The sequence below is a fragment of the Emys orbicularis genome, chromosome 7, assembly GCF_028017835.1.
Source record: "Emys orbicularis isolate rEmyOrb1 chromosome 7, rEmyOrb1.hap1, whole genome shotgun sequence".
Classification (NCBI taxonomy): Eukaryota; Metazoa; Chordata; order Testudines; family Emydidae; genus Emys; species Emys orbicularis.
Window position 1 is genome coordinate 51296830 of NC_088689.1, and position 576716 is coordinate 51873545.

The 576716-nt window shown below is 42.8% G+C and overlaps 3 protein-coding genes across 3 annotated transcripts; 2 read left to right on the forward strand and 1 right to left on the reverse strand.

The window, feature by feature from the left end:
* Positions 1–62587: 62587 nt before the first annotated feature.
* Positions 62588–82410, forward strand: SLC16A9 (solute carrier family 16 member 9). Its single transcript, XM_065408632.1, has 5 exons — positions 62588–62783; positions 76510–76653; positions 78562–78657; positions 80940–81851; positions 82232–82410. The coding sequence occupies exons 1-5, from the start codon at positions 62588–62590 to the stop codon at positions 82408–82410; spliced, it is 1527 nt and encodes a 508-aa protein (XP_065264704.1).
* Positions 82411–102765: 20355 nt separating this feature from the next.
* Positions 102766–342816, forward strand: FAM13C (family with sequence similarity 13 member C). The gene is made up of 22 exons (XM_065408755.1): positions 102766–102795; positions 107289–107463; positions 107954–108163; positions 109556–109739; positions 119512–119647; positions 171385–171428; positions 246042–246080; positions 251157–251213; positions 257682–257880; positions 267734–267855; positions 283300–283363; positions 298990–299080; positions 299475–299540; positions 308006–308216; positions 310023–310161; positions 313986–314067; positions 315887–316098; positions 326633–326716; positions 335590–335685; positions 339234–339433; positions 341110–341211; positions 342693–342816. The coding sequence occupies exons 1-22, from the start codon at positions 102766–102768 to the stop codon at positions 342814–342816; spliced, it is 2667 nt and encodes an 888-aa protein (XP_065264827.1).
* Positions 342817–345076: 2260 nt separating this feature from the next.
* PHYHIPL (phytanoyl-CoA 2-hydroxylase interacting protein like) lies at positions 345077–409016 on the reverse strand. Its single transcript, XM_065408450.1, has 6 exons — positions 408922–409016; positions 408095–408369; positions 359660–359856; positions 351663–351837; positions 350676–350793; positions 345077–345611 (listed from the first exon to the last, which is right to left on the reverse strand). Exons 1-6 carry the CDS (start codon positions 409014–409016, stop codon positions 345077–345079), a joined length of 1395 nt encoding a protein of 464 aa, XP_065264522.1.
* Positions 409017–576716: the final 167700 nt, after the last annotated feature.

Consider the following 576716-nt stretch of genomic DNA (forward strand, 5'->3'; position numbering starts at 1 on the left):
TCATCCTCGGTTACCTACTGTCCCTTAGAACCCAAGGGCTGGTGCCCGCCTTGGTCAGGGTACACTTAGCAGCAATTTCGGCTTTCCACCCTCCGGTGTCTGGTCAGTCGGTATTTGCCCACCACATGACTTCCCGGTTTTTGAAAGGTCTGGATCGGGCATTCCCTTACGCTAGACCCCCGGTCCCGCTCTGGGACCTGAACCTAGTGCTCTCCCGCCTCACGGGCCCCCCCTTTGAACCCTTGGCCACGTGTTCCTGGTCCCACTTATCATGGAAAGTGGCGTTCCTGGTGGCTATCACCTCAGCCCACCGGGTCGCGGAGCTTAGGGCCCTGATCTCTGATCCCCCATATACGGTCTTCCATAGGGACAAGGTACAGCTCTGCCCGCACCCGGCCTTTCTGCCAAAGGTAGTCTCGGCTTTTCACATGGACCAGGACATTTTCCTACCAGTTCTCTGTCCTAAGCCCCATTCCTCCAATGAGAAATGACACCTACACATGCTAGATGTGCGTAGAGCGCTGGCTTTTTACCTAGACCGGACCAGGCCATTCCGGAAATCCCCTCATCTTTTCATTGCATCAGCCGAGCGCATGAGGGGGCAAACAGTTTCCACCCAGCGGATCTCCCGCTGGATCACCTCGTGCATACGCACGTGTTACGACCTGGCAGGGGTTTCCCCGCCTCTTATAATGAAGGTTCATTCGACGAGAGCTCAGGCCTCGTCGGCTGCCTATGTGGCTCATGTCCCTATTCAGGACATCTGTAGGGCTGCTACGTGGTCCTCTGTCCACACCTTCTTGCACTATGCGATCGTCTCCCAAACGCGGAATGATGCCGGGATTGGTAGGGTAGTACTCCGCCCTGGTAACCTTTAAACTCCTACCCAGCTCCATCAGGTATAGCTTGGAGTCACCTACTGTGGAATACACATGAGCAATCACTCGAAGAAGAAAGGACAGTTACCTGTTCCGTAACTGGCGTTCTTTGAGATGTGTTGCTCAGGTGTATTCCACATCCCGCCCTCCTTCCCCTCTGTTGGAGTTGTCTGGCAAGAAGGAACTGAGGGTGGGGGGGAGCGTGCAGCACCCCTTATAGCGCAATATAGAGGGGCCACTCCAGGGGTCGCAGCGGGGCTCCCCCACTACGGGTACTGCTAAGGGAAAAACTTCCGGCATCGGTGCACGTGGCGAGCACGCACACCTACTACACCTGAGCAACCCATCTCGAAGAACGCCAGTTACGGAACAGGTAACTGTCCTTTCTCTTTGCAGCTTTGCCCAGGAAGCTGCACAAGCTTTTTGACATCCTAGAGCTCCATGAGTGAGAGAATAATTCTTAATGTCAGTAAGAATGTTTCAGCTCCCTAAAGAGGTCTGAATCCACTCCGACTCTTATTTCAGTCACAGGGAAACCCAGTTTCTTATACAAGGTCTTCAGATTATTTTTCTAGTATTTTTTCCAAATAAGATATGTGGAGCTGGAAATGTAATTGACCCCTGGGCAGTTCAAATGGCTGGACATCTTAGGAAGACAGGTTTATGCCCCTCTGATCTGAGTTTTGCAGCTGCCAATTATCAGGCTACCTATACATTTCCAAGTGTTTTTGCTTTTTGCCTCCTTGTCCCCAGTACATTCTTAAGGACAAAAAAGAAATATCTGGATTTGTTCATGGAAATCAAGGTGGTGTCCAGACACGGCTTCAGCCATGGCTAGCACCCCAGAAGTAGTGTCTAAGATACCCAAGGAAGACTGGTCTGTTAGAAGGATGAAAATCACAAAGTTCACAGCCAGCTCTTTTGGGCTTGAATCACCCTGTTGTCAGCAGAAAATCTGTATTTTGATTTCATACATAAGTTACAGCAGTCTTCTTCAGAAGCTGTCTGCCAGTCGAGCATGAAATAACCTGGAAGATATTTCCATTCTTACTAAAAAAAGCAAAGATCTGCCCCTTCAGCTATAGGTATTGCTGCTGCACCTGTACAAAGAGGATGCATCAGAGGAATTTGATGAGTCTTGGAACTTGCAGCTCCTAATTTTTCCTGTACTGCTCCACCCCTTTGGGGTTTTGGGGGGGGGGGGGGGTGTTGAGACATGGGAAACCATTTATTTTGACCTTTGAGTCTTGGGGACAATTGACCAGGGAAGAAATGGTGGCCTCTGTCCTGTTTTGGACCTAAGGATAAACAACTTTTGCATGCCTGCTCTATGGAGCATAATTCCTGTTCTCAACCCCTTGAGGATTTGGGTCAGGGCTCTCAACCTTTGAACTATCTACTTCCAGATCTTGCAAAGGCACAGGAGATGGCTCTGGTTCATGGGGCTAAAAATTGAGTGTAAATGTGAGGTTATACACCTACATGTCGAGCTATTAACTACTATTTGGACAGAACAAAGTCATTTAGAAAGATGAACAAACCGTGGCCTTAAATTTAAAGGTTTTTACCTCCAGCTCAAGGGCTGTGAGAGTATACATCCAGTCCTATTATGAAATACCTGATGTTCTTGCTCCTGAATGTCTTGTATCAGCAGTGTGCCCTCCTAGAAGATCTGGAGGGCTTCAAGTGCATCAAGAATTGGTGCTGGTTGGGGGAAGACAGTACTTCAGTCACTGTTCAACTAGTAGGGGTACTTAGCCCACTGCTTAAGCTAATCTCTACATGGAAGCAATGTCAGAAGGGGGGGGGGCTACTTACAGTAATTTGTGGTCTGAATGTATTACCTTCATCAAGATCTTTGCTTTGGATTCTCACTCCAAATAGGGTTTCCGAAGGTAGAGAAGAAGGGGGAAATGTTTAGAGGGCAGGGTGGAATGTTGGGTTTGAGAATTATGCATGTCCCTTCACTGACACCAATTGCTCTGAGAGAGGTTCTGTGGATAGGCACAAGCCTCCTAGAGCATGGCTCGGTAGAGGCAAAACATTTGAAGAGCAAGAGTTACTGTTAAGTAATCCTTTCCTCTCAGAAACTGTTTGGATTCATGTATATTTTTTACATATACATGACAGATTTAAACTCATGTTTCTTACGTTGGGATCTTTGATAATAAAAGAAGCTGCCCTGTGACGACCCTCCCCCCCCTTTTTTTTTTAACCAGCCTTTCCACATCAGCTTTGGAAACCATGTCCTATCTAGCAGTGAGCAAGCTTTCTTGCCATATAAACATTTATTTAAACAGACAAGTTATGTATGCTAGTACTGGAACCTGAACTATCCAGGCTGCAAGTCTGTGACTGTCTATCTTCAGTATGGTAACTGTTCCACAGAGAATGGAATCCAAGCTTCCTGACGAGGAAGAAAGTATCACCAGGCAGATCTAGAGCCATATCCTCCCCGCAGAAATATTGCAGGTTCCCTGAATGCCAGACAGAATTGGAGCAGACCTCAATGAACCTTTCTGCACCTCAGTGTTCCAATGTCAAGAGTTCTTGAATGATTTGGCCATTGTATTGGAGGAGATGGACATCTCCACATAGAGCTTCCAGGCCACATGGTGTCTGGGATCCCTTTGTTGAATTACCCCAGTGTCTCCCTAACCCCAGCTGAGGGAGGCTGTGGGCTAGCTTGCTTAGAAGTCCCTAGATAGATGAAGGTTTGTTAAACTAAGTGCAGATTTGCTGGATAAAAACCAGGGCAGTGACTGAGTACTATTTTTCCTGACATGGACTGGAGCTTGCTAATCACGAATGGAAAGGTACAAGATCTCATACACTTTGGGAAAGGCTTTAGTGGTTTACTTTCTCTTCCTTCCCATATTATTAGCTGCATCACTGATTTGTGTTTTTATTCTCAGGGGGTGCGGTGGGTTGTAATGTGTAGTCAGGTTCATCTGTGCCTTCATTTAGACTTGCAATAAACACTCCTTTTTTTTTATGCCCCCTGGTATTGGAAATGTCCCCTCAACCTCTTAATCTTTTTGGCCTTTGTCCACGCGGGAGTGGGGAAGGGAAGACAAGAATTAGAAAACCAAGAGAGTGAGACTACCCTAGCTTACAATGTTGTCCATCTTGCTGTTTCCAGTTCCAGTGGGGGCTGTCTCTGATATTTCCACACAGAAGTCAGATTTGGAGGGAGGTAGTGGTAATCTAAGTTCCATCAACAAATGAATTGTGTACATATGAGATGCCACTTGCAGTACTTTGTGCAGATGCTGAAAATTTCATCATGTATGCTCTGTGGACACTTTAGGGTTGGCTCCCCCCTGTAGGGTCCAGCTATGTTCCAGAGGTGTGTACTAACCTTTTTGAGCTGGCTTCTGTTTGGGGGTGGGGGCAAGTGGTGATACTCTCTTAAGCCGTACTTGGGGGTACGTGGTCATTCACAGTAGTCTCTGCAGATCTTACTCCTGAGGTAATTCTGTGCATGCGCAGAATTCATGTCCCCCGCAGATTTCTTTGCTTCCCTGTAGAAAAATGACTTTCTGACAGGGAAGCAAAGGGAAGCCACAAGACCAGTCATATAACCCTCCCCAGCAGTATGTATTGGGTGCCCAGGGCAGCTCGCAGAGACATAAATCACTGTGGGGCAGGGGCGGAACTGGAGAAGATCCAGTTGGTGGCTCCTACCCTGCGCCAGGCTCAGCTGCTAGTCTGGCTGGGCTGGGGAGGATGGGACTTCCTCTTCCCCTGTACAGCATCCAACGCTGAGTCAGACCCACCCCCAGGTTTCTCTCCAAGCTGCAGGAAGCTCTGCAAACTCCTCCCTCTCCCCCTCCCTGCCCCAACCCCTTGCTCCTCAGCAGCAGGAGGAGTATCACTGTATGGGGAGCTGCTCCCCCATCTGCCAAACCCTCATGCATCCAGACCCCCTCATACCCCAACCCTCCGGCCGAGCTCCCCGCGCACCCAGAATCCCCCCTTCCGAGCCCCACTCCCCCTGCATCTGGACCATCCCGATGAGTCACCTGGGTCTCCACCCAACTGATCCTCAACCAGCTGCACCTGGATCCCCAACCTCACTGAGCCCAATACTCCTAGCATCTAGCCCCCTCACACCCAGACTTCCCTGCTGAGCTCTATCCCCTCCTACACCCAGACCCCCCTGCTGAACTCTATCCACCCTAGATCCAGACCCCTTGCTGAGCTCCAGTCATCTTCATCTGGACCCCCCTTCAGAGTCCCATTACTGTTGCACCCAGAACACACACCCCCAACAAACCCCTGCACCTCAATCCCCCACTCAGATTGCCCCACACAGACCCCTCTAAACCCACACCTGGATCACCCCACACTAAGCCCCTCCACACTTGGATCCTGCTGGGCTGAGCCTGCCTGCCCACACCTGGTGCACCTGGCATGGAGGGGCAGGGCCTTGGGATGTTTCTGGGGCAGGCCCAGTCCTTGCGCTGTGTCAGGGTTGGTGCAGCCTCACCGCTGAGTCTGTGTCCGGGGAAACTGCACAGTGATCTCCCACCTCTGTGCAGCCAGTGGCCTATGCTCCCCAATGCCATGCTGGCACCGCCACACTTATTTGACAAATAAAATTTGCAGAATTTTAAAATACTGCGTGCCGAATTTTGAATTTTTTGGCACAGAATTTTGAAATTTTTGGCACAGAATGCCTTCAGGAGTAAGATCTTCATGACATGATTCACTTTCTCGTTTCTAACATCTTGACATTTAAAGTACTTTCATTGTCATCTGAGTTAAAACTCATTGAAATGAATGGGGTGTGTACCCCTCAGCTGCTTCAGGATTTGCAAACAGGCAGATGTCACTGCTTCAGTGAGCCTTGAAACCTGAACCAAATTTATCGCACAAACCATAAGAGCTGGAGGCTTACTTTTAAATAACGAAAGCTTACATTCTGGAGGACAAGAAGACAGTATGAAAAAGTTCCTCATATGGCATATTTTTGCCCAGGCTTCTTTAGCCATTCTCCAAATACTGCTTGTATGGTTACTTAAGTGGTCAGAACACTTTCTGCAGTTCAAAATTTGGCAGTTTCCTTGTTTTCTTTGTAGCATCAAAGGTTCTGGTATCTGGCCATTATTATCCACCTTTCAAATCCTTTCTCTGACAATCAAGCATGAAGTGCAATACAACATAATTCTAACTAGAGCTACTTGATTGTAAACTATTTTTGTCAGATTGAGCCCTTTTTCACAACCATATTCCATGTATTTCACTTCACTTTGAATGTTCCCTTAGAATATGTGCTAACTACTTATGCTAAACTATCTGTTCAAATTTGTATTTAGCTGTGACACTGAGTACCTTTACCAGACCTGAAGAACTCTGTGTAGCTCAAAAGTTTGTCTCTCACCAACAGAAGTTGGTCTAATAAAAGAGATTACCTCACCCACTTTGTGTCTCACTTTCTACTGGACAGTTCTGCAACATGACTTTTACCAATTTGAGTTTATTCTTTATTTATCAAATCATTTTTATTGAGCATATATGTGAAACTGAGTTTTTTTGTTTGCTGTAGTGTTCTCCTTTGAATATTCAGGCTGCGGTGATTGGTTACCTAAATCACATGGCATTATTTCTGTTCCGATACTAAGTGGCCTACGTTTTTTATAACAGGAACAGGCATCTGAAGAAGGGTCTTAGTAGAGGAGCAGGAGATGGGAGGAAATGAGCAGTGTAAGAAATGTGCAGAAGATGCTAAAAATAAGTAATGAGGCGGGGGAGAAACAAGGCTGGGAATGAAATGAGAGTAATGGGGTCCCTTGGCAGGAATTTTTTTCAGCACTACTGCCTGCTGCCCTCTCAAACTGCACTGCTCCTCATCTTCCCATGCACTGACTACCACTCTTCTCTCCCCTGACATGAGCAATGAGTTGAACTAGGGAGATGACTTCCCCCAGTTTTTTTAAGGGCAGTGTGAGGATGTGTATCTATTTCCCTGCCTCATCTCCTGTGTGAAGCAAAGAGGAAGAAAAGCCATTTGTGGATAGTATTCAGGTGCCTGAAACATAAGGCTGGGGCTTAATTGCCTAGTGTGAAGGGAAACACCACAAAAACAGTATTTCTTGTGGTATTTTCTCAAGGGCTTGAATTGACCAAGTATGTACTGATACAGCCTACCTGTACCTCTTTTAAAGCTGCTATCTTGTTCTCCAGAATCTGAGCTTTCATTTTTAACAAAATGTGTTTTGAAGAAAACCTCAATAATGTGAACCAACTGTAACCAATGCAGAACTGAGTCTGCAGAGAGCCTGGAACAAAGTGCTCCATTCACTTTAGTGAGGGGTTATCTCAGAGGCCCAATGGTGATGATTTAAATGTTTCCATTCTGAACTATTTAATTTCTCACATAAGAAAAGAGAAGGGTATCGCAGATCTGCACAACTTACTGTGAGTGATGTTTCCATTTGGTGCCACCAATGGGAGGCATTTGGAAGATGCCACCACATTTTTCTCTTAGGAAGGAGCCTGATAGAGCCTATGGGCATAGTTAAGCCCCACCAACGGCAAGCCATGCTCAAAGACCTGGTGGAGCTCAGAGATGATATTCATATTTTGAACATCTGCACGTATTACTGAGTCCTGTCCTATATTGGCAGCTCACATGGGCAGAACTTACTTTTGAGGACAGAGCTTTGCAGTGTACCACCATTACCACTTTTTCTCTCCACCCCCAAATTTAACCTTTGGTTTTTCTCCCACATCAATGCTATAAATTAGTCCTCTGCCCTCAACCTAATTTCTGTGCTAGAACCACAACTGTGGCCTTTTGTGATATTGAGATGGAATTTCAGATCAGATGCAACTCTGGCTGTTACTTCATGATCAATTAGTGCGAGTTCAAGAGCTCTCAGAAGTTCAAGAATTCTCACTCTTGGCTATCAGCAAAACAGTGGTGAATAGTGGCAATTCTATCCTCCTGCCAGGAGATGGAGACTTGCAACAAAAAATATTGTAACCAGTAACTGTTTCTGTTCCCAATAAAAATCTTTCTTATTCCTGGTTGATTTTTCACCAAACTCATGGTATTTAACTGCTATAAAAGCTTTAATTTCTGGAAGAAATAAGAACTATCAAGTATTAATAAAAACTGGCGTACCAGCTCAGGTAAGACTTCAACCCAGTTCACTATCTTTTGGAATGAGAAGGACACTAAACAAAGCAAATTGTGTTGTATAAACTGAAAGCTGTCCAGGATAAGTGAACTGATAGCTTCTGCATAAAAGGGGCCTAAAGAATAAGTTATTTGTGAGTTTATCTCATTTGTGCTAGGTTGGTGTGATGTTCCTATGTCTGCTAATACATATAATTTTGGTCAAAGAGTTAAAAGTTTATGTGAAATGTCTAAACAACATTGTGTACTTGCTGAGCTATGGTTTGAAACTGGGATAAGTTGACATTCCATGATTGACATTGGTGCAGTGGTAGAGTTTGCATTCAGGCAGCTACAACAGTACCTAAAAACCCAGTGTAGACAAAGCCTGTGATTATAAAGATTTCCCAGTAATCTGTTACCCTTACTGTTGTCTTTACTGACCAGTTTATAGCAGTCAGTGCTTTTGGATAGTCATTTTAAGAATCCTAAATGGAAATCAAATTGTCTAGAGATAACTTTACTGCTTATATAGCAATTCAGCTATATAATTCTCTTTACAGATATAGAAGAGATGTGAGGTGTTTTTTCTAGGAGAACTTCTCCCTACTCTGGTCCCTTTATACCAGTTGAAAGGGCCAGAGCAGCATAAAGGGGACCCTAAAAGCCCCATATCTAGTTGTGGGAGGATTTTCCCAGCACAGGCACCATGGGAGACAGCATGTAAAGCTGCGTTCAGAAGATTCCCTAACAAACCCTGGCTTAGGGGCAAGAGTGGGGCAGATACGACATGCTCGGATGGGGAGGGTCAGCAGCATGCAGTGCTGCAGACATTCTGGGGATCGCTGTGGCCCATAGGGCAGCTCTGGGGTGGCTCCTCCCACAGCTGTCTTAATTACACTGGGGGCCTTAAAGCCACCTTAGTACTTCATTCGCATGGGCTGCAAGTTCTGTGCTGTACCTCTGATAATGTCTTCCCTTCAAGAGAAGGTGTGATTGCACCACAGGTAGGCATATTTATCTCGCTTTAATCTAGCTAGCAAGGGTAACAGTAGTCTTGAACACATGGTGGGCTAGCATGGGCTAGCAACCCGAGTACAATATACAGAGTCCCCAGTGGATATGTACTTGGGTTGCTTGCCTGTGCTGAAGCCCTTGCAGCCAGGTCTTCAATGCTTTTGTTACCATACCAGCTAGATTAAAACTAGCATGGGTATGCCTTGCCAAGATACAATCACACCTAGATTTGAGTGAAGACACTCCCTAATGGGTGAATACAATCTCACCCCTACTTCCCTCCCCCAAAAGTTCACAATTCAAGAACTCAATCTAACACCTATTGAAGTCAATAGAAAAGCTGCCATCAACTTGAATGGGTACTGTTTCTGGCCCTAAACTTAGATGTATACATAATAGTGAAAGTGATAAAGGAAAGGCAATAGGAAGGATAAACAAAATTATTACAGTTTACAGTTAGCTTAATTTACCCTTATGCAAATAAAGGGGGGGGTATTGTTTTGTGAGTTAAGCACAGGAATGGCCATAAAAAGGTTTTGATTATTCTTTGAGTGGTGTCCCTATGGGTGCTCCACTTCAGGTGTGCATGTACCTTTGATCAGAGACCTTTGGTTGCAATGCCTGTTCGGCCCACGGATGAACTCCAGACATCCTGCACACCGAGGAGATATAGAGCTGCATGGGAAAACCACCCTCAGTTCCTTCTCAACCACCCGATGACTTGAGATGGAACATCCAGCATGCCCTCTTCAGCTTTGCTTAGCTTAGCCTCAAGTTTTAATTATAGTTTTAGCTTAGCTTATTTGGTTCTTTGAAAATTCTACTTTATTTATATGTCAGAGGGTTCCATTTAGTTTTTGCATCACTCCCCCATCCTTTCCCCTCTGTTCTGACCCCCACTTTGGGGGTGATTGTCAACTTGGTACGCCAGGATCCCCAGGATTCAAGCGCTGTCTTTACCTGCTGGGAAGCTTTTCTGGTTAATGATGAATGTTCCCAGTGTATGTGCTGTCGGCGACACCATATTCCAGCTAAGTGTAAGATTTGCAAAACTGATTTTGTAAAAACGGGGAGATTAAATTTAGGCTCCTCGTGATGGAGTCCTCCCTCCAACCAACCTCAGATCCAGGCAGGGCCGCCCAGAGGATTCAGGAGACCTGGGGTCTTCAGCGGAAGGACCCCCCCAACACCGAATTGCTGCCGAAGACCCGCAGCGGAAGAAGCTCCGGGGCCCCGGGCCCCGTGAGAGTTTTCCGGGGCTGCCGGAGCGAGTGAAGGACCCCGCTCCAGGGGCCCCGAAAAATTCTCGTGGGGGCCCCTGCGGGGCCTGGGGAAAATTGCCCCACTTGCCCCGCCCTCTGGGCGGCCCTGGATCTAGGCCCAGATACCCCCTGGACATCAGCATCTGAGTGAGCACAGCACCCCATCAACTTCTGTACCTAGGTCTTCACAAGATAAGATCAGACAGTAGAATCATAGACCATCAGGGTTGGAAGGGACCTCAGGAGGTCATCTAGTCCAACCCCCTGCTCAAAGCAGGACCAATCCCCAGACAGATTTTTGCCCCAGATCCTAAATGGTCCCCTCAAGGATTGAACTCACAATCCTGGTTTTAGCAGGCCAATGCTCAAACCACTGAGCTATCCCTCCCTGTTAGAAGCTTCCAGGAAGAGGATTCTGGATCTCCTCAGAGAGAGCATACTTCAAAAAAGCCTCAGTCACCATCCAGGTCAACCGTTTCTGAGACCTCATGTCCCAAAAAGGGTACCACTGAGGCTCCAGGCATCTCCACTACTAGGGGTTTGTCAAAGACCTTGAGCCTCTCAGAGGTCTATGGTACCGTGCATACCTCAGTATCAAAATAGTCTGCAGTACCATCCAAACATGACTGCTCCAGCAGCGATCCTAAACGCTCTGCCTCAAAAAAGTCTGTAACATTATCAGACTTTTCATTACCAACCTTGGTACCCAAACAGGTGACCCAGACTGCAACCCTGGTACCTCTGACTAGCAACTTTGGTACCAACACCATCAGCTAGAAAAGTATCACCTATCAACATCCTTGGTACTGACATGGGTTACTCTGGAGCCCCACATAATATAGGTGCAGAGTCACCCAGTACCATAGGAGTTTAAATTTTCCGAGGACCTGTTGGTGTTCGATGAGCCAGCATCTCCAATATTAATAGATACACCAAATGGCTATCAGTACTGAGATCAGCAAGGTCTCTGAGGCCTTATCTTTCTGTGGTATCCCATGGTTCTCCAGTACTGTTGGCACCAGGCAGACAACTATCTTTGTCTCCAATGTCTGCTCTTCCACTAGACTATGCTGAGGACCTTCTTCAGATTTCCAAATCTCTGTACCGGGATCTCCTACATACCAATGGAGAGACATCTTTCCAGGCACCTTAACTGAGAGAGAAGCCCCAAGGGCAAAACAATCTCATGCTTCTTCTCACTGGTTTAAAGCAGCACCGGATGCCTCCCCATCTGTCGTATGGTCCTCCACAATGACCACATTGGGACCCATGGGCAGCCTACCATCAGCAATATTCGAGGTTCCTAGCTATTCCTGTATGGATCATTGTGAAAGGCACTCTCCTGCTCCATCTCTCCCTCCTCAACAACCCCAACTTCATGAGGAGTCCTTTGAAGAGCAAGAGGCAAGTGTGGACCAGGAGATGACACTGCAAACTACTATCTCTTCATCTCCAGATGAGGCTGTGATGCCGCCTCCCTTCTCTTCTGCCGATGACTTTAAACAGTTTCAGAACCTGATGAATCTGAAGCAAGTCAGCAATCAGTTTCATTGGAGGAGGTCCAAGAGTCAGAACATAAGCTCTTGGATATACTCCACATGACATCCTCTCGTTGAGTAGCCTTTCTAATAAATGAGGCTTTACTTGATGCTGCCAAAACCATCTGGCAGATGCAACTGCACCACTTACCTGTAAATGAGCCAATTAAAAAAGAGAGCCTACATTCCCGCAAAAAAAATCTGAGCTTTTATTTCTAGTCTCATTCTAACTCTTTAGCTGTGGAGGCCATAAATGAGCATGGTAGACAACACTATACTTAATCTATGCCATACGATAAAGTCCAGGATTGCCTCAACCTCTTTGGTAATAAAAGCTACTCTTTGGCAATGCTGCAGTTTAGAAAAGCAAATTATCAAGCTCTGATTGCAAAGTATGATCACACCAGTTACAGCAAATTAAACATCTTTCTAGAACATCTTCAACTGCAGCATTGGGAACAGTTTCAAGCCATCAGAACCAAGGGTTAGCTCTTAGCAAGCACCTCGTTGCAAGCTTCCCTAGATGCAACCAACAGTGCAGCTCATTCAGTCTCTACTACTGTCATCATGCACGAGCACCTTGGCTGCAGCTGTTGGGATTTCCTACCAAGGTCCAAAATACCATAGAAGACATTCCTTTTTATGGACTAGAACATTTTAGGGAATCCATTGATGAATCCTTGGACACCTGAAAGGATTCAAGGGCCACTTTCAGATCTCCTGGTGTGCATATATATACCGCTGCAAACAAAAGAAAATTTAATAGAACGAAGACGGCACAGAGGTCCTGCCTGGTCCAATTCTCTGGCTTTTGTAGACCAGCCAATCCACATAAGAAAAGGTCAAGATATCAGAAGAGGCCTCCTGCTGCGACTATTACCACCTTCCTCATCAACAAAGCATCAATTTTTATGGTCTGTTTGAGAATCAATAATATCCCCACCTTGGGAGTCTTCAGCTAACCTCCTTCCCTCCCTGTGGAGACTGCCTTTCCTATTTTTGACCTGCATGGGAGCAAATTATATCCAACAAATGGGTTTTGGAGGTTATATCATGGGGTTAGTCCATCCATTTTACCTCTGTACCCCACCACCCCTCTTTCCCATCCTTCCTCAGGGACTCTTCTCACAAATGTTTACTGAGACAGGAGACATCTCCCTTCTATGCTTAGGAGCCACAGAACAAGTTCCAGTCCAGCACAGGAAAGGGATTTTATTCCAAGTGTTTTCTGGTTCCAAAAAAGAATGGGGAATGGAGACCAATATTAATTCTCAGACTTCTAAACACCTTAATAAAATCACAGAAATTCAGGATGGTAATTCTTGCAACTATAATTCCATCATTAGATGGCAGAGATTGGTTTATGGCCCTCAACCTTCAGGACACATTTTCATGTTGCAATTCACCCCTCTCACAAGAGATTTCTTCATTTCACAGATGGCCAGGATCACTTCCAGTATCAAGTGCTCCCCTTTGGCCTCTTGTCTGCACCGAGAGTATTTTCCAAAGCCCTGGCCATAGTAACCACTCACCTTCATCTGTGGGAAATAGTCAGCTTCCCTTGCCTCAATGACTGGCTAGTCAAGGGCAGGTAATGCATCTAAGTCCTCTCTGCAGTACAGACAGCCATGTCCCTATCCTGCAACTTAGGATTTGAATGCAATATCAAAAAGTCCATTTAACTCCAGTTCAACAGATGGACTTTATATGAGCTTCTCTGGATGCCATAACATCCAGAGCTTACTTCCCTGTGGACTGATTTATGACACTGACAAGCCTTATTGACAAGGTTCAAATAACCCCCTAGATTACAAGAAATTGCCTCCACCTGCTTGGTCATACGGTACCTTGTACTTTAGTAACACAACACTCCAGGCTATATCTGTGCTGCTTCCAGGGTTGGTTCAGAACTGTCTATATCCAAAACAAGCATGGTTTAGACAAATTGATGTCTCTACTTCATTGGGTGCTAGACTCACTCAGTTGGTGGTAGGACCCATCCAAAGTCCATGTAGGAGTTCGTTTCACCCAAACTTCATCTACCATTCCTGTAACTTTGGACACATCACTCGTGGGATTCGGAGCTCACCTTGGGACATACACCATTCAAAGCAAATGGTTGTCTTAAGAGTCTCTCCTACATATTAGCCTCCTAAAATTACACCTGTATCCACTTCCTTTCCTTAATCAAGGGCCACTCCATCAAAGTCATGACAGACAATATGGCCTACAAATTCTACATAAATCATCAGGGATGGGTAAAATCCCCCTCTCTTGGTGTTGAAGTAATAAAGCTATGGAACTGGTATATAGCCATTCACATTTCAGTCTCTAATATTCCAGGCAGGAAGAGCACCAGGGCCGACAATGTGAGCAGACATTTCTCCCTGGATTTTGGGAGTTGGACCCTTGAATCCTCAAACAGATTTTGCTGACCTGGGGGTTTCTGAAAGTGGACATCTTTGATTGCCAACAACAGAGAGTGCAAGAAATTCTGTTTGAGCGATGGTCTGAATTATCAATCTTTGGGAGACTGGCCTTTCTCATTCCTTGGATGAGGGGTGGTCTCTGTGCATATACTCTGACACCATTGATTGAGGATATTGAACAAGATCAAACAAGACAAAGCCTGTGTCATTCCAATTGCACCAACTTGGCCAAGGCAGATCTAGTACCCTTACCTGATTAATCTTCATTCCTGTTCAGCATTGTAGCTTCTGACCATTTCCCATCTGTTGTCTCAGAATTCCAGTCAGTCTCAACTTGTGCAGTAACTGGAGTTCTTTGAGATGTGTCCCCCTCTGGGTGCTTGAATTGCGTGCTCCACTACCCATCCACCTTCCCTTTGGTTTCAGAGTTTCATGGGACTTTGCAGTAGGGAAGGAGCTAAAGGCAGTTTGCCTGTTCCGCTCTCTATATCCTCTGGGTGGGGCCCAAGGATATCTGGAGCGCATGTGTGGGCCAAACGGGCACTGGTACCAAAAATCTACGATCAAAGGCACTCATGCACCCTGGAAGTGGAGCACCCATAGGGACACACTTCTCAAGAACTCCAGTTACTGCACAATGTGCATAACTTCTTTTATGCTTGAGTGGCCTACATATTTATTTCTACATCCTTGGGCACATAATTCTATGCCTCAGGTCCCCCATCTATAAGATAAGGATAATACCTACCTCATAGAGATATTCTGAAGCCTCATATATTAATTTAAGCCTTCTATGAGTATTTAAACTCAACACAACCTTAACTCAGGAGCCAGAGAGATGCTTCCATAATTAAAATGTTCATAATGTGTGTGGTGCATTTAAATCCTCAGATGGAAATTATTATGTACCATAAGTGCAAAGTATTCTTTGTTCTAAATTAGGACTCCAAGCTTTCTTGGACAGGTAGTTAGAATTACCAAGGTTTTCAAACTTCTTAGTGAGTATATTTTCATGTTACTTGTCAGAACATATTCCTGTGTAATTTTAAAACCATCCATTCATTTATGTTTTGTACAGAGATTTTTTTCCAGCAGATTTTAATGAGCTAGAACTGTCATACCAGTTTTATTTAAATGATTTTTTCTTTTTCTTTCCAAAACAAGTGTTAGCCATGACAACATATTAAAGAATTAAATCTGTTAAAACTCACTGCATTCCTCAAACTATTAAGCAACTCAAAGATTATTACGACTGTTGTCCTGAATGTTTAATCATGGGCTATTTGAATGGTGTTCGTTCCTAAAGATAATTAAGGATTTTCACGTAGTTTCATATTTGGAAAAGACATGAAAATTTGTTTTTAAACACTTCTCTTTAAATTTCCCTTTAGAAAGTGCTCTGTCTACTCTTCCAAGGTGTGCATTAGCTTTGTATAACCTATATTGTTTTCCAAACTATGCACTGAACCCTGCTCTTGCTGAAATCAGTGGGAGTTTTGCCTTTGACATGAGTGAGAGCAGGATTGATAACTAAAGGCTCAATCCTGCAAATTCATTTCTGAGGGGATAATACATGAGTAATGAAAACTTGCATGAGTAAAGATTGCAGGTTGAGGTCATGCAGTCTTTATTGCCATCACATGTTCCATGGACACTACTGCAGGCAATGGCAAAGCTCCCACTGCACTGCACCCAATTTTAAAGGGTCAGAAAAAGACTGCAGAGCACCTGTATATTTGAAAATTAGCTCAGCTCAGATCTAACTTGGCAGTGGCCCAATGTCAGCGCTATAGGTATACAAGCCTGATATAGGTTGCTGCTCTCAGTAGGCACATTTCATATGCAAACTGGTTTTGACTTGCTTCTACCTTTGTTTGGGAAAAAGAAAAGTACAGAAGTAAAACAAGAAGAGAGCACGAATCTCTGTTGATGCTGTCTCCAGTGTTAGCAGAGAGCAAGTAGGCCCAGGCAAGAACCTGCATAAACTGCTGCAGCATTTCACCTTCTGAACTTTGACATTCAGAATTGTGATTATTGTCCCCAAAGGCAAAGTAGGAGGAGAAAGTGGATTTAAAGTTTCTCCCTTCATGTTCAAAAACCACATTTATACAGCACTTTGGCTTAAATAATTCAAGAAATTGTTTTGTTTTTATGAATAATTAACTAAAATGGTTGGAATGTACCAGAATAATGACCAGAAACAAACTAGGGGAAATGTAAAACGAGTACATTTCTTTGCATTATTTAAATATGAAGTGAGACATGGAAAATTCAGCTTAGTGTATAATTCTGCCTTGTGTTGTACTTGTCCTTCTTCCATCAATAAAATAAATGAAAACAAACAAAAACAAACAATTAGTCTCAGAATCCAGCCCTAGGTTATTAGTCAGGTTGGGAAACATCTTCCTCCCCAAGTAGCCCCACCGACTTCAGTGGGGCTGTGTGCGCACTACAGCCTTACTCGTTATGTCTCAAGGGGAATCTGAACCTGGCTGTGTTGCATGAAGCTCTAAAATTCTGGCTCCCATTCCATTGGTACAAGTACAGGGCAATGGCAGTGAATACTGGCAATCTTTTTCATACCGGCCCAAAGCATCACTGGCTATCTTACTCCTGAGAATCACAAAGGCACAGAGAACATAGCTGCTACTGATGTCCTGGAGCTGCCCAGGCCCATATGTCACTAGCCTGTTTGCTGCAATGGTGCCAGCCAAACTCATCACAGTGGCATGGGAAAGTGTCCTATCATGGAGGAAGAAATCAGACTGCCCTCTCTAGAGAACTTCAGGAGAGGATTGCAGAATATCTCCATGAAAGTTTCATCAAGATCTCTCAGGAGGACAAAAGAGACATCCCTATGTGCATAAACAAAGTGCTCCACATGCCCCACTCCCACCCCAACAGGGAAATGAAAAACAGATGCCGACTCTACCGATGTTTGTTCGGCCTCTTCCCCACACAGGACACCAAATCAATGTGGACCATGTAACTGGACTGCCACAGTACTGTTCAAGAATTTATTTTAAATTTACTTCCTAAGTTTTTATTTTCTCACAATATACTAGCAAATTAATGAAAAGTCAATACTTTTGCTTTATTCACTTGGGGATGGGCCAGGCACCAACTTTAAATGGGGGCAGGGGAGGAGAGAGGAAAGAGAAGCAAATAAAACATTGTAAGGAAAAATCCATTCACTCACTTACCCGAGCTCCTGTCCTCTTCATCAACAGGCTCATCTGCGCTCACCTAGAGGGACTGGCTAGACTCTTGCTGAGTTTCAAACAGGTCCTGGTTCATGGCATGGCTGGAGTCCCCTGCCACACATCTCTCCCTCACCCCATTCCTGCTCCTTCTTGCTGTTCAAAGAAAGGGTATCCATCTTGGTCTCTTCTGAGGTATCCACAATGGTCTGTGGGGTGTTCATAGGGTCATTGCTAAGTATGGCATGCAGTCCCTTGCCTTCTGGTATTCCTGGTGAAGTTCTGTCACTTTCATACAGCACTGCTGCTGATCCCGGCTGTACCCCTTTGCCTACATCCTCCATGCAATCTGCTGATAGATGTCAATGGTCCTACAGCTGGTCCATAGCTGTGCTTGCATAGCCTGTTCTCACTGCAGGCCCAGGAGATCCAATACCTCCTCTCTACTCTGGGCAGAAGCATGTCGAGTAGCTGTGCGTGTGGAGCCATGATCAGTTGGACACAAACAACAAAGGTAAACTTGCCAAAGTGGGCAACTAGGAAAGGACTGCCAAAAAATATGTGGGGTTTTCAAAGTGGGAGGCCTTCTAGTTTCTGTGACCCCCCTGGGCAGTGGCATTTAAAATGGTGAACAGAGAGGGGAATGAGGTATTGTGGAACAGTTGCTGGAGGACTGTTAGCGTTGACACAGAGTGTGCAGTGTGTACAAAGTAGGATGAACTGGGCTCTATACTGTTTGTGGAGGTAGTTTTATTGTATCGCCATAATGGGATGTTTCTACTGGCTGGAGACACATCCATAAATAGGTTGACGCAAGTGTTGACCTAACTTTTTAGTGTAGATCAGGCTTAGGGCATTGGATCAGAATTATGTACAAAGTTTTGGAAGGCTAGATCAATTGATCAGCAGAGCAGATTATTTTGCTTTAGCCTTTTAATAATGATTTCTATATTAAGAAATAAATGGGTAATCATATATCAATTCAAATATAAGTGTAAACTGTACAGAAACAAATGAGCTAGACCTGTACAGAAAATTAAGTTTGTGTGTGCGTGTGTTTGGAGTTAATTATTACAATTTATTTGGTTACGTAACCTTTTTTAATTTGGCTGATCATTTTAGACACAAGTTTCAGCACTATTTGTGTTTGTCAACTTCCAGTTTCTGAATATTAATCTTTTACCAGCAATACTGCCCATTTTTATATGACTATTTCATTTGTTTTATTTTTACCAAATAAGGTACATAAGTCTCCTGGTAAGTAAATTCTTAGTTTGAGTGTAAGACTTGTACCTAAGACGTAGAAGAGAACAAACTAAAGGATAGTGCCAGCACTGACTTCAAAGGATTGTTGGCTATGGTAGGTCACATAATGATTTTTGTTTATTTAGTTTGTCGCAGCCCAAAAAGGGATTATGGCCCATTGTCATAGTATATGTATTAGTTCATCATTGACTCCTACATAATTATACCACTTCTTAATTGGCCAAATTCATCCTCATTCACTTTTGTGGGTTTATGTCAGGGATGAATCTCACTCAGCAAGTCTATTATTCATCCTGCCAGGGCCGGCTCTAGGATTTTTGCCGCCCAAAGCAAAAACAATTTTGGCCACCCCTCCCCCCCCCGTTTTTTAATTACCCCACCCCCGGCCCCGCCTCAACTCCGCCCCTTCCCCAAATCCCCAGCCCTGCCTCCTCCCCCCAGGCTCTCAAGTCTAGGAGGGAGGGAGGGGGAGAAGCGGCGCCCACGCCGCGGCCACTCGGAGTCTCCCCCTCCCTCCCAGGCTCTCAAGCCTGGGAGGGAGGGCGAGTAGCGGCGCGCGAACGGCAGCAGCAGCGGAGGTGAGCTAGGGCGGCCGGGGCACATTTTTAGGGGCGGCATTCTGGCGCCGGCCATGCCGCCCCTAAAAATGTGCCGCCCCAAGCACCAGCTTGTTTTGCTGGTGCCTAGAGCCGGCCCTGCATCCTGCTAGGACTCTCTTGTGTTTCATAAGACAAAACTGGAGTCATTCATGCAACTACACCCTTCCTTACCCAGACCTTGATCTTTAGATGAAATGGGTCTTATTATTATTATTTATTTTGCATTGAATTTGCATTGCATTGAATTTCATCTGCCATTTTGTTGCCCAGTCACTCAGTTTTGAGAGATCCTTTTGTAGTTCTTCGCAGTCTGCTTGGGACTTAATTATCTTGAGTAGTTTTGTATCATCTGCAAATTTTGCCACTTCACTGTTTACCCCTTTTTCCAGTACAGACCCCTGGGGGACAGCACTATTTACCTCTCTCCATTCTGAAAACTGACCATTTATTCCTACACTTTGTTTCCTATCTTTTAACCAGTTACCAATCCATCTTATCCCATGACAGCTTATTTTGCTTAAGAGCCTTTGGTGAGGGACCTTGTCAAAGGCTTTCTGAAAATCTAAGTATACTGTATCCACTGGATCCCCCTTGTCCATACGCTTGTTGACCCCCTCAAAGGATTCTAGTAGATTGTGGCATGATTTCCCTTTACAAAAACCTTGTTGACTCTTCCCGAACAAATTATGTTTATCTATGTGTCTGACAATTTTGTTCTTTACTATAGTTTCAACTAGTTTGCCTGGTACTGAAGTCAGGCTTACCAGCCTGTAATTTTTGGGATCACCTCTGGAACCCTTTTTAAAAATTAGCTATCCTCCAGTCATTTGGTACAGAAGCTGATTTAAATGATAAGTTACAAACTACAGTTATTAATTCTGCAATTTCACATTTGAGTTCCTTCAGAACTCTTGGGTGAATACCATCTGGTCCTGGTGACGTATTACTGTTTAGTTTATCAATTTGTACCAAAACTTCCTCTAATGACACCTCAATCTGGGACAGTTCCTCAGATTTGTCACCTAAAAAGAATGGCTAAGGTTTGGGAATCTCCCTCACATCCTCAGCCATGAAAACTGATGTAAAGAATTCATTTAGTTTCTCTGCAATAGCCTTATTGTCCTTGAGTGCTCCTTTAGCATCTAGATCATCCAGTGGCCCCACTGGTTGTTTAGCAGGCTTCCTGCTTCTGACGTATTTAAAAAAAAATTGCTATTACGTTTTGAGTCTTTGGCTAGCTGTTCTTCAAATTCTTTTTTGACCTTCTGACTTATATTTTTACACTTCATTTGCCAGAGTTTATGCTCCTTTCTATTTTGCTCACTAGGATTTAACTTCCACTTTTTAAAGGATGCCTTTTTGACTCTCACTGCTTCTTTTATTTTGTTGTTAATTTGGGGTATACTTTTAAGTTGAGCCTCTACTATGGTGTCTTTAAAAAGTTTACATGCAGCTTGCAGGGATTTCACTTTTGGCACTGTACCTTTTAATTTGTGTTTAACTAACTTTCTCACTTTAGTGTAGTCCCCCTTTCTGAAATTAAATGCTTCAGTGTTGGGCTGCTGTGGTGTTTTCCCCACCACAGGGATGTTAAATTTAATTATATTATGGTCACTATTACCAAGCGGTCTAGCTATATTCACCTCTTGGACCAGATCTTGTGCTCCACTTAAGAGTAAATCAAGAATTGCTTCTCCTCTTATGAGTTCCAGGACTAGCTGCTCCAAGGAGCAGTCATTTAAGGTGTCAACAAACTTCATGTCTACATCCTGTCCTGAGGTAACATATACCCAGTCAATATGGGGATAGTTGAAATCCATCATTATTATTGAGGTTTTTTTATTTTTATAGCCTCTCTAATCTTCCTGAGCATTTCACAGTCACTATCACCATCCTGGTTAGGTGGTCGCTAATATATCCCTACTCAAATATATATATCCTTATATCTCAAATCTATGGCTGTTCTCTAGTTTTTACAGATTCTACCTCACATTTTTATCATCTAGTGCATATTCCACCCAGATGGGTTTTTAAATGTATCAGTTTTTACTCTAAGAGAAGAGCTAAAATGTAAAAGTTCTAGGTGTGGAACCTTTATTTTTCCTGGGGTTTCCAAATGGGATGGGAATTATGATAATTTTAAATGGAAAGTAACATGCAAGATCAAGTTGCTCTTTAAATGCCAAATAGAGCTGAAAGTAATGTCATTCAATCTAATAAAACTGAATAATTTAGGCTCTATGAAATGGAAGACACACTACATCATAAATTAGCTGATTGTGAATTGCTAAATTACTATTTGTCCATAAAACATTTTAAGTAAGTATAAATTTTGGATTTTCCAATAATGTGTGTTAACAGCAAGTTATATGTAAATACAGCTCAATATGTTAACTTGAGTTCAAAGTTCTTATACACTGAGAGCAATAGTCAGTGTTGCAATGAAAGAGTTCTGGAGAGAGGTAAGGATTTTGCATATGACCTCTGGCAATAAAGTGGTAATAAATGCTGAGACTAGGAAATTAGAAATGGTTATGTCACTGATATTTGTGTATGTTTTAATTAGTATTGCATACTCTTTTGGGGGTGTTTTTTGATAAATATATGCCTGGGTTAACGTGTGATTATAGGGTTGGCTCTAATTCCTGTACTGAAAATGACATTGCATCTTATCTAACTGGGTTATTGGTGTAGAAAATCACTGATAATTTTAGTGTAAAAAAGTTAGCAAACAATAATCCTCCCTAGTACATGGAGATCACAACCAGCTTGTGAGTAGTATGTTTATTTGCCTTCCTAACCTAAGTGGTATCCGTTTGAAAGTGTTTGTTTGTTTGGGACTGAGCACTTGTCCAAAGAATTGAACACAAAGGTACCAGCAAGGAGGGGAGTTTCGGTAGAACAAAAGGGGGTGAAGGAAGAAATTGGAGTAGAGCAGAAAATGGGGGCAAAGCTGTGCAATATCTTGGCAGAGAAGATCAGAAGCTTAAGCAGGATGTGGAAGGCCAAGGCGAAGAGGAAATGAGGAGTGACTAGGAGTACTGCAGTAGGTTCTTATAAAATGCAGTGTTCAAAAGTTTAAAGCAGAAGTTTAAAGACACACTCTTAAAATGCACAGTTAAAGTAGTTCACGGAATAAAAAGCAAGATTTGAATAAACTCCTGTATATTTTTATTTTGGGGGACATTACAATAATGAAAAAGAAAATGTTCCTTACATTAATTTAAGGTAAGCAGTCACAGCCAGAACTGTTTGGGAGACTGAGCAAGTACTTTCACATTCTGAGAAGATAGTGCAGTGTGTGGTCTTGGCACAACACAACTTTCAAAAATCCTATTTCAATTCACACCTCCAGGATATCCTGTTTAATCAGTGAATGGTTATCACACAAGGAACAGGAAGAGTTTGGCCTCAAATTTGCCCTTCTCGAGCTGGCATAGATTTGTAGTGTGGGGGTGTGTGATAGCTTTTTTCCCCAGGAAAGGATTAAACTGCTCTCTCAGTCCCTTTCATAGGAGTCTCTTGTCACTGAGCAGAACTGCAACTTCAGATGAATTCGTTTTTTTCCCCTCTAGTATCAAGTGTATGGGCTTTTTAATTGCCTTATGCCAGTCATTTGTATTTATCTGGTAAACAAACAACCTTGAAATAATGTTCTGAGACTGATTCTTGCAAAAGTTACTTTGAGTGTCCTTACTATTTAAGTTTCTACCCATCCTTTAAGGAAACGGCTTAACTAAGTTTCTACACTGTGGTCACGTGGTCCAGGGAGCACTCAGTGACGTGGAGAGAGGGTCGTTTGCATGGTGCTGGCTCTCCTGCCTGATTCCAGCTGGTAAATAGCACTCAAATAGGCAGGAGCGGCGCCAGGGTTTTTGGCGCCCTAGGCGGGGGTCCTTCCGTGCTCCCGGTCGTCGTCGGCAATTCTGCGGCGGGTCCCGGAGCGAGTGAAGGACCTGCCACAGAATTGCCGCTGAGGGCAGCAAAATGCCTCCCCCCCCCAAATCCTGGTGCCCTAGGCGACCGCCTAGATCGCCTAAATGGAAGTGCCAGCCCTGTAAATAGGCTAATTAATGCTTTCCTGCTATGACTTTTCCATGTAAGCAATTGCTGCTGTTGCCACAGGGATGCTATATGATTGTGAGTGGGAAGGGAGGCTGACCACAAGACAATCTCTCTCTTAAGATGAGGTCCGTCCTTGTCTGTTTCAATAATGAGTATTATCTGTGAGGGGCATTGTTGGAGTGCCTCTACCAAGTGGCAGCCACAAATCAGAACAGCAAGCAATTAATCATTTAATCCGTGGGTAAGTGGCCAAGGGCTTTGTGTTGACAGAATTTCAAATGAGTGTCAAATTGTTCCATAGACATGCCACATCTGAATTCCTATCTGCACTGGCAAAACAAGGAACTACTAGGTTTGCTTTCAGGAACAAGAGTACAGTAAGTACATGCAGTGGGTACATTTTAATCCCATTTTCTCCTGATTTCTGCCAATCATTTCTCCACTACCTACAGTACATGCATCAACTGAAGTGTTTCACCTGTTATATTGTATTTTTTTTTAATTGTAACCACTTCTTAATCCCACCAGGTGAATGATAACCTGCAGTAAAAATTGCATTTAATCTTTTGTAAAAGTGCTATCACCAAAAATATGTGCTCTCACATAATTTAACGGGGAGCATTCACATCTCTGGGTCAAAAGATTATTGGTTCACATATCACATACTTCACTAAGACTTGGAATGAAATAAAATGCTGACATTACTATGTTGGAACAGGATGCTACAGCACTGCTAGAAATACTGTGGCATTGCGAGAGGTATCATTCTGTGGTTAACACATTGTATCAAAGTCCATTCTGCTTGTGTATGATGGCTGGGAAAGTGGAAGTTAACCCTTTTGGAAAACATGCCGGAGAGAGACCTAAGACTAGAGGTGAGGCTAGATCTGTATTGCAATGCTATAATATATGGAGAAAACTGGACAGCATCTGCGCTAAAGTCAGTGTAGTTACCCTAAGGATGAATTTGGCTCACTATCGGATTAATGCTATTGCCATTAGTTCCTCACTTTATCATCAGAAAATAAACAAACCAACACCACTCTTCACTATATAATTTATTTAAATAAGAGAGAGGAAAGCTAATTGTTAATCCTTGGTAGTCTAGTAAGATGAAAAATGTATCCTCACTCTACAGAGATCTCCAGGAAAGCAATGCTTTCCTCTCCTGCCTTTCACTGACAAATGTGCACTATTAAAATTCAGTAATCCCTACTGACAAGAAATTGCTCAGCAGGAAAGAAGCAAGCAGATGGCAACTTCTCCATCACTGTCAATATACTGGATGGCTGTACCCACAGAAATATTTGGCCTCTCATATGCTGCGGTTGTCTAATTGCCCTTCCAGACACAAGACAATTCTCACCCATAGGACATCTAAACCCATTTTTACAAAGGAAGGAGTTCAACCCTGTCAGATACACTGGAACTGAACATTCTTAAAACATCTGAATGCGCCATAGCATATGGTTTTAGTCATACCATGGATTTAAGAGGCATCTAATCTGGCTAGTAACAGTCTTCTCTGTGTCATGCACTTGACTGGCAGATGTTGGAGAGAGACTTCATCACCTACTATCAAGGAGGGCATTCTTGTGTGGCATATATTGCAACATTAAAAAAAAAAATGATCCACCGCAAACATTGTCTTGAATATACTGCATTTCGGACTACATTCCCTGGCCATATTAATGTATCTTACTCAGATTTGATAGTCTGGCCTTCAGGGAGAGTTATGTCCAGTGGGCTTTGTTTGGAGTGAGTGGATGTCTTTTGGTCACCTTTTCCATCATTGTTTCTTCATCCTCTCTTAATCTTGTTCACTTAAAATTAGTTAAATTCCTTCCAGACTTACCCTTCCCTGTTGCAATATGTATCATTCTCCCTTTCTGGTGGGACACCTTATAGATTGTACTGTAGTTCTGTAATATATAATGGTGTGGGGGTAAATATGGTGTCATCAAACTTTAGGTATGCTTGCTTATATGTAAAAATGGCCCCCAGCCAGAACATTCAGGTTGACTCCCACCACCTTTCAATTTTACACAAGTTTGGATCCAGATCAAAATTTTACAGGTCAGTCTCTCTCTGGCCAAACAAAGTGATTACCCCCAAATTTCATTTTGACCCACATCAGGACGTGAGCTCTCTGGTACGAGCCCCGCTCTTAGTTATAATACTTAACTGCATTGTCCGATTGGGTTGTTTTCTTTTGTACCAAAAGTAAATAAATATTTAAACACCACAATTTATACAATACACCTTTAAAGAAAGCCCTTCGAGGACACTCAGCCATAATACACATGAGCTTCAGAGTACTTTGTTTCTAAAATTATTCATTTATGTGGCTAAAATGCCTATGTATCATGTAATTGCATCAGAACAGTAAAACAGTCTTGACTAGTGGCTGTAGCACAGGATATGAGAAAGGAAATAAAGTTGCCACATTACAGTAAATGTCTTGCTATTGTTTGTGGCTTACAATAATTCTATCTGTAGTACAGCTTTTCCTTTTCCATATAGTTATCAGGCCTACTTTTCATTGTTTGGTGAAATCCTCATCTGGCATGGAAGATATGATCTCTCTTGTTAGGAATTGACAAGTTGATATTTATTTCCAACCAATTCTCCATAAATATTGTTAAAATATGTATATTGATGCACTATACCAGAGGTTATTTTGACTCTTTTAGTCTTAACTCCCATTCTGTTTTTCTATTCATTATAAAAAGGCAGTTATATCTACACTAGCTATCAAACATGACTTGCCACTTACTAATTATGAATAGAATCTGTTTTTAAAGTTCAAATAGTTGGATTTTATCTTAAAATGCCAAAGGCAAGGGAATTGTGAGTTAAGGATAAAACTTCATTTTTAACTCACTCCATTGGGCCAAGATATGTCCTGGGACTCCAGCAGTGTCTACTCAAAGAATGAATAAAAAAATCAGCTGAAATTAGTTCGCAAATACAGTCTATAGATGTCTTACAGACACTGTGACTAAGATGTTGTTCTATAATAATTATTTTCAGTGTGTAAAGGTGACCCAAAATTTTTCAAGACCGTATGGATGATAACCACTTACATTTTGTTTGAGGTCTTGTCTAGAGTAGAAAATTTTGTTCCCGTTTTTCAGCACTGGTACAGATACACCAGAGATAGGAGAGGCATAAATGCTGCTGTAGGCATGGCTCATCCATTCTTGCCATCGTGTCACTTAAGGAAGAAAAAAATGTAGATGTTCACTAGGCCTTGCCTATTACAGCAGCATTCACAGCCTACTCAGAGTAGATTTAGACAACACGATGGAAAAAACTGACTCCTGTCTATGCTACAACTTCCACCATTGCTACCACCCATTGGGGTGCACTGATAATGAATTACTAGCTATGAAATCTGCTAGTGTAGACCCGGTCATAATGAGATTTTGTTTTGTTTCAACATTGATGGGAAATTCCAACTCATGGGAGTTGACACCATCTTATGCTCCCTATCAGGAGCCAATGCTGACAATACTCAACATCTGCTAGAGAAAATATGAGATAAAACTGACTGCAAAAAGCTCCATAGTGGACAACTATGATCCTAGTGATCAGGAACTTGGAATCTAAGAGAAGCTGTAAAGTTACAAGCAAGTAAATCTGAAACAATTATGAAGTACAGATATAAATAAACTTTAAAGGCACTTTCCACTAACATAATAAAAGATGATGAATTAGTAAATTGTAGAATATAAATGGCCAGAATCTAATTGTGGATTTGAAATAATCATGTTAAATAGCTCCCAATGGGCCTGAAACTCTCTAATACCACACGTACCAGATGTTTCCAGATCCTTATCAGAAATACTAATTTATATTCCAAGAATAATTAATACCGGATACCATTTTAGCGGGTCTAAATCGATGGCAAAACACTCTCCGGTCGACTTCGGTACTCCAGCTCCCTGAGAAGAGTGAGGTAAGTCAACTGAAGAGCATCTCCCATCAATGAAGTGCAGTGAAGACACCAGGGTAAGTTGACCTAAGCTACGTCGACTTAGGTTGACTCACCGTAGTGAAGACAAGCCCAAAATGTGAAATAAGAGTGCCCCAGGGGGAGCAAATGCAGAATTCAGCACTAGCTATTCCTGGCTTTTTTCTCATGTAGTCAAACCCATAGGTGGGCTAAAGTTTTTTCTCCCTGTAGACAACCCTTAGCCAGGCTAAAGAAATTTCTAATTAATTTTAGTAAGCACTTTTGTGAAATTTAATTTTATATCCACAGAAAAGATTTTTAACTGGTGTTCTGAATCATGGGTAGTGAAGTCTCAAAATCTGTCATGTTAAAGTACATCATGACTATCATCTAAATTTACTAATTGAAGCATGATTACTAAGGGTTCCAGTGTTATGGGAAAAGTTCACAGACAATGAGCATGCCTACTTACAGCCTCTGTGAGGAGAAATGAGATCTATCCCTAATGTTTAGCCTGGCATAAACACTTCAAAAACTTTTAAACTTTCACAGAAACATAATTGGCCTGATTTTTCCAAAGGTCGGTTGTCTAGCTTAGAACTAAAATTTCTCAGTATAATTGTGAGCCTAATCTGCATGCACAATCCTCAATCACACATGCAAATCAGAGATTTGTTCACACAAAATGGCCTATTAAGCCTTTACCTATCCATTTCCATGCACAAATACACAATTTGCATGCATAATCGCAGTTATTTCACATGGAAATTATTGACTCAGTTACCGGTGAATTTTTGCCTGAGGCCATAGTTACCTGAAAAATCAGGTCAAGTATGAGACAGCAAAGATATCTTGGTAACAGTATTTTCTTTGATGGTTCATATGAAATTTAGTTGAAAAATCAGTCCTTTATAATATATTAAACTTTTGCTACTTTTCTGAGAGTCTACCAAAGTAAACATCCAGACACCATATATTATGGGTTCTTTAACCTGTAAAGCTAGTGTGCCTTCCCAGTAACTATCGTATAGTATGTAAATCACATTTATCTTATTTAGTGATAGAGATAAAGACTACATTTCCTAAAAGTGATGTAGAAAATAACTTGGTCTGTTGACTTGTGCTAGTGAGTTTTGTTTCAGTTTAATGAAGTGAATCAAAGTCACTTAGGGGCAGATTCATCAAGATTCTTGGGCACCTAAGTCCACCATTTAGGTAACACTGACATTTTCAAAATCACTGTTCAGCTGCTGCCTAACCCTGTAAAGTGTCTAAATACCCATAGCCACTTAGGTGACTTTGCATATGCCCCACAATGGAAACTTGGGGACTGGTCTACACTACCGCTTAAGTCGATGTAACTTGCATTGCTCAAGGGTCTGAAAATGACACCTTCCTGAGTGATGTAAATTACATAGTCTTAAAGCGCTGTCCACAGCGTGCTATGTTGGTGGGAGACACTCTCCCAATGACATAGCTTCTGCCTCTCATGGAGGTGGAGTAATTATGCTGACGGGAGAGTGCTCTCCTGTCAACATAGCACGTCTTCACCAGATGCGCTACAGTGGTAGTATAAACATGCCCTAAGTCTTAACACCGCCCTATAGCTAACAAGCTGCTCAAGCAGCCCTTATTCAAGCTGAAACCCCAGCAGGATTCTCAAATTAGTCATTCTCCCACCCATCTCACCAGTTGGCCCTGATCCCATATATGTGCTGAGTGGGCCCTGTAGAAAAGACAGCTGGGGGTGAGCAAGTTGTGAATTTCTTGATTTTTGGGGTGTATGCCCTTGTTCCTAGACTACTCAATAGCTCAGTAGTTAGGGCACTCACCTGGGAGGTAGGAGAGGTAGAGTAGGGACTTTAACCTGACTCTCCCACCTCTCAGATAAGTGCCCAACCACAGTGCTCTTTCTCTGGCCCAATGAATATGTAATTATTTATACAAAGTTGAACAGCTCCAACAACAGAGATTGAGACCCATGCCAGAATACCCTATAAAACGGTGTTTAGGATTGTCACCTGGGAGGCCAGGGTTCAAGTCACTGCTCCAAATCAGGCAGAGCAGGGATCTGAAGTTGGGTCTCCCATACCTCCAGTGAGAGCTCTAACCACTGCGCTATTGGCTATAATGGTGGGGGAGGGTGGCAGGGAAGGAGTTTTTCTTCCCTTAAGTTTACTTGTCAGATTTTTTTTTTTAAACAGGGAACTTGCCGACACATTAATGTATTGCATTAATCAATCTACTGAGTATGTACAGTGAGTTTGTATGATCAAATCATGTAAGAAACTGACAAACATTAATTACTATATATGGCCAATGTTTAAACCACAATAGCAAAAGCCAATATAAATCTCATTTCTCAAATTAAAAAAATGACAACCAAACCTCTTTTGTGTTATAAGCATTACAAAGTTTTTTGGCATCTTTAAATATTTGTTTTTACCCACATGTAATTTAAAATATACAAACTGATTTATTTGAAAATGTATAAAAATACTTACAATTGGGGGTTAAAATTCCATGCCAAGTTCCATGTAACAGCAATGTTTTACAGCTGAGTTATTATAATGAAAAATGCTGACAGATTTACAAATAGCAGCATAAATGTACTGCTATAATAAAAGGCTGATTCATAAATCTACATTGAACACACCACAGGCTAGCTATTTGTCAGAGGGTTGTTGGGATTTGGGATACAATTAATCAGATCTCCTGTCTTATTGTACGAAGAAGTTTCTTGCTTTTTCTCTATGCTATTTGAACTGCTTTTTGCTGAGTGCATTATCAAAGTAGTAAGGCTATTTATCTGTATTCCTGGATTTGTTTCCATAGCATATACATGTAATATAATCCCATAATTTGCATAATATTCTCTGTATCTCTTACAGCAAGTGATCAGCTCTGGTAGCTATGCACTAGGTACTCTATGACAATAAGTGTCCTAATTTGGCATCTTCTCTCATTAATTTGAAAGAATGTACAATAATGTTGCTTATTTATCATCTATGATGAAACAGCACTTGACAAGATTCAGTCTTTTTATTTCATATGAGGCATTGAATTGTAACTACTAAACTACTGCTTTTAAAGGCAGTTGAAGATTGAATTTTCAGTGCCCTTTAGACTCTACATGCAAAGATATAACACATTTGCTTAACAAAATCCTAGCCAATCTAGTGACTGCTTTTCTCATCTCTTTCTGTCCCAATCATTAATGAATGTTTTCACCAGAAAGTTAACATGCCACCTGGGAAATCAGTGAACTTTGAACATGTTAGCTTCTCATTTTCATTCTAGAATCCTTCCTCATACACATCCTGAGCATGAACTTAAGGTGCAAAAGGTTGCAGCCATTTTTTGATAATATTTAACTCCAGTGTGGGTAGCTAGGTCATTAGGGGATAGCTGCTCCAAAGATCTGCTTCTTGAGTTTCCCACTGCAGACTGTGTCCTATTTTAGAGCATCACTTTTGCCCCAGTGAGGGTTGATTCTCAGAGAGTCTGTAGACTCCAACATATGATCAGGTGTCATAGGTGTGGAGGATCCACCCTAACTGGGGCTCTGTCCTGTAGCTAGACGTTGTTATATCACTCCTCGTATTAACTGCTGTACTCCTATGATCTTCTGCCACCCCATACTCTGGGGGAGTAAAAAATAACACAAGCAACACTCCTAAATCAGTTGTACACTAACTTAACCGTAAGTTATCAGGAATCACAAGCCTAACCACACCAAAAACAAGGTGAATGCTGGTCTTACCACTTTTGTCCTTGGTGACAATCTACATGAATATATAGGTCCTTGGGAAGAAATTCCAATTGAGGGTGGTTATTTTTTTAACAACTTTAATTTTTATGGATAACTTTAGTTTCTAATTAATTTTCCACCTCTGCCTTCATTTCCTGTTTTGCAACAAAGCCTTGGTGTTCTGGTGATGGCGGATGGGGCAGAAAGAAGGCTTGCCTTTACTTCCTAAAAAGCTGCATTTTACCTTGGGGTAACTAATGCATATGGGATATCCTGAGGTAAAACCACAGTGAAGATAAGGCACTTTAGTTTTACTGTGAGGTAAACTTGCCCAGGTCAACCCCAGGTGGGTATATAAGGTTGACCTCAGTGAGTTTACCTCACAGTAGAACTAAAGTGCCTTATCTTCACTGTGTTTTTTCCCCTTTGGATAGCTCACAGGTATTAGTTACCCTGAGGTTGAAAATGGGCCCTTTGTAAGCAGTGAAGATGAGCCCCTAAAGTAGTTCCTGTGATGGGAAGCTAGCATCAGGTAACTATCATTCAATCCTCTACTTGAGGTATGTTTGTGAAGGGGATGCTCTCAGTGATTTGAGGGGAGAGGGGCTAAATTTGGTGCTGCCAAAATGCTAGTGAACTGAACAGAAGCCTAGGAGCAGAGGAGGAACCACCAAGAGATTTGGATTACTGGTGATGTGGGATCAAAGTGGAACAGAGGGGAAAACTACACTGGCTTCAGCTCCCTTTCCTGTGCTGCTTTTTTACATAAAGTTTCTTCAGAAGATATAGATTTACCTGAACTATTTATGAACTTTACACATTGCCATGTTCATATCAATGGTGCAACTATACATGGGGATGCAGGCAGGAGCAACTTCCATTTTAACTCAACCTTTTCAGATACTCATAACTTTATTAGTTTCCTTGAGGCTGAAATTTCTCATGTGTAGTCTTATCTTAGAAGGTTTATTTTTAAGCTTCAGCAAAATTCAAAAGCAAACCCTTTTTTAAAAATAAACTGTAATCAGAAATTTTGTATATATAAAACGCAACAATGACTGAACCAATTTGGTTCATAATTGGCTGTTTTTGTAGAACTATTGAAATCCAGGAAACAAAACAAGTTTTAAAAAAATACATCAGTAGTTTTGAAATTATTCATGTATGCACACTAGGAGTTTCAGTTAGGTTTCTTGTGCTCCAATCCATAGATTGAGCAAAGAAACAATAAGACAGTCTATGGCAGTGGACCTTAACATTTCCTGCTTGTGATGGGGCGTCTGTCCCACACTGGCCCATAAGGGGTTAATAGAGCCCTAGGGGGGCTGTGCAGGAAGCAGACAATTAGAGAGGACCCTAGGAAGGCTGTGCAGGAGGCAACCAATTAGAGATGCGCTGTGAGGAGCAGCCAATCAGGGCCACTCAGACCCATATAAGAAGGGCTGCAGGGCAGAGCAGCTTCAGTTGCTCCCTGGAGCTTGAGGAGAGAGGACTAGTTGCCTGCCTTGCAGGAGGAAGAATGCTAGCACCTTGGACAGAGTTGTGCTGGACAGGATCGGGGTGTGACAGCGAGCTCCTGGCTGACTGCCAAGACTGGCATTCTGATGCCTGGAGATAAGGGCGGAGAAGATACTGGGGCTGTGGGGAAGTGGCCCAGGGAAGTAGACTGAGATGTTGGAGGAGATAAAGCATGTGGCTGCTATCTACAGGATCCCTGGCCTGGAACCTCCCCTCCCCACCACTCACCACTGAGGAAGTGGCTGGACTGCAGTAATGTTCCCCGGAAGAGAGAAGCACCGAGTGTGGCACAGCCTGAGGGTTGTGTTCTGAAGAGGACGCCACAGTCCTTGGAGCGCTGTGGGGCCAGGAGTAGAAGTGACAGCAGGTGAGACACCACCAAGCGTCGGCGTACCAACTTGTGGAGCTGATCTGCAAGATGACCAGCAGGAAGCACTAGTGTGGTGAGTCGCACCTTGTCACACTGCTCAATCTACAGCAGATTTGAATGCTGGAGACACTTTAACTTGATCTAAACTAAAAAGGCCTTTAAAAGTTCACTAACCCTTACACGTATTAACATGAGGAGCACACCTTGATTGGAATACTTAAGAACTGCCCTGCTCTGAGGGCTAAGGAATTAATGAAATTCCCTCTCTCTGAGCCTCTGTGTAAATTATTATTATTTTTTATAGTAGCGCCTGGAGGATCTAGCCCAGTTATAATAGGAACTATACAAACTGCATAAACAGAGGCGTGAACTCTTTGAATGGGAGTGTGGAACTGCATATTAAAACCTAACATACAAAGTATGGGGAGCAGGGCATGTCAGGGCTAGCATAAGGAAGTCAAGATGTCAGGGGAAGTCAGGGTGGGTGCTCTGCATGGGGAGCAAGGGGAGATACTGAGATTCAGCTGGGGAGGAGTAGCAGCCAGCTCCAGGCTGTGAATGAGAGTCCTCACAGACTCTCTCTCTCTCTCTCTCTCTCTCTCTCCAGGGATAGCTACTCCTGGCCCTGGTCCAGTCACCCCAGTTCCTACCTCTCCTTTGCCCAATCCCAGACACTGTGGAAGCCACTCCAGATCTTCTGCATCCTGCTCTCTCCTCCACACCCAGCCGCTACAGAGCTTTGCCTAGCCCAGTGGTTCCCAAACTTTAAAAACCCACGAACCCCTTTCACTAAAATGTCAAGTCTCGTGAACCCCCTTCTAAAAATGAATATTTCCAGGGATTTTTCTCCCTTACCTCAGCATAAATGATAACAGCAGTGATCTTGGAAATATAAAATTTGTTTTTATGACACGCTCATTACACACTATTTAGTAATTATTTATCATTACAGTGTTTTTATTACATTATGAAAATGGCAACACTCTTCCAAGATCTCACTTTTGTAGCTTGTATCACTTTTGATTAAGCCTGTTATAAGACAAGGCTCCTATCAGAGGTGCCAGTAGAAAAAAGGGGTGCAGGGACGAAGCCCGCATGCACCCCAGGGCTGGAAAAGTGGGGGGGCCTGCAGGGGCTGCTGGAAACAAAGGGGAGGAACCTGGGGGGGGGGGGCGTGCCAATGTGGGGGCGGCATGTGATCCTCGTTTCCCTCCCCCCCCCCCCCTCTGGTTCTGGCGCCTCTAGCTCCTATGTTTCATCAAGGAATACCAGATGTGAAACAGCATGAAGGTATTTAAGAAGCCAACTCAGAGTTCCTCCTACACAAGCATTCAGGTCTTGAACAGTGCAGGCAAACCATGCACGTTACAACAAAGCTTAAACTTGTTCTTCATAAAAAATTAAAAACAACACTAGCAGCCTATTTAATTTTAAAAACAGCAAAAAATATCCATCTCCTTTTCTATTTCATATAAGGAGTCTTGAAGTTTAAATCTCCTCAGTGTGATAGATATGGTTGCTTTGATCTGCTTAGCTCTTGGAAGTCCCCAAGGCTCCAGGCTGCTGGCCCTGTGCTGCCTGGAGTCCCTGTGGACAGCTCTGTCCACCATTAGGGAATTTTTTTCCTGAGAACCCCCTGTAACATTTTGTGAACCCCAGTTTGGGAACCACTGGCCTAGCCTGAGCATGTGAAACAACTCACTAAAGAACCATGCATGGGGGTGGAAACACAGATCAGCACCCACACTATTTCCATTGGGGGGGGGGTGCAAACTTCCATTGCACCTCCCTCTCCTCCCATTCTACTACCGCTGTTCAAACATATCACAAAGAGATGGCCCTTGCCCTGAAGAGTTTACAGTCTAAGACTATAGACAACAAGTGGCTAGAACAAATGGATGAGCGAGCATGAGAAATAATGAAACTGTACTAGTCACCATGATGAGCAGTGGTCACAACACACCAGTGCTATAACCAAAGTATTAGGGAAGTTTTCTAAAAAATGTACTTGTATCTTTGCTAACATAGGTTAAACTCTACCAGCTGATAGACCATTGCTTGCCACTTGTACTTTAAGGATGCAATCTTGCTCTAGTTGACATGGTGATTAAAAGAAGGATGTTACTAGCTGCCAATCTGCATTTAGGCTCTGATACCAGTCAGCTCTGTGTTTTGGGGGAACCAAGGTGCAGTGTCTGGCCTGTCTGACGCATGAGGGACACCCCCCATCCCCGGTCTCTGCTTGAACCAAGACCAATCAGAGAAAAGGCTTGCAGAGAGCAGTGAAGGGCGTTGGGAGACACACCTAGACCTGACAAGGGTGACAAGATTAAGACATCTCAATCTGCATACAGAATGGAGAGCAGAGACAACTCCCCTAGCCTCATCTGCATGGAAGATGGGACCGGGATTAGCATACAGAATGAAGAACAGAGAACCGCACTGAACTCTGGGACCAGAAAAGCAGGGAAGCACTGCATCATGGGAATCTCTGCTCCAGATGTTAATGAATCTATGCCTGCCAACACCCAACTCAGCAGTTATCAGATCAATTCTAGTAATGAATCCTTGATTGATATCCAAAATACTGAAGCAGCCTAGTTGCATTGTGAGCTCCCTGGAAGAAAACACCACCTATAGCCAAGAGTGATCAGCTCCTATTGTCTAGCCTAAAGAAAACCCTCGAGTCATCAGCTTACCTATAAACAAATCTAGTGTTCTCCCTTGAACCATTGTATTTTCTCTGCAAAAACTCCTGCCTATGCCCACCTAAGTGTTCTGATGCTTAGATCCAAACTGTGCATCAGTTCCACTGGGACTCCATCTTCTCCTGACTGATCGTGCTGGGGGCTCTGCCTCTCTCCAGCACTCAGGACCCTCCGCTACCACCATCACCTGGGAACCCTGACCAGTTCAAGCCTCATGGAGTGAGTGAGATTCCCCTTTCTCTCTCTCTCTGTTTTCCTTTCTACCTTAGGTATTAACCTTTAATAATGTATGTTATGTTGGTTTAGCCCTCCTAGTGTAGTTATCACTATTATTCAATAAATAACTTGCTTGTTGGTTGCTTGTCTCTCTCTTGCTGAACTTTACTCTTTTGTGTTTTTAGATTCCCCCATTTACTCTGCAGCAACACTTCTTACCTAAGCTAAAGATCTCTGCAGTGCCCAAAATACTGTGGGGTTTGCTCATCAAGTAGGTTACTACCAGTACAATTGTGATGTAAGAGTGGGGATAGGGATGTACTGAATCTGGGACACATAAGGGTGGCAGCTTGAAAGTGCTGCTTGACCCAGTCCATCGAGCCCAGGGGCACATAAGGGGGGCAGCTTGAAAGTGCTGCTTGACCCGGTCTGCTCAGACTTGCTCTGTTAATGGGTGTGTGGGTGTTCATTTGGTTCTGGGGATGAAGGAAGCCAGCCCTAGGGAACCTAGTTCCTGCAGAATAGCTCCATTGGGAGGGGACTTGCATAAGGGAGAAGTAGAGCTCCATATGAAAACACAAGTGACACAAGCAGTACATTGATAGAATTACAGAATCCCCTTCCCCAAAAGAGTAATCTGAATAAATGAGCATACTCCAAAGTAACGGGCAAATCTGGTAACAAATTGGTGGAGATACGTGAGCAGCACTTGACCCTAATCACGTGGCAATTGTTGAGTAGTTGCGGTAGAGTAGGGAAACTGAGGCACAGACCTGAGTAAGCTTTCTTTCTTTTCCTTTTTCAGACCAAGCTTCTTTAGCAAGCTCTCTCTCTCATAGATTATTTGGTAACCTTCTGTTAAGAATCGTGCTTAGAATACCTGTAGAACTGTGCCATAAGGAGTTAAGAAATAAAGGTTTTAGAAAGAGCTGTTGGTGGGGATCATTAGTGAAATAAGGAAATAGAGATGGCTCAAAAAGACCTTTTTGCTGCTTGCTTGAGACAGGAGAAAACCAACAGGTTAGAGAGATGAGTAATGAAGAAGGGGAAATGCCCCTGGGAAAGAGGGTGTTTTAAGGGTGAGAATCCCCTGACTGAAGCTAGTCTGAGCTTTGAACAATATTGCACAAACTTTAAGCCACGTGATAGTGCAAAGGATGCAGCTGCTGCATAGGCATTATTTTATGCATGTCTGGATATGGTTGAAATGGTAAAGAGAAGGCAGGAACTGGAGCTTGAGAAAAAGCAGTTACAACAGTGTTTGAACAAATGTGAGACAGACGGGTGTGAATTGATAGGAAAAGCTCAGAATGGTGACTGTACTTAGAGATATATAAGAGGAGAGAGACAAGGCAAGCAGGAATGCAGAACAGTATAGAAAAGAGTTAACACACACAGAAGTTCTGTTAGAAGAAGGAAGAGCAGCAACTTGCTTCTTGGCAGAAGAGAACAGGGCAGCAAAGGCAGCAGCAGACCATCAGGAGCGTGAGGCAAAGATTAGTAACTTGCGTGCCCAACTTAGTGCCCATAAGGGGGTGGTAGCAGCTGTAAGGTTAAGAGAGGATTGTGATTTGGAGCCCCCTGGGAAAATAAAGATACCCCCTGATGCTGTCCCCAAAAACCCATTCAACCCTAATTGGCCACACATGTATACTGTTGCCCTGTTTCCACAAGGGAGGTTAAACACATAGTTGCAGGAGCCGATCTTCCCACAACAGAGCGGGTCCCGGACATAGTAAGGTGGTCTCCTAGTCAAGCCAAGACTATTGCTGAGAGACTGGGGCCACTGAACCATGACACAGCCATTGCATGGCTGGCCCGTGTTTGGCAAATGTTCCCCTCTGCTGATGGCATGGACTTAACCCAATTGACTTAGTTATGTGCCTCTCCTTGTGATGCAGATGCTCTAGAGATAGGCATAGGTACTTGGGAGCGGACTGCCACTGGACCCCGGGAATGGATGATAAGTGCTTTTAAAATATTACTGCCTGTGTCTTCCCTTAAGAAACTGTATATAATGGAAGAGCAGAAACCAGGAAAGGCCCCAGAAGCTTACCTAATTCAGAAGAAAAATGCTGGCAGCTCTCTCTGATTCATTACCCCAGACAGAAGAGAATGGGATTATCACTTTCCAGTATCAGGGACATGAATTAGTACAGAGCACTTATGCAGGACTAAATTCTCAGACAAAATTGACCTTGGGGACTGTGGATTTAGAACACCTAACCTGGAGTGAACTCGTGGCAAAAATCAAACAGGCAGGAGATTTGCTGCGAGAAACTGGTGTCTTAAAAAGACAAGTCAGCAAAAAGACTACCTCAGAGCCCGTGCAGGCTATCACATTTACAAATAATGGTCCTCACTCTGCCAGGCACCCTCACAATCCTAATTCCCCTACCTCCCATAACTCTGAGCATAACCGACCCAAGAAGACCCTTAGGAACGTGATTTGGAAGGAGCTGGTAAATTTAGGGGAGGATATGGGAAAATATGATCGCCAGCCCCTCAGCATCCTGATTAATGCTTTGTCTCAGGTCATGCGGAAAACTGAGTTGATGCAGGGAGCTCCCCTACAATCCACTGCCCCGGTACGGAGTGCATCCCCCACGCGCACACCCTGTGAAAGCCAGATCCCTGCTCCCTTTTCTGAGTGGAGGCTCTGGGAGTCTGATGATCAGTAGGGGTGCCCAGTTCCCCACGGGCCTCCCCAGCTGATTGCAAGACATCAATGTGACATATGGAGGAGAGCCACTGTGAGGGCTACAGTGGGGAACCCAGGGATGTTAGCCCAATTGTAGCGGACAGGATCTCCGAAGGGAGACCCACCACTAAACAGGTTCAGCTCAGCGGGTATGAGGGAGAAACGGTCTCCCATGGTTTGTCTCTTGGGAGTGGCAATTTGCCACACTCTCTAGTCCGACCTTAGATCCCCCAGAGCAGCTGACAGAGGCAGGTCCATTGCGTGCACCATTACCGAGAGGCACGACCCCAAGACCTCAGGCGGCACAGTCTACCTCCCAAGAAGCGACAGCCTTGACAGACCCCAACATGGCCCAGGACTATGGGGGACTACAAGAAGGTCAGGATGATGGCAACCAGCCACAGCACAGGTCCTCGTCCTCCCCAGATGAAGCAGTGGTGGGTACATCTGTATCAGGTCCCCCACCTATCAACCATAGAGCCCATCAAGAACTTCTCCGCTGAATTGCCCTTAATAGGGGCCTTCAGGTGGAAGAGACCATCGAGCCTGAGGATCCGATGGTTGATCTCCTGGCTCCGAAAGGTCCCTCAAGGGTAGCATTGCCACTGATCAAGACTATCCAGAGTAACTCTAAGACAATCTGGCAAACCCCGGCTTCTATTACCCCAATGGCTAGGGGAGTGGAGAGAAAATACGTAGGGCTATGAATTCTTGTTCTTCCACCCTGCTTCCTGGTCATGTCAGCCATAAATGAAAAAGAACGCCAGGGTCAGCAGGCCTCGGCACCAAAATCCAAAGAGGCCAAATGATTGGACCTCTTTGGCAGGAAGGTCTACTCGTCGGGAGGCCTGCAACTCAGGATAGCCAACCAACAGGCCATTCTTAACAGACAACTTCAACTCTTCGAATGTCATGTCCAAGTTTAAGGATCGCCTGCTACAGGATTCACATGCAGAGTTTTCTGTGCTAATTGAGGAAGGAAAAGCAGTAGCCAAAACCTCTCTGCAAGTCTCCCTCAATTCAGCTGACTCTGCGGCCAGAATCATATCATCAGGAGTGGTTATGAGGCGTTCAGCATGGCTACAGACATCAGGCCTCCCTCCCGAGGTCCAAATCACTTTTCAAGACCTCCCCTTCGAAGGCTCTGGCCTCTTTTTGGAGCAAACGGACTCCAGGCTGCATAGCCTGAAGGATTCCAGGGCTACAATGAAATCCCTGGGAATGCATACACCAGCAACCCAGAGGAAGCCCTTCAGGCCTCAACCTCCACAGCAGAGGCAATACCAACCTCGCCCTAGACAAGACTCCTACCACAGGCGAGGCAGAAATAATAGACGCAGACCGTCGAACAACGCGTCTAACCAAAGCCCAAATAAGCCCCAGCCAGGAAACAAGCAAGGGTTTTGACGGCACTGTGGCGGGGCGATGACTCACTGGTGCGGTGCCTCCTGCTGGTTGTCCAGGGAATTAGCTCTTTTTCAGCTCCGGAGTGCCCTCTGCCGGCTGATGCCTCGCCTGCCGTTGGCCCCCGTGTCCCTCCCGGACCCCGGTGCCCTTGTATACCAGGGTTCTGCCCCCAGCAGTAACCTCTTCATCTCTGGGTCTCCCCACCCAGGGGAACCCCCAACCCGCTATCCTCCCCTTGCCTTAGTGGCTACTGCCAGTCCCCATTTAACCCCCACTCCCTGGGGCAGACTGCAGTCTATAAACCACTTATCATCGGCAAGGGGGGTTGGACCAGCTGCCTCTGCCTATATCTGGGCTGCCCCTCTGCAGCCCTAGTACCCTTTTTGTGGGCTCTCCTGGGGCTTAGCTAGGCTGGAGCTCCCCAGCTCCCTCTGCCCTTCCCCAGCACTGCTCCACCTCAGGTACCCTTCTCAGCTTCCCAAGCAGCCAGGTCCTTCTCTCTCAATGAAGCGAGAGAGAGAGTCTCTTTTGAGCTCTTGGCTGACAGCCCTTTTATAGGGCCAGCTGTGGCTCCTTCCTCATCAGCCTAGCTTTTCCCCGCCAGAGCCCTCTCCCAAGGCTGTTTTAAGCCCTTCAGGGCAGGAGCGGGGTGACCACCCCGCAATAGCACGCACAAAGGCAGCCTACCAATCCTGTCCCAGGCTATCCCACTTCTACTGTGCGTGGTCCCGTATAATATCGGACTGCTGGGTCCTACGCACGGTACAGGTGGGATACTCCCTCCAGTTCTCCTCCTTTCCTCCCTCCCACCCCCCTTCAGGGACCCCTCTCATGAGCAACTCCTTATGCAGGAGGTACTATTGCTCATCGATATAGGGGCAGTAGAAAAGGTTCTCCAGGAGCTAAGGGGAAAGGGATTTTACTCCCGTTATTTCCTAATCCCCAAGGCAAAGGGGGGGTCTATGACCCATTCTAGACCTTCGCAGACTCAAAAAATTTATAGTCAAGCTCAGGTTCCGCATGGTCTCCCTAAGCACTATCATCCCGTTACTGGATCCAGGAGATTGGTACGCTGCCCTTGACATGAAGGATGCCTATTTCCACATTGCCATCCATCCGGTACACAGATGCTTCCTACGGTTTGTGATAAACTGCAAGCATTACCAGTTCACGGTGCTTCCATTCGGCCTTTCCAGAGCCCCCCGCATGTTCACCAAGTGCATGGGGGCGGCGGCAGCTTTTTTGCGCAAAAGACAGGTTCGAGTGTACCCGTACCTCGATGATTGGCTGCTGACAGGACGCTCCAAAGAACAGGTGCAGTCCCACGTTACACTGGTCAGGGACACCTTTCACAGCCTGGGGCTCCTTCTCAACATAAGCAAGTCGTCACTCATACTGACCCAAAGGATAGAATTCATAGGGGCGGTCCTGGACTCAATACAGGCAAAGGCAAGCCTCCCAGAACCCAGGTTACAGGCCATAGAACAAATTGTCAAGACGATATTGTATACCCCATCACAACTGTCAGGGGTTGCCTGAAGTTAATAGGACATATGGCAGCCTGTACTTACGTAGTCAAGCATGCCAGACTGAGGCTCAGGCCCCTACAAGCATGGCTTGCATCATGTTACTGCCTGCCACAAGACAGCCTGGACATGATAGTAACGGTACCCAGGCAAGTCTGAGAGTCTCTGCGTTGGTGGCTGGACCAACCAGTAGTCTGTGCGGGAGTCCCCTTCGCCACAACCCAACCTTCACTGACGCTAGTAACACACGTCGGATCTGAGTTTGGGTGCACACCTAGGGGATCTGAGAACACAAGGTCTCTGGTCACAGGACGAGATACCCCTCCATATCAACCCGTAGGAGCTCAGAGCGATTCGTCTGGCCTGTCAAACCTTTCTCGCCACTTTGCAAGGTCACAGCATGACAGTCTTGACAGACAACACCACCGCCATGTTCTACATAAACAAACAGGGTGGAGCTCACTCCTCATCCCTCTGCCGCAAGGCTCTTCTCCTCTGGGACTTCTGTATAGCCCGGTCCATACAGCTGGAAGCATCCTACCTCCCTGGGGTAAGGAACGAGCTGGCCGATCGTCTCAGCAGGTCCCTACCAAGCTCACGAGTGGTCAGTCCGATCAGATGTCCTGCAGTCAGTTTTCCAAAAGTGGGGTTATCCCCAAGTCGATCTATTCACTACCAAGGACAACAAACAGTGCCCTCAGTTCTGCTCATTTCAAAACCACAGCCCAGACTCCATCTCCAACGTGTTCTTAATGCAGTGGGGTGAGGGTCTGAAGTATGAAAACAACAAGGAGTCTGGTGGCACCTTAAAGACTAACAGATTTATTTGGGCATAAGCTTTCGTGGGTAAAAACCTCACTTCTTCGGATGCATCTGAAGTATGCTTTCCCTCCAATCCCGCTGATCCACCGGGTCCTGCTCAAGATGTGCAGGGACAGAGCAATGGTGATCCTGCTTGCCCCGTCCTGGCCACATCAGCATTGGTACACAACGCTCCTCAAACTATCAGTAGAGGCCCCAGTAGCCCTACCCCTGTATCAGGACTTGATCGCTCAGGACCACGGGCACATCCTCCACCCGAACCTACAGTCCCTGCACCTCATGGCTTGGAAGTTCCATGGCTAAACTCGATGGAGAGCCAGTGCTCTCAACCAGTGAGATAAATACTTCTTGGCAGCAGGAAACCTTCCACTAGGTGAACTTACTTGGCCAAGTGGAAAAGGTTCTCCTGCTGGTGTGAACCCAGATGTCTGTTACCGCTCCAGGTATCTATCCCAGTTATTCTGGACTACCTGCTTCACCTCAAGTAACAAGGCCTATCACTTTCATCCATCAGAGTACACCTGATGGCTATCTCAGCTTTCCATCCAGGAGAATCTGGGTGCTCGGTGTTTTCAAATCCCATGGTGATGTGTTTCCTCAAAGGATTGGAGAGGGTGTACCCTTACTCTTGACCACCACTATCAACCTGGAATCTGAACCTGGTCCTCTCCAAGCTCATGAGCCCACCGTTCGAGCCCCTGGCCACTTTTTCCCTCCTGTACCTTTCATGGAAGGTAGCGTTCTTGGTGGCCATTACATCAGCGAGGAGAGTGTCTGAACTAAACGCTCTCACCTCCAAACCCCCTTATATGGTGTTTCATACGGGCAAGGTGCAACTTAGACTGCACCCTAGATTCCTTCCCAAGGTGGTCTCCCAGTTCCACATGGGACAGGACATTTGTTTGCCTGTGCTTTTTCCAAAGCCTCACACGAGCCCGCAGCAGCAGAGCTTGCACATGCTAGATGTTCGAAGAGCCCTAGCATTCTACATAGAGGGCACAAGACCTTTTCGCAAATCAACCCAACTGTTCGTGGCCATAGCTGATAGAAAGAAGGGCTTTCCAGTATGTTCTCAGCGCATCTTGTCCTGGATCACAAACTGCATTCACACATGCTATGAGTTGGCTAAGGTCCCAGCTCCACCAATCACAGCCCATTCAATGAGAGCGCTAGCGTCTCCGACCGCCTTTCTGGTGCAGATACCCATCCATGAAATTTGCAAAGCAGCTACCTGGTCTTCAGTGCATAGATTCACAGCCCACTATGCCATCAACCAACAGGCCAGAGATGATGCAGCGGTTGGCAGGGCTGTCCTCTAATCAATCATTCCTTGACTCCTACCCACTTCCGATGGTCAGCTTGGAAGTCACTGAATTGGAATGGACATGAAGAAGAAGAAAAGACGGTTACTTCACATCTCGAAGAACAACAGTTACAAGAGGTTTGTTCACGTCCATTACAGTACTTGCCCCTCTTCCCCTCCGTCGGAGTCAACGGCAAGAAGGAACCGAAGGGGGTCGGTCCAGCAGGATACTATATACAGCGCCATAAGGGCGCCGCTCTAGGGGGCTCCTCTGCCATCTCGATGAGAGCTGTTAAGGGAAAAAGTTTCTGATGTCCGTGCATGTGATGTGCGCACACCTAATTGGAATGGATGTGAACAGGGCCGGCTCCAGGCACCAGCGAAGGAAGCAGGTGCTTGGGGCGGCCAATACAAAGGGGCGGCATTCTGTCCGGTATTGGGGCGGCACCTCTGGGTCTTTGGCGGGAATTCGGTGGCGGGTCCCTCAGTCCCTCTCTTCTCCTTTGAGCTGCCGACGAAGAGGAAGAGAGGGAGTGAAGGACCTGCCACCGAAGAACGGAGCAGCGCGATTGAGCTGCCGCAGAAGTGCCGCCAATCGGCTTTTTTTCCCCCCCCCGCTGCTTGGTGCTGCAGAAAAGCTGGAGCTGGCCCTGAACCTGAACAACACATCTTGAAGAACAACAGTTAGGAGAGGTAAGTAACCATCTTTTTCCTGTTGCAGGAGTGAGCTGTAAGGGGCTCTAAGAGCTAGGGTAACCAGACACCAAGTGTGAAAAATAGGGACTTTAATTGCGGGGAGGGGGGGGTGTAGTATAGTTGCATAAATAAGAGAGCGCTGCTAAGAGTGGGGGTGGTCCTGATAATTTAGGTGGAGATCTGGTCATCCGCCCAGAAGCCTACAGCCCCCTAAGCAGCAGGGGTTCCGTGGTTGTAGTTGTGTTAGAAACAATTCAAGACTTTCACAATGCTTGAAGCTTCACAGCTCGGCGAGTTCATTAGAGGCCGTTTCCCACCTGTAAGGCGGGGGAGCAATACCCGGTGAGCGGGCCCGAGTCACCCAGTGGCATCTCCCCGAAGCGCGCCCCCCGGGCTCAGCCGAGCGAGCGGTTGCCTGGGGTTTGGCAGCGGTTAGCGCTGGGGGGGGCTAAGAGACACGGGGGGCAGACGGACACGAGGCAGGGGCGATGTGACACGGGGGGCGCACCCCGCCGACGAGCTCAGCCCCGCACAGGGCTCTCCCGCCGGCCGCTCTCCGTGCCCCGGGGCGGGCGGCGGCGGCTGCAGCGCCCCTACCGCCCGCCTCCGCCTTCTTCCTTAGTTCCAACCGGTTCGGACCGGCCCGGGGTCCGGCCCCGCGCGGAGCAGCGGCCCCTGCCCGGAATGCGCCGGCAGCCGCTCGCCCACGGCCATAAATAGGCGGCGGCGGCCCCGCTGTCACAGCCGGTGCCGGGCTGCGCCGCGTCCCCGACGCTGCTGGCTGCACCCAGCGGGGCTGCAGGTAACGCGGGCGGGGCCGGTGCCCGGGGGCGGGGGAGCGGCGATGGCGGCATCGCCCCTGCCCTAGTGCCCGGGGCTTGCAGAGCCTCGCTGCGGGCTGTGCGGCGGGAGCCTCGCGCGCTCCCGGGCAGCCCATGGAGCGGGTAACGGGTCCGCTCCGCGAGTCCCTGCAGCACGCCCCGGGTCGGGGCCGCAGCCCCTGTCCGAGCGCGCGCCCACCCCTGCCTCGGAGCCAGCCCGCCCAGGCCGGGCACAGAGATGCCCCAGCCGCACTGACTTCTTCTGTCTGCCCCAACGTTCAGGGCGCTTCCCAGGCGAGCCCCGCTGGGTGACTCCTCCTTGTACTGCCAACATTTACAGGGCAAGGGGTGGCTGAGGGCGGCCGCCCCATGCTCGGTTCATCTTGGGTAGCATGTGAGTGTCAGAGCCGGGCGTGCACTAGCCGCAGTGCTGCTGGGTGGCCGACAAGAGACAGAGAAAGAGCCGAAACTCCGGATGCCTCCGAGTTTGGGGGGTTGAAATGAGGCGATGACCGCGCTTGTTGAGGTAGTGTTTTGGATTTAAGTTAAATGCAGACGTAAGGAGTCTGTCTTTGCACAGTTGATTGGGTGTAAACTTCTCTTCTATTGGCTTTTACTAGTATAATCTGAGGGGCTTTTGTGCAGTAAAAGTATGCCCTAAATAGGGAAAGCAGTAGTCACTAGTAGTTAGAAGAAGGAATTTAAGATTCAGGATCCCTGGATTCTGTTGCTGGTTCTGCCCCCAGCTTGGTGTTTGACTTTGGGTAAAGCATTTCCTAGCACAGTGCCTCAGTTTATCCTACTTATAGGACTGACGTTTCTGATATGTTTTTATAATGTCTTGCATATAGTGTGTAGAGGCCAGCCCAGTCCAGGCCCTACTGCAATAGAGATTTTCCATAATTTGTAATAAAAGTAGGTTTAATTCTTCCCTTGCATGGGGCGCTATGAGACTTCATTAAAGTTTCTGAAGCATTGCTAAGCATTCTAATGCAAGAAGCTACAAAAGTGTAGACTATTATTATTTTTATATATTTTCTTATTTCTAGGTAGCATATGTTAGTACAGTAATAGTATGGAATTTTTACTGTACACTGACATGTTACTGCTCTAAATCAGTGTGATAAAGAATTTGTACTGGTGTTAGATTTGGAGTAATAATGTGTTTAGCAATTTCACAATTGCTTCTGCTTGGATAGTGATAGCTGAAAATAGAAAGCATTCTGTTTTACAAAACTTGTGCAGCAAAAAATCCAGTTCATTTCAATATCTTTCAACACTCTGTGTAGGGGAACCAAGAGCACACGGAGTGTCTAGTTTCTGTTTATCCTTGAATGGGACAGACTGAACTGAACAACAAAATTTTCTTCCAAGATGTCACACTAGGGATGTAACATCCCGAACAGGTAGACAAGAAGAATCTGGGAACTAAGCAATCTGAGAGGAGACTTGCTTTAATGATCTCTAGGTGTGTGTCTCTTTGTGTAAACATTTATCATCCAAAATTGGATTTGGGGTAGGTCATGTAATTTTGTTCTCTGTACCAGCAAGGAGGAAGATTTGTATTGGGGGAGGAAGACCATGAGAATTGGTGGCTATAAAACATTGCATCAATTAATAGAAAAGGGACCTGTCAGAGACCTGTGCACTTGTTGAGAGAACCAACAACAGAAGGAGCAGATATGGACTCTGATATGTAAGGCTACAGCTGTCAGCTTTTGACCTTTGCAACTGACATCTACTATTAAAGGAAGTCGAAGGACCATTCTTAATACATATGGTTTCAGAAATTATTTTTAATAGTAGCTTGTTTCTGACTGTTAGTTATTTTCACTTTTTTTGGTGGAGTGATCAGAATTTGAAAACAGTTATAATTGGTTATACTTAGCAGACTGATGTATCTGAGGTCATCTCATCTAAGAACATGTTGATGCTTCTTTATGTGGATGTAGTTTGTGCAAGAAAATTATTATATGGTAATTGGAGTAAAAATCCTTGATTCATTTGGCGATAATTTTTTTTTACAGAAAAATGTAGTGGAAGAAACTATTTACTTTTTCTTGAACCTCAGAGGTTACTTATCAAAGAGAAAGCAGAGAGAGAGTGGAGGGGGTAAGTACAGAAAAGAGAAATTGAGGGGAAATAGTGAAATTTATGGAAGTTTAAATTTAAAAATTGTAAGCTGGAGTGAAGGTAGAAAGTGCATATGAGTAACTTTAAAGTAAAAACTACAAAAATGTTGTAATTAATGAATAATTTGAAATTCAGAGTTATAATAAAACTTCAGAGAAACCTCTACCATTTGAAAGTATGAAAATTTACAGCTAAGGTACTTGTATTCTCTTAACTCCGTACCAATGCCCTGCGAACATGGAATGATTTAGTTTTAATCATGAACTTGTTATGCTGACCTCTGCTTCCTTTGCAGCCATATGCTGTCAACAGAAAATAATGTACTTTACAAATTCGTAGCTAGACAAATAGTAAATTGAAGGCATTTATTCCCTTGATTAAGATGCTATGTTCCACATACAGGCATCCTTGTGCTTAGAGTTAATGTACCTACCATATGCACACTTACCATAGGCCCAGTTCATTCATATATATTTATATAGCTAGATAAAAGCACTGGATTAAATGAAGTTAGCGTTGTGATGAGGCAAATTACAAAACCAGTCCTCTGTGTTGCTCATTTTCAATATTACACTTTAAACCTCTGCTAACTTGGTTTTGTCTCCAAATGTAAGATGTCACAACAGCAAACTGTAGATTTCATAAAGCTTTTATGAAACATTTTCTCCTTTGGGTCTCTTCTGTGGCTGTTACAATTTATGATTACCAGGTTAATGTTTTACATAATGGGAAATTCTGATGCTAATTCCGCTAAATGTAAAGTTTAAGATACACAGTTAAAGTGCTTAAACTACTGTATTTCCATACTTTTCAAGTGATTGGATTTCTTTTAAATCCACTGGTTGTTTTTGAGTTTCTAAAGCAGGGGCGGGCAAACTTTTTGGCCTGAGGGCTGCATTGTGTTTCAGAAATTGTATGGAGGGCCGGTTAGGGGAGGCTGTGCCTCACCAAACAGCCAGGCGCGGTCCGGCCCCCGCCCCCTATCTCCCCCCTATCCTCCCTCTCTGCTTCTTGCCCCCTGATGCCCCCCCCCGGGACTCCTGCCCCATCCAACCCCCCCATTCCCTGATGGCCCCCCCGGGACCCATCCAACCCCCCTGCTCCTTGTCCCCTGACTGCCCCCGCCACCCCATCCAACCCCCCTCTCCTTCCTGACTGCCCCCTGGGACCCCTGCACCCATTCAACCCCGCCCTCTGACTGCCCCAACCCCTATCAACACCCCTGCCCCCTGACCACCACCCCGATCTCCCCTGTCCTCTATCCAACCCCATCTGCTCCCTGCCCCCTTACCGCGCTGCCTGGAGCACCGGTGGCTGGAGGCGCTACAGCCACGCCGCCCGGTTGGAGCCAGCCACGCCACCACGCAGCACAGAGCACGGGGTCAGGCTGCGGCTCTGCAGCTGCGCTGCCTGGCTGCCCAGAGCATTGCACCGGCGGCACGGCGCGCTGAGGCTGCGGGGGAGAGGGAAGAGCAGGGGAGGGGCCAGGAGCTCAGGGGCTGGGCAGGAGGGTCCCGCAGGCTGTAGTTTGCTCACCTCTGTTCTAATGGCTTTTTGATGATTTCAGTGTTCTTGTAAGGTTGCTTTTACCCTTAAATTACTGAGATGTATTCCTAACATTAATTCCATCTTAATAAAGTTTTTAATCTATGAATTTTCTTTTTGTGTATATTACACACATTTAAAAAAATGCTTTTATACCTTGGGAGACAGGGAGCAGGATAGCCTACAGGGTCCTAACATCTGCAGATGACTGGTATTCAGGCAGCTAGGGAACCAGGGAACCCTCTGGAGCTTAATTTTGTGTGGTCTTTTTTGCTTCCCAGCCAGGCTCCATGACTTGGTTCCTCAGCATTTCACTACTCAAACAGACTCCATACTTTGACTCTTATATTGCTTCTCTGCAGATCTGCTTATTATGCCTGCTGAAACAATGGGCCTGATACAAACTCTAGGAATGCTTTAGCAGCTGCTGCATACTTAAAACAAACCAACAACAACAACAACAACAAAAAGCAGCAGGGAGACAAGTCTAGAACTGCTGTGGAAATCAAGCTAGAGAATGAATAACTCAAGGAAGCTGACTAGGGAGCCAGAATGACTGCAGGATCTGCCAGTGTTTGGTGACTCCTGTAGAGCTTGGAAACACTTCAGGCACTCTGAGCTGATGATAGGGGAGAGAGAAGCCAAGTTGAGTTTAGAAGCTCTATAGGTCTACAGGAGTCACTAGGGAAATAGGAGTCCATCTGCCTGTTATGGTTTATGCCAGGGGTTGGCAACCTTTCAGAAGTAGTGTGCCGAGTCTTCATTTATTCACTGTAATTTAAGGTTTCGCGTGCCAGTAATACATTTTAACGTTTTTAGAAGGTATCTTTCTATAAGTCTATAATATATAACTAAACTATTGTTGTATGTAAAGTAAATAAGGTTTTTAAAATGTTTAAGAAACTTCATTTAAAATTAAATTAAAATGCAGAGCTCCCCAGACTGGTGGCCAGGACCCGGGCAGTGTGAGTGCCACTGAAAATCAGCTCGTGTGCCGGCATGCGTGCCATAGGTTGCCTACCCCTGGTTTATGCTGATACTCTGTCTCTTTTGGCTGTTGCCTTCCTGCTTCCCATATGTACATATGGTAATACATTGTAATCTCAAAGCATGCTTGTATTGCATAGACAGCAGAATTTTTGTAATGGTTAGGGCCCTACCAAATTCACAGTCCATTTTGGTCAATTTCATGGTCATAGGATTTAAAAAATCATAAATTTCATGATTTCAGCTATTTAAATCTGAAATCTCATGGTGCTGTAATTGTAGGGGTCCTGACCCAAAAAGGAGTTGTGTGGGGGTCGCAAGGTTATTGTAGGGGGTGTTGTGGTATTGCTATCCTTACTTCTGAGCTGCTGCTAGTGGCAGCGCTGCCTTCAGAGCTGGGCAGCTGGAGAGCGGCAGCTGCGGGCTGGGCCTGGAATCCCAGCTCTGAAGGCAGAGCCACTGCCAGCAGCAGCGCAGAAGTAAGGATGGCATGGTATGGTTTTGCCACCCTTACTTCTGCACTGCTGCCTTCAGAGCTGGGTGACCGGATAGTGGCAGCTGCTGACTGAGAGCCCTGCTCTGAAGGCAGCAGTGCAGAAGTAAGGCTCGCATGGTATGGTATTGCCACCGTTACTTTTGCAGTGCTGCTGGCGGGGTGCTGCCTTCAGAGCTGGTCGCCCGGCCAAGAGCTGCCAGTCTCCGGCTGCCCAGCTCTGAAGGCAGCATAGAAGTAAGGGTGGCAATACTGCCCCCCTAAAATAACCTTGTGACCCCCCCCCCACAACTCCCTTTTGGGTCAGGACCCCCAATTTGAGAAACACTGGTCTCCCCTGTGAAATCTGTATACTATTGGATAAAAGCACACAAAAGACCAGATTTCATGGGGGGAGACCAGATTTCACAATCCGTGACGCGTTTTTCATGGCCGTGAATTTGGTAGGGCCCTAGTAATGGTATTCATGGAAGAAACCATGGAAGTTATGACTAAGTCTTTTTCTGAGGTTCCATTATTTAAGCGTTTCCTGTCCCCTTTTTCTGGGGTCCATTATCTTTTCCCTGTCTTGGCTCAAGACACGTCATTGACCCTCCTATGTGTGGCTGTGAAAATTCTACTACTTGTCCTTGCTTGTGGTGTGTGTTTGTATATTCTGCTGGTACCTTCTGCGTGGGGCTGGGGCTGAAGACAAATAGCAACAAAATCTTCAGGGCCTCCCATGCAGATGGAGGCAGCAGATCTCCAGACAAGGAGGTACTGGTGAAGATTCTGCTCCCACTGGCATCTCCTATGCATGATTCTAAATATTACACTACAGCATGCCCTGTTCAGGGAAGCATTGGAGATTCTATCAGCAAAGAAGTACAACAGCTTCCATGTCTGGTTTTGAGAGAACCTCAGTGAGACCAGACTGCTGCCAGGGACATGGAAGTGATGGACAGTCACTTCCTCTTCCCGCCAGTGCTGTTGCCAAGTATGGCACAGGGGGTTCTTATTCCTGGAATCTTTCCAGCACACAGAAATGCTTTCAGGAGATACATTCCTGTCAATGGGACTTTATTTCCTCAAGGAAGAGTGAAGGGAACCTTTGCTGGCTTAGGTTTCTCCTGACAGCACAGAAGGCAGGAGTAGGTATCTGAGGACACTGCACTGAGAATGAAAATTCCATTGTTGCCTGTCCCCATCTATACAATGTGATGACTGGAGAAGATACCAGCAACTGGTAACACTACTCTACAGCCAAAATGCTTCTGAAATAAATGTAGTCAAACTTTACTAATTCTGGGTCACTGAGAACGAAAATGATGCTTAAAATTGTTGATTGGCTCTAGTTTTCAAGATATGCTATTGGGTCAGTATATACGACCCTTGACTTGGGAATGGCGGAGGATAAGTGAGTTATAAAGGGAAGGGATCTCAATTTAAACCAGAAATGACTAAAATACATCTTTGACTGGATCTATGAATAAATCTATGACTGGGTTTGGACAGTACTTGCTTTTTAGGCAAAACAATGAATGATGCAATCTGAAGCTGTTATTGCGTCATACATGATATGAATTGCATCATGTTATTCCTAGAAGTCATGGATGATGCAATCATAACGAAGCTTACATCACTCTGCTGAACAAATTGCCCTATATCAGCTCTAGAAATCATACAGTGTCGTGCTCTTATTTGTCAGTGTTTGATTTTGCAAAGGGACACATTTCTGTTTAGCCAAAGTGAGCAGAGATGCTTTGTACTTGTGTGAACAGTGCAGATAACTTCTGCTATGTTTGTGGTGAAGTGACTTTTGCATCACAAAAGCGCAGTATAACCACTATGGTTAAGAAAGCCTATCACGTTTATTTTGGCTGCAAAATTGGAGATCAGGACAAGAGGTGGGCCCCACACATATGCTGCAACACTTGTGCAACAAATCTTTGCCAGTGGTTGAACAGGAAAAGGAAATCTATGCCTTTTGCAGTGCCAATGATTTGGAGAGAGCCAACAGATCATACCAGCAATTGTTACTTCTGCATGGTGCCTCCAGTTGGGAAAGGTGTGTCAAAGAAGAAAAAGTGGACTGTGCATTATCCAAACATTCCATCAGCTATACGCCCAGTACCCCATGGAGAAGGACTGCTGGTTCCTGATGCACCAGAATCATTCTCACTTGAGTCAGATGAGGAAGAGGAAGGAGGATGAAACTTCTGGTCCTGAACCATCAATGTCACAGGACCCACATTTTCTCCCATCCTCCTCCTCTGAACCACACCTCATAACACAAGGTGAACTGAATGACCTTGTCAGGGATTTGGAACTACCCAAGAGTAAGGCAGAGCTGTTGGGCTCCAGACTACAGCAGTGGAATCTCCTGGCAGGTGATGTTAGGGTTTCCATGTTCCGTGACCGTCAAAAGGATCTTGTCCCATTCTTCTTCATGGAAGGTGATCTTGTAGCCTGCAACAACATCGATGGTGTGATGGCAGCCCTCAACATCGTTCACGATCCAGATGAGTGGAGACTGTTCATTGATTCATCCAAGACGAGTCTTAAAGCTGTTTTACTGCATAATGGCAATGTTTTGCCATCAATTCCAGTTGGTCATGCAGTCCATATGAAGGAAATCTATGACATGAAACAACTTTTGAGGTGCACAAACTATGACCAACATCAGTGGCAGCTTTGTGGCGATTTGAAGGTTGTTGCTCTCTTGCTTGGTCTGCAGACTGGATACACAAAGTACTGCTGTTTTCTCTGCGAATGGGATAGTCGTGCAAGAGATTCCCACTACATCAAGAAAGTTTGGCCACTCCGACAGTCATTGGAGCCTGGGAGGAAAAGTGTTCAGCATCCACCACTTGTTGAATCAAGGAAGATTTTGTTACCACCCTTACACATCAAGCTGGGTCTGATGAAGAACTCTGTCAAGGCCATTGACAAAACACAAGCAGCTTTCAAGTACCTCCGTGGAATATTTCCAAGGTTAAGTGAAGCTAAGATAAAGGAAGGTGTCTTTGTTGGTCCTCAAATTCGTGAACTTCTTCGAGATGATGCATTTGACCATGCACTGTGTGGCAAGGAAAAGACGGCATGGAAAGCCTTCCAGTTAGTGGCAATACATTTTCTCGGAAACAACAAGGCAGACAACTACAGGTTGTTGGTGGAAAACCTCCTCAAGGCATACAAAAGCCTTGGTTGCAACATGTCACTAAAGATACATTTTTTGCACTCTCATCTAGATTTTTTTTCCACCGAACTGCGGAGCAGTGAGCGACGAGCACGGCGAGCGATTTCACCAGGACATTGCAACAATGGAGAAACGCTATCAGGGCAAATGGAGCCCATCAATGCTTGCAGACTATTGCTGGACAGTGACAAGAGATGCTCCATTTAATGAATACAAGAGACAAGCCAAGAAGTGCCGAGTAGACACTGAATAGGACTAAACTATGTACATAATAGTTTTTTGCCTTTTGTTTCATAATCAATTTTATTTATATAACCTTTTTGCTGATTTTTAAAGTGTTACATAAACAGGACAGGTGTAATATCATGTAAAGCAACCATAAACACATGAAAAGACCTAGGTTTACAATTTATGATTAAAACTCTACTATCTATACAATATACATAGACATAAAATGTAAAAACTTAAATATCTTAGAAACAGTAGCCAATCAGTTGTTTTAATTGTCATATTTGAATTCAGCACATCAAAATACATAATAAATAGCACATTTTATCTCTGAAGCAGACGACTTCTCAAAAATTGTAGACCAGTGTAATTGAGGTAAAGCTCTGGCTGTCAGTGGCTGGGGAGTATCGGGTAAGAGTGCAGCTTGTGAGAATGGCAAAGAAGAGTTTTGTTTTCAAAGTAATCACTGACAAACTTCCTGCTAATATGTTTAGACTTTGAAGGCTGTTTTTTTTCAAGGAAAAGGACCAAAGACTTAATTTAAAAAAATAGGTGTCTGTGTGTCATTTGGCATTCATTAAAAGTCTGCTGGAGCCCAATGAAACATTCTGATTCCAATTCAACCATGAGTAACTTCTCAAGTATGGCTGCACACTCGTTAAAGTTAGTCCTGTGCTCTTGATCTCAGCAAGACCTTTCAAATAAATTACATTTGAAGTTTCTTGAACAAGCTGTTTTTTTAAAGTTTGGCAGTTACTTCTAACATCTATTTTTTTTCTAAGTTCCCTATCTCAAAAATGGTGTGTCCAGATTACCTCAAATCAGATACCAAAAAAATCTGTTGCTTAGACAACACAAAATTTAAAGTAGAAATGTCTCAAGTATTTTAGGATGAGGACAAAATCAGGCTTATCAATGGAAATTTTCAGCTTGTGACTATGGCATAATAAAGTTTGCTAGAGGCTTTGATTGTGCTTGGTAAAAATAGTAAATCAACATAATATCTTTCTTAGTAGTAAAGAAAATCTGATATGTGAATGGAACTATTATGTAAATGATAGGATGTACGCTTTCACTGATATCAGTTTATAGGATTTAATGTTAATTGCAATGTAAAAGGTATGTTTAGGAAAGAGAATAATGTGCCTATATTAAGTACCTTTAATTTTAATTACCAAAATAAAGCAAAAAATATCTTCACAGTGCAAAGTAAGTGCTTCCAAAGTGTATCAAGCTAAATTGTCAGCTGGTATAAATTGGCATAGTTGCATTGAAGTCACTGGAGTTATGCAGATTTACTCCAGATGAGTATCTAATCCAGATTTTTATTCTCTCACCCCCCCCCCCTTTTCAATTAGAGCATGACAAAACATTTGTGACCAAGACATTTTTTTTTCTTTAATGTCTGGAACAAGAACAACTGATTTAAACAATTTTTGCTGAGCCTGTATGCCAAGTTTCTGAGCTTCAACACAATAGAAATTAAAGGCTTGACGCTGCAGCTAAAATGTAGAGAAAAATATTCATCATAGAAAAATATTTTGTGGTATGGATTGTTAGAGATCATAGCAGAATAAATATTTTAACCATATTTTAAGTGCAATCACCGCTTTTAGTATTTTATTAGTTTTCTGAGAACTTCCCTGTTTTGTTTGTGTCTGCAAAGTAGCCTTTCTTGAAAATATTGCAATATGCACCACTTTCATAGAATCCTAGAATATCAGGGTTGGAAGGACTTCAGGAGGTCATCTAGTACAACCCCCTGCTCAAAGCAGGACCAATTCCCAACTAAATCATCCCAGCCAGGGCTTTGTCAAGCCTGACCTTAAAAACCTCTAAGGAAGGAGATTCCACCACCTCCCTAAGTAACCCATTCCAGTGCTTCACCACCCTCCTAGTGAAAATTTTTTCCCTAATATCCAACCTAAACCTCCCCCACTGCAACTTGAGACCATTACTCCTTGTTCTGTCAGCTGCTACCACTGAGAACAGTCTAGATCCATCCTCTTTGGAACCCCCTCTCAGGTAGTTGAAAGCAGCTATCAGATCTCCCCTCATTCTTCTCTTCTGCAGACTAAACAATCCCAGTTCCCTCAGCCTCTCCTCATAAGTCATGAGCTCCAGCCCCCTAATCATTTTTGTTGCCCTCCGCTGGACTCTTTCCAATTTTTCCACATCCTTCTTGTAGTGTGGGGCCCAAAACTGGACACACTACTCCAGATGAGGCCTCACCAATGTCGAATAGAGGGGAATGATCACGTCCCTCGATCTGCTGGCAATGCCCCTACTTATACAGTTCAAAATGCCATTAGCCTTCTTGGCAACAAGGGCACACTGTCGACTCATATCCAGCTTCTCGTCCACTGTAACCCCTAGGTCCTTTTCTGCAGAACTGCTTCGGTCCCTAGTCTGTAACAGTGAATGGGATTCTTCCGTCCTAAGTGCAGGACTCTGCACTTGTCCTTGTTGAACCTCATCAGGTTTCTTTTGGCCCAATCCTCTAATTTGTCTAGGTCCCTCTGTATCCTATCCCTACCCTCCAGCGTATCTACCACTCCTCCCAGTTTAGTGTCATCTGCAAACTTGCTGAGAGTGCAGTCCACGCCATCCTCCAGATCATTAATGAAGATATTGAACAAAACCGGCCCCAGGACCGACCCTTGGTGCACTCCGCTTGAAACCGGCTGCCAGCTAGACATGGAGCCATTGATCACTACCCGTTGAGCCCGACGATCTAGCCAACTTTCTATCCACCTTATAGTCCATTCATCCAGCCCATACTTCTTTAACTTGCTGGCAAGAATACTGTGGGAGACTGTATCAAAAGCTTTGCTAAAGTCAAGGAATAACACATCCACTGCTTTCCCCTCATCCACAGACCCAGTTATCTCCTCATAGAAGGCAATTAGGTTAGTCAGGCATGACTTGCCCTTGGTGAATCCATGCTGACTATTCCTGATTACTTTCCTCTCCTCTAAGTGCTTCAGAATTGATTCCTTGAGGACCTGCTCCATGATTTTTCCAGGGACTGAGGTGAGGCTGACTGGCATGTAGTTCCCCGGATCCTCCTTCTTCCCTTTTTAAAAGATGGGCACTACATTAGCCTTTTTCCAGTCATCCGGGACCTCCCCCGATCGCCATGAGTTTTCAAAGATAATGGCCAATGGCTCTGCAATCACATCTGCCAACTCTTTTAGCACCCTCGGATGCAGCGCATCCGGCCCCATGGACTTGTGCTCGTCCAGTTTTTATAAATAGTCCCGAACCACTTCTTTCTCCACAGAGGGCTGGTCACCTCCTCCCCATACTGTGATGCCCAGTGCAGCAGTCTGGGAGCTGACCTTGTTTGTGAAGACAGAGGCAAAAAAAGCATTGAGTACATTAGCTTTTTCCACATCCTCTGTCACTAGGTTGCCTCCCTCATTCAGTAAGGGGCCCACACTTTCCTTGACTTTCTTCTTGTTGCTAACATACCTGAAGAAACCCTTCTTGTTACTCTTAACATCTCTTGCTAGCTGCAACTCCAAGTGTGATTTGGCCTTCCTGATTTCACTCCTGCATGCCTGAGCAATATTTTTATACCCCTCCCTGGTCATTTGTCCAATCTTCCACTTCTTGTAAGCTTCTTTTTTGCGTTTAAGATCAGCAAGGATTTCACTGTTAAGCCAAGCTGGTCGCCTGCCATATTTACTGTTCTTTCTACACATCGGGATGGTTTTTTCCTGCAACCTCAATAAGGATTCTTTAAAATACAGCCAGCTCTCCTGGACTCCTTTCCCCTTCATGTTATTCTCCCAGGGGATCCTGCCCATCAGCTCCCTGAGGGAGTCAAAGTCTGCTTTTCTGAAATCCAGGGTCTGTATTCTGCTGCTCTCCTTTCTTCCTTGTGTCAGGATCATGAACTCGACCATCTCATGTTCACTGCCTCCCAGGTTCCCATCCACTTTCACTTCCCCTACTAATTCTTCCCGGTTTGTGAGCAGCAGGTCTAGAAGAGCTCTGCCCCTAGTTGGTTCCTCCCGTACTTGCACCAGGAAGTTGTCCCCTACAATTTTCAAAAACTTCCTGAATTGTCTGTGCACCGCTGTATTGCTCTCCCAGCAGATATCAGGGTGATTAAAGTCTCCCATGAGAACCAGGGCCTGCGATCTAGTAACTTTTCCTAGTTGCCGGAAGAAAACCTGTCCACCTCATCCCCCAGGTCTGGTGGTCTATAGCAGACTCCCACCATGACATCACCCTGGTTGCTCACACTTCTAAATTTAATCCAGAGTCTCTCAGGTTTTTCTGCAGATTTTCATACTGGAGCTCTGAGCAGTCATATTCCTCTCTTACATACAATGCAACTCCCCCACCTTTTCTGCCCTGCCTGTCCTTCCTGAACAGTTTATATCTATTCATGTTGAGCACAAAAATGCAAATCATAGATGGTATTTTAATACAAGAAGATTTCTGCAAACCCTTCAGTAGTTGTGTCTATAATCTTTTGCAGAAATGAGAAGGTACCATTTTATATAGTTTGAAGGGTTCTGACTACAGAAAATGTGTATATTTTTAAATGCTGTTGATCAAAACTGCAATTATATGATAACACATCTGCATACAAATAATACAGAGTTGATAGCAGCTAACATATCAAGAGACACTTACTAACAAGAAATTATGAGAGAAACTTAGAAAATAAAAAGAAAAAAGACCTTGATTTATAACTGATAGTAATATATTCTTAAGACAGTCTGTCATCTTATAACCCTGTAAATCATTCCTAAAGAGCCCTAGAGTGGTCAAAGTTTGTTTTTATGTTTGTAGGCCTGTATTTTTGCTCTTCTTGGGTCCAAGGTTGCTGTCAGCCCCTAATTGATCAAGAGAGGGTCAGTATTTCTCCACTCAAATAAGTTTTGAAGTTCCTAGTAGTGTTTTTTTAAAAAAGGATCAAGCCTTCACCAAGAGATCAGACTTTCATATTTGTTTTACTATGCTAGCTGTCGGCTGTTTGTGCTGAAGAACTTTTTATCTAATATTTTCCCCACAGGTAGAATTACCAAGTGGAACTGGAGTAATATATTCTAGAAGGTTGAAGGAGTCTAGACCATCTTCTGTAAGTGTACTTCTTAAATCAATTGCATCTCTATTCCTACCATTTTCCATGTCTCAGTAATGAACATCTGTAAAAATGATATTGACTTTTGTCTTGTGAGCTTTCCATAATGTATTTCTTAATTGAATTTTCACTTAAGACGTATGCAATTCTTAGCATTTAAATTTTGTCTGTCTTTATTATTTTTGTAAAATATCTTTGAATTTTAATGAAGAAAAAGTTTATATTCCCTATGTTGCTTGATTTGCAGACATGATCTAAGTTAATTCTCTGCTGCTGTTTTTGTTTCTCATTATAACACTATCACAGCACCTTCTTCCCAGTGATTTAAACTTAATACCCAGTTCTACTTAGACAGTGTGCACATAGATCTGAAATCACTTTACAAAGGAGGTCAGTATCATTATGACCATTTTACAATAGGGAAACTGAAGCACAGACTAGCGAAGTGACTTGCCCAAGGTCACGTGTGGAAGGATTAGAAGCTGGGCTTCCTGCATACCAGTCCTGTGCACTATCCACTGGGACACATTACTTCTCCTAGTCACCTCTGTAGTGATTTATCTATTGACTCTTCATGACTCTAAAATAGCTTGGCCTGGAAACTCCGAATTTTATACTTGTTGGTCTAGGGGAGGATGGATTGTGCTTTTGGTCAGCTGTGGGCAATCAGTTACTAAAAGGAGTTTTTCTACATTAGGAATCTCACAGGGCTGCTAAATGTATAGTTAGCTGTCTGGAGTTCAGGAAGCCCATACAAGTCAGATATACCCTTCCCAAAATACTCATTAGTGATGTGCATCTTAAGACCTCTGCATAGTGTGGCAGCTCTGATGGAGGTCTTAGGAACAGGGCCGGCGCTTCCATTTAGGCGACCTAGGTGGTCGCCTAGGGCACCAGGATTTTGGGGGGGAGGGGCGGCATTTTGCCACCCTCGGCGGCAATTCGGCAGCGGGGGGTCCTTCCGCGCTCTGGGTCTTCGGCGGCAATTCTGCGGCGGGTCCTTCACTTGCTCCGGGACCCGCCGCCGAAGTGCCCCGAAGACCGGGAGCGCAGAAGGACCCCCCTGCCGCAGAATTGCCGACGACGACCGGGAGCGCGGAAGGACCCCCGCCTAGGGCGCCAAAAACCCTGGCACCGCTCCTGCTTAGGAAACTTACTAAATCATGATCAAGTTTTTCAGGTACATACAGTATTTATGTGCAATTTAGGAAACTTACACCTGCTGGTTGTGAGGCTCCCAAAGCATATAAAAGCAATAAGCGTAAGGTGGTGGTTTTGGTAGTTCCAGTGCCCTAGATGTCATTTCGTCTGCAGGAATGAGCAGAGGGATGTTTCCAGTTCTACTATTACTTCTGCCCCAAATATGGAATCTCCCTCCCGCACAATAACACCTCCTGAGGTCTAGGGTGGGCAAGATTCAGTCTGGTGCTGCATGACAGGCTTTGTATACATAAGTATTGTTAGTGTCTGATACTTGGTGGTGTTGCATGGATTAAAAAGTGAACCCTGCGCCACTGGAAAGCAAATCACCCCACTTTCCATAAGGACCTTGTACTCATTTCTAGCCCCAAGATAATAGATTCAAATCTGTGACTTTTTTATTTGTAGAAAGCTATTTTATGTTGTTTTTGGAGCAGTTTTATCTTTATTAATTTTCCCCTCCTTTTGAGCCCTGTACAATTGGACTCATGGTAACTAAGGCACCTCCAGGTGGAGCAATAAAAAAAAAAAAGTTAAGTGATATAAGTTTGTGTGTGTGTGTGTGTGTGTGTGTGTGTGTATATAAAATATAATGGCTTATCACTGACATTTCATCTATTGTTACATCTTGTGCATGTTTTATAAGAAATGCCAAGGAGTGTTTGATGTCATTTTGTTCCTGTGCAGTGTTGCTTGGTTACTGTCCAAGAACCCTTGTGCTGTGTGGATTTTTTGTTTTTGTTTTTGTTTTGACAAGTTTAGCTCTATGTGTAAATAATACTTTTGGTTACAAGAATCAAATGATTGTGTTAGCAAGTGTAGACTAGTTCAGGGGTTCTCACAACAAATTTTTTGGTGGCCTCAGAGTGCAGCCACCAACTCTTACTGGTGGCCGCACTACTTTTTTCCTAAAATACTTAATTAACTTTAGGAAAAACAATTAAATATGCACAGATTCACATCCAAATCATTGTAATGTATATTTGTAGGGTTTTTTGGTAAACTCAATAACAAAAATAATGCTGCCTTCCCCTTTGCCGCCCCCCCATCCCCCATGCAGGTCTTAGTGGGTGCTGAGGCTTGCTGTGAGACATTATATATGTTAATATCACAGCCCACTTAATAGCTACCTGGGAGGCTATGAAAAGTGATATTGACAAACATACAAGTATCACTTTTCACAGATAGCTAGTCAGTCTGCTGTGAAAAGTGATACTTGCATAATTGTTAATATCACTTTTCTCAGCAAGCCCCAGAACCCATTAAGCCCTGGATGGGGGTCGGGGGCGAAGGGGGAGGCAGCAGGGGCCAGAGGCAATGGTGGGATGCATTCGGGGGCGGGGGAGGCAGCGGGGGGCCATGGGGGAAAGGGGGGAGATGGATGTGAGACCAGGAAGGCAGCAGGGTCCTGGGGAAAAGGGGGGAGATGGATACAGGGCTGTGGGAGGCAGCGAGGGCCAGGGATAATGGGGGTTGGTGATGAGCACTGCTGTTGCCTGGCCAGAGCCAGGGCCTGGTGTCTGCTGCCATGCAGCCAGGGCTCAGTGCCCGTGATCAGAACCCAGAGCTGGGGACAGGAACTGCGTGGCTGGAGCCAGGGATCGGAGCCCGCTGCCATGCAGCTGGAGCTGTGGGTCAGCACCCAGGGCTAGTGCCTGCCTCCACACGGCCAGAGCCTGGAGCTGGGTGCTGGAGTCCAGGAGTGCGTGGCTGGAGCCAGGAGTCAGCGCTGCTGCTGTGTGGCTGGAGCCAGCGCTTGCTGCTGCGCGGCCAGGGCCAGGGGTCGGCACCCGGGACCAGCTCCCGTCATGGCCGGAGCCTGGGAATAGAGCTGCGGGTCGGTGCCTGCTGCTGTGCAGCTGGGGCAAGGGATCAGCACCAGGGGCTAGGACTGTGTGGCTGGAGCCTGGGGCCAGCGCCTGCCGCTGCATGGCCGGAACTGGGGAGCCAGAGGCCAAATGAAACTCTGTGGCCAGACCCAGGAGTTGGTGCCCAAAGCCCCATGCTTGGAGCCCGCTGCCCTGGGGCTGGGGGTCGGTGCCTGTGGCCAGCACCTGCTACTGGAGCCAGGAGCCAGCACCTGCTGCCATGCAGCTGGAACCAGGGGCTGGAGGCTGAAGCCCCGCAGCTGGAGTCCAGGGCCACATGGCCGGGGGCAGGGGGCGGGTGGGTCAACAACTGCTGCCCCACGGTCGGACCCCGGGGCTGCGTGGTCAGGTTCCTGAAGTCCCATCGCTGGAGCCTGCCACCCAAACCCCCTCCTCCCAGTGTGGGTCAAGAAGTCACCTTTCTCCTGCAGTGTTGTGCCCCACCTCTCTCCAGAGGCGGTGCAGGGCAGTGCATCCAGGAGCAAGAAGAAGGCACGGGGAGGGGCCTATGCTTTGCCTCTCCTCATCACCACCCAGGAGGCTGTCGTGGCCACATGAAAAGCCCCTGGTGGCCACATAAAGCCATGGTGGCCACATTTGAGAAATGTTGGACTAATTCATATTTTCAGTTGTATGTTTTGTTTGTTCTCTGCTTTGTACAGAGCCGGCACTAGAAAATGGTATTGCTGAAGTCGCCAGATGGTGGATGGGGCTGGGTGATTGTCCTTGTTTCCTTCTTTACTCAGTTCTTCTGTTATGGGTCTCCGTTAGCAGTTGGAGTCTTGTATCTAGAATGGCTGGATACTTTTGGAGAAGGGAAAGGAAAGACTGCTTGGATTGGATCCCTTGCAAGTGGAGTTGGATTGCTTGCCAGTAAGTCTAGAAGCAATATATGTTTGTAAATGACATGCTTTCTTCATATTTTAATAGCTGTTACATCTATTTATGCTTTTAAAATGCACTAAATGATTAATTTAAGAATGGGAATCTAGAAAGGACTTTCATACTGTATTTTGTCTTAATGCAACGTGGTTAATGGCATTATATTCATAACTACATTGTTGTGCATTAAAAAAGTAAAATGCAAAACAGTACAATGTCAGTTTAACAAAAAGCAACCTGCCACTAATAATGTTGTTGTCCTAAGGATAAATCCAAAATAACTATTACTTTAGCAAACTAAAAATAGCTGAGAGAAACTGCTTCTGTGAATCCTAATTTATACTGTTAACAAAAAATAAGAGCTTGAGAGGGGCATGGCACTTTCATTTGTTGTTTTGCTGAAAGGAGAACAAATCACCATTATCTTGATTTGTTGGATCACAAGGAGAGATCAGTTAAGAAACTAGTTAGTCATTTTTCTAGCTTGAGGTATGAAACCACCAGTTGGAGGAGGCCAAGGGTTCAGTTCCACTTTCTTTACTCAAGGAAAAACTCCCACTGAAGTCGGAAAAGGCATATATAAATGACTGCAGTAACTTCAGTAATGGGAAGTCTTTCTTCAATAAGGAGTGCATCATCCCAAGAGGAACAGCTGGATCTTGTGTGATAGAATATTTTCTGGGATGTCTATAGGTGAAATAGGGTTACCATATTTCAGCAAGCAAAAAAAGAGGACGGGAGGAGCCCCGCCCCTGTCCTGCCCTAGCCCCGCCCCTGCCCCTTCCACTCCCTCCCACTTCCCGCCCCCCTCAGAACCCCAAACCCTCCCCCTGCTCCTTGTCCCCTAACTGCCCCCCAGGACTCCACCCCCTACCTAAGCCTCCCTGCTCCTTGTTCCCTGACTGCCCCCTCCTGAGACCCTCCCCCCATCCTAACTGGCCCCCTAGGACTCTACCCCCTACCTGTCCCCTGACTGCCCCAACCCTTATCCACACCCCCACCCCCTGACAGCCCCCCCAGAACTCCTGACCCATCTAAACCCCTCTGCTCCCTGTCCCCTGACTGCTCCGATCCCTCTCCCCACCCCTGCCCCCTGACAGCCCCCCCCAGAACTCCCAAACCCCCCCCCCCGCTCCTTGTCCCCTGACTACCCCTCCTGGGACCCCTGCTCCTAACTGCCCTCCAGAACCCCACCCCCTCCCTAAGCCTCCCTGTTCCTTGTCCCCTAACTGCCCCCTCCTGAGACCCCCACCCTAATTGCCCCCCCTAGGACCCTACCCCCTACCTGTACCCTGACTGCCCAAAACCTTATCCACACCCCCACCCCCAGAAAGCCCCTCCCCCGCTCCCTGTCTCTTGACTGCCCCCTCCAGAACCTCCCTGCCCCTTCTCCAACCCCCTGGCCCCTTTACCCTGCCGCTCAGACCAGCGTGCCGGGGAGGAGGAGCAGGGGGAGGAGCTCCAGACTGCCGGTGCGAACTGCCGGCTGGTGATTTGCGAATGCAGGGAGGGAGGGAGGAAGTGATCTCAGCTGCAGGGGAGAGGAGGAGGGGCTCTCTCTGGCTGTCGGAGCCCCATGTGAGTGGCACCATCCGGCCGGCTGCCCTGTCAGCAGCGTGCGCTCTGCATGGGGGGGGAAGTCCGGACATTTACAGATTCTCCCCGGACGCTATTTTTAACTCTAAAAGCCGGACATGTCCGGGGGAATCCGGACGAATGGTAACCCTAGGTGAAATAACAGTGCTGCTGTTTGACCTTAATACTGAACACTGATTAGAGAGCTGTGTAACTGCTAGTTTTCACTATCCAAAGATTCATACATAGAAACTGTTACTTTTGCACAATATATCCAAGGCAAATCTTCATTATTTCCATCAGCAGATTCCACTTCATGCAAACAATCATATCTGTCTGTGACAGCAAAACTCTGAGCAAAGCCTCCTTTGCAAGAAAGAAGGAAGAAATAAGTTCTGTAACCAAGTGTGATTATTTGTAATAAGGGTCTTGCACTTTCAGGGCTAGATTCATAAGTGGGATGTATGCTTTGTAGTGCTTGATGTTATGGCTAACTTGTATTAGGTTAGGTACCCTGCTGCGTAGTAGAACTCCTAACACTAAGTTAGGTGCCAAAGCTCCCCATACAGTGCCTGGGAAGAATTAGGCCCTTAAAAAAGGGATGAATAGAAGCCAGCATGCTGAGTGGGGAGCTGCCTAAACTAGCCAGAAAGAAAGGCTGAGGAGAAGAGATGTGGCCTAAATCTGGGTCAGAGGGAGGTACTTCTCTCTACTTGGGATTCACAGCCGTGAACCCTCTCCAGAAGTGAGGGACTGGCCTGGCTTATGTTCTTTGTGTAGAGAGGAGGAGGAAGTGGCAGTGGTATCCATCTCTCCCCCACCCCTTTATTCAAGAGCCCCCTGGTCAGTGCATTCACCTAGGATATGGCAGACTAAGTTAAAATCTTTTCTCTGTCTGATGTGGAGGTGGGAATTGTACCCAGGTCTCTGATCTCCCAGGAGAGTGCCCTGATCACTGCGCTATAGGATATTAAGGGGAGGGGCTCACCCAGCCTCTCCTGGTGTTGAAGCTGTTCCACTTTGTATAATTAAATATTCCTGGGGCCAGAGAGAGATGGTGAGAATGACTCTATAGCTCAGTAACTAGGCACTCACCGAGGTTGGGTAAGACCTAGATTTGAATCTCTGTTCCACATCAGGCACATAGGGATTTGAACCCCAATATCCCATACCCTGAGTGAGTGCTCTAACCCTCTGGACTATTGGGTAAAAGAGGGCCCCTCTACCTCCTTCCCCCATCTTTCATGTTAAGTGTGCTCAGAGCATGCCTACTGGATCCAGCCCTGCAGGCAAGCTAATCAGGGTAGGAGAGACACCTAGCTTGTGAATCCTGCTGGGGTTTTGGCACGAGTTAAGTGCTGAGCAACTCAGTGCTGTCAGAATTTAGGTGGCTATGTCCCGGCCCAGTGGCAAAAATTTAGGCTCCTATGGGACTTTACCAGTGGAAACTTCAGGCGCTTCCAGGCTTAGGTGGCAGCTGAGCAGTGGTTTTGTGAATGCCAGTGGTGCTTAAATATTGGCCTTAGGTGTGTTCAGCTTCTCCTGGGAGCTGCTCAGTGTGTTGAAGGATTGAGGCCTAAATGAAACTTCTGTGAGGGGAGTAAATGAGAGAAATGTTCTTTCTACCTTTACCTCAGTGATCAAAGCTACGTGACTCACTATCACCATCAGCCAAACCCTCCTCTGTGAGAAAAGCCCCAACTTCCTTTTACATCTGTCTAATCCTTCCCTCATTTCCTGCCAGCTATTAAACCCTTTAATCCCTCTAACTCGGTACAAAACAAATCACCAGTACTACATTTTACAGAAAGTTGAAATTTCTGTGACATCATAAAATAAATGGGAAAGAGATCTTGTAATGCACTTTACCATTGAATAATCTAGTACTCTTTTAACATTTAATTCTTTAAAAAAACCAAACCAAACCCCTGTTTATCGGTATTCTGAGTGTGTTTACTCTTTTCAGAGCAGGAAGAGAACGCTGCCTGCTTAATGGCCCTTCTTATATTTTATACTTTGAACATATAATAATAAGAGCTTTACAAAGTGCAGTATTCACAAATATTTGATTGAAAACAAATTGTTTACCCCAGTGTTCCAGAAATTGAAATCCCAGTGCCTTGGCATTTTCCACTGGTCATTCAGACTGCATATAAATATTTTCCAGAAAAGGCCATAACTTATAAAAAGGAAGAATTAGAATGCTCCTGAAGTCCTAAAGTGTCATGGCTTGCTGGGACAGAGCAGACTTACACTCATGTCTGTTGGGCATAATATCGGATGAGATGATTACTTTTGTAGTCTGAAAAAAGGTAGTTTCTTGTACCTTGTCAGGACCTGACAATAAACTCGTAATCAGTTTTGATTAGGCAAAATGTTAAATCATTTGAATCAATGATTTAACAGAACACTAGGGGTCAAAATCTGTTCCTGGATTAAGCTGGCAAAAAATGGGCATTCCTAGTATATATCTGAGGGCAAAATTTAGAGATTGTAGTACACCAATGTAAATGAGATAAGAATGTGTGTGTTTTTCAGACTGGCACAAGAAACAAGTATTTTTAAAGAGCAATATCCATGTATTCTTTTTTTCTCATAGTTTCAGTGTTTTCAAAAATCTAAATTTCAGACCTGCTGATTATGGTGAGTTTTAACTCCTTCACCTCATTACAGAGGATCAGTACAAGGCCCTGCACATTTCATGAGACTCATGTAAAGAGCTGAACTGGGAATCAAGTACCACTTTGGGCCTTGTGCAGCACCCTCTTTATTGAGGTGAATTTCACATTAGCCTAGTTTCCCACTTGTGCCATCTCAACTATAATCCTGAAAACATCGTTAAGGCAATGTCTCATGTCAGTATTGTTAAAATAAGGGAGTCTTTCTTTTTGTGGCATCATTACATAGTTTAGTCATAACCTCCCTTTTCATGCTCAGCTTAGAAATTGTGGGCAAGTCAAGAAAAGGGTTTATAAAATCTTCTATATTTAAATGTGACACTCAAACCTTGCAATAAAGCTATTGTTAATTCTGTGCATGTTTATTTTTATAGCTGAAGGAAATGCAGAAGGAAATTACTCTTGTTTTTGAATTCAGTTGACTGACAGGGATATAATATATTAATCTCCGTAAGGGGGGCAAAATGTCATTTTTGCCCAGTTCTAGCAATTTAGGGTATTGTGAATGTCTGTTTAAAAATGAGAATTTTAATTATGTTCCTAAATGCCTCACCCCTCTTTTAAAGAAAACACTTTGAAATTTTAATATGCACTTGGTATACAAACTAAAATTAAATCAGAACCATGCAATATACTAAAATAAACCAATCTCACTCCTCCCCCAAAACAAACAAAAAAACCCCACCCAATAGCTGAGCCTGTTCAATGTTGCATTGTAGCATTTTATAGATGACACCACAGCATCCTGCAGTGCCAGAGACAACTAGAATATATATTTTTTTTTTAATGTGGAAGAGGAATAAGGAGACTATAAAGTTGCTTTAAAAAACAATAAAAATTAAATCAAGGTAAACTTGTGTGGAATGCTCTTAGTGGTTTGAGGTATAAAGTACATAACTTTACCATTGTGTTAAATTTCACATCATATTTTTACAATTTTTATTTTGTAAAACATCTTTCAATGAGTACAGATTTAAGGCCAAATCTTGCATGTATACAGCTCCAATTGTAGTCAGTGGAAGCTATAAATGGACATCTGAGAACAGAACTTGGCCCAAAGTTTTGTCATTTTAAGATTAACAGATTCTTTTCAAATAGGTTTTGAATGAAAAGTCTATTAATTGGTCACAAGTAGGTTGCTTTCCAGTGTGAAAGGGCTTCTGGAACTGATGTGCTTACCCAAGAGGAAGCATTTGGAAGTGTTCTTTCAAAGCTGTAGAGACCTGTTAGTTCCAGAGAAACATCTTAATATGCAAAAGTCTCACTAGAGATAAAAATGGCTTAACTTTTGCATAAGCTGGCTAGATACCATGCTGGCACTGCATCCTCATTAAACAGGTTCAAGCAGGTATTAATTACTAGGGTGGGTCAGATTGATTACTATCTTCATTAAAGAAAGAATGGGGAAAAAATCTTTCTCATATCATTTCTTCCAGGGTGGATTTAATTAAATCAAATTGATTTAAATCATGATTTAAATCACTAGTCAGGAAGACTCAATTTAATGATGGATTTCTACATAAAAGTGCATTCTTGTTGGTTGTTATAACCTTAATACATATTCTTCACAACTCAGAGAGAGACGTAGGCTTCATTTTTAGAAGGTACACACTATACATTTTTAAAGTGATTTATTTTGAAAACTTTTCAGATTAGTTTTACAGCTATATCAGAAAATGAATGATTGTTTGGTTATTTCATTTACCAAGATAGTTCGCCTCCCAATGACTTCATAAATATCTCTAATTCAACAGGTTAGTCATTAATATTTGGAGGATTTTCTTGCCAGGCTGTATTAGGAGGAGAACATCACCAGACAGACATTTAAATTGTTTTATTTAACTAAACATTATGTATTCTGGATTTTTTTCTTCAACAGCAAACATATAATATTTTAACAAAACAAGCATATGAATTTTTGAATTTAGTTAAACATTCAAGTTTTTTAAAATCAAGTTTGTTTTTGTTAAAATTATTTTTAACTAAAATAGTTAAATGAAATATTTAAAAAAACAACAACAAAAATTAAATTGACTGTCAGCTAGGTCAACATGAGAAACTTAAAATATTGGCTTCTGCACCTAACTCAATCATTTTCACCTTCATTTTCCTGTTTGTTCATAATCTGGAAAAGAAAAACACAGTTTCCTGCTTTTTCAGGTCCCAAACGATTTTGCAATTTGGAATGAATTAGTCCAAAGGAAGAAAATATTCTTTCTACACTGGCAGAAGAAGCTACTGCTCTTAAAAAAGTGAGATTATCACTTCAACAGTCTCTGAATCCAAGTGCTTAAGTGACTTCCCCCAGTTCACTGGTGTGACTTTCTTTAAAACATCATCAGCAAACATATATTTCTTGAGTGGTTCACCCTTAGCTCTGAAGTTTATTATAGTTGACATTATGGAGGGATGATTGCTGGATGTCCATGTCATAGCCAACTCCTCTTCTTCAGCAGTTAAGGTTTGACCCTGGTACCGAGTATTGAGAATATTTGTAAGAAAATGAGCTGGAGATGGTGCTTGTCCCATTCATTTTTTTTAATGCTTGTAATTTAACTCGGTCATTGCATATTTCTCTTTTTAAGATCTCACTCAGTTCCTTCCAGATTTCAACAGTATCAGCAATAAAACAGCTATTTCCCTGCATTTTGTTCAAGGCTACAGAAATAGGCTTCAGGGTACTCTGCATGTGTTCAACATTTCTCTTATGCCCAATGTTGAGAACTTTGGCTGTGACAGTGCCATCTATTTTTTTTCACAATTTTGTTCACAAACTGTCATCAGATTAGACCAGTTTGTGATATAGTGCTCAAAACAGTCCACTACTGAGTTCCATCGCACATCTTGTGGGAGAGTTAGCTTGGTTCCTCCCACGTTTTTCAGAGCAGCTGCTGCAAAGTGGTTGTTATGGAAGTATTTTGCAATTTCAACAACATTATCCTTTATTTCTAGAACACTGAAGTCTTTGGCCAGGAGGTGCTTCAAATGAGCACTGCAACCGTAAGTTATTAGCTTGGGACTCCCTTCACTCTCTTCTAAATTTCTTCTCATCTTGGATACATTTGCAGCATTGTTTGTGACCAAGTTGCGTACTAGACATTTGAATTTTTTTTCACAGTTTGTTATAGCTTTTACTGCTACTTCTTGTAAGTATTCTGCTGTGTGTGCATTTCCTGATGTATCAATTGTTTCTGTAAGGAAGACATTCCCTTCTTCGGTTGTCACACAAGCACATACAACAGGATCATTGTGGACATTGCTCCATCCATCAAGACTCAGGTTAACAATTTTACCCTCTAGAGCAGTGGTTCCCAAACTTGTTCTGCTGCTTGTGCAGGGAAAGCCCCTGGCGGGCCGGGCTGGTTTGTGTACCTGCCGCGTCTGCAGGTTCGGCCAATTGCGGCTCCCAGTGGCCGCGGTTCGCTGCTCCAGGCCAATGGGAGCTGCTCAATTTCTCTTTCATACACTTTATCCAGCAATTTGCCTGAGACATCTGCTCTGATGGGTGGACTGTATCCTGGTCTTAATGACTGAACCATGTTAATGAAGTGTGGGTTCTCAATCATACGGAAAGGAGAGTTTGTTGCATAAACAAACTGGGCAGTTTTTTCATCAATTACCTCTTTTTGTAATCTGCTGGTTCTTATCACAAACTTATCTATCGTTGTTTCTGGAGGGATGGAGATTTTTTTTCTTTGTGCTACAGGTGATATACAGTGGCTACGTGACATACATGATGTGACTGAAACACTATCATTGGCAGATAACTCTGAAACTATAGAAAATGATGGTGATCTTGAAGTTGGATAGTCTTCAGAATCCTGTATGTTGAGGATGGATTCTCCGAAACAAAATAAGTCAATGGAGTTATTTAATTATTATTACCATACTGCTCATTTAGTATTACTCATTGCATTCACTGACACTCAGTACTACTTTAAAGGTGAAATCGTAAAAGGAAGATCTGCCTATTTCAGCTATTTATTTGTTATCACAACTGCATCTAAAATGATAGTACCATAGAGTAACAACTATATTTTTTGCTTAAACATGAGAATTCAAGAATAGTCCAGAAGGAAAACAGGCAGTCCTTAAGAAAGAAGTATGAAATAAAAAAGTTTACCAACCTGAAGATCCTTCATGTTCAGACATGTTCCTTTCATCATCTTCAACATGGCTTCCTACTGAGAGGGAACACTTCTCATGATGTTGTTTCATTCGGGCACCAGGCCTTGCATTTCTTTGTTGCACTTTGCACGCATGGTAGAGGAACTTCATTAAAATATTCCCAAACTGGGTCTCTTTTACAGCCTGCTGCAATTATAGGTTTTCCCTTCTAGTGAGAGAATGGTATGGTAGATCTCAAATCAGTGAAGGCTACACTCAGAAAGACCTCAAGACTTCTGGAATATGCTGCTCAAATAGTTTCACTTTAGTTTCTACTGCCTGGTTCTCCCTTCTCACATTTATCCCCAGACTTCTTCTCCTTGTCCAGATCTATTCCGCCCCCAACAATCTTCTATTCATTGAACTTTTTGAAACGTTGCCCTTTTAGAGTAGGGTGACCAGATGTTCTGATTTTGGGGTCTTTTTCTTATATAGGCTCCTATTAACCCCCACCCCCTGTCCCGATTTTTCACACTTGCTGTCTGATCATCCTATTTTAGACAGAGGTAAGGGATTGACTCTGTGTACACAAATGTGCAGAGGGACAAATAGGGTTGAGGTCTGTTATTTCTCACCTCTATATATTATTTATTTATTTAAAAACATTTTTGCTGTTAACAAGCATGTTATCTCTGGAGACAAATCCACTGTTTGAGAAAACTCAAAACTCAGCATCTCTGGTGGTATCTTCTAGATTGCGCACCGAGTCCCATTGGGTAGATAGGTTATTTAGGCTAATCTTTCTATACAGAAGCCCCTGGAACCCCATAAGATTGGGTCCCTAATCCATGAACGATTGGAACTCATTTACAAAACTTTTCTTAAACATTACATGAATATATTGTCTCATACTATATAATTAGAATTTATCATCCCTATTCCATGATGAGATACATTATAGCTCAAAGATCGTTTTAATTAAGATATCTTTACATAGGTTTTTACCTCAAAACATTTTATCAAAAAAATCCGATTTAAAAAAAAAATCATTGATTTTTATCCACCCTGATTTCGGCTAAATCATCACAAACAAGAAATAACAATTTGAGAAAGTGAAGTGAGGGAGATGTTAGTACTGATGGTCCGCAAAGCAGGGTGAAGCCCTGATGCCCGTGAAGAAGAAGAATTGTCTAGGGACGCCTGGACTGAAGCATCTGCCTTGCAAAGAATGTGTCCACAGTGGTCAAAAGATCTAAGTAGTAGTGTCTTGTGAAGGTGGAGCTTGATGGCCACATGGCTGCCTTGCAGATCTCTGATGTGGCTTTTTGCCCTAGAGTTAGCTATAGGTGATTTAAGGTCCTTAATAATTTGGATGGAAAGAAATAAAAAGTGAGGAACATTTTCTTATTTGTGTGTGAGGCAGATATTTATAAATCTTCTGACATCAAGCTTATGCCAGAGATTGTCTTGCAGATGTTTAGCAAACATGAGGAAGTAATTACTTCTTAAGAACCATGGAGAGATTACTTTACTGAAGGAATGAGTTTGTCTGAGAATTATTTTATTTTGGTGAAGGCTGCTGTGTGATTCTTCCATGGAGAGTACTGTTATCTCTGGAACTCTCCTGTCAAAGATAATGGCTACCAGAAATCATATTTTTATTGAAAGAAAGTAGATATCTTATGTGCAAGGCCTTGAAGATAGAAAAGGAAGAAGCCCATAAAAACCAAGTTTAAATCCCATTCCAGAAAGCTAGATAATCTAGGAGATTGACCAGTTTAACTGCTCTCTGAAATGTGAGAATTTGGGAATGTGAAGTATTAAAAGATTCAGCATATAAATTTAGAACACTCCTGAAAAATGGACCTTTAAGGAATAGGCTCCTAAACCTAGGGCCACAGCATCTTGCAGAAATTGTAGAATATTTGACATGTCTGTATCTTCAGGCTTCACTTTCTTTTCCTGTACTAAGTTTTTGAGATAAATGATTTCCTGGAAGCCTATAGTCAGGGCCGGCTCTAGGCACCAACATTCCAAGCATGTGCTTGGGGCGGCACTTTTCAACAGACGGCACTCCGTTTGTTTGTTTGTTGTGTTTTTTGTGTTTTTTTGCTTGGAGCGGCAAAAAACCTGGAGCCGGCCCTGCCTATAGTATTTGAATTATTTTTAGAGAATATCATGCTTCTATTAAAATCTCCTTGTTCAGGATCCCATAAAGTTAGAGTCAAAGGTATTGGGTCCTTTGAGACAGGATGTCGACTTACTGGGAGAGAGAGGCAGACATTCTGAGCTATGGACGTCCGTATGAGGTCTGAGTACAGTAACTGTCAGTTTTATTTTTGGACCCTCTTTTGAGTGAGGGGTGGCAGAGGGAATTTATAAAGAAGAAGTTATGTCTCCCAATGTGAGCGTCTGTTTTCAGCAAGAGCCTTGGGGTCCCTTTTAAATAGCTACTCTGGCATTCCTTCTGCTGGTAAATAGGTTCATCACTGGAATGCCACATATCTTTGTCACAAGGAAGCAAGATAATGCATTGATAACACAGCTATGGGATGTTTTTTCCTTGGGGGAGTGGGGAGGAAGGGGCAACAATGGTCTCTGTTCCTCCACCATTGGTTTCGTTCCTCACCTTCAACCCTATTTTGGAATGAAACATATTTCAGTGGAGCAGGTTGGATGTGGCTCTTTCTGGACCCTATCAAAGCTGCTCATGATGGGGTCCAAAGGAGATAACAGATTATGAGGGAGTAGGATGAGGCAGCACTTTGCACAGTGTTGCATGTTTTGACTTCTTGCTGGCATGGGAGCAAAGGGCCAAGCTTACTCCTTCAACTCTGATCCCCTGCTTGGTAACTTGTTGAATTGCCACTGACCCACCAAGCCATACTGGAAAGTTTTGTAAGAAGGATGTCCTGAAATTTGGAGATTCCCTTCATAAAAAGAGGAGGAAGAAAAAGGAAGTGCTGTTTCTCTTGTTCACAGTATACTGACCAAGAAATAGAGAATGAAAAAGAGTGCAGATTCCTCTTCTCAATGGAATTATCACTGCCTAATGTTTTTAGTGTAGCAGAACTTCTTATGTAACACACAGACATCCTGTGTAGTTTTGTTTTTAAATCTTGTGGTTTTAAGAAACATACCAATTTTAATTTGCCAGTCTAGTAATTAATTTCAAGAATCACCAGCAACCTAACACTTCAAGCACTTGCCCTCACTAATTGCACTGCAGAACTTTCATCCTCACAATATGCTGATTGTTGCCTTTCCCCTTGACAAGCAGCAAGGTTGAACTTCCAACTAGCTTTCTTACCTCTTCTAAAATCAAAATAACCAGCCTCCAGAAACCTTCTGGTTTCCTTCACTAGAGCCCTAATGTAAACCACCTTGAAGTTTCCTAAAACTAACAACTTCTTTAGAAGCAAAAGCTCTGACCTGCTTTTCACTTGACCTATGGTTCCCTTCAGCTGCCAGATCTGTACTCCATCCCAGCCTCCTTCCCAGAACTGCTTGTGCCTGTGCCAGTACTGCTGCTAACCGTACTAAAAGCCTGTCTCACATTCCCAGTTCCCACCTTCACTAATTTGCAACTGCTGTTTACCTTATGTTACCCACCTTGCCTTAATGCCCATCTTCTGGGAATTTCTCATGTTTTCCCTTAACATAAGCATGACCAACTTGACAAATGTCATCTAGTACAGTAGTAATCTACCATACTGCCATCTTCTATATAGTACTTCTAGAGAATTGCAATTAGATATGGGCCAGATCCAAATATCCTTTAACTCTGAAGTTTGATCTTCTCAAACGGCAACTGGCTCTAAAACTTGCCAGTCTAAAAACCTGGTTCGGAAGACTTCCAAACTTAGGAATTTCAGATATGAGTTTGAATTTTGCAGCTCAAGGCCGCTGCTAGTTACAAGTATTATTATTACTCTGGTAAGCTTATGATCACACATGCAGGTTCTTTTTATTGCTTTTAATATGTTTTCTTTGTAATGCTTTCACCTTAAGAATAAATGTGCTGACTTAGAAAGAGCCGTGTGGTAACTTACAACTATGGGGAATTAACCTGTTTTGTAGCCTCTGATGAGAAAGCAAAGCACAGTCTGGCTTGCTGGTGAATTTCATTCAGCAGGGAACTGTGCTGCCTGGATAAACCCTGGTCAGGGAGAGATGTGTGTCTCTACCCAAGAAAGGTGACAGCCGAGAAACCAGGAGCCTAAAGTGGTTGCCCTTGCTGAGCCATAGAAGGAAAAGGCCAGTGCAGTTTCCCTGAACTGTGCCAGCCCCTGCCTCTCATTTAATAAAAAAAAAAAAAAAAAAAAAAAGCTCTGTTCTGTAGCCTCATCTTCTACGGGAAAGATGAGGGAGACGCGTGGGAAAAGGAGGCTTATTTAGTGGGACGTATTAGAGGTGTATGGTGATGCCACTAGGAATTATTTCAGATACTTGCATATGACTCTGTTTTGCATTCTGTATTTCCCTGCCTGTAACAGACAGCAGCTTACTCATGTATCTGATTTTTAACTCCCTCTACTTTAATGTTCTACTTACTATATTATTTTTTAAATTAATGAAAAAAGAGCTCCTCTATGCTTCCTGATCACTGTTCTAGACTAATTCAGCTACAATGCCCCACAGCTGTGGTCTACACTAAATCCCTCATGTTATGCCGGTTTTAAAATAAACATCAGAAAAGCTTTTTACAACACTCTCTTATCAAAATAGTCTATTTGTAGTGAGTCTTTCATTTCCTGAAAGATTTGGGGGAAAGGTAATTTAGAGTAGATGTTTTCTTAGTGTAAGCACCAGATGGCACTGTTGCCATGAATGTAAGGAAAAATTAATAATAGAGAGACAAGGTAAGATAATATCTTTTACTGGAACAACTTCTGTTGGTGAAAGAGACAAGCCCTTCAGGACCCTAAGAAGAGCTCTGTGTAGCACAAAAGCTTGTCTCTAATATCCTGGAACCAACATGGCTACAACAACACTGTAAAAAAAACAAAACAAACCAGCTTGACGTTTTTAAATGTTATCCTATGTTGTTTTATGATTATAGCACCAGGCTTTTCTAAAATATCATTAAAGATGTAAAATAGAATGTTCATATTTTTCCGGTATCATTCAGTACTGTTTGAGTGAAACTTGTCAAGAATGTATAATACATGCAAATGCAATGTAACATTGTAGATTTATGATGTATTGTATTGAAGACTATAATACCACTGGGATCCTGAACAATTTTTAAGAACTACACCAAATATATTATTGGAAAAAAACCTTTGAGTTCTTTTTTACTGGGACTGATATTTAAAAGCTATTTTCTTTCTTCTCTTCCCTCACCTTTGCTGTAGGTCCTGTCTGTAGTGCATGTGTGTCTTCTTTTGGAGCAAGACCTGTGACAATCTTCAGTGGCTTTATGGTGGCTGGGGGCCTGATGATGAGCAGTTTTGCACCGAATATATATTTTCTGTTTTTTTCATATGGAATTATTGTTGGTAAGAAATTTCATTGTTGTTCATATTGAGACTAATCATTCAGAAACTAAATGTTGAATTTGTATAAAGTCTGTTATTTTCAGAATAAGGACCAGATTCCGTAAATGCTTACTCATGCAAGCAGTTCTTACTTTAGGGCTATGTGTGGGCACAGGGGTCTGCTGCACATTTGCAGTTGCAGGATTGGGGCCTTAGTTATCCAGGTATAAAGAACTGTTTATTTTAAGAATTAATGGATTGTGTTACAATACTGTCAAATACAAGGAGTATGAAGGCTTTTGAGGACTCCTCAGAAGATTAGTCTCAAAACTAATGTGTTATTACCTTTCCTTGATATTGCTGATTGGTAGTGGAAGAAGGCGGAGATTGTCTATTACCCTACTTTCTTCAAGTTCTCTCCCATAGCTGTGAAGTTGTAAATTTGTAAGAATAAAAGCTTATAAGGAATCATGTAGTAGAAGGAATAGTTGTTTATTAATTTTAGTTAACAAACCAGAAATCATTAGCAAATAGTTATCTTATGTTTTCTTCATGTAACTGAATTGAAGTTACACTGATACACGAAATTGCAGTATTCCAACTAGCTAGCAACCAGCCACTCTGTTTGAAATAGTCTGATGTAGAGTAAAACAAAGGAAGGAAGCATTCCTATTTGATAATGGTTGGATTAGTATTGTAATCTTAAACGACCTGGCACACAATTAGCCATCCCAGTAATGTGGAAAATCCGTCATTACAGCTGTTTGGATGGAAGCCAGTGAAGCAGTAGTAATTGGTAGAGTATGTGATTCATATGGAAAACAGGAAGATTAATATTGAAGTTTCACATTTAGGCTCCTTTTATTGTAATAGTCTTGAAAAATGACTTTATCGTTTAAAAAATGGCAGGAGTAGCTTTAGACAGTCTGGCTATGTATGTCCAAAATTAAGGTAGTTGTGATCTAGACTAAGAAAATATACAAAGAGCATTATTGGTCTTTGCAATTTGTTGGATCTGGAGGTACAGACCAACTGAATTTATGCCATGTGATTAAAAAGTATTGCTTGTGCTTTGAAAGTAAGTCTTTAAAATTCAGAAGTCTGGTGGTTTGTTTTTTTGTTTCTGTTTTTAAATCTAGATAGAAAGATAAATTCATATTTATAGGTTTCAGAGTAGCAGCCATGTTAGTCTGTATCCGCAAAAATAACAGGAGTACTTGTGGCACCTTAGAGACTAACAAATTTATTAGAGCATAAGCTTTCGTGGGCTACAACCCACTTCTTCGGATGCATATAGAGTGAAACATATATTGAGGAGATATATATACACACATACAGAGAGCATGAACAGGTGGGAGTTGTCTTACCAAGTCTGAGAGGCCAATTAAGTAAGAGAAAAAAAACTTTTGAAGTGATAATCAAGATAACCCAGTACAACTGGGCTATCTTGATTATCACTTCAAAAGTTTTTTTTCTCTTACTTAATTGGCCTCTCAGACTTGGTAAGACAACTCCCACCTGTTCATGCTCTCTGTATGTGTGTATATATATCTCCTCAATATATGTTTCACTCTATATGCATCCGAAGAAGTGGGTTGTAGCCCACGAAAGCTTATGCTCTAATAAATTTGTTAGTCTCTAAGGTGCCACAAGTACTCCTGTTATTCATATTTATAAAAATTTATCTGATGTAAGGAAAAACAAACCATAAAGGTAACTTGAGGGAAACAAGAATGTAGACCTAAGATTTTATTTATAGGTTGATCCTTCACATCCAATCTTTAATTATATTCATTAATGATACTGCTCTACATGTTTTAATTGAATGTTGTCAAGTATTAGCTAGTTCTTGAATTTTCTAAAAAAAGGTAAACTATGTATAGTTATACAGGATGCCTTATGCTTTGATAAACTTCCTATATTTATTAGGGCTTGGCTGTGGCTTATTATATACAGCAACAGTAACCATCACCTGTCAGTATTTTGATAAACGCAGAGGCCTTGCACTTGGTTTGATTTCAACAGGTATGTTTTTAAAATATTACAAATCTCTAGTTTATAAATTATTTGTCCTAAACTGCTTACTGCTGATATTAGTGACTAATTAAGAATCAGAAAGGATTAGTCAAAAATATCTTTAACAAAGCCAAAATTTGGGTCAGTAGTTGTTAGCAGTCTATATAGCTGTGAATGGTAATGCAAAATAACAAAAATGATGCTCTAGAATAAAATGTAGCCCTTTGTTTATAATTAGAATTGCTGTTTCTATAAGCTTATTAGGGGACAATTAGCAAAGCTGTAATTTAAAAGAAACATTTTCTAGACATTGTTGGTTTTGACTTTTAAAAGGACACTGAAAAGTTTAATTTTTTTTTTTTTTTAAAGCTTGAAGTCAACAGCCCAAACCAAGCTACTTAAATATTTACATGGAAGGGATCCACCGAGTGTGGATCTCTTGAGACAGTTTGGCTCAGCCTCCTTCACAGTGCTGTCCCATCCATCCTCTGGTCTCCTGGAATTGTCCATCATCCTTACAGATAAGGGGTTGTAGACCGAGTAGGCCAGCATGGGAGTGGGCAGAGCAGGGTGTAGTTGAGAGTGCACATTGTCCCACCTCTGGCCCTGTGGGTTGCATTATCTTTTTCTCTGAGTCCCCTTCTGGAGCAGTTTTGACCAGGTGTGGAGTCCTGCTGCATAGAGTCTAAATACTATCCCACCTCAGTGTCTTACTGTGGCAGGGCATGATCTGATCCATACTATTTTTTAATTTTGTCAAAGTTGTGGTTGTTTTTGGTGATCATGTCATGTGTGGAAGACCGAATAATTCTGTGAATTTTTTTATGTCTAAATTTTTCCCAATGTGGTACAATAAAAAATTGTTCAGATTTATGTCATAACTATGTAGAATTTAACCCCCCCCCCCCCAATTTAGAAATTGGTAGACTTTCTCCACCATATTATAACAAATTTACATGACAACGTCCCATTAACTTTATTCAAACAACCAGATTCAATACTGTATAAGTAGTTGGAACGCCATTGACAGCAGTGAAGCTGCATTCACTTAAACCAAGGGCTGAATTTGGCTTGAAGATTTCGTATAAAATAGTTATTGTGGTAAGGCTGTATAAAACGATTGCTTGGCAGTTATTTGTGAATGTTGCCTTTGAATATTCATGCTTGTGGACGGCACCACTGGCCACGCTGCGCTATAGAACCCGTCTGGCTCCAGCCTCCTGTTCCTTCTGCAAAACCCCAGAGAAAAATTCTGAGAAAGATGGGCACCTGGTGTGCTTATGCTGAGTCCTTATTCATTTTTTAAAAAACACTGTTGCTTTTTACTGTATTTCAAGTTGATGACACCCTTTTAGTCATTCATTTCATACTTTATTCATATTGATATTTTGACTTGTATTAATCCTTGTTGACGTGATTACTCCCAGTATGTTTTTTTTTTTTTTTTTAGATAAATTGAAATGGCAAGGGTTTTCATTCACTACAAGCATAGATTCAAAAAAAGAAAATTTAACTTCAAAAGGCACAACTCCCTGGATTTACACTCTGATATCCCTAGCAAGCCAGGCTGCCTAAACAGGCCAGTACCTGTGCTTTGCTTTGTCTCTGATGGCTGTGACCAGTGTATTGCCCACAATATAAGTTATCACACAGTTCCTTCTAAGTAAGCACATTCATTCTTAAGGTAAAAACATTACAGAGAAGACCTATTAAAACAAGAAAAGAACCTACATATATGATAAAGTTTAGCAGAGGTCACCCCCCACTCCAGCCTAGGGCTCTGGTAGGTTTTATTCCCTCAAAACCCATAACTGGGTTTTCTGCATGGTTACAGGTTCATATTTATCTTAAATCCAGAACTAGCACAATGGCTGTCCAGAGCAGCCATTTATTTATAGAGCTCGGGCTTTGGTCATGGCCTTCTGTAACAGGTAATCAGCAGACAAAGACTCTCTTCATGGTAATTTATTTGCATAGTGGGAATTTGGGTAATTTTCATTAACCTCTTCCTAGGGATTCCCCAGGAAGTCTACTTAACACTTATTGTCCTAAAAGTCCATACTTGTCTGACACATTTTCAGTATATACTTTATAATTTCCAGATTTTGTATCTTTCATACAATCCCAGCCCACGATAATACATACACTTAATATAATAGGGCAATTTCCTTGAAAGACCTTATCTGTCAGTTGTAGTTCACAGTCTCTTTAATATTAAAGCTTGCTATTGGAGAACTGAGGTAACCTCATGAAATAACTTACACTGATCTTATTTCCTTTTCCTTTTCTAGGTTCAAGTGTTGGACTTTTTATATACGCAGCATTACAAAGAGAACTCATTGAGCTATATGGACTAGATGGATGTTTGCTAATAGTTGGTGCATTATCTCTAAATATACTAGCATGTGGCAGTCTAATGAGACCTTTGGAGTTATCTGATTCCCCTTTGCCAGAAAAATCATGCCTAGAAAAAGTTCCAGATCAATACTTGATTTACTACGAGAAAGAAAATGTTGAAGAAAATACAAGCATCCTAGAAAAGGGCTACAATGAAGAAAAAAGTGTGAATAATATGTCCAGTCGTGATTGCAAACAGGACAGCATTTTAAATAAGAATGGATTAATATCAATACATGCAAAAGAGACAGACACTTATAAACAGAAAGTTGTAGAACAAACATACTTTTGCAAACAGCTTGCCAAGAAGAAATGGCAACTGTATTTAAACTACTGGGAAGAAACGTTGTTTCTGTTTAAAAACAAAGTATTCTCATCACTTTTTATTGCCATCTTACTTTTTGACATTGGTGGATTTCCTCCTTCACTGCTTATGGAAGATGTAGCAAGAAGTTCAAACATTAGTGAAGAAGAATATGTTATGCCTCTTATCTCCATTATAGGGATTATGACTGCAGTTGGTAAACTTGTTTTAGGAGTACTGGCAGATTTTAAATGGATTAATACTTTATACCTATATGTAATTACCTTAATAATGACTGGCGTGGCCTTGGTTGCAATTCCATTTGCCAAAAGTTACATTATGTTGGCAGTACTTTCTGGAATTTTAGGTTTTCTCACTGGGAATTGGTCAATTTTTCCATATGTAACCACAAAGACTGTGGGAATTGAGAAACTGGCACATGCATATGGGATATTAATGTTCTTTGCTGGACTTGGAAATAGCCTTGGACCACCAATTGTTGGTAAGATATTGGGTTAAGTGATGTCAAATTCTAATTGTTATAGATTCTGTTCAGTACCAAATTAAATGCATTTACACTGAAGTCCTTTCTAGTTAGTTGTGATGATAGTAGAATGATGAAATTAAAATATTTAGAAAGTTACAATCACATTTCTCTACAGCTGATTAGACTAATGTAAGGGGAATATAAAAATGATGAAATATTACATGTTGTGCTAAACAGTTTTTAGATTACATTTGTTAGTTTGCATGTTTTATGGTTTAGTATATAATGTTGTAATGTTACATTTTGTTGTGAATTCAAATATGATGATTCTCAATACATTTCTGCTGTATGTTCAGTAATTGTATATCATTGATCTAAGTTTTTTTCTTTTTCAGGTTGGTTTTATGACTGGACACAGACATATGACATTGCATTCTGCTTTAGTGGACTTTGTGTTCTGCTGGGTGGACTTCTTCTGTTGGTGGCAGCTCTGCCATGCTGGGACAACTGTAATAATCAGAGTGCAAAGCCACCTCCAAATACTTACTCCTACACGGTTGCATCTAGTGTTTAAATGGCAGCTGGAAAACACTTCAATGCCTTTTTATACTATGTACTATATAACAAAATGTTTTAGTAATTTTTCCACTTATTTATGAAATACAAAAATCCTTTTACAAATAGAAAAAAATCCAATGATGCTTGACATTCTTTTTTTTTTTTTTTTTTTTTTTTAAGAATGGTCTTGCTTTGTCTACTTTAGACTGTGGGTTTGTCTACACTACAATAAGAAACCTGTAGCACCGAGTCTCGGAGCCTGGGTCAGCTGACTTGGGCTGGGGGCACGGGCTAAAAATTGCAGTGTAGATATTTTGGGAGTGGGCTGGAGCCTGGTCTCTGAGACCCATCCCCATCATGGGGTTTCAGAGCCCGGGCTTCAGTCTGAGCCTGAATGTGTGTCTACATTGCAAATTACAGCCCCTCAGCCCAAGTCCCATAAACCTGAGTCAGCTAGCCAGGGCCAGCCACAGCTGTGCCAAGGCTCTCTTATTGCAGTGTAGCTGTACTCCGTGTGTTCAGCCTCCATCTACTGTAACTTCCTTTCACCCAGTAATGGGGATACTCTGCTGTATTATCATCAGCTCTATTTTTGTTGTTGTTGTTTTATGAAAAAAAATCTTGTGCTGTAGCAATTTGGAATATATTAGAAGGCCCTTTTCTTAAGGGAAAAGGATGGCACTAATGTTTCCCTTCAGAGGTTTCCAATAGTTGTACAATGAGAGGCTTGAAAAAAATACCTTATCACCTAGAATGCAATACATTGATGAGGTGCTTATATCATGGTAAGGTAAATGTTTCCTTTTTTAAGGTTCCCTGCTTTACTGTGAAGTGCTAATGAGGAAAAACTTCTATTGTATAACTGAAGTAAACATTATGGTAAAACTTAACATTTTGCATACCACTGCAGACTAAGATGCTATGCTCCAAATATTTTGCTGCACACTTTTTGAAGTTTGTTTAAAAACTGTTGAACCAAAATCTTTCAAACCAAGGAATAAATATGATTTTTTGAAACCACCTTAAACTCTGACTCAGTTATGCAAGCACTTCATCCTACATTGGATTGGAGCTGTGGGATCTCACCCCCTAGGCACTTTCACTTATTCTTGTTCTATTATTTGAGTCTGGCTTTTCCAGGCCCTGTGCAGTGGGATCAAGTTCACCATCTTTCTGCAACCCAAATTCCCACTGAAGTCACTGCATGATTTTAAATTCCTTAAGAAAAACAGATGCATAATTAAGAAATATTATTATTAAACCGTTACACAAAGATTGGTTGTGTGCTTTCTGTCATGGTTATGAACTGCACTTTAGACCCCTTTTAGTCCTTCTTAGATGACGGGCATGGCTTCCTGTACCTTTCTGGGCAGAACCACATGGTCCAACCACTCTGGAACTGGGTCTTTAGGTGTCCGCTCCTATTTATCAACCATGTTAATGCAACAGGCCCAACTGCATTTGGCACTTGTAAGCTCTTTCACTGTGGGGAGCTGTGACCACCAATTTGATTAGAGTGGCTCAAAAAAAAAAAGGGTCTTCAAAACAAAGCATTATTTATTTATTTATTCACTGAAAGTACCATGTAAAGCCTTATATATCTTACTTGTACTCTAATCTTTCCTTGCCAGCTTCTGCAAGTTCTCTTCAGCCCAGCTAACCTCAACCTCTGGCTAGGGAGAAACACTCTCCTGCTCAGAACATGCTCCCTCTGTCTGTCTGTGTGTTCCCTGGTCAGCCTGGTCAATGTTTTGGTGGCACTTTCCTGGGCAGTCTCTGCCCACTCCTTTAAACCCCCGGGCTAGGCCCTGGGCTCCTCTAATGTTTTAGTGTTGTCTTTGATTCTCTTTCCAGCCTTGGCAAAGGAGCTGTCTCACCAAGGTTGGGGCTGAAGAGTCATCTCTTCACAGTTCTAAACCTGGCTTGTGTGTGTTTTAGGAAGTTCCTTATCTAGGCTATTATGTTGCCTTTCCTGCTTGGTTCCTCAAGCCCAACGGTTCTCAAACTGTGATTCTGGACCCAAAAGTGGGTCACACCCCCATTTTAATGGGGTCACCAAGGTTGGCGTTAGACTTGCTGGGGCCCGGGGCCAAAGCGTGAGCCCCATCACCCGGGACCAAAGCTGAAGACCGAAGGCTTCAGCCCTGTGTGGTGGGGCTCAGATTGCAGGCCCCCTGCCAGGTGCTGAATCCCTGGGCTTTAGTCCCCCCACCCAGGACAGTGGGGGCTCAGGCAGTCTCAGGCTTTGGCCCCCCCTCCTGGGGTCATGAGAACCCCCACTCTACCTATTCCTCTTCCCTCTTGATTTACACACACAGGCATGCACCATCTTCATAAACTGCAAGTGGAAGAGGGGAGTACTTTCATACAGCAGGAAAATCTGCACTGTGTCAAACGAGTGGGATCTCTTATTCCTTTATTTTTGTTTTCATTAGTGTTTGCCAATAGGATTGAGGTAGGGGAGGTCTGGTTTTTGTATGTTGCAGATCACTGGCCACTTTTGGGTATGTAAAGTGACTTTTTTCCCTGAGGTGTTAAACTATGTGTATTGGAGAACTTTAGGTAATTATTTAGTGTGTACACATTTGCCATTTAGAGAACCCAAGTTTCAAATGTATTTGAAATTAAATACATTTAATTCTAAAGTATTTTCAAATTCTAGGCTGGGCAATCAATATGGCCACATACTCAGAATTATAGGGCAGATCTTCAGCAGGTGCAAACTGTCTTAGCTCCATTGAAGACAATTTACATCATCTGAGGGTCTGCCCTATGAATAAGACTACATGTATGTAATGGAGGTCACGGATTCCGTGACTTTCTGTGACCTCTGTGACATTAGGGCCCCGCAGTAGCCCAGCTGCTGTGGCAGCGGGGGACCCCACACAGCTCCTAGCTGTCCCCCCAGCTTCCAGTCCTGCAGTGCGACGTGGGATTCCCCGGTGCTCTCGAGCCCCTGTGGGCAGAGGGGATACCCCCCTCCCAGCCACTGGGTAGGGTGAGGGACTGCAGCTCCCTGCCACTGTATGCAGTGGGGCAGGGTGCTGGACCTCCCTCCCTCCCCATTTTGTCAAGGATGTTTTTAGTAAAAGTCAGAGACAGATCACAGCTTCTGTGTATTTTTGTTCATTGCCCATGACCTGTCCTGACTTTTACTAAGAATATCCATTACAAAATCATAGCCTTACCTATGAATATATAATATATAGCCATAGAAGTATCATGTATTATCTTTAGCAAAGTGTATAACATCTTATCCAGGACATATACAACTTGAAGAGGAATACATTGTAATCAGTATTGCCTCATCTTAAATCTTTTTCTTTTTTCTCCCTGTACACCTACTTTTTGACTATTTCATGAATATGAAAATATAATTACAATACTTGTCATTCTGTTATAAAAATTAAACACTGTAATGATAGAGCAATATCATACATCTCCTCATAAGAAATGGAATTTATTATTCGGCAATTTGTCCAAAGATGGCACTCGTGCTGTAGTCTACATCCCTGATGTAATTTCACCTTGAAGAGAGGCATAGGGCCAGATCCTCAGCTGGCGCAAAATCTGTGTAGGGTCATTGACTTCAATGGAGTTACATTGATTTATATCAGCTAAGGAGCTGGCCCATGGCTGACGGTATGAATCTCATCTTTTTCAGTGAGTATGATATATTGAGAGAAGACAACTGGCAGCATTTACTATGGTTGCATCATTTTTCCTTTGGTTCTATATTTTGGGTAATCTTGTTCAAATATTAGATTTCCACATGACATTAACTCTGTGGTATGAGCCCCCAGGTATTGGGAGCTACTAGGCAGGTCAGGTCATGAAATTCAAATATTGGATGCTGGAGAGTGTGTGAACTTTGCCAGTGTGAAAAATGTATTTTTCCCTCTTGTGCATAGAGGTGATTGGAAAATTTTAATCAAAACAGTTTTCAGTCAAAAAATGTTGTTTAGAGTTGACCAATAATTTTTTTTTTTTTTTGTAAAATTGTATCCACTTTGACAATTTTTGTTTAGACAAAAAAAAAAAAGCTTTTAAATTTTTGGATTTTTTTTGTTTTGTTTCAAAATGACTTCATTTTGAAAGGTTTCATATACAGTGATGGGGTGTTCACTCCACCCCTCACTGAAAGTATTAAGGTAGCTGGAAACAGGGCCGTAGCAACAAAGAACATGGCCCCCTCCGAACGGTGGCCCCCTCCGAACATATGTCCTGCATTCTTACAATGCAGAAACTGGAATGCGGTATTTATTTTGCCACTTTTAGGGGCCCCCTTCCTTGCAGGGCCCCCTCCGGTCGGAGGGTACGGAGGGCGCTCGCTACGCCTCTGCTGGGAAAGGACTAACTAACCTAATAGGCTGCACTTGGGGAGAACTAAGCTGGCTAGGCTAGCCCTAATAGAAGATGGAGCCCAGCTGGAGAGGAACAGGCTGAGCTGGTATAAAAGCTGGAAGCTGAGGCCAGAGGGGGCTACAGTGTGAGGCATGCAGCCATGCTCTACTGGTGGAAAGAGGGAAACTAGAAGCCTTGGAGTGCTGTCCATGAGCGAAGGGTCTACCAGAGGAGGGTGGAGAAAGCCTGATGTAGGTGAACTAGTAGCAAGGCTTGGGATAGTGCAGATCTTGGTTGTAGGGTCCCTGGGCTGGAACGTAGCCTGGGTTCCCCTACTAACTGTTGGGGACAACACGCACACTGGGCAGTGGAGCAGAAGACTGCCTGGGACAGTCATCTGATAGGAATTTGAAACCCTGGAAGGGGAGGACAATAGTGACTTGGCTGGAAGACTAAGACACGAAGGGAGAGCATACTGAATTGCACATAGAGGGTGAGCAAATGAGTGGCAGAAGGAAGCATTGGATCTGGAAAGAGCTAATCCTCAGAGCAGTCAAGAGGAGGCACCCTAGCAGTGGGGTCAAAATTAAAAAAAAAAAAAAAAAAAAAAGTTTAATGGCCCCAAAACCATTTTGGGGGCAGGGGGAGGGATTTGGTTTCTCATTTCTTTTAATTTTGGCTTTTTAGACTGATTTGGGATTAAAATTTAATAGCATTTTTTAGTACAGAAAATCTGTGATTTTTTTTCCCCCAGCTGTCTCAATTTATATATACTACTTGAACTTTCTCTATACAGGCTTGTTGTGAGCACACTACCTTATGGCTAGGAAGGTTGAACTACTGTCTCTTGAGTGTTCCAGTGATGCAGTGAATTACTGAAGTCTTCAGATTCTGAAGACACCCCACTGATGGTGTCTAATGTCAAGAAAAAAATGTGACTCAGTCCAATTTTAGGTGAACACATCTGGGTAGAGGCAAACTCTGAAGTAGCACACAACTTTTCAGAATGGACCTGTCCTTGCCAAAGAGACCTGTAACAACTTTTGGAGCAGAAATGGAATACTAATCAAATTATTCTCTGTACCTCTTTTTGTGGACACTCAATATATGAACAATGGTTGTTGCTTAAATCAGTCAAGTTAGCAGTGAGTCAGGCAGTAGAACAATCTATTTTCTTATTAGCAGATAGTAAGAATATTTATGGTGATTTCTTTGTTTTTGGCAATTAATCCCCCAAGGATTATTGGGGTTTAAATCTCTGCAGTGCTTTACTTAATTGATAATCCTTATGGTTTACTGCAAAAACATATTGTAGTCCACTGACAGCCTATTTGTGCATCCAAATGGATAAGTATTCCTGAGTCCCATGGTTTGTAACAGATGTTGATGGTTAAGAATATATTAAGAGGAACTAGGGGCCATATGGGGTTATGCTGCCTTACATGTTGGCATGGAACACCCATTGATGTCATGGCTCTTTGTATTTCAAGGGATTTTTATTTAAGGAATTTATTAGGGGCAAGTGTCACGGTACATTTTTGAGATAAGTCTGACATTGGTCTTTTACCTTTTTTAATCTGCCCACGACACAGTCAGAATTGCACAACAATTTGAAAAGAAATAGTAGAAACCCCTTTCTAATACTAAATTTAGCTGAACTCCAAAGGACCATATCAGTGATCTTGTGATTCTGATCTGAGCTCAATTATTTATGCCACAGAAGCAGACAGTGATTTATCATCCTCTTCAGAGTTATATCAAGACTCTGGAGAGCGGGCTATGAACATACTGTCCGAGCTAAATAATTCCCTGTTGCTTTCTTGAAGAAAGAAATACTATATGCCTTTTAAATGCTGCCTGATGTAACTGAACCAGTTTGCAGAAGCAGTCGCTGTAAAGCCCAGCAATGTTTTCTCATTTTTATGCTGTGCTCTTACTATGAAGCTATTTTATTAGGTTCATTCAACGTTACAGCAATTTAAAGTTTCTCACTAATTTTTCATCTCTGTTTTGTTGCTGATTCATCCATAGTGCAGACCCACTGAAAAGGGTGAACCAGATCCAGCCTACATTTAAATTGTAGCCAGAGTCACTGTGAGATATACAACATAACACCTCTGCAGGTAGCCCAATTGATCCCTGTTCTCTCCCTGCTCCCAAAAGGCATTAAAAATTTGGTTTCATAGGAACAATTATAACCCTGATTAAAGTACACTCCCTCTGAAGTGCCATCTCTTTAGTCAGACTGGGAAGGGATACCTTTAATCACCATTTTTTTAGGGGCCTTAATATAGGGGTCCATGTTTTTTAGTGTAGCCTCTGATTTTTTTGGTATTTTTGTTTGGATGTCCAACTTTAGAGATCAAAAGCTTGATTTTATTTTTTCCAGAGATGCTGAGCACCCACAGTAACCACTGCCTTGACTTAGAATTGTGCATATTTATTAGCTCTTAAAAGAAGAACTCAGTTGTCTAAAGCTAAATACCCACAAGCAGAGATGCCCAAAATTAGAGGCCACTTTTGAATTGTGCTAGAGCCTCTAGCAGCAAAAATCATACATGGTTATAGACCTGGAAATGTGAGTAGGGTGCATAAAACACTATATCCATTAAACTGCTAGGAACAACATTATAATGTTCGATCATGAACTCTATAATGTAGTAGGATTCTTGTCTTAAATAGAAAGTCCGCGTGTGTCACCTGCTGACCTCCTATAATTCCTCTTCTCCTGGAAGTACTGTTTGTGCTGAAATGTCATTGGGTGCTCTGTTTTATGGTGACAGCTAGAAGAAGTTCTTGAGTAACAATATTAATAGCTAGTCAACTTTATATGTGGCCAGTGTAGTTTGACCTATAGTGAGAGATCATATCCAAATTATGCATTTTAGTTTTTTGCAGTTATTTTAAAAATTGATGCAACATGACATGCATATCAAGTTTCATAAGGTCATGTTCTCATTCAGTCCCCCTTCCAAAAACTGATTCACTGATTTTTCTTTTATGACTAAGGGCACTTTCTTTCATAGAGCATAATGCTACTTCTGAGGTTGCTACTACAGTAGCAGTTGTGGTAACAAGTAGGAATGACTCATATGGTTCACTGGGGCAAAAAAAAAAAAAAAAAAAAAAAAAATCAAACATGCCAAAAAGTTAAAGTATCCTCTATCTTTTCTTTCAGTTTGATTAAGCCCAGACTTTCCTTGCTGCATGATGGCATAAAAAATTTACTTAGTTGAAAAAAATGGGAGGCATTGAAGAAAAATGTAGTTACAAATTTTGAAAAATTTCAACTGGCTCTAATAAGGGACAAAGTGCAAGGGCCTTGAAGGAAGAAGTATCCACAACGATCATCTCACACGGTTCTTTTCCCAATGGAGTTTGCCACTCCATCCATAAGCCTGGGTCATAGGGGCCATCTATAAATGCGAGAGACTCCCATTGATCCTGTGAAAGCCATGTGCCTGCACATCTGTTCTGGACCCCCCCGCATCCTTAGCCAGTGTGGCTGCCCTTGCACCATGAGCTGGAGCTCCACATAAATAAATACATTCCTAAACTATATTATTTTCCAGGGAATTTCTGCAGGATTGGCAAGAGAGTAATATATGTTTAGCACCAGCCTTTCCCTTTCCTGCCACATGGATCTTGGATTTGAAGAGCATCTCCAAGGTCCAGAGAAGTAGAGGGTGGCACCTGCATCACCTATTACATGGTGTGAGGAGGGGTACAAGCATGGGGGGAAGGGGGTTGTGGACAGGTCAGGCAGAGTCAGTCTGTACCTGTGACTTCTTAAAGGCTTATAATTTTGGAACCTTCTGTCTTGATTGAATCAATGTTATTTTAGATTAGTTGCCTCCTGTCTGCTAGCTTCAAGTGATTTGTTACTTTCCTGGATTTAGAGTGTCCTGTGATTCTGTGTTCCTAAGCAAAATCATACCAGACAAAATTCAAAATTGAGAAAGACACTTTGCAGTTACAACCCCTGCTGAGAAACACTGAGGAGATGTCTGTAGCAGTTCCATTAGGCATTCCAATTCAACCCAAGGTGATGAAGCCCCTTTTTAGTAATTGTCTTGTCTTATGTAAATATAGGTTTCAAAATTCTGAGGAAATATAGATGGAGCACCCACTGGGAATTTTTTTTTTAAAGCCCTCAAAGTGTCAAAAAAGTCAATGGTTTGGATTTGTTGTGAAAGTTAAGTTTGTTCCTTTTCTTTCTCCTTTGATTTCCCCCCTCCCTCCCCGAGCCAATCACCCACACCAGCTCAAAAATGGTAACGTAATTTGTTCACCTATGACGCTTCTAAATAACCTTATTGTAGTCATAGTAATTTCAATTTAAGCATTAATAAGTCATTGTTTCATGCCCAGAAACATAGTATTTATTGTAATTAAATATGCTAAATGTTCAGGTGTTCTGAAATGAGATGGAAGCCACTTGAGTACTGTGAGCATTTTGACACCTCCTTTCACACTTGGCCATTTTATTTTAAAAAAGTAAATTCATTTGATTCAGACCCCCTAGTGAGACTGCTGTTCCTAGATCCCACTGTTTACTTAAATATTGAAGTTTGAGGATTTACTAAATGACCAGAGCAGCCATAGGTAGTGTATACTACCCTACATCATTGCATGCAACTCCCATTGGCACCAAGGTCCTCATTATAGTGGAAGAGAGTTTACTTACAAAATTTACAATATTTACCAGATGTACATTTTATCGGATAGTATAACATGTTTCTGCTTTAAAAATGGCAAAGGACAAAACGCACAAGCAATTCAGAATAGCACTAAAATTTACATGGACCAAGGAGCAACTTCTTTCCAGTCAGAAATTTAATTTTTCAAGTCAAACAGCCTTTTGAGTGATCTTGCACTTCTGAGCGGCTGTCAGTTATTTATAACATAGCAGCTGAAGAAACAAGACAGTACTTTGTTGTCAGTCCTGCAAGTTAGTAATAGCAATACTGTGGAGGGAGGTAACTTAACTAACTTTCCCAGTTAAATACTTCTCTATAGCTCTTTTGCAGAAAGAAATAGTGTATGCCCTTTAAATACAGGTTGCTGTAATTAGAGCAATGCTCAAAACCAGTCACTCCAAAACACAGCAGCTCTTTCTATGCTATGTTCTATTACTGGATGCATTTGCAGCTACAGCAATTTTAGGTTGTCAGTTTGTCTTGATAGTTTATCATCTCTGTTCCATTTACTGATCTAAAAGGCTTAGGTTCCCTCCTCCCCATCATGAGTGTAATTCATCTCATGCAGATGGCCTTCACAAAGTCTTATGCCTCCCTAACCCTCATTTTAAATGTGATATGGGCTTAGGTGGATCTTAAATAATGTGCAGGGCCTTGAGCAGGCCTCCTATATGATGCTGATTTTCAGACTTACTCTGTAGTTGTTGTTCATACAAAACTGTCACTGATTTCAGTGGAATTCTTACTCATGGTGCACCCACAGAATGGTGCTCTTAAATAATGTGAGGTAATATTCTTTTAATGTTCAGTTATTTCCCCATAAAACTAGAACACCAGCCAAGACCATTCAGAGACCTTTAGGTCCATGGAGGGAATTACATTAAAAAACATTGCAGGAACAGAGACAGGCTCCAACTCGTCTTCATGACATTTTCACAAGAGCTTAGTTGTTGCCATTTTTTTTTACACCTTTGTAGCTCTACAAAATTGGCAAGGGAGATCTCAGACAAGGATTTGGTTTTGTGACTACTTGAAAGCCTCAAAAAAAGAAAATAGATATAGGAGAGTTTATTAAATATTTACACGTATATAAGGATACAAAGTCACCTTCACTTGTTCCTTCTCTCTTTTTTCTTTTTCCATCTTCACCCCTATCCATTCACCCATTTATCCACATAATTCAACTGTCACTGGGAGACAGCAGAAATGGGCATATGCCATAAGCAACCTTGCCTTTGGTAATTCACAAGGTGAAAAAGACCACCCATTAATTGCAGGATGGAGGTGGGCAGAATAATAAGAAAATAAGACTGGCCACAGTGGATCAGACCAACGGTCCATCTAGCTCAATATCCTGTCTTCTGACAGTGACCAATGCCAGATGCTTCAAAGGGAATGAATAGAACAGGGCAATTATCAAGTGATCATCTATACCTTGTTGTCCAGTCCCAGCACCTGGCAGTCAGAGGCATAGGGGCATACAAAGCATGGGGTTGCACCCCTGACCACGTTGGCTAATAATCATTGATGGACCAATCCTCCATGAATTTATCTAATTATTTTTTGAACCTAGTAGTGGTTTTGGCCTTCACAATAACAAGATGATGATAACAAGTAGTGGAGAGCATGTTGTTTCCAATCCAATCTGTAAATGGCTTAACAGTGTAAATTATGGCCTATATTTTTGAATATAATTTCCCAATAAGTTCATCTGGGTGAAACATGATAGAATCAGACAAATCTGTTTCTTGGATATGACAGTGTGGTTCTTGGTAGCACCACTTTCATGTAATATGTAGTTTGGAGAAGGAAATCAGAGAAAAAAGTATTCTGCTGCTGTTCAAGGAGAGTTTAGAGGTTTGAATATTTTGATGAACAGTGTACATATAGAGTGTTGTTTTTTTATTTAGTGTAACTGAAATATGGAAAAAATGTATACAGACTAAAGGCTGAATGGAAATTCAGAGGACTGAAAGCTTAAAATGGAAACACTCTCTCTTTCATGAATTATTCCTTGCCAATGATTACTCAGTGCTGGATGGAATTCTTACCAGTCTATTCCTATCTATCTCAGTTTAAGTCCTTATATACTGTATTTCCTTTCCCCAGTCAGCTAGACAGTGAGAGGCACTCAATAGTTTCTCCCCAGTTCCTAGTTTCTCCTGTTACCTTTGTGTTTACAACCGCATCAAATTTCATTAAAAGTGGCTCATGATCCAATGAATACAATGTAAAGTGATAGGCAGCTGGGTTCTCTTTGGAAACCTGCTTTCAGTTCTGGTTAAAGTAGGACTGGTTTGTCTCAGGGGAAACTTGTCAGCATGAATCTGGCCCTGAATATTTTCAGGATACTTCAGTGGTATAGTTGTGGAAAGAAGGCACACAAAGATCTTGACATCTCAGACTGAGATTATTGTTGTCATGTATGTTAATATATTTAGCAAATGTTCATGCAAATCCCTGAATTTCCATAAAGGAATGGAAAAATACATTCCTTGGCTGGAGAGTTGTTTGAACTTTTAGAGCCAATGAAGAGAGAATGCAATTTCCTCTGGCTTCCCCTTTTACAACTAAAGCACTGGTTCTTTCAGCTTTTCTGTTTTTACACTTTGAAGCAGTCATTACTTAAGTGTAAGAGGTCATCTAACCAAAATCTAGCTGGGCTTTGCAAAATAAACAATGACGTGGAGTTACTGTATAAACATAGGGAGTCATTTACTTTAGTGCTTAAAAGGCAAAGACTTAAAAAGCAGTTGAGATACAGTAACCTAAGGGATGGTAACATTTTAGACAGACTTTTATTACATGTTTATTGTTACAGATCCATGAAGCTCAGCTCAAAGTACCTTGCACATCAACAACAAAAACATCTTTAGCAAAAGAGCAATTACGGTTGTCCCTGCCAGCAGGTATATGGGATCTTGGGGAGCAATTACCACACAAGTGGGGTGCCAATTAATTTCTTTATTAAAGGAAAAAGGAAGTGGTGGGAATTTAACAATGAAATACGATGGGATGGGGTGTATAGGGTGTTTACAATAGACAATGATGGGGGGGGGGGTTCTTCTAGTAAATGGGATAGGGGGTTTCAATAGTGGGGTACAATACAGTTGGGTACAATACAGTTGGTAACCAATTAACACTGAAGTATAAATGTAACAGGTAGCTAACAATTTCTATGTAAAGAGTGTGTCACAGCAGCATATAACCAACTAACAGTATGGGTAAAATGGGTTAAATAACCAACAACTTTAGGTAAAAATGTGTCACAGTGGTGTAAATGTAAAATATGAGGTGTGTTAGAGAGAAAAGGGGTAGAAAAGGGGTAACCAATGGGGGTTTATGCTAGAAAGAGAGAGAGCAGACAGGCTGCAAGTTTGAACAGCAGAGAGACAATTATACAAAACACAGCAAAATCTTATCTATGATTTAACTTAACCAAAACTACACAAATTAGCAAGTAACAAAACACAATGCAACAATTATTTAAGCCTAATTTACAGGGTACAATGCAAGCAATTTTCTAAACCTAACTTAACTACAGCTATGCAAAATGAAATTACAATTTATCTAGACTAAAAGACAAAATCTAACCTAATGGGTGCACCTTATACTAGGGGTAGTTCCAGAGGGCAGAGTGGTGTGTGCCCAGGATACAGCTCCAAGGGGGGAGGGGGATTTAACTAGTGGTGGCTGCAAGCTGGCAGCCCAGGATACAGTCCAGGAAGGCACAGGCTTATTTCTAGCAGCAAAGGCGCTGCAAAGCGAGAAACAGATTACAGATACAGACCAAGGAGTTTAAGAGAGGTTTTAAGACACAGACCAAGGTTTAGCTTTAGTCTGTGTGCTGGGGAAACAGAGCCAGCAGCTAAAGTAATAAAAGTATAGAAAGTTTCACAGAGGGATTCTTACCAGTCCCCAAGGCAGCAGCAAAGGCAGAAGCAGCAACAACATCAGAAGAAGCAAGGAGGGCTCGGTACGGTCTTGATAATCAGGAGGTCTCTCAGGCAGCAATTCGTTCTTCGTGGGGGGGGTGTTAAAAACGGGGGTACGCTCAAAAATAAAACGAGAGCGGAGAAAGGACCCCCCAGAACCCCTGGCTGATCAGACCAGGTAGCAATGCAGGAACCTTTCTGATGTTTGTTTCAAAAATGCCTGTTCTTAAAGGCAATCTCAGGCAGTTTCCCCACCAGTAATCCTGATAGGCTCCTTCTGTCACAGGGGAGGAGATACAGGGAAAAACCGCAGGTGAGCATAGAGACATGCCTGGGCAGAGTCCTGGACCATAGGCGTGAGTTCCCACCTCAGGACTCAAAAGCACATGAGGCCTATGACTCATGCCCAGGATCTTAAAAACACATTAGGTCTTGCAGCTCTGGACATTGCCTACCCTACACCGAGCCCAGGTTTAACAAGGTGATAACAGGACCAACCCTTTGAACAGGGCAGTAATCCCACTTAGCACGTAGCACAAGTGGCCATCCCTTTGAGAAGGGCAATGGCTCTTGGTAAACAACTTAAGGGGCCCTCCCTTTGAGAAGGGCAGTGGCCCTGGTAAACAACTTAACAGCCAGGGAGGGGCGGCCACAGGAGGAGAACAAAAACAAAATGGAGTAAGGGGACAGCTGTAAGAAACAAAATGGGATAGGGGGAAAGCTGTAACAGACAACGGTGAGCTGGGAAAGTTTTTATTATATATATATATATATGGCAAGCTTGGCAACATTTTTTTTACAAGCTGAATAATTTGGGGTTTATAGCATCTTCAGACCTTCTGACATGTTCAAAGGATTTTTTCCCACTCTGCACACATCAACTTTTAAAAATGTTTTTAAATACTCGGAACGTAGACAGAAAATGGAATTAAACTATTACAAAAAGTATTTTAAGGTAACATTTAAGTACATACTTAAAATGATAAAGTTCAGATTTATGGATGAAATGCCACATTTAAAAGAGTTCCCTAGTCTTAGACCACTCAGTTACCCACTGTCTACTGACAACTTCAATACCTAGGCACACTGTGGTTGACTAAGGGTTGGGTTTTAGTCTTCGCTTTTAATTTCCTTGCTTTGTGTGTGAGGAAATTGACTTTTTTGGGGGGTACTTCTATTTTTATTTTGGGCTTTTAAGTCCCAAATTCTGCAACTTGTTCCATGCAAGTGAATCCCCGATTGAAATCAGTGGTCCTCCATGTGAGCCCAGGGGTTCATCCTAGCAGATCAACTTACAAGATCAGGGCCTAAAGTAGAAATTGGGGCACTATAGATTTTAATCATTATCTCCTCCAGTATCTGTTTAACATCTATGACAGACTGGAACTTTCTACATTCTACTCACCAGAGCCAGGGGCGGCTCTATGTATTTTGCCGCCCCAAGCACGGCAGTCAGGCGGCTTTCGGCGGTGCGCCTGCGGGAGGTCCGCTGGTAAAGCGGATTCGGCGGCATGCCTGTGGGAGGTCCGCCGGTCCTGCGGCTTCGGCCTACCCGCCGCCGAATTGCCGCCGAAGCCGCAGGACCGGCGGACCTCCCACAGGCATGCCGCCGAAGGCTCCCTGACTGCCACCCCCACACTGACCGGCAGGCCGCCCCCTGTGGCTTGCTACCCCAGGCACGCACTTGGTGCCTGGAGCCATCCCTGACCAGAGCCAAAATACTGCCGACTCCGCTACTGAATATAGAATAATTAAAGTATCCTTTTATTAAAATAATTCCAAGTGTTGCATCACCACCCTGTGGCCATACTGAAAAGTACATGCATAGACAACTGCTATTTCTGCCTGCCTAGTCTTTTTAAAAAAAAAATATCATTTTATACCCCTTTCCTTAAAATAGAAAAGATCTTACAGGTTTAGAATAAAATCTCTATTTCCTGGCATGGCTGGATAGTTTCTTATCTACCAAAATGAGATGCAGACCAGTGGATTAACCTAATCACATTTTGTAGTGAACTATAAAATAAGTTTTTTGTTTTTTGTTTTTTTTGCTGCTGCTTTTCTATAATTTATGCTGAATGATCACTGATTTACTATAGCTGCCTTAGCCTCACTTGTGATCTTGGCATCTCTGATATTCCTGTAAAAATATTGAGCTAACCTTTTTCATTTACCAGGAGAAACCAGCAAGCTATTCCTTTTCCTTCCTATTTGTGTTCTTCTTTTCATGACTGCAACAGGTCTGGGAAGAAGCCCTTTAAGACAGTGGCACTCAACATTTAATAGCCAAAGAGCCATTTCATCATTGAAAGCAAAAACAAATAAGCCCAATTCTGCATGTACAGACATGCTTAACTATCTGCATTTGTTAGATCTACTAACACAGACAAGGGGTTTCTCTTATAACTGCGGGCCTGATCTTTGAGGTCAATGGGACTACTAAGAGTAGTATGTGTCACCACCTCCATCTGGTTGTAAGTGCTTGGAGGGGCAGGCCCACTGTTAGATATGACCTACAATTGTTCTGTTTCATTTTTTCCCCCATTCTTGTTTAACATATGATGCATTTTGTCACAACTGGGTTATGTGATGGACTCCTGCTTTTTAGAATATAAAGGACACTTACAAAAGGTTCTTGTTGCTGGTTTTTAAGTAGTTACTCATATGTTACTCAGCCACTTATACCAAAAAGCGAGCAAACCCCTACCAGCAGCATTCTTTGGCAGCCCCTGATTCTTTAATGGTGGAGATTTACATCATAAGTAGCACAACATATGCTATTAACTAAATAATGAATGCCCTTGGAGCAGATCGCACACTGCTCCTGGCTTCTACTCCCCTGTTCAGACTTCATAGGTTACGTATCCACACTGTATGGCCTATTTCAGTCACCACCTCCTCCTCTTACATTTCCTTGAAGCAATGCTATTTACAGTGACTCTTGTACCATCAGCCCCTCTCCCTAAGGCTGGAGAGGAGATCTCCCTTCCTTGTTATCTCTAAGTCTAGGCTTAGTCAACCCTGTTTCTCTTCCCAGCACTTCCTTCTTTTATCTTATCAGGCTCCAGCTGGTGGACTAATTCTTTAGCTCCCCCAGCTTCCCACCTGATTAGATAATTTCATTCCATTCCCCACTCTAATTGGTACCAGGGGGATCAGAGTGCTGGCTCAGGTGCTAGCTCCCAGCCTTCTGTTACAGCCCTGAATACATGATCACTCCTTTATTTTTCACACCCTAGTTTAGATGGGCATTTTTTGTACTTACAGTATTGCCACCTATTGAAAATGAGCAAGTGCTCTTATGCTGGTGAGTGAGCTGGTGACTGTTTGCGGCATGCAACTGAAAGATTCAGTCTTGCAGGGTACTGAACACCTTTGGCGGGGTGCTGAGGACCCTTTGCTCCCATTGATGTCAATGACATGGTGCACCTTTTTAAAATCTAGCCCCTCACTGTTTCAAGGGAACTGAAATGTGTTTTCCTTTCATTTTAAATGGGCCTATTTGTATTTGATATTCAAACACAGCAGGTTGCTCTTGAAAATGAGTTCTCAAAGAATAATGGCAATTAAAAAACCAAAGAGACTGAACAGTTCGTTTTCCAGGCTAATAAATGATGACTCATAGCTCCTTTTTTCTTGTTTGTGCTACCTCAGATGAAGAGCCCATGAAAAATGAACAGAAAATCCATTTTGTGTTCAGCCAGTGCTTGTCAACTTGCTTTAAAAGGTATTTGCTTAGGGCTAATGTTATCTACTAGGTCTGAGGAGGATTACATCAGTTATAATTCTTAAACTGGTTTCAGAGTAGCAGCCGTGTTAGTCTGTATCCGCAAAAAGAACAGGAGTACTTGTGGCACCTTAGAGACTAACAAATTTATTAGAGCATAAGCTTTTGTGGGCTACAACCCACTTCTTCGGATGCATATAGAGTGAAACATATATTGAGGAGATATATATACACACACATACAGAGAGCATGAACAGGTGGGAGTTGTCTTACCAACTCTGAGAGGCCAATTAAGTAAGAGAAAAAAAACTTTTGAAGTGATAATCAAGATGGCTCAGTACAGACAGTTTGATAAGAAGCAAGTGTGAAAATACTTACAAGGGGAGATAGATTCAATGTTTGTAATGGCTCAGCCATTCCCAGTCTTTATTTAATCCTGTGTTGATTGTGTCTAGTTTGCATATCAATTCCAGCTCAGCAGTCTCTCGTTGGAGTCTGTTTTTGAAGTTTTTCTGTTTTAAGATAGCCACCTGCAAGTCTGTCATAGAATGGCCAGACAGGTTAAAGTGTTCTCCCACTGGTTTTTGAGTATTATGATTCCTGATGTCAGATTTGTGTCCATTAATTCTTTTGCGTAGAGACTGTCCGGTTTGGCCAATGTACATGGCAGAGGGGCATTGCTGGCACATGATGGCATATATCACATTGGTAGATGTGCAGGTGAACGAGCCCCTGATGGTATGGCTGATGTGATTAGGCCCTATGATGATGTCACTTGAATAGATATGTGGACAGAGTTGGCATCGGGCTTTGTTACAAGGATAGGTTCCTGGGTCAGTGTTTTTCAGTGATGTGTGGTTGCTGGTGAGTATTTGCTTTAGGTTGGGTTCTTTTTTAAATTGGACTGTGAGGTGTTGTTTTTTTTTTTGACTGAACCCCTGACATCCCAAATCTATAGATAGACTTAGCATAACTCAATTTTTAAATATAATTTTGATGGATAATATCAATAGATAATATCAATATTTTTCAGCATTTTTTTTTCTATTTTATCTATTTAAACATTCAGTTACAGGATGTCATACGTGGCTCAGACAATAATTGACACATTGAGAGGCAAAAAGCTAAAGCTTTATAGTTGGTTAAACACAAATTGTCAACATCACATGTCAAAATATACTAAGCAAACAAAGCATTTTTCTTGTTTTGTCCATCTGTAAGTTTAGATTATCTATGGAAATATTTTTTCATCCATTTGTGTGTATGCTGAAATCAATATTTATTGACATTTACCTCATAAGCCTATCTGTAGAGCAAGAGAAAAGCTGTTTCTAACTGACTATGGTTTTAAGAAAGCTTTTTCTATTTTGGAAGTAGAAAGAGATTGGGAGAAGTTCTTCCAGTGATTCTAGCCCTGGACAAACATTGAGTAGATACATATCTTTCAATTCACAGACCTCCCCCAAGAACAAGTCTGTCTTCCTTGATTTCCTGATAGGGGACTACATGGTGACAATAGATGATACACAATTATTCATTTCATTAATTGGCTGAGAAATTATTTCAAATATATTTAAACTAAATGACCATAGGTGTTAGGGAATATGCTTTTTTATCTTCTGAGATTTTAATAGAGAGCATGATTCAGGCTCCTAAGGAATCCTGTTGGGGAAAAAAATGATACAACCTCTGCCTCAATAAATGGCTTAACGACTCAGGTACAGGAGCAATAAAGATCTGTTTCCACCTTACAATCAAGTTATCTACAACATGATAATAAGCAGAGCTGATCAAATAATGAAGAAACAATGTTCAAACCCTGAAGGCTGTTTGTTTTTGACTAAGTTTTTCAGATTCTCATAAAAAATCCCAAAAACATTCTGGCTCACATGCAAATATGGATGTCTGCAAGAAGAGCAATAACTCTAGCTGTATGAACAGAAACCCATTTATATATATAGGAAATAAAAAGCAACCCTAACAAAATCAAACCAGACATTTCCTGCAGAAATTTCCATTTTGGTAACAAAGCCATTTATTGGGTGTGTTAAGGAAAGTGGGGTGAGAGAGGGCCTAGCCACTCCTTCTAGGAGTGGGTGCCCCGGTGCATGGCTATCTCAAGCCCTGGAACACAAAATTGTGGGGTGGCATGTCACTGCCCGGAGCCTGCCATATATGTAAGGAGGTTCATCCTTACCCTACCCCAGTAGAAAGCTGTGTTGGGGTAGCAAGAGAGGCTCATATGGCAGGACTTTCTGCTGAAGTGGTGGGGGGACAATACCTCACAGAGCCTTGTCTTAGGTGGGATAATGTCAGGATAAGACCTCCATGTATACGAGCCCTGAGCTTGGGTAGCAGATAGGGGGCCCACTTAGACTACACTGTCGGCCAACAGAGCACATTGTATTAGGAGGATAAAAATGCCTTCCTTTCTCTTTCCTTGGGTCTGCCTGTCACAAGGTAACTGGTCTCTGTCCGTAGACCAGTCCCCCCCACCCTGTGCAGAGCAAGTGGGCCCAGCTGAGCCAATTAAAGAGAGCAGGACTACACCTGGGGCTATAAAGGCCTGTCAGAGGGCAGTAAGTGGAGGAGTGATTGGGGTAGACTATCTTTGGGGAGAGGAGTCACAGGTGGGTGGGGGGTACTCCTGGTGATCAGAAGGGGAACAGAGCTGGCTGAGAGCAGATCTGGTTGAATGAGAACTGGCTCTGAGAAGGGAGTTGACTGGGACTGAGAAACTGCCAGAAGCAGAGCCCTCTGGGAGGGGAGGCTATGAAACCTTTTGATAAAAGGTAAGCTAAGGAACTTTCTTGGCTGTATGTGCTTAGGTTTGGATAAAGAAACCTATTTACAGAAGACTGGGCATGGCAGTGAGTGCTTGTTAGGCTGGGGAGAAGCCCTGCTGTGTCCCACATAGTTGAGTATTTGAATGTCAGTGGTCCCTGATATGAGGGGAGATTGAGATGGATCTTTAGTGCCCTGTGAAAAGAAGGAAAACAGAGGTAGAGTACTGTAGAGCAGCCTCTGGCCAGGAGGAGTGCTTAGGTAGTGGCTACTATATTATACACCCCTGTCCTTTTCTCTCCCTGCCTAGCAAAGGGATCTTCATATTTTTATTACCAGTCATACCTAAAAATTTGCAAAAACTTCACAAAAGCAAGGAATGAAAGCACTTAACTAAAACTCTTCATGTGTTTTGCCCTTGATTACTCCATAAATTCAGAACATGCTCTTCACCATTGTTTGCAGGTGGCAAGGACGATTGGTCAATGAGATTGTTTTGTTTACATCTCTCCATGTTGAAAAGGAAACTGAATATCAAATGATCAGTCTGAGTTTTCAGGAAGCTATGACATTGTGTGGGTGTTAGGTACCATGGAAACATCTCTTGATAGTGCACTTGAGTGAGCTTTTGCCATATGACTCTGTAGCAGCAAGTGTTTACCATGAGGAATCCATGTTTACAAGTACTCAGTTTCTACCTTCAGTAGAAATCTCTGTGACATTCTAGACTAAAGTTAGAAATAGCAAATTAACTATCTTCACTCTCCACGCTAACATTCTGAATGGCTGTGGTTAAGTTTGTATGACTGAACAGAAGCAATGTGGCCATGTCTTCTGAGTGGAACATCTGAAAATGCAGCACACACCAACGCAGGTCTAACATGGGAACAAGTGCCTCCCTTTTGGTTTGTGTAAGTGGATTTTCATTGGCTTATTTATTCTGTTCTGTGTCCTAGCTGCATTCACAAAAGCTGCTGAGAAAGATGCAGGTTTCCTCCCCCCCCCACTGTAATATGCAGCAGCATGGGAGGGAGAGATTGTTAGACTAGGACACCCTGAAAGGTGTGGGTTTTTAATACAATTGTTAATCTCTTTGACTTTAAAAATAAAAACAGTGTAAATGGAGCACAAAATTATAGTTCTTCTTACATGTTAGTATTTGTTTCTTTAAGTAGATTAATCATCTACTGTAGCATTGAGCTAGTGTCAAACTTTCTAATATACTGGTAAGAAACACCTTTTGTGCATGTGCGCCATGGCAACAGAATTGAACAAAGCCAAGTCAAATAAGTCCTAACTTTTAGCATTATTAGGAAGCGAATTTGTGAAGTGACAGAATGGCATTTCTACTATAGATCTTTACAGAATATTTTTTTTCAAAAAAACATGGCAATAAAATAGTTGAAAAGATACTAGTTTTAAAGTGTTTTGGGATGATACTAGGAAAACTTAAAAAGATTCCTTTTCAAACAATGAAATATACATACTACTTAAATTCTTAAGTTATACTACTTAAATAGAATAAAAATAAAGGCTATAAATCCTATTTTTATTTTCAAATGTCTCCTACCTAACCTACTGGTGATCATAGTTTGAGGTATGGAAATATAGCTTATTGCTCAACTGGCTGATTTTTGCTATCTCATCCATATTAGGCAAGATATCACAGGACTACTGGCCAATGGTAGTTCCCTCTTGTCAAAGACTCTGTTGTGGTTTAATTCCACTTCTCAGAAGTGCTGGTGCATCAATAAAAGGCTATGCCAGGTGAAACTGATAGTGGTTTTGCCCCCCACTATTACAAATATGCTATACTTTTTCCTAAATCTTATTCTTCCTTGTAGCTCTGTTAATGTGGTGTTACAGTTGCAGCCATCAGTTTTTGCTGATATCTCTTATTTTAAGCCATGCAATAAAATCATAATGAGCAGGTATAATCTAAATGCTGAAGATGCATGTTTTCCTTAGTTCACAAAACTTATGGCTGTTTAAGCAGGATTAAAATTTTGTATGGAAGTTCTCAACAGTTGAGGTTAGATTTGCCTCAGTAGGGATACAATTATTGAGTTTCCTGACCTCAAAGGTTGGAAGTTGCAGTAATGTCCCTTTCTTGCAAACTTGGCATTAAATGACCTTCCATGCAGAAGGCATTCCCAGGGGGACCTAAGCTCTTATGGCAATATTTAGGAGTTTTCTCGTGTGTGGTAGCTTGAATGGGGATGCAGATTTTCATTAGGCCTCGGAATGATGCAGATGTTTTAAAGCCTGGGATTTATTTGGGCTGGCCAAGCCTAGTATGTTGCATTACTTGAATTTGAGTACTGACTGTGTGGAGGCTTGTGACAGACAGCTCAAGTTGGCTATTGCTTCCCCTTACTACTAGGATAGGCTGCCTTTGGGAGTTACCTTGTCTGAAGTTTAACTGTTATAATGAAGTTACAGTCACTTAGTCAAAATTCCAGTTGCTTTCTTTATTGCACCTCCCTTCTTGTTGCAACATAAACTCACTCCATGGGACTCCTTTTGTAAGAGTTATATTAGCTGGCTGATCTCTAGTGGTTGTAAACTTCTTGCAATAAATTTTGTCTACAACGGTCTTTGCAAGAACAAATGCATCACCAGTTTAGGCCAAGATCTGACTCTATCACAATAGTGTGCAAGCTGTATACATGCATTACTTAGTACTGCCATGAATGCAGGGGACTGGACTTAGATGACCTCTTGAGGTCCCTTCCAGTCCTACAATTCTATGATTCCTAACATCACTAAAAATCAATGTCCGATGAATGTGATATTGGAATTGTTATGCTTTCGTCTATTTTATACAAACCATGTGTGATCCTTGTCAGCTGGCCCACCGAGCCGCTAGGGGGCAGTGGGGAGCTACGGCATCACTGGCCGGCCTGGGTCACGCCTCTGTCACCAGGGAATTAGCGGCGGGGAGAGTCTGGAGCACGCCCCTCCAGCAGGGGAGCGCCGGCAAAGGTCTGTGGCGCTGTCTGGGTTTTGGCCCTGAGGCGGGTTGGCTGGGTAGTCCACCGCTGGCAGCTCCAGCTCTCCTTCAGGCTCGGGCTCCTCCGGTTCCTCGGGGAATTCAGCTGCTGGCAGTCCTGGTAACCCAAGTCCTTCCTGCAGGTGAGGCTTCCCCCAGTCCAGGGCCTCCCCTAGCGTGGCAGCAGGGTCTGAAGGGAGCAGTCAGCGTCTGCCTCCCTCCCTGGTGCTGCCCTGACTGAGCTAAGGGCCCCGCCCTTTGTACTTCCTGTCCCACCCCTCCCCTTCCAGGGGGTGGAGTGAGCTTGGCCTGGCCCCGCCCACTCAGGCTGAGAGAGCGGCCCTTTACCCTCAAGTTCGGAGGGAAGCCACCCTGGCTCCCTACACCATGCCAGAGGTCAGATCATTCAGTCTTGGAAACTACCTGCTTTAATTTATTCTCATTTGAGAACTTTTGAGGTATGCAAAAATAATAGCAAATTAAGCAAAAGTGGTACAAAAATAATGTCTAGCAGTTCTGGCAGCCATGTTCTTTCATGAAATTTGTGGCATACACAGGGATCTTCAATGAATAAGATAGCTTGCAAATGATAGATTTGGGTTGGTAGAAAAATAAAATGCTCATTGTCAAATTTCATTTTTAACTTTTCCAGTTAATTTAATAAATGCTATTTGTATGTGCCCAAAGGAGAAATTATTTCTGACCTGGAGTCAGGAGAACACTGCTAGTAGGGGTTTTTTTTTTTTTTTAAAAACTATGCATTCACTGTCCTCTAGACAATGGTGTTCGTATTCATGGGATGAAGAAGATAATGAGCAGTCAAAACATCCATCTTGCTTCCTACTGAACAGTGTAACGTGTTAACAGTAAAGAGAAAAATCTTACCTAGTGACACACTTTTTTTTTTAATAGCACCCGTATGAAATACACATCCTTTTTCCAGAAAAAGGATTGCAAGACTCAGCGAGCTGTTGATAGACACAGTTTAACTGCAATGTTATTTTCACTGGTTGTTGAATAAGTCTGAGGTTCACATGGTTGTGTGCACTTATCAGAACACAAAGCTACTTTTTTTTTTAGGATTTGAGGGCAATCCTGCTTGTTTTACTAACATGAGCTGATCTCATTATCAACAAGTAGTCTTCAGTAGGATAACTGGTGAGGAAGCATGGTCCAATGGTTAGGGCTTGGGAGACCTGGGATCAAATACCTGGTCCACCACAAACTTCCTATGTGTTGCTGGGTGAGTCATTTGGCCTCTTTACGCCCAGTTTCCCATAAGTAAAATGGACCTGATAGTACTTCCCTATTTTAAAGGGGTTCTGTGAGGATAAATATACACACAATTGTGAGGATCTCAGATACTATAGCAATGGGGAACATATTAGGGCCTAAGATAGGCCTTCCCTGGTTCTAACTTGCTCAGTTCACAGGTAAGATTTGACTGTTTGTAACCAATATCGGTTTTATCGAAGAAAGGTGATATGGTGGAGTAGACAAACCCTATACCAGATAGGAAAGGGTTAAAGTGTATTCCCTGGGCTTAGTTAGCCCTACCTCACTACACCTGTGCTGAGTTCCCAGCTGTAGATAGCTCTTTGAGAAGGGAAGCAGACAAGCTGCTGCTGCTGTGTGAGTTAAGGAGCTTGGCTGGGACCAGAGACTACAGATGGTTTGTAGCTTGCCTTGGGAGGAGGTAGGCTTGTCCTGGATGAGTGATTAGAGAAGAGCCATAGAGCTGGTTGTTAAATGGGAAAACGGGCTGATTGTAGCTGGGATCCTGCCTGTGAGAGAGGGGGCTGAAGGCTGAGCCTGGCAGGACTGAGAATTCTCTTGTTTGGTATGTTTACTGGATTTGGACTAAGTGACTCTGCTACCCCAGAGGGGGTTGAATGCTTTAGAGCCAGGGTCGGCAACCTTTGGCAGGCGGCTCGCCAGGGTAAGCCCCTTGGCGGGCTGGGCCGGTTTGTTTACCTGCCGCGTCCACAGGTTCGGCCGATCGCGGCTCCCACTGGCTGCGGTTCGCCGCTCCAGGCCAATGGGGGCAGCGGGAAGGGTGGCCAGCACGTCCCTCGGCCTGCGCCACTTCCCACAGCCCCCATTGGCCTGGAGCAGCGAACCGCAGCCAGTGGGAGCCGCAATCAGCCAAACCTGCGGACGCGGCAGGTAAACAAACCGGCCAGGCCCGTCAGGGGGCTTACCCTTGCGAGCCACATGCCAAAGGTTGCCAACCCCTGCTTTAGAGTGGCTTGACTGGAGGGTCAAGTCACCTCTATATGGAAGAAGTAGCCTGGAGAACTTATGTGGAAACTGAGGCAGAGCTGCCACATTGCCATGTCCAGCCATGAGGCGGTGCACAGTGATAAGCAGCTTGTATCATCACAGAGGATTTATTTATTTATTTTTTTGCAGCAATCACTGTCTTCAGTTAAAATTAAGCCAGGCACAAATAAAGTGGCACCAGATTTCCAGCTCACCAAGAGGAGAAACAACTTTGGTGTTCCCCTTGAGACTCTTGCACAAGAGGCAACACAATGCCAAGTTCCTTTTGTTGTGAGACAGATGGTGGAATACCTAGAAATGTTTGGTAAGTTGATAACTTGTTCTGCTTTCTAGAAACTTTTTGTTTGTACTTTTAGTCAAAATAAAGAGCTGTCACTAATTTGCTTTGGGTAAGCAGGACCACAAAGGAGAATAGTAGCGAATGGGAGAACATGTATATTTCCACTTTTTTTTTTTTTTTTTTTTTTAACAAGTCTAAGTGGATTTTGATTGGGTTGGTTTAGAATGAGAAAAAGTGACCTGCTGACTTGAACTCCCTGGATATCAACCAAACCAGTAGTTGAAAACTCCTTGTGGCATTAAAGGGTAATAATGAAGGAATATTATTTAAAAAAAACAAAAACCCTGGAAATACTGAATTAAGCAACTCTTTTGGGGTGTGTGAGATTGAACAATTAGGCAAACTTATTTGATTCCAAAATGCATTTGTCAGGTGTCTGTAGACACTATCAGAAAACTGTTTGTTTTCCTCCTTGTGTAATTTATAAAAACTGGTAATTATTGTTTTTTAATAGGCCTGGATCACGTAGGTTTATTTCGAATCAGTGGCTCAGTGAACAAAATCAAAGCATTGAAGCGGAAGTATGATCAAGGTGAAAAAGTGGACCTCATTAATGATGGTGACATAGATTCTGTTGCAAGCCTCTTTAAACTTTTCCTCAAGGAGCTTCCAGTGGCTGTTTTCCCAGACAACTTACATGCTAACCTTCTTAAAACCTTTGAAGGTAAAACAAAGGCTAAATTCATTCGAAATGTCAATGGCATTTCAGCTGGGATGACTTTTTTGTCCAGAAATGGCTGACTAGTGTACACACAGCAGAATTTAAACACTGTAATCAACAAATGTGTGAGTGTTTGCATAACTTCACACCTTTAAGGGTGGGTATTTTGTGGATCCCCCTGTGCAGTGTGTCCAATCGACTTACAATAGAACCTCCGTTATGAACACCTGGGGAATACAGGTTGGTTGAAACTCTGAACAAAACAATATAGTGTTTTTTCCCAAAGTTTACAACTGAACATTGACTTAATACAGCTCTGAAACTTTACAATGCAGAAGAAAAATGCTACTTTTAACAACCTTAATTTAAATGAAACTAGCATAGAAACAGTTTCCTTACCTTGTCAAATCTTCTTTAAACTTTCTCTTTATTTGTATAGTAGTTTGTTTAACATAGTACTATGCAGTATTTGCTTCCTCCCTTCCCCCCCCACCCGCTGCTGCCTGATTGCGTACTTGTGGTTCCAAATGAGGTGTGTGGTTGACCAGTCAGTTCATAACTCTGAGATTCTACTGTATATTGCAAGTGTGTTCAATTTACAGCTATCCAAGACACAATAGTTATTGCCTTAGCTATTGCACAGTATTGAGCTATCACAGTTCAAATATTTAGGGGATTCAATCATTCTCATCCCACCCCTCCTATTAAAGTGAGTTGTATTTGTGAACCCATATTTGCCATTAAAATGTTCCTCTTTGTTGCAGGGAAAGTGAAAAGGTCAATGTCCCTGGACTTGGAATTTTAAACCTCTCTTCTGTAACTACAGTACTATATTTATAGTGCAAAAATGCCCTGAAACTGTAAATGTTCCCAATTAGTAGGGAAACGAAGACTGATGTGGTGCTGAAAGGGTATAATTTCCCAGCCTTCTCTTAGCATGAGTCACACAGCATGTGGCAAATCTCCAGCAAGAGTCACAGCTGACAATCCTCCCACAGGTTTTCCATAATGTCTTGGTTATCATATAGCCAGTTGGTCATGTCTTACACTCTCTTCTAGAAATAACAAGAAACACTATATTTTTCTTGCCGGGAGAGGAGGAATGTCACAGACACAGGATAGAGTCCAAAGACCTAGAGTGCTCCGTAGGAAATTCCAGTAACTAGGGAAACGTTCGTAGTTTAAAGCTAATATGTGAAATAATTAGAGGATTAGTCTAAAAATCACTGGCTTTTGGCATATATGCACTTTTTTTCCTTAGTGTGTCTCTTTTTTGGGTGGGGGGGGAGGGAGAGGAGGTATCTTTTTACAATAAAGCAAATTATGTAATAAAACTTGCTGGATGCATAGAATACCCATCTGTTAGTAACTGAATTAAAACTTAATTCTTCACAGATAATAAGAACCACATGGCTGAGTGTACACGATGTCTGAAAAGCTTATTAAGCAGCTTTCCTAAGGCCCACTACAGCCTTTTCCAGTTCCTCTCTACCTTTCTGTTGAAGGTGGCATCACACAGTGAAATGAACCACATGACCTTGGAAAACCTCGCCATTGTATTTGGGCCCACCCTTTTCCAGTAAGTATTTTATTTAGATTTATTGTATTCCTGGATCCCGCCCTTAAAAACAAGAACAGCAGTAATCAGAGACGAGCTGGAATATTGATGAAAGAGCCTGCTGTACACTGGGGAATGAATGAAAGAGAAGCAGAGCTATACAGAATGTTGATATAGAAGCCCATGCCCACCCTAAAATCTGAGTGCAACTGCCTTGAACATCAGCACAGGTCCAAAGGATCAGCTGACCTGGCTTTACCCTGCCCAGCATGGGCACTCTTCATTTGCCTCCTTGCTCTTAGGCACTGGGTTGTTCTCAGGTTGGGGTACACAATAGTTTAGTAGGCTTAACGCGGCACTGCTGCAAGTCCCTGTTATAATCGCTGTCCTTCATGCCCTTGGAGATTTTTTTTCAAATATTCCAGCATTTCGTCTTTCGGAACAGAGTTCGGATAGCACGGATTCGTCTCCCCATACAGCGATCAGATGCAGTACCTCCCATGCTGGAGCTCTTTTGCGATTCTGGGACTCAATGGTTACCTGTGCTGATCAGCTCACTACACTGGCCAAACAGGAAATGAAATTCAAAAGTTCGTGGGGCTTTTCCTGTCTACCTGGCCAGTGCATCTGAGTTGAGAGTGCTGTCCAGAGTGCTGTCCAGAGTGGTCACAATGGAGCACTCTGGGATAGCTCCCGGAGGCCAATACCATCCAATTGCGTCCATGCTATCCCAAATTCGACCCAGCAGGGTTGATTTCAGTGCTAATCCCCTTGTTGGGGAGAAGTACAGAAATCGATTTTAAGAGCCCTTTAAGTCGACAAAAATGGCTTCATGCGGACGGGTGCAGGGTTAAATCGATCTAATGCTGCTAAATTCAACCTAAACTTGTAGTGTAGACCAGGGCTAAGTGTTAGGCCTGGTCTACACTACCCGCCTGAATCGGCGGGTAGAAATCGATCTCTTGGGGATCGACTTATCGCGTCTCGTCAGGACGCGACAATCGATCCCCGAATCGACGCGCTTACTCCACCAGCGGAGGTGGGAGTAAGCGCCGTCGACTGGGAGCCGCGGCAGTCGATTTTGCCGCCGTCCTCACAACAGGGTAAGTCGGATCTGATACGTCGAATTCAGCTACGTTATTTGCGTAGCTGAATTTGCGTATCTTAAATCGACCCCCCCCCTGTAGTGTAGATGTAGCCTTAGTCACCATGGGGTACCTAAGAGTGTAAGGTTGCTAGAGAACCTACCTTAGTGGTTTACTAGCTACAGCACTAGGAATTCTGGGAAGTCCCAGGTCCAGCTTTCTCTGGGGGAGGAGAAAAAGCTTCTGAGGAAGCCAGTTGAGGTCCTTCTGTTCAGAGTGATTTTTCAATGGTACTGCCTGGTGTGGCAGATCAGATCCTAGTTGTTTTGGGATGGCAGGGAATTAGAAACCACAGACTATTCCCTTTATATTATTCTGAGTAATACTAAGGCTTGACTATTGGTGTTCTCCACAATTGTTTTATAGACTGTCAGCCAATCAAGTTTCTGGAACACTGACACTAACTCAATTTGGTATAACAAGGAGATCTTGGGTGTGTGTGTGTGTGTGTGTGTGTTAAAAGATTAACATTTACTGATTTGAGTGAACATCAAGATTTGTTTTCATTACTGTGTGGGTGCATATGTCAGCTACTAAAAACTTCTCCCCTCTGGCCTTCTGCACTCACTTTCTCCTGCTTCCTTTCACTTGGTACACAATAGTTTTTGCAAAAATGCATGTAATGCTTTTGCAAGAATGATCTATCTTCCTCTTTCTCTAACGAGGTCTGGACCCTGTTTGGTTCTCTCCATTGGTTTTCCTTAGCTTGCTGCACCTGACTTAAGCACCTTATCCCCTTGCTTTACGGACCCTGCTTAGCTTCTGCTTATCTCTCCCCTCAAGTATCCTGCTCTTCCCTCTGCCTACTTTTTTCTATGAAGTTCCCTATGCTTGGAACCACCTCCATAGCCCCATCCTCTCCTCCCAGTCCTCTTCTAAATTACCTTCCTTCCTGAGGCCTATAAATCCTTGTCCTTTCCCCCAAGGGAGTGGAAACTACCCTCTCACAATGAAAACTAACAGGAAAATAACTCAAGCTGTGTGACCCTCCAAGCTTTATCCCTCTGCTTGCTGTTACATTATTTGCTTTGCACATGGGCAGTCTTGGATTGAAAGCTCTTCAGGCCTGGATCTTCTCTTGCTATCAATAAAGCAGAAGATACACTGGTGCTATATGAATAATAGAGCTGGTTCAAAAAATACCAACTGTTCTTCATAGGAATTTTTTTATTGATTGGAAAAAACTAAACACAACGTCCTCCCCCAGCAAATTTCAATGTTTCATTGGTATTTATATATTTTATTGGATGCTTTTCTGTTTTTCTTTAGTTCATTAGTTTTTAAAGGTATTTTAGTCACCTTTAGCTGCAGATGGGCACCTGGCAGCATTTTCAAAAATGCCTAGGGACCCGATCCATTGCAGAACTGCTAGGGGCCTTGCCACCCCGTTAAATGCATGTCCCTGAGTTAAGTGCCCAGATTTCTCCAACAGTGTGTGCGTGTGTGCGTGGCATCTAACAATGGGATCTCCAAAAGCCAGCACGATCAGAGGGGAATTTCTAAGTTCATCTCTTGCAAATGCCTAAGCCCCACAACTCTCAGGGACTTAGTCCTAAACCACTTTTCCAAGAGCCACCAGTGTGGGAGATGGTGGCAGACACCTCCCTTATAATCTCTTGCCTAGTAGTAAGGATACTTGCCCAGGATGTGGGAAATGCATTCAACTCCTTCCTCTGCATAATGTGACCAAGGATGTGGACTTGAGTTTACCACCTTACAGGTGAGTGCCCTAACCACTGGGCTATGGACTCGTTCTCACGTGCTCTCTGGCCCAACAGATATTTATTTATACACAGTGGAAGAGCTTACATAGGAGAGGATCACCACACACTGTACACACCCTGGAGCCTAGGGCACTCACCTGAGCAGGGGGAAGGCTATGTTCAAATTGCTGCTTTGTGGGGGGCAGAGTTTGAACCTGAGTCTTCCACAGTCTGTGTGAGTGTGCTAACCAGCAGACTCAAGTTATAAGGGAGGCTGCTGCCTCCTTCATCCCCAGCTATTTTGTGAGGGTTTAGGTACATCATTAAAACACCTACCAGATCAGTAATTGCAGACGAGAGGAGTGGGGGAACACCTAGTACGGGATCCTGCTGAGCTTTAGGTACCCAGCCACTGCGACTCAAGTGGCTGTCCATATGCTCACTGGCAGAAATTCAGGCACCTATGTATTTTAGGCACCTCCAGTATTAGGTGGCAGCTGAGCAGGGGTTTTGGGGATCTCAGCAGTGTTAGACTAACTAAAAGTTAGACTTAGGTGCCTAAGTCCTCTTATGGATCTGGTCCTATGTGCTCAACTTCCATTGATTGTTTTTTTTAAATTATTTTTTAGGTGCTTTGAAAATCCCAGTAGGTCCCTCTGTACATCTTTGTCCCTAAATACCTTTAAAAATCTGGACCTTAATGTCACAGAATGAACTGGCCCTTTAAGAGGATTGGCGCTCAGCTGCATGTGGGCCATGCTTAGATTGCTTCTCCAGTGGAGTGAATGAATGCTCAAGTCATATGGGGGAAGAGGGGGATGTGATTATGAGCAAAGTGTGGGGAGAGGAGAGCTGGATGTCAGTGCTCTATAAAGAGCAGGAGAGTGGGGAATACAGGAAGAAGCCCTGGGAAGAAGCCGGTCTGCTTTCAGAAAGCCTTTGACAAGGTCCCTCACGAAGGGCTTTTAAGCAAAGTAAGCAGTCCTGGGGTCCTCTCATGGATCAGTAACTGGTTAAAAGATGGGGGAAACAAAGGGTAGGAATAAATGGTCATTTTCTGAATGGAGAGAGAGAAATAGTAGTGTCCCCCAGAGATCTGTACTGGGACCAGTGGTGTTCAACATATTCATAAATGATTTGGAAAAGGGGGCAAACAGGTGGCAACATTTGCAGATGCTAGAAAATTACTCAAGATAGTTAAGTCCAAAGCAGCCTACAAAGAATTACAAAGCGATATCACAAAACTGAGTGAGTAGGCAACAAAATGGCAGATGAATGTCAATGTTTATAAATGCAAAGTAATTCAAATTGGAAAACATAATCCCAACTATACATACACAATGACAGGATCTAAATTAGATGTTATCATTCAAGAGAGAGATCTTGGATTCATTGTGGATAGTTCTCTAAAAACACAACCTTTTTAGACTGCTGTTGCATGTTGAGCAAACGATGTTAGGAACCATTAGGAAAGGGGATTGATAATAAGACAGAAAATATGATACTATATAAAGCCATGGTACACCCACACCTTGACTACTGCATGCAGTTCTGGTTGCCCCATCTCAAAAAAGATATATTAGAATAGGAAAAGATACAGAGAAGGGCAACAAAAATAAGTGCATGGAACAGTTTCTGTATGAGGAGAGATTAAAAAGACTGGAACTTTTCAGCTTGGAAAAGAGACAAGTAATGGGGGGGGGATATGACAAAGGTCTATAAAATCATGAATGGTATAGAGAAAGTAATTAGGAAGTGTTATTTACCCCTCCCATAACACAAGAATCAGGGGTCACCTACTGAAATTAATAGGCAGCAGGTTTAAAACAAAAGGAAGTACTTCTTCACACAACACACAGTCAACCTGTGGAACTCCTTGCCAGGGATGGTTGTGAAGGCCAAAACTATAAAGGGGTTCAAAAAAGAATTGGACCTATCCTCCAAGGACTTATCTATCAATAGCTATTAGCTAGGATGGTCAGGGATGCAACCTCATGCTCTGGGTGTCCCCTCTGATGGGAGTGGGCAACGGGGGATGGATCACTCAATGATTCCCTGTTCTGTTCATTTCCTCCAAAGCACCTGGCATTGTCCACTGTCAGAAGATAGGATTCTGGGCTAGATGGCTCATTGGTCCAATCCAGTCTGGCTACTATGTTCTTAGCTTGAATTATGAGGTGGAAGAAACCAGTAGTTTAGGGTCCCAAGGACTGGGAACTCATAGTGGAGGATGGATTTGGGTTTCCCCTATGCTGCTACCCTCTGAGGAGCTACAGCAAACTATGCTATTCATTGGAGGGAGAAGGGACTGACTGACCCCCAGCCCTAGGAGGTTTGGAAGCTGAGTGTGGGAGAAGGAGAGTGAGATGAGTGTGCTGTAGAAAAGAAGACCCTCACAGAGGAAAGGGTGGTCCCAGTAAACTGGGGTGGAAGGTATTTGGATTTCTACTGACACTCAATAAAGGGTGGACCTCTGACTAAGTCACTGCAGAAGCTAACCTGTACTGAAGGCTGAGATAACTGTTTGTGATTAGAGTAAACCGAGACCGTGACAGGCTCAAAGCTAGGCTGGGTAGATGCCTGTTATACTTACCAATGCCGCTGTCCATTTCAGAGTTTCTTCTAACAATCCCAGACTGATCTGCAGAAATGAGCACCTGATAATGCTGAAAATGGCTTGTGGACCCAAAAAATAATTTTTGTTTAGTTCTTACAATCATGCAGCACCATGTTTTCCTTCCTGTGTGTTGAAGTTGTTCCATGTGTATTCTAAAAACTTCATTGTTATGTGCTTGCTTCTGACTGCTTTACCATTAAATAGATTGTTTACAAACTCTCCTCCTGCTTATGTTTTGCTCCACTTCTATTCCAGGTGCAAATTCTAGCCATGATTATCACCTGTCCTAATCTATTGATTTTTATGGCTATAGACACCTGTCACATGCATAGAATCAGTGGTGTGAGTTGGAGCTTAATATTCAGAACATGGAATTGAGGAGACACAGACTCAGAATATAAAACATGCCACTTTTACAATTTACAACATATATAATCTGAACAGTATATCCTTAGTCACTATGATCTAGTACAATTCCATTGTGGAAAACATAACCCTTTGTAAGATGTGTATTAAATGGGAAGACCCTTCCAGAAAATGTATGAATGTCATGTGACCACATTGCACGTTAAATTACAGGAAACTAATGTAATTATTCATGTTGAAACCCATGAATACTACACAGGCTGATTTCTTACTGAATTTTATTTTTCTCATAGTGCTGTAATGGATGATGACTTGACATTGCCTCATAATACTCTGAATGGTATTTGGCTGAAATACTTTTCAAGTCACAATCATTATACGCAAATGACAGCGGCTCCTGTGCTTCCTCCCACTGCACTGTCTGATGAGGTCCAAATCTGGGAACAACAACAAAAAATAAAAAAAAATGGGGAGGGAGGGGTGTCTCATGGAGAGAGAGTGCTCCCAGTCTTTGTTTAGTCACCTTGACCTCTCTGCAAAATCTCTCTCCTGCTTCTGTCACTCCTGGCCTTTTACTCCACATATCCTCCATAGAAAAATATTAAATCAGACTCTTCTCTGATTGTACCTTCAATGTAGTTATTTTATCACTCCCTGTCTTCTCCCCAACCACCTTCCTCTCAGATTCTGACACCTGGTTCTGCCTCATCACCCTCTCCTCCTGACTTCTCCTCCTCATCCTCCGTGACTTCAGCTTTCCCTTCTGTGTCCTGTCACCTTCTTATTTGATGCTTGACCCTGGTCCAACTCTTCAATTGTTCAAACTGGCTACTCACTCAACCTTGGTTTTGCTAAACATTGCTTGTTTTGATATTTCCCTCCCCGAGTTCCCTCTAGTCACCTCCCACCCCCAATCACCTAGTAATATTTCCCACTTTCTCTCATCTCTTCTCATCCCTTCTGTGTCCTCCAATCCATCCACAGCAGCCGATTGAAACAGTAGGTGGAACTTTCGCTCTGCTTTTAGGAGAGAGAGGGGAGAAGCATTCCTACAAGTATCCCTTGACTTTAGCTCCTGTTCAGCACCTCTATCTTTCTGGCCTGGTACCAAGCCCTAGGCCTTCACAAGTAGGGCTTGTCAAAATCTTTGAAACTTTGGTTATGAATGAAAACTTCTATGGAGACTGTCTGGACAATTACAAAAATGAAAACTTGTAGGGTTTAGTTGCAAAAAAGAAAAACTTCTCAATTTTGTGGGGTGTTTTGTTGACAAAAAGGAAACATCCCCATTTTATGACCAGTTCTAGTTGTAAGATTACCAGTATAGCACCTTTTACTTTTTGCCTTGATATCCAGGCACAGGTCTCCACGCGCTCGCTAGCTTAGCACCACTTCTAGCTTGCTGGGCTGATAAGGCACAGGGCTTGGTAAATTTAATGACTGTGGGTTCAATACCACATATTTAATTTGTGATAAAACAATCTTTAATGATTCCCACTGATCCCTTTTTAATTACTCCAAATTATACATTGTAGTGGTGATCTCCTCCTAACATCATTTGTCTTCAACACAAATTGATAGTTTTTTTTTTTTTTTTTTAAAAGTCTAAGGCCAAGGGAGATTCTCAATCCTGTTTACTCCAATAGAACAACTTTACAATAGTTGTATCATCTCTAGGAATATGTTCCTGGATCTAATTTGTTAACTAGATTCTTTTTAAAATACATGCAAATTTGCAAGTGTGTGGTGGCTACACTACTCAACAGCAATATCTGAAAAGGAGTATTTTGTTCTTAAGCTACTTAAAAATTAGAGCTAAATCAATATTTTCCATGAATTTTAGGGTTTGAACTCCAGACCTGAACCAAGATTCACATTTTGCAATTAGTCTTTGTTAGAATGGCCAAACTAAATTCTAGTCTCAAAATCCCCCACTCCCCAAACTTGCAAATGTGGACCCTTTCACAGGCCAAGCTGGCCTTTTAGGAGGAGGACAAAGTCCAACTCTGACCTCTTCCTGGTTCAGCCCAGAACAGAGCATTGTAATTCCCATTGCATGTGGGGACTGTCTGGACAAGGGGACTGTCCAGAGAACAAGGCCTCCTGGGAAAGAAAGTGGAATGAACACAGGCTTTCTCCTCTCTGTATGTGAAGAAACTGGACAAAATTGGTGTTGGGGCTCCTAGCTGAGGAAGTGGCCTAGGATAGGCTGTGGAAAGAAGTTTGGGAGGGCATGTTTATGCACTAATAGCACAAGCCTGGCATGGACTTTGGGCACGTACCCGAGGCAAGCAGGAGTGTAAGGTCTGGTCTATACTATTAAAAAATAGATCAACCTAGCTATGTTGCTCAGAGCTGTGAAAAATTTTGCATCTTGAGCACTGTAGTTAGGCCAATCTAACCCCTGGTATAGACGTGGCTAGAATTCTTCCATCAACTTAGTTAGTACCTCTTGAAAGTGATTGGAAAAACTTTCTATGTCGATGGAAGGGTTAAGTACGCTACTGTGCTGTTGCTGCTGCTGTAGCAGCTGTAGTGTAAACCTGGCCTAAGTCTGGACAGGAGTATGTTCTGTGTGGAGGGCTGCTTGTGTGGCCTGAGCCCCGCCCCAGCGTGTGAAGGTTTTGGTGTTTGGAGGGACTCTGAGCCCTCACAATCTGCAGAGAAGAATGTGGCCCAGGCACTGAGGATCTGGGTGAAAGACTTCTTTGTCTGAGATATTTTTGGCTTGTCTGTCGTCATTTGGACTCCCCTGCCCTCTGGAAGGGGAGGGGTTTAGTTTGGCCAGAGGGCTAAACTACCCAGAGTGAGGAAACTGAAGCACGGCAATGTCCTGACAGTGAGAGGTAACGGGTCCCCCCTCAAACCCATACGGCCATCGTTATTCAATCCTGAAGTTTTTCTAAAACAAAGTTCTCCGAGTTCAAGGGGAGTTTTACCACAGATAGACAGGAATTAGGACACTGGAACTAAGCCCCAATATGTACATTTGGATGTTTAAATCACTTTGAATAATAAATGTGCTGTCTGATTTGCCAAACAGAAGAGTGATGTGTGTATTTGTACTTAATTCCCAAGAGCTTATGAATTTCTTGTTTAAATATTAATATTTAGTGGAATCAGGAGTTGGTTTAGCACAGTGCACGAAGCTGAATTCAGCTCTGGTGCTTATGTAAATGCCCATACCGTCTCAAATACTTTATGGGGGGAAATGTACAGTTCCTTCAGGAAACAAAATTACCATGCCACTAATGAATCCCTTGATTTTAATTAAATGATTCAGAGCATTATCTACTTGTAGATAAAGTATAAGTTCAAATACTACTTGAAAAAATATAATACTGTTAATGGGAACATGCAGAAATTCCTGTATGTTTAACTATAACTTTATTACATCCATTATTAATATAATGCAGCTTCAGAGAATTCATTGGAACATTTTTTTCTCATGCCACTTTTAGACTGTGTCCTGCATTATGGTGTTTCCCTGGTAGTTAAGTATGATGTGACAAGATTGCATGGGGCTGTTATCCTTTGGACCCTCACAGAAAGATGTGTAATATGAGTTTTCCTTAGTGAGCAAAATTTGAAATCACCTTTTAAAATATTAAAAGCCCAGTGGTGGTGGTGGCTCTCCATATTTTGTCCTTTTAAAAATATTTTCATGAACAAGTTAGTCAGTGCCAGGCCCATGCTATCAGGTTCCAACTACTTGTCCGTATTACTGTAGTGCATAAAGGCCACTTTATACTAGTCATATACATGCCTGTAATGAAAATATAGTCCCTGTCACCAAGAGCTTTTTAACCGAGATCATGTCCTAGAATATGTTAAAGAACTGGATAAAACTACTTGCTTTGAAAAATTCTCCAGACCGCAAGAAAGGGATTCGTGGATAACTGATCAATGGATCGTCGTCTGAGCACCACTAATCTTAATCTATTTACTTTTCTCCTGTTTAGAATTCCTTTCAGTCCTTTGGCTCATGAAAAACAAATGCTTTGTAATGCACTCCTGCTGTATTTGCTCCAGAACCATGAGATGCTATTTGCAGACTCTGACAGCCATTTCTCATTGACACAAGCAGACAACACTGAGGTAAGAAGATGATGATTGATTCCAACAGATAATCAAAGGTGCTTCATTAGGTTGTAATGTATTTCTACCCTTAGGTTTCTATATTCAAGCAGTAATAAATCACTATCACTATACCCTGACAAAGTGAGTATCAGTTGCATGTTTAATCTACAAGGGAGACTTTATATGTTTATTTTCTAAAGAATGTAAATGAGAGTTAAATCTTAAGAATAAAATCACCACATTTTTCTACTTGAAATATCCTATAGCCACATTTCCTTGTCCTCAGCATTTTTGTAGGTAACTCTTTTCATTTATCTCCTATATAGTGATGACAGAAGGGTAAAAATGCCTTTTCAGAAGCTATTGAGTAAAGACTCACTTTTTCTGTCCTTAGGCATGCACTGCTATAGAATAATATTGGTTCTTCAGTGTCTCCTTGTTGCATTGTGTTTGTCAAAAGAGTTATGATTTTGCACTTAGTATGGATGACTTTCCTTCTATAATAGTACTAGTCTATGTGGGTATTTTTTCAAGTTCCTTCCATTATGTATTGTTGCTGTTCAATATAGATCTTTTTAAAAATCCATTCTAGGAGAGCAAAGTAGCCCAAGGGGTTAACATAGTGGTGAGATCTAGATTCATATCTTAAGTGGGTCTCAACCTAATGTTAAATCATGCAATTACTATACAGTATGACACATCTGGCTGCTCTGAACAGGTTTACCAGGGTTTTTGCAGATTATGACTGAATCTAGCAATGTAAGATGTGCCACACTAAGAGATGTGCTGTCCAAGATGTCTGCATTTAGCCAGGCTCTAGGCCAGGGGTAGGCAACGTATGGCATTCGTGCCGAAGGCAGCACGCGAGCTGATTTTCAGTGGCACTCACACTGCCCGGGTCCTGGCCACCAGTCCGGGGGCTCTGCATTTTAATTTAATTTTAAATGAAGCTTCTTAAACATTTTAAAAACCTTATTTACTTTAAATACAACAATAGTTTAGTTATATAGTCTAGACTTATAGAAAGAGACCTTCTAAAAATGTTAAAATGTATTACTGGCACGCAAAACCTTAAATTAGAGTGAATAAATGGAGACTCGGCACACCACTTCTGAAAGGTTGCCGACCCCTGCTCTAGGCACTGCTAGGGATTCCTCACTTTCCTGAGCTTCAGCTCCAGCCACTGCTGGTATTGAGGGATGGGGACGGAGGGAGGGCTGGAGCAGGGGAATCCAGCAGACTTTTACTCTAAAGCTAAGATTTACATCATTTGTCACATGTATCATACAGTCCATCTCAGCACTGAAAGCACTAACTCTCTGGAACTATCTGTCTGGGAATAATGTCACAGGGCATGTTAATTACTTGCTGGGTACAAAGGAAAGGTGAATAACAACATTTTAAGTCCTGTGTTCATACGCTGTAGGACATGGGTCTTAAGACCTCAAAATAGAATTGTTGCAGTCCAACACGTACTACTCTTAGGCCCCAGCCTGATCCTGCCAAACTTACTCCTGCATTTCATCAACTTCAGTTGGGAGTTCTTGCGTGATTGTGTACGGGATGCAGCATTAGGCTAATAGCTGCCTAGTTGTCTGCCTCTACCAACCAAAAGTGTCAAGAAGATAGGAAGTGCCAGCAATCAATGCAAATCTGCAGTGAAAACACATGAGAAATAGAGGCACTATCAAAGGCAGCACTTTTGCTTTGAAAGTTAATTCCCCCCTTTTGCCCCCCATCTCTAAAATGTCTAGCAGTCACTTCAGTCTGTCTGGGATTGTGATGACAAGGAAGTAGGTTCACTGAAAGATCCTTTTGAGTTCTTTAATGAAGCCCCGAAATAGGGCACAGCTGTAGGGTTCTCTCACTCTGAGGTGAGCCTCTCAAAGAAATTGTGTGTGTTGGGGGTGGACAGAGTTTGTTCTGTGGGGGATCTAATTTTGTTCTCATAACTTATGGCAGGAGCACGTAGAGTTTTGGATAGGCATCCCTTCATATATTATTTGTCTAAATAACAACTGCTTAATGTTCTTTGGACATAAAACCAAACCTAGTAAAAGTCCATACACAGGTTTCATCAAAACACTAATCAGCAAACCAGGCACATTCCTTGGAATGGAACTTAACTTTCATACCTTTTCTTGCAGGAAGGATTCTAATGCAGACTCTTGCTTTATACCAGTTACTCTCATATTTATATCAGCACTTAGAGGTTTACACCAAAAGAAGGGGTGGGGTGGGGAAGGGGCTTGTCCGCTCAAGGTGATGCTGTTAGTGTCTCTTTACATACCTGTATTAATAGAGTTTTAATGAACTCCTACCACCCAGAAATTCCAGACATAGGCATAGCTTTCTCCAGGCCCTGATAAAGAATCTGAGATAAGTAAAAAGGGCTTGTCACTCTTTGCATGGAAAAGTACTTAAGTATGCTATCCAACCCTATAACACCCTTCCTCCAGAGGAGTTCTGTATGGGCAAAAGACTCCCGTGGAGTGTACCAGGGAACTGGTGGCATTGGGACTATCTGGGATTGGAGGGAATGATATGTGAATCCGAGTGCTCTCCCACCAGTGGCTCTGAAGAACTGATGCATAGTGATGACAATATTTTTACAACCTGAAGAAACTTTAAATAATCCAATTTAAACAAAAAATGTAGTAGCTTGTGTCACTAAACATTCCTGACCTCTCTGTTCACTATGGTTGCCTGCAGGCATGGTGATGGTGTTGCATTACAAAGAGCTGCCTGGATTACATGGGCACTAAGTATAGGAAGCCAGAACTTTAAAATCTTCTGTCAACACTCTCAAGGTGAAGGGATACTGAGAAGTCACTTCCTCTTCCTCACAATATTTTAGAAAAGAGGCTAGACGCTTAAGTGTTTATTTAACCTGAGGCCTTTTTAGCCATGTCTTTGTTTTACCACATAGCATATCACTAGCTGCATGGGATGGACAAGATTAATTTAATTTCACTAGGTAGAGTAGCTACCAACCCAACCTTGCTACAGCACTTTGACATGCTCCTTTGCTGCCCCCCCTTCTCTGTGTGGGTGTCAGATTTTACTGAAATCTCTTTCCTACCCACTGCTGCCCTTGACTTGTCTAGAATACATCTTACAATCTAAATGAAGAGATGAATTGCCAGACTTGCTTGCTTGCTCTCCCCCTCTCTGTACAACAGCCACAGAGATTCCTCCCCAAAATAGTATCAATTGCTTTGGCTACCTGGCAAATATAAAACTGAACAGAAATGTGACCTCTGTGTGTGTGTGTGTCTTCAGTGGTGCTAATCTCTCTGCATTAAGGAAAGGGAGCAACTAGAGGGAATGTCTACAGCACTAGTAACACGTTTCCTGTCCAGATTTTTCTCTTATCTTCCTTCTTATATACGTTTGGCCTCCTTTATCCTATGTTGGCACAGTTGAATGTTGAGGGGACTGCATGCTGAGTTGGTCAAACCTCACTCATCGCTGCAGCAATTCCAGAATTAATTTCATGCCTTTTAGGAGAATATGATAATTAGAGCTGGTCAGAACATTTTTGACAATGTTCCACAGGGATGTATTGGTTTCAACAAAGTTTTGTCAGGAAGGCTTTTTTGTGGTCTGGAACTCTCTGGTCAGAGACTGAAAACCTGAGCTTCTTGATCCAAGAACAGACATTTTGACATCATTCCATTTCATGAAAATGTCCAAAAGGTTTCTTCCTTCCAGTGCAGAACAAAACAAATGTCGAAACCTCAAAAATTGCCATGAAGCAAAAGCTTCAACAATGAATCTGGCATACTGTGCACACGAGTCCTATGGTAAGTTAAATACTCCTTGAACTACAAAATGGCTTTGAAAAAAGTATCTCAATCTTCCAGTGGATTGAATTTGTGGAGCTTGGACTCAAAACCATTTTGCCTATGTCTCTAGACTTCGATAGAGGACCTTAGTGCTATTCCTTTTGACAGCTATTAGGAATGCTCTGTTGGTTTAAATGGCTAGAGATCCTGATCTTGAATGAGCGACCTCTGTATTAATGTTAATATACATCACAGTGGGCTGCAAAGCAACTCACTCAATATTTTCATAGGGACAGCTGATGTGGTGTTAAGGGACTTAATTGCACTAGCAGTGATTTTTTTGTGAGGGGAGGGCCGGGGAGGAGGGAAGGTAAATTCCTCTCAGAGCTTCATTAACATAATTGAAACCAGGAATCATTTAACACTGCTCAATTTTGTGTTCTGCTTCAACCAAACCACCAGAAACAAAAGCCCTGAATTTTGGGGAAGTTTTGATCCTGAGCTGGATCCAAATTTTTTGGCCCAGTTTCATCTCTAAGTTTGGTTGAGAACCATACCTGTTAAAGTGAACAGAGTTCTCTCTTTGTCTATTGCCCAGGCACCAGGGTGTTCAGGGTTTGGTGGTATTGTGACCGGGTTAAGCCAGGCTGCAGAAGTTGCTCTGGACGTGCTGCTGGTGGTGCTGATCTTTCAGAAGATTGGATCTGGTGTCCCCCATGAAGCTCTTAGATCTGTCGGAGGCTTCCTTCAATTTATGAGGCACTAAAGCAGCATTAATTCTATTGCCAAGCTAGTCTCTTGGGATTTTTTTTTTTTTTTTGTGGTGGTAGCAGGAAGTAATTTGCCAGTACTTGAGTCACTTTGGTTACGTAACCCACTGGGTTTCTCGTTACTTGAAGGTACAAGTAGGCAGTTGCTGCAGTGTGAGATAATGGAAAGGAAATATTGTTTTATGTACACTTCTTTTTTTTAATGGACATCTGTCTCCCTGCATGCTGCAGAATCAGCTGCAACTTTGTGTTCCAATCCAGTTTCAGAGGGGAACAGTACATTTTTCTCTCTCTCTATCTCTATCTCATTGACTTTCTTAATATGTCCAGTCTTTGACTTATTTCAGGTTAAGGAAAACATTTAGACCATTGGGAGAGAGGGGAATGTATCAGTGAAACCAACATGGAGGAAAAGTCCTTTGCTTATGCAGATCTCTGGGGCATTGGGTAAGGATATCTTTTTGTTTTGTTTTGTTTTTCAAAGGTAGGAATATGTTCCAGGTAAATAATACTTTAGCTTGTGCAAGTGAGATTCAGACAATAACCTGAATGTGTTGTCTTGCTTGGACATTTAAAATAAAAACTAATACTTAAATTGTTCCTTCTCTCTGGGTGGAAGTGTATGTGGGGGAAACTCAGCCAATCCTTGCTGAGAGAGTGTGACATGGGGAGGTGCCAGTTCTGTGGATTTATTCCTACTGTGCCCCTGGAGCCTATAGTTGACCATCCTGTGTGGTGGGGATGTGCATTCTGGAAAGGGGCAGGGCTAAAGAGCAAGGTGATTGTCACTTTTTTGTCTTCCCTCACCAAACTCCTTGAAATCCCCCAACTAAATTCATATTCACTCCATCAGTACTAACGTAGGTGCTCTCCCACTCTTGAGGAGGACTGTTGGGATTCGCTCCACTCCAAACATGATGTTGGAGGGTGAGAGGGAAATACATGCAGATACAAACTGTACTGGGAGAAACAAGAATGGGGGAAACCCATGAAGTCTTGGATCCTGGGTTTCATGTCATAGTATGTACTTCACTTCAGAAGCATGTTTATTCCCCAAGCACAAAAAGGGCAAATTGTTCAAAATGGAATCTTGTAATTTTGTAAGTAAAATACTACAAAACTGATCAAATACATCAGACCAATAACTAATTAGGTTGACCACTTTTGTATCTGTCCTTAAATGGTGATACAAAACACTGATAGAAAATGGGAATGAAAGATCCCTATGCAGGTCTGTCCTTTGCGGGACAGATTTCTGAACAGGGCTTCTTAGAATATAGATATTTTAGTCAAATTTGGAGAGATTAAGGGCTATGTTGTGGCTATTGGTGCTGCAGAGGGGGTTGAGAAATAGAGGCCCTTCATTTTCATTTTTAATTTTGTTTAAGATTTCCCAGGACTTTATCAGTATTTATTACAAAAATTAAAAAAGTGAAAGTTGGTCCAAAAATTAACTTTGCAGTTTTATGGGTAAATATCACTCTTTTCTCCTGTAGTTTTTTTTTTAACTTTAAAAAACCAAAACAACCGTATGTTCTGAAATGTAGTCAGGCACAGTCTTTGTTGTTCAACTTAGAGTTCCCAGAAGCAATCTTGGTGATTACAGGCCAGTATACCTAACTTCAGCACCAGGCAAATTGGTTGAAACTATAGTAAAGAACAGAATTATCAGTCACACAAATGAACACACTCTGCTGGGGAAGAATCAACATGGCTTTTGCAAAGGAAAATCTGTCTCACCAATCTGTTAGAATGCTTTGAGGGTGTCGACAAGCATGTGGACAAGGATGATCCAGTGAATATAGTGTACTTGGACTTTCAGAAAGTCTTTGACAAGGTCCCCCACCAAAAGTCCTTAAGCAAGTCATGGGATAAGAGGGAAGATTTTCTCTCATGGATCAGTGACTACTTAAGAAACAGAAAACAGAGTAAAAATAAATGGTCAGTTTTCACATTAGACAGTGGTAAATAGTGGGGTCCCCAGAGGATCTGTATTGGGATCTGTGCTGTTTAACATATTCATGAATCATCTGGAAAAGGGGGCAAACAGTGTGGTAGCAAAGTTTGCAGACATTACAAAGTTACTCAAGATAAGTCCAAAGCTGACTGCAAAGAGTTACAAAAGGATCTCACAAAACTGGATGGTTGGGCAACAAAATTGCACTCATCAACACTGAATTTGATCTGCTAAGTAATGCACATTGGAAAAAATAATCCCATCTATACATTCATAATGATGTGGGATAAATGAGCTGTTATCACTCAAGAAAGAGATATTGGGGTCATTGTGGATAGTTCTTTGAAAACATCCACTCAGGGTGCAGTGCCAGTCAAAATGTTAGGAACCATTAGGAAAGGATAGATAAGACAGAAAATATCATAATGCCACTGTATAAATCCATGGTATATCCACACCTTGAATACTGCATACAGTTCTGGTCACTCCATCTCAAAATATTAGAATTAGAAAAAAAAATATAAAGAAGGGTTACAAAAATAATTAGGGATATGGAACAGATTCTGTATGAGGGAGAATTAAAAAGACGGGGACTGTTCATCTTAGAAAAGAGACAACTAAAGGGGGATAGAAGTTGATAAAATCATGAATGGGTGTGGAAAAAGTGAATAAGTGTTATTTACCCCCTCCCATAACACAAGAACCAGGGGTCACCCAATGAAATTAATAGGCAGCGGGTTTAAAACAAAAGGAAGTACTACTTCACCCTATGCACAGTCAACCTGTGTAACTCATTGCCAGGGGATGTTGTGAGGGAGAAAAGTATAACTGGGTTCAAAAAAGAATAGATAACTCCATGGAGGATAGGTCCATCAATGGCTATTAGCCAAGATGGTCAGGGATACAACCCAAAGCTTTGGGTGTCCCTAAACATCTGACGACTAGAAGCTGGGATTGGCTGAGAGGGGATGGATCACTCAATAACTGCCTTTGTTTCTTCATTCCTTCTGAAACATCTGGCACCTGTCAGAAGACAGGATACTGGGCTAGATGGGCCACTGATCTGACCCACTATTGTTATGCGCAGGGGTTGTGTGTGTAAAAACAGAAAATGAAAGGAGCTTAGGTATATTAGAATCCTGGAATGAAACTGACAGCTTTCTTCCACTTGGTGTCAGCATAATGTTCTTTATCTGTCCTAAACTATTAACTACATGTTAACTTCAGATGGATCTTAAAATGTCAGTTGGGTTCTGAATACCCAACTGAAATGATACTGACTATATTTGCTCCTCATTTCATTTATTTTATATACTACAAATAACCCATTTTTTCACCTCACCACCACCAATACCAGAGTCTTACTGAATGGTGATTAGAGCTGTGCAAATAACAGACTTCATTTCTCTAGCAATTCTGAAAAAGTGAGAATTTCAGTTCAACCCGAACTGAAACCAATTTTTTTTGGCAAATCAGAAAAGTTAGTTTCATTTTGGATGAAACAAAGTGTTTGTTTAATTTGACACTAAATGTTTCATATTTGGAAATTTTTAATAAATGTAAAGGAAATGAAAGGGCTGGACTCTCCACCACCAAAAGTGGCAGTACCCTCTTCTTCTATTCAATAGCCCAGTGTTATGGAATTCACCTGGGATGTGGGAGACCCAGGGTCAAATCCCCACTCTGGAGCAGGGATTTGAACCCAGGTCCCAGCTCACTAACAACTGGCCTATAGGGTATTCTGGTGTGGTCTGTCTCAATCACTCCTGTTGGACCTGTTCTACTTCGTAGAAATAAGCATTGGGCCAGAGAGAGGGGGAAGAGAGAATGACTCTAGACTAGCTGTTGGGGCACTTATCTTGGAGGGTAAACACCTGGGTTCCTGAACAGTGATTTGTCTCCTGTGTCCCAGGCGAGTTCCATAACCACTGGGCTATTGAATATAAGGGGCTGCTGCTACCACTGTTTCTTTGAATGTTGCCTAAACCCCTTTGTGAATCTAGCCTGAATAATTGTAACAGTTAGTTACAATTATTCATTTTGATACTACTCTTCTCCTCTCCCCCCCTCCCCCGAAACAATTCACCATAACTTGACACACACACTGCATTTTTCAGAGCGTGTGGGTGGGTGACAAATTTCATCCAGTTCTCTGGCAGTGATGCATTATCTTTCCAACAGTTACAAAATACAAGTTCTGCCACTTTACACCAGGGTCATTACCCCTTGATTTTATGTACTCTCTGTGATGGGTTCCCCCCTGAGGTGCCACCCTGGAACTGGGGTACCACTGAGCCCTCTGACCCACCAGCCTGGACTCCCTCTCACGCTGTGCTGCTGTGACAAGTTGCAAAGCCCTCCAAGCTTGCACTTTCACCAGCATTCACACAGGTAGGGACACACCCAGGTACAGTTATATGCGGGCTCTCTAACCACCAGCTTCCTAACCTAGAACCCCATAGCAGAACCATCCTGCCCTGGTCAAATCTCGCCAGCATGAGTTTAACACCTGGTCTGCCTCTCCCTGAATGTGAAGAGGACCATGCACATTTGCAGTAACCTAACTGAGATTTTCCCCAGACACCTTAGTCAAACACACTGGTTTGGATTAAAACAAAAAATATGTTTAACTACAAATGGATAGGTTTGAAGTGATAGTGAACAGATCAAAGCAGATTACCTAGTAAATAAACTCAGATTGCAGTTTTGTTTAACATACTAGATAGGTAGGATATTAATTAGCAAATTCTCACCCCAAGTGATAAACTGGCTGGCAGATTCTTAAAACACAAGCTGCCTTGGCCTTTCGCTTTGGGTTTCCCAGGTTTTCATACATAGGCTAGGAATCCCTTTAGCCTTGGACCATCACTTCCCCCCGGTTCAGTCTTTATTCCTGAGGTGTTTCCAGGTGTTGTAGGGAGAGTGAGGTATCCCCATGATGTCATTGTCCCTCTTCTATATCTTCTTCCCACTTTCTGGAAAGCTCTTTTGCTGTGACCTGGGTCAAAGAGTTCCCATTGTGTAATGCTATCTCTGAGAGGTTTCTATCGTACACAGTTCCTGGGGTAATCTTTGTGCTTGTGTGCATTTCCTCAATAAGCCATTAACGTTGTTTGGCTTTTTTACTGTTGTACCTGAAAGGCTGCTTGTGAGTGTTTTCAACCTCACAACATGTTTCAGTAACACATACATAGCCAAACTTCATAACTTCACATACGATGATAGCACGTATAATCCAATAAGATATTAATGTCTAGCTGATCAAGACTTTTAGAATACCTCACAAGGCATACTTTGTACAAAACATATTTTAATTACATGACAGCGGTGAATATTGAGGTGCCAGGGTGTCTCACTCTTCTAATGAGTTTCTTGGCATGCATTTAACATTGGGGTTTTTTTTTCCTGGAGGTGTATAATTTAGTTTCATGCCACCTCATACAGGTCCAAATTAGGGCTGGTCCAAATTTTCCAACAGAAAAATTTAATTATGTCAAAAAATAATTTTACTTTGTGGGGAAAATGTTAAGAAAAACTTGACTCTTGAGATGAAAATTGGTTTAGTTTCTGATTGAGGGTTTTGGTTTTTGAAAACTGAAACAATTTCTAGACTTCAATTACTCAGATTTTGTTTTTTCTCTGTTCTCCTTTTTTTTGCCACTGAATGCAATAGAATGACTTTTCTTTTTTCCTTTTCTACTCTGTTTACCAAAGTTGGGATGGTGGGTGGATGACTGGGTTGTGGAACCCTGGGCACATACTTTATTGCAGTTGGGGAAAGTGGGAATGAACATTCAAAACTAATTCACAGCACTTCTCAAAAATTGGAAAAAATGAAAACATTTAATTTTGAACCTTGCAAAGTAGGGAAAATCCATTTTTAATGTAACTACTTTTGCATTTTTCAGTCAGCTCTAGGCTCTATAGAGGTTAGAGCCCACTAGCAAGCAGGACTATGCAATCACAATAGTGAGTTTTAATAGGTACACCAGGAACGTGCATCCTGGCGTCTGAAGATTGAATTCATGGCCCACCCTGTTCCTTGCTGTCTATATAATTACTAGTCCTGTCCTAGATGTTTCTTTGCCCTCACTCCAGATCACATGCAGAAGAAAATCACAATGCAGTGACCTCTATTTCAGTTGCTCATCTGTCTCTCATGTTACTGAAACTTAACTGGTGTCAAGTATCAGGGGGTAGCCGTGTTAGTCTGTATCTACCAAAAATAACAAGGAGTCTGGTGGCACCCAGATAAATCTGTTAGTCTTTAAGGTGCCACCAGACTCCTTGTTGTTTTTGAAACTTAACTCTTCCTCTCGTTTGAAATTTCATTTGAATCCTGCTCTTCGCTATATGCCTGATGGTGGTCCTGAAAGAGTCCAGAAGGACTGAGTCTAGCAGGTGAGCTCCTCAAATCACCTGGATTTTGAGACATCTCTTCAGCATGTGACTTTTAACAGGTTCAATGAAGGGGAAAAAAATAAATATAGATTGATTGATTGATTTGAAAAGGATTGGTAAACTTCTGCCAGTTCATTATGATTTCTTTATAGCCTATTGCCTGCAGTACAAATCTTTCTTTGTGTGTAGATTGACTGTTCTGCCTGACTGCTTAAAACAGATAAATATTCCAGATTAACGGAGAGTGACAGGAATCCCTTACTTTCTCTGACAATGGCATGGTTACTGTAGCTAATGACTGGCATTTTGTGTACATGTGTGCCGCTGGACAGCTGCCATGCCCTACCTCCTCCAATGATCCTGTGAAAGAGTTACAACTAAAGTTTTTTTTGTTAATACAGTTTCACTATTTTTCTCCTGCCACAAGCACAAAGGTCCCTTTTCACAAGTGAATGGCTATGAAATTTGCAAAGTTTTGTCAGTCACCACATCAATGGCAATGACCAAAACTTTGTACTACTGTGTGACGTAAGCCAGTGGAGACTCTTACAAACATATTAGTGTTCTGAGGCTCAGTTTGGCAGCTGAAGCAGTGTCTGTTTTGATTTGTTCTCCACTTCAAGGCAAAATGGACCGTGTGTGCTCCCAAAACTTAAGCCACTCTGAGTTTGAATTTCTGTCAAATAGCTCATGACAGCTCTGGAGATTTAAAAAACTACCAAAATTCAGCGATCAGGTATTAATATGCTGCAAATACAACCAGTCGTAGACAACACATGAGGAATGGTAAAAGGCTAGGGTAAAGAAAGAAGAGGAACGTATTTGTGTCTCCCAGGGACACAAGTAGAGTTGCCCTACAGCTGCTGATTCCTGGGTTGTGAAGTGTAGCCTTAGTGTTGCTGATTCACTGAAACATTCCTGCGTTCTTTTCTTGTATAGTAAGGTCTTTCTTCACTCTTTCCTAGACTTATTTTTCCCAAACAAACATGCCCATGAAAATAGGAGGAAATGAAAATGACCTTTTAGAGGTGTTGAATAAAACAACACAGAAACTTCCAGATGCCCTTTAATAGAATTTAGGAAGGAAATGTGCTTCCCACTGAACAAAACAAACTCATTAGACCATGGTAACTTTAAAAAATACACACACAAATGGAAACATCTGATGTTGTGGTTCTGCCAACTGCCTTAATTCTGACCTTTAATTTCAGTTGGCCATCCACTTAATGAGTATTCTTAGTAGTACAAACACTTCAGAAACTTTTCATCTAGGTGATTAGAAATGAAAATGTATCACATTTTTGCTATATGCTGGCTACTCTCTCTCTCTCTCTCTCTTATCAGTAATGAAGCCTCAACCTGTTTGGTAAGCATAGTGGTTTGACCTCTGAGTATGTGTAGAGAGGATGGTTTTAAGGGTGCTAATCTGGACTGTACCTTACCAGAGAAATCTACCCCTATGTCAGAGATAAGAGAACCATGTCAGGAACATGGGTGGGATTGACCCCTTAACTGGTACCTGGATACTTACTCTTGTATCTGTAAAGCATCTTCCATCTTGGCATGACAGTGCTTTACAGAAACTAATGAACTATGCCTTAAAACACCCATGTGAAGTAGTTATTACACCCTCTCTGCAAGAAAGGATCTGAGGCATAGAGGAGATAGTGTGACATGCCAAAGGTCAGACACAGTGAGCCATAAACTGAACCCAGATCTTCTCAGTTCTTGCTTTAGTCACCAGACGGTTGTTCCCCCGCTAAGAAATGAGTTGCTGATATCTCTTGCCAGTAACTGCTGTGTGGACAACAGGGGGCCTGGGTCTTTGATCAGTATGTGGTCAGGTAGTAGCTTGCAGGTTGTCATGTAAAGTGAGAGGTGCAATATTAGACTATAGAATCTCTAGAGCATATTGGAAGAGTAGATGGATTAGAGTAGAAGGGTCATAGTTAAGTGTGTTTGTGTAGAATATAAACTCCGTAGTTCATGACTGTCAAATATTTTAGGATTTTTGCTCACCAAAACATTCTGATGCAGTTTTCTGTTTAGTGTCAGAAACACACCCACTTTAAGTGACAGGAATATTTTGATACACCATTATGCCTAAAGGACTGTGTTGTTAATCTTACAGACTCACCATGGATGGCAAAACACAGAAAAAATGACAATTTAGGACTGTAGTTCTATCCTGTGTCTCAGCAATTGTATTTCTTAACCTTTTAATTCTATTTTAATGTTTTTGTCTGGGAATTAAATGAACAACTTTGAGATTCATAATCCTTTTCATCGGTCAGTGCAGGGGAGCCATTTAACAATAATAAACAGTGAGCTGAACTTACGTCAATATGTATTGCTCCTGTAACTCAAAACCACAGGGCTTTTTATGTAAGAGCCCTAATTTTGCATATTTCACTGTGTGTCTGGCAAGAAATCCACCAAATCAATCCCTGAGAAGTGATAGATGAACAGAATATTTTCTTGTTTAAATGCCTGACCTGTTTCTTTATTTGTGTTCCAAGTCTGGCTTTCAACAGCCTTAATGTTCAATATAAGCAAATACATTCCCAGCTATTTATCCTCCCGTTTATAGTCCATAATAGTTTAGATGCTTTACTAAGATGCCTCCAAGATAAATTTGTATTTGGAAATAATAGTAACAGTTTGTAGAACTGCTACAATGCAGTACCTAATTAATTGCCCTCTTTAACCATTAGACATGGCATACTAGTGCATGTTCAAAGTTTTAAATGAATTAAGAAAATTGTGCTGTTGACAGTTCAACAAACTGCTATGCACTAGATAATCAGTGAACTGTGTTTACCTTTCTCTTCACGTGCCCTTAGTAATTTTGGATATTACAAAGAAAATATTTTTGCCCCCCTCTCACTAGATCTAGAATGAGGATACTTCTAGCAACTTCTCAATTACCAAGAGACTTGTCAGCTAAAACAATCTGCCTTTTTTGGTCTGCCTAAAATTCACTCTCAGGCCTGGTCTACACTGGGGGGGCGAGGGGGGGGGGAGAATCGATCTAAGATACGCAACTTCAGCTATGAGAATAGAGTAGTTGAAGTTGACGTATCTTAGATCAACTTAGATTGACTTACTTCGTGTCCTTGCGGCGTAGGATCGACGGCCGCCACTCCTCTGTCGACTCCGCTTCTGCCTCTTGCCCTGGTGGAGTTCCAGAGTTGACGGGGGGCGCGTTCGGGGATCGATGTATCGCGGAGACGCGATACATCGATCCCCGATAGATCAATCACTACCCGCTGATCCGGCGGGTAATGTAGACGTACCCTTAGTAACAGCTGCATTTTTTTCCCCCCAGCTTCTAATCACCTGGAGTTATGCAGTGATGAATGTCTCATGTTTTCGGATCACAGAGAGCATAAATGGATTGAGACTTAACTCCAATTCCATGTAATATCATTCCTTATGAAGCCTGGTATGTTTTGCTAGGAGCATGAAAATACTGTGCAGCTGAAATGAACCACACTCAAATTAATCTTCAGTAATATGTCAAGTATCAGGGGGCAGCCATGTTAGTCTGTATCCACAAAAACAACAAGGAGTCCAGTGGCACCTTAAAGACTAACAGATTTATTTGGGCATAAAACTTTCGTGGGTTAAAAAGCCCCTCACATCTTCAGATGAGGTTTTTTACCCACGAAAGCTTATGCCCAAATAAATCTGTTAGTCTTTAAGGTGCCACCGGACTCCTTGTTGTTTTTCAGTAATATGCAGTGTCTAAAGCGAATCATTAGGGTTCTCCTATGTTCATAATGACTTATTAGGAAAAATTAAGAGGGATTTTTTTTAATGTCACAGCAAAGGTTGCTTTTGCTCTAATTTTATTTTGTTAACACTTTGCTCTGACTTTAAAGACTCATTTTTAAAAAAACTTATTGCTGCTTTCTCCTTTAGCAGAAGCTGCTCTGAGCTGCATTTGTGTAAAGGAGGAAAGAAAGAAGCAGCAGCTGAGACTGGGTCAGCATCAAGGATCAAATAAATCTCTTGTATATGCATTTCAGCCTCTTCTGTATATAAGTAGGAGAGGACATTTCTGTACTAAACTGCTTCTCTTTAGAGGTCTGCCACTGCCAATATTACTAGAAAAGGCAACTTTTCAGACAAAGTAGGATATGGAAGGTCAGGTCATCAGACTGTGGAAAGGGAGGAAAGTACTCCACATCTTGGTTTCTTCAGACTAGTGAATTCTAATATAAGCAGCAGGATCTTTTTTTGAAAACTAATTACAAGCTGTTTAGGGGAAAAATTCTAAACTAAATGTGAAGTCTAATCTTAGTCCTGGATTTAAAAAAAAAAAGCTTTCCTTGGTATGCCATTAGTGCGCTGAAGGCTTTAGGATCAATGGGATATGTATTTAAAGCCTCCAGTTGGTGGGGTTTTTTTCTTTTGGTTTTTTTATAAAGTAAATTGAAATGGGGGGAGGGGGAAATCAGTGGGTAAATAGTAGGGATAAAATTGTGCATATTAACTCTGTAACATCAGCCGACATATCAAGTAAATGGAGAGCTGAGGTTTCAGTATCCTTAATTAACGCTGCTGCAGAACGTATGTAGTAAGCTGAATACTCAGTCTGGAGACTATTGAAATACCCTTATGGTATTTCCATTTCTTCCCACCCCCCCCATTAATTCTTTTCCGTTTTGTCACAATTCATTCTTCTCCCTCTTCTCTGAGCCTCTTTGGTAACACGTAAAAAGTTAACTAGCGTTTGGGGAAGGAAAGATTTTCCCCTCCTGCCCCCCAGTGGAAAATAATGGTCCAGAACTGCTCCATTGAAATAAGTGGCTCCACATTGTTTTGTACCAGGTGCAGATTTGACCCATTGCTTTTCAATTTAGTGCTCAAGAAAACTCAGATCCCCTATCTGCTGACCAGATACGGTACAAATTTTCCTACTTTTGAGTTTTGCTTTACATACTTCTAACAGCAACTTGGTGAGATTTACAAAAAACATCTGCAGAGTAACTCAGATTCTTGAATCTGCAATAGTTCCTGAAATAGCCAGAATATCAGCTTTGAAAGTCAATTGCCTTTTTTTTAAACACAACTTTTGGGGGTGGGTGGAAGAGAAGGTGAGCAGGGAATGGAAGAGTTCTGAGAGAAACAGGCAGAGTTCAAGCCAGTAACATTCCAGGTAATAGCAACTTATGAGGGTAAGCCTCAGATATTGAAACTAGAATGTGTTTTTCTCCTCTTGTGGTGGTCATCTCATATAGCTTGAAATCCAATGGTCGCTGAGGGAACTCAGCATCCCAATAGATTGGATGCTTAGAGCCTGATAATAAGTCCACTGAAGTAAATTGGCTTTAGATCAAATTCTTTACAAATACAGGTGTGAATGGAACATTTTCTCAGAAAATAACAACCAAATGCTGTTTGTCCCAATAGTTGCAAAGTGTTTTAAAACACCAACATAATTCCCCAGCTTCTCTCCATGTACCCAAGTCTGACAACTACTCTTAAACAATTGAAATTGATAGTAGGAATGACCTATTCAGTCAAAGTTCTCCAGAAAGGGCAGATGTAGGAAAAGGGGAAGATCCAGTTGCACCTCCTTCCATTATTCATTAAAATCCATTTGCCAGTTTTATTCTTTATTCATAAATTAACTTTGAGATTCAAAGAAGCGAGCTGTCAGACGCTGTCATTCTAGTGACTGCTATCCCAAAACTTAACATGATGTTTTATGAAAGGCAAGCCTTGTTCTAAACTGGCAATGCCATTAATATCCATGGTGCAATACAGCAGCAGGAGGACTTTGAAACATGGAGATGATAGACCACTGAGTTATTAAGCTTGGGCCTAAACAGATGGATTGGATGAGGCGTGTAAGGATATTCTTCCTACATCTACTCTAGCTCCTGTTTCTGTTGTTGCTGGGCCTGCACCATCTGTTCAAGGCCTTGCTGCTTGGTCCTTTTAAAATTTTAGCATCTAGATATTTTGAAGGGATTTGGAGGGGGGGGGCGGCTCTTAATTTTCCTCCTTTCTTTTATTCACTTTTAATTTCTACATTATGTCTAACATTTTCTCTCCTACCACACTAATCACCCACACAATTCAAAAAATAATTCCCCTCTAAGTCTTTCACCTACCTTTCTCTGACATCCACAGCAAGATAAAACAAATGCTCTTTACATTTAACTTGCATGAATTACACTTGTTGTGAGAAGAAAATTAGATTTGGAACATCTAAGGTATCTTTCTGCATATTTTTCTGGGAGCATCTCCCTCCCCCCGCCCCCACGATTGGCTCATATGACTTCTTTCCTTCCCAGGTTTGGGCTTGAGGGCTAGATTCATAAGGACTTGATAGGCCTGATTTATGGTCTCTCTTGCTAAAGATTTACATCAGTGTAACTTTTCCAAGTCAATGGAGTCATACTGATGTGAATAGAGAATTGGACTCATGGTCCTTGTGACAATGAGCTGACAATCTAAAAGATGGACAAAGATCAAATAAGAACACTCTAGTAGACATGCAGGATGGTGTTAAATTATAACTTAATTTTTTTAACAAAGGGAAGTTGATGTTAGCTTAGCATTTGTAGGTTTCCTGGAAGAAGTAGGTTTGAATTCCAGGAGTTTGAATGAAGAGACCATTAAAGAGATTTTAATGTCCATAGGAAGGAAGGAAAAGTAGAGTGGGAGAAACTAAATGGAACAGCGAGGTTGGCCTCCTGCATGAAACAAAGGGTAAGAGAGCTGGAATGAGAGAAGAAACAAGAACAGAGACTAAAGTTGTACAGAGCCTTGATCTGAGGGCAAGAATCATCCCTTTGATCCAACAGAAAAGATGGCGCTAGTATCACAAATGTAGGCCTCGTGAGACTGCACAACCATTACACAAAAGCTGTTAGTGAAAACTTTGTAAAGGTGTATTGTGACCAGTGATGGCAGCAGGAGTTGCATGCAGAGATGACAGGTATTAAAATATGGGCCAGCATGGGAAAACAGATTTTAAAAAAGAACAATTTCTAAAAAACAGTTTCCTTTGCTATTAACCGTCTGTATTCTTTCTATTTGTGCAGAATATAACAGGCTGGAAATGGTAGTCTGGGGAGTTTTGTTCATTTTATTCACCAATTTCTTGTGACACATCACATAATGCTTCACTGAGTTCTAGATAATGTCTTTTGACTTTCCATGTTTCCTCACTCTTTCCCCTGCCAAAAAAAACCTCAACCAGATTTGTCTGACAAAACTTACTCTAATAAATGTATATATCCTACCTTTTGACCTCAAATGATTGACTTAAGTGTCTTGCAGGGGTGAAAGTAACTTAAAGGACTTACCGATATGCAGGGCGGCGGGGTCCTGGGCAAGGGGGTGTGTGGCTCTGGGCCCCCGGAAAGGGCGTGACCTTGGGTGGAAGGGGTTGGGCTGGGGCCAGACTCCCCCAGCTAGCTCTTCAGCGCTGCCCAGCCCGCGTTGCCTGGGGCTCAGGTGGCGATTTAAAGGGCTGGGGCTCCGGCTGCTTGGAGTAGCAGCGGTAGCTGCCAGGAGCCCTGGAGCTCCGGCGGTGATTTAAAGGCCCCAGGGCTCAGGCCGCTGCCAGAAGCCCTGGGCCCTTTTAAATCGCTAGGCCCCGGGGCAGCTGCCCATTTTGCACCCCCCATCAGCGCCAGTACGGTCGGCTGTGTACCGGCGGCCACTTTCTTACCAGTACGCTGTACCAGACTGTACCGTCTTACTTTCACCTCTGGTGTCTTGCCTAGGCAAAAGGGTCACACTTACAAGGTCATATTTACTAGCTTTACACCCTACCCCCGCCCCTCACTTTGGAAGAACTGGCACTATATAAAGGTACCTTGCCTGAACTGAACTTAAAAATAATTTCTAAATTTCAGTGAGTGGTTCTGATAGCAGCTTACTGAGTTCCCTCATATACTCCCTCAGTCTTGGGTTATTCTTCTCTGATGAATGAACATAAGTCACTGCAATCAAACACCAATTTAATAGCATGGCTAGAATAAGTAGTTTCCTTCCTAATTTTAATCAATGACTCCTGCCCTCCCCTGTGTACTCAGTAATTATCTCTACTAGAGTTAAATACACTAACAAAGTAAACAGAGTGCCTCCTAATTTTTTTTTCTCCTCCTCAGGATCCTGTGCCATACGTTAGAGATCTATTTTATTTTTAAACTTTCAACCCTTATGTTGTGGAAAGATTCTTCTGTACCTACCCCATACCCCGCCGCCAAGTGTTGTGTTCTTTTTTCAAACATCCTGCCCCCGAAATGAGGTGTGATTTTGCTAAAAAATGATTGATTCCTACTAGGAACAAGCATGCCAAGAAATGTCTTGAATGTAACTTATTTCAGAGATTTTCTTCTGGAATAAACCTCTTAATGAGCTTCACTGTATTCCTCGGTCAATTAGGTGCAGTCTATTTTCATGTGACTCTATAAATCTTCCACTAGAGATCTAAATGGAAGAGACCGCATTCAGGAATATCCTATGGATTTGCAATGCTCTTGAAGGACTTTGTGTCCATAAATCAATGAATGGGTTATACTTATCCACATACAGCAAGTAACTTTTTCTTTGTGACAGATATAAAACAAATAATCTTTGATTTTTAGTAAGTAATGACTTAATTTATCTTTACTGAACTGTTTTAGAACACTGGAAGAGAGCATACAGAATGGGAGAAATGTGATTTCTCAGTCTCACACCTTTAGATCAAGTAAATTGTGTTGCTTCCAGAAGCTACAAGTACCAGAGCTTTGTAGGGCCATGTAAAGTGTTCCCACTGGAGCAAAGATAGCTGTAGCAATGCACTCGCTGTAGGGTGCCATACCTGAAACTCTTCTGCCTCTATATGTGGAGTTCAAAATTGGGACCTCCTTCTCCCCTGCAGGACACAACTCCCATTGAAATCAGTAGAGTTGCCTCTGTGGCAGAATGGAGCCCCTGATGCCATCTCAGTCCAACAAAGCAACAGTGAATATTTTCTCACTCATCTTCCACACTGTGCTTGAGGGTTGGAGCTGACTTAGTCTTTTTTGTATTTTCAACAAAAGTCGGACATATTGGGCAGCAACCAAATCCTTCATATGTTCAACACATTGACAGAAAACTATAAATTAACTTCATTTTCACATAGATTTCTTTCTGGTTCTGTTGGTTTGTCTCGGCTCTGTCCCATTTTCTTTTTCTTTCTTCAACTCATTTTCAGTTAAAGATTCTTATCTTTTGTTCAACATCCCATTAAATTTCTTCCTCAATTCTTCCATGTTTCTCTCCATTTCATGGTGGTCCATGTGCTTTCATTTAACTTTCTTCAGTTTTATCCTCATCCAGCTGTCTAAGCTTTCGTCTAATGACAATAGAGCCATCTTTGTGCGTGCTGGTTTGGGGACAGTAGTCTGAAGTTGCAGTTGGTTCTTGGTGCTGGTAGTGGTTACTGTGTGGTCGTACCTTCCTCCATGTGGGATCTCTACAGGTGTGGTTCCTTTGGCTGTACAGGTGAAAGGAATTCCATACATCAGAGAAATGCTGAAAACTATAAGACTTGATGAAGACCTGTAGAGAGTGCAGGGAATGCGTAAGAACGCAGAGAGTCTGGTGATGCTCTCTAGAGTAAAGCAGGAGGATGCCTAAATGAATGAATGAAAAATCAGCGTAAACAGTAAAAACCTACTTCAGGCCCTGAGTCTTGAATGCCTGTCTTTGGCTGACAAGTGCACAAATTTACTTGATAGCAGAAATAGCCTTGATTCTTTAAGAAAACAACTGCCATCGAGTAGGAGACAACTGTCTAAATTTTAGAGGGATTGTACCTTCAGCAGGGCCGTCCTTAGGATTTATGGTGCCCTAGGCGGGATTATTAAACTGGTGCCCCTAGGGCCAACTTGCTCTTAGCAACACAAACATAAGCTTACAATATTGGAAAACTTGCCACATGCACGTTATTAAAACCAGTTAGTTTAACTTCTGTGCCAGGGAAGATAATGGAGCAAGTAATTAAGGAAATCATCTGCAAACACGTGGAAGGTGGTAAGGTGATAGGGAACAGCCAGCATGGATTTGTAAAGAACAAATCATGTCAAACCAATCTGATAGCTTTCTTTGATAGGATAACGAGCCTTGTGGATAAGGGTGAAGCTGTGGATGTGGTATACCTGGACTTTAGTAAGGCATTTGATACGGTCTCGCATGATATTCTTATCGATAAACTAGGCAAATACAATTTAGATGGGGCTACTATAAGGTGGGTGTATAATTGGCTGGATAACCGTACTCAGAGAGTTGTTATTAATGGTTCCCAATCCTGCTGGAAAGGCATAACGAGTGGGGTACTGCAGGGGTCTGTTTTGGGACCGGCTCTGTTCAATATCTTCATTAACGACTTAGATATTGGCATAGAAAGTACGCTTATTAAGTTTGCGGATGATACCAAACTGGGAGGGATTGCAACTGCTTTGGAGGACAGGGTCATAATTCAAAATGATCTGGACAAATTGGAGAAATGGTCTGAGGTAAACAGGATGAAGTTTAACAAAGACAAATGCAAAGTGCTCCACTTAGGAAGAAAAAATCAGTTTCACACATACAGAATGGGAAGAGACTGTCTAGGAAGGAGTATGGCAGAAAGGGATCTAGGGGTTATAGTGGACCACAAGCTAAATATGAGTCAACAGTGTGATGCTGTTGCAAAAAAAGCAAACATGATTCTGGGATGTATTAACAGGTGTGTTGTGAGCAAGACACGAGAAGTCATTCTTCCGCTCTACTCTGCTCTGGTTAGGCCTCAGCTGGAGTATTGTGTCCAGTTCTGGGCACCGCATTTCAAAAAAGATGTGGAGAAATTGGAAAGGGTCCAGAGAAGAGCAACAAGAATGATTAAAGGTCTTGAGAACATGACCTATGAAGGAAGGCTGAAAGAATTGGGTTTGTTTAGTTTGGAAAAGAGAAGACTGAGAGGGGACATGATAGCAGTTTTCAGGTATTTAAAAGGGTGTCATAAGGAGGAGGGAGAAAACTTGTTCACCTTAGCCTCTAAGGATAGAAGGATCCTTAGCCTCTAAGGATAGAACAAGAAGCAATGGGTTTAAACTGCAGCAAGGGAGGTCTAGGTTGGACATTAGGAAAAAGTTCCTAACTGTCAGGGTGGTTAAACACTGGAATAAATTGCCTAGGGAGGTTGTGGAATCTCCATCTCTGGAGATATTTAAGAGTAGGCACTGATCTGCCTCAGATCAGTGCCCCTTTAAAAATAAAAAAAAAATAACACAACACACAATCTAACCAACTCTTGTGGCTATTCTGATTACATAAAAATGTTTTACATTTGACATTTTCCAAACAGAGCAACACATCAGCAATGGTGCAATTATTTACAGATGAGCTTAATTGACTGAGAAGGGAGATTTGGTACGTATGAAAAAGTAATATGGGAAAAATGCATACATCATGTTAGACTATTAATTCAACTCATTATTCTGCAACATGCCCATATCTGCCAGACTAAGGTTAACAGACAGTTTATGAAACTCGGAATGCAATTAAATCTCAGAGGAATCACAGTTGGAGGCTGTGGCAGTTTCTATAGCAACCCAAAGGCTCAGGACTAGTAACAGGAGATTAACTTAAAGACAAGATAAGTACATAAATACAGCTCTCATCTACCATTTTCTCTACCTCCAAACATGCAACATACTATACAATTAAAAACAAAGTAATTAATATAGTAATGCAATCAGAACACCTTTCTGATGTTCTATTTGTCATTTTCTAGAGTGACAATAACCACTTGCAACATGCTATTTTTAAAATAAAATTTTGACTTAATTCTACAATCACCTAAAATTCATTAATTAATTCAGTCAAAATGGAGAAAGCAGAACTCAAAATTCTGCAGAAAAGATTACACGGAAGCTATAAAATATGAAACATGACACATAATAAAAAGGGGTTGCTGATGTCAACATGTCATGCTTCTGAACAAACCCTCTTGACACATTGTTCTGGATTATATTTTCAGATCATGTTTTGAAAGTCTCAAGAAGGGCAAAGGCAAGAGAGAGGAAAATTTATGTAATCACAAGACATTTTTTATGCTCTTTAAATGTCTTGTTTAAGTTAAGGAACCTCATCTAATCTTCCATGTGTCACTTAAAACCCCTTTTCAAATAAACTGCCATTATGACAACCATTTTTAAACATTTACTGACTCACTCCATATAAAAAAGTACATCAACACAAAACTCTCTTCTTATCAGAGAAGTTTATTTTTTAATCATCTGAAGATCAAGCAATAATATCCAGGTGAAATCTTATTAATCCACCAATAATACATTTGTCTTCTCCCGCCACATCCTCCACTTTGTCAAAATAAACTAGGTTGCATTTCACTAGATCTGCATTCAAAGAAAACAAACAACAACAACAACAAAAAACCCCTTCAGCCAATCAGTGAATTAATACTGTTTATAAGTAACTGAAGAGAATATTCTCATGCAGTCCTAATATAAACTCTCCGGGGCTATTCCAAAAACCATTCAAGTCAATTTGAGTCTTTCCACCAACTTCAGTAGTCTCTGCATCATGCCCTCTACAGATAACCACCACCTACCTACTTTATTCTGTCTGAATATTTGCAATTTGTGGGGCTTTGAAACTTATACCCAGTAGAATTGTTTTTGCTATTGTTTAAAAACAGTAAATGGGAAAGATAGGTCTATCTCTATGCATGCTATGACAACAATGAAACTGCTACCGTGTACTATACTGTTTGCCCCAGCGTATCTGTGTCTGCAAGTGGACTTACTATATTATACATCTGGTCAGCATTTGGACCATATTTGTGTCCATGTATTAGTCTCCACTGAAATATGTAATGAGCACATGCTTTGGTTTGGCTGTCCAATCCAGAATGGGCTTCCTAATAATTTATTTCCTCACATGTAGGCTAGCACGTAAACAATGTTATGTGAACCATAACCGCTGTAGCCATTCTAATGCAGACTAGACCTAAGTTTCAGCATTTGGTTAGTTTTTTGGCTCGCTCTACAGAATGCAAACACTCATTCCAAAAGTCCTCAATGCCGTATTGAGCATGACAAATCTCTACTTGGTCATATTAAAAAGATTTATTTGAAGAAGTACTCTGCTATGTAAAAATGTGTATTATTTTGTTTGGTTTCCAGTTTTTAAAATGTCTAATGGTTAGGGCTGTTGGTCTGTCACAGTGAAGAAAATGTCCCAGTTACTAGGACTTCTCTGTTTGTCCATGACTTCCACGCAGGAAAGTGTAGCCGTAGGTGGGTTGCTGGCCTGGTGCAGAGGGGAGGCTCTGAAGGGTGAGTGTCAAAGAGTGAGCGCTCACTGCAGCAACAGCTCCTGTGTCCCACAGGGCTCGGCCTGGCTTCCCACTCCAGGTGGTGTGAGCTGATGAACAGGGTCGTAGTCCCACCCAGGTTTCATGGATTCCAAGGCCAATTCATAGATTCAAGGGCAAATTTTAGTGAGTGGCCCTGCAACCATTTGTACCAGATCACAAAGCCATGACTCAAATTTGTCCCACTACCGCCCTGCCACAGTCATGATGATGGTGTGACTGGGCCACACCAGAATGGCACTGTGCTCCTGGGTGCCAGGTCACAGTGCCAGAGTGGGGAGCCATGACCCAGCCCCGTGGGACACAGGAGCTGCTGCTGCACAGGGTGAACGTGGGTCAGGCTTGTACTCCAGCCAGCCCCTCCCCTGAGGTGTCACCTCTTCCATGTACTGGGATTAGGGTTGCGGTGCCAGGGAGAGGGTGCTGCTGAAGGTGACTGATGCCCCCTCAGTGGGGCGAGGAGGTGATGGTAGTGGCAGTGGTGAAGGAGAAGGATATGGGTCTGCTAGGATTTTAAAGAGGTAGAGTTGAATTTCATTTGTCAGGGCATTTTTTAATCAAAAATCACAGAGCAGGCACAGTAAATTTAGTACAAGTCATGGGTTTAGTGACGGCTTCATAAGTTTTGATTAAAAAAAAAAAAGCACTGTCAAATCTGCAGCCTTACTGAGGGTCATTGTCTGAAGTGACAGCGCTTTGTTTGCAGAGTACTGCTGGGGCTGTATCCATAGGGGCTCAGAATGAAGACCATATCTACCTGTTTGTGGATGTTGAGGGCTGAACATCTGTTTAAATACAGTTGCCAGAATTCTCAACAAAGATTTTAAAAAATTGCATTGCAGCTGTACAGTGCACACCACTCCACTGTCGTTTAGCTGCACTATAGAATGTGGAGCACCTCCTCTGCTTAGACTCCCCTGCTCCATCTTCTTAGGTGAATGGGCTCTAGATAAGGCTGAGGGGCCTGCTCCAAAGTTGGTATCCCCATGTGGATCCTGGGGAAATCTACAAGGCTCCATTGGAATTTTGGTACTAGAGAGATTTCCTCTGGCTGCAGCTGCCCCTGGGCAAAGAGTGAGGGGGAAAGAGTGGGACTGCATTGACAAGAGAATACAGCCTGTGCCTATATTGTCTTTCTGACCCTTAGTCATGCTTAATGGGGCTGGTACGGGAACTCCTTGTGAAACACAGAGGTGCAGCAGTGACTTTGTCACACTCCCACTTTCTCTGCCCTAAAGCGCATGGCTACGGTGCCCCTCTGCGAAGGCTATTCCTGCAGGCTGAAAATGGCTCTTTGTGGTTATAGGCAGTTGGATATATGTTAGAGCAGTCTCAGAGCTGCTTTAACTTCTACTGGGGTTAAACTGGCCCCAGACTGCTGCACAATGAGGGATCCCTAAGATGCTATGAATTATTTATTTGTATTACCATAGCGCCTAAGAATCCTAGTCATGGACTGGGATCCAATTGTGCTAGGTGCTGTACAAATACAGAACAAAAAGATGGTTCCTGCTCCAAAAACCATCCGATTTAAGTACAAGACCAGAGACCACAGTTAGATACAGACAAATGAGGGGCGGAGGGGAGAGTACAAGGCAACTCCCCAGGAGCCAGAACTTGGCATTTTTCCAAGATGTAGCAGAATTCTCTTTTAGTGGCAGAATTCACCATTTTGTTGCAACAAAGCACCTGGCGTGGTTTTCCTTCTCCCTGCCTCACCAACCTGGACCGCTCTTCGGGTATTTCTTGTTCTCCAGCTTTCTCTACTAGGAATCACCTGCATATACACCATGTCTATTACCAATAAAGGGGCAGAGAGGGAGTGATATTTCTTTTCTAAGGCCATCAGTCTGCCCAGAGCAAACCCAATAACTCTTCTTTGTTGTACCCACTCTGACACGTGTTTAAAGAAATTTATGTTCAACCCTAGGCCTTGGCTACACTTGCAGATGTACAGCGCTGTGAGTTAAACCTGACTTTGTGCAGCTGAGTAGGGAAAGCGCTGCAGTCTGTCCACACTGACAGCTGCCCAGCGCACTGTTGTGGCCACATTTGCGGCAATTGCAGCGCTATTGGGAGTGGTGCATTATGGGCAGCTATCCCACAGAGCACCTCTTCCCATTCTGGTGCCATGGGAAGGGGGCGTAGGTGCGGGGGATTCTGGGTCCTGTCCCAACGCCCCATGATGCATTGCTTCGCATCCCAGAAATCCCTTTGTTTCTGTCCACCTTTGGCGCCATCTTTCAACGGTTTCTGTGCAGCGTGATCTGTCTGCGGGAAATGGAGCCCGAACTGCTGAGGCATATGCTGACTTATCTCGCCAGCACGTCATGTTTGGCTGTCGAACTATTCCTTAAGATCCAAAGTGAGAGTGAGGAGTCCGACGATGCGATCGAGCTGCGTAACGCGTACGACACGAAATTGCTTGTGCCATTCGCGGACATGCTCAGCACCGTGGAACGCTGCTTTTGGGCTCGGGAAACAAGCACTGAGTGGTGGGATCACATCGTCATGGAAGTCTGGGATGACGAGCAGTGGCTGCAGAACTTTCGGATGAGAAAAGCCACTTTCATGGGACTGTGTGAGGAGCTTGCCCCCACCCTGCGGCGCAAGGACACGAGATTGAGAGCTGCCCTGCCAGTGGAGAAGCGGGTGGCTATTGCACTCTGGAAGCTGGCAACTCCAGACAGCTACCGGTCAGTCGCAAACCAGTTTCGACCGTTGGAATTGTGTTGATGCAAGTTTGCAAGGCCATTTATCGCATCCTACTCAGAAGAACCGTGACTCTGGGTAATGTGCAGGAAATAGTGGATGGCTTTGCACAAATGGGGTTCCCTAACTGTGGAGGGGCAATAGATGGGACGCACATTCCTATTCTGGCACCACCCCACCTAGGATCCGAGTACGTTAATTGGAAGGGGTATTTCTCTATGGTTCTCCAGGCGCTTGTGGATCACCGTGGGCGTTTCATTGACATTAACACAGGCTGGCCCGGAAAGGTGCATGATGCACACATCTTTCGGAACACTTGGCTGTTCAGGAAGATGCAGGCCGGGACTTTTTTCCCAGAGCGGAAGATCACGGTAGGGGAAGTTGAAATGCCCATTGTGATCCTTGGAGATCCCGCTTACCCGTTAATGCCGTGGCTCATGAAACCCTACACAGGGAGCCTTGACAGCAGCAAGGAATGGTTCAACTACAGGCTGAGCCGGTGCCGAATGACTGTGGAGTGTGCCTTTGGCCATTTAAAGGCCCGCTGGCGATCTCTGTATGGGAAGCTGGACTTGGCCGAAAACAGCATCCCCGCGGTTATATCCGCGTGCTGTGCCCTCCGTAATATTTGTGAAGGGAAGGGTGAAAGCTTCACTCAGGCATGGACCTTTGAGGTTCAACACCTGGAGGCTGAATTTGCACAGCCAAAGAGCAGGGCTATTACAGGGGCCCAGCGCGGGGCTGCAAGGATTAGGGATGCCTTGAGGGAGCAATTTGAGGCTGAAAACCAGCAGTGATATCTGGTGCCCTGCACGGGAGTGAAGTGCAGTAGTTCCAATCTTTAGGAATCAGTTTGCTAAGCAGACAAGCAGACTTGCAGTGCCTGTTTATTTCCTGGGCTAAGGAGTCTTTTACTTTATGCAATAATAAAGAATGTTTTCAAAGCCAAAAAATCCATTTATTGAAAAGAAACAAGGGGGGGGGGGGGGGACAGTACAATCACAGATTCGCGTATGTCCTGTCTGGTGTGCTGTGCAGTGAGTGCTGCACTTCAGGATAGCTATACTGCATGGTGATGGGGGTTGAGTGCAGAGGGTAAGTGTCGTGGTTTTCAGGGCTGGGTGGTGAAGATACTGGAGTTGGAGGCAGCGGGTGGCGTGAAGAACACGGAAGTTGGGGAAAGTGGGTTGGAGGTGACAGTGGGGCACAACGGAAAGAGTTTTGGGACAAGGGCTGTGTGGGGGGGTGGCGTTTGCAGTACTGCTCCTCTTTCTGCATGGCTACGAGCTCCTGGATAGCGTCTGCTTGGCGCTCCAGGATGCTTATGAGCCGATCAGTGCTTTGCTGCCGGTGCGCGGTGCTTTGCCGCCGGTGCGCTGCATTTTCCTGGCGGATCCTGCTTTCTCTCTCCCTCCACTTCTGTGCTTTCTTGCAGCATGTCTTCTTTGCTTTTTCGCGGTCTCTTCCCGAGTCTTTGCAGTCTCTGAGCAGGCGATAAGAGGGACGGCTTAGGTCTCAAGGTTGATGCAGCTGTATAGGCAAAATGCAACATTTAACAGAGGCAGCATTGTTTATACCAGACAGAGTAATGATTCCCCCCGCACTTAAGGAGTAGAAAACACACAGGGTCTACACAATAGCATAATTTTCCCGTCCGAAACAGAGCACACACATCCCACGGGAGCCTCAAAATGGTGAATAAGCGGGACTGATTGTTGTTTCAGGGCTGCACTGTCCTCTGGGTTTCTGTGCCTTGGGGAGAGCCAACAGCTTCAGGGGGCACCTACACTGAACACTGTCCCAACATTTTCCACAGGAGTTCGTCCTGGACGATATCTCGCTGCTGAGGGTGATCTGGGAAGCAAGGGAGGGTCTTCTACTGCAATGTGGCTTCCGCCCTGGCCCATATGCAGCTTGCCTGTGTACAGCAATGGTCCCCCCGCCCCTCGCGGCACAGTGGCGCGGACACGTTAGCTTGGCTGGGACAAGGACCATGGTGGCTCTCCCGATAAACCTGCGCAAGCGCATTGCACACGTTCTGGATGAGACATTCGAGGAGATTACCGAGGCCGATTACCGCGATGTGATAAACCACATCAATGCACTATTCCGCATCTAGGCATGCATGCCTAACCCTCCTCTCCCAAAGAGCCCGCACCGAAAAAATTCCTTCCCGAAAAAAAAACCGCTTACCAGGAACCTGCTCTTCTGTTTGTCCTCCACCAAGTACCGGCCGCTGCGACTGGCTACCTTCCTCCTGGCTCGAGAAGAGCTCCTGGCTGCATGGCTCCAGGGATTCCGGGGTGTCTCCATCCGGCATACCACCATCACTCCCATTTTCCTCCTCCTCCTCTTCCCCCCCCCACACCGGCTCTGAAGTGTCCATGGTGGTGCTCGGAGTGGAGGTGGAGTTAACCCCAAGTATCGCATCCAGCTCTTTGTAGAATCGGCAGGTCGCGGGGGGAGCACCCGAGCGGCCGTTTGCGTCGCGGGCTTTGTGGTAGGCACTCCGCAGCTCCTTCACTTTAATCCTGCACTGCAGGGCATCCCGGTCATGGCCCCTTTCCATCATGTCCTTTGATACCTTCCCGAAGGTATCGTAATTCCTACGGCTGGAGTGCAGCTGGGACTGTACAGCTTCCTCCCCCCAAACACTGATGAGGTCCAGAAACTCGCCATTGCTCCATGCTGGGTCTCGCTTGGCGCATGGAGGCATGGTCACCTGGAAAGATTCGCTGATAGCACTCCACGCCACGCCGGGCTAAGCAAACAGGAAGGGGATTTTTAAAATTCCCGTGGAATGTAAAGGGTGGGTCACATGGTTGGTTACCTGAGACCAGGGCAGTAGAGTTTGAACTGATGACCAGAGTGGCTAGAACAGGCATTGTGGGATACTGCTGAATAATTCTGGAGGCCATTCACAGCGCATTGGGCGGCCACACTGGCGCCGCAGCGCTGCAGCGGCAGCGCAATACTTGCTATTCCTCTCGGGGAGGTGGAGTACATGCAGCGCTGCAACCACGGAGATACAGCGCTGCAAATGCCTTGCCAGTGTGGACGGGGAGTGAGTTACAGCGCTGGGGATGGCTTTACAGCGCTGTAACTCGCAAGTGTAGCCAAGGCTCTAGACTCTCTTTTTGGGAGTTGGAAAGATGAACCACAGAACAGTCAACATTTATATGCTTTTTAGAGGAACCACACCTAATTTAGTTCTTCTTGTCCCATTTTAAATATTTACTCCTACTTCTTTCCAGTGGCCATTAACTGAAGGTTTTGACCCATGCACTAACTAGGCAAGTAATTTTACACATCCTCAGCAGGGTACAGCGGAAATGAGCATAGACTCTCTCTATTAATATCTATCCTTATACAAACAAAATGTATTTTCAGTTCTTCAGCTAATGAAGCACTGTGGGAACTAGGCAAGGAAGGGCTTGGGAATAACTCTACAAGGAAGAAATCCAAATGTTTGTTGGCAAAAGCTGCATAATGCAATAGGTTTGCTTGGTAAGAGCCAACAGTAACAAGGACCTGGACAGCAGTTTAAATAAAAAGAGGCACTGAAATTTTACATGCTGCCTGGATACAGAGAAATCCCAAAGATCATTTCAAAGAATGCTTACTCTTTGTTTTATTACAGTCACAATACTTGGGGAGCGAGGAGGGGAAGAGGAACTAGAATCCCAAATGGACTGTAGGAAAGCTCTTTTATTTCTCTTACTTTAGTTCCAAATTTTCAATAAGAAATCTATCATTTTCTTGCTACATCAGACTGCAGTTTAAAAAAACAAACAAACATGTGTTGGCTCAAAGTCAGCAAGAATCAGAGTCTTAGCATCTGTCACTATTAAACTTTAATAAAAGTTGCCATAGAAGCAGCTTAGTATTGTTATAAATTATGAGTCTGCAATCAAACTTAATGTGCATCACCATTATAAGGATTTCAAAGGAATACATTCATTAAGGAGCACTAGTTTTATAAGGATCCCAGTGTAATTACTTTTACAATATACGTTAGAATTTTTTTGTGCTCTAGGCAAGAGTTTTACAGGATTAAATGTGCTCGTCTGGATAGAATATGGACATCTAAACTGTTATAGATGAGGAGTGTTGCAGCTTGTGGACTTCTCGTACATACTAAAAGCAACTGCATACAAACAATGTTGCAGGTCCATGAAGGCAATGAACCAGTTTATTGTAGAAACTACAAAAAACAAAGGGGGCCAGTATAGTGACGTAGAGCATTCTCCTTCTTTTAAAAAAGGACCTTTTAGTTCTGATCCATAGATCAATGCTTTTCACTTACTTGTGACCTCTTATTAATCAGTCCAGTCTCAAGCCTTGCAGTATCAGTCCTTATGGAGTCATATGGTGATCTTGAGTATACTGGTGAAAATCCATGGGGCACTTCAGATATGGCAATTTACACCAGCTGAGTATTTGCTCCATGGAGTTACTCTGAATTTACACTGGTACAAGAGAGCTCAGAATCTGGCCCAAGATTTGTAAGTGAATTAGATCTCTTATTAGAATTGTGACTGTCTTGTGTAAGACTAAGAACACTCAAACTATTCCTAAAGACCTTGGCATATGTAAAACTGTCATTGGGCTACTTGAATACTATTCGATCCTAATATTTCTGCCTACCTAGTTGTAACAAAGATGGGGAAAAAATGAAGACACTTAGTGTCATTCATGGTGCCAATGGAAAGATACCCAGGTGCTTCAGATCAGCTCCCAAAAGAGGAATTGGAGGAAATTCAGGCTTAGAACTTGCAATGCATTATATACGCTGAACACCTTGATGGAGGAGAAATGTAACTAGTGCACCTTGTCTTTTGAATGTTAGTTTTAATTTAACATTGATGCCATCTGGCACTGTTGCTTTAACTCAGGAGGTGCCACTTAAATAGGCTTCTTCATTTTTTTGTAACGTCTGGGCCAGAACAAACATTTTAAGCATAACAGGGATGCAGCATGAGTCATGTTTGTACGTATGATTGATTCATCTGTCTACATCCAAAGCTGAAACAGGAGAGTTTGCTTTGGGAATGATTTTTGTTTCTAGACCATAAAACACTTATTTAAGGTTACATTCTAGAACTATGTTCAGCCTTTAAGTACTCTCTACTGCTACAAATTAACTAAGGAAGTCCAGGAATTCATGCAGTTTGCCACATGACAGTAGAGCTTTTTGCCTGTAATCTTTTTCTCTTTCGTTAGTTGATTTTCTCTACAAATTATCTTCCACTCTCTTTCTTTGTATTTTATTAAGTAACAGGCTGAGCTACAAATTTCAAACTCAAAGAAAATATGTGACCAAGTTACCATTGCACCAAGTACTAAGTACAGCCTTGTTTCTCTTGGATTGCTCTTTCCAAGAACCAATTCATAATATATTATTATATTATCAGCACATATGTTAATAGGGAGCAAAGAAGTTGCTAGTAAATGCATTAAATCTAGATAGCTAGCTGGGCTTTTCTATTCAATACACTTTACAACAGTTAATGCTCATCAAGGTCAATTTGTTAAGACCTTCATATGAATGCAACAATGAAAGATACCAATCTTCATACCAGGAGGATAAAAGTGAAGAAAATTATATCATGTGTGGCATTAGGAAAAATGGTTCATTTTTGGTTGCTGAGTCCAAAAATAAATCAATAATGCTGTCATGAGTTGGTTTTGCTGGGTCCAAACATAATAAAATATGTATAATATTTTGTTAACTGTACAATATTGCACCTGGCCACTTTGGAAACATTTTTGTGGTATTGGAACAGAGCATAAAAGCCTGAAACACTCACAAAAGTAGAAGGGAAATATGAATAGTAAAATAATCAGTTACAAATTTCAAATAGTTAAGAAAATAATCAAACGAAGAAACAGTTAGCACACATCACCATGAAATAGTAAGATATGTTGAGTGACATAGAATAACAAATTAATATCCTAAGGAGGAATAACTGTGGTAAAGTCCTTAATTAAAATCATTCAGATAAAATTAAATTAAAACACATCTTTAATGTAGCATTACACCTTTTCCTACACAATCCCATGTGGGACTTCTCCCTTCCCAAATGTCTGGCAAAAAATAGTAACAACTAGATCAGTATATGACTCTAATTTTCTCTTATCTGATCTTCAGTAGTGTTTGCTTCAAGGGTTCATATACATATGGATCAGGTTTTTCAATCTTTTCCCTACTGCATTAAAAGAGAAAGTGCTCTCATTGTCTGATACTGATGAAATTAGTATTTTTAAATCTGTGATGGTTGCTGCAAAACTTGAAATTGGTTTTGTTTGTCTGCCAGGAACAGTGTCTCACTGAGACCCTATTTCCCTTCCATTTTCTTAAGCAAACTGATCAAATAACTTGGTTACTTCAGGAATCTGTTTTGTCCTTTGATTTAACATTACTCACTCATAATTAGTTGAACACCACACCCGGTGCCCCTGAGAATAAATATCAGATTCTCTGGACTGTGCACAATTTGATACTTGACACTAGCGTATAATGGGGAAGTAAATACGCGCAAGCACGGACATACACACACACAATCAGTGGCAGGTACGGTAATGTGACGTTCAGAAAATCCACTAAATTAAAATAATTTCACATGAAAGAAGAAACTTCTTTAGTATTTCTTGGCACAGTTGCCAAGTCCCATTTGAAGAACGTTGGCAGGCTTTTATGCCTTTCTGGTAATTTAAGGAGAGGAAAGTTAAATGTTGACAATATTGACAGTTGAGTCACTGAAGCACGTCTAGGTCTGGTTCCTGCTGAGGTGAACTATGCAGGAATAACATTTAAGCCTGCAGTCCTGAAATGTAATGAAGTAGAAATGCCTGATAGTGCTGGCCTACTGTATTTAAACTAACGTAGAACCTTGACCTGAACATGACTTCAGAGTTACTGTGCATTTTCTATTACTGGTAATTTGTATGAGAGATTGGTATACAGTATACCAGTACACACATTCATGGTATAATACCTTCACAATAGATCCTGCTGCTGGCTGGAAAAATAGCTACTGAGCAACAATATTGGCTTCTTACACAATGTTACACCTGCCATGTGGCACATTGATGAGTTCACATGGCAAGTCTTGTGAAGTCAAATGCAATTATGACATAATTGGAATTACAAAATGTGATTATACTGACAAGTCTATTTTAAAACAAACAAAAACAACCTTGTTAAATGGAGTCAATATTCATCAGATGTATCACTAGTTTGTCTAAAAAATAAGAGCTAAACCAAAGCATTGCCATCAAAAACCAAACACTTTAGAAAGCATCTAAATTCATAGTTAAGGCACCACTTTGGAAGCTATGGAAAAAGCAGTTAATATCACCCAAGCAACTTTAACTGTGCCTTCAGATCGCCATGGTGAAAGCAATCAGAGATGGAAACAGCCTTATCCATCCATCACACTAGTTCCTCTCTTCCATGACTAGCAAAAGTTCAACTCTTTACTAGTAATTGTATGGTACTTGTGCAGACTCCAAGCTTTTTATGGTAATACACAGCTTGTGGAAAGATATACATTTACAGATTCCTGATAAGACAGCCATCTCTACTGTTCACAAAGATTCCATGTGCTGCTAATTATACAAGTATCATAAGGTATAGAGTTAATGTGTCGGGGGAGATTCTCATGGCACAAAAGGGGGTTAGGCACCCAACTTATGACTTTCCGTGAGATTTTGATGCCAAACTCCCTTAGCCCTTTTGAAAATCTCATTCCCTATATATGTACAAACCTTCTAAGGGGCGATCACGACATGAGATTTATTTGGAAAAAATAGAGCTCACTGTGGAGACAGTATTGGAGTAATGTACTTATGAAACCATTAATTTGCTTTCCCACAGTTTCTAATGCTTTGTTTTGTTTTAAAGTTGATGAATTTCTGTGCTTTCATGAAGAGTTTTTTTTCCATTTAAATATTCTTAGGGTTTTCTTTTGCTTTTTTTCAAAAGAGGTTGTTGGCATATATGAACAATTAATTCCAATTTAAAGGGTTGTGCTTTTTGGGGGGGGGAGGGGTTGGCCTGGGAACTTCTTTGTTTTTCAAAAATAGTTTACGAATTTCTCAGAAACAGAAGAGCTGGCAGACATAAATAACACAGGGACTCTGGTGGACCTCGGAACTGGAAGCTGTGCAGGGATGGAATGTATTCCAATCCAGATGGCCTCCTTTTCTTGCACTCTCCCAGCCAGGGCCGGCTCCAGGCACCAGCATTCCAACCAGATGCTTGGGGTGGCAATCTGCAAGAGGCGGCAGTCCGTGTGTTTTTGCCGCCCCGAGCAGTGCGTCAAATTGCCACCGTGGACGGTGGGGACAGTCCGTGTGCCGTTAGGGCGGCACACGCGTTTCCGCGGCGGCGGCAATTCGACGGCAGCTTCTATGTTCAGCTGCCCACGGTGGCAATTCGGCGGCTTCTGTCTTCCGGCTGAAGACAGAAACCGCCGCCGAATTGCCGCTGCTGCGGAAACGTGCGTGCCGCCCTAACGGCACACGGACTGCCCCCGCCGTCCGCGGCGGCAATTCGGTGCGCTGCTTGGGGCGGCAAAAACAGTAGAGCCAGCCCTGCTCCCAGCCATTCTTCCCAAACCTATGTAGTTTTCTTAATTCTTCCAGACAGGAGTCCCTTGTCTCCAAAGTGGTTCCTTGTCTGTCACTTCTCACCATGGCCATCCTCACCTATTCCAAGCAGACTTCATACAATTTTGTTGGTTATAGGCATGCCAAGCAGTGTATGATACATATAGTATATCATGATGTTCTTAATTTTTTTCTTTAAATTGTGCTTGTTTTGGTATTTATGCAAAAACCTGTTACTATCTAGCTTCTTGCTGTTCCCCCTTCCCCTCCCCCTGCCCAAAAGCCAGTTATACTCCACTAGTGTAGCACAGCAAGATCAATTCTGGATTTTATAGGTCAAGCATTATGAGAAAACTTTTGAAAGGCAGATAAAAGGAAAGTGTCTGAATTCCCATATCTTCAAAATACCTTGTGTAATTTGTTTGAAACTTACCAGAAAAAGCTGAAGTTTCAAGTAGATGGGTCTAGTTTTGGGTGGATTGAAAGTTGGTTTTAAAATGAAATTAGCTTCAACCTTAGCTTAAAAAGAGCCTACCACCACTCAGTAGTATGGACTTTACAATAATGTTGCATATTTGACATTTTCCTCAGCATAATTCTATGGAGAACTAGGGATCATGTTGTTGTTATGATGATACAATCTGAGTTTTCGGTATGAATCTTCAAAGTTGCAATGAAATGAGATCCATGTGTATTATCTAAGGTCTAAAAAGTATTTTTTTTCCTTTTTTTTTCTCTTCTGTTTGGGGGAGAGGGGACGGGAGGAGGGAAGGAGCAAGATGGAAGGAAAATGTAACACAAAGCCAAAGTATATTTTAAAATACATCCACCAAAAAAGGGAATTTAGAATTAACACTGTTACAGCCCCATTTAATTAGGTCATTACAACAAAGCCTGTTTTGAGGATCATAACAGTGTTATCTTGCTTATGTGCAGCAACAGGAAGGCATACTGTGCTCACAGATTTAGCTCAGTTTCAAGTTCTCTGTCACTTGGCACAATGCTGTGATTCAGTTTTCACACATTGGATGGATACTCTTCTTTAATTTAAAAAACAACAGTTTCCATTAGTTAAGAAAATCATAGATTTTTTTTCCAGTTTTTTTTAAAGCTTACTTTTACAAACTTTTGGCCAAATTCAGACTGACAGTATCTCACTAAATTTCTTATGAACTTAGACATTTTATGACTTGGCAAGGTGTCATTGCATTATGAGAATTTCAGAAAGGCTGTCTTTATCAAGTCTCATTTAAATCAGAAGGGAAAAGATGGCAAAAGCAAAAACACGTTGCAAGTAATAATTTGTAGTAAACTCTGACAACTTCAGTGATACTTAAATATCTTTTTCTAATCCCAATATCTAATTGTGGTGGTAGATGCTAAACATCTATCTTTGAATGTATGGTTATTTTTTATAAATTCATGGTTTTTCAGGATCGTAATTAGGATGCCACCCTCTTCTTCTCAGTCAAACCAAAATAGACGTCTCCTTAAACTCTCTCAAACGCCACTTGTTTAATAATAAGTAATCCCAACAACTAACAGGTACTTCTGAATTCTAATGTCACTAATTATAATGCAGGTAGAGCATTGGCAAAATATTTTACACATTTTAGTGATGCATGACTTTCTTCTGCATAGAAATAATGCATCACAGGAAAACTGAGTGATGAGCTAGAAATATTTGCCATGGGTGACTTAGTCTGAAGTCATATAACCACAAGACTGCACCGACTATTAAATACCATATTAGACATAGTGATGAAATATTTTAAAGAGATCTCTAAAGCTACACATCCATAACAATGCTTATGAACATTATATAATTATATTCATAAAATGAAATCTTAATAAGAGTTTGTATTGATTGTCATCAACTACCCACCCATGGAAAATGCCTGCTGTTTTTGCAATATAAATCTATGCATAGTTGAGTTTTGTCTCAAACTCTGAATATGAATATAAATTCTGGTTATTTTCAGTTCAGCAGCTTAGTAAATAAAGTGATGTGTTTGTGGATGACTGAATGTCTGGAGAGTAGTTGAACCAAGTGATAATAGCCAATTAACAAAAAGAATACAAAGTACTGATTCAAAACATTGTGGGGAAGATGGTGGGTAAGCAAGGTGTGTATCTTTAGAGTGTGTTACAACTTCTCTAAAGATTCCCACTCTTAGAGGTAAATTAATTAGCGTATATGATGGCTATTGCTGGTGCAGATCCTGGCAGAGTGCACCAGTGGTGAAAAGTCCACCAAGTTGCAACTCTTGGAATACTGGGATGGGGCTGAAGAGGGCCAACACAATCATAAAAGGTGAGAGGTACTTGCTGGGGAGGGGCTAAAGCTAAGGCAACTAAGGAAGACTGCTAATTCAGCACATCTCTACTGTAAGCTCCAAGGAGGCTCATAAGGAAACCTTAAACTGGGGGTGTCCCTTACCTCACAGACCCTGCTATTATCTGATCATTTACCTCAGATTTAGTCTTCTTGAGGTCCACACTGAAAGAAAATGAAACTCTTCTGGATCTTTTAATACCCTTTCCCCACAAGTAGGCAGACTTAGTTGTGTTCTGGTGGAGCAGTCGCTTTAGCTGTGCTTGACACCTCCATATGTAAATAAAATTTCAACAAATACCTGTTCTTAAGGGCGGAGCTACACTGTATTCCTGTGCTTGACAACACCAAACTTCAGACGGGCCCAGTTTCCTTCCAGTCTTCTTGGAACATCAGGATTCCTTCTCTGTTTGAATAGGGTTCTTTTCAGTGTGTCTAAACACACTGCATTAATATAACATGTTCCGGCCAGAATCCACTCTATCACACCTCCTTTAAGACAGGGATTTTCAAAAGATCCTAGAGGCTTTACTCATTCATTAGAAATATTAGCTACAAAAAGGGCAGAAGGTTTATCTTGTGCTATTCAATGCTAATAAAATAATAGTAATGACTGAAAGTAGCCTTTGTTTTGCATACTGCTATTTACAACAGACTGATTGCATTGAACATAGCTGAAGATATGTCTTCAGCATATATGATTCTCAAATCTAATACTAAGCGGATCACAAAACTATATGGATGCAAAGGGATTTTCCAGTTGGTTTAATGAACCACATCCCTGATGGTTAACAGTCAATGCAAGAGGTTAAAAAATCCTCTGAGCCAAAGCCTAGTTTGAAATGGGCCTGATAATGCACCTCTTTGGAAAAATATTGTTGGACACAGAATATCATTTACTTTCCAAACAAGTTTTAATCTGCAGTTAGTTCCAGTAAAAGAATGTGATATGTTATCTTGGCTTCAGAGAACCCATTTTTAAATTCTTGGAAGCAATTACTAATTGGCACAATTTCTTGCAACAGTTGCCAAGATCCTTGGAGAATCACTACTTTTACTTAGAGAAACCCATGTGAAATAGTAGAACAATTCAGTATACTCAAGTTGCTATGAAGTAAATGTTGAAATTGTCTGTTCTGATGATATATTGTTTATATACCTGTTCTAGTCCTTCAGCAGAAACATAGTGTATTAATACATATTTCCAGTGTGGTCTGATTTCAGGAAGAATCTGACAAATAACTGCTCCAGTTCAAGAAAGCACTTAAGTCCATTTTGTTAATCATGTGCTGAAGTGCTTTCCTTAATAGGAATGCTTTCCTGAATCGGGAGCAGAGAAGGTTTTGGTGAAGAAGCTGCCTGTGAAGCAACAGATTATGAAGGGGGGAAAGGCAGCTATTAAGACCTCTTGGGGGTATAGTAGAAGTTGACGTCCTGCTTAGCAACGTTGTCTGATGTTCCATTTTTGGTCTGAACCTTGATAGCACTTTGATTTTCATTGTTTTGGGCCTTTTTTTTTTTTTTGGTCTCTGAGTTTAGCTGGGTCTTGTGGGTTTTCTTCCCTGGGATTAGTGTGAAGAAAAGGAGCGGAAGTGAATGAACATAGTTTCATTTTGGCTGAAGGTTTGTTGGCTGCTACAGCTTGTATTCTCCAGCTCTGAAAAGTAGCAAATAGTAAGGGAGCTCAGACTTGCAGATGGAAGCAGGGCCAAAGAACTGTGAGGGGAGACTGCTGGGTGAGGAAAGTGGACAGTGGAAGTATGGGACTAAGAGAACCAGGCAGAGGAAAAGACGGGCTAGTGAAGGAGAAATAGAGGTCAGGAACAGGTTTGCGGAGTTGGAAAATGAAGAAGGGGAACAGCAGGTGGTCGCTGAAGGTGAGAGGGCAAGGAAGAAGAGAATAGCAGCTAGTCCTATAGGAAGAGGGGAAGAGTCAATGGAGATAACAACACCAAATATGAGCCCCAGGAGGATACGGGATGGATTGCAGAGGATTGCAAGGGACAATAGAAATCAAGAGGACTTGCAGCCAGAGGGAACAGGGGATAGACCGGAGAATTGCACCATCACCAGGAAAAGGCAGGTCTACGTGACTGGGGACTCCTTACTGAGAAGAATAGACAGGCCTGTAACTAGAGCTGATCTGGAGAACAGAAGGGTGTGCTGTCTGCTGGGTGCTAAGACACGGGATGTGGACCTGAGGCTGAAGAGGATCCTAACGGGAACAGGAAAGAATCCGCTGATTGTCCTTCATGTGGGAACAAATGATAAAGCTAGATTCTCGCTGGAATGTATCAAGGGAGACTATGCCAGGCTGGGGAACATGCTTAAGGAAATCGAGGCTCAGGTGATCTTCAGTGGGATTCTGCCTGTTCCTAGAGAAGGGCAACAAAGGTGTGACAAGATTATGGCGATCAACAGATGGCTCAGGCAGTGGTGCTATAAGGAGGGCTTTGGGATGTATGGCCACTGGGAGGCATTCATGGACAGAGGACTGTTCTCTCGGGATGGACTTCACCTGAGTAAGGAGGGAAATAGACTTCTAGGATGGAGGCTGGCACAACTGATTAAGAGAGCTTTAAACTAGGAATTTGGGGGAGATGGTTGGGAGATGTCCAGGTAATCTCCATGCTGGAATTTAACATGGAGAGGGAAGAAAACAAAGTAAGAAAGGATACAGCCGTGGGTATGAGAATGGACATAAGGAGGAAGGGTAGTGTAGATACCAGTCTAATAGGTGATACTGGTGGTAGAATGTCTGTGCCTAATCGGGTAAAGAATGTCAGTGAAGCCAAACAGCAAAAATTAAGATGTTTGTACACTAATGCGAGGAGCCTAGGTAACAAAATGGAGGAACTAGAGCTATTGGTGCAGGAAGTGAAACCAGATGATATAGGGATAACAGAGACATGGTGGAATAGTAGTCATGACTGGAGTACAGGTATTGAAGGCTATGTGCTGTTTAGGAAAGACAGAAATAAAGGCAAAGGTGGTGGAGTAGCATTGTATATCAGTGATGAGGTAGACTGTAAAGAAATAAGAAGTGATGGAATGGATAAGACAGCGTCTGTCTGGGCAACAATCACATTGGGAAAAAAAGCTACTAGAGCCTCCCCTGAGATAGTGCTTGGGGTTTGCTACAGACCGCCAGGATCTGATTTGGATATGGATAGAGACCTCTTTAATGTTTTTAATGAATTAAATGTGTGATGTGTGATCATGGGAGACTTTAACTTCCCAAATATAGACTGGAGGACAAGTGCTAGTAATAATAATAATAGGGCTCAGATTTTCCTGCATGCAATAGCTGATGGATTCCTTCATCAAGTAGTTGAAGAACCAACAAGAAGGGATGCCATTTTAGATTTGGTTTTGGTGAGTAGTGAGGACCTCATAGAAGAAATGGTTATAGGGGACAGCCTTGGTTCAAGTGATCATGAGCTAATTCAGTTCAAACTAGATGGAAGGATAAACAAAAATAGATCTGGGACTAGGGTTTTTGATTTCAAAAGGGCTAACTTTAAAGAATTAAGGAAATTAGTTAGGGAAGTGGATTGGACTGAAGAACTTGTGGATCTAAAGGCAGAGGAGGCCTGGAATTACTTCAAGTCAAAGTTGCAGAAACTATCAGAAGCCTGCATCCCAAGAAAGGGGAAAAAATTCATAGGCAGGAGTTGTAGACCAAGCTGGATGAGCAAGCATCTCAGAGAGGGGATTAAGAAAAAGCAGAAAGCCTACAAGGAGTGGAAGATGGGAGGGATTAGCAAAGAAAGCTACCTTATTGAGGTCAGAACATGTAGGGATAAAGTGAGAAAGGCCAAAAGCCATTGTGACAAAGTTCCTCCTCTATCTTGGTGGGTCCTGTGCTTATTGGCGGATTTTCTTGCCTCAGAGATTCACCATGTGGGTTGGGGAACAGCCCAGAGACCTTCCCCTCTGGCAGAACCCACAGTCCAGGTCAATTGGGAGGTTTGGGGGGAACCCGGGCCCGCCCTCTACTCCAGGTTCCAGCCCAGGGCCCTGTGGACTGCAGCTGTCTATAGTGCCTCCTGTAACAGCTGCATGACAGCTACAACTCCCTGGGCTACTTCCCTATGGCCTCCTCCAAACACCTTCCTTAGTCTCACCACAGGACCTTCCTCCTGGTGTCTGATAACGCTTGTGCTCCTCAGTCCTCCAGCAGCACACCCTCTCACTCTCAGCTCCTTGCGCCTCTTGCTCCCAGCTCCTCACACTCCCACCACAAACTGAAGTGAGCTCCTTCTTAAAACCCAGGTGCCCTGATTAGCCTGCCTTAATTGATTCTAGCAGCTTCTTCTTAATTGGCTCCAGTTGTCCTAATTAGCCTGCCTGCCTTAACTGGTTCTAGCAGGTACCTGATTACTCTAGTGCAGCCCCTGCTCTGGTCACTCAGGGAACAGAAAACTACTCATCCAGTGACCAGTATATTTGCCCTCTACCAGACTCCTGTACCCCACTGCTCTGGGTCTGTCACATATCCCTCCCCCCTGCTCAACGCCAAGGGGTTGGGCAGCTTGGGACGCCAGACAGTGCACACGTTGCAAGCCATCGGCATTGCCATGACGGCTCCCTGCTCTGTGTTGCACACGGAACTGGAAAGGTTGGAGGGATAAGAACCATCTGGTCACCCTTGTGTTCTTCTCCTTGTTCCGCTGCATCCATTGAAGAGGGGCATGGTCGGTCACAAGGACAAATCTGCGACCGAACAGGTAGTAGCGCAATGTTTCCATGGCCCATTTTACAGCGAGGCATTCTCTCTCCACCACTGCATATTTTTGTTCCTTTGGAAGGAGTTTCCGACTGAGGTATAGAATTGTGTGTTCCTCCTCCCCGACCATCTGTGATAGAATGGCCCCCAACCCTACTTCCGATGCATCCGTCTCCTTGGTGAAATCAGGGGCTATCAGTATGGGGTTATTGCAGAGGGCAGTCTGTAGGTCTGTGAATGCTTTCTCTGCTGCGTCAGACCATCTCACCAGATCAGGTCCACGGGCTTTCACTAGGTCTGTCAGGGGGCTTGCCCTTGTGGCAAAGTGGGGGATAAATCGTCAGTAATACCCCCCCACACCTAGGAACGCCCGGACTTGTTTCTTGCGACCTGGTCGGGGCCAATTTTGGATGGCCTCTAACTTGTTCACTTGGGGTTTTACCAAACCTTTTCCCACAATGTAGCCAAGATATTTGGTTTCTGTAAACCCTACAGCGCACTTGGCAGGGTTTGCTGTAAGGCCAGCTTGCCTGAAGGTATCGAGGACTGCCTTCACCTTGTCCAGGTGGGTTTCCCAGTCTGGGGTATGAATGACCACATCGTCCAAGTAGGCAGCAGCATAACTGTTATGCGGGTGTAATAGCTTGTCCATGAGGCGCTGGAAGGTAGCTGGGCCCCCATGTAGTCCAAAAGGGAGGACAGTATATTGAAAAAGACCTTCTGGTGTAGAGAACGCAGTCTTTTCCTTTGCGTCTTCTGCAAGGGGAATCTGCCAGTACCCCTTTGTCAAGTCTAGGATAGTCAAGTACCGGGCATTACCCAGACGGTCCACTAGCTCATCTATGCGAGGTATGGGGTATGCGTCGAACTGGGATACTTCATTTAGTTGCCGGAAGTCGTTGCAAAATCTTGTGGTGCCATCAGGTTTGGGCACCAGCACGATTGGGCTGGTCCACTGACTGTGGGATTCTTCGATGATCCCCAACTCCAGCATTTTTTTTACTTCTGCTTTTATTTCCTCCCTTTTTGCCGCTGGCACCCGATAGGGCCTCATTGTTACACTGGCCCCAGGGTTCGTGACGATATGGTGATATGTCTTGGTTGTTCGACCCGGTTTTGTCGAGAACACATCTTGATTCCGGAAGATCATCTCAGACACCTCATTCTTCTGGTCTGGTGTTAAATCGGGAGACACTCTTACCTGTTTGGAAGGCTTGTTTTCCTGGGTTAGGTCTTTTTAGACCGTTGTGCATGCCTCTTGTGCATGCCAGGGTTTCAGAAGGTTAACGTGATAAATCTGTTCTTGTTTTCTGCGTCCTGGCTGCCGCACCTTGTAGGTTACTTCCCCCACGGGTTCAACCACCTCATAGGGCCCCTGCCATTGGGCCAGAAGCTTGCTTTCTGCCGTGGGTACCAACACCAGAACCTGATCCCCTGGTTGGAACTGTCGCACTTTTGCCTGGCGATTGTAATGGGTTCGCTGGGCCTCCTGTGCCTTCTCCAAATGTTCCCGTACAATGGGGTAACCCGGGCTATTCGGTCTCGCATCTGCATTACATGCTCTATTATATTTCTCCCCTCATTGGGTTCCTCTTCCCAGATCTCTTTGGCGACATCTAGTATGCCAAGGGGGTGAGGCCCGTATAATAACTCGAAGGGGGAAAACCCAGTTGAGGCCTGTGGTACCTCCCGGATAGCGAACATAAGGTAGGGTAGTAGGGTGTCCCAATCCTTCCAGTCCCGACTTACCACCTTCCTTATCATAGCCTTAAGGGTTCGGTTAAACCTTTCTACCAACCCATCAGTCTGCGGATGGTAGACTGAAGTTCTCAGGGTATGTATATGGAGCAGCGTACAGAGGTCCTTCATTAGCTTGGACATAAATGGGGTTCCTTGGTCGGTTAATATCTCCTTCGGTAGCCCCATTCGGGCAAAGTTCCCCACCAGCTCTTTGGCTATAGTTTTAGAGGCCGTGTTCCGCAGGGGGACGGCTTCTGGGTAGCGAGTAGCATAGTCCAAAACAACAAGTATATATTGGTGGCCCCGAGCCGTCTTCTCCAGGGGTCCCACTAGGTCCATGGCTATTCGCTCGAAGGGGACCTCTATGATGGGAAGGGGTACTAAAGGTGCCCTCAAGTGGGGACGGTGACTGTGCAGCTGACACTCCGGGCAGGAGGCACAGTACCTCTGCACTTCTTCATGTACTCCGGGCCAGAAGAACCGTCGTAGGACTCGTGCCAGGGTCTTCTCTACCCCCAAATGCCCCCCAAAAAGATGACTATGAGCAAGACTTAATACAGCGTTCTGGTGTTTTTGAGGTACTAGGATCTGCTGTACCTTCTGCCCCTGCACTGGTGCAACCCGGTATAAGAGATCCTTCTTCATTATGAAGTAGGGTCCTGGTCCCTGGGTTTACCCTTCCACGGGGACCCCATCTATTTCAGTCACCTCCTTCCTAATGTTGTCATACCTTGGGTCTTCTGCCTGGTCCCATCCAAAATTTCCTCTCCCGGGGCTAATTTGCCCAAGATCTGGGGTCCAGTCTCTGTTGCCTCTACTGGTTCAGAAGCATTAGGGTGGGGGTCAGACTCAGGTGCTTCTCCCTCCTGCGTGGCCTCCTTTTCAGCTGTGCGGGTCCGCCTACCTACAAGAGCGACCCTCTGGCTTTGGGTCAGTATTCGGGTTCCCAAGGCCTTAGCTGCCCTTCTTTCCCTTTTTGTCTTTCTACCCTGTCTGGGAGTGGAGAACAAATCTGGGGATATTTCAGAGAAGATTGGGGGTTGACAGTCTGCTGTGGATGCCTCATCAAATTTAGGGTCCCCATCTTTCTCCAATCCCCCTACTGGGAGTAAGTTTCCAAACCCTGGGAGGTCCCTCCCTATGAGCACCAGGTATGGGAGTTTAGGGACTACACCTGCTGCTACCTCAGTAGTGTTCCCTTGGATCTCGATTTTTACTGGGATGGTGGGGTAGTAACTAACTGTCCCATGGACACATGTTATCCCTGTACGTTTAGCCTGCAGCAGCTGACTACGCTTCACGAGCTTCCCTGAGATAAGCGTGATAGCACTCCCTGAATCAACCAGTGCCGTGGTCCCTACCCCATTTAGTTTCACTGGTCTGGTATACATATGTGGGGTTAGTGAGACCCCCACAAGGTGGATTAGGGAGCATGGATCTGCCCAGTTCCCCAGGTTACACTGCATAGGCTCCTCAGCATTGGGACACTGTGCAGCTATGTGTCCCTACTCCCTGCAGGCATAACATCTGTATGGAGCCCTAGGCGTTCCCCGGTCTCTTGGTTTGGGCAGTCTAACATCACGATCCTCTTCTCCCTCAGTGCTCCGACTCTTTGTGGCCTCTGATGGGCCTTCAGCCTCTCTCTTTTTCCACCTGGGCCCTCCTGGTGGCCCAGTCACCCGAACTTTAGGGCTTGGTGCTGCTAGTTTAACCCGGGGTGCCTCTTCCTTAACTGGTCGGGTCAGCTCCCTTGCTGTCCTTTGCCTCTCTACCAGGGCGACAACCTTGTCATAGGTGGAGGGTTCGTTCTGGCTTACCCAGGCACGAAGGTCTGGTGGTAGTCCCCTCATGTATCGGTCGATGACCAGAACCGCTAGTATCTCTTCCGGACTCCGGGACTCTGTTTGCAACCACTTTCGTGCGAGATGGATGAGATCATACAATTGGGACCGCGGGGTTTTGTCTTCCTGGTACCTCCAACCGTGATACTGCTGGGCCCGCACTGCTGTTGTTACCCCAGATCTGGGCAGGATCTCTGCTTTCAGCTGGGGGTAATCTGCCACAGCCTCTTCAGGCAGATCATGGTAGGCCTTCTGGGCCTCCCCACACAGGAATGGGGCAAGGATGCCAGACCACTGACCTCGAGGCCAGGCCTCCTGTAGGGCTGTCCTCTCAAAGGCCAGAAGGTATGCCTCTACATCATCCTCCCGTGTCATTTTCTGCAGCCAATGGCTGGCCCGTATGAGCCACGTCCCATCATGGCCGCGATTCAGCTCTGTAAGGGACTTTACCTGGTTTACCAGTTCCCGCAACATAGCTCGGTCTTGAGCAGCCTGGTCCATCAGCAGGCGATTAGTCTCTTGCTGCAGCCGCACTGCCTCCTGTTGGGCGGCTGCCTGGACACGGGTAGCCTCCTGCTGGGCCGCCGTAGCATTTATCAGTGCCCGCACTACGTCATCCATTGTGGTGGGGAAAAAAATAAACCCTCTCCCTTTTTTTTTTTTTTTTAAATCACCCTCCTTCTTCCGCCATGCTGTGCACCCCAAGATCCCACTCTTGACACCAGTGTGACAAAGTTCCTCCTCTATCTTGGTGGGTCCTGTGCTTATTGGCGGATTTTCTTGCCTCAGAGATTCACCATGTGGGTTGGGGAACAGCCCAGAGACCTTCCCCTCTGGCAGAACCCACAGTCCAGGTCAATTGGGAGGCTTGGGGGGAACCCGGGCCCACCCTCTACTCCGGGTTCCAGCCCAGGGCCCTGTGGACTGCAGCTGTCTATAGTGCCTCCTGTAACAGCTGCATGACAGCTACAACTCCCTGGGCTACTTCCCTATGGCCTCCTCCAAACACCTTCCTTAGTCTCACCATAGGACCTTCCTCCTGGTGAACGCTTGTGCTCCTCAGTCCTCCAGCAGCACACCCTCTCACTCTCACTCTCAGCTCCTTGCGCCTCTTGCTCCCAGCTCCTCACACTCGCACCACAAACTGAAGTGAGCTCCTTTTTAAAGCCCAGGTGCCCTGATTAGCCTGCCTTAATTGATTCTAGCAGCTTCTTCTTAATTGGCTCCAGTTGTCCTAATTAGCCTGCCTGCCTTAACTGGTTCTAGCAGGTTCCTGATTACTCTAGTGCAGCCTCTGCTCTGGTCACTCAGGGAACAGAAAACTACTCATCCAGTGACCAGTATATTTGCCCTCTACCAGACTCCTGTACCCCACTGCTCTGGGTCTGTCACACCATGTAGAGTTGGACCTTGTAAAGGGAATTAAAACCAATAGTAAAAGGTTCTATAGCCATATAAATAAGAAGAAAACAAAGAAAGAAGAAGTGGGACCGCTAAACACTGAGGATGGAGTGGAGGTTAAGGATAATCTAGGCATGGCCCAATATCTAAACAAATACTTTGCCTCAGTCTTTAATGAGGCTAATGAGGAGCTTAGGGATAATGGTAGGATGACAAATGGGAGTGAGGATATGGAGGTAGATATTACCACATCCGAGGTAGAAGCCAAACTCGAACAGCTTAATGGGACTAAATTGCGGGGGCCCAGATAATCTTCATCCAAGAATATTAAAGGAACTGGCACATGAAATTGCAAGCCCATTAGCAAGAATTTTTAATGAATCAGTAAACTCAGGGGTTGTGCCGTACGACTGGAGAATTGCTAACATAGTTCCTATTTTTAAGAAAGGGAAAAAAGTGATCCGAGTAACTATAGGCCTGTTAGTTTGACATCTGTAGTATGCAAGGTCTTGGAAAATTTTTTGAAGGAGAAAGTAATTAAGGAAATTGAGGTCAATGGTAATTGGGACAAAATACAACATGGTTTTACAAAAGGTAGATTGTGCCAAACCAACCTGATCTCCTTCTTTGAGAAGGTAACAGATTTTTTAGACAAAGGAAATGCAGTGGATCTAATTTACCTCGATTTCAGTAAGGCATTTGATACGGTTCCACATGGGGAATTATTAGCTAAATTGGAAAAGATGGGGATCAATATGAAAATTGAAAGGTGGATAAGGAACTGGTTAAAGGGGAGACTACAACGGGTCATACTGAAAGGTGAACTGTCAGGCTGGAAGGAGGTTACTAGTGGAGTTCCTCAGGGATCGGTTTTGGGACTAATCTTATTTAATCTTTTTATTACTGACCTTGGCACAAAAAGTGGGAATGTGCTAATAAAGTTTGCGGATGATGCGAAGCTGGGAGGTATTGCTAATACTGAGAAGGACCGGGATATCATACAGGAAGATCTGGATGACCTTGTAAACTGGAGTAATAGTAATAGGATGAAATTTAATAGTGAAAAGTGCAAGGTCATGCATTTAGGGATTAATAACAAGAATTTTGGTTATAAATTGGGGACACATCAGTTGGAAGTAACAGAGGAGGAGAAGGACCTTGGAGTATTGGTTGATCACAGGATGACTATGAGCCGCCAATGTGATATGGCCATTAAAAAAGCTAATGTGGTCTTGGGATGCATCAGGCGAGGTATTTCCGGTAAAGATAAGGAGGTGTTAGTACCGTTATACAAGGCACTGGTGAGACCTCATCTGGAATATTGTGTGCAGTTCTGGTCTCCCATGTTTAAGAAGGATGAATTCAAACTGGAACAGGTACAGAGAAGGGCTACTAGGATGATCCGAGGAATGGAAAACCTGTCTTATGAATGGAGACTCAAAGAGCTTGGCTTGTTTAGCCTAACCAAAAGAAGGCTGAGGGGAGATATGATTGCTCTTTATAAAGATATCAGAGGGATAAATATCAGGGAGGGAGAGGAATTATTTAAGCTTAGTACCAATGTGGACACAAGAACAAATGGATATAAACTGGACATTAGGAAGTTTAGACTTGAAATTAGACAAAGGTTTCTAACCATTAGAGGAGTGAAGTTCTAGAACAGCCTTCCAAGGGGAGTAGTGGGGGCAAAAGACATATCTGGCTTCAAGACTAAGCTTGATAAGTTTATGGAGGGGATGGTATGATGGGATAGCCTAATTTTGGCAATTAATTGATCTTTGATTATTAGCAGGTAAATATGCCCAATGGTCTGTGATGGGATGTTAGATGGGGTGGGATCTGAGTTACTACAGAGAATTCTTTCCTGGGTGCTGGCTGGTGAGTCTTGCCCACATGCTCAGGGTTTAACTGATCACCATATTTGGAGTCGGGAAGGAATTTTCCTCCAGGGCAGATTGGCAGAGGCCTTGGAGGTTTTTCGCCTTCCTCTGCAGCGTGGGGCACGGGTCTCTTGCTGGAGGATTCTCTGCACCTTGAGGTCTTTAAACCACGATTTGAGGACTTCAATAACTCAGACATAGGTTAGGGGTTTGTTACAGGAGTGGGTGGGTGAGATTCTGTGGCCTGCGTTGTGCAGGAGGTCAGACTAGATGATCATAATGGTCCCTTCTGACCTTAAAGTCTATGAGTCTATGAGTAAGGTTTGAGGCTGAAATTTAAATAAGACAAATCACCACTCCCTGTTTACGGTCAGAGGAATCTTTACTGTAGTTTTCTTATGGATGGACCCTGGCTGTGGTTTTAAGAAAGAAAGGGGAGGAAGGAGAGAAAATATGTAGTGCTGTAAACTTTCGTTTCAAAGCTGAACATAATCAGTGCTCTAAGGCATTGAACTAAATGCTGTAGTGACTACTGGACTCCTTATCTTTCTCTTCATCTGGGCATTATTAATATAACAATATAAATGAATCAAAATTGGATAGGCTTGTGCAATGTGTGAAATTCTTCTTAGCATGCATTGCCTGGTGCGTATAAATCTAGGTCTTGATTCAGCAAAGCACGTAAGTACGTGCCAGCCCAATTTAGCAAAGCACTTAAATGTGTATAATTTTAAGAAACATGCTTATGTTCTTAAAGATCAACATGTGCTTAAATGCTTTGCTGAATTGAAACCTAAAGTAGAGATTTTCCAAATCAAAAATAAATTGTGTAAGATTGATTGACTGAGATTAGGATCAATTATATTGTGATCACTTGCTTCTATGCATATATGATTAAGTTCTTCCTGTCTTGTGTCTGCTTCACTAAGAATGAGACAGTTATGTTACAGATTTTGTGATTATACAGACAATTTCTTTCCAATAATTTTTTCTATGTCCATGTTATAAAATGGTAAATTATTTTGATTTCCTAACCTCCTAGTTGTTGTTCACCTCACCAGGGATGGGATCCCTGGACCACCACCAAGATTCACAGGACACAGTTCCAGCAATAGAGATATGGCCAAACCAGAACCTTTTATCCAGCTTCCTGCCTTGCCCCTAAAAGTTGGTGGTTCAGGTGACACAAAATCTGAGTCCAAACTACACCTGCCTTTGATTATATGAAACCAAAACTCTACTAATGATGTCTGCAAAACAAAAACCTAGCCTAGCTATCTTAAATGGCAGAACATTCCAGCTAGTTTAGAGACTGCCATTGCATTGTCTTGCTTATCTACAGTTGTTCATTGGCCCTTCTCACAATGCTTCCCTCATTCCCCTAAGAGTTTTTACATACATTCAAAGCAATACCTCCAATTTCTTACCAAGGTTACTAGTTATAGGACAATCACATCTATTACCATTGAGAACACAAGCCTAATTCATGCAGGCTTTAACAGATTCCATGACACACAGAACAGAAGAGATAAATGTATGTTACAGATGGGACTGATTTACCAAGTTTGAATCCAGATTCAAGCTTTCCCTATAGTTGAGGGCGATTGGATACAGGGTTTCGGTTCAGTCCACTAAAGGGCTAAAATCCTGTCACAAAGTGTGGATCTGGACTAAACTTTCAATATTGAGGGAAGTTCAGATCCAGAGTTTTGGTCTGAGCCATCTCTAATTTACTTAATACTAAAATGTAGAGTCCTAGAAAAAAACCTCTGATTTTTCTAATAAACAGGGCTCTGTTCTATATTATTACTTCAATATAGATTCCATACAAATGCACTCTAATTTTCTGAGCAATTTTCTTGTACTTCTATTATTGCTGAGTTAAGGTATTACTGTTCCATATGTAGAAAGAATGCCATTAATAATAATTTGGTAGAGTTGTTAAAATATATTTTAATATTTAAAATGTGATTGCTTTTCTAACAGTTTCTATTAAAATGTTGTTAATAAGTTTTCTGTTCCCTAAGAAGGAATGTGAGCTAAGAACATTTTAGGGTGCAATCTTAGCTATTACAAGCACTCAAATGAATAAGGAATGTTTATTAAATAATTACATTTTCTCCTAAAAATGGACAAGACCACCACAAGCAACCTCAGGCAAGGTGGACTCTAGCTGAAAGTATATGGGTTCTGAATGTTCTATGTTTTTTCAGAAAAACAACCTAGAAGACGCAGAAAGAACCAGTTGCAAGTTAAGGTAAGATGAAAAGTGTTGTTTCAATGTTTCTGGCACCATGTAATGGTTAGTTAATTTGTGTCGGGGGATAACCTGTTGGGAGCTGCTTTGTAGCTAAGAAATTATTTTTAGTCAAGGGATTACTAGTGATATGCTCAGCATGAGGCCTGGTCTACACGGTGGGGGGGGGGGGGAGAGAGAGGCATCGATCTAAGATACACCACTTCAGCTACGAGAATAGCGTAGCTGAAGTCGATGCATCTTAGATAGTCTTAGAATCACTTACTTTGCGTCCTCGCAGCATGGGATCGACAGCTGCCGCTCCCCTGTCGACTCCATTTCCGCCTCTCGCCGTGGTGGAGTTCCAGAGTCGATGGCAGAGCGATCGGGGATCGATTTATCGCGTCTATACTAGACGTGATAAATCAATCCCCGATAGATCGATCACTACCCACTGATCTGGCAGGTAGTGTAGACGTACCCTCAGAGACTGGTCAAGGTGAAGTGTCATAAAAATCAGGCTGTGAAGTCAGTTTCTCTGTCTCTGGCCCAGTGAATATTTATACATACAAAGTGGAACAATTGCAACAGGAGAGATTGAGTGAAATTTACCCAAGAATAGTGAATAGCCTGGTGGTTAGGGCACTCACCTGGGATTTGGGTGTGACATGCCCTAGTGTGCAATCTGGACTGTTGGATCATTATGCCACCTTAATTCTCCATTCTGGTGTGCACTAGGCTCTGCTTTGCTGTGTGAGCTGCCACTCACCCCAGCCTCTAGCATGCAAGTTACCCCCAGACATATACCAGATTGCTATGTCCAGCCACTCTTGAATTACATATAGGGCAACCTCCACATCCCTGGTCCCAGCCTTGTACCCGAGAAATTACTCCTGAGGGGATTCTGCACCAAAACATTAAAAATTCTGCAAATGTTATTTGCCAAATAAATGTGGAGGTTCCAGCATGGCATTGGGGAGCACAGGCCACTGGCTGCACAGAGGTGGGAGATCACAGTGCAGTTCCCTCTCCCACTCCGGGACGTGGACTCAGCAATGAGGCTGCACCCAACCCTGACACAGCACAAGGCCTGGGCCTGCCCCGGAAACACCCCAGAGCCCTGCCCCTCCATGCCAAGTGCACCAGGTGTGGGCAGGCATGCTTAGCAAGGCAGGATCCAAGTGTGGAGGGGCTTAGTGTGGGGGGGCAGGTGTGGGTTGAGAGAGTTCTGTGTGGGGCAATCTGGGTGTGGGCAGCTCAGTGGGGGATCTGGGTGTGAGGGGATCTCGATGCACAAGGGCTTGTTGGGGGGGGGGGTTATGGATACAATGGCAATGGGACTCTGCAGGGGGTCCAGGTGAAGGTGGGGATACGGGTGCAGGTGGCTCATTAGGTTGGTCCAGGTTCAGAGTGAGTGGGGCTCATTGGGGGGGTCTGGGTGTGTGTGTGGGTGAGGCTCAGTGGGAGGGTCTGGATATGAGGGGGTCTGGTTGCACAGGGGTTGGGCGGATGCCAGAGCAGCTCCCTGTATAGTGATCCCTCCCCCTGCAGCTAAGGAGTGATGGGTGCAGGTTGCGTGTGTGGGTGGTTTGCAGAGCTTTCTATAGCCAGGGGAGAAATCCCGGGGTGGGTATGCCAGGCAGGGGAAGAGGAAGTTCCGTCCTCCCCAGCCCTGCCGGGACTAGCAGCTAAGCCCGGCACAAGATAGGAGCCACCAGCCGCACAGTGATTTACCTCTCTGCCGGCTGCCCTGGGCACAGGACCGGCTCTAGGCACCAGCAAAATAAGCACATGCTTCGGGCGGCACATTTCCAGGGGCGGCAACCTAGAGCCGGCCCTGGGTAGGAGCCCTGTAGCTGAAGAAGCCCTGCATATTAACCTTGAAGGTGTCCGTGTACTCGAAGTAATAAGTCCCTGCCTTGATCACTATCTGGAAGTAAAGCATGCTGGTGAGTGCAGAGGGCACAGGCACTCTGGCTCCGGCGGCCATGGCAGCCCCCCTCCCCGTCTGCGCGCTCCTCCCGGTCTCCAGCAGCATCCACCGGGGGAGGAGGCAGCTAGTCCCAGCCAGCAGTGGCGGTGGCGCCCGGGCGCAGGCTGGAGCACATGGGCAGCGCAGGAGGCTGGTTAGTCCCGGGCAGCAGCTTGGCCCATGGGCTAACGCTGGGCAGCTGCACGAGCACGGCCCTGGCACAAGCCCGTGCCCATGGGCTGCTCCTGTCAGGCGGCTGTGCCTGGGCACAGGCCCGTGCACTGGGGGAGCAGGTGGCGGCTAGACCTAGGCAGCAGTGCCAGCTCCGTCCGGGCACGTGCAGGGGGAGGCGAATCCCCTCCCTGGAGCAGCCCCTGGCCGCTGAAGCGGATCCGAGGGTTCCCCTCTCCAGTGGCTCTGGGGCCCCGGCGTTCGAGCCAAGCCCACCCCCGGGCAGGTGCCTGACACCTCTGCCCAGCACCAGCCTCCCAGTCACTCCGAGCCCACCAGCTCAGTCCGCACGAGCCCGGCTCCAGGCAGGCAATGCAGCCGCCGCTCCTGGGCTGCCAAATCCGCCACCCTTTCCCCTCTTAGGATTTTGTGTCTTTGTCCAAACAGCGGGAGCAATAATTGCCCATGCTGAGCAGCCTTGTGCACAGCCCCTGCCGCCTCCTCCTCCACTCTAGCTGCTTGCTAGACTTGGCGGTGCAGAGCTGTCCTCCACGCCAGCGATGCCAGCCCATGAGAATCACACACACGCTGTCAGACTCCTCTTGCTTTAACCTCGCTTTCCAAATTGCTGCCCGGGGATCCAGGGAGTTTAGCAAAGGGCGCCCCCCCCAACCCCTGCCCCAAACTTTGCCCTATTGCAGTTTGTTTGCAAGACAAGCACATTGATGCTGCCTCTTTAGTGCCAACACTGGGTGCAGTTCGCGATCAGCAGGCAGTGGGCAGCTCCCTAGAGGACCCTCGAGACAGTCCCACCTGGAGCACTCCTGTGGGCAATGAGACGGAGGGAGAGCCTCGGAATGGACTGAAAGCTCCCCAGAGCCTATTTCACCACCAGGCTTATCGAATTTTAATTTAGTTAACAAGGTTGGACTATAAGAGGCTGATCCCAAACCCACTGAAGTCGGCAGCTGTCTTTCCATGGTCTTTAGTGAGCCTCTGATCAGACCCTAAGCACACATTTCTATGCTCTGCTTCTTATGTGAAAACAACTTCATTCCCAGGACAAATATTTAATGAGATGAATATTAAGAATGTTTACATTTCTAATAAATGCTCAGAAACCACAATATATTTCTCAATACTACTATAACAAGTACTATAACAGCAGTACAATGGTTAAATGCTTTTACTGTGTTCTTTAAATGCTTTATATGTATATTTCCTTCATATAAGCTGCTCTAGCACATGAATAGGATCTTACCTGAAAGAGGACAATGTATATTTAACTTCGGTAAAATAAAACAAATACATACTCCATCCTTTGAGGAAATCACACTTACAATATAAATGGAGAAAGGAGTCTTATTTAAAAATGCAAGCTTTTTAAAGATTAAACAAAAAATGGTAAATTCTTTTACAGATGTACCAATATATTCTTCAAAAATGTATGCTCTGAGATCAGAACTCCAAAAAATAAATACAGATAACAAGTAACTTTCAGGTTGCGCCCCAAAAGGACAAAAGCCAGAGACTGTAGTCAAAAAGCTCAAATGGTCTTTTACAAGGCCACACTGTTAACCTTAAATCCATTTTAAACTTTACTTGGCTTTGTTACTACAATCAATCAGTCTGATCTCAGTTATGAACCAGATTTGCCAGTTATTTTTTCCCTCTCCTGCCAGAGCAAAGGAACCTCCACAGATTCTGTGTGTGCTTTACCTTTTTTCCTGTGCCATACTAACAAGAAATACTCCCTACAGAAGGACTGGCTTAGCATAGCATGGAAATGTGTCACTGGAACAGCAATAGGGTTGGCAGATTCTGTCACTTTGGTAAAGAAAGTGCTGAACAGGAGAATATATTTAGAAAATGGGGAAAATTATTCTTTCAAACACACATACAGCTTTGAGAAAAGTCAGATTCACTTATACTGAAAAGTTGGACTCAGAATGTAAATTATTCACAGTTGATTAGACCAAGACAAGCATTTCTCAAACATTCCTCAATGCTTAAAATTAAATGAGTACACTAGTAGGAAATTTTTATTTCACTAACTACAAATTCTCTGTTTTCATTTTTTAAAATTTTAAACAGTCAAAAAACAAAACAAAATAAAAACATTGCAAAGTGCAAACATGTGTAAAAGCCACACAAAAAAGCGGGGGGGACAGCCAAAATTGTTTTTGCTTGGGGCGGCAAAAAACCTAGAGCTGGCCCTGCCTGGGCACCCAAAACACACTGCTGGGGAGGGTCGCATGACCACTCTTGTGGCTTCCCTTTGTTTCCCCATCAGAAAGTCATTTTTCTGCAGGGAAGCAAAGAAATCTGCAGGGCACATAAATTATGCGCATTTGCAGTGGCGCAGAATTCCCCCAGGAGTAAGAATTGTACCATCTTGTACTGTTCAATTACTTACTGAACACTACAAGTTCATAAGGTCCATCAGTTTGACAAAGAAATTGATCATGCACCAGGTCCAGTTAGCCTGAGTAGATTCCCCAAACACTTAAGCCAAAAACACACTGGTTTAAATTAAATATAAAACTTGGGAGACAGACCTGTCCTCGCTTACAGACAACCCCCCAGCCTGAAGCAAATACTCACCAGCAACCACACATCACTGAACAAAAACACTAACCCAGGAACCTATCCTTGCAACAAAGCCCGATGCCAACTCTGTCCACATATCTATTCAAGTGACATCATCATAGGACCTAATCACATCAGCCATAACATCAGGGGCTCGTTCACCTGCACATCTACCAATGTGATATATGCCATCATGTGCCAGCAATGCCCCTCTGCCATGTACATTGGCCAAACCGGACAGTCTCTACGCAAAAGAATTAATGGACACAAATCTGACATCAGGAATCATAATACTCAAAAACCAGTGGGAGAACACTTTAACCTGTCTGGTCATTCAATGACAGACCTGCAGGTGGCTATTTTACAACAGAAAAGCTTCAAAAACAGACTCCAACGAGAAACTGCTGAACTCAAATTGATATGCAAATTAGACACAATCAATTTAGGTTTGAATAAAGACTGGGAATGGCTGAGCCATTACAAACATTGAATCTATCTCCCCATGTAAGTACTCTCACACTACTTATCAACCTGTCTGTACTGTGCTATCTTGATTATCACTTCAAAAGTTTTTTTTCTCTTACTTAATTGGCCTCTCAGAGTTGGTAAGACAACTCCCACCTGTTCATGCTCTCTGTATGTGTGTGTGTATATATATCTCCTCAATATATGTTCCATTCTATGCATCCGAAGAAGTGGGCTGTAGCCCATGAAAGCTTATGCTCAAATAAATTTGTTAGTCTCTAAGGTGCCACAAGTACTCCTATTCTTTTTGCGGATACAGACTAACACGGATGCTACTCTGAAACATATAGCAGACTCTCATAACTCCATATATAATGATGACACATATTTTGACAGAACAAGGATACTCAACAGATTATAACTTTCCAAATGATACCTCAGAAGGTATACTTTGTACAAAACATATCATCATTGTATTGCAGTGGTGATTATGAAGGTTTTAGGCGCTATTTTGAGATACAGTGCATCACAGTGGGAGACCTGGAATCAAGTCCGTACTCCAAATTAAGTCCTGCTCTGTCTGAATGTGGGTGGCCAAATCCAGGGGAAGTGCCCTAACCACCAGCTCTTAGCTATTCTGGAGTGTGTGTGTGGGGGGGTCTCTTGTTTTTTATGACAAATATTGAAAGGTCTCAGCATCATCCTGAAATGGTATGGGGAAAATATTTGAAAATTTTTGGGAAGGGAAATGCTTTTATGACTAATATACTGAGTGATGATTTAGCCACTGAAAAATTATTATAAATGTTACTTCTTCCAGAATTGTTTAAAAATCCATTGAAGCACTATAATGGATGCCAAACTTATTATCCTCTACAATGAAAAACAATGGAAGATCTTGTGTGGTTCAGGGCTTCAGATTATTTCCCAGAGTGCTTTGGAAAACCGGACATAATAAAGTATTCCTCTTAATATGCTGCTGCTTACTATGCCTAATAAACTGCATTAGTTAGGAAATGGATTTGAGTGAACTAGGAATAATAAGAGGTCTTAGAAAAAGCAATTAAAGAGAGGACAAACCAGCATCTCTCAAAAACTATGGAAATGCTAATGGAGCAATGAGCAGATACAAAATATCATTTGGTAGACAATAGGAGAAAAAGTTCAAAGGACATTACCTCCAATTATAGAGCATAGCGCCTCATGGTATTTAGTCTTTAAATTGGTTTTGATCATTTTTATGTAGATAAATAATTCTTTGTTCATTGAAACTATATCTTCTAACTAATATTTTTGTAGCCTAAATGTGTGGGCTGTGTTTAGTAGGAGACAGTGGGAGTGTTCTTCTAAGGTTCTCCTTTAGCTCAGTGATATCCTCACTTTCATCTCTCCCTGCCCACCCAAAGATTCAGTGAGATCCTTCCGTGTCTCAGACACAAACACAGCTACTGATTTGAGAGTACATTGGTGCTGCAAACTCATACCATTTCATATCAGTCACTCAGGCCTGTGTAAGGATGTACATATGGCCCCGGCAATCTAGACAGTTCCAGATTTGTAGTTCTACCCAAGAATGGGCACCTACAGGAGCAATTCTTGATGAGGAATCTATAGATCAATTTTGAGAGGCCAACATTGAGTATGTCTGTTTATATTATTAGCAATCCAAAGTTATATGCTTAATAATTATTAATGATTTAACAGGTTGCGATATAGTAAGAACTGGCCTGAACCTTTTCCCCTCTTGAGAACAAAACTAGAACTAAATCTCTATGAAAGTTTAAAAAACAAAACAAAACAAAACAAAAAAAAAGCCAAAAAGGCATCACATCAGTGGTGTCCACACCTACTCCAGTTAAAATCTTCATCAGGAGCAACCTTGTGGCCAACTCCTTGAAGATGACTCAGTTGATAAGTACCAGTGGGTTTTAGTAATCTTTCCAGTGGGCAACAGTGAATAATAATGTCAAATGTAACGGCGCTCTAAAGCTGTCCCACAAGTATACCATCAGGTTGTAAAATTACAGCTGATCTTAAAGAGAAGGGGTGTATCATGAGAATTTTAGACTAATTACACTGTGCAGATAGCAGGGAAGATCCAGGGTGCACTTTAAACTGTAAAATACAGGGACCATGTGAAAGGACTATTGGGTCTGGTTGACACCTACCTGCTGCACTGGAGATGAGGGGTCAGCTATCCATCTGGCACGTGGTGGTACCTACTACTCCAGGTGGGAAGCTGGCTATCTACAGTAACCAGCCACTTCACAGAAGAGACCTGTCACATAAAAGTAAACTCTGAAGGAGTGAATTGTGTGGCAAGGGAAAGTTGTGGTATGCATCATTAATATTGACAACAAGGGGAAGGAACATAAGCCAAAACAGGGAAAGAATAGGTTAAAGGATTTTTTTATATAAGTTAGATGTATTCAAGTCAGCAGGGCCTAATGCAATTCAACCTAGCTAACTGAAGCAATCTCAGAAAGGTGAACAATTATCTTTGAGAACTCAAGGAAGATGGCTGAGGTCTTGGAGGACTGCAGAAGAGAAATCATAATACGTATCTTTAAAAAGTGGAACAAAGAGGACCCAGGGAATTAGAGACCAGTCATCCTAACTTCAATATCTGGAAAGATAGTGGAACAAATTATTGAACAATCAGTTTGTAAGCACCTAGAGGATAATAGGATTATAAGAAATAGCCAGCATGAATTTGTCAAGAACAAATCATGTCAAACCAACCTAATTTCCTTCTTTGACAGGCCTAGTGGATGGGGGGAAGCAGTAGACGTGATCTATCTTGATTTCAATAAGACATCGCTAATGGGATCCCATGGGGTCAGTCCTAGATCTGGTGCTATTCAATATTTTCATTACTGATTTGAATAATGTAGTGGAGAGTTTGCTTATAAAATCTGCAGATGACATCAAGATGGTAGGGTTTGCAAGGACTGGATTAGGACTCAAAATGACCTTGACAAACTAGAGAATTGTGAACAAGATGAAATTCAATAAAGACAAGTGCAAATTACTTCACTTAAGAAAGAAAAATTAAATAAACAAATACAAAATGGGAAATAACTGGCTAGGATCTGGGGGTTACAGTGGATCACAAATTGAATATGAGTCAACAATGTGATGCAGTTGCAAAAATGGCTAATTATTTTGAACTATATTAAAAGGAGTTTCATATGTAATACACAGAAAGTAATTGTCCCACTCTACTCTGCATTGGTAATCAAATGTGTTGAGGACACACAATTAAGTATTCTCAAAAATAATCATTTTGGTAAATGTTTAATCTTTTGGTAAATACTGTGACACCCTGGCACCCCTATATTCACCACTGTCATGTAATTAGGATATGTTTTCTACAAAGTATGCCTTGTGAGCTATCATTCTAAAAGTCTTGATCTGCTAGACATTAATATCTTATTGGATTGTATGCAGGGCCGGTGCAAGGAAGTTTCGCGCCCTAGGCGAAACTTCCACCATGCGCCCCCCCCCCCCCCCAGCCCTGCGGCAACACCCCCCCCCCACGGCAGCTCCCCCCCGGGAAGTCGTGCGGCAGCTCCCCACCCCAGCTCACCTCTGCTCCGCCTCCTCCCCGAGCATGCCGCCCCCGCTCTAATTCTCCTCCCCTCCCAGGCTTGTGGCGCCAAACAGCTGATTGGCGCTGCAAGCCTGGGAGGCGGGAGAAGTGGAGCGATGACCGCGCGCTCGGGGAGGGGGCGTAGGAATGCTGTTAAAAAAAATTGGGGGCACCGCTTTTTGGCGCCTCCAAATCTTGGCGCCCTAGGCAACCGCCTAGTTTGCCTTAATGGTAGCACTGGCCCTGATTGTATGTACTATCGTTGTATGTGAAGTTATGAAGTTTGGTTATGTATCTGTATCTGCTGGGAGAGCAATACAGAGGTGCACAGACAATCCAGGAAGTTTTTGGAAAGTGTAGGGGACAATTTCCTGGTGCAAGTACTGGAGGAACCAACTAGGGGCAGAGCTCTTCTAGACCTGCTGCTCACAAACTGGGAAGAATTAGTAGGGGAAGCAAAAGTGGATGGGAACCTGGGAGGCAGTGACCATGAGATGGTCGAGTTCAGGATCCTGACACAAGGAAGAAAGTAGAGCAGCAGAATACGGACCCTGGGACTTCAGAAAAGCAGACTTTGACTCCCTCAGGGAACTGATGGACAGGATCCCCTGGGAGAATAACATGAGGGGGAAAGGAGTCCAGGAGAGCTGGCTGTATTTTAAAGAATCCTTATTGAGGTTGCAGGAACAAACCATCCCGATGTGTAGAAAGAATAGCAAATATGGCAGGCAACCAGCTTGGCTTAGCAGTGAAATCCTTGCTGATCTTAAACGACAAAAAAGAAGCTTACAAGAAGTGGAAGATTGGACAAATGACCAGGGAGGAGTATAAAAATATTGCTCAGGCATGCAGGAGTGAAATCAGGAAGGCCAAATCACACTTTGGAGTTGCAGCTAGCAAGGGATGTTAAGAGTAACAAGAAGGGTTTCTTCAGGTATGTTAGTAACAAGAAGAAAGTCAAGGAAAGTGTGGGCCCCTTACTGAGGGTATGTCTACACTGCCGCGCTAGTTCGGCGGCTGGGGATCGAAGTTCCGGGTTCGATTTATCGCGTCTGGTGTGGATGCGATAAATCGAACCAGGAAGTGCTCGCCGTCGACTGCGGTACTCCAGCTAGACGAGAGGAGTACCGCGGAGTCGACGGGGGAGCCTGCCTGCCGCGTGTGGACCGCGTCTGAACCGCGGTAAGTTCGAAGTAAGGTATGTCGAATTCAGCTACGTTATTCACGTAGCTGAATTTGCGTACCTTACTTCGACTTGGGGGGTAAGTGTAGACCAAGCCTAAATGAGGCAGGCAACCTAGTGACAGAGGATGTGGAAAAAGCTAATGTACTCAATGGTGTTTTTTTTGCCTCTGTCTTCACGAACAAGGTCAGCTCCCAGACTGCTGCACTGGGCAGCACAGTATGGAGAGGAAGTGACCAGCCCTCTGTGGAGAAAGAAGTGGTTCGGGACTATTTAGAAAAACTGGACGAGCACAAGTCCATGGGGCCGGATGCGCTGCATCCGAGGGTGGTAAAGGAGTTGGCAGATGTGATTGCAGAGCCATTGGCCATTATCTTTGAAAACTCATGGCGATCGGGGGAGGTCCCGGATGACTGGAAAAAGGCTAATGTAGTGCCCATCTTTAAAAAAAGGGAAGAAGGAAGATCCGGGGAACTACAGGCCAATCAGCCTCACCTCAGTCCCTGGAAAAATCATGGAGCAGGTCCTCAAGGAATCAATTCTGAAGCACTTAGAGGAGAAGAAAGTGATCAGGAACAGTCAGCATGGATTCACCAAGGGCAAGTCATGCCTGACTAACCTAATTGCCTTCTATGAGGAGATAACTGGGTCTGTGGATGAGGGGAAAGCAGTGGATGTGTTATTCCTTGACTTTAGCAAAGCTTTTGATACGGTCTCCCACAGTATTCTTGCCAGCAAGTTAAAAAAGTATGGGCTGGATGAATGGACTATAAGGTGGATAGAAAGCTGGCTAGATTGTCGGGCTCAACGGGTAGTGATCAATGGCTCCATGTCTAATTGGCAGCCGGTTTCAAGCGGAATGCACCAAGGGTCGGTCCTGGGGCTTGTTTTGTTCAATATCTTCATTAATGACCTGAAGGATGGCGTGGACTGTACTCTCAGCAAGTTTGCAGATGACATTAAACTAGGAGGCGTGGTAGATACACTAGAGGGTAGGGATCGGATACAGAGGGACCTAGACAAATTAGAGGATTGGGCCAAAAGAAATCTGACGAGGTTCAACAGGGACAAGTGCAGAGTCCTGCACTTAGGACGGAAGAATCCCATTCACTGTTACAGACTAGGGACCGAATGGCTAGGAAGCAGTTCTGCAGAAAAGGACCTAGGGGTTACAGTGGACGAGAAGCTGGATATGAGTCAACAGTGTGTCCTTGTTGCCAAGAAGGCTAACGGCATTTTGGGCTGTATAAGTAGGGGCATTGCCAGCAGATCGAGAGACGTGATCATTCCCCTCTATTCGACATTGGTGAGGCCTCATCTGGAGTAGTGTGTCCAATTTTGGGCCCCACACTACAAGAAGGATGTGGAAAAATTGGAAAGAGTCCAGCGGAGGGCAATAAAAATGATTAGGGGGCTGGAGCACATGACTTATAAGGAGAGGCTGAGGAAACTGGGATTGTTTAGTCTCCAGAAGAGAAGAATGAGGGGGGATTTGATAGCTGCTTTCAACTATCTGAAAGGGGGTTCCAAAGAGGATGGATCTAGACTGTTCTCAATGGTAGCAGATGACAGAACAAGGAGTAATGGTCTCAAGTTGCAATGGGGGAGGTTTAGGTTGGATATTAGGAAAAACTTTTTCACTAGGAGGGTGGTGAAGCACTGGAATGGGTTACTTAGGGAGGTGGTGGAATCTCCTTCCTTAGAGGTTTTTAAGGTCAGGCTTGACAAAGCCCTGGCTGGGATGATTTATTTGGGAATTGGTCCTGCTTTGAGCAGGGGGTTGGACTAGATGACCTCCTGAGGTCCCTTCCAACCCTGATATTCTATGATTCTATGTGCCACTGAAACATGTTGTGAGGTTGAAAACACCCACAAGCAGCCTTTCAGGTACAACAGTAAAAAGGCCAAACGATGTTAATGGCTTATTGAGGAAATGCACACAAGCACAAGGATTACCCCAGGAACTCTGTACAATAGAAACCTCTCAGAGATAGCACTACACACTGGGAAAGCACACAGATCTCCTTGGTTTTCTGACACCCTGCACCTGATGAAAAGAAAGGGGAAGAAACTGATGGTGGAAAAACAAAGGATGGTACAGATATAACAAATTCCTCCAACCCTATGCCAAAGCCATATTACAGGCCAAGAGAACATTCTCATCAGCCACAGTTGAAGCTTACAAATCACAGCTCAAGAAGCTATTCAATCTTGAGTACCTACATCAAAACCAAGCACCAAGTGCTGCAAAGTACTATAATTTCTTTTCACAGAAAACATTCTAGAAGTCTTCTCAAACAGCATGGATCTACTCTGCCTGTACCCACCAACTAACCAACAGTCCTCCAGCATTCCTGGAGTTCAGTATATTCACTCATCAAGAAGTTCTGGACATCTTAAAAGAATCATGACCCAAGACTTGTGAATATGATTCATGCCTTGCCTGTCTTATGCAAGAGAGTCCTAAACTCTTGACTGAAATAGCCCATGTCTCACTCAGAGAGAGAATCTTCCTTTCCTCCTTTGAACACACAATAGTCCAACAACCAGCACTGAAGAAACCCATCTGGTTCTAGCCAGCTAGCACCCAGAGTCAAACTTCCCATTCCAGAGCAAGCTCCTAGATAAGCTATCCAAAGGCTAACTACAAGCTCATCTAATTGAAGCTAGACCAGGCACAATCGGGATTCAGACTAGGATCTAGAACTGAAACCACCTTAATGTCACTGATGGATGATCTCCTCCTATCAATGGATAGAGTGCAGACCTCTAATCTCCCCCTCCTGGACCTCTTTGCAGCATTTGATGCTGTCAACTGTGAGAACAGATATAGCTGCCCAGGAAGGAGGTCCAGGTACTGCTGCTACCTGAAAGGGGTGTAGGTGGGGAAGGGCAATCAAATCTCCACTCCTACAAAGTGGTGGGCTAGGTGCTGTTGCTACACAGGAGGCAGGTGTGGAAGTGGGTGTTGAGAAGACACTTGTGCTGCCTCAGGAGAAAGACATTGCTGAGTAACCCAGTAGCCATCAGCAGACTTCTTGTAACACAACAGCATCTCAAGCTAACCTAGAGGAGCAACTATACCAGACAGTCCAGAGCGAAGTTTGGCTTTGTTTTGTAAGCCATCTCTGCAGTGAAGAGGCTTAACAATTGACTTTCTAAATGTCAGTGTTAATCACAGCTTTTGTTTTGAAGTCCCAAAACTAGGGCCTTTATAGGCCTCAAATGTTATCTCTTTCTATATCACTGAACTTTTCCCCCTTCTTTTCTTCTCATACTCTCCCATGTCCCCTCTCCTCTTGCTTTCTTTCCTTCCCTCTTTCCCCTATCTTCCTTCTGCCTTTGATTTTAAAATTCTGTTAGGTTGCTATTCTGCTGAGTCACCCTTTCTATGAACAGCATTTCCTCTCAGTGACTGACCAAGTGCTGCTTTTACAGCAGACTGGAAACTCTAGGGAGTATCGAGAGCAACTCCAGTAAGCAAATTTCAGAGCAGGCCTAGTACATACTGGAGGCTGCAGGGCCACAGTTCTCCTCTCTCCCCCAGACGCACTCTGATAACTATACCAAGCAGGCAAAATTTAAAAAGGGCAAATATATAATCTATGGTTCTTATTTAATTAATGTCTGCAACAATCTTTCATTGGTCACTTCCCAGTGTGCACGATTTGCATCTTGTCACCTGCTCCCATCATTGCTTTGATGTCACCAGTCTGCTCTCTCAGTATTTAAAAAAAAAAAACAAAAAACTACTTGGCAATTGTCACTCCTTTGGTTTCTGAGATACTAGCAACCCTCTACGCCCACAATAGGAGTTAACCATGGTAACTATAGGGCCAATCTGTGGTAACAGTTGGTAAATGTGGACTTTTTAAATGGCTCACTAATGCTGGACATCATATTTTTCAGTTCATGCTTTAAACTGAGATTTTCATCTCTGCTTTCAGGGTAAACGTTGAGGGTTTTAAGAGCTGTGATAGCAATGTCGGATTAAGTGCCATGTCTCTTCTGTAATGCCTTTGGGTCAACACACTTTTCAGCATTCCTTTCACGTAGGAAATGTTAGAAACAGAAAATCAGGTTTGAATAATTTTTTGATAATGTGAGATTACTATTACAAATAATTTGGAAATCTGATTTACCCCTCCCACCACCAATACCCTCTGTTACTGGTTTTAGTCTGGGATTTTCAAAGAAAAAGCCTTCTCTACACACATGCTTGCACCCGCTTAGTTAAAGAAGGCAAACCCCTCCAGGGACACTTTTAGTTTGATTAAGAGTAGGTTACTTTGGTTTATCTTCAACTTGTTTCTAATAGATTTATACTGAGCTGAAATAAACCTTGCTAAACTGAAATAAATGTCCACACAGTTTTTTGCACTGATTTAATTAAAGCAGTTTTAAATTGCCCCATATGTCAAATTGTTGAAAGTTTTGTGTGTTGACAAGGCCTTTGAGAGTTAAGTGCCCAACTTTCAGTGGGAGTTGGACACCTAAATCTCTCATAGCCCTTTGAAAAACCCAGCCTTAATTGTTTTAGCTGTCCAGATTTACTTTTTTTCTATGTATGCTAGCCCACCAAATGTTCAAAGGAGACAAGTCAGGCAACTTTGAGGCCTAGGTATGTTGACTTATAGATCTTAACACATATGTAAAAACTAGTCCAGCAGAATTAGGTGGCAATGAAGGGGATATCATTAATTGCATAACTGCAACCCCTTGCAAGAAATACTGTTCAAAATTTCTAGGTTTCATGTCTCAATTTCAGGGTAAAAATGGAATCTTTCAAGAAATTCACAAAATGAAAACTGATAAACTTCTCCCAATCTTTTATTTGTTGTCACTGAATATGGTAATGCCATCCTTTGAGAAGCTTTATCAGCTATCCTTATAAAAATGTAGGTCAGTTAGTTCATTTTTGGTTTTGGGGCGTGAGAGAGCAGAAGGGTACAGGTCTATCCAACAAATCGTGTTGTGCAAGTATTTTCCTCCACTCTCCTTGAAAAGTAGATAGTAAAATTTGCGAATTGATTTAGTCTAAAATTTTACCATGGCTGCAGGTTAACACAACTTTCTTTGCAGAAAGCATGGCAAAATGTTAGGATGAGGAAAATGGGATTTTCCTAGAATTTTTGTCAGGGCAAAGTTTTACCATAATTGCAGATCTCCATATCAGTGCTGCAGTGGTATCTCCAAAAGCAAAAATAACTTTTTTAGGAGGTTGAGTCGTATCAACTGTGTAGGTGAGGTTGAAAGAATAGAATAACATGAACTATTATTTCCCTACTGGTTTTAGTGTAAATATACTATGTTTTCATAAGTGCTTCAGGTTCTGCAGGTAGAGAGAGATACTAATCTAAATTTAAACTTGTACTATAGATGACCTTGAGCTGCAAAATTCAGAACTTCCCCAAAATCAGGAGGGAATTGGACTTATCTCTAGTTTGCATAGCACATTTTATAGCGTAGCACCCACGTTCAGTCCTGGCGTAAACAGGCACCATTCTATCGACTACAGTGGAATATAGGAACTACCATGTAGGATCAGGCCTGTTATATTGACTCTGACAGTGCTGAGTACTAGATACTTCAGTGGAAGGTGTTTAAAAGAAACATCCCACCATTATGAACAATTTCTTCCTAACCTCACGCATTTACTGATTGTCTTATGGTGCTGAGTATTATTCTAAATAGTGTAATTGCAGATTAGATTCTTATTCAGAAATGTATTATAAATGGAATTGCGCCTGTTTATGCCAGGGCTGCATTTGGTCCTTAGGTATCTGCATAATAAGTTGTATGCTGCTAGTACTGTACTTGAGCCATTTGAATTTCCTTCATGAGGGCCCACCATATAATGTGTTCTCAATAAACCAGTTACATTTATTCTGCATGTCAAATCTTATTTCTGCATCTAGGTGTCCAAATAGTGTTAATGTTTGTGGGTTTTTCTTCTTATTTTATCTTTCAGCTTTGAGCTAAAAAATTCAAAGCTATTTGTGGATTATAGTAATTTTGAAGAAATCTAATTCCATCTGATTCTGACAAAAGGAGGAATTTAGAGGAATTGACAGAAAACTCTATTTGTTAAACACAAAAGCTGGTTGAACACTGAAAATGTATCCTTTCCAACCAGCTCCACTAGACAGTAGTGGGCTCAGAATTTAAAATTAGTATGTAAAAGCATTCAGAATAAACTGCCAGAAGGAAGTGGTAAAATGATTCAAGTTCAGTCTTATACCAAGAGTATTATCCAAAAGGTACTCTGATCTATTGGAAGTATCATTACTTTAAACTTGCTGCATGATTTATTTATTTATTTAGGCAGGGACTTTCAGAGAAGTCTAAGGGAGTTGGCACCCTACTTTATTTGAATTGCAGTGGGAGCTGGACACCTGATTCCCATAGGCTCCTTTGAAAATTGCAGCACTGTTTATTTGCACTTGTACTACATTCATTTCATATGCTAACACTAGAGCTGGGCAAATGATGGGTTTTTCAGTTCACTGGCAATTCTGAAAAATGTGTTGCGTTGAATAAAATCTTCTTTAGCACAATTAAAAAGTTTTGTTTCTATTTCTGCTACTTTTAAACATTTTTTTGTTTTAAATAGAATTAAAAAAAATTTGAAATGAAAAGTCATTTTGAACCAAAAAATCAAAATGTTTCTTTAGAAACTACAAAAACAAAATGTTTTGATTTTGTCAGATTTTTTTGGGGGGGGAGGAAGAGGTTGTCCAAGCAATTTGGCAAAATTGACAGAAATTTGTAGGATGTTGTGATGTAGCTAATGCTGCATTTTTCACTGAAGACTGTAATGAGAAAATTTTGCCCAGCTCTAGCTAACTCCTAATATTCTAAAAGAAATTAAAAACAAAATAAAACTGAAAGCAAAACTCTCAGAGGCCTTCAGACCCCCAGTCTAGGCTCCCTGGATAGTATTATCTCCATTAAACAGCAGAACTACATAATACAGCCTCTAGTAACAACTCCTTTATACTTCCCAAGCCAGTCTCCCTCATTTTTGACTCTCTCTATCTCTCTTACTTCTCCAGAAAAAGCCTAAAAACAGGTATACTCCTGCAATCTCTCCTAAAGGCACCCAAACCAGGCTCTGGTGAACTGGGGCAGGAAGCAGATTTCAAAGTTTAGAATGTTCTGCTACCAGTCTCTCCTGTGTATACCATGAGAGGGCTGATTGCTCAAATGCCTTAGAATCATTGCTCAGGGAAACTGGCAGACACTCAGGTAGTCAGGACCCAAACTATTAATAGTTCTATTGATTAAAAACAATACCTTAAACTACACCTGGAAATGAGTTGGCAGCTGGTACAGGTTATAGAACACTAGTTTAATATGCTCTCAGCAGCAAACACCTGAGCAGACCACCCTCATTCTATGCCAAACTGTAATTTCCAATTGATTTAAGGTATAGAGTGCATTGCATAAATAACTAATTTTGAATGTATAGACTTTACCAGTCAGTGTAGGAGCATTTTCCCTCAGCATAGTTACTGTTTCGTAACACAAAATCTGTTTGAGAGGCATGGGAATTTTCAGCTAATTGAGCATTCTAATTGTCTTAAAATGTGTAGATATTTTATAAAGCATGGTGGTATGTAAATTAGACCATGTTTTAAACATATGCAAAATGTATAAATAACTAATTTTTAATAGCATATATTTTAAGAATATGTTATTTTCAGGCCAGATCCTGGTCTGATTTAAGGTCTCCCATTGGAAGGGAGCATAGCATGCTTAGTTGACTACTTCTAGTGGAGTAGATTTAATGTAGCTGAACGTAGACCCCTTCCCATCACCTCACACTTCCTAGTATAGGGGTGTGCCTGGTGGAGGGAAGCTAGGCTGCAGTGAAGCTGTACTCTAGTGATCTCCTGTTCCTGGAATGGCTCCAGGACTTCAAGGTGAAAATTCACGTGAGCAAGCGAGTCACAGTCTGTGGCTTTGAGACTCAGTGCTGACTTTCGATTGTTGGAGTCAGACAACAAAACATTGCAGCAAGTGAAATTTACCCTGACCATCAGCTCTCTGCTAGGTTCAACCATTTAATATTTTCTAAGCCAAACTGAACCAGCAGAAAGTGGCATTTCATAAAATCAGCACTGCCAATCTGGAGTGGTTTCTACATGAGTGAACAAAACTCTTGAACTATGCAAAACATATTTTGCATAATTTTATGCTTGCGTGTACAACATACCTTTCTCTTGTCTGTACATAATCTAAGTATTCTCAGAAATTTTGCAGTCATGTATTGCCCCCTGGAATTCCATTGGTATCCTGCAGATGTAACTTTAGGGATTGTCATCTGCAGAAAACAGGAAATTGGGGCAAAAGTTCATAAAACTCAAAAATGGCATTCATGATCTGTGGTGCTCTGTTCATGTGACAATAGCACTGTCAGAGAATTAACAGGAACTATCAGGAGGATTGGAGACTAACCGGCTATGAGGCATAACACATGTCAAAGATTCAATGGGCTTACTCATATCACAATAATATTACTAAGAAGAATAAGGGGCATAGTGTCACATGGGGTACACTCTTGGGATTCCTTTTCATTTACATTGGTAGAAACCCAGATGGTTGCAGACGTGATGTTTTTGGTCTGCAGAAGAAGCACCCTTTATTATCAAATTAATATCCCCATACATGCTGCTCACATTCCATGGTTCTTACCATAAGGGAAGGAGCTGCTAAAACCAAAAATCCTGATTTTTGGAGACTTTTTGTGTTTTTTGGTGTATGTTAAGTTATTTGAAACTCTGTAAAAATACCATAGACATAGCATACAGAAAAGGGCTTTGGGCTGTAATATCTATATAACTACCTATTACTACTGAGCAGAACGGGTAGTGTGTCAATGTTTTTATTGAGTTGCCAAGGTTTCTCCTGTTTGGGTCGGGGGAGGGACAGATGAACTGTTTATAATAGGAAAGATTGTGGCTATTTTCCATTCTTGGTCATTTAAACTAAGATGGCTGATTGTTTGTGTCAAGTTGCCTTGCGATGACAATCTGCAGGGCCATAAGATTTATCAGTACTAATCAGTATCCTTAAATACAATGGACTTGATTTTCCCACCTACACCCAAAAATTGTGTTGAATTGTTTATTTTTGGATCAAAACCCAAGACTTTTGATTCAGAAAAGTGTTTTGTTCCAGGGCTTTGTCGTTAGAGGTGACCAGAGAGAGAGACTATAGCTGGTGTTTAGGGCACTGGCCTGTGAGAGACCAAGGTTCAAATCCTTACACTGAGTCAGAGCAGAGTTTTTCACCCCACATCACACTGCAAGTCAGTCAGTCTCTCTCATCATTTCTGACTAGAAAGCCCGTGACCCAAAAAACCTTCTCAGTGAAAACTTCGCCAAAACTGATATGTCTCTGTGAAACGTTTTGGCTTGGATGAAATTTCATTCAGTCAAAAATGTTCCAACCAGCTCTTGCAAATACCACAATTGACAGCTAATTTTAAAGGTGGTTGTGATTTTTTTCTATATGTCCAATGTCAGAACCATATTATTGGGTAACTTACTGCACAGCCATAAGGCACCATTCAACAGCATATTTAGTCTTTATACATATCATATGGTACATTAAAGTGGTGAAACCATTCACACTTATATTAAGGGTAAAATGAATAATACTATGGTTTGGAAAAATACACACTAATAAGAATTTCAGAAAATCATACCGAAGTAGAAAAATCACCAATGTAAGGAAAAATAATAAGCAGTAATTGGAAAAAAGATTGATCTGGTCTGTTACATTATTTTGCAGACTGAACAAGATATATTACCTACTCATTCATAGAATCCATAGGACTGGAAGGGACCTCGAGAGGTCATTTAGTCCAGTCCCCTGCACTCAAGGCAGGACTAAGTACGATCTAGACCATCCCTGATAGGTGTTTGTCTAACATGCTCTTAATAATCTCCAATGATGGAGATTCCACAACCTCCCCAGGCAATTTATTCCAGTGCTTAACCACCCTGACAGTTAGGAAGTTTTTCCTAATGTCCAAACTAAACATCCCTTGCTCCAATTTAAGCCCATTGCTTCTTGTCCGATCCTCAGAGGCTAAGAAGAACAATTTTTCTCCCTCCTCCTTGTAACAACCTTTTATGTACTTGAAAACTGTTAGCATGTCCCCCCTCAGTCTTTTTTTCTCCAGACTAAACAAACCCATTTTTTTCAATCTTCCCTCATAGGTCATGTTTTCTAGACTTTTAATCATTTTTGTTGCTCTTCTCTGGACTTTATCCAATTTGTCCATATCTTTCCTGAAATGTCGCACCCAGAACTGGACACAATATTCCAGTTGCAACCTAATCAGCACAGAGTAGAGTGGAAGAATTACTTCTGATCTTGCTTACAGCACTCCTGCTAATACATTCCAGAATGATGTTTGCTTTTTTTGCAGTGTTACACTGTTGATTCATATTTAGCTTGTGGTCCACTATGACCCCCAGATCCCTTTCTGCAGTACTCCTTCCTAGGCAGTCATTTCCCATTTTGTATGTGTGCAACTGATGGTTCCTTCCTAAGTGGAGTACTTTGCATTTGTCCTTATTGAATTTCATCCTATTTACTTCAGACCATTTCTCTAGTTTGTCCAGATCATTTTGAATTTTAATCCTATCCTCCAAAGCACTTGCAACCTCTCCCAGCTTGGTGTCATCCACAAACTTTATAAGTGTACTCTCTATGCCATTATCTAAATCATTGTTGAAGATATTGAACAGAACCAGACGCAGGAGATATCCCCCTGCAGGACTCCACTTGACATGCCTTTCCAGCATGACTGTGAACCACTGATAACTACTCTCTGGAAATGGTATTCCAACCAGTTATGCACCCACCTTTATAATAGTTCCATCTAGGTTGCATTTCCCTAGTTTGTTTATGAGAAGGTCATGTGAGACAGTATCAAAAGCCTTACTAAAGTCAAGATATACCACGTCTACTGCTTTCCCCCCTATACACAGGGCTTGTTACCCTGTCAAAGAAAGCTATTAGGTTGGTTTGACATGATTTGTTCTTTACAAATCAATGCTGACTCTTACTTATCATGTTATTATCTTCTAGGTGTTTGCAAATTGGTTGCTTAATTATTTTCTCCATTATCTTTCTGGGTACTGAAGTTTAAGCTGACTGGTCTGTAATTCCCCAGGTTGTCCTTATTCCCCTTTTTATAGATTGGTACTATATTTGCCATTTTCCAGTCCTCTGGAATCTCACCTGTCTTCCATGCCTTTTCAAAGATAATCGCTAATGGCTCAGATATTTCCTCTGTCGGCTTCTTGAGTATTCTAGGATGTATTTCATCTGGCCCTGGTGACTTGAAGACATCCAACTTGTCTAAGTAATTTTTAACTTGTTCTTTCCCTATTTTAGCCTCTGATCCTACCTCATTTTCACTGTTAGATGGCAAATTATAGCAAACTTTTTGGTGAAAACTGAAACGAAAATAGTCATTTAACACTTCTGCCATTTCTACATTTTCTGTTATTGTTTTCCCCCTCTCATTGAGTAATGGGCCTACCCTGTCCTTGCTCTTCCTCCTGCTTCTAATGTATTTGTAGACTGTGTCCTTGTTACCCTTTGCCTCTAGCTAGTTGAATCTCATTTTGTGCCTTGGTCTTTATAATTTTGTCCCTGCATACTTTTGTTATTTATTTATATTAATTTGACCTAGTTTCCACTTTTTGTAGGACTCGATCTGAGTTTCAGATAATTGAAGATCTGTTGGTTAAGCTAGGGTGGTCTCTTGCCATTCTTCCTATCTTTCCTATGCAGTGGGATAGTTTGCTCTTGTGCCCTTAATAATCTCTCTTTGAAAAACTGCCAACTCTCTTTAACTGTTTTTCCCCTTAGACTTGCTTCCCATGGGATCTTACCTACCAACTCCCTGAGTTGGATTTCAAGAAGGCAGACTTTATCAATTATCTTTATTGTGCTGTTTGCGCTCCTACCATTCCTTAAAATCATGAACTCTATCATTTCATGATCACTTTCACCCAAGCTGCCTTCCACTGTCAAATTCTCAACCAGTTCCCCTCTCTTTGTCAAAATCAAATCTAGAACAGCCTCTCCTCTGCTGGCTTTTCCACCTTCTGAAATAAAAAATAGTCTCCAATACATTCCAAGAACTTGTGGGATAATTGGTGCCCTGCTGTGTTATTTTCCCAACAGATGTCTGAGTAGTTGAAGTCCCCCATCATCACCAAGTCCTGTGCTTTGGATGTTTTTGTTAGTTGTTTTTAAAAAGCCTCATCTACCACTTCTTCCTGGATACAGGGTCTGTAGTAGACCCCTACCATGACATGACCCTTGTTTTTAATCCCTTTTATCCTTACCCAGATAAATGTACCTAAGCACATATTTTTGCTGTGAGAAACATTGCAGGGAATTCATGTGATGCTTTTTTGCCTTGCAAGTTAGATATGTGTTGAACCAAACCCTGGTTCTTAACATGCCTATATCATGATCAGTGGAACTGGAGTCAGAGAGCCCATGTTACTTGGATGGTCTGTTATTGATAGAACACCAGGGCAAACAGGAAATGCAGGAACTTAGGCTGGAAGTAACTCAGCCACCTCGACAGACCAGTCCACAAGGTTTAATAATAATTCATTTTTTTTCAGCTTAACCTGCATTCAGATTCACTTTTTGCAAATGAAACATCTCCACTTTTTGGAGACATTTGGATCTATGTCTAGATCCAAACTTTGCAGCTCAGGCTCATCTCTATTTTCAGTGCTCAGATTGCTGCAGTGCCTCCCCACATCCCATTTCCAATTCCAGGAAGCAGATAGTGTATCTGAAAAATGTGGGCAGGGAAAATAGCAATACTACATCCTTTGATTAAGCCAGTTAATAAATGCATGGACATTTGGATCATCAAGGTCATGCCTGCATGCTGGTAGCTTATTTAGATAAGCAGAGCAATCCAAAGAAAGCAATGAGCAAGTACTGCATCAGCTGAGCAATGTGTCAATGTGGCTTGTAGGTTGTGTCAGCTGATTTAGATCTGTACTAAGAATAGAACAAGTTCCATAGAACTAGAGTCTTCTGCTGCTGCATTCCTGCAAGGTTTAGGAGCCCCACAGGCCCTGAACTGCTCTCACATCTTTGGGGGTAAAAGTGTAATTAGAAAGGTCAAAAGAGAATTTTAAGAGCAACTAGCAAAAGACTCAAAAACTAATAGCAATTTTTTAAAAATACAGCAGAAGCAGGAAGCCTGCCAAACAATCAATTGGGTCATTGGATAACTGAGGTGCTAAAGGAGCACTCAAGGAAGAAAAGGCCATGGAGGAAAAGCTAAATGGACTGGAAAGGATGTGAGGGAGATTCCCACACTTGAGGCATTCTTTTTAGGTGACATCTGAGCAACTGTCCCAGATTGAGATGTCAGTAGAGGAGGTTTTGGAACAAATTGATAAATTAAACAGTAATAAGTCACCAGCACCAGATGGTATTCACTCAAGAGTTCTGAAGGAACTCAAATATGAAATTGCAGAATCACTAACTGTGGTATGTAACCTATTATTTAAATCAGGTTTTGTACCAGATGACTGGAGGATAGCTAATGTGATGCCAATTTTTTTAAAAGGCTCCAGAGGCAATACTAGCAATTACAGGCCAGTAAGCCTAACTCCAGTACAAGGCAAATTGATAATTCTCTTCTTTACTGTAATTTCAGCCAAACACATAGATGAACGCTATTTGTTGGGGAAGAGTCAACGCAGCTTTTGTGAAGGGAAATCATGCTATAAAAGAGAAGCTCTAGGCCTGATCCTATCATCTGTAATTGGCTTAAACTTTGGACAGGGAAAGTACAAATTGTAAGACTGAGATCTTCCAAATAATTATTTGGAATAACCTGGAAAATGCTTGGAAAGACTTTAACAAACTTTACATCTAAGCTGCCTTTGAATTCTGACCTGTTTGGATGATTCCAGAAAGACTTTTACAATCAGCAGCTTCACCATCTCTGAAACTGACCTAAGCACTTTACACATAGTTGTATGTATACTGATCTTTGAACCATTTGCAACTCTTTTTCCTTTTTTTCCTTTTATTATTAAACCTTTAGTTTTAGTTATGAAAGGATTGGCATCAGCGTGATTATTGGGTAGGATCTAAGACTCAGATTGACCTGAGATAAGTGCCTGGTCCTTTGGGATTGGTGAACCTCACATATGGTGAATCAGGTTTTCAGTAACTCCTCACTATATTAGATTTGGTTGTCTAGATGGGAGCCAAGGGCTGGAATGCGTAAATGGGGCTGTTTGGCTTCTTGTGAACCAGTGTGGTACTACAGAAGCTGTTTTGTTACTGGCTTGGTGAATATACTTATAGAATAAACCACCAGTTTTGGGGAGTGTCTGCCCTATTTCTTGCAGTCTGCCTTGAGTGTGGCATCCCCAATGTGGCCCATCCAGGTACCTGGTCACAGTGCCAAATAAATAAATCATACTAATGCAAAAAAAATAGTATCAATGCAATATTAAGGTAGTGAAATCACACTCTGGCTCATGAATGAAACTGGCAATGGCATGCATGCTCATACTTGATGAATTCTGAGCTGTGGGCACACACTGGCTCAATAGCATCTCTGTGTATGTTTAGACAAGGAACCTTGCTTGAATAAAAACTATACAGGTGGGCTCAAAACATTGTAAGCCCATCTTTGTAGTCTTTATTCAAGCAAGACTCCCACTGTCTGCAATGGGAGTTCTCCCTAAAGGGCTGAGTGAGGATCGCAGGATTAGACCTTTGTTTTCAATGGCTGCTTCATTTAGGAGCTGACTTTTGTACAAATGTTCTCATTCAGGTAACAATGTGAAATTTTGGGAGTATTGAATAGTATTGCTTTGCCCAAAGCAAGCAATCAAAGAAAGTCCTTGTACTGGAAAAGATGTCTAGGGGCATGGTTTACCACTGCATTATCCCATGCTTTATAGCATTGTAACTGCATGGAATAACAGACTTTCACTGGTGTTTCCTGGAGTAATGCAGTGGTGAATCAGGCTTTTGGTGTTTATGCTAATGAAGCACCAGTAACATGGGAGACAGTGGTATTGTGGTATCTAATCACAGAAGTGATGCATTGAGACTAGGGTTTAAATATAAATTCCCTATGGTTTTTCACAGTGTCTTCACTGCTCTTTTAAGCTATAAACTTTTAGAAATAACTCTGTAAATCCCCATGTCTTGTTTTCACTGTGGTGTATTGAAATGGGCGTCTCAGCAGCATCATTCCTCTTCCTCATTCTAAAGTTCACTAGCTTTCCAAGGCAATTACTGTACTCCTGGGTTTGTGGAAACTTCATGCTGAGCTACTTCAGACTGGCCAACTCCTCATGTCACCTGTATGTTTCACTTGGCTGGCAAAAATGACTAATATTTTTTATTTAACCAGCCCATTGAATCTTTCTTTGCAAAGCATTGATGCTAATAGCTTCCAGGTGAAAGACTTCAAATATTAGATGTAAAGGATGGCTAATCAAATTGTAAATGGGACCTTGGCTGCGTCCAGTGCTAGAATATTCTTTTATTAAATCCACTGTGATGTCTCATTTGTCTGCCTTGGTTAGCAATTTTGAGAAATATTTCTATAACTTGGGTGATGAGTTGATATGAGTGGATTCAGAGGATGTAAATACAGAGGAGCAAACATATTACATGGCTTGTGTCTTCACAGTTCTATGAAGCAAAAATTAATATTATGCAGTGTTAATGGGTTAGATTCAGCAGGAAAAGGACTAATAGACTTTCAGAGAAGGCTGTGAGAAAACTGCAGTCTTTGCTCACAACTTACTGTATTTAAGAGAATTTTCAAAACTGACTGTTAAAAACAACATCCAGATTGAAATTCAGTGTGCAGGCTGATTTCAGTAACATGCATCCATTTTCTGAAAAACTGCATGCTGGGTCACCCATGTCACTTATAAAGTGCACGTTTTCATTCTTTACTCCTACAGAGTAAAAATGTAAAATAGTAATGTAAGATGCAAAATTGCATTAAAACTGTGAGTACAACTCAACTCCTGGAGCCTTAAAATTCTGCAGGAAGGGAGTGTTCCCCCCCCCCCCCCTTTTTTTTTTTTTTTTTTAATTCAATGGAATTTACCATGAAGGGCAGGAAATCCTCATTAGGTTAATTTGTAACACCCTAGAACTCTATATACAATAAAATGGTAATTTAGGGTGTTTTTTTTTTATAGTGTGATGGTCCTTGAAAATGTTTTATGCCTTCAGGTTGGCCAGTCTGAGAGATGATATAAAGGAAGTCAAATATTGGGAGTAGTTAGCAGGAATGAAGGCATGGTATTGCAGGTCTTAAGGTAATACGGCTTGTAGTACAGATATTGTGGAGAGGCAGACAGTGAAAAGCATGAAGTGGGTGGATTCCTAGATAGTATCAGTCAAAAAGATTCAGTCCCCAGGTGCCATAAAGTCCTCCATGAGAGACATAGGACGGTTTTTGTCTCTGTTGTTCACTCAGTGAGTTTTAATTATAAATCTGTGTTCTTGTCATCCCTGTAGGGGTTTTAAAGCATTTTGCTGAATTAAATATTTGTCTTGGAGAGCTAAATAACGTGTAATTGATTCAACATTCCATCACTGAATAGCAAGATTTACAAGAGCAGTTAGATGCTAAGAGGACTGAACGCTTCCTTATAAATTCAGAATGTTCACTTTTTAAATTAGAGAGAACAGGCACTGGCTCTGGAGGAGTAAAGGTACTATATCAATGTCCTAACCAGGCAACTGTTATAGGGGAATCCACAGGTGGCGAAGGACAGCACAGGGGGCTCTATACTCTCTCTTCCACCCTCCCCACACCTCTTCCACTGTAGTGGGCATACTGGGGACATGGCCAGAGCTTTGAAAACCCCTTGCTGCTGTAACAGTCCCTTGGAGGCAATGACTAGATGGCATAAATGAGTAGGGTGGGACTGCTCTAATTTATTCTGGGAGGCCAACCAGACCCTGTCAGATCCAGGGACTGGAGCTGCACAAAGGTTTACAGCCAATGTTTCCTTACTCCGGGTTAGACTCCAAAGCTGCAAACCAAGGAGGAAGGAAATGGTGCTCCATGTCCTGAGTGATTGTGTAGTGTAATTAAGAGTGTAGAGCCTGGCTAAGCCAGATAATGTTGATATGCTAGCCAACATGTGGCTCCCCCCTGCACACTTATAACACACCATGCATCAGCACACACAATTGCTACTGGCAGCATACAGGCTATCCCACCACCAGGTGGATTGCAATGGCTCTGAGCAAGGCACATCATTACTCCATGTGGGATTTTTTGTTTTGGGCTTTTTATTGCTGCTGGTCTGCACATTTTGGGTTAAATGAAGTTGATATATTTTACTAATTATCTTTTTGTTAAGATTTCATTTTAGCATAATGTTACATTAACTTGATTCTGTTTAACAGATGTATCGGAGCATAAGCTTTCGTGGGTGAATGCCCACTTCGTCGGATGCATGACATGCATCCGACGAAGTGGGCATTCACCCACGAAAGCTTATGCTCCAATACATCTGTTAGTCTTAAAAGTGCCACAGGACTCTCTGTTGCTTTTTACAGATCCAGACTAACACGGCTACCCGTCTGATACTTGATTCTGTTTGTACGCTTAGATGCTTGCAACAATCACAACATCAGATTGTGCTGCTGGTCTTTTTGACTGGTCAGTGGCCTATATGGTTCATAGGCTGTTAAACATTTAACCATTGCTGTCACGTATTTTGTGTTCAGTACAATAGGTAGATATTATGATAGTCATATTGTTGATTGTACTCTCATTACATGGCAGTTTAACAGGGCCTCCTCGGTCCCGCTTCTGTCTCCGTCTACAAACCATGCAGAGACCCATGTGCTGGTTCAACACCTTATTTATAATTGAATCCCACCACCTTCACAGCATACCTAGCACCTTTGCTCTCCCCCTGCTTGTAATCTTCCTCTCCCTCTCATTGTCTGCCCTTTTCACTTCTTTCCTGTGCCTATTTGTGGGCTCTGCCTAATGGCTTAATTAGCCTTTCTGCCCTACCCACAAATTAGGCAAAGGTCTGCCTCCTCAGCTCTAATCTGCTATACCTGGTTGGAGCTGCTGTGAACAGAATGCTGACTCAGGGTTACATACCCAGCACTCTGTCACAGGCAGCATGCACCTCTACTTTGTTTTAAGCTTCCCAAATGCACACACCTCCACCATCTTGCTCCTGCTGAATCTATAGCTGAGCCAGGGCATGACTTCATAACCAGAACTAGACAAAGAGTGGATTTTTCGGTTCACTGGCAATTGTGATAAAAATTATTTATTTTAGAAATGTTGAAACAAAATGTTGTTTTAAACTTTTTTGGATTTTTTTTTCCAACTGAAACAATTCCGTAAATTGACACACACTCACAAAATGTTTTGGTGACACCAAATGTGCATTGTTCACTGAAAAAAAGATTTCAGATGAAAAATGTTACCCAGCTTTATTCATAACCCAGGGATGCAGTAAACATACAAGGTTTCTGAGTAACACCATGGGGATGGAGACCCATAGGCACTCCAGGAACTTGTTTGTATTGCACAGACAAGGCAAAATAAGATTGAGAGGTGTGGTAATGAACAGGACCATAATGTATCCTTTCATAGAATAACATTTATTTACCTTTTTAAAGTGTGTGTGGTATTTGTGATTTTAAGGATTTTTAAACAGATAAGCCTCTTTCCTGTGTGAAAGGGTTTGAAGTGGCATAATGAGAATAGTGAGACTTGATCATTGGGGAAAAGATTATTATAAAATCATATTTTTAAAAGGTTTTGGGTCTTCTTGTCCCATCCCATTACCTGACACAGGAGCACCATAGGCTTTATTAGCCCTTAATCTACAATACTGTTCTATGGGAAGGAGATTTCTTTCTGTCCCCATGTGATGATCACCTTCTGCCTCAGAGGAGTGATATTCACTGTAATTTTATCCTATCCAAAATTGGATAATGTTGTCTATTGACTATCTTCTAAGTAGGCAAGCTGTAATTTTCTCACATTTTACTTAGCAAAGACGGAAGTTGTTTTCACTAGTTCCTGTTATTAGCTGGGAAAGGCCAAGATAAATTGGCTCCTGATGACTATTTCAGTGTTTGCTCAGCTGCTAGGAGTATTAGCGTCCTCGTGGACTCTGGACCGAAAACTGACTCATCAATTCTGTTATTGAGATGTTGCCTTCAAGAAAATCTTGATCATTTTACACTTCCCTAGGCACTCCATCTGCTCAGTCTCTTACTCATTCATTCCTTTGTTTCTACTGGGTCTAATTATTCTAGCACTGCACTACCCAGCCTTTTAGGAAAACTTTTGGAAAGACTGAACCTTGTTCCAAACAATCTGTCTTCAAGACAACAGTCTTGATTATAATAACCTCTCCCTAATGGTCTTTCAATTTTTTCCCTTTATTTACTACAGTGTTGGGAGGTTTGTTTCATATTAGACAGGCCACAGCATTTTCAAAATTTATATTTCTGGTAAAATTGTACATTTTCCTGTGCCAGCCAAGGTATTAGTATCTTTTTTTGTTCATGCACTCCAAAGCATATAATTCTATAGAAGGCCCTGTATATACCTAATGGTGTTGCTCAAACACTCTAAAACATGACCATTTCAAAGGTGCATGTGTTTAAAATGATTTTAACATTGTGATATTAAGTTATATCTGCCTAGTTATCTATGATAAACTATTGAGGAAAAATTCCAATTTTATAATCCAGTTGAACATTTGAATGGGAGGGTAAATGGTAATTTGGGTTCTTGTGAGCAACTGGTGCTCCCACCATGCTCCACACAAAGTTTGCATACACTATATTAGGTGAAACTGTCCCCCTTCTTGGAGGTTAGCTCTACTGGTAACTCAGTAAAATGCTCAAATAAATTTGTTAGTCTCTAAGATGCCACAAGTACTCCTGTTCTTTTTGCGGACACAGACTAACACGGCTGCTACTCTGAAATCAGTTATAACATACAATTCAGCGAAAGCTTTCTCCTCAAGCTCAAGTATTGCTAGGGTTTCCTACAGAACCTCTCTCTGTTTGCTGTCATTCGCTTTGATTAAAAGGTTATGCCCATTTCTCTCAAATTCTAGTTAACAAACCACATCTGAGACTCTGAGCAGCAAAATTTACTCAATAGCTTTATGCAAGGTTTTAACTCCTGTTCTAACAGGGTGGTTAACAGCAAAGCCTTGCATTCTGTGTATATGGTTCTGTGTTGTGCCACCCTATTACAGTCCCCATTTTTATAAAACCGAATAGTTTTTTCATTCCATTTACTCTCTCCCCTTCAAAAAAGTCAATAAAAAGAAAACACCTTTGTATCTGGATTTAAATATTCCCCTGTGGTATTTGGAACGTAAGAATCTCAGCACTATAGCAGTGAAAGAAAACCAGAAAATGGCTAACCTGTTTTTATTGTCAAAATAGTCAAATATAGAAACTAAACAAAGCAAAGTAATAAAAATATTTTTATTACTTTGCTTTGTTTAGTTTCTATATTTGACTATTTTAATTTTATTAGGTATTATTTAACGTAGTAAAGGAAGGTCCTTTTTAACTAGACAATGTCTCTTTGAGATATTGGTTTATAAGAAATTATATGACATTAATATCATTCTGCCCAAAATGGATTTTAAATGTTTTGGACCAGGGTTCAAATCTTTATTCCTCAAAGAAAATAAGTTTTGGAGATTTGTCTTTAAAGATGCACACACCCATTTTAGGAATATTGGGTTCCTTTTTTGCAGGAAAAGTCTATCCCTAGAAACAATTAAAATTTAATAGAAATCTGGTGAAACTATTTAACCAAAAATGGAGATCTGTATTAGTCTGCATTTTACCAATTTCTTCCTGTGTAATTTGGCAGGAATACTTATAGGGCATAGCTGGGACATCAGCTTTACATAATGTTCTATTACACCAGGTATACTTAGGTATACATACCTAACATATGCCTAATATGGCCTCAGTTAAGCAAAATGCATAAGCACGTAGGATAGGATTTAAGCAAATGCTTCAAGTTAAACACATACTTAAGTGCTTTGCTGAATTACAACTAATATGTGTGGTAAATATGAGCATCCTCATTTATTTCAAAATATAGCCATTGTTCTGTAATTCAGGAATATAACTTTTTATACATAAGTTGTTAAAAATAAAACCCATCTTGAGCCATTAACAGCTTTCATAATAACATTTGAGTTTAAATAGTTACAGTTCATATCCCACTTCTGGTGCTGTTTTAATCTTTAGTCTCATCAGGAAACCGGTACATTTATTTACACAATGCAGATTATCTTTGCAGTCAAAAGATCTGCAACGTTCACTCTTATTAATTTTTTTACTTTAAGGAATATGGAAAATGGTGCAAAATGAGACCTTTTGCAGTGTATTATTCTCCTTTTGAGACATACACATAAATCTCATTAATACTAATGGGAGCTAGGAGCAAGCATCAAGGACAACTGCCCTTTATTATTTAGAAGTTATGCCTTGTCCTCCAGATGATTGCCCACCAAAGATGATCTGGGTAGCAGGCAATGTTCCTCCATTCTTATACTTGCATTATGAACCATTCAGAAAACACAAGAAATAAAAATGTTAGGAGATGTACTCTGAACAATTGTTGGTGCATTTCCTGGTGCCATGTGGCTGTGATTAAATTTTGGCTTTCTTGTATTTCTGCTGGTAGACAGGTAATGGCATGAGAAAAATAAAGGACAAAAGAAAGTTTTGCATGTAACAGTTTTTACTTCCCTCTTCATTTTCAAGCAAGTTCCCCAGCATCCAGATCAGTGGTTGGTTGCTTGGTTTATTATTTATCCAGACATACAAAAGAAATGTGTGTCCTTGTGGCTTGATGGTAGCCTTCCCCAGCTCGCTGTCTGAAATTTGACAAGTCCTTAGATTCTAGAATCTATGAAATTCGACAAGTTGTAATGTTGCAGTGACATTTACAAATAAAGACATGGGCTCTGATGACAAAAATAGATATGTAATGTTGCAGCTGGGAAGGGGAAGAGGTGTCCACGGACATAATATTGTCAACAATAGACCGTTAACTGAGAGCTTGATCCTGCAGGTGCTGAGTAACACCTTATAACTTCAGTATGCAATGAGGGTGCCCAACACCTCAGCAGAACTGACTGATTATATTCAGCATTTGAGAGGCTAGAGCAGGGGTAGGCAACCTATGGCACACGTGCCGAAGGTGGCACGTGAGCTGATTTTCAGTGGCACTCACACTTCCCGGGTAGGGTGACCAGATGTCCTGATTTTATAGGGACAGTCCCGATATTTAGGGCTTTGTCTTATATAGGTGCCTATTACCCCCCACCCTGTCCCGATTTTTCACCCTTGCTGTCTGGTCACCCTATTCCCGGGTCCTGGCCACCGGTCCGGGGGGTTCTGCATTTTAATTTAATTTTAAATGAAGCTTCTTAAACATTTTAAAAACCTTATTTACTTTACATACAACAATAGTTTAGTTATATATTATAGACTTATAGAAAGAGACCTTCTACAAATGTTAAAATGTATTACTGGCACGCGAAACCTTACATTAGAGTGAATAAATGAAGACTCGGCACACCACTTCTGAAAGGTTGCAGACCCCTGGGCTAGAGTACCAGGTTAGGAAGCAGGGAAGGATTACTACAAAGTAGTCACAAACCTACAACACTCTTCCTTTTATCAATGCCTGCTAACTGTGATATGCAGGTAGAAAGCAAATATAAATATATCCCTGATACTCCTTATTAACTTCCCCAGACAAGCAGCAAAAATGCTAAAGCTTTATGTGCCTTTTTATTTAAATGAGCAAAGAAAAATGATCTTGGGTCAAAAATTTCAAATCTAGGTGAAAAATGTTCGGTCTGTAAATGCTTTAGATAAAAGTGACCTGACTTTCAGAGTGCTGAGCATCCACAGGTCCCATTGACTTCAATGAGCGCTGCAGGTGCCCACCACCTCTGAAAATCAGGGCAGTTTAATTTAAGTGCCTAAATATGGATATAAGGACCCCAAGTTAACAATTTTTTGGCCTAGAAGTCTACGTGCCCCTAAAGTAGAAGATATGTTGTCAAACTCCCATCCTGATACCTCAATTTAAAAAAGAGAGGAGTAGGTGGAAAAGTTAAGATAAGTGGATGAGAAAAGAAAGCTATGGAAGAACAGTCACAATAAAAATGAACTGGCTCCTTATGTTAGTTTTATATTCTACTCCTAAGGATGCCAACCCCTTTACTGCCTGTTTCCTGTTGCCTTCCCTCCCAGTCTGGGAAAGTGCAGTGGTTGGATCTTTTACTTACGCCGTCCCGCCCCGCCCCTCAAGGATAAAAAAGTAGATGGTTGGACAAGCTCTGCTAAGATATACATAAATATTTACGGGTGATTGCTTAATGTTCTATGAAGAGATTGAAGCAGAGTTCAAATTGCAATATTTTCCATTCTGTCTATGTGTGTAGATCCACAGCTACATCAATACAAAAATGATAGAACAAAATGCACAATTTCAACTATACAGCTTAAAGCTATTTTATTCTTGGCAATTGGAAGAATACAGAGCTCTATGAAACCAAGAACTTAATTGTAACCTGTCAGTGATGCGCAGATAAGGAAAGGTCTTGGATGATGAGCACCACAACAAAACAAAAAAAACTTTCACTGCTCCAGCCACCTGCACAAACTGTGATCATCTCTTCCTATAATTTGAAATAAGAGAGAACGTGGAACCTCCAACATTACTGAGGAGAGAAGGTTGAGTTTTTACTGATACCCACCGTATAGCTATCAAAGTGGACTGACCATTTTCATCCAACATATTAATATTTCATAAGCTCTTCAGACCAGGTGTGTCTTTTTGTTGTGTTTGCGCAGCCCCTAGCACAGTGGGACCCCAATCCATGATTCTACCACAGTAGAAATAATATATCATTAACCCAGGATGAAATAAATTACAAAACACTAATGCAGAGATTAGACACATTATAGTGACTTAATATTATGAATGAATTCCTACTGTAATTGCAGTCCTTCTGTCATCAGCATACACTTGGCTATATACTCTGGGTCTATATCAATCTATCTTCATCTGTATTGGAGTCACTTAGCTCTTCTCTGGTAAATGATAAAACAAAGGGGCTAGCTGATAACCTCCTGAAAATACCACAATGGGAGAGAAATTGGCAGCAACTGGACATCCCTTGTTTGACCAACTGCAGAACTCAAGTAATGAAAGAGATGCAGAACAGAAGAAGTGGAGGAATGACAGCTGCTCAGAAGGCAAAAGAGAGCAGACTGGTTGGTTGGTTGGTTGATTTATAATTTTTCTTTTTATAATTTTTTTTGTTTTGCTGCTTAAAGGGCTTAAAATAGTTTGCCACATCACAAGATTATATCTATTTTTGTGCATAAGCTACGAGACTATTAACTAATGTATTACCCACAGCAGTAATCGGCAATCATGTATTTTAACACAAGTAATATGCATATAATGTTACTTCAGGTAATAAGTTTTCCATAGAAATTTAAAATACAGTATGTATCACCAACGGTGACCCCCCTCATAAGCAGTATGGGGAATCTGTAACAAGTCTTAACAGCTATTTACTAGCTATTGTCCTCCCCGAGGCTATCAGCTTAAATCCCATCAGGTGGGGATATGTTACCCATTTGTAGTTTTTTAAATAAAATTTAATGTTTTAAAATCCCACTCAAATTAAAAAGGAACAAGCCTGAAAAGGCAGTTTAAAATAATTTCCAAGATAAAAAAGCCAAAATGAAATAAGCAATTACATCATTATATTTCAGTAGTTTATTAACGCACAGTATCATTAATATCAAAGGGGTAGCCGTATTAGTCTGGATCTGTAAAAGCAGCAAAGAGTCCTGTGGCACCTTATCATTATCATTAGCATATCACCTTATCAGTATCATTAGCATACCTTGGAGCAGTGGTTCTCAAACATTTGTACTGGTGACCCCTTTCACACTGTAAGTCTCTGAGTGCGACCCCCCCCTTATAAATTAAAACAATGTTTTAATATATTTAACACCATTATAAATGCTGGATGCAAAGTGGGGCTTGGGTGGAGGATGACAGCTTGCGACCGCCCATGTAATAACCTTGCAACCCCCTGAGGGGTCCCGACCCCCAGTTTGAGAACCCCTGCCTTGGAGTATAGCACAGTAAGTGTTGTAGTAAATGAGGGTTTATTGAATCAGGTCTTTGTCAGTGAATGCAGCCCATCTCCAGTTAGCTGTACCTCTTTAACTTTGGAATATCGCCACCTCCAGAACAGTTGTATAAAACATTGCTACCTCAGTATGGCATCATCCAGAGATTTAAATTGTCTGTCTGTGATAGAATAAAGTACAGTAATGTATCATTGTAAAGTATGGGCTTGAACCAAAGTCCTTCCAATTCAATGGAGAGACTCCCATTGACTTCAACGAGCTTTGGATCAGTCCCTATCTTCATTACATGAGTGTATTTCTGAATATATATGCACCAGTGTTATGGTAGAAGTGAAATCAAGCAGAATAATCTGAGACCCAAGAACATGGATCGGAAGAGGCCACCTTCAGAGAAAATCTGTGTTCAGTAAATGGAAGGAAAGAAAAAACACACAAGTAGTTTAACTGAGCTATTCCTATCCATTAGAGATTTGTTTTAAAGTGCATTTGTTCCTTTGTATTTTAGGATTTTCAATGTGTGTCTAATCATACAACTCAGTTAATATACGGACTTCAGTTTCAAGACAGAAACTTTTTAATGTTTTAAGAGAGTGGTGACACAGAGCTACCTCAGGATTTTTGAAAGGTTTGCACATTTTAAATATGGCACAGGATTTTCCTCTGCACAGAGGAAAGTCGTTTGTTTATAGTAAGTATTAAATTTCCTGATCTCTGACACAAATGTGATGGTCATCAAGTGCTTTGTTCAGGATAACACCCGTTTAGAATTAGATATCAGTGAGAAGAAAATAAAGGTTGATGTTAATCACATTAAGGTCAGCCAATGGAATTACAGGTCTAGGACAATTCTGAAGGTCCCAGAATGTTGACATTTGTTCCTTTGTGAAAGGGAATAGATACATTTAAATAGACTCTATAGCTGCAGTTCAAGGGCTTTTGGTTGTCTGTTTAGAAAGAACAGATTGTATGTTTTGCACCCTTTCAAATATTAATGTAAAGACAAATGTTTGAGTAATTTGGGACATATGTTTAGACATTTATGGTATGTTGGGAGTTCCAGCATTCAATAGGTTTTATCATTAAAGCTGGCACAAACCCTAGTATCTGATCTGTGTAGTAACACAATGTCCTTTGTGACTCAATAAACCTCTCTATTGTTTAGAAAATCTGAGATTTGTGTATCACATAACAGGAGTGTTTGCTTACAAAGTGGGCTATGCCATAGATCTGAATCTTGAAGCCATAGAGGGGGAATTTAGCTTATCTCCTCTCATCAGCAGTGCAGTGTCTTGCAGAGAGTGTCAGAGGCAGTTAGGTATAAAAGTTCTTCTTGATGCCTGAGTAGCTTTTCAGGCTTTCACCATTACAGGTATTTGTAGTTTCTTCATATTTTCCTCACTTCAGTGTGTGTGGAGTCCTTTTTCCATAATGAAAGGAAGTTTCCAGTGAGAGAATGATGGCCTGTGAGGTTTTATCAGTTCCAAGGTATGCTCTTTTTATCTTATTGCATTGTCTGTGGGTGGGTGGGTGGGTGGGAGGGACTGTTAATCCATCAACTTTCACACACTGAGTTCCTTTATCTATAGAACAGGTACAGAATGTGCTGCAGTAGTGCAAGCTTCCCCATAGCAATCCAACAGAGTGCAACAGACTCTTCCAGAGGGACCACGTCCAGGGCTGGGAGGGTAATTGAGTCTCCGTTCACAATTAAGTCCTTAGCTTTACTTTTAGGACTTCGAGAAATTATGCCAATTAGTTTGTCAAATGTGGTGCTGGTTTTGCGATGTGGATATTTGCCTACCAGGAAGTTGACATAGGGCTCTGTCCTGCAACATGCTGGATACCGGAAGGTTATTATGGGTAAAAATTTTCACAAATGCCTAAATCCTATGTTCAAAAGTGAGGTGAGCACGTAGCTGCCGACAGCTCATTGAAGTCAGTAGGATTTCGGCTTTTTAAGTCATGAAGGTGCTTTTGAAAATTTTATCCCAGACACTTGTAGGATCAGGCCCTTTGTTCAACAGCTTATTTCACATTGCCCATTAAGCACCCATTAGTTGTTTATGAGCTTCTGTTGTGGGCAGGACTTTGTGACATATTAACAGACATTTGAGCCACAGCAGGATACATTTTCTTCAAACTAAAACTGTAGTGCAGGCCTAGGCAACCTATGGCACGCGTGCTGATTTTCAGTGGCACTCACACTGCCCGGGTCCTGGCCTCCGGTCTGGGGGGCTCTGCATTTTAATTTAATTTTAAATGAAGCTTCTTAAACATTTTTAAAAAAATATTTACTTTGCATACAGCAATAGTTTAGTTATATATTAAAGACTTATAGAAAGAGGCCTTCTAAAAACATTAAAATGTATTACTGGCACACGAAACCTTAAATTAGAGTGAATAAATGAAGACTCGGGACACCACTTCTGAAAGGTTGCCGACCCCTGCTGTAGTGTATCCTCTATTAGTTATCCTGAGACTTTTTATGACAGTAGGTTTGTGGAGAAAAGAATTCTGTTATGTCAATTCAGTTCAAAATAGAAAAAAATGTCAATGGGAATGAATTAAATTAAAAACCTCTTGCTTTATTTGATAGAATATCAAAACAAATGATAAAATGGCAGTATATCTAAACGTTTCAATAGTGTCTCTCTCAGAAGCTTAGGAACTTACATTTTGTTCTTCATTTGTCGTTCTGTAGTTAGCACCTTAGGTATTTTGGTTTGTATTTATTAAATTCTCTAGTTTATTTTTTCTATTTGTTATAATTTTTGTTCCATTTTGAAATAATCCATTAGGGTTTTCATTTTGATAGAACATCTGCTCAGATTTGCATTACTGTGTATTCATTGTTTAAACAGCACAGAGCCTCAAGTGGAATAACATTGGTAATTCTGCAGATTTCTGATTAATAAGAATATTTGATTCATTCCATTCATATACTGTTTGATATATAGTGGCAGGTTTTTATTTGCAACCTGTACATTTATAAACTGGTGAAAGGATTTAATTGCAATGTTTTTTGGTGCTAGAGTCACTGCCAAGAAAAGTGGCCAAAAAGGAAAAAAGGGATATTGTGGTCTTTTCTGAGGTTTATTTGTGGAACATAGTGAATTTCCATCTGGGACAAAAATCACACACATTCATGATGTTGGGTAATTCTATGGTTTGACAGTTGGAAACCAAATTTATTGGCAAAAAATGAATTTTTTTGGAGGAAATGTGTAAATACTTAGGAAACTCAAATATATAAATTAAAAGATGTTGAACATGACTAATCAGAAGCAAACTGATTAAATACATTTTATGGCTAAGAAATTAAACCATTGAATTCTTTTATATTGTGTATAGCAAGCTGCCTTTGTTTATTTTAGACATTGATGGTAGAACTGTAGTGGCTTCAGTTGGTATATGGAATTCTACTTTCATTCTTATGAATCATGTAGTGTTTAGTAAGGGGTGTATGGTGGAGGTGTGTAGTTCATTAGGCACAAACGTAATCTACTCTAGAATTAAGATAGTTTACGAAGTTTTAACCTGGATGCACATTTTAAAATCACAATAATAAACATTTAAGTAATATCAGTGTTAAGTGCTGTTGTATTAATTTAGATGGAATAAATGGGTCAAAGGTATTAATGTAACCCCATCACTGTCCAACATTAACAGTGGTAAACAAGGTACAGAGACCCCAGCCTGCTTAGTACCATGGCAAACACATCATTAAAAATTCTTTAAACCTTTTATTAAAAATACTGAAAAGAAGTAAAAACATCTAAAGCATTTAAAATGTACCGTATTAAGTAACATTTTTCAGAGTGCTAGCCGTGTTAGTCTGTATCAGTAAAAACAATGAGGAATCCTTGTGGGACCTTAGAGACTAACAAATTTATTTGGGCATAAGCTTTCATGGGCTAAAGTGAGCATGGAGTGAAAAATACAGTAAGCAGAATATATATACAGGTGAGTTGCATCATACGCGCATTTACTTACGCGAATTCAACTATACGCGCTCGGCAAAAAAAAGAAAAACAACAAGATACCTGTAAATAGTGCGGGCGATTCCACCCACCATTCCACTCAATGAGCGTATGGCCCGGAGTGAGCGTGAGATGGGAGACGTGAATCCGCTGTTCCCTCAGTCGGTCTCAGTTCCCGCGTGCCTCTCATAGTGTGAGCATCTCACCACGCTGAGTGTCATTCTAGTGTTTAAAGATACGTATTTTTCGTACAACGTGGCCCCTAAATGCAAGCCAACTACTTTGTCTGGTGCTCAACCGAAGAAACAGCGATCTGGTCCAATGCTGGAGGAAAAATTGGATGTGTTGGACTTATTGAGAGACGGTATGTTGGTCTCCAACGTGGCGCGTAAATATGGCCGCAACGAATCTAGCATCCATGCCATCAAGATTCGAGAGAGAAAAATTCGTCAAGCCGTGACATCAAGTGCTCCAATAACTGCTAAGGTGATGAGCCAGGTGCGTGATAAGACTTTAGTGAAGAGTGAAAAGGCATTAAACTTATGGCTGGAAGACATGAATCGTAAACATGTGCCTATCGATGGCAACACATTGCAAGAAAAGGCTCTTAGCCTCTACGCGCTGTTCAAACCTCCCGCCGAAGAGGGACAGCCTTTTGATGAGAAGGAATTCAAAGCCAGCCAAGGTTGGCTTAACAGTTTTAGGAACTGCTTCAACCTCAAAAATGTGCAGACTACTGGTGAAACTGCGTCTGCCAATGAAGAGGCAGCAAAAGCCTACCCCGAACAATTAAAGAAAATCATAGAAGAAAAGGGCTATCTTCCGGAACAAGTTTTTAATGCTGACGAGACTGGGATCTTCTGGAAAAAAATGCCCAACCGCACTTACATTTCGAAATCAGAAAGACAAGCCCCTGGCTTCAAAGCAGCTAAAGACTGTGTAACTGTGTTGTTTTGTGACAATGCGGCTGGGCATTTAATAAAGCCGGGCTTGCTCTACAGGGCTCAAATCTCCATGCCTTAAAAGGCAAGAACAAAAATCTCCTGCCTGTATTCTGGCAATCAAATAAAAAGGCTTGGGTGATGGCAGCATTATTTCTGGATTTGTTCCACAAGTGTTTCATTCCAGAGGTCAAGCGGTACCTCGAAGAGAAAGGACTTGACTTTAAAGTGTTGCTGATTGTAGACAATGCTCCTGGCCACCCTGCGGCATTCCGGTTTGCACATAACGACTTTGAAGTCGTCTTTCTCCCCCCCCAATACCACCTCCATCCGCCAACCTCTCGACCAAGGTGTGATTCACTGTTTCAAGGCCACGTACCCAAGCCTATCGTTCTCACGGATACGTAGCGCTACGGATGCTGATCCCACTCTTAATGTGATGGAGTGTTGGAAGTCCTTCAACATTGCCGATTGCATCACTTATATTAAACAGGCAATGGATGCAATCAAGCCTGAAACAGTCAATGCATGTTGACGAAACCTATGGAAAGAATGTGTTTTAAGGGTTTCCCAACCATTGACAAAGAAGTGAAACACATTGTTCAGGTAGCCAGGCAAGTGGGTGGTGGTGATGGCTTCGTCGACATCCTTGAGGAAGAAATTGAAGAATTAATTGAGAGCCATAGAGAAACATTGACTAATGAAGAGTTAGAGGAACTGATAAAATCGTCTACAGAAGACAAAGATGATGACGACGAACAGGAAGAGCCAGCAAGTTGGAATCTTCATAAATTTGCTGAAGTGTTCCAAGCAGCGAAATACTTGAATGATTTAATTTCTGAATACAATCCCTCTATGGAACAAAGCCTCAAAATCACAAGTAGTATTATGGACGATTTGAGACGGTATCAAGAAATGTTTGAGCAGCTCAAGAGACAACAGTGACAGTTGCCGATCAACATGTTTTTCAAGGAAAAACAACCAGCAGCAGATGAGCCTATGCAATCAACTTCTCGAGCTGGACCAGAGCCAACCACTTCGTCTACGACTCGCTCTCCGTCACCCAAGCTCTCCATCACCTCCGTCTCCTGGATCGACATCAAGCCCTGATGACCCCCTGTAATTACCCTTTTAATTAAAAATACAGTACTGTAAAATGATATTTTGCAAATATACTCTTTATTTTATACTGTACATTACTGTATACATTGTACTTTTATACATACTACTGTACAGGTTTGTATACACAAAACCATGTACAGTATACTGTGCTTTATGGGCGATTTAAGGGATTTTCAAGGGTAATTTTGACTATACGCAATTTTCGCCATACACGCTGACTTTAGAACCTAACCCCTGCATAAGATGCGACTCCACTGTATAGCACATGAAAAGATGGGAGTTGCCTTACCAAGTGGGGGGTCAGTGCTAATGATCCAATTCAATTAAGGTGGAAGTGGCCTATTCTCAACAGTTGACAAGAAGGGATGAATACCAAGGGAGGGAAAATTACTTTTGTAGTTCTAAGGAGGCCAATGCAATCAAGGTGGCCCATTTCCAATAGTTGACAAGAAGTAAATAAAAGTAAGGCTTTTATTTTAATAACATCTCTTGTTCCCTGTGCCTTTAGCTGGAGAGAGTTTTTAGAAGGAAAAACACTTTTTGACATTAGATGGTATTAAAGATGGTAATAACTATCATTTTTGGGGAAAGAGAAATTAGTTGAGCTAGGCTGGGGCTGGCTTTGTTGTTAAAGTCTGATCTCGTTTCCTGTGATCCTGTTAACTTTCATTTCAAACACACTGCTGGAGAAACACAGGCACAGCACATTGTCTGACCAGCTCCTCCAAGACCTGGCCAACTCTTACCAGCGTTGGGCTCTTTAGGGCATTGCTTTTAGCTGCCTGTCTGGTAAGAGGCTTACAGCATTGTCACCAGATATGCAGTGTTGGCTGGCTAAGCCAGACTATTATTAGACAAAGGCAAAAGGAGAGATTGGAAAGAGAAGAAATAAGGTAGGGATAGAAAAGGACACATTCGGGGGTGATGGTGGGGGGAGACAAAATCTCACATCCCAGGTGATGTTTGGGATTCAGGCAGAGCCAGCAGAGGTGGCAATGTCATCTGAGTCCCTGTCTTGGGTCAGGTTGGTCAGGACATCTTTTAGGATGAGGACAAAAAAATGTCTCGGGTCCCAGGAGCAGTGGAGGTGGCAGTGATGGTCGTGAAGCTTGCTCCAGTATCAATTTTTTCTCCCAAAGTCTCTTCCTTTAAGCACCCTAACAGGGAGAGATGGGCACAATAGCCCATCCCCTCATTATTTTGTCCACCAATTAGGCCTCATGTCTGACATGCCAATTTTGGTTCATTGATTTTTTGGGGTCTCATTGTTCATGTTAACAGGCATGATCTTAACACTGCCCTTGTTGAACTAATTCAGTCTTTCTACTCCCCTTTTGTACATTTTCCCATTAACAGTTCGTAACTCTGAGGTTCTACTGTAATGCCTGCCACTTACACTGCTGTCGTGGGAGCTCTTCAACCCAGATTGCCCTTGGGGAGCTCCCAACATCTGGAGACTCACAGATGGCTGTAATCTACTTCCTTCAACACCCCTTTTCTACAGATATTTGAATGTCATGACCTCTTTCTTTCTTCTTCTGGCTGACGGCTGAAATTTAAAGCAACCAGTCAGGGAGAGCTCAGTAATTTCAGAACAATACTCTTTTAAAATGCCTTTTACAAATGTGTGACATACAATCAGCTGAGGAAGAAATTGACTGTGTTAGCCTGTCTAGAATCTCTGGGCAGTCCTCATTGACTATGCCTTTCAGAAGGAGGTGATGGAGGGGCTTGATATGATTGTTATAGTAGCTGTTCTTCCTCTTCAGCATGGGGGAAGCAGGTGTGAGAGCTGCAGTGTCTGTGGAGGTCCCATTTTAGCTGAATCAATGATATGCTATATCATGATACAGTCACCTTGCACTGTGTTTCTTGTCTTCTGTTATAGTTCCCTATCTTTTGAGAAACACTTATTTGCAAAGTTTTAATTGAAGGAAATTAGGGGGATATAGCTCCATTAGCTTATATAAATTAGTTTTACATCTCAGCAAAGACCGAAAGGAAAGAGAAGTTTCTTTTGTTTGTTCACCAAAATGAGCTCTGCTTGAATGGAGAATGGATTAAATAAAACCATTTAGCGTCTAACTGTATTTTGCCTAAAGGGTAATGCCTCTGAAGCACATCAAATTGAATAATTTAATATTTTTGGGACTGTTTGTTGTACTTAGGTGTATCACTGGGGAGATTTATCATTAGTTCTCATAGAGCCTTTCTGTAATTTGGAATGGAATGTATACAGTACACAAGTAGATAAATAATGTATGCCTGATGAAAATAATCTATCAAAGCTTAGTCTAAATAACAGAAGCCAAATCTTATACTCAATTTGTGTTTCAATGAAATTAGTGGGCCCAATCAGTAGCTCTTATAAGGGCACTTTACACTTCTCTGACAGTATAGAGTGCCCATAAAGTAGCTGAATTCAATCCCCAAGGAATACTCATGGTGGAAGTGAATTCCCTGCATAACATACAGCCAGCAAAACAGCGCTTTACTGCTCCCTCTTGCAGCCCCCAGCACAGGGGGTGTGAGAGGGGCAATGGGCATGGGGCAAACACTTTTGTGCTCCAGCTATTTTTGACTGCTAGAATAGCCCTTTGCGGCTGAGACCAGCCAAGAAAGCCACCTTGGCCTCAACCCACCTCGGGCCTGTGCTGAGCATAGCTTGGCCAAACTGGAGAATCATGATCTATAACTTTAAGTGGCTTCTGTGTGAGTTTACAAAATTATTTTAAAGCTGTGTTGATTCTGGTTTTGCCTTTTTTGAAAAGTATTCTATTAAATAGGCAGATTTTATATTCGCCTGGAGGTAAATGACATTTTTTGTGTAGCTATCTTTTTAAAAAGATACTTCTATATTCTACATAATGATCCTAAACTTCTGCCTACAATAGTGCTACTAAAGGGTTTTTAATTGAGCAGGGAAGGGTTTAACATTTTTTAAGGGTACGGCTCATTCACTGCTGTACCTCTGAACATCACAGGTGAAGTACTAACTGAAAATGCCCACAGTAAACCAGACAGGAAGAATTTCTTTTCCATTCTTTAATTCCCTGGGAAAAATTAATTAGATGTCAGTCGCAAAGGTAAATCGCCATCTGGAGTTGTTTCTCCCTTGGACCTTTCTATGTCCTTTTCTTAAATGTACTCTGACAATGACCTTAAAATAGCTTTATGTGCATTGCACCTTTGATGCAGTTGAGTGTCTTCTATATAATTTAATATTCTAATTAATACCAGTACTTGTAAGAACATAACAGTACTGTGGTTCCATGAGTGATACATATATGAAACTTAGTGTTGCTGAAATATCTGAGATGGAAATGCACAGAAGGAATCAACAGCTACACCTAGCTCAGTACTTTTTTGAACTAATGGAAAATTTAATAGAGAATAACAGATACCATCAAATTCAGTGGCCTTTTAACAGTGATCTCTTGCTCTCTTTTGTTTAATATTGAGGGCTAATGAGTGGTAGTGACATTCCGTCAGTCTTGCAGATCAGGTACAAACAGGGTAACCGAGTTGCCCAACTGTTAGAACCACAAGAGCAAGTATGCTTGGAGTTCAATTCAGCCTCTCAGGCTAGGCCAACCTGGGGAGACGGCAGGAGGTATACTTGGGGAGTACCAGTGTCAGGAGGGACTTTCACTGCCTCCACTGGTGCTCCAGAGGGTGAGAGAGGCACCCCTTGCTACAACTGCTAAACAGGTCTATGGAGCACATTTGTACACCAGGCCCTCTATGAGGATGAGCTAACCCGCCTCCATTTCCTCTTTGGACAATCTGTTGTCCAACCTTAGCAAGTCCTCATCACACCTTGTAATATGTTTCTAGACATTTATTTTCTGGTTTTGTAAGGAGATCCCTCTCACCTGTTGTACTGGCTTCCATGCGAGGAGAGACTAAAAAGAGTAGGGCTGTTCAGCTTAGAAAAGAGATGAGTAAGAGGGGCTATGACAGTGGTCTATAAAATCATGAATGGCATGGAAAAAGTAAATAGAGAAGTGTATTTACCCTTCCACACAATACAAAAACTGGGGGTCACCTGGAGAAATTAATAGGCAGCAGATTTAATACAAAAAAGAGGAAGTACTTTTTCACACAGCACACAACTAACCTGTGTTAATTCTTGCCATGGTTTGTTGTGATGGCGAAAAGTATAACTGAGTTCTAATAAAAACGAGATAAGTTCATGAAGGATAGGTCTATCAATTGCTATTAACCAAGATGGTCAGAGACTCAGCCCCATGCTGAACCTCTGATTACAAGAAGGCAGAAATAGAAGATGGGGTGGATCACTCTATAACTGCCCTGTTCTGTTCACTCCCCCTAAAGAAATGGTACAGGCCATGATCAGAAACAGGGTACTGAGCAAGATGAACCAGGGCTGACCCAGTATGGCAGCTCTTACAGTCTTATCTAGCCCTTATCAGAATAGTTTTTGAATGTCTGTCAAAGTACTAGAATCTCCACTTCTACTGTATTGTGCACACTTCAGTGTGCAACATCTGCAAATTATAGCTGGCACATGAGAGTGTATAAAAATGTAAATGTAGGCATGGCTGATATAGTGCAAATCTTTTACTCAATTGAGGATATTACATACTAATACAGTGGTCCCCAAACTTTTTAAGTTGCGACCCCCTTAACCTTAATATAATCTGTCCCCCCTCCCCCCCTCCGCCGGGGAGCCATGGTCAGGAGCTGGGCCCGGGAGCGAGGCTGTGGTGGGCAATTGGGCCATGGACAGGGGCCACAGCTGCAGGGCTGGGCCATAGACAGTGGCCAGAGCTGGGAGCAGGGCTGCTGCCGGGGGCTGAGGCTGGGGGCGGGACCAGAGCAGAACTGGGGGCAGAGCGGGACTGGGTGGCACTCCCTGCCCCTCCGTGGGGGCTGGTCTGGGCCCTGCTGCACCCCCGAATGTTCCTCTGCACCTCCCTGGGGGGCACGCCTCACAATTTGGGGACCACTGTACTAAGAAATTCCCTTTCTTTAATCTCCATTAAATCCACATATTTTGTTAATAAATGGAACACAATTATGTACTTTTTGGCAAACTGCTGACGAAGCTAACAGTCTAAGGCAATAAGCAGTCTAGAATGGAAGCTGTGGGTATGACTGTTACCTGTATAATCTTATTTGTTCCTGTTTTATTGAACAAACACTCTAATGTGGAAATATTATTTCACTTTAAAAAGGGTTTTTTTTGTGTGTGTTTGCATCTAGTTACCATTCTTCTGCTCAAGAGTAGAATTTATAATTTTCCCTAAAGTAATGCACATTGGAAAACATAACCCCAACTATACATATAAAATGATGGCGTCTAAATTAGCTGTTACCACTCAAGAAAGAGATCTTGGAGTCATTGTGGATAGTTCTCTGAAAACATCCACTCACTGTGCAGCGGCAGTCAAAGCTAACAATGTTGGGAATCATTAGGAAAGATAGATAATGAGACCGAAAATATACTGCTATATAAATCCATGGTACACCCACATCTTGAACACTACATGCAGCTGTGGTCACCCCATCTCAAAAAAGATGTATTGGAATTGGAAAAGGTTCAGAAAAGGGCAACAAAAATGATTAGGGGTATGGAATAGCTTCCGTATGAGGAGAGATTAAAAAGACTAGGACTTTTCAGCTTGGAAAAGAGACGATTAAGGGGGGATATGATAGAGGTCTATAAAATCATGACTGGTGTGGAGAAAGTAAATAAGGAAGTGCTATTTACTCCTCCTCATAACACAAAAACTAGGGGTCACCAAATGAAATTAATAGGTAACAGGTTTAAAACAAACAAAAGGAAATATTTCTTCACACAACGCACAGTCAACCTGTGGAACTCTTTGCCAGAGGATGTTGTGAAGGCCAAGGCTATAACAGGGTTCAAAAAAGAACTAGATAAGTTCATAGAGGATAGGTCCATCAATGGCTATTAGCCAGGATGGGCAGGGATGGTGTCCCTAGCCTCTGTTTGCCAGAAGCTGGAAATGAGCGACAGGATGGATGACTTGATGATTACCTGTTCTGGGGCACCTGGCATTGGCCACTGTCGGAAGACAGGATACTAGGCTAGATGGACCTTTGGTCTGACCCAGTATGGCCATTCCTATATTCTTATGTTTATATAAATGACCATGGAGTTCTGTTAGATTGACATATAGGGAGACTATAAACATTTCTTCAAGTGCCCATAAATTGTTTTGAACAAAACTTCCAGATTCTTTATCCCAGAGTAGATGTTACTTGGAATGAGAAACAGGAGAGAATATACTAGATAAGAAATAGAAAATTTCTAGTGGGGAAAAAAAGCATATTCAGTGCCTAGGGATTTATCACTGTGATGTGTTAAATATAAGTTTCTAAGAAGATGGTATTGGATGTCATTCATACAGTGCTGATGCACTTCTAATTTGTGCTTATATGAATGTAAGCAGGAAGCTACTTTTATTTCATATTAAATAGATTTTGTCTGCTTTTGATATTGCTTTGGGTAGACCTCTTTGAATAGACTATGGCTTTCAGATTCCGGAAGCTGTGAAATATTTAATCTTTTTGGATGCTTTGCAGTTTGATGACTCCCCTGTACTAAGAGATGTGCTTTGTTAACTGAACAGATCATACTCTAAAAACAGAGCACTGGAAATGCACACGACAGAGGGTTGGCTTGTTGCTGTGTGTTTGATTACGGAAGGTTCCTGAATCTACTTGGGTGCTTCACAACTCGATGACAGCTCTATACAAAGAAATGGGTCATGCTGTCCACACCAATAACAGAAAATGGTAAAGTAATAATCAAGTTGGCTTGTTGCTTTCTGAGTTCTGAAAAGATCTGGGATGTCTGTAAATCTTAGAAGCTTTGGCATCCTTTCATAAATTCTTTAAATACTTGGCAGTCATTTTAAGTAATATCTCCTAAGGTGCACTGTAGAGGAACACCTAGTGTCTCCCTTCTGAGAACCCTAGGAGGCAGGGAACTTTGAAAGACAGAGCTTGCAGGGATGTACGAGGCAATATATGAAGAAGTGCAGGGGACAGTGGGGCAACTGGAGAGTGTTTGTATAGAAGAGCACTAAGCTCCTCTGGCTGGCACTTAATTCAGCTGCTGACTTACGAGGGAGTACCGGAGTTGGAAATCCCATTCTTGCTCATATTAGTAGCTCTGCAGTTACCCAGATATACTTCCTTAACCCCTTGGCATCCATAGTGATATGTTCCAAGCCGCAGCCCTCTTTCATTGCTCCCACTGCTCTCTTGCTTCTAAAGGCAACAATATATCGCAGGCTGGAGATTAGGCTGCTTGTCAACAGGAGACACTGATGTGCCTGTGCCTCAGCTTATTTGCATCTTACAGAGTGTGCAGCAGTTGAGAGAGGGCTCCTGTGCCCTTCCTAAGGCATGCAGGGGGGAGTCCTGCTCTGATGTGCATCACCTGGAGCTATGCATCCTGAGGAGTTGTAATTGTATTATGTTGTTAGCTGAGAAACAGCATGTGATGGTGGAATTGAAGACTGTACCATAATGTACACTGTATAAACACAAGAGACAGTTAGGGATGTATGGGCAACTTTAACTTTGAAACTTTTAACCATGCAACCTTAATATTCCTTTATCATTGTTTACATCACCATTCAGTGTGTGTGCCTGGAATAACACTGGGGAATATTCCTGCATTATATTAAATTACATATCCAAAACTAAAGACATTGTTAATGGAAAAAATGGTTTGCCTTACTTATTTTGAGTTTAACAAAAATGACATTATTACTTATGCCATGTGGAGCTAGTGAGTTTGGGTTAAATTTATTTTTGGCATTGTATATTAATATACTAAAATACCTATTTTTCTGATGGATTAGTTTCTATATTAAGAAATTTAGTTCTCCTCTTCCTTTTTTTTAATACCCTAGACTGGTTAAGATATATTAAGAACTGGGCACACACAAAGAGGATGTTGGGATTATAGAGCTTCCTGTTCTTATTTTTGAGATTTTGAATGCCTGGTGCCTGAGGCAGACTGCTCCACAGTCCTTAAAATAATGAAAGTATCCTCGTTTGTCTGGAAGTGGTCTGTGTTTTTGTCTGGTTGGTCACAATTTTAATCAGAGAAAGCTGTCTAAAATTCAGTTTTAATTGTGCCCAGCTAATCAAAAACATACAAGCTATTTACCAGATAGTGAAAATCAGTGGGGCACCTGTACTAGGGACAAAGCTGGAGGAGATTTCAAACCATCAGGATATCTTATATAGGTGAGATTGGGAGGCCTAAACTTAGGGACCAGTCTTTAACTAAATTTGCTTAGTAGACTTGAGTCTTTGTACCACACATGAACATTAAATAGGCCAATGGACAGCAGTAAATGAAGTGACAGTGCAGAGATTCTAGTGCAGATGTGTTCTATGCTGGGGCCAGAGATTCATGGAGATGCTTCAACTAATTATTGACCTTCTTGGCAATGAAAAAAAAGGCAAATTTAGCAATATTAAATCCTTAATTATATTTACACAAATACCCAGTATATACAATTTTAATATCAACTGTGTCATCTCAATACATGATAAACGGTTTACTAATGAGGTTAAAACTGGGTTTAATCAGTACATTAGATATTTATCAATTTTTATGTATAGTAAATTAAAAACATATTTCTAAAACTATATTTGGCAAACATCTTATTAGAGAGGATAGAGTTACTTTTGTATGTATTGGAACATTACAAAAAAAAGATTATGATTACTCATTTCAAGAGGTAGCAATGCAGTGACTCATCCTTTCTACAGGCATCATATTCTGCATCTACAATGTATTTTGAAAATAACATTACAATAAGAAATTTGAATGGGATTCTGAAAGAACCTGACCATAAACCAGGAGTTAATGAAAAATGTTGTTGGTAAAATATTTGCATAATTGAATTCTCCCCAGCAAATAAGAATGAAAAATAAAAATAATCTGATAAATATCTAATACTCAAATTTTGTTCTGAGCCAAAAATTATTTGGGTGGGAAGCTCACATATATGTGTAACAGTGTAGTTGCACAAAAATAGAACAAGGTTTTTAAACCAGTTTAATTGTTTTCTGGAACCCTGCAGGGGCAGGGATTGAAGCATGAAATGAGAATCCTGAGGCCTCACATGGTTTATCAGAATTGAGAAATGCATTTAATTCTATTCAATTTATTATATTCTTTAACAACTACAAATGTGCTGAGATCTGCAGGGTGCACAAGCAAGAGAGAGGATGCTGAGGATAGCTAGGAAAACTCAGTTCATCAAAACACACAAGTACACTTTCACTGATCGTGAGCAACTAGAAGTTTTTCCCCTGGAGAATGGTGAGCGAGAAATGTGATTTAAACTGTAATTATTAAAATAAACAACCCTGGTATAAATTTTAAATTAAAATAATATTCCTCCCAAACCTACTTGGATACAGTCAACTCTCCCAAGTGACTGCATAACCCTCATCCTTGTCTTTCCAAACCCAGTGTTCTCATTTTTCACCCCAATGTAGGTCGCAGACTTGCAGTTGGGTCCATGCTTGTGAAATCCGTGGAGCTTCACACAGGCACTGAAGCCTATCTGTGTATTTCTGACTGTAGGGTCAGGGCCTTAAACTGTGAGCAGCTTAGGACAAGGAATCAGGCTTGATTTGCAGTGTAAAGCACCAGGCACATAGGGGATAAGTGATAAACATTAAATAAAAGGTATAGCCTGTATATTTTCCCATAGTTCCAATGCCAGGTAAACCAAATTACAGGACCTCAGTGCACTTTAAACTGAGGTTTTGTTATCTGTGCTGTTTTAGAATTAAGCTGGGGCCAAACTGTAGCAGTTTAAAAGGGAGTTTCAATAAGTTCACACATTGAGAGATCAAACTAAGGGCTTTCTCTTTCTGGCAGCTGAATTCCATTACTGTATAATTGCCAATGTTAATTTATTTCTCCTTGTGACTGGGCTCCCTCACTGTTCATGGCACCACCTCCTGGCCATCCTGGGTATTATCTCTGCCAGGTGCTGTTGTGCCCTACACAGTGGTCTTTCTACCTGTCTTCTTCTCAGTCTGCAACCTCTCTTGCTCTTTGAGGCTTTGTCTTCACTACCCGCCGATCCGGCGGGTAGCAATCGGTCTATCGGGGATCAACTTACCACGTCTAGTGAAGACGCGGTAAAATCGATCCCTGATCGCTCTGCCGTCGACTCCGGAAATCCACCTCGGCAAGAGGCGGCAGCGGAGTCGGCGGCAGCGCGGCAGCGGTCGACTTTCCCGTGTTCTCACCGCCAGGTAAGCCGACCTAAAATACGCAACTTCAGCTACGGTATTCACGTAGCTGAAGTTGCGTATCTTAGGTCGGACCCCCGCTGTAGTGTAGACCAGATGTTGGAGTCTCTGACTTGTCCCTCTCACCAGATCACTAAGTTCCTTCCCTTCTGGGGAAATCGCAGTCATTACAGACCAGCTGTCCGGCTGACATCTCCAACACCCTGTTCAACTACCCAGTGGCTGGTAGAGGTACCCAGGCCTGCCCTCTCCACTATCTTCCAGCCCAGGGATACTATAAATGCAGCCAAAGCCTGTACTATCCTAGCCCTTGCTGCTGTTTTCCTGGGCTTCTTCCTACACAATTGGCTCAGCTCCCCTTTGGTTTGCCAGCCCATGCTCCCTCCTCTCAGGGAGTGACTGTAGACTCCTTTCCTGCAGCCCCCCTTTGCTACTTGCAGCTCCTGGGCTTTATACATGCCCCTCACCTTCCTGCCCAGCTGAGACTGCTTCTAATAAGTGGCCTCCTTGATGCTTACATCTCTCCCCTACTTGCTGCACAATTGGCTAATTAGGCCTGCCTGGCCTAATTTACCCTCTCAGGGCCAGTGTGAGGAATACAGCCCATCACACTCCTGATAACATCACAGCTTCTCCAGTGGCTGGTGCTGACTGTGTGGATGGACATGACTCTCAACAACCCTGCAAAGGACTAGTAGACAATTTGTCAAGGGAGTTGAAATTAAACAGATTTTTCCAGAGATGATAACCTGAGAACAGGCTCTATTATCCCAAAAGGACAAGCTTGTCCTGCTTCAGACTAGCTAATCTTAGCTGCATGACACCCTCTGACCCTGGTACTATCTTATCAGGCTATACTTAAGAAGGCAATTCTAAGTGATTTACTATGTAGTCCAGTGCAGGCTCTTTCAAACAATGGGGTCCAGCTGGGGCCACACCGATGGGGCCTGGACAGTATCTGCCTGGGCTCTGAAAGTTGTCTTATTATTGTAATTACAATATTAAAATTAAGAAAATGTGACTCATTGGAAGGCATTTTCTGTTAATTTATCTGTGTGGTTACTCCAGCTCCAGTTCCAGCCTCATCACAGGCTTCCATCACAGCCAGGGACCAATCAGCGTTTCCTTCTAATGACAAAACATGATCTGCTGGGATTCTGGCACTGAAGGCAGGAATGCTATCACTCCCATGCTCCCCCGGCTGTTGCCGAGCCAGTGTGTGCCTCTGTTGAGTGGATGAGCAAGCAGCAATGTCAGGGCCTTGCCAGCAGCAAGGTGAGAGGGACAGAACAGAGAGACTGTGGCTTAAAGGAGAATGGGCTGGGGACAGCCTGAGGGAACTGGAGCTCAAAGGGAAATGGGCTCCCCTTGAGCTTTTGTTCCACTTCCACTGTGTCCCATGGAGGTCACTCTGCATCGCAGTTTGGGCAGCCTTTCTGCATCGGGATATGCTTTGCACAGTGAAAAAAGCTTCTCCGTCTCACTGAAACACGTCCAGATAAAGCTATTAGAGCTGTATTATTACATTTTTGAAAACCACATTAAAGGACATTATTTATGTGGCAAAGTCTAGCACTGCGAAAGTTAGGAAATGCCAGAATTCAGGTTACTTGTGCAACCTGAATTCTGCCCCCTATTGCATATGCATTCTGGTACAGCCTTAATTACATAATCACACATGTGGTGCGCCCAGATGAGATGGAGGAAGTGGGTCCATACACTGATTCCAGAGTGAGCGAGGGGGTTTGCAGGAGAGCCTTACCCCACTCCAGTTACACTGCAGCATTTGATTAGAATGTTTGTGTTCAGTTATTGTTTTGACATGCTGCCAAAATGATGTTGACACAAGCAACAGAAGGGAAATGGCAATTTTCAGTGGTTTATAACTTGGCTAAATCTGACTGGAATTTTCAAAGGAAAAAGCACTGCTTTAACCCTAGGTAGGGTTGCCAATTTTGGTTGGACGTATTCTTGGAGGTTTCATCACATGACCTAATCTTTAATTAAAGATTAACCTTTAATTCCTGGAGACTCCAGGACAATCCTGGAGGGTTGGCAACCCTAACCCGAGTGCTTTCTTCCTATTGAATTTCAGAGGCCTGCTGTAAACAATTGAGGTGTTAGTCTTTTTATGATAATCTCTAAGAATCTTTTTATAATGAAAAATGTTAAACACCCTAAATATAAGGAACATTATGAGCTCTGCCTATATTTTTATATCCAAGTATTTTGTTGAAAGTTGGTATGTATGTATGTATATTATCTCCTGCATTTGTGAAGATGTGCCTGAGATCGACTGTTTTGATAAAAGTTGGCCTGATGTTAAAAACTTTGAGAACTCTGTTCCATTGAACAGAGCATTGGACTGGGGATCAAGAGACTTGAGTTCTGCTTCCTGTTATACCATTCACCTTCTGCTTGACTTTGGGCAAGTGAATTCATCTCTTTGTGTCTAAATTTCCTTCCTTGTAAAATTAGGATAATAATAACTAGGGTTATTTGCCTATTCCACAGCCAGTGTTTCTAGTTTTACAAATTTGTAAATAGTGGATTACTTTTATTGGTGTATTTATGTACTCCGCTCCGAACAGAGTATACTCATAATGTCTGAAGACCAAACTCACACCCCTTCCATGGGTTCGATATTAAAGGGAAATTAAATAACAACAACACACATTACTGCTTAAACATTCTCCCCAAGCGTAGCTGTTCCTAAGATTTGCCTGGAGGGCCTCTCAGTGCCAGACCTTAGCATCTGGGAGAGGATCCAATTGCCCTTATATTTTGCTTGAAAGTAACTAAGTCAAACACTATGGTGACTCAGCAGTGATTTACAGTGTACCTTTGTGCAGGGTTCAGGCACCTGATAATGGGGTGACTCATAAAAGTAGCTTTACATCCACAGAGTCTGCCGTCTGGTTACACTTGCCTTTTACTCTTGGTTAAGAATTAAAGGGTTTAGTAGGAATCATTTTATGAATTAATCATAAAGGCATTTAACTAATACTTATTGTCCATTTTATGTGTTTACTTTTAAAATTTTAAATATGTAATGTACTACACTTCTGCTTTGCTAATTCTTCATAAATTGTGTAGTAAATGGAGAGTCAGAGAGGACAAACAAAATAGATCTCAATTTAAAAGCTGAATTTAAAAGAAAGCTATTAACCTGTTTAAGTCCCAGCTTTGAGTCATTTTTACGGAGTCATACATTTCCACTACTTTTTGGTAGCTATAGAGAAGAAGTCTTTTTATTTTGTTGGCACATGCAGTTATGAATAATGTTATATCAAGAACTATTGCTCCAGCTCTACTTTGCATTGACAGTATTTTCTCCACTATCTAGGATGCATTATCTGAAAACATTTCCAAAATGAGGGAATTAGTAATGTCGCTATTTGGCCCCTTCTTTCAAAACATCGAACAATTAATGGCATAAAATGGTAGCAAGAGTAAGTAAGAGATATGCTAAGTCTTACCATCTCTGGGTAGAGGAGAAAGACAACTGAGTTAGGGTGAAATTCACATCTGTGTAGAGAACCCCCACAAAACCTGGGCACCATCTGCACAGGGGTGAGTATCAGATATTAATGCCAGTAGTGGTTTACTCTTGCTTTCTTTATCTACCCACAGGGAAGGAGCAGCCGGGTGGGAGAGGAGTTTGGGGGGACAGTGAGGAGGGAAGTGGTTTGTGTGGGACAGTGCATAGAGGTGGGGTGGAGACTCCACTCTGCGCTCTGCGAGCCCCACTTCTTCCCTCTGCACGCTAGCAAATTACACACCCCACCTTGTTACACTCGAGTGCTCAGTCCCCTGTCTTCTGGGCACCTGCAGTGTACACTGATCTGCTGCTTCTGTGGAAACCGTGCACTCCAGTTCACTGGTTTCACTTTCCTTAGCAGGAGGCACTTAGACAGGTTTCTAATAGAACCAAACGGAAGTGTATTTAACAGAGCTTGAGATAAAGATTCAAACAAAAGCAAGTATAAGGATTTGGAAGCATTAGATTATAGCTAAAAACATAAATGCCATATATAGCTTAACCTTATTAACGAGTTACTTTCCTGTCTAATAAGGCATGTCTTACCTATTGATGTGTTCTTGTAGTACTTGTCCAATTCAGAGAGCTGGGACCCACTTTTCACGAGATTCCCCCTGCTGACAGAGAGTCTCCTCCTGTAATGGATAACCACTTGGGCCATTTCTTCTGCTCTTATACAATCACAAGTTGTTGTCACTTAGCCTAGCCCCCTCTTCTCCTTCTGAGACCTCTTCAGGAGTTTGTTTGTCAATGTAAATCTCCAGCCTGCATCTAGTCCAGTCTAGTAAACATCTGCGTCTAGTCTAGTGAACACAGGCTGTCTCCATGGATGTCCACAAACATCTCATAATAACAGCAGTCAGCTAGTTCTTAGCTTTCAGTAGAGACCACACACGGCCCTCTTTTTGTGAAATATTGAGATGGTCAGACAGAGGGGTGATATACCTGCCTGGGTCTGTCTGTTATACCTAGCTCCTGGGGTCAAGTGATTAAATGAGAATCTCAACTCTCATTTTTTATTTTGAAGTGGTTTTCTAGCACTTCTAGTTGCATAGAAAAGCTTGGTAATGTGACCTGAGTACACCCTAAAGCAGGGGTCAGCAACCTTTCAGAAGTGGTGTGCCGAGTTTTCATTTATTCACTCTAATATAAGGTTTTGCGTGCCAGTAATATATTTTAACGTTGTTAGAAGGTCTCTTTCTATAAATCTATAATATATAACTAAACTATTGTTGTATGTAAAGTAAATAAGGTTTATAAAATGTTTAAGAAGCTTCATTTAAAATTAAATTAAAACACAGAGCCCCCCAGACCGCTGGCCAGGACCCAGGCAGTGAGAGTGCAACTGAAAATCAGCTTGCATGCCGCCTTTGGCACGCGTGCCATAGGTTGCCTACCCCTGCCCTAAAGGCTCAAACACCAGAAGGCAAAGGAAACTTAAAAAATCCTCCTGATTTTTAAGCCAATCTCATGATTTGATACAGGGGGGGAGGGATAGCTCAGTGGTTTGAGCACTGGCCTGCTAAACCCAGGGTTGTGAGTTCAATCCTTGAGGGGGCCATTTAGGGATTTGGGGCAAAAATCTGTTTGGGATTGGTCCTGCTTTGAGCAGGGGGTTGGACTAGATGACCTCCTGAGGTCCCTTCCAACCCTGATATTCTATTCTTCTATTTTGCTGCCCTGGCTCATGATATGTGGATGCTTTGGTTAATGAGGAAATAGCAGAGGGTACAGGTGGGGAGAGGAGTGGAGAGGGATGTCAGGTACCCGTTGTGCAGAGGAACAGGAATTGGATCAGGTGTGGCTTGGAAGGTGATGCTGGTGGCAGACAGAGGGAAGAATTGCAGGGAGAGTGCTGTTCTGAGCAGCTGCCAGTTGGCAGACCTGGAAGAGGAGTCATTCTCCATTGTGACTGCCTGCTTTGGTAAACATTGATAGTGTTTTGTTCATTCCTTTCTGTTCTATTTTTGTGATAGACAGAAGCTTAGGGTACGTCTACACTTACCGGAGGGTCCGGCGGCAGGCAATCGATGTTCTGGGATCGATTTATCGCGTCTGATTTAGACGCGATAAATCGATCCCGGATCGATCCCGGAAGTGCTCGCCGTCGACGCCGGTACTCCAGCTCGGCGAGAGGAGTACGCGGCATCGACGGGAGCGCCTCCCTGCCGCGTCTGGACCCGCGGTAAGTTCGGACTAAGGTACTTCGAATTCAGCTACGTTATTAACGTAGCTGAATTTGCGTACCTTAGTCCGAAGTGGGGGGTTAGTGGGGACCAGGCCTTAGGCATAACTGTAGTCTGTCTCAGGCAGAGCACTAGTGGCTAAAAACTATAATTACAGCTCCAGTTATGACCAAATAAAAATATTGGGACACATGGGACAAAATTTTCAAATTTGAATGTTTTAAAATCTATGGATTTAGTCTCCTAACTTTAGGCACCCAGATCTGACAATGTTGGCCATTGCTCTTTAAATACTAGAGGACAGAAAGGTGTTCCTCTAGTTCTGAACCTTTCTGCACATGCCTACTTTTAGATTCCAATATTCAGTACCAATTTCTAAAAAGAACTGGCAGTATCTCCAGAGGAACAAAAAAACACACCCAATCCTCCTTTCCCTCCAATTTGTATAAAAGAAATAGACAGTCCTTGCAACCTTGGCTGTAATTTATTGTTTTTCATTGGCTCTGTTATCACTGTCTGAGTGTTACTGAAGATTGTGACTGTACCCAAAATTAAAAAGCCCTCCTATAAATTAAATAAAACCATCTATCAGGAATGATCTTTGGCTGGTTGGCGCTGCAATACTGGGAGATGAAAGTCATTTTTAAAATTAAGAGCAAAACTTCCTTGAGTTTACTTCCACACATCAGGAAATAAAACTGAAAACGAATTTCACAGCACAGCGGAGAGATTGGAGGGTCACAGGGTCAGCAGAGACTGAGTCAGAAAATACAGTGTCACAAACAGCAGACAGCATGATTCACAGCAAATAATTTAGTTGCTCAGAAAAGGAAAAGTGATTTTCATATCGCTCCTGACCCAAAGCTAGGAGAACTGATAACAAAGTGGCTCTACCACTTCCAGCACAAATATCTTTCCCATATGCTTCTGCTTCACTTCAAGCAGATCTACACAGGAAACAGCTGAGTCACAAACAGTTTTCATGAGACAGAAGGATTTATGTGAGAAGAAATAATTTGCCCCAAATAAGCAGTGGTTATGAAGCAATACTAGGTCATGGATGAGAAAATTCTTATATTCCTTCATTGTTATATGCAGTGTTTTTGTAGCCATGTTGGTTCTAGGATATTAGAGAGACAAGATGGTTGAGGTAGGGCCCGATGAAATCTGCATTAATGAGAACATGGATGGAATCACGGAATCAAAACAATAACACGGAATCCAGTGCTTAAAAAAAAACAAAACACCCAGCACTATACAAAAAATAAAGATGTCTCCTTGCTGCAGCCCCGGTGCCAGAGAAGGTCTGTCTCCCTGGCCACGGTCCCAGGACCAGAGGAGATGGAATTTTTTTTTAATGGAAAAAACAAAATCAGAAAAGAATAAATCCAAAAATCCACAATAATGTACTCAGAGTGGGAAATGTACTCAGTGTGTCATCACCTAAATACAAGGTGAAACAGATGTTTAGCATAAGTAGTTAAAACATATTTCAAGGGACCCTTCAAGGTGAAGTGGCCTGTTAATACCTTTCTAGTCATTGAAAGGAGAGGATCTGGGAGGACAGGTGTGGTTTAGTGGGTTATAGATTGTTGTAATAAGCCATAAATCCTGGGTCTCTATTCAGTATATGGTTTTTATTGTCTAGCAAAGTTTAGAATTTACTTCCCAGGCTTGTGTTTTGAGAGTGTTGTTCAGGTTTTCTTTGAGGACGGGGGCTGAGAGGTCAGATATAAAGTGATCACTTCCTGAAAAGTGTTCACCCTCAGGTGATGTGGTGTTTTTGTCTTTTATCATTTTTCTGTGTGAGTTCATTTGAGAACATGTCATGTTCCTGTTCCAGCTATGGACTGGCTAGAGCTTGCTTATACACACCAGATGTGTTTATCATAGGATTTTTTAATGGTCTGCCAGGTATAGGTGAGGTTCATTTAAATAAGGTGATTTTATAGACAGTGCTTCCTAGTGGCTGAACAGTATAATAGTTTAGTATTCCATTACATTTCCCCCTTTAAGTTCTGCATTCCTAATATTTACAATATTTACACTATCAGGCTGCCTTTCAGGTTCACTAGGGATCAGTCTAAGTGTCTCTGAACAGTACTGATTTTCTAATTACGTGACCCAAAAACATAACAGCTTGGTTATTTGGCCATCCATTAGTTGTAATGACCAGCTATGTTTGGTTTGAAATCCTTGAGTCTTCTTCTGCATCTAGGGTGACCAGACATCCCGATTTTATCAGGACTGTCCCGATATTTCCTTGTTTGTCCCGCATCCCGACCAATGTTAGGTCGGGACACTGGACAAACAAGCAAATACTCCGGAGCCTGGAAGTGCTCGTGGCCCCCCCCCCACCCCGACTCCGCCCCCTCCTTCCCCCATTGGCTCCCTCCCTGAATCCCCGCCTCTTCCCGAGGCTCACCATTCCTCCTCCCTCCAGCGCTTGTGGAGGGAGGCCCGGGAGACGCAGGGGAAGCGCGGGGCCAGGGTGAGTGAGAGCCCGGCCTGGCCCTGAGTGCAGGCAGGACTCAGTCGGGCGGTAGGGAGAGTAGGGGGGCGGCCCACGGGGCCAGGCGGCGGCTGTTCTCCCCCCCTGGGCAGCGGGACTCGGGAGCAGCTGCTGCTGCAGCTCCCACTGCCGCGGGGGGAGGAAGCGGCCAATGGCCAAGCTCGGCGGCTGCGGCTCTGGTGCCCCCGAACTCTCCAAGCCTGGGCCTGGGCCTGTTGCGGGGACCCAGCAGTGCGCACGCTGCGCCCAGCCCCTAGCCAGTCGCATCTGGGCTGCTGCCCAGCTGGTGCTATCCCGCGGAGGCATCGGCAGCCCAGCCCCGTTCGTTCCCCTGTGGGACCCGAGCGGGACGGGGGGGCTGGGGCCTGCTGCCCCCACTCCGGGGCCGCCGCGGGATAGCACCAGCTGGGCAGCAGCCCAGACGCGACTGGCTAGGGGCTGGGCGCAGCGTGCGTGCTGCTGGGTCCCCGCGGCAGGCCCGGGCTCGGGGGGTTCGGGTCCGGGCGCCAGAGCCGCAGCCGCCGAGCTTGGCCATCGGCCGCTTCCTCCCCCCGCGGCAGTGGGAGCTGCAGCAGCGGCTGCTCCCGAGTCCCGCTGCCCAGCGGGGGAGAACAGCCGCCGCCTGGCCCCGCAAGCCGCCCCCCTACTCTCCCTACCGCCCGACTGAGTCCTGCCTGCACTCGGGGCCAGGCCAGACTCTCACTCACCCTGGCCCCGCGCTTCCCCTGCGTCTCCCGGGCCTCCCCCCAGCGCTTGTGGAGGAAGGGGGGGGGGTGTTTGTTTGTTTTTTTGCCCTGCCCCCTCCCGCCACGCCCCCCCCCCCCCGCATCCCGATATTTGACTTGGGTGATCTGGTCACCCTATCTGCATCTGCCATGAGTAGAGTTTGCTCTGTTTCTGAGGAACAAACTGCAGATGTCAACGGTCTCTGTTGAACTCTCCACTGTTGGTCTTGGTCACAAGTGATCTGGGTGCGAAATTCTTTTCCTTTACAACAGCTGAAGTTGTCCATCCATCTTCTCTATCCAATTTGACATGAACATGGTCACCAGGTTCTAGACCTGGCAGCTCTCTAACTGAGTGATGTCTGTAGTAAAATTGTTCATAAGCTCTTTTAGCCCTTTTATCCAATTTGTCTAATCGCTTCCTGTCTGGCCACTTTAGAAATATGTTCTTTTCCAAGGCTGGAACAGTAGTTCCGAGTTGTGCTAGACTATATCCAGTAGCCACTATTGGCGTTGATCTGTAACTCAGAAGAGCAAGGAATAGATCTTCCTGCTGCAGAGGCAGCGCTGGTGGGGGTGTCTTGAGAGCAGGGCCGGCTCCAGGCACCAGCTTGGCAAGCAGGTGCTTGGGGCGGCCACTCTGGAGAGGGGCGGCAGGTCCAGCTATTTGGCGGCAATTCGGCGGATGGTCCCTCACTCCTGCTCGGCACGAAGGACCTTCCGCCGAATTGCCGACGCAGATCGCAATCGCGGCTTTTTTTTTTTTTGCTGCTTGGGGCGGCCAAAACCCTGGAGCCGGCCCTGCTTGAGGGGGCTATGGCCACCCAAAACTTTGCCTTAGGCCCCCATAAGCACCACCCCCAGAGCAGAGCGGAGAGAGCAGCAGCTGCTGGCTATGCTCCCAGCTCCAGCAGCAGCGCAGGAATAAGCCCGCAAAGGTTCCTATAGATATCACTGAAACAGACACACTAGAAAGGCAGCAAAACAGAGAAGGCTCAATTCTGCCCTCAGTTATGCCCATGTACCCCTTGAAGCACAATGACCAAAATTAAATAGGCCAGTTTCTCCAGTCCTCTAAGACCACTTTACATCACGTAAGCATAAGCTGTACTATGTGCCTTTAAAGCAGCTGGAGAAGGCCTGTGAACCCCACCACCTCCTACACCAGCAGCTTCATCGATTACCTACTTTTATTTCCTACATGGAAATGGAGACGAGCTAACTGGTTAGGATATAAACATATATTTTCAAGTTTCTAAAAGGGGTACACCATACAAGGCAGTGGTGAAGGGGAGTTAAAATAAAGAACAATACATAGGCATGTAGTTACCATGAGTGCCTTTTTAAATTTAAATAATTGAAATGAGTTAATCTCCTGTGTTCCAGTGCACATCATTGCTTTACATTGGGTCGGCCTCTCCGAAATAACTCTCTCAGAAAGGAAAATGTTCTTATGTAATCAGGAGGCTAGTTCAAACATATCTATATAACTGACATAGATCCACATGGAGCTACACTGATTTACACCCGCTGAAAATCTGGCCCCGAGAGAATAGTCTTTCTCAGTATTTTGACTCCTCAGTTTCTGGTCCCCATGAGAGCCAGGAAGGCTAGAGGTAAGTGAATATGAACATCAATGGAAAAAACAGACATCCACAATTTTTCTGAGCTAAAAAAAGGTTTGGGTTGAATTTTGGGTGAAGGTCTGCATCTGTCTGTACTTTATCTGACTAGTTTATAAACATCCCTAGGACAAATCCAAGGCTGGAATGAGAGGGACAGTGGGGAGCAGAGGAGAAAGTCAAGTGCCCTTTGAAAATACACAAATCACTGGTACAGAACCACTAGCACATCAAAGAGGTTCTGTTTACATGTCACTACAAATAAACTCTGACATTAAGCAGCAATTGCGCTAAGTACATGTTGCTGCTCTGTGCATAAGTTCTTCTAACATCATTCTTGCATTTGACAGGATTTATTGGTTTGTTCTCCTTAGAGTTCCTTTTATTGTGGCAGTTTGTCATGTACACTTTTGAGGTAGGTGAAACTATTGGTTGAGCAGAATCTTATTGTTTATTTACAGTAGTGGCTTGAGGCCCCAGTTGGGTATAGGGGAGGTCTTACAAAACGCCTGATCCCACATACGTCTTACCCTTACCCACTATGAAGAAAGGAAAATGTCCACATGCATTTTGATGTTTTTTCAAGTAAACAGTTTACCCATCAGTTCAGATTCTCAGATAACTAATGATTTAAGATCTGCAATGGGGCACTCAAATCAAAGTCTACAATTTAAGTAGAATGGATTGTGTTGTGTTTTTTCTTCATAGAGAAAATCAAAGATGATATATCAGCATGACCTTTATTTTAGATAAAGAGAACATCAAAACATGAAACAACAAAAGTAAAGAGCCAAGAGAGAGCACATAGTGTATATGCCTCCTCTGTGCTGGTCTGCACTGAAATGAACACAAAATGGGTGCATGGCTCTGTAGAGATTTAAAGGTGCAATGCACTGAAAACAAAGGCATTGAAGTTGTAATTATAATATACCAAGGTTTACTTACTTTATTTCTTGCTCCCCACCCTTCAATTTTTGAGAGCTTGAGTTACTGAGAGTTATCAGTTTCACTATTACTTTCCATTTTGCATTTGAAAATATTGGAAAAACCTGAGATACAAACTTAAAATTGGCATCCTTACCATATGGTTTCTAAGTGCATGACAAGTGAATAAGGCAGATGGTTCCAAGAAGAAAAGGGATGTTCTCTTGTGTTCAAGGCACTGGACTGTGCCCCAGGAGAATTGGTTTCTGTTCCTGGTTCTGGCACAGATTTTTTCTGTGATATTGGTCAGGACTATCATAATATATATGCAAAATAAGGATAAACTAAAGATGCATGAGCAACCTTAATTCTGGCATGTCTTAACTTCTGAGTGCTTGGCTTTGCAATTTTAATGCTCCTTTAATGTATTTTATATATATAATATTAATAATTTTGGTATTCCATGTCACTGTAATTTCTTTGCTCTTTTATGAAATCTGTAGCCAAATGTTAGTGTGAGTGTAAGGAAAGCATGTGTGGCCTGCGGTGTACTTTCACCATCAGAGACCTTGGAGAGAACTGAGAGATATAAATAGCTCTAGTGGTTTCCAGCAAATGCTGGACAGATGATAGAATGATTTAATATTCTGATGTTCTGCTTGTCCCTCATCTGAAGATATAGCAGCTCTCTCCTCTTCTCTTCCCAACACACGCACACACATGAAGTGAGAGGGCTGATTGATGCTTCAGTTAGAGGACCAACCACAGAGAGTTGTTCAAAAAGGTCATTTCTACATCCTGTGATGTTTTCTTAAGTGAGTCATGGAAAAGATCAATACTTTTCTGCCTTAAGTAGTAATCCTTTCTTTTTTTATTGTACTGATCTGCTGAAGTATTCTGGACAGATCACACAGCACTTTTACCATTTGTAAAACACTGATACAGTCAGAAAAGTGGTTTGGCTTGAGTCACCATGGCATTAATCCAGTTTGAATTTGGTGTATCTCCCACACAAGCAGTATTGTCATGTGTGCCTCCCTGTTGGTGGCCACACCACAGCCCCTTTTGGGATGACTGCAGTCATGTAGGGGCCATTGGTTTGACCAGCATCCATCATTTATCTGGCACAACTGGGTTTGACAAGAAACCCAATGCATGCTGCACTGGGATGCTTTGGAGTTGTTTATAGAGATATTCAACTCTACCAAGATTAAAGGCCCATTCCCACAGTCCTGAGGCAGACAAAACTCCTTAGCATGTTAATTCAAGGCTCCAAATAATATAGGAAAAAGCATTATTTTTCTGGGTTTAATGCTGAGACTGTTTTGCATCACCAGTGACAACATTTCAAATTGGTGGCAGTTATTATTTTTATTATTTATTTGTATTGAAGTAAGGTCTAGGAGCCCTAGTCATGGACTAGGACCCTATTGCACTTGGCACTGTACAAATGCTGCTTCTTAGAGGACACATTTTCAGTTGCATGCACAAAATGTTATATAAAATGTACAGTATATGCAGTCCAAAATTCCGCAAACTGCTTAAGCAAACTTCAGGATGTAAATGTCCAAAGAGCAACTATGTCTCTTCAAAATGTGAAATGCTTAGCAAGGTGCACATCAAAAGACATTATATGTAAATGTACTGGCCCAGATGGTGAACCTTAGATTCACACACGGAGGTGACGTTTATCCCTCCTGTATGGCAGAGGTGGGCGGCTGACGCCATACCACTCTCCCCTCTTTCTGGAGCCATTCCAGTAGTTGAAGGTTCAACTCTCCCCCAGGCAGAATGATCTGGAACAAAAACCACAGGGGAAGAATACTCTGGGCTAAAGTCATTGATGACTTAATGAAAACTAGACCAATTTAATTCGGGAAAGTACTTTGCAAACAGTGACTTGTGCTCTACAAAATAGGTTTGTGCATATTTTAGTCTAATACCTGTGTATGCTCAATCTTTAGAATTTACTATGCAAAGCCTGTTGGGGGCATTCTGTTATGCGGAGGACCATTCCAGCTAGAACTGGTTGAAAATTTTGCAGCAAAACAGATTTGTTTCTGAAAATGCTGATTCAATGAAATCAAATCTTTTGGTGGAAATCAGGTTTGCTGCTCACCTGCATCCCCAGGCTCTATAGCAGCCCATTTGGTGAGGAGCTCAAACCAGAAATTTTCAAAAAATTCTATTTTCAGTTCTTCTAAACCAGCCCCTCCCCCCCCCCAAATAGCCTACATGTGGAATATGTTTCGTATCTGACTTCTTGTTCCATTTGGAATGAAAGTTTTTTTGGAAATGGAAATTTTTCCATATAATGGGAATTCTGGTTCCTGCACAACTCTAAGTCCAATACTTTCATACAGGAAGGTGTTAGATTATAGAAAATATGTGTGCAGATGTTGATGAGCTGGAAAATGGAAAGTTCAATTTCAAGTATGTGCCTGTATAATTTTTCATGTTCACTAAGGAAGACAGTAAAACACCCCAAGAAAATGTGCCCCAAAATTTTTATGGGATTATTTCTGGATCATTTTACTATAGCAACTCTACATGTAGGTTACACAGAAAGCTTGACTGTGTATCTTTTTTGAAGTGAGACAGCAAGAGCATCTGAACACTGTCTTCCACTGCCATTCACATGTTGTGCTAATTAGGTCACTGATAGAATTAAAGATACAGAAAACTGGAGTCACTGCTTAAAACTGGCTTCCTCATATAATCACTGTGCTTTGCTTTAATTTGTCTAAAAATGTTCTAGTGTCTCTGCTAACATTATCCCTGCAAAGCCAGGCTGCACATTGAGAAAGCAGATATGAACATTTTGTGCAGCTGGGCAGAGTGTTCAGTATTTATCACTGCAGAAAACTGGCATGTGATTGCTTGCTCACATGGCTTTTGCTTGGTTTATACCTTGCTCATCAGAAAATGGCATAAAAATCATACGGGCTCCAGTTTTAGGAAAGGATAGAACACCCGCCCCTTATGATTTTAATCAGTTATGTGCTGCCAATACTTGCACAGAAATCGCCCCACACGTTTATCCTGTGAGAAACCCCCATGGGTCAGAAGTGCCTGTGTTTGCAATGCCTAGAGATGAGTGACTGGGGAATCCATCAAATTTGTTTTTTGTTGAGACAAATATATTCTGTCATAACCATAACTGAGGAGGGGGGTAGCACCCCTTGACAAACAAATTGATATTAAATCTGTACTACTGGGTCCACAAAAAGTATACTGTGTAGTATAGAACAGTGCCCCACCAGTGTGATTCGAGGGGCATCAGAGTGGAAGTAAAGACTTTGCAGGAGCATGTGGGGTTGGAAGCTGCTATTTGGCAAAACCTGGTGCATCCCAAAGGTAATTATTTGCTCTTTGGTATTTTTATGAGGTTCAGGGATAAGTTAACTCTGGCAGGGATGATTTGAATCCAGAGGGGGGGTGGGCTCCATCAAAGGCAGGGAAATCATTCCAATTTTCCCTTTTAATTTTAATAAGCTCCTCCCAGAAACCCCAGGGAGTTGCCTTCAGTGCATCATTACATACATTCTGTTAGTGACCATTTGAAGTGTTCTGCATTCTTTTTAACTTCAGTTCAGTTGTATGTTATAAAATAGAGTGCTAAATGTAATTGCCACTTATGCAGCATTTCAGTACAAGTAATTTTGGGCTGTGAGAAAAATCAGATTAAAAAAAAGACTGCAATCAGTGCTAATCACACTGTATAGGACTGCACCATACTTTGAATCATCTGACAACAAATCACCAAATGGAGAAATACTAACTCGCCCAGTGCACCAGGGAATTCAGATTTCCCTGTAAATATGTACGTCTCCTTCAAATGTTCCTGAACAAAGAGTTTAATTCCCAGGACAAAATTGTCATTATTATGGAGTTAAAGTTGAACATGGTAGTTTTCTCAAAACACAAAACCATATCCTGGAAATTCAAAGATAAGGTTCCACTTTGTAGCAGAAACCAAACCATTAGAAAGTCTGTGGATGGATAGTTAGTCACTTGGACAACCAAAGCCTTGCAAACCAAGCACAAAGGAAATACATTCCTTCTCCTCACAACCTGTAGTTTCCATATGCCTCTTCCCTCCCATTTCAGACGATGTGACCTCCATTGGCTTTCCTTGTTCTGCTCTTCTCAGACTGAACCCACCTTACCCTCCACCCACATCTCCCTGCCTCCCCTTCTTCCATCACAGTCTGGGCCATGTACTTTTTGATGTGTGTTTCTAGTGCCTACAGATGACTAACGATGTTCATAATGTGCACATTGACCATATGGCTTCATTAAATATGTGAAAAGTCCGGTTAATATCTAAATAATTCCCACCCCAAAACCAGCAAGATCAACAGAATAAAAGCTTCGCTGCATATCGAGAAAGCAGAGCAGTGCACTTGCACACATGAATATTTTGTGCTTCTGGGCTTGAGTGTTTAGTATTTGTTACTGCAGAATAATTATGATCAACAGAATAAAACAAATATGGAATTTCTAGTCAAAGCTGTTCTAGAGATATGATAGGACAGAAATATATGAATGGATTTTCAAAAGTAAAATCTCATTTTATTTTGAATACTGATCTCTCCAAAATGCACAAACTTACTTGCTTGAAAATTTCCAAAACCATTCCTCTTGAGTGCTGGCATGTGATATTTTAGATGGTTTTATCCTATTTTGCCAATTCCACTATTGGTGGAATCAATAGTGAGTATGTAATGGGAAGGGTTGGCTTTTTTTAGAGAGAATGTGTCTCTCCAAAATTATGATTTTACAAAAATATGTAGAGCAGAGAAATTGTCCAAAGCCTGAAAATAATGCAACACAGATAAAACTTTAATTGCAAATAACAATATGAATTTGAATAACTTCAACTTTTAAAGTTATTAAAAATAAATCTTGAATTCTGTGCTTAAATCCAAAACTGAATGTACAGTAGCAGAAATTTTTCTCAAAGCTTGAGAATGATAGGTACAGTGCCTTAGCTATATGTTGCAGTGAAATATACGTGACACTGAGAATTTTAGTACATTGAATTGTCATTGTATTTAATATTTCGGATCGAAACAATTCAAATGGCTATACTGAAAATTAGGAAGTAAGGGTTGGATTGTGACTAGCCATGCAAGGGACTAATGGAGAATAAAATCCTCACCATCTAAGGTGGTCATGTTAGTGCTCCCCTCTTTGACGTTCCAGATATGGAGGGGAAAGGGGAATAAGAGCAGCGGCTGCATGCCTGGTACTCTCCTGCCCAGAGCAGGTGGGTGGAGGGAGGGCAGAGAGAAGTGGGGAGAGCCAGCAGAGAGCCACAGCCCGTGGGAAATGTAATGGGTGCAGGTTAGTTATTTCCATCTGGGAGCAAGGAGAGAGCAGGGAAGGAATTGTGACTCTGTGAATCACATTCCCTACCTACGGTGGCTCCTGGGGACAGTGCAGCATAATCAACCCAACCCTAAATCTAGCCATAACACAATTAACGATCCAGTTTTCACTAGAATCATAGAAATGTAGGACTGGAAGGGACTTCAGTAGGACATCTAGTTCAGACCCCTCCACCGAGGCAGGACTAAGTATTATCTAGACCATCCCTGATAGTTGTTTCTCTAACCCAGTGCTTAATTTGTGCCAGGGCTTGCCAGGACTGAGCCCTGGCACCTCTAGCCTTAGCGGTTTGTAGCCCCAGCACCTCTGGGTTTGCTGCATCAGTTATGAATGTAAAAAAATTGCTTGAACCCTGGCACCTCTTTCATTACAAATTAAGCATTGTCTAACCCAGAGGTGAAAGTAAGCCAGTACGCCCTGGTACGGTGTACCGGCAAGAGCCGGTGCGCCGTACCGGGGCTGCCTGGCTTCCCCAGATGGCAATTTAAAGGGCCTGGGGCTCCCAGCAGCGGCTGGAGCCCCAGGCCCTTTAAATTGCCGCCAGAGCCCCACTGCCGGAGCCCTGGGGTAGTGGCAGCGGGGCTCCGGGGGTTATTTAAAGGGCCGGGGCAGTAGCAGTGGCTGAGCCCTGGGCCCTTTAAACTGCTGCCGGAGCCCCCGGCGGCTGCTGCTGCTATCCCGGCGGGGGGGGGAGGGGTAGGGCACTTACCGGTGCAGGGCGGGCCGGGGCTGGCTCTGACCCCCCCAATCTCCGCCCCTTCCGCCCGAGGCCCCACCCCTTCTGGGGGCCAGAGCCAGCCCCAACCCAGCCCCGTACCTGTAAGTCCCTATTTCTACTTTCACCCCTGGTCTAACCTGTTCTTAAAAACCTCCAATGACAGACATTCCACAACCTCCCTATGTAATTTGTTCCAGTGCTTAACAACCCTTACAGTTAGGAAGCTTTTCCTAATGTCCAACCTAAATTTTCCTTGCTGCAATTTAAGCCCATTGCTTCTTGTCCAGTCCTCAGTGGATCTAACGAACAATTTATCAACCTTCTCTTCATAACAGCTTTTCATACTTGAAGACTGTTATCATGTGTGCCCCCTCCTGCTTGGTCTTTTCTTTTCTCCAGACTAAGCAAACCCAGTTTTTTTCAATCTATCCTTGTAGGTCACATGTTCTAGACCTTTTTAATCATTTCTCCAACTTGTCCACATCTTTCTCAAAGTGTGGTGCTCAGAACTGGACACAGTACTCCAGTTAAGGCCTTTTCATACCTTACTTAAAAACAGTCCTGCTACTACATCCCAGAATGATGTTAACCTTTTTTGCAACAGTATTATATTGTTGACTTATATTGAGTTTGTGATCCACTATAATCCTTAGATCCTTTTCTGCAGTACTCCTTCCTAGGCAGCCATTTGCATTTTGTATTTGTGCAATTGATTATTCCTTCTCAAGTGCCCATTTGTCCATATTGAATTTCATCCTGTTTATTTCAGACCATTTGTCCAGTTTGTCAAGATCATTTTGAATTGTAAGCCTGTCTTTGAAAGCACTTACAACCCCTCCCAGCCTGGTATACTCTGGAAACTTTATACGTGTACTCTTTATGCCACTATCCAAAACATTTCTGAAGATATTGAATAAAATTGGACCCAGGACAGATCCCTGCGGGACCCCACTTGATATGCCCTTCCAGCGTGACTGTGAACCATTGATAATTATTCTCTGAGTATGGTTTTCTAACCATTTGTGCACCCACCTTATAGTAGGCCTTCTCTTCTGTGTATTTATTAATGTGGCTCTTTTTTAATAGCCTGTTTTATAAGAAAAAAAATTTACCAAATGATTTTTACAGCACTAGCTTTTGCATGGAGAGTGTGTCCAGAAACACCGGCTAAAAGCATCCTCCAGCCCAAAAGAAATTAAATTATGCCTGCAAATGAGTCATAAACAAGTGTAAAATATGTGCCTGGAAAGCGATTTAGTAATAGAGGTTTGACATTAAAATTAGTTTGAGTAATTTAAACAGTTTGATGGTGACCTTTCAAGGTAGGGGTCCTCCAATCCAAATCACTGCGAATACTATGCTCCTTGAGAAAATCACTCAGAACTCCATATTAAGGTCAAATTCTGCCTAAGTAACAGCAATGTAATCCCATTTTATTTCAGTGGATTTACATAGGGTATGAATTAGCAGAGAATTTGAGCTAAATTTGTGTGTAGGAATGCAGAGGTTACACTTACAAGACCATTCTATGCCCATCCCCTCCAGATTTGTAAACATTTTCAGCATGTCTGAGAAATACTTAGGATCTGATTTTTAGCTCTGCCTCAACCAAGCGTTTGTTTTTGTTGATGCAATGTAGTGTCCATAAGTAATGGCTCCCACATTAAATTCTGGGTTCAAATACCAGCAGTATTGTCAACACCAAGCATTCAAAAATCAAGAGTCAGGCCCCCAAACACTATGAGATTGGTTTAAGAATCATGGGATTATTTATTTTAAATTAGATGTTTAAAATAATGCATTTTATGTTCTTTTTATTTGCCTTCTGGTGTCTGAGCCCTTAGGGTCACAGTTGCTTCACATTTTCAAACTTTTCTCTGGAACCATGAGGCCAAGAAACCTGAGAATCTTATGCAATCCCTTGATTCCAGTATCTGGGGCCTTAAGAAAAACACCAAATACCATGAGACTTGTGATAAAATCATGAGAGTCATAACACTCTAGCAGCTAGACATCTAAGGCTGTGTCTACACTACAATCTTTGGTTGACGCAAGTTACACTGACATAAAGCCACAGTTAGTATATCACTTGTGCATGTGCATACTTGGTTCCTTCCATTGTCACTGTGTGTACTCACCAGGAGTGCTTGCGTCGATGCACAGTGTGGGGCACCATGGTAGCTATCTCAGTGTGCAAGCTGCCAGCACACTGTCTTTTGGGAAGTTTTGGCAATGCATGGTGGGGCAGAAACGAGACATGCAGGAGTGACTGGGAGCAATGGGTCAACTTCCCAGCATGCAATTGAACCCAACCAAAATTGTCATCTACAGGTCTGTCTCATCTTACGCGGGGGTTCCGTTCCGCGGTTAGCGCGTAAAGCGAAAACCGCGTATAGCCAAAACCCAATTGAGTTCAATGGCGGGCAAAATCGCCCGCACTACAGGTATGGTATTAAAATTGTTGTTTTTCTCTTTTTTGTTTTTGCCGACCGCATAAAGTTGAAATCGCGCATGTTAAATGCGCGTAAGATGCGACAGACCTATATATGCATAATTTTCATGCTTTTTTAAAAAATCCCAAGAACCCACATGACCCCCTCCCTTGCTGTCTGCCATCAATGACAGAAGCATCTGCCCTATTGTGAAAAGAGTTGTAAGAAGAGAATACACAATCCTCCAGTATTTGCAGAGCTGTAGGAAGAATAGAATCATTGGGGAACTTGACGATTTCTTGGAGGACAGATCGCTGTGGGACATAGCGAGAACCAGTTCAAGGTTGTTGGTGGAGTTCATGGAGCAGCTACAGATGTTGGAGTCCAGCTTCTGGGACTGAAAAATGAGCACTGATTGGTTGGATCACATTGTAAAGCAGTAAGATATCTGATACAGTTCCATATGGGAAATTATTAGTTAAATGGGGATTAATGTGAGAATTGAAAGGTGGATAAGGAACTGGTTAAAGGGGAGACTACAATGGGTCATACTGAAGGGTGAATTGTCAGGCTGAGGGAGGTTACTAGTGAATTCCTCAGGGATTGGACTTGGGACTAGTCTTATTTAACATTTTCATTAATGACCTTGGCACAGAAAGTGAGTGTGTGCTAATAACATTTGTGGATGACACAAACTTGGGAGGTATTGCCAATATGGACTAGCCAAGATGATCTTGAAACCTAGAGTAACAGAAGTGGAATAAATGTAATGGTGCAAGGTACGAGTCATGCACTTAGGTATTTACAAGAGGAATTTTTGCTATAAACTGGAACTTATCAGTGACTGAAGCAGAGAAAGACCTGGATGCATTGGTCAAACACAGGATGACTATGAGGCACCAATATGATGCAACTATGAAAAAACCTAATGCAATCCAAGGATGCAAGAGGTGAGATATTTCCAGTAGAGACCGGGAAGTGTTATTACTATTATACAAGGCACTGGTGAGACCTCATCTGGAATACTGTGTGCAAATCTGGTTTCCCATGGTTAAGAAAGATGAATTGAAAGTGGAACCGGTGCAGTGAAGGGCTAGTAGGATGATCAGAGGAATGGAAAACCTACCTTCTGAGAGGAGACTCAAAGAGCTTGGCTTGTTTAGCCTAACCAGAAGAAGGCTGAGGGGAGATACAATTGCGCTCTGTAAATACATCAGAGGGATAAACACCAGGAGGGAGAGAAGTTATTTAAGTTAAGGGTCAATATTGGCATTAGAACAAATGGATATAAACTGGCCACGAGCAAGTTTGGGCTGGAAATTAGACTAAGGTTTCTAACCATCAAAGGAGGGAAGTTCTGCAACAGCCTCCCAAGGGGAGCAGTGGGTTCAAAAAACCTAACTGGTTTCAAGACTGAACTTGATAAGTGTATGGAGGGGATAGTATGATGAGATTGCCTGCAATGGCATGTGGCCTATCTGCGACTGCTAGTAGCAAATATCTCCAACGGCCAAGGATGGGGCACAAGATAGGGAGGACTCTGAGTTACTAAAGAAGATTCCTTCCCAGGTATCTGGCCACTGGGTCTCACCCACACACTCAGGGTCTAAGTAATCATTGTATATAGGGTCAGGAAGGAATTTCCCCCCAGGTCAGATTGGAAGGGACCCTGGGTTTTTTTTGCCTGCCTCTGCAGCATGGAGCACAGGTCACTTGCTGGTATGAACTAGAATAAATGGTGGATTCTCTGTAACTCAAAGTCTTTAAATCATGATTTGAGGACTTCAGTAACTCAGCCAGAGTTTAGGGGTCCTTTACAGGAGTGGGTGGGTGAGGTTCTGTTGCCTGTGATGTGCAGGAGGCCAGATTATATGATCACAATGGTTCCTTCTGACCTTAAAGTTTGAGTCTATAAAACAATGTGCATTGGATGAGTGAGCTCAGAACAGACATGAATAAGAGATCATGTCAATATTGTTTAAGGGAAGGGGAATTCTAGCTGCCTTGTCCTGGTGTGGCTTTGGATCCTCATTCATGCTAATGATGATTGTGAGCTGTGTTCACGCATCATGCTAGCCACAGGCTGCTTCAGTGAGTAGGAAGCCCCGCCTCCGAATCTCTGCTTGGTTTCTTGCTGTAGTCTGTGCAGTGCCATTGTCACACATCAAAAATGCTCGTAATACTCCATTATTTGGAAAAACATGTAGCAGCAAGAATATATTTTTCTACTGTAGGATGATCTAGCAGAATATTTACCAGATTTTTAAGATGCTAGTAGACAGGAAGCTCCAGGTTATCTCAGAATCAGCACATTTATCTGAATCCTGATTTGACCTTTATAGATGTATAAAACCAGGTTTGCAGACCCTTTACTTCAGGGTTAGTTTGGATTTTGCTATCCATTCCTCTTTCGCAGAAGCAGTTTCCATGCTGCTCATTTAAAAATCCTTTGTTAGTTTAGCACCCCTTCCTTCCGATTCAGTTTAATTTTTTTTGCAGCTTCCCTTGGAGTTTGGCTATCAGCAGAATTTGTTAGAGACAACTGAAGAAAAGTCTCATGAGAACCTTAATTGGCCATCCCTATTTGAAGTAATAAACATGACATAGTGTATAATGAGCAGACTGCTAATAAATGTTTAAAGAATGAGAATACCAAACACTTGTATCAATGTGCTAGAAATCAGTTTCTATTTAACAGCATAGTTGTAACTGCAGAGTGCCTGATCCCTTTTTGAGAATCTCCTGGCAACCTGAGTTCATATATTGAAAGCACTGCAGGATGGGCTTTGTGGTTTGTGAGTATTGCAGGGCTAATCCCTATGGTTCTTCGATTATGAGCATGTGCAGAGCAGCCCAGCGTACGGTATGTGCATGTAGAGCTAACACAGAGCCTTGCCTTGCAATGCCATGTTTCTGTATGTGTTCCAGCAACTGAAAAACAATTGGGGAGGCTGCCTGCTTTATTGACTAACTGATGTTTTCTTGTTTCTGTTTCAGCATTCAGGATCATTCCTTCAACAATACAGCTTTAGCAGAGTAAGTGAATAAATATTTACCTCTACCATTAAATAAGAATCATATGTTAAGCAGGGCAGAGAATAATTTTAAATACTATTTCAAAAGTGAAAAAGCTTTCTGGGACATTTTATGATGCGCAGTCTTCTGGGATTTTAATATTTTATTGAAAATATGCTGAATATGATATAAAACAACAATATTTACATATGGTTAACTAGCCATTAGCAATGGGCTGGCATTATGAAAGAATATCTTTGTTGCTGTTTTCTGCCATATATATTTTACATGTGTTTGAATATATGATTGTATGTATACTGTACATCTCATGAGAAAATATTGCTAATTCTTGTTACTGATCATGACAAGCAAAAGTGTGAGTTTTCTAAGAGCACATGGGCTATGCTTACTGTCAGCATTGACAGAAAATATTCTTTAAGAATGTTTTGAGCAAAACACTGCATTATTTAGACAGGTTCAGGATCTGAATGCAGTTTCCCTTTGCAATTAATGCAGTAAACTTTTTACATGCACTTCCTCCCCCTTCCCCCCACAACCTTTGGTTTTAAAGAAATATGTTTTGCCTTTTTATCTTAGGAAGGTGGACAGACAGCAGAAGAGCAGAAAACATTGTAAAGTTACAAACACTGAGATGCCATTAGCAATTTAAAAATTAAATATACTTCCGGTTTTCCTTAAAGGAACATGCTTTAATTTCAGATGTGACTATTCTGCATTATTCATTGACATTAGTACAGCTCTTTTTGGCTCTGAAAAATATGTATTGTGACCCTGTTTGTGTTTCATAGGTATTTTATCCCCAAATTTCACACACTTTATTATATTTCGGAAGACTGCTCAGCTGAATTGTGGCCAGCAGTTTCTCAGAAGGGAGATGATTTATAGATTTGTTTGCATGTAAGGTACATTTCACATTGCTGAAATGCTAGGAATAAAAAGCCTAAGATGATTATTAACTGTTTGCTAAAATGTTGCAGGGGAAATTATATATTTTGAAAGCAGTCTAGGTTGTTACTCAGTTTGAGCAATCCATACGTGCTGTCAAACTGACTAGAGAAGAACGGATGTAACATTTTTCTAGGGATTCCAAACACCTTTAACCTCCTATATACCTCTCTCACTTTGCTTCATGTATTAATTTTATCTCAATTTTTGGAGTGCTACAGTAATCAGCATGAAATTAAATGGCATAAAAAACCAAAAAATGGTTTTTAATATTATTTTTAATTAGTTTTGCCACAATACAGCTCCACCTTTAAATGCTGTATTGTGGCACAGTGGGGTCTAAAATGAAGGACAACATGTGGGACTTTCCAAATGAGGGACGAAGTAGGACATCACATTTTTAATACTTTCCCCACCCTTTCTCTTCCTCAGCCTCAGCCGGAGGAAGCATTGCAGAGAGGCCTGCTTTGTAGTGTAACCCACACACCTCCTGGGTGTGGTGTTCTGTCCCATCTAGTGGCACTGAGACCAGTTAGAGAGAGAAAGAAAGACAGTGAGTTTGCTCTTCAGCCTTAGCTAATAGCCAGTTGCCTTTTAGCTCATGAGATAGAGGCTCATGCACTAAGCTCCAGAGGCCCCAGGTTTGATCCTGCCTGCCAATGACTGGGGTCTGTTGGCATTACACTAGCATTGCCAATAGGGAAAAGGAGGAGGCAGGGTATGTGCACAGCAGCCACTACTGCACTGGGACCTGGTGGCAGCAGGGTGGAATAGCAGGTCCTTGGTCCAAAGGCATCTGAGAAATGGGATATCCCACATAGTGTGGGGCACTGGAGAAGTTTGCTAGGCACACAGTAGAAACAGAATCCTGTTTTCACATTGAATTTGTCTTTCTCTTTATTTTTAGCAAGTTTATAAACCCAGGGGGCTTGAAACATACTTTAAAAAAACCTACTTGGGCCAAAATTGTCAAACATGGGTGCTAAAGTTAGACGCTTTTATCCCTACTTAGGCACTGAAATAAAAGATGCCAGATTTTCAGAGGTGCTGAGAACACAGTGCTCCCATTGACTTCAGTACAAATTTTTCATGCTGCGCACTTCTGAAAATGAGGCCACTTCTATTTAGCAGTGTAAATGAGGATCTAGGTACCTAACTTTAGGCATCCAATCTTGGCCTTACATTCTGAAGCACAATTCTGTTGCAAGGGGCAGATGCTGCAGAATCATACAATACACAGGACCTTGATATAAAACATCAAATTTCACTTTTTTCCAGGGACCTTTCTCCAGATAAGCCAAAAGTCCAGAGCTGCCAGGCTCCTAGTGGGCTATATGTGCATCTGGTGAATGAGAAGTTATTGTTTCTATGCATGTCTTAAATGTCATAGTCTCAAAGTAGATGCAGCTTTCCAGGTGCTCGGAAAGGTTTCCTCTCTAGTCAGACAAAGAAGGAACAAATCACAATACATCCACTAAATCCCACATTCTCTGGGAAAATGGTACATAGGAATTGCCATATTGGATCAGATCTGTCCATCTAGTTGCTCTGCTGTCTCTGATCATCTGGTGCCAGATGCTTCAGATGAAGGTCATTAATGGAATAACCTACCACTAAGGGACATCTCCCTGCTCTTTAAAAAAAAATCCTATGTAGTGTAACTGGGTATTTTCAATATCCATGTAGTGCAATACACTAATCCTTTTTAAAATCCTGCTAGGGTCTTAGCCTCAAGCAATACCTCGTGGCAGTGCATTTCACAGGTTAACTTGGTATTCTGTTGGTTTTTTAAAATTTTTTTTATCAGTTTCAAATTTGATACCTTTTAATTTCATTGTCCCCTTCTTCTTATGAGCTGAGTAAATAGAAACACCCAATTGTCTTCTCTATGCTATTCATTATTTTGTATACTTCCGTACTGTCCTCCTTGATTAACATCGTATAATGTTCACATAGGTGTCTTATAATTCTGTTTTTATTTATTATTTCAACCAATTACCTGGTACTGAAGTAAGGTTCGGTGCTCTGTAGTTCATAGGATCACCTCTGAGCAAACTCAGTGGAACCAACACGCAGTGGATTTGCTCAGTAGAGGGGAGAATCCCGGGAATTTGCTCAGTAGAGGGGAGAATCCCCAGGCAGCATTCAGTTGGTGTATGTATGCTGCATCCCTCGCAGTCCCTTCATGTAGGTGATGTTCCTGGTGAAGAAAGCCATGGCCAGGAGTGCCTATATGCTCTGACTATTCTTGGCTGTCAGAGTGGTCCCTTAGAGCCAGGTACGAGTAAGAGCAGCTCGAATTGGCCACCAGAACAGGAGAAGTGTAAAGGTGGTATAAAGTTAACTTTTCCTCTGGCTCTCTGTTCCTGTCACAAGCTTAGCTTGGAATGGAGAAACTGGGCCAGTGTGGAGCTTCTATTCAAAGCTGAGTGGAAACCCTATCTACTGGCATTCTTAATTGATTCAGATAGGCCCCAGCCAAGCCACACAAACCTCTCACCCAATAATTGCCCCTCTCCTAAACAGATCCAGGCTCTCACTTATTTTAGTCTCCTGTGGGGAGCCTTGGTGGCATTCTGCTCCCTTCTGGTGTCTTCACTGGGCAGATTAGCAGGGCCATTCCACCTCTGTCAAGGAACATTATTCCTCTCTATCTCCTCTCCTTGTGTTCTCCCATCTCTCTTTCCTCTCCCTGAAAGTTTCCCTGATTTTCCCAACTCCTATCCCCAAATTTTCCAACTGATTTTTCCCTCCCCAATTTTAGATGAAGATTTCTTCTGGCAAGTGGCTTTCTCCCTTTAACACTGGTTAGCTGGAGAGTGGCTCTCAGGGCCACTCCCCTACCAATATTAAACCATAGGAGAATAGAGGAGGCAACACGCCACTGGCAACAGGAGCTCTATGGAGAGGCTTGCTATTGGAACTGTTTCTGCAACTGCAATGTATTACTCAGTATACATTGCTTCTCTTCCTTGTCTGTAGTTCTGTAGGCAGAATCCCAGCATGGGGGTCATACTCATGCCCAAACAAAGGTCACATTAACATACTTGCAAAAATTAGCACTACTGTATTACCTAAACATTGAGGCGCTCAGCAGTTTTAAAGAGAGAAATTATTTCTTTCTTTTAAAAGAAATGCACTCAAGGCATCCTCAGTGGATGCATTCATCAACCCATTAACCCCCAAAGGTAGGTCAATGCAGGAAGTGTAAACAGCTTGAGAGAGTATCCCTTTAAATAATTTCATCAGCAGCTTGCCTGCTGATAAAGATACCAGCAGAAGACTGGCAGGGAGAGGAGCATATTAAAATCTTACCATCAAATTGCCATGCAGGGATACACGTTTATCATTTAACGTGTTCTTTCCAGAGCCAGGCAGCTTTCGTCAATAATTAATGAATCACAGGTTGCTTCCCACATAATGAATAGATTCTTCTGCCAGCTAGCATCAAGTAATCCAGGCCTGTTCAGTGTTTGTGCAGTGTGAGTATGAGCAGAGGGTGAAGAGAAGAGGGTGGGGGAGGGGCAAACATTTGTCCAGAATTAATAGAGTGGAAGGTAGACTCTTCTTTATATCTGGGTCTAGATGGCAAGAGAAGCCTCCATTGTGCATTGCAGTTTGGATCTGCAGATCGTCGTGCACTCAGCATTGCAAAGTTAATCTATACTAGATGTCATTCTGAATCTCTGGTCAACAGTTGGGTATTTAATGTAATGGCATTTTCTCCTTCTAATTATGATCTTGGAGGAAAAAATGCACTGTGTGTTAATTAATTACTGTTTATAATACTTTGAGCAAAGTAGGCTATTAGCAATTAAAAAGAAGGATGTCTCCTTTATTTTCTACAATTTTAACAGTAGAAGCTGCATTTTATTTGTCATGGGATTTCCAGTAAGACAAAAGAGAGTGAGCAAATGGTCTATCTAATTCTGCAGAAAATCAGATTTTAAAATATCACAATAAACTTTGCAAACAGAGAAACTATGCCATGAATTGACTTCAGTTAAAGCTTGAGAAAGAGGAATGTTTAGAGAATTGTACGTGTCACTTCAAACTGACCAGTTTTGTTACTGAAAAGATAAAGTATGCAACTGGCAAAAAGTCAATAATGATTTTATATCCATTTTCAAGGTGTGACGAGGATACAGAGTCTGTACATGAAGACCAAGCAGCAAACTCCATCCACAGGTATTTACTCTATATCTTATCCGAAAACCCTTGGCAAGGGATCTGACTGTTCTTTCATCCCTATCTATCAGGGATCATCTGTTAATGGTACCCAAAAACTCAAGGAACATCATCACTGAAAATTAAAATTCTTCTAAATTACAGAATAGTTTAGTTTAAGTATTATTGAGATGAAAATCACCCAGGGTATATTTGTGTATTTCTGCTTTTGGACGACACAGCTTAGCATTCCAGACAATTTAAAATTTAGACAATTTAAAACCAACTGTATTTCAATATATTTCTAGAACTGCCTATGCAAAAGAAAGCAACCCACCCAGTAACAAGAATAGCTACCCTGGACCAAACTTTCTATCCACAACCCATTTCCTTGGGGGGAAAGTTTTGGTGCCTACGAGGTTAACACATCTGGGCCCTGGTGAGCCAAACAGGGAAAAGCCAGTTCTATAGGTGGGGTCCCAATACAGAGAATTCTGTATCAACAGGCTGCTCTCTATTAAACTCCTGAGGTGGTCCAACTCAAGCTTCTCTGATAATCTCAGCTGTGGGAGTTCAGACAGGGACCGAGGTGATCTCTCAGGTAGTCAGGTCACAAATCTTAGGGCTTTATTGGTTAAAACCAACATCCTGGCTTCCATGTGAAAACTGGCAGCCAGTGTAGAGTACAGAGCATGGCCGGTAACCTATTCTCTCATGATGTACTGCTTAATAAGTGGGCAGCCCCACTCTCTCACTAGCTTAAATTTCTGAATAGTTTTGATGTGTAGTTCTATACAAAGTGTATTACAGGAGTCTAACTTCGAAGTAACAAAGGCATGGATAACTGCAGCAAGGTCTGCATTTGGGAGGAAAGGTTGTACTCTGCTTGCCAGACAAAGATGAGACTTCTGTCCTAGCCACAACTTTTACCTGAGCTCTCAAGAGTGTCCCAGGGTCTAATTAAACCACCTAGACTGTGATTTGCTGTTATGCATGGTGACCCTTTCCTGCAATCAGGATTCTGATATAATTTTCACCAACTTGTCCAGTTGCCTCCCACAAACTACCAACCTTATCTCATTTTTTTCTGGACTAAGATGCCGGGGGGAAGGAGTGTGAGTAGTGGATGCCTTCCTCTAGGGAGTGACAGTGACTGCCTGGGAGGGAGTGGAGGGAAGGGCAATGGTATGGCTGGAATCTAGGCTAGGAAAGATGAAGCGGGAACATGTCTGGACATGAGGTAGGAAAAAGAAGGCAGGCATGCTTTTGCTCCTCTCAGCTCAAAACCTGTCCTACTCTGGCTGTCCAAATCCTACTTCATATGCCCTTCTCTCTCCCTTATTCCAGCAGACATGGAGGGGATATAGTAGCCCATAGGAAAGGTGAAAAACTGAGTGGAAAGAGCAAGGAGATATGAAAGGATGGGGAAGGGAGTTTGCTGAATGAGGTCACGGATGTAGGAAGCAACAGTTTGTGTGAGGGGAAAGACCACAATATTAATAGGGCTACAGCCCAGCTAAACCAATGACTTCTGAAGCCTGTGGCATTGGGTGATGATATGGGAAAAGATGCTTTTGACTTTTAGTATGGGAAGGCAAAAAAGTAGCAACTCTAAGGCCATATCTATGCTGCAAACATTGGTCAATGCAAGTTACATTGGCATAAAGCTGCCACAGTTAGTATATCACTCATGCGTGTGCACTTGACTCCTTGTGTTGGCACTGCATGTACTCATCAGGAGTGCTTGGGTCGATGTGTGGTACACATTGGATAGGTATCTTAGTATGCAACTCCCCGCCATCTGGAGCACTGTCTCTTGGGAACTTTGGCACTGCATAGTAGGGCAGAAGTGAGTTGCATAGGGGTGACTGGGAGCAAGGGGTCAAGTTCACATCAAGCAGCTTTCTCCATCCTATAATGCCACCCCTACCCCATAATTTTCATGCCTTTTTAAAAATCCCACAAAACCCTGCAGCACTTCTGTCTGTCTGCCATCTCTGACAGAAGCATGGAGCCTGAGCTCCTAAGAGTGTTTCAGGGTCTAATTAAACCTCTCTTCACTATTGCACTATTGTCATGAGAACTGCAAACACAGGACGAACGATCTCTGGTATTTGCAGAACCATAGGAAGAACCTCAGCAGTGCGGGGGACATGACAATTTGGTGGAAGACAGATTGCTGTGGGATGTAGCAAGAACCAATTCAAGGTTGTTGGTGGCACTTACGGGGAAGCTGCAGACAGTAGAGTGCTGCTTCTGGGCCTGAGAAACAATCTCTGACTCAGGGATCGGCAACCTTTGGCACGTGGCCCACCATGGTACGCACCCTGGCCGGCTGGGCCGGTTTGTTTACCTGCCACGTCCGCAGGTTCGGCTCCCACTGGCTGCGGTTCACCGCTCCAAGCCAATGGGGGCAGCGGGAAGCAGCGGCCAGCACATCCCTCAGCCCGCGCCACTTTCCGCAGCCCCCATTGGCCTGGAACGGCGAACTGCAGCCAATGGGAGCCACGATCAGCCGAACCTGCGGATGCGGCAGGTAAACAAACCGGCCCGGCCCGCCAGTGTGCGTACCATGGCGGGCCACGTGCCAAAGGTTACTGATCCCTGCTCTGACTGGTGAGAATGCATTGTAATGCAGGTTCAGGATGATGAGCAGTAGCTGCAGAACATTTGGATGTGAAAGGCCACGTTCCTGGATCTGCATGCCAAGCTCTTCCCAGCTGTAATGCAGGGACACCAGACTAAGAGATGCACTGACAGTTGACAAGCGAGTGGCGATCACACTGTGGAAACTTGCAACTCCCAATTTCAGCTGGTCAGCAGGAAACCATTTTGGAGTTGTCATGCGAGTATGTGGGGCCATTAATTGTGTCCTGCTACACAAGACTGTGACTCTCAGTAATGTACGCGACATAGTGGGGTTCCCAAACTGTGGTGGAGCAATAGGTATCACGTGTATCGCTATTTTGGCAACAGACTACCTTGCCCCAGAATACTTCAACAGAAAGGGCTACTTTTCTATGGTTATGTAACCCTGGTGGATCACCAGGGATGCTTCACTGACATCAGTGTGGACTGGTCAGGGAAGGTTCATGACACTCACATCTTTGAGAACACCGGACTGTTCAGAAAGCTGCAAGTAGGGATGTTTTTTCATGACCAGCAGATTACCATTGGTGGTGATAAAATGCCAATAGTGATCCTTGGAGGACCCAGTCTATCCCTTGCTTCCCTGGCTCATGAAGTCATACACTGGCCACCTCAACAACACCAAGGAAAGATTCAGCTACCAGCTCAGCAGGTGCAGAATGGCAGTTGAATGTCTATGGGTGGTTGAAGGGATGCTGGTGATGTTTACTCACGAGATTGGATCTCTGCAAGAGGGGGGGGAAAACAGTGGTTATAGCTACCTGTTGTGTCCTGCATAATATCTATGAAACAAAGGAGGAAAAATTGCCGCCACGGTGGAGATGGAGCGTGTTTCTCCTGAGTTTGCACAGCCAGCCACAAGGGCTATTAGAAGAACTCAATGCGGAGCTCTACAGTCGAGGGAGGCCTTGACAGAGCACTTTAATGGTCAGCCACAGCAATGCATTGTGTGGACTGTGCCCTACCTGTCCTGAAAGTTTGGGGGGCTTTTAGGAATTGTGTGGTCCTTGGTGTACATTTATTAATATAACACTGTCTGGCAATGTGCCTATTAATTATATGGTGCTTGCTGTGAATTTATAATTATTACACTGTGTTTGTCACTGATCCTATGAGTTTTGTTGACCTCTACAATAACAGGTCGTGGGAGCTTTCAGTAGTGCTGTGCATTCTCCAACATATGTTATGAAGTAATAAAGATCAATTATTTACCAAAAATAGATTTTTATTACATAACAAAACCAGTGCAAAAAAGGTGCAATTAAAAAAGGCATTCAATAAAAACTTCTAAAATAAATTAATGGAACAGAAATTAATAAGGGGACAGAACATTCATGTACATTTTGGCTACCCATACAGCAACTGTGACTCTCACAAGTCAGTGTATGTGAAGCTGTGTTTTTTCTACTGTCCCTTGATATGCTCCCTGTCCTTTTTCTGCTGGGACTCCTGGACCTTTCTTCTATCTGCTTTCTGTCTTTCTCCAGGACGTCTGCAATGTTCACCCTCCAAGTACTCTGTTCATGGTCCAATGCAGCACTGGTTTGCAGGATCTTGATGAACGTATCCTCCTGTGTCCTCTTCTTTCTCCTCCTTATCATGGTCAGGCAATCTGCGGGTATGGAGGAATGCACTGGTAGCATCTACGGATAAAACATACAGAGGTGTCATTGTATGTATAGTGACAGCAGAAAGCACAAGTTAAGTTTCAGAACTTCCTTCCCTTTTGTCCCCTAACATTTTAAACAAGACATGCTTATTGCTACTTCCGCCTTGGAGCACCTGTGCACAACATGCCTATCCAGCCCCAGCCACACTGAGTATGGCCAAGGACAGGTGTAGGGAAGGGGGGGTATGAGGAGGGAATTGTTTGGTGGCATGAAACAGTAAAAATTTGGCCCCTATTTCCATGTGTATGAGTGCACGTTAATAGCACTGAGCACCAGCGCTGTTTTTCCCAGGCGATGGTGATTTTAGCTGATATCTCACGCCCAAGGGTAATGAAGAGAGCACAGCAGTTACTTGTGTCCCTAAGCCACCTGGACCCATACTCTGCTAGCCTGTTTAATGCAGTGGTGCCTGCCGAAGACATCAGAGACCGGTGTGGGAATGTGTCCCATCACAGAGCAATAAGGCTGCCAATACTAGAAACCTTCAGAAGAAGATTGCAGAGTACCTCCAAGAAAGTTGCAACAAGATCTCTCAGGAGAATTCAAGGCACATACCTGTATCTATAAACCAAGTACTGCTCATGGGCAGCCCAGCTAACTCTCTACAGGGAATGAAAAGAAGATAACAGCTCCACCTCTCTTAGTTATACTGCTACCTCTTCTAGTATAAGTCAATACCTGTGTCCTGCTATGCTGGGGTCAGGCACCATCTTGGCATTTCAACATTACATGAAGTAAGTGAAATGCCTTCACACTTACCTGGGGTTCCTTCCCCTGAATGGGGCTCACCCGCAGGGAGTTACTGGACTACGTGGAGTCTCGGGCAGATTCTGGCTCACAGCATAGCTGAACTCCGCAGTTGTATGTACCCCATCTTCCTCTTCTTTGCTGTTCACAACAAGGGGTCTGTGTCTTGGGCTCGTTGGAGAGATCCATGTCGCTCTGTGGGGTGCAGCTCGTTGTAAAAACAGCAGGCCTGTGGCTTGGCACTGAATCGACTGTTGAGCTCCCTGGCCTTCTGGCATGCCTGCTGCAGTTCCTTTGCTTTTATGCAGCATTGCTGCTGATCCCTGATCTGCCCATTCACTGCCTGTAGAAGTCCATGTTTCTACAACTACGCCATAGCTGCGCTTGAACAGCCTCTTCTCCCCACAGGCCCAGATGTGCATCTAAAGCGTGGCATCAGCATGGTTGGTTGGGCAGTTGCACACAAGAAGGGAGAGCTGCTAGGTGTGTGTGTCAAGTTGGGCAATCAGGAAAAAGCATTTCAAAAATATGCAGGGTTTATAAAGGGAGGGGGGATGGCTTCTGCTCTCCAGGACCACGGGGCTATAGCAGTCAGTGTCAGGCATTGTGGGACAGCTTCTGGACGACTGTTAGGGTTGACATAAGTCACGTGGTGTCTGCACTCACACTGTGTCGACCACAGTAGATTGACCATGGCTCAAAGCTATTTGGAGAGCTGGTGTTACTGTGTCGCCTTAACAGGATGCTTACGTCAGTGAGAGACAAATTTGAATATAGACGTATGCACAACTAGGTCAATGAAAGGCAACTTATGTCGACCTACCTTTGTAGTGTAGCTCAGGCCTCACAGTTTACAGGCCCCTACATTACATTTGCTTAAATTACTCTATATACAAATGTGTACTCATGCATTTAGCACAGGGGTAGGCAGCCTATGGCACGCGTGCCTAAGGCAGCATGCGAGCTGATTTTCAGTGGCACTCACACTGGCCACCGGTCTGGGGGGCTCTGCATTTTAATTTAATTTTAAATGAAGCTTCTTAAACATTTAAAAAAACTTATTTACTTTGCATACAACAATAGTTTAGTTATATATTAAAGACTTATAGAAAGAGACCTTCTAAAAACATTAAAATGTATTACTGGCACACGAAACCTTAAATTACAGTGAATACATGAAGACTCGGCACACCACTTCTGAAAGGTTGCCGACCCCTGATTTAGCATATGGTCTGATAATAAACTGCAGACTATAACGGAGACTTGTTTTATTAACATACACAATGTTTAGCTCATATGTGTCCTTACCCTGGCAATGCTAACATATCAAATAAAACTGAGACCTTGGCACCAGTCCTCCTCAGTATTGTTCTGAGAGATGGCTAAAATCCTGCTTACACCTTTTGGTTTTATTTTCTTCTAGAGATGAAAACAACAAAGAAAACTATCCCAACAACACTACAGTCTTAGAGGACAGCCAGCCAGCATTACGAGATACCCAGCAGCACGTGGAACAGACAGCTCATGACTGCACACTACGGGTTGGAATGGGCAACTTAAAATTAAGAAAGCCCAAATCCATTGCAAAACTAGAAAATGGGAAAAACCATGAAGAAAGTCAGGTAATAAAATAAAACGTATCTGTTTCTGCTAGATATTTATGGTGCGGTGTCATAGCAGGAATATGTTTTAAATGCAAAGTGTTGCAAATGATAGCATTATTAATCCCTGCTCTGACTCACCTCCACAATGATTTGGGCATGTATCTGGTACAAGTGAAACTGCAGTTGAAGTAATTCTTTCAGTAAGGGAATCATGCAGAATCAGTGAGAATTCCCTGATATAGTGATAGATTCTGAATCCACAACTGCTCACTGCTGAGAGTAAGGGTGTCATAGTATGGCCCATAGTGAGGATGTGCAAATTATTTCTCCTTCTGAGTTATCTTCTTGTATTTCCTGGATGTGCTGGAATAACGGCAAGATCTTTCTCTTGTGTGGCTTGTGCTAGAGATTTAAACTGGTGTCTCTGTCAAACCACTAAATACTGTAATGTTTTATTAATTCTTAGTTATTAGGAGATATTTGGTAAGATGGCTGGAGGATGTTACATCTCATCCCTTTATCCCGTTCAGTGGATATGAAAAATTAGTGAAAATGATATACTTAGGGTATGTCTACACTGCAGCTGGGAGTGATTCTCCCAGAGAGGGTAGACAGACACTCACTAGCGGCACACGGGGAAGTATATCAGGAAAAGCAGCTGATCAGGAGGGCATAAAGTAAGGGGGAGAGATGATTGATCTCTTAGCCTCTTGTTAATTATTTTTCTTGCTGCCCTGAATCTGTGCCCCCTTTCAGTTCTCATGTATGTCACACCTGTATCTCAAACTCACTAAAAGCTAAAGTTGGCCAAATCACCCAGTGTCAACTCATTTGCCCCATTTTTATCTCACCAGTGAGTTTGGCTCAAAGAATTTAACTGAGAATGTTGGTTTAGTTTTATGTAGTATTTTGTGATCATGTAATTAGATCTCCATAAAATATTGATGCAACAGAAAAGTGCAGCATCTGGAGGGGGAAAACCTCCAATAAGCCATGAAGTTTTCCTGTGATACAGCGTTTGGATTGGGAAACAAAAAAGTCATGTTGAGTTCCACTCCCACCCACTCTTCCCCAGGCCCTGTTTCCAATCAGTGAGAAGCATGGTACCATTCTGCCCCCACCTCTGACCTGAGCACTGATACAGTATCTCATAGATAACAGAATTAGCACTATGGATATGATTGGTTCCCACATAAAATAAATGTTACTTCATCACAGGAAATTAAAGTACCCTCATCATTGATTGGGCTATAGTTTGGGCCCCGATCCAGCAGTGAGCTCTCCAGGGACAGACCTCTTTGACTCATTGATTTCAGTGGAATCTGCCCACATGAAGCAGCTTGCTGGATTGAGGCTTTCTGGGGAAAATGTTTCCCAAGGCGCACATTTTACAAACTCCTAGTTCACTCTCATGTAAGAGAATATGCATTCACCTAAGCCCCATCTGCAGGCCCAGTGTGGCTGCATGGACCTCTAGGTTTGTTTTGTTGTTTTCTTGAACCAAGTGTACATCTGGCACCCAGGCTGTTGTTTAAAGTGCTTATGAAAAGTAAGGGCTCTGCTTATAGAAAAGTTCAGAGGCAGTTTTTCAAGTCAAGAGCTCCAATATACTATAACCTTCAAATTCTAAAACTCTTTGTCTGTTTTAGTAACTGATTTTATCTAATGTGCTTCTTTCCATTCCGACTCTCTGCTTTACTTGAAATTGAAAACAAAGTGTTGTTATTTTTCTAGGAGCTGCTGATTACATGGCAAGTTGCCATTATCTTGAAAAAGGGAAAGAGACTGATGATTTGAAACAGCATGCTACTGTGCACACCTGGGCTCCTTCTAAACATATTGCTGCCACCAAGCCTCTCAACAAGCTCACAACTGTACACATAAGGCAGCCAATATGCATCTCACTGGCTCTGCTGCCTAATTATGTTCAATTGAAAATGAAAACGAGAATGCCCTCCAAATAGTGATTAAGCCATTCTAGTTCAAGTGATTCCCTATTTTTATTGACACAGAATGTTCCTTTAATGACAATCCTCTCCCCAATTTCACTCCTACAATGAGTGAAGAAGCATTTATTCAAATCATGACAATATCTAATTACAGATTTTGCTTTGACATACCAGAGATTTAATTATTATTCACATCTCTGTGTTAGTAGCTACTAAGCTCTTAGCAGTTACAACATCTTGAGCTGCTCCTGACAGAATTTAGTTCTTTAATAACAGAACAAGTATTGAGCTATTGAGAGTTAGGGACAGAATTGGTGCACTTATTCGATACACAGCAATCTGTGTATATAGGGCCAGATTCTATAAGTTTCCACCAGTGGAAACCCAGATGCATGGCTATGGTAGTGGAAAGGCTGTGGAGAGGGAGTGGTATCGCTGTATCCATAAAAGAATAGGGCAGAAATTACAGGTGAACTGGTGCTGGGACAGGTTGCAATGGCAGAGGTAAATCCTAGAAAAGTAACAGGATGTCAGACTAAAGAGTGAAATAAAAATAGCACATGGCCAAAAATAAATCTATAAATGTCAATATGCCAATACAAGAAGCTTACAAGGATGGGAGTAGGGGGGAAAGCAAACTAGAATACCTGGCAATGAAGCTTGATACGTGATCACATTTTCAAAAGACCTCAGCACTCAGTTCCTGTTCTTGCCAGTGGGAGCTGTTTAGTGTTGCACGCTACTGAAAATCTGGCCACTCAATAAGATGTCCAAAAGTGAGCCTGAGTTCTTTTGAACATATAGCCCATAATGGGCGTTGCTGAAACTTGAACAAATTTCAGAGATCAATGGGATACTGGGATATGTGGCTATGAACTGAACAGGAAGGACAGATGTAGGTCAGAAGTGGGAGAGAAGCATGAAACCTAAAAGATTTCATAGAACTAGGTCTGGTCAATTTTGATGGAAATTTTTCTAGGAAAAAAATGGAAACAAAGCATTTCAGAGTGGAACCCTCTGATTTTTTATTTTGAAAGGACTCTTTGTTTTTAAAATTATTTTATATTGGTTTGTAGTTTGTGTATATTAACTTTTATTTTATTTTACATTTTAATTTTAAAACAATTATTAAGCCCTTGTTTTAAAATAATATAAAATAAGATAATACAGTAAAACAACATACAAATAAAACAAAATAAAATAAAAATGTAAAAAAGCCAAAAACATTTTTATTAACCCAAAACAAATTTTTTCAGAAATTTCATTTTGTGACAATTATCAAAATTTTGATTTTTCATTCTGATAATTTTGAAATGCCAGAATTTCCTGTAGATAGAAATTTTGACCAGAGCTATGTAGAATCTAATGTGATAACATGTCTGAGTGAAGAGGACCATGTAGTAGAATCTGTACAGACACAAATCCCACGTGATAAAGACACAAATATACTAGTAGGGAGTATTGTAGCCTGCTATAAATGTGATTTAGAGACAACTTTGCACTTAACTCAGGAACTAGACCATAGAATTTAATAGAGAATAATAGCCTTTCCATGGATGTTTTGAGCTGTACTGTAGAATTTAATAGCTGGTATAAAATTCTTGATAAATCCTATTTGACAGTTCACAACACTTTTATAGAAATTATCATCTTCTGTTTAAAATCTATAGATGTTTTTCTGTAAGGGTATGAAGACCCTGGCATAAACCTCACCTAACAGAAAGCCTAAGGGGCGGGCAGAGTGACATCACAACCTATCCTCCCTTAATGCGAATCCATTCTAGGGAATATGGGAAGGGGCATCAAGCACAGGGAGGTGAATTTATATCTCCATCAAGCAGTTTGAGTGCACCAGGGAGAAGGCTCAGGGAAGACTTGATCAGACTCTATAAGAACCTACACAGGGAGCAGAAATTTGACAATACAGGGCTCTTCAATCTCTCAGACAAAGGTATAACAAGAACTAAAGGCTGGGAGTTGAACCTAGACCAATTCAGACTGGAAATAAAGTGCATTAATGGTGAGGGTAATTAACCATTGGAGAAACCTACCCAGGATTGTGGTGGATTCTTTATAACTAGAAATTTTTAAATCAAGATTGAACATTTTTCTAAAAGATATGCTGTAGCTCAAGCGCAGCTATTGGATTTGAAGCAGGAATTAATACAGGGAAGTCCTGTGCAGGGCCGGCTCCAGGCACCAGCCTGGCAAGCAGGTGCTTGGGGCGGCCACTCCGGAGGGGGGCGGCATGTCCAGCTATTCGGCGGCAATTCGGCGGACGGTCCCTCACTCCCGCTTGGAGCGAAGGACCTCCCACCGAATTGTCGCCGCAGATCGCGATCGCGGCTTTTTTTTGGCTGCTTGGGGTGGCCAAAACTCTGGAGCCGGCCCTGGTCCTGTGGCCAGAGTTCAGCAGGAGGTCAGAGTAGATCATCACAATGGTCCTTTCTGGCCTTAAAATCTGTGGATCTATAAATGGTTACTATGGTCTATATCTGTTTTGTTTCCCTGAGCCACTCTAGTGATTCTGTAGTATTAATCTATTATAAAATCAAATGTTATGGGCCATTGAAATACCAAAATCAAGTATGTACAGTATATATTCTGGAGAGACAATATAAGAAGTGAGGTTTTGGAATTCAAAGTCTGCTTTTCTTGATTAATCCCCTTCCTCTGTAGCTCATCTTTGATGCACATTAACATGAATTTGGATTATGAAATGATTCACCCTTAAATTCTTTACTGATACTGAAATGTAAAATAGCACTGAGCTCACCAGCTAATAAGTAGAGCAAATAACAGTCCTATTTCTCAGTCTAATCCCCAGGGTGAAGGACTAAGAAAAGTAAATGGTATCTTGACACAAATCACAAGAGACAGAAATGCAGAAAACTGCTACATGAAATTCGGTACTTTGGTATAAATTAAATACATTAATGCCAAAGCACCCCTATTAATTCAACATTGAAGTTGTGGTTTTAAACACACGAGAGTCAGAGAACTGAGTAATGGAGCTATGTCAATATACACCAGCTGTGGGTGGCTTAGGCATGAAATTCTCACCAAGGTTTTAACTCTGCATCCATGCATAGATATATTTTAATAGCATCTTTCATGACTTGATCATAGCCACTGATCAGTGAGGTAAAAAGAAAACTGGGTTCTCTGAGAAGGAGAAAGCACGTGGTTTCCATGTCTGGTCAACCTTTTCTAAGGGCAGGGCACCCTGCCTGTGGCCTTCTAGGACTTGCGCAAAGTAAAAATGTTGCTGGATGGAGCCCAGGGTGAGCCTTGCATTGTCGTGCACCCCCAAAGTTTTCATTGTTTGATTTCCATATAAACCACTGCAGCTTTTTATAACTTTTTAAAGGAAGTACTATAATGATACCTATTTGTACACTACCTATTTCTTACCCTGTTTGGAGTGGTTTGCATCCAAGTCAAGTTCAGCACATTACATGCTTTCATAAAAGACCTTAGTTGACATATTTTTATAGCACAAGGACGTTGTATACGATTAGTTGATTCAACTGCTTTTTTGGGTGGGGTGGGTTTCAAACTGCCTGTTCTCCCCTTGGGGTGTCTGGACCCTGACGGTCACTTGGCCATGACACCTTGTGCTTTGATACTATCAGACTTCATAAGTCAAAGAAAGTGGGTCCAGTTCAAGATGTGGATGGGAGATCTGTGTTAAATTGTACAGATGGTTCAGCAGAAGACATTCTTCCCTCCAGGTCTGTACAAAACAGTCTCAGCATAATAGCAGGAGGGGACAGGGCACTATCAGAGATGCTCTCTTTCAGGTGAAATGGAAAACCGAGGTCCTGAACACACGTGGTTTATGAGTAGCCAATTGCATCTCTCTAAGAATAATGTCTGTCATTTTAGGATTATGGTGTAACCCTAACAGAAACAAACTTTGGAATTTTAGGCAATTTTGTAACAAAATTGTGCTTTTGTGGTGCAACAAAATCCAACCTTTGTGTGTCAAGGGGATCCAATAGTATTATATATCATTGTAATATATTTGTTTCTTCTTATCTTTGGGTTAAGATTTATGAATGTGTTGCATGTGGTAAATGGCAGGTGAAAAAGAGAAACCTCTGGTCACTGCCAAGAAGACACAGTGCTGTGTAATCACTACTGTGGTATTTGCTGTATCCTTGACACAATATTCAGGCAGCCAGAAAATATCATTCTTCTTAAAAAACCTGAAGATAAATCAGTTTGGGATATTCTTTTTTTCCTTCCATGAGCTAAAACTTCTGGAAGAGAGACACAAAACATCCTGACATGCTGGGTCCCTGTTCGGCCAGTGCCTTTCAATTACTGGGCAAAAATGAAATAAATTCTGAAAAATAAATGTGTACATGTTTAAGTGAATTAAGTTGGGTTTCTGTTGCCTTTCAATTCAGTGTCAATTGTTCAGGCTTCATTGCCCCAGTCACAACAAACTGAAACTGATGATGGTGGTACCAGGCAGGGCCGGCTCTAGGATTTTTGCTGCCCCAAGCAGAAACAATTTTGGCTGCTTCCCCCCCCCCCCCCCCGTTTTTTTCTTACCCCACCCCCGGCCCCGCCTCAGCTCCCCCCCTTCCCCAAATCCCCAGCCCTGCCTCCTCCCCCCAGGCTCTCAAGCCTAGGAGGGAGGGTGAGCAGCGGCGCGCGAATCAGCTGTTTCGCGCGCCACGGCCGCTCGGGATCTCCCCCTCCCTTCCAGGTTTGAGAGCCCGGGAGGGAAGGCGAGCAGCAGCGTGCGAGCGGCAGCAGCGGAGGTGAGCTAGGGCGGCCAGGGCACATTTTTAGGGGCGGCATTCTGGCACCGGCCATGCCGCCCCTAAAAATGTGCCGCCCCAAGCACCAGCTTGTTTTGCTGGTGCCTAGAGCCGGCCCTGGTACCAGGAAGTCCAAGAGAGATTGCATGGCTGAGAGTTGCTTATGAGAGGAAGGGAAGACTTTTACAGTTACACAAGGGAACAGATTTTGCTGTTCTTTACAAAGGATCTTCCCTGTGTGCTGAACTCTTATGGTCCATATCAGCCTTGGAAGTTTGAACTAGCTAATCTAGTGGTGGAGGATAGACAGTGGAGCACAGAGGGTTTTGTGACTTGACTGGAACTTAGGAGATGTCTGTTTAAGTGCAAATTCTGCTACAGACTTACTGCATGTCCTTGGGCAAGTCACTAACTCTCACCAGGCCTCAGTTCCCCATACATAAAATGGTGATAATAATACTTCCTTTCTTCAATACTTTCTCATGTAGATGGTAATCTCTTTGGGGCAGGGACTATTTCTCACTACATGTATGTACAGCGTCTAGCACAGTACAGCCCTATTCTCATCTGGGGCCTCTCACTGCTGTTGTAACACAACTAATAGTAAAATGCCTATTCTGCCCAAGGACTATCAAACATCCCAAGGTTTGGGGGTAAATAGAGTCAGCTGACCTGGTTCAACCTGATTTTACCTTGAGCTTTAATTAAAACAGTTGTGTTGAACTATTCTGTCTCCAAGAGTATATCATCATTTTATATAACCCAGGGAAAATCTTGTTTAGATAATAATGGAAAAACTGGAACAGCTGCAAAAAGTGCCAGTCACTGTAATGTGGATCTCTGTTACCATTTTTGGATACAATATTATCCATTCAATGCTAAACTAAATTAAATAAATACAGGGGGATCTATGTCATAAAGCTCTGAAGGACATTTAAAAAAAAAGGAAAATAACAAACAAGGTTTCTTAGTAATACCATGAAAGTCAAGTAGCATATTATCTTGCCCAGAACAAATGGTAGTTGGCATGCACCAAAGCCATCTTATACGTGAATCAAAAATATTGTTATAGTGTCCTAGGCTGCTGCAGTAAACATAGTGGCAGTAGATCTTGCAGATTCTCAATGATTGCTTCTTGGACTTGAGGTTCTATCCTGAAGTAGAAACCACAAGTATAATCTCTTCTTATTAGCAACTTGAGGCCTGATTCCTGTCCCACTTACTCCACTCTGAATCAGGAATAACTCTATTGAACTCATCCCTCAGCATAAAAAACTTGAAAGGGACATCCACTCAGAGTATCTCCTGAGCAGAGACATTTTTGAAAGTGCCTTAAATTCTGTAGTTTTTGAATAGGCAGCGGTGTGAACAGAAATGTGTTCATGTAAAGACGGGTTCCCAATATAATGTACATTTAAACAAACCTCATGGATAGTGTGTCAGACACAGGACAGACAGAGAAGCAAATGAAAATAGGCATTTTTGCTGTTGAAGCAGTAGGGGCCTCTGATGAGGTGTATGAACCCTAAATGGCAACCACCAAAAATAGGTTGATGACAGTGCTACATTTGTAATGAAAGAGGTGCCAGGACCAAGCAATTTTTTTTTTACTTTCATAACTGATGAGGCAAGACCAGAGGTGCCAAGACACCTGGCTCAGCCCTGGTACAAATTAAGCACTGGTTGATGGACAGAGTGTCTACCTCCACTCCTGTGACTAATTGCCTGAGTAGTAACAGCTGGAGTGAAAGCCTTCCAACCAGGCAGAAGGAATCATCTGACAGAGAGGCTGAGAAGTACCCTGAGGAAACTTCTCAGCAAGGGCTGGCAATGAACCACCTAAGGTACAGACCCAGCAACCCCCACAGAGGGTGAGGTGAGATTGCTGGGAACAGCAGCTAAGTGGATTTCTTCCCCTTCACCCTACAAAGTAGGGGAAAGGGTTGGACTATGTAGTCAGGCCCTTAGTTTAGGACAGGGAGCTAAAGAATAGCCAACACTGGCCAGAAAACTAGGAGAACAAGGTCTTAAAGGGCCAGAGTACCCTTCTGTTACCCCTGGATAGAGAGGAGGGGGCTTCATTCTGCAAACTTTTCCATGAGTAGTCTCACTGAAGTCATTCGGTGGATTTCTAGGGTTGGGCCCTAAAACAGCAGCAAAATAAAATACTTTAGCAGTGGAAACAAACATGTTGCTGTGCTAAGTACATTGATTTTCAGATTTCTAAATTGCTAGCATAATAATGGTTAATAAAAAATAATAATGGAGAAGAAAAAATTTACTTGCCCTTTCAAATTTTCAGAACACTGTATCAATTTAACTAATCTTTATAACACCCCTGTGTGATAGGAAGGTATTTTTACCCCATTTTACAGATAACAAAACTGAGGCAGAGACTGGTTGAGTGACTAATTCAAGTCAACAAAGCTAGTTATTGAGAGCCTGATCTTAAAACTCAAGCCTTCCTAATTCCCAGTCCTGGATTTCATTCACGAAACCAAACTGGCTTTCCCCCCACCCACTGGCAAGGTGACTGAATCAACAGATTCCGTCCCACTCACCTTCCCTCACTCTAAAGTAAGATTTTACTAGTAAATTAATAACAATATTAACATGCCTGAAAAAATCAGTTGCAAATTTGGAAGCTGATCCTACAAACCCTTACTCATATGAACCAATATTACTTTTGTGAGTCAGGGTTTTCAAGATGGGACCCATACTAGAAATCTTTCTTGTTATTTGATTGAATAATCTTGAATCAAATATAAATATTTATAGATTAACATATTGAGCAGTAAGTGTAGGACACATATTGATGTCTGTTGTCTAAATAATGAATGAATAGAAACAAAAGATGGGTAACACATTTGTCCCATTGGTGTCTTTTTGTACAGAATCTGCTTTCAAAAAACATTGTACAATAAAGAATGACAGTGCTTTGAGACCTTTTATAGTTATTGCTATCCATTTGTTATTACCATCTTTATGCATCAGGGGAATAACTCTTTAAAAAATCAGTATAGAACATTCCACCCCCCCACCCTCCACAAGCTTTCAGTTTCCTACAGCTGTTTTTTTTTTCTTTTTACGCAAAATGTTCACATCAGCCAGGCCAGTGCTGACAGGGTGCTCTGTTGGTTTCTGCAGGAGATGGAGAATGCATTGCCAGGATTCTCAGAATGTCAGGGGAAAACAGGAATGTCCGCTAATGACTACACCCAGAATGTGGCTTTCAGATGCCAGGAAACAGTCGTGAGACTTCAACCAAGGTAGGCTTTAATTGCAAGAAATGCCAATGTGTGTGTATGCTGCCTGCTGTATAAAATATTCAAGTTCTTTACTTTCATTGGCAGTTGTATTCTTTATTTTGAGTCCTAGAGCTGTTCGCAGATCTTAAAGCGGTTAGAGATAACCTACTTCTTTAACTTTAAATTTCCAAGCAAGATGAACATCTTTTCCCTCATCTTAATTCAGAACTTTCAATTCCCTTGGGCCAGTTTCAGAAACATCCTGACACTTTCCCCTCCTCCCTTGCCTCATTGATTCTCAGATCTATATTTCTACTGAGAAGTCAGGGAATGACAAGCACAGGCATAGTTTTGATACTATGATTCACTTAGGGATAAATCAGGCCCTGAATTCAGTGGAATCAGTCTGGTTCCATCAGGAAGGGGTTCCATGCAGTGCACCCACACCCCCTGTTCACCTCAGAGCTCCATGAGGATTCCCTGGGCCCTACACAAGAGGTGTTTTCAGTGCAGGTGACTACACAGATTCATGACCTAACTCACCCCCATTGAATGGGGCACAGCAGCCTGGGAGCTACTGTAGCCAAAGATCCATAGCAGCCTAGAAGAAGGATTCCTTTCTGTTTCTGCCTACATAACCTCCCCAGTGTCCAATGTGTTCGTGTAGGTTATGTCACAAGGAGAAGATTTGGCCCTTATTGACAAGATTGAATTTAGTGTTGAAGATTACACTGTGCTGAGCCTGCAGTTCTTGGATCACCACTTTAAACATCAGTCTGAAACACCAGATCTCTTGCTTAGAGGATGGCTCAACAACACTGAGCTGGGTATAATGGTTCTCTTGGGTGAACGTAAGAGGGACTGTCTTGAATATTTTCTTTGTTCCCTGTCTCAAGTGGCGCCCTGCCTTTAGTACTGTTAGTGCCTGAGTCAGGAGACGGTACCGACCCCAGTCACTCTGACGTCCCTTGTGCAAACTGTTCATAAAAACACTCTGAGCAGTGTCCCTACTGCACATTGCTGGAGAGTAATAGCCAATCTATGCAAGAGGCCAAGTGGCAAGAGGAGTCAGGAAAAGAATCACTTTTTAGAGGGCCTGTAGGAGCAGCTTTCTGCCCCAGAGTGCTGGATGGGTCAGGGGACAGCTAATGGAAATATATAGTGCTTTTCCCTTCTCAGGCTCTGGTTCAAATTGGGACTAGGTTAGTAGTGACAATTCTACTCTGATGGCAGTTTGGTGCTTTATGTGAAATAAGTCGATTGCCTCCAGTTATGTTTTTTAGTAGGCAACCATCCCAAATGACATTAATTCACACTCTTGGGCGCAGTCTTAACAGAGTGGCTGAGGATTTAATTAGCTTTCAAAGTGAACTGCTTTCAGCCTCTACTGCTGGTACCCCCCGTATAAGTTGATGCACAGTAATGTGGACTATATCTATTGAGGCTTACGCTGGTCTAATACCTGAGGGAGGGCACTAATAAATTCTTCAAGGGACAGTGGTGCAAAAATGCTGCAACCTGTCTTATGTCAGGGTGGCCATAGAGGGCTAGCACAGGCTAAAAAGTGAGTGCTGCTGGTGAGTGGGGGTATGTGATCCTGACAGAATCAGGGAGGGTGCTGATACCAGCAGTACACCTTGGCATAGGCCTGTATCTCAAAGCTATTTAGGTGGCTAACTGCCATTGATTTCAGTGGGTGTTAGACAGCTAAATACATTTGAGGATCCGGGCCACAGTTCCCCTGGCAGGGAGCTGCTGCTTGCCTTGACTGTGCTAGAAGGAGGAAGTAGTAACACCACCTATTCCCCGCTGAGGTGAGTTCTTTGGACTTAGCTATCAGTAGAAGGTGTAATTCATAGCTCCCTGCACTATGTTAAGTGAATCTGTTCCCTGGTATCTAACATGTATCAGTTTTGCGAATTCATGTTCAATCTCCCAATTTGAACCAGTGTCTTAAGAGTTGAAAACCACTATGCATTTTCATTAGCTGTGCCCTGACCCATGTCCTTGGTAGCTAAACAATGCTTAGGAAGTTTTTTCTGACACAGAAGCTTAAATGAACATACCACAAGGCAGCAAGGCTAAGAAAATGACTTGTTATGGTCATTCCTCTTGTTAAAGTTTACTTAAAATACTGAGCACAATGGCATCCCTCATTTCAGAATTCAGATACTTATAGCACAGCGTTTCTCAAACTGGGGTGAGCATCCCCAAGGGGACTCCAGGGGGTCTGTGGGACCCACTGAGAAACTCTTCCCCCCTCCTTCAACTCCTTCCTTTCCCACCCAGGCGCGCCTCCAGCATGCTCGAGAATATGCTAACCTGTCCTGGCTCCCCGCTGCTCCCGGAAGTGGCAGGCACGTCCCTGCGGCCTGGGCTGGGGCAGGGGTGCAGGAGGGGATGGGGGTGTGGCACTTACCTCAGGGCACTCCCGAAAGCAACTGGCATATTCCTCTGGCTGTGGCTCCTAGGTGGGGGGGGACAGGGGGTCTCCGCACGCTGCCCCCGCCCCGAGCGCCAACTCTGCAGCTCCCATTGGCCAGGAACTGCCAATTACAGTAGAACCCCTATTTTAATTAATTAACAAATGGTAAGAAATATATACAGTGTGCCTATTACAATCTTGCTAATGGATTGTACTACATCAAACAGTACTGTACATACATACTGTGCTGTTAGTGTCCCTGTAGTCATTGGTGAAATAAATTACTGAAGGTCAGTACACCCACACTCTGTGTGTGGCACCTCTGCTCACTGCTTAAGCACATACACATGTACCTGGTTGATCAAGAGATAAAAATGGTTCATCAAACCAGTCGTTCATGAAATGAGGGTTCTATAGTTTAAGTTCCTGTTTTCAATTGTTTATAACTTTGAAAAACTTGAAGCATCTGGGCTGAAATATTCCATGGTGAATGGTTGTCTCAGGCCAAAAAAAAAAAAAAAGGCTGTGGGTTTTTGTTTGTTTGTTTTAACTTTGAGCAAAATCGGTTCAGCTATTTCTGAGAATGAGGCTAAAGGAAAATATATTGTATTTGCCAATGTTAAAAAATTCTTACAGCTGTTTTGTCGAGAAGCTCTACAGTATTGCCAGCTCTTGCAGTTTACTGCAAGTCTTGTGATATTAGGTGATTTTTCTTAACGTCTCAGATCCTGGAGTCAAGTGATTATGTCAGGGATTGTCTTTTATTCTATGTCTGTGCAGAGCCTCGCACAGTTTGGTCAAGGTGCATGACTAGGGCTCCCAGGCACTATGTTAGTACAAATAAATAAAAAGAAAAAGTAGTTGTAGTATTTTTAAATCTCATATTTTTAAAACCAGTCTCATGATTTTTTGGGACCTGTCACATTTTTTTTGGATACTCAGGTCTGGCAATACTAGCTGTAGCATTGTCCATGCTTTGGAGCAGGGTTTTGAGATTTGGCAGGTGGGTCACCCTGGAGTGAGAGAGTTGCCTTTTGTTGTCCCTATGAAAATCCATCCAACTTTGCTGAATTATAAATCTCTGAAAACCACTGTTTGTACATGTACAATAAAGATTTGTTAGAGGCAGGTAACAAAATTCTCTGAACATGCTGTTTCCACTGAGCATGCTCCATCCTTTCAGAGCTCACAGAGTATAATCTAGCCAAGGGCTAAGTAGGACTTTTCCCGTAACTGCTCATTCTGGTAGCCAGGTCCACTGTGGTACTGGGCACCAGAACTAGGAGTAGGGATACTCTCTCTCCTGTGCTCTCAGTGCTCCCTATGCTGGCACCCAGGCAGTTTGGAGGAGGAAGCTGCCTGACTGAAATGCAACAGGGTGAGGAGTGGGGTGGGGTTAGGGGGAGAAGGACAAGTATGGGGAAGAAGCAGAAGGGGAATGGGACAGGAGCAGAGAGGGATATGGCCCTGCAGGAGGAAATAGGAGTGTGGCATATGCATTATGATATGGTCTTTGATTGCATGGTCACATACTATTTTTCCCAGGTCAATGGGATTGGGCAAACCTCAACATTTTTAATGGAATTCAGTTCAGCTACCTCTCATAAAGCCCTCCCCTTCAACTCTTTCTACCTGATCCATATTAAACCTCACTCACTCTTTGAAACTACTATTCCCCAACAACCCTCTTAACTGTGTTGATCCTATTGCAAGTTCTCAGAAGGTCTTCAGTCTCTGTTGTGCTTTAGATGGCTTCTCTATTCCAGTTGCATATGCTCTGGGACTTCTTTGGTTAAAGCACCTATGAATGCATTTTTCACAAATGATTAGATAAATTAATCCAGATAGTACAATAAGGCTTTAAGGACTCTGCTTTCCTGGTACTTTCCCTACTGCTAATTGCTTCTTCAGTATCTTGCTCAGTGGAACAACTTCCTCCTCCTTCTTCCTGTTACTTTCAAGGTCTTCTTCTGAGGTCTGTCACTGGCATTCTCCACTTCTTCCTCTAGACGCTGTCCTTTGACATCCATACCTGTTTGTAAACTTTAACCAATATCCTTACATTGACAACTCCTAGATCTGCCTCTCCAGTTGTGACCACTCTCCCTCTTTTATGACTCAGATCACTGTTATCTCCTCTCCAGAGCTTAATTCCTTGCTATGTCTATGCATTTGTTTCCTTTCCTTCTCCTCATCCTCTACTCTTAGCCCAAGCTTCTCATCTCTATATTCCTTTTCTGTCCTTCTCTTACCTGCTTTTGTTCCTTCTTTCATGCAGTTTCCTATGCCTGGTAATCCCCTTTCTTCACCTGTCTATACGGTTGCCAATTTTCTACTTGCACAAAACGGAACATCTTTGCCCCGCCCCTCCTCCAAGCCCCCCCTCCAAGGCCCCACCCCTTTCACTTCATCCCCCCTCCCTCTGTTGCTCACTCTCCTCACACTCATTCACTCGTTCATTTTCACCGGGCTGAGACAGGGGGTTGGGGTGCAGGAGAGGGTGAGGGCACTGGCTGGGGGTGCGGGCTCTGTGGTGGGGCCAGGAATGAGGGGTTTGGGGTGCAGGCGGGGGCTCCAGGCTGGGGGGTGGAGCTGAGGGGTTTGGAGTATGGGAGGGAGCTCCGGCTGAGGCAGGGAGTTGGGGTGTGGAAGGTGTTCTGGGGCTCTGGGCTGGGGATATAGGTTCTGGGATGGGGCCAGAAATGAGGGGTTCAGGGTGTGGGAGGGGGGTCCGGGATGGAGCAGGGGTTTGGAGTGCGGGTGTGTGAGGGCTCCAGCTGGGGGTGCAGGCTCTGGGGTGGGGCTGGGGATGAGGGGTTTGGGGTGCAGGAGGGTGTTCTGGGCTGGGCTCAAGGGGTTCAGAGGGCGGGAAGGGGATCGGGTCTGTGGGAGGGGGTCAGGGGTTTAGGCTCCGGGCAGTGCTTACCTCAGGCAGCTCCCGGAAGCAGCTGCATGTCCTCCATCCAGCTCCTACACGGAGTCATGGCCAGGCAGCTCTGTGCACTGCCCCGTCCGCAGGTGCCACCCCCGCAGCTCCCATTGGCCATAGTTCTCAGCCAATGGGAGCTACGGAGCTGTCGCCTGGGGCGGGGGCAGTGTGTGGAGCCCCCTGGCTGCCCCTACATGTAGAAGCCCGATGGAGGACATGCTGCTGCTTCTGGGAGCCATGCGGAGGCCACACCAGGCAGGGAGCCTGCCTTAGCACTGCTGCGCCGTCAACCAGACTTTTAACGGCCCAGTTAGCGGTGCTGACCGGAGCTCCCAGGGTCCTTTTTTGACCAGGCATTCCGGTAGAAAACAGGACACCTGGCAACCCTACCTGTCTACTGTCCTCCACTAAATCCTTTCTCAAAAATCTTGTTTTATATAAAGCTACGTAAACATTGTGATATGTGCACTTCTTATCCAAATGACTCCATTATCTTATTGCCTTTACCCTCATCCTTCCTCCACACCCCGCACTCCCCAGTGCTTGTTGTCTGTTAATTTTTGCATTAAAGTAATCCTTGATCGTGCAATAGGACTCACCCAGGAGGACACTTACACTTGCATGTTCACAGTTGCAAGACCATGAGCCTTAGTTTATAAACTCTTTGGGGAAAGGACTAGGGGTGAGATCGGTGCTGCACCTCTGAGCAACCCTTGGAGGTGGCTTTTAGCCACCTTTGCAGCTCTGCAATCATGGACTGCACCAGGAGCTGGAGAGGCCTCCAGTATAATTTAGATAGCCCTGGGGTCCTGTCCAAGCTACGGCAGCCTCCCTAGAATCTCCTGTAGTGCTGCCTGGAATTGCCACAGCACTGTACAATGTGGTCTTAGCCTGATATGCCCTTCCCTCCCCCAGTCCCATCCCCAGCACACCCACGATGATAGGGCTTGTGAGAGGGTCCTCAGAGAAGGCAGCCTTATGCCTGCTTTCTTTAGCTCCTACTGGGAAATCCTCCCCAGCAAGTCCTGCGGCTTTGAGGGCCCCTCTACACTGCTCTGACTCTTTTAGGAAATGTAAAGGGTCAGAGCCGGGGTGAGAATCTCACTCTGAGTCTTCATCTGTTTTGTTAAGCAGAATGCATATCTATGATGTTATATAAATAATATGGTCACGTAGCACAAGCGGGCTTAAAAACCAATGACACTACCCAACATGAATGCTATAAACAAGTCATGGTAAGGAACAATGGTCTGGCCTGACGATTGACTGATGTTATAGCCATAATAGCATCATGAGTCAGGGAAAATATTGTTGGATTGTATTTCATTGCTTTGAGGGAATCAATTATAAATTACATTGCAGTTCTCTAAAATCCACTGCTGTGGATTAGATTGACAGAGACAAAATTGCCGGAATTAAATTTCCTTTTTTGAGTCTTTCTTTTAGGACATTCATTTATCTATGGTTAGAGGAAGAGGCAATTCCAAGTGTCTGCAGATAGGTTGGGTATTTGATGTAGGTATAATCCCTGCTCATCTGAAAATACCTGGTGCTTTCTGCTTGCAGTATGTTCATCATTGCATTATCATCATTATCATTATTAGCAGAAAAGAGGTGTAATACCTTTGCTAGTGCAGAGTTGTCAACCTAAACAATCTGACTGAAAATATAAAAAACTGACATCAAATTTATAAATAACTAATTGAAACACATTGCAAACTCTGCCTCATAAAAATGAGCTGCATGTAATAAACACCAAACTAGGAGATATCCCCTTTCCAGCATTATTTACTCATTCTTTAGTCAAAATTCAAGAGGATTCCTGCCAGAATGGAGAACGTTATCAGTGGTTCACAGTCATGCTGGAAGGGCATAATGAGTGGGGTCAGTTCAGGGTCTGGTTCTGTTCAATATCTTCATCAATGATTTAGATAATGGCATAGAGAGTACACTTATAAAGTTTGTGGACAATACCAAGCTTGGAGGGGTTGTAAGTGCTTTGGAGGATAGGGTTAAAATTCAAAATGATCTGGAAAACTGGAGAAATGGTTTGAAGTAAATAGGATGAAATTCAATAAGGACAAATGCAAAGTACTCCACTTAGGAAGGAACAATCAGTTGGAAATGACTGTCTAGGAAGGAATACTGTGGAAAGGGATCCGGGGTTCATAGTGGACCACAAGCTAAATATGAGTCAACAGTGTAACACTGTTGCAAAAAAAGCAAACATCCTTCTGGGATGTATTAGTGGGAGTGTTGTAAGCAAGACGCGAGAAGTAATTCTTCTGCTCTACTCCGCAATGATTAGGCCTCAACTGGAGTATTGTGTCCAGTTCTGGGCACCACATTTCAGGAAGGATGTGGACAAATTGGAGAGAGTCCAGAGAAGAGAAACAAAAATGATTAAAGGTTTAGAAAACATGACCTATGAAGGAAGATTGAAAAAAATTGGGTTTGTTTAGTCTGGAGAAGAGAAGACTGAGAAGGACATGACAACAGTTTTCAAGTATGTAAAAGGTTGTTACAAGGAGGAGGAAGAAAAATGGTTTTTCTTAACCTCTGAGGATAGGGCAAGAAGCGATGGGCTTAAATTGCAGCAAGGGAGGTTTAGGTTGGACATTAGGAAAAACTTCCTAACTGTCAGGGTGGTTAAGCTCTGGAATAAATTGCCTAGGAAGGTTGTGGAATCTCCATCATTGAAGATGTTTAAGAGTAGGTTAGACAAACACCTGTCAGGGATGGTCTAGATAATACCTAGTTCTGCCGTGAGTGCAGGGGACTGAATTAGATGACCCCTCGAGGTCCCTTCCAGTTCTATGATTCTATGTTGAATGGGACCATAAGCAAGTGAGACTTATGTGGCAGCTGTGCCAATATCCGTTCAGTGCACAGACAGATAATGAAGTCCCAAGCAATTACCAAAGATGTTGAAGATAACACAAACCATGCATAATCTCTGAAGATATAAAGAAGAGTAAAGTGTACATGATTAAGAATACCAAGCAGACCAGGGATCCCCAACTAGCTAAACAATCTTACTGTTCACTTGTTAGCTCACCAACTTTTACATCCTGGGCCTGATTCACCGCTACATTTCTTCCAGTTCTGCACTAGTGTAACTCCAAGTCATGCCCATTGGCCATCAGTATCAAAATGTACTAGAGCATTTGTTTTAGGTTTATCAATTTTACCATTTCCAAGTGCACAGAGATTCCAGCCCAACGCTCACTTTTTAAATGAACAATAGACAGCATCTGATTTTAATAATTTCCAACTCCGTTTTTGCCAGGCTATTGGTAAAAAAAGAATGAATGCTTAGATAAAATGAAACTTCACAGGCTGTCCATCTGTTGGACCAAGAGATTTTCCTGTCACCTGCAGCATGGGCATGGAACCTCAGACTGAGGGCACCCCCTTGCTGGGAGGCCATTGGACAGGCTGCTGTGCAGAAACCTTGGTGCTTTCATTCTCCTTATTTACAAGCACAGTATGGCACAAGAGTTGATGGTGTCTTGTGCTGTCTAGTATGGCTGTGCCACTAACTGTTCCTTTTGTTTCGTGAGTTTCTTCTTTATGTTGTATCAATTGCTTTCATTTTGAGTGGAGTTAAAAAGCCTAAATAGTTCTGAATTGTAAGTGTTTTTTCTTTACATATACTACTAGTCAGTGGGTTGCAGATGCTCAACACCTCTCAAAAATAGGCCATTTTTATTTAGATGCCTAAATATGGATTAAAGAGACACCCAGATTTGAAAGTTTGGACTCAGTCCCTGCTCAGTAGAGAAATCTAAATTCATCATGATACAACAAGTGAGGTACATATACAGATAAGCAGTAGGGGGAATGGGAGAGGGATGATGGGGTGACAATAAGATCACCTGTTAGACCATGTACGCATCTTGATGGTCTCTGTTCTTTTACTAGGTCCTTTCCTCCCACTCATTTCTCATAGGCAAGACAGCAGAGGGTGAGTTTTAGGCGGTATTTGAATGCAGCGAGAGAGGTGGTCTGGTGAACAGGTTTGAAGAGCGCGTTCTAAGTTAGAGCTTAGAGAAATGATTAGGGTGATGGCCAAGTACTATCGTGTTGTAGCCTTTGCATATCTGCTCAGTCTTCAGAGCTGTCTGTCGAGAATATTTCATGAGCATTAAAGTCACTTTAAAATATTAAACACCAACTGCCTTGAGGAAACTGGTGTATCCCCATTAAAATTGAATTTCTAATACTGTTGTTAGTAATTACACTGAATACTATTCTACCAGCCACAAATAATTGGATTTGGATTACTGTACAGTGCAATCTGCATCTTTGGGAGATAAAATGTACAAACCCTCCCTAGCAGTAAACGTTGGGATTAGGGGATTACCTCTCCTTAACAAAAAGGATGGGAAAGCTGTTGTGTGAGCACTGATGTACAATCCCAAAAATGTGCTCTTAAAAATATTCTTCACATATTAAATGTGATTGGCAATGTTTTAAAAAATGGAGAGCAATTGTAGAGTTATGTGCTGCATTACTCAAATACACCTCTACCCCGATATAACACGACCCGATATAACACGAATTCGGATATAACGCGGTAAAGCGGTGCTCCGGGCGGGTGGGGCTGCGCACTCCGACGGATCAAAGCAAGTTCGATATAACGCGGTTTCACCTATAACATGGTAAGATTTTTTGGCTACCGAGGACAGCGTTATATCGGGGTAGAGGTATATGAGGTGGCAGTTTGTTCTTCCTTTGTTTATTACACCCTCTTTTTCAAGCTAAATAATATTTCACTCCATATGGATCTACGGTTCTTCTTATCCTAAAGAATGGGAAAAAACCCTTGGAAAACTCCAGGCTTGCCATGTATTTAAAAGATGTGACTTACTCGAGCAGTTTGGGGCTGTAACTTGTGGATCATTACCACTTTGACCATGAAATGTTTCCTCTCCAGCCAAAGATGCCTCTCTTCTCAGAAGGCAGTGGGTGTGTAATGATGGGTAGAATGTGAATAGGGTCTACATATGCCACTGCAGTTTACAAAGTAGCCACTACTACGCTGGCTGGGCTGCTTGCACACTAGAAATGTACACAAGCAAACTGTTTTAAGGAACGCACAAAGACTAATCGGAAGCTGCAGTGGGCCCTTGAAGAAGTAGTATCAAGTATAATATTTGAGTGCAGATGAAGGGATATGGACAAATTGAAGAGAGTCCAGTGGAGGGCAATGAAAAATGATTGGGGGCTGGGGCACATGACTTACGAGGAGAGGCTGAGGGAACTGGGGTTATTTAGTCTACAGAGAGAAGAATGAGGGGAGATTTGATAGCAGCCTTCAACTACCTGAAGGGGGGTTCCAAAGAGGATGGAGCTCAGGTGTTCGGTAATGGCAGATGACTGAACAAGGAGCAATGGTCTCAAGTTAAAGTGGAGGAGGTCTAGGTTGGATATTAGGAAAAACTATTTCACTAGGAGGGTGGTGAAGCACTGGAATGGGTTACCTAGGGAGGTGGTGGAATCTCCATCCTTAGAGGTTTTTAATGCCCAGCTTGACAAAGCCCTGGCTGGGATGATTTAATGGGTGTTGGTCCTGCTTTGAGCAGGGGATTGGACTAGATGACCTCCTGAGGTCTCTTCCAACCCTAATATTCTACGTTTCTATGTATTTTTTTAATCCATCGATCCAGAGAATTTGCTTCATTAGTCCTTATGCAATTTTTCAAATTTCTACAGTGTTTACAGCATCTACAATTAAAAGTCTGATTTTATTTCAAAATATGACATTAAGAATAACTTCATGCATGATCTGTAATTCACCTCTTCTGGCCTTGTTCTTAAACAACTGCTCAGAGCTGTTACAAATTGACTCCACCCTGCTGCTGGTAGGAGCTGTATTTATTTTGATGTGTTTATCCTTTTTTTTTTTTTTTTTTTTTTGTCATGTCCACAAACTTTGAAGATATTCCATATGGGCCTTATGTCATCTACATCATGGTAAGCCAGGAGTATCTCTGCTGAAATCAGTGGGGTTACCCTCCTGTGACGTGTAAGTGAGATCACCAGTCAAGCCCTCCAAATATTTACTCTGCCTCTTTATAAAATAAGAAAAGTAGCAATAACACAGAGAATTACATTTTTCTTATTTTTTAGGACCTAGATTACGTGGAAGGCAGAGTTGTCCGCAATTATTTAAAATTTCTGTACGAGCTTAAAGCAATTTTAATGTATCAGCTCAGGTGGAAAATAAGGGTTTCGTCCTGCTGCTTTTAAGGATAGTGGTTGCTTTGTAACTGATTTAAATGAGAGCAGGAACAGGCCCTAAGTTATTAAATTACATGTACTCTGTTGCCAGGTTACCATCAGTCAATTTGCATTTACCTAGCAGAGCTATTAAGCTTAATTGTAAAAAAGGACTATGGGGTGTTTTTAGCTCAACATGCACATGTAACTACCATTAACGTAAATGGCCTTCACAGAGTGGAAAAAATATTTTGCTGGCTAGGGTAACTTCAGGAAACATCTAGTGTGTGTGAGGAACACAGCTGTGAGAGAGTATTAACTCCAGTATTATTTTGTACAATACAAACAGTGGAATGCAAGACAATCACACACCTAAAATGCAGACAATAATACCAACTGAGACTGACAGATGATGATTTAAGGGTGCTATAAAGTCCGTTCCCCCTCCCCCCGAGCTTAAAATAACCATGGGGCTCATTAGAGGTGGAGCCATGAGTGAGCTATGCAGGTCATCCAACACAGAGCCACTACAAACTTTATAGAAGTCCACACCACTACCTCTCATGCTTTTTTTCTTTTTGAACTATGGAAGCAAAGGGGTAATTAGTATGAGAGTAGCTTGTTGAATTCACAAATGCAACATTAAGTCAATAGGCCAAATTAATTTGTCTTGTGGGGGTACTGCTCCACAGATGTCCAGGAAGTGGTGCTCACTTGTACCATTGGTTAACTTGCCCAATTTATCTACCGGGTTGAAATTTCTACAAGAATCTATATAGTATAGATATTTAGAATCATACAAGTTAGAGATGAGAGAGACCTTTTACGACTTCCAGGCCATCTCTATCTTCCTGCTAATGCACAATTGCTCCTTAGACTACACGTACTAATGTTTTATCCAGTCTAGTTCTAAAAGTTCCAAGCATTGGGGCTTCTCCACTTTCCTTGGGAGAGTATTCCATAGCCAAATATGTCTCACCATCAGGATACTTTACCTGTTATTCAGCCTACATTTTCCTATTCTTTGTTTCATCTCATTATGCCTAGTTATATCCATAGATACTGTATCACACTAAATAATTCTTCCTCTTTGGTACTTACTCCTTGACAGCTGCCCTTCACCCAGTTATTGATCTTGGCCATGCCTATAGACTGTTTGGAGATGGTGCTGTTTTCACTTAATGTGAAGGAGGTTTAGAGCTGCATGTTGTGGGACAGCATGAACTACAATTCAGCAGTCTCCCCTACCAGCTTCCCATAGACGTTGAACAGGATGAAGGAGAGGATGGAGCCCTGAGAACTTCCATAGCTGAAGGGTCATGAAGCTCTCCGGGTATGTCTACACTGCAATTTGACACCTGATTCAGGCTCACAGGGCTTAGGTTAAGGGGCTGTTTAATTGTGGTGTAGATGTTCCAGCTTGGGCTGCAGCGTGGGCTCTGTGACCCTCCGACCTCACCGGGTCCTAGAGCCCAGGTTGCAGCCCAAGCCCGAACATCTACACTGCAGTTAAACAGCCCCTTAACTTGAGCCCCATGAGCCCAAGTCAGCTGGCATGGGCCAGCTGCAGGTTTTTAATTGCAGTGTAGACATACCCTCTGAATGCAGTCAATTTCAGGGATTACTGAAGTGCTTAAAATTAAGCACATCCATAAATGTTTGCAGGATCAGGGCCTGATTCTGTCATTCTTCAAAAAAGAAATAATAATAATTAAAGCCTTCGATTAATCACAGTTAACTCATGTGATTAACTCAAAAAAATTAATCACGATTAATTGCAGTTTTAATTGCACTGTTAAACAATAGAATATCAATTGAAATTTATTAAATATTTTTGATGTTTTTCTGTGGTGTAATTGAAATCAAAGTGTATATTATTCTCGATTACAAATATTTGCTCTGTGAAAGATAAACAAAAGAAATAGTATTTTTCAATTTACCTCATACAAGTACTGTGGTGCAATCTCTTTGTCCTGAAAGTGCAACTTACAAATGTAATTTTTTTTGTTACATAACTCCACTCAAAAACAAAACAATGTAAAACTTCAGAGCCTACAAGTCCACTCAGTCCTACTTCTTGTTCAGCCAATCACTAAGACAAACAAGTTTGTTTACATTTACAGGAGATAATGCTGCCCTCTTCTTATTTACAATGTCACCAGAAAGTGAGAATAGGCATTTGCATGGCATTTTTGTAGCCAGAGTCACAAGATATTTACATGCCAGATATGTTGAACATTTGTATGACACTTCATGCTTTGGCCACCATTCCAGAGGACATGCTTCCATGCTGATGACGCTCGTTAAAAAAAAATGTGTTAATTAAATTTGTGACTGAACTCCTTGGTGGAGAATTGTATGTTCCCTGCTCTGTTTTACCTGCATTCTGCCATAAATTTCACGTTATAGCAGTCTCGGATGATGACCCAGCACATGTTCATTTTAAGAACACTTTCACTGCAGATTTCACAAAACGCAAAGAAGGTACCCATGTGAGATTTTGAAAGATAGCTACAGCACTCAACCCAAGGTTTAAGAATCTGAAGCGCCTTCCAAAATCTGAGAGGGACGAGGTGTGGAGCATGCTTTCAAAAGTCTTAAAAGAGCAACACTCTGATGAGGAAACTACAGAACCCAAACCACCAAAAAAAAAAAAAAATCAACCTTCTGCTAGTGGCATCTGACTCAGATAATGAAAATGAACACTGCTTTGGATTGTTATTGAGCAGAACCCGTCATCAGCATGGGCGCATGTTCCCTGCAATGGTGGTTGAACCTTGAAGGGACATACGATTCTTTAGCGCATCTGGCACGTAAATATCTTGCAATGCTGGCTACAACAGTGCCATGAGAATGCCTGTTCTCCTTTTCAGGTGACATTGTAAACAAGAAGCGGGCAGCATTATCTCCTGCAAATGTAAACAGACTTTTTTGTCTGAGCAATTGGCTGAACAAGAAGTAGGACTGTGTGGACTTGCAGGCTCTAAAGCTTTGCATTGTTTTGTTTTTGAATGCAGTTATTTTTTGTACATAATTCTACATTTGTAAGTTCAATTTTCATGATAAGGAGATTGCACTACAGTACTTGTATTAGGTGATTTGAAAAATACTATTTCTTTTGTTTTTTTACAGTGCAAGTACTTGAAATAAAAAATAAATATAAAGTGAGCAGTGTACACTTTGTATTCTGTGTTGTAATTGAAATCAATATATTTGAAACGGTAGAAAACATCCAAAATATTTAAATAAATGGTATTCTATTATTGTTTAAGAGTGTGATTAATCGCGATTAATTTTTTAAATTGCTTGACAGCCCTAATAATAATCAAGTTAGTCTGGAAAGATTTATCTTTTATGGCTCTAATCCAGCAAAATACTTAAACGTTGGCCTAACTTTAAGCATGTGAGTAGTCCCATTGAAATAAAGAGGACTAATCATGTTTAAAGTTAAGCATATCCATAAGTGGTTCGCTGCCTGTTGCTCATGGTTTGGTCACCAGACAGGGTCCCTATTGTGCACCCATTCTTTGAAGGAATGATCCCAAATTTTTAGAGTTTTTTGTTTTTTGTTTTTTTCCTCCCAATTAGTAACTGTGATAGTTTTTAGGACTGCATATGTGGTATAAATGCATCAAAAGTGATTCCAAATAAAATCACTATTACTCTGAACAATATTTCCCTTCATTGTGTATTTAAATGAGTTATACAGAATCCAGAGGTAAATTTCTTAGGAAATTTTATTTCTTTTCAATACAGTATTGTATGATCTTATCACAGAAACAACAGCATAACTGCTATAATGTAAATTCAGATCTACAAAGTCTGAAATATTTGCTATAGAAGAAAATGTGGTGTTCAATGGAATTTTTCTATTTTTCTATTGTAGAATAGATCAGTGCACATTTCTTTCACCAAAGGAACCTACTGAACAACTGCAGAATTTAAATGAGGTAAGTTTAACCAAAACTTTAACTGCAGAAATGCAGAGTTGCTAAACTCACACTATATTTGACATTTAACATAAAACCCTTGCTCCTGGAATCATGTTATTACATAAGAATTTTGGCTTTCATTTTAAAAAAAAGTAAGTTTCTAGCTTTCATGTTGGCAGAGAAACATTTGAAAATGTCACCCAAGGGGGTATCCTAGGGACTCAAAAACCAGAAGGCAAATAAAAAGAACCCCATTTTTTTCAAAATCTCATGATTTTAAGCCAATCTTATGATTTCTAGTGCCTGAATCATGATTTCTAAGTGATTGGTGTTAGCAATACTGAGAGAGAACTTAAGTTGCTATAGTTTTGTTTGGTCTCACATCACAACTGAAATGCATTGGAACAGCACTTCCATGTTGTTTAAAAAGTAAGGCTATATTAAGTCCTGAAGAAGTAGCTGTGGGAGGGGACAAAGTAGTCAGGAAATGCCACAAGGCAAGATGAAAAAAGATTGATGAATGAGGTGCATTTATCCAGTGATCAGAGGAGCAGATTGTGGGAGAGAGAAGGAAGAAATGAAAGCAAAAGGAATTGCACGTATTTGTGACTGCTGAAATAATAGTTAGTTTTAACGTGGATGTCAAAGAATACAACACAGAGAAGCTCTTTGTGTGACAGCAAGCTCATACTGTGTATCAAACAATGGGCAGTCTTATGCCAAACTCCAACAATTGAGTCAACATATTGGAAGCCAAAATACAGGCTGTGCAATTGGCCTAGAATATGGGTAACCTTACAATGCAACTTCACAAATGAAGGAGATCTCATACTAGTGTAAAGGCCTGTTACACTCTGCAACGTTCTGAACAAGAGACTGTATTTTATAAGGTGTAGAATAAGGCAACAGAGACCAAAAAAGGGGAGGGAGACAAGGGGAGGAGGTCACTGTTAGGCCATGGAAGAAGATTGTTACCACAATGAGCCAGAGAACATCCATGCCTTGACACGCATTAATAGAAAACCACCATCTGTCCTTTTAAGGGAATTCACGTGTAATCAGTTCATTACTCTGAGTCCTTTTCTGTGTGCTGATGTCACCATAGCTCAGATCAATATTAAAAATTATAATCTAAATAAGAAGACACCATCCATGTCCAACCATAGGAAGAGAGGCATCCTGTGGTAGTCTGGTGCCAGGATGTAAAGTGCATGAGAAATTTACCTCAATAAATTGTTAGTTCTTCTGACAGCTCAGCTGCAGAAACCAGTGAAACTTCCACAATTAAAATAACAGAATTTAAAATTCATGCAGAACATACCTCAAATGTTCTAATAAACATGCAGTAAAGATAATAAATAAAAGCAATTAAAATATACTGTTAATATGGTTCATGTTTACTGGTAATGATAGAGGGATGGTCCAGGGTAACATAATCAGAGTAAAATTAAATTAGACTTCTCTAAAATATATTTCAGGACTAATGAAAACCCAAGTGGGCATGTGTCATACCAAGATAAATTCACTCCTTGGGTCACTGAAGGCATTCTGCCTCCTCACAGCTCACCCATGGCATTATACAAGCACAGTGCAGATCTTTATGTATCTTATTACTGCTGGTTTGTTCCACACAAAGGAAATTCTGCACTTAAAACGTCATAAGCCTTAAGACACACAAACTGCCAAAACAGATACTGCAGCTCTCTATTGTTCTTTGTCGAGAATATGTATTGAAAACATTCTAGTTTATTTTTAGCTGGAACTGTGATTTCAGATTAATAAAGGGGGGGAGGTTATAGTGTTCTAATGCCATTTTAATTTTCTTGCAGTACAGAAATCAAACAAGTTAATACTAATGCAGTTCTTTTCTATATTAATTACTTTAAAGGATTTTCAAGGTTGAAAGAGTAAGCTTATCATGCTTTTTTGCCCCAGACAATTTTACAAATCTGAAAAGTCCGTCAGTAATTAAACACAAATCTGCTATTTAAAAATAATCCAGATGCAAGGGAAACCCCTACCTCCCCCACAGGCTGTATACTTGGGGAGGGGCAGAGCATGGCCTTTTGGGGATTATGGGAGTAATCAGTATGTGACAGGGAGGCCTGAGACACCCCTGTCCAGAGAATACCAATTGGAGGTTTTGGTTATTTTCCATTCTCCCCATTTGCCTTCTAAACTGAGAAACGACAGACCAGATGAAGGGTTCATGCTCTGTCCCAGCAATTTCCACCTCTCTTCTCTTCTCTTTTTCCTGTGTCTTTTCCTGCAACTTTAAATTTGCCTGACTGGCCGCTTTGTGGCTCTAGAGTTATCTGGGTATCCAGTAACAATGAGGTTCACAGGGCTTCAGACTAACTTAATAATAATGGTGGATATTAGGGCGGTTGGTAGAGCTCGCTCTTCAAAAAACAATACCTCTCTACTTTATTTTCCCAGGTTCAGAGGGCAGGGGTCTAGAGACATAGGTGGTTTCTCTAGTCTTCCATGACTACTACATGTGTGAATGGGCCAAGTTGTGTTGTGATGGTGATGTTTTTTCAGTTCTGTGCTTGTTCTTAGTATCCCGAGAGTCCATTCTAGATGCAAGTGATCTTCTCTGTGAAATACGATAATTCCTCACAGCGAGAATTTCTGTAGCTTATAAAAACATTTATGGTCCAGAAAGTTCTCAGGGGAGCGTGGCTTTGTGGTCTCTGTGGCAGAGGAGAAGCCGGCTGTCTTTGCCTCCTTCACAGCAGTGCTTGAGGCTGTGTGTAGTTTAAGGGGTTAATACTGATCCATCAAACTCTTTATGGTTTGGGATGTGTGTCCCAGATGCAGCCTGTCTGCCATTGTCCAACCCAGCGGTTTGGATCATCTGGGATGGTCAAGTGGACAGTTCGTACATCTGTTCAACCGGATGTTGGGGGAAGGATGTTCTCAATGGGGGACTGTTGAATTTGCTCCCCAAAGGTATGGGGAAGAACTGAACCTGAGTTTCCTGAACTAGGCCATAGTACATAGTATTTTCGTAGACTTTTCCTGAACTGGCAGTTTGAGGGAAACATTAATGGAGTCTTTGGTGGTGGTAGGATTTTTTTGGAGTGGGGAAAGTCAAGGGTGATTTATTTTTTAATTGGCATTTTAACTAAAGAATATATAGAAGAGTTTTGGTAGTTTGTACATGGAGCTAGAGGCTTTGAGCTCATTTTTAGAAATGGGGGAAGAGGGGAAACTAAGATGTAAATAGACACGTCATACTAGGATAAAGTCACTTTTATGTCACTGTAGACCTTCTGAAACCTCACAGTTCCTCCATACCATGATAAAATCAGAGTGCAGGTCTCGTTGTGTTTGATCATTGTCAGTAGGTTCCACATAGAAAGGAAATTACTACCTAGAAATGCCATCATGTATCATTTCTATTTTCTGTCACCTTAATGCAGTCTGAAAATTTCCTCATTTTTTAAAGTTTATGAACTGTAATAATCTATTTTCAGATTAATACAAGTAGTCAAGAAATTTTTCTTTGATCTGGATTAATGAAGCTTTTACTTTTTTCTTGTGACACTGAAATATAATTAATTGGCGCTCACCCCATTCTTTTGAATTGTTAATTGCTTTGAAAGGATGCTAAAGGTTGAATAAACTGTGCCTTACAGAGGATATTAATTACCCCTTTCTCAAACTGGTAAAGCACAAACTCTTATTAAGGTGACCATACAGTGAGCTTTCCAAAATATGTTTAAAGTAAAGATCTATATTCATGCAGATTTTCTTATAAATATTCTTATTCTGACTTTAAGGAAGTTTAAAAATGCATAACTTTAAATGTTGCCATGTGTTCTTTCAAGGAAGCTTATGTTAGAAATTCATGTCAAACTATATGGAGCCAGATTCTTATTTCATTGACATCAAAGTAAATCAGGAATAGTTGCACTGAAATAGAACTGTATGAGAACTGTATAGTTGCAAATAGTGGTGTTGCACTAGCATAGAACTGTATGAGGTCAGAATCAGGTCCCAAGTATTAGGAACTAGAGCCTCAGCTGGTGTAAATCTGTGTAGATTAATTGTCTTAAATGGAGGTGACTCTCAGTTTATAATCTTACCAAAACACTATTAAGGTTGGGGAGCACACTTTGTGACTTAACTTTTCTTTATAGCTGTATAATTTTTTGTTTGCTTCTCTGACCAACCTCCTTCTCTTAGTAGCCTAGACCAGTGGTTCTCAAACTAGGGCCGCCATTTGTTCAGGGAAAGCCCCTGGCGGGCCGGGCCGGTTTGTTTACCAGCCGCGTCCGTAGGTTCGGCCGATCGCAGCTCCCAGTGGCCGCAGTTCCCTCAGCCCGCGCCGCTTCCTGCAGCTCCCATTGGCCTGGAGCGGCAAACTGTGGCCACTGGGAGCTGTGATCGGCCGAACCTGCGGACGCAGCAGGTAAACAAACCGGCCCGGCCCGTCAGGGGCTTTCCCTGAACAACCGACGGCCCTAGTTTGAGAACCACTGGCCTAGACAAAAACCTGGCAAATAGTCGGTTCTCTAGGAACTGGCTGTTTTCCTAAGGGTTAGTGAAAAAGAGAATTTTAACTAACGAGCTATGCCTCCTTGTCCATGATATCATGTTGGTCTCTAATCAATACAAATGTTGATGTCTCAGCTTCTACTTCTGAATCCTCAGTGATTTCTGTAGCTTTTTGAATGTGTTCTACAACTCTAAAGCTAGTCCACTCTTTAATGGTAAGACAACTGGGGGGAATGTCCATTTTGGTGGAGGTTGTAAATTTATAGGTAGAAATAAAATGTTCTTTTTGGCACATGAGGTCCACCCATCGGGACTTATTGGCTAGCAGTGGCCACTTTTCACACTGGGAGAGAAAAGAAAAGGAGTGAAGGCTTGGAAGCTGGGCTCAGGACGAGGACGCCATATCTGAATGTTGCATTTGAGGATACACCCATATCTCTAGGATAGTGACCTGTAGAAGTGTGAGCAGAATGTCAGGGGCTGGCCTAGTATACCTCTTCCAAGGCTGCAGCTCCTTTTTGACCCAGGAGACTGTCCTGCCCTGAGACAAGTGAGCTTTGATGCATAAAAGAGCTACATACACCTCTCTCAAGAAAAATCCAGTCCATTCAGTTAGGACAGATCGAGAGTCTGTTTCCTTTCTGGGGCCTTGCTAACAGAAAGATAAGGATTTGGACATTCTAAACTCTTACACTTAGTCCAGATAAAATATTGAGACACTCACTATATCAAAGTTATGCTATAATTTTTTCCTTAGCTAAGTTTTCCCAGGGTCAGGGCCAGTCCCATGGGAGCCAAAACTGGATCAGCAGTAGCCAAAGCTGCTGCACCAACAGGACATTGGGCGATACTGGCTTATTTGCGGCTGGTGCAGAAAAAAGCTGTGTCAAAATTTCTGTGTCATGATCAGAGCACTACCTGATGGCATATCCTGGAGGAGGAAGACTGCCTATTGATATTGGTGGAGTCCTGGAGCAGAAATAAATGTTGCCATTAGAATTTGTTTGTCCTGTTATGGTGTGTTTACATACTTGAGCACATTTTCATTACCGCTTTATCAAAGGGTATGTCTACACTGCAGCTGCTACCGTGCATCCCAGCCCAGGTAAAAAGACCCTCGCTAGTTCTGCTCAAGTTAGCATGCTAAAATAGCAGTGTGGGCATTGTGGTATGGGCAGTGGCATGGGCTAGCCACCTGGGCTCAGACCCAGGTGGTCAGGCAGGCTTGTACTCAGGCAGCTAACTGCTGCCACCTGTGCTGCAAAATTATTGCTGCTATTTTTAGCACTCTAGATCAAGCAGAGCACTCAGTTTGGTGGTGGTAAGGTCAGATAGGTTAATTGGATATTTCAGTCTCTGCAACATTCTGTTAAAATCAGACTAACCAGAATTATATATGCCGATATCCATGTAACAAGTTGTTATCCAGGACATATTCAGAAAATTATATAAGTGTATTTGTTGTTAATTATTTTTAGCCTTTCCACAGTCAGTGAAAATCCGCCATCCACCCACCTTCCACAGATGGTGAAAAATATAATTTATAGCAGCTGAATGCAAACCAGCTGGTAAATTACAGCATAAGCATTTCTAAAATACAATGTTAGGCATTGTAGTCTGTGTGACTGCTTTTATATTGGCGCTTACCATAAGTGCTATGGGTAATTTTGAAAAATAATTAATAGGACGATTCTAAATTAAGGAGTATAATTTCCCCTTGATATGGGAATTAGTTGTTTGCATTCCCATGACCAACCATATTTGCCTCTGCCCTCCACATCAGTATTAGGCAAGTTAGAGACACTAAATAGGTCTCGCTTGTATGCCTTTGTCATCAGGGAGAAGCACAAGGGGAAATTCAGTGATAGGATCAGACCCTCCACTAGCCTGCACTTTGTGCAGTCTTTTACACTTGTACCAAAGGCAAAACACTACCATTGTGATTTGGTATAATTTTCCATTCACTTTGCACCTGTGTAACTGAGAGCATGCAGTTTGAGGGAGTGGAGAATCAGGCCTACAGCCTCTCAAAAACTCTTACTTGCATATAGTTTTATGCAAACTAGACACAATCAACTCAGGATTAAATAAGGACTGGGAATGGCTGAGCCATTACAAACATTGAATCTATCTCCCCTTGTAAGTATTTTCACACTTGCTTCTTATCAAACTGTCTGTACTGAGCTATCTTGATTATCACTTCAAAAGTTTTTTTTCTCTTACTTAATTGGCCTCTCAGAGTTGGTAAGACAACTCCCTCCTGTTCATGCTCTCTGTATGTGTGTATATATATCTCCTCAATATATGTTTCACTCTATATGCATCCGAAGAAGTGGGTTGTAGCCCACGAAAGCTTATGCTCTAATAAATTTGTTAGTCTCTAAGGTGCCACAAGTACTCCTGTTCTTTTTGCGGATACAGACTAACACGGCTGCTACTCTGAAATCTTACTAGCTAATTGACACATGTGGAATGCCTAACTAAGCCACCATGGCCACTAAAGAAAGGCTATTGCCCGCTAAAACTCATGATCCACACCGTTGGTTGTGTCTGTTTTCAGTTGGAGAGGGCCCTAAGGCAGAATCACTTACCAAGTCAGCTAGTAACAGATGGTTTTTAAAAAGGGTGGTTTTTTTTTATATGGACTGGCAGTGATTAACTAGCCACCTTGTTGTTTCCAAATATTATTCAGTGGGGGTGAAATTCAGCAGCCCTGGTGTGGAGGGCCAGCAAAATACTCTCTCCACCACCACTTAAAATTCAACAGAGGGCAGCACGGGGTGATCACACAAGGTGCATCTCCTATGCACTGCAGAAAGGCTCTCCACTCTGGTGCCACGTAGGCTGATGAGTCTTTGGAGAGAGATACTGAGACAACTGCAGGTAGGACCAGAAGCAGCTAAAGCAGGGACTGCAGTACTGGAGGGGTGGGTAGAGTGGGTGGGGCCCAGCTGGGACAACTCCTCCTCCTGGCACCCCTTGAACCCAGAACTGTGCATGGGAGACCCCACATACATTCACTCTGGGAGCACTAGGACCTGTTACCTCCCTTTCCACCTGTCACATGGACTTGGGAGAAAGCTGCAAAGAGGCAGCAGCCAGAAATGCCAGCTGGTAGGGGCAGAAACAGCCAAAGCAAGGAACTTCAGATGTTTAAAGAAATTTATACGGTTTTGACTGGGCTTTCTCTACCATGTGCTGATTGGCTGTTTTCTCTAACACTCCTCTTCCTCACATTCTTTTCAACCTCAGCATCACCCCACACCTGCCTCTCTTACCCTCTTCTCCCTTGCCCTGTGCCCTCACCCCCTCTTTCTTTCAATGTCCCCCTTCCTTTCCTTTTCTTTCCAATTAGTTTAGCCCCTCCTAACATGCCCACCTAAAGGAAAAAAATGAAACTAACATGACGTTTGCCAGCATCACATTGTTCACTCTGCTTGTTCACTCTGCTTGCCCCTACCCCCACCGTGTGTCTGTCTATTTAGATTATAAGTTCTTCAGGGCATGGATGGTCTTTTAGTTCTGTGTGTACAGCACCTAGCACAATGGGGTTCTGGTCACGACTAGGGCTCTTAGGTGATAGGATAATATAAATAATAAGTGGGCTGCATTTATGCAGATCCAGTAGCCCTAACACCTCATGGAAGTGGCACAGGAAGAGCTGTGTCTACTATTTTAGCATAGAAATCATATAAAATATATAATTTTTGAATGAATACTGATGAAATTTAAGTGATTAATTCTGAATTAATGTCTTGATCTTGCAAGCACTTATTACTGGGTGCTTAATATTTGAAGTACTTATAGCAGGGGTGAAGGCCAGCTGTTTATTAGACATTGGCTCAGAAGTCACCACCAATACTGAGTCACATTTTTGAAAATATTTGAAGGATAAGGAGCCAATTATGCACAACACGTGTCTAATGTCAGCTAATGGACTGGCAATCCCAGTGCTGGGATGCCTCAAAGCAGACATAGAGTACATGGGTCAGACACTGCCAAGAAAATGCATCTTCATCCTGAAAGTCACAATCTCTGAAGGAAGTCCCAGAGATGGAGTCCCAGAAATTCTAGTGATGAACATCATTATTGAAGATAAGGAACCAGGGGGGATGAACCATCATGAGCACTCTAAGAAAAATGCTGCGCTGAATAGAGTACTTGCTTGAGTGGAGAGACAGCATGATTCCCTGGATCCTGCTGGGCGGATCTGATATGTTAAAGTGGCCAGAAGACAGAAGTGGTCATTCCTCCCTGGAATGAGAAGATCAAGTGCTTGTAGATCCTATGTCTGGGGCAAACCTACCTATTGGGTATCGGATAGCTAATGTACTGGCTAATGCCATCAAAGGAAGAATACCAGTGAGACTTCTAAACTCAAGTGTGTAGGCTGTGGAGTTGTATCTTCAAACCAGAGTTGCAGGGGTACATCGGCCTGAGGAAGTGGTCCCTTAAGTGGAGGTGACCTTTGCAGAGAATGGAGATAAACTGCTGGTGACAAGAAAGGAGAACAAGTTGCCTCTGCTAGAGAAGGACGTGGTAGGAAACTGCCCGTTCCAATTAAGGAGCCCGAAGGGCTGACTCCAGCACAGGTGGCCGAATTGAGGGTGTCACTAGAGAAGCAACAGAAATCTTTTCTAAGGATGACTGCAGCAGGGCAGTTACTCTGCTCCCGGAAAACAAGGTTAAAAGCTGATTGGTTGTGGCTGCCTCCCCAATCAGGCCACACCTGGGCCTGTTATAAGCAGGGCCGGCTCCAGCATTTCTGCCGCCCCAAGCCAAAAAAAAAAAAAAAAAAGCCGTGACCGCGATCGGCAGCAGCAATTGGAAAAAAAAAAAAAAAAAGCTGCGATTGGCAGCAGCAGTTCAGCGGCAGGTCCTTCGCTCCTAGAGGGAGTGAGGGACCTGCTGCCCCCGAATTGCCACAGGTGCCGGCCCTCTCCCTTGGCCGCCCCAAGCACCTGCTTGTTAAGCTGGTGCCTGGAGCCGGCCCTGGTTATAAGGGCTCAGGGAGGAGCTGGGTCAGTCTCATTCCAGCTTTGGAGTGGGAAGGACCTAGCTGCCTGGGAACACAGGGTACTGGAAGCAGAGCAATGCTGAGGAAAGGCAAGAGGAGCTGGGGAGCTCCAGCCTGGCAACTCCCAAGGCTGAGGCCTTGTTAAAGGCCCAAGAAGGTACTGGGGCTGCAGAGGTGCAGCCCGGGCTTAGGCAGAGGCAGCTGGTCCAACCCCCTTACCAGTGATGAGTGGCCATTACAGACTGCAGTTTGCCCCAGTGAGAGGGGGCTAGATGACGACTGGCAGTAGCCACTGAGGCAAGGGGGCTATAGAGGATTGGGGGGTTCTCCTGGGTGGGCAGAACCCCAGAGTAAGGAGCACCGGGGTCCAAGAGGGACACGGGGCCTGAGGCAGGTGAGACACCGGCCAGCAGGAGGCGATCCAAGGCTGAAGATCGAGCTAATTCCCAGACTGACCAGCACGAGGCGCCGCGCCGGTGGGTGCTTGATTTGCTACAAATTGTGGAGAATATGGGCATAGTCGGTCACCCCTGATACAAGCGGCAGGGATAGGACTGGGACTATTGCTGAGCAGAGGAGAGAGGAATGATGGATCCCAGCTACGCTGGGGCTTTCTTTGTGAAGGCCCCTGGTGTTATCCCTGGTTGGGATCAGGCGTCAGCACCACGGCAGAAGGGGGCTGATGAACCCCAGGGACAAAGGGGATCCCTGTTGCAAGGGATCCGGGAGGCCCAAGAGGGACTCTGGAAGGTGCAGTGGGCCCTCCAAGAAAAGTTGGGGCAGCTGGCGGAAGGGCAGTGGGCCCTGCTAAGACTGCTGAGGCGAGAGTTCAGGAAGAACCGCCAAGAGCCTGAGGGGAAGCCCAGTGCCAGGGCCCGGAGGGCTTGTTACGCCTGCAAGAGACGGGGACATCTGAAAAGGGATCGTCCCTACTGGGAGGGGACAAGGCCCTGAGGCAGCCTGCTGTATGAGGCAACCCAGGGGGCGGTGGACATGCTGGGCCTGTTGGCGACGCGGACACATACAGTGGACGTGCCCAGGCCTGAGGTGGAGAGAGAACCATGAGAGGCCCAAGGCAGCGAAGAGGCAGGGAGCCTGCTGGGGCTGCTGCGAGCTGGGCCACATTAAGAGGCACTGCCCCCTCAAGGGGTGAGGGGTGAAGGAAGAGGTGCCTAAGGACCCAGGGGGTTGAAGGCCGGCAGGGTCAACGCCGCGGTGATGGTGGTAGACCTGCCGGGGAACCATGCCCCACAGGAGGTCACAGAAAGGGGAACTGGGACAGAGGGGACCCAGCAAGAGACCGGGACCCAGACTATCGTGGAGCAGGCCACAGTATGGACCCAGACCCTCAGGTTAGAGGGTCCGGGGGAGGCTAGCCTATGTACGCGGCTGGCAGCCACGGAACAGGCCTGCCAGACAGTGGAGGCGGAGCTGGAGAAGGACAACAAGGAGAAGGAAGACCTGGGCCTGCAGTTGAAGGAAAGTGAAGAGAGGCGAGTGCGACTGGCGGGACATCTCTGGGCCGCACAGGCTAGAGGACCCCCTACCCCTGGGCATGGGATTTTGGGGGGTGGGATGTAGTGGGGCAGTTACCCTGCTCCTGTAAAACAAGGTTAAAAGCTGATTGGGTGTGGCCACAGCTGTGGCTGCCTCCCCAATCAGGCCACACCTGGCCCCGTTATAAGGGCTCAGGGAGGAGCTGGGTCAGTCTCATTCCAGCTTTGGAGTGGGAAGGACCTAGCTGCCTGGGAACACAAGGTACCAGAAGCAGAGCAATGCTGAGGAAAGGCAAGAGGAGCTGGGGAGCTCCAGTCTGGCAACTCCCAAGGCTGAGGCCTTGTTAAAGGCCCAAGAAGGTACTGGGGCTGCAGAGGTGCAGCCCGGGAATAGGCAGAGGCAGCTGATCCAACCCCCTTGCCAATGATGAGTGGACATTACAGACTTCAGTTTGCCCCAGTGAGAGGGGGCTAGATGATGACTGGCAGTAGCCACTGAGGCAAGGGGGCTATAGGGGATTGGGGGGTTCTCCTGGGTGGGCAGAACCCCAGAGTAAGGGGCACCGGGGTCTGGGAGGGACACGGGGCCTGAGGCAGGCAAGACACTGGCCAGCAGGAGGCGCTCTGGAGATGGAGCTAATTCCCAGACTGACTAGCAGGAGGTGCCGCGCCGGTGAGTGCTCAATGTGCTACAATGACCAAGACTTTGGTTATACCACCCTGGTTATGCATATACACACGGTGGTCACTAACCCAATACAGCAGAAACATCAGAGAAGATTTCCCCAAGGGTTTTGAGGTTAAAAAGCATGTCCAGAATCTGATATTCCAAGGTGTTCTTAAGGAAAGCCACAGTGCCTGGGCATTGCTTGCAGTAATCATGATCAAAAAGGATGGCAGAGTGGTTTGGTTGTGATTTCAGAAAACTGAATGAAGTGACATGCAAGGACATCTACCCACTGCTCTGTGCGGAGAAATCATTAGATGTGTTGGGAAATGCAAGAGTGTTCTCAACCCTTGCTCTGACTTTGGGCTATTTTTAAGTAGCAGCAGAGGCACAAGATAGGGAAAAGACTGCAGTACCGACTCCTTTCAGGCTGTTTGAATGGACATGATTACCATTTGGCTTGTGCAACATGCCTGCTACATTCCAGAGGCTACCAGAGGGAGTGTTGGCAGACTACATTCTGGACACCTTGTTGATATATCTAGATGATATTACTGTGTTCTTCAGAGACTTCAAAAGTCATATAGAAAAGCTGGATTTGATCTTCGCATGTTTGAAGGAGCATGACTTGAAACTGAAACCTAGCAAGTATTGCCTTCTGCAAGTGGAAGTCAAATTCTTGGGCCATATGATGTTGACGGATGGCATCCAGGTAGAAAAAGAGAAGACCAAGACATTGGAAAAACTGGCCTGCCTCTACTACAGACAGTTCATCCCCAAATTTCCACATATTGCTGCACCTTTACATCAGCTAGTGGGCCAACTGGGCTGAAAGAAGGGGAATGACCAAGCACTACACTTTGTTTGGGATGCTGCCTTGTCAAGAAGCCTTCGATGAGCTAAGACTACAGTTAATGACACCAGCTGAACTTGCATATCCTGACTTTAGTCTGCCTTTCATAGTGACCAGAGATAAGATCCTCCATGGCCTAGATGCAGTACTGAGTCAAAAGCAAAGGGGGGCTGAACGTGTGGTTGTGTATACAAGCTGTAGGTTAAGGCATTCAGAGAAAAATGACAAGAACTACAGTGCCTTTAAGCTGGAGTTGCTTGCCCTTAAATGGGCTGTCACAAAAAAGTTTAATATACTCAATGTTCACGGTGGTTTCAGATCACAATCCTTTCCAGTACCTGCCAACCACCAACCTGGATGCTGTTGAGCATTTTTGAAGTGCATTGCAAGCTGGGAAGACAAAACATCAATTCTGACTTATTGTATTGACTGTCCCTAATGGAAGAACCAGAGGAGAGTGAGGACTTAGAAAAAGATTTCCTGGTAATCCTTGAAGATGTTGTGTGGGTATGCCTGTGGCTGGAGGAGCCAGAACCTGAGGGTTATTGATGAGTGAAGAAAACTTCCCAGAATGCAGGGGGGAGAAATCCTTTGCCTTTCAGGAATGACCTAATGATTTCAGGGTACTCCTGGGAAGAGGTTCAGGCTCTGCAGCAGCAGGGTAACATCAGACTAGTCCTAGCAGCAGTTGTGAAGAGAACTAGATCTATCTGGACATTTGGAATCAAGGACCCACAATCCAAGAAATTAAGCCAGCAGTGGAAACAGCTTAAGTTTCACCGTGGAGTGTTGACCTGGGTTTTATATGACCCAAGAGAAGGAGAAGAGGTGAGGCAACTGGTAGTGCTGGTATCACTATGCAAGCAAGTTGATGAGGCTAACCATGACCACGGAAGGCATTTCAGAGATAGGAGTACCCTGGAGATAAGTTATTACTGGCCCATGATGGTTAGTGATGTCCAGTCCTGGGTTAAGCAATGCAAGCAATATGCCCTAGCCAATGACATATTTCTTCGTATCAGTGCTACTTTAATTTGCATCAATGTTACAGCCCCAATGAAGTCTTAGCAATGTACTACACCCTGCAAGAGAAGAATGAAAATGTGTTAGTCCTCACTGACATGTATATCCAGCAACACATCCAGGTCCAGGAAGAAGATACCGGACTTGCACATTTGTTGTAACTGAAATTTACTGCACTTCAGAGACTGCTGCATTGAACCTTACCCAAGCCACTTCCTCTCAATGTTTATGCTGTGCAGTGTTGTTTAATCCCCAAGAAATGGTGTTGGTGTAAATGGAGTGTGTGTGTGTTAAAGTGAATTGCAGTGATTAAAGGGTTACCAGTGAGTTAGTAATATCCTGGAGTAGGGGCACCCTCATCGCAGCCAATAGATGCCCATGGAGTACTGAGATAAATATCCAGGAACCCCTGGGCTCAGTCCTTCCTGTGTGATGTGAGTCCTATTCACTTGGCACCTGGAGGGAAAGTAAAGATGGGCAGGACCAGGGGGAAGTGCATTCAGGTGGGGACTCGGATCCTTTTGTCACTTGGTTCAGCCAGGGTACTGTGTACAGAGAGAAATTTCCCTGCTATGGTGGGACAAATCCCCTGCTTACACACAGACTGAGTCGGAGGCTGCGGAAGGGAGACCTGGACCCAGATTATGCCAGTTCTGTGCCTGTTGGAGATTTCCCCCTCCCTGGATATACCCAACAAGGAGCCAATTTCCACTCCCTTGCACTGCCTGAATGCCATAAAGGGAGGAGATCAGAGCTGGGAATCTTCCCTTATATTTCTATTTTATTGCCCACAGCCCAAATGTACCTTTAACAGAAAACTCTACTGACCTGGGGTTTATAAAATGGCTATGTCACAAGAGAGTAAAAATTGCATAGACTTATGAATTTGCATGATACATCACTGATTATGGTACACAGGGGAAGCTATAATTTGCATAGATGTTTGGGTCATCCCTGTTCAGAAAGAATCTACATCTTGATAAGCCTGAGCAGATATAATTAGGGATATAAAATTAAGGCTACATAAGCATGAGGACAAATATTTCTGGGGCAATGCTGATTTTGTCAGCAAGTGCCTTATTGTTTCACTGGACTTGGTTTTATGTGTTTCAGCTATGTGAGCTTTTAGACAGTCCTCTGCATTTTCATGCATCTTCCATTGCTGTCTGTATTCCCCTTGAGGGAGGGTAATTGAACATACAGAGCGTCAGGAGTGACTCATTTAATCCAGTCAGGTGGTGATTAGGCTTTCAGAGCATTTGCATCACAGCAAGATGCTTGTGTCAGATTGTACAGCTGAATATTACACTCAGCATTGAAGTTTAAAATGAAAAATGGACCAAGCGTGAAACAGTAGCTGAAGGTACTGGTATAGATAAGCAGCCTTGTCCTCATTGATTTGTCTGCAGTGAGCGACAAAGATCTGTTAATTTTGTCTTTGCAGCTGATGGAAAATGATATGATAGCCTGATAGAACCAGCAACAACCTCCCTACAAAAAATGTCTGTACAAGAACAAATCAAAAAGAACCTCTTCCAAGAATCCCGAGGAAGACTGTGTAGCTTTCAGTAACTCTTTGTTCACTGCGGTATACTTCACAATATGCTGTAGAGAGGTTTTGTTTTTTAGGGGTTTTTTTATGAATGGTAAACTGGGAGGGGCATAATGTCATCAGATCCTGATGTCAGCACAATGAATGAAATGCTTGCATAGCATATTGCTCCAAGACCAAGAAAACAGACACCACCTCAGATTGGCTTCCTAGAACAAATTGTCTTTTGCTGACGAAATCACCATTCCCACGTGTGTTGAATAATCCATATAAGTTAGGATTTAGATAAGCAGAGGACATGAAGATACACATGGAATAATACAAATTTGATCTCTTACACATCCCTTTAAGAGCTGTTGGTGGATCACCCCTTCTGCAGACACTGCTAATGGGCTCAGTGAACTGAAGACGTGTCACTGTATTTTTGTTGTTTTCTATCTAGCCCAATGTTCTGCTTTTGTCTGCACAATTCTTTGTTAAAGCTACAAGCCCTTGAAACTGACTTGTGCTCTGCATTTTTGCCAACCCAGGAAGAAACTCCTCAGCTGCAGGCTTTCAAGGATCCTCCAGCCCCTTCATCAATTCAATCCAGTGTGCAAACTGATGGGGCTAGTTGTGGAGGTAAGCTGCTATGTCATGATGTGTCCTCATTTGCAATTACAAGATAGTCTTATGTTCCAATATAATCTAATATTTGCAGCCCCATGGAACGCAGCACAGATGAAATGTGAAGGCTGAAGCACAATGAGCTGCTGCAAATGCTAAAAAATGTAAACAAAGGGATAAGATGTGTTAGTAAGGATAGAAATAAATTGCAGCAATCTTCTACTTTTCCTAGGTACCGCATTTTGCTTTACAGGCAATTTTAAGAGTCCAGATTCCTTCTTTTTCGGTTTGAGCTGTATGTTTCTTTCAAGAGAGTTATGTTCTTTATTTCTTTACTGTGTTGCATCTGCATTGTGTGTGTGATATTCTGCCATTTCATGTAATTCTGTTTTGCAATTTTTTTTGTCAGAGCAATGTCACTTCATTTCTCCTATTATTGATTTTAATTTAATGCATCAGCAGAGAGATAGTGAAGGTGAGTTTTACAGCACGTTGATTTTAATCATTCATGAATCTGCCTTTTCCATCTTGCATATTATGATGTGTTCCTTTTTCTTTTCTTAGCCCTACTCACAGAAATTAATTCCTCCAAATAAATGGCCCTAACACTCGGCATCATTTTCTGTCTGTTCATAGTTTATAATCACAGGGATGGCTGAATCATGATTTTAGGCAGAAGGGGAATCATTGTTTCTGAAAAATAGGTCATAGTTAATAAGACTAACATACCACACAGAGGAATGATATGTAAACTTAAATTGTGTATGGGCAACATTAAGGCAAATAGGTCAGTAACACGAGGCCTAATCCTAATTCTGCAAGGTAAATTTTATGGATAAAAGAAAGGTGAGTTCAGAAAAGCTTATGTTAGAAGCTGTTTGTTTGGATTTTCTGTAAAATGCGATTATTTATTTTATATTATTTTTATTACTTACGCTATTCTACTTTAGACATTCTCAAATAATGGCAATGTACTGCAAAAAATAAGGAATAGTTACACATAACCCTAATCATTGAAAATCTAAGCAATGCAAAGGATGATACATACTGTAGCCAAAAAGAGAGTGTAACATTTTGGCTTCTGAGTTGATTAGGAATAGGTTGTTTGGGTTTTTGTGTGTTTTTTCTGGCTGCTGCAACATAGGTGGAAAAACACCTTAACAGGTTTCAAATACAGCTGTAGGAATTCCTAACACGCCTAGTTTCTCACCTGTATATTTGAGTCAAGAATGGAGACTATGCAAATGCTACACAGGGCAAAGAGGTCTTGTAGTTTGCACTAAAATTGCATTGGCTCTTCCATTCATTGGCAAGGTCAATTTTTTGTCCTTTTCCAATTTTACACAAATATTTTGCTTCTGCAGTTTTATAATTCATAATCAGAGAACACTTGATATTCAGTGGAAGACTCTGCAAACTTTACCTTTGATTTGATTCTGACTGCATTTAAACTGTTAAAAATCTCCCACTTCAAATAACACTTACAGCATTAATCTGTTCATTTACATTTACATAGCAGGATACTGGAAGATGTAGCATTTCTCTCACACAGTCCAAATAGAGCATGATCTGCCATTCAGTCGTTTCCAACCTGTGCTTTAGGGGAAGCTTGGTTATGCATTCATATGCATTTGATATACATTGTTTTGCAGTAGCACCTGCTTTTGGCTGATTTTGTTTACTGACTTGTTATTTTAACATAAACAACACCGGTCCCTTTTCTCTCTCTCTTAAACTACTGGTGGAATTTATCAGTTCAATCAGTTGAAACACAGTAATCACAGAGGTCTAGATTCTGCTATCAATTATATCAATGTAAATCTGGATGAAGTCGGTGGATTTATACCAGGATAACTGATATCAGAATCTGGCCTTTAGGGTATTTTTAGTGCTGGGCAAATAATGGATATTTCAGTTCATTGGGAATTTTGAAATATTGAAAAAAATATGTTTTGGGTCAAACCAAAAATGATTATTTTTTTTTTAATTTTCAGTGAATCAAAAAGTTGAAAAAATGTAGAGTTGTGTTGAAATGTTTCAATTTGGGGGCATTTTGCCAGAAGCCAAGGAGGACTAGATTGCCAAAACACATGGGCTAGGGAGATGGTGAGGGAGAGGAGAGAAGGACCTGCAGTCCCTTATAATCTTTAGTAAAGTGGTGAGGGTACTCTCCAGGGATGTGGGAGACCTGAGTTCAGTTTCTCCTTCTGCCTTATGTGGAGAAGGAGCGGGAAGTTAGGTCTCCCAGTTTGCAAGAAAACTCAGTACAAATTCAGAAACCATTCCAGGCCGACCAAATCTGCATTTTTTTCAGTGAATAAATAGTGATATTTAAAATTTAAAATGCATAATTTTGTAATATAAACATGATTACATAATAGATTTCACTTCTCTGATTTCACATTCCAATTAATAAAAGTAAAGGAAATACCATTTTTATGAACCAAGGTTAACTAGAACATACTGGCAAAACAATGTAATGCTTAGGATGCAATTTTTTCTAGGGATCCCAAAATGTTTAGTGACTCTCATTCTATAAGTCCCTGAAGACTGTGCGGGACAAGCATGTTCAAATTTACTTACGAACCCATAACTTCTTGAACCAGTCTTTGTATAAGGAGGCTATGATGAATTTCAATGATCATGTATTCAAACGTATTAAAATAGGAGGAAATAAAATTAATGAATGTAAATAATTACTTAGCATAACTTTGGGGTATGTGGCTACATAGCTAACAAAGAGTGTGTATCTAACTGTGAGTGGTTGAACTATAAGAAGTTTTACACGTCTTTTACAAAAAATGCTAATTCTCTCAATCACTGACACAGTATATATTTGAATGCATATGTATATTATACCTATATATGTAGTTTTTCACATGTAACAGATGTGGATAATTTTTATTTTATTTAACTGTTTAAGAACATCATGTGAGAACACAGTCTTGAAATTGTTTCTATGATAGTTTTGATGTCCCCATTGATCAGGCATATTGCATGTTTTGCATGTGTTACTAGCCCTTGGCTTAATGTCAGATTATGACCTCTGGTTTAGTGCGGACATTAGACCAAATTGGTCGGATTAGGATAGATGTAGGATTGGAGCCAGTTTGCTGGTTTGGGTTAAGGATGGTTTTAGCTTTTGATTTTTCACTAAGGTTAAAAGGCTAGGGTAAATGTTGGGCCCATTCATTGGTCTAGGCTAAAGCCTGGGATCCTTTTGAGGGCCCAGGCTGGAGTATAGAGTTGATGCCAGGATTGTGGCCTGAAACTGTTAAGATTGGGGCCAGCTTGTGAACTTGGGCTAGTGCTAGGATGCCATGAGTTTAGGACAATGGCTATGGTTGACGGTCTGTTTTATGGGCCCTATCTAAAATTGTGCTTGGGTCCTGTGATGGGGGACACTCTCACCGCTTGTAAGTGCCTCTTGCCGGGTGGATGCGAACCTGCACTCTCTCTGTCTCTCTCTCTTCACGGTGCCCCCTAACGGCTGTTGCCCTTGTCGGGCAGGTCTTCAGTGGCTCAGCCCTCCAGCCAAGTCACACACAATCAATATGCATGAACGCACAAACCCCTTCCACGGTAAAAAGTCCAACCAGGCTTGTCCCTGTGCCATTGGTGATGTCTTTAGCCATTCCTCTGGGCTCAGTTCTCAGCCCCTTCTGGGCTAGCTTTAAGTCTCTGTCTGCCCTGGTATAGAGCAATGCCCCAAGGGCTTTCTCCCTGGAGACTCTTTAAGTCCTACCCTTCACTTGGGCCTCTAAACAAGCCTTATCCCCTTCTCGGGGCTTAGGTCACCCTGCCAATGGCCAGTAGGGGGACCTCTACCTGCCCAGTACTCCAAGTCCTGACCCAGAGACCCTATAAATAGCAGCCACGTGCTTCTTCCTGCAATAGTTGCTGCTGCTATTCTCTGGGCCACTTCCCACTTAGCCCCTTCCTTTTCACCTTTACCTCAGGGCTGAAGTTCTTCCTCGCGGAATGCCAATGGCAGCAGAACCCATCTTCTGATTCTCCCTGGAGCTCCAGCAAGGAGCATCTTTCTTGCTCCTCTGGTCCCTGCCAGGAACTGCTCAGCCCCTGCAACTCCTTTTATCTGAGCCTGCTGAGCTTTGATAGGATGCTTCCCAGGCCAAGAGGACCCACCTTTACTGCTCCTTTTCTGGGGTGGGGTGTGATAGGATCGCAACACCTCCAGCAGGGCGCCTCAAAGGGCCTGGTACATCCCATCACAGGTCCAATTTAGGAGCCCAGTGTATTTTTAGGGCCAGTTTGTGTGTTTAATCTAGGCTTAGGGGTACGAGTAGTGCTGTGGTTGCCTTGTGCTCAGCCAAGCTGTAATGAACCGCATTGTTCAAACTTTGTCCATCGCTCAGTCTGACCTCATAGTGCTGTGCACACTAACACTTATGCCATTGAAACTTATGTCACTCAGAGGTCTGTTTTTTCACACCCCTGAGCAACATAAGTTTTGCCGTCATAAGTGATAGTGTAGACATGGCCTTAGCCTGCCCAGAGAACAGACAGTCTTCTTCCCCCGCCCCCTTCCCTGGGCAACAATGCAACATATAGGGGAAACTAAGATACACTCAGGATTCATAAAAATATTACAAAAAATTCCCACTTCATCACATCTTGTATTTGGCAGAAGTACAGATTTGTGAACAGCCTCCACCGAGAGCCCCAGAATCAGAGTGCAAAATATGGAAATCTTTCTGCTGCCCTTATGGTATTCAGGGACCTGCCAAAATTTTAACACTGCCATTTTTTTTTGACAGTGCAAAACCCAGTACTTAATATGGTTTCAGAATAAGAACACTTCCTTTTAATTATGCTATTTCCACCTGTCCCCACAATGATTCCTTATGTTTCTCAAAGCTTGAAAAGTATGCGAAATTTAAAAGGAGTTAATACAGTTCATTCCAGAGGACACCACAGTATTGTTTTTGAGGGGGGAAAAAAGTAGGTTATATTCATGTACTGTAACTGTATTATGTCTTTTAAACCAATGAAGGGATTCACTGACAGAAGATAGCATTGTTGCTTACCTTTGCTATGTAGCATTCGTTAATCCGTTTATTTCACATGTGAATTGTTTGTGCAAGTCACCAACTTAGGCAGGTACAATGTTCTAGCCTACATTTCTTCAAAATTCCTTTCTGCATATTTCACTGGAGAAAGGATTTGGATCTCTCACATACTTTACAAATTCTGCAAAATATAGGTCTGGGGAAATCTCTTTCCATGTATTTTTCCATAGTGTGCGTCTTATAACCCGTTTTTTTGTCAATTGATAACCATGAAAGTTATAAAAGACAGTGTAAACTTTTCATTTTATTTACATTTCATTGTAAATCACCAGCCTACACTATATTTGGTGGGTTCACAAAATGTAAAATGGTCATTTATATTGAGATACATTAAAAAGATTATATAGTGCTTACACTGTTAGCTAACAAGTGATGTTCTGTAACTCTGGAATAGAGTATTTTGCTGTTTTTAACATCATTACATGCATTTGTAATATTTTATTTAGCATTTTTATTTTACTTGTTTTCCTAAATTGTGTAATTATGGGTCAGCACAGGACATGCATAGTCTCTGCATGGCTTTTATATCTTTTGATAAATCTGTTCATACTGGTTCCTCTTTCCAGGGGATTTATTTAAGGGGGTGGGGGAGTACAAATGGGGAGAAAATGATTTTTCTGTCCTGCAAAATATTTCAAGATTTCAAAATTGTTCACAGTCTACGTTGGGATGAAACCGAGACTTTTCAAAAAAAAAAATTGCAAAAAAACTCCTCCACACAGAGAGAGGGAATAGCCCAGTGCTTATGGCACCCTTCTGGGATGTGGAAGACAGGAGACCCAGGTTCAAGTCCCTGCTCTACCTGATTCATGGCCCAGGATGAAATTTCTGGTCAAATAAGAGCGAGAGCGAGAGAGAGAGAGACCAAGCTCCACCTCAGAATAGCCAATAGCCAAGTGACTAGGGCACTCCCTCATCTCAGGTGAATGCCCTAACCACCAGGCTTATTGGCTGTGCTGGGGTGGGTCTCTCTCCCTCTGTCCTCTTGGAGCTGTTAGAGCATTCTCCTGGGATGTGGAAGTGCCATAACCACTGGGCTATTGCCTATTGTGGGGTGGGTCTCTCTCTCTCTCTTGTTTGACCAGAAATTCCATCCTGGACAAGAGAAACCTTCCCAAAGAAACTTTTATCAAAGCGAAGATATTTCTGCGAAAAGTTTCAGTTTCAACTAATCAGCACTTTCTGATGACAATCTATTTCATTGAAAAATTTCCTGACCAGAACTAGTTGTGACAAATAAGGCCAATGTACCTGGTTTGTAATTCTATCCAATAACTTTTTGCTTAATAATTTCTACTTCATTGGTCAAATTCTCCTCTCCAGCATACTAGTAGCTCCTCAGGCTTCAGTGAAGTGGGAGAACTGGCTATATTGTTTAATTTGTCTGCACAGGAAGATGCTGCTGCTTATTGTTGGCCTCAGCACCCCCACTATAAAAATTGTTCCAGCATTCCCGGCTGCACCGGCAACCGTAATTCTAATTATTTAGCACATCACTTTGCAACCATTATAACATGCTTCTACCATGTTTTTTAATGTCATAAAGTGTCTGAATCAGTAATGTGGTACACTGTAAACAAATACTCTATTCATGTATAGATTAATATTCCAAACAGAACTATTTATATTGCTCCTAAAAATGAAAACAAGTAAAATAAAAATGCAAAATAAAATATTACAAATGCATTTAATGATGTTAAAAACAGCAAAATACTCTATTCCAGAGTTATAGAACATCTCTTGTTAGCTAACAGTGTAAGCACTATATATAAACTTTTTAATGTAATCTTTTTAATTTAGGAACATTTGGTGTTGTGTTGCCTGTAACATAGAAACAATTGGACAATGTCTGATAAAATAATATTTTAGATCATTTACATCTATTTATTTTGAAGTCGGTGCCCAATTTTCTGCTTTCGAGGAGGGAGGCTGCTTGGAGCCACTATTTTCCCAATGCTAAACAAGCTCAGTGATTATCTATTGTGCAGATAATAATTAAAATACAGTATAACAGTTCCATCAAAATCTTAATGGAAAAGGCCTTTTTATCTCTGAAAGTCCTACACCCTCACCATGGGAAAATCCACAACTTAGTGCTGTAAATTAATAGGAGTTAGAGGTATGTCTTCTGAATTTTTGTAACATCATTGATTAAAATTTCATTTTTAATTAAAAGCAAAGGTGAAGGAACATTTTCAGATCTGCTGCTTAACTGACATCTCCTTGCTGACCTGGGAGAAAATTAATGTTCAATTTCTTCTGCTGAAATTTTTGAGAAATATGATATAAGGAATCCCTTGTAATGTATGTATGATACACAACTAATTCATGGTATGAACCTACAGTAAATATAAAAATAATTGATGCCGACTCCATTTTTGCATATAGATACAATTTTAAAGAGAAAATAATAAAATTAACTTTGCCTAGTTACAATATAATACATTAGTTATTAATATAGATGGAAATTTCTCCCCAGGTAGTTGAGAGAAAACACTCTCTTTTGGCATTGAGAATTCTATTCTGGCTTTTGTAACTTGTTTGTACATATATTTTCAACAGGGCTTTGTATGTTGGTACAGGATTTCGCCATCATGAAGCAGAATCCTCTTAAAAGCACACCCCATGGGAAAAAATACCAGTTAAGGATAAAATTCCGGCCTATTTTGTGTAAGCCTCTTGAGGGTGAGGAAGAGGGAGCAGGGAGTCTCACCCTTTCAATGCAGACTCAGGGCAAGTTATGGACTAGAACTACGCAAGTCTTGTGGCCAATGGGCAAAAGGAGGGAGATGAGGTTCATAGACAGACAGTTTTAAGACCTGAAGGGACCATTATGATCATCTAGTCTGACCTCCTGCTTAACAGAGGCTGTAAAATTTCACTTAGTGTTTCTTACATCGAGCTGGATCTTATGTTTGAGCTACAGAATATCTTTTAGAAATTCATCCAGTCTTGATTTAAAGACTTCAAGTGATGGAGGATCCACTGCATAAGTTGCTCCAATGGTTAATTAAGCTCACTGTTGAAAATGCTCCTTATGCAGTCCCTCTCTCATACACTAGGCACTGTCCACTCCTTAGGAGCCTATGCGCCCATTAGTGCATGGGGACATTGCTAGATAATGCCATATACCTAACACCCCAAGGCAGCAGACAGAGTGCACCACCTACATTTTACTGTTTACGCAACCAGTTTCAATTTTCTGTTCATGTATATTGGTCTGAATGGGTTAGTAATTAATTTTCTGCAGAGTGGCATCTTACCCTGAGAATTAAAAGCAGAATTCTACAGGATATGGGTCACCAGGCTAGAAGCACTCAATATGCTGCATGATAGGGTCCTAAATGTGTTACTTCTGCAGATGTGTCCTATCCTTCTCCTGAGCAAAGGACTGAGCCCTAAATTAGGGAATGAGTCTTATTTTACATCTGTTTTCATATTCTGCTGCAAAGAGTGCATTTCAGAGAAAACTGATCTATAAAAACAGAGAAAATGCTTTTATTCTGAGAAACTTCTTATCTTTCTTTTAACAAAACTTCATGGTTTATTTTTACACACACACACCTGTCTATATTCCATTGTGGAACTCAGAATACAGTGTTATACCAGTTGTTGTAACCTATGTATCCTCCTTTGTTATGCTCTGATTTGGTACCACGTTCTACCAGTGTATGCTGCATTGCTATACCATACATTATTCATTGTATTAATTGCAAAGTTTTCAAGCATCACACTTTGCTTCCATGAACACATTTGTTCATGTAGATTCTTATTTACCTCTATAGCTAATGAATTAGAGTGTTTTATGAGAGACCTTCAATCCCATATTGATTTGATCTTGTCGTTATAGAGCCTGTAGCAGCCCATAGAGACTGGCAGAGTGACGCAGACAACGGCTCAGAAGACCATCACTCCTTAGGGACCAGTAGACTACTATATCATATTACTGATGGAGATAATCCCCTTCTGTCACCACGCTGCTCAATCTTTAGTCAAAGCCAGAGATTTAATTTAGACACAGAGTCGGCCCCTTCCCCACCAAGTGCTCAACCTTTCATGATGTAAGAAAATATATTTTTAACTTTAATTTTTATTATGTTTGTACAGTCTAGAACATTTGACTCTTCACATTTCTCAGATATGGTCATGTCATTTCCTCTAAACAGGGATGTTTCATAATATAATATAATATAATTTGGCATGATTAATTTGAAATACCATAAATATGACCTAACATTTTCCAATGAGAACAAAGTACAACATTAGCTGAAATCTCAGTTAATTATAGTGTAGTAATGACATTTTTAAAGGTTAGTTCATAATCAGTCTGAAAAGTGAACACAGGATAAAAAAGGTTATTAAAGGTCTAATTCAGAAAAGTTCAACTGCAATGGAATTACTGCATGAGTCATTCATTGGAAATGGAAGGCAGTGTCACAAAACATCTGAATAGTCCTTGTAAGTCCTTTCTGGAAATTCTAAGAATTAATTTCATGCTGGAACTCTGTTTTCTTTAAATCTTAAAAATAAAGTTTAGGCAAATACAAATAATCAAGCCTATTTATTCACAAATCTAAAAAGTCACACATGAAATATCCTTCACAATGATTGTCTATTGCCAGTAAGGATAGACTCTCTATTGCAACGCTAAATTCCTGTAGAATAGAAGGCACTATAATAATGAAATATTTTGTGCTTTTTTCAAGTTCTTGGCAACTTATGGTGACTAACTCTTAAATGAGAATGTCTACTTTTTAAAGTCCGAAGTTAAAATAGTATACTTACAAATATTTTAACTTGAAATAAAACAAACTTTAAAAAAAATAATTTTTTTTTATCCAACAAACCCATTTTTTTGGTGCATGGAAATTAGTCAGAATCATTTTCAGTGGAGCTGATCGAAAACTTTCTGACTGAACATTTTTCTGTCAGAAAATGCCATTTTCCCAAAATCTAAACTTTTTATGAGAACATGTTTATTTTGACAAAATTCTGTTTAAAATAAAAAAAAAATTAATTTTGTTTTGAATTTTTCTTTCATTATATTATAAGTTACAATGCAATATAAAATAAGAAAAAAGTCAAAATTGGAATGAAACATTTTAATTTTATTGAAATGAAATATTTCAATTTACTCTCAACTTTTTTTCTGAATTTTTGTTCTATAGGAAATTTTTTTAAAATTGTTTTCATTTTGATTTGGAACAAAAATAAAGTTTGTAATGTTAGAATTTCCTGTGGACTGGAATTGTGACCAGCTCTGATTTTCAGTACTACATTTTTACCTGTTGGTGCCAGTAATTAATTCTAATCTACAGAAATCATTATAGGCTGCCCTCTGGTCTGATTCAGGAAATAGATATCTTCCTGAAATTGGCCCTAAATGCACTTCATATAAAAGAAGTGCCATTTTCTGTTCCCCTTATTCACATTGCATCATACCTTACTCCACAAATAATGTAATTGAAGTCAGTGGGACTACTCATGGAGTAGATGCTATTATTAAGTGTGAACAAAGGTATCAAAATCTGGCCTGTTAGGGTGGGATTTTCAAAATGATTTTCAAAAGTTAGGCCAATGTGGAGACCTTTTCAGAATCCCACACTTAATAATCAAAGTATGGTAGGAAAGGTGTGGGGGCTGCCCACTAAACACTATGCCACCTTCAAAGAAAAAACAGATCTTTCACATATTTACTTCATAAAGCCTAACCTTGTGTCTACCTATAGGAGAAACATCCGGAGTTCTAACACAATTTACATATGATTTAGACTAGAGATGGTTCTGTGTGGCTATAGTTCTGATTTCATGGCAGGAGGTCAGAAGTGTTAGTTGCATTAACAGAGATTTTATTTCTACTTTTGCAGGCCCAGAAGTTCTTCCAGGTGTAATTGTGAGGACTGCAAAGAACCGCAGACAGTAATGCAACTTACCAAACATCTTCAAAGTCTCAAGAGAAAAATCAGGAAGTTTGAAGAAAAGTTTGAACAAGAAAAAAAATATCGGGTAAGAAAATAATCAGAGAAATAAGATAGGGTGAATGCTACATGTATTACGGATATCATCCTTAAAGGTGTAGGATTGCTTCTTGCAAAAAAATTGATATCTGAGTGATTATAGGCCATAACTGTGAAGCTCTGTTTTGAGTTACCTTCATTGGGGAATATCCATCAATCAAGATGGGTGATCGTAACATTTAACTACTTTAAAATATCCTGAACATCTTTAAGACAAAGGAATGTTCTGATACTTATAAATAGCTTCTTACTTGCATTGTAGATAAAATTATTTGCTTAGCAACTTTGTTCTGCTATGTAACTTTTCTCATTCATGTGGACTGAGTTATCTTTTCAAAAAATCAACAAAACAATAACTTTCTTTAGAAGTGATTTGTCAAATAAAAAATGAAGGCTCTGGTGTGTGGCTAAGTGGTATCTGTGTCCTGAGATGTACAATATATGGCAGAGAGAGCCCCAAGTATTGACTCTGGCTAAAGCAAAAGCTAAGGAGCCATTAATCTCTAGGGTATAGAATATTGTGTGGTGTGAGTAGAGGTCTGTAAGGTTTCACCCTCTTGTGCAGTTTCCCCATACACAAGTTGTGGCATCCTCCCCATTTGTGTCTCAGTAGCATCCCATCATCTATCAGAACATTCCTCTGGGTGTCTGAAAGGGAAAGCAGTTTCCTTGGAGGACATGATGCTCCTTTGCTACTACTATGGTATATGAAAGCTACTGCTATAGTATGTAAAAATAATAAGCACCTTTCAACCTTACTTTGTTGGAATCAGACCTCCTTATCTGTTTGAGATTATATTGCTCTCTAATGATTGGTCAATAAAGTGAATATAAGCCCTAATATTACTGGCAGCTAATAGAGATTTTCCTTTAGCTCAAATGGTGGAAGTAGCACTCTTTGAAGCGGAAGAACCTTGCTGCATCTGTGAGATTTTGGTGGCAGTCATGGAACATAAAAAACAGACGTATTTGTCTCTTTCCATATTGAGCTTCTTATAGCTAGGTAGAGATAGATATGTAAAATAAACTAAATCATCAGAATATTGTGCAACAGCCTTGACCCCACTTCCAGACCTTGGGATTCATCATCTTCATCATTGGTCATTATTCAGCAACCTCTTTGACGGCTACACCTCTGGTTAGTTTACAGAGAGTGGAACAGGATCAACAGACTCCACTCACTCAAACTGGTGATTTCCCTGGAGTTTTGTCTAAAAAGGGGAAGCCAGGGAACTGGGTGGGGTTTACTTCCACATTTTGTATGTCATTGGGCTGGTATAAGTGATAGTCAATGAAAGGTAGTGGGCATGAACAACTGTGGTCTATATCTATTCAGAATTATGATTTTTTTAGGCCCTGTATTGCTGCAGTCATTTTAAAAGGTATTTTAAGATCCTTCTGCTGTGTATGTGTGTGTGTGTGTATGTATATATATGTATGTATGTATGTATGTATGTGTATATATATATATATATATATATAGCTAGATGGCCAACTTTGGGATTTGAATATTTGAATAACACTTGTGCTTACTAGTTGGCAAACCCAAATAAACACAGGGGCAACCCTGGAAGTAATAAAAATGTAAAGATTTTCATCCATCCCTTTTTTTGTAGATACTTGAATAGGGCTGGGGAAAACCATTGATCTGAGAAGCAGAAGAGAGTGTCAAGTGTAGTACTCTTAATATTACCACAGATAAATTAATAATCCTCTTCTGATCTTCAGGAGAGTAGAGGAAGAAAGCACAGGGCAATTAGACAGATAATATTTCAGTTATATTAATCAACAAAATCAATCCTGAAGGGTATGGTGGTGATCACATCACTGACCTCATAGAGGCTTGGCAGTCCTTCAGGGGGGTGTCCATCTTAGTGACCTCACAAAGACCTGGGATATGTGAGCAGTCCCACTGGATACAGTGAGTGAATCAGTAACCCCCCCTACTAGATACAGAGGGGAGCAGTGAGTGTGTGACCTTAAGACTCGGTCAGGTGGAAGGGGAGTGAATGAATCACTAGTCTCACTGCCACATACAGCAAGGGAAGCAGTTAAGTCACTATATGACTTTTTTTATTACAGGCGTGTGCCAAATGAACTAGGCAGGCAGCAAGGCTCACAGCATTTCCCCCCTCTACCTCTCCCCCCCTCCCAAAGCCCTTCTCTCCTATACAATATGTTTAAATTGTTGTGGGTGTTCGGTCTTTTTTAAAAGTTTCTGTTTTGATTCTGTGCAACTGCTACTGTGCAGTAAATGCTGACAGGAATCAAAAGAGGGAGGAGATGAAGGCAGTGAAAGGCTGTAGTCAGGAGCAGTCTTTTGCTTTGACAGCGGAGAAAAGCTTGAATTACATACAGGAGGGAAGAGGAAAGGACTCAAGGAGGAGGAGACATGGCTGGAGTAGAAGGAGAGGAAGATTATCTTGGTAGCAGTGTTTGCACAGATTTAAAACACATTTTACAGGTTTTTCAATTAAATTGGGTGAAAAATTTGAGCTGAAATGCATAAAATATTACTTTTCAAAGATTTTAGGGACCCTGGTCTTAAGGACTGCAGTAAGGGCTCCATCCGGAAAAGTGTTGAGCATTTGGATTCCCAACCTGCAAATCCTGCACATGCTAAACTTTAAGCATGTAGGTAATCTCACTGAGGTCAACGAGACTATTCACTAGGGTGACCAGATGTCCCGATTTTATAGGGACAGTCCCGATATTAAGGGCTTTTTCTGATATAGGCGCCTATTATCCCCGCTCCCCCCCCACACACACACACACTCTGTCCCGATTTTTCATACTTGCTATCTGGGCACCCTACTACACTCACACACTCACTCACACTCTCTCTCTCTCTCTCTCTCTCTCTCTCTCACACACACACACACACACACACACACACACACACACACACACACACACACACACACACACACACACACTTTAGCAGTGCTTAAGTGATTTGTAAGACCAGAGACAGAATGCTCAGCACTTTGCAGTATCAAGCCCCAATACAAGAAGATAATGAACTTGACAGCTTATTAGCATAATCAAGCCAAACATGTCAAATGGACAGTGTATATAATATAATGCTTAGCAGTGATTTGGGATCTTAACTATTTCTGGCCATATGATGTGTGGAAGAATCACCATCTACATGGACCATGGTAACCTGATATGGGTCATATACAGGCTGTCACTATAAGGTATGTTGCCACAGTTCCTCACACCTGGATAGACACCAAAGCGAATCCCATGCAGCCTCCTTGAGATCTTCCAGGTTCCACTAGGGCATACTTTTTTGACCTAAGGTATCAGGTCACAAACTGGTATCAGGCTGTTGTGACCACCCTGTCCTTCTCGTATTGTTAAATGGGAGAGGGTCCTGAATAGATCCTGATAAATAACAATGAGGTCCTGGGAGGGGATCCTTGAATAGAATTGGTGACAACAACCACTCTGTTGGGGAAAGGGGTGTAGAAGGATTAGGTAGATGCCTATACTTTTTTGTATGAGGGAAATAAATATATCTCATAATTCACTGTGATTCTCATTGACATGGAATCTTTGTTCTGAAATATTTTGTATTTTAAAGAAGCTATTTCTTTATTGGATGAGTATATCAGGAGTATCATCAGAATTCCTGCTACATCAAGCACAAGTTTGATTTTTACAACCATAGGCCTGAATCTGCAAAGACTCACGCACATGCTAAACCTTATGCACTGTGCATTGACTCTCTGTGTAGGATCAGTCCATAGAGAATATAAGAAAAGGAATAGTCCCATCATCAGTTCTTTTCTGTTCTCTTATGTGCAGCCTTCACATGGTGACAAAACTTCCAATCCTGAAGTCCTGAAATGGATGAATGACTTGGCTAAAGGTCGTAAACAGCTCAAAGGTACATAATAGCATATAGTTTCATTTTATTGCACAGTGGGCAATTTCATAATACTGGAAACTTTGTAAAGCAGTGCTAATGCAGTAGGAGCATTTTAGTATTTGTTTTCTCCTCTTTGCCCCCTATTTCTATTTCACTAAGACTCTCCCTAAGGACAAAAAGAAAGATGAAATGGCATGTGAGCGCCAGTCTCTCCCCGCCATGCTTGGGGAGAGTCAGTTCAACCATATTCAATAGAGCTGAAAAAGAGAGAGCTTATTCGTAACTATCAACATTCTTGAAAACAGAGATTCAATTTTAAATATTAGCTTCAATGTTTGTCTGATGTTTCAGCTGCATTAGCATACTGTACATAATTGCCAAGTTAATGGGTTTGTTATACTGATACCATTCACATTGTAGTTGTAAAGGGGGTTTGTTGAATTTACATTACAAAACTCCATTTTAAACCTCCTATTATTTGGTCATAAAAATAGCTTCTTGCCTGAAATTAGATTTAATACCAAAGGTCAATTTTTTCCCTTGACAGCCTGTACGTGGCTCCATTGACCAGAGTGGGGAGCAAGATATGCGTATCCAAGGGGAAAATGTAGCCACTATTGATTTTTTTAAAATAAAAATAAAACACAAGCTATTTTTAAAGTAATAAAAGAATCATTTTTGTTTTAGATGCATTTTTCACCATTAAGTGAATCATAGTATTACACTTCAATACTGTAGGGTGGGATTTTGATAAGTGCTTAAAGCGTCTAGAAACTCAACTCCCATTGAAAGCCAGTGGGAGATGGGCACCAAACTCTGTGAACTCATTTGAAAATCCCTCTTTTAAATATCAAGTGATTAGTCTGCATTGTCACAAGATGTTTTTAAAATAACCCCTTTTTTTAACTAAAGAAAAGCAAAATAGCTGTAAAAGGGCCAAACTACATGCGTAACTTCTTGTAAATTGTCACTTTGAATCGATTATATTTCAAAATGATAAAACCCAGTTCACACACATTTTCATACACCTTAAAGGCCCTGATCCTGCAAACATTTGAGCACATGCTTAACTTTACTACCATGAGAAGTGCCATTGATTTCAGTGGGAGTACTCGCAGTAGTAAAGCTAAATACTTGTGTGAGTGTTTGCAGTATTGGGTGCTTTTATAAAAGAAGTAAGTAGCATTAGTGCTATTTTAGAAGCAGGGAAACTAAGGCAGAAAGAAGTGAAGTGACTTGCCTACAACCAGTAGACCAGTGGCAGATTCAGGAATAGAGTCCAAGCTCCGAAGGCTCAGGCCAGTGCCCTGTCCACAGTTCCTCACTTCTTCCCACATCCTCTGGTCTGCACAAGCAGGAACTATGGGTGTCTTTAAGCCACCTTTAGACTCAATCCTAGGCTGGCCAGGGTCCAAGCTGGTCCCTGTTGTAACATCATGTTACAATAATATAATGGATGCCTTGTCTGATGCTGGACGTCATTCTGGCAGTGGAGATCAGCCAGGCATAATGGCTGCCTGGCCTACGTCCTTGTCCATGGTCACACCTGCAATGTAAGGGGCTTGGATGGGTTGTGGTATGGGGTAGTGGCAGCTCTATCCCACCTGGCAACTTCTGCTGTTTATGCTGCACCTGATTCCTGCCTGTTTGAGTGAATGCTCTCAGATGAGGGGCAGGGGAATTAAAAACTCAAGTTAAGGATTAATTCCCAAATGATTGTGGTATGTTAACAAACTAACACAAGGAACCAGGGTGTTTTTCTTATAGTGTCAGAAGAAACCTTTTGACAAATATTTATTAAAAACTCATTTGCCAAGTAACTTGCTTTTTTTAACAGAGCTTAAACTCAAAATGTCAGAAGAGCAAAATTGTACCCCTAAAGCACCCAAAAGAATTGTGCAGCATGAGAGCACTGGAATATACAAGGAGACCAGGAAGCAAGAAGCAGCAAGTATTGAACCAAATCCATCCGTCGAAGAAACCATGGATACCGTAATGAAGCGATTAAAGGAGAAAAGACAACAGCTTAACCTCCCTGAGACTATAAAGGTATGTGTGTTTCTTGCAGAATAATCACAACTGGGGAAGAAATTAAATATTGTTTTTAGCTGTCAGTACCCTACTCGGTGTATTCTGAACTGCCATGTTGCAATGGTATCCTACAGATCTTGCACCACAGGAGCATAACCCCGACAGCATATTTTTGCACTAACAAAATCACTGACCCTAGTACATTTTTTCTGGAGTGAGGATTCTAGGAAGAGTTACAAAGACAAAGCAGGGCTAGATTTACAAAGAAATGTAGTGTGGTGACGCTCAGCATTGCCATGCCTAACTTTTAGATGCCTAGAAAATTACTGATTGGGATTCACGAAGCCTGAGTTAGGTGCCTAGGCTTCCTATGCAATGAATGGGAGAGAGAGGCACCTCAAAGGGGATTTACATAAACCAGCATGCTAGGCTGCTCCCCACCTAAACTAGAGAATGGGAGATGCCAAGTCTGTGTGATAAACCCCACCCCTCTCACAGAGATAGGCACCTACATTGAGGCTGCAGGGAAGTGCCTCCCTCAGCTTGGGATTCCCAGCTGAAAACCCTCTCTTGGTGTTAGGCACCTCTGCTGTTTTTTCAAGAAGTTGGAGGGAGGAGGAGGAGGAGGAGGATGACTGGGGGTACCATCTCCCTCATAAATCTTAGCCCAGTGGTTAGAGTACTCACCTGGGATGTGGGAGACGCCCAATCTACCTGAGGGGAGAAGGGATATGAACTGGGATCTGCCACTTTTCGGGTGAGTGCTCTAACCACTGCACTATGGGATATTCTGAAATAAGGCACCCTCAGTCTCTCCCGTTGAAGCAGTTCCACGGTGGATAAATAATTTTAAAAACATCATTGGAGCAGGGGGACTGGATCCTGGGTCTCCCACTACTGGGCTAGTTATGAGGGAGGAGGTCCTTCTCCTCTTCTCTAGGGTACTTCTCTGAAGTACAAAAAATTGGGACATCCGTGATGATCCTGAGCCCATAAAACTGGACAGATGGCAGAGTGTGTTGAGCACCCTTGCAGATTTCCCAGGATAGCTACCTCAAAAAAGATATGATCCTAGGAAAACCTGGACACGTGGCTACCCTATCCTCCTCCTTCCTCCCTCTCCCCCCATTTTTGTGTAAGCTTGCCTATAGGGGCCTGGTTTGGTAGGTGAGGTCTGAGCACACTTACTGGATCAAACCCTGCAGGCAAATTAGGCAGAGGAATTTGAATTACTCTGGGGCTTAGCCATCTGGACGCCTGACATGGAACTGCACTGAGCATGCTCAGAGGCAGAAACAAAGGTTCCTAGGGATCGTCGTCTGCAAAAATTTAGGTGCTGCTGAGCAGTTTTACATGCCTGTGGGGTTTGACGGAAGCTTTGAATCCTAGTGGGCCTGATTCTGGGATTTATATGCCTGAAGTGGCAGTTAGGCAACTAAGTTCTTTGGTGAATCTAGCCTGAAGTGCCCATTCTTTTCAGCAGGGTTTGCAGGTAGCACTGAATGCACCGTGTTTGGAGGTGAACGTCAATATCTGTATTAGAAAGGAATTGTAATAGCTTCGCTGTTTCAGATTACAGGTACATGAAAAGCATGTTCTCCAATCTATCAAAGCTGGTGATAGAGCACAAGCAATCATATCTCCAGTCCAGAGAGACTGTGTGACTACGAAGAATCACTAAGAGCTTGTTTACAAGGTGTGGTAAAGACCACTTCAGAGGTGTGATTTATAGAGTTCTAACATGCTGCGCTCTAACTGTCGCATGTTGACCCTGTTGGTGTGAACAAAGCACCTTTTAGTTCATGCTAGCAGGTTCTACTCAGAGCAGTTAGAGTGCAGCATGTTAGAGCGCTCTACAAATCAGACCCCTCTAATGTGCTTTGCTGTGCTGTGAAGACAAGCCTAAAGAGGTTCAAGTGTCTGTTCTGTGTCACACCCTGAGGCAGTGTCATTGAAAACCATGGGTCTTGGTGAGATACTGCGGATGTGCAGTTAGTCTATGGGTTCTGCATCCTGTGGGACCCCTATGAGTTAGATAAAAGGACCATTGCAATGCTAAAGAATTTTGTGCAACTTTTTAAAAAATGTCTTCTCCATTTTAAAATTCACTCCAATTTGGACACTTGATGACTCTTACTCCGTTGTTAAAACCCAGAAGAAATGCCACACTTATCAGCCAATGATAAAGTATATACAGTAAAGTATATAATGATGCCACCACTTATCTGTAGGTGGCACATACAAGATATATACAGCTATATAATAATACCACATTTACCATCAGGTAAAGTATACACACCAAAGGCCACTATTTCTAATTTTCATAGATTCCAAGGCCAGAATCTGTATGACCTCTGGTATAACACAGGTCATGGAACTTCCCCAAAATAATTCTTAGAACATACTGTTTAGAAGAACATCCAATATTGATTTTAAAATTGTCAGTGATGGAGATTTCACCACAATCCTTGGTAAATTGTTCTAGTGTTAATTATCCTCATTGTCAAAAATATACGCCTTATTTCCTGTCTGAATTTGTCAAGCTTCAGCTTCCAGCCATGTTATACCTTTTGTCTGCAAGATTGAAGAGCCCATTATTAAATGTTTGTTCCCCATCTAGACTGTATTAAGTCACCTCTTTAACCTTCTCTTTGTTAAGCTAAATAGATTGAGCTCTTTGAGTCTATTACTATAAGGCAGGTTTTCTAATCCTTTAATCATTCTCTTGGCTCTTCTCTGAACTCTCTCCAATTTATCAACCTTCTTCTTGAATAGTGGGCACCAGAACTGGACACAGTATTCCCGCAGCAATCGCAACAGTGCCGATACAGAGGTAAAATAACCTCTCTACTCCTATTTGAGATGTCCTTGTTTATGCATCCCAAGAATGCATCCCACTCATACTGGGAGTTCACATTCAGCTGATTATCCACCATGACCCCCAAATCTTTTTCAGGGTCATTGCTTTCCAGGATAGAGAACCCCGTTCTGTAAGAAAGGCCTACATTCGTTATTTCTAGTTGTATACATTTACATTTAGCTGTATTAAAAAGGTATATTGTTTGTTTGCACCAGGTTTACCAAGCCATCCAGATCGCTCTGAATCAGTGACCTGTCCTCTTCATTATTTACCACTCCCCCAATTTTTGTGTCATCTGAAAACTTTATCAGTGATGATTTTATTTTTTTCCAGGTCATTGATAAAAATGTTAAATAATGTAGAGCCAAGAACTGATCCCTGTGGGACTCCACTGGAAACACACTTGCTCGATGACTATTCCCTGTTTATAGTTACTTTTTGAGACCTACTAGTTAGCCAGATTTTACCCCTTTTAATGTGTGTGATGTTAATTTTATATTATTCTAGTTTTTTAATCAAAATGTAGTGTGGTATCAAGTCAAACGCCTTAGAGATCTCTAAGTACACCGGACCCTCGCTTGAACGTGGGATTTGGGATCCATGCGTGGTACCGCGTTAACGCGGGGACCGCATTAAAATGAATTGCAATTAAAGTAATTAAATTTGGGATCCATGGCTGCGACTGCATTATATGCAAATTCGTGCTATATAGATGCGCGTTCTAGCGAGGGTCCGATGTATATTACATCAACACTATTACTTTTATCAACCAAACTTATAATCACATCAAAAAAAGATATCAAGATAATTTGACAGGATCTAGTCTCCATAAAGCCATGTTGCTTTGCATCAATTACATTACACTCCTTAAATTCTTTATTTATCAAGTCCTGTGTCAGCCATTTCATTATCTTGCCTAGGATCGATATCAGGCTGACAGGATGATAATTACCAGGATCATCCTGTTTACCCTTTTTAAAACTTGGCACATTAGCTTTCTTCCAGTCTCTGGAACTTCTCCAGTGCTCCAAGACTTATTGAAAATCAACATTAATGGTCCAGCGAGTTTCTCAGCCAGCTCTTTTAAAACTCTTGGTATCTGGAACTGCTTATTTAAAAATGTCCCTCTTTAGTAGCTTCTATTTAACATCTTCCAGAAATACTAGTGGAATGGAAAGAGTGTTATCCCCATATGATGAAACTATATCATCTGTTTTTCCTTCCAAATAAAGAACAGAAATATTTATTGAACACATCTGACTTTTCTGCATTATTATTGATAATTTTACCATTTCCATTGAGTGATGGATCAATATCATTCTCAGGACTCATTTTGTTCCTAATATATTTTTTTAAAAAGATTTCTAATTATCCTTAACTCTGCTGGCCATAGATTTCTCCTTGTGACCCTTTGCTTTCCTTATCAATTTTCTACAATTCCAAACTTCTGATTTATATTAATTCCTATGAATTTCCCCTTTCTTCCATTTGTTATATATTATTTTTTGTTTTTATAGATACCTTCACTTCCCCTCTAAACCCAAGTTGTTGTTCTGCTTGCATGTTATAAATGTGATTAAGTCATGAGTACTTGTACCTAAGCTACTATTAAATTTTAGTTCTGTGATCAGTTCCTCTTTAAAGATATGGGGCCAAATTCTGCTCCCTGTTACATCTGTATAGCCCCATTGATTTTAAAGGGGCTTTATGGAGGTAACTGAGAGTGGAATCTGACTCAAGGAATTCTTTTTTTAGATTGTCTTTTTGCAAGTAGTCTTCTTTATCCAGAGCTGTAAAATATTTGAGCAGAGCCAGATATATAAAAAAATAAGTGACTTACTAGCTCAGCAATTCAAACATGTCTACAATAAGCTGTTTTCTTGCTGTCTCCTGCACTTATTAAACCACTGAGCAAAAAACAAGTTACTCTTTTGTATTATTTGTAGTTCCCCATGACTAGGTCACATGGCCTCTAGTATGTGGCACTGTAGGCTAAAATCAATAGTATAATTAAAAATGGGCTTGAACTAGAAACCTGGATTTTAAACTCTGAACTGGGAAAGTTTGAACCCAAATTCAAATATCATGACTTGTGCTCCGGGAGGCACATCTCAAAGGACAGTGAGCTAATCATTTTGCTCCTACTGCACAACAGTTAGACCTGCACTACATGTGCTTTGAATACACTACACCCCACCTTTTTCTCCTGACTGCAAAGATGCTCATTTTATATTTGTGAATCTATTTAGGATATTTGTCAGTCATTACACAATTTCTTGTTTTTCTTTCTCGTCTCTCTTATTGAGTGTAACACTCCAGGGTCTTTCTCAAGTCTCAGAGTGCTTTGCAGAATTATAAAACTATATTATTGGAATCACTTCATCTGTCACCAGAATGCAGCCACTTCTGGCAAGTCTAAGTAACACCACCAGCAACTGAGAAACAGGAAGACAAGAAGACTATTTGCTTGTTGTTTTAATTGGATGAAACATAGAATTGATCTAATGAGATCACGTTCTATGCTGCAAACCATAGTTATTTTAGACAAAACTGATTGAGGCCAAACATTAAGGGCCAATTTCTGATTCTCTTATTCATTCAGAATAGTATTTTACTCCACAAATGGCCCAATTGAAACCAAATGAGTCCCACTGAAACCAATAGACTACTCCAGAAGTAAGGTATTGCCCAACTTGAGCAAATGTATCAGACTCTGGCCCTTAATGTTTTAATCAATTTGATTTTAGTGATATTGTATTACTAGTAATTATAAAATGGGAATAACTGAGCAATCTGGCTGACTACTAGATGCAAGGCTAGTTTGCTATATGACCAGAACGGCAAAGGAGAATAGTGGAAAATAGGATGGGCAAAACACTATAATCAAATCATGGCCCCACCATGCATTTTATAGGACTATTCTAAGTCAAACCTGCTCTGGAATATCTAGAGCTCTTTAGTTTATGCCACTTCTCAATTTCTGTTGCTCTTAAGAAACTTTCCCTGACAAAAGCCTAAACTTTCCCCTCCTTAGACTTGGACCATTGTTCATTCTCTTCTGAGACTATACATTAAATTTCTGCCTTCATGTATATGCTTAGTTTAAAGTTTTTCAGAGATGGCGACTCTCTCTCGCCTTTACTTTTCTGGGTTATGTAAAGGTTACTCTTTTAGAGCCTTTTCCTGTACAATTCTGAGTCTCCTCAACTCCCAGTGAAGTCAGCATCTCACAGGAACCGGATCCTTAGTTTCTCTTCATTCTGTTTGAATTCCAATCATTGCCTCCTACTTGTTGCCCAGCTTTGCACTGTCTCTCATTTTGTTATGCAGAGGCGTGCCAGAGGCAACATAACGACAACAAAAATTGTGCAAAAATAGGGGCATCAGAACTTGAATTGTGGTGAGGCGAACTGCATGTAAAGTTTCAAATGCATTGCCTCAGGATTACGGAGAGCAATCTTCTTCCCTAGTTTCATATGTAAGCTCCCTAAGTATACTGAACAATGTTGGCCATGTTTTTTATTTTCTCAAACTTTTCTAGTTATCTGTCCCCTGCTTGTAGCCTTACTTTTTATTTATTCTTCTCTCTAGCTGCACAACTATGCATTTGTTTTATCAGCATTGAATCTCATGCTGTTGCATGCAGCCTACTGTTCTAAGACATTGCAGTTTGGGCTTTTTCTTCTCATTTGCTCCCCCTCTGATTTTAAAAATTGTCAGCAAATTTGATCCTGGTTGAATTTAAACCTTCTTCTAGATTGCTAATGAAAATAGTGAATAATATAGGTCCACATGGTGATCTGTGCAGTATCCCTCTTGATATTGGTCCCCGCGTGCAGGACTCAATATTATCGATCACACCCTCTTTACTATTAATCATCCAGTGTCACAGGCACACTCATTGACGGACCGACATAATAGTTGTTGGAAGAATTAACTTGTGTTACATGTTAAACTAGTGATGGGGCAGCTCGCACTTTCATTAGGTGCCTGAATGTCAAATAGTGGCTATTCTAGAAAAAAAAATGAATAGGAATTTTATTAAGTGATCAAATTGTGCAGAGTTTTAAGACCAAGGTTTTCTAAAGTGACAAATGATTTTTGGGTGCCTTAGTGTCTGGGTGGCCAACTGAGATAACTTGGAATCATTTGTAAATAAATCAAAATCTGCTCCCATTGAAATTAAGGATTAAACTCTCCTGGACTTCAGCAGGACCAGGATGGCTCCCTTAGTGGTTGATGATACAGGTCTAAATTCCACGTTTCACTATGCTTTTAAAAAGCTTCACACAAAATACAACTCTGTGTTTTCAGTATATACTTTACTGAGTGGGGAGTCACCCTCTTCAGCAGAAATATAGCACATGTGCAGTCGTAGGGAGGAGAGGAAAGGTTCCCATCACAAAGTTCCTCCCATGTAGTGGGTGAATTCTCCCCTCCCCAATGTGGAAAATGTAGGAGGTTTGGCCTCAACTCCCATAGATCTTGGGGATCTGCCAGAAGCCGTGGCAAACTGTACCAGCTCTGCATGCTGCTCCCTACTGTGGCCCCACTTCGTGCTACAGAACAGCACTTTGAGAGACTGTGGTTAGGCCCTGCTCTGGACTCCCCCTAGAACAGCCCGTTGAGAGAGGTTTCATGGGCTGGACAGGGGATGGGTGACTCATATTGAATTAACATTTCTGTGGATTCCCTACTTCTTCCTTGTTCTCCACATGCCACCCACAGATCCCTGGAGCCACAGAGGGCGCTTCCACATGGGTGTGGGGGACAATATTGCTGAGGAGACTGACCATCCTCTTTTGTGCGGTGGCCCTCTGTGCACAGCTCTTGTGGGAACAACCGCTCCAAAGTAATTTTCATAACCATTTATAGTGAGTGTCATTCACAGGGAATTAGAATCTGGATAATTACTAAAGTCTATGGTAGGATTACCATATTTCAACAATCAAAAAAGAGGACACGGGGTGCCGTCCTAGCCCCGCCCCAGCCCCCTCAGAATCCCCCTACCCCCTACCTGTCCCCTGACTGCCCTCTCCTGAGACCCTCCCCCACCCTAACTGCCCCCAGGACCCCACCCCCTATCTAAGTCTCCCTGCTGCCTGTCCCCTGACTGCCCCAACCGCTCTCTACACCCCCTTCTCCTGACAGCCCCCCCAGAACCCCCAACCAATCTAACCTCCCGTTCCCTGTCCCTTGCCTGCCCCAACCGCTCTCTACACCCCCTTCTCCTGATAGCCCCCCCAGAACCCCCAACCAATCTAATCCCCCCGTTCCCTGTCCCTTGCCTGCCCCAACCGCTCTCTACACCCCTTCTCCTGACAGCCCCCCCCCAGAACCCCTAACCAATCTAACCCCCCCGTTCCCTGTCCCTTGCCTGCCCCCCCCACCAGGCCGAGGGAGAGCTGCAAGCTCCATGTGCAGCCAAACACTGTGGTGCTGCTCTGCGGGGGAGGGGGAGGGGACTCTGGCTGCTAGAGGCCCCAATGGCTGCGAGCGGCTTTCAATCAGGCCCAGCCGTCCAATCAGCTGCGCCGCACTCTGCATGAGGGGAAGGGGGAAATCCCGGACATTTCTACTTTATTAGAAATCCCCCCCCCCGGACGGCCATTTAAAGCTGAAAAAGCCGGACATGTCTGGGGAAACCCGGACGGATGGTAACCCTAGTCTATGGGCCAGATCCCCAACTGGTGTATATTGGGTATAGCTCCACTGACTTCAGTGGATCTATGTTAATTAACATTAGCTGAGGTTCTAGCCTTATATAATGGCTTTACAAAATTACAGCAGAAAATGCAAAGAAAATTGTTTTTGTGTTGGATTGCACATTTTAGGCCCAATCATGCTGCCTGTACTCAGACAAAACTCTCTATGGGACTCAGTTGGGATTTGCCCTGAGTAAGGAGTGCAGGATTGGGCCTTCACTCTGCAGCATATAGACACAAATATTAATATTTGTAGATTAGCATTTGCAAATTTTATTTGAAAAAAATCAGCTTCCCTGCGCTCTTGGGAATGACACTGGTATCAGTGATCTACAGAGATATCTTTGGCAGTATTGAACAGTCTCTCTAGTGAGGCTCTGTTTAGTAGAATTCCCAAGTTTGGAAAATGAATAGTGTTGGGTGTTCAGTATAATCGATAGACCACAGACACCGTAGCCATGAGAGCCCCAGATCCACTGCAATTGTTGAAAAAGTGTTGTACGATGCTACAAACTCATATTATCCAGGCATGGTCGCCTGCTGGCTGATTCAGTAATTATTTTTCCTCCATTTTAACTCCCTCCTACAGATATTGCCAGCTCTTAATATGTTTGTTCAACAATTCATGTTGTGCCGACTTTGGCATCACAATGGTTGGATATACAAGTTATTTAGTGTGGATCCATCTATCATTCCACTGAATACGTTCTGGTTCTAAAGTTGTCTTAACATTCCCTTCATGAACATGGCAGATCTGTTCTCTCTTTTGATGATGGTTAGAAAATTGAGGGAAATCTTCATTTGAACCACTGGATTCTTGTAAGCTTAACTATTGTATCTGGAATATTGTCGGTTTCCCCCACCCCCTCTTTTCAATCATTGGGTCTTGTTTAAAGCTAATATGGACTGATCTAGACTACACAAAAATTTAAATATAAGGTAATAATGCACAGACATTCTTTTAGCAAGTTCCTTCCCCAAATGGTCAAGTGTACCACTTGTCCCTTAATGTCAGTTGTTCTGACCTTCAACATATTAGTCTGATAAGGACAACTTTACTCTGGCTCTTTAGTCTCCAGGAGTGTGCATCTATACATAATACCTACCTACATAACATTTTTAAAGGGTCTGGGAAAATCTTGTACTACTATCTCTGGGTTCTCAATAACCCACATACTGCCTCTTGGGTATTGCTTTCCTGTTTTGATTAGGTTAGTGCTTAAAGCAAAATAAAAAAAAATGTATGAACTTGTGCCTCAAGCATCTACAACACAGATTTAATATCTGAGATTCAAGCAACGTCTTTGCTAGTTTTGTACCTCTTCCCCGCCCATATCAAGCAATTACTGCACAATTTCCCATACTTAGGCTCTGATCCAGCAAAGCACTTAAGCATGAGTGTAACTGCTTTGCTGAATCAGGGCCTTCAGAAAAGTTTACTTACTGGTAAGGACATAATTGTCCCAATATACTTTCTGGAGGTTGCAAGTTACTTAATCTCATTTACAAACTGGATATCTTGAAAGAAAATGAGTTAAATCAAAGGTTCAGAGTTTTATAAAGTTATATACTTATCAAAGAAACCGATCATTAAATAAATGTTCTGGGGTCTGCTCTTGCATTCTTTAACTTCTCATTGACATCCATGGGATTTTCCCTAAATAAGACTTCACTTCCCTAATGCAAAGTGAGTATAATATATTCTTTCTAGTCTAAATGCCTGATCCAAAGCTCATTTCAGTCAGTCTGTTCATTGACTTCAGTGGGCTTTGGATCAGCCCCCAAGAGATTAATATATATGTATGATCCACATAAACTCGGGGCCTACTCCCACTGATTTCAGTGCAAAGCTCCGATTGACTTCAGTGAGGGCAGGAACAGGATCTTTTATATCAGTGTTTGGGAAAAGTACATTTTAAAACATATCTTCCTAGATCCTTGAGATGAAATCTTGACTCATAATCTTATAAATAACTCTTTTAAATAGGAAATGACAAAAAAGCAAATGGCTTTGGAAAAAATCAGTCTTCAGAAATGTCTGCTATATTTTGAGAATATTCATGGACGACCTGTAAGTATGCCATGGAAAGATAGGTAAATTTCAAATTATATTGCATAGAATTTCTTTAACAAATACTTTTAAATATAATACATTAAATATATTTAGATCACTCTTACACATTCAACATTATTGTAGTTGGTTCAAAGCAGTCTTCAGATGTAAATGTCCATTGCTTGAAAATGCTAAACTGTGACCAAGTTTTTTTTAGAAATAAAATAACAAAGCCAGTGTTTGGTGACATTATATTGGTCTTCAATAGCAAAATATTGCAAAGATAATGGTAAGAATGCTCAAGACCCTGTTCTGATCTTCCACAATTTGCACCTTGACTTAGGTATGTTGTGGTTGAAGTAGTGTGCGATCTGACATGTAATTTGGTTTTGAAATTTATACATTATTAGAGCATTTAACAGCATAGGAGAAAAGTGTTACAAGTCAGGCCACAATACAGAATGTGACAATGTTATGAGTTATCACCTACATTTTCCTTTATTTATTGAAGATGTTAAGCCTATCCCTATGCCGAGAAACCTGCCAAAATTGGCCAAGATACAGCAAAGCACTCAAGCACGTGGTTAACTTTAAAGTTCCATGGAACATGAAGTCAGTGAAATTACTTGCATGCTTAAAGTTAAGCACATGCCTAAACACTTTGTTTAACCAAGGCTAATGGTGCAGGAATCTTAACAGGATGTGGGATTGATGTCTCTGATATAACTAACATTGATTAAATGTTAAGGTTCATGATTTGGCATTTCTGATGTAACTACCTTACAACAGTAATCATGAGAATGGCAAATGTATGTGTGTTGGAGATAAATATGCCTAAAATGATGGGCAGTTGACATTTTGTGAGGATATATTATCGTATCTTTTCATTTTCTTTCCAGATATCAGGTGTTACCATCTAACAATACTTCCTAGATACGCAGTGGTCTTCATTAGGAAGTTATTATTGACCTAGTTACCACAGAAAGGAATCTGAAATGTGGCACTCATTATCCTATTCTGAGACGAGCAGTAGTCTCAGAACTACATCGTCATAGTTCCTGTGGTTTAATAATGCTTGGCAAAAGTTGCCTTTTTAATAGTAGCCACCATATAATGAGTTTTTAGGATAACTACTAAAATATATACCTTAAGATTGTGCTGATGAGATTTTTGCTAGACAGTTTTTTCTATATTTAGCAATTGTATATTGCTTTTAAAATAATCATACTGTACTTAAGAGGCTAAAAACCTCATACTTCAGCACATAATCCAACCACTAACTGTCTAGGATTGAAAGAAACTTCCTCTTAAAGGGGTTATTATATAATTGCCCATTATGGAGTTTCTTGTACCTCCTTGAAGCATCAGGTAACAGTTATTGACTGAGGCAGAGTACCAGACTAGATGGGCTGCTTATTTTAACTGGTATGGCAATTACATGTTCCTGCTTCTTACCTGGTATTATATATATAAAAATATTGAAAATTATTGGGCCAGATTCTCAGCTGAAGTAAATTGGTGTTGTTCTGACGACTTTATTGGAAGCATGTTGTTCAGTGGAAGATCTGCCTGTTAGTCAACTAATGAATATTGTTGGGGAAAATGGACTTACATACCTTAATAGGCAAATTTCATGCTCCAGCACTGATCATAAATGCTGCTGCTACCATCAGTCCTTGAGCATGAAGAGCTGTCCTAATAAGGTGAGAATTTAGCAATCACAGTGCTGCACTTCAGAGCCAGTAATTAGAAGTATATGTAACATTTTCTAGGGTGCCCTCTCATTATGTTTGATTTGACAGTCAGCAGCTTGTGCAAGTTGAGCTATTTTTTTCAAATATTTCAAGTTCACCTAATTTAAGCAGTTCTTTGTTGCTGTCAGAAGGAAGGTCCCACAATCTCCCTTTTAATGTGGGAGCAAGATCAAGAACAGCCTACCAAAGTGAGACTTGAAGAAGTAGCAATAACTGATTTGTTGAAATATCAAATGGCTCTCTAAGGGCTCTGCTGTCTGTCAGAGACACAGCCCCACCGTTGGAGGAAGCACAAAGCTACATGTTCCGAGTGGGGCCTCTACTTCAGGGCACAGTGGGAGTGCACTGATGCTGCCCCTCTTTAGGGGGTGCCATATATGCCCGTTTGCCCTGCCTTGTCTCCACCCTCTTTAGTATGTCTATTGCCTCATGAAAAGCGTACCTGAATGCTGCACAGAACCATAAGTAGAGGATATTTCTTGTCCTTTCCCTTCCTCCCTGTGTGTTTGTGGAGCAGATGGCTCTAAGATTTCTGGAACATCTCTAGGTTTTCAAGTACACAGTCCAAAGCCCAGCTAGGCAAAGAACCCAGGGAAACATGGATTCTTTATGCTAGAAAGACCAAAAGTGAGAGAGTGTAGAACCCTGATACATGAAGATTGTGGTAGCTACAACCAGTGAGGAATGGACGTACAAAGATGAAAGTGTCTCCTTCAGGAAACAAGCACACTGTTTTTTCTTGGTATAGAAATTTATAGACAATCATAGAAAAATGTTATTTTGGTATAAAATGTTGGAGCTTTTTGATGGAAAGCCAAAATTTTCAGTAAAATTTAAGTTTGGTTTTCAAAAAATGATTTTTTTAAAGAAAATATTTTTCAAAACCCAACTTTTTTTCAGTTTGTGTCATAAGAAGAAAAATACATTATGGGGAATTTTGAAAAAAAGGAAATAAAAAAAAAATCCCACACAAAATAATTTGCATTTTTCAAACAGATCCAGTTATGGGTAATAACACCATTTCCACAAAAGACAAAAATAAAACCACAGCTGAATCATTACTGGTGAAAACTGAGGGATATAAAACTGGAGCATTTTGTGCTAAAGACACAGAAAGGCATCAAAGGAAGTGATTGTATTTATGGCCCTACTCATAACCAAGGAGAAGGAAACCAAGTCCTGTTGTACAGAGTAAATGACATGTTGGCTCACAGGAAGGGATATCACTAATGGTTGCATTACAGTAGTGGGATTTTGGATTAAAGAAAGCTGATGATGTCCATCCTGTGCCCCAAATAGGGTTATTCAGTAGCCACAGACTGACCAAAATTTTCTGGTGCGTGATCTGCAAATCCACACATCTGATAGATTCTGCCTATCATGTGCCATATTTGCACTGAGAACAATGGTGCTTTGAGACACACTTTCTGGAAGTAATTCTATAAAGTGGCCTTGAACCAACTCTTTCCCAAACAGCTATGCCCCTTCTTGGCTGTTTCAATTGCCTAGGATATTCTTACTGTACATCCCTAACATTGAACTCCCGGCAGCGAGTGGCAATGAATTCTCAGTGGTAGATCCTCAGCTCTAGAAAATTTGACCTTTGTTGGTCTGCCCAAACTACAGTTTGGCAACCTTTAAAACTGTGTTTTCAGGTTAACAATCCCTTATTTGCAGTCAAACAGTTTTGTGACCTACACCCCTATTTACATTTACTATAAGAGTAAAAAATGTTTCAATTATAACAATGAGACATTTATATAATTTGTATGTTTTGAGAGGTTGACCGGAATGCTTGACCTTGAAGGATAAGTGTATAGGGGAGCGAGGTTTTCTTTGCTGTAGATTGGAATAAATTTCTGATATCTCGCAACCCTCCCCACTGATTGCTTTAGGACATAATACGAACAGGTAACCCATTGGAGGGGTTTGTTTTTGTCTTGGTTTGGATTGGGTTTTTTAGGAGATGGAATGGAAGGGTGGTTAATTTCGGTGGCAAGCATGTAAAATGGTTTGGTTTTGTGGCTGGATGTGCTTGGCGGTTTTGTACACAAATCTACTTACTGTTGGATAGGCAGGAAAATATTGTCATATACAGTAATAAATAAAGCCTCCTGGGCAACAGACTCCTTGAACGACAACCCTTTTTAGTAGGATAATGTATGACAATGAGATGGAAAAGTCTTAAGCAAAGCTGGGCATTCTTTGCCTTTCAGAGAGACCTTAACAGTACCTACATTTACCACAGCACATTGTTCTGAAAGAGGTGAGACAGAAACTTGACTCTAGCATCAGACGTGGTGCTCTTTAGTGGAGGCAGATTAGATCTCTCTGGCCTTTTATCTGTGAAAGGAAGCCCCACAAAATTATAAGCATGAATTGTGCTGGCCTCTTACCATCACATGGCCTAATTATCCTTCCATTTATACCAGTGTATATCAGGAATAACTGCACTGAAGTCAATAGTGTAGAGGAGAATCAGGCCTTGACAGTTTAGCCTTGGGGCTAGAATATGATCTCAGCTGTACCAGTGTGAATTTGAAGTTATGCCATTCACTTTAATGGAGATATTCTGATTTACGCTGTAATGGCTGGGAGCAGAATGTAGTCTATGGTCCTTTCAGTTTTAAAATCTTGAAAGTATTCTTACATTTGAGCTTATCTACAATATAATAGACTATGTAACCCTAAAATTGTGACTAAAAGAATATAACTGACTATTGTCAAAATTGTTTTCTGTTTTTTGTTATTGGAATTATTAATATTTGAAATTATTAATATGGGAAACCACTAAACACCAGTTTACGCATAAATTCCTTTATTAAGTCCTGAGACCAAATGGTATTTTATACAGTTGCTCTAAACATGTCTAAAAAGGCTACATAATAAGCAATTTACTACATCCAAACAGTAACAAAACATTTATGAGCATTTGAGCAGGATAGTTACAAGCAGGCTAAGCCCAGGGGTGCTTAGGCCCACATTGGTTGGCTCCAGCGTGGTCAGGCAGGCATTAGCAATGACTCCTTTGAGAGTTTACTTTTTATACCCTTTAACAATCAAGGGATGTTATTGCCAATTACTGACTTCAGCTAAAAACCAACTGGAGACAGTACACCCTTATTTCCAGTCTTAATCCAGAGATACAACTTCCTTTCTTCCCCCTCCTTCTTGCTTACCTACAGTTTTCCCATTCCACCTGGGTCCACATAGACTTTAACACTGGTGTGTGCGTTGGGGAAGGGGATGTTGGCTCATTTTAAGACAGATTCTCTGTATTTGGTTTAAAGCCATTTGCAGTCACCACTGTGGTCAGAGGCCTTCTTTTTAGAAACTGCCCCTTATCTCATTAGTTATTCTTTGAACCAGACATCCTCCCTGCTTTATTCCTTCTGGCTTTACCACTTTTTATTTTCAAATCTTTCCTTCTATTTGCTAGTCAGGGCCTTTCTTTACAACACATCTATAGACTCAAAGGCTTTAAGGCCAGAAGGGACCTTCGTGATCATCTAGTTTAGTCATACATTTCCTTAACCAAACTTAAGCTAACATTAATTCTTTAATTTTATACTTATCCTACAGTTGTATGTAGTAAAGCTGCACTCCACTTATGTGAAATGATTTTGAAAATAACACACTTGATTGTCATCAGGGTCTCAGCCCCGCTGCTATTCTTGATGGTGTGATAACTGGCCAAATTTTTTCAGGTGCAGTTATTAGTAGATCTCTACCCGTTTCTGTCCCCCCAAATCAGGGTGGAGAGGGAAGGGGAGAAAAAGGGGTTAGAAACTACTAACTACATCAGAACTGACTACTAATATGTGTGCCCACATGTTTTGAGGACACAAAACTGAGGGCCCAAAGTATTTAATTTAAATTGGCCTTTCTAACATAAGAGCTGGTGGAGATCATTTTGTTAGAAAGTGCCATCTCTGACAAAAGCAGCACCGAAGACCCTTTGAGAAATGGTACAATGGGGGTGCAGAAAAGATGTTTAGATTACGCTAAACATAGACATGAGATAACTGTTGCCCTACATTCAGTTCAGCTAATTTAATATGTGTAGTGCTGCTTACTGGTATTGTCTCCCACCTAAAATCTGCTTTACTAATATTTTCAAATACAGAAGAATTGTTTGCCTGCCAAGCCAACCTAACCAATTATGAAGTCAGGTGTTTATTTCCAGCAAGAAAATAACATTGTGCTGACATTAAGATATTAAATTGTCTAATAAAATACATGATTTATTTTTTACAAGCTAGTCATAACTTTAATTATATTAGAAGTTGGAGAACCAAGGGTGAACTTGTAGAGGCTCTGGCACAAGGCTGCAGTGTTTGGGTTGCTAACCATGCAGGAAAATGTGTTAATACCACCATAAAATCTGACTTCATTGACATTTTCACCAATTTAATAAATAATAATAACATTTCTAGTACTGTAGGGTTGTGTTATATACTCTTTTTAAAAATCAGCTGCTGGACCAGAATATTTGGCAAGGTCTCTTTACAGATATTTTGCTTTGCTGAGCTGCCCCTGCTGTCCTTTCTGGGTGTTGAGCTCTTTTGAAGATCTGGCCCATTATTTCTACAAGTATACTTCTAAAAGCAGCTATCATATCCCCTATGTAGTAATTATATGGATGTGAGGGGTGGAATGCAGCTCTCCTTTCAGTTATTTGGTTACACCATCCGTAATTATACCCAAGTATTTTGTATTCACTCACTTTTTAAAGTAAAAAAATACCATTAAGAAGAAGTTTGGCCAGTGTATTAGTCAACATGAGGATATTTACAATAGTTGTTTCAAGTAAATAATGTTACTCTTCTATTCATGGTGGTGGGTGTGTGAAATCCCCACTCCTGCAGGTGGAGACTTAACTGGGACTTAATTAGCGTGTAGATCATGTGCATAGGGGTAAACTTCAACCAGTATCCCCTTTACTAAGTACAGCAAATGCTGCTTAAATTTAATTAATCAAAAGGTATCATTTTAAAGATTTGTAATGGCAACCGCTATATCAACTCACTTTGCATGTTCCATGCTGATTTTTTGCAGGATGTGCATGTAACTGCATGAGAATTGATAAACTGCAGAACACAGATTGAGGAATATTTCCGTGTAATGCTAGAACCAGAACCTTGAAGACAGCACAATAATAGAACATTACTTAGTAAACATTATAGCATCATATTAGAAAATCCCGCATGCTGATTGGCTAACAAAACATTCTAAGCAGTGTTATCCCACCATACTACAGTTGCTGAAAATCTTACACTTCATAACAGTAATAGCCAAATTGTCAAAGAGAGCAGGCCCAAGATCCTTACACAATTGTGTGATTACATCTATATGTACAGTTAGCTCGACTGTAAGGGCAAATCAGCCTTAGTAGCTATTGTGGGCGCAGGAATGCAGCCATAGCAGCTATTGTGCCATGAATGCACGTTAGGGGCAACTGTCTAGGCATATATAGAAATAGAACTGTACACAAATGTAGAATGTCCCTTTCGGAAAACTTGGCTCATAGTGACCAGCACAACACATGCATTTGTATGTGTCAAACAGTTGTATCAAATGTAAGGAATGTACTTCTGAGTACCTACCTTTGAAGGCTAACTAACTGCTTAAAAACGGAAAACACTAATTAAAAACATATTCAGCGAAAAAATACAGAAACTCTGCTTGTTCCAAATAAGATTTTACCTTTATATTTTTAGCAAATACTAAAGATCAGCCATAAACAAAATGTCACTGTTCTACAAACTTCACGATGGAGGCAGGAGTGCAGTGAAAGACTACACTTAAAAAAAAAGCTGCCCAGTTGCTAATTATTATTAAAACAGCAGCCTTAGGAATGTTACTGGGTTTGCCAGTGAGCATGCTGGGAAAGTCTGCTGATATCTTAATAAGAGAGAGGGCTGGCTCTTCCCTGCTTATCTGAAAAGTCAGCCAGAGGAGAAGCTAAAAGGGGCTGTAGCCTTAAAAATATTTTTCTCCATTTTGGCGGTCAAGGGCAAGAAGGCCTGTCTACTGCAATGAAACTGAATGTGGTGACTGGGAGTAAAAACAGCACCCACCTTCCCCTACAGAGGGCAACAATATAGGGTAGAAGGAGCACTCACAGACTACAGTGAAGGATACTTTAAAGATACTCCATAACTGGATTAGATTAGACAGGCTGATGGCATTCAGCAGCATTCCTCTGCGCTCTCTTCCTTACTCCATATATCCCGATAACTTTCCATTTCTGGGCTATTGCCCATGCCTGCAGTCTATCCATATCCTTCCACCTCTGCCCCCACATACTCACCTGCAGTTGTGGAGATAATTTCTACACAGTAGAGCGGCAGCAACTCCCATGAGTGCTTAATTGGTCAGTGTGGGGATTGACAGGGATTTGAGAATAGGGTGTTGTGGAGCACGGGGAGGTGATGAACTCATTTGCAGGTAATTCCTTTCTGATAATGTTGCCCTAGGACAGGTATGAAACCACAGAGTTAGAAGGGACTACAAGGGTCATCTAGTCTAACCCTCTGCCAAGATGCAGGTATCCTACACAGTTAAATAGATTAGGTATGTTTTTACCTCTTCGGGCTACTGTGACTGGCCAACTCTTTCTTTTAATAGAGTAGGATGGCCTGTTGCACAGCCAGAATCCATAGCCTTTACATGACTTATGCAATTTGATAGGCTGTAAGTATTTTTGGTTGGATTGGGTTCATAGTACACAAACTAAAAAACAAAAAGCATTATCCCTAAATTAGGCACATCTGATGCTCAGGGGTTAACTAGAGAGAGAACAGAGAAAACTAACTCCTTTAACAATAGCGGCATCTTCAGAAGGGGAAATGTAACCAGTTCACCCTTTCCCCAAAATTAATGCAGCAAGGAGGCAAAGATTCCACCTTGTATATTTTTCATTAGAATATAGGTTTACACTTTTGTTTTCAAATTGTACACTGTAATGTTTTATGAATTATGCTACCATTACCATAAATATTCATAAATATTACCTAAAGCAATATTACATGTAAGGCCAAATTCTCCTTAGCTACACTGGTATAAATGAGAGCAGAATATGGCCCATAATGCTTGTTTTTGAGAAGAATATACTTTCTTACGGTTTCTTTTTAGGTAACTAAACAAGAGAGGAGTATTATGAAGCCTCTTTATGACAGATACAGAATTATCAAGCAACTTCTCTCAACACCATCTTTGATTACAACAATTGTAAGTTGGAAAGAATTAGTATTTATCATAAAGAAGCTATACAAGATTCTGAATTGTGCTTTGTATGCCAGTTTAGTGACATTCTAATCACTCTTACACATGAAGGGCTTATAGAATACTTATTGATCAAATCATCTGGTTGATATTTCAAGAGGAGTAAACATCCTACATGATTCAACCCCAAAGCATGCCAGAGGTCATGATGTAAAACATCAATTTCTGAATCAATCAGTTTACATGGGTGGGGAGGGGATCAGGTGAGGGAGTTCAGTTTTTAATCTTCACCATTACAAACAAATCTACACCACAAAATGAAAGCAATTCTCTCTATTATACTGTTAATATATCCTCCTTGATCTTTGTTTGTTGAAAATACTTTCATTACTACTTAGCACATTAAGATCTTAGCATAGCATTTTGATCAATGCTATACCTGTGTGAAAGAAAGAAAACCTTTTCATGTATGTGATTCTGATTGTTAAAAATAACAATGTTTTTTAAAAAATATAAAATACATGTCAAAAATTGATGAGGTAGAACTGGTGTCTTTACTCACACTGGGTAGTGCTTTACTTTGTGAATTCCCCATTTCAGCAGCACTCCTTGCAGAATGAGGTACCACTGAATGTGAGCTGCAGTAGCCGATTCTTACCCTATGTAAATTGCTTGTCTCATCACTATCAAAGAAAATACTACAGTAACTCCTCGCTTAACATTGTAGTTATGTTCCTGAAAAATTCTACTTTAAGCAAAATGATGTTAAGTGAATCCAATTTCCCCGTGTACAAGGGTTTGCCGGGGCTCGACCCCCTCTGGGGCGGCGGGGAGCCACACCGGCTCTCTACACACAGTTAAGGTTCGGGGGAATTAGTCTGGCCGCAGGGTCTTCCTCGGCAGCCCTTGTGGTACTGGAACAATCACCATAAGCCCAGACCCTGGATCAGGGTGGGGCAACATGGAGTCCGGTGCTCAGGCCCTCAGGCAGGGCTGAGCAACCACAGTACAATAGAAATAGGCCCAGGCCCTGGGTCGGGGCGGGGCAACAATAAGTCAGGGGCTCAGGCCCTTAGGCAGGGCTGGGCAACAACAGTACAATTAGTAGCAAGCCCAGGCCCTAGGTCAGGGCGGGGCAACAATGAGTCAGGGGCTCAGGCCCTCAGGCAGGGCTGAGCAGTAGCAGTAGGCCCAAGCCTCCACAGACCTGGGAGAGGGGGGGAGACTGCCACCCATGAGTTGGGTGGCAGGGGGCGACGCAGGCCCTCCCACTCCACTGCGTCCCAGCCCGGGGACCTAGCAGCGGCAGAAGACCCGCTGCTGAGTCAGTGGGGATCCTGGCCGCAACACAGTGACATGGGCTCTGGCAGTGCTGCAGCCAGACTAGGGTCGGCTGCCCCCGGGCTACTTCCAGACTCCCCCTCGGGTAGTATCTGGGTCAGGGTGTTGTCCTCTGGGGGGGTCCCACACCATGAGGTCCTCTGGGTAGCGGGCGCAGGGCAGGCTCAGCAACTCCTCCGGGTAGCGGGCGCAGGGCACGCCCGGCAACTCCTCCAGGTAGCGGGCGCAGGGCAGGCCCGGCCAGTCCTGACGGCCTCTTGAGCCGCGGGGTTTTCCCAGCCATGGGCCAGGCTGGAGTCAACTGGCCTCTCCGGTGGCTGGGCCTTACTGAGAGGTGAGGGTGAGCCTTTATACTTCCGGGTCGCCGCCTGACCCTCTGAGGGATGGGCTCAGAGCTCCCTAGCTCCGCCCACTCCGGCCTCCAGATGGGCTCGTCCCCCTCTGGGGCGGCGGGGAGCCACACTGCCTCACTACACCTCATAAGAATTAATGTAACTAGGGGGAGTAGGGGGGTTAGACTCCAGGGATTTTTTTTTTCCCCAGACAAAAGACTATATATATATATATATATATACACACACACACACACACACACACACACACACACACACACACACACACAGTATAAGTTTTAAACAATTTAATACTGTACACAGCAATGATCATTGTGAAGCTTTGTTGAGTAGGTGGAGTCAGAGGGTGGGATATTTCCCAGGGAATGCCTTACTGTTAAATGATGAACTAGCACTCTGCTAAGCCCTCAAGGGTTAATATGTTGTTAATGTAGCCTCACAGTCTACAAGGCAGCACAAATGGAGGGAAGGGGAGACAGCATGGCAGAGAGAGACCGAGACATACACCCTGTGTGAGAGAGACACGCATTGACCCCACTCTAAGTACACTGCCCTTTTAAGTAGATCAGCAAGTTGAGACAGCAGCTGCTGCCAGCAAGCTCCCTCCATCCTGAGCCCTGTCGTGTCCCCCCCGCTCTATGGAGATGGGGGGCAGGAGCAGGGGGGAGGGGGAACACCCTGACATTAGCACCCTCCTACCCCCCACCCCCGCACAGCAGGCAGGAGGCTCCCGGAGCAGCTCCAAGACAGAGAGCAGGAGCAGCACAGGGCAATGTGGAGAGGGACAGCTGCACTGCCGGCAACTGAAAGCCTGCTGGGCGGCTGCCACACAGGGAACTTAGGGGAGCGGGGAGCTGATGGGGGGCTGCCGATCCACCCTGGTTCCAACCCCCCACCAGCTAGCTCCAACAGGCTGCTCTTCCTGCAAGCAGTGGACAAAGTAGGCGGCTACCAAACAACGTTATAAGGGAGGATTGCTCAACTTTAAATGAGCATGTTCCCTAATTGATCAGCAACGTAACAACGAAACAGGATGACTTTAAGTGAGGAGTTATTGTAATTACATAGCCTTGTTCCACATCTTGTGGTAATGTTAGCATGGGACTTCCACATGAGCTTCAGGGAGTTAGGCACCCTACTCACATTGAATTTCAATAGGGTTCATTGATTCCTTTGAAAATCCCAGCCATAACCTTATTTCTTCAGAATCTCTTTAAAGCTTCCTTCATGTTAACGTCTAATGAACTTTGGTCCATGCATTTTTTAAAATCTATAAATAACAGTTTAAAAAAAGCCCATATTTTGGTGGAAAATTTCATCATCTTGTACTGTAGTATAACTATAAAATGTGTTGCAATATGGTCGTCCTTTTTTGGTTGCTAAAACCATTTGTAACCCTAAAAATACCTCTAGAATTATTCTTTTATGCATATTGTAGCTTTAATTTATGAAGACTGTTAACACTAAATGGTACAAGTTTACTTTATGGAGAATTAAACAAAGGGCTCTCTCATTGCAAACCTTACTCACGTGGGGAGTTTAATTGATTTCAATGGGACTAGTTTAATGAGTAAAGGTTTCAGAATCATGCCCTAAATCCTATTTAAAGGCATGTTCTTGCAAACTTTTTGTTGTATGAGTAATCAACAGTAAGTAATTAGTAGAGCTACTTCTGGAAGTAAGGGCCAGATTCTGCCACATTTAGTCATGGCAAGTAATGTCTTACAAAGCAATTTGTCCCATTAGCGGTTGTAGTGAAAAATCTCAAAGTGTGTCTAGCTATTGGTTTTAATACCTGTAACCTCTTGTATTTTCAATAAATAATAACATGTAGACAGCTAATTTGATAATGATTACAAGCAGGAGGAAGAAGATTCAGATGAAGACCATTCTCAAAGCAGCCATGAATCATCATCCAGTCCGGCATCTAACCTTCCTGTAGATGACCATCTGTATTGCTCAGATGAGGAGAATGAGCCTGCAATTGTTTCACCTCTGGATGAAAAAAAGGCAATCAAACAATCAGCCCTATCTCTGTCCAATTTACATGAGGCCACAATGTGAGTTTTGCAGTTTTTCTTAATACATCAAAAAACAAAACAAACCACTTACATGTTCTAGTCACAGCATGATCTATACTTACTGTCAGAATCTCCCAAGTGTCAGGAAGCTCTAGACCTAAGGATTGAGTTATTTCCTTTTTATGAGAGAAAGTAGAGACAGGATATTTATTTGATCAACTTACCTGTAGTTTGCTGTACTTTGTGTAACTCAGACAGCTCTAGGGTGATCTGCCTAAATCCAGAAAGAGAGAGGCAGAGGAATATACCTATATAAGAGAAATAATGATATGCAAATAGGTAGAGACCACATGATGACATAGTATAAATGATTTGTCGACTTACCTATTTTTTGTCAGAAAATGTAGACATTTATCTACTTAGTTTCTTAAGACTCTTGTGGAATAACACACGTTGGATAAGGAGACTTCAATATTAGTGGTGGCTTGACCAACCAGGCTAGTTTTTTTTTATTTATATATTACAGTTCTATTGGTTACATTTCATATTTCACAACTGTAGTGTCGCTGGTGTGAAAGAGGACACCTTTTCAACTGAAGAATCTGAATTATATTATCACATTTCTAAAATGTACAATAGTAGACTGTAAGAATTATTGTAAATTCAGTCTGGCCTGGTATAACTGTTCATGTATTTTCACTATGTTAACATAATTCTATTATATCTTTGTCAAAGAAAATTATTGCTGTCAACAAGGGTGTCAACAAACTCCAAAAAGTGATACAAACAGTGATTTGGAATCTTGTTATGTTTTGTGTTTCTATGAAAAGGGCAGATTATGGTCACGTTGTTCAGTTGTGGGGATGCATGTGTGCTGATGTCATTCAGCCCTGGTGCTCATTGATTAAAACACAAGCTATGAATGAATATGATCTCATATCTTATAATATTCCTTGTATTTCCCATGTGCTTTGATTGACACCTGAGAGTCAGAGGCATGAATAAAGTCTGTTAGGTCCTACCAAGTGAGTGAAGATAACAAGAATATATGTTGTTCTGTGGAACTCACACTGTGTAAATGATGCAGCATGCAGAAGTGCTGCTGAGATTTCTCAGCGCATCACATTATTATGAAACAGTATCTTTTAGGACATATTCTGAAAGTGTTTTATCTTCTGCCTAAGGACCTTATCCTGCAAACGCTGCCCAGCCTAGTTCTTACTACAATGTGCAGTTCCACTGACTCACAATAAACAGCACTGCATTTGATGGTAAGTGTTTGCAGGATCAGGTCCTATGCTGCTAATCGTTTATCCCTTTGTTACTTATGGGCCTGAAACTGTAAGGTGCCATGTGCTTCCTGTGAGATGCCAAGCACCATGAACTCCACATAGAACTAAGGGTGCCCATAGGATTAGGGTCGGAGTGTTTTATTGCTTCCTTCCATAGATTCTCTGCATTCCCTTTGTTAGAGGAGTGTGAATGGCACCAAAAGCAAGGAAATGCTGCAGATTTACACTTGTGCTATCATAAGTCCATTATACTCAGACTTGGAAGAAAATTTTAGGATTCCTTGAATTTAACAGGTCTAATTTGGCACTGAGATGAATAGACACACCTGTCACTGTGCGCATATTGAAGGGCCACATCCAGCCCTAATGTTTTAACTATTTCCAAGTCCACATAGGCTTCAACTTCCTCTACCTCCTTTGTAGGCCTGTGCTACTTGAACATCTCAGAGAAACAAGAGCTGACAAGAAAAGGCTTCGCAAAGCTCTGAGAGAATTTGAGGAACAGTTCTTTAAACAAACAGGAAGGTAAAACAAAACCTTTTTCATGTATTTTAAGCAGATTTTTATGTTTCCATTAAAGAACATATTCTTAAGCAGCAGGGACTTACCTGTAGTAATTGGGCTGGGGGTGGGGGGGAGGAGGTGGGATTCTGTTATCTTTTGTGCTTTGAGAGTCCCAAGGGTAGCTACAGCCCAGGATTGGAAGGGGACTGCTGGGAGCAACATGGAGGCATTAGGCCTCTATGGAGATGATTTTTTGCTCAGACAATTCCTCCAGGATCTGTGCAGATCCTTGAAGTTCTTCCAGGTTTAGGGTAGCCCCCATAACATATCCTGTGAGGGGGAAAAGCCACCCCTTGCAGATCCACAGGGAACTCTGCCAGAGGATCAGTCCAGAAATTTCCTTCCCTAGGCTTATTGACAGAAGGAGCAATGTAACCCCTAGTCAGGGGCTGGAGTAGTCCAGCAGCAGCTGTGTCTGCCACACATGCACTATTAGGATCTCCTGATTTTACAGAATTTATATGCAGACAAATAGGTAGTGTTTTTTTTATAAATGTAAAGCTGAACTTTCCTGGAGACTTTTTACCATGACTGGTATGTTGGTGGCAGTCAACTCTGTCTTCTTAAATGGGCTAGGTGTGGCCAGAAGTGTAGGTAGTGTGGGCCTGATCGAAAGCCCATTGACATCAATAGTCTTTCCACTGAGTTCAGTGGGCTTTGGATTAGTCCCTGTGAGCAGAGAGGAGCCATTTTGTTGTTGGTTTTAATACAGATCTCATTTATGAAGTTTTTTTCTGTTTTGTTTTTTTGGGGGAGGAGGGTGTTGGGGGTGTATTGGTAAATTCCAGATTATACCTAAAACAAGGTGAGCTTTCATTCTAATTTTTCAAAAATGTAGCCCCCTCACACTTTCACATCACAATATTGCTCTGACGAGGAGCAATGTGTGAGGGTATAATATTTAAATTGTTCAATTTGCTTAAATGCTACTGAATTCATGACATGTCCTGAATGAAAAAAACTTTAACTCTTTGAGTGATCTCAGGTAGGTCAGGATGATTTCCTATCGTGATGAATATCAGCAGAAAGAACTTGTATGGTCTCAGTCCAATGCCCTCTGGATCAATGGGAGCTTTTCCATGGATTTCCCTGGGTATTGGAGCCGGTCTATATATGGTTCAAAAAGAAAACCATAGTGTGGTACCATGGTAGTTATATTTTCCATAATACTGTACAACAACATATCTGCATATCTTGGAGTGAAGTAATTATTACTTACACAGCTGACAAGAAATGTGATTGCCTTGTATAATCTAAACCTCAGAATTCAGTATTTTAATTGCCATTCCTATAATCCTACTTCATGATAGTGTGCTCTTTTTATATGTCTACGGGCATCTACAATTAGAAACAAATACAAAAAACAATCACAGCAGAAATAATTTTAAAACCCATTTTTCTTCTGTGTCATAAAATGACAGAGCTCTGTTTGACTGTTTCAGGAGTCCGCAAAAGGAAGATCGCATCCCCATGGCTGAAGAGTACTCTGAATATAAGCACACAAAAGCCAAACTCAGGCTCTTAGAGGTTCTCATCAGTAAGCACGATGTCTCTAAAACAATTTGAAGTCAATGAAATACATAGCTAGCGTTTGCTAGCAAAAACCCAAACAAACAAAAAGAATTTTACAGGTCTGGGTCTTTCTGCACAGTTATTAGACACACTGAGAATCTGATGCACTTTAATAATCTTATTAACTGAGAGTAGGAGAGGATGGCAATGTGTGTAAGAGTATGTAAACGGGAATGAGTGAACTGTATTTTTTCCTTTTGGAAAAGCCTTGAAGTGCACTATGATAATCTTAGAAGTTAAAGGGACACTGCAAAGTAGTTTAGGCCCTTAGTCTAACCCGCTTTACCTTAAAATTTATAATCCGTTAGGGAATGCCCTCCAGATTCTAAAAATAATCAGAAATCCACCACTCTGTCTCACTCAAAAGCAGTGTAATCCACTGTAGGCAAAACAACTTAGAACATCATATGTTAACTAAAAACCTATAGACCAAATTCTACCCTTAGGCTTCAAAGAGAGGTGCATATACATGGACAAAATTTGGCCCTGAATTCTTGGAGCTGAGTAAATTGAGGCTGCTGGAGAAAAAGAAAGTAGTAAAATAACTGCCAAATGCAATCATGTTTTTTGCGAATGAGAAAACGTCTATTTGGCAAAGCAACAAGGACTCACTGGGTAGGGAAGGAATGCTTGTTTCAGGTTTGCCAAAGGGTAGTATAAGACAATGTAAAGGGACTAGGTGCTGGCCTGTTAAATATGGTTGGCAGTACTTTTATAGTACCCTAAACAAAATTCAGTAAAATAAATTGATCATACATGCTGATTTTTTAGTTCTGTATTAAACATAGCACTTTATTTTGCCTGATGCTATAAAATTTTGCTTTTCGGACTACCAAAGCTTGTTTGGAAGCATGCACTTTGTAAAATGTTAAAGTATTTCCTGTGTTAGATATCTATATTAAAATAATGAGGAGAATAGTTTATTGCATTCTGACAAGATATTTTGGATAGATAAATGTATGCAGTATATAATTGAACGTCATGGTTGTGAGATGAGGAACTCTGGCCTTCTTGTTTCCTAAAAGTAAGACTACAAAAATATTTTTCTGTTGGAATTATGCATCCTTCAGCACACCCCACTTTGTAATGTAAAGGGATTTTCCTCACTCTTGTGATACATCATTTCTGTGTAAAGTGCAATATTTCACAGAAGGATTGTCAGCATTTTCTATTTTTCATTACAAATCAAAGGCAGGTATAATGGGAAAATGTCTAACCCAAACATGAAGAGATTAAAAAGGAAATGCGTTGCATCATGTTTAGTGTTTTGTTTAAATTGACATTTTGTATTAACTGCATATAAGGCACCTGTTTTGCTATCTTAAGGAAATGTTCATTTTCCGAAGTCTATTCTGTACCAACCACGTTTGTATTTATATTGTATGTAATGTTTCAGCATGATTTTAAGTAGTACCCATTTTCAAATGGTTTGGAGGAAAAAGTGTGACCACTACACAATGTGGATTTTTTTTTTTATTTCTATGAGGTTTGCTGTTTCACTGTATTGACTTGACAATTTATAACTTTTATGGATCAGAGTGATCTCCTTTCTAAATCGGTTTTAATTAAAGTAATCTAAGAGCAACAGGAACAGATACACAACTATTTGAGGTTTACAAACTACATCTTTGATAAGAGAAAATGGTTTCATGACATATGTATACAATTGCTATTAAAATGTACTCTATATATTCTATATGATTGTATAATATTTTATACAACAGTACAAATAAAATATTTTTCTATTATATTTATTATGTTTAAACACAATTTTTGTTTCCAGTTAGCTAATATAAATAACACTGTCAAACAACAAGTTGGAAGTGCTGACATTTCTAGGCTTCAAGATTTAAATCATGCTGCAATTACAACCTTTCATGCTGTTTGGAGTTATCCCAGTGTTTGTTCAGTAGATTAAAATAAATGCATATTTAAACACCATTATAAGCCATTATTTTTATTTTGCTAAAGCAGTTTACATAGGTTTTTGTTATGTTTGGCCAGGAACAAACAAACAAAAATTGCAGCATCTAGGTGTAAATGTTGTCAGAAAGAAAATTCAGGATTTCTGTTCCCCTAATGCTATAAACTATTAGAAGGAAGGAGGGAAGTTATATTAAAAATGCTATTAATGAATTTGAAAAACTGGTGTTTGCTTTTGGTGACAGCGGCATCTGCATGCTTCTGAAGAGAACATCTGACAATGGAAATGGACAACAGAGGTTCAAAGGCTCCTAAGTAAAGTGGGTAGGGATTAACGTCCAACACTGATGTTGCAGGTCTTGCAACTGGGATCTTTTTTTGCATTTGCAGTAGACGAGCTCATTACCTGATGACCAGTAATTTCTGCAACTGTGCCAAGGGAAAGATTCACAGGATCAGTGTAAATTACTTCTAAAATAACATCCTGGGCATGGTGATAAACCATGATGCCATCTTCTTCGGTGCAGGTCAGAAATTTATTATCCTTTGAATTTAGCTGAGGAAGGCGCTGCTTACAGAATTCATCTCCTGGTGAGCCAACAGGGGCAATAACAAGAATGACATAGTGATAAGCTGTGTACATGCAGTAGAAGTCCCCAAAGTACAAGTTAGTATTTGGATTGAAAAGTTTTTCGGCTGCAATCTCAAACCTGTATCTTCCATAAGGTGAATCTTGTGGTGGCTTCCCCGTGTTAAACTCAGTATTGCAGCTAAAGAAGATGCCTTCCAACTTCCCACTGATTGGAGAGCCATGGCTACCACTGTTATCCTTGACAGAAGGCTGCATTGCATTTCCATGTTGGTCTCTAAAAATGAATGACTATTATTGTTTATTTTGCAGTGAAGAGTACAAGTTTGATTACTTATAGGACTACCACCGTGTCACAAGGGACACAAAGAGAAACCAGTCATTTGAAAAATAAAGTTAACACCACCCCACAATCAAAGGAAAGCAAAGACAAATAAATGAAGACGTGACCGGGGCTCAGGGTGAGAAGGAATTGCTTTTCCATCTTGTCTCTGCTTCTGGAGGTGAGTTGTGTGGATAAAGAGGCAAAAACAGTAACAGAAAACCCACCCACCATATTTTTCCTCAGCAACTGTAACACTAGTGGGATTTTAAGTCTACATTGAAAGTTACAAATGAACCCAATCATGTTGCAATATTTTTTAACATTTTTAGTGGATGCTGTACACAAATTCACATAATGGCTAGTTTCTCCCCCCCCCCTTTTTTTTTCAGTGACACTATGTCAGGGAATTGCCCACATGCCCCCCATAACCTGCGGCTTACTTGGCTCCTACTTACATGATCGGGAGTAACTTAAGCAGACTCAAACACAAAAAGTCTCTCTCTCTGTTTTATTTAAATAGGTCTTCACAGATTTTGAATTACAGGAGTGCTTAACCCATACAACCACTGTGGAGTCCTGCCTGTGCAGCTCTGGAAGTTAGAAGTGGTGAAGATGATAATCTCAGTCTAATAAATTTGAGGAGAATTAATCTGTTTTGGCCCCTCTAAGACCCCATTTCATTTTCTTCTAAAGAAGCTGTTTCTCCACATTGCTAATACATGGCCCAATTTGGCTGCCATCAACTTGAATGGAAGCAGGACTGGACCCAAGATGAGATATAATTTGGTTCTTTCCAGCTGTAATTATCCTAAACCTAAATACACAAATCCAATCCCTTGCATTGCAGTTCAACTGTTAGTGAAGTGCACCGACTCTGTGTATGTATGTATACATATAAAAACATGTCCAGGTATATCTCACTTTCTGTTTGCCTAAATACTTTCAAAGTGCAATGAATCTTCAGAACCCTCCTATCTATAAAACTTATTTTACTATCACCACTTGGGTTAGATCACTTCTCTTGTCAAAGCTATGACTGATTTCCTTTTGTTTTCTGCCTTGGTTGAAGACGATTAAGTCTCAACGACAAGACAATTCCAGGTCTCATGGCCACGTACTCCTTTACATTTCACAGAACTCTTGCCACCTACCTGGTGTGCTCAACCACCATCATTCCTTCATGCAAATTGACAAGTCTTAAAAACACTTTTCATCACCAACGAAAACTGCTTGTGTTAAGAACGCCATGCTCAGTTCAGGCCATCATCTGGTAATGTGGGGCATTACATGCTGAACTACATGAGCTGTTTCTTGGGTTGATGGTAGCAAGAGAAGCTCTAATGCCAATGTGCTATAAATATCACGTGAGCGCTTTTCAGTCACACACTCTCAGTATAGAGACAAACAGAATGGCTGACTGACTTGATGTAGTGCCTCGATGCAGCGTATAAAGGACAGTAAATTTCCCTTTATAGCAGATTTCTCCCTTCTCTACCCCAGTCATTTTGATTTCAATAAACCAGCCTTTGTTAGAAAATTTTGTTTTCAGCCAGGCAAATGCATCTGCATGTGCACTACCTTAGACTAGAGCCCACCTGCCAGTGGCATAACTAGCAGCTATTGCCCAATACTGCACGTACAAAACTCCCTTTGAGTTCAATGGTAGCTGTGCTCTTGCTGGGTTTGCCTGATGTTTAAATTGCCTACATCGGATTTATCTGTAACCAGCACAGGTGAAATTTGTTTGCTTGTAAAGGTTAAACTACCCATCAGGCTAACTGACGACCCCTAGCGGTTGCTCACTGCTTTGGAATAGTTTTGGGGATGGGGTGGGGTGGATTTTTATTTTTGTGACAGTCCAAGGTAAACCCCTGACTAGAAATTCTTATTTTCAGCTAAATTATAACAATAGAATGTAAGGTTGCTTCATTTTTTATATGCTCATGGAAAGCAGGTTTAGTCCTTGCTCCTACTGAAGTGAATGGGAGCTATGCTAGTGTTTCTTAGGCCAGGTCTACACTACCGCGGTAGTTCGACGGCTGGCAATCGAAGTTCCGGGTTCGATTTATCGCGTCTGGTCTGGACGCGATAAATCGATCCCGGAAGCGCTCGCCGTCGACTGCGGTACTCCAGCTCGGCGAGAGGAGTACCGCGGAGTCGACGGGGAGCCTGCCTGCCGCGTGTGGACCGCGTCTGAACCGCGGTAAGTTCGAACTAAGGTATGTCGACTTCAGCTACCGAATTTGGGGGTTAGTGTAGACCAGGCCTTACATAGTTACTTTGTAAGACAATTGTTAACCATGATGTTGGTAAATATACTGTCTGTCAAAGATTGTTTTAAGTGGCATATGGAACAATGGCTTTATCACCTAAGAATTCTTGCCATTTCTAATCATACACCACCTTCTGACTAAAATTTTTCATATAGCTGTGAGGTAAACTTCAGAAGCCTTCTGACCCTCTCAAGACCACCATCTTTATCTTTGCAGAAGTAGTGCTCTGGGAAGATAGGGTCTGAAAAGGAGATTAAGTTGTTATGAATTAAACATATTAAAAAAAAAAAAAAGATAAAGGCCACCTTCTCTGCAACCTGAAAAATGTGCTTGAAGCTGTATTTCTGTGACAAGATACTGACATCCAGTGGCCAATTAGGCTAATTATAGGTTAGTATTCGCTAAGGAGTTGAGACACTTTGCATGCTGTCTATTTAAAGGAAGCAGTCATGATTAAAGTGTATGTTAATTATATGCCACATTAAAAAAACCTGTAATGGTGTCGCAGGATCAAGGTTTACCTAGTAAACAGACCAAGGTCTTGCTGTGTGCTGTACAATCTCTTGAGACACCCATTGGACCCCTCCCACTCTAGCCCTAAATACACCACTTTGTGCACTACTGTTTACTACTTAGAAGTCCCTGGAGCCCATCAGAGGTCTTCTAAATCATAAGGCAAAACAACATTGAGGCAGGGAATGCTAGTTGAAGGGTTACACATGATGGGATGATTTGTTTTTTTTTAAATGTTGCCAGGCTTAGTAGTCACCAACAGCTTAGTCTAGAGCACATCATCATACCTTCTGAACCAGAAATTCTTTGCCAACTGTAAAAGACCCTGAATTTGCCTATTTCTGAACGTCTTCATGTATTCTATATTCCTGAGGGAATTATGCACCCAAATTCTGAAATTTAATTTGTCAATAAATAAATGTGGCTCCAGCATGGCAGTGGGAGATCACCCTGAAGCCCCCACCTCCCCCAATACAGGGACTCAGCAATGAGGCTGCACCTGACCCTGGCACAGTGCAAGGGCTGGGCCTGCCCTTCTGTGCCAGGTGCACCAGGTGTGGGTAGGCAGGCTCAGCCCAGCAGGACCCAAGTGTGGAGGCATCTAGGTGTGGGGCAATCTGGGTGTGGGCAGCTCAGTGAGAGATCTGGATGCACAGGGGCTCATTGGGGGGTTCAGGGGCAATGGGACTCTGCAGGGGATCCAGGTGCTGGTGGCTGGGCTCAGCAGGGCGGTGGGGGTGTGTGTGTGTGGTGTAATCTGGCTACCTTCAGAGCTTTCAAAGCTCTGTGAACTCAAATGTGCACGTACTGTGAACTATGAAAGATTCACCCATGTGACCCCACCCAGCAGGTATGAGGATCAGGTAAACCTGGGCATTCCAAAAGGATGATGTGCTCTTATTATAGAACTCAAAGGCCTGATCCAGCACTTAGCTGCTCCAGTTTTCTGCAAGTGTTACTTCACTCAAACTGAGTTACATTTGAGTAAAACTGAGGTAACACAGTGTTGAAACAGGCCCAAAATCTTTAACGTATGCTAAAGTATAAGAAATAAGCATGTTTAAATTTCTTTAAGGCAAGTAATCAGAGATTCTACCACTCTGAAAGGCAGTACAAAAACAGGGTTCTACTGCATTGCTTAGTGGATGGCAATGTACCCCTAAACCAGTTTTCTCTTAGAATACTACTCTTGCCACTGCATGGTGTCTTTTCCTAAGACACCGTTTAATGCTCAATCAATATCCTGAGCTCTAACCTCTAGCGTTGGGGGTTATGGCATCTATATTTTGATTGGACAACTGTCTAGCTTTGCTGCCTGTGCAAAGGAATATTATAACTTCAGCACTAATACGCAAAATAAGCAAATAATCAAAAAAACCACGTTAAGAGACCACTAAGGATGCACAACAAGGCATTCAAAAGTCAGTAAGGGATAGATCCACAAAAAGACTTAGGTGCCTGACTGCCACTGTAGGCATCGACATCCAACTCTTAGGCACCACTGTGATCCTCAAACTCCCTGCTCAGCTGCCGCCTAACCCTGGAGGCACCTAAAATCCCTATGTGCTGGAGTTTCCACCATTAATGATCTCTAGGCACCTGGGTTTCTGCCACTGAACATGTGAACAGCCAACTTAGTCTAGGGAATCAGGTGCCTAAGCCCCTGCAGAACCCTGAGAGTAGGCATTCCTAGCTATTGTGCTTGTGAGGCCCGATCCAGTAGACATTTCAACACCTATGTTTCTCTGTGGATCTGGCTTTAAATGACACTATTCAGGTTGCATATGCTTGAGTACAATGTGCACATGCAGATACATGAGACACATGTATACATCAAGTACTTGCAGGCAAATGTATGCACAAAATTGTACATCCCCTATCTTTAGAAATATCATTCTGAATTTCTAGTACATCCATCATCATCATTATTACTTAGTCTTTAGATTATGATGGTGCCTAGAGGCTTACTCAGGACTGAAACTCCATTACAGCAGGTGCTGTGAAAACACAGTTTCTACTCCAAAAACTTATTTCCTATTCAGATTCAGTGCTGAATTGTACAAACTTACATAAAATGAGTCGCTTTTCTTCTTGAACTGGAAATGTAGTGCACAGACTGTTGTAAAATTGTGTCTTCACTTAATATATATTTTTATGTTGTGTAGAGTTTTAATACTTAGCTAGAATTACTCTCTTAATGTGGACAATCTTGCACGTGTTTGTTTCTTACCTGATATAATCAAAGTATTCTTTGTGCTGATTCCGATAAAATACAGAAAGCTTAAGCATACGTCCTGCAATCACTTCACCTTTTTCCAAAAGCTGTGTTAGATGAACTTTTGAATAATCTGTGAAGAGAAGACTATCTGCTAGTAAGAAAGAAACATTATCATCTCCTAAATCACAGTCTAAACTTATTTTGATGCCTTGTACAAAACAGACAAAGGGTGGGAAGGTAAAGAGCAGCAAAGGGCCAGATTTTTGGGATTTAGGCATTAGAGCTTCAAAAATCTGCCCCAAAGTGACAGTCCGTGGAAGAGCCAGGCACAAAATCCCCATCCACCAGACTGCATGACTGCTCATGACTGTGATACGTGGTAGGTTTCACAAGGGGTTGTCAGCATTATCTCCTACTAATGGTATTTTCCATTAGACACTGATCCCTAATTCCCATGTGCTTATAACCTAGTAGCACAACACACTACCACAGAGGAAGTACTAGGGCTCTGATACAGCCCAACTAATACAGGGTTAAACTCACTCCAGTGCTGTTAGCACATACAAGGACTCACTAAAACTCTTAATGAGGAGTACAGGGCTTTCATACAGGCAGGCTCTGTGTACTGGGGTGAATTTCAACCCAATGAAGCTGTGTGTAAGTAAATGTATGCTCGCTGGAGCACAGAACAGGGTGGGATGGGGATGGTGATGCTCTGAGGCTTTCCACAGGCAGACTGCCTATGGGCTGTGGGGTGCTGGCTCCTTTCCCACCTCCCAACAAGGCACCAACAAAGGAGCAGCCACAGTTTAATTACACATTTTGAACAGAAAATAAGCCGCCTAAACAAACCCTTCCATTTCCAGATGTTACAGGTACTGACTATTGACAATAATTCTGTATCGCAATAGCTGATACAGACAGAAGCTAATCCCTTTCATATAGCATGTTTTGTTTCTTTCTCTCCCTATGTGCTGTATCTTTTCCTAGCAATCTTACCTCCTGTACAAAACTCTATGATTTCACTCCACTCAGAAACAACGTAATCCCCATCAACCTGCTTTGATGCCGTCTGCACTGCTACTGTATATTCCGTTCTTGGGCTCAAGAACCAGTGTCCACGAACCGTCATAGGGAGAGGAACAGCTTTTGCAACCAGTTTAGTGGGTACATCCTAATGGGACAAAAAAGTATGATCAGTTAGTTGAGCAAAACTAAATTCAGAAAGTCATATAAATTAATTTGGGGGGGGATGAAGTTCAATAACCTTATTTTAAACCCCTTAGGCCCAAATTCTGCTAACTTTTCTCACTCAAGTACCGCAGTGAAGTTAATAGGATGACACACACACTAGGAAGGGGAGTGAGATTTAGCCTTTAGCTAAGTGCATTCTTTCAATATTGGGTCTATGTGAATATAGACTAATATTATTACCTGCAGCATAGAATATACACTATAGATCATGATACACTATCCTGCTAAGGAAACGTTAAGGCTGTTAAACCATAAGCTTAAAAAAGCCTCCTCTCACAGCTTTTAAATAAATATAACTTCACTGGCATACCGCCTGATTTACACCAGCATGAGGGAAGACCAGCCTTTCACACAGCTCAGCACAAAATAAAGACAGTGATGCTTAAATGTTTCAAAACCAGTGCTGCATGTGTTAAATGCATCACAACAAGCCTGTTTAAAAATAGCACACGGGAAAGGCAAATGCATGCCTTTATGCGGAATTTGGGCTGTAAGCTTTGTGTCTATCACTATAGTCTTCTGGTTTCTATTTTTCCCTATTTTTGCTGTGGCAGAGCTTCAAACTACATTGTGCTGATAACAAAGATGGAGGCTCTCTTTTGCAGCTAGCAAAGCTCACAAGATGCTGAAATGCTTGAACTCCACAACATCAAGGACTGCAGCTTAGATCTCGCCACAAGGGAGTAGATGGTATACAAGGTTTCCTTGCCAGTACTATGCAGGAAACATGGCTGATTTCTGCATCCTTCAAAATCCTGCAGAAGATGGTAACAGTCTTGATCTTGGGAACAAGCTGTGCAATAATAATAAAACGGACAATATCCATTAACTTAATTGTAATCTTCTATTCCCTATTTGTGTGTAAGCAAGCTGAATGGTATTAGATATAGCAGCATGTTTGGGAACAGGCAGGTAATTTTAGAATTAGTATTATTTGTATTACCAGAGCACCAAATGAAAAAGGGCTGTGATGTATCCACAATTTTTCCATTCATCAGAATAGCAAATAGAGACTGTCAGTATTCATTGATTAAAAGCTACAAAGGCTGACTGTCATTGTGGGAGCAGAGACTGGGGTGAGAGAAACTGCTGGGAAAGAACCACTGCCTAAGGAAATGGGCGGAGTGGTTGCTTTCACCGGGGATGAGGGATTCATTGTATCAAGGTCAAATGGTGAAAAGGGATCCGGGCAATTGAGGACTGGTTACATTGCGGTTATGGCAGGAGGGAATCAAAGCAAGAGGCAGTGGCGATGGATTCCCTGCACTGGCGTGGTGTGGGAGTTGGAGGTGAATTGGGATGGAATGTGGAAGGAATTCCCTGCACATGGGATAGGTGGCAGATGGGAGCCACAGCATCTTAAAGTGGCTGCTGCCATATGAACAGTGGACATTTTAAATTAACCTAGCTTCATCCAAGCACAAATGCCAGCTAGCTAGAAATTTAAAAAACAAAAACAAAAAACCTCAAGCTTTTGCTTCTGCGTGACCCATAAACATGGTCTGAAACGATTTTTTTGAATTAAGAAAAAAGATTTCTTTTCTGTTTGTTTTTATATTAGAAATAACAGGTTTTGTCTTCCCTGTTTGTGTAGGAGGACTATTTGGAAATGGAAAAACTAGCAGGAATGTGACACAAGAAAGTGAAAACTGATTAGCTGAGAGAAAAGATTTCATGTAAAATCACTTGATTTTCCCCCCTTAATACTTATTTTACTCAGACTCTTAACAACTTGTTGAGGGAAAAACTCTTTTTGTCAAAGACTCAATTGCCCAGTCTCTTAAACTGCTGGCTGAGAAAGCTCCCATTCCAGTTATTTCTATGGTTTGGGGGATGATTCCCCCACCCTCCAATGTGGGAAGTTTCAATGGTAAATTAGTGTCATACTGTGAGATTTAGCATGGGCATGTCACTACTGTAAATAGGGTGACCGTCCTCTTTAATAAATGGAAAACATTATGCAGAATCCAGGCCAGCGGTGCAGCGTGGGTAAGGAATCACAGCCATTGACATACAAAACCAGTCACATATTTCAGAGTCCTTGACTCTATGAGCCAACTCTGCAAATAAAGACTTAAGATGTCCCTAGTCATAGGTTATAAAGTCCTCCACACATCCCTCATCATAATGTCACTACTCAGCATACAGCAACAGATGAGCAGGATGGGACAGTGAAGAGTTAAGGTTGTTTGGTTACCTTATTTGTGCATTTTCATACTTTAGTATTGGGGTTTATTTTTTAACGTGCAGCCTTAAACTTTGAATTTCCAGACTGAAATGTGTTTTGAGAAAACTACAATGTTCACTAATGGGATTTTCCCCTTAACTAAGTGAAACACAGCAAGAGGGAAGCAGGAAAAACAAGGATGAGAAAGAAAAAGATTTAAAAATGACATTCACGTCCCCAGCACTAGACCTTACACAAAACCACATCTTAAATAGATGTTATAGGACTCCAGCCAGACTGCACTCAGCAAAGCTAATGGACTCAGCAGTCTGCTAGCGATGCAATCATTATTTAGCCTCCTTATCATATTTCCTGGGGACATACAAAAATTGTCTTAATCTTGGAGCTAGTTTCTGTGCACATATCAGAGGTGGTTATTGCCCCCATTAATTCTGCCTTCTTGGGCTTGCCACTGAAGGCTCTACATCTTCATACCTCTAAAATGTATATTCACAGCCATCACATTGTTGTATACCAGAAAATTCTTCTAGAGCAGAGGTGAGCAAACGACGGCCCACGGGGCCGTCCTGCCCGGCCCCTGAGCTCCTGGCCGGCCCTGGCCCCTCCCCTGCTGTGCCCCCTCCCCCACAGCCTCAGCTCACCGTGCCAGTGGGTCCCGGGAGGAGGCGGTCAGGGGACAAGAAGCAGGGGGGATTGGATGGGTCGGGGGTTCTGAGGGGGGCAGTCAGGGAGTGGGCAGATAGGGAGCAGTGGCCAGGCTCTTTGGGGAGGCACAGCCTTCCCTACCCGTCCCTCCATACCATTTCGCAACCCTGATGTGGCCTTCAGGCCAAAAAGTTTGCCCACCCCTGTTCTAGAGTACCAGAAAGGCCCTATCTACCTCCAATCACAAAATGAAAAAAAAAGGGAATTACCTCTACTATGTTTATAGGAAATAACAACCTTTACAAAAAGGACTAACGTGATCACTTTTCTAATCCAGGGAATTTCTTCAAGCTAGTTACCTTAACCTCAGAAACAAATCTGCACTTTGAGACATCACTTGGCACTATTTCTTTTTTTTTTGGCCCCCAATGGTCAGCTGAGTCTGAGAATGTGCAGAGAAGGCTGAATGTCACCTTTGTACCGTCAGGAGTCTGTGTTTAGCAGAGGCTGGTTTGGCCATCAGCATAAGATAGGACAGCTCTAGTATATGAGGGGCTGCAACAGTCCCCAAGAAATAGTCTGATGGCACAGAATAGTGAGAGCACAGTGTGTGCAAGTCACTCTCCCTCCCGCCCCTTGTTGGAAAGATCTGGCTGCTTTTCAGCCCTTTTATGCCGGAGAAGAGCAAAAGGGGGCTAGAATACACCTGAAAACCAGTGCTTTTGCCTTCTGTTCTTTCTTCCTCCATTTCTTGTTTGTCAGTTTTATTGGTAAACATAAGAGTGGAAGACAGTGGACCTAGGTTCAATTCCTGGCTTTGCCAAAAATTTACTTGTGACCATGACAAGTCACTTAACCTTTTGTGCCTCAGTTTTCCCATCTGTAAAATGGGAATAACAATATTTCCGTACTTCAAAAAGGTGCGATAAAGCATGAGGCTTGTAAAGTGCATTGAGATTCTCTCATGGAAGACAAAATATTATCATTGTTATTGCTAAGTCTATTTTAGTAACTACAGACGTCCTCACATACACATTTGCATTTTCCACAAATATGGCGATACTACAGTAATAAATAACAATATGCACTATCTTAGGACCTCAGTGTGATTTGCAAATGTTAATAAATTAAAGCTTAACACCCTCCTGAAGAACAAATATCATGTCATTTTTACCAACAGGGAAACGGACACAAAAAAGTTGAGGGCAAGTTTTTATGTATGGGTGACTCATTAGGCATCTAAATAAATGACCTGATTTTCAGAGGTGCAGCTCATAGTTGTTCAAGGTGTCTACATCCAAGCTCATTTTTGGTTCGTAGTGTGGACAGATCAACACAGCTATAGAACCTCATTAAAGAACCAGGTAATCATCTGGGGACTTCATTCTTTAAGGATTTCATTTTCTATTATTACAATTTCTGTTCACTTTTAAAAGTATAGTTGGTTACAGTATAATGAGCCAGCTGCAGCAACAGTGTACAAAAATTGTTCTGCCTGTTTCATTCCCCATTTGGATAGCTAGATATAGACCTTTGAAGAGTGACGAATGAGGAATCTCTTTGTGGTAGGAAGAGTTAGTGACCTTCCTTTGGATCTCTCCACTGCATTAAAATAAGAATACAAAAGTCTGTCCTTTATTTGCCTGATCCAAAGCCCACTGGAGACAACAGAAAGACTAACTTCAGTGGGCTTTGGAATAGGGTGTGATGGGGTGTTCACTCCACACCCAAGGGGAAGGGGTTAATGGAGGCTTCCTGGGCCTGCCATAGCCCCTCCCAGAAAGGAGGAGGGGAGGTCAGTCCTCCTAGCAGCCTAGGGAGGCTGCACAGGAAGCAGCCAATTGGAGGGAGGCTGCACGGAGCTGACCATAAGGGCCTAGTACAAAAGGAGCTGCAGGGCAGAGCAATGTCAGTTGCTTTGGGGAGCTTGCAGAGTGAGGACTGTGTTCCTAGCAGGCTACAACAAGGGCAGCATCTTGGACAGAGTAGCTGCTGGCAGTGATCGGGGGTGGGGGGCGGAAAGAGGGAGCCAGTGGGGAAGTGGCTAGACTGGTGGAAAGTGATACCTACCCCCAGAAGGGGGAAAACACACATGGCAACACGGCTGTGGGGGCCAAGTCATGAAGAGCATGCTGTGGTACTTGGACTGAGGCGGGTCTGCAGGCGGAGGAGACAACGGGAGAGGCACCACCTGGAGAGGGCGCACCAGCTGGCAGAGCTAATCCCTGTGATGGCCAGCAGGAGGCACCATTGTGGTGAGTAGACTCTGTCACACAGGGGCTACATGACCATCTATACAACAAGAACAAAACTTCATTCAAAATATAAACTATTATTTGCATATGTTGTTATGGCTTTCTGGGAGTCAAGATCTTCCGCCTCACAATGAAAGGCAGGATAGATCAGTGGGTAGAGCAGATAAAGTCAAGAGAACTAAGTTGTGTTCCTAGCCCTGCTACTCACTGCTTTACTCTGAGCAAGTCACTCAAGGTATGTCCACTCTACGGGAACTGCAGCAACACAGCAACAGCTAGGCTGACAGAAGAATTCTTCGGTCAACCTTGCCGCATCTACACCAGGGCCTAGGTCACCTTAATTACGGCACTCAGGGATGTGAATGTTAGCTAGGTCACTCTAAATTTTAAGTGTAGACTAGGGCTCAGTCAACCTCTCTGTGCCTGAGCTTCTTCACCTGTAAAATGGGAATAAGAAGTTACTCACCTGGGTTAAATGCTTTGAGATACTCTGATGAAAAGTATAAACTATTACAAATAATAATATATGGAAGCCTTTGTATGTGTCAACATATTAAACACACTGAGTAATCCCCTATTCCTATTTAGCAGAGTACTTAAGCTTGTGCCACGCTTCTCTGAAACAAACTTATTTGTAGATATGGCAGGTGGCTTAAAACTGTTCTTAGCACTAAAGACAGATTAAATGAAACACAATGTCCTTTGACATGTACTATTATTAAGCTATTAAAATAATGGTCCTTGGAGTTCTCCCCTAAAACCCATCTACCATACTTATTTCGATCCATCTGAACAGAAGAAATCCAGCTTTTACATGTCCACTAACCAAATTAGTATCAACATGTTTCAAGTTACATGCAGCAACATAAAACAGATCCTATTTACCCATCATTTTAATTGACACCACCAACCCTATGCTGTTTTACAAAAGCAGTTATCCATTTCCTTTTGACCAAGAGTTTACCTCAGTGAGGAGCTAGGCAATTGCTGAGAAAAACAAAATAAAAAATGATGGCCTATCCTTATTACATTACTTGTATCTAAAAACAATTTATAAACTGATTTAAATGTTGAAGTAACAGGTACACTAATTTGCTATTGATCCTTTCTGGACAGTCATAGCTTTTACATCAACAAATTTATATTAATTTGTACTTAGAGGGAAAAAAAATATGAATTAAGAGAGAGATACCCAGAATCAAGAATCCACCTGACGAAGCATTTTATTAAAAGAAAAGTATGTTTAGTTTTTCAACATAAAATGGGAATTTAACTTCAAAGGCTACCAATGCAAAAGCAAGATAAACAGCAAGAAATCCTGTTCTAATTTATTTGTTGCCACAACCATAAATGGGTCATATCATCCAGTGGTGCAAATTGGCATAGCTGCATTGAAGTCTATGAAGCTATGACAATTTACACCAGCTGAGGATTGGTACTAGATCATGTTTTAAAACTCACTGTTTAAAACTGCGATGATGGTTTTCAGGTACACAACAAACACAAAATGTTACTTCCAACCATCCTCATAAAACCAAAGGAGTAGGACAGGAAAAATGAGGGAGGAGAGAGGGGTTATAAATATAAAGGTAACTGTGGTCACGGTAAAAATACCTTTGAAGGTAAAAAGGTCAACATAAGTTAGTGGAAACATTTCCTGATTACCCCATTAGTTTAGAAGCCCTAACTGATACAAGTGTTAGTAACATTAAAGCTATAATGACTTGATCTTGTCCCATAGGGTATTTGTACTCTAATACCACTCATCTTTTATGGATCCTGCTGACATATTTTAAACCAGCAGGTGATTGTGCCTTTGATAAGGTTGTCCTCTCTTGACTTCATCTCAGTCCATTCTGCTACATTTCGAACAGCACTTTAAAATACTGTGAAGTCAATGGAAGTTTTGCTTGATTTGAGGCATAAAGGATCAGTCCCCATGAGCGCAAACAAATTCAGTGTACCACCATATAGAGAACTAATGGAAAGAACAGAGAGCAAGTATTCGGGTCATAGCTGCTGAAATGTATGAGCAAGTGCGCTAAGACATTCTGAACAAGCATTAAGAGGTGGAGAAGGACCGCTGGAAACCATCCTAGAAGTTCATTCCCATTACCGAGTCTTGTGTCACGAACACACGTATTGCTGTTGTGAGGACATCATGGATACACAGAGGTGCACAATGCACAAACTGTGTAACAAAAAATAAGAGCTGTAGGGGAACCAGAACTGCTGTTTTGCAGGAAATACTGCTGTTTCAAAATTTGTTTTAGGTTTCAATTGGAATGAAAACAAAGAATTTCAATATTCCTGCAAAATGAAATTTTCAAAAGAATATTTTGACTCAAAACATTTAATTTCTATAAAACTGAAATGTTTTTTATTGATTTGACTTTTAAACTTGAATTTATAATGTAATAGAATATTCTATGTTATTTTGTAACATCATCAAAATGTTTCTTTTCAATTTCTTTTAAACAAGTTTTCCCAAAATATTCTGTTGGGAATTTTTTAATCAGCTCTATTAAAAATCCCAGCTTTCTAGTGAATTCAGCATGTGGCTTTCCAGGGCAGTCAGGAGGATTGTCACAACATTTACATTTATTTATTCTAAGATCATGCATTTCCACTGTTTGCTATTTAAAAAAAATTACCTTGTGTTTAAATTTGTTGGAATTCTTGTTCTCTTTCTTGTTTAGATCAATAAAATAGTGAGTAATACGGTCCTTGGATTTAGAATCCATGTCCCATGAAATCTTGAAAGAATCACATGTGATGTTACTTATTTTGATGTTGTGTGGGACTGGAAGTTCCTCCATCTCTGCAATCCCACTATCTTGTGATTTATTCCCTGTGTAAAAATAAACATTGACTGCATTAGACAAATATGTACTAGAGAGGTAGGCAACCTATGGCACGCATGCCAAAGGCGGCACGCGAGCTGATTTTCAGTGGCACTCACACTGCCCGGGTCCTGGCCACCAGGGCCGGCTCCAGGCACCAGCCCACCAAGCTTGTGCTTGGGGCGGCACCTGGAGGGGGGCGGCGCGGCGCTCCGGCCGCCGGGGAGAGCGGGGCCACGGCCGGGCTCGCCGCCCTCCCCCAGGCGCTCTGGCCGCCCTCCCCCCCGGCGCCCTCCCCCCCGGCCGCCGGGGGGAGAGCGGAGCCCCCGCCGGGGCTCGCCGCCCTCCTCCCAGGGCTCCGGCCGCCCTCCCCCCCGCCGGGGCTCGCCGCCCTCCCCGCGGGGCTCCGGCCGCCCTCCCCCCCCCACCCCCCTGCGGGCGGCAAAAAAGCCAGAGCCGGCCCTGCTGGCCACCAGTACGGGGGGCTCTGCATTTTAATTCAATTTTAAATGAAGCTTCTTAAACATTTTAAAAACCTTATTTACTTTACATACAACAATAGTTTAGTTATATATTATAGACTTATTGAAAGAGACCTTCTAAAACCATTAAAATGTATTACTGGCACGCGAAACCCTAAATTAGAGTGAATAAATGAAGACTCGGCACACCACTTCTGAAAGGTTGCCGACCACTGCACTAGAGTATGACTGTTTCAACTTTTAACATTGGTCCCTTCCAACCATTCTTTTACAAAAATACATACACACAGCTTAGGAGCAACACTAAGGCCCAATTCTGTAAGTCATACTCGGGGGGGGGGGGGGGGGGGGGAGCACCTGCTCACATGAGCTGTTGCCTTGAAGTCAGTGGAAATACTCACATAAGTAAATGCTCATCAACATGAGTAAGGGCTCCACAATCTGGATCATAGTAAATTATACAACAAAGATGTTGTGCCACTACATATATGGTTCCACAGAGATATATGAAGTATTTGGTGGCTAATAGTGAAAAGTTAACAGGACCAGAAATGACTTAATTTCATAGTGCAGTTATTGACTGTCAAATGTAAGAAATATAATTAGAAATGGAATTCGTCCTAGCAGTGAGTCTCAAACATCAAGTATAAACCAACGCTTTCAACATTTACAAGAGGCATGAAAATATAAAATCTGATACTGTCGTATTTGCAACAAGCATCAAATATTGACACTGTGATAGTCTCAATTTGTCCCTTGGTTCTATCTGCAATGTTTGTACATCTGAACTTCACTGCAGTTTCATCAGGAAGCTTCTTCTAACTTCTACAAATGCACATGAGAGAGAGAGAGAACTAATTGTCCACTGACCCCACAAGCAACACTTGAACTAAAATTAGGTATTTCTCTACACTCCTGCCTAGCGAGTGCTTCCCTGCAGTGGCGCCGCCAGCAAGTGTTCAGGGATGAGGTGAACTTTGCCAGACTCACACTGCATAAGAGTGTAGAGGGATGCAAAGCAACAACAGAAAAGAGCAAGAGAAAAGGACACAGCACAGAGAGCTAAAAAGCAGTGAAGATAGATGGATAGTATGATGTGAAGGAAAAGAGAGAGGATAAGAAACAAGTAGATAAAGATGTGGAGGAAGACAGAGAGATGAAGAAAAAAAGGAGTGTGGGGGAATTACTACTGACAACTACACTGGGGTTGGAGGCAGTGGTACCCATTAGGGGAGGCTGGTGGGAGGGCAAAAGTCCTCCCCATTCCCCACCAAGGTTTTTGCACTTGCTGAAAGTTCCATAGGATCCAGCGCTTGGAAGATGGTGGGGAGGGGCATGGCCTGACCATTTTAAGCTGTGGTCCCAAACTGTATCAATACAACGGCTGCTGGAGCATCGCTCCGGCTGCCTGATAACACCACCACTGAAATTTGACCCAGATGCCCTTCCATCTAGACAGAATACATGACTTTGGACACCATGATCTAAATTTACAGAAGTGTATGTAACACCGACAGACCTCAGTCGCCAGCAGGCGGGATTGAACATGGGACCTCTGGAGCTTAAAGCATGAGCCTCTACTGCATGAGCTAAAAGCCAACTGGCTGTTAGTTAAGGCTGTAGATCAGACTCATTTAACTCTATCTAAGTGGTCTCGGTGCCACTAGACGGGACAACACAACACCACACCCAGAAGGTGTGTGGGTTACATACTTCCCCTAGCTGAGGAAGCTCGTCCCAAGCTTTAGAGTTTTCCCAGTTGAAATCCCAGACGAGCCCCTACTTGTAACGCCGACAGACCCTGGTCGCCGGGATCAAACTTGGGATCTCTGGAGCTGAACACATGAGTCTCTACCACATGAGCTAAGGCTGTAGAGCCTACTCAATTAACTCTGTCTCTTTAAGTGGTCTCAGTGCCACTAGATGGGCCACAACTCCACACCCAGAAGGTGTATGGGTTACATGTACACCAAGTTTGTGCAGTAAAGCAGAGGTTGTTTTATGTGTGCAAATTCTATATTTGTGCTTATGCATCAGTATTATGTATTTACTGTTGGTCCCAGACAAAATCTGATCACAGGCTTTTGAAAATTTGGGCCTGATTGTTCATATTAGTAAAATGATAAGCTGTTCATTAGGAATTAAAAATACAGATGTGATATGAGCAGAATTTAGGAATCTAAGATGGAATATGACACTCTCTGCTTTAAGCGACAAAGAATCCTGTGGCACCTTATAGACTAACAGACGTATTGGAGCATAAGCTTTCGTGGGTGAATACGAAGTGGGTATTCACCCACGAAAGCTTATGCTCCAATACGTTTGTTAGTCTATAAGGTGCCACAGGTCTCTTTGTTGCTTTTTACAGATCCAGACTAACACGGCTACCCCTCTGATACTTAACCTCTGCTTTGTTAGCTGTTTTTCTCTGACAAATACTATTATTGATATCATCACACAATTGTAATGTTAGGGGGTGTGGCAGATGTAAGAATAAAAACCATAGTAAAAATATTTTAGCTTTCTTTGTAATTTTCAAATAAACACACATGCAATGAACAATAGAGAAGTCTAGCCTGTAAAGTGTCTAAGTGGTTCAGGACAGGGTGAAGGGTCCTGGTACACTGGAATATCTAAGACCATGAGAAGTGAGCAGAGAGAGGAGCAAGACCAATACATGATATACAAAACTGAACTAAATATCTCATATAGTGATCCTAGCCTTATGCCCTTGTTCCTTACCAGAACTCTACCAAGTACTCACTTGTCTTTAGGGATTCCCTGGCATACCTGAAAGTGTATCAGTAGATTTTTCTAACTTTGTCAGAAAGTGACATTCATTTCAAAATTATTTTTAATGTTTGTTAAAATATTTTTGTATATTTTTTAAAAATCTATAATCACCAACACATGATGGAAATCTAGCAGCAGAGTTGACATGTAAATAACTCCTGATACATGGGCAAACACACGCCTCCATTGTAAGTTACACTACCTCTCCTATAAAGTCCACACCACACGAAATAGGAGATCCAAAAGTCAGAAGTACCTATAATGTTCTGTATAACAAGGTGTTCCAAAGTATACTGCTGTCTCAGTAGCCACTTCTTCCTCCCTCATGGCCCTTACCCTGATGTAAATACAGATATGTTCCAATTCTTAACTATTTTAAATTAATTTTGTCTTAGTTTAAATACTGCTGATTTTTAAACTCCACAGCATCCCAGAATTAGTACCAGGATACAGAACCTTTCACCTTTACAGGCCTGATCTTACTGAACAGCTCCTGGGAGTTCCTGAGCTCCCCATTTCCACTGTGCAACATGGTCTCAATTGCAATCCAGTTCAGGTTGCTACTGAATTAAAGTAATTACCATCTGATGGCATTTCAGTGACCTAAGTGAAATAAGGCAGTGGTCTAGAGCCAGTTTCTAGTGAAGAGTCCACATCACCAGAAAGCAGCAGCATTACAACTGACGCTAGTTGTCAGACACAGCAGAGAAGCTGAGGAATGAATGGGCACAGTGACTAAATCTATCCTTTCACTCCTGTTTGTTGTCCCTCAATGTCAGGGTTGAGGCACATTGGCAGAGCAGTCTGGGTAAGCTTGTGCCACCACTGCCTATGCTGCGTTTGCAGATGAAAGACTTCAGTCCCTAGATCTGTGCATCCAACACCTTTCATGAGCACTGCATTCATTTATGACAATGTGCGCGCATATACACACACACACGGGGGGGGGGGGGGGGGACACACACATTAAGATAAATGATAATTTTATATCTGTAACATGGCATCAAAATGCTGGAATCAAAATATTAAAAACAAATAATAAGTGCTACCCACAACAAGCTGCACAGGGATAGCCACTAATACCATATATGAAGAGTTAAATTAAAAAGATTGTCAGGATCGTAAAGGTAGCAGAATCCTTGACAACCTGTACCAGTGCAGCATTGAGTGAAAGCTGAACCTTTATAATGCCAAGTCTGGTACAGTAGTTGTTTTTAGATTGATGTGACTGTAGAAATAGGTGTTTCCAAAAAAGAACAGCCTGGGGTAAAAAGATTCTTTTCCCTCCTCTGAGGTTCAAAAGTCAGTTACAAGAAAAAAGACTGCTTTCCAAAAATAATATTTTTTTCTAAAAATACCTTTTCTACTGAAGTTGCAAACATTCTATTCCCAGTGTCAACATTTGTGTAGTGCAAACTGCTATTTCTTTTCTTAACTCAATATTGAGTTTAATATACCTAAATTAACAACCAGGCAGTTGTAAACACAATTAACACATCTCCTGCAAACAATACGGCCTTGTTAGAGACTGAAAAAGAATATTCTAAGCCATGTCGTTCTACTGTATCATATAATTATTTCACCCCACTCTTTTGCTCATTATGTCTCTGGAGATCTGGTCTTTCCTGCATGGCATTGCATTTCCCCCATCTGAATTGCAAATGTATATTTTATATGTTATTATCTACATCAGAAAAAAATGAAGAGGCACAGTTTATGAACATGATAATATTTCATGTTTCACTATTGACTCACACTCTTCATTAAGATCAGCTTTCCAGAATAAACACCCCTAAGTATGTAAAACACTTTAGTAACAGGAAAAGGCTATCAAGGCATCAATCAGATCTGGTTGATTTGAATGGCACCTTCCTTCTTTTTTCAAAAATTAAATCCTTCAATTCACTTCTTCTCCAGAAGCAAACCTAGGTGGTCTCTTGAAGTTGTATGAGCTAATCCTGTTAATTTTCTTTCCTATTTTTCATTTTCTGTTTATTGAATGCAATGGCTCTCTTTGAATCCATCTTGGCCCTTCATTTTCTAATATTTACATTAAGATCCTTAGCTATCTGAGTCATCACAAGTACGAATGATTTATCTCAATCAACTGTCAATCCATCTCTTCATTAATTTTAGTAGTTTTTATTAAGACAATTTCAAGTCTCCTCTTTACCAAAGAAAAGAAGGCCAACTAAACTTTTTCCTCATGTTAGATTATCAAGAACTGGTATCATGTTTGACAGTCTATACTTCCTTCACAGCAGTCATATTTTTTCTTTGGTACAGTGGCCAATACCACATATGCAGCAATGCAGTTGAAATCTAAAAGTATTTTGTAGTTCACAAATCTATTACCACCTATGAACTTCATGGCTGTAATGGTGCTTTACACCATGGCCATTCAGAACAACATTGCAACAGCCGGAATAGACTCAGATCCTCTTTTTCCAAAAGTGCTAGCCCCGCCCCTGCCATTTGAACCCAAGTACTAACTCAGACCCCAAATCCTGCAGTTGGATCTGTTCAGATGGATCCTTACATCCACAAAAATCAGATTGCAAGATGAAGGCCTCTGCAATTAGCAATATGAGCAGGACACACAGTCAAGCAAGTTCTGATCCCATCCACTAGAGGGCAATGGTTAAACAGAATACATTCAATATACATTTCCAATTTGTATTAGAAAACTCTGCTAGTACAAGGTGGTAGTTTCCCCATTTTATTGCAGCTGTGCACTGTGAGAATGATTTCAATGTTTCTCTTACAATATCCACCTCCGCCCCCAAAATATTTTTACTTTTACTTATCTGTGAACTGGATATATTATACCAGATTAGTTAACTGGACATATTCCTTAGTTTGGTTCTTTGCACCCAGAATAATTATGTCCCTTTTATAAGACTGACATAAGGTTCAGTGCAGATGAAAGTGAAATGGAAAAGACCTTTTAGGTTAGTTTGTCTATTTTCCTGCCATTTAGTGAAGGATTGCTTCTTACAATATATTCTCTAATGTTGTTCAATCCAGTTTTAAATCACTCAAGCAATGGGGTTTCAACTACTTAAACTGCAGAACAGTCTCCGAGAGGAACAGACCTCACCGTTGGGAACTTGGAAGTTCTGTTTTCAATATCGTCACCCAAATTGCTTTTACACGTTTGATGAAATTTAGCCCTCTTGAGGGGTAGTATGAGGGGTATGCAAAAGCTAAGTGGGACTCAAGTGGAATATCAGAGGTTCTACAATTGACCAATCACACGTGTAAATTTCCATTTAAAGCTTCCCATTGTCACTTACTCTTGAGAGATTTTTCTATCCAGCATCTAATTTACCCCTTTATTCTCATCTCACGATGTTACTGATACATGCCCATCCATTCATGCTGAAATCTAGTAGTGAATCACTCAAAGGATAGGTTAACAAAAGGAAATAAACCCTAGGGCAAACAGAAGTTGCAATTTAACCAGTAGATACTTGCTCTGAAGTAGTCCAAAATCCCAATTAAAAAGAATTTACCACTATGGTTTGGTAGCCAGCTGTTTTCGTATTTGCCTCTCTGTCAGTTCTTTATGGATGACTTGATCTTTCCTTGCTGAAACATCACTTAGAGGCAATAATGAAAATAACCTACACAATGTTGGAATAGAGAACTGTAAATTGAAAATTAAAATGGGGCAGCTTCTGTTTAAAGCTACCCCTTTTATTTTGCATTTTCCTGATGCTCCAACACTGGGAACGGCAACAGGGGAACATAAGAACAATACTGTTGTCACATGTCCTCTGGCTGAAAATTCAAAAGAAAAGACTAATAACCAAATGAACCCAATCTCCAGTGTCACATAATGGGAAATGTCTTCCCCTGGAACTGGAGACCAGACATTTCACAAACACCTCTGTTTTCACAAAGTCTGAGTTTAGTTATTTAATAAGTAAACTGTCCAAGGGATTCTTGATCCTTTCACGAGAAGCCAAGGAAGCTACTTATTTGTGTACTGTTCACACTTTGAAGGACTAAAATCTTATGCTCAAAGCCACAGAATAAATATGAAATGCCAGCTTCACTGACATCAGTTGGAGAACCACAAGATTAATGCTTTATGCTCCTATTCACAAGCTTATCTCTCGCTGCCATATCCAGAGTTAAATTTCAACTTAAATTGTCTAATCAATTTTAAAGCAGTTGTGATTGTCACTACTGCAGCTGAACCAAAATGCCAGCAATTGAGTAGAAACAAATTATATAAAATATATACTTAACTTAGTGTTTTCATTATATTCCCAATTCAGAAATTACCTATGAATGAAAGAAAGAAAATAGCACTGACGTTTCTGTTGACCATTCATGGCTTTCACTTGTCACTGTTGGAGACAAATGATAGAACTTGGGGAGTGATAAAACCAAGCTGAAAAGACTTGAAAGATTTTTTTTTTTTTTTTTTTATTAATGGAGATATCCTATCTCCTAGAACTGGAAGGGACCTTGAAAGGTCATCGAGTCCAGCCCCCTGCCGTCACTAGCAGGACCAAGTACTGATTTTGCCCCAGATCCCTAAGTGGCCCCCTCAAGGATTGAACTCACAACCCTGGGTTTAGCAGGCCAGTGCTCAAACCACTGAGCTATCCCTTCCTTCCCCAGGATTGCTTTTGTATTTGTCTCACTACCTGGAAAACAAGCAGCTGAACCATTAGGTCTGAAGTGGTGGAAGAATGAAACAGAAAAATCCTATTGGAACCTCTTGCTGAAAAATGGTGATTGTACATACACAATAACTACATTTTCTGATTTTAATAATATGAGCACCCTTCACTTTTCCCTTAATACTCAAAAGACCGAAGTCCACAGCATGGAGAACTTGCCTACTGATTTTTCATTTAACACACAAAGGCTTTTTAAGTTATCCACAAGGAGACCCTGAAGGTATTCACTTCAATATACATATTTTTAAATATACACAGAAGAAATTTTTTACAAAACTGGAAAAATAAAATAATAGTTGCTTTTGGGCTCTGATATTCACTAACAGTCAAATTAAGCATCTAAAATGAGGCATTAACAATGGAAAGATACTTAACTATTGCATGACTAGCAAGTCCCTATATAATTTGCATATATGTGATACCATTTCCCCACCACTATTTTGCATAAAATTCATCATGTGGACAACACATTAAAAATATAGGCTCATGCTGGAAGGCTATGCACCAGACACACTGCAGTGAGACTACTGAGCATTCAGACTCGCTACAGAGTTGATGTGATTTGTATTAGCAATCAAATCATGCTTTCACTCCCATAACTCCATCCCTAATGCAAATAGCTTAGCTTGCATGATATCAGCCACCTCTCACAGTAACTGTGCAGTCTGCTGCACTGTGTAAACATGAAGAATTATCCATCAGTCAAACACATTCATGGAAAACAGTACCTGGAAATGATTGAATACAATGAAATAATGAGCACCTATCAACAAGTAACAAACAAAACAAAAAACCCTACAGCAATAATAAGCATGACTGTTTGTATTCTCAAAGCAAAACAAACTTCTGAAACATTCATTCAATTGCAATGGCACTCTTTAAAGCAGAGGCAATTAAAAGAAGACATAATCATCACTTAAGATGAAATCCTTCTGTGTGGTGGATTCACAAAATACCATTTGTTGTTTATGGATTGCCATGCAAGAAAAGACCAGTGGATATTTTTTTAAAATTATCCTCTGCTTGCCCCCTGGACCTAGATGTTGTGGTTCTGGTTCTAGGAGGACTGTGGGAAGAATTTTCATATTGATAATTCCCTGGCACATGATTAGTGTTCACCCCATAGTTAGTTCCATATCTGCGTCTAGGATTTTATGTGTATCTACATATACTAAAAAACTGTAATATCAGAACAGAATTTTCCTGTGAAACACCTCGCCAAATTCAGAGGTAACATAAATAATGGTGACAATGATACATCTCTAAAACAGTATAAATAAGAGTGTAATTTACATACTAGCGAGAGTTGAACCAGGAAAAGCAACCAACAGAAGGGTGTAAGACAGTGATAAAATGGCCCTCTGTGTTGTTTTAAACTTTCCTGTTGGCTATTTCCCCTGCTACAATCCCATCCTCATGCCCCATCAGTGTGTAAATTACACCTATTTAACAATATGTAGTGTACATTACAATTTACACCACTTCTGAATCTGGCCCACCATGTGAAGGTCAACTGTCTTATTTGAATTCTTGTTGAAGACATCATTTGCAAGGGATAAGGGCAAGTCATCTGGTTCTGAGGTTTTCCTGCTCAAGGGTAAATCTCTGGTAATTTTTGAGTCCTGATGTGAGAAACATGGGTGCAATTTCTTGTGATCTTCCATGAGAAATGTGAGAACAGTATTACATGTTTCCTAAGCTACAATGCAATTTCATAGGATCTTGGAAAACGTCCTTTAGGGAGCGTCAACAAACGACTTGGCGTTCTGGATGACTTATTGTTCAGTTTGTGACTTTAACGTTACAGTTTAGATGTAGATATACATGTGACCATCCATCAGTCTGGTGTCTGCATCTAAGGTGTCAGCATCCAATCATTTACTCTGCCCAAGGGATGGAATATCTTTTGCATTTAACATGGCCTGCATTTTGACAAACTTCAAAACAGTGGAATCTCGATTGGTGCGCCCAGTTTCAGTCCGATCACACTTCCTTGCAGAGATCCCCTGGAACCTAGGTATTCAGAAAATAGATATCCCTATTTGGAGCAGGAAAAAAAATCTAGAGAAGCCACTTTCCAAGTTGTAAAAGTGAAACAATGTCATGACTCCCCGTCTCTGATCCACTCATGAGGATGGAATTTTGTACATAAAGATTAACTCATATTAATCAAATAGTCAGGTTTGTATGTAGCATATTAAAATGAACAAACAAAAAACCTTAGCCCATAAATAAAACTGGCATTTAGGTGAGGCAATAAAAGCTTGATAAGGCAATCAAACTGAATGATTTTACTGTGGTTACAGGATGATAATATGCACAATAGATGAAATATAGCTAGGTGCTGAACTTAAATTCCACTTAGGTCCTATTTTGAGGATTTAAATGTGACATAAATGGTGCACAGGTCATTTTGCTGGCCCTCTGCACAGGGGTGAATTTCACCCAATAGGATAGAGACCTACTCTTTGAACTGGCACATCAGACATTTTTCTTGCATATGATGGTATTCTTCCAATGGACAAAATCATTTTCTACATGGGTTTGTGTTTGTACAGGCAAGAGTGACTAATGAAACTGCAGAATTTTTAAAAGCCAACACTGGTTGTCTAAGGTTCCCGTTGGGTTTCCCAGCCAGGAAATCCATAGCACTTATAAGAACATATACCTATAGGTTGGGAGATAAAGAAACCTAGTTGGAGGCAAATTGGCTACAGAAATAAATTCATTTCACTCAATAGAATGTAAATAACTTTTATCTGGAATCATTTGAACCATAATAAGAGTCGACTCACTGGGGAAAACTTAGTGACTCTTCACAGTATCCCCAAAAAGGCTTACCACCTTTCCCCATTTTTAGGGAGAAGAGGGGTTTTCTCTATCCAAAGGAACAACAAGCTTAACCTGAAGAGAAGAGTTTCTCTTTTGTCTCTTTAGATAGGTTACTACCAATGAATTGTCAGACTAGACTAAGGCCAGCTCTAGACTACCACCTACTTTGGTATAACTTACATCATTTCTCCCGCCAACATAGCTAGCGGCTCTCGTGGAGGTGGTATATTATGCTGACAGTAGAGCTCTCTCCCGTGAGCACAGAGCATTTTCACCAGACGTGCTGCAGCTTCTAGTGTAGACTAGTTCTAATATTCCTGTGCCTAACAGAACTCTTACGGGTGCAAACAGGAGCTTTGTTTTGTTTCGTATTGGGAACTTTTGTGTGGACTCAAAGCAAGATCATTTCTCCTGAGCACTGTCAGACTTGCACTTCAAGGAAGAGCAAGAAATGAAATAAGAGACTGGACAGAGAAATTCCCTTTGAAAGATTCAAATCCTGACGCCACCACCATGAGGGGATGCTGGGCAACAATATTTATTATTTGGTCCAAATTCTGCTTCAGCCCATAGAAGGCATAACCAAAAGGACCAGAGGATCATTTTAGACAGGGCCATCAGTTGGCTCCCTTAGGGCCAAAAGAACTTGCCCTTGGCAGATGAGTTCCCTAAAGAGGTATCCACTACTATCAGAAATGCTGTAAATTTGCATTTGGTTAAATTCTCCTCCAAATAAACTGCTCTGCGGGCCACAGTTAGTACAGCATTGCCCCAGGTATATGGCATCTTGAAAGGCAACGTGCAAGTATTCTGACAATATATATCTTACAAATTGGAAATCAGCAAAGATATTAGGGGGAGAGAATATACTGGACAGAATAATCTGAATTTTTCTCAAAATTTATGAGGTAACTGTCCTGTCTGAGGTAGTACAAAAGTGTTTAGTTTTCCTATCTTTGTGATATTTTGGGATAGCTTTGGAAGTTCTTTAAGGACAAAATGCCTATCCAGTCAGGAACCTCCTCGAAGAGACAGTCCTTATCAATATGATGACTTCAGTACAGCCGTTTTGAATGAAGAAGTAAGAGAGGGATGACAGGTGAGTTAAGGTTAGAGGTTAGTAGCTGAGAGACCACTCTGAACTAACTCAATTGAAGAACAGTGTGACAAAAGGGGAGAACAGAAGGTTTAAACCTCACCTAATTGCATAAAAGTCTATGGAGTAAGGTCTTTTATGAAAGCTTGTAACGTTCAGAACCTGATGGTCACTATGAGATATGTATACAGACTGTGGTTATGAATCTATGCATTTATGTATATAGAAAACTGTCCTCATGATCTGTGGTGCAATTCTAGCTACACCTTAGAGCAGGGAGGGGTACCTGCGAAGCCAGGGGTTTATAGGAACACTGTCTAGCCCAGGAAAAGACAATGATGGGCCATTAGAGTTAATGGGAGGATATTGAGACACCCCAGCTATCAAGTCAAGAGGAAATTTCCTCCCCCTCCCCCCCGCGTTGTCATGCCAGAGGGGGAAGAGAAAGTCTTTTAAAAAGGAGGCTTGCATCTGAGATTTATATCTAGAGACTGAGGTACAGCCTTCAAGGCAGGAAGCTGTCTGTGAAATGCTGGATCCCCCTATAGCTAGGGGGTATGCTGGGAAATGGTTCAAAGGCGATAGGTAATTGTATTAGAAAAGGGATTTTATCTAAATGGAAGTGTAAAGCCTGAGGTTGAGTCTTTATGTTCATTTTCTATGTAACTTGTATATGTTTGCTCTCCCCTTACTATTTCATCTCTGAATCTGTGTTTTTTCTATTAACTTAACTTTTAGTTTAATTTTACCCCAAGCAGGCAAACTATGTTGCTACTGGGATGGCTATGTGGCTACTGGGATGATGGGCTACCAGATGGGAATGGTCCAATTGTCTGGTAATTAAGAACCTTGGGGAGAGTTGGGACTGGAAGGGCTGTTGGTGTCACCCTGAAAGGAGTAACTAGGCTGGTAAGAATAACACTTTGTGCATGTGGCCTGGCTACTGGTATCAGGCACCCTGAAATTACAAGGTAATTAAGGGTAGGCAGTGACACAACCCTTTACCAGTCTGGGTGATCCCCAAAACGTCACAGATGGCCCATTATTTGACTGGATAGAGGGAATGAGGGCTACTTTCACTCTGCCTGACAAAGCTGATGAGGTCTAACTGCCTTGACTGCCACAAAAACCCCGGCTATCACAGAAGATAAGTTTGGGAGAAAAGAAGAGGGAAGAAATATGTCTTAGAGGTGAGTTCCATTTTTAAGGTCTCACACAGGCCTATCTGGACTAGAGAATCTTATATGGTGAAAGGCTGCTCCTGTCCAGCTGCAGTTGTGCTGAGAGGCTTGGAGGTTTTTATACCTCGTCGATGCCTGTGCACTGTGTAAGACTTTTGGCATGACAGAGTCAGCTTCACCACAAATGAGCACACAGATTTTGTCCCTGAGCATTCTTTGGCCTCTCAGCCATTTTGAATTCCCCATTAAAGGAGAAGCCTAACGAAACTGGGAAAACCACAACAGTGAACATTCTAGAAGAAAGATCAAGACTAGGATAGTTAACAGAAGCCTTGAGATAACCTGGTTGGGCTCAAAAATTCTGAGTTCTATTAACCATTCATGCCTGCTCAAGTGGGATGTAAGCAAAAGCTCACTAGTCAGATTTACCTTGATCACTCAGAGAAAGACAACCCTCAGTGCAGTCCGTTGTGGCAAACTGTCAAGTATGTTTTCAGGGAGTAAAGCTCTGCTATTGTAAATTTCCCTAACTTGCTTGTTTTCTTAAAGTGTCACTGCATATATACTGAACAGGCAATCTGTTATCACACTAAATTGCTTTATTATAAGGTTATGCATCTGGCATGTATGTACATAAAACAGCAATACAACAAAAATGATCTCTACTTAAACTTTTTCCTCTCTCTATTCTCCGATAATTTTTGCTCTTTTCCATAAGTGGTACACCAGATGCTACTAACACTGTGCATCAGCATTCAAATCACAAACCAGAAGACTGAGAATTGTTTAGGGGTAAGCTTTCCCTCTGCTATACTGGCACATCTTAAACATAAAAATCCACTCCAGGATGACTCAGGAACACTGAAAACGGGATCAACAAAATATCCAGATACGCTGGCATGTGGCACCTTGCACTACTCTTACTGACAAAACCAAACATCAACATCACATAGTTCTTGTTACACTGTTTTAAATTCCTAATTCTGTAAATATTTTGCAAATAGCATGTTTCTCTGCGGTTATGTTTCAAAAGCAAGTGCATTCCACAAATGTACAACAATTCAATTTACCATAGAGACACATTTTCCTAAAGATTTAGAAGTATAATTCCTTCTATTTGAAAGAAGAAAAGTCTATCTGCTCCATACAAAGGGTAAAGGATAATTACTTACCTTACAGTAACTGTGGTTCTTCAAGATGATGTAGTCAATGGATCCCACAGTTGGTGCCCATGCACCTCATGAGCACAAAAACAGATTCTTTTGGGTACCATTATCCACTGGGGCCTTGCCATGTTCTTGTGGGAGGGCATAACGGGCAAGGCAGCTGCGACCTTCTTCAGTTTCCTCACAATTTCAAATCTATGTGGCTGAGGACTCCAAAAATCAGGAATGGAGGACAGATCCAGGGATCCACACTGATTAGAACATCTCAAAGAACCACAGTTACTGTAGAACAAGTAACCATTCTCTCTTTCAGTATGTGTCAGCGTTGATCTCACTCTACATGACAGGCAAGCAGTATCTTCTTCCAGATTGTGGGACTGAGCAGTCATAGTTGATCAATCAAACAAAGATTCCAAACTTGGCATCTGCCCTGGCTGCCATGTCAAGTGCATAAGGTCAGTGGGTTACTCCACATGGCTGCTTTGCAAATCTCCAAGATTGGCACATTTATGAAGTGGGCTGATGATGTTGCCTGTACTTTAGTGGAGAGTGCCTTGAGGTTTGGGGAGAAAGACTCATCACCCAGCTGGTAACAGGTGGAAATGCACTGTGCAATCCACTTTGAGTGTCCCTGGGAAGAGATCACTTGATCTTTCAATACACCTGATATGACCACAAAGAGAAGGGATTAAGTCCTATCTAGGTAAGAGTGTGGAGTTCTAAAGATGTCCAGACTGTTCTTTTTTGGTGGAGAAGAGTGAGGTTTCGGGAATAAGACTGGTAAGGTGTGAGGCTGCTTGGCAATGTACTTTGGGTGTGGTCTTAACACCACTTTGTCCCTGTAAAGTGACTAGTACAGCAGTCCAGCTTAGATCTCGCTGACTCTGTGCTGATGTGATGGCAACTAAGAAGGCTTGCTTGATGGTAAGGCGGTATAATAAACAATCTGACAGAGGTTCAAAACGGGGCTCCGTGAGCCACAGGAGGACCCCACTGAGGTCCCAGGTTGGAGTTGGGCCACTAACCTGGGGGTAGGTCTGAAGAAGGCCCTGCAGGTATCCCAATACTAGAACATATGCAAAAATGGAATGTGATTGAACAGGAGTATGATGCACTGGGCAAGGTACCAATGGAGTCAGCTGCCATGCAGTCTGTTCCTTTTCACTCATCTTCAGTGCCGGATGAGTTTTGGAGGATTTATCCCCCCTTCCCGATGCCTTTCTGCATCTCTCTATGTGAGAGGACATTGTGCTCTTTCTCCTGCCCCTGTGTTCTGGGCATCCTCTTTCTGTGCCCTGCTTTGACATCTGGGGCATCGCCTTCAATGTTGATGGTCTTGATGGGTCCAGTGCCATGGTCGGTGCTGATTATTTACTCAATGTAGACTTCTCCACTAAGGTCTTGGGCATTATCTGCCAGCTCAATGGAGCACTAGATACTGCAGGTTTGACCATTAGAGTATCTTGGAGCCTAGGTCTTCTGCGGCTGACACCACTCTCATAAATCGTTCTAAGAGATGGAGTTTCAGTCTTGCATCTCTGGACTTTCGAATTTGAGTTCAGAACGAGAGGCAAACTGAGCACCTGCTTGGGATGTGGGATTCATCCAGGTAAAACAGGCACCTGCTGTGCCTGTCTTTAAGAAGAATTAGTCTGTTTACAGGATAGACAAGGGTTTGGGTTTTCAATCCGCCATCTCAAGGTCCTTCTTGAAGTACAGGGGGTCTGTACCAGGATGAGGAAGGGAAGGAGGGGGGGGCTGGGTGATCCAGATGAGGATTTTTCAGTCCATGATGTTGAAATTAAAGGCTGTTCTGAAAGTTTTCAGAAATCTAAAATGAGAACAGCTTGTGCGCTTGCACTCCAGTGAGTTGGACATCGCTAGGTGCCATCTCGCTGCTACAGGCAAAAGGAAAATGACTGGGGGCCACAGCCACTCGCACAGGAACATAAGAAAGCAGAGGGTGTATATGTGCCTGTTGTATTAATTTTGATGGAATTACTGGGCCCAAAGAGTCAAAGGCATTAACATGACGCTGTCACTGTCAAACGCGTTTAAATAAGATTCGGGATTTGGTATACAGAGACCTCAGCCTGCTTAATACTAAGACAAACACAGTTTAAAAAAATATTTTATTAAAAATACAAAAGAGAAGGAAAAACTGGGAGGAGGAGTTAATTGAGATGGGCTGAAGTTCTTGTTGTTAAAGTCTGATTCTAATTCCTAACTAAAACAGCAAGAGGGGAAAGAAAGAAAAAACAGCAAAGAAGAAAATACAGTTTCTGTCTCCGGTATTGATTCTCACTTTCAATCTCACTGCAGGAATGACACAGGCATGGCTCATGATCTTATTAACCAATCTGAGATGTGGCAAATTAGTACCAGCATTCGGCTGTTTAGGGCACTGCTTTTAACTGCCTCATTGGTCACAGACTAATAGCAGTGTTCCAAAATACACAGTCTTGGATGACTCTTATTAGATGGAAGGAAAAAGGAGAGGCACAGGGGCGAGAAGAAATAAGGTGGGGAAAGGAAGAACACAAAGGGAGATGAGGGAGAGTACGACAAAGTCTCACATCCCAGGTGGTGGTTGGGATTAGCCAGAGCCGGAGGAGATGACAATATCATCTGGGTCCCTCTCTCTGGCCCAGTCTGGTCAGCACATCTCTCAGGATCAGGGCAATGTAGGCGAAATAGCATCATGTTGGATCACAGGGTCCCAGATATGTGGGGGTGGCAGCCATGATCGTAAAGCTCACACCTTTCCTTTTTTCTTGTGTCTCAGTCTTGGGTGTTGGCAGCCAGCTTCTTGATTCTCACCCCCATCAAATCTTTTTCTTTAAGGACCCCAAAAGGAGAGTGATGGGTGAAACAGCCCATCCCCTCATTATTTTGTTCACTAATTCGGCCTAATTTCTGACACACCAATTTTGATCCATTGATTTTTGGTCCCACGCTTTTCTTGATTACCAGACATGATCTTAACACAACCCTTGAGTTATATCAGTAGGCCTTTTTGTCGCTTTCCCTTTTGCACCTTTTCTCATCAACATTCGTTGTTATAGGTTATTGTGACATTTTATGAAATTTAACTCAATTTTCACAGTTGAGTTCACAAGTAAGGTAAATTTGTTGGCCCAACCAACAAGCCATTGATGGACACTGCTAGCCAAAAGAATCCAGTCTCCCACCCATGAGGCATATGCACTCCGTCAGTGGGATCCACACTGACGTGTACTCAAAGAACCACCTAGCTTTCACCTTCTATAAGTGTTGCTTTCTTCAAAAATCCTCTCTGGTAGACTAATAAGAAGCACCCAAGAAATGAAAATACATTAATAAATCCCAGTTAAACCCAAGTATTACCATATTGTGGACTGACCTCTTTCTAGTTAGTGCTACATTAACAGCAGCCAAATAGGCAACATATGATCAAATGACTAGTCTGAGAATAAGGTTAGAATTTTCAGAAGTGACTATGTAAGTTTAGGCTTCCAAATAAACTGCCTGATTTTCAAAAGTGCTGAGCGTCTAACTACTTCCACTTACTTTAACAGGTACTGTTAAATGCTCAGTACTTTTGAAAATTAAGCCACACATTTAGGTGCCTAAGTATTGCTCTAGGAGCAGAAGTTAGGCACTCACTTTTTAAAAGCTTGTCCTAAAATCGAAGGCACAGAAAAAAAATTGAATACAGTAAATAATAGACTCCACTTGACCAGATACTATTTGGATTTTATTTTGGCTGACCCATGGATTCATCTCCAAAAGCAATAGAAAAGAAAACAGGTTTCTCCTATTTCTTTTCAATAAAAATAAAAAGTAAGAGGCATTTTCACATTTATATGATGAAAAATAGCTCCACTGTGAGAAAAATGAAGAACGGCGAAGATAAGGTGACGTGAAGCTGATATTCGGGGATAAGGATAATAATAAAAGGAAAGTTAGTCATATATAACACACTGAGTCTCCCTGTCACAGTAGCAGTCTGAAGAAATATTGATTATGACCTTTCGGCTGTGGCCAAGAAGCGCTCAGTATAACTCAAGAAACGTGGGTGCAAAGGTAGCTTTTTTTATTCACCTGATCTTGGGTTGACTGTGTGCCAAGCTGGTCCCCTTGGAACAACTTAAAGCATTCTCTGGACTGCTCTAACTTCTGATGGTGTCTAACAACCCACAAGGAGCCACTGCAGCAACAACATCCATACCCCCACACCAGCAATAGCAGAGGAGCCTTTATGCCAGCTCTATGCTACCAGAAGATCTCCCTATACTGGGTTGATTCTTGCACAGCTAATTGAATTGGCTTCAGGGCCACTTTCTGAAACTGGTATAGTACAAGCAGAACTGATGCAGCTCAGGATTGAGGTCACTGTATTTAAAAAGAAACAGGAGTCATTAAGTAACAAGTGGCCTATGGGTTGTCCCATGAAGTTCAAGCCCAATGGACAGTGGAGACTTGATCAAAATAAACACTTTCTAAGGGCTTTAAGAAAACGAGCCAGAAAATGAATAAGAGGATATATTAACCATTCATGGCAACATGAAAAGCTAAACCTGTATACTCAATAAATTCTGAAAGGAGATTTATAAATCAAAAAGTTGAAATAAATTATTTAGAGATAAGAAGTAAAGAGTGGTTCCTTGTAGAGGAAGAGCGAATATCTAAAACCCTGAAGACAAAGGCTACAGTGCACTAGGATATTAATAGCTGTTCTGAGAATCACATTAACAAGCACAAACAGAGCTATCAACAGGAGTCTTTTCTGGCAAACTTTCATCAAGAATTAATGGCATCACATTCAAATAATAAATATGCTAGCCTGAGGGAAGAAGAAAATGTTGTCTCCATTCTCAAAAGGATGAGGGACATTACCTATACTCTTTATAAGCAAAAGAGCTTGATAAGGGGAAATCCATTTCTTAAAAAGGACCATCTGTATTTTGGGACGAGGAAGCCCCTTCTGATAAGCAACAAGGATTTTCAAACACTCGAAAGACCACATATCCAAAATGGGCGTCCCAGCTTCATGCAAAAGGTATTTTATTTTATCAGGAACATGGTCAGAGAGGGTTAGAGAAACAGTACCTTTCTCAGGATATTGACTAAATAAAACTACTGTTTATAGAAGGACTGTGCCATCTTTTGTATGAAAGTCTTCTAACCCATGTTTGTTTTCTCCATTGTTGATACATTTAAAGACCTGTTTTGAAAGGTCCCCACAAATCAGACCTTTGAGAAGATAGAAAAGTGGTATGTTACAACAGGCAAAAAGGGCCAACACAAGACAACAAAAGAAAGGCGTGATTTAGTTCTCAGGAAACCACTTACTATTCCAAAAAGAATTATGATAAGAGGACTCTGAAGTTGCAAGGTCAAGCTTCTAAATGTCAGGAAATGATAGGCAAGTGTCAGGAAATTGCAAATTAAGTTTGCATGTGTTAAAGTCAAGTTAACTGCACAATACAATATGATACCTTTCCTTCTACAATCTGAATTGATGTAGCTCTGGGCAGGCAAACAGGCCTAGCTGCACAGAGCACCTTACAGGATTGACACCATACATCTCAACTGAGGGAAGCATTTCACTTTAAATATGTGCTTATATTCCAAATATTTCAGTGTTATACTCTAGTCAATATATGTCAGACTAATAGAATCACATACAGGATGTATAATAACAAAGACTCAGAACTTGGTCAAACCAAAGCAAATTTTCACTATAATACTGATTCAAAGGTGTTTCTTCTCAAAGACGGCTGTTTCCATGTCAAATTTCAATTTTCTACCCCCAACCAATTTAGCACCAGAGTGATTTAAAAAAAAAAAGGTTTAAATATTTTTTAAATAATTGTCCTACTACCAAAAATGGATGTCATTTTTGCTTAAAGACTCCCCAAATCCTGGGAAATGAGCTCCTAATAGAGATCACATACATAAAGCTTGTTTTTTTTTGAATCAGTACCATTGTAAAGCCAATTCATACATTAGATAAAAAAGGATGCCTACTTACCTCTATAAATCCTGTTAGAAAGATAAACCTTTCTAAATCTTCTCCTGTTTTCCTCTTTATGTTTAATACTACTATTGTATTTTTCCTAGTGTGATATGATATGTTCCCCTTTATGTTCTAAATAAAAAAATTAGTCTTAATAATTAGCAATATGTTTAATGAATGGTCTTGGAAATCTCATACATATCTGTATTCTCCTGTTACCTCATTTAACTAAGGGCTACATTTTGCCCTTACCTACCATCAGGGCCGGCTCTGGCTTTTTTGCCGCCCCAGGCAAAAAAGCCTCCGGCCGCCCCCCCCTCCCCCCTGCGGGGGGGGGGGCGGCGAGCCCCGGCGGGGGCTCCGCTCTCCCCCCGGCGGCCGGGGGGAGGGCGCCGGAGCCCTGGGAGGAGGACGGCGAGCCCCGGTGGGGGCAGGGCGGCGAGCCCCGGCGGGGGCTTGGCTCTCCCCCCGGCGGCCAGAGCGCCGGGGGCAGGGCGGCGAGAGGGCGGCGAGCCCCGGCTGGGGCTCGGCTCTCCCCCCGGTGGCCAGAGCGCCGGGGGCAGGGCGGCGAGAGGGCGGCGAGCCCCGGCTGGGGCTCGGCTCTCCCCCCGGCGGCCAGAGCGCCGGGGGCAGGGCGGCGAGAGGGCGGCGAGCCCCGGCTGGGGCTCGGCTCTCCCCCCGGCGGCCAGAGCGCCGGGGGCAGGGCGGCGAGAGGGCGGCGAGCCCCGGCTGGGGCTCGGCTCTCCCCCCGGCGGCCAGAGCGCAGGGCGGCGAGCCCCGGCAGGGGCTCGCCGCTCTCCCCCCGGCAGCCGGGGGGAGGGCGCGGGGGGGGAGGGCGGCCAGAGTGCCGGGGGGAGGGCGGCGAGCCCGGCTGTGGCCCGGCTCTCCCCGGCGGCCCGAGCGCCGCGCCGCCCCCCCTCCAGGTGCCGCCCCAAGCACCAGCTTGGTTGCCTGGTGCCTGGAGCCGGCCCTGCCTACCATGCAACTCCAGAAACTTCAACAGGATTGCACTGGTATAACCGAGAGCAGAATTTGGCTCTAAATACACAACTATATCCTAGTTCCAGTCTTTTTTTTTTTTTTTTTTTTTGGCACGGTGCACAGATCCATGCCCAAAATATGAATACACAAGTTTGCATTCATGTTATGCAGCAAAAGGTAAGTAAGTTTTAGCCCAGGGGTCGGCAACCTTTCAGAAGTAGTGTGCCGCGTCTTCATTTATTCACTCTAATTTAGGGTTTCGCGTGCCAGTAATACATTTTAATGTTTTTAGAAGGTTTCTTTCTATAAGTCTATAATATATAACTAAACTTTTGTTGTATGTAAAGTAAATAAGGTTTTAAAAATGTTTAAGAAGCTTCATTTAAAATTAAATTAAAATGCAGAGCCCCCTGGACCGGTGGCCAGGACCCGGGCAGTGTGAGTGCCACTGAAAATCAGCTCGCGTGCCGCCTTTAGCACGCGTGCCATAGGTTGCCTACCCCTGTTTTAGCCCATAGAAGACAGAATCCTTGTTATACTAATCTGACTGTCTAAGTCAGATACAAACAATGTAACTACAGTCTAAATACAAGTGAGACACATGGACTGAATCTTGCAGCGTTCTACAGTTTATTTATTTGCCTACCTGGTGGATTATTGTTGAAAAGCACCAATACTAATCATTTTGGTGGATTATCACTAAGGTCTACATGTTTCCCTTGATACACATGTATTCCCAGTGATGTTAGTGGAATTATGCACATACACATTTAGGGAAAATAGGGAAATTACATCAAAGTGAACTTTCCAAATAAGACATCAAAATGGTTTTCAAGCACATTACAAAGCAAATTTTGTCCAGGGCAAATAAAAGTCTCAATCTGATTCGTCTGATATGAGGTAAGGTAACAAACCTTTTGGACTTTGTAGTGAAGAAACTTCTTTTATAAAACACCAATCTTGTAGGGTTCAATTCTGCCACCACCTCTCTCATGGAGTTGTAACTCATTCCATGACTAGCTCCTATAACTCAATGGGACTAATTACAGACTGAGGCTTTGATCCTGCAATTGACACAATATGTGGGGACTATTGTGCCCATGCAGAGCACCATGGACTTCAGTCCTGAAGTTGCCAACATACAGGTGGACAGTGAAATCTTGATTTCAGTAGGACTGCTCGTGGAATAAGTTACTACTCCATGGGCACCCTGGTGGCAGCATCCAACCTTACATGACTAGTTTTTAATGAAAGAAATGTATTCAGTATAAAGTCTAAAAGGTATGTCACCTGGTATATGACCAACCGGATTCAAACAGCTATTTTTCCTAAACAAAAGTGTTTGAATACTGTTTTCAGAAGTCTATTCTGCAAGTTCACTTAGATGTAATATCAGGGGTCTATTTTCCCTAAATGTGTATAATCGTGCATTCCCTAACATCAATGGGAACACACCAGATAAGTAAGTGTGGAAGAATCAGGCTTGTAGTAGTAAATAAAATCAAAAGATTACACTTATATATTTCTTATATTTTAGAATACAATTATATCAGCAAAGCTGCAGGGTTTTGGCTTATAGTTTATGCATTTAATCAGTGCAGGGTGAAGGTAAGATTAGATTAAACAAGAAGCAAATAGTTGCTCATAGAGACAATCACTCTAATTACTCAACCAAAATCAAATAACGCAGTTAAAACATTTCTGTGGAACATAAATTTTAATTTAAAAATTTAATTTACATGAGAAGATTTGTTGCTTCCAGGGCATATTTATCCCTTCCATTTAAAAGTTAAAGATGATAAAAGCCCGTATTTTTTTAGGAAAGTTTGATTTTATATATTTTAAAAGTGACAATATTTAAACTAAGAAGAAAAAAGCAGGAGCAACTCATCCCTGGGGCAGCTCCACTGCTGTCAGTGGAAATACACCAGGGGTAAATGCAGTACATGAAGTACAACAGGGACATCTTCTAATCCAGTGGTTCTCAAACTGTGGGTCGGGACCCCAAAGTGGCTCATGACACCATTTTAATAGGGTCGCCAGGGCCAGCATTAGACTTGCTGGGACCCAGGGCTAAAGGTGAAACCCAACTCCACCCCCACCCGGGGCAGCAGAGCTCGGGATGGGGCCCCCCTCCCTCCACCTGGTGTGGTGGGGCTCAGGCTGCGACCCCCCCATCCTGGGGTCATGTAGTAACTTTGTTGTCAGAAGGAGGTCATGGTGCAATGAAGTTTGAGAACCCCTGTTCTAATCTAAAAATAAAAAAATGTTACCCAAAAGATTAATTGTATTTTTTACAGTAGGGTATAATACTAGTATGCTGTATTACCCTATAAACCACTAATAATCCTAGACATTAAATTATGCTTGCATATTGACAGGATTATTTGCAACAATCACCTTCAATCATTTGTACGACTCTCTGTAAACAGAAACAAGAAGAAAATCAAGAAAAAATAAGGCATATTTCACAATAAAGCAAATTTCTGAATTACTATGACAAACACCACAAACATGATATTGCTAATGAAATATCTTCGAGACTTATATTTTAAAAGCAATGAACTTTCCAAGAACAATTACTTTGAATAATGGTTTTCAAAAGGAGGCTGGCTAGCCATCGTCTTGGATGGTTTAGGCACAACAAATCCTGCAGCTTGGCAAGGGGTTAGACTAGATGACACTTCCAGTCCCTTCTAACCCTGTAATTCTATGAATTTCAGAGTCAAGTACCTTCACTATCTTCCCACATAATGTTGTTCTGCGATCATAAGAGAAACACAATTCCCTCAACTCCACTCTGATTGGTAAGTGTCCTTTTAAACTCACTTCATGTACAAGTTGTTTTAGTATTATTAAACTTAGTCTAGAAATAATTGTTTCTGCTGTTTTATTAACATAAATTAAATTCCGTGATGTCCCTTTCAGGGAGCATAGAACCCACAGGTCTCACGAGATCTTACAATGCAGAACATTTGCAGAATAGCCTCTGTGTTAACAAGTACTTGTACCTGCAATTTTGCACCCACTATTTATTAAGGCAGAAGTACTATTAGGCGTAAAAGTATCAAAAGCACCAAAGTGCCTTAGGAACCTAAGTCACATTTTCAAAAGTGATTTAGGCACTTAGGAACCTAAGTCTCATTGAAAGTCAATGGGTGACTTAGTCACGTATGTACGTTTGTAAATTGGACCGTAGATGTCTAACTACTAGTATTTTTGACGCACAGTGAATTGTGGGTACAAAATTACACCCATAAAACCAGAGGCTGGGATTAAACCTGGTTAGCAAAATCCTGCACACAGTGACCAAGGTGGCTATACTGAACTTACTCCATTGAGAAACAATTCACAGTGGATACTCTGAAAGCCTTAAATCTTTCACCTTTTAAATTTTTATTCAATAATGCTCAAATAAGCATTTAAAATCTAAAACAAAACTTTTAAAGCATCAAAAGCAGCCAGGAAAATTCAGTCCTCAATGGAGTGAGTACTAAAATGGCACCTCAAACAAGTCCCTGCAGCTACTTTTGAAGACTTTTAAAGCTTCTCCCTACCTTATATATTTTGGTAGATAGAAATTCTGACAATGGGATCCCTCAGCAATTCTATAAAGTATTGTGTATCACATGAAGTCAGGTCTGTTGTATCATTATGAGGGTTTTTGTTTCCTTTTGGTTTTTTACTATTATACTTGAATTGTGTCACTTTCAAATTCAATAAAGTTGATATGCTATACAAACACAATAGAGAATTTTAAATGTGAAACAGGACATGTGAATAGAAGCTTGAACAATTCCTGTGGGTGCACATTTTTCCACTAAGGTGCAGGAAAATCCATAATTCAATAAAAAGAATGAGCCTTGGAGATTAAGTCAATATGTTGTAATAGTTATTTTTCCCCTGGGGGCTAGGGGAGAAAGGAGGGTACTTTACATCCTTACCAGAAGTATGTGGATCTGCAGAGATTTTCCCTGCTTTATGCAAAGCCCCATGTCAAGGCTAAAGAGGACTGATTGGGACTCCCTTTGTAACTCATCGGTGCCAAAAAGGAGTTTCCCTTAATTAGCCCAGCAAGTTGCAGTTGAGAGCAGCAAGGCACTCCAGCTGCAAACACAATGCTCTGCTTCCACACCACTTCCAGGTGATCTCAGAAGGAAGGGACTAGGACCAAGTCTACACTAGAATCGCTTTAGCAGTACAGGTATACTACACTAGCAGTGTGCTCCTAGTATGGACGCCACTTCTATCAGCAAACAAACTATACTCGTAAAAGCCAGGGCTGGTCCAAGGCACCAGCGTTCCAAGCATGTGCTTGGGGCAGCACTTCTCAAGGGGCGGCATACCGGCCCTTTGGGGGCGGCTCTTTTCAAGCGTTTTTGTTTTGTTTTTTTTTGCTTCGGGCGGCATTCCGGCTTTTTTTATTTTTATTTTTGCTTCGGGCGGCAAAAAACCTGGAGCCGGCCCTGGTAAAAGCGCAGTTTTACCATACAACTGCATCTACACTAGAGGCTTTTGCTGGTATAGATATGCTGGTCAGGGATCATACCTCTCCACACCCCGTCCGACATAGCTATGTAGGCAGAAGTCTGTAGTGTAGACACAGCATGGAATCAAACCTAAGTCTACCTCATGGCAGTCCATAACACTCAGGATATGTCTACACTACGAGAGTAGTTCGATTTCACTTAAATCGAATATGTGGAATCGATATTACAAAGTCGAACGTGTGTGTCCACACTAAGGACAGTAATTCGACTTTGTGAGTCCACACTAACAGGGCAAGCGTCGACATTGGAAGCGGTGCACTGTGGGCAGCTATCCCACAGTTCCCGCTGCACACTGGAATTCTGGGTCGAGCCCCAAATGCCTTCTGGGTAAAAAAATGTGTCGAGGGTGCTTTTGGGTACCTGTCGTCATCCGTCCGTCACTCCCGCCCTCCCTCCCTCCCTGAAAGCGCCGGCGGGAAATCAGTTCGCGCACTTTTCTGATCAGTGACAGCGCGGACGCCACAGCAGTGCGAGCATGGATCCCGCTGCGACCATCGCTGCAGTTGTGGCCGTTCTCAACGCCTCGCAGCTTCTCATCCACCTTTACCAGAGGCAGATGCAGAGAAATCAGGAGAGGAGGCTACGGCACCACCGTGAGGGCCTGAGGTCGGAGAGTAGCACAGAGCTGTCAGAAACAACGAGACCCTGCGCCCAGGACATCACGGTGGCAATGGGTCTTGTGGATATTGTGGAACGGCGATTCTGGGCCCTGGAAACAAGCACGGACTGGTGGGACCGCATAGTGCTTCAGGTCTGGGATGAATCCCAGTGGCTGCGAAACTTTCGCATGCGGAAGGGGACTTTCCTCGAACTTTGTGAGTTGCTGTCCCCTGCCCTGAAGCGCAAGGACACCCGGATGCGAGCAGCCCTGACTGTCCAGAAGCGAGTGGCCATAGCCCTCTGGAAGCTTGCAACGCCAGACAGCTACCGGTCAGTCGCGAACCACTTTGGTGTGGGCAAGTCTACCGTGGGGGTTGTTGTCATGCAAGTAGCCAAGGCAATCGTCAAGGTACTGCTCTCAAAGGTAGTGACCCTGGGAAATGTGGAGGTCATCATAGATGGCTTTGCCGCGATGGGATTCCCCAACTGCGGTGGGGCTATAGATGGGACTCACATCCCTATCCTGGGACCGGACCACCAGGCCAGCCAGTACATTAACAGAAAGGACTACTTTTCAATGGTGCTGCAAGCACTGGTGGACCACAGGGGACGTTTTACAAACATCAACGTCGGGTGGCCGGGCAAGGTTCATGACGCTCGCGTGTTCAGGAACTCTGGTCTGTTTAGACGGCTGCAGGAAGGTATTTACTTCCCGGACCACAAAATAAGTCTTGGGGATGTGGAGATGCCTACAGTGATCCTCGGGGACCCTGCATACCCGCTAATGCCCTGGCTCATGAAGCCCTATACTGGCGCCCTGGACTCAGAAAAAGAACTGTTCAACTACCGTTTGAGCAAGTGCAGAATGGTGGTGGAGTGTGCTTTTGGCCGTCTCAAGGGGAGATGGAGAAGCTTACTCACTCGCTGTGATCTCAGCGAAACCAATATCCCCATTGTGATAGCAGCTTGCTGTGTGCTCCACAATCTGTGTGAGAGCAAGGGGGAGACCTTTATGGCGGGGTGGGAGGTTGAGGCAAATAGCCTGGCTGCTGATTACACCCAGCCAGACAGCCGGGCGATTAGAAGATCCCAGCGGGACGCGCTGTGCATCTGGGAGGCTTTGAAAGCTAGGTTCCAGACTGAGCAGGGTAACCAGTGACTGTTAAGTTTGTGGACACAGAAGCTGAACCTGCCCCCGTTTCTTTACCCAGTGACTGTTGACTATCCTTCCAAGTTACAAACCCCCTTCACCACCTTCCCAACAAATAAAATCTGTTCCGTTTTGTTAATGAACACCGTTGTCTTTATTACTGTTTTCGCGGGAATGTTTTAAACCGGGGACGCAGACTGTGGCGGGGGGCGGGTTTAGTGTTCTGATGCAAATGATGCTTCTAAACTCCGGGAATGACAGGCTCCGCAGTGGTGGACTGGTTGTTTCAACGGAGCCTGCCAGCACTCCTGGGCGGGACTGCGTGTATGTGTCGGCCAAGTGACTTTCTGGCAGGGGGAGGAGGGTTACAGATCCCCTGCTGCGTGGCTCTGTGATCCAGGATAAGGACCGCGGCATAAGATCTCTAACTGCCCTCCCCCGCCACAAAGTCACAGATCAACCCCCCCCCCCCCCCCCCCGAACATGAAAACCACTTCCCAGACTGACCAGGGTAACTGGTGACTGCACTGTGTATGTGTCCTGATGCTGGACCTGCCCCCGCCTCTGTACCCTGCTAAAGGTGACTGTCCTGTCCAATTACCAACCCCCTTCCCCCCCTTCAGACAGAGTCTCCTCTAAAAGAAAATCATGGAAACAGTAATTAACAGAAACGAATATTTTATTATGAACCACACATGAAACGGGGGGGGGGGGTGAAACTTGGACGGGGGCTTGTGTGAGGTGGGTAGGAAAGGACTTTTCAAACTTTGGGGAACGAGAGCCTTCTAGTGCTAGAGCAGTCTGCAGGGGTTGACTGAAAGTTTTAACGGCCCTTGCCGCCCCTCCTTCTTTGGACTTTGGGTGAGGGGGGTGTGGGACTTTGTGGCGGGGGAGGGCGGTTAGAGATAGACTGCAGCGGGGCTCTGTCCTCCTGCCTCCGGTCTTGCAGAACATCCACAAGGCGCCGGAGCGTGTCCGTTTGCTCCCTCATTAGTCCAAGCAGCGTTTGAGTCGCCTGCTGGTCTTCCTGACGCCACCTCTCCTCCCGTTCCATGATTGCTCGGTGCATTTGGGACATGTTCTCCCTCCACTGTGTCTGCTGGGCTGCCTGGGCTCTGGAGCAGTCCATTAGTTCTGAGAACATGTCCTCACGCGTCTTCTTCTTCCTCCGCCTAATCTGCGCTAGCCTCTGGGAGTGTGATGCCAGGCTGGGTTGGGAGACAGTCGCAGATGTGTCTGTGGGAATGGGAAAAAGGGAGTGAATTCCTGAGACAGATAAATGAAGTTGTGAACAAAGAACATAGTCTTTCTCTGTGAACAAGACCATGCACTGCACCTCTCACATGCGCACTCAGGACAAGGTCGAATTTTCGGCCCTCGCCTTCAGTGCCTGGGGTCTTGCAGTTGCGATCTGAGAAGCGGGGCAGGACACCTGAACTTTTGTAGCAGGCAAACATGGTAAGCCGTAGACTTGTGGCTGCTTAAAACTTTAATAGTAGCACTGGGCTCCTTTCGCATTGAAAGCAATGCCAGTCTCTGCTGGCAGCAATCAGGGAAGCATGAGCTCTGCCCCTGTCCCACCACCTCGCGGCTGTCCCAGGGAAAGATCCCTGTATGCTGCCCCTCTGCCGCCTCCACCGCGTGGCTGTAAAGCAGTCCCAATACTAACATTCCCCTCCCTAATTCAAAGCAGGGCGTCATGAGCGACATCACGCTGATGAGGATCTCGGAGAGCGACAGGGAACGGATGCTTCGGGAGAGCATGCAGAAACCAGGGCCGTATGCCGCCATGCTCTGCCGTGCTATGATCCCAGAGTACTTGATAGAGTCATGGCGTGGAAACGTGTCGTACTATGGTGGACCTAATAAGATCACCTTGCCAAGGAACCTGATGCACAGGCTTGAGCATTACCTGCAGGAGAGCTATGCTGAGATCTCCCATGAGGATTTCGTGTCAATTCCCGGACATATAGACCGTATTTTGGTCTAGCTGTACTGGCAGGGACTACAGAGTGGAGCGTCTTGGGCAGCCTAATCATGAAAATCCGGACATTATTTGATTTTTTTTAAATAGTTGGGACTAAGTAGTTAAGCGCCATAGGCAAAGAAATCATGAACAACCAATTGTTGATATTATAAATATTCCTGTTGTGTTAAAAATAAAAGTGTATATGTTTAAATGATTTAATGAAAACCCCATTGTTAATATTATAAATATTCCAGTTATGTTAAAAATAAATGTTTAGATGTTTAAAGCACTTACTGCTTGATCCTTCCCCTGATTCGGTGTCCGGGGTAACGGATGGGGACGGTTGGTAGGGGATCTCGGTAAGGGTGATGAAGAGCTCCTGGCTGTCGGGGAAATCAGCGGTGCAAGCGCTGTCGACTGCCTCGTCCTCCTCATCTCCTTCCTCATCTTCCCCGTCCGCTAACATTTCCGACGAGGAACCGGCCACGGACAATATCCCATCCTCAGAGTCCACGGTCAGTGGTGGGGTAGTGGTGGCGGCCGCACCTAGGATGGAATGCAGTGCCTCGTAGAAACGGGATGTGTGGGGCTGGGATCCGGAGCGTCCGTTTGCCTCTTTGGTTTTTTGGTAGCCTTGTCTCAGCTCCTTGATTTTCACGCGGCACTGCGTTGCATCCCGGCTGTATCCTCTCTCTGCCATGGCTTTAGAGATCTTCTCGTAGATCTTTGCATTCCTTCTTTTGGAGCGCAGCTCGGAAAGCACGGACTCATCGCCCCACACAGCGATGAGATCCAAGACTTCCCGATCAGTCCATGCTGGGGCCCTCTTTCTATTCTGGGATTGCACGGCCATCTCTGCTGGAGAGCTATGCATCGTTGCCAGTGCTGCTGAGCTCGCCACGCTGTCCAAACAGGAAATGAGATTCAAACTGCCCAGACAGGAAAAGGAATTCAAATTTTCCCGGGGCTTTTCCTGTGTGGCTGGTCAGAGCATCCGAGCTCCGACTGCTGTCCAGAGCGTCAACACAGTGGTGCACTGTGGGATAGCTCCCGGAGCTATTAGCGTCGATTTCCATCCACACCTAGCCTAATTCGATATGGCCATTTCGAATTTAGCGCTACTCCTCTCGTTGGGGAGGAGTACAGAAGTCGAATTTAAGAGAGCTCTATGTCGAACTAAATAGCTTCGTGGTGTGGACGGGTGCAGGGTTAATTCGATGTAACGGCGCTAAATTCGACATAAACGCCTAGTGTAGACCAGGCCTAAGCCACCTCAATATTCACTCCTAATTAAAGTAATGCTCTTATTTTATTCAGCACAGGAAGCAGACAGAGCACATTGTAAGCAGCTCTTCTCAGCATTTATTGACTGTGAAGATGTATTTTTAAGAAAGTTTTAATTATTATTGCACTGCTGAAAAATATCAAAGGTAGTAAGGAATCCCAATGTAAGAGGCTGTAAACCATCTTCTATCCTACTTTAAAAGTGATTTTAAAATTAAATGAATTATACAGTTATTTAAAAACAGAATTTCACAACTCATACTAATACTGGAAACCTCTGGTAAATACTGAATTTTGCAAATCAGCAACTAAGCCAAGAAACAACATTTTAAAAAGTGAGAATAATGCATCACAGCATACACTTTGTTCATTTATCAGCAAATGAACTTTAATTATTTATGATAATACCTCAGAATAAGTACGTAAATGTTCTGTACTATCATTTTTTTAAAAGTAAAGATATTTTAGTAATACAGGACTTCACTGCAGCCTTCCACTATTAAATCTTGGTTGGAAAGTGAGGAGTCATGTTTATCATTATCAACTGTGTGCATTAGTGAGGTGCAGATTGTAAAATGTGAAATGCTTGGGGCTTCTCATGACATGAGTTTTCAGATTACTGTGATGAATAAAATGGTACAGTTGCCCTTTAAGAATATGTCTCAAAGTTTAACAACAAAGAAAAACTGATGTAACAGATTAAGGCACTGAATATGTGATCCTGGGAAAGTCACTTAGGGCCAGATTCTGATCTCAGTTATATGGTCTAAATCACAGAATCACAGAAATGTAGGACTGGAAGGGACCTCTTTAGGTCATTTAATCCAGTCCCCGGCACTGAAGCTGGACTAAGTATTATCTAGACCATAACTGACAGGTGTTTGTCTAACCTGTTCTTAAAAACCTCCAACCTCCCTAGCTAATTTGTTCCAGTATTTAAACTACCCTTACAGTTAGGAAGTTTCTCCTAATGTCTAATCTAAATCTCCTTTGCTGCAATTTATGTCCATTACTTCTTGCCCTTTCCTCAGTGGTTAAGGAAAACAATTTTATCATCCTCCTCTTAATAATGAATTTTTATGGACTTAAAAACTATTATGTCCCCACTCAGTCTTCTCTTTTCCAGACTAAAAAAACCCCAATTTTTTCAATCCTTCCTTGTAGGTCATGTTTTCTAACCTATTAATAAATTTTGTTGCTCACCTCTGGACTCCACAATACTCCAGATGAGGCCTTATTAATGCAGAATAGAGTGAAAGAACAACTTCTCATGTCTTACTTAATACTCTCCTGCTAGGACATCCAAGAATGATGTTCGCTTTTTTTCTGCAGAAGTATTACATTGTTGACTCATATTACTCCTGAGGGAATTCTGTGCCCCAAAAATAAAAAATCTGCACACAATATTTTAAAATTCGGCAAAATTCTGAACATTTTATTTGTCAATAAATAAACGTGAAGGGTCCAGCATGGCAGTGGGGAGCGCAGACCACTGGCTGCATGGAGGTGGGATATCACCCTGCAGCCCCCACTCCCCTGGGACAGGGACTCAGCAGAGAGGCTGCACCAGACTCTGACACAGCGCAAGAGCTGGGCCTGCCCCAGAAACACCCTAGGGCCCTGCCCCTCTGCACCAGGCACACCAGGTGTTGGTGAGCAGGCTCAGCCCAACAGGATCCAAGTGTGGAGGGGCTTAGTGTGGGGGGATCCAGGTGTGGGGTGAGATGGTTCTGTGTGGGGCAATCTGGGTGTGAGTGGCTCAGTGTGGGGTCCAGGTGTGGGGGGATTTGGATGCACAGGGGCTTGTTGGGGGGTTCTGAGTGCAGAGGCAATCAGACTCTGCAGAGGGGTCCAGATGAAGGTGGTTGGGACTCAGTGGGGAGCAGCAGTGTGAGGGGGCTCAGCTGGGGATCTAGATGCGGGGGGAGAGGGGCTTAGTGGGGTGGAGGGTGCAGTTGGTTGGGGCTTAGTGGAGTGGGAGTCCAGGTGCAGGGGCTTGTTGGGCTGGTCCAGGCATAGGGGGGGTGTGACTCATTGGGGTGGGGGTTCAAGTGCGGGGGAAGTCTGGGTGCAGGGATGGGGGTCTGGATGCAAGGAGGAGGGGCTCGGTGGGGTGGGGGTACAGGGGGTGAAGCTCGGCGGGGTTTGGATGCATGGGAGTTGGGCAGATGGGGGAGCAGCTCCCCGTACAGTGACCCCCTCCTCTGCAGCTGAGGAGTAATGAGGGCAGGAAGCAGGGGGGGTGGAGAGTGGGAGATGCAAAGCTTCCTGCAGCCAGGGGAGATTTCTGGGGGGAAACGATGCATCCGTGCTACTGGGGAGGGGTGCGTGACTACTCTTGTAGTTTCCACTTGCCTCCCTGTCATTTTCTGAGGGGAAGCAGAGAAACCTGCAGGGGACATGAATTCTGCATGTGCACAGTGGCACAGAATTTCCCCAGGAGTATCATATTTAGTTTGTAATCCACTGCAACCCCCAGATCTTTTTCTGAAGTAATGCTTCCTCAGGAATAATTAGGAGTAATAGCATTGTAACTCTTCATTTAGATCAGAGTCTGAGATTAGAATATAGCCCTTAATTTTCTACTGCTTGTAAAATTAACTTTACATTATAGACATAATTATTCATTGAGACATCATTTGTGTTTAATTTATTCATCACTAACATTATGTATATGTCCATACACAAAGATTTAGTCATTTCATATCTGTAAGCCATGTATTCTTTCATTTTACTTCATGTTAACATTACTACAAACGTAACACTAGTTTGCACAACTTTACCAGCCAAGTTTGGTGTTGTCTGCACTGCAGGAGGAAAATGGTATTTTTAACTTGAGTTAAAATCCTAGTGAAGACATGGTAGTTGTCACTTTCACATGAGTTAGCAGGTTGAGTTAAAACCTGTGCTTCCTCGTACGTTTAAATTAACCTGCTAACTCGTGTGTAAACTACAACTGCCTTGTCTTCACTAGGATTTTAACTCGAGTTAAGAACATACCTTTTTTTCTGCAGTGAAGACAACACCAAAGCAAGGGGTGGGACTTGTCACTTGGATACAGCAAAGGTGAGGTGGATGGAGGAGGAGCAGGTGGAACCCAACCTATGAGGACCTATTAGCTGTTCTCCTGGGAAAGGGTGGTGCACCATGTAGGCGAGCTACTGCCACACACAGGATTCATTGGCACTCTGTAGCCTGAATGGGGAACGTTTCTTCACTTCAACACACCCATAATTCCTATGCCCCAGCCTGTGTACCAGACTTGTTCCACGGCATAGAATTTGGCCCTGAGCAATGATTTACACTAGTTTGCAAGTCAGTGTACTGATTAATTGTAGTTCGCATCCAAAACGTTTGTGTAAAATGAAGAATACACCTTCTTTACACCAGCAGCTAAACTTCATTTTTCCTGAATGGTTAACATCTCTGTCAATCTAACTGTAACATGAAGGATGCAGTTTAAAAAAAAAAAAAAAAAAGATGTACCTCAGTTTAATGTTTTGCATAAAGAGCTTTCTTTTAGAACACCCATCAACTCAAACTGAACTAACCCTCGCAACTCATATCATGCCAGCCACCAAAAAGCCATCAGATAGTAACAACTTTCTTTCATTAACAATTTAGGCCACCAGTTCAAATCCATCCAACAGAGGAAAGGCTACATAATCCATTACAAATTCACTGAGTCATCTAGTTCCCCTTGGATAAATATGTTCCTTTAAAATTATTAATATTCAGATCCATAGTGTTCTTTCAAACCATTCCAGATAATATTTTCCAGTTCACATTTCATACTATGCAAACAACAGACACTAAAATATGCTGGAAAAATAGAATGACCTCAAAGGATTTAGGTTCTCTGTATTGGCCTAAAACTTTCATCTCAACCAGAACACAATGACATTGGGACTGAGAGCCTCAGAAGAAAGACTGAGGACTTTGTTTACTTTACCTACTGTATCTCCCTGTTCCAGCGAACAACCCTGAAATAAGCTGAACACAGAATATACAAAAATAGAAAGTATACCCGATTCTCTTCCGTCCTGCACCTTGTATAATCCATTTACATCAAATCAGAATGGCAGCATTTTACTTTGTACAGATGTAAATGGCTGTACAAGATGCAGAGAAACGTATAATTAGGCCCCCGTATTCTGGAAAGTATTCTATGTCTACACGCTTGCAAACCAAACATTAAAAACTCCAGATATTCCCTAAACAGAATGACAGAGTGAAGTAAAAAGATATATATAACACATCCAATGGATAATCAGATGGTGTCCGTACAGTAGGGTGACAAGATAGCAAGTATGAAAAATCGGGACAGGGGGTAGAGGGTAATAGGCACCTATATAAGAAAAAGCCTTCAATATTGGGACTGTCCCTATAAAATCAGGACATCTGGTCACCCTACCATACAACCATATTGTTCTAAGAGACTAACAGACTTAGGAAAGAGACCAGAAAGACCCTTAGGAAAGTGAAAAGAAAGACAAAGCAAATGAAATGTATCTAGTGTTTCAGATGTCTCCACCTACTGGTGGAACATAGAATAACCTTAAAATATGGATATGTTTTCAGAGTATATAACAGCATAACAAGGTTCTTTTTGTAAATTCCTGTTTCTACAAATATGACCCTGTATGAAATATAAGAATTTTGAATAATAATTAGAACCTTCTTACTAAAATTTAATATAAAATCAGAAGTGTCCTATGCCAGGAAACTATATCCTTTCTTCAAAGTAATGGACTTTGTGAATGGGTAGGTTTTTCAATCTCTAATTGCCATGATCCAATGTCCTTCTTAAAATGACACTGCAAATTTAAAAGCCAAAATTCCACTGAATAATAACTCGAAAGGAATGAGCGGGGAAGGCAAGATTAGAAATATACTTGAAGAAAGCAGAAACAAAAAAGAGTACACACTACAAAATCAAATCTATAGGAAAAGGTGGCTGCATTAGCGCCCTGATCATGCACACTTATAGATGTGCATAAATTTACTCATGCAAGAAGGCCCATTGAAATCAATGGGGTTGCTCAGGTGAGTAAAGTTATGCAATGAATGTTTGCAGGATTGGGGCCTGCAACTTTCACAAATTTAGTGGGGTCCATCAGAATGCAGAACCTAGTAGTTTCTCAAACCATGGGTCCCCTCCCATAGCTACCATTTTTGTCAGTCTGAGCAAGCATAAGAGAAGTAAATTCCCCATGTCAATCAATACCAAACACTAGGTGAGAGAAAGCAGTTCTGGTAATACTTACACCTGTAAAACAACAGAAAAATGAAATAAAAAAGTAAGACCAAACTAGCTTTATGGTTTCACTTTTTAAACACTAGCTAAAAGTGTCAAGGTTCAGAGGAGCCTTCAGTAGTTTATATAAACAATGTAGCCAATGGTTGTTTTTAAAAACATCCACAAGAAACAGCTTATGCATTGAAGCATAAATAAAACAAGAACACTTTGTGATAACAATAAAATAAAATTGATTAATGATTCAGCTACAAGCACTACAGTGAAAATTGATTCACTTGCAAACACTAAAATGAATTTTAACCAAGTCTAACATGTTAAAAGAAAGAGTTTCAAGGTCAAATAAAAGGTGTGACAATGCAAAATACAAATACAAAAGTACAAATACCTCAAAAACTGACATTGGGAAAGCTTTTTCTTTTGCTCCAATATAATTATTTTATCCATTCTTTTCAATTGCAACAGTGAAGTATTATATGTGGTATATCGTATTGACAATGATGGCACGATTAATTCTGATATGTTCCCAAATATTAGGAAAAATCAGTCTGTGAATTATATGCTCAGGAACATGAAAAGTAAATCTATGGTTGATTCTGGTCTCTTCAGCCAGAATTAAATGTGGGTTTCTAGGTCACACAAAACACAGAAGGCCATGTATGCTGGCAGCACAATGGGCCAACCCACTGTACCTTGTGGACTGACAGAAAAAAATCCAGCTGTAAGGAGTTTTGGAGAACATATCTCCCACTCACAGTGGGTCAGATCCTCAGTCCTGGTTAAGTCTTCACACCATTCTAGTAGCACAGAGAGGACTTAAAGCTGCCTTAATCAGACAGCTGAGAAGTCCCACAGCACAGCAAGTCCTTGGTTGACACTGGCTACACTACTTCATATCACCCATTTCCTACCCCTTTTCCATATGCAGCATTCTGGAGTATGTTGGGGCAAAGCAAGAGTGCCCAGCGACCCTTCCAGCCTGTGGCTCTAACGTTTGCTGGGGTAACCTTTGCTTAGCAGCTTTGCCTTGCCTTGTCCCACATCTCACCTGCACCAGCCTGAGCACAGTGCAACTGAGATCCAACCCTAAATAGCCTTCTCCTGTGGCTGGTCCTCTTCCCTACATTGATGCCCTGGTGTCACTCCCCTGAGCTGTCCCTGGCACAAGGGGATAGAAACAGGGTATAATACCTGTCATACAAACTGTATCCCAACATACTGTACGGAGATCATTCATAATAAGGAGGAAGGGAAATTAAGAGAAACAGGCAAATGAGAAGAGAGATTTTTCCAGATTTGAAAAAAAGATCAGATGGAAAATTAATGAGGTAGAGAACCCCCAAAGGCCATGAGATTGGCTGAAGCGATCCAGTGGACAGAGGAAAACAGTAGTATTATGAACAAAGAGAGAAGGGAGAGGACCAATGGAAAGTCCAGCTCAGCGAGATAGGTGAGAGCAAGTCTACAGAAAGAATTAAAAACCAGGTATGACTTGAACTAGATCCTAAAAGGAATGGGGACATACTGGAGAGGACTGAAGACAAAGTGATGTAGCCACACTTCTTTGCACGTTACATGGTAGGTAACAGTATTCTGCACATTCTAGAGTCTACAGATCTGGATTTTCAGAAGCTAATAAAAATGCAGCTGCAACAGTCAAAGTGAGAGGCAATAAGAACACGAATGAAGATTTACCAGTGGTAAATCAAAAAAGTGTTGACATGCACATTTAGATACATGTAGGGACAGATTCTGATCTAAATTACACTGGTGTAAACCAAGAATAACCTCAGTGAAGTCATTTAAGTTAGCCTAGAATATGATCTGTATGAGGTGGAAAAAGAAAGAGAGCACAGTATAAACAATTATGTCAAGTTCATGTGCAAAGGAGGCAAGCCTGAGGTCCAGATCAAGAAGGAAGAGAGAGGAGGTCAAGATGTGTTCGAAGATGCTTCTCTTGCCCAAGAAAAGTACTTCTGCCTTTTAGCTATTTAAATTAAAAATGTTGAAAAGAAATCACAAGTTTAAGTGATCAAGAAGGGCAGAGAGGCTGAACAGGGAGGAGGTGATAACAGATATGTAGTTACGTATAATCAAAGTACAAGAGATAAATTTAAAGGTAGAGATAAGATGACCAAGCAGTAGGAGACAGATAGAAAAGAGGAGAGAGGCGTATCTGTCTTTCGTTTAAAAGATTAAAAAAACAACAAAAAAACATCTAATGATCATCCAAGATCCCTGTTATGGGATGGTTTGAGATTGTTGGTCCGCAGATGCAGAAGGCAGTAGATGCCCTCTCCCAAAAATGATTCATTGTGAAACCATGTCTCATGAAATCTTACTCAGTAGGAACACAGATACATGGACTGAAAATTGGCTGAGAGACAGTAAACAAAGGATAAGGATAAATGGCAAAGTGTCAAATGGGGTCAGATGTCTAGTGGGGTACCACGGAGCTTGTAGCTAGTTCCAGTCTTAATTAACTTCTTACTTAATAATCTGGAAGAGAGGGCACATTAGTGAGATTAATAGATAATATTAAATTAGGAGGAGTTGCAAATACTTGAGGAGTTTAGAAACGTGGGCAGAAAATGACAAAAACATATTCCATTAGGGAAGAAGCAGAATAATACATTTGGGAAAAAATAATCTGAAACAAACATACTCAGTGGAAGGGAGAAATATGGAAAGCAGTAATCATATTTTAAAAGTCCTAAATATAAATAGTGAACAGAAATTAGACAGAAGTTTGCAGACTAACTGAGAAAAAAAACAATGCAGTTCTGAGCTGCGAACCCATAGATATATTACAGAGTACGGAAGTGACACACCCTCTCTGTGGGTGTGTCTACACTGCAGCTGGGACAGACCCTCCTGTCACACTGTCCGGAGTGGCTCACGACCGCGAGTGCCTATCTCAGGGCAGACAGTCAAAAACAGGGCAGACACCCCAAATTAGTGGTATGGTCTATAATTAGAGTTCACCAACCAAGTAACAAATGTGAACTCCTGGATCACTATACCAGTCTTACTATGGCGTCACAGACAGTGCCTTGGGCACTCCAGTCTATCTTGCCACCCAGGCAAGCTGGACTTTGTGGTAAGTGGTCACTTACACCAAAAATCACAAAATATTCATGTTTCTTCCAGTCCCAAGAGACCAGTCATTTACCCCAGATCAATTGGTACCCTAGATCTTACACCAAAGACAACACCTGTAGCCAATCCTGAAATAAACTATCTAAAGATTTATAAACTAGGAAAAAGAAATTAGAGTAATTTACAGGTTAAAGCAAGTAAACATATACACACACATATGTATCTGAAGAAGTGAGGTTTTTACCCACGAAAGCTTATGCCCAAATAAATCTGTTAGTCTTTAAGGTGCCACCAGACTCCTTGTTGTTTTTGTAGATACAGACTAACATGGCTACCCCCTGATACTTAATATACACACAAATGAACTACCATCTATGATTCCTAAAGAGGACAGAGATGTAGTAATCTGTCCATTCAAAATGTCTGTCAGGGTAGACCCAGGTTGAACCTAGGGATCTCTGCTTTAGTTTAGTGTCTCTGGCCCTATGAGAGTTCAACCAGCAAAGAGAGCAGCGGCCCCCAGGAGCCGGCCAACAGGGCTGCTAACAGGGGAGTTTAAGTGGGAGTTTACAGGGGGAGGTGGAAGGGGAGGCAGGTGGGCGCGGTGGTCGGTGTGCTTTGTTCCCTCAGAGGCTGCAGGCAGAGACCACAGCAGCCATGAGCCAGGCAGCAGGGGACACAATGCAGATGAAAGCATGTAGCAGCTGCGGTATGTATATAGTCCTAGCAGGTGCACCTGATCAGAGGTATGTCTGTATGAAATGCCGCCTACTTGCCCTGTTAGAGGAAAAGGTTCGGGGGTTGGAGATGCAAGTAGAGACCCTGGTAGAGTTTAGAAGGGGGTTTGAGCAGCTAATGGAGCAAAGGCAAGGGGTGGCTGAAGGGGCATGCTCAGGGGTGCAGATGGAAGCGGGGGCTATGGTCTGTGAGGGGGGAATGTCGGGGGGAGAACAAGAGCAGTGGAAGCATGTGACCGTGAGAAGCAGGCCAAGGAAAAGGAGGGCTAGTGAGGGGGAAATAGAACTCAAGAACAGGTTTGGGTGTTTGGCTAACGAGGAGGGGACGCAGCAAGTGGTACCTGATGGTGGGAGGCAGAGGAAGAAAAGAAGGGCAGCTAGTCCAATACACAGGGGGGAGGAGTTGATGGAAGTAGCATCAACACTTGGCCCCGGGAGGATACAGGATGGCAATAGGGGGACTATAAGGGAAAATAGAGACAGACAGGAGTTACGGCCGCAGGGAACAGGGGATAGATTGGTAGATTGCGCTGCCCCCAGGCAAAGGCAGGTTTATGTGATTGGGGACTCCTTACTGAGGAGGTTAGACAGGCCTGTGACCAGGGCGGACCCGGAAAACAGAAGGGTGTGCTGTCTGCCGGGCGCTAAGATACGGGATGTGGACCTGCGGTTGAAAAGGATCCTAAAAGGAGCGGGTAAGAACCCCTTGATCGTCCTTCATGTAGGAACGAATGACACGGCTAGGTTCTCGCTAGAGAGAATCAAGGGAGATTATGCCAGGCTGGGGAAGACGCTTAAGGAAGTCGAGGCTCAGATTATCTTCAGTGGGATTCTGCCTGTTCCTAGAGAAGGACAGCAAAGGGCAGACAGGATTGTGAGGATAAATAGCTGGCTAAGGGAGTGGTGCTATAAGGAGGGCTTTGGGATGTATGGCCACTGGGAGGCTTTCGGGGACAGACAGCTGTTCTCGCGGGATGGACTTCACCTGAGTAGGGAAGGAAATAGACTTCTGGGAGGGAGGCTGGCTCATCTCATCAAAAGGGCTTTAAACTAGGAACTTGGGGGAGACGGTTGGGAGATGTCCAGTTGATCTCCACGCCAGATTCCAACACTGAAAAAGAGGGCGAGGAGAAAAGCACAGATATAGGTAGGGGTAGGGAATTGGACATAAGAAGGAGGGGACGGATGGACACTACGGGGTCCGTACCAAAGTGCACAACTAATGGGAGAAAAGATAGACAGCATATGGTAAGATGTTTATACACCAATGCGAGAAGCCTAGGTAACAAAATGGAGGAATTGGAGCTCCTGGTCCAAGAAATGAAACCTGATATCGTAGGAATAACCGAAACGTGGTGGAATGGTAGTCATGACTGGAGTACAGGTATGGAAGGGTATGTGCTGTTTAGGAATGACCGGAAAAAAGGTAAAGGTGGGGGTGTGGCGTTGTATGTCAATAATAAGCTAAAATGTAAAGAAATAATAAGTGATGGAATGGATAAGACGGAGTCTGTCTGGGCAACAATTACACTGGGTAAAAGAACTACTAGAGCCTCCCCTGAGATACTGCTTGGGGTGTGCTATAGACCGCCGGGATCTAGCCTGGATGCGGACAGAGAACTATTTAATGTTTTTAAGGAAGTAAAAACTAATAAGAGCTGTGTGATCATGGGGGACTTTAACTTCCCAGACATAGATTGGGGAACAAATGCTAGTAACAATAATAGGGCTCAGATGTTTCTAGACGTGCTAGCAGATGAATTCCTTCATCAAGTAGTAGCTGAACCGACGAGGGGGGATGCCATTTTAGATTTGGTGCTGGTGAGTAGTGAGGACCTCGTTGAGGAAATGGTTGTAGGGGACAACCTTGGCTCGAGTGACCATGAGCTAATTTGGTTTAAACTAAATGGAAGGGTTAACAGAAATAAAACTATGACTGTGACTAAGGTTTACGATTTCAAAAAGGCCAACTTTAATAAATTAAGGCGACTACTTAGGGAAGTGGATTGGGCTAACATACTTAGAGAGCTAAAGGCAGATGAGGCCTGGGATTATTTCAAGCTGAAGTTGCACGAGCTGTCCGAGGCCTGTATCCCGAGAAAGGGGAAACGGTCAGTAGGCAGGGGAATTAGACCCAGCTGGATGAGCGGGCGTCTCAAAGGGGCGATTAAGAAAAAACAGAAAGCGTACAAAGAATGGAAGAGAGGAGAGATCGGCAAAGAAACCTACCTTATTGAGGTCAGAGCATGTAGGGATGCGGTGAGAAAGGCCAAAAGCCGTGTAGAGTTGGACCTCGCGAGGGGAATTAAATCCAATAGTAAGAGGTTTTATAGCCATATAAATAGGAAGAAAACAAAGAAAGAGGAAGTGGGGCCACTGAAGCTTGCAGATGGAGTGGAGATTAAGGACAATCTAAGCATGGCACAATATCTAAATGAATATTTTGCATCGGTGTTTAATAAGGCTAATGAAGGGCTTAGGAATAGAGGGAGCGGGACAGAGGGGAATAAAGGAGGGGCGATTGACATCAAAGTATCAGAGGTGGAAGCCAAACTTGACCAGCTAAATGGGACTAAATCGGGTGGACCGGATGATCTTCATCCTAGAATATTGAAGGAGCTGGCGCGAGAAATTGCAAGCCCCTTGGCGATAATTTTTAATAAATCTGTAAACTCGGGGGAGGTACCGATGGACTGGAAAATAGCTAATGTGGTTCCTATTTTCAAGAAGGGGATAAAAAGTGACCCGGGTAACTACAGGCCTGTTAGTTTAACTTCTGTAGTATGCAAGGTCTTGGAAAAAATCTTGAAGGAAAAAGTAGTTAAGGACCTTGAGGTGAATGGCAATTGGGACAAATTACAACATGGGTTTACGAAAGGAAGATCGTGCCAAACCAACTTGATCTCCTTTTTTGAGAAAGTAACAGACCTTCTAGATAAAGGAAATGCGGTGGATCTAATTTACCTAGATTTTAGTAAAGCGTTTGATACTGTGCCGCACGAGGAATTACTGGTTAAATTAGAAAAGATGGGGATGGATATGAAAATCCAGAGGTGGATAAAGAACTGGTTAAAGGGGAGACTGCAGCGGGTAGTACTGAAAGGGGAACTGTCGGGTTGGAGGGAGGTCACCAGTGGGGTTCCTCAAGGTTCGGTTTTGGGTCCGATTTTATTTAATCTATTCGTTACTGACCTCGGAACCGAATGTAGGAGTGGGCTGATAAAGTTTGCGGATGACACAAAGTTGGGAGGTATTGCCAATTCGGAGAAGGATCGGGATATTTTGCAGGGAGACTTGGATGACCTTGTAAATTGGAGTAACAATAATAGGATGAGATTCAATAGTGGGAAGTGTAAGGTGATGCATTTAGGGATGACTAACAAGAATTTTAGTTATAAGTTAGGGACGCATAGGTTGGAAGTGACGGAGGAGGAGAAGGACCTCGGAGTCCTGGTTGATCGCAGGATGACTATGAGTCGGCAATGTGACGTGGCTGTGAAAAAAGCTAATGCGATCTTGGGATGCGTTAGGCGAGGTATTTCTAGTAGGGACAGGGAGGTGCTGCTTCCGTTATACAAGGCGCTGGTGAGACCTCATTTGGAGTACTGTGTGCAGTTCTGGTCTCCTATGTTTAAAAAGGATGAACTCAAACTGGAACGGGTACAGAGAAGGGCCACTAGGATGATCCGAGGAATGGAAAACCTTTCCTATGAAAGGAGACTCGAGGAGCTCGGTTTGTTTAGCCTAACCAAAAGAAGGCTGAGGGGGGATATGATTGCTCTCTTTAAATATATCAAAGGGATTAATACCAAGGAGGGAGAGGAATTATTTCAGCTTAGTAGTAATGTGGATACGAGAACGAATGGATATAAACTGGCCGTGGGGAAGTTTAGGCTTGAAATTAGACGAAGGTTTCTGACCGTCAGAGGGGTAAAATTTTGGAACAGCCTTCCGAGGGAAACGGTGGGGGCGAAGGACCTCTCTGGCTTCAAGATTAGGCTTGATAAGTTTATGGAGGGAATGGTTTGATGGGATAATGTGATTTTAGTCAAATAGGCATTAACGGGCCATAGCGGGTAAAATGAGAGTCCGGCTGTAGAATCTTGCCTGTATGCTCGGGGTTCTGCTGATCGCCATATTTGGGGTCGGGAAGGAATTTTCCTCCAGGGTAGATTGGCAGAGGCCCTGGAGGTTTTTCGCCTTCCTCCGCAGCATAGGGCAGGGGTCGCAGGCTGGAAGATTCTGTTGTGGGTGAGTCAGCTTTTGTGGCCTGCATCATGCGGGAGGTCAGACTAGATGACCATATTGGTCCCTTCTGACCTTAAAGTCTATGAGTCTATGAGTCTATGAGATGATCATTTTTCCTTGTGAGGCATTTTTGTATCTTCTTCCCTAATACATCAAGCTAATAGAAACCGTTCCCAAGGAGTTCCCTTCTTCATGGAAGTGGGATGGGGAGGAATGCACTTAAAGTCTTTTATCCTTGACCTCGCACAATGGCTCATTTGCATTTAGTGGACAGGATTTAACATCTTATTACAGACCATCATCTGCATTACACAAGGCTTTTTCCCTGTTTGATGAGTTATGTAGTCACAGGTTTACAATGCAAATGCTAGGTATCACAGTATAACATGGGGTATAGTTGAGTGAGAACAATACATACAGTATTCCACAAGCAGTTTATAAAACACTAAACTCATTCTAATCAACTTACCATCTAGTATTTATGTTCATAATGTTCACACAGGTAAGCAACACTGGTTTCTAGCTATGCATTTGTAAGTGTTCAGTGAAGCCTGGGCACGAGCTGGCATCTGGTTGCTAGCGTCACATCTCCCAGCTTGGGTAGGAAGACTCACACTAGCTCTGTTCAAGTTACCATGCCAAAAATAGTGGCGCAGATGTTGCAGCATGGACAAGCTGCCCAAGCACAAGCCCACCTTAGCAGAGTTAGCATGTCTGTCTATCTGGGCTGGGAGGCACACTCCCAGCTGCACTACAGACATATCCCATGTGGCTTGCTGTGCTTATACATGGAATATTTCATTCAGTTCAGGCACCTCTTTACAGACAAACTGGAAGCAGTTCAGAGAAGAGTAAAAGAAACGAGCAGGGGAGTGAAGGGATTAATTTGTGAGGAAAGATTAAAAGAGCTAAATACGTATAGTTTGGCTACAAGACAGCTAATGTGGTTGATAACCAATTACAGGCAGTCCTCAAATTTACAATGTTTGAGTTACGACGAACGGCACTTACGACGCTTCTACGTAGACACCCTGATTCGACTTATGACTATAGGTTTCGAGTTTACGATGCTCGGTCCCGCAATGGACTAGATTGCAGTTCCGAGTTCCGACATTCCGATTTATGACACAATTGTAAGGAACCAATAGTGTCGTAAGTCTGAGGACTGCCTGTACACATATCTGAAGTGTGTAAACAGCAATGAGGGAGACGAACAAGGAGGGAGAGGAGAGGAATATTATGGTAAAAATGATGAAACTGAATAAATAAGGGGACATTTTGCATGACTATTGAGAAAAAAACGTCCTTACGCTAAGGTCTTGTCTACAAATCCCCGGCAAAAGGCATTAGAGGGGTGCAATTGCAAAAGCGCTCTAATGTGTTATGCTCTAGCTGACCCAGGCATAGTTCTGTTTTTCATAGGTTTTTTTTCCACACTTTTAAAAAAAAAAAGAGTGCCCGCTCTTTTAGTTTTATACAACTTTCATACAAAAAGACATTTTTAAAGGATTCAAAGTCATGTTTATCTGTAAAACACTGTCTGACAAAACCCTCATTCACTTCAGTGGGGGCACATTTCGCCCTGAGCACCAAGCCTTGCAAGAAGGTGCATTAAAATAAATCATAAATAATATGTATACACACAAATGCACTGGTTAAATATAGGTACCAATTTAGATGCCTAAATATGTTCTTGCACTCTCAACCACACAGCTCAACGTCTCCAGGCTCATCTACTTGTTTTTGTGTTCACATTAAACCATGATTTTTTGGTTTTTAAGTGCCACCTGTTGGAAATACTAAAGTATGTTCAAGTGCAATTCTGTGCCCAATTAGGCACACAATTGCAGACTTTACATGGGCAATGCAGGTGCATCTTTTTAAAATTTAGATCTGTACTGCATGAAGCAATGATCCAATCTCGTATTGGGGCTTAATAAGCATGGGGATTAGCTCGTAAAACCAGATCTACAGAAGCGAAAGTTGTTTTCCAGTGATGACAGTTTAAACAGGAAATTCTTGATTAAAAACAAAAAAACAAAAAGAAAAATTAATTATTTGGATCTGCTAGTCTGCCCCAGACTCTTCCATAAAAATTGAGCACTGCTTAATTACAGTATGCTAAATCAATTAGAAGACTGCAGCAATTAACATAGCAGACTTTATCAGCCTAGCTTGGGGCAGGCAAAAATTAAAGATTACGTAATTTGTTTATTTCCAATATAGGGAATCTCACGTAAGAATATTTTGTCAAACAACAGCAATCTAGTCCTTCAGATTTAGGGGAAATTGTAACTGCAGAGTTAATTTTGTCACAGTATGCTGCTCCATCTATCAACATACAATGAAAGCTTTATTTTCTCTGTAATACACTCACATATATATACAATTAAGTTTCCCTAACCAGTGATTTAGGTATAAATGTAGCGATGGAAGCACACATTCTATCTTGAATTTAAAATATGTAAACAAAAAGAATTTCTTATGTTGCCATAAAAGTAACTGAAAGCTCTATTGAAATACCTTCTCAGTTTCTTTAACAACATTTTTAAAAAAATCAAGACTTTACACATCCTCAACTATGAGACAATCAAGTCTGGTTAAATCAAAAGTACTGAAACATTTAACAATAACATGCTTTTAACAGAATACTAAAGAAAATCAGAATGATTATTTCCATAATCAATTGATACCTACAATAATTATGCTGCAAAAATATATCCATGTAGAGAAAAAACTTAAATTAATCCAAGCAGTATAACTTCTTAGCATAATAACCCAAATGTTCAGTGAAGTCACTAAATAAGCCAAATTCTGTTCTGTTCTTTCACCACTTAAACTGAAAAATATTATCAAATTATGTTAAAGTTATTTATGCTTTTTTATGTCAAAGCCAGGAGACAAGAATAATTCAGATAACTGAACACAAGACTAAATTTTGTTTTGCTAGATAATACTCTCAGGTAATTTTTCTAAACACAAGTTTCTCTGTTGTTGTTTTAGTATCATGTCACTCTTGGAAGTTGGACATAACTGTATATAATTAATATTAACCTCACTTATAATTGCTAGTCTTCAGTATTTGTGCATCAGTATGTAAACTGTTCCTTCCTGGCTCCTCATTACAATCTTATAATTGTTTGGGCTACTTCAACTCAGTTAATCCTTAAAATTGCTTCTGCACTGTAAAACAAAACTTCATTTGTTTAACAGTCCAGCTATGCCATTTAGCACAACTACCTACATTGTATACCAATTTTGTTCCGTAGCTTGCACATCTGTTTATTTCAATTCTATTGAGCATTAGACTTAGAACTCTGTGTACAGAACAAAGGTTTTAATATTAACGCACAAAATGTATAGCATCAGTCATGCATTCTACCAGATGTACCAGGCCAATTCAGTGCAAATGCTTGGCAATTTTTGAATCACTGCCCAGAATCATGAAGGTTGTATCTGTCTATGGTGCTGAAATATGGAAACCCCTCCTTCCTTCCCAATTTCGCGTTACCACTCCAAACCCCATTTTGACAAACAGATCGTTAGTTCATTCTGTTGGGTTATTATTCAAAAACAAAAAGGAATTGGCAACAAGTTTCTGCATTAGACAACGAGAGCTAGCAGACGCCTATGTATACGTTCACTACAAGAACTACCCTACGGTACAAAACGCTACAAAGGAGTTTGAGCCTCAGCCTCGATCATGGCTAACGAAAATCATTACAATCAATATCCAGTATCTAGACCCCGAATCTCGCTGCAAATCTACCCCTAGCTCTTTAATGTCTCTCTTGGAATAAACCCCACAACGTACATTAATGTTAAGGGGCAAGACTGGGAAGCAGGCGAGCCGACAGCCCCATAGGTAAAAGCACTGCATGGTAAGGGAAGATTTCAAAGAGGGGTGGGTTCCCCCCAATAAGGTGCAACCTTCTCCTTTTCTTTTGTTCTCCAAAGGCAGGAGGGTGTGTGCGTGTGTGTGGGGGGGTGCCTACACCTACAAATACATGGGGGGTAACAAAGGACCATACGCCAAGGGGATTAATTTGTATTAGCATCCATGGGGCAGCGGGCAGCAGCATTTTGCGTCTGCGAGGATTAGCCCTATGGAGCCCAGACTTACCGTCCCTATCGCAGAGCTGAATCGCCTCCAGGCTGAGATTCTTGATCACATCCTCGCAGGGGCTGGTGGGGCTGCTCATGCTGCTGCGATCCAGGCGCGGAACCTCCATTGTCCCCTTCTCCTTCTCCTCCCTTGGCTTCTGCGGGCGGCCGCACGGTGGGCAGCGGCTCTGGCTCCCGGCGGAGAGAAGCAGGCGGGCGGGCTGGCTGGCGCGGTGGGTGCAGAGCGGCGCGCTGTAGGGGGTGGAGGCAGGGCAGGAGCGAGCGGATTTGTCACTGCAGCGGGGAGGGGGCAGCAGAGAGACGCGCACTCATCACACCCCAGGCTCTGCATTTAAAGGGGCCGCCGCCCGGGGCTGCTGAGTCAAAGCCACAGCAGGACAAACACCTCGCTGTGTAGCGGAGGGCGGCCGAAGGCCTCCCTCCCCCGCCCACTGCCTATGCAATGGCTCTGGCGGCATTCCCAGCTGCGCCAGGACCAAGCCCCCCGCCCCATTCCCCGGGCGCAACGGCCCCGCGGGGGGAGGGGTCCTGCAGCCTGTCCCTAACCCCCAGGCCCAGTGCAGCGAGCAGCGGCTTCAGGCCGGGCTTACCCCAGGGCGCCGGGCGGGGAGACTGCAGCCCCGGTCCCCGCGGGGAGGGGGAGACCCGAGTCCCGGCGGCTGCCACTCCGGGCGCCATCTCCTCCGGGGCTCACAGACCGGCCCTGGCCGTGCCCAGCTCCCCAGGACCTGGCCCCCAGGCGAGGAAATCCACCCCCCATCCCTCCCTCCCTTCCCCCCACACCGCTCAGTCCTCCCCAGCGCACCCCCCTTCCTCGCCACTCACCCCAACCCTTCACTCCTTCCCTCCTCACACCGATAGGCCCCCGTCTCGCCTTCAAGTGCGGACTGCCACCCCAAGCATTCCCCGCTACACACCATGTGAGCGCCCCTCCCTCACGTGGCCAGGCCACTCCCACACGTGGGTGTAATGTCCCAGCCTGAGAGGGAAGCAAGGCAGAAATCCTAGGAAGGGCCAGGCCAGACAGCAAAACAGCCTCCCTGGGTCATTGGAGTGCTACCCAGCCCAGCCTGCTAGCCCAGCCAGGGCACTTGACCTGCTCCTGGTACAGCTCACCCCAGCTGCCTCTGCTCCCAGGGTCCCTGCTATGCCCCTGCCCTTGCAATCTTCCAGGCCTTTTGCTCCTGCTCTGGGCTCTGCATCTTGCACATGGCTCTGTGTGCTGAGGGAAGTACCTCTGGCCCCTGACAGCCTTCTAGGAGTACAGGAAGGGGCAGGAACAAAATAACCCCAAAGAATGCTATGAACAAGCCCCATGAGAATCATGGTTGGGGTAGGAGTTAAATACCCTTGCAGCACTGTTCAGAATTTTGTATTACTTGGATTCACTTTTATCTCCAGTTCAACCAAGAGTCTTAAAACTGCAGCCCATATGTAAAATAGAGACACCCCTCAGGTCCCTTTCATGTGATGCAGCAGAGGTTACTGGGGATTAAAAGGACAGCTGCTGTGTTAGGGTATGTTGTCTCCACAAGCTGCATCTCCAACTCGAAGGTGAGGGTGCCTGCAATTTCTTCCATTTTAAGTCAGTTAAGTGTAGTCCATGTAGCTGCTAGCCTCACTAGACAAAGTTTAGGTAGCCCTACATGGACATAGGAAACTTCATTCTGGTTTTGGTTTGTATTTTTTGGCCCTCTTCCACACAGTGTGGTTTCTTATTTCAGGGTTACTCTCACACATTTATTTGTATTGATTTTCCATTTCTGAACAAACATGTTACTAACACCACCCCATAATTACAGTGAACTGCTGGAGCACTATACCAATGGTGGGCCACTGGGAGCTATGGGCAGCTGTGCAAATGTAAACAAACAGTCTGGTGTCCCGCCAGCAGTTTACGCTGCTGGGCCACGAGCGGCCTGTGGGACGCAGATTGCCCACCACTGCACTATACATATTCAGGCCTGGTCTACACTACATGATTTGGTCGAGGCAAGGCTGCTTACCTCAACCTAGCTGTGGATGCAGTTACACTTAAATTTCACAACTGCCCTGCTACACTGACTTAATAACACCACCTCTCCGAGTGCCATAGCGTCACGGTCAATGTAGTTTGGTTGATGCAATCGCAGTGTAGACACTGTGTTACTTACATTGATGGTTACTGGCCTCCAGGAGCTGTTCCACAATGCCCAACAGTGACCGTTCTGGTCACTGCGGTGAATTCTGCTACCCACGGGACAGGTGGCCGCCATCTTTAAAGTCCCACACATTTTTTAAATTCCTTGTTCTGGTTGCCTAGCTTGGCAAGCACATCTAGCAGCTCCCCACTTTTGTGTGCAAGTACCCAGCTGACCATGGCAGCTACACACTTCAGACGCGCTCCTGTCTGGAGTACAAAGGAGATGTTGGATCTTCTTAGTCTGTGGGGAGAAGAGGCTGTGCAGGCACAGCTCTGATCCAGCCCTAGAAACATTGATATCTCTGAGCAGATTCCTCGCAGAAGAAGGGCTACAAGAAGGACCAACAGCAGTGCCATGTGAAAGCCAAGGAGCTGTGGCAGGCATACCAGAAGGCAAGAGAGGCCAACAATCTATCTGGTGCAGAGCTGCAGACCGGCTGCTTTTACAAAGAGCTGTGTGCCATCCTCAGCAGAAACCCCACCACTATCCGCAAGAACCCTGTGGATGCTTCGGAGGAGCCTGAATCACAGCCTCCGCCATGAACAGCGAGGAGGAAGAGGTGGACAAGTAAGAAGAGGAGGGGTATGGGGGACAGGTGATGGGTGGGGATCCAGCCACGCAGTGAGCCAGAATATGTTTTTGACTACAGCGCAGTCCAGCCAGTCCTGACACTTGAGCATGGACGAGTCTGATGCAGGGGAAGGAACCTCTGTTAAGTATGCTATTTGCTTTGAAATTACAGGGATGGAACCCCCAAAGTATCAGGACACATCTGTTGATTTACTTTGTTTTTGTTTTTTTACTTGTGCTAGAAGAGATAGTGAAACAACCGAGAGAGAGAGAGTTACTATCTGCTTTTCTTTCCCCTCGGAAGTTAGGCAGAGGGAGCTACGCAGAGCAGTTTGTTTATGTGCATTGGGATGTCCCGTGAATTCTCCGTAGAGATCTCAATGAAACTTTCATGGAGGTACTCTGCAATCCTCTGCCGAAGGTTGCTGGGGAGGGCTGCCTTATTTCTTCCACTGTGGTAGGATATTTTCCCATCATTCAGTGATTACTTCAGCAAGCATCATTACAGTACACAGACTAGTAGCATATGGGCCCAGGCGACATTAGGACACCAGCAGCAGCTGTGCTCTCTTGGCCTCTGTTACCCTCGGGACTGAGATATCAGCTGAAATCACCACCACCTGTGGAAAACTGTGCCTGTATTCAGCCCCATTGTCCTATAAACATATACTCATGCCTGTGAGCTAACCCCCCACTCCTCTCCCCAGAGCCATACTCACCATGGCTGGTGCTGTGACTGGCCCCGTGCTGTATCAGTCCCAAGGAGAAGTCAGAATGTAATGCTTACAACTTTCAGGGATCAAGGGGAGTGAATTCAGTATCCTAAGTTTTGATTTCTGTCGTGAATACACTGACAGTGGTACCTCTGCGGGTTGGGTTGTATCTGCAGCTGCTGCTACTGCAGCCTTGAGGGTTTTCCCCTCCACACCCGCAGAAGGCCTGAACCAGATAAAGAGAAGAAAGAAAACTCAGGCTGATATGTTCCAAGAGATGCTGCAAGCTTGTGCTGCATCAGAGAACGAGACCAGGGCGTGGAGGTTGGCCCTTGCAGACAGCATGGAAACAGAAAGAGTGGAGAGGAAAAAGGCCTGGGAATCCAAGCAAGAAAAGGAGAGGGAAAATCACCAAAACATAATGGGGCCCCTCAGGCAGCAAACAGAGATGCTGTGATAGATCTGCAGGTCCAAGTATCCCATGCTTACCGTTCTGCAGCCCATAGACAACTCAACATCAGGACATCCCTACACCTCCCTCCTCAACATTCCACGTGACATCAGGGGCCACTGCATTACCCCTACCACTCCACCTCAGGGGGGCATTAAAGACCATCACAGCTGACTTGTGAAAAAGACATGGTTGGTGTATGTGTACCTGAAATGGAAATGACTGTTCTTACCCCTTCATAAGTTGTGTTGCCTTAATTTATTAAGTTTTATAAAGTTCTAAATGTGTTTTAGTTGCATGGTTCATGTTACAGAATTCAATTATATTTTTTGGAACATAATTCACCTTTATTATTTCACAACATATGCTGGCTGGTGCTGAGCAGATCTGACACCCCCAAATTTCCTGTTACTTCAGTTTGCCACAGAACCCATAACATCATTCTCAGACAATATTAATAGGTGCATTGGCAGTGTTATATTCTTATGCACACAGCACTCATTGCAGGATTCATACTGGGCTGCAAAAGAACAAGGCCAGGTAGAGCACACTACAGCAACACATACTACTCTGGCTCACTATTAAAATGTTCCTGAGCCATACAGCTCCATGTTGAGCTCTTTTTATAGCCCTTATATCTGCCCATTCAAATTAAGCAGACAGCCACGCCACTGCCACCCTCCACTTCAGCAGAAACTATCCCCCCTTTGCTTCACAGATATTATGCAGGACACAGAAGGCACCAATAACCATTAGGATATTTTTCCCCACTGAGGTCCAATTTTGTAAATGGACAACACCAGCGACCCTTCAAATGACCAAAGGCACATTGAACTGTCATTCTGCACCTACTGAGCCTGTAGTTGAAGTGCTTCTTGGTGCTGTCGAGGTGGCTGGTATATGGCTTCATGAGCCACGGGAGCAAGGGGTTTGCTAGGTCTCCCAAGATCACTATTGGTATTACAACATTCCCAATGGTAATCCGTTGGTTGGGAAAGAAAATCCCTGCTTGCAGCTTTCTGAACAGTCCTGTGTGTTGTCAGATGTGCATGTCATGCACCTTCCCTGACCAGCCCACACTGATGTCGGTAAAGCATCCCCGGTGATCCACCAGCGCTTGCATTACCATAGAAAAGTAAAGTAGTCCTTTCTGTTGATGTACTCTGTGGCAAGGTGGTCTGGTGCTAAAATAGGGATATGGGTGCCATTTATCACCCTACAGCAGTTTGGGAACCCCAAATGGGAACCCCATTTCTGAAAAACCATCCACTATGGCCTGCACATTGCCCAGAGTCACAGTTCTGAATAGCAGGAGATGATTAATGGCCCTGCACACTTGCATGACAACTGTGGTGAATTTCCTGACTCCAAATTGATTCCCGACTGACTGTTTGCGAAACAGGTGTAGCAAGTTTCCACAGTGCAATCGCCACTCACTTCTCAACTGTCAGCATGGCTCTAATTTTGGTGTCACTGCACTGGAGGGCTGGGGCAAGTTCGGCACACAGATCCAGGAATGTGGCCTTGTGCATCCAAAAGTTCTTCAGCCACTACTCATCATCCCAACCCTGCATGACAATGTGTCCTACCAGTCAGAGCTTGTTTCTCGGGCCCAGAACCATCACTCCACCATCTGAAGCTACTCCATGAATGCCGCCAACATGTTTCTTTCCGTGTCCCACAGCAATCTAGCCTCCAATAGCCTCCAAGAAATCATGTTCCCCATAGCTCCACAAATACTGCAGGATTGCATTGCCCTGTGTTTGCAATGCTCATGACTAAGGCTGCAAATCATTCACAGAGGTCACAGAAGTCACGGCTTCCGTGACTTTCCGTGACCTCTGTGAATTCTGAAGTGCTGGTACGTCTGACCCCAGGACCACCCCAGCACCTAGGGAAGCCTGGGGGCCAGCTGCACCAGCCGCTGCTCTGGCAGCCTCAGGCAACTGGTCCCCGGCGCTGCCCTGGAGCAGTGGTCTGGGACCAGCGGCAGTGGTGGTGGGGTCCCAGGCTGCCCCCCGCCCAGACCAGTGGTGGCGGTCGCATGGCTCTGCGCCACCCTCGCTTGGACCAGTAGCGGTGGGGCCACAGGCCATCTCCAACCTGGACTGGTGGCGGGGGAGCCCCAGGCCACCCCCCTCCCAGAGCGGCGGCGGTGGCAGGGCCACAGGCCACCCTGCACCCGGACCAGTGGCAGCGGCAGCGAGGGGGGCCCTGGCCTCTCCCCACCCGGAACGTCAGTGGGGCCACAGGCCGCCCCCTGCCTGGGCCCGGGCCGCTCCCCGCACAGAGCGGCAGCGGGGCCATGGGCAACCCACCCCAGCAGCAGCAGGGAGCCCCGGGCCATCCCCCTCTCCAGCGGGGCCCTGGGCTGCCCCCCCCCCCAGCAGAAGCATCGCCCTATGCTCCCTCTGTCCCCCGGCAGCAATCTTCAGGAGCACCCCCTCCCAGCCGGTAAGATTTAGTCACAGGTATTTTTAGTAAAAGTCATGGACAGGTCACAGGGCGTGACTTTTTGTTTATTGCCCATGATTTGTCCATGACTTTTACTAAAAATACCCGTGACTAAAACGTAGCCTTACTCATGACAATAGTGCAGAGCTGTGCAGGCTTCATGCTTCTGTCAGAGATGGCAGACTGCGAAGAGGGACACGTGAGTTTGCAGGCATTTTGAAAAGAGGCACGAAATATGATGGGTTGCAGATGAAATTATGGGATGGAAAAACACTGCATTATGGGAAGTTGAACCCATGCTACCAGTCGGTCATCCCTGCGCAATTTGTTTCAGCCCCAAGAGACATCGCAAAATCTTGTCAATGCTCCCCATGCTGGATGGTGGTGAGTTGCAAAGTGGGATAACTAGTCACGTTGCACTTCACTCTGCATTGATGCAAATGCTCATGATGAGGACGTGCGCCGCCAACACAAGGAGTATAGTGTGCACATGCACAAGTGATACATACAGCCGCCGCAACTTTGGTTGACATAATTTTGTTGTGTAGATGTGGCCTCAGTTCTTATTCCTTTAATTATAGAACAATTCAATGGAAGTAGTATTGTCCATACCCAGCTTGGCAGGATGGGGAGAGCTGAGTGATTATTATAGATTACAGCGCAAGACACAAGGATGAGAAATTCATTTAAGATATTCCTCATTGTAGCCAGGTGGTTGTTTACCGAGCCAGGGGTTGCTTTGCAGGTACCGGGCCTCTTTTGAAAGGCCTCTGAACAGCTGCAAACAGGCTTTCAGGCAGGTAACAGTCCCTGCTTGGGGCTGTTTTCATAACAAAAGCCAGTTCTTAACAATACTCAGAGTTCCAAAATAAAGTCCATCACCATATAACTGTCCATACTTAGCTCTGGTGTCTTCTCTCCCAGCCAGAGCTCTTCTTCTGTCCCAGTCTGTTCTCACAAGCCATCCTCCTAGCTCTTCCTAGCTGGAGCTTAGCCTCCTGGCACTGGCCTCTAGGCTCCCAAACTTCTAGTCCCAAACTCCATCCATGTTTCTCCATAGGAGCCTCCTGCTCCCTGGGATCCTCTCTGTCATAGCTCCCTTGGTTTTGGGATATTCCCTACAGTTTCCTGGGCTTCTCTCCTTCATTGTAGCCTCCTGACATTCTTTATAGGGCAATCACCCTGATTTCTCCCAGATGTGACTCATTCTGTAATTACGGTTAGCTAGCTCCAGGCCCTAAGGGGCAAGCCAGCCTGTTAAGCTCATATACTACCTCCTTGCTTTGCTGAAATATGTTTTGGGGGTAATGAGAAAAATCCTGAGGTGTGCCAAAGCTAATTTTGTTGGAAATAAGGTTTCATATTCTCAGATGAAAATGTTCTGTTAGTCAATTAACAAGTTCAGGAATAAGAAATAGGATTGAAGGAAGTGGAAAATAGGGCCATAAAGCCATAGGAAAAGAAGTTTACTGACCTTTAAACTTTTTACAGCTGTTATCTTTTTACATTTACTGTTATCATTTTTGCTTGGAAAATTTCAGCTCCTCTCTGCCACAAAAGCCAATAAATGCAGATTAAAGAATAAAAATTCTGGAGATCTGGATGTCTCTAATAATGGGATATAGAGCTTTTCACCTCTAGGTTGCTGGTTTAAGTTCAAAATCAGGTCGGCAGTGCCTGAATGTGATTACCTACTGTCTGGTAGCCTTCCTGAAATGAGTTGATATCAGTCCATTTCCTAGTACATAGGAATTCACATCACAATAACTACTTTTGGCACCTTTTTGACAGTTTCAGAAATCCTCTGAGTTGTAGTGATAGGTTTTGGAATACTGACGCTTGTTCATTTGATATGGACTCAGACCATCAACTCATTTCACATAGGCCACCACATGGCATTCAGATCGTCATGTCTTTTGTCCACTACCAAACTCCTCTGGATATGAAATGGTGACTAGAAGCGAAAGGCTCCCTATCTACTTTATCAGTCTCCCAGTCCTTTCCCAAGGTTCACCGTAAGCTGCACCCCTGTCAGCAAGCTCCATACACAGACATGGGACTTGCTCTCCACTGGGTTCTGGGGTTACCCCGTTCCTCCCAGCTGCTTCCAAGACCCACAAGTTTAGGGGCGGTGGCTCTGAGGCTCCCTCCTCAAAAAGCACTTTCAGTGGTGCTGTGAGCTGGGTCCTCCCTTCCCATGGTGGCCTCTGGTACTCCCAATGCAGGATGGGGGGAAAGGTTCTGCAGTGCTCCCCTGCTCCTATCCCTCTCTCCCACTCCCCCCCTCTCTGTCTCTCTCCTTCTCTTTTTCTTCCCCAAACCAAAAGTGAGGGATGTGTGGGATTCAGCAGCAACAGGATGGAGAGTGTGTGAGGGGAAAAAGAGAGTGAAATGGGGAGTGAGCAGTGGAAGGGAAGCAGTATTGAACACAGAATATGAAATGAATATGGAGGGACAGCATGAGTCAATAGAGAAGGAGAAGGAAAAAGTGAATATGTAGATTGAATGAAGGTGAGGGTAGAGAAAGAGGGGGAAGGAATGGGACTCTTGAAAGACTGCACTCATTGGTTATTAATTTCAGCTCTGGCAGGCATTTATTCCACATACACAAACAAAATAGAGGGAACATTGCTCCATGCTATTGTAACTGTTCATATTGCAAAAACAAAAAACTCTCCTGATGTCAAGGCTGAGTTTTACTTACTTCTGTTTCATATAATTGCTCCATGTATTTCCTTCCTGCACCACCCTGAAGAAGTCCTTTCATTCCTTGAAGTTGATGCTCTTTAGTCTCTCAATCTCTCCTCCTCTATTAATTCATTTCTATAGTGATGAAAGACATTTATACAGCCTCCACAATCATATTACCTAGTTCCCAAACACAATATTACAATTTACAGTTAATTTGAAGTAGATCCTGTTCTTGAATACCTGGAGAATTCCCATTTTCCCCTCACCTCATTACCCCTCCCACACAGGTCTTTTTTTCCTTCTCTCTTTTTTTTTCTTCTTCTTTTTTTTCCATTTTCTGTTACCTAAGGAAAACTTTTGAGAAAAGATGGATTTTGTACTGAGCTCTGAGAACAGTCAGCCTTGGGTGTGTTCCAATTCCCCCAAGGCCATTAGCCTCTCAGCTTCAGCTACTTTTTAGCAAACAGCCTCCAGTTTATCTATATCCATTTTTATATCCAAACTATTATGCCTTTTTGAAGAAAAGAATGGTTAAACCAAATATACTGGTGGACCTCAGTGCACTATTAGGGTAGCCAAACCTACCTCAGCTCTGCTTTTCAGAAGCATGGAGCACACTGTCTGGATCTGGCTGTGGCAGCATTTTGAGGGCACTTCAAAAATACATGCCAGTGTAGAGCCAATAGCCAGCCCCATAAAAGGAGGGGCATCCAAGCATTTTTTAAAATCCAGGGGACAATTTCATCCCTAGGGCCACTCCACTGACTTTAATGGAATCACATCAGGGAATAATTTGCCCCAAAGTGTCTCAAAGCACACAACACTTTCCTTAATACTTCTCTTACCTGAGAAAGTACTGTGCTGTGGTTATCTCCCTAATAAGGAGTAACACTCAAGCACATTTCGGTTTGTCAAAGAAGACAAAGTCTCAGCATATAAGCAGAAAGTTTGTTCTATGACAGATTATCCCAGACAGTGTTTAGCAAAAATGTCACATATCACAAATATGGGTCAACATTATGTAAGGGAAAGGCTGACAGTGGCAGCACAATATTAGAGACAGTACAGCGTTGTGTATCTAGGACTGCAAAAGCTTGCAGAGATTTAAATTTTATTAGAGAATATTTAAAAAAAATAAACAATACAGAAAATTTGAGGCATCAGTTATTGGTCATTGGGGGTAACATACAGAGTATAGGGGGGATGTTAGTGTTTTGGGGTTGGGCAGCACACATAATATATACAGACTGCAATGTCCCCAATGGGGGGGGGGTAACCGGTGGGCGGGATCAGGATACAGCCGACAAGTGGTGAGGGTCTATCACCCATACAGAAAGTAGAGACAGTCATGGGTATAAGTAAGTGGGCTGGGTAATGGGGATGGGGTGACCCTCACGTGGTGGGATTCAGTTAGGTTCGGTGGGTTCAGGGCTCAGGGGATAAAGTCCAGCAGGGGGGGTTTATAGGTCTCTTCCCCCTTGTGGGTGCACGAGGTCTCCCCGGCTCACTCTCGGTATTGGCGGTGGCCGGTGATGTGCTCTGTGTAGATGTCCCGGGACCAACGAATAGTGTCCGAGACCATTAGGCGTCTCATGAGCCGCGCATAATGACGGCCCACCCCACAGGTCCTCAGCACGCGTTCGTTACATGGGTCCCAGGCACCCAGGGCCCCAACAAGCAGAGCGTCAGTGTGCACCTCGTAGCCCTTAGTCCGCAGGGTGTCAGCCAGGGGGGCGTACTTTTCGAGCTTGCGGGCTCGGGCTTCACGGAAGGCCGGGGTCCTGTTCTCGAATGGAATCGTTATGTCGACCAGGATGATCTTTTTCCCAACCTCGTCCATGACGACGATGTCTGGGCGCAGCGGGCTGTCGGTGCCGGGGACGGCGCGGTTGACAGTGACCTCTCCCAGGCGCGGGTCGATGGCCTTCACTAGGCGGTCCTGGACGGCGTTGTGGCGCAGCTGCCAGGCTCTGGCATGGGGCTTGCAGCAGCATAGGACGTGGGGCAGGGTTTCGGTGACGTACCCGCACTTCCTGCAGCGTTTGTCCCGGTTCCCGTGGCGGATGGCACCGTTGAGGGGGACGCAATTCAGCCGGGCGCGGTGTATGAACCGCCAGTCGGCGAACCGGGTGAAGCTGCCCGTGGGGAGGAAGTGGTTGCTGGAGTCCCACTTGCTGGTTACTTCGAAGGCCTTACCCTGGTCCGGTTTTTTCTTCAGGGTGTCCACGTAGAGCGCGTGGACAGCGGCCTTCAGGGATCTCTCCAGCATGCCTCTGGCTCCGGGGGTGACGACGGTGTTGTCCTCCGTTCCGATCCACGGTATCAGGACTCCCAGCTCCTGCCGTTCCTCGCTCCATTCCCAGCGGCAGCCCAGTCGCTTCCCCAGCCGGCGCGTGGCATTGCGGGCGCGGGACCACAGTGAGGCGAGATCGCCCCTGTCCCGGGCGAAGTCGCTGTCCAGGGAGCCGCTCAGGAAGGTGGCCACATCTCGGTCGGAGGGAGGTCTGCCGATTCGTTTCTCGGTGGCGGCGTGCAGGGCGGTCGTTGCAACGTTCTTCACCTTGGTGTCCGGGCACGTCATGAGGCGGAAGGCATGCGTGACGACCGCGATGTCACATAGCTCTCCCATACGGGGGACGCCGGCACCACCGTGCCTGTGCTTGATGTAGACGAGCTCGTTGCTGGCTCTCCGGGGCAGGGACAGCCATTTCTTGACCAGCTGCCGGATGGTGTTGTCCGCCTTGTTGAGGGGCACCTTTCCCTCGGCGGATCCTCTCAGGACGAAGGCGATGCGGGGGATCAGGAAGGTGTTGAGGGCGTTGATCTTCTGCCATGGCACCAGCAGGGATGTGTCGATCTTGGCGGCGTCCTGCAGGATCTCCCGGATGGTGTCCTCAGGGGTCTGCCGGACGCGGAAGCCTGTCGGCGTGCCGAGGTGCTGGTACGCCTGCCCCTCCGCCAGGGGAACAACGGACTCGCCCTGGATGAGGAACTCCGTCATCAGTACCGGGTCCCTCTTGCTCCCGTCAACATGGAGGGACGCGCACTTCTTGGCATTGAAGCGGAGTCCCGTCCAGTCCGCGGCTCTCCCGATGGTGTCGAGCATGCCCTGGAGCCTCTCGGGGTCGTCCGCGATCAGGACCAGGTCATCCGCGTAGGCCAAGACGCTCACCCTCTCGCCGTGCAGGTCGAAGCCGTCGGTGCCGTCGGAGATCGCCCACAGGAGCGGCTCCATGGCGAGGTTGAAGACGATCGGGCTGAGGCGGCAACCCTGCTTCACGCCGCTGTGGATCGGTATCTCGGCGGTCTCCCCTTCTACCGAGCGGATGGTGGTGCTGCAGCCCTCATATAGTTCCCGGATCAGGTGGAGAAAAGCCTCCGGCATCCCAAACTCCTGTAGTGTGTCGAAGATGTGGTGGTGGGGGATGGACCCAAAGGCGTTGACCAGGTCGAGCCACGCTACCGCGCACTGCTTCCGTGTTCTCCTGGTCGTCTGGATGACGGTCTGGAGCAAGAAGTTGTGCTCGTAGCACCCCTCCGATGGCATGAAGCCCTTCTGGGTGGGGCTGATGGCTCCCCCGGTCGTCGCCCACTCCATGATCCTGGCTGCCAGGCAGCTGGCGTACAGTTTGTACATGGTGTAGCAGAGGGAGATGGGTCTCCAGTTGCTGGGGTCGTCTCGCTCGCCCTTCTTGTGGATCAGGACGGTCATGGCCTTCTTCCAGGAGGTGGGAGATCGGCCAAATCGCTTGCACAAGTTGAAGATGCTGGATAGCACGAGGCAGCCAGGGTCTCGCTTCTTTAGGAGGCTGTAGGGGATGCCGTCTTTTCCAGGTGCAGTGTTCTTCAACATCAATCTAGCTAGCTTTTAGCATTTTCAGCAACAGATAAATAGGATATTTCCAAACATGATTTATACAGCTGAACAAGGGAGCATACCTGTTATGCACTGCAACTTTATGCAGTAGTGGAGGCAGCATTTTGTAGCACGTGTCATGCCTATCAGGGAAACGTGAGACATATCACACACTTTTTCTGGCTATGGTAAATCATCTCTGCTGCTGTTTCATAGCCTGGGGGCCATGACTTTCAAGGTGAGTCACAATGATGTTGCTGCAGGGTTTCCAGTTAAAAGAGAAATTCACACTGCCCTCCTGTTATCTGGGCACATGCCCCCTAAACACATGCTTGCTAGCAGAAAAGCCAGTCCCATCCAAGGATTAGGAAGCCTGGGGGAAATGGGATTGTGTACCCCTTCCTCCTCATTACTATGTTCTGCTTTTCGTATACTAGGTTACCACTATCAGTATTGCCAACCCCAAATGTTCAAAATTCATGAGTCAGGCTCACCAAAAATCATGAGATTGGCTTTAAAATCAGGAAATTCTGTAAAAATAATAGATTTGGTGTTCTTTTTATTTACCTTCTGCTTTTTGAGCCTTTAGGATGCACTAGGGTCACATCTTGAAGATTTCTCCAGAGCCATGAGGGCTAGAAACTTACTTTTTCTTTAAGAATGAAGGTTGAAATCATCACACACTTACTTGACTACAGGAGCTGGGGCTTCAAGGAAAACAATAATTATCAAGAAACCCATGACAAAATCATGAGACTTGGCACCACTGTGAGTTCAGTAGGCTCAGAGGCTGAGTGGGGCAGGGAGCTCTGTGAGGCAACTGAATTTTTGTAATTTAGATAATAATTCCTTTTCATATTTGCAGGTTTCATTTACAGTTGAAAAAAAAATCCTTTTCCAGGCAATGGCATGACCCCAAGTTCCCAGGTCTTCCCTGCCCCCAGGTAAGAGAGGCATCTATTTATTACATAGTGGGCTGTGGAAGCAGAGTGCAGAGAAGCTACGTAGATGGCTCGCAGGGGAGTGGAAAAAAGGGATTTTATATTTGTTTTTTTGTTTATATTGGTATTTCAGTTTCAGCAGGATAAAAAAATTAAGTACAGAAACGTGGAAAGCATCAAAAGTAGGCTTCTGCATTTAGGATGGACCCTAACAGATATTAATCAAATGTTATATTTTATTTACCTGGAAATAAATATTTGCTATCTTATAGTCATTCTTCATCTTTAGCAGCAGTTACATTGTAACAATGTGGTTTATGGGATATCATTCCAAAGGATTGTGGGGGATGTAATCACAAAATACTTTGAGATTAGGGTAAAAGCCAGAGACTTTGATAGGTGATGGCATCACAAGAAGAAAATTTGAGACCTCTTAATATAAACCGTGCCTGGCTACAATTAATTTATGGCATGAGACAGCCTAGTTTTCACACCACAGTCAAAATAGCATGGACACTAGGAACTCCAAGGCCCTAGACATGCCATGACATGAGGCTCCCTGTGTTTTTCACTCTCTTGCTTGGAATGGCCAGAAGCCCCTATTTCCACTCAAAGAGACAGGAGCAGTGGCATGGGTCCCCCTTCTTCCTCCACGAATGCCTCCCCTGAGGCACAGCACTAGGAGTCCAATCTCCCTCCCTCAGAGGTAGCAGCAGCTCCCCCGCCCCCTGCCGCCAGTACTTAGCCCAGCAGCCAGGGTGTACCTACTTGGGTAGGTGGGCTGGCCGCATATAGAGTCCTCTGCTAAAGTGGTTGTTGGCAGGGCTCACAACTCCTAGGTGTAGTTAACTCTCCATTGAGATGCACACATCTTGAAGTGTTGTCTCAGGATGGGGGAGAGGGTCTAGTCACAAACCTATATAGTATGTATGACTTAATCTGTCCCTCTTATTCAACTGACATACACTGAAACAAAATACTGAACCCCTATTCTGTAATCTGGATATCCAATTTCCATCCCAGTGAGCGCGCTGTAAGCAATTAAAAGAAACTGTACCCATTCTGCTCACCTCAGACATACAGGAAGAAGCCAAATTAATTACCAGTTTATTCATGCCACTTAAAGATGCTTCTTTTCTTTTGAAATTTCAATTTTCTGATGTGAAGGACAGTTTTCCTTTATAAAACATGAACAAACTTTGGAGGAAGAGGAGGTCAGTCACACACAAAAATCCTATACTTGTATTTCCATGTAATCTATTTATTGGCTTATGAACACAGAGTCCTCAAGAGATTGTGTTGCTGTTTAGAAATCTCATTGCTCAAATTTATTATTTTACTTTTACACAAGTTAAACCTCATTTTATTAATCCTAGATATTTAGAAAACCTCTAGATCCTCTTATAATTTTTCTATATCCCCTGTATTGTTTATCACTCTTCCTAGTTTAGTATCATTTGCAAATTTAATTAGTTCATTATCCTTCAGATAGTTTATGAAGATGTTGAACAAAATAGGACCATACATTGATCTTTGTAGGACCCCACTAAAAGCTTATCCTTGACTATGTGGACTACCATTTATAATTAAGGCTAAGATTTTGTCATGGTTATTTTTAGTAAAAAATACTAAAAAAAAAAAATGGATAGGTCACGAGCAATAAACAAAAATTCACGGAAGCTGTGACCTGTCTGTGACTTTTGCTGCTGTGGCTGCATGGTTTTCCCCATCACCGTGGTGGCTGGGAGCTGTGGGGTTCCCCATCTGCCCACAGCAGCTGGGAGCTGCAGGGTGACCATATTTCCCAAAGAGAAAATGGGACACCCCAGGCGCTCACCCGAGGCGTCCCCTTCCCCCACGCGAGGCTGTCACCTATCGCTGGAACCCTCAGGAGGGCCCCCTCAGGAGTCTGTCACCTGTCCCTGGAACTTTGCAGGGGGCCCTCTGTCACTGCTCTCGCCTGTTGCTGGAACCGTGCCAGGGCCCCACCGGCTGTCAGCTCCAGAGTGCTGCAGCCCTTGGGGCTGAAGCAGAGAATGTCAGGGAGGCAGAGCCATCCCTTGGGTATGGCGAATTGGGGAGACCGCTCTGGGCCCTGCACTTTGGGGGTCCCCGCAGGAAGTGGGTGGTGAGGCGAGGCAAGGAGGAGCTCCCCTACCACAACCTCCCTGTCCCCTCAGCGCCTCCTGCCCACTGGTGGGCCCCACCGATCAGCACCTCCTTCTCCCTCTCAGCATCTACCACAGATCAGATGTTTCATGGCATCAGGAGGCGCGAGGGGGAGGAGAAGAGGTGGGGCGGGGCCTTGGGGGAGGGGGTGGAGTGGGGGCGGGGCCTAGGCAGAGCCAGGGAGCACCCCCCAGCAGATTAGAAACTCGGCGCTTATGTCCTGGGCCCCACACCCCGCTAGGGACGGCCCTGCACGGAGGTCTCTGGAAGTCACGGATTCCATGACCGCTGTGACATAAATGTAGCCTTATTCGCCGTCGTTCAGTGATGAGCTTTTGATCCATTGAATCGTATTTCTGCCCAGGCCAACTGGATTCATTATTTCCCTTCGGCTATCATGTAGCACTGTATCAAATGCCTTACTGAAGTCCAAATGTAACTCTATATTCTGTACATCTTCTACCATAAAGGCTATCTAGTTTGTCTAACTTGATGTATTCTGTTATATCTGGTCCCATGATGCTATTCACTTCTATGCACGTACTTTTTTTTCCCGTCAAATAGTTACTCCATTTCTTTCAGCCTGGAAGTTATGCTCATAGGACAGTGGTTTCCAGAGTTACTCTTTATTCCATTTTTAAAGACCTGTGTTATGCTCACACTCTACCAGTCCCCTGATACCTCTCCAATTCTCTGATTTTTAAAAAATAATTACTAGTGGTTTAGAAAATTCTATAGATACCCTAGAGTGCACTTCACAAGGGCCTGTTCAAGTGCTTATTTTTAATTAAGTAATTCTGAGTTCCTATTTTCTAGAAATTCACAATTATATCATGTATTTCTTAACCAAGTCATTATTCAAGGGTCTAATTCTGCTCTCATTAAAGTCAATGGCAAAAGTCCCATTCACTTTAGTAAGAATATGACCTGGCTCCAAATTTTATCTCCTTATTACCAAGTTTTCAAATAAAGTTTTTTTTTTTGGTTAAACAATATTTTGTTGCATTGTCCCTTTAGGAGTTACAAAGAGACTTAATATGTATCACCTTAACCCCTCCCCCCCATAGCAAATATCATCATCTTGCTACCCTTGTTTTTTTCCTTCAGGACCCAACTCCTGCCATATAAAAGCCTGTTTTGCTCTCTTCAGTTTTTTCTTTTCTATTGCAATTCATTTTTATGGTTACTTTTGTGAATAGCCCACAGTGGTCAATTGTCTTCAATTTTCCGCATTTTCACTGAAGCATAGTAAATTCCTGCTGAGTTTCCCTTGTAGTACCTTCTAGAACCTTTCCTTTCCCTCTTTTCCTCCTTCCATAAAGATATTTTTAAAAGTTCTAGTCTGCCACTAATAATTCTGTGCACCAAGTTTCTTTTATAATACTGTACTTATGTAATCCCTTTCATTGGTTCAGATAATACTTAGCACTGTCATGAGTGCAGGGGACTGGACTAGATGACCTCTCGAGGTCCCTTCCAGTCCTACGATTCTATGATTCTATCATTTGAAGATTCCAAAGCACTTTACAAGACACCTGTAAAGGAGGTAGGAATTATTATCCCCATTTTAATGATGGATAAATTGAAGCACAGAGAGATTAAGTGCTTTACCTGAGATCACACTGTGGCCTTGCCTACATTCTACTTTTTCTTAATCTCTCCCATCATTGCATTAACACTAGTGCAGCTCCAATGATGGCAACAAGTGGGCGCTTTAGTGTAGACAAAGTGCTGTTGGCTGCCAGCGTTGTTACCATCATGCCATCTAGATTTGCTCTGAGCAGGGTTAGATGAAACAGTGGTAAAAATGGCGGTACCTTGTCAACACTAAAACTACCACCAATGCTACCATGAGTGCAGCTGACCAGGTAGTAGTGAAATGGCAAGAGAAAGCTCAATGTTGACACATCCTCCAGAGCAAGGGATTGAACCCAGACCTCCTGACTCCAACTCCTCTGCTCTACCCATTAGACATACTGTGCAACTATTTGTTCCTAACTAGGTCTTAATCAATTGAATTCAGCTAACTCACGATCATATATTCAAAACTCCTTCATGATCTATGATTACCTCACAATGAGGTCCATGATTACAATTTCATCAGGAAATAAAATAGAATCAGAAAACAGAAGATGCTATATGTACTGTACCTCAGATGCTATAATAGGTGCTTTTTTATGATGGAAGTGTATGGCAATCCTACCATCCATACACATGTAGGCAACTGATTAGATAGGGAAAGGCTAGGACCAGACAATAAACCAACCATTAATTTATAGTAATTTTTATTAACGATTTTCAGAGGCATTTAACCTCTGATTTAATTGGAAGTTAAATCCTATTGTGGAAAATAGAAAGGAGCATAAACTCTGGCAAGTCAAGTGTAAAAGTATAATCAGGCAGGCCAAAAAAGAATTTGAAGAGCAGCTAGCCAAAGACTCAAAAACTAACAGCAAAAAAATGTAAGTACATCAGAAGCAGGAAGCCTTCTAAGCAATCACTGGGGCCACTAGACGATTGAGGTGCTAAAGGGGCACTCAAGGACGATAAGGCTATTGTGGAGTTACTAAATAAATTCTTTGCATCAGTCTTCACTGCAGAGGATGAGAGTGAGATTCCCACACCTGAGCCATTCTTTTTAGGTGACAGATCTGAGGAACACACCCAGATTGAGGTGTCATTAGAGGTGGTTTTGGAACAAATTGATAAAACAGTAATAAGTCACCAGGACCAGATGAATGAACTCAAATATGAAATTGCAGAACTACTAACTGTGATATGTAACCTATCATTTAAATCAGTTACTGTACCAGATGACTGGAGGATAGCTAACATGACACCAAGTTTTTAAAAAGGCTCCAGAGGTGATCCCAGCAATTACAGGCCAGAAAACCTAATTTCAGTACCAGGCAAATTGGTTGAAATTATAGTAAAGAACAGGATACTATGTAGTGGACATCTGGCCCATATGTCAAAACCACCTCCTAACTTGGTAATAACTCAGTACTGGGAATAACTCATCTCTGGCAGGGGTGATCTAGTAGTATCCAGAAAAGGGGGTGTTCCTTTAGAGACTGGGAAATTGGAGATTTTTGCCTTAGCGGTATCCATTGGGCTGGCTGTGGTGCCCCCTTGAGTGCTGTGCTCATGTGTTAGTATATCAGGCGCCAACGGCCCTACGCCCTCTCCGTTCCTTCTTGCCGACAACTCCGACAGAGGGGCAGGAGGGCGGGTAATGGAATGGACATGAGCAATACATCTCAAAGAAAAACAAACAGTTACGAAAATGTTGGTAACCGTTTTTGCTCCTTCGAGTGCTTCCTCGCGTTGATACCATTCTAGGTGACTCACAAGCAGTATCAACAGAGCTGGGCTCATAGTTCACAGTCTTGCAGCGTTCAGCACTGCTCTGCTAAAGCCAGCATCGTCTCAAGCTTGCTGGGTCAGTGCATAATGAGAAGCAAACAAGTAGATGGACGACCAGGTAGTGGCCCGACAGATCTCTTGGATCGGTACCTGTGCCAGGAAGGCTGCCGATAATGCCTGTACCCTAGTCAAGTGTACCATCACAATCGCCGGCAGAGGCGCCTTCACCAGCTCATAGCAGTAGCAGATACAGGCCGTGATCCAGGACGAGATCCTTTGAGCAGACACTGGGCGACCTTTCAAACTGTCTGCCACCACAACGAACAACTGTGTTGACTTACAAAACAGCTTCATTCTATCTATGTAGAAGGCCAGGATGTGTAGCCCGTATTCCTCATCTGACGCATGAGGATTTGGAAAGAAGACTGGTAAGTATATGTCCTGGCCAGTATGAAACTGGGAAACGACCTTAGGCAGAAATTCCGGGTGTGGGCGCAGCTGGACCTTGTCCTTGTAGAAGACCATATCGGGCAGCTCCAAGGTGAGCGCCCTGATCTCGGACATCCTGCAGGCCGACATTATCACGACCAGGAACGAAACCTTCCAGGAGAGAAGCAGGAGAGAGCAGGAAGGCTCAAAGGGAGATCCCACGAGCCTTGACAGCACAAGATTCAGGTCCCGGGGGGGAACTGGGTCTCAGACATGCAGATTGAGGCACTCCAGACCCTTCAAAAAATGTGTCATCATATGGTGGGTGAAGATAGACCTGCCTTGGTACGGAGGATGGAACGCCAAAATGGTGGCCAGGTGGACCTTGGTTGAAGAGAAGGACAAGCCTTGGAGCTTGAGGTGCAGCAAATAATCCAGGATGTCCTGCAGCTAGGCCTCTGAGGCCTGAATACGCTGCTCTGAGGCCCAACACATGAACCTCTCTCACTTCACCTGGTGTAGGGTTTCCTGCTGCCCAGAAAGACCTGCTGAACACAGAGTCAAGCATGCCCGATCATCCACACTTAGCCATGCAGTAGCCAAACCATCAAGTGCAGTGCCACCATGTTCAGGTGCAACAGACTGCCATAGTTCTGGGACAGCAGATCCGGCCGAAGAAGCAGCTGTAGCGGGGCAGCTGCTGAAAGGCTCAGCAACATGCCAAATCAGTGCTGGCAAGGCCATGTGGGGGCTACCAGGATAATCTTTGCTCTGTCTTGCTTGACTTTCACAAGGACCCTGTGAATCAATGGCACTGGCAGGAAGGCATACATCAGCGCTCCCGACCATGGAACTACTTAACACTAACTACTAAAGAGTTAACTATATACAAGGCCCTAAGACACAAAGTCCAAAGACGAAAACTGCTAGCCCTTGCTAAGCAAGGAAAAGTGCTCCAACTAACCACCATGGGCGGTAAGGAAGAACTGAGAGGGCAGCGCATGAGCACGGCACTCAAGAGGACGCCACAGCCGGCCCTACAGATACCGCTAAGGCAAAATTCTCTGACGACCCCGCACGTGGGCGCACGCACACCTAGAATGGAATCGACATGAGCAAGCACTGAAAAAAGAACCAGTGCAGGAGTTATTTATTTATGAGCAGAACAATTGACCCACAGGGAACTGGCAAGATCATGAATAAACTAAAAATTGGCAACTACTATATAATCAGAAAGAAATAAACAGATACAGACCACTTCAGTCAAATTAAATCTATTATGAAAACTTACACAGATGAAGATGTCAATGTAATAAATAATGTAAAAGACGCAATTTATACGGCATTTATAGTAGATACTGGGAATAAAAACAGAGGAGGAGGATGCACAGGCTGTTTATATTTAACTAATGAGCTATCTCCTGAGAATGATGACACATTGCTAGAGTTTTGTTCATAGACAGTACTACAGAACATATTGCTTGCATTTATTTTTCCTTTGAAAAACTTTGAGTATGATAGATTGAATATCAGCCAATAAAAATATCTGAGAACCAAGGGGCATCCGGGCGGCCTGATCTACACTACAGGGTTAAGTCACTGTAAGCCGCCTTGCATCAACTTAGTTGTGCATGTGTTTACACCTAAATTTGGCTCCCATAAATGTAAGCTTTCCATTACACTGATATAGTAACCACCTCCCAAGCAGTGTTGAGCCATGGTCGGTCAATGCAGCACGAATGTCGACACTGTTATGTCGACCTTGATAGTCCTCCAGCAGCTGTCCCACAATGCCCAACACTGACCAGTCTGGTCACAATTGTGAACTTCACTGCCCAGCAGTCATGGAGACTGGAAGCCCCTCTCCCTTCCTTTTAAACCCCTAGAAATTTTTGAAATTCCTTTTCCTGATTGCCCAGTTTGGTGAGCACACCTGCCAGCTCTCCATTGTTGTGAGCAACTGCCCAGCTGACCACACCAGATACACACATGCTCTGAAGTAGATAGGAGATATTGGATCTCCTGGGCATGTGGGGAAAAAAGGCTGTGCACGCACAGCTATGGATCAGCCATAGAAATGTGGACACGGATGAGCAAATTGTATGTAGGATGCAGGAGAAGAGGTATGACAGGGATAAGCAGCAGTGCTCTGTGAAAGAGATGGAACTGAGGCAGACATATCGGAAGGGAGACCAACAGTCGATCCAATACTGAGCCGCAGACCTGCCACTTTTACAATGAGCTGCTTGCCATATTTGATGGAGACTCCACCACCCTGCAAGAACACTGTGGCTACCTCTCAGGAACCTGAGTCACAGACCCCCTGCCATGAACAGTGAGGAAGAGGAGGAGGATAGGGGACATGTGACTGAGGGGTCCTGCTATGCCACAAGCCAGGATCCATTTGAGACTCCACAATCTAGTCAGTCCTGGCAGCAGAGCACGGATCAGCCCAATGCAGGGGAAGGAGCTTCAGGTAAGTGTATAAATGTATTTTCCATTACAATGATAACACCCCCAACTTAGCAGGACACAGCTATAGACTTTTCATGAATTTGTTGTACCACTACCTCTTCTAGTATGAGTAAAGAGAGGTAGAGTTATCAGCTTTTCATTCCCCTATAGAGTTAGGCGGGGGCTGAGTGAGGGGGAGATTGGCAGAGCAGTTTGTTTATGAACAAAGTGAGATCTCGATAAAGCTTCCATGGAGGCACTCTGCAATCCTCTCCTGAAGGCTCCTAGGGATGGCAGCCTTATTTCTTCCTCTGTGCTAAGACACTTTCCCACACCAGTTGTTGATAACTTCAGCAGGCACCATTGCAGTACACGGGCTATCATTATATGGGCCATGGCGACTTTGGGATGCCAACAACAGCTGTGCTCTCTGTGCCTTTGTTACCCTCAGGAGTGAGATACCAGCTAAAATCACCCTCACCCTGTGGAAAATGTCAGTGTTCAAGGCCATCACCCTATACTCAATAGCTGTTCTTGTGGACCTACAGGTTCAACAATCCTGGACTTGCCTCCCTTTGAAGTCCATGGAGAACTCCATTTCAGCACCTCCCTACACTCCCCCTACACCAATGTTCCACATAGCAGCAGGAGCCACATTCCTACCCTTACTACTCCACACTGGGGTACATTAAGGACAACCACATCTTCACATACATTAACCTTGGGTCTCATGGATCAGTGTATGTGTAGCTACAATGGAAAAGAATGTACCTTCCCCTTCTTTAAGCTCAGTTCCATAAATTGAATTTTAATGTACTTGCTTTTAACTTGCACAAAATGTTGTTAAAGTGTTTGTTACTCAAAAAATCTCTATTGTTTGGAAGATGAATTATCTTTATTAGTTCCCAACATATCCTGCAGAATAGCTGGCAGTATTGAAAGCACCCACTTAACTTGTGATTGTACACTTTGACACAACTCATAGGATCAGTGACCAACACAATGTAATAATCATAAATGTACAGCAAACACGACAAAATTAATAGGTGCACTGGCATGGTTACATTCTTAGATGTGCACCAACAGGCCCTCGAACTGCAGAGCTCAATATAGCATAGTACACCACAATGCATTGCTGGGGCTCACTGTTAAAGTCCTCTTTCAAAACCTCTTTGAGCTGCATAGCTCCACATTAAGCTCTTCTGATAACCCTTGTATCTGGCTGTTCAAACTCAGCCGACAGCCGCTCCACCTCCACCCTGGTGGCAACTTTTCCCCATTTGCTTCACAGATGTTATGCAGTACACAGCAGGCAGCTATAACCATTTGGATATTTTTCTCACTGGGATCCAAGCTTGTGAGTAAACATGCCAGCATCCCTTCAGGATCCCTTCATTTAACTGTCATTCTGCATCTGCTGAGCCAGTAATTGAATCTTTCCTTGGTGCTGTTGAGATAGGCTGGTATATGGCTTCATGAGCAAGGGGAGTAAAGGGTAGGCTGGGTACCTCAGGATCACTATTGGCATTTCAACTGGTAATCTGCCTGTTGGGAAAGAAAATCCCTGCTTGTAGTGTGACATTGTGAATATAATGTAACTGGAATATGCTTTATGCCAAAGGTCTCTTGTAAGGTATCATTACAAAGTTTATAATCTACTGAGTGTGTTCATCCTATTTGTATGTATGTATCATTCTTGTATCTAAAACTAGAAATATGAAGTATTACTCTGAAGTCCTATTGTAACTATGCAAAGTGTGGACCATTAATGGTGGCTTGGAATCTTGATGGCTCCCATTAACTAGGACAATTGGTTGTAAATGGCTCTGTTTACTTGTAAGCCTTCCTGTATACGTGTGTGTGCCAGCCAGTGAGTAATGAAGTCTCACAGGACATGTGAACATGTCACATGATACTGGAATCCATTTTAAACCTGGTGCTTTTCCATTTAGAAGGAAGGGTGGGAACCCAGAGAGACACAAAGGATTCCCGTCTTCTGCCAAAGATATAAAAGGGGGTGGAACAGAACAAAGGGGGTTGCTAGTCATGAGAAATCCCCTAGTTACCACCTGAGCTGGAACTAACAAGAACTGTACCAGGGGAAAGGATTGGGCCCAGACTAGGAAGGAGTTTAGTCTGTATAAGAAGTTTATTGGAACATCTCTGAGGGTGAGATTTACCTGTATTCAGTTTCTTAATGTATTAGGCTTAGACTTGCGTGTTTTGTTTTATTTTGCTTGGTAACTTACTTTGGTCTGTCTGTTATTACTTGAAATCACTTAAATCCTACTTTTTATACTTAATAAAATTACTTTTGTTTATTAATTAACCCAGAGCAAGTGGTTAATACCTGGGGAGCAAACAACTGTGCATCTCTCTCTATCAGTGTTATAGAGGGCGGACAATTCATGAGTTTACCCTGTATAAGCTTTATACAGAGTAAAACGGATTTATTTGTGGTTTGGATCCCATTGGAAACTGAGTGTCTGGGTGCTGGAGATAGGTGACTTGTTGAGCGGTTTTGGTTAAAGTCTGCAGCTTTGGGGGCGTGGACCAGACATGGGTCTGTGTTGCAGGAGACTAGCATGTCTGGCTCAACAAGACAGTGTTCTGGAGTCCCAAGCTGGCAGTGGAAAACAGGTTCGTCAGGTGACAGTCCCAAGGGGGTCTCTGTGACCGAACCCATCACATGTAGGTTTCTGAACACTTCTGTGCTCTTAAAGATGCCAGTATCATGCACCTTCCCTGTTCAGACAATACTGATGTTGGTGAAGTGTCCCCAGAGATCCACCAGCACTTGCAAAACCTAAAAAATAGCCTTTTCTGTTGATGTACTCTGTGGTAAGGCAGTCTGGTATCAAAATAGGGGCATGCGTGCCATCTATCACTCCACTGCAGTTCAGGAGCCCCATTGCTGCAAATCCATCATGTCTTGCACATTGCCAAGACTCACAGTCCTGCATGGCAGGAGATGATTAATGGTCCTGCATGCTTGCATGACAATGGCCCTCACAGTTGGATTTTCCAACTCCAAAATTATTTCCCACCGATCAGTAGCAATCTGGCACTGCAATTCCACTGCGCAATCACCGCTTGCTTCTCCACTGTTAGTGCAACTCTTATTCTGGTGTGTCTGTACTGGAAGGCTGGGGCAAGTTCTGCACACACATCCATGAATGTGGCCTAGCGCATACGACAGTTCTGCAGCCACTGCTCATCATTCCAAGCCTGCATTACAATGCAATCTCACCAGTCAGCGTTCATTTTTCAGGCCCACAAATGGCACTCCACCATTTGCAGCTGCTCAGAGAATGCCACCAACAATCTTGAATTGGTTCTCACTATGTCCCCAGCAATCTGACTCCAGGAAACTGTCATGTTTCCTGTGGCTCTTCTTACGACTCTACAGATTCCAGAGGATCATTGCATTCTTGCCTGCAATGCTTTTGACAATAGTGTAGAACTGTGCAACTTCCATGTTTCTGTCAGAGGTGGCAGACAGCAACAAATCCCACATGGGTTCTTAGGATTTTCAAAATAGGTGCAAAAATGTATGGGATAGAGATGGAATTATGGGGTGAATATGTTGCATAATGGGAACTTGACCCTGGAGTCCCAGTCACCCCCGCATGATTCAATTCTTCCCCACCATGCATTGCCAAAATTTCCCAAAAGACAGTGTGCTGAACAGTGATAAGTTGCACACTGGGATACCTACCCATGGTGCACGCACTGTGCAATAAGAACACATGGTGCATGCACTGTGCAATAAGAACACATGGTGCATACACCATGTGATACACATGGTGCATACACCATGCAAGGAGCCAAGTATGCACATGCACAAGTGATATACTAACTGCGTTAGCAAAAGTTTGTAGTGTAGACATTCCCAGAGAAGAGTTTCACCTTTAGAAAAGCTCCACAGATGAAAACTACCTTCCTCAAATGAACACAACGTATGGCTCATCAGAAACTATTTTACTTGATGGGCAAGTCTCTGAATGCAGTCACTGAAGGGGGTCAATATGCATTTGAAAGGCAGGTATTAAAAGCCACTATATACTCAAGGGATCATCTTTTAGGTATTGGCTAGACAAAGAAGAAAATGAAAAATCTTGATGGTATGGTAGGTAATAGGGGAAAACCTGTTTGGAGAATGGGCATGGCTGCCCTAGATGATGAGTGACTGCTGTCTGGAAAGGAAAGAGACCCAGAGTCAGGGAGGGACAGGGGAAAAAGAAAGAGCTCTGAACTTTGTGACAGAGGAGAACCTCTCTTTAGGGATTGCTAGAAGTCCAACACTGAGGCCAGAGTCACAGATTGATTTTTGGAATGTGCAAGCATTTGCATTTCTTTTCTATCAACTAAAACTGCCTTGCCTAGTTTAGTTTAAGTGAAATGTAAATCTAGATATGTTACGCCAACAATTTATTTGTTTATACTCCATTTTCTTCTTTTCAATTAACCTTGTTATTCAGAAATCTGCTGTTGTAGGGGAGACATTTTTCTCAGTGCATCCTCAAGACAAAAAAGGCACTCTGCATCCTCAAACAAGAGGGGTACAGGAGGCTAGAATGGTTCTGGAGCCTAATCCTCTACCCCTCAACTCTCATCTCTGTAAACAAGTTATGGGCAAAAGCAGCAGGCAAACACTTTGGGAGATCCTAACAGGACCAAGGAAAAGATGAGAGCTGGTGGTGGAGTTAAGTTACAATAGGGCTCGAGATTCTCAGTGCTCCTTAAAATTAGGAACGTAATACATCTAGAAGGAAGTATTATGCAAGTTTTCCACAGAGCTGTGAATGCAACTCAGTGGAAAATCCCATTGAAAACAAATTATGGACAACTGTATTGTGGTTGTGACTGTGATTAAAGCCGAGGTCACCATTTCAGACAATATTTGGAGTTTTCCCTTACTCTTTAGGTCCAACTCCGCACTCCCTAGTCACACAAAAAAAACCTCTTAGTGACTTCAGCAGGAGATTTGCCTCAGGAAAGGGTACCTTATTAGGCCTATTCCCATAGAGTTTCATGCAGTGATTTTTTTCCCCTCAGGATTTATTGGATTGGCTACGTCAGCAGTGGTCATTGAAACAAGTCAGGCTTTCTGAGCAGAGCAGCCTTCTCCTTAAGCCTTTGTACTATGTCCTAGCTCCAAAGACCCTGGAAGTCTTGCTACAATGACAAATCCACATATCAATGTTCAATCATTATAAAATTGTGGTTTTGTATTTTTCCCACTTTTACCAGCTGCGGAGTTCTCCTACTATTTGATCTATCGGAACCCTATGGCAAAACTGTCAGCACTGGGCATGCTCCCGCAGAGAGATTTTCCTATGAACTATAAAACCATGCTTTTCAAATATTACATCAATTCCCCCTTGCCTCAGGCTCTCTTCCTGAATGCTTATTCATCTTGAAATGGTGAAACACTATGAAGTCATTTAGCTCGTTCAAATTTATACCCAATCTCATACCCCAGCTTCTCAAGGAGAATGAGCAAGAGCTAGCAAAATTAAAAAACAAAAACCCCATGTCACAAAATTTCCATTACACCATTGCCTCTAAGTGAAAAGATTACTTCTAGATAGATAAAACGTGTTATAAGCTCAGGTAATAACCAATGCAGCCCATCATTCCTGTTTTCAAAAGATTATTATGGCATAGAAATTATTTCTGTAGCATAATCCCTATTTGTACAGTGGTTGAGGGAAGTGGAGAGAGGATACATGCCGAGAATGTACCATTAGATGGTGTCCCACAGTCATCTGTCTCAGAGAAGTTTTTTTCACAGAATCAGAGTGGGAAGTGGGGTTGGGGGAGGTTATGCAGACCCTCTTCTGCCACTCCAGGACTGGGAGCTATCACAACATTTACTAATGCATATTTTCTGACAAATATAATACAATTCTCAAAGAGAAATATCTTTAACAAAATAAGATAGATCCCATCAACAACTATGGTCACCTTTGCGGTATAGTCTTGTATTTCAGTAACACCACAACTTCACTAAACACTGTACCTCCAGGAGGCCTGAGAAATACATTTGGGGTGGGCAGGGGGAACCTGTGCACTAATCACAGCTGTAAGCAGAGTAGCTGCACTGTGGGGGCGAGAGGCCTGCACAGGTGAGATGGCTAAGGAGAAGCCACCTGTTGCGTTTTGCTTATTAAGTGGAGATACAGACAAAATGCCCTAGGAGTGCATGGGAGCTGGGGCAAGTGTCTCACAGTGCATGGGAGCTGGGGCAAGATCTCACAGTGCTTACTACATTTTTTTTTAAGTGGTATAACCAGCCTTTCCCTTTCTCTACACCTGCTGGCTAGTGTCAGATGCCAGCAGGTGACTAGCAATGTGGATTCAAGGCACTGACTATGATTCCAACTCAGGTGGACACTGTTTGGGGCTTAGTGTGTTACAAGCGGTGCTAGCCAGCCCCTCTTTATACACAAGGAGTGCTAATACTCTGTCTGAGTCCTGTACAAATTCAGAGGCTCTCTATCCTGTCCCCCTTTCCTGTGCACATGCAGGAAGAGCCACATTTGGGTCAAGGCTTGAGCCTTGAACCACAGCAGGTAGTTGTCTTCTACTAGACACAGCAGTTAAAACAGTGTTCATAGTCAGAGCAGTGAGCTCTTCTTTTTCAATAGGCTAGCAAGAACCATGGATCAGGTTCAAGACACAGAAGAAACTTTGTACTCTGGAACCTTTCAGAGGCTGTGCTGCCTCTTTTCTTCCCTCCCACAGCAGAGAACAACAGCTGAAAGAGGGAGGCTGTAGAGAGCTCCCTCTGACCTCTGCCTCTCTTGGTACCTTCAAAAAAAAAAAAAAAAAAAAGGACTTTGCTCTCCCCTTGGGTTTCTTTGTTCTCTCTCACTCACCATTGCTTTGCCTAGGGAAACAGGGAGGAACATCAGGGAGCATGTGCAACTGTTTCCATTTTCAGGGGAAATGCTGCACTAGTCAGAGAATTTAGTTCCTCAATTGTACACGGATTGTAATGCCTCTCACAGAGGCAAGTCACAATGTAGGCTACAATGAAACACAAGTGTTAATGTCACAATGGCCAAACCCTACAATCCTCACTCAATGAGCAGCACATACATCCATTGATTTCAATGTAGCACTCATGCAAGTGATCATTTCTTACCATAAGAGCACAGAAACAGGCCCCAAACGAGGCAATAACAAAAAATAGACTGCAAGTGGTTATGCAGTTTAGATGTAATATACTGACTATTTAAGGAATTGCCTCTCATTTGATTCTATTTTCAGAGATGTTTGAAGACATTTGACAAAAATCTACCGTTTCTCCTCAAAATGTTACTCATGAATCATAAGCAAACATAATCAGTTTCCAGCACGTACATGCCCCCCTTCTAGCCCCAGGCATTTGATAACGATTCACCAATTGTAGCTACGGTATAACATGGTTAATGATTACATAAATTACAGTTCTCCATTATGTAATCTCATATTATATAACAAGGAAAAGGCATGTGTAAAGTGCAAAGTTTGAACTGCAAAACAACGAGGGATGGATGCCTCAATACAGCTTGGATATTGCCTTCCCCAACGTCCTTTCTGCTGTGCATCCAAAGCCTATAAATCCATAAAATAAAATAAAAATGACCCATCTCCTTACCTATATATAGAGAGGCAATTAAATAAGGATTGTATCTTGCCACAGATTCCTTTGTACAGACACAGATAATCCACAGCCTGGTTTTTAGGTAACCAAATGTGATTCATAGGAAATTATAATGTACATCCTAAATTTAAACAAAAAAAAGTCTGTATGCTGGAAATTGAAAAGGGTTGTTTTAGGATTGGATTCAGGTGGGAAGAGGATTAATGAGAAATGTCTCTCCTGCTCAACCCTAATGGAGCACACTGACAGTTCCTTAGCATGCTGGTTGATAAAGTCATGCCATAGTACTAAGTCCATAGGTCTTCACATGTGCTGAATCAGCATCTCATACTGCAAGCTTCTGACTGTCTGCTACCAAGAAGCAGCATTCCATCCAGGACTGCTCATTCACCCTCGTTCAGGCTCAAAGGAAAAATGAGGGCAGAGTGGGTGACTTCAAAATAAGTTAAACATCTTAGTGGAGGAGAGGAGAGAGAGGAGAACACGCAATAAGTGAAATGGAAAAATGGAATGAAGAGACTATCAGAGAAGGGATTAGAGGAACAAAGGGAAAACGATGAGAAACCCTTTCTCCCTTCTCTTCCATATTTATCACTTTTCCACTCTATTCCTTTCTTTCCTTATCTTTCTTTCCACTCTCTTTTGTCACTATAGGCAATGGCTGGCTGGCAACAAACCAGTACATGTGTAGCTGCTGAACAGCTCAGAGATTAAGCAGTATTCAGGGATGGGGTGGTAGATAGTGATTTGAGGAGAATTGTTTTTCCAGGAGGAAGATACAGAAGAAAAACAATGATCTTAATATTTTGTAAGCTTCAGACATGTAGCATGAATCAGAACCATAAAGGAATCTTCCTCATGATGACTGTTATTACTAGGCATAAAGCTGGACTTTTAACCTTGTTTGCAAAAGTCAGTTTAAAATGACTATGAGGAGTGTTTCCATTGACTTCAATGGACTTTGGATTAGGCCTAATAGAGGTGAGCAAATACTGCAACAAAAATTCAACTGATTTTTGTGAATTAACTTCAGCTGTGTTCAGGCCCCATTTTGTATTTGCTCTTCATATACATTCTAGTGAAGTTTGCTGGCAAGAAAATTTGCAGAAACAGAAGGCATTAAGCAAATTATTCTCTGAATAATGGGCAGGTTAAGACAGAAAATTCCCAAAGGTAAATGTAACCCTTCTGCCAGGCAGAGCTGACAGCAACAAGGGCCGGATTCAGTACATAGGGGTTCCCTTTCAACAGTACAATACAAAGGCAGCTTGAGCCCCCACCCAGTGACTTGGGAAAATTACACACACACCCCTGGGCGCCTCAAAGAGGCAATACTTCCCCTCTCGCAAGCACAGAGACTCAGTGTAGCAAAAATCTTTAATAATAGGAGATAAACAACTCAGCATTAAATTGGGAAAACACCACAACTAGTGTTCATAAACGCAAACCATGAACCAGAAGACCCACCCCCCAAGTAGATTGGGCCATGTCCTTTCCCTTTGGTTCCTGAGTCCAGCAACCCAAAAGTCACCCCTCCCACAGTTTCTGTCCTTGGTCAGTGCAGCCCCAGAGTTCAGAAGTTCATCTGCAGAGTTTACCTCCCAGCCCAGGTGGAAGGGGGCGAGATATGGGGACACCTTACATGCTCCGCTGCTCGGGTCGACGGCTGATTGCCACGCCTCTCTGGGGGGTTCTGCTGCAGTCTTCACCACCAGCCAGTGCCTCTTCACTAGCCGCTCACAATATGTCTTCAGCCTCTCCCCCCCAACACAGCTCTCAGTGATTTCAGCTCTTAGTGATTTCAGCTGTTAGTAGGGGAGCCTCAGTACTGGGGCACCTGGATAGTCCTCTTGCATCAGAACCACTTGCCCAAAGTAGGTCTAATGCTCAGACCTAGCTAGCAGTGATTTCAGCTCTGCAGCATGTAACAAGACTCCTAATGGAGTCAAAATTAGCTCTTTTATTACACAGTGGAGAGAGGAAGAGGAGTCAGAGTGGTGTTTAGGGCCCTCAGAATGACCCACACTACCAGGTATAAATACTTGTTCCCAGCCTCTCTCAATTCACTGGGTTTTGGAACCCATGTCCTTTGCCTAGTGAGTGCTGCTTAAAATGCCAAGTATAGTTCTACTGTCCTTGATTCACATGACCAGGATAACAACACTTTATTACTCCTGCCCCAATAACAAGGAGACTGGGGATCCCACAGCAGCCAAAGTGACCATTTAGGCAAGCAGTGCCATCATGCTAGGCAGGGTGGGTGTTCCCAGGCAAATGAGATCTGCCCCTGAAGTCTTTTTCCACAGCTCACCACCAGATAGCAGGGGAGAGCTCATTCTGACTCTGCTTACATAAGAATAAATTGGGAAATTTCACCCTTGTCCTGTGCCTTCCTGAATTATAGACTGAAAGACTATTAGAAGAATTCTGAGAGGTGTTTCATGACTGATTTTATTGGTTGCCCAATTGCAAAACTTACACGTGTGTGCTTTCAAATTGTAACAAACCGGTCTATGTTTTTCTGTTTGTATTAATTTTTAATGAAAATTTAAAACACTGGAATATTTCATTTAATTTTTGTAAGGTCAAGGCAGAGATCAAGGAGAATGTAGGAGAAGCTCCCAAACTCAGCTACATTTCAAAGTTACCACAAATCCACATATCATAATTCTACAAATATGCTCTCTATCCTCTCAGATTAGCTCTGAAGCTAAAAGATTTGGAGAATGGCCAAAGAGGAAGAGAAGAAATTAAAATGAAAGAGTATAAAAATGGATAAACCTCTTGAAATTTTTCCTTGTTCTTATCTCACAGATGAAAAAAAACTAGCTATGAACTGTACTGATGACCAAAGCAGAATCAGTCAATTAAGAAATATATAATGCTAATTTGGCACATTTGCCATTGTACTGATTATCCAATGTGATCACACAGTCTATGATAGTGACCGATCAAATTATCATTAGTAATTATTGGCTCATGCAATACTATTGCGAATTTCCTATTCTGCCCTCACATGTCTGAGGGGAGATATGATCGCTCTCTATAAATATATCAGAGGGATAAATATCAGGGAGGGAGAGGAATTATTTAAGCTCAGTACCAATGTGGACACAAGAACAAATGGATATAAACTGGACATTAGGAAGTTTAGACTTGAAATTAGACAAAGGTTTCTAACCATTAGAGGAGTGAAGTTCTGGAACAGCCTTCCAAGGGGAGTAGTGGGGGCAAAAGACATATCTGGCTTCAAGACTAAGCTTGATAAGTTTATGGAGGGGATGCAATTAATTGATCTTTGATTATTAGCAGGTAAATATGCCCGATGGGATGTTAGATGGGGTGGGATCTGAGTTACTACAGAGAATTCTTTCCTGGGTGCTGGCTGGTGAGTCTTGTCCACATGCTCAGGGTTTAACTGATCGCCATATTTGGGGTCGGGAAGGAATTTTCCTCCAGGGCAGATTGGCAGAGGCCCTGGAGGTTTTTCGCCTTCCTCTGCAGCGTGGGGCACGGGTCACTTGCTGGAGGATTCTCTGCACCTAGAGGTCTTTAAACCACAATTTGAGGACTTCAATAACTCAGACATAGGTTGGGGGTTTGTTACAGGACTGGGTGGGTGAGATTCTGTGGCCTGTGTTGTGCAGGAAGTCAGACTAGATGATCATAATGATCCCTTCTGACCTTAAAGTCTATGAGTCTAGTAAGAACACAGAATGCAGAGCAAACCTGCTCGCAAGGTTCCATGGTGCCATGTGTAAAAAGTGCAAGTGAATTCAACATGATTTATTTAAAAAGTGTAAAACAGAGCTTACAAAAGAGTAACCCATGGCATAGGAATGTCTATTCTAATCTTATTCCTAATACAAACATTTTTTGTTTATGTTGCTGACAAATAGATGTCTTTTAGAAAATCTCTAGACTTTCAAGCATTTCTTCTCAAATTTGACATTGAACAGGAGAAATGAAGAGACATGAGCAATATTAGTGAGATAGCTTTATGCTCAAAGAAGACTTTCTTATTAAAAATTACTCTTAAACCATACTATGCTTACAGAGAATATCACTTCAGAGTTCTATTTCCACTTGCTGAATTGTTTTCCTTCATGAGCAATAAGTTGGCTGTCCAGATATCTTTATTCTTTGTGACATTCAGGTACTTAAGCCTAAGGCGCCAACATCCTTAGAAAGGTTACAGAGTGATAACGCTTCAGATCTGAAAAACTGCATTGAGGCACTGAATTCTGAACCTCAATTATTTCACGACCTATGCTGACAATTGGCAATATCGTTGGGTTCCCCACATCCTTCCTTCTAGCTGCATGACATTGTTATCCAAATATTTCCTTTGGCTGAAAATGCAGCTTGGTTGAGGAAATAACTGAGTTTATATGAATGGGAGCTCTTATTTATGACGGTTCTGTTTGCTAGATGATTCATGCCTCCAATAAGAATATTTGAATGTGTTGAACTATTTGTATTGAAGGCACCATCTGTAGAGCAATATCATTTGGCGGTCACTGGATGGCTGATTTTGTTTGGTACTCCTCAGTATATGCCTCTGTAGACGTTATTACCTTGTTAAGAATTAAAGATGCTGCTTTGCTGGACACTGCTTTGTTTCTTTTTGCTTTTTTTCTACTTTTTTAAACTCTTGCTTTTCCTTCCACACCAGTGAATCATAGTCTCTCGCCCTCCATTGTTTGGCAGAGGTTGTTTCCTTTATCTTTTTGTCCATTTAACAGAATGTAAAACTAGATAAATGATTTCTGGGAAGATATACATACTGCAACAAAAAGTAAAAGAACATATATTTGAAAAAAATGGCAGGAGGGATACACGGGGCCAAATTCTGCTCTGTCTTACTAGAGTGTTAATCTGGAGTAAGTCAGTTGACTTCAGTTGATTTACACAGTTGAAACTCAGAAGAATTTGGCCCATATGACATTCTTGTAAGCAAACTTGGGGAAATGTGGTCTGGAGGAAAAGTACTATAAGGTGGGTGCACAACTAGTTGAAAGACTGTACTCAAAAGGAATAGTTATCAAGGGTTCGCGGTCAAACTGGGAGGGTGTATCTAGTGGGGTCCCTCAGGAGTCGGTCCTGGGTTCAATATTTTCATTAACGACTTGGATTATGCTTAAAAAATCTGCAGATGACACCAAGCTGGGAGAGGATGCAAACACGTTGGAGGACAGAATCAAAATTCAAAAGGACCTTGACAAATTAGAGAATTGGTCTGTAATAACAAGATGAAATTCAATAAAGATAAGTGAAGTATTTTGCACTTAGGAAGGAAAAATCAAATGCACAACTACAAAATGGGGAACTGGCTAGATGGTAGTACTGCTGAAAAAGATCTGGGGGTTATAGTAGATCATAAACTGAATATGAGTCAACATCATCCTGGGGTAAATTAACAGGAGTGTTGTATGTAAGACACGGCGGGTAATGCTCCCACTGTACTCAGCACTGTGAGGACTCAGCTGGAGTACTGTGTCCAATTCTGGGTGCCACACTTTAGAAACAAGTGGACAAACTGGAGAGAGTCCAAAGGAGAAAAACAAAAGTGATAAAAAGGTTTAGAAAACCTGACCTGTGAGGAAAGATTAAAAAAAAAAACTGGGCATGTTTAGTCCTGAGAAAAGACAGGGGAGGGGGGGAACCTGATAACAGTCTTCAAATATGTTAAGGGCTATTATAAAGAGGACTGTGATCAATTGTTCTGAATTTCCACTGAAGGTAGGACAAGAAGTAATGGGCTTAATCTGCACTAACGGTGATTTAGATTAGCTTTAGGAAAAACTTTCTAGCTGTAAGGGTAGTTAACTCTGGAATAGACTTCCTATGAAGGTTCTGGAATCCCCATCCCTGAAGGTTTTTAAGAACATGCTGAATAGGGATGGTCTAGGTTTATTTGGCCCTGCCTCAGTACTGGGGGTAGGACTTGAAGACTTCTTGAGGTCTCTTACAGCCCTACATTTCTATGATTCTATTGTTACATTTTGCAGAATTGCATGAAACAAAGTAAAGCATTTGAAAAACAAGAAGCCCTACAGTGAGGCCTGTACTTTGAAGACACTATATTTGAAAGTTGATTCGAATAATTAATTTATACTTGTTAGAACATTAACGCTATACTGATTTAAACATAGTATACAATGAAAATGTAAACACAAGAAATTTGACAACACATTGCATGAATGTTTTATACAAAAAGACCAGAATAAAATGAAAGAAAAGATAAAAATCACCAGAGACTATGACTGCTAGAAGAACCCTAACTTCCAGAAATGCACATTTGGATGTCTGCTTCAAGACTTTGGTCCTATTATATTCAAACTTATCCCAGAACTCTTATTACACCAAAAGAGCCAGATAATTGTTCTGAGTATGTCCCAAGTTACAAGTGTATCTATTACTTCCATTAAAGAAGGTATAGAACTTACAAATTCTTAGCAAATGAATTATTTTGTTCAACTTTGAGTACATATACAAAAATGCCAAAATGGTTATACATGGCCTACTCCTTTTTCATGCCAAGAATAGATGTCCACATTGAGGAATACTACACATGGAATCTATTGCACAGCTGCAGAGTTACACTGCCACCACAAAGCATTCTAATGAAGACTGGAACAGAATTACAACCCTACAGTTTGGCAGGGTTCAAAATCTGGAAAAGATATCAGTTCCAATTGTGGTGTCTTGGAGAAATTGACATTTATCAACTTGGACATATTTTGGAATTATCATTCATTGTCTTCTAACAATGTTGTGAGTATGTCTAGAGATTGTGATGGATGCAGATTAAAAGAAAAAAATACTTTTTTTAAAAACTGTATTTTGACCAACAGTGACATCATAGCATGGTCTTCATGTGCCCCATATTAATGTCAAATGCCAGGGATGTAACTATGCATTCATGTCATACAAGGGTAAATGCCCAACACCAAATTCCACCCTTCTTCATACTAATGCAATTCCATTCTTTAATTCCATTCAAACCAAGGATCTAGGCATCCCTGCCATAAATTTAAAAACAAAATTTAACTCCCCTCTCTTCTTCCCCGTTTTTGATATTCCTCAGATGCCACTTCCTCAGCAGCCCCCATAAATAAATGCCCTTTGCAGCATGCCCCGAATGTCTGATTTTTGGGGGGTTCAACCCAGACCAGTAAGGGGTTGTGTCACCACCTGCCCTGCAACTCTGGGTGCTTTACATGCTACATTGCAGTGCTCAAAGCCCAGACAGCAACAGCCAACACACAAGCATGCAGGTCACACCCTGGATTCCACTGCCCAGTTACTGTTTGCAGAGTAATTCCAACACCTCCCTAGTCCCAAATTTCCCCAAAACTGTCTCCGACCCTCCCTCCAGTGTCCAGGTCTTTCCTGGAACAGTCACAGAAGTTAAGTTCCCTTCTCCTTTAAAGAGACAGAAACAGCAGTTTGTTACTTGACTGGAATTAAACAATCACGTCTATTCAGTTAAAGTACTTGGCTGGTTTAGATGAAAAGTAAAACAAGTTTATTTAATCAAAATATTAGTGAGTTCAAGTATAAGCGATAAAGACAGAAAGGGTTACAAATAAAAGTAAAAATGGTTTTCTAATGGCTAAGACCAAAGTTAACAAGCTACTGTCTTTGTTCAAGGAAGTTTCCTCACCAATCTTCCTTTTACAGCAATGGCTGATTAGACCTTTAGTCAGGATCCCCACAGAGTTTAAGGCGCTGGGTTTCCTTGTCTCCTCAGGTGACGGAGAACTCAGCAGCTCTCTGCCCCTCTCTTTATAGTCCAGTGAACCTTTGAAAATTCTCTCTGAAAGTTCATTGACCCTACTTCAAGATGCAGGAAGGATTCCTGGGGCTACAGTCTTCATTCCCCTCTGAGATTGTTAAGTGATCACTTACTCCCTACTTGCTGACCTGATGGCTTTGTTTGCTTGGCATGTATTTGTGATTTTCTTTGGTCTCACCTTCAAACAGGCGAAAACACGTTCCTCTGTCTAGAAAAAAACTGACATACCTGGTTTAAACACATTTTCGTCATAATTCCAGCACCTCTGTATAATCCTTTGTGAACTGACTGTACATGTGTCATGCAAGAATATTATGATCAGTGAGTTATTAGTTTTCCAATGACATATTACATGCCACCTTTTGGGAATATATTGTGACAACAGTATGTTAGATGTAGTGAGTAGGCCAGCCCTGACAAGAGTTGCTGACAGAGTAGTGAACCACCAATGAGCATCTGTGTCACAGATGGTCAATAGATTTAGGCCACTTTGGACCAGGGAGGAAGCTAGTTTCAGAGTTGAGGGGCTACCACAGACAGAGAACACTATCACTTTCTCATCCAGGGGAATGCAACTCCAGTGGCTGCTGATTGCAGTGTGGTAGTATGGCCTGAAGAGAGAGGTGGTCTCTCAAGTTGGTCATAAGCCATTTTGATCTTTATAGATCATATCCAACATGTTAAATTCAATCCACAAACTGAAGCAGATCTTGGAGCACAGGTGACGTGCTGTCATTGAGAAGCACAATTTCACAGGGAGACCAGATTGGTCCAAAGTGTACCCTCAAGATTGGGTTTCTGCAAAGAGTACATGGGCAGTTATGGGATTGCATGGATGTAACTAAAGAAAGACATTCCCCCCACTCCCCAATGCAGTTGTACATGTGCAATAAAGCAAAGAATCCACTACAAATGAAGAGGGGGAAATGCTAAAAAAACCCAAGAATTTCCCAGAGCTTTGAGTTCTTTCCCAGCTCGGCCACAGACATTCCTGTGTCTTAAGCAAGTCACTTAGGGCCTGATTCTGCTCCTGCTATAGTCAAAGGCAAAACTCCCATTGACTTCAATGGTGCAGGATCAAGCCCTTAATTAAATTCTGCAGCAGTTTCCCATAATTTTAGTAGTAATTCCCTATCTCACAGTGTTGTTTAGCAAGCATAATTCCATTAATGTTGTGAAGTGTTCAGAGACTAGAGTGATGAGAACCATAAAAAGCCTTTAAAAATAAAAAGGGTGTAAATTACCCCAATCCTACAAACTAGTTAGTGGAAGAACAATTTTTAGGAAAAATATAAGCAATGGGAGAGACTCAATTTACTATGACTGGATATTTTAATTAAGATTAAGCTACCCCAATGTTTGTGCTCATATTTGAGGAGAATATTTTTAGTGACCACTTCATGTTTGTTTTAAATCTGAAAATCCTGACTTACTTGATTTAAGTCTATTTTAACAATACCTTTTATCTTTTATCTTTTTCTTATTAAGAAAGCCAGCTCACTTCTGTTAAATAAACCAAAGACATAAAAGTATTAGTATTTAAGGGTTAAGTGGATTAGAATGATAATTGCGGATGTAAGGAACAACAAAGGTGCCACTAGAGTGTATCTGTGGGCAGCTGGTATGGCAGATTTTGCCAATATTAGTGTTAATGTGGGAATACAGCAATATGGTAGCTGCTAACATTTCACTCAATAAATCTCAGTCCATTTTCTAAATCTGGCTGGCCTTTCGGAGAACCACGCTCAGTATTTCATTGTGCCGATGGCAGGATTTTATGTGAATCCCACTCAAATGGCAAAAGGCATTTATATGAGTTTTTAAAGTTTTTTTTCGTCTCAAAAGCTAGCACACAGCAAAAGATAATTCATGCACAAAATATTCACAGCAAAATGGTGTAATGCTCGCTATGGTGGTTTTTCTCAGATGATTCAAGCCCTCAGAGAAAACGTGTCTGTGCTGTCAAATTCATTTGACAATGTTTTGTTAATGTTATATTTAGTTTGTATGTAATTTTTTCTTTGAAATTGAGCTGTAAAGTTGCTTAGTACATTTTCTTTTTAAAGAACACTAGACATTAAAAGTAAGAACCACATAAATATTCACAGTAACTGCTTATATGAGTGGGCAACCTTCAGAAGTTATCAATTCCACACAAATCTGGTACTTTTCACAACTTACAAAGTTATCCAACACAATTTTCTAGATAGAAAATTACAAAGAATGCAATTAGAATGTGTTTCTAAAACTACTTCTTGCAATGAGCTCGCCTAGAGGTGGGTCCTTAGGTAACATGTTTTGGACCAGGAACTCTCTGTTCTGATCAATATCTCTTTGAGAACTGTCTACCTGTCTAAGATAGTTCCTCCTCCATCTACTTCAGACACTCTTCCCCGTTTTTGTGACTATCCTCCAGTGCTTAATTTGTAATGAAAGAGGTGCTGGGGCTCAATTAGGAGCTCAAGCAATTTTTTTTAACATTCATAACTGATTCAGCAAGCTCAGAAGTGTCAGGGCTATGAACTGCCAAGCCTAGAAGTGCTGGGGCTCCGCCCTGGCACAGATTAAGCCCTACTACCCTCTCTACTCCCACACTCTGTCATTCCTTCCCACAAAGAGTTTTCTTCTGATAATGCAACCTCTCAAGTTTCTACCTGATGCTCACCCAACTCTATACCCAGGCTACTGATGGTCACCCAGTGACAAGTGCGCTCTCATAAATTCAATGTTATCATGAGAATCTATAACAGCACGAACAACTACAACATCATCGTTTTGGAGGGCCAAGCACTATTAACACTTTAAAGGGATCTTGGTCAGGGAATAAAAAATCTTTGACAAGATGCACAGACAGCAGCAAATTGCAACATTCACAGGGCTTGAGTCAGGGCCGGCTCCAGGGTTTTGGCCGCCCCAAGCAGCCAAACAACAACAACAAAAAGCCGCGATCGCGATTGCGATCTGCGGCGGCAATTCGGCGGGAGGTCCTTCGCTCCGAGCAGGAGTGAGGGACCATCCGCCGAATTGCCGCCGAACAGCTGGACTTGCCGCCCCTCTCTGAAGTGGCCGCCCCAAGCACCTGCTTGGTAAGCTGGTGCCTGGAGCCGGCCCTGGCTTGAGTGCAAAACATACAGGATAGAGCTGGATTAATCCTTGGGTCCATTTTGTTTTATGGAAAATGGCCATACTGCAAATATTAAGATGATGCAATAGTAGATATTTATTATCAGTGGGGGTTGGAAGGCTTAAATTTTATCGGTAAATGTTGGTAAACATCAATTTCACCACACATACAAAAAACAATGAAAAAATATTTGCATCGATGACAATCAACATTTACAGATAGGCAATGTTAGAAAAATGCTGTTTGAGAAGATATTAGTGTTTAATTTAAGGATATTTACTTGTACATTTTGACTTGTGATTTTGACCATTTGTTTTGTAATGATTATAAAGGTTTAATATTTTTAATCTCAGAGTCTAGTGTCATAAATAATTATTGTCTGCCCCTCCATTGTCTGGCACCCCCCCATAATTCCCCACTACTTCAAAAATTGAAATCAATATAACTCAGGGAAAAATTAAAAACCCATCTTTTTCCACAGCTGTGAAAATTAAAAAGGATAAAATCTGAAAAAAATGCTTTAAAATAATCAGTATTACCTGTCAAAATTATTTTTAATAAAAATTGAAACCCACTAAGCCTAATCATCAGTGCATATGAAAAAATCCTGACTTAGAAAAATAAGAAAAGTGAACTTTCTTACTGTGCTACCCACTAATTTTTCACCTTGATTCCCCTATGCCCCAGAAGTATGGAATTTGAATGTTTAAACACAGAGAAAAGTTAAGACAAAAATGCACTGAAAAATTCACCATTAATTCACAGCTAATCGTCAGCACCAGCTAAACTACAAACATGCGTCGACAGGTTGAATTCAAAACCTCCAGTTGCATAAATATGGGCTACTATTTAGTGAACTGAAGAGGAATTTCCATTAACACTAAGTAGTAACGTTGCTTATCTGCTTGTTAGCCTAACCACCATTTTACTCCACCTGCCACCAAAATTTTACTTCTGTGACTACTAAACTACTCAATTTCTTTCTTCCATGGCTTTATATCTGCAACTCCTTTTGTGTACTTATGACAGAAATCTTAATATTGCTTCAGTAAAAGAAAACCCACAAAACTAAAAAATGCCTATGCTATATTATGGACAAAGTAGGTATTTATATTCATATTCATACAAATGTGATAATTTCACACTTAAAATATCAAAACCTGTAATTTATACATTCTTATTGAAAATTTAATGACTTGCACATTCCCTAGTGAGATATAGTCAAGGCTAATTAATAGGCTAATTAACGCAGCTACTTACATTAGAATGTTATCGTCACAAACATAAAGGAGAGAAACATCCTCTCCCCCCTCCCCCCCACCACTGAAAACAGAAAATGGCTGGTCTATAGGAAATTGTTGAGGCCAGGACAACAGATTCTCAACCCACATTTGGGTCATAACCCCAGGCTTCAAAAATATTGCCCTGGAAAATGAGACTATCCCAAACATGTGAGCCAGTTGGTTTCTATTAAAGATAGGGAAATGTTAAGTATGAACAAAAGCATGTTTACAGTTAGCTATTCATAAAACATTCAAACTCTGTCAAATAAACCTGTTTAGGTAGTGTTAAAAAAGTCAGAATCCATTCCTATGGTTCCCCTATTTACAAAGATTTTGACTCACTTATCACTCACAATATCTAAAATACTATGGTAAAGGCTTCATTAGAAATATTAAATACACCTCTACCCCGATATAACGCTGTCCTCGGGAGCCAAAAAATCTTACTGCGTTATAGGTGAAACCGCGTTATATCGAACTTGCTTTGATCCGCTGGAGTGCGCAGCCCCCCCCCCCCCCCCCCCCGGAGCACTGCTTTAACGCGTTATATTCGAATTCGTGTTATATCGGGTCGTGTTATATCGGGGTAGAGGTATATACACATAATTATGGACCCCGAATGTTTTTCTTTTTCAGATTACTCAATTATATGACTTTATGCTGATTTAGGGCCTTCGTATTTAGCCAATCTATGTTCAGAACTCTCACTTCATTAAAAGTTCTGTGCATATTGGAACTCCAGAACAAGGCCTTAAAATATCATTTTATTGGTTCCAGAAGCCATAGACATGAATTCTGGAAACAACGTGGCTGAACAAATGCAGTAAAATAAGATTTGAAATACAAAGTACCTTGTATATATGATTTTTTGTATAAGTTTTAGGCCAATCACTTTCTCAAATAGTAAACACTATCAAAATAAGGACACAATATCATACATATATAGCATTTGAATATGAATTTAAATACAAAAACAAACGGCATATGCACACACACTGACCTATATCAGATTAAGATGTTATTGCAGTATATATGTGAATTAGACATACTGAAAATAAAAATAAAATGTGTTTGAGGTAATATCTGAATATACTACTGCAGTACTACTTCAGGAGTACTATTTAATCTATATTTTGCAGTGCTTCAGTGGTCACCAAGAACTTTACGATCATAAGGAGGCATAAGATTTATATTCTTAAATTCCAAAATACAAGCGTCTACCTCTCAAGTTAAGGGTCACATGAGTAGGTCTGACATTCCATCCAGTAGTGCACAAAGTTTTACGTAAACACTAACCAGTACAATACAAGGCCCAGTTAGAAAAACCACTTGTCCTTGAGCATCTGGAGTTCCCTAGAGTTTAACTCCTGGGGTTTGGTGCCAGCTATACAAATAAGAAAATATTATTGAGTCATAGCAGTGTGTGGGCTTATGACACATATTTGAGAGCAGGTCTGGCCTTCCATCCAGAAGAGGGCACCATCTCAGTCTCTCCCCTGCTATGATACATACATATACAATTAAATAAACAATTTTTTAAAAAAATCAGTAAAACTTACTTATTCCACAGAAACAGCCATATATCTATGAACAGATGGGTAACTTGAACTGATATGCAGCAAATCTCTCTCCTGTTGATTTAAAGAAAACACTTGCCTTTGAATGTTGCTTTTAGGAAAGTTTCCAACCTATTTCTATTACTTTGAGCGTGGATGGAGATGTGGGACAGGGTACAATTTTATTATAAATTAACTTGAGATTTTCCCAGACAAAACCTGCTTACATTGACAGTGGGAAAAGCCTAAGAAAAATGCACATAAAAATTGCATATGCAAATTTTAAAGTTCTGAAGTTGGCACCCTCCACATCCCTCAATTATCCATACACAAATACATCAATCCACCCCTTCCCATTATCAGTTCTTCCCCCACTCCTCCATCATCCATTAATTATCTTCCCCCATCAATTTGATTTTGACTACTATCCATCAGTCCCCTTCTTCCATCTCCCTCATTTTGGTTCCCCTGGTCTATTAATCCATCTTCCCCTTCAAGTCCCTCAGTTTCCCATTTCCCTAGCCTTCCTTTCCTCTCCTCCCTTCAGTTTTCCCTCTCCAGAAGCTTCACCCCAGTACCTAATAAAAGCTGCTGGCCTCTTTGCTTAGCAGCTGCAGTTGCTCTGCTTGCTGGTGTTGGTGGGCATTTCTCCCTCCCTTTTTCCTTCCCCTGCTGACTGTGATCAGCTCATCCAGCCCTGGGCTCCTCCCTTAGCTTTCTCTGAGACTATCCTTAGAGAACAGGGGAGTTGCTGAAGCCAGGAAAGCAGCCTGATTGGCTGACAGGGAAAGTCATCACCAGCTCCACCCACCTTGGCAACTAGCCAAAAGCCAGACAAACCTGCTTTGGGGGGCAGAAAACAGACTGAAAAGCCATTGTTTCCAGCAAAAACTAGGCAGAACCGGGTCTGGGATTTGTATTATTAAGATAATGTGCACCCCTAACTCTTCATAGAACCCAGTGCTTCTGATGTCCTTCCCCTCTGCAGAAGGCCTCACAGTCTCCCTACCACCAATCATGGTGGGCTGTGGGTGGAGGAGGAGGTCTCTCTGTTACTGAAACTGCACACTCTGTACCCAAACTGCACACTTTCCAGCTGTCATGATTTTCTCATGACATAGAAATTATTTGTTGGCCTTTGTTATGACCCTTTGGCACATGCCCAGCTGACTCCCCGTGTCACTGCAAACACTGTGCTGCTGGAATGTAAGCATTGACTTGTCCAGGGCTTTCACTATAATTCTGAAGGAATCCATGGCCATTCAGTGTTAAAGAGGATGGGGCACGCCAATTCAATGAGCCAGCAATTCTTCTTGTCTTTATTCTTTAGCTTCTGTAGGACCATGGAAGTCCTTTAGGCTCAGAAAAGGAAGTACAATTGGATTTTGTGTGTTTGGGGCACATTTTCTAACTTGGTTCTTGATGCTACTAAGGGACTGAGCACACTCCATTGCCACTGAAGTCAATGGGAGTGGAGGGTGCTTAGCATCTCAATGGATCATGTCCTTGCCCTGGCATTGTGGGGAGGGATAAGCTGGGAGAAAAAGGAAGGGACCAGAGAAAAGAGGAAGAGGAGGGGGAGAAAAAAAATTCAGGCAATGGAATTAAAATAAATATGTGGGGGAATGCAAATTAAAAGAGTAATGTAAAATCACATGCATAAAAGTGTTGGAAAGTGCTATAGAAATGAAAAACTAAGGAGAAAAGGGAGATAGTCACAGGAGAAAAATATAATAGAAAGCAGATGAGACAAACAGAGCAAAGAAAGTAAATAGCAAATTCTAAATAGGTTTTAGAAAATATAATAGGAAAATATATAGAAGAAAAGAAAAAGGGAGGGGAAAAGAGGGGACTGAAAAAGACACATGGTAAATTATTCTATTGAACTTAAGTGGTTGGATTTTTTAAGTCAACATAATTAAAGTAAAAATATCCCAGGGGAACCAGTACTGCTTTTTAATGATCAGTACTGCACACAATATAGGAATGATGGGCAAAAAAAAAATTAAAGCATCTAAATGCCTTCAGAGCCTAGCCCCCATTCACACAATTCACAGGTGCCTCACCTGCAAATGACCAAACTCCACCACAAACTGAAAGATGTAATTAACCACTGCAGCCAGGGAAGTAAGCGGGTTAAGTGCACTGCAGTAGTGAGTCACTTTTGCACATGCAGTTATTTGCACAAGTTAACCATTATTTGCTCATGCACATTGAGTAAGTTAGCAACATAACTATCGGACCTCTTTGCACAAACATCATTTGTATGCTTAAATGGAGGTGTCTGTACAGGGCACAAGCCCCTTTGAAAACACAGCCCTTCAGCTATAACCACTGCACATTTTATTTTTACATGCAAAAATCCATTATTGGAAAGTCAGAGTCTTGCACTGCATACTTTTTAACAACACTTTCCAGACTCTGAGCACAAGACTTGCAGGTGCCTTTTGGGTGAGCTTTTTTTGGCGGTGAGCAAAATCACCTGACGTTATGCAATTTCTTCCCGTTTCCACTCTCTCAAAAGAGGGGTCCTACCAAAACACATTTCCTCCAGAGAAGAGGGATGGACTTCATTCTCTCCAGACCCAATTACCGCTGCTCCTTCATTTGTTTAGAAGGGCTCACTGGAGAGCAATTCAGAGTCTTCCCTTCTCCCTCAGGGGCCGAATACTCTGTTTCCTCACCTGCTATCTGAGCAGATTGATGATGCCAGAGTAGCAGTTGCATCCCCTGAAGCTAGAGCTATAATACTTCAGGGGCTACATTGACAGGGGAAAAGCAAACTCATACATCAAGGTCTTGAGACATTTAAAAACCATCTCTTACTGGCATTGGACAATCACCTAGACAGAGGGTTAGCACAATTAGTGTGATGTTTCTGAGTTTCACATATGTGTATTAGACTCATATGCTACATGGTTTGAAGGTGTTAGCCAGACAAAGGAATTTTATTCCCCAGGAACCTTCACAAATAGATTAAAGCTACAGAAGTTCCAGTCAGAAGGTTCACATGATTGTTCTTCGTGCAGTACATTCTGGTTACCTATTTCTTTTCAGTGACAAATGAGTACGATACTTTCTGGCTTCCTATATTTTGTTCTCTTTTGTCACCTAGATTTCATGGCATTTGTATGTCCTTTTCCCTGACAGACCCAAGAAGAGGGTCATGCACTAAGACCTTGGCCTTAGTGAGACAAGCATTTGTCAATACAGTTCCCTCAATTATCATAGTGGCTCTGGGCTATGTAACTGCCCATTCAACTTGTAAGTTGCACTTCCATATAAGGTTACCTGGGTGTAGTTTTTAACAGTGCATGTTTCACTGTTTTTACTGTACATGCATAAACACGTCAGACCGTTGTGGTAGATTTTCACCCTATATGGTGAATTTGCACAAGTAGATCATAGTATTTTAAACAACATTCTTCCACATAAGATCATGAAACATTTTTAGAACAGAAAACAGCCATTTGGCCCAATACACCTATTCTCAATTGGCTGATCATAACCTCATCTTTCTGCGTATTCACCATACGCCATTTCCTCCTCCAGAAACAAATCTACTGTACATTTCTCTTGAAAGCAAAAATACATTGTTTAATTTATTCCATATGTTAATTGCTCTCTCTGAGAGATAACAGGAACATAAGAATGGCCATGGTGGGTCAGACAAATGGTCCATCTAGCCCAGTGTCTTGTCTCTGACAGTCGCCCATACCAGAACTTCAGTGGGAGTATACAGAACAGGGCAACTGGAGTGATCTACCATTGTCTTTCCCTCCTACCTTCTGGCAGTCAGAGATTTAGGGCTGTCCTAAATTTAGACTGAGGTCGCTTTTTACTATTGTTTCCTAATTTTTGAATTATGGTCCCTTAATTTTTAACCTTGCAGTAATGAGAATGTTTCTATTTTAAATCAATATAAAAGGCCAAACAATCCTCTTCTGTACAAATGTTCCTAAAGGGAAAATTACATCTACCTTCCCATGGCTCAGAAACCACTAATGTCAATCTCCCCTTAGCCGGAAGGATGAGTGTTAGCACGGAAAGGATAAAAACAAGGTCTCATCCACACAGAAGGACTAATTCTCCACTGCCTTGCACCTGGTGTAGCCATCAACACATTGTACTCACCTTACACAGCATTAAGTGACTATGCAAGATGCAAGGAAGTGGAGAATCATGCCCAGGCAATCGGAAGGAATACAAAGGATAACCATCACCAGCCTTGAAGATCTGTGGACTGGTCAAAAAGAAGGAGGAGTACTTGTGGCACCTTAGAGACTAACAAATTTAAGGTGCCACAAGTACTCCTCCTTCTTTTTGCTGATACAGACTAACATGGCTACCACTCTGGACTGGTCAGGAAGCTCTTCACAGTTTTGAAAATTTTCTGCTGTTAACTGCATGGACTAAAAACCTTCCTTGGCTTTCCTTTCTACTGCCTGGCTCTGTGATCACACTGCTTTTGATTCCCCCTTTTGCACACGCTCTCCATCACACTTCCAATAGGGCTCACAGACCATAGAGCAGAAATGAATGTTGCTTCCATGGCACTCACTGGAGAAAATCCGCTAGTTTTAGAGGGAAACTTTGGCTTATTCCACTTCTGGCCTGACATGTCCACTAGTATCCCACAAAATCACAACTGTATTGTCCACGTTGAAGGCCTTGCATGAGTATAGATGTCATTTACATGTTGTACATGACACTCACACGTTCTGCAATTTAATCAGAGGGGATAAAAATCAATGTGTTTTTTTAATTAAAAATTGATTTTTTGAAAAATTAAATTAAATACATGTTTATTTAAAAAAACTTATTTAAAATTAAATTTGAAATTGACAAGTTATGTTAAGGCCTAAACTTATGATGATCTAGTCAAATAATTTAAATTAAATTCAAGAAAATATTAAGCAGTACATGTTTGCTGTCATGTTTTAAAGAAAGTCATACTACTGAACTGGTGGAAGTCATCTGGAACCAGAGTTTGTTGAAGTGTTAAACCAGCTTTTGACAGCAGTAGCCTCTGCTGCAGGTGCAGATAAATATCTTCTTTATTTCAGTATATTCAACCAATTCATCCAAGTTAAGAAAGCAACTGGAAGTTGAAAAAGCAGAAAAACTTGTTTTCCTTTTCCAATCTAGTAATAAAAACTAGGTGTGAGTGGATGAGATCTGCTAGTTCTAAAATTCTAAAGGATGTGGTGACCAGAATCATTTCAATTAACTATAAATAACAATTGCTTTGTTTAATAAATCTATTTTAAAGGCAAAACATGTTTTGGTAAACTTTTTTTTCTTATGTATCCAATACATTTAAGGTAGTTTTATGTAATAAAAAATTTTAAATGGTGTTTGTGCATTTTTAATTGACAAATAGACAATCAGAAGTAAAACATTAATCATCTAGGTGCAGATTTTTAAAGGTATTTAGACATCGCTTGTGCTCAGCAAAGCAACGCCTATGTGATTTAGGAGTCCAAATCTCATTTTCAAAAAGAAATGTCAGCACTTAGGAGTCTAAAAAGTCCATCAACTTTAAAATTTAGACTCCTAAGTAACTAAATTGCTTTTGAAAATGACATTTGGGCTCCTTGATCAGTTAGATCTTTTAAAATCTGGGCCCTAGTAAATAAGAAATGCATCATTCGCCATTTTCTAACATTAAGAAGGTAAACATTAAGAATCTGAAGAAATATAAGTTGTGCTATATAATTGCTTAAATGTGTATAGATCTAGTGTATCCTCCTGGTTAGAAAAAAAGTATCGTAAAGGCTATATTTAGCTGTAAATCACCATGTTTTAATGTATCTCATCCTGTGAGAATAAACCTTGCTTTCGTTAATTTCCTAAAAAGTACAAATGCAAAACATTAACATTTATTTAAATCAAAGGTCCTGCTTGCTGATTTAAATCATAATTAAAACTGGTGATTAAAATCTCTTTGATTTAAATCAATACACCCTGGATATAACTCAATTTTCTGGAGCAAGCACCATTTCTTTCCAGTCCTTGGTGTAAAATGGAGTGAGACATAGGGTGAAGTATACTGTGGGCCATTTTTTCAAAATGAGCCTCTACAACTGCACCAGCGGTTTTGTGAATACACTTACACTTGTGGGCCAAATAACAGGATTCCAATTTCTAACATCCTGATCATAAGACTGCTCAGTCAAACATTTCAGGATAGATCTGCCGCTGGTATAAAGTGTTATAGCTCCATTAGCTTCAATAAAGCCATAATCATTTACACCAGCTGTGGATCTGTCCCCTCAAAATTTACACTTGTAAAAATTGCAAATACAAATTTAGAGTCTAAGTTGAGACCTCTTTGAAACTTTGACTTATAGCCTTATGGCCCTGCACAAATCTAAAACCTGTGGCAGCTTTTAGGAAAAAGACAGCTTATTACATTTGCTTTAGTTACTCACTCCATGAAGTTACCATGGGTTGAGGACAAGTCAAACTTTTCAGATTTCTCTCCCCCACCCCCCAGCATTCAATTTGTAATAATGCATTAAAAATGTTCTCTCAAAGACTACATTTCCTTTTCAATTACTCAAACATTAAAACCTAACTCCTGTCTTAAAGATATACTGCTGTAAGGAACAGAAATGTCTGCATAAATCTTTTTATAATGGTGCTCTTCTTTCCAAACATTTCCTTGAAGTAGAATACAAACTGAGCTCCAGTGTTAAGTCAACTAGGATTTCAGCTTGGCCTTTGTATGTTGCCATTAATTAATTCAGTCCACGAAGTTCAGACAAAGATACAAACAAAAAAGTTCTCTAAATATATTACATAAGGCATTCACAATATTCTGATTCATTCCTCTCCAGGAGCCCAGCAGAGTCAAAGAATAGTGTACAAAGCATGTTTAGACACTATAAAAAGCACTAGAAAGTGTAAGAATAGTTTAAAAAACATTTATTTAAAGGCTTGCATTTTGAGGGCCATTGTGAAGTATTTCCTAATTAATTTACGCTTCAGAGTTCTAAACAATTGCAAGCTTAATGAAGTGTAGATTTCTTCATGTTAGGAAACAGGACAAAGGGTTTCCTATTAACAATGAGGAAAAGAAAGCAGAAGATAGAAGACCTCATCCAAAAATTACTGGAGCTTTTCAGTATTTTAAATATTAAATACAAAGTCAGCAATTCCTGCCTGGGTTCCACTATTTGCACCAGCTAGGGGAAAAAAAAAAAAAAAACAATCTGAGAAACCCATCTTTCTCTCTCCCCAACAACTTGTGCAATCAATGTAAAGCCAAGTACAATAAAACATGGTATATAATACAATGACAAACCCAGGCTACCAAGGAAAGCTCATAAATCCTTCTCCAAAAAGTTTAGCATCACATTTATATAGATATTGCAAGGAAACTAAAACAAATGCTGGGAATTGGCCCAGTGCACAGTCAACTTAGAGACATACTTCAAGCCAACTAATGGACATTGTATTTTGCTTAGGAATAAGATTACAGTATATAAAAATCTACTTTTTTATCAGAGGCTTGTGCTGGAATTTAAATTTGACCACTTTTGCAGGGGCACATTCTGTGCCCCCGCCACGGCCCCAAGGCTGGAGGAGCTCACTCTCCCCATGGCAGTCCTGGGACTGAAGGAGTTCTGTGCCCCTGCCAATTAAGGGGGTGGGGGCTGTGTCTCTGTTTGCCCCTCTCCCCTTTTGTGCATGCCCCATCAGATAAAATCAAGAATTTTCTTTTGAACAAGTCACTTAAACACCGGGGGGGGGGGGGAAACTTACCCCAAAATGTCTTCACCTTCCACTGAGACGAAAGGGATGAGGTAATATATTTTATTGCAATGGTTCTCAACCAGGGGTACATGTACCCCTGGAAGTACTCACAGGTCTTTCAGAGGTTACATTAACTCATCTAGATATTTGCCTAGTTTTACAACAGGCTACATAAAAAGCACTAGCAAAGTCAGTAGAAACTAAAATTGCATACAGACAAAGACTTGTTTATACTGCTCTGTATGCTATACACTGAAATGTAAGTACAATATTTATATTCCAATTGATTTAGTTTATAATTATATGGTAAAAATTTTCAGTAACAGGGTGCTGTGACACTTTTGTATTTTTATGTCTGATTTTGTAAGCAAGTAGTTTTTAAGTGAGGTGAAACTTGGGGGTACACAAGACAAATCAGAAGGTACAGTAGTCTGTAAAGGTTGAGAGCCACCATTTTACTGAGCCAACTTCTGTCAGTCAGAGAGACAATCTTTTGAGCTTACACAGAACTCTTCTTCAGGACTGAAATGTACTCAAATATCACAGCTAAATACAAGGTGTAACAGATTGTTTAACATAAGTAGTTAACAATCTTTCAAGGGACCCTTCAAGATGAAGTGGCCAGTTAACACTTCTCCCATCATACGGGGCAAAGGTGAGGAAAAAAAGCAGCGGGGGAGAAGGTTAGAGATTGTTGTAATAAACTATAAATCCAGTGTCTCTATTCAGTCCATGATTTGTAGTATCTAGCAAAGTTATGAATTTAAGCTGATTGTTTGAAGGTGTTATGCAGGTTTCTTTTGAGGATGAGGACTGAATGGTCAGATATAGAATGATCACTTCGTGAAAAGTGTTCACCCACAGGTGATAGGGTGTTTTTGGCTTTTATCATTTTTCTGTGTGAGTTCAGTCCTAACCAAGAAAAGACCTATTATTTCATTCTTCTCTCTCCAAAGAGAAGTCTTACTTCCTCCAATCAATCTCCAATCATCCCCAGGCTCTGGGTGTCCCTAAACCTCTGACTGACAGAAGTTGGGACTGGACAACAGGGGATGGGTCACTCTATAATTGCCCTGTTCTGTTCATTGCCTCTCAAGCATCTGGCACCGGTCCTGTTGGAAGACAGAATACTGGGCTAGATGGACCATTGGACTGACCCAGAATGGCCAATCTTGTGTTCTAAATTCAAAGTAGATTTTGATATAAACTTGGGAGTGGTAGGAGATGGACACTCAGTTTGTTCAAAGAAACAAGTTCCATGCAAATATTGACTGCAATGTACAACTGGATATTGGGACAGAAAAAGGAAATCAAGCCATTTGTTCAGGAAAAGACACATTCCTTAGTGACATCTGTGTCTACACTGTGGTTCCTATGTGAATAAAACCTCTGAATTCCAGTCTGTATAATACCACAAATAATCACCTTTACCTCAGAGATATTGAGGGTTACATCATGAGGAGTGTCTTCAACAAGGGTGGTTGCTTCCTATGCTTATACCAGTGCAGGGAAGGTTTCGTCTGCATCACAGTTATTTTTAAGACAAAGTTCCTTTTTGCTCCCTAACTTTTATGGGGGTGTTGTTGGAGGTGATATCGGTGCAATAAACTGTGGAACCATGTGCTAAATTGTAGTGCTATACGATAAATGCATTTATTATGCACCTTTGAGCACATCACCTGTTTTCTAGCAACTGACCCATCTGCCCAGGGACTTATTTTAAAATTTCATACCAGTGAGTAGCTTCAGACAGCTGACATTTCTGCCCTCCTTTTTCTCTCTAAATGTAGAGGTTTTCTCATAAATTTACCCTACCCCAAAGCTCAACACAGGCTGTATTCAATCTTTGGTCAGTAATAGCTTTTCTATACATAAAAATGTTACAACTTTAAAGCACAATATCTCGCTGCACTCCAGGTCTAGAAATGGATGTTTAATACCATGAGAAAGGAGAGAGTCCTGAGATACAGGACTTTAAAATCATGCAATTTTAAGGTTTATGAAAACTATTTTTGGTAATTTTAAAGATTTTTACATCTTCCTCTGGGCTTCCTGTAATTAGACTTTTGGGAAGGGATTTTCAAAGAGGCCTAAGGGAATTAGGCCACCAACTAAATGAATTTCGGTGCCATTTGGGCACCTACCTCTCTAAAGGACATGACTACACTTGCAGATGTAGAGTGCTGTGAGTTAAACCCGCCTTCGGAGAGCGCAGTAGGGAAAGCGCTGCAGTCTGTCCACACTAACAGCTGCCTGCGCACTGGTGTGGCCACATTTGCCGCACTTGCAGCGGCATTGGGAGCGGTGCATTATGGGCAGCCATCCCAGCATGCAAGTGACTGCAACGTGCTTTTCAAATGGGGGAGGGGGTAGAGTGTGACAGGGAGTGTGTTGTGTGTATGTGGGGGGAGAGAGAGAGAGAGAGAGAGAGAGTGGGTTTGGGGGGGGCTGAGAGCATGTCAGCATGCTGTCTTGTAAGTTCAGACAGCAGCAGACCTCCACTCTCCTCCGCCCCTCTCTCTCTCACACACAGCATTCCACACTAATCTGTCTCGGAGCACACTTATCTGTCTCGGAGCAGATAAGCAGCCGGCTGTCAGAAACGGAGCTTTCAAATGGCATATCCGCATTCCTACAGTGAGTTCAAAACAATGAGAAGAGTGGCCACTTGACTTAAGGGGATTATGGGACGTTTCCAGAGGCTGATCAGAGTGCAGTAATGCAACACCTCGTCCACACTGGCACCGTGGCGCTCCAGTGCGGGTGCAGCAAACGTTAATCCAGTTGCCAAGATGGATTACCAGCAGCGCTGTACTTGCGGAGTCGGAGTGCTCTACGTGCCTTCCCAGTGTGGACGGGTAGTGAGCTAGGGCACCCGGGGCTCCTTTATTGCGCTGTAACTCACAAGTGTAGCCAAGCCCTTAGACTCCTTTTATTTTCCAACCTTAGCAACTAAGGCAGAAGGCTATTGCATGTGGAAGGATAGAAAACATAATCCAAATACATTTATTTTTAAACTCTCTAAAACATTCATAAAATATTTTTAAACATACATGGAATATACAGTGGTGCTGGGCTTTATAAAGATTTTATTGGCATTAGGAAGCATTTCTCAAATGAACTCCCTTCACAACTAGTGAGTGAGTGAGTGAGTGAGTAACAGGACTTCTCACACTCATTCCAATGAAACCATTACATTGAAGCATGCCATCATGTTCTCCCTTTGTGTGTATGTGTGTGCCCTTGAGCGTATACACCATTTACATACAATAAAATATCTCACTAGTTGTAGTCTGTTTAAGGAGCTTTTGTCTTAATCTATCTGAATTTCAAAGCCTAGATCTAATTGCAGGAGGATTTTAATTGTCGACAAGATTTGAGCTTGGCTAAATGCTCCTTAAGGATTCCTAATCTTTTGTGGGCAGCTGATGTTCATAATCAGTTTTAAATGAATTTTAATTTATAGACACAGAGAACTACATTAAAGAAACCAAAACTTTTACAGTACCTGCTATTCGGATATACAGCCAGGGCCGGCTCTAACTTTTTTGCTGCCCCAAGCAGCAAAAAAAAGCGCCCCCCCCCCCCCCCGCCGAGCGCCGTGCCACCGGAACCCCCCCCCAAGCGCCGCGCCCCGCGCCGCCCCCCCCCCGCCGAGCGCCGCGCCGCCGGAACCCCCCCCCGAGCGCCGCGCCGCGCCCCGCGCCGCCCCCCCGCCAAGCGCCGCGCCGCCGGAACCCCCCCCCAAGCGGAATGCCGCACCGCGCTGCCCCCCGCCACCCCAAGATTGGCTGCCCCTTACCAGGCGTCGCCTCAAGCATGTGCTTGGTTGCCTGGTGCCTGGAGCCGGCCCTGTATACAGCACAGACAATCCACACTGGTGAAAGGAAAAGAGGCCTATTGCTTTTTCAATTCCTCTTCTTTCTAACTTTGGTCTATCAAGTTGCCTACCTTTCTCAGAGAATAATTTGAAAATCATAAGATATTGCTTAAACAAAATCAAAGAGAACGTATAGAAAAAGATGTGATGAGAACAACTTGAGTACTCCACCTGGACTACAGGCAGGGATGGATGGATGGATGGGAGATCTAACCACACTTCTCATTCATAAAGCATTGCTCCAGCCCTCCTACAACCTGGTATTAACTATGGAATGTAGAGGGGTAAACAACAAGACCTACATCTTACTTACTCTGGTACTACTGTTCCATTTCAAGCTCTGAATAATGCAATAACAAGACACCTCAGTGATTGGGTGTCCCCCTCGTCCCCCCCCCCCCCGTCCCCAAACATAGATCAATAATCTTACATTGTTGGAAAGCAATCCATCACCCTACAAGACAGAGACTGTTGTGTCATGAAACAATCTTCTCTTTTATGATTCTATGAATTTAATTATAAAAACACTTTTATAAAATATGGCCATGTGTCCAGTAGTAATAAATATAGCATTAAATTTGAATTAGAGCCTCATTCAGAATCTACATGAGCATAAAACGGGATGTAGTATCTACGTCCTAACCATACATGGAAAGCTTCCAAGAGAAGAGCATTAGGTACATGCTTTGCACAGTGCTATGGTTTGGTCTAATAACTAAGGTATTCGTAAGTTCTCAGTATGGATGAACATGGGCTAAGCGGGAGGCCATGTATCTGTAGTGCTGCCCAGATGCCGCATCAGTTATGAAAGTAAAAAAAAAATTGCTTGAGCCCCGGCACCTCTTTCATTACAAATTAAGCACCAAGTGTACCAAGAACAGCAGATCCCTGCCCTGAGGGGCTGCCACCCGCAGGCACAGTAATCCACAACAGGGTGGCGGCTGTCTTGGGACCTTCAGCAGAAGATCTAGAGATGCCAAGTGTGATGATATTGGTACTATTTCTTTAAAGATGTAGCAGGAAGCCAGAGAGGAGTGGGCTGGGGAAAGTTCTAAGTGACAGTTCTCCAGTGAAGCAGAGAGACAGGAGAAGTGTTTCCTTTATTTTAATAAAATTCCTTGTTCAGCGTTAGAAGAAAGAAACTCTTTATGTGATTCTTTACCACTGTTCTAAGACATCAGGGAACACTGAAAGGAGATACTTTGTGGCAAATGCAGCATTCAAATTTGCACCTTTTGTTAAGTGAGGTTTTGTCTTCTAAAGAGCAGATATTTGTGTTGGCTTCTGGACTTACAACAGAGCACAATATCATTCCCCTATGATAAAAACTGGGAGAGGGAGGCAGTTTCCCCTTGTTTCACTTTCAAGCCTCATCTCACAGAGTTTCCTTCACATTAATTCCTAAAGGAAGCTGGTCTTTGGGAAGCCATGGCCAGTAGGGTGACCAGACAGCAAGTGTGAAAAATTGGGAAAAGGGGTGATGTGTGTGTGTGGGGGGGGTAATAGGAGCCTATATAAGAAAAAGCCCCAAATATCAGGACTGTCCCTATAAAATCGGGACATCTGGTCACCCTAATGGCGAGTCAGGAGGTATGGCCTCCAGCCTCTGAGGGTAAGTCTACACTGCAATAAAAGACCCACAGCAGCCAATCTCAGAGCCCACGTCAACAGATGAGGGCTTGTATGGCTCGGGCTGCAGGACTAAAAATAGCAGTGTAGACGTTCAGGCTTGGGCTGGACCTGGGAGGGGAGGGTCTCAGAGCCCAGGCTCAGTCCAAGCCCAAAATGTCTATCGTGCTATTTTTAGCCTCACTGCCTAAGTCACTTGACCTAGGCAGGCCATTTGTCCGGTTTTCAACTGGTCAGTCCTGCTTTTGTAATGTTTCTCCCCCTTCTGGTACTGAGATAAATCTGGACGTAGTTTTGTCTGGTATCAGATGGGGAACACCATAATGCAGTAAAGAGTCCTGTGGCACCTTATAGACTAACAGACGTATTGGAGCATGAGCTTTCGTGGGTGAATACCCACTTCGTCGGATGCAGTGGTTCTCAACTAGGGGTCCGAGGCCCCCTAGCAGGTTTCAGGAGGGATGCCAGGCAGGGCCAGCATTAGACTCACTGGGGTCCAGAGCCTGCCGCATGGGGTTGAAGGCTTGGCCCTGAGCCCCGCCAGCTGAGGCTGAAGCCAAAGTCTGAGCAATGTAGCTTTGCGGGGCCTCCTGTGGCGTGGGGCCCCAGGCAATGCCCTGCTTGCTATCCCCTAATGCCGGCCCTGGCTTTTATATGCAGAAAACCTGCTACTGTGACACAGGTGGGCTGTGGAGTTTTTATAGCATGTTGGGGGGGCCTCAGAAAGAAAAAGGTGGAGAACCCCTGCCATAATGGACAGTGTGCTGCTCCACCACTACCAGCGTGTGTCACTCCAGCTGGGGCAGAGTGGTGAGCTCTTCAAAATTGCAGCCCTCCACCCCCACCCCATGGCATGACCTCAAAACTCACCATGCGTGCAAGGTCACACCGGTAGGGACTGAATCAAACCAGCAGGGCTGGGCCCACGCTATTCCTAGAAGTACTGGAATGGCCAGTATTCCTGGAATGCGTGGCTGGCCACTTAAATTGACCTGGACTCTGAGACTCTCTGCTATGGATTTTTTATTGCAGTGTAGACATATCCTTTGGGTCCCTGGGATATGTGAGGAAAGGCAGCAGCAACCTAAGCCAGTGGTTCTCAACCAAGGGTCCAGGGCTCTCTGGGGGGCCGTGAGCAGGTTTCAGGGGGCCCTCCAAGCAGGACCAGTGTTAGACTTGCTGGAGCCCAGGGAAGAAAGCCAAGGCCTTGCCACATGGAGCTGAAGCCCGGGGCCCTGAGTCCCACCTCCTGGGGCTGAAGCAGAAGCCTGAGCAATTTAGCTACGCAGTGCCCATTGTGGCGTGGGGCCCCAAGCAATGCCCTGCTTGCTACCCCTTCACACTGGCCCTGGCTTTTATATGCAGAAAACCTGCTATTGTGACACAGGTGGGCCATGAAGTTTTTATAGCATGTCTGGGGGGGCCTCAGAAAGAAAAAGGTTGAGAACCCCTGACCTAAGCAAGGGGGGTACCAGAGGAGAATAGCACACGGTCCGCTGCCTTTCTGCGGTGCTACAAAAACTGCCCTTTCTGTCCTTGGTCACAGTCTTACTTGTCTCTCTATACATCCCCAGGTGTAGTTATGGTGCTCGGCCCACCATTAATTCCCATGTGTAATCACACTGTTAAGAGGAGAATGTGTTAGGAGGATGATACCAGGGAACCACTGTCTCCCATCCCCACTACCCCCTCTGTCCTCATCTGGTATTCATTTACTCTCTAAAAGTGCTCCTTAGAATTTTCTCTCCATCTTAAATAGAACTTCACCATTTTGAGAAGGAAATCCAAGTGGGCATGTTGATGCTGTTCATGACACACCAAACAGCAGACTTGCATTGTTGAGCAAAACACTGAGCCCCCCCAAAAGAGAATTTGTACTTTCTGCTGCAGCCACAGCTGTCTACTCACCAGCACCAGAAAGCTTCTTCCTGCAGCTGGCAATGATCTTCTGTCTGTTCCACAGTCGTCATTTAAAAATCATTCCTGAATATTGCATCTTTCAAAAACCATGGAAAGATAATCAAATAGAGGCCTGCATTCAAAGGCAAAATAAAACTCAGTGTCAATAAGCTTATGCTGATAAAGTGAGAAATGTTGGTTGTATTCCAAACCAAGAAAAACTGAGCATTTCCTATGCTCAATCCAAGCAAGTAGTCACAAATGAAAAGGAAATACTAATGTGCTGCAAAGGAAGATACAGAAAACACACCAGTGACACTTGGATATTATCTGCCAGTCATGAAATGCTGACAGATAGCCTGGTTTTGAACTAGACTAGTTAACCTTACTTGAACAGCTTGCTCTCCTATTATTAATTTGTGGTCTGATTTTCAGATACCACAAAGTTTTAAGGAAGAAAGGATGGATGTGCTGAGCTCCGAAAATCAATGAGAGCTGCAAGGCTCAGCACCTTTGAAAATTAGTTCCACTGAAATGGGTACTAAGCCAGGGGAAATATTTACATTAAAAAAAAAATTCTGACTATTACAGGAAGGTGGAGGTTGCTGTTATTTTTAGGTCAATTTTACTTCCTCTATGGGAATGTTAGTGACCTAAATCAGATTACAGCAGATTTAACATGTTTTCATTAAAAAACAACAAACAACAAAAACCCACTCAGATGAAATGCAAAGTCACCATAGTATTCCATCTGCTCATGTAGATCTTCCAACTACCATTTATGTTTTGGCTATTTGTTTCCTGCAAATGAAAAGTGTGGCAAACATGTGCTTTGTTAAACTTGCACTCTAAACACTGACACAATTCTATAGAAATTTGTGAAATCCCATAGGATCCTACGTATCACGTGTCTGACTCATTAATTTTGTTATACACTACAGTGTAAGCTACACATACAATATCTGCAGTCCATAACTCTCTCATCAACAGCTCATTTGCCCTTTTCAAGGGAACATACCATGCGTTTGTAATCACTGTCAGCCAAGATCAATGGGAGTCTTTTCCTTCATTATGTCTAAAGGACCATATGATTTATAGATTTGTGTGTCAAATTTTGGCACATTTCTTTTTCTTCTTTGTAATCTGTTTTCTGAAGCAGTGAATCAGTGAGTCCAGCTATCAGTCAGTGAAGGAGCTGGGTAATAAGGGGAGGATAAATTAGGCAACAAAGAAAAATACTTGTCAAGTACACATTTATTTTTGTATGTGTTCTTTTCAAGTTTGCACCAATGTGAAAGTTCTCATTTAAACATAATGAGACAAGTTAATGCCCTAGCAAAACCAATAAATCCAAATGTCCTTGCTTTTATGGGTATAGCAACATAGGCCTTTATAGGACTTAGTCATGATGCAGCATCTCTAGGTATTTAAAAATCATGTAAAAATGAAAAAGTAAATGCATAATGGAGTTGTGCCAGCAGAGAATGTGGACTGTTGATTTTCACTGGCTATTAGCTAATTTAAACTAATTATTAACTCTACAGGATGAATTAAGTTTAGATTTTTAACAATGTGGTGATGGTGGTATTCCTGATGTCATGGGCCAAAGAGTTCCACAGAACAGAACAATAAAGATAAATATTACATTTTGGCAAATTTTATCATTTGACCTGAACTGGCAACCAATAGAACAAGCAGTTCCTAAGTGCCCATTGAAATCAATGAAAGATCTATCAACTTTATAGGGCACTGGATTGGGTCCCTGGGCCTTGATTCGGCAAAGCATTAAGCATGGGCCTAACTTCAACTACATAAGTAGTCCCATTGATTGACTTACATGATTAAAGTTAGGGCTTGTCTACATTTAAAAACACAGCAGTGGCACAGCTGTAGCGCTACAGTCAAGACATTACCTATGCCAACAGGAGGGACTCTCCCGTCATCATAAGTACTCCACATCCCCAAGAGGCAGTAGCTGGAATTCTCCTGTTGACACTGTTGAAAGTGGAACAGCTGACACTGGAATTAGAATTCTCCTGTTGACAGCGCTGTCTACACTGGGGGTAGGGTCAGTTTAACTACGTTGTTCAGGGGTGTAGATTTTTCACACCTGAGCAACATAGTTATACTGCCCAAATTTCCTTGCAGACCAGGCCTTAGGCAAGAGCTTAAATACTTACTGAATCTATGCTGCTGTAGTGTTTCAGGGATAGTGCAGACACTTACTACAGCAACAGGAGGGGTTCTCCCATCACTGTAGGTAATCCACCTCCCCGAGAGGTGGTTATTACGTCAACAGAAGAATTCTTCCATCGACCTAACACATGGGTTAGGTGGGCTTAAATAAGTTTCCCAGGAGGGTGGATTTTTCCATACCTTTCAGAGACGTAGCTATGCTGATGTAACTTTTCAGTATAGATCAGCCCTAAAACAGGAAGGTAGCCAAATGTCCATTTGTCAAGGGCTGTATAAATCACATGCCTTATCTTATCCTAAAGAGGATTCAGTAATATAGTGTTAAGAAGAAAGAGAAAGCCAACGGCTACAGTACTTTTCACAACTGTGCTTTCAACATCATCAACCATTCACATTCCTGGCAGAGGTGAGCGAATGCAGAATATAGCAGAATTCTTTCTAGTCACTAGGAAGGAAAAGCAGAGAGAATATCCATTGAGGCTATGTTTACACTACACCCTATGTTGGCAAAATTTATGTCACATAGGGCTGTGAATATTCCACCTCCAAGTGACATAGTTTCACTGACATAAGTGTTCATGTGGACAGCATTATGTCCACAGGACACCTTATCCTCCCAACATAGCTTCTGCTGCTCAAGGAGGTGGTGGGTTTTTTTATGCCAACAGGAGAGCTGCAGGCAGTGCTGTACGTATAGATATGGCCTTAGAATTAACCAAAGTGTGGTTTCCAACAACTATTGGCCAGATACTGGAGATACTTCACCAATTGGTGAAAGTACCTTTTCCAGTGGATGGACTGAATTCATTTTATCTATTCTTCCCTTAGTGAAACTGGAATTAGAAAGCATAGTCTGCAGCTTCACTAAATAAACCTAAAAGTAGGCCTTCTGTGGCCAACCCAGGATTTGTTGAGTTAAGTTGAATCCATGCTTTTTTTCACCTAAGAAATGAGGGCATGATTGTCTTTTTGGTTTGCCCTTTAAAAGCTGTAATATCTCATCAAATATGGACATCATTCTGAAGAAGGCATGCAAGGAGTTCTGGGATATGTTTAGGTCAAGGGAGAAGAAATCCATCAAAAATCTGTTTATAAAGTAAGCAAGCTATTAGATTAGAATTCCTTATGCATTCATCTTAATATGATAATAGGTAGGGCCCTACCAAATTCACAGTCTATTTTGGTCAATTTCACGGTCATAGGATTTTAAACATAGTAAATTTCATGATTTCTGAAATCTGAAATGTCATGGTTTTGTAATTATAGGGATCCTGACCCAAAAAGGAGTTGTGTGTGTGTATGTGGGGGGGGGAGGGGGTGTCTCAAGGTTATTGTAGGGCGCGTTGTGGTACTGCTGCCCTTACTTCTGGCAATGGTGCTGCCTTCAGAGCTGGGCAGCTGGAAAACGGTGGCTGCTGGCAAGAAACCCAGCCACCGCTAGCAGCAGCGCAGAAGTGAGGATGGCACGGTATGTTATTGCCACCCTTACTTCTGCACTGCTGCCTGAAGAGCTGGGCCCTCAGTCGGCAGCCGCCACTCTCTGGCTGCCCAGCTCTGAAGGCAGCAGTGTAGAAGTAAGGATGGCATGGTATAGTATTGCCACCCTTACTTCTGCGCTGCTGCCGGTGTGGCACTGCCTTCAGAACTGGGTGCGTGGCCCAGAGCTGCCGCACTCCGGCTGCCCAGCTCTGAAGGCAGCATAGAAATAAGGGTGGCAATACCGTGACCCCCCTAAAATAACCTTGCGACCCCCCCCACAACTCCCTTTTGGGTCAGGACCCCCAATTTGAGAAACACTGGTCTCCCCCATGAAATCTGTATAGTATAGGGTAAAAGCACACAAAGGACCAGATTTCATGGGGGGGAGACCAGATTTCATGGTCCGTGACGTGTTTTTCATGGCCGTGAATTTGGTAGGGCCCTAATAATAGGATGAGCTTGGACTAAGATTTGATTTAATCTTTTCTGTCTGCTGCATTCTAGTCGCATAGCATTCTGAGGTCAGACTATCAGTCTGACCTAATTTTATGGAGGTATTGGCTGACATATATAATAAAAGGACATATTATATTTAAAATATATTTTAGTAAAAATAATAAATAATAAGTAGTCAGCAAATAGGCAGATTTCCTAAAATGATTGGATATTTGCAGGCTTGAATAAAGAACAAACATTACTGTACGAATGAATTATTTTGTCTCTTTTCCCCAACAAACTCCATAAGCCTAATTCAGCCTGCTACCTTTCCAGTTTCATACAGACTATTACAGTCTTTGCAGCATGAGTGACTCATCAGAAATGGGCTAGATCAGGGGTGGCCAACCTGTGGCTCCGGAGCCACATGCGGCTCTTCAGAAGTTAATATGCAGCTTCTTGTATAGTCACCGACTCCGGGGCTGGAGCTACAGGCGCCAACTTTCCAATGTGCCGGGGGGTGCTCACTGCTCAACCCCTGGCTCTGCCACAGGCCCTGCCCCCACTCCACCCCTTCCCACCCCCTCCCCTGAGCCTGCTATGCCCTCACTCCTCCCGCTCCAAGCCTCCTGCACGCCACAAAACCTGATCGGGAGGTGTGGGGAGGGAGGGGGAGGCGCTGATCGGTGGGGCTGCCGGTGGGCGGGAGGCGCTGGGAGCGGGCGGGGGGAGCTGATGGGAGGCTGCTGATGTATTACTGTGGCTCTTTGGCAATGTACGTTGGTAAATTCTGGCTCCTTCTCAGACTCAGGTTGGCCACCCCAGGGCTAGATCATCAGAATCTTATAACAGTTAGTTTAGGCAATGGTTTAAGCTCTATATCCTGAGGGTCAGTCTTTTAATGGAATACCTGGCAGACATTATTACACAGTTTTCACAAGTCAAAATAAAATAGAAAAAATACTGGCAACAGACAAGAAACTTATATAGAAAGTCATGCATAACTGAGATAATGGGGAAGAGAGTAGAAGCTTGAGAGAAAAGGCTCTTTTATTTGCCATCAGCTCTTTATCCAACCAGGACAGCGTTTCTCTGTTGGTTTTGTTTCCCTAGACAACTATAGCAAAGTTGTAGCACTTTTTAAAAAAAATGCAGCACAAATGCTCATTTCCTTTTTGTACGCTTCTATTTGCTTCAGTAGTTCAAAAGTTCAACAATTAAGAGTTCCAGCAGGGAAGGGAGAGGAGAGCAGCCTGGCAAAACAGGCACTTACACTGAAAAACAGAACATGTCTGCTCGCATGCACACAAAATGCAGGCTGCGAAAATCATTCTAGGGAAAGAGTGCCTGACTGAGCAAAACAGCGTTATGTACTCCCAAGCCATAAAGAGAGCGACATAACACATGATCTAGAATAACAGGTTTTCTATTCACCACTGAATAGTTATTTAGGACTTGGTAACATTTAAAACACAAACTAACAAAATCAGTGAGGAAAAACAATTAGCCAAGGAAGCACACTTAAAATTGACTAAAACTTTGTACTGTTGGAGTGACATGACAAAAAAAGAAAGGACACACAAGGACAACTAAATAAAAGGAAAGGGATGAAAGCTGTTAGTGAAAAAAACCCAACTATTTAAGGAAAGTCATAGCAGGTGACTGTGACAGTCTGTAACCCTATGTTCACCCTTTTTTCAAAACTATGATAAATTTTGTATAAATTATGCCTTGTAAGGTATCATTTGAAAACTCTTAATTTTCTGATCATTATTGTCCTGATAAAATATGTGTGGCAACATTGTATGTAAAGTTACAAGACTCTAATGTATGATGTTACTAAGACATATTCTAATCTAGGGAAGCAGCCACACACCAGTTCCTAAGACCTCGTCTACACTGGCAAGTTTGTGCACAGTAAAGCAGCTTTGAGCGCGGTAACTCCCGAGGTGTACACACTGCCAAGCTACTTAGTGTGCAGAAACTGCACAGATGCATCACTCTAAAAAAAACCCCACCCTGATGAGAGGCGTAGAGCTTCCTGTGCAGGGGCTACAGCGCTGTGGAGCCAGTGTAGACACCGGGGTGATTACAGCGCTGCGATTGGCCTCCGGGAGGTGTCCCACAACGCCTGTTCTCACCTCTCTGGCCATCGGTTTGAACTCTACTGCCCTGTCCTCAGGTGACCAACTGTCAGCCCCACCCCGTACATTCCTTTGCAAATTTGGAAGTCCCCTTCCTGTTTGCTCGGTGATGCGTGCAGTGGTCTCAGCGCATCTTTCTAGGTGGCTATGCCTGCTCCACACACCAGGAGATCCCTCACTTGGAGCAATGCCAAGCTGCTAACCTCATCAGCATTTGGGGAGAGGAGGCAGTTCAGTCACAGCAGTGCTCCAGCCGTTGGAATTATGATACCTACAGACTATGATACCTAGATTTCTAGATGCATGATAGAAAGGGGCCATGACCGGGACACATTGCAGTGCAGGATCAAAGTTAAGGAGCTGCGGAACGCCTACCAGAAGGCACGGGAGGCAAACCACCGCTCCGGTGCTGCGCCCACGACTGCTGGTTCTGGACACAATACTCGGTGGGGACCCCACTTCCACTGCAAAGGACCCTGTGGGTACTTCGTTGGCTTGTGTGCCAGTCGAGAGTGGACGGAGCCAGGAGGAGGCAATCTTGGATGAAGCGGGGGAGAGGGACCCAGAGGCAGAGGATGACTCGGAGGCCAGAGATGCATGCAGTCAGGAGCTCTTTTCTACCCCAGAGGAGCCTAGCCAGTCACAGCAGTTGGAACTTGGCGAAGCGCAAACAGGAGAGGAGGCCCCTGGTAAGTGGATCTGATTTGGGGAATTGCTGAAGCGAGTTGTTGGGGGCAGGAGGGTTGCAGAAAGCAGGCTTGTCTCCCACCTCAAGCCTAGCCTGAGCGGTGGAACAGGCTGTTGATAAACTCCCTCACTTCACGGGAATCTCCCTCAGAGATCTCCAGGAAACTCTCATGGAGATACTGGGCAATCCGCTCCCTCAGGTTCCTCCTGCTTTGTTTCTTACCCCCATTAACGGTAACTTTCACACGCCACTCTGCAGTCACGGGAGGGAGGGGACAGGGACCATTGCTGCACACAGGCTAGCTGCATAGGGGTCAGGGCGGAAGCCACAGGCTTGGAGAGGACCCTCCCTTGATTCCCTGCTCACCCTCAGCAGTGAGATATCTTCCATAATGATCACCTCCTGTGGAAAAAGTGTGGGGACAGGAATGATTATCAGGCCCACCCTACAGTGCTGGCTCTCCCCAAGTGCCCAAGAGCCATGTGCCCAGTGTACAGTAGGGTCCTAGAACAGTGATTTATCCTGCCCCTGCGGCTACTCACCATTGTGGGGGTCTTGTGACTCATGTGCTCCAGCCCTGAGTGAAGCTTTCACCCTTCCCTTCACAAATATTATGGCGCGTACAGCACACGGCTATAAGCATAGGAATATTGTCATCGGCCATGTCCAGCTTCCCATACAGGCATCGCCAGCAGGCTTTTAAATGGCCAAATGCACACTCCACAGTCATTCTGCACTTGCTCAGCCTGTTGTTGAACCGCTCCTTGCTGCTGTCAAGTTTCCCCGTGTATGGCTTCATGAGCCACGGCATTAAGGGGTAGGCGGGGTCTCCCAGTATCACAATGGGCATTTCAACTTCCCCTATGGTGATCTTCTGATCAGGGAAGAAAGTCCCAGCTTGCAGCTTCTTGAACAGGCCAGTGTTCCAAAAGATGCGTGTGTCATGCACCTTTCCGGACCAGCCTGCATTAATGTCTGTGAAATGCCCATGGTGATCCACAAGTGCCTGGAGAACCATTGATAAATACCCCTTGCGATTTATGTACTCCGTGTGTAGGTGGTCTGGTGCCAGAATTGGAATGTGCATGCCATCGATTGCCCCTCCGCAGTTAGGGAAGCCCATTTGTACAAAACCATCCAAAATGTCACGCACGTTGCCCAGAGTCACAGTCTTTCGGAGCAGGGTGCGACTAATGGCCCTGCACACTTCCATCAACATGACTCCAACGGTCGACTTTCCCACTCTGAACTGGTTAGCGACCGATCAGTAGCTGTTTGGAGTAGCCAGCTTCCACAGTGCAATCGCCATGCGCTTCTCCAATGGCAGGGCAGCTCTCATTCTCATGTCCTTGAACCGCAGGGCTGGGGCGAGCTCATCACACAGTCCCATGAATGTGCCTTTCCTCATGCGAAAGTTCTGCAGCCGCTGATTGTCATCCCAGACATGCATCATGATGTGATCCCACCATGCAGTGCTTGTTTCCCGAGCCCACAGGTGGCGTTCCACTGTGGTCAGCACTTCCGTGAATGCCACAAGCAATCTCATTTCGTAGCTACTATGTGCGACGAGATCAATGTCGCACGTCTCTTGACTTTGTAGTTTAAGGAATAACTCCACTGCCCCTCTTGATGTGTTGGTCAGTGCGAGCAGCATACTGGTCAAGAGCTCGGGATCCATTCCTGCAGCCCGAAAGAGGCAGGGGAGGGCATGCAGTACAGAAACCATTGAAAGATGGCACCAAATGTGGACGGAAGCACAGGGATTGCTGGGATGTGAAGCAATGCATCACGGGGCATTGGAACAGGACCCAGGATGCCCTGCAACCCCTTCCGCCTTCCCACAAATCTTAGCGACAAAAGAGACAAATGTGCTCTGTGGGATAGCTGCCCAGAGTGCACCACTCCAAATAGCACCACAAGTGCCGCAAGCATGAACACACTATTGTGCAGGCAGCTGTCACTATGAACACACAACAGCAGTTTTCTTTCGGCGCTCTCTGAGTGGCGCTGTAACTGCTAGCACTGTAACTTTGCAAGTGTAGCTGTGCCCCTAGGGACAAAAGTCAAACTGATGCCTCTGCCAGGTGTCACCGATATCAAATAAACCATCACCTGGCTAAGTGGCCATTCTTTGTGTAAGGGGACTGTTGTTCCCTTACTAACACTCAGTGGGGGTGTTTTGGTTGGCTAGCTCCCAGTACCCAAAGGGGAAGGGTCAATGGGAAATCAGGACCCTGAGACTGACATCCCCAGGGGCAATAGGGAGAGGCCAACACTCCAGGTCAGCCTGATTGACAGGGCGGGCAGGCTAATCAGGGAGTCAGGAGGCCAAGATGGGTCCCATCCTCCGTGTGAGCTGGAACTGCCTGGGTCAGACAGAGTGGGGCCTAAGCTGAGCTGGGGAGCAGAGCCATGCCAGATCCAGGGGGGCCAGAACAGCAACCCAGGAAGCAGGTCAGTGCTGGGAGCAGAGTCACAGAAGCAGCCCATGGAGCAGACCTGTCCTGGGGGGAGAGCTGCAGCCACAGAGCCAGAGACACAGCCCAGGGAGAGCAGATCCTGTGCTCAGAGCAGGGCTGCAGCCACAGAGCCAGAGATACAGCCCAGGGAGAGCAGATCCTGTGCTCAGAGCAGGGCTGCAGCCACGGAGCCAGAGACACAGCCCAGGGAGAACAGATCCTGTGCTCAGAGCAGGGCTGCAGCCACAGAGCCAGAGATACAGCCCAGGGAGAGCAGATCCTGTGCTGGGAGCAAGGCTGCAGTCACGGAGCTAGAGAAGCAGCCCAGGGGGCTGGAGGCAGAGTGGAGTCGGAGCTAGAACAGTGGAGCTGGGGCTGGAGCTGGAGCAGTCTGGAGCTGGGTACAGTGAGCAACTGGGGCCAGCCAAGGGGGAATCCTGGCAAAGGGCCCAGTGCAGAAAGACACCCCCAACCAAGGGCCCTTGCAGGCCAGACTGGGAGGGGGATCTTAACCCGACGGGGGGCTGACGCTGGGAAGAAAGGTCCCATCACCCAAATCCCGGAAGTGTGTGGCCATCACCGAAGCAAGTGTCCTACCCACAGCATCCCTGCAGCACAGCCAGGGCCTGAGGAGGAGGCCTGGGACCTACAAGGAACACAGACTGTGAACTTCCCTGACGTTCCAGAGACACTGTTTGTAATGTTCCCTGCCACAGAGCGGGGTGATGTGTTTTCCTTTAACCTTTCCCATTTTTCCTTATTCCTTTTTTTAATTAATTGCTAATTAAATAAATTGTATTTGCTTTAAATTGTATGTAATGATCAGAGGGTCAGTCCAGTGCAGAGAGAATACCCCAAAGTGGGGACACCCTAGCCCCTGTCCTAGGTGAGCACAGCAAGGTTGGGGATCGAGCCCCCCAGGAATCCTGGGCCCAGCCTTGTTGGGGTTACAAGGACTCTGCCAGACAGGAGAGTGCAAGGGGAGTCCTTGAGGGCAGGGATGCCTCTGGGTAAAGGAAGTGGGAGCGAGGACTCAGATCCTTCCCGCTATCCTGGGGTAGTGCAGAAGCCAGGAAAGTTCCCCACAATAGCAGGACCATTCCCCCGCTTACATTTGGCAGGAAAAAGGGTGAGAGCGAGAAATTTACATCTTGGCAAAGAAACAGCTAGAGGTTCTTGTCCCCACAACTGAAGATGATTCTCAAAGACAAGGAAATGTATAACAATGGGGTACAGATACCCCAAGTTCTCTCCCCCTTCATCTCTACTCATAACAGTGACCACACTTGAAGAACAAAGGAAGCATAATTGGACTGGGGGAGGGAATCTTGACTGAAAGATTCAGCCAGTAAGACTGCTAAAAACATATGATGAGAGAGACTTTTGCTTTGAATCCACTTAGCTTGTTAATTTAGGTATTAGCTGAATTTTACTTGTTTTCTTGTAACCAATTCTGACTTTTATGCCTCATTACTTGTAATCACTTACAATCTTTCTTACTGTAGTTAATAAACTTGTTTTTATTTAAACCAGTGTGCTTGGATTGAAATGTTTGGGAAACTCCATTTGAGATAACTCTTTGTGCATACCATTTTATATTAATAAAATGACAGTGTGACACTGCACCTCATATTCTTCATAGTGATATATGATTATGACAGTTATGATGTATTCTATGCAAGATAGATCATGTGAGATATCATTGAAAAGGTTGTGATTTGCTGAATATGCATGTATAATTTTTGTATCTGAAGTTAGGAATATTGACTATGTATCTATATTTCAAATGTGTTTACATGTGGGGAACGCCCACTAGGCAAAAGGCTCCCAGTCTAGATGGCTGGCTGGGAAGGGCCCACTCAGGTTAAAGGGCCACTAGAGAAAACAATAGGCTTTAGAAGAAGCTTATCTCCCACCTGGGGAGCCTTCCTGAAAATGCTACAAACAGCCTCCGAGTAATTGCTGCTGTGACACTACAGGGATATGTGACCAGGTCACCTGATGCTGGACTCCATCTTGAGATATCAGTATTTTTCCACTGACTGGCGTGGGAACCAAGCTTTGAAACAAAGGGTTCCTACCCTACGCAAAAGCTATATAAGGCAGGGGAGTGACAGCATGTTGGTTCTTCACTGATTCCCCACCCAAAGAGACTCCTGGAAACACCTGAGGAACAAAGACTGAACTGGGGCAAGTGATGGACCCAGGCTAAAGGGATTTTTAACGTATTAATGGAACACCTGGGGATTCTAAGCTGTAAGCAAGTGCAGCTTGCCCCTTAAGAATCTGCAGCCTGCTTGTATCATTAATAAACTTGTTTTTGCTTTGTCTAAAACCAGTGTGTGGGAGTCATAACTCGTGGCAGAAAGCTGTTGTATATTCCTCTTCACATTGAGGGAGGGGGCGAATTTCATGAGCTTATGCTGTACAGTTCCCAGTGCAGTGTAAGATGGCATAATTTGGGTTTACACTCCAGAGGGGGTCCGTGCTTAAGTAGCTGGGAAGTTCCCTAGCTGGAGCCTTCCCATGCAAGGCTGATCACAGTGTCTGCATGCAACTGCAGCTGGGTGTGTTCCTGCCTGTATGGGTGCTGGTGAAAGTGCAGGCGGGAGCCTGGAGAGAGCTCGTCACAGCAATACAGTGTAAAAAGGAGCCCAGGCTGGTGGGTCTGAGGGGCTCAGTGGCACCCCAGGGGAAACCTGTCACAGATAGACTTTACATGAGCTTGTGTTGTCCAAGAGAAGGCTAAGCAGTACAAGATGCACATTTCTGGGGGAAAGTCTGGGCCTGGAAATTTGCTGGTGTTGCTCTGCAGTGTAATTCAAGCATGGCTGGCCATAGCACTCATACATTTTAGCTGGGAGTAATTTAAATGCTGGAGACTGTGTGTGGGTAGAATAGAAATGGTTGTTCTCCCAGCAAAGCAGTGTAAAAGGCAGCCCAGGTTGGAGAATTGAGGGGACAAAGTTAACAGTTCCAGATTGTACCCTGGGTAATGTCACCGTGAGTCCAAAAGGAATTGTTCCATATCAAATTCCATGTTCAAAACAAAGATTAGGAAAAAGAAGGCGGCCCGAGGAATGCTGTTAACATACTGTGGTTTCAGTTATTATGATTTGCCAATGTCAAGCAAAGATGATTTCATGACAGATCAAGTAAAAACTAAACAGTTGCAGTATCCTTTAATGTAGGTCCAGCAATGAATGCAGCAATGTTACTTTGATGGCTGTATTTACTTGAGAGCTATATCCACTTCATGAATAAAAGGCTCTCATTGACATTAGTGAGAGCAGAACAGGACCCACAAGGCAGGTGCATACTTGAAGGAAGATCTGAATTCACCTATATTAATCTCTGGTATTTATATAGCATCTTTTATCCAGAGGGATTAGAAACTTCCCTAGACTGCCCCATCTCGCATCTAAAAGTACCACCTTTATGGTTAGGAGGGTGGTTCAGTACCAACTGGGATGGCGAATTACATATCACTAAGAAGTGGATTGGGCTCTATCTACAAGCTTCTCTAAAACATTTATCATTACAGATGGATTACAGAGGTCAGTAGGATCTACTGCCAGTCTTACTCTTGGGCATGACCACCATTTCATTTTACATAGAGCATGAAAACTTTCTGCCCCTATCCACCCAGAATGAATTCAAAGAAGTGCCTTAAAAGCACAAATATCTGTACTTCTTTATCAGCCCTCTGAGCTACCTATTTAAACTCTCCTCTGTGTCCTGTTATGTTTTTCACATAATATGGATCAATGTGACTGATGAAAACAGATGTTGTTGGTACAGAATGACATGAGGTCAAGACATTTTACAAATTGTGGTTTTAAAAAATGTTGTTAGAGAATTCTGTGGTTTACATAAAGTGCTTGTAATGTTATTTTTTAAAGGAATACTACCCAAAGATATTCAAGTTGGGTGGTCAATATTTTTATTTGACTCTTAAGTAATCAGTGGAAAATAGGAGTGTACACAAGACAAGATTTGGTTGAGTATCTGGCTGGCAGTCAACACAAAGTCTGTAAGTGGCGCAGTGATCCACGGGGAAGCTAAATGATAACTTGTTAAAGGATTCAAGCTGTACAATTAAATGAAGGCTGAGTTCCTCACCCTTACCTCATGAAGCTGAGGGCTGAAGCTCTCACTGGAAACTTCTTACATGAAAGAAGTTATTTCCATTTTATTTACCTTCAATAGTAGTGGCTAGAGCACTGGATTGGGACTCAGGAGACCTGGGTTCTATTCATGGCTCTATCACTGATGTGCTGAGTGACCTTGGGCAAATCACTTTACAGCTCTGTGCCTCCGTTTCCACATCTGTAAAATGGGGACAATGAAACTGACCTTGCTTTGTGATTTATGGCTAAGAGCTAATGTGATGGGGCGCACTCACCCCATACTGGACGGGGAAGGGTTAACCCTACATTGTGGGCTGAGACTCTACTGGGCATGCTCCAACTGCACTAGTATAAAAGGGAGCAGCTCAGTTCAGTGGGCTGATCTCCAGAGCGGAAGGATGCATGATGCTGGCTCCAGCTGAGGATCAGCCAAAGCCTGAGACCATGGGAGCTAGAGATGGTGTCTGCCTGGGTTGCACCAGGGCATCCATGGAGGCCCCACAGATTCCGGAGACAGCGCAGACTGGGCAACTCAGAGACAGCAGAGATGCCCAGATTGCAACAGTCCAGTAGGAAGCAGCCCAGGAGAATTAGATAAAGTTCTGGTTCACTAACCAGGCCACTGAGTCAGTGTGTTTTGGTTGGACCCCCCCCCCCGCTGACTCAGTGGCAAGCACTCTTGCCACTACCAGGGCCCTGGTGGAGGAGGAGGGCTCAGGCTGCCAGGCCCGGGCTGCCACCACCACCCTTGTTGTGCATGGTGCCCCCCTTCCATGACTGAGACCACTAGGCCTTACTGCCCTGCTTACAGGGGTAGAGCCAGTGCTTTTGGCCAGTAGGCCTTACTGCCCTGCTGACTGGGGTGAAACAGTTGACTGTGACCACTAGGCCCTACTTCCCAGCTAACAGGGGCAAAGCTATTGCCTTTGGCAACTGGGCCTTACTGGCCTGCTGATGGAGGTGAATCTGTGGACTTTGGCCACTAGGTCTTGTTACCCTGCTAATAGGGGTGAGTATATTGACTTTGGCCACAGAGACATAAATACAGGCTACTTCCACCCCAAGGGGGATGGAGTGCACACTCCCCACACTGGAGGGGTTACCCCAACCCTGTCACAGCTAGGTATTGCTATAGTGAAGGAGCCAGCTTCAAGCTATCACCATGCGAGAGAGCTATGAAAAGTCCAGGCAGCCAGTGAGAGCAGTCTCACATTTTCTAGGCAGTCACAAAATACTACTTCATGTTGTTTAATATTCATTGTGCATTATCAGCTCAAGTGATTTGGTCTGTGTTAGATGAGAATGAAGCCAGACCCTGGCTCAGGTTTCCTATCTCTGCCTTTAAACTTTCTAACTAGCTGGGAGACTACTGGTGAAGAGGTTTAAAAGTATGAAATGCCTGTGGCTTAATACTTCTATGCCCTCCAATCCAACAACTATATACACATGGATATTAAATGGGAACACCTGTATCAAATGGCCAGCTTTGGCTACTGTATCTGTATCAGCTTTCAGACCTTTACCTATTTTAATACAGAATTTCAACTTAAAAACACCCAGAAAATGGACAAAACTGCAGTTATTTTAAATAGACCTAGTGGGCTCTTAAATTAGATGAGGATATTTAGAACCAATATTAGAGCAGATGGATATAATGACCTAGAATGATGCTAACCACAGATTTTACAAATGGATGAGTAACTTTTTTGCATCTTTTGCTACCTGCTTTCTCTCTCGCTCGTTTATCCAAAATGTACAGTAATTTGGAAACAATATCTTTACACTGATCAGCAACGACTCTGTTCAGGCTTGATTTTCCTTTTATCACCATCGTAAAAAGACATTAAAGCTTGTCCTCCAAAAATAAAGTCCATCATAAGAATGGCCATACTGGGTCAGACCAAAGGTCTATCTAGCCCAGTATCCTGTCTTCCGACAGTGGCCAATACCAGGTGTTCCAGAGAGAAGGAACAGAACAGGTAATCATCAAGTGATCCATCCCCTGTCGCCCATTCCCAGCTTCTGGCAAACAGAGGCTAGGGACACCACCCCTGCCCATCCTGGCTAATAGCCATTGATGGACCTATCCTCCATGAACTTATCTAGTTCTTTTTTGAACCTTGTTGTAGTTTTGGCCTTCACAACATCCTCTGGCGAGGAGTTCCACAGGTTGACTGCGTTGTGTGAAGAAATACTTCCTTTTGTTTGTTTTAAACCTGCTGCCTATTAATTTCATTTGGTGACCCCTAGTTCATATGGTAGGAGAAGGAGTAAATTACTCTTCCTTATTTACTTTCTCCACACCAGTCATGATTTTATAGACCTCTATCATATCCCCCCTTAGTAGTCTCTTTTCTAAGCTGAAAAGTCCTAGTCTTATTAATCTCTCTTCATATGGCAGCCATTCCATACCCCTAATCATTTTTGTTGCCCTTTTCTGAACCTTTTCCAATTCTAATATATCTTTGTTGAGATGGGACGACCACATCTGCATGCAGTATTCAAGATGTGGGCGTATCTTATTCCTTTCTTAATGATTCCCAACATTCTGTTCGCTTTTTTGACTGCCGCTGCACATTGAGTGGATGTTTTCAGAGAACTATCCACAATGACTCCAAGATCTCTTTCTTGAGTGGTAACAGCTAATTTAGACCCCATCATTTTATATGTATAGTTAGGATTATGCTTCACTTATTTTATAATTAAAGTTTGAGATCTTCAACAGCACCTTCTAATGGCTTTAATTATTATCAAGAAATGCAGGCAAGATGATCACTGGTAAGTGTTTGGTGGTGCAGCAAATCTGCTGCACAATACACTGTGATAAATTCAACCCTGGTGTTACTCTAGTGAAATAAAGAGACGTCTGTCCTAGTGTCTGCAATGCAGCATATCACATACTTGGGTGCAGGACAGAAGAACATCTCAATTGTTTTTACAATTATTTGCTAATTGTCTGTGCTATGTTTTAATAATATATTTTCATCCCAAATTGTTGAGTAATAACACTGAGAACATAAAGAACATATATATAGTCAGACTCCAACAAATGGAGGTCTTATAATGCCCATCCTATATAAAATCCTGACATTCTTCTATTCCACCTCTTGCCACTACAGCTTCATATCCACATTTTCCAGGAACACATACTGGATCAGAAAAATAGGTATAATATTTCCCTTTTGAATATAACATAACATCTTGAAAGACAGTGTGTTTAGTGGTTAGAGCACTGGATTGGGCTTTAGGAGACCTGGTTTCTTTCTCTGTTCCTGAGTGACCTTAGGCAAGTTCACTTCTCCACATCTGTTTCCCATCCCACCCTTTGACTCTTTGCTGTATTTAGACTGTAAGTTTGTCAGGGCAGGGATTGCCTCTTGCTATATATTTGCACAGTGCCTACGATGCTGAGCCCTTGATCTCAGTTAGGTTCTTGATGCCCTGTTGCACAAATAAGTAATAATTATCATCATATGCTTCTGTCTACTGCTGCAGGTTGAGCAGATAATTTAATTGAGTTGTTCACAATAACGCACAAGCTTTTTCGGAAATTCATTTACAATTCATTTAGAATCCATTAATGTAGATGAGAAGTTCAAATTGTTCCTTCCAACATGCATTACATTGAACTTGTTTACATAACATCTGTGACTATGTTGTCCAGTTGCCTTGCCTTGTTAGGGTTTTCTGAAACTGTTTGTTAGGAATTATATTTAAACCTATCACCATGGGTAGCCTAGTTAACTCTGTGAGTCATCTGCAGGCTTTACCACCTTGCTGAATGCTTCCTTCTGAAGATGAGGTAATATCTTTTATTGAACGAACTTCTATTGGTGAGAGACAAGCTCTCTGTCATGCTTGGAGTACCTTTCCCAGACCTGAAGAAGCGCTCTGTGTAAACTCGCCCACCTTGTATCTCTAACAGCCTGGAACTAACATGCTACAGCTACACTGCATCCTTCTAAAGATGTCATATGCTACTTACTGCTTCATATTTACAACTGCTTGTTCCCCATTGCCACCATTTTTCCTGTGCCCATTCCCCACTTTCAAACTGATTAGCTAGAGGAAAAGTTAGTCAAATGTCAGACTGCTTCCCACCATCCACCTTTAAGGAGACAGTAATTAATATTAAAGGTATAATTCAATAACTTCAAACACATCAAAGGTCCAGGGCCCAATCCAACTCCTTCTGAAGTTAATGGGAGTCTGTGGACTTCAGTGGGAGCTGGATTAAGCCCTAACTCAGTTTAAAATTCAATACCTCTGAGTGGGGAGGAAATGCTAGTTTGATTTAAATGTTGATATTTAATCTCATAAATAGGAGTTCTAATCTAGGAAAGTCCGATCTACTTGAATAGCATCCTCTCCTCTTGCTTTTTATGTTCTGTTGACATCATCCAATTTCCTTATTCCTCCTTTCTTTACATCTTCTCAGCCAACTCTTGTCTTCAGTTGTTTTTAACCAATTTTTCCTCCCAATGAAGCATATGCTCAGATGGTATAAATGAGTGTAGCTCCACTGAGCCAACAAAGGTATGTGGATATTGAACACCTATGGCCCTGGCCTATTATCTCCAATGTTTAATGTGCACATGACACTAATTTTATTCTCGAGTGCTTCATCTTCTTGTGGTCTGGAAGATTCCTTCTTTACTAAATGATGCACTCCAAAATATGCAGGAACCAGATGACCAGAAATTATATCAATTTATGCCAACCATACGGTCTAACTTTTTGCCTCATAGTACTCTCCTAATAGACTTTAAGGTTAGAAGGGAGCATCATGATCATATAGTCTGCACATTGCCACAGAACCTCACCCATCTACTCCTGTAATAGACCCCTAATCTCTGGTTGAGTTACTGAAGTTCTCAAATCATGATTTAGAGACTTCAAGTTACAGAGAATCTGCCATTTACACTAGTTTAAACTCGCAAGTGACCAATGCCCCATACCGCAGAGGAAGATGAATTTGTGAGCCTGTGTACACTAAGCCAAATTGTGGCAATGGCCTAAGTTAGGGGCAGTGCTGTTGAGCACTAATGTTCCATAAGGTGCTTGGGGAAGGACTGGGCTTCAGGAACAGACTGCAATAGTGGCTGGCTCTTGGGCAGGCTGTGCACACCTTGTGTCCTTTTCTCCCCCCTGCCTTCATGAAAGCACAGCCCACAATCTGATTCACTGTTTGGTCAGAGTCAGTTTGTTGTCCATACATGAAGTTGGCCCTCTGTTATTTTTCTTACATATATTTTTCATTCTTTGTAGTATTTTATATACAGTTTGTAGATCAGAAATGAAAACTGTAGTGGCTAACACCCTCCGAAAGGGATGTTTTCTACCGATGGTTCTCTCATGAGTCACAGACAATAGCCATCTAGCATCATCTTTTAATCAACCAGGAATACCACTTTACTTCCCAACTGCACTTCAAAGTAATTGGTCAACTACAGTTGTTGCCAAGTGGACTATAAGCCTAGGGGGCTCTGAATATAAAGAGAAAAGACTGAGGGATTTGGGTGTTGACTGAATAAATATGTCAGAAGAAATTATGCAGTATTATTGATTATGTCTGATTTGTTTTTTTCAAACAAATCTTAAAATGTTTTTTAGAACTGCAGAACAGTAAGGACTCTCTAGTCTAATTCACGTAGAGGCCAGAAACATAACTAATAGGACTTGTCCAGGTTGCGTTTAAGAGCATTAACATGTCACATGCGACAGTGCATTAGATCCCAGCATTTGGCTGGCAGCCAGGTATGTTCACAAATGTTTCTTTCACCAGAATGCTTAACTCTACTGAGCAGTCTTTCCTGCTTAGAATTATAGGGATACAAGGAAGATTTAAAAGAAAAAAGATTCAGACGTCACTTTCTCAAATATTAAGTGGGTTTTTTTTGGTTCAACCAGGTTTGCTAAGAAAATCCCTTTTACTGCTTTCCTGTTAGGGTATTCATACTGCTATAGGTACATAGCACTGATTCATCTCCATAGATTGCATTCACAGTTAGTTTTCAAGAAAATGAAGGAAGATTGTATGTGAGAAGAGCAATAGAACTCTACCTTCATATCTTTTATCCTAAGACTTGCTTGCATATCATTGGAGCCTAATGCTTATAAGCTTATAGCTGTGTTTGGTTTCTAGTTGCTATAATACTACAGATGCATCAGGCTCATAGTGATAATTGTGGATTTTCTGCCCATGCCTCCAAAGTGCAAATTCCCCACCCACTGCCTCTTGATTTTAAGCATTATGATGTTTTCAAGTGTTTCCCATTATTTAGTGTTTTGAAAACAGGCTGACCCTCCAAGCATAAATCCTTGGCGCTATTACACCTTCTGGGATTTTATACAGTACATTGGTTGAAGCAAAAATGATCTAATCAAACTATTGTTCCAGATACAATGAGACTATATCCAGTTTTTGGATTTTGTTTATTTTGGCCTCCAAGGAGCTGAAATTTTGACTTTAATCCTAATCCTAAATATTTGCCCTTGTGGAGGTTGATTTTGACTTTAGTCATATTCACAATCATACTGTTTGTTTCTTAGAGGAGCACAATGTTTATACATCAAATTAAAAATATCATTTTGGTTACACATTTATAACATTAACCTCTGTAGAGATGCTTTAGAGAGTCTATTCATTTGATTTGCTCATTTCCAGTCATTTAACGTCATTTAAACATCCAATGTCCGTCCAATCCAGCCATTTAAATCCAATGTCCAATCCAATGCTACATTTTAAAAACTGGATAACCTTCCACCTATCAAAGAGATTCTTTCAATTAAGCAGTCTGAATATTTTATGAGTGGACCAGACCCATTCGCCATGCGAATTTTTGCCTTAGATATGTGCATGCAACTCACATTGATTTCAATGGGAATTGTAGGGGTTGGGTAGGGAGCAGATTTTGGCTCAAAATTTTGAATTGGATGAATAGTTGGCAAATTAATGCATGTCTGGTTTATATAAGAGGAAATTGTTTTTCTGAACAGAAACAAAAACTTTTTATTTGCATTGAGATACGATTGCCTATGCTACCCAGCCCTAACCTAAATGTGTGCTTCAATGAACATGCATTTCATAGGGAACTAGATGATTTGAGGTAACAATATGGAGCCTTTCAACTCAACACTGCTGGTGTGAACCCAGCCCATGTTGGAGTTATTAAAGGTTGTTAGTGTCTGATGTCTGTTAGTGTTGTGCATTTTGCTCTTTACATGCCATATGCAATATGAAGTCTCAGTGAGGCCAAAATAATGGTTTACACAACTATATACACAACATACAAGGCTTAGTTACTTATGTACACTGATGCTCCAGCAGGATTCTGGTGGCTTCTGAAACATGGAAAACCCAGTAAGTATACAAGAGGGTTCACAAACTACTTAGAGGGATACTGCCCAATTCTTATACACTGCAGGTGCCTTAAGTGAAATGAGTTGTTTCAGACTAGTTCCTCAGGGACTGGTGTCCACATAAAAACACCTACCACAATTTGCATTAATTTTTAGCTTTGTTGGCAGTCTCTGCAGTGTCAATGAATGAATGGGCTGAGAAGACTAAATTACCTTCTCAATGCTAAGGGTGGTCCCTGCAGGTTAGGGTAAAGATCGATTGGTATCTACTAGCTATTCTGAGAACACATGGAGAACTTGACTATCACAACCTGAGAGCTGTCGTTCCTCTGCCTTTCAGCAGGCACCAATTCCAAAATAAAAGCAAGCAACGGATTTACAACAAATATCCCACACTGAATGGTACACAGCAAGGGTTATTGGAGATTCTCGTAGCTACTGTAATTAAGTCCTACTGTTAGTGTCAACATTTTTCTGTCAGAATGTTTTCTGGAGTTTTGGAAAATGGGTTTTTTGACTAAATGAAAATGTTAATGAAAACTTTTCATGGTGAATTTTTTAGTTTGTCAAAAACCAGCACATTTGCCAAGAATTTTAGAAGTGTCATCTAAAAGCCATGGGAGGGAATTGCCGAACTCTATTCGGCATTGGTAAGGCCTCAGCTAGAGTACTATGTCCAGTTCTGGGCGCCACACTTTAGGAAAGATGTGGATACATTGGAAAGAGTCCAGAGGAGAGCTACAAAAAATGATAAAGGTTTAGAAAACCTGACCTGTGAGGAAAGTTTAAAATTGGGTATGTTTAGTCTTGAGAAAAAGTCTTCAAATATGTTAAGGGCTGTTATAAAAAGAATCAACTGAAGATAGGACAAGCAGTAAGTGGCTTAATCTGCAGCAAGGGAGATTTAGGTTAGATAGTAGGAAAACTTTCTAACTATAGTTAAGAACTGGAATAGGCATTCAAGGGTAGGTTGTGGAATCCACATCATGAGAGACTTTTAAGAGCAGGTTAGACAAACACCTTTCAGGGGTGGTCTAGGTTTACTTGGTCCCACCTCAGCGCAGGGGGATGGACTAGATGGCCTCTCAAAGTCCCCTCCAGCCCTATGTTTTTATGATTCTATAGTACTGGATTCAGTGGCATCTCACCCCGCTCCACACTGGCTTTTGTGGAACTCATAGGCAGTCCTACTCCACACAGGGAGTGCATGTGCTCTGTCCACAACGGTGACACTGTTTGCATAGTGCCAGACTCCTTGCATTCCAGTTATTTTCCCCCTTATGACATCATGGCTAGGTACAGGCAATACTCTTCTTTATGGGTGACTGAATCTAACAAATAGTTCACCAAAACTGTCTGTCTTTGGGGTTCTCTTAGTTTTATGATCAGTGCAGTATCATTTGAACGCAGTAAAAAGCGTTTTGAAAAGTTAATTCTCTCAGTTGAAACACCAAAGCAATGGAGGACCGTACTGAAATACAGACTATTATAAAAAGTACTACAGGAGAGAATAACCATCTTCAAAGGTGTAATATGGAAATTGAACAGATGCCCATTCACTAAATGTAGCACAGAAAAGTTAAAGCAAAACAAAGGTTGAAGGAAGCAGGTTACTCAGATTATTTGTCCAGGAGTCTTAGAAAAATAAGATCAACTAGCAAAAAGTTTTATACACTTGTCAGCTGTCCCATTGTGGCCCAGACTGCCTGGTCCCAGTCCCTGCAGTAAGTCATGTTACATATATGGGGAAGGGTTGGCCAAATTCTCCATTCACCCCAAGATCACAGTCTCAAGGCAGAGGAGGAAAAAGGAAAAAGATGGGTGCATGCTGTGGTGGAATGGTGAACCTAGGGACAGTCTAGGGGACATGACACTGGGGGGGATAAGAGGTCAAACAAACCCTCCCGACTGCCAGGAAACAGACCAATGGGAAGGAGAGTCTGAAGGCCCCCTAATGGAGAGGGAGAGAGGAAATTCCCCACTGAAGACACCAGGGTGGGGAAACAAATATGCTTCTTTCCCAGAACATTTGAGAGAGGAGGTAACAGGTCCACACAAAGCAGATGCAGGTGAGGGGAGCCTGTTGACGACAGGAGGTTGTCTGACGGTGGGGGTGCTCGAGGCCTCTATAGGTCTGGATAAGCATCCACACTTTGAAGGCTTATCTGAACCCTGAACATTAAGGCCCTGATAAATAAGACCTTGATATTAAAAATAGCTTAACACTCAACAGGAGGGTGCATGTAACAACCCTTGGGATTCCTATAGCCTACAGGGGCTTATTGATACTTTTCCACAGCATGACGTAATGCCAATTGCAGGGTCTTTGGTGCTAAAATAAGAAGGGGCAATTTTATTAGAATCTAATGGCATGACATTGATTGGAAAAGGTCAATGCATAATTATATAACTCATTGAATTCTGCGCTGAGCATCAGCTGTTCCCTGAAAGCACTCCATTTCAACATCTCAGTAAGAGCAAATACATTCTTTGTTCTCAAGATCAGCTCCCCAGGAATTCAAACTATTACACAGTCTGCAGGAAAGATTTAAAAAAAAATAGCATCCCCAGCTGCTCTGCGCCATCAGGGGCTGATAGCAAGTCACTAGCCAATTATTTTCAAAATTCCAGGCTTGCTGCCTATGCTCTTCACCTCAGTCTCCCAGGACTATACTGCACCTAGTGGCAAGGACGTGCACAGTGAAAATTGGTGAGCAGCTTGATGCATGGCAGGAGGGCAAGTTGAACAAAGCACCCAAAATGCTGCTGTCTGAATAGGATTTATTTGACATTGCAAAAAAATGTACAAGAGCTCAGACTGAAAAGGCACCTTAAATAAGGCAGTTGGGAACGATTATGTAGCAGTGAGCTGGCACATGCAAAGCATGGTGAGATATGATAAAGATGAGCAATACAAGAAGCGTGAACTGCAAAAAACAAGTAATCATGGGACACTCAGTAAAATGAGAGATGTCAGGAAGGCTTCAAGAGAAGAATGGGTACAATCATACCCAGCCATTGGAACTTTAGTATTGCTGGATTTGGCAATATAAAAAGCAGAAGAGACCGAGAAAAAGTCGAACCTCTATACTAGAAAACATTATAGGAGGGTAGATGATAAAGAAATGAAATTTTAGCTGCCGCATGCAGGAACCAGCATCTGAGCTGAGATAGAAAGGGTGATTGGTTGTGATGGCACAACTGCTGAATTCATTAAGAATCCTGATAAGAAAAGTAGTGACACCTTATGCAAGATTCATGAGAGTGTATGCAAGATATACATTCCACTACCAAAGAAAGGCATGTGAGAATTAAAATATTACTCAAAACTCACGCAAACTAAATACATGCATAAGAAAATAGAAGCTGAAGTGGTACCACAACAAGCATTCTAAAGATGAGATCAGAAAACGCATCATCAGGCCTATAACCTAACAATGATAATGAACACACAACATTCAGCCAACAGCTATGTGCTTTCTCAAGTAAATCAAGCTTTCTACTCATGTATTTCATAGAAAACTACTTCTAATTGGTTCTTACACATATTTGTCAACCTACTGTGCTATCTGCACTTTAGCTGGAAAGCAGCAATTAGAACAGCAAAAGGCACAATACTGATGTCAGACATATTGCAGAGAAATGAAAGAATCTACGGCTCTGAGGAGGAAAATGCTGTAAAGGGCAAGTGCCGGAGAAGATGAATTCCCCAGCCTACCTTCAAAAATTCAGTGTTGCCAAACCTAGTTCCTCTGTTAAAATAATGGCTCCATCGTGACTGTAGGAGCCAACACCAGCACTTTGTATTTGGTTTTCTTTTCTTTGTGTAGATGCTGTGATCAATAATTGGGATGAAGTTGCTGTGCTTTAATTAGCACTGTTTAATAAAGAGCATGCATTTTTTTATAACTCCATGTACACTTCAGGTGATAGAAAACTCATTCTGCCCCATTGAATTGCCTACAGACAGTTACATTCTAGAACAGTAACGTACACTGTATTATTCTGAAGATCCTGTGATGGAGGGCTCCACTCACTGCTAGAATGGCACCTCCTCCTGGACATTCTGGGCTATAGCTCACCAGGTCAACACCCCTGCCTGCAATTACACACTATCTCTCTGCCTCTCTCTCAGAGTCTGCAGCCCCTCTCTTGTTCCCTGAGCTGCTGCTGCCTCTTTGCGGCTCAGACCTCCAGCCAGGTCACTATATGCATTTCCCCCTTTCTCGGTATCAAAGTCTCTTTTATTGCCAGCAGTCCTAGGCAGTTAGACCATTGACTGCCTTGTAGTGCCACTCCCTCAGTGGCTAGCAAGGGAACCCAGGCCCACCCTCTACTCCAAGTTCTGGCTGAGGGATCCTCTAGCCTGGTTCTCAAACTAGGGCTGCCGCTTGTTCAGGGAAAGCCCCTGACGGGCCGGGCCGGTTTGTTTACCTGCCGCATCTGCAGGCTCGGCCGATTGCGGCTCTCACTGGCCGTGGTTCGCTGCTCCAGGCCAATGGGGGCTGCAGGAAGCAGCGCGGGCGAGGGACATGCTGGCCGCCCTTCCTGCAGCCCCCATTGGCCTGGAGCGGCAAACCACGGCCAGTGGGAGCCACGATCAGCCGAACCTGTGGATGCGGCAGGTAAACAAACCGTCCCGGCCCGCCAGGGGCTTTCCCTGAACAAGCGGCGGCCCTAGTTTGAGAACCACTGCTCTAGCCAGCAGCCAAGGTTTGTTCCCTTCTAGACCTTACTGCCTTTTCCTGAGCCCTATCCTACCTTTCTGGCTTTCCCCTTCTGTGTGTTTGTTAGAGCCAAATACACTTCCCTTATAGAAGCCCTGCCTGCTCTTGCACAGGTGAGCTTCCCCTAATTAGGATTTTCCTCTCAGCCTTCAGCTTAATAGGTTAATTGGCCCATCAGGCCTTCATTAACCCTTTCAGGGCCAGTGTGGGGTGGACACCCCATCACAGATCCCGTTATAAATTTTGGCTGTTGTAAAAACATTTCACCCATGCTCTTCAAACTGAACTAGATGCCTTCAATTAGGAGATGCCAAACTTAACAGTAAGTGCTTTGAATATCCACCCCCTCTAGGCTTATGCTGTCTGAAGTATCACCACTAGCAGACACTGCATGATTTCCTCCCACAATCAGCCATGACACACAATAATGAACTCCAGGTTTCAAAACTGGTACCTGATAGACACCCGAAGATGGCATTCTTAAATAGTTCTCTACAGATACAATAGAAAAAGCTGTCATAACATACAGTAAAGGCTTTTGAACCAGCAATGTACAAATTTACCATGTCTGTCATTGATTTTCTCTAGGGACAATCTTTAATTTAAGATGATTTCAATGCACCACCAAAACAGACCTTTCAGTCCCAAGAATAAGATGCTCCATTTTGAGGAAATTGGTCTTAGGAAGAGTGGCTTTATGATAAAGGCACTCAGGAGATCTGGCTTCAATTCCTAAACCTGCCACAAACATCCTGCATTACCTTGACTAAATCGCATAATTTCTGGGTCCCGGTTCTCAATTTGTAAACTGAGACTACTACTACTACTTCCCTTGATCTGTCTTGTTTGTTTAGATTATAAACTCATTATGGCTAGCATTGTCTATTACTATGTTTTTACAACACCTAGCAAAATCAGGCCCCAATCTCCTAATACAAATAAATAAATAAGGAAGAGGGGGAAAAACAGTGCAACCTAGATATTGAAAAAATCTTTTGTATTGATTTGGTTATGCTTGGTGATTGCCCTACCCCATCTGCTACTTCTCTCCTAATATCTAGTGCTCAACTTTGGTCTCCGTAATGCAACAGTGATGCAGGCATGTTGTGCTTTGATGGCTTTATTTTCTAAATCTTTGTCTTATCCTTATAGCATATGGAAGTAGCAGTTCCAGCTTTCTAGTCCCATTTGAATGATTACAGTATAAAGCTACCGTAAAGAAGTAACCACTCCTCAGAAACAATAACTTATTCTTGGGGGCACATGGTCTGCCCCCGTTTCTTTACCCAGTTACTGTTGACTATCCTTCCAAGTTACATACCCCCTTCACCACCTTCCCAAAAAATAAAATCTGTTCCGTTTTGTTAATGAACACCGTTGTCTTTATTACTGTTTTCGCGGGAATGTTTTAAACCGGGGACGCAGACTGTGGCCGGGGGCGGGTTTAGTGTTCTCATGCAAATGATGCTTCTAAACTCCGGGAATGACAGGCTCCGCAGTGGTGGACTGGTTGTTTCAACGGAGCCTGCCAGCACTCCTGGGCGGGACTGCGTGTATGTGTCGGCCAAGTGACTTTCTGGCAGGGGGCGGAGGGTTACAGACCCCCTGCTGCGTGGCTCTGTGATCCAGGATAAGGACCGCGGCATAAGATCTCTAACTGCCCTCCCCTGCCACAAAGTCACAGATCAACCCCCCCCCCCCCAGAACATGAAAACCACCTCCCAGACTGACCAGGGTAACTGGTGACTGCACTGTGTATGTGTCCTGATGCTGGACCTGCCCCCGCCTCTGTACCCTGCTAAAGGTGACTGTCCTGTCCAATTACCAAACCCCTTCCCCCCCTTCAGACAGAGTCTCCTCTAAAAGAAATTCTTGGAAACAGTACTTAACAGAAACGAATATTTTATTATGAACCACACATGAAACGGGGGGGGGGGGAAACTTGGACGGGGGCTTGTGTGAGGTGGATAGGAAAGGACTTTTCAAACTTTGAGGAACGAGAGCCTTCTAGTGCTAGAGCAGTCTGCAGGGGTTGACTGAAAGTTTTAACAGCCCTTGCCGCCCCTCCTTCTTTGGACTTTGGGTGAGGGGGGTGTGGGACTTTGTGGCGGGGGAGGGCGGTTAGAGATAGACTGCAGCGGGGCTCTGTCCTCCTGCCTCCGGTCTTGCAGAACATCCACAAGGCGCCGGAGCGTGTCCGTTTGCTCCCTCATTAGTCCAAGCAGCGTTTGAGTCGCCTGCTGGTCTTCCTGACGCCACCTCTCCTCCCGTTCCATGATTGCTCGGTGCATTTGGGACATGTTCTCCCTCCACTGTGTCTGCTGGGCTGCCTGGGCTCTGGAGCAGTCCATTAGTTCTGAGAACATGTCCTCACGCGTCTTCTTCTTCCTCCTCCTAATCTGCGCTAGCCTCTGGGAGTGTGATGCCAGGCTGGGTTGGGAGATAGTCGCAGATGTGTCTGTGGGAATGGGAAAAAGGGAGTGAATTCCTGAGACAGATAAATGAAGTTGTGAACAAAGAACATAGTCTTTCTCTGTGAACAAGACCATGCACTGCACCTCTCACATGCGCACTCAGGACAAGGTCGAATTTTCGGCCCTCGCCTTCAGTGCCTGGGGTCTTGCAGTTGCGATCTGAGAAGCGGGGCAGGACACCTGAACTTTTGTAGCAGGCAAACATGGTAAGCCGTAGACTTGTGGCTGCTTAAAACTTTAATAGTAGCACTGGGCTCCTTTCGCAGTCTCTGCTGGCAGCAATCAGGGAAGCATGAGCTCTGCCCCTGTCCCACCACCTCGCGGCTGTCCCAGGGAAAGATCCCTGTATGCTGCCCCTCTGCCGCCTCCACCACGTGGCTGTAAAGCAGTCCCAATACTAACATTCCCCTCCCTAATTCAAAGCAGGGCGTCATGTGCGACATCACGCTGATGAGGATCTCGGAGAGCGACAGGGAACGGATGCTTCGGGAGAGCATGCAGAAACCAGGGCCGTATGCCGCCATGCTCTGCCGTGCTATGATCCCAGAGTACTTGATAGAGTCATGGCGTGGAAACGTGTCGTACCATGGTGGACCTAACAAGATCGCCCTGCCAAGGAACCTGATGCACAGGCTTGAGCACTACCTCCAGGAGAGCTATGCTGAGATCTCCCATGAGGATTTCGTGTCAATTCCCGGACATATAGACCGTATTTTGGTGTAGCTGTACTGGAAGGGACTACAGAGTGGAGCGTCCTGTGGTTGCCTAATCATGAAAATCCGGACATTATTTGATTTTTTTTACATAGTTGGGACTAAATAGTTGCCTAAGGCAAAGAAATCATGAACAACCAATTGTTGATATTATAAATATTCCTGTTGTGTTAAAAATAAAAGTTTATATGTTTAAATGACTGAATGAAAACCCCATTGTTAATATTATAAATATTCCAGTTATGTTAAAAATAAATGTTTAGATGTTTAAAGCACTTACTGCTTGATCCTTCCCCTGATTCGGTGTCCGGGGTAACGGATGGGGACGGTTGGTAGGGGATCTCGGTAAGGGTGATGAAGAGCTCCTGGCTGTCGGGGAAATCAGCGGTGCAAGCGCTGTCGACTGCCTCGTCCTCCTCATCTCCTTCCTCATCTTCCCCGTCCGCTAACATTTCCGACGAGGAACCGGCCGCAGACAATATCCCATCCTCAGAGTCCACGGTCAGTGGTGGGGTAGTGGTGGCGGCCGCACCTAGGATGGAATGCAGTGCCTCGTAGAAACGGGATGTGTGGGGCTGGGATCCGGAGCGTCCGTTTGCCTCTTTGGTTTTTTGGTAGCCTTGTCTCAGCTCCTTGATTTTCACGCGGCACTGCGTTGCATCCCGGCTGTATCCTCTCTCTGCCATGGCTTTAGAGATCTTCTCGTAGATCTTTGCATTCCTTCTTTTGGAGCGCAGCTCGGAAAGCACGGACTCATCGCCCCACACAGCGATGAGATCCAAGACTTCCCGATCAGTCCATGCTGGGGCCCTCTTTCTATTCTGGGATTGCACGGCCATCTCTGCTGGAGAGCTCTGCATCGTTGCCAGTGCTGCTGAGCACGCCACGCTGTCCAAACAGGAAATGAGATTCAAACTGCCCAGACAGGAAAAGGAATTCAAATTTTCCCGGGGCTTTTCCTGTGTGGCTGATCAGAGCATCCGAGCTCGGACTGCTGTCCAGAGCGTCAACAGAGTGGTGCACTGTGGGATAGCTCCCGGAGCTATTAGCGTCGATTTCCATCCACACCTAGCCTAATTCGATATGGCCATTTCGAATTTAGCGCTACTCCTCTCGTTGGGGAGGAGTACAGAAGTCGAATTTAAGAGAGCTCTATGTCGAACTAAATAGCTTCGTGGTGTGGACGGGTGCAGGGTTAATTCGATGTAACGGCGCTAAATTCGACATAAAAGCCTAGTGTAGACCAGGCCTGAGACTTGCCAAGGAGTTCTCAGTTGAAATGTTTGCAGTATTCCACTCCTATCTTGTAGCATTCAAGCTCTGGATATGAATTTAAGCACATAGTCTCTAGTCATGGGAATTGCAACTGTCTTACCTTTATCAAGATGGAGATAATATAGCAGCTAAAAAGGAATGCATTGTCATGTTGTTGGTGTGGAACAATTTTAATGAATACCAACAAATTTACAATATATTATGTTTCCATTGTGATTCTTCAATCATTATGTTTATATATTTATGGGTCATATTTGTAGTCACTTAGCTGTTTAAGTACCTCAATACACCCTCAACACCTAAATGGCTTAAGTTACAAAAACAAAGCTGCTGGAGGACTGTTAAAGTCAGAGAGGGACAATCTGGCCTTTTATTTGGAGAATATTATCAAGGATCTTTACTTGATGAAAATGTATTTTGAAACCTTTATTATAATTTCTTTGTATGCTGGAAATTGGTACTCAGTGAAGTCAGACAGCAACTGGCATATTGTATTTGCGATAACATTTTTTAAAAATCAGTTTTCTTTTAATTTGCTAATGCTTTTTGTTCATGCAGTAAATTCCAATTTACTCAGGCATTCTTTAATTTCCCTCTGCAAACTGTGTTAAATATGGCATGCATGGATGTCACTCGATCTTCACAAAAACACATCGAAGTTCATGATGAAGGATTTTTAAATGATTGACAGGCTTGGTCTGGGTTTTTTGTACTATTCATTTCTCAAAGGCGGGATATAATTTAGTATTGAGGAGGCAGATTTTGACTTAAATGTGAAACATAAAAAGTGTCTTTGGAAATGTATCTTTGAAACTACATTTGTACAAAAAGCCTAACAACATGAGAAATTAATTTACTTTTAACTATTTCAGATCTAAACATTAGTGGAGATTTCAGAACTCGGGGAGATTTTCAAAAAGGCACAAATGGCAGGTTCGTACCTATCCACCATTGGCTTTCAATGGGAGCTGGAGTTAAGCACCTATCCTTTCTCTGTGCCTTTGAAAATCTACCTTTCAAGTCCTCCCTTCTCCTCACAACCAGTCCAAACAGTTCAAAGATCATGCATAGATCTCAGTAGTTGAAATTCACCTGAGTCTACTAAAAACACCAACAGATTCTTTTTTGAACTCCTTATCTATTGTATTTCACATACATTCAAGCCTATCTTAAACTTCAGTCTCATTATAAGCACATAGACACAAATCTATGGCTAAGTAAGGGCCACAGAAGGGCAGAAAACAAATGTGTTTGTGTTGAGCAAGGAACAGGCAGGGATGCAAACAACTTCCCCAAGCCTGCAGATCCTCATGTGCTGCGGAACACTGATATACAGGGTCTACATCTGCTCTAAAGTAGAAGGGGCCACTTTATATATGAGGCCAGAGCCATGGAGCCCCTGGCTGCAGTTGCAACTATGGAGCAGTTTGTGGGGAAGGAACCCCTGCAGAACTCCCCTGTGCAAAATCTTTTTACTTGAGCGTTGCACATGAGAAAGTATGGGGACATAGAATTTCAGCTATGTGCTTTTGTTTCTTAATTATCATAATAAAAAACGGTACTAATAGTACACTGCAGCACATCTCCTCGGCAACACAGGCTACTGGATGCACAGTAAACCTGTCCTCCACGTTCAGCACTGACTATCAAGTTAGGTCAAGGTTTTGGTCCTTATCTTCAAAGTGCTCAATGGCATGGGCACAAAACACTTCACTAGACGCGATAAGTCCATCCCTAATAGATCGATTGCTACCTGCCGATCCGGCGGGTAGTGAAGACGTGCCCTAAGTCCCTTTTTGAAAGGGACTTAGACACTTAGGAACCAAAATCCCATTGACAGCCAAAAGAGATTTAGGCTGCTAAGTGCCTTTTGAAAATGACACTTAGGCATTGCAATGCTGAGCATGGCAGTTCCTAAATACCTTTAAAAATCTGGGCCCATGCCTGCACCCATTCTTATTCAGCTTTTACAGATACTCGTAGAAGCAAAGTTCCGACTGTATGAATGCTCATAGTAAGAGAGTTTCACACCAAGAGCTAAGACTCAATCAGAAAATAAAAATTCATTTTGGGTGGAAGCATAACGTATTTTATAAAGGTCAGGCCATCCAATTAGGAACAGAAATAATTACATTAGATTTAAGTGACCAATCACACAGCTCAAAAATTGGAACACTTGAATTTACATGTGTTGCAGACAGTCTAGGAACAATCTATACGCTGACACTTGTTCGCCCAGAATATTCACTGAACAATTCTGAATAGAAAATAAATTTGTAACAAATCAGTCTGTGGACATTCACAAACAGGAAAAAGGACTATGTTTCCCTATATAAGTGCTGGAATTAGGGATGTGGCAGTTTGAAGTGGTTCCCATCATATACAGGGTATATAGTTTTGTTCAATGGTTTTCAGTATTCCCTCTATAAAAATTGTTTCAGCACCTATGTTTCCCTGAATACATTTTTTGATGTGGACTGTTTGCTTAGTTTTTGTTACTAATTAACGTGTGTGTGTGTGTGTGTGTGTGTGTGTGTGTGTGTGTGTGTGTGTGTGTGTGTGTGTGTGTTAGTTAAACCATAAGTCATTAACATTTTGTATAGATGAAATATTTTTTATTAAAACCTATACTAATTTAGGGCTGTCATCCTACCCACTCCATCACCGTGTGTCTCCTTCCTAAGTGTGAGGCAGAGTGTCAGCCCCTAGCTTCAGGGGAGGACAGGGACTGCTCCCTTATTACTCCCCAAGGGGTGCACGGTATCTCAGAGAAGGCTGGAAAGGGCAGAGACTGGGTGGAGCCACAGTGCTGACTGCCTAGGAGGGAGTATGCTGTACTCCTTATAGAGGTTTAGCAATGTACCCATTCCCCCTGCACAGTGGGGATCCCATAGAGGCAGAAAGGCCTCTGGTACTTCGCCATGGGTGAAAGGACTCCACATCACCCCTACATACAGGGCTGTGCCTAACTAGCACATTGTAGGATTTAATCAACAGATCCAATAAGACGGTTTTACTGTATTAACCTAGACATTGATCAAACAAGTGCATCTGTTCCCAAAGATAATACGAAGCAATAAGAGAATAGACAGACCATCTCCCTAAGATTCAGGTGATAAGCCCACTACTAAAAACCTCTTTTTCACAAATGATTATTTTACTGCAAACTGTGCTGGAGATTCAGAAAATCAGGATGACCAATATGAAAATGAAATTAATCCAAACAAGACAGAGGAGCAGCAATCTATCCTGGGTGAGCTCTGATTAATGGGACCGATGAACTAGTTAGCAGTATTTAGGAAATGATTGAGAGCATGGAAAGTGGCAGCAGGAAAAGAAAATGAATTTTTATTTCTAGACATAATACTCAGGCCTAATCTACACTAGAAAAGGTTTGCCACTATAGCTACACTGGCAAACCCTTGTAGTGTAGACACACCTTATATAAGCAAAAGCACTCCTTTGCCAGTACAACTGCATCTACACTATGGCTTATAGTGGTATAAAAATGTCAATTAAAAAAATCACACCCTAAAGGGACATAACTATACCTGCAGAAGTTTTAAGTGTAGAAGTGGCCTTAGAAGGTCAGGAGCAATTTACATGAAAATAATGATGTGTTTGATATAAAGATTGTAAATATTTTTTCAGAGCTGTGTAAAGGAGTGTTGGGATTAAAACAGAATTAAGAAATGTTGAGAGGAACATTGATGGTGATTTAAAAGAATTAACATGATGAATAAAAACGGTAGAGAGCAAACTAACTACTCTACTGTTAATCTTCACAAAAATAAACATTTACATAGGGCTGGCGCAAATGAGCCAGGCAAGCGGGATTTGACTGTACAGGTATACCTACACTACGAATACTACAGCCACACAACCGCAGTATTGCCACTGTAGCACTACAGTGTAGACACTCGCTACAGCAGGGGTTCTCAAACTGTGGGTCATGACCCCTCAGGGGGTCGTGAGGTTATTATCTGGGGGGTCACGAGCTGTCAGCCTCCACCCCAAACTCCACTTCACCTCCAGCATTTATAATAGTGTTAAATATAAAAAAAGTGTTTTTAATTTATAAGGGGGGGTTCACACTCAGAGGCTTGCTGTGTGAAAGGGGTCACCAGTACAAAAGTTTGAGAACCACTGTGCTACAGCCACAGAAGGGTTTTGTACATTGTTATAGTAAATCCACCCCCGCAGAGGCGGTAGCTAGGTTGACGGAACAATTTTTCCGTTGACTTAATGGTGTCTACACCTAGGTTGAGCTCGGCTAAACTGCGTCTGCCACACCCCTGAGACACAAAACTAGGTCAACCTAAGTTTTAGGTGTAGACAAGACCTATATCAGTAAATATTGCTCTCTTCCTTGTATGGTTGATGCCTGTATCAGTAGCTTACATTATAATGTACAATATCAACAACAGATCCTTTTCTCACCAGAAGTACAAGGATACAGATGAGAGGCAGTATGTGCTTGTGCAGTAACCACTGGACGAAACTTCCAGTGTGACTTTGGGCAAGTCCCTTAGGCCCAGATTTTTAAAAGGTACTTAGGCGTTGCAGCACTCAGCAACACCTAGCTGATTTAGTCAGTCTAATGTCCCTTTTCAAAAGGGATTTAGGCTCCTAAGTCCCTGAATCCCTTTAGAAAATAGGGGTGTAGTTTGACTTCTATATTTCAGGGGGGCAGCTCCAGTAAGGCCAATGGGGCAATGCATGGGGGGAGCAAATTCCATGCCTGTCTAAGGCTTGCAGTTTTGGGAGGAAATGTCCCCTCAAGCTTCCCCAAACTACGCCCATGGTTAGGCTTCTAAATCAGTTAGGCATTGTGGAGCTGAGTGCCATAATTCCTAAATACCTTTAAAAATCTGGGCCTTAACCTCTGTGCCTCAGTTCTCCACCTATAAAAAAAGAGATAACACATCTCTACCTCAGAGGTGTGTTGTGAGCGTAAATACATTAGAGAAGTACTAGCTCAGATGAAATCCTGGCCCCATTGAATTCAGGGGCAAAACTCCCAGTAATTTCAGTGGAACCAGGATTTCAGCCATCATCTCTATTGCTGTTTTGCATATTAACCTCACCCTCTGTTAAAGATAAACCATGGTTAATAATTATAATGTATCATATTATATTACAATCACTATAGTACACTACACTAAGTGGATGGAGCACATTGTAGATAGGCTATAGTGTACAACTGATTAAAAATAATCCATTACAGGGCCAGAATCTGCCACCATTATTCTGCAAGCCACCTCACCAAAGCCAGGGGATACCTCTGGAGTAGGTTCTGCTCAGCATGGGCAACAGAGGCAAGATCTGGCCCTGAATCACAGCAAGATATAAAGACAGGGCACTCTTTAGATACACTAGAATACTGAGCTCACTATCAGCTCGTTTCTTGTATTCCACATCCCCTTTCTGGTGAATTTGAGGAAGTCTAGTTAGTATGCTGGTAATTCTGCATGTGTTACAGATTTGAAGTGGCTGTCCTGTGCCAGTCCTTCAGAAGATAGCCAGCACTGTGGGAAAATTAACAACGGATGATAATTTCTGAAAATATTGTTAATATTTATATATACCAAGTAAGCATTGCTCTATTCAGAATAGAACGAGGGAAATTCTCTCCTTGCACCCAGCGAGAATAATTACACAGGGCACTGGGCATCTTAACTGGATTGGGAGGGAAGATAGAATTACTTCCCCACTACATCCCAGGCTCTAGACTGAGTCCACGGAACTTGCTTCAACCTAATGGAGGTTGTCTCCACTCCTAAATGCCCCCCAATTTGCAGCTGTGAATGGAGCCCCCATGGAGCTGGGCTCCAACTGTGCAGACAGGCATATCCCTTGTCTAGCATCTTCCTCTTTGTACAACAGAATTGCACAAGTTCCACTGCCAGACGTCCCTCTGCTAGAACAGAGGAGGGAGGCATGTTTTGCTTCCATATAAGCAGGGTCAAATAAATGGTTAATGAATGCCATGTCATGATCATGTGAATTCACTGTAGCTACACGATTTATCCACTGTAGCATTTAATATCAGATCACCTACAAGTTAAATAATTTACTGTTCCATTTCCACAGAGGTCACCATATAGTACAGAATACACAGCAACCTTCTGTAGTGCACATAGTCTCATGGCTGATGGAAATCTAGCCATGTGACAGGCTTCTTGCATTGCATGAAAATGAATAAATCATTTCATGACCATGGGAATTTACTGTCGCTACATTACTTATCCACAGTAGCATTTAGTATCATATCCCCTTTACAATAAATAATGTATCTTTCTGTTTCCATAAAGGATATCATATGGTAGAATATTAATAGGCTACTACATGTATAGAGCATATGGTCCCATAACTAATATAAAACTAGCTGTGGGATAGTATTCCTGCCTTGCTTACTGTTGCTACTGTATAGTTGCTGGAAAACAAACATGCTATATTGATTAGTTTGCTTTTAGAAGAGCATTCTATAAATAGATCTATGCTCTGCCCAGTGACAGACTAGAATTTGCCAGTAATGTCCCTTATTTGAAATAAGCCTAGTACGTGAAAGACTGACTTGGCTTCTAAAGGTGAAGCTTGGCTACACTATATGTTTGACTATCAAAATCTCCTTACAGCACCTCACAGAAACCTCAGATTGCCACTCAGATCCCTATACAGTAATTGGAAAGGGGGCTTCTCTGTGAGATCAAAAACAGATGAGCCCAGTAAATGTTTCCATGTATAATTATTTGCGGTCCTCTTACCTTAAGAGCATGCCAAGAGCTAGACAATTGAATAAGAGACAACATTTCTCATATATCATTAGAAATCAGGTAGTGATTTAGCAGGGACTCATTGTGCTTAGTGGTTACATCAGCAGATTGAGATTTTAAGGATTTCTATGTGTGTGCTTTGCCACTGATTGCCTGACATTGGACACAACAAGTGCTCTGTGCTTCAGTTTAGCTTTCTGTAACGGGGGATAAGACTTCCTTACTGCAAAAGGGAGCTGCAAGTCTTAATTAGGGTTTGTAGAGCACCTTGAATGAAAGGCATTTTATAGGTGTAAATTATTATTAATACTTTGTTTTACATCTGATAGACAATACATTTTTAATGTATCATTTTTATTGAACTGAATGAGAATTGACCAGCTTCCGCTATGCTGGCTTATATGAGCAGTTTTGATCAAATCAATGGGATTACTCGCATAAAAAAGTACTCCTCAGTATTAGGAAGGATGACCAACTGAGGGGTAGGAGCCAGATCTTGACAACTTTTACTCACACTCCTTACTCCTCAAGTCATCCCACTGAAGTCAATGGGGCCACTAATGGAGTGAGGTGATACACAACAGGAGTAAGGGTGACAGAATCTGCCCCTAATGAGCAGATTGATCCAATTTCTAATTTTTCTGAAGCACAGTTTTGTTATGTACAGGATACCACAACTTAGACAATTAAGATTATTAGTATCTACCCAACTAAGGTACTTAATATCTGCCATTTTGATGTGGCTCACATTGACTTCCATAGGACCTGTATACATCCACAGACAGAGCTTAGGCCAACTTGTGTGGCTTCCCACTGTATCAATGTGTGGTCTTAAATAGGGCTCTTCAATTGTGCATACAGTGGGACTGATTTTCCTCTTACACTGGTGTAATTCCACTGAATCAGTGGAGCTGCTCCTAATTTCTGCTAGCATAAATAAGAGGAGAATCTGGCCCAGAATGTTTCAACATTATTGAAATTGTAGCCCCAGCTGGGCATTGTAAAGTGCTTATGCACCATATGCTAAGAAATGAGTTGTTCTCTCTCTCTCCCACACTGCCACCAGGTCCAAATAAGAAACCCACTAAGGAAAATACAGCTGTTTGGAGACTTCAGAATTTCTAGTTCAGTTCCAGTCAGTAAAGTTGGTTTGTATATTGAAATGGACATTAATGCTGTTGCCAAGTTTATTTTATTGACATTTTATTATTTTTTACACAACTCTTAGGTCTCTAATGGCTTCTGACTGAGACAGGTTCAGTTTTCATTAAATCCAGCAATACTAAACCTGCAAGCACTTCAGAAGAAATTTTGCGGACTGCACTACTAGTACACAATAGTGAAAACCATTAGAAGTTGCTGTTTAATAAGATGAATTACCATTAGAATACCTGTAGCCTGTGCATACTGAAATAGCACAGGGTTCTACAATTTCTTACTCCATAAATTATCTGTTAAATTTGGGCATTTACTAAGCAAAATGGATACTGTGCGAAAACTATCTCAAAGTATAGCAAGAGAAAGCTGCTACTCCTTGAGCTAGACACACACATGGAAGTCAAAACCTTCTTTACACACTAAAGTAGGATGATGTGCAGAGGTGAGTGGGTCCAATGCACCTGCTTACTCCCCCAAGAGCAGATGAGCAGACAAAAGAGGAGGCGCTGGGAAACGGGCTAAGCCACTTTGTAAAGTGCTATGCAGACACTATAAGAGATAGACTTTGCCCCAAAGAGTTCATAATCTGACAGACAAAGCAGACAAAGATAGGGAGAAAGGAAATTCTTATTACACTCTTTTTGGATATGAGGTTAAGTAACTTGCCCAAGGTCACACAGGAAATCTGTGGCAGAGCTAGGTATTAACTACAGATCTCCTAACTCCCAGTCCAGCAATTTATCCAGAAGGCTTTCTTTAAATATGCTCCATAAATCAATGTTTGTAGCTAATTTTAGCTCTATACAACTTTATTTTCATGATAAACCATTTTCTAGTATATTCATTGTTATAATAAAAATTAAATACTTTACACATGACTACTCATTTAAAAAAAAAACACTAAGAAAAACTGTAAACCATTTTGCTAAATGTTAGCATATTTTTTCATGTGAGTAGGCTTTTTCTTCCAGGCCTTCAATAGTTCTCTTCTTCAACTACTCCCTGTAAAAGTTCTTCTAAAAAAGTCAAGGACAGAAAAGGAAGTGGCTTTAAAATGGTACAGTACCTATGCTAGTTTACAAAATAAGTGTGCATTTGCAATGCTCTTGTGGTTACCAAAAGTCATTCCAATACCTTGGATACAAGTTGAAATGCATGTAGAAGCTGACCTTAATAACAACTCAGCACATTTCATATTCAAAGCACTTCACAAATATTTTCTAAATAAGCCTTTTAATATGCTTGTAAAATAAGTATGTAAGTAGTATTATTCCCATTTACAGCTGGAGATAATAGGCAGACAGGTTAAATGACTTGCCAAAGAACACAGAGAAAGTCAGTCGCAAAACTCATGCTTCAGTTTTGGATTTTCCAATTGCCACAAACCAGGAGCATTTTTAAAAATTTCAATTTATAAAAATATCTGTCTCATTGCTCTAGGCACTTAACAAGAATTAAAATAGGACAATTAACGAGTTCAGCAAACACAAAAGTATTATCTGATCAGGATCATTCATCCAATGCATTATCATGCCAAAATAACCATATAAATAGCATCAGTAGTAACCATCACCCACCGTGATTCATCATTAGCTATTTTCACTCTGTTTCTCAGAGATGCTGAGTTAAATTCTCTAAATCTGGTTGTGACCCTAGGCACCCGTGTCCACACACTGCATATGAGAGCAATAATATCTGTACAATACATGCCTTGCAAGGCATTATTTGAAAACTCATAACACACTGGTCTATAATGCTGTTGTGAAATGTATGTGGTGGGTGTGGAATTATGGATACTCACTGATATTATGCTTTAAAGTCTGTGACTAAAACATGTTTAAACCAGCCATATCAGGGGGAGTTAATAAGCAGGTTTTCTCCACACAAAGGAAAGAGGTTAACACCTCAAACCAGCCATGTGGTCAAATTCAGTGAGCTATTCATTTGTTTTGGAAATTGCAGGAGACAACATTTACATTGTAAAATTGCAGCAAGAAGCATCACGTGAGAACACACCCAGGTATACCTTAACCAAGATGGGGTCGGCCTCCCGGAGGAAGACAGGAGACTGAACCCCAGGGCATAAATCTGACCCTGCAAACCAAGGCAAACTCTGAGATATAAAGACACACAGAAAGACTTTGGATTATCCATCACTTGAGGAGATAAGGAACACCAGCACCTTGGACTCTGTGGGATCCTGGCTAAGAGTTAGCCAGCTATGACTGGAAAAGGAAAATTGGGAGGAAAGTATCTTGAACGAAGACTGTAACTTGATAAATTACCTCTTGGCCATTAGAAAGTATATTTTTACTTTTATTTCTTTGTAACCATTTCTCTGTCTTTATTCCTTCTACTTGGAATAAAGTAACCTATGTCCATTGGTTAATCAACTTGTTTTATTTTTACTATGAACCAGCTCAGTGCAGCATTTGAAGGGAAGGACCTCAGTTAGGTTAATAAGCTCTAATGTACTGACTCTAAAAGAGCAGTGAACTTAATATCTTCTGTGAATGCATTTGGGTAAATGTTCATTTCAGAGACACATCGCTGAGAAGCTCGGGGGTTGGAGTTCACGGATTGTTACTTGCTAGGCAAGGTTAAGACTGATAGTGTCCTGGGGACATGGGCACCCGGTGACTCAGCTGTTGGGGGAAGGTAGCCCCCAGCCCCTCCCCTTGTGCCCAAAGCCCTGGCCCTCCCTATCTGCCCCCCTTCCCCGCAGGAGCCTAGAGCACCCCCACCGCCGCCCCAGGCCCCAGCACCACACGGCCAAGGGGCAAGGCCTCAGCCCCAATGCTCCGGGCGGCGTGGCCAGCCCTGGTGCGCTGTGTGGCAGCGCTCCCGGCCCCCATGCTCCGGGCAGCATGGCCCCAGCACCAGCCACCCTGACTCCCTGTGGCAGGCAAGCCAGACAGCCCTAGCCAGGTTGGGCCAGCCAAGGCAGAGCGCTGGGAACTGCAGGAGGGGGCCTGCCCTGGGGACGGGACGGGGCATGGGCAGGGCCACGCTAGGCTGTTTGGGAAGGCACAGTCTACCCCTGCCTACAATACCTGCTGCCCATGCCTGGGGAGATTGCTGGTGAGGAAGAGAGACTGGTGTGACAGGGGTCTGATACACAGCCTAATTCCAGCAAAGCTCACTCTTGCTGAGGCAAAGTAACACAGTGGCTTACAGCACTGGGCGTGTAACACTGGTGTTAGGTGTTGCCTTTCCTTTAAGGTTTCTGCTGCAGAGAAGGGTAGCTTTAGTTTGCCACCAAGGCTGCAAAGGTACCCTGATAGCAGTGACTGAGGACGACCCGAGGTTTCCATAAAGTTTCCAACCAAAACCATGTCCTGTTCCTGGCTTGTGTGGAGCGGTCTCCTGTTCCCACATGAAGCAAACTACATATTGGAGCCTAAAACCTGCCAACTGGTTCTGATCAGAAAAATTATAAACCCATTTCCAAACAAACTTGGATGGGTTTGCACAGCTCTTATGTCAATCCCTCAGCTGTACATTCACAACTTTGATGAGGAAAATTAAATTCAAGCCACACCAGACCTTTATTATAAGGTACTTTTTTAAAAGTCTTGAATTATGCAATGCCTGCATCAAAGCCAAGATGCCTTTGGGAGTCAGAGGTTGGATAAAGACACTGTACTTGTAGGCAAAAGTGCTAGTCTTTGGAGAAGCAATTATTCTGCAGTGATAGATGCAAACTTCAAATTACAAGACTCAAAATATTGTGCAATTTCCATCATAATTTCTGGCAATTATAGCCTCTCAAGCTGAGACCCTCAAGGAGACAAACAAAAGGTTGGAGGAACTCTGCACATTTTCTCAAAATGCAAAATTATTCAAAAATAATGGAAAACTATTAGCAGCAACCCGGGCTCACAGAATTCTGTGGCACTGTAAGTCCTAGTTCTCTGGCAGGCACTACTGAACGGCAGTGCTGACTGGGCCGTTAAAAGTGCAGTTGGCAGTGCAGCAGGGCTAAGGCAGTCTCCATGCCCTGGCTCTGCGTGGCACCCAGAAGCAGCCAGCATGTCCCTGTGGCTCCTAGGAGGAGAGGCAATCAGGAAGCTCCATGCGCTGCCCCCACCCCCAGCACTGGCTCCGCAGCTCACATTGGCCAGGAACCAAAGCCTCCTGGCCGCTGCACCAAGGAGCCGGACATGCCGGCCACTTCTGGGAGCTGCACGGTGCAGGCAGGGAACCGCCTGAGGTAAGCACTGCCCAGCTGGAGTCCGAACCCTCACCCATACCCCAACCCCCAGGTTGGAACCCTCCCTCACATCCTAACTCCCTCCCAGAGCCTGCACCCCAACCCCCTGCCCCAGCCCCCTCCTACACCCCAAACCCCTTATCCTTGGTCCCACCCCAGAACCTACACCCCCAGTCAGAGCCCTCACCCCAACTCCCTGCCCCAGCCCAGAGGCTCCTCATTTCTGGCCCCACCCTGGAGTCCACATCCCCAGCCAGAGCCCTCACCCTCTCCCGCATCCCAAATCACTTGCCCCAGCGCAGTGACAGTGAGTGAGGGTGGGGGAGAATGAGTGACTGAGGGAGCAGGGATGGTAATGGAGTGAGTGGTGGCGGGGCCTTGGAGCAGGGGCGGGGCAGGTTTTGTGCAATTAGAAAGTTGGGAACCCTAGCTTAGGTTTGCAACATCACCACAGCATCCATCCCCCTTTCCGCCCACTGCCTCCTCCAGCTACTGCTAATGACGAAGTACAGAGGGAAGGTATCCAGGTAATGCCTCCTACAGCACCTGTGCTCAGTTAACTCTCTCTAGTACTGAGGTGCTCCAGGCTGACCACAGTGAGAGCTGTATAATGGCTCTGAGCCTTCAAATCCTCCAAATATCCTACTTTGCCATGTGGAAATGGCTAATTTTAAAATATAATACACTACATTCTCCAATTTAAAGTAATTAGCTATTAATATTATTTAACCAATATTTTTTCCAGAAGTTTGCATTTGTTAATTGCTGTTATCATTAGTATTATTGGTTTATTTATTTCTTGGCTTCGTTTTTTCCCCATTAATTTTCTGTGAATAAATGGTGCACTAATAAGCTGCCGTAGATGAAGTTTAAAACTGATCTGTCTGTATATATTATTATTCCCCTTTTGAGGATAACATAGATAAAATACATATTTAAGTGCATATTGTTAAAAATATAAATATGTGCCCACAAGATGTATAGCACAGCCCTCCCCCCCAATTTTTCTGTCTAGCCCACCTCAGCTCCCCCATCAGGAAGAAGCTGGAGCTACCCCTGAAAATAATATTAGCAGAAAAATGAAAAATAAGGAAAAAAATCAATTAAAAAACCTGTAGGGACTCTTCAATTCCCCTGATGACAGTGTATCTGAGGAACACCATTAATAACTGCTGCTGGTCTCTGTGACACTGCATGATTGTTTTTTTCTCACCTCACATAATCTGTCAAATGACTTGATTAAGTGTGATAGCCATTTTGAAGGGAAGGGAGAAAAGGACCTTACAAAAAAAAATTCTGACCACAGAAATGAACTAGAACAAATCGTGAAATGCTCCATTCTGCAGTGCAGTGGCAACACTGAATCCTAGGATTAAATCATGATCCTGCTTATGGCCAGGGGTAACTTTATTCCTGAGCAGTTTCATTGAAGCCCAGGAGATTTCTCAAATGAGAAAAGTTACGCCTGTGTATGAGTGTTTGCCGGATCAAAGCCTTAATTTGTCAAAAGTTAGTAACTCTAATGTAATGTATAGCATTTTATTTATTGACTTCTATATGTGAAACTTACGGTAAAGTCAGGGCCGGCTCCAGGCACCAGCGCAGCAAGCAGGTGCTTGGGGCGGCCAACGCAAAGGGGCGGCACGTCTGGGTCTTCGGCGGCAAGTCCCTCGGTCCCTCTTGGAGGGAAGGACGTGCCGCCGAATTATTGCCAAAGAATGGAGCAGCAGCGGTAGAGCTGCCGCCAAAGTGTCGCCGATCGCAGCTTTTTTTTTTTTCACCGCTTGGGGCGGCAAAAAATGCTGGAGCCAGACCTGGGTAAAGTTGTAATTATTCTGAACAGGAATGTTGTTAGAACTATCCTAGGTAAAAGGTGTTAATATTTAGTTTCTTTTCTGTTTACAGTTGCAGTTTCTGTTTTCTATTAATACACTGTAATTTTTTTACCATTGTAATTCTGACTACAGTATTCTTTCTAAAGTCTGATGTTAAATGTGCAATCTAATACATGTATTATCTCACACCTTCTAAATCGATTCAACATCTAGATACTAAGAAATGGCATTATTTGGTTGTTTCATTGACAAAAGTGATCTATATTCATTCATTATATTTAGATGTTCAGATCATTTTGTCTCATTCCTAAGAACATTTACCAAGTTAACGTTGCATAACAACAACTGGAGAATTACAACAGGAAAGGTGGTTCACTTCTATAGAAATAAGGGAATAGTCTTCCAGGCCAATTGCTTGCCTAACATTAATCAAACAGCATGCATCTGTAGCATCAATACAAGAAACAGAAACACCTGCCAATATACCAATTGAAATCAGTAGATTTAAGATGAGGGGGAATCCTTCCTCTTGCTTCTCAATTCAGAAACAGAAGGGCATGGAGACCCTGCTTTCTACAGATTCAATTCTGATTACTGTATGTGTTTTAACAAACCAGATATAGCTCAATAGTTTAAGACCTTAACTGGACCCTTAACATTACAAGTGCACAGTCTCTCTTTAAATCAGCTGTTCTGGAAATACATGCTCCTGACTAGGGCTAGATGAACTATTAGTCATAAACAATTAATTTATGAGTGCTCAGTGCAGTTGAGAAAGAGTAAGGTAGTTTTAAGCCACCTTTGTGACACTTGGATACTTCTTGGATTTGCTAGGCACTGGACTGGTTCTTATCCTAAAGCCTGGTTCATGTTGTGCCAGCTACTCAAGGCACTAAGGTGACCTTCAGAGCTAAATTGAAGTAAAAAGTGTTAACCCCCATCTGCACTAGGGAAAGGTCATTGTTAGGCTGTTAGCTAACATGTTCCCTTGACCTCTTTTTCTAATTGATACAAACCCAATTTCAACAATTTGTCTAGAGATTGGGGGAACATTTTGAGAGGTCAGTCTCTCCTTGAGCTAATTAAGCATTGTTCTATCTGCAGTGGCCTTTATTGCACGCAGTGAATGATACAGCAGTGGAAGGAGAAATGGATCTACCCAAAAGTCACATTTCAGGGCCATACAGATGAAGGCACCACCAGCATGGCTTAAAATGTAAAGTCTCTGGGGTAGGGAACATTTTTGAACAGTGCCTAGCACAATGGGATCCTGAGTGGGAACCATAGACTGAAATAAGTTCAGGTAAAATGTAGACAGAGCAATTACAATACATTCATAAAAATCAAGATCTGTTTGCTGATCATTCATGAACAGAAAAAAAGGGCTGAATTCTTTGGAAAAACTGTGCACTACAAATGGTTCATATAGCTCTAATACTTTACATACAATCTGTAAAGAAGAAGAAAACAATTCACATTTCATGTGATTTTGATTATCACTTATATTATCCCATTACTATTTATTTGTACTGTGGGAGTGTTCAGAGGCACCAATAAAGATGGGGTCCTATTGTTTTAGGTAAAACACATGGAAACACACAATCTCTGTCCTAAAAACCTCACAGTCCAATTTACTGTGTATTTTCCTTTAGTTATATAGTACAAAAAAGTAATCTGTAAATTACAAAGACAGCTTTGATGACAAAAGAAGTTCAATTCAATTATTACCGTGATCTTTGGCAACTGTGATAATAATAATTTGAGAGGTTACCTCTGAATACACACTTTTTCAAATATATTAAGCAATTTCTAGTTGGTGGCTAAAATATACTGATTCTGCTAATTTCCCTGGTAGTAAGTTATGAAAATTCAGTTTGATTTTTAAAAAACTTGAAATAACAGAAGAGAAGCCTTAATAAGAAATGCTGAAAATCAAGTTTAATTTAGAAAGTTATAAAAATGTAATAGAATGAAGGGAGCTTTTAAAATTTCCTGGAATGCAAAATGATTATATAGCAATAAAAGCTTAAATAAAGATGATAGCACACACATTATACATCAGAAACATAACTAAATGTGTCCTTATTTCAATTATAAGTCCAGAGAATTATGTGTAATGTATAAAGTAGTAGTAGTAGGTCCTGATCTTAAAAGACTTAACTGCATGTATAACTTTGCTTAGCTGGGTAGTCCTATTGACTCCAATGGGACTACACACACGTGCAGAACAGGGGACCTCGGACTGCAACAACCTAAGCCTAACTAGCTATGAAACTGCAGCCTACTAAGGACTAACAGGTCTCCCTTATATCCGATATGAAACTGGAAACAGTTATTTTGAAATTTCACCGGATATTTAGGGCATTCTCAGAACTGCTTCCATTCCTTCTCTTATGCCTGTAACTAGCATTAGTGTATTTGGCTTTGTTGCTTAAAAGCCTGTTCTGAGCCCTTTTCTTTTCTAACACTGTCAATGACTACTCTGGAACCGCTTTGTTTCTTTTAAACCATTTACTAACTTGTCTCACCTTCTATCCCAGCTCTTTCTGAACTGCCTCCATTCACAAGTAACATGTGCACTGGTTGTACTGGAGTATGCAAGAACACCGAAACAAATATCTTAAAGAAGAAGGAAGGTATTCCTTAAAACACCTCACATTCTAGAAACAATAATGGTTACAAACAGTCTTTGGGGACAGATTGTTAAGGGGCTTCTGTCAAATTAATTACATTTTAAAACATGTTTACATTAAACTTTTTTTTTTCTGTTGGTATGGGGATTAAAGCCCTGAGAGTCAGCAAGGTACTTAATTATGTGTAATCTTAAACATATCAGTAATACAAAATCAAAGAGATCACTCATGTGCTTAAAGTAACACACATGGTTAAATTCCTTCTGAATTGGAGCCGAATTTCCTGATTCCTCTTACAATACGAGTTTCAGTTATCCAATTGGGAATCAGAAATAATACCATATGACTTAACTAACTAAACCCATAGCATAAACAGTCAAAGATAAAGGCAAAACAAATAATCCACAAACATATAATAGGCTAGAATATGCTTGCATAAAGTGCTCATCAAGCAATTTTAAATCATGAAAGTTTCATTAATATCACCAGTTCACAGATAACTCACAAACAGAGAAAAGAGGAAAATTTGTCTAGCAGATTGCTAACTATGAATTGTTTGCCCATTTATAGTCACAGTCTTAACAATCTTTACATATTTTCAGGTTCTGAAGGCTTTATATAACTCAATATTGGCAGGAAAGGTAACTGTCAGAGAGGATGATGCATTTACTTTAACTGGCAGTCTTCAGAGTGGGAAGGGAACTAAGGGCCATATCCTGTACCCACTGACTTCGATGGGAATTTTGCCAATGACTTCAAAGAGTAACAGGATTTTTACCTTATGTGACTTATAACAAATTGTAGATGATAGAGAAGAAAAAGACTTATTAGTTCAGCTAGATCAATCCCCTGTCAGTAAAAGACTGTTCAGTACTCTACAGCTTTATCAAGTCCAGTTTTAAATGACTCAAGTATTAGGGCTTCCACCATTTTTTTTTTAGATGACTATTCCCTCCCCAGTCTGGGCACTGATGTTCATGGGAGTTTTTCCGAAGTGAACAATGCAAGATTTGGCTTTAATGCCCTGATTCAAACTCCCTGAAGTCACTGGGAGTCTTTCCATGGACTCCAAGGGGCTTTGGATTAAGCCATAAGACAATCTTAAGAAATCTATTTGTAAAGTTAAGATAAAGTTTTCAAAAGAACAGCTTTTTTTCTTCTTTATATTTTGCCTATTCCTCCCACTGATACACATTAGCATGCACTATCTTGGCTTTGGGTAGCATATGAAGTATGTGCAGCATATGTTGGGTGTGTAGCAAAGACATTTTAGAAGAATAGAACTGGCGGGATCCCAGAGTTGACTTCTACATAGTTACATAAAATGCACTATGTGATGGTCCAAAACAGAAGATAATGGGAGGAGAGCTTATGGGTATGTTTTCAAAATCACTGAGACAAGGTGAGGGAGGTAATATCTTTTATTGGACCAACTTCTGTTGGTAGGAGAGACAAGCTTTTGCAAAGTCACTGCACAGTTAACGTAGTTAAACAACTATAAAAAAAACCCCAGTGTGTGACTTTCTTTTCCACATACATCTCCTCTGCAGTGATTTTAATTTCATAAAATTTAGGAGGTGGGGGATGGAAATGCATGACAAAGGGAGAACAAGGCTTTGTCCGAAGAACCAAATGGTTTTCACCATATGGTAAAGGTTCTTTTTAGACACCCAACCTGCAGTCCCTCTGCAGGCAAAGCACATTTGACTTTGGGGTATTCAACTGGAATTTTGCTAGGTAATGGACTACAAGATCAGGCATTGTTTTATTTTGGTATGGGAGGGTTGAGAGCAATTAGGTCCATTCAGCTTACTACTGGATGCAAGTTTTATCTTATACCTGTCTCAGTGCCTTGACTAACTATGCTAACAACAATCCAATCTTCTTGTTGTCCTTAAGCAAAAGAGCAAATCTCATTTCAGGGAAGACAAGTGCCTCTCATAGATTATTAAAATAACAGTATATCAGAACTACAGACACTAGGTCTGTTTACATTTCTTATAATTTCTCATGAGCTTTTTATTTAGATGACACTCTTCTTTCTTCTGAAACTACAAAGATGAGCGGTGAAAAAAACCGACCTCCTCCCATCATCAGCACTAATTTGTCATTTCCAAACATCCTTGATTAAAAATGTTCTTTTCAAAATGAGGATTTGGTTGAGTGACAAAGAATTGCTTTATTTTCCCTACCACTTTGCTAATGCCATATAGAGAGCATGCATCTGTTAATTTATTTGGAATAAATATGCATTCAGATCACAATGTTCTCCGATAATTCTGTTCATAGTTGTTTTCCCCTACCAATGTGTTGTAGAAGCAGTGGTAGATTGTTACAGATTTATTATGGGATAGAAAGAACTATCTTTACTATCATAATCAAGTACACATCACTCCCTGTCTCTTCCCAACTTTCATTGTGTCTTATTCATATACTCATGAGACTGAGGGAGTCAGAACTCATCTGACCGCTAGTTATTATGTTGTTACACAAAGGGGTTCTTCAGCCTGGAATTAGAGACTGAACATGAGTGTGTTGACAAATTATTGTGAGCCAACGAATTCACATTTAGAACCTCTGCAGCTGTCTGAGACTGAACTTAACATCTCAATTTGCATACCTCCAACACTATTTTAAAACATTAAGCAGAAAAACAAAAGCTTCATGCATAGAGATCAGGTATCAAAGACTACAATTGTGTGCTAAGCTATCTAGCACAATCTCCTTAAATACTGAACATTTTTCTAATCATTTTTCAAAAGCTATTGTATGCTGGCAACAACTTATCTTTTTAGTAAGCTCCACTGAAATCACAAAGCTGAATATACTGTTATGCTCCAGTTAGTATGAGCGCTTGGGCCTAATTCTAGACCATTTACATAAAGCTGGTTTAGCTAATCATAGTAAATGTGAGGATGCTTCCAATCAGCATCTATTCTGCCCCACCGTATTTTCTTGCCACAAACTATAAAAACATTGGAGAAATATATGCAAAGTTTGTTCATAATCCTGAACACACAGATATATCCCTTCTCTAAAAATATGTATGCTGAGGAGTGGGAAATGAACCAACTCTTCCAGTCAACATCTATGCATTATTATTGATCTCTGTTAGCAGCAAAATACGTAATACCTAGCAAATGGAACCAAACATCTCCTGTATCATTGGATCAGCTAAAACACAGCTCTTATGCAGAAATAACTTTACATTAAAAGTTACACTGCATTTGAAAATCAAAATGGATATGTTACATTTGGTTTTGATATATTTTTCATATAACATTATTACAACTAATGTTTTATCAATTATATACATGATTAGTACACACAGCTCTTATGACTTCCTGTTTCAAAATAAGGTCTAAAAGAAAGAGCTGAGACTACAAGCAGAAAGTAATAGATTAGAATAGTAATGATTCTTATACTAATTAAGAGTCTTTCTTCAATTCATTGTGTTGTGTTTTGTACTTTTCAAAGAATTATAAACAATCAAAAGCTTGCTTAAACTAATTTATTGATCTACTCTTGCAAATCAAAATGTTACTCACTGCAGAAGTTTACATTACTTCACTTTTGCAATTACTTCATTCTTATTATTTAAAATGTACTTATATATATCTGAGCAACAATGTAACAAAGACTGAAAATATATAAAAGCTAATATATACATGTGATAGATTTGAATTTGTCTGTAATAATTTATGAATGCTGTATCTTGACTAGGTTATTTGATGTTTACTTTATAAAATACTGAATTGATTCAGTACCACGATTGTCAGGAAATGCACTCAGGAAGGTGGAGGTTTCCCGATATACACTTAGCAACAAACACTTGAGAGACAATGCAAGAGATAATTTCTTCGATGATGTGACTTGACCCACTATGGAGCTCATCAAAGTGGTTTGGGACGCAGCTTCAAACATGTGAGCTGGGAAAGCAAAGAACTTTTGCTTGATTTAAAGGCAGTCCCTCTACGAGAGAAGGACAGAGAGCTTAGGTGAACTAAGATCCAGAGGTTGGTATGAAACCTGAGAAATAAGACCTACTGGGGTCTCCCCATCAGAAAGATGGTTACACTCCAGGTAAGACAGACATGCCTGTAAAACTGTTATTGTTTTAAAATCCCTTTTCTCTTATGTTATGCATTGCTCCTAAGATTAAACATTACTTTGTTTTAAGAAGCCTGCCTGGTCACTCCATATACCATACCACTGGTGATAGGCTCCCAAAGGGAACAACCGAAGGTACTGAACCCAGCTGGACCTGCAGGGTAAGCATGGTTGATACACCGGGTGCTATAGCTCAAGAACTGGTCTAACAGTGGGAGAATCACTGGATACCTGAGAAAGATGAAGATATGAAGCCTGAGATCTTTCCTTCACTGTACCTCTGCACTAAGGGGACTTGCAATTTGGACTCCTCTGTAGAGAAATGTTTAGAAACCCTTTGACAGAAAAGAATGCTCTCTATATCAAAGGAGAGAGAGATTTCTACTACAACCAAATTCACAACAACAGAATACGTTTGTCTTTATAGCCAGAAATGTGGAAAGAGAACACTATCACAAGGGATCACATGGTGCTCATGAAGACTTACCTGCTATGATTATTCAAATGGCCTGAGAGAGTCACTGAATGAGTTATGCTGAATGCACTGTTCTAATCATATTGCTTTATTCAAATCAAATAAAGGCGCCTTTTTCTGGAATTGATACTGGTGAACTGGTGAGATGCTGAAAACGATGCATATTATTCATAACTGCATTACTCTAGTTTTTTGCTAGTGTAATTCCAGCACAAAATTTCAGCAACAGAGTGATGAATCATGCCTTCTGCTTGCTAAATATGAGATCTATGCAGCCTACCATACCTGCACTTCAGCCCATTCAATGACCAGTTGTGGGAACATATCAGTCCACCTCTATGGTGAATTGCTTTGATTATCCACCTTTCAGATCTATCTTTTTGCTATTCATAAATGAACTCCATTTTAAATGGCTTTAGGTTATACCCTGGTTAGTTTTAGCTTCAGTATGTGCTAGTGACCTTATTTGCTCATTGGGGATCTAGATGAATGAGTGTATCTGACAAGAATTCACCATTTTAATAGCAGTTTGCTTTCCAAATATGGATGCCTGGCTGTTGTGTACCGACCCAACTATGGAATGAGGGCTGTAAAATATTTCCATGTACAAACAGGAAACTATCTCAGTGTGTAGTTGGCTAAACACATACAGATGGGGGAGAATTTTAAGAAATCTAACAGTTTATATAAGAATGTTGCCATTGGGATCTCTTCAGCTACCCATACATGTTACCATTTCCCTGCTGTAACATCTGCTTCAAACAGAAAATTAAAAACACAGAATGGAGAAAATAATAACTATATTGAGTCTGGAGTTTGCCCTTGGAAATATAATAGACCCTCCTGGGATTGTTTCTCTTTAGTTGTTTTTCATGTTCTAAGAAGGATTTGCAGTTTGTTAGCACGTCCTCTCGAGGTCCCTTCCAGTCCTATGAGTCTATGATCATGAACTCAGGGTATGTCTACACTACGAGGGTATTTCGATTTCACTTAAATCAAATATGTGGAATCGATATTGCAAAGTCGAACTTGTGTGTCCACACTAAGGACAGTAATTCGACTTTGTGAGTCCACACTAACGGGGAAAGCGTCGACATTGGAAGCGGTGCACTGTGGGCAGCTATCCCACAGTTCCCGCTGCCCATTGGAATTCTGGGTCGAGCCGCCAATGCCTTCTGGGTAAAAAAAAAGGGTCGAGGGTGCTTTTGGGTAATTGTCGTCATCCGTCTGTCACTACCGCCCTCCCTCCCTCCCTGAAAGCGCCGGCGGGAAATCAGTTCGTGCACTTTTCGGGTCAGTGACAGCGCGGACGCCACAGCACTGCGAGCATGGATCCCGCTGCGACCATCGCTGCAGTTGTGGCACTTGTCAACGCCTCGCAGGTTATCATCCACCTTTCCCAGAGGCAGATGCAGATAAACCAGGCGAGGAGGCTACGCCACCGCGGTGAGGGCCTGAAGTCTGAGACTGGCACAGACCTCTCACAAAGCACGGGACCCAGCTCTGAGGACATCACGGTGACAATGGGTCATGTGGATGTTGTCGAAAGGCGATTCTGGGCACGGGAAACAAGCACGGACTGGTGGGACCGCATAGTGCTGCAGGTCTGGGACGAATCCCAGTGGCTGCGAAACTTTCGCATGCGGAAGGGGACTTTCATGGAACTTTGTGAGTTGCTGTCCCCTGCCCTGAAGCGCAATGACACCCGGATGCGAGCAGCCCTGACTGTCCAGAAGCGAGTGGCCATAGCCCTCTGGAAGCTTGCAACGCCGGACAGCTACCGGTCTGTCGCAAACCACTTTGGCGTGGGCAAATCTACCGTGGGGGTTGTTGTGATGCAAGTAGCCAACGCAATCGTCAAGGTACTGCTCTCAAAGGTAGTGACCCTGGGAAACGTGGAGGTCATCATAGATGACTTCGCCGCGATGGGATTCCCAAACTGCGGTGGGGCTATAGATGGAACTCACATCCCTATCTTGGGACCGGACCACCAGGCCAGCCAGTACATCAACCGAAAGGGCTACTTTTCAATGGTGCTGCAAGCACTGGTGGACCACAGGGGACATTTTACCAACATCAACGTTGGATGGCCGGGCAAGGTTCATGACGCTCGCGTCTTCAGGAACTCTGGTCTGTTTAGACGGCTGCAGGAAGGTATTTACTTCCCGGACCACAAAATAACTCTTGGGGATGTGGAGATGCCTACAGTGATCCTTGGGGACCCAGCCTACCCGCTAATGCCCTGGCTCATGAAGACCTACACTGGCGCCCTGGACACTGAAAAAGAACTCTTCAACTACCGGCTGAGCAAGTGCAGAATGGTGGTGGAGTGTGCTTTTGGACGTCTCAAGGGGAGATGGAGAAGCTTACTCACTCGCTGTGATCTCAGCGAAACCAATATCCCCATTGTTATAGCAGCTTGCTGTGTGCTCCACAATCTGTGTGAGAGCAAGGGGGAGACCTTTATGGCGGGGTGGGAGGTTGAGGCAAATAGCCTGGCATCTGATTACGCCCAGCCAGACAGCTGGGCGATTAGAAGTGCCCAGTGGGACGCGCTGTGCATCCGGGAGGCTTTGAAAGCCAGTTTCCACAGTGAGCAGGGTAACCAGTGACTTTTAAGTTTCTGTACAGAGAAGCTGAACCTGCCCCCGTTTCTTTACCCAGTTAAGGATGACTATCCTCTCCAGTTAGAGACCCCCTCCACCCCCTTCCAAAAAAATAAAATCAGTTTTACTTTTGTTATTGAACACCGTTGTCTTTAGTACTGTTTTCGCAGGAATCTTTGAAAGCGGGGACGCAGACTGTGGTGGGGAGCGGGTGTAGTGTACTGATGCAAATGATCCTTCTAAACTCCAGGAATGACAGGATTCACAGTAGCGGACTGGTTGTTTCAACGGAGCCTGCCAGCCCTCCTGAGTGGGACTGCGTGTATGTGGGGGCTATGTGACTTTATGGCAGGGGGAGGATGGTTACAGATCCCCTGCTGCGTGGCTCTGTGATCCAGGACAAGGACCGCTGCATACGATCTGTTACTGCCCTCCCCCGCCACAAAGTCACAGAGCAACTAACCTCCCCCGCCCCCCACAGAACATGAAAACCACCTCCCAGACTGACCAGGGTAACTAGTCACTGCACTGTGTATGTGCCCTGCTGCTGGACCTGCCCCTGTAGCCTGCTAAAGGTGACTGTCCTGTCCAATTACCAAGCCCCTTCCCCCCCTGCAGACAGACTCTCCCTCAAAACAGCCTGACTGAAACAGTAATGAACAGAAACGTATTTTTTATTAACAACCACACATGAAACTGGGGGGTGAAACTTGGACGGGGCCTTGGGTGAGGCGGCCAGAAAAGGACTTTTCAAATTTTGGGGAATGACAGCCTTCTGGTGCTTGAGCAGTCTGCAGGGGTGGAGTGAGAGTTTTCACGGACTCTTCCGCCCCTCCTTCTTTGGACTTTGGGCGAGGGGGGTATGGGACTTGGTGGCGGGGGAGTGCGGTTACTGATAGACTGCAGCGGGGCTCTGTCCTCCTGCCTCCGTTCCTGCAGAACATCAACAAGGCGCCGGAGCGTGTCCGTTTGCTCCCTCAGAAGTCCAAGCAGCGTTTGAGCCGCCTGCTGGTCTTCCTGCCGCCACCTCTCCTCACGTTCCATGTGTGTCCGGTGCATTTGGGACAAATTCTCCCTCCACTGGTTCTGCTGTGCTGCCTGGGCTCGGGAGCAGCCCATTAGTTCTGAGAACATGTCCTCTCGCGTCTTCTTCTTCCTCCGCCTAATGTGCGCTAGCCTCTGGGAGTGTGATGCCAGGCTGGGTTGGGAGACAGTTGCAGATGTGGCTGTGGGAATGAGGAAAAGGCAGTGAATTCCTCCGAAAGATAAATGTGGTTGTGAATCAAGAACATAGTCTTTCTCTGTGAACAAGACCATGAACCACACCTATCACATGCGCACTGAGGACAAGGTCGAATTTTCGAACCTCGCCTTCAGTGCCTGGGTTTTTGCACTGCCGATCTGGGAACCGGGGCAGGACACGGTACTCTCTGTAGCAGGCAAACATGGTAAGCCGTAGACTTGTGGCAGATTAAAACTTTAGGAGTACCACTGGCCTCCTTTCACATTGAAAGCACTGCCAGTCTGTGCTGCCAGCAATCAGCCAAGCAGGAACTCTGGCCCTGTCCCACCCCCTCGCGGATGTGCCAGGGAAAGATCCCTGGATGCTGGCCCTCTCCCGCCCCCACCGCGTGGCTGTAAACCAGCGGTCACAGTTCTGTAAAGGAACTTGTTGCAAGCAGTCCCAATACTAACAGTCCCCTACCTAATTCAAAGCAGGTTGTCATGAGCGACATTACTCTCATGAGGATCCCGGACACCGAGATCCAAAGGATGCTTCGAGAAAGCCTGCAGAGACCGGGGCCCTATGCCGCCATGCTATGCAAGGCACTGATACCAGAGTACCTGCTTGTCTCCTGGCGCGAGAACGTCTCGTACTTCGGAGGACCAAGTAAAGCCGCTCTCCCCAGGAACCTGATGAACAGGCTATCCCATTACTTGCAGGAGAGCTTTGTGGAGATGTCCGTGGAGGACTACTGCTCTATCCCCGGACATATAGACAGGATTTTCATCTAGCTGCAGTAGCAGGGACTAAAGAGTGGAGCAGCTTGGGCAGCACAATCATGCACAACCGGACACTGTTTGATTTTTTAAAAATAGTTGTTACTGATTACTTAAGCGCCCAGGGGGAAGAAATCATGAATCACAGATTGTTCTTATTGTTAATATTCCAGTTTTGTAAAAAATAAATGTTTAGATGTTTAAAGCACTTACCGCTTGATCCTTCCCCTGAATCTGTGTCCGGGTTACATGCTGGGGAGGGTTGGTAGGGGATCTCTGTAAGGGTGATGAAGAGCTCCTGGCTGTCGGGGAAATCAGCTTGGTAAGCGCTGTCGACTGCCTCATCCTCCTCATCTCCTTCCTCATCTTCCCCGTCCGCTAACATGTCCGAGGAACCGGCCGTGGACAATATCCCATCCTCAGAGTCCACGGTCAGTGGTGGGGTAGTGGTGGCGGCCGCACCAAGGATGGAATGCAGTGCCTCGTAGAAACGGGATGTGTGGGGCTGGGATCCGGAGCGTCCGTTTGCCTGTTTGGTCTTCTGGTAGCCTTGTCTCAGCTCCTTGATTTTCACGCGGCACTGCGTTGCATCCCGGCTGTATCCTCTCTCTGCCATGGCTTTAGAGATCTTCTCATAGATCTTTGCGTTCCGTCTTTTGGAGCGCAGCTCGGAAAGCATGGACTCATCGCCCCACACAGCGATCAGATCCAACACTTCCCGATCAGTCCATAATGGGGCCCTCTTTCTATTCTGGGATTGCACGGCCATCTCGGCTGGAGAGCTCTGCATCGTTGCCAGTGCTGCTGAGCTCGCCACGCTGTCCAAACAGGAAATGAGATTCAAACTGCCCAGACAGGAAAAGGAATTCAAATTTTCCCGGGCCTTTTCCTGTGTGGCTGGTCAGAGCATCCGAGCTCGGACTGCTGTCCAGAGCGTCAACAGAGTGGTGCACTGTGGGATAGCTCCCGGAGCTATTAGCGTCGATTTCCATCCACACCAAGCCTAATTCGATATGGCCATGTCGAATTTAGCGCTACTCCCCTCGTTGGGGAGGAGTACAGAAGTCGAATTTAAGAGCCCTCTATGTCGCACTAAATAGCCTTGTGGTGTGGACGGGTGCAGGGTTAATTCGATTTAACGGTGCTAAATTCGACATAAACGCCTAGTGTAGACCAGGCCTCAGAATGACCCAGGTGGAAGCAGTGGGGAGAAGCTGTCAGATTAGGAAAAAGTTTCTGAAGCAAAACAGGAGGGAGGAAAAATTATCCTTAATCTTGGGTTCGAACTGAAAAAAGCTAGAGGAAAGGGAATAAATTTGATAACCCAAGACAGGAAGAAGTTTCTTCAGCCTTGAAAAAATACACAAACATGCCAATATAAACACACACATACACACACACACACACACACACACACACACACACACCTAATTCCCACCAAAGAGAGACTTGCACAATTTGAAGTTGGTGCATGAGGAAGTGGGGATTTTCTTTGCCTTCATGACTAAAAAGCATTGATGCTGTCCTCATTGCCAGAGTTCAGATTTTCAGCACCTAGCTCCTATTTAGGCACCTAATAAGTGGCTGGATTTTCAAAATGATTCAGCTCCCACTTGGAACTTCAATGAGAGCTGCTGGGTGCTGAGCACTTTTTGAAAATCTGACTGCTTCATTTAGATATTTAAATGAGAGCTGAAGCTATTTTAAAAATTGGCCCCAATTATGGATGCCGAGCACTATTCAAAATCTTGCCCTAGAAGGCAAGTGTGTGTGTGTTAAATTAGGAAAGGAGTGTGATGTGGAAAGATGCTATCCCAAATTTATGAATGTACAGGCATGCCTTGAAAAGAGAAACTTGTGGATAAACTAAATACTGTAGCAAACTACTGGAAGAACTACATTAGTGAAAGTTATGTTATGATGGGGAATACGATTTTACAGAATTAATCGTGTCCACAATCGTGTCCTATCGAGCAGCCCTGGTAAAGAGAAATAAGGGAGAGAAGAAAGACTACGCTGGATGGGTATATTCCTTACTACATTATGGATGTTACCTGTAGACTTCTGCTGTCCCATAAGTGCTGCTATCCTTACAGGGCCATATTTTCCACTCTGATTGTTGAGCAGATGCAGTGTCAGTGTAAACCTACATAAAGGCAGGAGTTTTTGTGTACCACACCCATCTGTGTTCCAGAACAAAGATTTTTGGCAAGTAACTAACAAAGAAGTGCTTCCAAAATTGGTTTCAAATCAATTATATTGCAGCAATAGAACAATCCAAGTCACCAGGTAGGATTGTGTGCTGCGCCCCCAGCACACATAGACAACTTTAAGTCTTCTTTGTATCCTTGGGGTTCTGGGCTAGTTGGGGGGCCGAAAACAGCCCCGGTACAATTTAGGCAGCCCAGAGAGCTGCGCTAAGGGTAAGTCTACACTGCAAAAAAAGGTGTGTGCTTAACTGAGGCCTGGTCTACACTACAGAGTTAGGTTGGCATAAGGCTGCTTAAGTCAACTTAACTCTGTAAGCGTCTACACTAAAACGTCGCTCCCACCGATGTAAATCATTCACTACCGACTTAGTAACTCCACCTCTGTGAGAGGCATAGTTCTTAGGTCAATGTAGTTACGTCGATGCAGTGTCAGTGTAGACACTGCATTGCTCACATGGACTGTTGCTGCCTTTCAGAAGCCGTCCCACAATGCCCCACTGACAGTTAAATCGGTGCAAGTATGCCTGGTGAGGATGTGCAACAGCAACACAAGGAGTGTAGTGTGGACATGCAAAAGCGATTTAATTACTGAAGTGACTGTACGTCGATGTAACTTAGGTCGACTTAATTTTGTAGGGTAGACTTGCCCTCAGATTAGCTAACTTGTGTTAATTAAATTGGGTTAAAATGGTAGTGAAGACATAGCAACTGGGTTTTTAACTGATTAGCAGCTCAAGTTAAAGCCTAAAGGGAAACCTAGGTTTGAACATAAGCTGCTAACCCAAGTTAAAAGCTGAGGTGGTGGGTCTTCATTGCTATTAGCACCCCTGTTAGCGATCCCAAGTTAAGAACACACAGTGAACAAATACCCTGAATTACAGCAGCTCTGCCTGGAGAACGACCTGGAGCTGCCCAGAATGACTTTAGCCATTTGCCCTGCAGTCCTGCTCCCTCCCACCACTTACACACCTTTCACATTCCTTGCTCCACCCCCAGCATGCCCTCTGTGCCAAGGCTTGTGAAGGGGCTTACAGCTCTCCTACTCAGTGCCTACAGTGGGGACATTTTATCCAAGTCTGCTAAGGGACTTGCCACCACAGCAGCAGGGGCTGTGGTTGAGAGGAGAATCCTTCCCATAGTTTTAAAATAGTAAGAGTCCACATGGGAGAGGGCTAGTTAGTTTATCTTAGTCCGTACAGGGCTTAGAGGGACTGTAGACAACTGACTTTGTGATCAGAGTGCCCCCTCGTGGCAAGGTGTTGCATTGCTTGGCACTCCCCTCAGTCATCTCTGCTGAACAGAGGCCTTCTCCACTTCTTCTGACTCTGCCCAGCCCATGTTCAGTCCTAGCTCTTCAGGATAACAAGTCCCACCAAACAATAGTCCAATGACTTCAGGCCAGGTCTTCGGCCTGACTTTGGGCTCAAATAGTCCTTACGCTCCTTATATGAGGGGGCTTTCACACCACCTTCCTCAATGTCTGGTAGAGAAACCCAGGCTTGCCGCTCCTCTGGGTGCCAGTCCAGGGACCCTGTAGTAAGCAGTTAACGTCTGTTTTCTCAGACTCTGTGCTACCACCCTGGACTACATCCAACCTTGGCCTGTCTCTAGGCCCTTTTCCCCAGGCCATTCCTGGGCTCACTCCTCCATAGGCTCTTCTAACCTTTCCAGGCTCACTTTATCACAGTCTTGGCTGGGCAACATCACAGGTTCCCCCTTTTTTCTCCCCACTGTTTGATAGGAAATCTGTATTCTCCTAACTCTGCCACAAACACACACATCAATTCGGGATACATTCCCGGTTCTCCCCCTGGCCCTTCATGGACTGCCCCTCTTTCTCAGGCACAGCCCTAGAGTTTAGGATAGGCTTGGAGGCGGACCTGTAGAGAGGTGAAAGACTGCACACTTAATCATAGCCTTCTGCACCTAGTGGCATCAGTCATTGCACAGAGCCTCAGATTTATTTGACCCAGGCTTGGTTATGACTGAGTTTTTCTGAGGTGTTGTTATTGAAAAGAATCTCTTTGTAGAGTCCAAATAATTCAGCCAAAGAGCGAAGCGAAGAGCGAGGGACTCCTCTCTAATTTATCTGGCACTCAAAAGAAAACTGATAAGATTAATTAAACCGTCCTGCTGGTAGGCTGCACTGCATGATCTTTCATTTGTTATTCTGCCATCATGAACTAAACTCTGTACTAAAATCAACATTTTCAAAAGTGGCCTTTGATTTGGAGTGCCTGTTTTACAGCAGTGCTGAGGACAGGCAGCTTGAGTATGCGGACTTTAACTAGAATTGTGGCTACTCAGATCTCTTGAAAATCAAACCAAGGTTTTCCAAGCAGGGCACCCAAATGAAGCACCCAAAAATCAGAGCACTTTTGAAAATTCTCTCCTAGGCTGGAAATATATGGGAATGTTAATTAACAGGGAGTATGTGTTACCAGAACCCACCTAGAGAACTGAGCGCAAGTGGAAGGTCCTGGAAGAGGCTCCTAAATTCTGCTTTGCTTAGTTAGATGAGTTCTAATTCCCAAAGAACCAAGATGAGATATGTTATATTTAAAAATAAAATAAAAAACCCACAAATCCAAAGTCCTCATACTACCAGCTTTCTCTCTTTTGCCTTAGACTTCTCTGCCAGAATGCCCAATTCATGATAATCCAGCAATAAAAATGTACAAATTCAATACATGCACATTGTTGCACTCTGTCCTTTTAGGAATTTCATATAGATGCTTAGCCGAAAAGACAAAAGGGAAATATCTGAGACTAATGTTTCTTTCCCTAGTAGTTTTGCCCATGCTGCAGCTTTAAAGAGCTGTTATTGTGATTGTTCCCAGCAATTCAGTTCAGTAAAGGCTTTCATGTTCAGTACACTGCATCATCTCCAGGGAGCTTCCTTTACAACACTTATAAATGAGAAAACAAGATAACTTTAGGCTGCACAGCTACAGGGTGCAGAAGGAAAGCGATAAAATAACACTGAATTAATCCATTCATTCAAAGGCTACTGCATTTTAATGCATGGATTTAATGATATTGGACAGTAAATAGCTAACAAGTATAAAACTTCTCTCCTCCCACCGCTTACCTCCCAAAAATGGTTACAGGCACAGCCTCTCCACATAGGTAGGTCAGCATCTACTCTAAAATTCATTATTTTTAGTGAAACTAGAGGGCAGAAACTGAAGAGATGCTCCCCGCCCCCAGCTCTTTAGAGCACCTACTGGCGGGTTGATTTTATTCCAGAGTTCATTGGGTTTTCTCATTATGAGGCTGAAAGTTAAGTTGCACCACATAGATCATATTAAAGCTTATCCTCAAAGCCATAGATACACTACTTCTATCCTGGTGCTATACTTTATGGCTGCAAGAACGAACAGAGAAGTTGTAGTTTAGATGTACAAACTGTTAATATTCTTTACAGGTACATTGTGATATTTGGCCTATGAGTAAAGAGTATTACACTATATTTCACGGAGACGTTGATATACAGTAATATGTGCAGCTACTCTGTGGGTGTTAAATTGGGTCATATATTTATGTAATAATGACCTGTCCCAAGATAGCTAAAATATTGCCTAAAGTTCCAGGATCAGTGCTGTGGACAACACTGCTACACCAAGAGTAAAGCAAATTTGTGAGGGAGACAGAGCTTTGTCAAGGGCAGGCAGAACAAATTCCCACAGGAGGCAAGAACTACTTCAAACCTCACCAGTTTCCATTCCATATATGCAACGCACTCCTCCCAGCAGCCTTTGGCCACATAACCTCAGAGCACATCACACATGAACAAAGAATCCATGTTCTATCTCCCACCCCAAGCAGAGGGAGAGAAGAAAAAGCCATATGTGACAGATGCTAGTCGTGGTGCTTAATGCTTATGATGTGCAGATACCATAGTGATAGTAGGCCTCAGATAAGAACCTAAACAGGACAGAACAACAACAGAACTTTCCTGCATAATATTTTTCAAAGTCAGGCTAACACTTAAAACACTGATGTGATAGCATAATGGTAGATATAGGGCATGTTGTGGTAGTGTGGGGATGAGTGTTTATAATAGGTGTTCTCTGAATCAGCATTTGAGCCAATGCTAGTTGACATTAGGAAGCCCTGTCTGCTGGTGATACACTGTTTAAGACAAGGTGCACACTACTTGTTAATAAGAAGTCTCCTCTGGCACTTTCTGTAGAAACAGGAGTGCTAACCCTCAATTTCCTGGACAAATTTCAATATGAGTCATTCCATTTTGCCTTCCTAAAATTCCCCTGGAGTTTCAAATGGATGATGTATTCTTCACTTCTTCTCATAGGTAGCTTTCTGTTTGTTGTTTAACAGACATGTTTTATCCCAGAGGCAGCTGCATTTCAATGGTGGGCAGGGCCAAGCAATTTCTATGTACAAGGAATAAAAGTCACTATACCAATGGAAGATCATTATGTCAAGTGTTTATATAAGGTGTATGAATTACTCCTCTAGCGCAGACATAACAACTGGCCTTATTTCTTTTCTTTTTAAGTTGAAACTCGTTTTATTTTTAGTTATCAGCCTACATTTATCTCACTTTTTGTTAAATCATTATCTATGTACTTTGAGATTGTCTCTCTTGTATTTAAATCTCAGGTACAAGAAGGATTATCAATTGTTATACTCAAGTATCTAAACTTTTCAAGTTGGAATATACATATGGTGACAGAAGACTACACCACCTTACAAGTACCTATCTCCAAATATTTAAGGGGCCTGTGCTCACCTTCTACTATGCAACACAGAAGACTGCAAATCAGTTATGTCTGTTCAGTGTTTTTCAGGTACCCAATGAGATCATGCAGGCTACAAACCAGTGAGTGGGTCTTTAATGAATTCCTTCCCAATGTAGTGTCCAATCCAGCTTCCATTGAAATGGATAGAAACAGTGCCATTAGCTACAATGCGAGTTGGATCAGGCCGCTAGAGCTCCGACCTTCTTCCACTGAGCTGCAGGGGAAGGACCTAACGGGGTCTTGGTCCGTGACTATGGTTTCTATGTGATATGGTAATAACACCAATTAGCAATTAAAAGCCAAACATGCCATTTCAGAGTAGAGAAACTTCGAGGCCAGGAGAAAACGTTTCCTATGTATAGTTTTAACACCATGTTTAGAAAAACAGATGTCCCCAGTCGGTGACATTATGATTCTATTTATTCTTTATAAGTGACTTGGGAACTTGCAGCCCCTATTATGGAGGTTGGGGTTGGGGCAAAGGTGGATTTAAACCACCATGAGCTGCTCCAGAGTCTTCAGTGGCCCCTGGTGTAATTTAGAGAACCCAGAGGATCCTAAATCATGGCATCCTCCCCAGGACGAATCGGAAGTTCCACCCCAACATGCTCCCACACCCCAGGTCTCATGAGAGAGTTCTCCAAAGGCAGCTTTACAGCGGTGATTGTCCAGGGGGAATCCTCCCCAGCCTTGAACTAGGGCTGCTAGAGCCTCTTTATGTCACTCCAGCTTTTTTACCCCTGTGATGGGGCTAAAGCAGGAATGAGGATCTTACCCCAAGTCATGCACATCAACACAGCTGGTTCAAAGTCAGTTAGACACAACATGTCAGCCTAATTAGGGATAAGTAGAGTCTCAAATTTTTGTCATGAGAACCCTCGGCTGAGGCTAGATTAAAAAAGACCGGTAATAACTCATAATAGGGAAAGACACGCTGTTTTCTTTCTCAAAAAAAGAGAACTGCATCCTCTTAAAATCAAAGGCAATCTGTTTGTTATTGTACTGGATGGAACCTTGTCTTGTTTTGGAAGCTCAGCATGTCTTTGAGAGAAGCAAGGCTACCACTTCCTCATCCCCATCAGACCGGGCTGCACGTCTTTCAAATAACTTGTCATTTGTATAATCTGCTGCCATAAGAAGGATTATTCATGAGCACTGAAGACATCTTGTGAAATTTCAGTTTATAATCAAGGATGAACAGTAGTCCATGGATTATGTAAGCAAAAATATACAAGAGGTCATATGTTACAGAGTGAATTCTGTATGCCCTTTCATGCCCAATATACATTAACCAGAAATCATCCTCCCATTAGAAAGCACTAAGGATAGCTTCTAAAATTTTAATTAATAATCATGGATGTGTTCTATGGGAAACAGGACAACTACAGATATGAACCCATAGTAATGTGATGGGATGACACCATTTGTCACCTCCAGCTGGATTACTGTAATTCATTGTATCTGAAGCTGAATGTGAAGAGATGTTCAAGCTCCAGTTTAGTACAGAAGGTAGCTGTCCACCTTCTCCTCCTTGATTCACGCCACCATGAGCTCATGCTCAAGTCCCTCCACTGTCTCCTAGTCAGTTTATGATGCTAGTTTAAGGCCTGGGTACTAATTTTCAAAACAAATAATGAATCAAGCTCCGTTACATCAAAGACTGGACTTTCAATCTATGAACCACTGTGACAGCTGAGCTCCTCTGGGACAATGCACATCACTAAGCCCAGGACAACGCATGTGAGAGCTGGAGATAAAGCATTCTCAGTCAAGGGAATCGAACTATGGAATGACCTTCCAGAGGGGATCAGGAAAATCCAGAGTCTGACCATCTTTAGAAAAATCTTCCTCTTTGAAACAGTCTTTCAAACATACAAATGATACTCACAGTACTGACATCCCATTTACTCCTAAACACCTACCAAAAAAGTGATGAAATTAATAAAATCTGATACAAAACAAAACAATCTCCCTATCCTAAGCATAGTTTTAAACAACAACAACAACAACAACAAAAGGGAGAAGTGTCAGTCTCTGTAGGGGTAACTTTAAATCGTTGGATGCCAAGTAATTTTATTTTTAAAATTACTAAAAATATTTAGTCCACAGAAACAAGAAAAGGTAGACCAGCTGTTGCTGCTTGTTTCTCTTACTGCCAAACCAGGGGAAACCAAAATTAAAAGATGTAATTATTGATACAGGTTATTTATAAGACTATCTCAGAGGAAGTGACTCCCACTATTTTAGTCATTGAGGTTCTTTTTACATACCTTAGGGGTTACCATGATTCAAACCAAGCAAAATAACCACAATCATGAACCATGGCTATTTTATTATTAAAGAAAAGCAAACTTTAAACAAAACAACACAAATGACAGTACACAGATGATAAACTGGTTACTTCTGTTACAGCCTCTGCTGTATGTCTCCCTGTGGAGAGCTTTTAACAAAGATTACACTTTGGAGAATGGACCACCTTTGGCGTTCTTCATTTGGTGAATTAAAACCAAATTATATGGTTTCCTAAATTTATTGTTAGCCCATCTTAGTATCTCATAAACACACAAAATGTTTATACCTGGGCAAAAGAATTTGTTTAAGGGCAGGTGGGCCCTGTTTGGCTTATCAATGATAACCTAACAGGTGATAATTGGGGAAGGGGGCTAAGCAATCTTAACTAAATTCCATTAAATCAAAGAAAATGTTTAAAGCAGTTACTTTAAAGAAGCCATGTAAGGAGCTGTCTTGAGACAGGCCAATTACAAATATTAAGACTCTTAAATCCCACTATTTCTCTGTTTACCAGTGTTTAGCTCCTCTCCAGGAGCATGTGGTCTAACCATTTGTTGATTAATGGGAGAAACTGTTAGTATCTTAAGTTACAACAGCATTTCCATATTCCAATAACAGCATTAGAAGTGTTTTAATTCTAATCCCCTGGCAGTGATTTAGTTAACTTCCATTTACCAATCCATGCTGAAGTCTTGGGGAGGTTTTTCTTGGGTCGGTCTTCCTCAGTTGGGTGAAGGAGTTGCTTGAGCACTACCAGTAATTAATTAATTCTCCATTAATATAAATATTTATATTTAAATGGCTTTTTACATTAGCAGTTAGTTTATCAAGATCATTAAATTCCATGATGGTACATAAAGCATTTTACCATTTATATAGTAATTATATTAGGCATTTTGCATTTAGTTAAAATACTTGCAAATATGCCATTCAAAATGATTTGCCCTTTCAACATTTAAGAAATAATGGTTTAAAGTATTATCAACTACATGTATTTTTCCTAGAGGCTTTTCTGAATGAAGTTTTCAGAGTAATTATAACATTTATTTCAACAAGGATATTTCTAGAATTCTTTGTGTGGGTTTACTTAGATTTTTTTGGAAGGGTGAAAAAGCCCACTTTTCACTAGATTTATTGCTCCGCTAACACAACCATAAATTCCTTTTCACAATCTGGTCTTTTCTTAGAAGATTAATGTTTTTCATGGTTTGTTTTCTTAAGATAAGGATTACCAAACTGGTACTTACACAAGAGGGAGGTCAGACACTGTTAGGGGTAATAAACCTAGTTTTGTGGCTAAGGAGGGCTGTCCTCCTGACATTTGGCATGTCTTTGGGTGATTGAAAGCAAAACCTTCTGCAATTTCTTTAACCAGCCTCAACATTTTATAACATAACTAACAAAAACATACACAGGTATTATATTTTAAAGCATCATGACTATAGCATACTTGTAGCTGTATCTTAATAGTTAGTAAATCTTCAGCAAACTAATATTAAAACAAAGTTATAATAATTTTATTAATATAATTTCTGCATCAATATTGAGGTCTCAACCACAACTCCATGAAGTCCACTAGGGACTTCACTGCTGGTATTGATTGTATGTGGAAGGCACTCAGATACCACAGTGATGGGCAATTGTATAAAACCCTGAGCGTGAGCGAGCGAGAGAGAGGACAATAAATACAACCCAGGTAGGTGGACTAACAAAGAATACTATGGCCCTCAGTGGAATGGAATTAAACTCCGCCCAGGGAGAGGAACAGCTGGACAGAATTTTTAAAGTCTAGAGCTGAGCCAAGCCAAACCAAGCTGTGCCTGAAGACATATTTTCATAACTCTTTGTGTTATGATGGAGGGAGGAGGAGGAAGATCTGATACAGGAGAGAGACTCCAAGTGAATTCTGATGCCAACTCCATAAGTCCCACAGAAATCCTTGTTATAAAATTTATACGAACGGTCCATTTCCAGCAGAGGCTATACATTCAATATGCTACTCGCAAATATACATTTAAAAAAAACCTCTAAAAGGGCCAAGGGCCTGGTTGTTTATTAAATTCACTGGCATGTCAGAAAGACATAACCTTACAGAGAGGACAAAGTGGAGTTGACAAATATTTGAAAACTACTTAGCAAAAGTTTCAATATATTTCACCTGAAGAATCCACACTATGGGGCAGAGAAGAGGCAGTTTATGAACCATTATCTGAATTTCCAAATTCGGAATTTTCCAATTCTCATAGTGTTTGTTTATAATAAATCTAGTCCTAACTATATTTCCTAGCTTTCCAGTGATTGGTCCATTCTTGACTGGCTTTTGGTTTTACAGTGATGCCATTCCATACCAGGTTTTCAGCAGAAAAAACCTGATACATCTTTGCAGACTCAACAGCCTCTTAATACAACATAGTGTCTAGGCATTGCATATGGTTCATGCAGCAGAAACAATCCATGCTGTATCCTCAGCATTACACCAGTCTGACTTCTAAACATAGTCCTTTCCCTGAGATTTTTATCTATAACTATGGCCCTACCAAATTCACGGCCATGAAAAACATGTCACAGACCGTGAAGTCTGGTCTTTTGTGTGCTTTTACCCTATACTATACAGATTTCACGGGGGAGACCAGCGTTTCTCAAATTGGGGGTCCTGACCCAAAAAGAAGTTGCAGGGGGGGTCGCAAGGTTATTTTAGGGGGGTTGATGTACTGCCATCCTTACTTCTGAGCTGCCTTCAGAGCTGGGTGGCTGGAGAGCTACGTCTGTCGGGTGGGTGCCCAGCTCTGAAGGCAGTTCCCCACCAGCAGCAGTGCAGAAATAAGAGTGGCAATACCCTAACCATGCCACCCGTACTTCTGCGCTGCTGCCTTCAGAGCTGGGTGGCCGGAGAGTGGTGGCTGCTGACTGAGGGCCCAGGTCTGCAGGCAGCAGCGCAGAAGTAAGGGTGGCAATAACATACCGTGCCATCCTTACTTCTGCGCTGCTGCTGGCGGCAGCTCTGCCTTCAGAGCTGGGATTCCAGGCCCAGCCTACAGCTACTGCTCTCCAGGTGCCCAGCAGCAGCAACACAGAAGTAACAGTAGCAGTACTGCAACCCATCCCTACAGTAACCTTGCAACCCCCCCCCCACACAACTCCTTTTTGGGTCAGGACCCCTACAATTACAACACCATGAAATTTCAGATTTAAATAGCTGAAATCATGAAATTTATGATTTTTAAAGTCCTATGACCGTGAAATTGACCAAAATGGACCGTGAATTTGGTAGGGCCCTATTTATAAGATATTTCTGGGTCTTGCTTACAATGGTTAATGCAAGGTGCAGATTGATTTAAAAAAAAAAAAATCTCTGGAGCTACATATATTCCAGTGTGGGTGCATATGTGAATCCATCAAATAGGTCTGCCTGCCTTCTGGTCTGTGAATAGTGAAATTAATTCTGCATGAAAGGGCTTTTTTGGGTATGTTTTTAATGACAAGCCCTCTCAGATACATGGGAAGTGTATTATTAACACTGCATTATTCCACAGCTACCACATTCACCCGATCAACCTTTCTTTGTTTTCCTTCCCATAGTAGAAGCACTGTGCTACCTTTTCACCAGCTGAGAAAGCAGCTGCTATTGTTAATGCTGCTTACAGTGATCAAGCATGTAAGACATGGGGGTTATTCAATGTAGCAAATTTCATTGCTGCATGAAGCATATGGCTTTAACAATTATTTTTAATAATATATTGGAAATCAATAAAACAAAAGTAGCATTTCTCAAAATAAAAAAGGAAACCATAAAACTGAATTAAATCCATTGCAACAGCAAGCCTATAGTATAAAATCTTCAGGCACTACTGTATTTGCACAATAATAACCAAAGGGAAACTGAATGGGTCACTCTCAAGTTATCTATTGTGGGCGCCCCTTTCTCAGAGTGATACTGCCACTGTTGTGATTAGCATTGCTGCTTGAGTTATAAGTCCATCAGTTTCAAGAGATGGCATTGTCGTCTGGACAGAGCATGCCAGACTGGAACCCAAGAGACATGAAGTTCTAATTCCTGGGTCTGCCGCTGACCTGCTGTGTGACCCTGTATAAGTCACCCTCTGTGCCGCTGTTTCACCTCCAACCTTTATATCTGTCCTGTCTGTTTAGTTTTTAAGTTCTTTAGGGCAAGAACTTTCCCTTTCTCTGTGTTTGTACAATGGCTAGCACAATGGGGTCCTGATCTCAGCTCTTGGTGCTACTGTAATACTAATGAATAATAACTGTAATTATAAAAAGAGGGAGCTAGTGGAAGGATATTAACTATGAAGGTTCCTTGATGTTGAATTTACTGCTTTTCCTGTCACTGCAGACTGGATAGCTTGAATTCCTTGACCTTCATGGCATGCAAGGCTTTTGGTGAGGACAAGGAGAGAGGGGTGTTGATAGTTTAGCTAGTTTATTGTTTCTGTTGCCATTAGGAGTTTGTTAGGGACAAGCTAGTTTTCTATTTTTTTAAATCGACTGTGTATAGTTTAAAATTCATAGCTGTGCCTAAGGTGTTCATCATATTCCCATCAAAATAAATAAAATAAATGTACTTAGGATCAACCCAAGATTGGAAAGCTGCTACATGTGAAAGAAAAGCAAACTAGGCATGTTTAAAATTCTTCAGATTCACAGGGTGACTATTTTATACAAACATATGCATTAGTGAATTTCTCAGACAAAATTCCTGGAAAAGTTAAGAAACTCTCATTGATATCTACTGTAATTCCCATAGAAATAACAGAAATATTAAATCCTATCTAGGAAAGAAAGATGTGAGGGACAGGGGAGCGGCTGAACACAGTTCATTTACAGAAAACAAAGATTCCTTTATTTTAAAAGATTTCTGTGTAGTGAGCACTATCTTTGTCTTGAATCATTCAGTCTACTTTCCTTTTATAGCTCTTATTCCTTCAGTACATCTTGGCATCTATTCCAAACTATAAACAGAAAAATCTAGATTGAGATTCATGCAATTTTTAGCCTCCAGGTAATGCAATCAGCCATTACATGTTGCCTATCCCTGCAGAAAAAGCTCCTTATGTCATGGGTGTCTGTGAAACTTCTATAGCCTTGAATCTTCTCTTTAAAACATTTTTAAAAGATAAAATGACATTTTCTTCTTGTGCTGTTGGATGCTCCACAAAGAAGAAGAGTTTAATGGGAGGCATGTTTTATCTACAAACTGAATTTGTAAAACAAAGCAAAATGTACACAGCTCCCTATGGTAAAACCAGGAATATATCTGAAGTAATAAAGGTGAAATCCTGGCCCCATTGAAGTCAATAGCAAAATTCCCATTGACTTCAGTATGAACAGGATTTTACCTCAAGCCTTCACAAAGATAAGGGTCAGAGCTTCGAAGATGACAGAAATATTATATCAAGAACAGAATTTTTGTTTTAAAATATCTGTAAAATGAATAAATTCTGAACTTTCCAGTGTGTCTGAAATTAGTAACAAAGTTAAGAAGCTCACAACAATGACTGTGGTCAACTCATTGGTAATGTCCAGGCATGAAGAATCATCTGATATACGTCATCCTAAGGGATCCCAATTCTCTAGTGACCTTAACCCAGGAACGGTTTGACTTAATAAGGCCTCACAGTACACTGAAGCAAGAGGTGGAGTGGAAAGAGGGAACCTTAAAAGAATAAAACAAAGCAAACATTAAACAAAGATTTGCTGCTGCTCTGCATGTTTCTGTCAGCTGATACCACACTAGAGAACTATCCCCTTTGATACACTGATCGATTACACAGATCTCAGTCATCCCCAAGAAACTTCCCTCCAGCAAACATCCTGACTAACCATGTCTAGAGATAAGTATCAGAGGTGTAGCCGTATTAGTCTGAATCTGTAAAAAGCAACAGAGGGTCCTGTGGCACCTTTGAGACTAACAGAAGTATTGGAGCGTAAGCTTTCGTGGGTGAATGCCCACTCATCAGCTGATGAAGTGGGCATTCACCCACGAAAGCTTACGCTCCAATACTTCTGTTAGTCTCAAAGGTGCCACAGGACCCTCTGTTGCTTTTTACATGTCTAGAGAGTCTAAGAGAAATCTCAGTTTTGTGCTGTAGAAACAACCACTACTGCTAAAGAACCCTTTACCACCTAAACAATTCAGACTTGTTCTTCTAATGTCCTTCTCAAACCTATTCGTGGGTCAACAACTCTAATCCAATTCCCAAATCAATGTTTTACATATACCAACAAAACTCTTCCCTGCTTCTAAAGAATTAACCATAGGGTGACATAGCTCAAACCTCTCCTCTATGGTCTCCCCTGAGCATTGCATCCAACAGGCAGTGGGTGTGATGGGTCCAAACCCTGTAAAGATATGTCTAACTTCAATCAGACATCCGCGGTTGGCCCATCCCAGCTGACTCGGGCTCGCGGGGTTCAGGTTAATGGGCTGTTTAATTACGGTGTAGACTTTCAAGGCTGGGCTGGTGCCTAGGCTCTAAGACCCTGCGAATGGGAGGGTCCCAGAGCTCAGGCTGCAGCCCAAGCCTGAAAGCGTACACTGCAACTGACCAGCCCCTTAGCCCGAGTCCTATGAGCCCAAGTCAGCTGGCGTGGGCCAGTCTTGGGTGTCTAACTGAAGTGTAGACGTATCCTAAGAGTCCCAGAAACTTCAACCAAACTTTTGTACTTGTGACCCCTTTCACACAGGAAGCCTCTCAGTGTGACCCTCTTTATAAATTAAAAACGTTTTTTAATATATTTAAAACTATTATAAATGCTGGAGGCAAAGCAGGGTTTAGGGTGGAAGCTGACAGTTTGCGACCCCCCCGTGTAATAACCTTATGACCCCTGAGGGGTCCTGACCCCCAGTTTGAGAACCCCCATAGGTACTTTAATATCACTTCCCTATTCCAAGTATCCATGTCCCAGTAACTACCAACAACATGTAGCACTGCTTGATGTATACCATTATGTTTAATATACTTCATATTGTTCCACCTTTACCACTTCCTGTAAATGCCTGTATATTTGTAACAATTATATTTAATTAAGATTACTAACCAAGTAAGCCCTCCTTTTTGGAGATTTATTTCTACCTTCCTGTTTCTCCCTGGTCTAACAGCTAGTATGTCGGACAGGTTTTCTTGAAATACCCTAATACTGTAATAAAATAGTAACCACAAAAAGAGCACCAATGTGCAAACTACCAACTGAAATTACCTTTCAGATTATTATTGTTTTAAGAAAATTGCAATTTTTCTGAACTCCAGGAAGCAAGGCTGTAGGTATTTCACAGCAGCTTGCCTAGGAGTTTATATCAGGTTAATAATGTCATTAGTGGGAGTTGAGAAATGCCACTACAGCTAAAAGAAAAGTGAGAAACTTCACACTCTGCATGTGAAAGTTTCTCCTTAGGAAATCCCTATGGTTCACCGTTCCTGTCAGGCAAGGCAATGTACCTATAAATTTCACCAAATGGGAAACTCAAAGTATAGTGCTCAAAGTGCATTGCTGCGGTATATCAGCACTTTTTTTCTCTACTCTGTTGAAGTTGACAGACTCCAATCTCTGACGTACCATGCCTGCTCCAAAGACTGGATACCTTGTCAACTGCACTTTGCTTCTCCGCTGATGTATGAAGTGAAGCAACAGGGGAATTGTGTGATATACAGGATTTGCTAGCAAAAGACTGCTCTGTATTTCCTGGCTTCAGTCATGTAATATTGGTGAGGACTGCAAAATCGAATTTCAGCATTGCCAATCCCAAACAATCAAAAAATCATGATCCAGGCCACCAAAAACAATGAAATTGGCTTAAAAATCATGAGATTTCATAAATAATATATGTTGGGTTCTTTTATTCACTGTTTTTGAACCTTTAAGGGGCACATTTGCAAGTTTTTCTCTGCAACTACATAAGCTAGAACTTCCTTTAAAAAAATGAAAACTGAGTTCTTGTCTACACAAAAAAATTGTACCAAAGTTATACCAGTATAGCTTATTCTTGTACTGGATGGATAATAAGATATACTAGTAGAAGCACTTTTTACCAGTATAATTGTGCCCACATTAGGCGTTGTACTGATATAACTATATCAATATAAAATTATAGCCCTAATCAAAAAAGTTATATCAGTACAAAAACTGTGTGTAGATCCAGCTTCAGATTCTCATGTACTCATTAGATTCTTGGAGCTGGGGCTTTAAGAAAAACACCAAATATCACAAGACTTGCACTAACTACTCTGCAGTGATTTTGCAATGCAGGGGGCACCGACAAAAAAAATCTCTGTACCATAAATATTGCTGTACCTCTTGTGATGAAGTGGAATATGACTATCAAATTGTGAAGTCTGTTATGTTGCCCTGGCACGGAAAGGTCTTTGACACCTTGTTGAAGGACCATCACTGATAGCTATCAAGGCTGCAATCTCGGACTATTGACTTTGACTGGCTCTCTGATCTGGCCCACCCCCATGAAACACTGATCTTTCTACATCGAGGTTGCAGGGGGTGCATGACTGGTGGATATGAAATTTCATACTTTGAACGCACCCACAGATCATTGGTTCATACAAGGAGCCAGAGAATGTCACCCCGGTTGGATGAAGGGGTGCATGTGGACAGACTGTGAGACAGTGATCTGCTGCCCCCAGCCAAAAGGCGAGAGGCAGAATCCAGTGGGGAATAGCAGGCTACACTGCCCTGCCCCAGGAGCTGAGTCCCAAACAGAGCTACAGGCCAATCCTTCCTCAGAGAAGCTGAGGGCTACTGCGGCCTGCCCCAGCTCTGAAAATCCTCTTACTGAAGCATGCATGGAGAGATTTCTGTGGGATAAAAGGCCTCCTTTATATAGAATGGATTCCCCCTAGAGGAGATTAAGACTTGGGGATATTAGGAAACAATTGGGTGGTGCCCCAGAAGGTACTTGTGATTGAACTTGGCACATAATATCCCTTTCTCATGACATTTGGGCACCCAGCACATGAAATGCAGGCTGTTGCAGAATTTTTACTGACCTGAAGTTTTGAGACAGTTAAAAATTACTGCAAAATGTGATTCCTGCCAGTGGGCAGGAAAAGTCCAAGTTAACTGTAAAGCAGCCATGATGCTGCTACCTATAATAGAGGAACCTTTACAGAGAGTGGCCATAGATAAAGTGCTGTAGCAAGGTGACAAGAAAGAAATACATATTGGTGGTGATATACTATGCCACCCACTAACCTGCTGTTATAACTCCATCCTCCATAGAAACTGACATGGTTGCTGATGCTCTTCTGACAATTTTTAGCAGGGTGGGCTTCCCCAGTAAGGTCCTCATGGACCATAAAGCCAATTTCATGTCCATGCTTCACCAGGGCTTGTGGGAGTAATGTGGGGCTGGACTTTTCTGGGCCTCTGTATCGCTCATAAACCAATGGGCTGGTGGAAAGGTTTAACGGGACACTTCAAATGATTCTGAAAACTTGTGCAGATCAGCACCCATATGACTGAGATAAGTACTTACCTTATCTGCTGTTTGCCTATAGGGAAGTTCCCCAAGTATTCTCAAGGTTTTTCCCTTTAGAGCTGTTCTCTGGAAGGAGGACCTACTGGAGGGCTGAGTGGCAGGGGAAAGCCTCTGCTGAGGGGAAAATCAGTGGTGGAGTAGATGTTGGCCTTTAGGGAAAGGCTCACAGGGCTCATGTTTTGCCACGAGAAACTAGCCAAGGCCCAGGAGGGACATAAGGTCCGGTATGACCTCGCCACATACGCTAACACAGTAAAAAACACCGTTTTCCCTAGTGAAGACAAGGCCAGTCAGTCACTTTTCCAACTCTCCCTCCAGCAGTTATTTCCCTAATCCACATCTCCCCAGTGACATCAATGGAAAGACCAAGAGGTCAGCATCAGCATGGAACTTTCAAATCCTCGTGAGCCAAAACAAAATATTTTCTCATGTTGTTTTTTATACTCAGACTAAGCAGCTTTTGTGGTTATTAAATGCCCCCACTATGCTCTGACATTTAGTCATCCATATAAGCTGTTTATTGCATATTGCCTACTGTACTCTTCTACCATGACATTATCCCTTAATTTTTCTAATGAATAGCACTTTTACTGTAGTAACCCATGCAGTAAATTATTTATGCTGTGTACAGTTGGTTGTTACAAAACAGACTGAAGAGACAGTGTAGTGAGCAGACCATGTTATTAAAAAATAGATTGGCAGTTCAGTAACTACCAGCAATTTTAAGCTTAGTTCATACTGTCATTTTTTAGCTTTAAAATGTTGCCAACCGGATTATTTGAAATCACAAGGGACTTGAGGTTACACACTAAAGGACTGAAGTCAGAACTTGTGACTGATGCTCAGCTTTCCTGTTTCATTCTCACCTCTTGCAATCTCCCTTCCTCCCCCTCAGCAATATTGTTTCTCAAAAGAGCACCCGCTCCAGATATGCCGCCTTCTGGTTTCAGAGCCCTGTGCCCGGGTATCTTGCACTGTGATCTCTAAGTAACAGACTCTCAAGTACAGCTCTGGAGTAGTGAATTAAATGTCCTGTCACAGTAGTAATACAATGCAGATAAACCAGAGAGCACCAGCCTTCTGCTCTGCAGTGCTGCAATGAATGGGATCCTTGTGACTTTCAGAGTGCAGTCAGTGCAGCACAACAGAACAGAGGCGCAGTGCCAAGACTGAATAAGCAATAGATGGTGGGGGAGCACTACATGTGAGAAGATGACTCTCTACAATGTGGCAGTATTATGGAAATCTGTATAGTTTACGCTTCAGGAAAGTGCTGATCCCAGCTAGTGGTGCCACAGTGAAGGAGGCACTGTAGTACCGTTTAAATTTTAATTGATCTTTCTCTGTGCAACGAAACAGTCGGAGCCCCCTGTCCTCACTGAAGGAAATGACAGTGAGCTGGGGAAAGTTTTTGCAGTTCAGCTTCCAGCTGAAGTTTAACCTCTGAGAAACTTTTACAGTTTCTCAGATGGGGTAAGAAATAGCATAAAGAGGGAGAGCAATTACTCCTGACTGCAGCTGCACATTGTTAGCTCCAACCTGGATAGAAGGGGATCCAAGTGTCTCTCTGTGGCAGAGGAAAATAGACTCTGGGATACAGGAGAACCCGTAGGGAAATCCTAGGAACAGCCAATCATGGGATGAAATCTTAGGCTGAAGTGTAATGTTCTGTGGTTGGCATTTAAGTTCCCTGCAAGGCCAAAGCCCAAGGAGAGGGGAATCTGGATTACATAAAGAGTCTGCATCTCCTGTTCAGAGCAGAGCAGGAGTTTCACTTGTTTACAGGGTCATTGCCCCATGTTGTTGCCCCAGACTCCGAAACTGGCAGTCTGAGAGTGATGATGTACATAGGGTGGCAATTTCTGGAAGGCTTTGGATGTGATTCACTGAAACTTTGACAGGTTTCCTGGATTGGCTTCTTCTGTGCCATCCACTACCACTTACATATCAGCTAAATTATAGAATGTCCCTATTCAGCCTGCAGCTGTGTGTGTTACTGATGTAACTGAAAGGCAAGCCAAAAATGCCAAATGTGTTTCAATTCGGGCTTATGACACTTGGGACATTTTATGTCAGGAACAAGTGGGCATTTGTCTGGGGTCTGCCCACAAAGGCACAACAGTAGAGATGTAGTAATTCTTTATCTGAGCTCCTGGTTTGGAAGCAGAAGGCTTACGTAATCCCCCAGCTGGGATTTTTGTATTCTCATTAAGCCATTTGCTGCACAGACATCTTATTGGAGACAGCCAGCGAAATAAGGGCCCAATAGAAAAAGGATCTCTTTTTATTTGGGAGTGGGTACCATTAAGTGCACAATGTTAAACTGCTCTTGTGTAGCTGAACTGTGTTATTTCCATATACAAAACTATAAAGACAGTTAAGGCTGGAAGGGTATTAAAAGTTACTCCAGCTATCACCCAGACATCTGCAAACCTCCCTATCGCACAATTCTATAAACAGCCTCAGGACCTCCACCACAGAAAGCCTGGGTTCACTTTTTATTCTTACTAGCCCAGGGCAAGGAGGGAAAAAGAAGGGGAAGATACCACCCCATCTTCCCTCCCTCTGAACAGCATGGAGATGAATACAGAGAGGCACCTTGAGGCTTGGCAGGCCGTAGTTCAAACCCCAGGAGCATGTTTAGTAACTGTCCTGCTGATCAATTCTTCATGTTGCAGTGTGTGTCAGGAGTTCTCCCCAACCCACCAACAACCTACTCGATTTTAGAGCGGAGCAAACAGGTCTCTTCTATTAAGTTCCCCCACCCTCTCAAGCTGCTAGATTGTTGGTACAGATAGAAAGGGAGCACAGGTGGATCTTCCAGCCTACTGTCTTTCTCATCCTTAGACAGTTTGTCCCTTCCCTGCCACATAGCTTTTTCTAAGGGGAAGCAGAGGTGTTTCTCACACCCCTCTCTCTTCTTAGCCTGAAGGAGGAGGGTCCCTCTGTCCCACCTCCAGCTGCCACATATTCTTTGCGAGCAGTTATTGCAGCTGCCCCAACTGGCTTCACTCCCTGTCATGATGTAAGACTCTACGTGGGAAGGCCTTTTACCAATAGTCAGAATTAGAAAGGAGAGAGTCATCTATGAGTCCGAAGTGTCTAAAAATTACTAGCAAAATTATTATTTAAAGAAGAGTCTAAGATTGGTCATTTGCTCATCTGGTTCCTGATTTTTATCCAGTGACATTTTGGGGCAGAACCACACTTGAATGTCTGCCATCAGTTCCCTAATGCCATGTAATAACTGACCTTTCATTATCACCCCAACCAATTTCCACTGCCTGTTTGACCCTAACTTTGCCCCTTTGGTTGGTTGGCTAATTGGACTATGATGTTGGTAATGCAGGTGTTGCTTCTACTATGCATATTGTAGGTTTTAAGAATAGTGGGGTCTCAGGACTTGTAACAGGACTCCACTCTTCTGACCCACCACAAACCGGCTGGATGCTTCCAAGTATATAAACACCAGTACACTATATAGTGGTTCACCACCACCAGCTCCCCTGTACAGCCTTGTTCAGCAATGTACAATTGGAAGTAAACTTCCCCCTTAGCTCACTCTGCAGTGAGGGAGAGGGAAAGAGCTCTTGATTCTGGATCCCCTGGCCCCTGCCAGCCTCCCCACTTGCACTTCCTTCCATCCTTTAACTCAGGGTTTGCCTGCCCCTGCTTTAACTGTTCCCAGTTGATAGGTAGATTGCTCTCATCAGCTTGTCAGCCACCTGCCTAATTAAGTCATTGAGCATCCATCCCTCAATTAAATCCACTCCATGGGGGAAACAGCTAGTACAGGGGTGGGCAAACTTTTTGGCCTGAGGGCCGCATCGGGTTTCCAAAATTGTATGGAGGGCCGGTTAGGGGAGGCTGTGCCTCCCCAAACAGCCAGGCGTGGCCCAGCCCCCGCCCCCTATCTGACCCCCCCCGCTTCTCGCCCCCTGATGGCCCCCCCAGGACTCCTGCCCCATCCATCCCTCCCTCCCTGTCCCCTGACCGCCCCCGGACTCCCCGCCCCTGACTGCCCCCCGCCACCCCATCCAACCCCTTCTCATTCCTGATTCCCCCCCCCCGGGACCCCTGCCCCATCCAACCCCACCTCTCATTCCTGATTCCCCCCCCCCAGGACCCTGCCCCATCCAACCCCACCTCTCATTCCTGACTGCCCCCCTGATACCTCTGCCTCATCCAACCACCCCTTCTCCCTGACTGCCCCCGGACCCCCTAACCCTGACTTCTCCCCACCACCCCATTCAACCCGCCCTCTCCTTCCTGACTACCCCCCAGGATCCCTGCCCCCCATTCAACCCCCCTGTTCCCCGCCCTCTGACTGCCCCGACCCCTATCCACACCCCTGCCTCCGACCACCACCCCAAACTCCCCTGCCCTCTATCCACCCCCCCCACACACACTTCCAGCCCCCTTACCGCGCTGCCTGGCGCACCAGTGTCTGGTGGCACTACAGGCGCGCCGCCCAGCGCACCAGGACAGGCCGCCGTGCCACCCGGCTGGAGCCAGCCACACCACCGCGCAGCACCGGGTCAGGCTGCGGCTCTGCAGCAGTGCTGCCCGGCAAGAGCTCGCAGCCCCGCCGCCCAGAGGACTGCACCGGCGGCGGAGCCAGCTGAGGCTGCGAGGGAGGGGGAACAGCATGGGAGAGGCCGGGGGCTAACCTCTCGGGCCAGGAGCTCAGGGGCCGGGCAGGAGGGTCCCGCAGGCCGGATGTGGCCCACGGGCTGTAGTTTGCCCACCTCTGAGCTAGTACCTTAGTGACCAGAGTAATGGGTCAGCTCAAGGTTCCTAGCACTCTGTCACAGGGCTCAACAATGGTTCAGACGCAGTACCAATTCATTTCAGTGCTTACCTTTCTCAAAATTAATTCAGACTGGAAATTAGCCAGACCTCAATAATTAACAGACACTAGCTAATAACATCAGAAGGTAAAGGCTAGGTGGTTCTAATTGCATGTCAAAGGCTGAAGAAGCAAATCTGTTAGAAGTCAAGAAGATTGAAAGCAAAGATATGAATCAGATATCTTATTCTATAAATCAAATGGGAAATGTTCTTTATCTAACTCATTAATAGCAACAAGAAGTTTCTTCAAAGCAACAGTGGGACCATAAACCCAGTGAAAATATCAGACTTCCTGACCTATGGGGAGTTTGTGAGAAACTAAGTATTTACAATTCTGGATCAAACATACCTTGAACCTTAGAGGAACACTGTCATTAACTCAAAAGCTTTCAATTTTCAGGTAGTTACACTGCTCTACAGCCAAAATGCTTCTGAAATAAATGTAGTCAAACTTTACTAATTCTGGGTCACTGAGAACGAAAATGATGCTTAAAATTGTTGATTGGCTTTAGTTTTCAAGATATGCTATTGGGTCAGTATATACGACCCTTGACTTGGGAATGGCAGAGGATAAGTGAGTTATAAAGGGAAGGGATCTCAATTTAAACCAGAAATGACTAAAATACATCTTTGACTGGATCTATGAATAAATCTATGACTGGGTTTGGACAGTACTTGCTTTTTAGGCAAAACAATGAATGATGCAATCTGAAGCTGGTATTGCGTCATACATGATATGAATTGCATCATGTTATTCCTAGAAGTCATGGATGATGCAATCATAACGAAGCTTACATCACTCTGCTGAACAAATTGCCCTATATCAGCTCTAGAAATCATACAGTGTCATGCTCTCTTATTTGTCAGTGTTTGATTTTGCAAAGGGACACATTTCTGTTTAGCCAAAGTGAGCAGAGATGCCTCGTACTTGTGTGAACAGTGCAGATAACTTCTGCTATGTTTGTGGTGAAGTGACTTTTACATCACAAAAGCGCAGTATAACCACTATGGTTAAGAAAGCCTATCACCTTTATTTTGGCTGCAAAATTGGAGATCAGGACAAGAGATGGGCCCCACACATATGCTGCAACACTTGTACAACAAATCTTCGCCAGTGGTTGAACAGGAAAAGGAAATCTATGCCTTTTGCAGTGCCAATGATTTGGAGAGAGCCAACAGATCATACCAGCAATTGTTACTTCTGTATGGTGCCTCCAGTTGGGAAAGGTGTGTCAAAGAAGAAAAAGTGGACTGTGCATTATCCAAACATTCCATCAGCTATACGCCCAGTACCCCACGGAGAAGGACTGCCGGTTCCTGATGCACCAGAATCATTCTCACTTGAGTCAGACGAGGAAGAGGATGAAACTTCTGGTCCTGAACCATCAATGTCACAGGACCCACATTTTCTCCCATCCTCCTCCTCTGAACCACACCTCATAACACAAGGTGAACTGAATGACCTTGTCAGGGATTTGGAACTACCCAAGAGTAAGGCAGAGCTGTTGGGCTCCAGACTACAGCAGTGGAATCTCCTGGCAGGTGATGTTAGGGTTTCCATGTTCCGTGACCGTCAAAAGGATCTTGTCCCATTCTTCTTCATGGAAGGTGATCTTGTAGCCTGCAACAACATCGATGGTGTGATGGCAGCCCTCAACATCGTTCATGATCCAGATGAGTGGAGACTGTTCATTGATTCATCAAAGACGAGTCTTAAAGCTGTTTTACTGCATAATGGCAATGTTTTGCCATCAATTCCAGTTGATAATGCAGTCCATCTGAAGGAAACCTATGACAACATGAAACAACTTTTGAGGTGCATAAACTATGACCAACATCAGTGGCAGCTTTGTGGCGATTTGAAGGTTGTTGCTCTCTTGCTTGGTCTGCAGACTGGATACACAAAGTACTGCTGTTTTCTCTGCGAATGGGATAGTCGTGCGAGGGATTCCCACTACATCAAGAAAGATTGGCCACTCCGACAGTCATTGGAGCCTGGGAGGAAAAGTGTTCAGCATCCACCACTTGTTGAATCAAGGAAGATTTTGTTACCACCCTTACACATCAAGCTGGGTCTGATGAAGAACTTTGTCAAGGCCATTGACAAAACACAAGCAGCTTTCAAGTACCTCCATGGAAAATTTCCAAGGTTAAGTGAAGCTAAGATAAAGGAAGGTGTCTTTGTTGGTCCTCAGATTTGTGAACTTCTTCGAGATGATGCATTTGACCATGCACTGCGTGGCAAGGAAAAGACGGCATGGAAAGCCTTCCAGTTAGTGGCAATAAATTTTCTCGGAAACAACAAGGCAGACAACTACAGGTTGTTGGTGGAAACAAGGCATACAAAAACCTTGGTTGCAACATGTCACTAAAGATACATTTTTTGCACTCTCATCTAGATTTTTTTCCACCGAACTACGGAGCAGTGAGCGACGAGCACGGCGAGCGATTTCACCAGGACATTGCAACAATGGAGAAACGCTATCAAGGCAAATGGAGCCCATCAATGCTTGCAGACTATTGCTGGACAGTGACAAAAGATGCTCCATTTAATGAATACAAGAGACAAGCCAAGAAGCGCCAAGTAGACACTGAATAGGACTAAACTATGTACAGAATAGTTTTTTGCCTTTTGTTTCATAATAAATTTTATTTATATAACCCTTTTGCTGATTTTTAAAGTGTTACATAAACAGGACAGGTGAAATATTATCATGTAAAGCAACCATAAACACATGAAAAGACCTAGGTTTACAATTTATGATTAAAACTCTACTATCTACACAATATACAGAGACATAAAATGTAAAAACTTAAATATCTTAGAAACAGTAGCCAATCAGTTGTTTTAATTGTCATATTTGAATTCAGCACATCAAAATACATAATAAATAGCACATTTTATCTCTGAAGCAGACGACTTCTCAAAAATTGTAGACCAGTGTTATCAGGTAGTAAATCTGCCCATAATTTCTGTCATGTTACAATAACATTTTCCTAACCATTTTTTGCCCCACAAGCCCTCCTCCCCACAAAAACAAAAGGGGAAATTGACTTATTGACTGCGTAGGGGAAACAGTGAAACTGACTGTTGGCAAAGTGCTGCCAAATGCACAAACTAAACAAACAAAAGAGGTAATTATTTTTCATAACTCTCTTTCAGCCGTAGCAATCTTAGGCTACATCTACACTACAGGGGGGGGTCGATTTAAGATACGCAAATTCAGCTACGCGAATAGCGTAGCTGAATTCGACGTATCGCAGCCGACTTACCCCACTGTGAGGACGGCGGCAAAATCGACCTCCGCGGCTTCCCGTCGACGGCTCTTACTCCCACCTTCGCTGGTGGAGTAAGAGCGTCGATTCGGGGATCGATTGTCGCGTCCTGACGGGACGCGATAAATCGATCCCCGAGAGGTCGATTTCTACCCGCCGATTCAGGCGGGTAGTGTAGACCAGGCCTTAGGTGTTGCTTGTAAGAGCAATGCGGAAACATTTCCAAACAAGGTGAGATTTTAAGTAGACATTGTCCCATTAAAAATGAGCATTCAAACACAGAATTTCAGAAAGCCCTTGGGGGACAAAGGAAGCTGTCGCTCTCAGACATTTACTTTATTTTTCTCCCACACTGTCTCTACAAAACCAAGTCTACCCAGCACCAGGCCATACACATGGGTGATCAATGTAAACACTCCTATAGGATGGGAGCAGCACTCCAGACCTGCAATACGCTAAGATCCCGATCTCACAAATGACTTGCACTGTCAATGACCTCAAGGCGCTCTTTTTGCAACCAGGAGGAGGAGAAGGCAGTGGGCCACTAAGCTGGCTGTGCACCACCTATGATTGCCCATACACAAAGCTGGCATTATGGTTGCTTTGTGCCAACGGAGCAGCACAAAGTACTCATAGCAGGTACAAGGAACCAGCCTTTACTCTTTAATATTGTTAGCCAATATGATAAGTTACTCAGAATGTTTTGCATTCATGCTAAGCTGTATAACTATGAACTGTATTTCCCACATGCTCTGTACTCTCGCCAAGCTTTATTGTGAAAACTTACTAGCCAGTAAACTGTACGTAACCTCTGTTGTTTGTGTATGCAGAACCTGTCAGAAGCAATGCCAAATATAAATGGTGTGTTAGGCACAATTGGTTATCTTCTAGGGATAATTGGTACAATTAGTAGAGATGTCTTTCAAAATATGCAGAAAACTAGATAAGAAAAGCAATGACAGGCTTGTGATAATATAGTAAAATCTGTGAAATCTCTCTGTGGTAAACAAGTGTGGTATAAATATGGGAAAAATTTAGTTCAAGATTTTGGAACAGAGTGAAAATGTGAACAGCAAGCCTGTTCTCCAGATTGGGTAAAGTATTAACCCTTTCTGTATTGTGCCGATTTATCTATGCTTAATAAACTGATTGAGCTGAGTTATCTGATATCTTATCAATCCAGAATTGAGAGCACTGGTATCAACAACATCCATAACAATATCCATTCTAGTACATTTAAAAATCTAGGGAATGTCCAAATATGTGACTACATTTGAGTTCCTGAATTTCACTTTGTATTTTCACTTGTAGATGTTTGAATTTAATTTTGAGATAGGCTCTCTGAAAATAAATTCTATTATATACTATATGAGAATCCTCATCTAATTCCTATATGAAAGGACTGTCCATCATCCAAGGCATATCATCAAATTAATCTACCTTGTCCATATGGGCAAGAATGCAGAAGAGCATGTGGTGCAACACTGAGTTTGAAGTCTCAGAGCATCTTATTTAATGGTAAGAAACTTTGCTTTGTAGGGGCAAGTGAAGAGTGACTGGGAAATCCCGACTGAGCCACAATGGTGCTAGCTCAGGGAAAGGCACATACCATCATAAGAGATTGTATTGGAGATCCCTCGTCACTGAAGACACTACTGCCCAATTACTGACCATGGTGTCCATTATGAATGCTTATCTGCAGCTCAGGAAGTGAAGGACAGCTCACGTTAAATCTTGGGTGGTACAGCCAGCAATAACAATGGATAATAGTTCTGCTGAAGAATATTAACTACATGCATCTACAGATTTTCTGACCATACAATTAGGATGGATGTTCTAGAGTGGACTTCCTATCCCATTCCCCTCAAAGATGAGTTCCAGTTCCATTGATAAGGTTCTTCCCTGTGTGATGGGGTGTGGGGACTGCATCCAGTGCGGGGTGAGTGCACCCCATCCTTCAAGCCGCCCTCTGTCTCCAGGCAGTGAGGCCTAAGGGCTAACATCACCAAGTGACCCTTTTCTGCAGGGCTGTGAAGCCTAGCGGCCAGAGTCCACAAGGCTACTCTGGTTTGCTGGGCAGCAAGGCCTAGTGGCCAGAATAAATAGAGATACCCTGATTTACAGGGTGGCGTGGCCTGATGGCCTGAAAAGGTGTGGGCCACCACCCCGGGGTGGGATGGAGAGGAGGCTTGGTAGCTGGAGTAGGGGGACCTGGGCCCTCCCTACTCCACAGGTCCCAGCCCAAGGCCCTGGCGGCAGCGAGTGATTTCTCCACTGAGTCAGAGGGGATCCAACCACAAAACACTAACTATGCTTGGGACTATAGCTAGTCCCTCCCCTGGGCTATTTCTTACTGTGACTCCTGCATCCATGGTCTGGGTGACTTCGGGTTTCCCAGGTTCCTCTGCCTGGGCTGGTCCCGGTGGCTCTGAAGTCCCTGGGGTGTCCACAGGTATCAGGGCATCTGCCGGGGTCTCAGCGCCTCTGGCTACGGCTTTTGGGGGCTGCCACTGCTCCCAGGCAGGAGCCTGCAATGGACATCCTTCCTCTCCAGCAGTCAGCTCAGAGTGAGCTGGGCTGCTCTTTTTTAGTGACTTGTACTGCACTTGGTGCATGCCCAGTAGGGACACGGGGGCATGGCTTCCTCAGCCCAAAATGAGGAGCTAACCCTTTCTCGTCCAGTTTGGGATGAGTGCACCCCGTCACACCCTGTATGGCAATGTGTTCCAGTGGATAGGAACTCAGTTGAGTTGGACTCAGAAGAGCTGGTTCTGCATTGGCTCTGCACTGACCTGCTGGGTGACTTTGAGCAAATTGCTTCACCTCTCTGTGCCTCAGTTTCTCCATATTTAAAATGGGAACAACCATACTTATCTCCTTTGTGAAGATCTTAGATCTAGGGATAAAAAGCACTACATAAGATCTAGGTATATATATTTTTCTGCCTTTTGAGGTATTAAGTGGTCACAAGATGTTTCCTTGTACACAGGGATACTTACCCGTTCTTGTCTACATCCTGGGCAGTTGTGTCTATTCCAGAACTATCTCTAGCATTCTGGCACATCTGATCTACTTTCTTTCATATCTCAACGAGGCTTTGCCATAAGCATAAGGTTTATATTATGAAATGATGTTGCTATGAATTGAGGGGAAAAACTCCTAGTATCATTGATTCAGCAAGCTTAGAATAGTATGTTATGCAGACACTGCTTAGCCTAAGGAAAGGGATTAAAAGACTCTGAGATGATTTACTCAAACAATAGAAGACATTGAGATGTTCGTAGTCCTAGTGGCAAGTCTGAATACACATAAATTGCCCTCCTCAGTGATGAGCAGAAATCAGACAATGAGTCACAGATACTCATTGTTGCTTGAGAATATTTTCTTTTTCTAACACCTTTGACTTCCCAACCTCCATCCTTCAGAATCTGCCTCCCTCTATGAGACATATGAAGTAATAAAAATGTATAGTTTTGTGACTGAAATTAAGTATATACCAATCGTTAGAAACTTGTCTTGATTTTGTGGCCAGGGTATCTAGTGTGGCTACTGATAATCATAAGGTGTAGGAACACATTTAACGTATTCCTATTGCCCTTTTCTTAGCTGTCATTGATACATGCTTTTATAAAAGTTCAGCTACTCAGTATCAGTTACGGTAACTGAATGAGAAACTGAACTCTGCTCTGCTGACTGTATAAAGACTGCGCTACATACAGATTTTGTACCAATATATCTATTACAGTTAGGGGTGCCAAACTGAAATAATTATATTGGCACAATCCTTAGTGTGGATGCAGTTATACCAGTATAAAGGTGCCTTGTATTTATATAGCTTGTTCCCCTTTCCATACCGGACTAGCTATACTAGTCTAAGCAGTTATACCAGTAAAACTATGCTCAGATAAGGGGACGGTACTGTGTTAACGATATTGGTATAAAGTGCTACAACAGTTCTATTCAGACAAAACCTAAAAGGTGTGCAAAACTACTGCTTTCAAGGATCTATATCATGTACTTCATAGTAGTATTAGTCTGAAAAAAATCATGCGTGTCAATGGGTCACATGTCTATTCTATACAAGGTACTGTAAAGAGAAAGTCCTTAATAAATTCCTATTGCTGAGCTATCTTGCAGCAAGTCAGGATACACTCAGCACACAGAAGCAGAAGCTTTTCCCGTGGTCTGCACATCACTGGTAATTCATCTGCATCTTTAACCAGTACCATCAAGTTATCCAATTCCCCTCACGTTTATAGCTTTGGAGATTTTGTAAATTCACCCTACTTAATCCTATTGCTGCTTTATAATAAAGTGGGGTTTAATGCCTCCTTTCTGTGAAACTTTGACTTTAAATTAAGTTGAACTGGCAGTTAAGAACTGATAACTAAAGCTCTTTGCTATCAACATTTCAACACTCATCTTTAGGAATGTTCTCCTGGCAATAACATTAGCTTACTTGATCCCTAGGCTGGTCTGACTTTCTTCTGTTTTCATCATCAGCCTCCATCTGCAATATCTTCTTGATTTTATTTAACTTCCCTTGCTAGACTGGGATTTACTACATACTTTCAGCTTTGCCAATCGTTACATAAATACTGTATCATCAAAATAGCTAATGGCTTAGCAGTAGCAAAATGGTGGTGGGCAAAGCAGGAGAAAGCCCAGAGTATGAATTCCCTTCTGTGTATGGCCTGAAATCTGTTGGAGCTTAAGATGAGCTTTTACATGCATGAACAGTTGTAGGGCTTGACCATTTCATTTTTAGGCATATATTTAAGTATTTACATCCTCTTTCCATTTTAAGAGCCAATATGTTCTTTAAAAAAAAAAAAAGTGACTGTAGCTACTCCCAAGAGACCTGCACATTCACAGATCAGCGATCACACCCTTATTCCCCAATTACTGCACTGGGAATGTGGTATGCCTGAGAATGACAGCAGACTTCCCGGTGCCATATCATCCTTCTCGGAAGAACCACCATTCAGAAGTAGCGTGTGCAGAAAAGATGCTGAGGAAGATTATACAAAACACCTACCTGACAAGCACATCAGCCACTGCTGCTGTGCTTGGCAGTGCCTGAATCCTGGCAAGGGAACTGTGAGAGCTCTGTTAGAATGGTGTAAAAAGATCTGAGTCATAATGCATCTCTTGCACATAGATGTGCTTCATTACCATCAAAAGCACCAGCCCTTCAACAATTTACACTCCCAGAGAATCTAATGCAAGCATCCCATCTAGTGGCCCACTATGGTAATACTGCAGTCTCCAAGTGTATTGAATGTTTTCTTGTACAGCTAATGGGCCAGATTTTCAGCCAGTGTGAAGTGGTGTAGCTTCACTGAAATACATTGATTTCACTCAGTTGATTTAATTGGAGCTATGCCAATTCACACCAGCTGAGAATCTGGCCCTCTGTATGATTACAACTCACTGAGCAGGAGAATACAGGTAAAAATGCAGGGCTGACTTCTGTCTTATCTGTAACGAAATGCAATACTAAGAGATATTCCCAACTATTTCCCAATAATTTGCACACTCCTAATGGAGCACTGGACAAACGAGTATCCGTCTTAGCTGGTGCAGAATTGAATGCCAGCCTCTAACGCCTGCTGAGTGTGAAACAATCAAGATGCTTGTCATCTAAAACTCAGGAATTATAATGGTAACATTGACAAACCATTACTGAAGGCACCAGGAGTGGCTGCACCAATCAACAAAGGAAATTGTTTCTCAGTGTTAAATCCTCTGTTACTGGGTTGAAAATATGACAGCCATTGCTAGTGAAGCAACTTACTTAAAGAAAATGAACAGCATCCTTTGGCGGCGTCTGACAAAGTGGGTATTCACCCACAAAAGCTTATGCTCCAATACATCTGTTAGTCTTAAAGGTGCCACAGGACTCTCTGTTGCTTTTTACAGATCCAGACTAACACGGCTACCCCCTGATCCTTTGGTGGGGCGGATAATAGCTGCATTAACTTGGATGCAAGTATGGTCTTCATGGCAGCAATCTTTTTTGTCAGGGCCAGATTACGCCAATCCAAGCCCTAGGCACACCACAGCACAGGGTCATCCCATGGCTCCACCTCCATCACCCTGCCCCTGAGCTGTCACCCTGTTCCACTGGGAGTGGTAGTAGCATGGGGCTCTAATCTCTGCCAGAGGAACCATAGCGAAGACGTCTTTTGCTTGAGTGCAACAGGTGTAGCAACAAGGGTCCTTCTCACTGCTCATCCCCTGTGGAGGAGCAGGAATTGCAGCAGAGGGAGGGCACACTTAACCCAGCAACTAGGGTAAATCTGCTTGGGTGGGTGGGCCTAGCTTGCTTCACTCTTCTCCTGCCACACACTAGAGTCCTCTGCTGCGCTGCTCTAGTAGAGCTCCCGAGAGCAGATGAAGTTATCACATCTCCCTGAGATCATAGGTAATTATTCAGACCTCTCTGAGCTCTTGTTTCAGGTTGTCTGCAGACTCAAGTAGGCATCACTGCACTGGTTACACTTAGGTAATATTTTCAAGCTTTTCTTTACAACGATGAAGGCTAGAAACTTACTGTGTTTTAAAGTGAAAGCTGGTATGGTAGGACTCCAAGAGCTGTTGCCGTAGGCTTAAGCCTCTAGTGTCTATACCAGGAGTGGCCAACCTGAGCATGAGAAGGAGCCAGAATTTACCAATGTACATTGCCAAAGAGCCACAGTAATACGTCAGCAGCCCCCCCATCAGCTCTTCCCCCCCCCCCACTCCCAGTGCCTCCCGCCCACTGGCAGCCCCGCCGATCAGCGCCTCCCCCTCCCTCCCCGCACCTCCTGATCAGCTGTTTCGTGGCATGCAGGAGGCTCTGGGGGGGGGGGGGAGGAGCAAGGGCATGGCAGGCTCGGGAGGGGGCGGGAAGGGGTGGAGTGGGGGCAGGGGTTGAGCAGTGAGCACCCACTGGCCCATTGGAAAGTTGGCACCTGTAGCTCCAGCCTCGGCGTCGGTGCCTTTACAAGGAGCTGCATATTAACTTCTGAAGAACTACAGGTTGGCCACCTCGGTCTATACTTTAATCTAGTTTTGCTTTCGCTCATTCATGGGCTTGATACATTCTTATATTAAAGGGACCACACACATCTGCCAATAAACATTCCCAGTGCTTCAACATGCCACTTAGAACAAAATACTCTGGGAACAGGTTAGTGCTTTCTGTTATGAAGTGAAGAAATCTGACAAGAAGCAGTCACTGCAGGAAGGTAAAGATACAGACAGAAAAATAAGTAGTCACTACAACCCATAGGCCTCATGTCTTCTGGATTCAGTTCTTACCATCTCCAATTTATTTTATATTATAATATATTATAATATACAGGGATTAGTCATCCCTGTATATTCAACACCTTAAACATACAATTCACCCTTTTTGTTTTTCACTTATGCTGATTACACTCACTTGTTTTGAAATTGATATCCTGGGAAATTTGCACTGAAGATAATTGTGGCCAAGGGGATTTAATATCATGTGTACTACAACAGAATTCCTTGCTTCTTAAAAAAATTAATCCAGCAGCCAAGAAGTTTATTATCCTATTGTGCATGAGATTTCTGATTTTTTCCTTTTCCCTTTTGGAAGAAATAGGCATGGACATATTTTTGCTTGGCCCATTACAATTCATAAACTCCCTGCTCCCCAGTCTTCCAAATATGAACTGGACTGGAGTGGTTTCTAACGTTTGCTTTGTGAATTTTCCATAGGGAAATGGAAACCCTTTACCTATTCTTCATCACGCTGTGCAGTGCAATGGGGAGGTCAAACAGGGCGCTACATGTGTATCTAGCACATGGAGTATGAAAAGATGGGTCATGTTCAGTTTTAAACATCAACTTTTCTTAACATAAAAAGAATTATAAATATTCTCTTCTTTTAAAGGTACACATGCCATATGCTTATCTATACTGCACACTACGCATATGCTGTCTTGTCTCTTCATGAGTAACTGGTATCTGTAGCTTCTCAGGGAATGAAGAACTCCTTTACAATCAGATTAGGTTTTAAATGATAAAGTTTCGTTTACACCAGATGACAATGAAAACTCTGAAGTTAGCTAGCAGGATCTTGTCTATGCAAAGTTATTCAAGGATTACAACAAAAGTTATCATTAAGTTAATGAAGCATCCATCTTTCCTTCACAGCAGTCTTGGGTTCAAACTGGACATAGGTGAGGAAATACGTTGGTGCCTTATCTAGAGCTGTGCATAATATTTTGTTGATAAATTCTAACATGGGCAAGTTCCCTTATGAAATTCTATTCTGTTTTGCCATATAGGGGGGGAAAAAGCAAATTGTGGCACCGTAACTGCTTTGCACTTAGAGAATGCAAAATGTGATGATGGAGAACTGAAGACCAAAGAAAAAATCCATTGGCTGACACATACTCTGATGAACTAAGCATTATCCATGTGATCAGCTGTGCTTATTCTTCACAAGGAGAACTTGGAGACAGAGGGAAGGAGCTCTGCCAGGTATCTGAGGGGAACAGCACAGCTAAATCTACTTCCATTTTGTTGTAGCTGTAAAGAGAAAATAACGAGCCCTTTCAGATTTTATTATTATTGGAGGCGGTGGAGAGTGGGGACTTGGGGAGTGCAAGGATGTGGTAGTGAACTTCAAGCACGGGAAGCAAATGATGTAAAAAAAATCAAATTTTAAATTGTATAAACATCAAATAACAGAAGCAAAACAAAAGGAGACCATTCATATCCAAGGGAAACAGAACACTAGGCTTCAGCTATGGAAAATCCTGGGCTGTCTGGCATTCACAGAGCTGGTAACATAGGCCCCAGTCCAGCAAAGCACTCAAACAAGTGCTTAACTTTAAGCATGTGAATAATAACCATCCCTATTCAGCAAAGCCTGTCTTTAATTTTGAGCCCTTCCTTAAGAGAAGGGCCACTAGGATGATCCGAGGAATGGAAAACCTTTCCTATGAAAGGAGACTCGAGGAGCTCGGTTTGTTTAGCCTAACCAAAAGAAGGCTGAGGGGGGATATGATTGCTCTCTTTAAATATATCAAAGGGATTAATACCAAGGAGGGAGAGGAATTATTTCAGCTTAGTAGTAATGTGGATACGAGAACGAATGGATATAAACTGGCCGTGGGGAAGTTTAGGCTTGAAATTAGACGAAGGTTTCTGACCGTCAGAGGGGTAAAATTTTGGAACAGCCTTCCGAGGGAAACGGTGGGGGCAAAGGACCTCTCTGGCTTCAAGATTAGGCTTGATAAGTTTATGGAGGGAATGGTTTGATGGGATAATGTGATTTTAGTCAAATAGGCATTAACGGGCCATAGCGGGTAAAATGAGAGTCCGGCTGTAGAATCTTGCCTGTATGCTCGGGGTTCTGCTGATCGCCATATTTGGGGTCGGGAAGGAATTTTCCTCCAGGGTAGATTGGCAGAGGCCCTGGAGGTTTTTCGCCTTCCTCCGCAGCATAGGGCAGGGGTCGCAGGCTGGAAGATTCTGTTGTGGGTGAGTCAGCTTTTGTGGCCTGCATCATGCGGGAGGTCAGACTAGATGACCATATTGGTCCCTTCTGACCTTAAAGTCTATGAGTCTATGAGTCTATGAGTCTAAGAGTCAGGACCCTGGACAAAGGTAGGCAAGACTAGTGACAGGAGGTTGGGAGCCAGAAACTGAAGCCAGGGTTAGAGCTGGTGTCTGAGTCAAGACTTAGCCTGAGGGACAAAGCCAGAGTCAAAATCAGAGACAAAGTCAGGAATCGGGCCAAGGGTCAATACCAGGAGTTAAGGTTCTGGAGGTCCATCAGGATTCAGGATCCAAGTCAGAGCTGAGGTCAATACCAGGAGTTCAGAAGCAGAATGGTCATGGCAGCTAGCTAGTCCAGGCAACAATGTGGATTCCACTTCCTGGTAAGCCCCATGGGCTTATATGGGATCAAGTAGCTAATTAGAGATCACTAAAACCACTGTCAGATCACTTGAGGTGGAACTTCCCATGGCATGCAATCCCTGAAAATTGTGGGTTGCAGGCAGCGGCTACATTACAGCTGCCACCAGGTGGCAGTGCGAGGCTGTGGGTTGCCTAGTAGTGCTCCAGGCCTGGGTTCAAGTTCAACTGGTTCTTACAGCACCCCTATCTGTGTGGGCTGCATGGAAGGCTGCCATGAGGTCAGGTGCGTGGATGTGGGACATCAACTCCCAGGATCACTGCTTGGGGCCATACCTTTCCCAATCAATGAGATACCAGAGAGAGCCACATTTCATTTTAGAATCCAGTATTTCACGAACCACATATTTGTTGTGACTCTGGGCCTCAACTTGGGGGAAGGTGGTTGTGTTCAGTGTTCAAAGGGGTTGTTGATGTATGGCTATTGGGTGTAGTCTGAAAGATCTAGGTAATTGGAGCCAAACAGCCATGAGGTTGATCACTTGGCTGATATGGGCTGAGATAATGGTGGTCCAGTTGGGCCAGTAAGGTATGAGCAAAAGTACTGGTGGTCCAATTTGCAATAGGGCTGGTCCATGCAGAGGAGCTGTGCTGAGAACTACGCATTCTGTCCCACAGCAAACACCAGGCCTCCCGAACAGCGACAGTCAGTGTGTCATTGTAGTCCTTTGCAATCTCAAGATGTATTTTAAGCTCCTCCTGGACCTTGTGCATCTGCCAGACCCATCTGGTGGCCGCAGAGTTCGTAGAGGTAGTACGTACGGCTGGATAGAGACAGGGATGGAACCAAAGTTCATAGCACTGGGATGCCCAAGGCTTGTGCCATATTGGCATCTATAAAATTGTCTACAGCACCAGAGTCCAGGAATGTCCTCTGCTGGACTTTATTGAGGCTTCCCTGTGACATTCAGCCAAACCTGGACTTGCAAGTGGAGTGAGGGCTCATGCCTTGGACGTGCTTCAGTAAGAAGTGGTGGGCAGCCTGTGGGATGGAAACTGCAGGGCCTCTCAGGCCAGTTCCCACCCGCCAATGCGCCTGGGCTTGGTCATTTCCTGATTTTTTCTGTGTAAGATCCCATGACGGGGAGCCGGTCAGAGGATGGTCGCATTTTTCTCTACAGTAGAAACACAAGCCATGGTATAGGAAGCACTCCCTCTCCTCGGAGGTCATGTGACAATGGGCGCCATCGATTTGCATGGGTTCTAGGACTGAGCTGAAGACGGGCACTTGGGAACATCAGCTAGGTGGCAAAGGAGCTTCCCTCCTTTCTTCACTTAGGTCACGCAGCGTGTTGTCTATGCGTATGGTGATATCGAGGTTGGGGGAGGTTTCCACATGAGTTGCTCATCTTTGATCTCTCACGTAATCCCCACCAGAATAGGTAGGCCACTTCATTCCACTCTGTATCAGATACAGAGTAGCCTGAAGTGGGTGGCATAGGAAGTGGCTGATCCCTGCCCTTGTTGAGCTGCTTTGGCAGAGCAAGTATGGTGGGGTCATCAAAAATATAGGAAAAGGACTGGAGGAAAGCATCACAGTTTGACAGTATCGACTTCTATTGTTTGAGTAGGGGCAAAACCCAATCCAGCACTTCTCCCATCAGAAGACTAATTATGAGTCCTACCTTTGCCTGGTCACTGGGGTAGAACCAGGACAGAGCAGGAACAGCATGTAACACAAGTTGAGGAAATCCTTAAATTTTTGGCAGTCTCTGTTGAAATGCTCCAGGAGGGGAACTATAGGCCCAGGTGCACAGTCACATTGCATCTGGAGTGCTGTTTTCTCGTCCTGCACCTGTCTGGTTCTTGGTGGCATACTGTGCCAGTTAGGCCCACAACACTGTTTTCTTTGTGTAGCCATGGGATCTGCACCTGCAGGGCCTGGTTCTCAGATGAGACCTGCATCACTTGTGTTCACAACATGAGAAGTTCTTTCTGGAGGCTGTTACTCCATTCAGGCGGGTCTGGTGCCCTTTGGACATGCCGAGAAGATGGCGCCCTGCCTCCATGTCCCCACAGGGCCAGATTTCTCCACGGCTTATGGAGTGGTCCAGACAAACTTTCAGGATTCTGGACAGAAGTAGTGGCAGGAGCTTGGGAGCAAGGAACCAAAGCCAGGGGTCAGAGCTTATGTCTGAGTCAAGAGTCAACATGAGGGTCAAAGCCAGAGTCTGAGTGAGTCAGAAGTCAAGCCAAGGATCAGAGCCGGAGTCAGAAATCGGACTGAGGGTCAATACCAGGTCTCAGAGTCAGTGCTGGAGTTCTGGGGGTCAACTGGGAGTCCGGATCTAAGTCGGAACCTGAGGTCAATATCGAGAGTTGAGAGGCAGAGAAGCAAGGTGATCATGGCAGCTAGCAAGGGATCCACATCGTTGCCTGGACATTTCCTGGTATGCACCATGGCCTTATATAAGATCAAGGACCCAATCAGGGATTGCTAAAACAACAGTCAGTTGGATCACTCAAGGCAGAGCTTCCTTTTCTGCCAGTAAACATTTTGGTGGATATTTTCAAAACCAACTCAAAGATTTAGCCACACAGATCGAGTTAATTTCAGTCGTAGTGGTATGGCTGAATCCCCTGAAAATCTCAATCTCTGGCTATTTGTTTTTTCTCTGATTTTCCCATTCCTTTAGCCTTCTGCCACAGGTTTATCAGATTTCGCCATTCCCCTACAGATGAACTGCTACTGATATGTCGTAATATATTCACTTAAAGTAACTGGGTACCTGCTAAAGAAACAAGAAAAAAAGATGACATTTACCCCAGTAGGAACCCTGGGAACATCTGTGCCTGATGGATATACTGAGCTCAGTATGGGGGTAGGGATAGTATGGGAGTTTGGATGGACTTTATTGAGGCTTCCCTGCAACATTCAGACAAACCTGGACTTGCAAGTAGAGTGAGGGCTCATGCCTTGGACGTGCTTCAGTAAGAAGTGGTGGGCAGCCAGTGGGCTGGAAACTGCAGGGCCTCTCAGGTCATTTCCCACCCGCTACCGCACCTGGGCTTGGTCATTTCCTGATTTTTTCAGTGTAAGATCCCATGAGGGGGAGCCGGTCAGAGGATAAGCTCAGTATTGGGGGGAGGATAGCTCAGTGGTTTGAGCATGGGCCTGCTAAACCCAGGGTTGTGAGTTCAATCCTTGAGGGGGCCACTTAGGGATCTAGAGCAAAAATCTGTCAGGGACAGTACTTGGTCTTGCTGTGAAGGCAGAGGACTGGACTCAGCTCAGTGACCTTTCAAGGTTCCTTCCAGCTCAATGAGGTAGATATATTTCCATATAATATACTAGCCAAAGGTGACAGTAATCTGTCTAGGAAGTGCTAAAGAAAAAGGAGACAGCATGCAGAGCTTTTTAGATTTTGCCTGATTCTGTACTGTCCTATTTCCTTGATAAACTATTCACCTTAATGAATGAGAATTAAGCAGGTTTAAGAGGAGCGATACTGGTTATTGTCCTCATGAGATTGATATTTGGCTGTTCTGAGGCCCTTGAATTTTCCAGATTTCAAAGGCTGAAGGCATCAGATGTTACCTCCAGCCTTTTTCTATATTAGTTCTAGCCACCTAAACAGATTAAGTGAGACTTCTCCAGAAAGCACTGCATGAAAATCACCATGCATCTCTGAAACTGCAGGGATGCCATTACTTGCCAATCTCAAGAATGTTTCTTTTTTTTCAGAATGTTAAATGAATTATTCTTCATGGAAGATGCAAGCGTCAGCCCTGAAGCTCTAAACCACTTTACCCATGGAACATAAACAGCACAGACAGCATCACTGAAAGCTTCCTCACACCCCTCTGTAATATCCTTGTACCCATGTCTGGAGGAACCACTTCTAAGATGAAAGCATAATTCAGTCTCCTTGTCCATTCAGTTTTTAGCTTCTTAGTTCAGATTGTTAATAGAAACACCCGTTTATGCCAAATGCGGGGTGGTGGTGTTTATGGAAGGCACACTTTTCTTTTACAGACAAGACTGGGAATTTCAACTCATAAGCTGTCCCACAGTCCTCAGATGGTAATGACTTCCAGTCACGAGCAACGTGGGCCAAATTCAAACCACTGACCTAGAGGTGAAAGGCTCCATTTGGGTGTTCCCCAAGGTTTGGTTTCATAGACAGCCCAAAGCAAAACTTTAAGTGACTAACAGATACTGACGCTAACGGCTGGTAAGTAAGCTAAGCAACTCTGCCAAAAAGAAAGACAAACACATGGTAGAGCGCTGTTGGCAGTACAGCAAGCAGAGATTGCACAGATTTAGCATCCATTGACAAATGGAACTACCCTACTGAAATGTCATATTGGTCCAGAACCCCTTTTTGTTTCCTATAGTTTCATTTTTACTTGTCTTCTTAGAATCTTAAGAAGAAGAAATATTTCTTAATGGTTGTAAAGATGAGTGTTCCTCAGAACAGTGATGTCAGGAGGAGGAGCACAAGAAAATCTATGCTGGAACTAACACAACAAGAAGGAGATTGTTACAGCAGTTATTTACTGTGGTAGTTTTTGCAGCTTTATTGCAACATATCACTATACAGGGCCGGCTCCAGGCACCAGCCAACCAAGCACATGCTTGGGGCGGCACCTTAGAAGGGGCGGCCAATGTTGGGGTGGCGGGGGGCGCTTGCGGTGTTTTTGTTTTTGTTTTCTTTTGTTCGGCGGGGCAGTGCTCGAGGGGTTTTTTTTTGTTTGTTTCGGCCGGGCAGCGCAGGGGGTGTTTCGGCGGCACGGCGCTGGGGGGGCGGGGGTTTGGCTGGCCCGGCCCCACCCGGTGCTGGGGGAGGGGTTGGCCGGCGCGGTGCTCCGGTGGTTTGGGCGGCCCGGCGAGGCGCTCCGGGGGGCGGGGGTTTGGGCCGCCCGGCGCGGCGCTCTGGGGGGGCGGGGGTTTCGGTGGCGCGGCGCTGGGGGGGGGTGTCACAATTGCTTTAGCTTACCCAAAACTTAAAATACCCAAATAGGACCAACTTGCAGGGGTGGTGCCTGACAGATAGGGGTTAGGGCTCTTCTTTCAAGCAGGTAAAACCAATAAAAGATAGTATCGGTAGGAGGTTGAAATGGGAGGGGCAGTCTAGTGCCCTAAATAAATATATTACTTATGTGGTGGTAATATCCTAATTGTGTTAAGCACTTTCCAAACAGAGGAAGACAGTCCTTGCCCTAAAGAGTGTGTACACTAAAGACTGGTATACAGTACAGCTGCAAGGTGCAATTGTCCCAAGTACAATCCTGTCCAAGACCCTAGGTACATATTTGGGGAGGCTAGCCCCTCCCATCGCTTGTGCTGCCCCAGCCATACTGCTATTTTAGCACACTAGCTTGATCAGAGCTAGCCCGGGTAAGTCTACGGAAGCTGGAAATTACAACTTCCAGCTCCAATGCAGACATACCCTAAGAAAAGAAGAGTTAAAATCTCCACTGCTGCACCTGGAGGTCCTAACCCAGTGAGATATCACGCAGGTACCGAGGTGCACATTTTTTGTGGGGATGGGAGACAGCACAGGTGGGGAGAAGGTTGGGGAGACTCTGGTTCAGGAAATAAACTTTCTTGCCCTATGTTGTCTCTTTCACTCTTATCCTGTCTCCTCTCCGTGCACACACTCTTCTTTTTGGCTGCTATGGTCCCTGCATTCCTTCACTAATCTTTGCATTAGCAACAGGATGCACATGTAAATCCACTGTAATCCTTATCTTTGAAGAGCTTAGAGTGGGTGATTTTTGCACCTGAGGGCAGGTCTACCCTGGAAGCACTACATCCTGCACCGCTGTAGCCCATCTGGTGAAGACGCTCTATGCCAACGAGAGAGCACTCTCCCATCGGCATAATTACTCCATCTCTGTGAGAGTCAGAGGCTGTGTCGTCTTGAGATGCTCTCCCGCTGACATAGTGCCAATGTCAGCACTTAGGTCACTGTAACTTGCGTTGCTCAGGGCAGTGTCTTTTTCACATCCCTAAGCAACGCAAGTTAGATCGACGTGAGCAGCAGTGTAAACCTGCCCTTTGTCTTTCTTTCCTGAATCAGGAACAGCTTCCATTAAGCCAATGGACTTATATTGATCTAAAACCACTGAGGGGGGAAAACAGACTCTCGGATTTAAATCAATTTAATCTGCTACTGCAACTAGCATAGAGAAAGAGAAACACTGTGAAGAACACACAATCTGAGAACTAGTGACAAAACAGAGAGTAAGGTTGTTTGGGCGAATGCCTCATAGGAGCACAGGGTTTGAATCTATCCCACTCATGTGTGGGATGGCAGAGGAGGGTCTTGCTGTACCCTTGCCAACTTTTTATTTCTTTTTAAATGCTTGTCCTCTGCAATTTTAAACATTTATTGGACTTGCCAGGACATTTTGTTTGGTGCTGGCTTTGCTTCTCGAGTCACTCCTGCTAGCTTCCTTCTTACAATACTTGGCATTAACTTTTCTTCCAAGAATCTACTCTTCTGCACTCCACTAGCCACAACTGAAAAATTCCTCTCTCAATTTTTACCAACATCACAAGCAACATTTTCCAAAACTGGACTTGCAGCTTGAAACTGGTGAAATTTCACAGTGTCAGAATTTAAATGACATTTAACTTTGTACAAACTTGGTTATTTATCAGCACAATCATAGCATAGTTTCTCTGACTGGTGAGAATGACACGACCGTAAAAGAGTGTCCATTCAAAACACCCACACCAACATGCAGTGCTTACTTATCAGCCTGTTCTGATTAGGTGGGCAGGGGTAATCAGAATATGCAAAGTGGGCATGCAGGTCCTAGGGGACTTTCAGACTCCACTTCTTCTTCCAGGATGCCCACAAAACAACAAGGGGAAAAAGAGCAATGCAAAACTTTTTATATGGAAAGCTTAGGAACAAGTTGAAGCTCAGAGTCCATCATTTTTTGCAAGGAATGCTGGGAATTGTAGATCCCTGGCCTGTGGACTGAAAGAGGTTCCACCCTTCTGTTTGAGGTTCTGACGCATCAGAGAAAGTGAAATAAGACCCTATATATTAAAGGTCTCTTTCACTGTCCTTTAATCTGTAACAGGAATAAGGGGATGGAGAGGAGCACAATGGGATCACAAGATGGAGGAGGTAGCCTTTTGATGGGAAAGATAAATTGTCTGTACTTGATCCTGTTTAGGTTTGGTCCTTTTGTTATTTTCTTAGTGTAGACATCAGTATTTAAAAAAAGTCCATTATGTTAACCCTTATTATCTCTACCTTTAGAGGAAAGAATAGGAGAGAAAGTGAATTTTGAACCCCTTATTAAACCGGTCTCACTCAAGCAATGAAGGACTCCCCAGGTCGCTATGAGAGGATGCTGTTATAAAGAGGACAGTAAATTATTTTCTTATAGCACATTGAACTAAAACCTAGAGGAAGTTGTCTATAGCCCAGTTTGACTAGCCTGATTCTCAGATAAAATACTTACCCATGTTAGGTATGAACTTCATGTTAAAATTGTACTGTTATTTTAAAACAATTGTTGCTTGCATAGTTTAAACTACATTGTGAATTGGGACTAACTAATAAGGAATTAATATATAAATACAGTTCTGTTGTTTCTGTGACCTAAATTTTGAAATCTGGCTTGATTTCTAATATAACCAAGAAAAGCTGCCTTCTGAAATGCTACCAGCTTTCTTACTACATGCATTAACAAAATTACCAGACATTCTGAGGAAAAGGACTTAAAAAAGGCAAATTAAAAAATCCTCTTTGACTATACTTTTTACTTGTCAGTGACGTGACAAATCTGTTGCCTATGGTGTTTCCACAGTGTTAGAATTTGAAGCCCAGAAGTCTTACTGCGATAAAAAAATCCTGAAGTTGACTACAATAATTTGTTCGTCATCAGAATGATAAATCCATTCTTTTGCTGTTCAGTTATTACACTTTCCATGACAGAGGAATAATCTCATTAATCTTAACTAATTTCTTCAAATGAAACAATGGAAGACTTTTTTCCTTTCAGCTAGCTGCATACATTATCAGCAAGGCATTAATGAAAAGTGAGCCTGAGGGTTTTGGAACATTGGTCACTTGAGTACATATGGCTAAATGAAACTCTGGTGTCAATGGAGTTACACCAGCGATTAACTAAAGCTTATAGACAACCAAACCTGCTGAATGGATAGTATAATCAGCAGCAAGAAGAAAAACCACACACATTTTGCTGTACCCTTAACATCATTACAAAATAATAAGCAAAGCGTATTATATGCAGACATACCCTTCATCTAAATGGGCTCAATAGATTGACAGAAACTGTGGATACAGTTCTTGCAAACACTCAGTTGCAAGAGAGACACACATTCTGCCACCTGTGATCTTTCCATAGCATTTCTCAGAAACATTGGCTGGCTGGTGCTGGGACATTATCCCCAGAAGAAACACACTCAGGAGGGAGCTAGTCCAAGAATAATTCCACAGTGCAGCTCTTCAGTGTATTCATGTGGGCGTGTGTACATGCACAGGTGAAGCAGATGGACGAAGGGTGGTAAAACTCAATTACTCAGCTTGTATGCAAATAGAGTAAATTTTCATCATTGGAATGTGATGACTAAAAAAGGAGGATTTGCCACAATTTGCCTATTGGATGCTCATGCCATTGGGTTTAAGCTAGTGTTCATTTACTGTATCCTGTGTGGTGGTTAATCACCTAACAGACCTTAAACATGCTCAGTGCAAGGCATTACAAATATCAAGGGTTACAGAAAACAGGTTTGGAAGTCACAAAAGGCTTTAAATAATATTTTTCAAACAAAAGCTCCTTTTTGAAATATTTAATACAGACTGAAGAGTAAACATCATGCAGTCAAGCTTTCAACTAAAGCGCTTACAGATTTAATCCTCAAGAAATTAAAGCTTCATGAAACTGGTGTTACCATTCTTATTTAACAACTTTGCAATATAATTCTTCAACTGCATTCAAACCTAGGAATATCTAGAGAGAGCTGAACAAATAGAAGTGGTAGAAGAACCAGGAATGAAATGCCAGAGCTACCCAGTCACCCAAGCATGTGCTGATTAAGGCCCTGTTCCCACAATATTCTGCATAGCTCCAGGACTCCGCCCCCATGTAGCACATTACAGAATTGGGGCCTTATTGAGCAGTCCACATTCACAAATAACTTTCAACTTGCCAAGAGAAAGACATTTGCCTCCGTTCGCTGATTGAAATACCATGAGGTTTCCTAAGAATTGGATGACGCTGTGGCAAGTACTAGAAATAGAGTGTGCTGCCTACCATATACCTTATGTGCGGATTATGCAAGCGAGTAGAATAAGCACATGAGAGAAAATATTTTTAAAACTCCTATAGAAAACAGTCTCTCTTTTAAAAAAAAAAAAAATCACTGATAGAGTAAAAGACTCCCCAAAGTTATGAGGGACAAGCAGAACTTTCACAATTAGAATATGCTGTAAGGATTTGAAAGTGCATCATAATTGTCTGTTACACACATTTTTGCATCTTCGGGTATGTCTACACTACGAGAGTAGTTCGATTTTACTTAAATCGAATATGTGGAATCGATATTGCAAAGTCGAACGTGTGTGTCCACACTAAGGACAGTAATTCGACTTTGTGAGTCCACACTAACGGGGAAAGCGTCGACATAGGAAGCGGTGCACTGTGGGCAGCTATCCCACAGTTCCCGCAGTCCCCGCTGCCCATTGGAATTCTGGGTCGAGCCGCCAATGCCTTCTGGGTAAAAAAATGTGTCGAGGGTGCTTTTGGGTAACTGTCGTCATCCGTCCGTCACTACCGCCCTCCCTCCCTGAAAGCGCCGGCGGGAAATCAGTTCGCGCACTTTTCTGGTCAGTGACAGCGCGGACGCCACAGCACTGCGAGCCTGGAGCCCGCTGTGACCATCGCTGCAGTTGTGGCCATTGTCAACACCTCGCAGCTTATCATCCACCTTTCCCAGAGGCAGATGCAGAGAAATCAGGCGAGGAGGCTACGGCACCGCGGTGAGGACCTGAAGTCTGAGAGTAGCACAGACCTGTCAGAAAGCACGGGACCCAGCGCCGAGGACATCACGGTGGCAATGGGTCATGTTGATGTTGTGGAACGGCGATTCTGGGCCCGGGAAACAAGCACGGACTGGTGGGACCGCATAGTGCTGCAGGTCTGGGATGAATCACAGTGGCTGCGAAACTTTCGCATGCGGAAGGGGACTTTCCTGGAACTTTGTGAGTTGCTGTCCCCTGCCCTGAAGCGCAATGACACCCGGATGCGAGCAGCCCTGACTGTCCAGAAGCGAGTAGCCATAGCCCTCTGGAAGCTTGCAACGCCAGACAGCTACCGGTCAGTCGCGAACCACTTTGGTGTGGGCAAATCTACCGTGGGGGTTGTTGTGATGCAAGTAGCCAACGCAATCGTTGAGGTACTGCTCTCAAAGGTAGTGACCCTGGGAAACGCGCAGGTCATCATAGATGGCTTCGCCGAGATGGGATTCCCAAACTGCGGTGGGGCTATAGATGGAACTCACATCCCTATCCTGGGACCGGACCACCAGGCCAGCCAGTACATTAACCGAAAGGGCTACTTTTCAATGGTGCTGCAAGCACTGGTGGACCATAGGGGACGTTTTACAAACATCAACGTCGGATGGCCAGGCAAGGTTCATGACGCTCGTGTTTTCAGGAACTCTGGTCTGTTTAGACGGCTGCAGGAAGGTATTTACTTCCCGGACCACAAAATAACTCTTGGGGATGTGGAGATGCCTATAGTCATCCTCGGGGACCCAGCCTACCCGCTAATGCCCTGGCTCATGAAGCCCTATACTGGCACCCTGGACACTGAAAAAGAACTCTTCAACTACCGGCTGAGCAAGTGCAGAATGGTGGTGGAGTGTGCTTTTGGCCGTCTCAAGGGGAGATGGAGAAGCTTACTGACTCGCTGTGATCTCAGCGAAACCAATATCCCCATTGTTATTGCAGCTTGCTGTGTGCTCCACAATCTCTGTGACAGCAAGGGGGAGACCTTTATGGCGGGGTGGGAGGTTGAGGCAAATAGCCTGGCTGCTGATTACGCCCAGCCAGACAGCCGGGCGATTAGAAGAGCCCAGCGGGACGCGCTGTGCATCCGGGAGGCTTTGAAAGCTAGGTTCCTGAGTGAGCAGGGTAACCTGTGACTTTTCAGTTTGTGTACAGAGAAGCTGAACCTGCCCCCGTTTCTTTACCCACTAAATGTTCAGTATCCTCTCCAGTTACATACCCCGTTCCCCCCCTTACAACCCACGTTTAAAAATAAAATCACTTGAATTTTGTTAATGAACACCGTTTTCTTTATTACTGTTTTCGTGGGAAAGTGTTGAAACTGGGACGCAGACTGTGGTGGGGAGCGGGTGTAGTGTAGTGATGCAAATGACGTTTCTAAACTCCAGGAATGACAGGCTCCGCAGTGGTGGACTGGTGGTTTCAACGGAGCCTGCCACCCCTCCTGTTCGGGACTCTGTGTGTGGGGGGGCTATGTGACTTTGTGGCAGGGGGAGGACGGTTACAGATCCCCTGCTGCGTGGCTCTGTGATCCAGGATAAGGACCGCTGCATAAGATCAGTAACTGCCCTCCCCCGCCACAAAGTCACAGAGCATCCCCCACCCACCACAGAACACTAAAACCACCTCCCAGACTGACCAGGGTAACTAGTGAATGCAATGTGTGTGTGCCCTGCTGCTGAACCTGCCCCCGCCTCTGTACCCTGGTAAAGGTGACTGTCCTGTCCAATTACCAACCCCCTTCCCCCCCTTCAGACAGACTCTCCTCTAAAAGAACATGATGGAAACAGTAATGAACAGAAACGTATTTTTTATTAGCAACTACACATGAAACTGGGGGGTGAAACTTGGACGGGGGCTTGGGTGAGGCGGGAAGGAAAGGACTTGTCAAATTTTGGGGAATGAGAGCCTTCTAGTAGTAGAGCAGTCTGCAGGGGTGGAGTGAGAGTTTTCACGGACTCTGCCGCCCCTCCTTCTTTGGACTTTGGGTGAGGAGGGTATGGGACTTGGTGGCGGGGGAGGGCGGTTACAGATAGACTGCAGCGGGGCTCTGTCCTCCTGCCACCGGTCCTGCAGAACATCCACAAGGCACCGGAGCGTGTCCGTTTGCTCCCTCATTAGTCCAAGCAGCGTTTGAGTCGCCTGCTGGTCTTCCTGCCGCCACCTCTCCTCCCGTTCCATGTGTGATCGGTGCATTTGGGACAAGTTCTCCCTCCACTGGGTCTGCTGGGCTGCCTGGGCTCGGGAGCAGCCCATAAGTTCCGAGAACATGTCCTCCCGTGTCCTCTTCTTCCTACGCCTAATCTGCGCTAGCCTCTGGGAGTGTGATGCGAGGCTGGGTTGGGAGACAGTCGCAGCTGTGGGAATGGGAAAAAGGGAGTGAATTCCTCAGAAAGATAAATTTCGTTGTGAACAAAGAACATAGTCTTTCTCCGTGAACAAGACCATGCACAGCACCTATCACATGCGCACTCAGGACAAGGTCGAATTTTCGGCCTTCGCATTCCGTGCCTGGGGTCTTGCAGTGCACATCAGAGAAGCGGGGCAGGACACCGGAATTTGTGTAGCAGGCCGACATGGTAAGCCGTAGACTTGTGGCTGCTTAAAACTTTAATAGTAGCACTGGCCTCCTTTCACATTGAAAGCAATGCCAGTCCCTGCTGCCAGCAATCCGGCAAGCATGAACTCTGCCCCTGTCCCACCCCCTCGCGGCTGTCCCAGGGAAAGATCCCTGTATGCTGCCCCTCTCCCGCCTCCACCGCGTGGCTGTAAACCGCCGGTTACAGTTCTGTAAAGGAACAGGCAGGCAGTCCCAATACTAACATTCCCCTACCTAATTCAAAGCAGGTCACCATGAGCGACATCACTCTGATGAGGATTTCAGAGACGGAAAAAGAAAGGATGCTTCGGGAAAGCCTGCAAAGACCAGGGCCGTATGCCGCCATACTCTGCAGGGCAATGATCCCGGAGTACTTGCTTGTCTCCTGGCGCGGAAATGTTTGCTACTACGGAGGACCCAATAAGGCCGCTCTCCCCAGGAACCTGATGCAAAGGCTTTCCAATTACCTCCAGGAGATCTTTGTGGAGATGTCCATGGAGGATTTCTGCTCTATCCCCGGACATATAGACAGGATTTTACTGTAGCTGCACTGGCAGGGACTAAACAGTAGAGCGGCTTGGGCAGAACAATCATGCTAAACCGGACATTGTTAGATTTTTTTTTTTTGTAGTTGCACTGCCAGGGACTGAACCGTTAAGCGCCTAGGGCAAAGTAATCATGCAAAACCCATTGTTAATATTGTTAATATTCCTGTTCTGTAAAAAATAAATGTTTAGATGTTTTAAACACTTACTGACTGATCCTTCCCCTGATTCCGTGTCCGGGTTAACGGCTGGGGACGGTTGGTAGGGGATCTCTGTAAGGGTGATGAAGAGATCCTGGCTGTCGGGGAAATCAGCCTTGTAAGCGCTGTCGACTGCCTTGTCCTCCTCATCTTCTTCCTCATATTCCCCGTCCGCTAACATGTCCGAGGAAGCGGCCGTCGACAATATCCCATCCTCAGAGTCCACGGTCAGTGGTGGGGTAGTGGTGGCGGCCGCACCTAGGATGGAATGCAGTGCCTCGTAGAAACGGGATGTGTGGGGCTGGGATCCGGAGCGTCCGTTTGCCTGTTTGGTCTTCTGGTAGCCTTGTCTCAGCTCCTTGATTTTCACGCGGCACTGCGTTGCATCCCGGCTGTATCCTCTCTCTGCCATGGCTTTAGAGATCTTCTCATAGATCTTTGCATTCCGTCTTTTGGAGCGCAGCTCGGAAAGCACGGACTCATCGCCCCACACAGCGATCAGATCCAACACTGATCAGTCCATGCTGGGGCCCTCTTTCTATTCTGAGATTGCATGGCCATCTCTGCTGGAGAGCTCTGCATCGTTGCCAGTGCTGCTGAGTTTGCCACGATGTCCAAACAGGAAATGAGATTCAAACTGCCCAGACAGGAAAAGGAATTCAAATTTTCCCGGGGCTTTTCCTGTGTGGCTGGTCAGAGCATCCGAGCTCGGACTGCTGTCCAGAGCGTCAACAGAGTGGTGCACTGTGGGATAGCTCCCGGAGCTATTACCGTCGATTTCCATCCACACCTAGCCTAATTCGACATGGCCATGTCGAATTTAGCGCTACTCCCCTCGTTGGGAAGGAGTACAGAAGTCGAATTTAAGAGACCTCTATGTCGAACTAAATAGCTTCGTGGTGTGGACGGGTGCAGAGTTAATTCGATGTAATGGCGCTAAATTCGACATAAACTCCTAGTGTAGACCAGGCCTTCCTCTGCACCATTGGGTGTCTCTACTCTCTATGACAGAATGCTGGAACAGCGGGTGCACTAATCTGGTTCAGATTAGCAATTCCTATTTTCCTAGCACATTTTGGGGAAAAACAACTTGACAATGTCTCTTTAGTTTAATCACAGATTAGTCATTGCCTGCACTATGCTGTCATGATTGGTGAAATCTTGAGTTGCCTGCCAAGAAATGCTTGCCTCGTTTTCACCACCTTTTAGACCTGAGCAATAACTTTCTCCTCTTCCGAAAATTACTATCTTGGCTGCTCAGATTCAAATTGGGACAGACAGAAAAGAGAAAAAGAAGGAAGTAACAGCATACATCGAAAAAACAATATAGGAACAAACCAAAATAATGAACATGGAAGGAAAAACATGAACTAGTATGTGCTATAAGGGTGAAGATGTGCTGGAGAGAAGCCAAATGTTGTGGTACACGTAGATACTAGTGACATAGGGAAAGTTAAGAGATACTCTGGAGGCCAAATTTAGGCTGCTAGGTAAGAGATTAATGTCCAGGAGCTCCACAGTAGCATAGTGAAATATCATTTACTAAGTGTGGTAAAGGTGAGTGGGATTATTTTTATATGTAATAAATTTCCAGGGAAAACAGACCCATTTGGCCATCAGCGAGGATGACTGTATAGTTAATGCCAGTAATTAGTAATCTTAATAAAAACCTAATTTTGAATTGATTTTTTCATCTGATAAAATAATGAAAGGGCTCAGCCCAAGCATTAGGTTCCAATCCTACTCCCAATGAAGTCAATGGCAAAATTCCCATGGATTTTAAAGGAAGCAGGATCAGGTCCCCAGAGATTTGAGTAACGTGCAAATAAAAAATGGACAAAAGATGTCAGTGATACTGGTGTTTGCTGCAGTTCCAATCACTGGTGAGGATATTTAAGGCAGTTCCTTTCTGAGATGTTTAACTTGCAACCATTGTAAAATAGTCAAACAAATAGTTATAGGGGGGGGGGAAATCTTATATAAACACTTCCTGCTCAGGTATTTCCCTGCCCAACCACAGGGAGATGCTTAGAAATTTTGGTAGCATCTTCCTTGAAGAGTAAAATTCCCAAAACTGTGTGTCAAAAGTGGACTTTCGACAGGTGGCAGGGCAAGGAAATAGTTGCTCCGCTACTAGCATGAAATGCTAACCCAGAATCAGGTCAGGGTGAAAAGTATCATAATGATCAAACACTGTAAGTTCATATTAAAGATAAATGTTGCCAGACAAGCAACTGGCTGTACTGAAAATGATTGCATTTTTAAACACAAGTAGAAAACCAAAACAAATGGATTGGACGGAATTTCATGTTTTATGGATTTCTGTAAAGAATCTGATATAGTGCTGGAAGTTATCCTAAGGGAAAGCATTAATTAAGTTGACTTGGACTGAAATGCGATTAAATGGATACAGAGAAGGCCATAAAAAAAGCATAATTATAAATAAGAGTCTACATGGTGTGACAGACCCAGACCAGTGGGGTACAGGAGTCTGGTAGAGGGCAAATATACTGGTCACTGGATGAGTAGTTTTCTGTTCCCTGAGTGACCAGAGCAGGGGCTGCACTAGAGTAATCAGGAACCTGCTAGAACCAGTTAAGGCAGGCAGGCTAATTAGGACACCTGGAGCCAATTAAGAAGAAGCTGTTAGAATCAATTAAGGCAGGCTAATCAGGGCACCTGGGTTTTAAAAAGGAGCTCACTTCAGTTTATGGTGCAAGTGTGAGGAGCTGGGAGCAAGAGGTGCAAGGAGCTGAGAGTGAGAGGGTGTGCTGCTGGAGGACTGAGGAGCACAAGCGTTATCAGACACCAGGAGGAAGGTCCTGTGGTGAGACTAAGGAAGGTGTTTGGAGGAGGCCATGGGGAAGTAGCCCAGGGAGTTGTAGCTGTCATGCAGCTGTTACAGGAGGCACTATAGACAGCTGTAGTCCACAGGGCCCTGGGCTGGAACCCGGAGTAGAGGGTGGGCCCGGGTTCCCCCCAAACCTCCCAATTGACCTGGACTGTGGGTTCTTCCAGAGGGGAAGGTCTCTGGGCTGTTCCCCAACCCACATGGTGAATCTCTGAGGCAAGAAAATCCGCCAATAAGTGCAGGACCCACCAAGCTAGAGGAGGAACTTTGTCACAATGGATAGGGATAAGCATCTAATGGAGCCCCCAAAGAGTAAATTTGGATCCTATTTTAAATGATGTAAATTACCTGAAAAATTAAATAGAGAGCACATTCGATTCACAATGATACTAAACTAGAAGTAATGCCTGAGAGGTTATGAAAAATACAAAGGCACCTGGAGGTGCTAGAAGTAATGAGGTGATATTTATCCACTTTACACATGTTTATATGTATTAAATTAATACACTTGGGGAATAAAAAGCCTAATTGTGAATATATAACAAGAGGAAAAGGCTTTGAAAAAGGCAACACCAAAGATGACCATGGTGTGTTAGTAGATGGCAAACTACACACATATGCATGATGCAATTCTGCAACAAAGTAACCCAAGTACTATGGACATATCGCTGCCTTTTTACACAAAATCTGGTTCATCCACACAAGACCTAATTTGCTCTCTGGTACAGGCGTGTATCTCCAAAGAGCAGACTGATTTATGAGTTTGACTTTGTGTCTCCCAGCAACCTGAACAATAAAATAGCTGAACTGCAAGTATTCTTCTGTCTTT

Bases quoted from the DNA above. Each gene is read 5' to 3' on its own strand.
- SLC16A9 (XM_065408632.1), top strand. From the start codon at position 62,588: ATGGTATTGCTGAAGTCGCCAGATGGTGGATGGGGCTGGGTGATTGTC. The intron at 62,784-76,509 runs GTAAGTCTAGAA...CCTTTGCTGTAG, and splicing joins TGGAGTTGGATTGCTTGCCA to GTCCTGTCTGTAGTGCATGT. The intron at 76,654-78,561 runs GTAAGAAATTTC...TATATTTATTAG, and splicing joins TTCATATGGAATTATTGTTG to GGCTTGGCTGTGGCTTATTA.
- FAM13C (XM_065408755.1), top strand. From the start codon at position 102,766: ATGGGAACAAGTGCCTCCCTTTTGGTTTGT. The intron at 107,464-107,953 runs GTAAGTTGATAA...GTTTTTTAATAG, and splicing joins GGAATACCTAGAAATGTTTG to GCCTGGATCACGTAGGTTTA. The intron at 339,434-341,109 runs GTGAGTTTTGCA...CCTCCTTTGTAG, and splicing joins AATTTACATGAGGCCACAAT to GCCTGTGCTACTTGAACATC.
- PHYHIPL (XM_065408450.1), bottom strand. From the start codon at position 409,016: ATGGTGTGTAGCGGGGAATGCTTGGGGTGGCAGTCCGCACTTGAAGGC. The intron at 350,794-351,662 runs GTAAGATTGCTA...TTCTCTTCACAG, and splicing joins CATAGAGTTTTGTACAGGAG to ATTATTCAAAAGTTCATCTA. The intron at 345,612-350,675 runs GTAAGAAACAAA...ATTCATTTTTAG, and splicing joins GAATACTTTGATTATATCAG to AGACCAACATGGAAATGCAA.